This window comes from Gopherus evgoodei, chromosome 4, assembly GCF_007399415.2.
Source record: "Gopherus evgoodei ecotype Sinaloan lineage chromosome 4, rGopEvg1_v1.p, whole genome shotgun sequence".
NCBI classification, from domain to species: Eukaryota; Metazoa; Chordata; order Testudines; family Testudinidae; genus Gopherus; species Gopherus evgoodei.
Window position 1 is genome coordinate 93,228,416 of NC_044325.1, and position 576,716 is coordinate 93,805,131.

The following is a 576,716-nucleotide window of genomic DNA, read 5'->3' on the forward strand; positions in this document are numbered from 1 at the left end:
TCCATAAGTTTTCCTGCCCGTAAAATAGAGGATAAGAGTGCCTTGGCTAGCTTTAAATGAAAAAGGCTATCCTAGCACAAAGTGCTAAATACACTCCATTTACTAAGTAGTATTAACAAGCATAATAGTTAATATGAATAATATACTTAGTTACAAGCTTTTTTAAAAGTGTGTACTTTTTTATATATAAAAACACTTTTTTGCCTAATGACCTAAATATTATTTTTTAATCACATTGAAGACTTTGGGGAAGTTGCATTGATTTATTGGCCTCTGTGAAGAGGGTGTTATTGAAAAGCAGTGAGTCAGACTCTCTGCACAGCAGAGCTCTGTACTGAACATATCTCAAGCTGGGTTACCACAGGATGAGGAAGAGTTAAAGGAACACAAATGACTATTCTGTATTTTAAACAAAATCAACCTACTCTGCTCAAAGGCAGTGTTATGCTGGGCTGAAGCAGGAGGCAGACATGAAATCTTTAAGCTTTTAAACAAATCACAACAACATGTTATTCTGACACCCACCCACCCTGACTGTTAAACTTTTAGTGGTTTTGATAAAGCAGAGTGTTTTGCTCATTGCATTACAGGTAACATCATTGCACTGGGTTGAAATGACAAGACATGGCTTTTATATTAATACATTAGTCCTTGCCATTCCATATGATGAATTTGGAGGGGGAGTTATTGAGGGTGAGTGGGGGTGGAGAACAGTAAGAAGAAGAATTTGCACTGGCAAAAAGGAATGTATGGAAATGGCTAGCAAGTTAGCGACACACTGGAAATCGGTACAAAATAATGGACTTGTGTACATCCTCCCCAAAATACTGCAGTAATGTCTCCTTCTAAATTTGTTTTAACAGCTTATCTAGCAAATACAAGATACAATATAGGTGGTCCTCATGGAAGATGAGAAAACAGAGAAGGGGGACAAGCAAGCAACAGAGTGCATATTCAGGTGAATGCAGAGCTAACCACCATTTCCAAAAAAAGGAAGAAAGGCCAAAGGGCACCAGCATGCAACCATGGATTATTGATCAGACACGTAAAAAGAATAAAGACTGTATTTTCCTCCGACTGTTAGTCCTTTGAGCTACCCAAGGGAGCATAGAAAAGGAGCCTGCATGATATCGATACTGGGACCAGGAAGTTTTCCACACAGAAAATATATTCAACAAGAGGAATATCTTTGACTCTCAAGTTTCAAACTGTACCAGAAGTCACCTCTGGGATATTCACTATTTGGGAAGTCACTTCTAGATATTTATCTAGTGAGAAATCCTGAGCTTCTTACTCAGTTTCTATTCAGTGCTCACCTCAGATGATGCCTCTTGGACTACCCGGGGAGTTTGCCTACATAAGGGCCAGCTTAAAGTAAACTACAGCTACTGGAAATAAAACTAAGATCGTATTTAACTAAAATAAATAAGATACTACACAATTTTAAGTGAGCATATTTACACAGTAAATGGCCTGTGTACCAAATTCAAGACCATGCTATTGATGTGCAGCAGCATGTGTGGAGAGTGTACCTTTACCTACAGGAAAGCAACAACAGAGCTCTGGCAATTTCTACCTGCTATGATTCATTTCCAATAATATTGGCAGCCTATTTTATTGTCCCTCAGAGCAGCAACAAAGTGTTTACTCTGTAGGATAGTCACCTTTCTATATCTAAAACCAAACCCCTCCCTCCCACACTGTTAGATGGTGTATTCTCACATGAATATTTCTAGAACTCCTTACATAAGATTAGCAGCTGGAGTACGCACCTGGACCAAACCCCTCAGTGGGACCTAAGAAACAAAATACATATGTAACCAGGCAATGTTTCAAGTATATTATTAATAAAAATCTTTAATGATTTCAGATACATAGTACTCTATATTGTCCTTGATCCAAGGATTTAAAAAATGATTTACATATGTATCAGTTTTTATACTCTACAAAGATCCATATCTTAATCTAACAATCTATTAAAATCCCATCAACCTCAGATCAAATACTCCAGCAGCAACATAAAAAAACAAAACACATTTAAATAATCTTCCCATGCCCTTAGTTTCCCACCCCCTCAATGCACATGCGCGCGCACACACATTCACCCACCTGCCCTACTAGCTTTCTCCATCACCTTTCTCCTTATAGGTAAATGAGAGAACATGTGCCTTGCAGCACATCCTGAAGACTAAGACATTTAGGCTATAACTAGGGCCCTACCAAATTCGTGGCCATGAAAAATGTGTCACAGACCATGAAATCTGGTCTCTCCTCGTGAAGTCTGGTCTTTTGTGTGCTTTCACCCTGTACAGATTTCATGGGGGAGACCAGCTTTTCTCAAATTGGGGGTCCTGATCCAAAAGGGAGTTACAGAGGGTTGCAAGGTTGTTTCAGGGGGATCACGATATTGCCACCCTTACTTCTGCACTGCCTTCAGACCTGGGCAGCCAGAAAGTGGTGGCTGTTGGCTGGGTGCCCAGCTCTGAAGGCAGCACCCCACCAGCAGCAGTGCAGAAGTAAAGGTTGCAATACCATACTATGTCACCTGCTGCCTTCAGAGCAGGGCAGCTGGAGAATGGTGGCTGATGACTGAAGGCCCAGCTCTGCAGGCAGCAGTGCAGGAGTAAGGATGGCAATACCATACTATGCCACTCTTACTTCTGTACTGCTGCTGGTGGCAGCTCTGCCTTCAGAGCTGGGATCCTGGCCAGCCGCTGCAGCTCTCCAGCTGCCCAGCTCTGAATGAAGTGCCACTGCCAGCAGCAGTGCGGAAGTAAAGGTAGCTGTACTGCAACCTCCCTTACAATAACCTAGAGACCTCCCCACAACTCCTTTTTTGGGTCAGGGCCCCTATAGTTACAACACCATGAAATTTCCTATTTAAATAGCTGAAATACACCTTTACCCCGATATAACGTGACCCAATATAACACAAATTAGGATATAACATGGTAAAGCAACGCTCCAGCAGATCAAAGCAGGTTCGATATAACGTGGTTTCACCTATAACGCCATAAGATTTTTTGGCTCCCAAGGACAGCATTATATAGGGGTAGAGATGTAATGAAATTTATGACTTTTAAAATCCTATGACCGTGAAATTGACTAAAATGGACTGTGAGTTTGGTAGGGCCCTTAGATATAACAGATCAGCAAAGCGGGGGAGAGGGGATGCTCCAAAGATATGTAACCCTAACTGAGAATGCAAATCAATAAACCAGATTCTGATTATTAATTAGCTAAACACTTCAGCCCATGTGAAACATGTAAGTAGCACTCCTACTTTAACAACAGGGAACCAGGAGACGGTTAAATAACATGCCCAAGGTTACATATGAAGTCTCTGGCAAAGCTGAGATTAAAACCCAGCTCTTCTGGTGCCCAACACTGTGCTCTAACCACAAACTACCTCTCTGTTTCAGTTACAGAGTATATTCTCCTTGTGGTTTCAGATGCAGGCTCCAACATAAACTCTAAGAAAACATTAAGAAGCTTCTCTGCCCATGCGTTTTCTTTTAACAGAGGTTTGCCTTTCCCCCCATGTTTACATAGTTTGTATAATGCAAATATAACTTTTTCATGTTCTCATTTTAAGGCAATGTAATGAAGTGTTTGCTTGAAACAAAGTGCTTCAAGGAAATACCGTCTACTAGAGTAGCCTACATATTCCCATAACTACATTTGGAAGAAAACTCATGGTGGAAAATACCAGATATACCACTGTGACTTACTCCAATCCTCAATAAATCTAATATGAAGGTGGTAGGAACCAGAGTGTTGAAGTTTGAACAGTAAAAGGGCAATTAATTTATCCCAAACATTTTTTTAAAAGCTTTGATTTATGCTACTGTAACTTCTGTAATAATATTAGGCAGATTCAATCACTCCCCAGAAGAACTTAAAATGTACAATATTCATGCTACATAAAATCTTATGTCCTGGTAACTGTAGGGAAATTAAACTGGCAGTGATGAGCATTATGGATTTTTTGCCCAGAGTATCTCACAGCTAAGAAATAAAATGGGTCATTTACCTTTACAGAACATTTATTTCCTATTAAATAAACCTTTTCAATTTCCCATTGGAAAGACCAAATATGTTTTACATACTTGCTGAATTAATTTTCCAGGAATGCACACTCTCTGTACATGTTAAATCTATAATTTCTGGTATTGTTTTTAGACAGGCACTTTAAACAATTAAATGAGAATAAAGAACAATGTCTTGCCCGTTCCTTTTTAAACCTCTTGAACCTCCTCCACAAAAGAGGGCCACTGGCTCTGTTAAATTCTGGATCAAGTTCATAGCTGCAAGTTCAAGATCATAGCACGATCACCACCTCCCACAACACCTGTGATCCTCTGAAACAATGGAAGTATCAAGCAGAATAGTAAGACTTATGATAGTAAGAGACAGTGTTTTTCTAGCAGCTGCATCATAGGTCTATAACTGTGGAACTCACTTCCAAAATGTGCAAAAATCTCACTGCATTCAGACTGAAATGTAAAACCCACATTGTCAATCTTTCCTGTATCATCAGCAAAATGTTACTGACAGGAGAAAGGGTGAGGATGGACAAAATATGTTGCTTGCAGTCTGACAGAAAAGCATATATGTCCATACTTATTTAAAAGGAAATCCCTTCCTCCTTCCAACACATGACTTTGTCGCACTGTCAATCTAAGATGTAGGAGTCCAATAAAGTTCTATTGTTTCATTATTGATTGAATTATAAATTGGATATACAAATATAACTATGTATCCTCCATCTGTTCTCTTCCATGCTACACACATACATGACTAGACTAGACAAATGCATACACACAATCACTAGACTTCCCAAGCCTAGTTCACAAGTCCATCACCCTGTGGCTCAAATTCTTCCTAAAAACTCTTTTCCTAGTGTGCCAAGAAGTGGCAGGCTAGTCACAACCCAGACTTCACCCTCCACCCTTAATAGCATTTCCTCCTCTGGATTTCCCGGTAGGCCGGATCTTCATTTCCCTTTAGATTGCAAGGGCCAGATTTTCTAAGGAGCTTTTGACAATCTGGCCCTAAGTGCGACAATGGGAACTAAACTCCTTTGAGAACCTGATCCCAATGGTGAGTGCTGCTGCACTCATCCAAAAATTTGACCCTGGGCTCGAGGAGTGCAATGTTGTCTTTATTAGTCTCTCGTATATTGCCAAGTTCATAGTTCAGACAAATAACTAACTAAGTACAACTGAAGGGGTTATCTGAGGGTTTCCTATTGATCACAGCCAATTCCCAGACATGAGAGACATACTGCAATGGGGTATGTGCCCCTGGTATTGACAGGCTTGAATAAGAAATAAAGAGGGAATAAGAAGAGGTGTCACTTCTGAGGGGTAGGCCAGTAGAAAAAAAGAGGTTTTTTTAGCTGACAGAGCCGCAGTGGGTAGCAAGTTCATTTACCATGCAGCAATATTTTCAGCAATTGTTCTGGAGGCCATGCTTGCTTACGTCATTTACTTTGAGTGCATTCAGTTATTTTCTAATTAACATGGCTTTATTGAATAGTCAGACGATGGGATTGTGGTGGCTGCTAAGTACAGTCAGACCCCAGAGAGAAAGGGCCTGCCTTCTGGCCTCCTTGGAGGCTCAATCAGGAAAAGGGAAAGGAATAAATAATTTTGTCAAAGGAAAGAACTGTGGGAGTTCCACCCAAGTAAGGGCTGGATGAAGATGGTCAGTGCTGGCATGGGCTAGTCATTGAAGCTGGTAGGTTCTAGGAGTGGATACAAAGAGCTCTCCTGTTGGGGTAAAAAAGCAGATAGTACAAAAATGTTAAACATTCTTAGCATTCTAGATTAGTAGGTTACCTTGGATAACCTGGAAAAAATATCCTTTTAAGGGCTTGTCTATTCAGCCCAGTTGCGTGGACTAAAGGGGTGTGAATTGCAGCATTCATTAATGGGCTGTGCTGGAATTCCCCTATGTATACCCTGCAAGTATGAACTAAAAGGTAACTAGTTTGCATTAACAAAGTCTCATTTGAAAGTACAAAGCTAATGCGAACTTTCAGTTTGTGCCAGCAGTGTCCACATTGGGCAGTTAGAGCATAACACACTAGTGCATACTGCAGTTCACACCCTTTGGTCTGGGACCACAAAGATAGGCAAAGTGAATGAGAATTTATGTTCATTCAGAAACATGTGCTATGGCTGCTTAGTGTGTGAATATTCTTACAGTGTATATAGCTAACCCTGTAGGACTGGCATATATATCCTGTGGCATTACATTATAAATGGATGTGTGTGTACATTTATGATTCCTTTCCTATCCTTTTGCTTCTTGCCCCTTTATTATGAGAAATAAATAATTAAGAAGAAAACAGCACATGCTCCTGTAAATTGTTTCATCTTATTTAATTCTGAGTGTGTCATTTTAAGTTCTCTTGTAAAAATGTTCTGATAAAAGAAGAAATTGTTGGCAACTTAAACACTGACAGAGCAATCCCAACTTCTGCCATCAAGGGGTTAAGTGCTCAGATGTGCTTTACTTCTAACATTACTAGACAATGTTTTACATTGAAAGGGTTATTAAAAGATGTAACTGACTAATTCCTAGTTTGGACACTGAAAAATCCATCATCCTCAAGGTATGGTATGGACTCTACATATACTTTGGGTCAGCTGGCATTCCTCTTGCTAAGCAATATGCTAACAATTCCTGTGGATACCATAACAGCTACTTCATTAACTATTAAAATAGTCAACAAAGCCAGGATGGATAGACATAAAATATATGAACAGATTTTAAAACATAACTAACCAGTAAACAAACCGCTTACATTATTGCTTTGAATATATGACTTAAGGACTTCCCTATTCTTTGACTTAGTCACATCTCCAATTTATGAGTTAAATACTATACAGGTATCATATAATTGCAAATATAATACATATATTGTGAAAAGAATGACATATGCAACCACTAACACCACTATAGACCATTACTACCTTAGTATCCATACTTAGGTTTTTAGATAACAGTTCTGTACTTATGATTATTTTAATACTGAATATTTAATTTATACTCCTTTATAGTTAAACCATATATTATAATGCAAGGATATGAGTATTTAGAGCTAAAATGAAGGCTGTACCAAGAGCAGAATATCTTCACATCCAGACTACCCACACAGAGAAAAGAATGACATACTTCTTGCAAACAACATTACTCATTCTTTACTGATGAGGTAAAGAACGCTACTTATTGTGAAATAAACACAAATCCATTAAAATACATCCTAGAACACTTCAGGAACAGTAGAACGTATATTATGGTTAAATAAAAAATGCTTATTTTTTCTTCCAAAAAATTGCAGCATTCCAAATTATTTGCAAGACCTTTGGGTGGTTTTACACTCTATGAAACAAAACACGACACTATTCCAATCTTTTGTACAGGCATACATCTTTTAGCTCAGCATGGGTGTGCTACAGAACTCACCACGACACAGATACGTAAGAAATGAACCTCAGCCAAAGTTCTGAGCTGCAGTTTTGGTTCAGGACCATCTTTAGTTTTAAATAGGCAAGACATCCGTATTAAACGAGATAGCAAGATGAGCCAAACTCGGAACATCTACATGCCAAACCACCCAGGCATATGAAAATATTGCCATACATCTCACACAGCAAGTAAGATGACTCATTCATTACCTGTGAACCATCAGGTATCTAAGATGTCATGCTGTAAATAATTTCTGGAGCATCACAACTTTTTTTTTTTAAAGTGGATTTGAAACCAGAGTTATTTTTAAACTAAACAAAGTTTATTGATCCAAGTCGTTTACATACTGGATTCAGCCTGAGTCATGTTATATTGTGCAATATTATGTTACATCCCATCTGGCACAATTTAACACTACATGGTGCAGCACAGTGAATTCTTTTAAACGTGTATTTCAAGTAAATGTCAGATAAAAATATTACTCAAAATTTAGTTTGGAAAGATAGATTAACAGGTAACAAGTTTGTGTATGTGCAAAAAATGTAAACACGTGTAATAAAGAGATCATCGCTTCCCTGCCCCCCCACACTGCTTCTTCTCTCTCTCTTTGAGAAACTATAGGCATTCAGATGAAGAACTTGTTATGCTCTGAAAAACTCTGTGCCAGCAAGTATCTGGAATATGCTTTGAGGGAGCTTCTGCTTACAGTCTGTAAAATATCCAAATATCACTAACGTTTGCAGTTCGTAACAACGTTAAGTATCATGCCTTCTTAAGCATACATTTCAAAAATGAAAATGCTGCATTTAATTTGGTGTAGTAGCTGCTGGAAACAGCATAGTTTCATAGTGGTTGTCTAGTCAATTTGCTGTAGATCAGCACGCATGGCTAGCAGACAGTAATTACAGGGTTGTGGGTGAGCATTATCTCTTTTCAACTTAATCTCACCCAGAATGGAATTTTTTAAAAAATGATAGTCTCCCTTCTGACAGCAGCGCCTTCCACAATTCTGGATGTCTGGATTGCTCTTCTCCCTCCGCAGCTCATGGAGTGGATCAGCATTCTAGCAGCACATGGCCTGGCCATGCCCCCTCTGCTCCTGCTTGCTGCCAAATGAATTATTCTCAAGCTGTAAAATTTGCATAACATCATTAACAAGTATTGTGATAGTTAATAAAATAATAATATTGTATATCAGACCAAGAAAGACTGCCATATGGTAATGATTCTACTTAATATTTGATACTTGATTCATGAACCATCCAGGAGTGGTAGAATTGTATGAAGACTGCTAGCAGAAAAGAAATTATTGGTAAAATGTAGGCTTTAAACAATTTTTTTAAAAAAATCATGATTAATTGCAAGATTAAAAAAATAGTCATGATCAATCACAGTTAAATCGCACCGTTAAACAATAATAGAATACCATTTATTTAAATATCTTTGCATGTTACTTACTTGTGTGCTGCTCCTGAGGCTCATGATGCCTGGCACTTGACCAGCGGCTCAAAGCAGGCTCTATGGTGTTGCATGGGGATTGCATCTTATCAGAGCCCACGGCCCTTCTGTAGCCCTCTGGCCACTCCTGGCCCACCATTTCAGATTTGGGTTTGGTGTGAGTGTGTGTGTGGGGAGGAGGGCATGGCGGGGTGGAGTGGGAGGGAAGGAGAGTGCTCTCTCCTTAAGCAGAGCACTGAATGCATTTTCAGCCAGCAGCAGCTGGCAGCAGCACTCATTTCTGAGCCAGCAGCAGACAGGCTGCCCCATTCATCAACTCTAACTCAGCAGCGACCAGGTACACAGGTGTGGGGAGGAGGACACCATGTGTTTCTGTACAATGAAGATGGAGTAGATCCCACAGAACCTTTCTTCTGAGGGAACACTATCACATGCATATCCAAAAGATGAGATATTTCATTCTACAGCCCTCAGCTCAAGAGTATCCCTGGCTATTATTTTCCTGATCCACTTGTCTGTGGTCATTGAAAACCATTCCTTTAGGAAATGGGAAATCCCATCTATTACTTCAGCTTTGGGTGGAGGTCTAGGCAATCATTTCCAGAAAGTGGATTTTTGGAGGGATGGACTCTGGACTTCCCCCCAGACCTTGGTTCCACTGTTTTCCATTAGGAAGTCTATTGTCCCTTGGCTGGTACCTCTGTGAGGAAAAGGAGTGAAAAAAAACACCTCTCGCTGAAGGCCACTCTATATTCTCTCCTGAGAAGGGAGAAGGAAGTGACTGGACTTTCCCCTAGACCTTGATTCCACTGTTTTCCATTAGGAAGTCTATTGTCCCTTGGCTGGTACCTCTGTGAGGAAAAGGAGTGAAAAAAAACACCTCTCTCTGAAGGCCACTCTATATTCTCTCCTGAGAAGGGAGAAGGAAGTGACTGTTTGCATTTTGCTGCTTTGTCAGCCATCACCTTATTGAGCTTATCTCCAAAAAGGAGGGAGCTTGTAAACTTGGCCAAGCATAGGACCTGATTAGAGTGAGCATCCCCCTTCCAGGGCTGGAGTCATAGGTGGCACCTAGCTACTGAGATGGAAACCATGGCTTAGCCTGAGAATCTCATTGCAACACTGAGGCATCAGCTAAAACACTGTCTGAGATCTTCCAGCCTGGAAATAGATGCTCCTGCAAAGCAGGTAGCTGCCAGAGACTTTTGGAGGGGGCTGCTTCAAAGCCCTTTTTGAGGGTGGCATCCATCTTTCTATCCATGGGGTCGGTGGGGTAGAACTTTCCTTCTGAGTGAATAACCATATCCCTGGCGAGGGACCCTACAGTGATGTCAGCAATAGAGCCCTTTGAATGTTCTAGAGCCTGAGGTGGTAGTTTGTGCTTGTCCTTATCAGGCTGGTTCCACTCATCCCTAATCACTTCCTCCAAGGAGGAGGGAAGGCATTTTGCAGTCTCAGGGGAGGATTTTGAAGGGAGACATTTTCTCTGAGGCTTACTCCCAAAGAGCCTGCTCAGGTTTCAGACTGAGACAGCTCACCTCCCTCAGTGGAGGAGTGCAATTCAATATGGACAAATGCAAAGTACTCCACTTAGGAAAGAACAATCAATCAGTTGCACACATACAAAATGGGAAATGACTGCCTGGGAAGGAGTACTGCAGAAAGGATCTGGGGTTCATAGGGGATCACAAGCAAAACATGAGTCAACAGGGTAATACTGTTGCAAAAAAAGCAAACATCATTCTGGAATGTATTAGCAAGAGTGTTGTAAGCAAGACACAAGAAGTACCATTCCATACTGATTAGGCCTCAACTGGAGAACCGTGTCCACATCTGGATGCCACATTTCAGGAAAGATAGGGACAAATTGGAGAAAGTCCAGAGAAGAGCAACAAAAATGATTAAAGGGCTAGAAAACATGACTTATGAGGGAAGATTGAAAATCTAGGTTTGTTTAGTCTGAGGAAAAGAAGATTGAGGGAGGGTATAACAGTCTAAGTATGTAAAAACTTATCAAGAAAAGGGTGATAAATTGTTCTTATCCATTGAGGACAAGAAATAATAGACTTAAATTGCAGCAAGGGAGATTTAGGTTAAACATTAGGAAAAAACTTCCTGTCATGGTAGTTAAGCACTGGAAAAAATTGCCTATGGAGGTTGTGGAACCTCCATCACTGGAGGTTTTTAAGAACAGGTTAGACAAAACACCTGTCAGGAATAGTCTAGTTATTATGTAGTCCTGCCTTGAGAGCTGGGGACTTGACTATAAGTTCTACTGAAGTCCCTTCCAGTCCTACACTTCTATGATGGAAGGCTGGATGCAGTCTGGGCACAACTCACCATCTGTGGGGCCTGGGAAGGCTGACTCATGTATACAGTAATGCTTAGATTTGACGAAGTGTTTTCTTGGCTCCTCTTGTTATACCAATTATATTAGACCAGTAAAAACTAGCAGGATCTTATTAAAGGGGACAAGGCAAAGATGCCACATTTATTATGATAACAATTTATGACTAATAACTAATATCTTAATTCTTATACACACACATTATACCTAATACCTATACATACACACACACACATTCACATTATACCTAATACCTATACACATACACATATACACATTCACAGGTGTTCTGCAGCTGCTGCATAGTTACCAGTCCTGAACATAGCTTAAGTTCATAGCTTGATTTTGTAGCTTGGGTTCGTAGCTTGTGGCGGCTGACTGGCAGGAAAGCCAGGCACAAGGACAAGCTGGATCTCTGTTGGGCAGGCACTGATGTCCTTCCATGTTGGCAGCAGAATGTTACCCAAAGTCTCTCATCTCACCCTTCTTTTTTATAGGCTTTTAGTTTGGATTCAAAGTCTATAGGTCTTGCTATGTCATGCTGCCTCTGGGTTTAGATTGATCACCCATCAATTGCAGGCGTGACTTTCAGCCTTGAACCTGGCTTTGATCTTCCTTCTGTTGTTCTGTTGTCCTTCTTTTTAGGGTGGATGCTTCTTACTTCGTTTAGGGCTGTTGTCTAGGTCTTCAGCCGTTGGTATTTGAACTTTATCTCATCAGGACAGGCTGGGGCTGGAGTTTGATTCCATCATTCATACATACCTCATTCACACATCTAAACTAAACTAATAAGATTACAGCAGGGTTTGCAAAAATGAAGGATGGAGGAAGCTTTTACAAAATGGAGTGAGTGTTTTAAAATGGGGTTTGAATTACAATATGGAACAGAAGTTACAGTATAGGCAAGTGTAGTGAATGGTGAACAGAAGTTACTTTAATAAAGTGAACAATTGAAAACAATTTCATTTATCAGTCCTACACTCTACCATGCCTGTAAGCGGCAGAAGAGCCAGCAGAGAAATGCTGCAGTGGATGCTCAGGGAGGGTTAAACCCCCAAAGGATTAATTAACTCAGGGAGAGGAGGAATGCAGAGAAGAGAGAAAACTGCTCTTCACTGCCCAAAAAACTAGATAGAAAAGATAAAATAGGATTAGGACAAGAGCAAAAGAAACCACCATTGTGTATTGCTGTGGAAGTAGAGAATCTGGCAGCAAGCAGGAACAGAGGAGGTGCAGTCAGACCACGCCGCACCAAAACAACAATCCACCCTTAGTGAGATGCAAAGGGAGGAAAGCAGCCCAGATGTTAAGAATTGTGGGGGATGCTGGGATGCAGAAATTTGTTGTGTCACATCAACCAAACTCCTCTGCCACCCCCTCCGGTCTCAGTTCTGTGGGCAACAGATTCTCTCTCAGCACGAGAGAGATAATTTGGTAGTGAATTTCATCTAAAAGCCATTTCTTCATATCAGTCAGGGAGTCTGAAAGCCTGCTTTCAATGGCATGCATTGGTGCATGCACACACACGATAAACATATTTAAATACATAGGCATAGAGGACCTGACCTAAAGCCCATTGAAGTCATTTGGGATCTTCTGATTGTCTTCAGCGGGCTTTGAGGCAGGCACTGATAGCATAAACTGTTGGTCCTTTCCTTTTTGTGAGGAGGGGATATCCTAGGACAGTGGTTCTCAAACTTCATTGCACCGTGACCCCCTTCTGTTAACAAAATTACTAAATGACACCTGGCAAGGGTGGGCCGGAGCCCAAGCCCTGCCGCCCTGGGCTGAAACCTTTGGGCTTCAGCCTCAGCCTTGGGCAGCGGGGCTCAGACTTCAGCTTTAAGTCCCAGCAAGTCTAACGCTAGCCCCAGCAACCCCATTAAAATTGGGTTACAACCCACTTTGAGGTCACAATCCAGTCTGAGGACTACTGTTCAAGGATATTGAAGTTTCCTGTTAAAAACAGAAGCTTGAGCTACTTAATCATTATACTTAAATAAATAAATAAACAAACAAATAAATAAAATAAATAAAAACCCAATAGAAGTCACTAAACACATTTAAAATTAGGGCCCTACCAAATTTCTTGTTAACCAGATTGCTCCACAAACACAGAATGAAGATTACAAGACAGTGATGAGGTCCTACAAGTGCTTACAAGTGCCACCTCATCCTATCTGCTGGGGGAGAGAGTGGGGAGCAGTAGGAAGGTTGGGATGGAGGAGTGTGGGATGGTTGGGTATGTGGAACACTGGCCTTGTGGATTGAAGTGTAGAAGGATGAGGTGGTGGAAAGAGAGATAAAAGGAAGAATTGTTCATTAGAGTCAATCAGGAAAGAGGTGGGATCATTTTGGATGAAAGAATGAGGAGGCATTCAGGATGGGGGTGGTTCAGAAAGGCTGCAGGTGGTAATACAGAAATTCGGTTAGCGCTTTCCCTGTGGAGAATGGAAAGACTAGGAGCATAAAATAGCACCTAACCACACAGAAGGCAGATTACCTGCCATTCAGTTATTGGAATTTACTATTGGTAAAAAGCTTTAACTATTAATATCCCAGGAAAGCCAGAGTAAGAGATCATTGTTCAAGTCCAGAAACATGTTCCTTACAGAATGCTCTAATCAACTCACTTCAATGGGTTCTAAATACATTGGTAGGTCTAGCTGGATGACTTGTGTGTAGATGTGTGAAGCTACTACCAGTTTGTTGTTCTGTAATTTCTTTTAGTTCAGTTCTAAATATAAGATTAGTGTTATCATCACATAACCTTGATAATATGTGCTGTGGCCATATTTTTCTCAATATACTTGCTTTGTGAGTTTCTTGCAGAGTGATCTTAAGAATTCCAAGCAAAATGTAAGCAAATACATTAAAATTAATAAAATCTATATTGCTCAATAAAAATATGCAGACCTCATTGGTGGAATAGCCACCTAGGAACCTTTCCAAAACTGGTAGAAAGGGTCTTATGTGTATTTTTGAACTTCTGAGGTAGTGAGAGCGAAGAGCACTAAGTTAGCATTTATAACGAAAACCAACATACTTAATGCAGACATGAAGCAGTATCAGCACAGAGTTCCCCGGCACATGTTGTATTACACAATGAGAATTTGAAAGACACACAAATGAAGCACTTTATTCAAATAAACTGTTATTCATGATCCTAGCTGTATTGGAATCCAAAGTTCACATATTAAAATTTGCTTTCAAGACCACTGTTTTCACATGTAAAAGATAATTATTAGGGATTCTCTACACAGGGATAAGTAAATTAAAATAAACTGAATTAAGACCACTTTAATTTTGAATGAGGGTGTTCACACAGGGGTTTAATGCTATTTAGGTAATCCACTTCAACTTCATACCTTGAGTTAATTGGATGAACTTTCCTAGATATCCCCATATAGATAAGCCCTTAAGGTGAACCACTTAGTTCCACTCAGGACTGATACAGTGTCATTACCATAGCATCCGAGATGATTAGAATTGGCACCAAACATCAACACCATTTGCGTTCTGAATTGTGCAGATCATATTTTCTATTTTCTGCTCATGCTTTGGCATGCTAAAGCTAGAGTGAACAGCATGGTATTGTGGAATTGGAGTGCATTTTTGCAAAGCAGACAAAAGTCAAGATTTTAGAAGAGTCCATTTGTATTGTTAGGTTTGCTTCTGGTATTTGAATTCTCATGGCAGACACTATATATAAAGAAATAAAAAAGAAGACGAGAACAGATTTCATTTTAAGTATCCAAGATGTCATAAATTAGAATTTCTTTTACATGATTAAAAATATCACAATTTTATTAAATGAAACTCTGTTGGATCCACCTTCTCCAAAAAAATAAGTGAAACTTTTCAAAACAAATGATTTTGTCCATACTTCGTATGTTGGTCATATCTATCATCATGGGCTCATGGGACTCTCATGGTCCATACCCACCTACTGTTCCACCTCCTTGGTTCTCTTCACCTCAAGTCTTTGAAATGAGTCATTTACAAACTTTGTGTAAAACTCCTATCCCCCTAGTCCATTTTCATCTTTTACTTCCCTTCACTCTACCAAAACTGCTCTTGCCAAGGTCTTCATTATCATCTGGCTTGACACTGGTCAAGGCCCGTACTCCATTCCCAAACTCTCTGATGTTCCTCCTGCTTGGGACATGCAGATTGCATCAGCTTCTGCTCTGTGACACCCACATTACTTCTATCATCAACATCTTCATCCATCATTCTGATTGCATTGTCTCACACCACATTTTGAACTCTTCTACTTCCTTCCTGTAACCTTCTTCCATCATGTCCAGTTCAAACTTCATCCTCTAAACTTCAAGATTCTTCTGAACTCTCTCCCTACTCTTTTATTAACCCTAGCAGCAGCAGTGATGCCAACCTCTGCAACTTTCTTGTTTGATCCTCCCACGAATGCAATTAATTCATAAAAGCTGCCACTATCTCTTTTTTCTAAACCCTTCTGAAGATGCATTTCTGCACAACAACTATAATAAATCAATCAACATACTATGATTCTGCAGAGGAGCAGCTGGGGAAAGGTTATTTTTATTTGCTTAAAATATATACAGAAAAATGTAGAGCTATTTATAAAAATATGTCATAGTCATCTTCTCCCTTCTTATGTTGTTTGGCTTTTTGGAATGGAAGCTCTTTGTGCCACAGACCATGGGAGAAATCCCAGTGCCACACAAATCAATAGCAGAACCCTCTCTGATGTCAATAGGCCATCCCAATAGGTCAGAGTCTCCCCCTTGTTTGCAGAGGCCCATCATAATGGGGTCATCATGATCATGATTGGAGCCCCTGGACACTAGTGAAATTTAAATATTAAATTATTAGCACACAAAGACAACCTGATTAAAGACATATGACAAAATGTCCAGCATAAACTAGAGTTATTAGATCACTACCTGTAAAACCAGTGTTAATTCAGATACTCTTTCGGTTAGAAGAGGCAGCCACAGAAGCAGCTCATTTTTTTCCTAAATTCACAGAACATTATTACTCTTTGTTTACAGTTATAAAAACTTTATTCAGAACAATTAACATAATTCACCTATTTACAATAAAATTAGAGTTTTGAAAACTATAAAACATCAAAATACAGAGGAGCATTTACATTTAAATTGTTCAAGCAATTAGGTTAAACAACAGATTAAAAATTGTCAGGTTAAAAGTCTGAGCTCAAAATATTACAGCTACCATTTTTTAAAATTTCTAGTAAACTCTTTTCCTGTCTCCTGGTACAATGTTGGTGCTATCACCCTACATTACCACATTTATATTTTAGAACAAAATTGACATCCCAATGCCTAAAGCATGGATGTATTAATATAAGGGGCTGGTTCATTTATTTGTAAATGAAAAACAAAAGTTTAATAGTAAAAAATTTCAGTGAAAACATCAAAACAACAAACAAAATGTTCTAATTACCTAAACATTTGGTGTATCACAATAAAGACTGAGAATTTGTAAGTGACATTAAAAAAGCCGACACCACTGGTTCCTGAAGAGTTTGAGTACTGCAAGGCAGTAACTTCTTATTATGCTTGCACAGGTTATAGAAACAGCACCATGAAATAAGTGGACATCACAATTGTCATCCCCCACCTCCAAACCCAATGACTTGTTTCTATTCTCATGCTAAAACACAGTAGTAAAAGTTTGTATGTGTTTATGGGAAGCTAAAATGGGTGTCTATTAAAAAGTTTTGTAAAATTTAAATTGTAAAGATGTATTTCAATGAAATCCTCATTGGAAAGATAAGTGGTCATTCTAGAATCATGCATTACAGTGGCAGACATGGGCTGACAAGTCTCAGACAAGAAATACTGCAGCAGGGAAAAATCGAAGTCCATCCTTGACTTGAATGCTTCCAATCCTGCCTGAAATGATGAGCATCACATCTAAATCTTACTTTTTCTTAGAAACACGAATTAAAAGATTTGCTGATGTTCTTGATTTCAGACCCAATGTTACATTTCCTTCAGAAAGACTTCTAACAAGGTTTCTTTGCATATTTGGTTCTTGTTTCCGGCTTCTTGTTCCAATTCCTAATGAAGAAATAGATGTCATGTTAAAAAAAAAAAAAAACCTCTTTCAAAAAGTATGAGCATTATTTCTTTATTTTGTTTCATGTTGGGGGCAACCTGAATCCACTAATGTGGGACTGTGTGTGGATTCTACAGCTTTTTCTACACTTATCAGAGTCTCGCTTTCATTATTAAAAAAAAAAAGGCAGTTCTCTTAGGTGAGACGATAATTTGCGCTGAGAAGTTTGTAGTGGAAGATACAGAAACACGACCAATAAAGAGGTATAGGAATCCACTTAACTTTGTGCCTTATTGAAAGGAACTACATAATGTATACATAACATGAAGTTATATTTTTTACATTTTATTCTCCAGTATGCCTAATTACGTACAAATTTGAGTAGGGTGACAAATTTCCCTAACTCAATTTTGAAAAATAAATAAAAAAATAAAAATAATAAAAAAATAATAGAATTTACTGTTAGCTATTGAGCACCACCTCATTCTTTCCCTGGAAGCATGGCTTTTTGGAAACAAAACTGCTACTATGGTAAGAGCAGAACTCTTTCTTCTTGCCCCTCAGTGACATGGTATTTAAGTACATGTCATATCTGAAGCATGTGTTACTAACTACCTGAAAGGTAGGCAACTAATTTGTGTTTATCCCTTTCTTTTAAAAAAATCTTTTTGGCATGTCTAATATTTTGCAGTATAAACTAGGTACTCAAATACATGATTCCTTAACAATACAGTTACAGAAATTGGTGTTGGTATCCCTTATTTCCCAAAACTGGGTAGAAATAAGTAACATGGAGACAACACTGTACACAAAAAAGTACAGAAGCAGGTCTGTCTACTATAAACTTTCAAAAAAACCTACAGTATACTATTGCAACTATACTATTGCTAGGTTTTGTCTGTGGGAAAGGGTATGTGACCAGAGCATGCCTTAGAGCAAAAGTCAGCAGAGTAAAATGTAGAGCAGCCTTCAACCTACTCTAAATTGTACAAGAGGATTTTGCCAGCATTGGGAATGACCAAGAATGGTAGAGGAGGGAAGGCATAGCTTTTAAGTGATTTTTGCATCCTTCCCATTCCTGAGCTGTGCTGAATTTAGTTCTGATGTAGTCCACAATCTAGCACAGAGTTTTCCATATAATCTCTTCCCATAAGAAAGCATTCAGCTTTTTTTTGTTTAAATTCTGTATGCACTGTTAAAGAAAGGAACAATACATCACATCTAAAATACTGAATCCCTCTCCAAATGAAAGAGGATAGTAACCCTGGCGTGAGGTTGCTTTCCACAAATAAAAATGAAACTGAAGTCCTGACAAAAATGTACAGCACTATGCAAGATATTACAGAGTATACCATGTGGGATTATGGTTAAGAGCTGTCCAGAGAGTAAAAATTCCATTTCTTGACAACTTTTGAAATTTGTGGAAGGAAAACCAAATCCGTTGAACATTTTTTTTTTGAAACACAGTTATGTCAATATGTCTGTGTTTGGATAATAAAAAAAAAAAAAAAAAAAAGTCTTCGGAAGTGACCAGAGTGTCTAGCCTGAACCTCAGAAACCTTATGTAGAAAACTTCATGAAAATAACTACATTTTGGCTTTGAAAAAGCAACACATTTTATTAAAGAACATTTAGTCAAAAATGTTCTGATCAGCTTTAGTTATGGTTGCTCTATGCGGAATTTTTCATGGAACAGGTGGGCTTCACAAGTTTTTGGAAAGATGAGAGTGAGGGTACTTAGTAAAAATTCATTTGGAGATTGCGACCAAGAGTAAATAGGAGTCTAAAAGGTGTAAAATCAAGAGTGAGCTGAGGTGACAAAGGGACCAGTTAACAGAGAAATGTGTGTGAAACACTGGCTGGGGAGAATGAGATTAGGGAAGATAATTTACTTTTACAATTATTAAGATGTCACAGTTTGACTTTTAAATCTTGCTTTCAGCAGCTGTTCTTTCAAGGCAAAAAGGTTCAAGGGATATTTGCTCAGTGGGAAGGAGGACAGTTAGAATATATGAACCTGGACAGTTCTTTCTAATACAAAATAGACTTAGCTTTGGATGTTTTAGTAAATTTAGAAGCACAAGTAAAAAATCATTAAATTTGAGGCAAATTTTTGCAACAGATTACTTTGGATTAACCCTTGTGTAACACACTGTTCAATGCCAAGAGACTAACAATCATATAAAATACATTAGTATCTACAGTGGACACTCTGCGAACATAGAGACTAAATGTTAAATTAGAACTAAGAAAGCCACGCATTTTAGGAAAATTGTGGGACAAATGCTCTTCATACATTTTTAATCAGTAATAGAATTTGTTACAACAAAAAGTTTTCTACACCTCAGACAGAAGTTTCTTGCAAGCCACTATTATCATCACCTTTTACAGAATGTTTTGGGACACCACCCACAGTATTGTAAACAATTTGTTAGAGACTAAAGAATCCTTAAATATTGCTTGCAAATTTCATCTTCTCAACTTCACTGCTGTGTTTTCCCAAATGGTATCAAAAATGTATCTAATAAATCTCTTGTTGGAAAAGTAATCATGCTGTGTTAAAAGATGAAGCAAGCATTCAAGAAAGGTTTGGCAAAATGCTTAATAGATTAATTTATTTCTCAATAGAAGCAGATATGGAAATTCCATAGTAGGCACTTAAGTTTGATGCTTGTCAATGGGACTGTGCCAGATCAAACCTGCTACTAGTGAAGAGTACGCTTTTAGAGTGATTAAAATCATTAAAGTACCTGTAAGGATTATGTTTTATCATTTAAAGTTGTTATAAACTTGGAATGCTGGGACCATGTTTAATCAAGACCCAATAATTGACTAAACTTATTCCAACTTGGGTTGTTGTTGTTTTTTTTTTTTTTCTGTGTTTGTGTTTTAAATGAATGGACATACCATATTCAGCAACAGCTTAGCTGACTGATCACAGCAGCAAACCATGAAAATGAGAAACTGTAAATGTCTAAATTTAATCTTGGACCCCCTAAACAACCAGCCATGGCCACAAATTCCAGTTTAATATAATAAGTTATAGTTTTGGCACTTACCTGCTTTTTTGGGCACTCTTAAAGGTTTATGACTTAACAAGATATCCTGTCGAATACGCTTTGCGGACACAGGATTTTGCAGGCTATTTAATCCACTGTTTGGCACAGAACTTGGAAAAAAAGACAAATAAAATTTACTTTTAGTGAAGAGATGTTAAACCCACTCACTGTACCTTGGTATTTCAGGACATGAAGTCTGAAAATATATTAGACAGTATCACCTAGTATTATTGAGTCTTACTAAAAAAATGCAACAGAATAAACTCAATTTTCTTTCTGTGGCTGTCTTCAGATTTCATTTCAAACATTTTCTTTTAAAGCTTTGTAGTACAATCTTGTAGGAATGTATTAATTGTGAAAATAAAAAAAAAACAAAGCATATCATTTCATGAAACAATGTAGTCCAAAATTCCATTGATATTTGGGAAGCAACGAGGATGCTAATTTGATGGTCACAATTAAGAACATAAACAACTAAACAAAAAACAGATGTAACATGTATAAAAAGTTCTTGAAAAGGTCAAGCTGTGTATATTGCTTCAGTCAATTTTTCAGTTACTACAATAATTCTCCCTCTGCCTCCGTATAGTGGAGGTGGATGGGTGGAGGGAGACAATTATTTCACAGCTAAGCTTTAAGAAGGTGGTTGAAGTTGATAGTTTACTAAAAGAAAAAAAAACGGTTACCTACCTTTTAGTAACTGTTGTTCTTCGAGATGTATCATGTCCATTCAAAGTAGGTATGCGTGTGCCGCGTGCACACCAGCTGGAAGATTTTCCCCTAACAGCACCCGTAGGGTCAGCCCTGGTCCCCCTTGGAGTGGCGCCAGTATGGTGCCCTATAAAGGGGCCCGCTGACCCTCCACCCCCTCAGTTCCTTCTTGCCGGCACTCCGACAGACGGGCAGGAGGGTGGGTATTGGAATGGATATGAACAACACATCTCAAAGAACAACAGTTACTAAAAGGTGGGTAACCATTTTTTCTTCTTCGAGTGGTTGTTCATGTCCATTCAAAAGTCACAAGCCTAACCTTAGGTGGTGGGGTCAGAGGTCACTTCCAACTGAAGCACTGCACGACCAAAGGCGGCATCATCCCTAGCCTGGTGCGTGATGGCATAGTGTGATGTGAACGTGTGGATGGAGGAACACATGGCAGCTCTACAAATCTCCTAAGTCGGGATCTGAGCCAGGAATGCCATGGAGGACACCTGTGCCCTGGTAGAGTGGGCCGTAACCGGAGGAATAGGGGGTTTGGCTATACGATAGCACTCTTGTATGCAGGCTGCGATCCATGAAGAGATCCTCTGAGAGGAGACCGGGAGCCCCTTCATTTTATCTGCCACCGCGATGAAGAGCTGGGTCGACCGTCTAAATGGCTTTGTCCGTTCAACATAAAAGGCTAGGGCCCTGCGGACATCCAGGGAATGCAGCCTCCGCTCCTTACCGGAAGAGTGTGGCTTTGGATAAAATATTGGTAGGAAGATATCTTGTCTCATGTGGAATTGGGAGACGACCTTAGGAAGGAAAGCCAGTGAGGTCTAAGTTGGACCTTGTCCTTACAGAAGACAGTGTATGGGGGTTCGGATGTCAGTGCCCTAAGCTCTGATACCCTCCTGGCCGAGGTGATCACTACAAGAAAAGCGACCTTGTATGACAAGTACAGCAGAGAGCATGAAGCCAGAGGCTCAAAGGGAGGAACTGTGGGGGCAGAGAGGACCAGATTTAGGTCCCAGGTAGGAGCTGGACGACGGACATGCAGGAATAGCCAGTCCATGCCCTTAAGGAAACAACTAATCAGCGGGTTTGCGAACACAGAGGTGCCCCCTTCTCCTGGGTGGAAAGCCAAGATGGCCGCTAAGTGAACTCGAAACGAGGAGAGGGAAAGGCCCAACTGTATCAGGTGGAGCAGATAGTCTAAGATAATGGGAATCAGGGCCCGCAATGGTTCCTGCCCTCGCTGACCAGACCAGATGGAGAAGCGTTTCCATTTGGCCAGGCACTGGCCCTGGTCAAGGGTTTTCTGTTACCAAGCAGCACTTGCCTGACCTGTTGGGAACATTGCATCTCCATTGGGTTCAGCCATGGAGCAACGAGGCTGTGAGGTGGAGAGATTGCAAGTTTGGGTGGCGGAGGCAGCCCTGGTCCTGCGTGATCAGGTCTGGCAGCAGGGGCAGCATCGGGGTGCTCGGGTGGACATGTGCAGAAGCGACGTGTACCAATGTTGGTGCGGCCACGCTGGTGCTATCAGGATTACATAGGCGTGATCCCTGCGAATCTCGAGAATTCCCCAGTGTATCAAGGGAAATGGAGGAAAGGCGTAGAGCAGCCCTTCCTTCCACAACAGGAGGAAGCCGTCCAACAGAGACCCCGGGCTGTGGCCCCGGAGGGAGCAAAACCGCCGACACTTCCTGTTTTCCTTTGAAGCAAACAGGTCTAACTGAGGATGACCCCAGAACCGGAAGATTGAGCGCACTACGTCCCGACGAAGGGACCACTCGTGGCCCCGGAAAGAGCGGCTGAGGGTGTCCGCCAGGTCGTTCTGTTCCCCCGGGAGATAGAACGCCGTCAGGTGGGTAGCATTCTGAACATAAAAGTCCCACAATGCGAGGGCTTCCCTGCCCAGGGGAGAGGAGCGTGCACCCCCGTTTGTTGATATAGAAGGACCGCTGACGTGTTGTCCGTGAGGACTGAGACACATCTGCAAGCCAGGTGGGATTGGAAGGTAAGACAAGCCAGGAGAACAACTCTCGGCTCCCTGACGTTGATATGTAACTTGAGGTCCTCCTGCGACCACAAGCCCTGTGTCCTGAGATCCCCCAAGTGCGCTCCCCATCCCCGATCCGAGGCATCTGTCTCAGGGAGAGGGAGGGTTGAGGGGTGGTGAAGGGAACACCCAAGCACACCTTCTGTGGGTCGAGCCACCATTAGAGTGAGCTCAGCACCACGTGGGGAAGAGTCACCACTGAGTCCAGGGGATCCTGGCCGGGCGGTATACCATCGCTAGCCAGGATTGTAGTGGGTGGAGCCAGAGTCTGGCATGGCTCACCACATAGGTGCACGCTGCCACGTGGCTCAACAGCTTGAGGCAGTTTCTTGCCGTGGTGGTCGGGGCACGGTGCAGACCGAGAATGATCTCTGACATGGACCGGAACCTGGACTCCGGAAGATATGCTCTGGCGTGTGTTGAGTCCAGAACCGCCCCTATAAATTCTATCCTTTGGGTAGGAGACAGGGTGGATTTGGCCTCGTTTAAGAGAAGGCTGAGCTGGAGGAAGGTCTGCCTGATGAAAAGCACCTGAGCTTCCACCTGCTCCTTGGAGCGGCCCTTTATAAGCCAATCGTCCAAGTAGAGGAATACCTGGATACCCCGTTTGCGCAGAAAGGCCGCCACGACCGCCATGCACTTTGTGAAGACCCTGGGTACCGCCAATAAGCCAAACGGGAGCACCGTGAACTGCAGATGGGCGTTGGCCACGACAAACCTGAGGTACCGACGGTGTTGGGGGATTATGGCAATATGCAAGTATGTGTCCTTTAAGTCGAGGGCGGCATACCAATCACCTGGATCCAAGGAGGGAATGATCGAAGACAGGGAGACCATGTGGAACCTGAGCTTTATCACAAACTTATTCAGCTGCTGCAAATCCAGGATGGGTCTGAGGCCCCCTTTTGCCTTCGGTATTAGAAAATACCGGGAGTAGAAGCCTCTGCCCCTGAGCTCCTGAGAAACTTCCTTCACCACCTCTGCTGTGAGGAGGGACCGCACTTCCTAAATTAGGAAGTTGCTCGTGAGAGGGGTCCCTGAAGAGGGACAGGGAGGGGGGCTGATGGGGCAGGAGGGAGAAGAACTGGATAGAATATCCCCTCTCTACCGTGCGAGGCACCCAACTGTCCGATGTGATTTGGGACCAGGCATGATAGAAGGGGGACAGACGTGACCCAAAGGTAGGGAAAGAAGGATCTGGAGTCCTGATCGGTAGGCCGTCCTCGACCATACCATCAAATAGGGGGCCTAGGACCTGACGACGGTCCGGTTGGCCAGATGCCTGGCCAGAGGGTGGTCCTGGCGGCGCCTCCGCCCATTCCTACCCCGTCTGCGCCCAACCTCTGGACGATTCTGAGGCTGGTAAGGGCGTGGGGCCGCTTGTGGCCTAAACTGCCTACGTTGGGTTGCCGGGGTATACAGGCCCAGCGAGCGAAGCGTAGCCCTCGAGTCCTTTAGACTATGCAGACGCTTATCTGTTTTGTCCGAAAACAGTGTCCGTCCTTCGAAAGGGAGGTCCTGGATAGTCTGCTGGACCTCATAGGGGAGGCCTGAGACCTGGAGCCAGGCTCCCTGCCTCATGACCAGACCTGTTGCCATGGAGTGTGAGGCTGAGCCCGCTGCATCTAGGGCAGCCTGAAGGGAGACTCGGGAGATTAGCTTTCCCTCTTCCACCAAGGCTGAAAACTCTGCCCTCGAGTCCTGGGGAAGGAGCTCGGCAAACTTCGACATGGTCGAACATGTGTTATGACCATATCGGCTTAGGACAGCCTGTTGGTTGGCTATTCGTAGTTGAAGGCCTGCCGTGGAGTACACCTTTCTACCAAAGAGGTCAAGCCTTTTGGCGTCTTGCTCTTTGGCATTGACCCTTGAAACCCTTGACGCTCCCTTTGGTTGGCCACGTCTACCACCAGGGAGTCCGGGGAAGGGTGGGTGTACAAATGCTCATGCCCCATGAAGAGCACAAAATAACACCTCTCTGTTTTCTTGGCAGTAGGGACCAACGAGGCTGGCATTTGCCATAAGGTGCGGGACGTGTCCTCTATGGTCTTGATCAACGGTAGGGCCACCCTGGATGGTCCCGATGGAGCCAGGATTTCCACCACCAGATCTACATCCACCTCAGTTTCCTCAGCCTGGATTGTGAGGCTCTGAGCTGCTCGCCTGAGCAGTTGCTGAAGGATCCTTGTGTCTTCCAGGGCCGGTGCCGTGGCCGTGCCCATGACCGCCTCATTCGGGGAAGAAGAGGAGGAAATCACTTGGATTGGCCTATCTTCCGGCGCTTCCAGCCCCTCGGGGTCCGGTGGCACACGGTGCCGGGGTTGCCAATGAACAGCTTGGCGAGTCTGGCGGCACTTGCTGAGCACGAACCGTGGTCGCCGCCAGTGCCGATGCCTGGCTAAGGAGTGCTGAACTCAGATGCGGCACACCCCTGCCTGGCGACGGTGCCAGTGGAGGAGGCAACTGCGCCGGGGCCATCGATGCCAAGGAGACCGAGGCCAACCTGGGGCGAGGACCAGGGGGTCCAAAACGGCCACTGAGAGGGCGGTTGCCATTGCTGCTGCCACTGTAGTAGGTGCCGCTGGTGGCTCACCCCTAAAGTCGGTTCATCTGCTCCACGATCGGCCGGAGCAATAGGAGTCTGACTCTGAGTCTGAGGTCTCTGACTAAGAGGACCTGGGGGGAGTGGTCATCGCCAGGGAGTGGCGCGGAGGAGGGGAGCTGTCTCTCTGGTCTGGTGCGGCCCGGGTGGTGCGGAACGGAGAGGGAGGCGACAGCATGGCCGGCCTGCCCCTAGACTGTACTGGGGGACGATGCAGGGAGGCTGGAACCAGGAGTCTCAGCAGGTCTGAGGCGGCCTCGAATGCCTCCAGCATTGAGGGGGGACACACGTCTCTGCTAAGGCCTGGGGATGATGGGCACTCTGGACTCGACCTCCCTCTCTCCGGTGCGGGAGTAGACGGAACAGCCGGGGGCGGTAGCCCAGCCTGTCCACTTGTACCAGCGGACGGCGTCGGCCTGTGGAGGTCCTGGCGAGGAGATCGCTCCCTCACCGACCTCTTCTTTTTAGCAAGCCCCAGGGAGGGCAAGCGGTGCCGCACTGAGGCCAACTTTTTATGACCCGACTCCCTTCGGTGCCGGGTTTTAGAGGATTTGGGCTGGGACCTAAGTCCTGATGCCAGTGCCGGGGTGCTCCGCACCGACGATGACGTGCTGGGCACGGCGTTGGCCGGCTTTGGATCCGAAGGCGGCTGCAAGGAAGCCTCCATCAGAAGAAGTCTAAGTCTTTGTGCTTTGTCTTTGAGAATTTTGGGATGGAAGCCCCTGCAAATAGGGCACTGGTCCCTTTGGTGGGCCTCCCCGAGGCACCACAGACAAGTGGAGTGCGGGTCACTCTTTGGCATGAACTTTCCGCAGTCCTTGTAGAGTTTAAACCCAGGAGACATGGCCATGCCCCGGCGGGGCGACCAGTAGGTGGTGGGGGGAACCCCCAATAGCAAAGAACTATGTACAACTAATCTAGATTAACTAACTATATACATGAACTATATACACAAGGTTTATGGACACTGCCAAACTTGCTATCAGCAAGCGAAGTTCCAGCTAGCCATCACCGGTGGTAAGAACGAAATGAGGGGGTGGAGGGTCGGCGGGCCCCTTTATAGGGTGCCATAGTGGCGCCACTCCAGGGGGCGCCAGGGCCAACCCTATTGGCGCTGCTAGGGGAAACTCTTCTGGCTGGCGTGCACGCGGTGCGCACACATCTACTTTCAATGGATGTGAACAACCACTCGAAGAAGAACTAGTATTTTATAGTATTTCAACTAATGGAATTAAAACATGACAATGAACTACAATGAACATGAAGTTGTCAGTGACACCACACTCCTACCACTATTGTCCCACCCATCCTTCATGACCTGATTGTGGAAGACAACTTTGAAATCAAGATAGAGTAAGTTTTAAAATATAAACCACACCTACATTTCTACATGTTTTCTTGTTTTTCTAACAGATAGATAGCACTATCCTTCATACTTTAAAGACTGTTTTGTTAAAAAGCTTGTGTTCTACTCAAATACACAGGAAACAGGAAAACTGATTAAGGCTAGGACCAGCTTCCTGTTACTGCTGGGGCCCCTTTATCTCTGAAGCCTGGCTCCTGGGAAGATGATCCACACTCAGTGGGGGCATGTGAGTAGCCTTTAGCAAGGGACCCATCCTCCTTGTTCCCCATGTTACTAATGACTGGCTTCCAGTCACTGACCTGGGAACTAGGGTTACTGGTTAGTATGTTTAGTGTGTGTGTGTGTGTGTGTGTGTGTGTGTGTGGGGGTTAGAGGGGAAGGATGGTTGAGATTTTGGGCTTGTCTACATCAGAAAGTTGCAGCGCTGGTGAGGGAGTTACAGCGCTGCAACTTTGAGAGTGTCCACATCTGCAGGGCATCACCAGCGCTGCAACTCCCTGTTTGCAGCGCTGGCCGTACTCCCGTTTTGTCTCGGGTGTAGAGGATCCAGCGCTGGTGATCCAGCGCTGGTAATCCAATGTAGACAGTTACCAGCGCTTTTCTTGACCTCCGTGGAAGGAGGAAGCCTCTGGTAATCAAGCTGGTTTCCTTTCCCGGTTTGCTCTCTCGGTCCCGGAGCCAGCCAGCAAACCGCAGGGAAGGAGACCTGCTTGCTCGGGGTTCCGGGACCGAGAGAGCAAACCGGGAAAGGAGACTAGCTTCGCCACGGTTTGCTCTCGCGTTCCCGGAGCCAGCCAGCAAACCGCAGGGAAGGAGACCTGCTTGCTCGGGGTTCCGGGACCGAGAGAGCAAACCGGGAAAGGAAACCAGCTTCGCCGCGGTTTGCTCTCTCGGTCCCGGAACCCCGAGCAAGCAGGTCTCCTTCCCTGCGGTTTGCTGGCTGGCTCCGGGACCGAGAGAGCAAACCGCGGCGTTCCCGGTTTGCTCTCTCGGTCCCGGAACCCCGAGCAAGCAGGTCTCCTTCCCTGCGGTTTGCTGGCTGGCTCCGGGACCGAGAGAGCAAACCGCGGCGTTCCCGGTTTGCTCTCTCGGTCCCGGAACCCCGAGCAAGCAGGTCTCCTTCCCTGCGGTTTGCTGGCTGGCTCCGGGACCGAGAGAGCAAACCGCGGCGTTCCCGGTTTGCTCTCTCGGTCCCGGAACCCCGAGCAAGCAGGTCTCCTTCCCTGCGGTTTGCTGGCTGGCTCCGGGACCGAGAGAGCAAACCGCGGGGAAGCTGGTTTCCTTTCCCGGTTTGCTCTCTCGTCCCGGAACCCCCCTTGAAGCCGCCCAACAGCGCTGCAGTGTGGCCACATCTAACACCACTTGCAGCGCTGGTTGCTGTAAGTGTGGCCACTCTGCAGCGCTGGCCCTATACAGCTGTACTAATACAGCTGTAACAACCAGCGCTGCAAAATTTTAGATGTAGACATGGCCTGAGACTTTGTACTTCAATGCTGGATTGGGAGGGATATATTTGGTGCAGAGAGGGCATGGGGGGGGGGAAAGAGGAGGAAAATATAAGGAATGCTATCTCTCTTCCTTCTCCATAAACAAGAATATGGTTCCCTTCTCTCTCTCCCCCACCCATAGATAGATAAGAGAGGGTGAAATGTGTCATCTGCTTTTAGGAATTAGTGTGTCATTTGTGGTCAGACAGCACGATTTTAGGGAGAAAGAGAAGAGAATACTACTGAGTGAGCAAGTCCTGAGGTTTCCTCTAAAGTTATCCTGGTTCGGAAAGCAGGAAAAAAAGTGTGTATGAAGTGGGGGTGGGGATAGTGAAACAACTGTTTTGGAGAGGCAATAAGGCTGTATGAATTTAACGGTTCAAATGGAAGACATTGGAATGCTTCAATTTTAGAAGAGTTTCTCCTGTTACATAATATTTGCGTCTAATCAGGCAAAAGAAAGTCTCAGAAACAAAAAAGGTAATTATGTACATTTCTAGGATTAACCTCTTAACCTTAGGAATTAGTGAGTGATTTTGTACCAAACTTAACTGAGGCGTTTCATGTTCTCTGAGAAATGTAGTTATTTTTCCTAGAATGCTGTGCACTGCTTTGACAAAATGTCACAGGCATCTGGATTGTTTAGCTCAACTCATAATTATTTGAGAATACGTAGAAACACAAAAGATACCTCTCCCAGCCCAGAAAGCAACAAAACAAAACACTTCTTTTTACATTTAAATTGATGTCAACCAAAGCACGAGCATGGAGCTTCTTCACTTCTTGGAAGTTCAATACACTCATTCATTCCAGGAAGAATAGACTTGTTTTGAAAAAGGTACCAGAACAGTGATGCAGCCTGTGCTGCATTTCTGAAACCGGTACCTTTGCTAAATTAGGAATAACTGAAGATTTGTTGGGTTTTTTTAAAAATGATTACACTCATAAAATTAGGGTTGCATTTCTCACTCATATATATATCAAAGCATAACTGAGTGAGAAATGCAACCTTAATTTTATGTGTGTGTGTGTGTATTTTATATATCTATCTATCTACAGCTATAAACAACCAAAAAAACCAAACCAAACCAAAACTTGAAACCTGATATCAGGATTCATGACTTCTCCAGAAGCATTTTATGGATAGAGCCTTGATTCCTAAATTAAAAAATAACTTATGCTGGAATGTATTACTGACTGCATCAACCAATGCCAATCTATAACTGCAACTTATTTAAAGGGATTCTATTTTTTTGTTTTTAATTAAAAACGAAATTTTCTGCTAAAGGACCTTTGAATAGCATCTCCTGAAATAAAAAAAACTCTTAAAAACTTGTGTGGTGTTAAAGGGATATTTCTACTACCCTCATGTTCAGAAGTGATTTTTGCAGGCCACCCTTTATCCGTCATGCCCTTCCCTTGCATAGAAAAGACGGTTACTCACCTTTGTAACTGTTGTTCTTCGAGATGTGTTGCTCATATCCATTCCAGTTAGGTGTGCGCGCGCCGTGTGCACGTTCGTCGGAAGATTTTTACCCTAGCAACACTCGATGGGTTGGCTGGGCGCCCCCTGGAGTGGTGCCACCATGGCGCCGGATACATACCCCTGCCCAACCGCCCCTCAGTTCCTTCTTGCCGGCTACTCCGACAGTGGGGAAGGAGGGCGGCTTTGGAATGAATATGAGCAACACATCTCGAAGAACAACAGTTACAAAGGTGAGTAACCGTCTTTTCTTCTTCGAGTGCTTGCTCATATCCATTCCAGTTAGGTGATTCCCAAGCCTTACCTAGGCGGTGGGGTCGGAGTGAGATGTGGCAGAATGCAAAACTGCTGAGCCAAAGGCTGCATCATCTCTTGACTGTTGAACCAGAGCATAATGCGAAGCAAAGGTGTGGGCCAAAGACCAGGTAGCTGCGCGACATATCTCCTGGATAGGTACAAGAGCCAGGAAAGCGGCAGATGAAGCCTGAGCCCTGGTAGAATGCGCAGTGATGTGGCTTGGGGAAATATGAGCCAAATCATAACAAATGCGGATGCACGCTGTCACCCACTGATGTCCAGGGAGTGCAATTGTTGCTCTCGTTGCATTGAGTGTGGCTTCAGGAAGAAGACCGGGAGAAAGATGTCCTGGTTAACATGAAAGGCTGAAACCACCTTAGGGAAGAAAGCCGGGTGTGGTCGCAACTGCACCTTGTCTTTGTGGAACACAGTGTACGGCGGATCCACAGTAAGAGCCCTAAGCTCGGAGACTCGTCTGGCTGATGTAATGGCTACAAGGAAAGCTGTCTTCCAAGACAGGTATAGTAGCGAGCAGGTTGCTAATGGCTTGAATGGGGGAGATATAAGTCTGGTTAAAACCAGGTTGAGGTCTCAGGTCGGGGCTAGGTGGTGTACTTGAGGGTATAAGTGCTCCAAGCCCTTGAGGAACCTCGAAACCATACAGTGTGAGAACGTGGAACGACCACCTTCGCCTGGGTGGAAGGTAGAGATGACTGCCAAGTGTACCCTCAATGATGATACTGCTAGGCTCTGCTGTTTGAGAGACCAGAGGTAGTCCAAAATAGAGGGGATCGAGACCTCAGTGGGAGTAAGATTAAGCATTCTGCACCAGCAGGAGAAACGCTTCCACTTGATCAGGTGCGTTGACCAGGTGGAAGGCTTCCTGCTACCCATGAGAACTTGTTGTGCTGATTCAGAGCAACGTAACTCTGACTGGTTTAGCCATGCAGCAGCCATGCTGTGAGGTGAAGAGCCTGCAGGTCTGGGTGGCGAAGCCTGCCGTGGTCCTGAGTTATGAGGTCTGGGTGCAGTGGCAGGGTAATTGGGTTGGCTATCGACAGGTAGAGCAACGTGGTTACCAGTGCTGCCTGGGCCACGCTAGAGCGATCATGATGATGCACGCTCTGTCCCTGCGGAGTTTCAGCAGGACCTTGTGAATCAGCAGGAAAGGTGGGAAGGCATAATGGAGCTGGCTCTTCCACGGCATCAGGAAAGCGTCCGAGATTGATCCCGGGGAGAGACCTTGGAAGGAGCAGAACATCTGGCATTTCCTGTTCTCGCAGGAAGCGAACAGGTCTATGTGGGGAAATCCCCACTTCTGGAAAACAGAATGCATAATGTCCGGGCGGATGACCACTTGTGAGACAGGAAAGACCTGCTGAGTCGATCCACCAGGGTGTTCCGAATGCCTGGGAGAAAGGACACTACCAGATCTATCGAGTGGGCCATGCAAAAGTCCCAGAATTAGATGGCCTCCTGACAAAGGGGGGAGGACCGTGTCCCTCCCTGTTTGTTTATGTAGTACATGCCGTTGTGTTGTCTGTAAACACTGAGACACAACGGCCTCGCAACTGTTGTTGGAACGCCTGGCATGCCAGGCGGACTGCTCTCAGTTCTCAGACACTTATGTGTAATGCCAGCTCCTGAGAAGACCAAAGGTCTTGAGTATGAAGGTGACTGAGGTGAGTACCCCAGCCAAGAGATGATGCGTCCGTCGTCAGGGACATTGAGGGTTGGGGCAGATGGAACGGCATCCCTGCACACACCAAGGAGAGTGTTAGCCACCACTCTAGGGAGCCTAGGGTGCTCGGGGGAATGGTGACTATTGTGCCTATTGGGTCCCTGCCCGGGCGGTATACCAAGCTGAGTCAAACTTAGAGAGGACGGAGGCGGAGCCTGGTGTGTTTGGTTACCAACGTGCAGGCAGCCATGTGACCCAGGAGACCGAGACAGGTGCGAGCCGAGGCCGTCGGGAAATTCTGTAGACCTCAGATGATTGTTGCCATCGCCTGAAACCACGGCTGTGGTAAGCAGGCTGTGGCTAGATTGGAGTCCAAGATAGCTCCTATGAAGTCTAACCTCTGTGTGGGAATCAGAGTGGATTTTTCTCTATTGATCATCAGGCCTACACATGACAATAGGTCTTTGATGATGCCCACATGCTGAGTGACGTGTGTCTCAGATGAGCCAATCGTCCAGATACGGAAAAACGTGTATCCGACGTTGGCGGAAGTAGGTAGCGACTACGGCCATACACTTTGTAAATACCCTTGGGGCTGCAGAAAGGCCAAACTGCAGGACCGTAAAGTGGAAGTGCTGACGGTTGGCTACAAAGCAGAGGTATCTCCTGTGTGGAGGAAAAGATGGCGATGTGAAAGTACGCGTCCTTCATATTGAGGGCGGCATACCAGTCTCCAGGATCCAAGGACGGGATCATGGTCCCCAGGGATACCATGTGGAACTTCAACCTTATCATAAATTGGTTGAGTCCTCGTAGGTCTAGGATAGGTCTGAGACCTCCCTTCGATTTGGGGATTAGAAATAATGGGAGTAAAACCCCTTGCCCCTTTTGTCCATCGGTACCACCTTTATAGCTCCTATGGTGAGGAGCATCTGCACCTCTTGTAAGAGGAATTGCTCGTGAGAGGGGTCCCTGAAGAGGGACAGGGTTGGAAGGCGGGGTTGAAATAAATTGGAGGTGGTACCCATACTCCACCGTGCATAGGACCCAGCAATCTGAAGTTAACTGGGACCACGCCGGGAGGAAGTAGGAGAGATGGTTGTCTGCGACCACCTCGTCCGCGCTGTCTGCTAAAGTCCTGTCTTTGTCTAGGCACAGAGTATGGGCGGTGAGGCTGGGGACGGAAAGGCCAGCGTTGGGTCACCGGTGTATGCATGCCAAGAGAGCGCATTATGACCCTGTTGTCCTTCAGGCTTTGCAGCCTGGGGTCAGTCTTTTCCGAGAAGAGGCTTTTACCATCAAATGGTAAGTCCTGAATGGTATACTGCTGCTCCAGTGGGAGGTTTGAAACCTGAAGCCATGAGATGCGCCTCATGGCAACACCCGAGGCCAGAGTCCTGGCTGCCGAGTCTGCTGCATCCAACGAGTCCTGGAGGGAAGTTCTGGCCACCTTTTTCCCTTCCTCCAAGAGGGCAGCGTACTCTTGGCGGAGTCTTGAGGGAGAAGCTCCGTAAACTTACCCACCGCCACCCAGGTGTTATAATTATAGCAGGCGGCTAAGCAAGGCTTGTTGATTTGCCACCCGGAGCTGTAGGGCCCCTGCTGAGTACACCTTGCGGCCGAGTGGGTCCATTCGCCTAGCCTCCTTTAATTTCAGGGCTGGCGCCTGCTGGCCATGGTGTTCCCTCTCATTAACGGACTGGACAAGTAATGAGCAGGGAGGAGCATGGACATACAAGTACTCGTACCTCTTAGAGGGCACCATATATTTACGCTCGACTCCCCTGGCTGCACGAGGGATAAAGGCTGGGGACTGCCATATAGTATCGGCATTCGCTTGGATGGTCCGAATAAATGGTAGGGCCACTGTAGTGGGGGCATCCGCCGATAGAATGTCCACTACCGGGTCCTCTACCTCCGGGACCTCCTCCACCTGGAGGTTCATATTGAGTGCTACCCTCCTTAGGAGGTCCTGATGGGCTCTCAGGTCGATTGGAGAAGGGCCCAAGGAAGATGTTCCTGCCATCGCCTCATCTGGAGAAGAGGAAGAGGAGATGCTGGCGACGAACGGGTCCTGGGTGTCCCATTGCTCTTGGGCGATCTCCTGCTCCAGAGGAACCTGGGAGTCTGGTGGGTGGACTGGGGCTTCCTCCGCAGCAGTCGGAGGGGGATGGCTAATCGTCGCCCCTGGCAGTCGGTGCTCTGATGAGACAGAGTGGGACGGAACTACTGGTATGTCCTGGGCCTGGTGGTACACCCAAGGTGTCCAGAAAGACCACTGATGGGGTCCTTGGTCCTAGGCCTGGGTCTCTTGGAAGACTCTGGTGGGCACATCAGAATCGCGGTCCTGAGCATAAGAGCTGTCCGCATGGGATGACACTGATGCATGTCTGGATGGCCATGGATGTGCTGAAAAGCCCTGGGTAGAGTCTCTGTCTCTAGCGGACCTTGCCCTACTCGGCACTGGGGACTGGTACCAGGAAGCGTACCGGTACCAGGAATGAGATCGGGACCTGCGACCGGAGCGGTGCCAGGAGGTCGACTGACATCTCGAGGTTCGATGTCAGGAACGGCTATGGGAGTCATGGTGCCTGGAGCAGTGCCGGGAGCTGGAACGGTGCCGAGAGTAGCGGGCCGGCGAATGGGATACCAACCGGTGCCGCGAGTGCGACCGGTATCGAGGAGGAGAACAGTACCGGAACTGCGTGCAGCGTTGGGAGCGCCGACAGGACCTGGAGTGTCTGCGGGACTGTGATCATGAATGGTGCCGCTCTGCTGTGCCGACAGAGGATGGCCGTAACAAGGCAGGCTTGCCGATAGACTGTATTACTTGCACCGGCGGTGCCGGGGGTTGAGGCAGCGTCGACTCTGTCATGGCAATCAGATCCTTCGCCGTTGAGAATGTCTCCGACGTGAAGGGAATAGTAAGCTCAACCACGGCGCGTGCCGGGGAGCTGTCAGACACCAGACTCGACGGCCCTCGTGAGAGCGGAATCGACGGTGCCGACGTCGTCGGTGCCGGGCAATCCGACTTAGACGAGCTCTCTGGCTGCAGTGGAGGTGGCACGGAAGCAGCAGGAGTCTTAGGCTTTCTCGACCTCGGGGAGAAGGAGCGGTGCCGAGTCAACTTCGGTGCCGGTGATGGTCTGTGCCGAGAGGCCTTGGCAGTACCGGCACGGACCAGTGCCGAGGAGGTGCTTCTGCCCGCCAATTGACCAGCGCTCGGTGCTGAAGGCATAGGGGTAAGAGCAGACTCTATGAGGAGCTGCTTTAGCCAAAAGTCCCGCTCCTTTTTTGTTCTCAGCTTAAAAGCCTTGCAAATGTGACATTTATCTGCCAGGTGAGATTCCTCGAGGCACTTAAGGCAGGAGTTGTGTGGATCTCCTGTCGGCATCGTCTTATGACAGGTCGAGCGTGGTTTGAAACCCGGTGAACTGGGCCTGGACCCCAGCACCGGGTGCGGGGAAGGAGCTAATCCCCGAACCCCTCTTACCTATACACTAACTGTGAACAAAAAAAATTAACTATAACTAACTATATACACAACAAAATAACTAGAGAACTACGAGTAGCTAGGAAGGTGGAAGTCAGTGAAACCGCACTCCACTGTTCCAACGACCGACACGGGTGGTAAGAAGGAACTGAGGGGCGGTTGGGTTGGCAGGGGTATGTATCCGGCGCCATGGCGGCGCCACTCCAGGGGGCGCCTAGCCGACCCACCGAGTGTTGCTAGGGTAAAAATCTTCCGACGAACGTGCACGCGGCACACGCACACCTAACTGGAATGGATATGAGCAAGCACTCGAAGAAGCCTGATTGCTGAGCTTCCAGTTTCAGCTTTGCTGCTGCTATTATTAGTGAACATCTTTCAGGATCTAAGTAGCGCAGTTCATGAGAGTGAAGTTATAATGGTTGAGACAGAAATTGTAACTAACAAAACAGTGAAATTGATAACACACACAAAGTGATATCAAATGCATGAAAAACATTTCTTATCTCTTTCAGTTTTGGTAATCTTCAGATTTTTTTGTAACAGTAGGCACAACATTTTCAGATAGTAATTTGATTTGATTTTCAGATTGATGATGCAATTTCCCCTTCTAAATCAGAAGTAATTTTCTCACATACAGTGTAGGACGGTTATGGAAAATGCAATGTTAGTCTGCATTATTCTACTAAAACTAAAAAATAGTTCATATAAAAAGTCCCTTAAGAACAGATTCTACATAACCTGGGAAGGTTTATACTTAAATCTGAATTGTCAAAGCCACTGTGGGTCTGAATTATTTCTCATATTTCTGAATACCAGTGACTTGATAAAAACTTCTTCACATATGGGAAAATGTTACAGCATGAGAATTGTGATGAAAATGAAAGCAGTATGTAACAGCTCATTTGAATGGCGGTAGAACAGACGCTGTTTTTAAAATTACCTTAATAACTTTCTTTTTCTCTCAGCAGCAGAAGTCATTGCCATATATGATGGCTGCTCATGTATTGGACCAGGATTTCTATTCAGCAATGATGGAAGACCAAGTCTGAAATTAAAATAAGATACTAATTTAAATTACGAAAACCTTATCTATCTTGTGTGAAAAGTGTTATTTTTTTCACTTTAAGCCAAGTAAGTGTTTTTCAGCTGAAAAACACAGTATTGGTAATAAAATGAACTTATTCCAAATAAAACAGTTATATCTTTTTTTAAGGTAAGGACTTACTTTATAACTTTCCTTCTGAAAGCCAAAATACGGTACTACAATATTAGTAGCTAACATATATATATGGCAGTTTTCATCAGGGGACTACAAAGTGCTTTTGAAGGAGGATTAGTATTTCCACATTTTACAGATAGGAACAATTCTTAACTTCTCTAAATCTCAGTTTTCCTGACTCCTAGTAGGTGCCCTCTACCTCATCTCTAGTATATTAGGTAGCAAAATACATCCAAAATGACTAGAACATTTAATAACTTAATTTTCAGTTTGTTTTTAATGTGTTATTAAAACAGGATAGGAGTTTCAAAAATGTTAAGTGTTGGCTTGACTCTCCTCCCACTGAAGTAAATGGAAATTTTACTATTGACCTCAATGACCAATGCTGAGAACTTTTAGAAAAAAAAATCACACCATTAGTTATTTAAGTTTACTAGAAAAATAGAAAACAGTATAACTAAAACATATTAACTGCATGAAAAGAAGCAATATAAAAAACAAAACATGTAGGAAAAGAGGAATAGAAAAAGAATGAGGAATTCTGCTCATGCACAGAACTACCTTTGTAAAACATTGCTGTTGCTGCACAGGTGTGACTCCTTTTCAGACAAGTCAGCAGAAGGGTCATTTGTGTTACTTGTACCTTCGTACAGAGTCACTGTTGAGTTCATGTCTGTCTGTTCACACTCTGGTATCACGTTATGTGTGAAGTCCATGTCACACTCTTCTTTCAAAGGGAAATGAATGTCTACATTACAATTGTTAACTTTGGGAAAGCTTGCCACTTGTAATGGTTGCTTTACCACAGTCTGTGTACAAAAGATTGGCATAGATTTTCTGCAAACTTCAGGTGTGTACACAATAGGACGGACCTCCTTGCTGAGGGAATCCTCCAGGCAACTAAGGCTAGACTGTTCAGAAGCTTCAGGACTTTGTGCTGTTGCTGGAGAGTTCATGAGCTTCCGCCTTGTTCTCTTTTGTGGAGGGACTGCACGTTCGCTTACATGTTGCACGTTTTTCTTGACTGCTTCTGAAGGTGTACCTGTTCAGTACAGCGAAGACTAGTTAGTAGTTTACCAAAACTCTGTTCATTAGAGCACTGCTTTCCCACTCACCCACAATCCAAACTAGTGTAGCTGGTTTCATTTCTTTGCCCTTCTTTCCTCCTTTCTCTGCCAAAAAAAGTAAACTTGTATGCAAGAAAAAGCTATTAGAAATAATTTCTGTTAAATGAACACATTTGTATTTAAGGGAAATAATACAATTATTTCTATTATGGTAGTTACCTGTATTGCAAAATTTGGGCTCTGTTGTGCAAGGTGCTGCACACACACGTACACAGATCTCTTTCCTAAAGAGCTTACAATCTAAGTTGAAACAACACAGTCCAGACCAGTGTGACAAAAAAATAGAAAGAAGACAGTGACCACGGAATGGAGCATAAAGATAATGCAAGTAAGATCAGGTTAGCTATTGTACATCTTAGTTGTTCCTGAAGGTTTTAAGTCATAAGTTATTATTTTTCTTTAAAAAAAAGAGCACCTAACCCCCACAATGTAGCCATTGCCAGTTTGGCTTACTTCTAGTAAGTATTGCACACTGTGGGGCAGGTGTGGTCATGAGGTGGAAGGAGAGAGGATTGTTACAACAAGTGGAGGGAATAGAGAAGCAGATGAGAAGGGAAGAAACCTTGGAGCTAATAAGAAGAGAGAAGAAGAGTAGGAATGTTACACTGGATATTGTCACTCTTCTAACAACAACCCCATTTCCAATAAAAGTGGAACAATTAAAAAAGTTAAATGTTTTCTGAAAATCTTTAAAATGTCAAAGGAAGTTATAAAGTAGACATCCATGATCACACCCAATAGAGAATACTTTATTTACTCCCTCAGTAAGTGGAATGACTAAAGTATTATGGCTTGATTTAAAACTAACAGATAAACAAAAACAACTGAGGGGAGAAAAGAGGGAAGATGCTACTTTTGCTGAAGTTTTTAGCAAAGGAGAATCAGTGTAAGATATATACCATTGTTGAAATAGCTGGGTTAGTGGTGAGTGGATAGTTTATAATTTAAGTAAAACAATTCTCAAGTTACAAATCGAAGCTAGCAGAGGCCAGTCATAAAAGTGAAATGTTCCTATATTTTACTTTAATTTTAACTTTTAAACTGATGAAGTAAACTTTGGTATGCTTAAAATTACACCTACTATGGACTGGCTTCACTTCAGTTTGCAGTCTCAGAATCACACTTTACCTCTACTCTGTTTGCTTAATTCTTATGATCAGGTAAGTAGTTAGTAGCTTACTCAGGAAATAACCTGAAAATGTTAAGCTGCAGTACTCATTCAGGAAGACTGATGAAAAAACTTTTGACAGAAAAAACTGAATGCAATTTTAGAAGTGAATTTTGAGTTTATCAACCAGAAACATTCCGTAACTTAAGTCTTCTCCCACAGAGATTACCCTAGAGCTTTTAATAGCTCGAAAAATGTTTGAAGAATAGAAAGTTGATAAAAAAATAATATAACTCATTTTTGCCACAAAATTACAGTATATACAAACTATAAGACCAGACAGCAGATAGTTTATTATTTGCTAATTTTAGTTTGTAACTAAAGCTTAACCACAATACCTTTTCTGTGCAGTAAAGGGGAGGACAGTAGTGAAATGTTAATAGAAAAACAATCATAGAATCATAGAATATTAGGGTTGGAAGAGACCTCAGGAGGTCATCTAGTCCTATCCCCTGCTCAAAGCAGGACCAACACCAACTAAATCAGTGGGGGTGGTCTAGGTTGGATATCAGGAAACATTATTTCACTAGGAGGGTGATGAAGCACTGCAATGAGTTACCTAGGGAGGTGGTGGAATCTCCATCCTTAGAGGTTTTTAAGGCCCGGCTTGACAAAGCTTTGGCTGGGATAGACTCATAGACTTTAAGGTCAGAAGGGACCATTATGATCATCTAGTCTGACCTCCTGCAAAAAGCAGGCCACAGAATCCTACCCATCCACTTCTATAACAAACCCCTAACTTATGTCTGAGTTACTGAAGTCTTCAAATTGTGGTTTAAAGACCTCAAGCTGCAGAGAATCCTCCAGCAAGTGACCCATGCCCCACGCTGCAGAGGAAGGCGAAAAACCTCCAGGGCCTCTGCCAATCTGCCCGGGAGGAAAATTCCTTCCCGACCCCATATATGGTGATCAGTTAAACCCTGGGCATGTGGGCAAGACTCACCGGCCAGCACCCAGGAAAGAATTCTCTGCAGTAACTCAGATCCCATCCCATATAACATCTCATCACAGACCACTGGGCATACTTACCTGCTGATAATCAAAGATCAATTGCCAAAATTGGGCTATCCCATCATACTATCCCTTCCATAAACTTATCAAGCTTAGTCTTAAAGCCAGATATGTCTTTTGCCCCCACTACTCCCCTTGGAAGGCTGTTCCAGAACTTCACTCCTCTAATGGTTAGAAACCTTTATCTAATTTCGAGTCTAAACTTCCTAGTGTCCAGTTTATACCCATTTGTTCTTGTTTCCACATTGGTACTAAGCTTAAATAATTCCTCTCCCTCCCTAATATTAATCCCTCTGATATATTTATAAAGAGCTAGCATATCCTCCCTCAGCCTTCTTTTGGTTATGCTAAACAAGCCAAGCTCTTTGAGTCTCCTTTCATAGGACAGGTTTTCCATGCCTCGGATCATCCTAGTAGCCCGTCTCTGAACCTGTTCCAGTTTGAATTCATCCTTCTTAAATATGGGAGACCAGACCTGCACACACTATTCCAGATGAGGTCTCACCAGTGCCTTATGTAACGGTACTAACACCTCCTTATCTTTGCTGGAAATACCTCGCCTGATGCATTAGGCTTTTTTAATGGCCATATCACATTGGCGGCTCATAGTCATCCTGTGATCAACCAATACTCCAAGGTCCTTCTCCTCCTCTGTTACTTCCAACTGATGTGTCCCCAATTTATAACTAAAATTTTTGTTATTAATCCCTAAATGCATGACCTTGCACTTTTCACTATTAAATTTCATCCTATTACTATTACTCCAGTTTACAAGGTCATCCAGATCTTCCTGTATGATACCCCAGTCCTTCTCTGTGTTAGCAATACCTCCCAGCTTTGTGTCATCTGCAAACTTTATTAGCACATTCCCGCTTTTTGTGCCAAGGTCAGTAATAAAAAGGTTAAATAAGATTGGTCCCAAAACTGATCCCTGAAGAACTCCACTAGTAACCTCCTTCCAGTCTGAGAGTTCACCCTTCAGTACGACCCGTTGTTGTCTTTCCTTTTACCAATTCCTTATCCACCTTTCAATTTTCATATTGATCCCCATCTTTTCCAATTTAACTAATAATTCCCCATGTGGAACCATGTCAAATGCCTTACTGAAATCGAGGTAAATTAGATCTACTGCCTTTCCTTTGTCTAAATAATCTGTTATTTTCTCAAAGAAGGAGATCAGGTTGGTTTGGCACGATCTACCTTTAGTAAAACCATGTTGTAATTTGTCCCAATTACCATTGACCTCAATGTCCTTAACTACTTCCTCCTTCAAAAGTTTTTCCAAGGCCTTACATACTACAGATGTCAAACTAAGAGGCCTATAGTTATTCGGATCACTTTTTTCCCCTTTCTTAAAAATAGGAACTATGTTAGCAATTCTCCAGTCATACGGTAGAACCCCCAAGTTTACCGATTCATTAAAAATTCTTGCTAATGGCCTTGCAATTTCATGTGCCAGTTCCTTTAATATTCTTGGGTGAAGATTATCTGGGCCCTCTGATTTTGTCCTATTAAGCTGTTCAAGTTTGGCTTGTACCTCAGATGTGGTAATATCTACCTCCATATCCTCATTCCCATTTGTCATTCTTCCATTATCCCTAAGCTATTCATTAGCCTTATTAAAGACTGAGGCAAAGTATTTATTTAGATATTGGGCCATTCTTATGTTCCTTATGATTAGCAGTTTAAATATCCTCTTTTCTTAATCTTACTACTCCTTGTGATGGGGTGTTCACCCCACACCGGCCTTGAAAGGGTTAAGATGGTCCAGATAGGGACAATTCATCTTAGAGGCCTCACCTGGTTGAGAGTCGGACTTGAATGAAAATGACTAATGGCTGATTATGAGGGCAAGGTAACTATGGAAGGTGGGACCAGACCCGATGATAGCTGATTCCCCAGACAAGACATAAGGAGGTACCCCAGTGGAGAGTGAACTCTGGGACACTCCTAATTAGAACTGTTTGTACCCTGTGTGAGAAAGTTCCTCCTCTACTTTGATGGGTCCTGCACTTATTGGCAGATTTGCTCACCTCAGTGATCTTCCCCACAGTCTGGATCAACTCCTCCTGTGTCTGATCAGGAGTTGGGAGGTTTGGGGGGAACCTGGGCCTGCCCTCTACTCCAGGTTCCAGCCCAGGGCCCTGTGGATTGCAGCTGTCTAGAGTGCCTCCTGTAGCTGTCATGCAGCTGTTACAACTCCCTGGGCTACTTCCTCATGGCCTCCTCCAAACACCTTCTTTATCCTCACCACAGGACCTTCCTCCTGGTGTCTGATAATGCTTGTACTCCTTAGTCCTCCAGCAGCACACCCTCTCACTCTCAGCTACTGGTGCCTCTTGCTCCCAGCTCCTCACATGCACTTCCTCTTCTCTGGCTTCCCGCCCCCGCCTGACTGGAGTGAGCTCCTTTTTAAACCCTGGTGCCTTGATTAGCCTGCCTTGATTGGCTGCAGGTGATCTAATCAGCCTGTCTGCCTTAATTGGTTCCTGATTACTCTAGTGCAGCCCCTGCTCTGGTCACTCAGGGAACAGAAAACTACTCATCCAATAACCAGTATATTTGCCCTCTACCAGACTCCTGTACCCCACTGGTCTGGGTCTGTCACACCTGCTAGATAACTCCTCTCCCTTCTTCTTGTTTGCACCCTCCAGATAGATGTAAACTTATCATGTTGTGCACTGAGCCTCTGTTTGACACCCCTGTTTAGTGGGAATCACAGAAGAGAAAGAGACTAGATATGGTGGGCCCTGCATGCTCTAGCAATATATTTATACTCCTCCCTAGTCATCTGTCCAAATTTCTACTTCTTGTAAGCTTCCTTTTTGAGTTTAAGTTCACCAAAGATTTCACTGGTCAGCCAAGCTGGTCGCCTGCCATATTTGCTATTCTTTTTGCACATCGAGATGGTTTGTTCCTGCACCGTCAATAAGGCTTCTTTAAAATACAGCTAGCTCTCCTGGACTGCTTGCCCCCTCATATCAGTCTCCCAGGGGATCCTGCCCATCAGTTCCCCAAGGGAGTCAAAGTCTGCTTTTCTGAAGTCCAGGATCCGTATTTTGCTATTCTCCTTTCTTCCTTTTGTCAGGATCCTGAACTCAACCATCTCATGGTCACTGCTGCCTAGGTTGTCACTCACTTCTACTTCCCCTACCAAATCTTTCCTGTTTGTAAGCAGCAAGTCAAGAGGAGCATAGCTCCTAGTTGGTTCCTATAGTACTTGTACCAGGAAGTTGTCCCCAACACTCTCCAAAAATTTCCTGGATTGTCTGTGCATTGCTGTATTGCTCTCCCAGCAGATGTCAGGGTGATTGAAGTCTCCTGTGATCTGGAAACTTCAGTTAGTTGTCCAAAGAAAGCCTCGTCTACCTCATCCTTCTGATCCGGTGGTCTATAGCACACGTCCACCATGACATAACTTTTGTTACTCTCACCTCTAAACTTAACTTAAAGACTTTCAACAGGGTTTTTTCATTATGCTGTTTCATTTCACAGCTGTGGAATTTTTGTCTGAGTGTAGCATAAATGGGAGATATGTTTCAAAAATAATTTCCCAGTCTCATTTAATTTCCCCTACCACTATCTTTTATAGACATACTGTGGTAGAGACAGCTATTTTTCTCAAAGTCTATTGGCCGATAATAGGAAAGAGGGTTTTATTTTTTTGGTTTATAAACTACTTTCAATTGGCACTCTTGCAAGAGCACTAATAATTCCATTTATAGTTCACTACAAGTTCCGCTCTCTCATCCTTGGCCTTTTGTCAAGTACTGTATACATTTTTACTGTAAAACTAATGTCCTTTATTCAGAATATGTACCTTCTGTCACAACTAAAAATTGTGACCAAGGCTTTCATTTAAAGGTTTTTGGACAGCTTTTATTCTGAAATCCAACAAAGCTTTATCCAGCAAATCCATTTCTAGTCTTTGAAATAACTATCCATTAAACATTTCAGGACACATTTTTAAATATTAATTTATGAGGCTTTGTTGCAGCTTATATGCATCTGAAAGTGTGTGTTTCGGGAAAAAGTAGTGGTTAGTGTTCTATTTGTCTGCCGCTACATTCCGACAATGAGGTTCCAATTTCAGAAAGTTTGCTTACTGTAAGATGCTGGGTTATGCAAATGTCCTAAGAATGACTAGGAAGGAAGTCTGTGATATACAAACATCTTGGAGAGAGTGCCAAGTTTTAGAAGATTCTACAAGACTAAATACAGAAAACACTTAAATTAACTGTAAATGTGAGCATTTAAGCCATGAATTAGATAGGTAGAGAACACAAAATTATTGCCAAAATTATTGCACAACATTATTGCCAATAATTTGTTGAACTTCATCACAGTAAGAAATATTTCATACTGCAAAACAAGTACATTAATAAAAAACAGATAGCAGGGGTTCTATCTGGGCAAATATAAGCCAGTAATAAAAATGCCTTTAAAATAACTAACATGAACAGAATGAAATTCATAGTAAAGAATAAGTTAAAACAAAACAGAGTACTAAGGCAAAGTGGCCAAGATACTAGAAATAAAGGGAATATCTTACTATAAATTCTTGATTCTAGCACATGGAGCTTCAAGAAAAAACACTAAATATTGTGAGATTCATGAGAAAATTAGGAGAGTTGTCAACACTGCTTACAATGTTACTGTCACAGGCTCAGGCTAGCTAAGTCTGGAACTGGAAAGCAAAGCGTCAAAGCCAGGAAGGAGAAAAGACACAGGAGCTGTGGAAGAATATAAGAACAGCTAGGCTGTGTCCATTTAGCCCAGTATCCTGTCTTCTGATGGCAGCCAATGCTAGATGCTTCAAAGGGAATGAACAGAACAAAGCAGTTATCAAGTGATCCATCCTGTAATCCAATCCCCGTGTCTGGCAGTCAGAGACTTAGGGACAGCCAGAGAATGGGGTTGAATCCCTGACCATCTTGGTTAATAGCCATCGATAGAATTAGGTTCGTGGAGGATAAGTCTTTTTTGAACCCAGTTATAGTTTTGGCTTTCACTATATGCCCTTGCAATGAGTTCCACAGATTGTCTGTGTGTTGTGTGAAGCAGTACTTCCTCCTTTTGTTTTAAACCTGCTGCCTATTCATTTCATTAGGTGACCCCTGGTTCTTGTATTATATGAAGGGGTAAATAAAACTTCCTTATTCACTTTCCTCACATCGTTCATGATGGAGGAGGAAATACATCTCTCTTTCTAGGTCCTTATATCCAGGCTACATCTAAACCTTGTTAAGCAGATGCAACCAACATCTCTAAGGCTTTGTCTACATGGCTACTTACAGCGCTGAAACTTTCTTCACTCAAGGGTGTGAAAAAACATCCCCCCTGAGAGCTGTAAAGTGGCAGTGTAGATAGTGCTACAGAGCTGGAAGCCGCGCTCCCAGTGCTGGTAGCTATGGCCCTCATGGAGGTGGTTTTATTACAGTACTGGGAGAGCTCTCGCCCAGTGCTGGAGCCAGGACTACACAGCCACATTAAAATGGTGCCATGGCAGTGCTTTAACATCAGCTGTGTAGACATATCCTAAGATTATATTTACAGTGCAGCTGGGAGCATGTGTCTCCACTTGGATAGAGAGACTCACACTACCTCTACTCAAGCTAGTTGCTAAAAATAGCAGTGTGGATATAGCAGCACAGTTGTCAGCTTGAGATAACTGCCTTAATCCAAGCCTGCCTGACCTCCAGACCTAAGCTTGGGTGGCTGGCCCAAGCCGCTGCCCAAGTTGCAATGCCCACCCTATTTTTAGTATGCTAGCTTGAGTCTAGCTCAGCTGTAGTGTAGATGTATCCAGTGACAGCCTTTCCTATTCATCGATACAGTAAAACATGTCCAAGTTCTCATTATCTCACATTCCAATGACTGCATCATTCTTCTCTGGCCTTGATTAATGCAACCTTGTCCTGCTGATATCCATTGAGAATGCTGCTGCTAATCCCCTTTGCTCATGTCATCTCTCCACTGGGTCCCACTTCTCTATTGCATTAAACATAAGCTACTTGTTTTCATGGCTGATTCCCAGCCTACCTATCATCCCATCTGCTATACAAATGTTGACATTCACACCTCCAATTGGCCTATGATGCCAGCCTCCATTGTCCACTTGCTAAAATTTTAACAAGCACCTTCATGCTTTCTGAGAGGCTGCACCTCGTACTTGGGAGGAGTTCCCCACAAATATCAGCAAAACTAACATATTGTCCTGTATTTATGTCATACGTCAGACACATAATTAGTTGGGGAAGAGTCAACATGGTTTTTGTAAAGATAAACCATGCGTCACCAAAGTTGCTAGAATTCTTTGAGGGAGTCAACTAGCATGTGGACAAGGGGGATCCAGTGGATATGGTATACTTAGATTTTCAGAAAGTTCCTCTCCAAAGGCTCTTAAGCAAAGTAAGCTGTCATGGGATAAGAGGGAATCCTCTCATGGATTGGTAAATGGTTAAAAGATAGGAAACAAAGGGTAGGAATAAATGGTCAGTTTTCAGAATGGAGAGATGTAAATAGTGGTGCCCCCAAGGAGTCTGTACTGGGCCCAATTCTATTCAACATTTCATAAATGATTTGGAAAAAGGGTAAACAGTGAGGTACAAAATTTGTAGAGGATACAAAACTACTCAAGGTAGTTAAGTCCCAGGCAGACTGCAGAGAGCTACAAAAGGATCTCTCAAAACTGGGTGACTGGGCAGCAAAATGGCAGATTAAATTCAACGCTGATAAATGCAAAGTAATGCACACTGGAAAATATAATTCCAATTATACATATAAAATGATGGGGTCTAAATTAGCTGTTACTACTCAAGAAAGATCTTGGAGTCATAGTGGATAGTTCTCTGAAAACATCCACTCAATATGCAATGGCAATCAAAAAAGAGAACAGAATGTTGGGCATCATTAAGAAAGCGATAGATCATAAGGGAGAAAATATCATATTGCCTCTATATAAATCTATGGCACTCTCACATCTTGAATACTGTGTGCTGATGTGGTCACCTCATCTCAAAAAAGATATATTGGACTTAGAAAAGGTTCAAAAATGGGCACAAAAAATGATTAGGGGTATGGAACAGCTGCTGTATGAGGAGAGATTAATAAGACTGGGACTTTTCTGCTTGGAAAAGAGACGACTAAGGGGGGATATGGTTGAGGTCTATAAAAATTAATAGGCAGCAGGTTTAAAATGAACAAAAGGAAGTATTTCTTCACACAACGCACAGTCAACCTGTGGAACTCTTTACCAGAAACTAAATGAATTATTTGCGGAGAAACTAAATGAATTCTTTGCTTCAGTCTTCATGGCTGAGGATGTTAGTGAGATTCCCAAACCTGAGCTGGCTTCTGTAGGTGACAAATCTAAGGAACTGTCACAGACAAGGTTTTGGAATTAATTGAAAACTTAACAGTAACAAGTCACCGGGACCAGATGGCATTCACCCAAGAGTTCTGAAAGAACTCAAATGTGAAATTGTGGAACTACTAACTATGGTTTGTAATCTGTCCTTATAATTGGCTTGGACTGACTGGAAGATAGCTAACGTAATGCCAATATTTAAAAAGGGCTCTAGAGGTGATCCTGGCAATTACAGACCGGTAAGTCTAATGTCAGTACAGGGCAAATTAGGTGAAACAATCATAAAGAATAAAATTGTCAGACACATAGAACAACAAATTGTTGGGTAAAAGTCAACATGGTTTCTGTAAAGGGAAATCATGTCTTACTAATCTATTAAGAGTTCTTTGAAAGGGTCGACATACATGTGGACAAGGGGGATCCAGTGGACACAGTGTACTTAGATTTCCAGAAAGCCTTTGATAAGGTCCCTCCCCAAAGGCTCTTATGTAAATTAAGTTTTCATGGGATAAGAGAGGAGATCCTTTTATGGACTAAGAACTGGTTAAAGGACAGGGAACAAAGGGAAGGAATAAATGGCAAATTTTCAGAATGGAGAGGAGTAACTAGTGGTGTTCCCCAAGGGTCCCCAAGTGATTGAGCAACAAAATGGCGAATGAAATTTAATGTGGATAAATGTAAAATAATGCACATTGGGAAAAATAACCCCAACTATACATACAATATGGTAGGGGCTAATTTAACTACAACTAACCAGGAAAAAGATCTTGGAGTCATCATGGATAGTTCTCTGAAGACATCCACGCAGTGTGCAGTGGCAGTCAAAAAAACCCAAACAGAATGTTAGGAATAATTAAAAAGGGGATAGAGAAGAAGATAGAGAGTATCTTATTGCCCTTATATAAATCCATTACACCCACATCTTGAATACTGTGTACAGATGTGGTCTCCTCATCTCAAAAAAGATAGACTGGCATTAGAAAAGGTTCAGAGAAGGGCAACTAAAATGATTAGGGACAGGTCCCATATGAGGTGAGATTAAAGAGGCTAGGACTCTTCAGCTTGGAAAAGAGGAGACTAAGGGGGAATACGATAGAGGTATATAAAATCATGAGTGATGTGGAGAAAGTGAATAAGGAAAAGTTACTTACCTGTTCCCATAATATAAGAACTAGGGGCCACCAAATGAAATTAATGGGCAACAGGTTTAAAAAACAAATAAAAGGAAGTTTTTCTTCACACAGCGCACAGTCAACCTGTGCAACTCCTTGCCTGAGGAGGTTGTGAAGGCTAGAACTATAACAGGGTTTAAAAGAAAATTAGATAAATTCATGGAGGTTAAGTCCATTAATGGCTATTAGCCAGGATGGGTAAGGAATGGTATCCCTAATCTCTGTTTGTCAGAGGATGATGATGGACGACAGGAGAGAGATCACTTGAGGGAGGGATAACTCAGTGGTTTGAGCATTGGCCTGCTAAACGCAGGGTTGTGAGTTCAATCCTTGAGAGGGGCCATTTGGGGATTTAGTTGGGGTTTGGTCCTGCTCTGAGCAGGGGGTTGGACTAGATGACCTCCTGAGGTTCCTTCCAACCCTAATAATCTATGATTCTATGATCATTACCTGTTAGTTCACTCCCTCTGGGGCACCTGGCACTGGCCACTGTTGGTAGACAGGATACTGGGCTGGATGGACCTTTGATCTGATCCAGTACAGCCATACTTATGTTCTTAAATTTTTTAATGCTGAGACTAATCATTGGAACAAGTTACCAAGGGTCATGGTGGATTTTCCATCACTGACCATTTTTAAATCAGGATTTGATATTTTTGTAAAAATATATGCTCTACAAATTATTCTGGGAAGTTGTATTATCCTCTTTCAAACCCCGCTAAAAACTCTTTTTTCCCAGGATTCCTACAGAAAACTTGACAACTTCAAGGCTGCTGGTGTGCTGAGACCACTGCCTATCACGCTGACCAATGGTGACTCATTGTTTCCTTTACTCCCCCTACCCACATCTAGTTTCCTTTGTTTTATACTTAGATGATAAGCACCTTTGGGGTGGGAACAGTCTTTTTGTTCTGTTTTTGTCAGGGCCTACCACAAGGGGGTCCTGAACCATGATTAGGAAGAACTCTGAGGTAGTATGGCGATACAAATATTTCAAAAAACCCAGGATCATATTTAACAGACTGCTGCTTTACACAAATTCACAAGTAGTTACGGCACAAATTGAACATGAGATGGGCATGAAACTTATTAAACAAAGTGAATTAATTAGAGACGTTTTTAACATTGTGTTATTCCAATCTTACAAGGAAAGAATAGTACTGAAGCTGAGTACAGCAAGATAGGTAAATTTTTGGGCTCTCATAATATCGGCCATTACATTATTAATAGAGTTTAAGGAAAGTCTGTCTTGGATAACAACTCTTACTACACAGTATGAGCATTCCCCAGAGTTCAGCTGAATACAAGGCTTGTGATACGATAGGATAGTAATTTATAGGGGATTCCTGAACCCACAATAATTTATTAAGATATGCTGTAAGAGCATACATTTCATCTACATCTCAGCAGTTTTGTCCAGCAAACATTCCTTGAGCCTATCTTTCTGTCATAGAAATCTGGGTGTTTTTTAGTATACATCTTGTCTAGCTTTTGCTTTACAGATAAGACAGAGCTTCTGCAGTTTTGAAGAAGCTAATGAAAAGTACCATTACACTACATCCATGAAGTCCTATGAACTTTTCTTTGGGCTGGAAATAGCATAGGCTACTGGAATTCTAACACACACTGTTTTTTATGCAGTAATTTCTTTTCCTGATGCAGATTCAGCACCATCCAGAGGAGTTTGGTTGTGTTCTATGCTTCTAATATGGCACTATCTTATTTGTCAGGGGAAATTTACAGGCACATTAACATGGCTGACAAACAGTGAGCTGCAAATATTTCCAGGGGAGACATTTCCATACATAGTATACTAGGGTTCTTATTTTCCAGCTATGCCAATGCTATCATTTTTAACTAAAAGCTGAAAAAGTAACAAGTGAAACTGCAAAGAGCACTGCAGTTAAAACCTGGGCACCATGCAAAGAAGTTAGTGGTGACTGGAAGCCTTTTTGTGAGGACTCTCTTCTACAGACCTTGGTACAAGGGGTAACTACATATGGAAGATTTTAATCAGGACTATCAAGTGATTAAGAAAATTAATCATGATTAATCACATTGTTAAACAATAACAGAATACCATGTATTTATATATTTGCGGATGTTTTCTACATTTTCAAACATATTGATTTCAATTACAACACAAAATAGAAAGTGTACAGTGCTCACTTTATTTTTTATTACAAGTATTTGCACTGTAAAAAAACAAAAGAAATAGTATTTTTCAATTCATCTAATATAAGTACTGTGGTGAAATCTCTTTATCATGAAAGTTGAACTTACAAATGTAGAATTATGAACCAAAAGAAAACTGCATTCAAAAACAAAACAATGTAAAATTTTAGACCCTGCAAGTCCACTCAGTCTTACCTCTTATTTAGCCAATCACCAAGACAAACATGTTTGTTTATATTTGCAGGAGATAATGCTGCCCACTTCTTGTTTACAATGTCATATGAAAGTGAGAACAGGTGAGAGCATGGCATTGTTGTAGCCGGCATTGCATGATATTTATGTGCCAGATTTGCTAAAGATTCACATGTTCCTTCATACTTCAACCATCATTTCAATAGACATGCATCCATGCTGATGATAGGTTCTGCTCAACAACAATCCAAAGCAGCGTGGATCAATGCATGTTCATTTTCATAATCTAGTCAGATGCCACCAGCAGAAGGTTGATTTTATTTTTTGGTGGTTCAGGTTCTGTAATTTCTGCATTGGAGTGTTGCTCTTTTAAGACTTCTGAAAGCATGCTCCACACCCTGTCCTGCTCAGATTTTGGAAGGCACTTCAGATTCTTAAACCTTGGGTTGGTTAGAAATCTCACATTGATTCTTTGCCTTTTGTGAAATCTATAGCGAAAGTGTTCTTAAAACAAACAACATGTGCTGGGTCATCATCTGAGACTGCTTTAACATGAAATATATGGCAGAATGCAGGTAGAACAGAGCAGGGGACATATACTTCTCCTCCAAGGAATTCAATCAGAAATTTAATTGACGCATCTTTTTTTTAACAAGCGTCATCAGCAAGGAAGCATATCCTCTAGAATGGTGGCTGAAGCATGAAGGGCCATATGACTGTTTAGCATATCTGGCATGTAAATATCTTGCAATGCCGGCTACAAAAGTGCCATGAAAATGTCTGGTCTCACTTTCTGGTGACATTGTAAATAAGAAGAGGGCAGCATTGTCTACTGTAAATGTAAACAAACTTGTTTGTCTTAGCAATTGGCTGAACAAGAAGTAGGACTGAGTGCACTTGTAGGCTCTGAAGTTTTACATTGTTTTGTTTTTGAGTGCAGTTATGTAACAAACAAACAAATCTGACATGCATCTGATGAAGTGGGTATTCACCCACGAAAGCTCATGCTCCAAAACGTCTGTTAGTCTATAAGGTGCCACAGGATTCTCTGCTGCTTAAACAAATCTATATTTGTAAGTTGTACTTCAGGGATGGGCAAACTATAGCCCACAGGCTGGATCCGGCCCATGGGATTGTCACTCCTGTGGCGCTGCGGGGCTAAGGCTACCCTGGCCCCGCGCTGCTCCCAGAAGCTGTTGGCACCACATCCCTGCAGCCCCTAGGAAAGCGAAGGGCAGAGGGTTCCGTGAGCTGCCCTCGACTTCAGGCACTGCCCCGTGCAGGTCCCATTGGCTGGGAATTTGGAATTGCGGACAATGGGAGCTTCGGGGGAGGTATCCACAGGCGAGGAAAGTGTGCGGAGCCCTCTGCACCCCCCCTCCAGGCCGCAGGGACATGGTGCTGCCTGCTTCCAGGAGCGGCACGGGGCCAAGGCAGGCAGGGAGCCTGCCATAGCCCCGCTGTGCGCTGCTGTCACCCCGGAGCTGCTCAAGGTAAGCTGTCCCGAGCTGAAGCCTGCACCCCAAACCTCTTCTGTACCCCAACCCCCTGCCCTGAGCCCCCTCGTACATGCCACACCCCATCTGTGCCCCAATCTCTTTCCCTGAGTCCCTTCCTGCACACCACACCCCCTCCCACACCGCGCATTCCCTCCTGCACCCCAAACCCCTGCCCTAGCCCTATATTCATTGCCCTGCATGCAATTTCCCCACCTATATATGGCCCTCAGGCCAAAAAGTTTGCCCACCCCTATTGTACTTTCACGACAAAGAGACTGCATTACAGTACTTGTATAAGGTGAGTTGAAAAATACTATTTGTTTTGTTTATCACTTTTACAGTGCAAATATTTGTAATAAAAACAATATACACTTTGATTTCAATTACAACACAGAATACAATATATATGAAAATGTTGAAAAATGTCCAAAATACTTAATAGAATACCAACTGAAATTTATTAATAGTGCAATTAAAACTGCGAGTTAACTGCGATTAATCGACAGCCCTAATTTTATTATTATTTTGTAATACACGCTCCCAACATCTGATGCACATTGAAAGTTACAGTTTGGTACAATTGGCTGACACTGAAAATACCATCTCCCTAAAATTTAAACACCTATATGAACTGCTTCTCTTTATTTTCTAAATGGTAGCACACTCAGTTCTAGGAAAGTCTTGTCCAAATAAGAGATTTGAATACTTAGGTAATGTATACAAAGACATATTAAAAGAGGAGAATCATGTATGTAACATTGTCAATCCAATTTGCAGTTGAGTACGTTCAGACTGATTGAATGCTACTTTTCATAAAGGTATGGAACTGGCCTATTTTCTAAATCTTATTAGAATCTGTTCTTCGTCTATGTGAACTATGCTGTATGGGGCCATGCGGTCATTTTACACAACCTTCCTTTTATACTTGCATCTATTCAGGGAAAGGCAAAACAGTTTCAGATTTAAAGGACTGAAGTAATTCTGGAATTTATTTCATTAACTGAAACTTTATGATGCAACTTCGGGATAATATTATCCCTAACATTAATCAGAGTCCTCCAAGTACTTTGTGGGAGGATGGATGCTTCTTAGTCTACATGCAATCTGCTAATTTCTCCCTAAATATGTCATTGTGCAAACAGAATGAATAAGGAGTCAGTACATTCTTATTTGCTACATCCACTAATATAAAACATTTTATGAAAAACTTACATGTTGAAAAGCAACATGGTGATGACTAACATCCAAGAAGCCAATTAACAAGATCGTTGATTAAAACGGTTTATATTAAAATGAATATTAAGTGGGAATACATCTTATTCCTAGATAAAGAACTAAAACTGAATGAATGTCCAAATAAAGTTAAAAAAAAAAAAAGTCTGAAAAGAAGGCCATCCAACATGGCAAACATTTAATTAAACTTATGTTATGTGGTACAGCAAATAAAAATTTGCATACAAAATGGAACTTTTGAAAGATGAAATCCCACCATCTGAAGTGGTTCTGACTGTATTTATCCTGTAGAGCCATTCAAACAACAACATTTTAGTATTAGGCTTATTGACTAGAATGTAGGTATCAGATAGGCACACCTATAGTAATGTAAAAAGTATGTTTTTATCTAAAAAAGAATTTGTAAAATTGGTCAAAATATTCTGATTTGTATGGATTTTCCCCTCGCTTGCTTACTATACTGTAAAAGTTTTAATAGTCCCAGTCAGCTGATCACTGGAGCTCAGGAGTATTAAACTATTATTTTTGCTTGCTATATGAGAACAAGTCATTATGAAGTCTACAATTAGTGCTTTCAGTATATACAGATGTTTGATATGCAATAGAAATATTTACACTAAAGATAAGGGACTGGAGCAAAATATATTTTACAGTGGAAGTGACATCACCAATTGGATTTCCTTGAGCAAAATGCTTATTTCTAAAAATAGAACTTCTCATTGAAAACAGAGCACATACCTACTAAACCAACTGATCTATAGTGGTTGGCTAATGAATTTTAAGTCTATACTTGCCAAAATTTGTTATTGATCAATTGTTGTTTTACCAGATGATTTTATATATAAATAGTTTAAGTGCAACAGTGATTTAAAGAAGGAGTTTAAAGTGTCACTTCAAATAAAAGAGGCAGGAGGTTTTGATCATCCTTTGGTTTGCCCAGAAGACGTTACCCTGAGGAACTAATTTATCAAGAGGTGAGTGTACAATCATAAAGAGATTTACAGAGGTATAAGTTAATGTGAAAAGCAAAATGCAGGATTTAGCAATCATGAGTCACAGCCCAAATAAGTAGGGTTTGTGACAAAGACACACTGATGAATTGGATTAGTTCTAATTGAAGTTTGGGACAAAATAATAACTAGGATTCTTCTTCTTCTAGAACTCATGCTAATACATACAGGAGGGGATATTTCTGGAAACTGTGCTAAATTAAGTCTGCCAGGTTGTTCTGCTAAAGTGAAATCAAATATTAATGTATGCATCTCAATAAACATTTCTGGGCTACAAATGATTGATCCAATTACTACACTAATCATAAATTCTGATTCTTTTAACAACTTTTTGACTCACGGAATTCCGAATTGCAAATTATGTCCAGTGAATGAATTTCAGCTAGTGAATGAATTTCAGCTATTGAATATTCATGTGACCCAGAGGGATCATTATGGTGGGCAATTTAATGACAATCTTATAACAATAGCTATGATGTGAAAAGGCTAGAAAACAGTTTGCATTCATGGGACTGGCATGTTAGTCATTATTAATATTTTATTCAACACGAAGGAAGTCAGTCATATTAGAACAGGGTGAATGAGCTCTTCAGTATATAACAAGTCTTTTAAATAAGGAAGAAAAATATTTTTCCTGTTTTAATCAATTTTTTTTTAAATTATCATACAACTATATTCCCATTGTCCCTGCCCCACACAGTAGTAAATTGACTTTACTTTTGGTATTTGTCACTAGGGAAGGTAATGGATGCCATTTTTTCCTCTAAATCAATTTTGTTCTCTCACAGCTAATGCACAGTAAGGCTTCAGGAAATGGGATGCCTGAAACCATGCCAAGAACGTCTTCATTCACAGAAATACTTGTAAACACCATTTATGACCCTCAACCTAGCTTTGTGCATCTTTCCCTCATGAACCCCCTACCCCCCCATTCTACACTGTGAATAGTATGGGTCACTCTATTACCCAAGACCCTAAATAGATGAAACCTTAAGACTATGTTCATGAACTTATACCTAGTCTGTATCTTGAATTTTTCACATCATTTATGTTTTATTCAATGACAGCTCCAAATAATTTTAGATTCAGTTCAACATACACAAACTGCAACCAAATAAAATTATCTTCTAACTTGTTCCTAAAACACTCCTTTAGCTCATAGGAAGATGACAGATTTTTCTCAAAGACTAATTTGTAATTGAAGTACTTTCAAAGCAAAGAATTAATATATTTTGAGCAACTTCTGAAATGAATGTGTATTTTGACTGTTGAACAACAACAGTATACACTTTGCAAATTTTCTGTTTTAATGAGAAAAGATAAGGTTCTGTTTAATGCATAAAACTTATATAGCAATTCTATGCTAAGGTTTCATAATAAAATGACTAAAGTTCAGGAGATGCAAAAAGGTAAAGTTCTGGGAACAAGGTCATTTCAGCCATTTTGTGCAATCTGCAAACTTTATGCTAAGAAAAAAAGCAAATATATTAAGATACACACTTTAGGGGAAAAAATTGGAAAATATTGCTTATGTACAACATGACCAAGTTACTATTGCAATAAAAAATTATATTTCTTCATTTTTGCAGTTTTAGTTGTGCAATCTTGATATTATAGATAATTCAGCAAGGTTAGATTCTTTTTTTTTAAAACACAAAAAATATCCGCCTCAAAACCATTCACACCCCAACAGTGGAAAAAATGAATAGAAATGCCTTCGAGTACCTTAGCTACAGCATTTATTTCCTATAATGAAAATAAGCAAATTGCATAAGCATGTACAACTGAAAACATAGGAATCAGGAATTTCTTGCCAATGGTCTTTATATGAAATTTTGCAAGGAAGGTTTCAATGTGTTTTTTAAGATAGCTATTGTATGCTGATAAAAGTAATTCTTTTAAACCTGCTGTGTAACAGAGATAGAAATAGTATCAGAACTTTTGGTTGCCATCTCTGCCAATGCAAGATTGCTCTAGGGCTTTTTCTAATCTAACTTTACATGATTAGAGGATACAGCTTCCACCCATTGGTGGTGTCAGTAATACTAATGACACCAGTAATGTGTGCATGTGGGGATATGAGAACAACACAGGGAAAAGAGCTAACAGATATCTGAATATGCTTTGCAAAAGATGGTGAAAGGTTTCTAAAGGTTTAAGGAAATCCACGTTTGCATTGCTCTCCCTCTCAGTCCTCCAGAGAAGGCTGGCTGGCTGGCTGGCTATATGGGGGCATGGTCGACCCACAATGAGCAGGGTCCTGTGACCCAAGCAGGCATGGCATGACTGATTTGCAGCACAAGCAGGCTTTGGTTAGCCTGGCAGTTATGGCATGGCTGACCATGGCATAAGTGGGTTTGGTGAGCTTGGCATTTTGCACCTTCTGCCAAACTTCTCTAGGCTACCAATGTTCTTCCAGGGAGCCTACAATGAAAGCTGCTGAATGTACCAAATACATACCTTGGTTTCAGAAGAGGTTTCAAAAAAATCCTGCTGAAGGGCCCACTTGATGTTAAAACAACAGCTCAGTGACACACAGAATCCTTTCTTGGTTGTTTTGGTTTCTTGCTGCCCTGAGCAGAGATCTGGTAAAGACTTCCTGCAAGCCACTGGAAGCAATTCAAACTGGCTAGCTGGCTGGGTATTCAGCAATATAGCCACTCCCAGTCTGCCTGATTGACAAACCTGGTTAATGCCCCCAAGAAGGTGCAAGCTCAAGAGTAAGAACCATTGTAATGGATCTTCAGACTTTTCCTGTGAATAAGAGTTCTTGGGTGATTTCTCTCAGAACCATACCAGAACACTTTCTTACAAAATTTATAAAGTAAAACAGGCTGCTCCTCCTGACCCAAGTAACTGAAAAGCAGGGGAGGGAAAGGAGTATCCCACAGATGCTTAAAATCTTAAATATACTGTCTTCTCATTTCCAGCAAGCCTAGTTTAAATCCAATAGTAACCTATGAAAAACTAGTGGCTTGCAACTGTAATTCTTTCCTTGTCATACAATCATAGAATCATGGAATATTAGGGTTGGAAGGGACCTCAGGAGGTCATCTAGTCCAACACCCTGCTCAAAGCAGGACCAATTCCCAACTAAATCATCCCAGCCAGAGTTTGTCAAGCCTGACCATAAAAACCTCTAAGGAAGGAGATTCCACCACCTCCCTAGGTAACACATTCCAGTGCTTCACCACTCTCTGAGTGAAAAAGTTTTTCCTAATATCCAACCTAAACCTCCCCCACTGCAACTTGACACCATTACTCCTTGTTCCGTCATCCGCTACCACTGAGAACAGTCTAGATCCATCTTCTTTGGAACCCCCTTTCAGGTAGTTGAAAGCAGTTATCAAATCCCTCCTCATTCTTCACTTCTGCAGACTAAACAATCCATGTCCTTCTATTGCAATACTTCAACTGCTTTAGATTGCTAGGTAGCATGATTATAATGTGAAAAGTGTCACAACAGAGTTTACTTCTATCATTTTAAGCATACCATTTTAGTTCCACATGACAGCTATTTTATAAATTAATGCTACAGAAGCATCAAGTATTAATTTCCAATTTTTTAAAATGATACATTCAACAAACAATAAGAAAGTTATCAGCCATTGACGCTACCTTAATTGGACAGTAATCTTTAAAAAAGTTTCAGATTTCCATTTTCTTAATAGACTGTAAGCAAAAGGACAATGTTGTAAAAAAGAAAAAAATTTCCTGCCTGGTGTTTTATGACGTGAAAAAGTCAGCAATTTCCTTTATGGCTGCAGACATTGTTTTTCTATACTATTTCAGTTTTACACCTACGCTGACCATAATTACGTGTAGATAGCTAGAGTGACATATTTGGAACTTTCATTAATGGATAATGAATGATAATTAGAATCTTCTTAGTTCAATCAAACAAATGTAATAACTTTATAAACATATACTGAAAAGGAAATTATATTTCCCTAATATATCTTAATATATGACCTATAAGTGCTGGCACAGCATGATTAGCATATTTAGTCATAACAGTATTTCATTTCTGCAGGAAGACATTTATAATACCCCGCCCCCCAAAATGCTCATACTTTGAAAGCTATCCATATTTAGACGCTAGCGCAGTAAATTACATCTACTAACAAGCTGACCTAAAACACACCCTTCCTGTTGGCCTCCCCAGACTCATAATACTTTATTAAAACATACTGTATACATAATTCAATTTAATGTGAATGAATCATTTTATTACCACCAATTAACTTCTCCAAAAACAAAGCATTTAAAAACAAAACTTCGGAAACATTCAAAAGGAAATACATATTTATGAAATACTGTAGATTTTAAAATTAATTCTCTCAACTTATAAATGAAATTAAAAATAAAAATCAAGTGCCAAAAAATGAACAGTTATGTTTTACTGTTGACAAGTAAAGTCCATGCAATTATGTTGCATGTGAAATATGGATTTTAAAATAAGGAATAATGACCACTGTGTAACAGGTGGTCACTGTTGTTCAGTCTTGATGCAAAAGCCTATTTCCTTTCCAACATCTTGAACATATTATGAACTAAAATAAAATAAAATAATCAATGTACCAAATACATCTGTATAAATCTTCCTTTATATTTGTTTACTAAAGATCTTAGTCAGGTCAGGTATTGCTAAATGATTGCCAAGCATTCTTTTGAAATGACTTTTGGGAAAAAATAAATTAGTTCTGAGAAAACTTATTTTTGGGGGTCTTTAAAGAATAAGAAAACACTGCATCCTTCCCATTTCTGTCTCACCATTTTGTTCCCTCTTTAGTATAGAGAGAATTATGTTTTTCTATGCTAATACTGTTCTCTAACCTACTTTTTGTTTCTTAGAAGCTTTGGTATCTACATTTTGTGACAAAAAGATTGTCTCCTCAAGCCTCAGCTTGGAACAAAATTGGTGACAAAGTTAAATCTGTAGAAGCTTTTGAAAGCACAGCCATTCCTAAATAATTTTACCTTTCTGAATAGGTCTTTTAAACACAAATGCAGTACAGGCCAATAAGAGGAAGAGCCATCTTCATGAATTTTAGAACTGTGCAGGACAGACAAGCTACATTTCAGCCAGGAGAGTAATAAAAGACACTGATGGGTGGTGCTCACTGGCAGTGTAGCCTAATGGTTAGGGCACAAGATCTCTACTCACCTCACCTTCAATTTCTCTCATTGCCCTTATGTCCTGTGGCAGATTGCCTTTTGGTGGGTGTCACCCTGATCCTCTGGTCAGGTCTCCAATGAGATGCATCACTCTCCAGGGTTACAGAGTCCCAAGGAAGATATTGGGTCTCACAGCCTCCCAAAGGAAAGGGGGGTGGGGAGAGGACCTTCAGTCTGTTTAGTGACCCTTGAGGATACTTAGTTCCAGCCAATGCAGCTTGCAAAGCCTTTACCTTCTCTGGGTTTCCCCAAAAGAGAGTCTGGAAGAGAGGGTTTTCATGTCCTCTGTAACAAGGTGGTTGGTAGGGAGCCCACTAGTTGGTAGGGCTCTGGGCCCAGGCCATCTGAGAAGCAACAATGCCCAACACCCAGGAGCACTTTAGGGCTGCCTCCTGGGCCACTTCCTACCACTTGTTACCCCACCAAAGTCTTAGTTTGACACAACAATGAAGAAAAGGTGAAGAGCTCAACCTTCAGCCCCTCTGGGCTCAGCAGGCTGGCTTTCTTCCAGAGAAAGGTTTCTGTAGCATTCTTTTTCTGGAGCTTTCAGGGTAAGTCTCTCTCCTTGCCCTGTCCGGCCCCTTCTGTGCTGTCAGTCTCCCTTTTAAACTCCACCTCCAGCTGGAGCATGCACTGCAGGAGGGGATGGACAAGGCTGCCTGGGCCTCAAGTTGCTCCTTAACCCCTTCAATTCTGGTGTAGGGTTTATGCATTTCGCCACAAAAAGTAACTCATTTCCTTCCAAACACTGCATTTTTCCATATGCATCAGGAAATGCCTAAGGTATTTGGAATATTTATTAAATTTACAAAGGAAAATGGGCAATATAGGCCCAATAGTTTCAAATATGGGGATATTTTAAGCAATGTATCAATATTGTACCAGGGGTAATAGTGGTACCATTAAAAAAGAAAACTATTCAAGAGAAGGCTTCTCTTTTGAAGGTCACTCTCAACTTAAGTTATATGCTCTCACCATTCCTCTTAGTACCATCTCAAGTAAAAATATCAAAAATCTGATGTCACTTTTTGTGTTCTGTGTACTTTTTGGATTTCTTTCAGCATAGACAATTGTCATGGTATAATTCCCCACTCTGAACCTTAGTGTCCAAAAGATGGGGTACCAGCATGAATCCCTCTAAGCTCAATTACCATCTTAGTACTTGTAGCGCTGCCACCAACCAGGAATTCCAGTGCCTGGTACACTCTGGTCCCCCAAAAACCTTGCCCGGGGAACCCCAAGACCCAGACCCTCTGGATCTTAACACAAGGAAAGTAAACCCTTTCCCTCACCGTTGCCTCTCCCAGGCTTCCCCTCCCTGGGTTACCCTGGAAGATCACTGTGATTCAAACTCCTTGAATCTTAAAACAGAGAGGAAAATCCACCTTCTCCCCTCCTTCTCTCCCCCTCCCAGACTCTCCCTGAGAGAGAAGGTAATCCTAAGACAGAGAGAAAATAACTTCTTTCTCCCCCTTCCCTCCTTTCTCTCCACCAATTCCCTGGTGAATCCAGATCCAGTCCCCTGGGGTCTCACCAGAATAAAAAAACAAATCAGGTTCTTAAACAAGAAAAGCTTTTAATTAAAGAGGGAAAAACAGTAAAAATCATCTTTGTAAATTTAAGATGGAATATGTTACAGGGTCTTTCAGCTATAGACACTGGGAATATCCTCCCAGCCTAAGTACACAAGTACAAATAAAAATCCTTTCAGCAAAATACAAATGTGAACTCCTTCCAGCCAAATACACATTTTCAAACAAAGAAAACAGACATAAGCCTAACTCGCTTTATCTACCTAGTACTCACTATTCTGGACATATAAGAGACTGTATCAGAGAGATTGGAGAAAAACCTGGTTGCACGTCTGGTTCCTCTGAGCCCCCAGAGTGAACAACAACCAAAAACTAACAGCACACACAAAAACTTCTCTCCCTCAAGATTTGAAAGTATCCTGTCCCCTGATTGGTCCTCTGGTCGGGAGACAGCCAGGCTCACTGAACTTCTTAACCCTTTACAGTCAAAAGAGACATGAAGTACTCCTGTTCTATTAACCCTTAACTATCTGTTTATGACACAATGAAAATCAATTAAGTTTGATAAGTATTTATTTATAATTAATTTAACTTTCAGGTTCTTAATACAGCAATGATTGGCAGTTTTATGTCATAATTTGTGGCTTGACTAATTTTTTAAGCTTTTGTAGAACAGTGCCTAACTGCTAAGCTTTAGATAGTATATAAATAATCAGAAGAAAGAGCCCATTAAAACGTGTGGATCATCTTGCTATGAAGAAAAATCATTTCAGGATAGGCTGCCAACAACTTAGCTGCTCAGGGGAGAGAATACGGTTCTTGGTGAAGAATAAAAATCTCCAGTGCTCTGGAAAGGAAACTGGGGACATCCCCTACAAGCTTTACATCATAGTCACATAACTAATCAACCCTCAAGAGGAAACGAAAAGAGTGCATGCTAAATGAACTATGTGAAAAACGTGTTGCTGGAACTGATTGCCTTTCAGGGCAATGCTACAAAACTCTTCCATTAAGAAGGCAGTTTCTTCCATGATTTGCATGGAGTCTACAGAAAAGCTCTGAACAAGATCTACCTGGGAGTTTCCAGGTCAAGTACCATGTCTGCATGAAAAAAGTTAAGATTGGTGTAAAAAAGCATCACCTCAACTGAAACAAGTGGTTTGCATTCACGTAGGTAAACCTGTAATCCAACAACAGAAGTGGGCTATGTTCACCAAGGAACACTTGAAGCCTTTGAACAGTAGACAAATTGAGAATGGGGAATCATCCTCAACTAATCCAAACACTATCCCTTTGAACAGTGTGAAAACCTGAAAACCTGAAGTCTGTCCTTATGATTTTGGTTCAAAAGCATGAATGGGTTTGAATTAAATAAGAGCAGGATCAAACTCTAAATGTATATTTAACACCAACAGCCCCGGTCCTGGTGGGCGGGCTTGAATCTGGGACCTCTGAAGCTAAATGAATGAGCCTATACTACATGAGCTAACAGCCACATAGCTCTTAGTTAAGGCTGTGGCGGACTCATTAATCTCTAAGTGGTCTTGGTGCCACCAAAGGGGGAAAGAGCACCACACCCAGGAAGTGTGTTGGTTACACACAGGATTTGTAGAGAGGTGGATGAAACAGAAGTAGATATGTTTTGTTCCACATGGGAAAAGTGTTTAGCTTGACATGGCAGAGTGGCAGGGAATAGAAGTTACAAAAAATGATAGCCGAAATCTAACAAAACTCATCACTTGTCATTAATACTCTGAACACTGCATATCCATACATCACCAGCATAAAAACACTGCATATCCATACATCACTGCATATCCAAACATCACCAGCATAAAAAAAAGCAACTTTTCCAGATATATACATGTAAGGCTTGTAACAGCTGTATCTACCTCTTATTTAAAAAAAAAAAAAATAAAAATGGTTTCACGGACCATTTACATGAAACACTTGCAAAGCTAATTTTAATTACATTGTTATTTAAACTAAAAACAAGAAAAGGTAGACAAATCCACTCATTTATATGTAGAATGAAACATCATATTTCAGTTTGTAATGAGAAGAGAGCCAGTTTTCATAACCAGAAACTCCAGCCCTCACCTTGAAAATGCAGTGGTTCAGAAGAGTGCACTCAGATGATAGTTATGAAAAGTTTAAATAAGATTATCCCACCAAAACAGATTTAGTAGGACTATAAGTAGAACAAAACCCCCACACAAAAGAACAAAACTGGTTATTGTTAAGGCTATGAGTCTATCACGGCGGTCATGGATTCCGTGACTTTCTGTGACCTCAATGACTTTTGCATCGGCCAGCAGCAGCAGTTTGGGTGTGTGGGAGGGGGCTCAGGGCTAGGGACAGGGAATTGGAGAGTGTGGGGGGCTCTCCAGATCCCAGTGGCATGGCCCTTCTGCAGTTCCTAGGCGACGGAGGAGGCCCACACTGCATGCTGCTCGCAGGCCCCCCAGCTCCCACTGGATACGGCTCCTGGCCAATGGGAGCTACAGCAGCCAGCGCTAGTGGCGGGAGCAGCTGAGCCCCTGCCTTCGCCATCTAAGAACTGTAGAGATGCGGAGCTGAATAGGAAGCCCTGACAATCTCCTCCCAAAGTACCAGCGGGGCTCCTGGGTCATGCACCGTGGTCTGAAGCCCTCTCCCCCAGTACCAGCAGGGGTCCAGGGCCACATCCCCCAGCACTTGCAGCGCCCTTAGACTACCCCCTCCCCCCAAGCACTCACAGTCCCCTGCCCAAGTTTTAGTCAGGGCAGGCATTTTTAGTAAAAGTCATCAACAGGTCACAGGCCCATGAATTTTTGTTTACAGCCAGTGATCTGTCCATGACTTTTATTAAAAATACCTGTGACTAAAACGTAGCCTTAGCTATTGTCACATTTGACTATTCCATAGAAGCCAAGGGTTTTTTTTTATGACTCTTGACTGTTTACAGATATCTTTCATAAATTTAAATGGACAATTACTAAGGTTAGAGGACACTCAAACAGCTGAGAGAAAAAGACAGTTGATACAAGTGGAGAGGAGGTACCCACAGAGTTAAAGATGAGTATGTAAATATGGTGGGCTTTAGGATCTGCTTTTCATAGATTATAAAGTTAATGTTGCATCATTCAAACTGCTTGATCAGCAATTAAGTTTTCATGTCTGATTCCTCTCTGCTCTATCCGATTTGTTGGAAGTTCATTATTTGTTTTATAAGTAAAAGAAAGAAGAAATATACACAATTAATATAACGCCCTCCCCAAAACCCTAAGTGACCTGCCAAGAAATTGCCGACGTTCCACCAACTTTAGCAATACCTGCAAAATGCCTGATTCATGTTAACAAATGACCAGACTAAGAGGAGCATTTGGCAAGTTAATTCAATATTCTCCTCTAGGCTTCCCAAAATGCTCAAACCTACTGATTACTGGTTTACATTCAGAGTTCACTGTGTAGATTATACCACAATTATGGAAATTCAGTCAGATTAAAGGAAGATTAAACTGAACAATCCAAGGGTGCCACTACATCTACTTAAATCCAGGCAAAAACTGAAACCAGATGCTTAGACATAATGAACGGTCCATCTTCTAGCAGACATGGCATTTTGAGGCAGGTTTGAGGACGGGGGAATTGTCTTTCCTCCATATACATTTTCTCTGTATCCACAACAGTAGCTGATTCATGACCACCATTTTGCACCAAAAGTTTGGATTGTGTTTGCAAGATTTTTTTGGGATAGATGGCAATTTAACAGACACAGTTCACATAAAAAATGCAGGCACTGCCAATCTATATTGCCAAATATGAATGTAAATAATCTATCCATACCAATCATGGCTTTTTGAGAAAACATTGCGTATTATTCTCATTAGAAAATTTAAATTATATACTTACGGCAAGGTGTATTTGGATTGCTTGCAAGTTGTGGAAATGCCAGGATAACAGACATCTCTGGTTGATCATTTTGTTTAGGTTCCTCTTCAACAGGTTGGTCAGCCCAAATTACCGTTTTTGGTCTCTGAATCAGCTGTTCAACCTCCTTGAAGTTAGCCTCAATAACAGCACTTGCCAAACCTGCTTCTTTTAAGGTGAAGTACTGTTTTCTTAGAACTGGAAGCAAAGCATTTAGAACTCTACAAACAAACAAAAAATCCCAGACAAAGATAATTTTAAATGAAAGTTTTAGTCTAGTCAACAGTAACCTAGCTATGAACTACGACTGTTAGAACATAAAAACTACTATTAGCTGAACCCCTGCAAGTTTCTCTCCTTCCTCTGCAGATTGTGGCCTGGGTCACTTGCAGGTTTAAATGAGAGAGTGGGTGGGCAAGATTCTGTGGCCTGCAATATGCAGCAGGTAAGACTAGTTCATCACATTGGTTCCTTCAGGCCTTGAAGCCTATTGTTGATTTAGTAGCCTTATTGTTTTATTCAATTTGAAAGAAGCGTAATCAACTTCTGAGAAGTACTAAAACCCCATGCAGAAATCACTGCTAATTTTGTTGGTGGTCTCTTCCCTGAACTATTAAATATGATGTATATGAAAATTCTTTATCATTGAAGTAAGTAATATTTTCATAACTGTGCAATACACCAAAACATGAAAAATAGCACAGAAGTATGGTTAATATATTCTGATAATATTAAAGATATTATTAGAGAGTTAATATTTATTTTTCAATTATATAGCTCATCAGATAACCAACACAGACTTTTTTTCAATTCAATTATTTTTCAAATCAGGCACCAAAAGTGGTGGTGGTCACTTTTTATACAGCATTCAAAATGTGGGCCAGAGTTCCAGTTTCAGGTTTGCAAGTTTGTGTGGCTTATTCAGCACTTGTGTTGTTTGCAGTAATGGCATTTAACATGGATAGTTGATTTTAAAAAATCTGCTCAAAGCATCTAACTTTCTTGAATCCCATTAGCTGTATAACAGCTTCTGTGTAACAAAATTAGACTTCGCTTATCATTAAAAGCCACTTAAGTCTATGTCAACATAGCAAAAGCTGTGCACAGGCTAGCCTATCTTAACTAGCTTGAATCCAGCTAGCGTGGTTAACATTAACAGTGGAGACAGCACAGCATAGGCAGCACGAGCCCGTCACGAATCCCGGTTACATATTCTACTCGATAGCCTGTGCTATACTGTCTCCACTGCTATTGTTACCTGAGATAGCTGGAGTCAAGATAGCTCAGGTAGGTTAGCCTGTGACACAGCAAAAACTGATCAATATACCTTAACACTGATGTTTATAATCTCCCTGTGCTTCATTGTTTGGTACACATAGGGAAATTATATCAGCATCCTCTCTGAGGTCTATGGCTACCACTGCAGTCTGCACCTACGGTCCACTGGACAGAGGAAGAGTGGGACACAGAGCATCAAAGCTATGCAGGGTATTGTGCAGGGGATCTTCTGGAATGCATGCACTCTGCAGGGCAGCGATAGGGACTATATGAATTGTAAATGAACATAAAAATGGCCATACTAGATCAGACCAAAAGGTCCCTCTAGCCCAGTATCCTGTCTTCCGATAGTGGCCAATGCCAGGTAATTCAGAGGGAGTGAACAGAATAGGATCAAATGATCCATCGTCTGTTGCCCATTCCCAGCTTCTAATAGCCATTGATGGACCAATGCATCAGTGAATGAAAATATCTTGCCCAAACACTCCATCCCTTTGTTAAAAGTTCTGTGCTACTTGGAAGTAACTTTACCTTAAACTTAGTCTTAATATGGAATACCCTTTACTCAACTCCTGTTTGCTGTTCACTCACTTTTTGTTGCCAATAAAAAGAAGCATACTACAACATACAAAATTAGACAACAAAGAAAGGGAAAAAAAATCCAACAGCTCTGGAAGTTAAAATATATCTTTTTATTACATTAGCATTTAAACAACTCTATTTTGGAAGTATACTAGTAACATGAGACAATCTAATAATTCAGTGGTAACACAACTGAAGTGTCAGCAATATTCAGTTCTTTAAAAGCTCCATATGCTTGCAATACCAGAGAGATTTACAGATAAGAAAATGTTTTCAAAATAGCTTTGATGCAATATGACCTCTGAGAAGTTTGACAATTGCAGCTGAAAATAATCTTAATTGCTTGCAGATCAGCCTACTTGTTATTTGGAAGAGACAGGTATTAGTAATGGGCGAGTCAATCATTAGAAACATAGATAGCTGGGTATGAGATGACCAGGAGAATTGCATGGTGACTTGCCTGCCTGGTGCAAAGGTTGTGGATCTCTCAAGACATCTAGATAGGCTTATGTGTAGTGCTGGGGAAGAGCCAGTGGTCGTGGTACATGTAGGTACCAATGACATACGGAAAGATAGGAGAGAGGTGCTGGAGGCCAAATGTAGGCTGCTAGGTAAGAGATTGAAGTACAGGACCTTCATGGTAGCATTCTCTGAAATGCATCCAGTTCCACGTGCAGGGCCAGTTAGGCAGGCAGAACTGCAGGGTCTCAATGCGTGGATGAGACGATGGTATAGGGAAGAGGGGTTTAGATTTATTATGAAATGGGGAAACTTTTGGGAAAAGAGAAGCCTATACAGGAAGGATGGGCTCCACCTAAACCAAAATGTAACCAGATTGCTGGTGCTTAACAATTAAAAAGGTCATAGGGCAGTTTTTAAACTAAAGGCTGGGGGAAAGCTGACAGGTGGAGAGAAGCACATAGTTCGGACATCCCTTAAAGGAGGATCTATAAATGGAGATTCGTTATGTCCTAATAAGGAGGAGAGGATGGAAAATGTTCAAATACAGGTAGGATCTGATGAAAAATAGTCAAAAGAAAAAAAAATGTCTCATTCAATTACATCATGTAATGGCAGACAGCTAAAAAGTGACAAGTTCTAAAATGCTTATATAACAATGCTAGAAGTCTAAATAATAAGATGGGTGAACTAGAGTGCCTCGTCTTAAATTAGGATATAAGAGGCATCACAGAAACTTGGTGAAATGAGGATAAATCAATGGGACACAGTAATACCAGGGTACAAAACACATTGGAAGGACAGAACAGGTCATGCTAGTGGAGGAGTGGAACTGTATGTGAAAGAAAGTGTAGAATTAAATGAAGTAAAAATCTTAAATGAACCAAACTGTACCACAGAATCTCTATGAATAGTAATTCCATGCTTGTATAATAAGACTATAGCAGTAGGGGTATATTACAGACCACATGACCAGGATGGTGACAGTGACTGTGAAATGCTCAGGGAGATTAGAGAAGCTATTAAAATAAAAAAAACCTCGAGGGATTTCAACTATCCCCATATTGATTTGGTACATATCACCTCAGGAAGGGATGCAGAGATAAAGTTTCTTGACACATTAAATGACAGCTTCTTGGAGCAGCTAGTCCTGGAACCCACAAGAGGAGAGGCAATTCTTGATTTAAATGGAGGACAGGATCAGGTCCAAGAGGTGAATATAGCTGGACCGCTTGGTAATAGTGACCATAATATAATAAAATGTAACACCTCTGTGGCGGGGAAAACACCACAAAGGCCCAACATTGTAGTATTTAATTTCAGAAAGAGGAACTACACAAAAATGAGGAGGTTAGTTAAACAGAAATTAAAAGGTACAGCACCAAAAGTAAAATCCCTGCAAGCTGCATGGAAACTCTTTAAAGACACCACAATAGAGGCTGAACTTAAATGTATACCCCAAATTAAAAAAAATAGTAAGAGAACCAAAAAAGTTAAATCCTAGTGAGGAAAATAGAAAGAAGCATAAACTCTGGCAAATGAAGTTCAAAAATATAATAAGGAAGGGCAAAAAAGAATTTGAAGAACAGCTAGCCAAAGACTTAAAAAAGTAATATCAACATTTTTTTTTAAGTACATCAGAAGCAGGAAGCCTGCTAAACAACCAGTGGGGTCACTGGATGATCGAGATGCTAAAGGAGCACTCAAGGATGATAAGGCCATGAAGGAGAAACTAAATGAATTCTTTGCATCGGTCTTCACAGTTGAGGATGTGAGGGAGATTCCCAAACCTGAGCCATACTTTTTAGGTGACAGATCTGAGGAACTGTTCCAAATTGAGGTGTCATTAGATGAAGTTTTGGAACAAATTGATAAACTAAACAGTAATAAGTCACCAAGACCAGATGGCATTCACCCAAGAGTTCTGAAGGAACTCAAATGTGAAATTGCAGGACTACTAACTGTCATTTGTAACCTATCATTTAAATCAGCTTCTGTACCAAAATGACTGGAGGATCGCTAATGTGATGTCAAGTTTTGAAAGGGGCTCCAGTGGTGATCCTGGCAATTACAGGCCTGTAAGCCTGACTTCAGTACTAGGCAAACTGGTTGAAACTATAGTAAAGAGCAAAATTGTCAGACACATAGATGAACATAATTTTTTGGGGAATAGTCAACATGGTTTTTGTAAAGAGAAATCATGCCTCACCTATCTACTAGAATGTTTTGAGGAGGTCAACAAGCATGTGAACAAGGGGGATCCAGTGGATATAGTGTATTTAGATTATCAGACAGCCTTTGACAAGGTTCCTCACCAAAGGCTCTTAAGCAAAGTAAGCTATCATGGGACAAGAGGAATGGTTCTCTCATGGACTGGTAACTGGTTTAAAGATAGGAAACAAAGGTAGGAATAAATAATCAGTTTTCAGAATGGAGAGAGGTAAATAGTGGTGTCCCCGAGGGGTCTGTACTGGGACCAGTCCTATTCAACAGATTCATAAATGATTCGGAAAAAGGGGTAAACAGTGAGGTGGCAAAATTTGTAGATGATACAAAACTACTCAAGGTAGTTAAGTCCCAGACAGACTGCGAAGAACTACAAAAGGATCTGTCAAAACTGGGTGACCGGGCAATGAAATGGCAGATTAAATTCAATGTTGATAAATGCAAAGTAATGCACATTGGAAAACATAATTCCAACTATAAGTATAAAACGTTGGGGTCTAAATTAGCTGTTACCACTCAAGAAAGAGATCTTGAAGTCACTGTGGATAGTTCTCTGAAAACATCCACTCAATGTGCAGCGGCAGTCAAAAAAAGTGAACAGAATGTTGGGAATCATTAAGAAAGGCATAGCTAATAAGACAGGAAATATATTGCTTCTATATAAATCTATGGTACACCCACATACTGCGTGCAGATGTGGTTGCCCCAATTCAAAAAAGATATATTGGGCTTGGAAAAGGTTCAGAACAGGACAACAAAAATGATTAGGGGTATGGAACGGCTTGTGTATGAGGATTAATAAGACTGGAACTTTTCAGCTTGGAAAAGACGGGGGGCAAGGGGAGGGGGGTGTATGATAGAGGTCTATAAATAAGGAAGGGCTTGTAAATAAGTAAATAAGGAAGGGCTTGTCTACACTACTGTGCGGGGCTGATCTAAAATATACAACTTGACAGCCGACGCTCTCCCGTCGACTCTGCTTGAGCTCCACTAGATGCGATAAATGGACCCCTGCTGGATTGATTGCTGCCCGCCAATCTGGCCGGTAGTGCAGACAAGCCCTGAGTATTATTTACTCCTTGTCATAACACAAGAACTAAGGGTCACCAAATGAAATTAACAGGCAAGAGGTTTAAAACAAACAAACAAACAAACGGAAGTATTTTTTCCACACACTGCACAGTCAACCTGTGGAACTCCTTGGCCTTCACAACATCCTCTGGCAAGACTATAACAAGGTTCAAAAAAGAACTAGATAAATTCATGGAGGCTAGGTCCATCAATGGCTATTAGCCAGGATGGACAGGGATGGTGTCCTTAGCCTCTGTTTGCCAGAAGCTGGGAATGGGCGACAGGGGATGGATCACTTGATGGATTACCTGTTCTGTTCATTGCCTCTAGGGCACCTGGCATTGGCCACTGTCAAAAGAGAGGATACAAGGCTAGATGGACCTTTGGTCTGACTCAGTCTGGCTGTTCTTATCCTGATTACCTTTCGTTAAAGGAGAAATCTTAAATTGAAGGGATACTGGGAGGTGGACGGAATTTTCAACATTCTGTTGAACATTACAAGAATATTATGCTTATGATGTTTTCCATTATATAGGAACATATATTTGTTTCAGTATTTATAACTGTTTAGATAAAGGTTTGGAAAATTATGCTGCCATTGTCACCTGAAACTCACTGAAATCTGTACATTTATTATACAAGTAACAAGCTTTGAAGAGGAACACACACGTCAAGCATGATATACAAACACGCACTTACTTTTCTGTTTGCTTATGTTGCTGCTCTTGAAGTGATACTAGAGACATCATGTGTTCAATCTGCATTTTCAGATCCTTGACCTCTAGCTTTAAATGGTAGCAGTGAAGATCTTTACGAAGCACCTTGAGAAATAAGTTACATAAGAAATATTATTTCAATTTCAGTGCGATACATACAAATTCAGTCTAAAAAAGATTTTGAGAGATTAGCATGCAATACCTTGAAAAGTAGTTCTGCAATTCATCTACAACTATGACAATACTAAACTTTTAATTTAATAAATCTTACAGAAGGAATAAAACTTAATTTATGTTAGTTAGACATAGCAGTGAAATGCTATTGTCCTATAGTTTTCGATTCACAAACAGATTTGTGTGCTGGACGTAAAGAGTACATATATGTACAATAGCATATACCTTGTGTATATCTGAAATTATTCTAGATTTTTTTTTTATTCATGGTGTTTAAGGCCAGAAGGGACCACCAGATCATCTATTCGGACATCCTGTAGATCACAGGCCCACCACCCAGCACCTGCACACTAAACCCAAAATGAAAATTATACCAAAACAGTACAGCTCACAGGGAACTAAACTATTGTGTGTCTCAGACAGAGACTAAAAGGGACTAAGGTACATGAATGCCCAAGACCCTTGCAATGGCAGGGGATTAATTGATATACACCCAGATAATACTGGCAAGTGACTCACACTCCATGCTGCAGATGAAGGTGAACCCCCTACCCCTTCTCCGCCCAAAATGTCACTACCAATATGACCTGGGGGAAAATGTACTTCTGAACCCAAGATCAGTTAGACCCTGAGCAAGAAAAGACGGTTACTCACCTTTGTAACTGTTGTTCTTCGAGATGTGTTGCTCATATCCATTCCAGTTAGGTGTACGCGCCGCGCGTGCACATTCGTCGGAAAACTTTTACCCTAGCAACTCAGTGGGCCGGCAGGTCGCCCCCTAGAGTGGCGCCACCATGGCGCTCCATATATACTCCTGCCGGCCCACCCGCTCCTCAGTTCCTTCTTGCCGGCTACTCCGACAGTGGGGAAGGAGGGCGGGTGCGGAATGGATATGAGCAACACATCTCGAAGAACAACAGTTACAAAGGTGAGTAACCGTCTTTTCTTCTTCGAGTGATTGCTCATATCCATTCCAGTTAGGTGAATCCCAAGCCTTACAAAGGCGGTGGGGTCGGAGTGAAATGTGGCAGAATAAAACTGCCGAGCCAGAGGCTACAGCCTCTCTTGACTGCTGAACCAGGGCATACTGCGAAGCAAAGGTAAGGACCGAGGTGTTATAACTGCATAATTATATACGAGAAAACGAGTAGCTAGGGAAGTGGAGGTCAGCTAAGCCGCGCTCCACTGTTCCAACGACCGACACGGGCGGTAAGAAGGAACTGAGGAGCGGGTGGGCCGGCAGGAGTATATATGGAGCGCCATGGTGGCGCCACTCTAGGGGGCGACCTGCCGGCCCACTGAGTTGCTAGGGTAAAAGTTTTCCGACGAATGTGCACGCGCGGCGCGTACACCTAACTGGAATGGATATGAGCAATCACTCGAAGAAGAACCAGCCAGTCAAGCACATGAGAGAGAGAATGATCAGTGACACCTCACATCACTGGCCCGCCCCATCCAGAGTCCCATCTCTAGCTATGGCCATCTCTGATGATTCAGGGAAAGGAGACCAGATAAAAATCCAAAATACATTTTGAGGTAGGTGGGAAATCCATTCCTAACCCTGGCAGAGGGCTAGATGAAGACCTGAATGTAAAATGTAAACCAGAAGGGATCCTGACCCCCAAGGCTGATGAGCCATGCCCCCCCCCATCACAAACAACAGTCATACAATCCCATCCATAAATCTGTTCTGCTCTCTCAAAATCGATTAAGTTGTTTGCCCCCACTAATCCTTTTGGAAGGCTATCCTAGAACCACTCTCTGATAGGTAGAAACCTTCTAGTTTCCAGCCTGAATTTAATCATGGCCACTTAATACCCATTTGTTCTTGTGCCAACATTGTTCTTTAGCTTAAACAGTTCCTCACCATCCCTGGTGATTACTCCTTTGATGTATTTGGAGAGAGCAATCATATCCCCTCTCAGATGTCTTCTTATTACACTAAACAAGCCAAGCTCTTCTAGTTTCCTCTAACAAGATGGGACTTCCATCATTCCCCTGATCAGTCTATCAGTTCTTCTCTGTACTCATTCCATTCTGAATTAATCTTTCTTGTACATGGGTGACCATAACTGTACACAGTATTCCAGATGAAGTCTTACCAGTGCTTTGCGCAATAGCATTAATACTTTTCCCTCTCTACTGGAAATGTCTCACCTGATAAATGCATTTCCCTTTTTCGCAACTGCATTACACCAGTGGCTCATCGTCATTCTGTGATCAAACAAAACACCCAGGTCTCACTCCTCCTTTGTCCCTTCCAACCAATGATTCCCTCCCTCCACCCGTTTGTAGCAGAAAGGCTTAGTATCAGGACACTATGAAATTAGGCCCATTTAATAGAAGTCGATTTAACAGAAATCGATTTGATGCAGTCAATTTGATACAGTCGATTGTGTGTCTGCCCACTAAGCTCATTAAGTCGGCAGTGTGCGCCCACAGTACCGAGACTAGCGTTGACTTTTGGAGCGCTGCACTGTGGTAGCTATTCCACAGTTCCTGCAGCCTCTGCTGCCCATTGGAATTCTGGGTTGAACTTCCAATGGGGCAAAAACATTGTTGCGGGTCTGGGTACATGTCATCAGGCCCACCCATCCCTCCCTTCCTGAAAGCAATGGCTAAAAATAGTTTCTCGCCTTTTTTCCTGGGTTACCCATGCAGACGACATACCACGGCAAGCATGGAGCCCACTCATCTCACTGTCACCGTATGTCTCCTGGGTGATGCTGACAGACCTGGTACTGCAGTGCTACACAGAATCAGCTCCTTGCTGATGGCAGACAGTGCAATATGACTGCTAAGCGTCGTTGTCGTTCCATGGGTGCTCCTGGCCGACCTTGGTTAGGTTGCTCGGGGGGGGGGGGGGGCGCCTGGGCAGACAGGCGTGCTCCTGGCCGGCCTCACTAAGGTTGGTCGGGGGCGCCTGGACAAAAATGGGAATGACTCCAGGTCATTCTCTTCTTTAAGTTTCGCCTAATGGAGATTCAGTCCTGCCTGGAATATCTGCCTCAGGCTACTCTCCCAGTCGGCAGCATTGCACAGTCACACCTACCCCAGCCTACTCCCATGGCTCATGAAGCCTGGACAGTAGTAAGGAGCAGTTCAACTATAGGCTGAGCAAGTGTATAATGGTGGTAGAATGTGCCTTTGGACGTTTAAAAGCTCGCTGGCGCAGTTTACTGACTCGGTTAGACCTCAGCAAAACCAATATTCCTGTTATTACTGCTTGCTGTGTGCTCCACAATATCTGTGAGAGTAAGGAGGAAATGTTTATGGCGGGGTGTGAGGTTGAGGCAAATCGCCTGGCTGCTGATTATGCACAGTGAGACACCAAGGTAGTTAGAAGAGCACAGCAGGGCATGCTGTGCGTCAGAGAAGCTTTGAAAACCAGTTTCATGACTGGCCAGGCCACAGTGTGAAAGTTCTGTTTGTTTCTCCTTGATGAAAACCGGCCCTCTTGGTTCACTCTACTTCCCTGTATGCCAACCGCCCTCCCCTACCCCTTTCATCTCTGCTTGCAGAGGCAATAGTCATTGTTTCAAATTCATGCATTCTTTAATATTTTATTTTGTCACGCAAAAGGAAGGGATAACTGCCAAGGTAGCCCAGGAGGGGTGGGGAAGGACGGAAGCACAGAGGTGTGGTAGTTGTAGGGGCACCCCTTAGAATGGCATGCAGCTCATCATATAAGCGGCATGTCTGGGACTCTGACCCGGAGCGGCCGTTTGCCTCTCTGGTTCTTTGGTAGGCTTGCCTGAGCTCCTTAAGTTTGCTTAAGTCCCTGTTATAACCTCTGTCCTTCATGCTCGTGGAGATTTTTTCAAATATTCAGGCATTTCACCTTTTGGAACAGAGTTTGGATAGCATGGATTCGTCTCCCAATACAGCGATCAGATGCAGTACCTTCAGTTTGGTCCATGCTGGAGCTCTTTTGCGATTCTGGGACTCCATGGTCACCTGCACTGATCAGTTCACCAAACAGGAAATGAAATTCAAAAGTTTGCGGGGCTTTTCCTGTCTACCTGGCCAGTGATCTGAGTTGAGAGTGCTGTCCGGAGCAGTCACAATGGAGCACTCTGGGATAGCTCCTGGAGGTCAATACTGTCGAATTGCCTCCACACCACCCCAAATTAGACCCTGCAGGGTCAATTTCAGCGCTAATTCCCTCGTCAGGGAGGAGTACAGAAATCAATTTTAAGAGCCCATTAAGTCGACAAAAATGGCTTTGTTGTATGGATGGGTACAGGGTTAAATCGATCTAACGCTACTAAATTCGACCTAAACTCATAGTGTAGACCAGGGCAAAGTGTATGACCGTACACGTTGTGCTATTAGATTTCATAGTACATCTGCCACTCCATTCTTCAAGGGCATCCAGATCTTCCTGTATAGTATTTTGATCCTCCTCTGTATTGATGCCTCCCAACTTTGTATCATTAGCAAATTTCATTAGTGCACTCCCACTTTTTGTGCCAAGGTCATTAATCATATTCAATATTTTTATGAGTCATAAGACTGATTCTTGAGGAATTCCACTACTAATCTCCCTCCAGTCCAACAGTTCACCTTTCAGCACAACACGTTATCCAGTTTCTTATCCACCCTACAATTCTTATTCTAATCCCCATCTTCTTTAGTTACTAATAATTTCCGATGTTGCACCATGTCAAATGCTTTATCAAAGTCCATGTATATTAGATGTACTGCAATTCTCTTATCTAAAAAAATCAGTTTTTTTCTCAAAGAAGGAAATCAGGTTAGTCTGGCATAATCTACTTTTGGTAAACCCATGTTGCATTACATTCCCATTACTATCTACCTTCATGAATTTAATTATTCTTTCCTTCAAAATTTGTTCCAAAATCTTGCACACTACTGAGGTGAGATTAACAAGTTGGTAATTGCCATGATCACACCACCCCCCTTTTCTCAAATATAGGTATGGTATGACATTAGCTGTTCTCCAGTCACATGGTACTGCCCTGAAAAGAGAGATACGTTAAAAATCTTTGCTTCTGGACTAGCAATCTCATGTGCCAATTCTTTCAGCATCGTGGGATGGAAATTGTCTCATTTCCCCAGCAATAACATTTGGGTTGAAAATTATAGCTATAGCTAACACAAATTTCATCCTTGTTCATGAATTTGAAGAGAAAGGGCTTATAACATAAAACCTGTGCTCTAGTTTCAGTGACTCCTATGCTGATCACCAAGCCTGGAACGCCCTCCTTATACCAGTGTGCCAATATCTTCTTTTAAATACTTTAAAACTCATTTCTGAGTGTCCAATAAATCCTAACCCATGCCAGTAAAAATGTAGTGTCACAGTATTTTTACAAACTATGCTCTATTCAATCTTTTAAATGCCATCCGTATGCTTACCACTGTACATAGCTAAATATTTTCATGAATGAGAAATAATTGCACTAAAATGATGCAATACAGTCAGGCAGAGCAGAAGAACTGCCATATTTGTGCAAGGGAGACTAAACTAGTTGACACTGCTCTAATCGGTACTGGAGGAGTCTTCCATAACTAAAAAATTTCAGGAAAGAATCTGTTCCCAACTATTATAAGCATGTTAATAACAAGAGTTTTGCTTATAAACTGGGGACACATCAGTTGGAAGTAACAGAGGAGGAAAAGGACCTCAGAGTATTAGTTGATCACAGGATGACTATGAGCCGCCAATGTGATATGGCTGTTAAAAAAGCTAATGCGGTCTTGGGATGCAACAGGCGAGGTATTTCTAGTAAACACAAGGTGGCGGTAGTACCATTACACAAGGCACTGGGTGAGACCTCATCTGGAATATTGTGTGCAGTTCTGGTCTCCCATGTTTAAGAAGGATGAATTCAAACTGGAACAGGTACAGAGAAGGGCTACTAAGATGATCCGAGGAATGGAAAACCTGTCTTCTGAAAGGAGACTCAAAGAGCTTAGCTTGTTTAGCCTAACCAAAAGAAGGCGGAGAGGAGATATGATTGCTCTTTATAAATGTATCAGAGGGATAAATATCAGGGAGGAAGAGGAGCTATTTAAGCTCAGTACCAATGTGGACACAAGAACAAATGGAGATAAACTGGACTCTAGGAAGTTTAGACTCAAAATTAGACTAAAGTTTCTAACCGTTAGAGGAGAGAAGTTCTGGAACAACATTCCAAGGGGAGTAGTGAGGACAAAAAATATATCTGGCTTCAAGACTAAGCTTGATAAGTTTATGGAGGAGATGGTATGACAGGATAGCCTAATTTTGGCAATTATTTATTTTTGATTATTAGCTGGTAAATATGCCCAATGGTCTGTTGATCGGATGTTTGATGGGGTGGGATCTGAATTACTACAGAGAATTCTTTCCTGGGTGCTGGCTGGTGAGTCTTGCCCACATGCTCAGGGTTTAACTGATCACCATATTTGGGGTTGGGAAGGAATTTTCCTCCAGGGAAGATTGGCAGAGGCCCTGGAGGTTTTTCGCCTTCTTCTGCAGCATGGGGCATGGGTCACTTTCTGGAGGATTCTCTGCACCTTGAGGTCTTCAAACCACGATTTGAGGACTTCAATAACTCACATATAGGTTAGGGGTTTGTTACAGGAGTGGGTGGGTGAGATTCTGTGGCATATGTTGTGCAGGAGGTCAGACTAGGTGATCATAATGGTTCCTTCTGACCTTAAAGTCTATGAGTCTGTGTTTGACTATGTCTGAAATCTACCTTTGAAAGGAAAGTCATTTACCTGTGGAATATGGCCATCTTGTCCCAGGAGACGCATTTCATTTTCCACACGATGCAGCCAATTAGTATTCTCCTCAAAGTGTTTCATCTCCTCTTCTTTCTTATTCTGCACATGCAAACGACGAGTTTTAAGCATTGCGAGCCTATGATCCCGTTTACAAGTGGCCTGAAATACAACCATATAAAATTATTTAACAGGAAACTACCATATAATGTTCACTGAATTCTGTTATGAAAAAGACTTCGCAGGCTTCCATAATTGGATAGATATAGTCAAAACAATTTACACAGTCTTTGATCTATGTAATATTTGTAAAGTAGCACACTCTTCCTAAGTGCACTACTGAAGTCTATTAAATTGTTTTATACGCTCTCATTCATAGTTGTCTTCCTCTGAAGTCTTTTCAGTAGGACTTTTGAGACTATCGTAAATTGTTTAATACTCTTATAAAAACTGCATGTTTTAAAAAAAAATTTAAAAGCTATAATGGTCAAACTATAGAATAGAAAAAAGTTATATATACCTATATTATTCTTACAGGTAGCACTGTCTAGTTACTAGTAAGCAAAGAATGTAGAAAAGAGCGAGGAATTCTTGAATTCTAATCCTTGCTCCCCTAATGACAGCATGACTACATGTAGGGCTTGTCCTCACTAGAGGCTAAATCGGCGCTGCTGCGATTAATGCAATGGTGTTAATTTAGTGAGTCTGGTGAATATGCGATAAGTCAACGAGAGAGTGCTCTCCTGTCGACTTCAATACTCCACCTCCTTGAGAGGTGGAAGCTAAGTTCGTGGGAAAGCATCTACCGCCGACATAGCACGGTGTAGACACCGCTGTAAATCGATCTAAGCTATGTCAACTTAAATTATGTAACTTAAAAGAGTGCAACTTAGATTGACTTACCTCATTAGTGTAGACAAGGACTTAGATACATAAGAAAGGAGCAGAAGGACAAAACGAAGAAAGTTTCAACTCCAATTCCTCAAACACTATCCCTGTTCTAAAGGTGGTGGAGGGAAGTGACTCATAGAGTAGAAGCTATATAGGGGACCAATGGTCACAGGGGACTGAAAATTAGGGCAAAAGGAATGGAGGAGAACCCTCTTTCCCACTTCTTCCCATGTTTGAGTCTCCTGCGCTCTGAGCCCAGTGAGGGGCATGTTTGACACGTGACACAGACCAGGGAGCAGCTGGTATGTAGGTGGACGCAGCAAGTGGCTTAGACCAAGCCATTCCAGCCTTTGGAGGCCTGTGTTATATTGCTGACATATTTCCCTGAGACTACAGGGAACATCCCGCATATAATAATGGGGAAGTAGCACAAAAGTCTGTGGAAAGGACCAGCTACTGCATAATGATCTGGACCAATTGGAGAAACGGTCTAAAGTATATAGGATGAAATTCAATAAGGACAAATCCAAAAAACTCCACTTAGGAAGAAACAATCAATGGGAAATGACTACCTACGAAGGAGCACTGCAGAAAAGGGTCTGGGGGTCATAGGGGATCGCAAGCTGAACACGAGTCAATAGCATAACACTGTTGCAAAAAAAAAAAAAAAAAAAAAAAAAAAGTAGGGCTGTCGAGCGATTAAAAAAATTAATTGAGATTATTTGCACTGTTACACAGTAGAATACCATTTATTTAAATATTTGTGGATGTTTTCTACATTTTTAATATTGATTTCAATTAAAACACAGAATACAAAGTGTACAATGCTCACTTCATATTTATTTTGATTACAGATAGTTGGACTGTAAAAAATACGAACCACCAAAAAAGAAAAATCAACCTTCTGTTGGTAGCATCTGACTCAGATGATGAAAATGAACATATGTCGGTCCGTTCTGCTTTGGATCGTTATCGAGTAGAACCCATCATCAGCATGGACGCATGTCCTCTAAAATGGTGGCTGAGGCATAAAGGGATATAAGAATCTTTAAAGCATCTGGCTTGTAAATATCTTGTGATGCCGGCTACAAAAGTGCCATGCGAATGCCTGTTCTCATTTTCTGGTGACAATGTAAACAAGAAGTGGGCAGCATTATCTCCTGCAAATTGTAACCAGACTTGTTTGTCTGTGCGCTTGGCTGAACAAGAAGTAGGACTGAATGGGCTTGTAGGCTCTAAAGTTTTACATTGTTTTTGAGTGCAGTTATGTAACAAAAACAACAAGCAAACAATCTACATTTGTAAGTTACACTTTCACGATAAAGAGTTTGCACTACAGTACTTGTAGGAGGTTAATTGAAAAATACTATTTCTTTTGTTTATCATTTTTACAGTGTAAATATTTGTAATAAATAATAATATAATGTGAGCACTGTACACTTTGTATTCAGTAAAAGCAGCAAAGAGTCCTGTGGCACCTTATAGATTAACCGATGTATTGGAGCATGAGCTTTCGAAGTGGGTATTCACTCACAAAAGCTCATGCTCCAATACGTCTGTTAGTCTATAAGGTGCCACAGGACTCTTTGCTGCTTTTACAGATCCAGACTTTGTATTCAGTGTTGTAGTAGAAGTCAATATATTTGAAAATGTAGAAAAACACCCAAAATTATTTAATAAATTTCAATTGGTATTCTATTGTTTAATAGTGCAATTAATCACAATTCATTTTTTTGAGTTAATCGTGTGAGTTAACTGTGATTGATCGACAGCCCTAAAAAAAAAAAAAAAAAAGGCAAATATCATTCTGGGACGTATTAGCAAGAAACAAGAAGTAATTCTTTTACTCTACTTTATGCTGATAAGGTCTCAACTGGAATACTGTGTCCAGTTCTGAGCGTCACATTTCAAGAAATATGTGGACAAATTGGAGAAAGTCCGGAGGAGGAGAGCAAAAAAAAGAATTAAGGTCTGGAAAACATGACCTGTGAGGGAAGATTGAAAAAATTGGGTTTGATTGGTCAGGAGATGAGAAAATGTAGACATGATAACAGTTTTCAAGTACATAAAAGGTTGTTACAAGGAGGAGGAAGAAAAAGTGTTCTTTACTTCTGAGAATAGTACAAGAAGCAATGGACTTAAGTTGCAGCAAGGGCGATTTGGGTTGGACATTAGGAAAAACTTCCTATCTGTAGGGGTACTTAAGCACCGAAAGAAATTGCCAAGGGAGGTTGTGGAATCTGCATCACTGGAGGTTTTTAAGAGCAGGTTAGACAATCATGTGTCAGGGATGGTCTAGATAATACACTCAAGGCAAGACTAAGTAAGGGACTGAACTAGAAGACCTCTCAAGGTCCTTTCGGTCCTATGATTCTATAAGGAGAGAACTATCAAGCAGCAGCAGAAAATGAGCCCCAGAGTTTAGGCCCAGAGCAGAGTTGAGGCACAGACTTGAAGGTATTTGTTATGGAGGCTGAAGACGAGAGCTTTAAGGGGCCAGTATGCATGAGCCAAACAAAGACACTGGCTCCAGAGGCAGCCCCATGTAAAGTGAACATGGCAAAGGTCAGTAATAGCCCAAGATTGGTTCACAGAACGCAGTACTCAGGACCCAAACTCACAACAAATTAACACTGATTTCACAAATGCTAGTTAAGGTAATCTTCATTCTCGGTTTTCACTTGCTCATTCTTCAACAATTCTTCTTTTGGACTGAGACTTCCCATGTTTCCAGTCCACGGTTAGGTTCCTCCCTCCTGCCAGGATGGGGTCTAAGCGAGCCTAGCATGAAGATGGGGAAGGTTTGGATAGGAAAGTTTGCATACCACCCAGTACTGCACAAACTCAACAGCTGGATACAATAATCAAGAGAGAACATAAAATGAATATTTCATTAATGAAAAATGTCCTTTAAAAATTCACTTTTCTTAGACACTCTCTTGTGATCCTGTAGTCTATTTCAGATGAAGAAAACAGAAGCAGTAAAGAAAAATAGCATACTTCCCAAAATGTGTGTAAGAACAGAAGCATAGCATACCAGGGAAACATGAACAGTCACTTTTATATCACGACTGGATTAGAAATTACAATACAATTTGTTCCAACCAAATCAAAAGGACATTCAATTTCAAGGTTACAGCGGGTTTTTTTTTTTTTTTTAATAAATAGGGTACTGCACTTATCCTTATTACGTTTCTAAGCAAATATCAAACATTTTATAGAAAATGTTTGAATGAAATAAATGATTAAACAAAAAAACCTTTGTTAACACAAAGTTAAGGTTGCCTGGTGGTATCCTCCAAAACAGAGAGTCCTCAAATTTGTGAAAACCAGGAAATACAGAATTAAGCTACATGCCCACACAATCTTAACTCTGCTCCCCTGAAGCTGGCAACAGGCATTGGGAATTATCTTCATGCACTCCAGCTGCATTCACTGTTAGGTATAGCTGTTTTGAATAGTGAAGGAATAAATTGGAGCAGCTTGAATGAACTGTGATTTTGATCTGAGCAGCTCTGGGTCTGAGTGCTCCCCAGGTGTGCAAGCAAAGGAAAGAGGTACATATGTAACTTGAGGTTCCAGGCTACATCTGGCCTGTGTTATACAGGAGATTAGATTAAATGATCATAATAATCCCTTCAGGCCATGGAACATATGGAGCATCTCAATTCAGAAATGCAAGACTGTGTCGGTAGCAGGACACTGGGACCTTCTTGCCATTGGTGTTATCAGCAGTTAGGTGGGACATGAGAGCGGTCTTTGGATTTAATGATGGGCAGGGGAAATACAGGTTTAGGTGGTATCTTTTGTTCAAGTGTGAAAGGGTGGTAAGAGAGTATGAAATGATTGTTAAATTTTACAAGTGTGGTATTTTGTCAGGGGAGTAAACTCCGATCATAGGGCAAGTGCAGCTAGCACCCGTCTATTACACATGCTCCCACTCGGCCTTTACATTGTGTTATGGGCATATTGGGGCACCACTCAAAGAGGGCAGAGTTAAGACTGTCTGGGTGTTTTACTATAACTCTGTATTTTTCTGGTTTACAAAAGTTTGAGTTTTGCTGAACTTGATGTTCTGGAAGAGCAAGAACTATTACCAATAACTTTAACTCTGCATTAATAAAGTTTTTTGCTATTTAATTTTCTAGTTTTTTAAACAGAAAGAGAAATGCTTGTTGGTAGGAGTTAATGGTCATTTAGGCAGGTGTAATTCTAACTTAGGTTCGCAGTTATATGTTACTTAGGCTAGGTTAATCATTAAAAGACCTGGTTTTATGCGGCCCTTTTCATCAGTAGATCTCAAAGAACTTTACATCATTATCCCCATTTTAAAGACGGAAAACTGGGGCAGAGAAGTAAAATGATTTGCCCATGGTCATCCAGCAAGCCGACGACAGAGCTAGGAACAGTCCCAGTCCAACAGTCTTTCCTCTAGGCCACACGGTTCTATATGATTCCTTGGAACTCTTTCACCACTCCAGTATATCTGCTATAGTGGAATGGGGATAATGGTCATGTTTTGAAATGTTTGCAGTGTGTAGTTAACAGGGCTGGTGAGGGAAATCCCATGCAACATCTGTGTTTCAGAACTGTGTCACTTTTGTTACATGATTGTTACCGTAATTTTAAGAAAGTAAGAGAAGACTGTTGTGTCTATGTGCTTCTTCAACCTTGTCTCATCATTCACCTTAACATGCAGCCCCTGCCACCAACATTTCCAGTTCTCTCTTCCCTTCCCAGCCCATTAAGCCATTACTCAGCACTGCAGCAGTCATTAACGTTTAAGAAGTTGTTCTTTGTTGTCTCCTGCCTTATGCTGCCAAATACATATATCACATGTAGCAACTTACTGGTAGGCTGCATACTACCTTGGTTATGTAGCCTTAACTGCACAGCAAGCTGGACCGCTCATTCCCACTATCTATCCCCAGTTGCGACCTCTGCTCTTGTTTCCTCAGGAATGCCCCAGCCCACCCAGTCCCCACACAGGAGTGATGTGTACCATAACAATTCATTTTCTGGATTTCAGATATTTAAATTTGTGTTACTCCAACCCCTAATGCCAACTCACATGCAAGGGCAGGGAGAGGGGCTCAGGTACCAAAGAGCAGCAGCTCCTAGGACACACATCAGGGAGGAATTGGGGCTCAGACTCTTGAAGAGGGATAGGGCTCTCCCAGATTACCAGGGGAAATTCAGGGTTGACAACCCCACACCCCCATCTTTCTCTGTGACTCCTCACATTCCCCAACCCCTCCTGCCTGCCCATTACCTGAACCCTCAACTCCTCTTCCATCCCCTACCACCCATTCCCATAAAATACTCCCATCCCTTACTGCAGACCCAAATCTTTCCCCTATTGCCACTTACAGGGAGGGGAGATTGGAGGTTCAAGAATGAGCAGTCACATGTTTAAACTGGTTTTTAAGAGAAAATAAATTACACACTTTCTGAATATTCTGTTGTATCAATTATGTTTAAATAACCTACAAAATTTAACAGAGGTGGATTTTCCCCAAATGTTTACAGTTCATTCTCAGATTTCTTTGCAAGCTAGGTTTCAAGCTTTTATGTTACCAGAATCTGAATTTCTTACATTTGGATAACTAACTACTCCAGGAGGCAAAGCCAATTTCAAGACAATCCATGCAAGTATGCAACTTTAGAGAAAACAGACCAGGTGTACACTCAAAATTATATCAACTCAGCTACATCGCTCAAGGGTGTGAAGAATTTATACTTCTGAGTGACATAATTAAGCTGGCCTAGCCCTTGATGTAGACAGTGCTAGGCTGATGGAAGGTTAATCCACCTCTTGGGGAATTTGATTAACTAAGCTAATGGGAGAATCCCTTCCCTTGCTGTAGTGAGCTGCTCCATTCAAATGCGTGGGGGTTCCCTGCCCCCTTCCTCTGAAAGTTTCTGATGTGTCAAGCATACCCATTCTCAGCTCCTCATCTCAGTGTCAGCAGTGCGTTCTCAGTGCATGCTCTCACATGCCTATTCTAAGATCCCAACCCAGAGAGCAGGGCTTCCTCATAGACTGACTTATTAGGGGGAGGGAGAGGTTGGTAGGGAATTTGAGTCCCTGGTGTAATGACTGATCCCTGGTCTGATCTCTCTGAGCAAAAAAAACCAATGCCAGAATGTGCCAGCTTTTTTTCCCCTCAGGGATTATATCTTGGGATCCGCTTGGTGGCATCATATTTGGATAACTGACTATGTTACCCTGGGTTCTTTCAACCCAAAGCTCTTGGTAACTTTTACTCTGTGCGAGGAGGTGTCAGGAAATAAATCAGAGGAGATACGGCAGATGGCTGGCACAAACAGGACAACACAAGAGTGCTTTCACTTAAAGCTAAACTTTACTAGGTTCAAGCACTTACACACATCTGTAATGAAGTGAGTAAAACACCCCTAACCCTTGATAATTACCAAAGCTGAGCGTGGCTTTCGAGTTACACAGCGGCAGCCCGTCTGCTGGTGGGGAGCACAAGATGCATCCAGAGGGAGAGACCAGTGCCAAAGAGTCCCCCCATCTCAAGCTTTTCCTCCTTATTTATACATTAGTAATACAATGACATGTCCCTTAAAGAAAACTTGTCAAGCAAACAGTTCCAATGGGCAAGCAAGAGGCTCCTTCTGATTATTGATTAACCAGGTGTAGGTTTTTCCAGAATCTGTACCCTTGAGACCCCAACAGACATTCCTGAGGGTACATCCTGCTCTTTTAAAATGCATGTATCAGCAACTTCAACACAGTTGTTATCAGGAAGACGCGGGGTCAAGCTGCCCTTTCTGTAGCACCCAAACCCCCTCCCCTCCTGCCTTGGTCAAGCTGAGATTGCTGAACAGCCAATTTACAGCTTGCTAACTAAGTCGCCTTTAACAATAAGTCATAGTGGTTTCAAACACTTTACTGGTTTGCCAAAGTCTCCTCGTACAACTATACCCCATGCAGCACATCAAATTTCAAGGCAATCTGATTAACTGTACAGATCTTAGAGCACTCAACTGAGCTTCAAACACAAAGCTAGTCTTAATCTTAACTACAGCAGAGCTATTGCTCTGTTAAAATGGAAAAACATATTATAATTGTTCACTATAATAGATGTTAGAGAAATGATGATACAGGATAAAAATAATGTTTTAAAGTAGTACTTCAAAATTCCATTCACTGCAGATTGTGACATGAAAAACTTCTGGAATATGTCAGTCACTCGAAACATCATTTGTGACAAGCACAAGATTTCTGAAACAACAGCGCATTTTTTACCTTGACATTATTTATAACAAGTTTAAACCTCCAAGTGAATCACTGCACACACTGGAAATCTGAAATTGTTGCCAGTTAAGTTAAATTTTGCTATAATAACTGATTAAAAAGAGGAAAAATTAAATCTATATTTTACAGCTGTAAATTTTTATTCAGAAACTAAATTAAGATTGGAGTGTTTTCAGGCTTTCCTGCCTACTCTTGGACCTTCTAAAAGAAGATTAGGATATCAAACTCTGAACAACAGCAATCATTTGAAATACAGGCCAATGGGTTTTGAACTGCAAGGCCACTGATAGAACTGCTTTAAAAAAAGACTAGCTTTCCTTTGTCAACACTGCAGAAAATTTGTATTGCTTTAAGTTTGGCATGGAGCTTGACGAGGTTTGTTGTTACTACTGTGATGCAAATGGACTTCTCAGATGACAGTGACCTAAGTAGCTATGCCAGGTGCGCTGCTATGTTGGTAAGTTTGTTGTTGCACAAATGCAGCATGGAATTGTTCAGTCTAGTCAGATCTCAAATTAGCAATTGTGAATCACATCTACATTGAAATATTGAGAGATTTTTGTGCTCAGCAGCAACGTGTCAACACGTTCCTTATTGTGTGAAAAAATAGTGCACCTCACATCAACACCACATTTTCTGTATTAATGTCAACTGTTAAAATGTTATCTGATTGTCAATACAGCGTACGCTGCACTGTTTTGTTAAAATTGTACATATGAACTTATGACATCCAATGCAATTTGCATTTCAGTAATATTCAGGATATATTTATTGAGAATTACAACTGAATTATACACAGCTTGCAGAACAGGCACAGGTAACATGCCACAGTTAAAATAAATCATATGGAAGAAAGGAAGTCTAGAACCCTTTTCCTTTATATTAAAATTAAAACTATACAATTTTTGCCCTAAAAGAAGATATTCTTAATATCCATATGGTCCTGACCCAAGTAACACATTTAAAAGAATTCAAGTGATTTAGGAGGCTAAGTTTAATTTAGGCAAGTAACTTAGTCCTACTGATCTTTAGCAAGACTTGGGTTCTTAAGGATCTTTGTCGCTTTGAAAATGGAATTCACAAGCTGAAGACACTTGAACACTTAAATACAAAAGGTTAGATAGCTGAACTAGATTAAAGGTAAAAATTTCAAAAAAGAGGTTCTATACTGTAACATGGCAAAATGAAGTGGTACAAAAATCACTCACCTTTTCTACTCTCTCTTCAGAGCACATCAACTCAATTTGTTCATGGAATTGTTTCTGGTAATATGTTTTCAAAATGTTCTCTTTAAACCGCATTTCCAGCTTGAGGTATTCCTTTCTGATTTCCTCCCGATTTATAAACAAACTTTTTAGAATCTCTCGAAATCTACCAGAAATAAGGGACAAGTTAATAGAAACTGACGACATATGTAGTCTTTTCATGAATGCCTGGTTTACAGTGATACAACAGAAGAAAACAATTCCAGTTCTGAGCTAAAAAAGTAGATATGGAAAAATAAGGAATAAAAATTAGTAAGCGACCTCAAGAAAGGTGATATTCCTATTTATCTTTCCCAAAGTGGCAGTACAAAGAGCAAAGATTCTATAATTCAAATTAAGATCCATACAAAACAAGAGCACATATTCAAGTTTCAAAGGGGATTAAACTATCCTTGTTTAGTTTAGGAAGTCATTAAAAGAGTACATTTGTTTATCTCTTCCCGCAAACAGCCACCACCACCACTACACAAGTACCAGTACTTCATTTTCTATAAGAGTTTAAATTATACACAACTCTGATATAAATAAGAGACAACTGACACCCAAGTGCACAGAAACTAAATTCCAAGAATTTAAATCTTTTCTGGTTTCTTCCTTCCCCCGCAGCTCTCAAGTTTTCAAGCTTTAATTTTTTTAAAAAAAAATGCCTTGCTCTTTGATTTGTGAAGCTGATATTTGGATTCAAGCAGACAGCAGCCAGACTCTCCACACACAATGTGCTGTTCTCCAGTATTGCAAAAGGCTCCCATTTCCTTCTTTACTCAGCACGAGGTACCAGTCTATCCAATAGCTATGGTGACTGCTACCAATGGCACATAATGCCGCCTACAAATATTGCAAAAGCACCCCTACTCATCCTTTGCAAATGAAGCCCCACTCACTGTAGGTGTCCCTCTCAACTGTTTAATTCCCTGCAAGGCCTCATGCATGCTTTGCAATTGCTTGCAGCTAGTGGACAGTGAAACCATACTCAAATGCAATGAAAGTTTAGGTCCTAATACCTGTGAGGTTGAGGATGGAAAACTCGGGATGGAAGGATGTTTGGGAGAAGGGATCCAGTTCTGGGGAAACCTTGATCTCTGGGTGGATTCCTGACCTACTTAGCTTTAATCCATCATTGTCCAGAGTATAAACCATTATGTAAATACATTATGAGTCTGCAAACACTAAAAAATGATGCTGTTGGTTCTTAATGGAGTCGGGGATGGGATATTTCCTCTGGAGTCTAATTACCACCACGTCCTTGCTAACATTGTTAACGGATGATAATCAGATATATTCAGCTTATTAATTCACCTAGTATATATCTGTCATGTTATTCTATTCATTTGAGAGAACCACAGGAATATGCTTATATTTTTTGAACATGCAGATATTCCAGATATGAAGTGCCAGCTGTGTTTAGAAATACATGAGGTCAAAGTGACATCTACAGAACTAGTTAAAAGAAAGAAAGAAAAAAAAAAAAAAAAAAAAAGACACCCTCTCTCCCTCTCACAGGGATTCTTGTAGTGCGGCTGGCTGGATTTTTTTGTTTTCCAATAAAATGTTTTCCATCAGCAGCAGTTCCTTTTCATAACCTTAGAATGTCTGAATAAAGCTAATGTCTTATTCTAGTATTTTATAACCAGATCAAATAGAATTAAAGTAAGAACTCCTCTCCGCACTGATAGATATTCAACTACTTTATCCAACATTTTCCAGAGATTATTATTATTTCTGGATAGTAAGGTATATTTAAAATATATAATTTTTTAATTTAGAGACAAACAAAAGCTTAACAAACATAGAATAAGTCTCAAAGAAATGAAGCATTTCATTGCAGACAATCAGAGCAGAGGGGCACATACCACAGAGATGGAACCATTTAAGATCAATTGTCCCATCAAATATTTTCTAGTCCATTTATTCACTGGTGGAGTGACTAGCACAATAGTGCCCTGATCTTTATTAGGGGTATTTACACTCCACTGTAATAAAGGGGAAAAAATCACAATAAGTTATAATGATTATAAATGACTTGGGGCCTAAGCCTATAACACAGTAACATTTTCAAAAAAATGTCTATGTCACTAAAGAGCCAGTCTCTTTTGAAAATTTTAATCTTATTGCTGAGTTCAGTGCTCACTGCCAGGAGTATTTAACTGGAACTAGTCACAGTAGTAAGCAGCTTGTTCAGGAGCTTTTGCAGGATTATGTCCCAAAGGTTTAACCCCCCCCTCCAAAAAAAAACCCATAACAGATTTGAGGAATAAACAACATACATTTTAGGAGTATTTATTAAAAAAGGATACCTTATTATTAAGCTAACAAAATTAAAGTTAACATCTAGAAATATCTGGAATAACTGAGTGACCACAAAATCACCATCCTCAGGCTCTATATCTGCAGAATTTAACAAATAATTCTTCCACACATATTTGTCAGTTTATATAATTTTAGATATGGAAAAAATATACTTTCACAGAGGCATAGCAAGAAAAAAAAGCAGCTTCTGTCTCAAGTTGTCAGACAGAAACATACAAACTGCATCCAGTATAAAATTATTTTATTGTATTTCCCCTCCCCATTCTCAGAAATGTTTGACAAGTACAATTAGAGTAGGTACATAAACAGGGACGGACGTACTCACGTTTTTACTGGTTTAGATCTGGACATTTGATAGGAACTATACCTTTGTAAAGATGAGACAAATTTCTCTTCCTTCAAAGATAAAGTCTCACACATACTCAGAAGCCTCAACATTAGGTTCTTTAGCTGAACCTAACACGCTGATTACATATTTGCTGGAAATTCTCCAAGATTCTAGTCTATTGCTAAAAAAGCAAGCTTGTTTGCAAGCCTAAAACAGATTTGATACTTTGCAATTAAATTTTGTGTACATAAGACAGACCATGCTGGGTCAGACCAAAGGGTACTGGATTAGATGGACCAGTCTCTGACAGTGGCTGGATGTTTCAGAAGGGATGAACAGAACAGGGTAATTTCAAGTGATCCATCCTGTCATCCAGTCCCAGCATCTGCAAGTTGGAGGTTTAGTGACACCCGCAGCAAGGGTCTGCTTCCTTGACTATACTGGCGAATAGCCATTATGGATTGATCCTCCATGAATTTATCTAATTCTTTTTTGAACTCAGTTAAAATTTTGGTCTTCACAACATCTCATTGCAACAAGTTCCACAGGTTGACCGTGCAACGTGTGAAGTACTTCCTCTTGTTTGTTTTAAACCTGCTGCCTATTAATTTCATTGGGTAAACCATGGTTCTTGTGTTATGTGAAGAGGCACAAAGGAAATAGAATCTTACTTTGCACTTGTGACTTGTCCTCATTTAATCTTGAGAGATGTAATATTATGTAAGTACTGTAATTTAGAGACATAAGTATCCAATTCTGCCTCTAGAGTTTTCCAGCTGAAAGAACAGCAAGGGCCAATTGGAGTAATGCCAACTGGATAATTCTCAGAAACCTGATTGTGATGGGATTCTAAAGGGATGCATCCAAGAAAAAAAATGCAGATATTTCTTACCATAGTCTTTTCCTCCCTTACAGAAGAGGCTGACCTAGAAAAATAGTCCAGACCTTGGGATAAATGAACATCAAAAAAATTAAGTTGTTTGTTTTCTCTCCCGGGCATACCACATCAAAAGAAGAAATAATAGAACAAGAGCGGCCAAACTCATACTGATCCTCCGAGCTGCATACGACTATCCTGACATTCAAGAGACGAGGCACACCTGCTGGGGCTCCAGCCCCACTCCTGCTGGGGCCCTGAGATCCAGCAGGTGGGCCCAAGACACTCTTCCTTACTGGGCATAAGCCCTTACCCCACTGCAAGGCAGAGGTCCTGAGCTCTTCTCCCCTGCCCCCATCTGGTAGGTGGAGGATAGAGAGTGGCGTGGGGGGCTCTGAGAGCCACACTTTAATGGTAAAAGAGTCGCAGTTTGGCTATCATTGTAATAGAACATAACTAAGAGAAACAAACACCTTCCCTAAAGACAAAATAATTCAATGAAAACTGTGGAAGTTACAGAAACTAAGAAAGCTACAAATATAAACGAAGTCCAAGAGCTTGCCTATGAAACCTGGGCCTATACAGTACCCATTATGCAAAAAGAACACTGTCAGAGAAGTATTTGGCAGTAGCAACAACTCAGATAGGGTATGCAGACTTTATACAGCCTGACTGCGTATAAAAATAATTTTAATAAGCAGCTGTATTGAAAGCAAACAAATTAACTGACTGCGGAATACTTGTCCTTTCCTCAGAATGGCTGTCAGCAGCAGTGCAGGCTGGATGGCACCAGAGGCTGGATGGCAAGCAGGAACAGAAGCAGCAGAAGCTAAGGCTATTATTTTAGCCAGAGTTTCACATAACACAAATAATCAAAAAATGAAGTTTGATTTCTTAGCACGTGCCCAGATTCTAAAATAAACAGAGCCATACAAAATTATTAGTACAAGAAAAAAAGTAGACCCCTTCATGTAAAATACTAGTTTGTCCAGAAATTTACACCACATTCCAGTCTTTTAAATAACTAGATCGTGGCCAGTTTCTTTGTACTTTTGATAACGTATACCACAAATTAAGAAACACAGTAAAAGAACTAAAAAAGAACCACCGAGGCTTAACAACCATGTAAAAGAAGCAGTGAGAAATAAAAAGGCATCTTTTAAAAAGTGGAAGTCAAATCCTAGTGAGGTAAATAGAAAGGAGCATAAACACTGCCAAATTAAGTGTAAAAATATAATAAGAAAAGCCAAAGAGGAGTCTGAAGAATGGCTAGCCAAAAACTCCAAAGGTAATAACAAAATCTTTTTTTAAGTACATCAGCAGCAGGAAGCTTGCTAAACAACCAGTGGGGCCCCTGGATGATCAAGATACAAAAGGAGCGCTTAAAGACGAAAAAGTAATTGAGGAGAAACTAAATGGATTCTTTGCTTCAGTCTTCACGGTTGAGGATGTTAGGGAGATTCCCAAACCTGAGCCAACTTTTGTAGGTTACAAATCTGAGGAATTGTCATAGATTGAGGTGTCACTAGATGAGGTTTTGGAATTAATTGATAAACTTAACATTAACAAGTCACCGGGACCAGATGTCATTCACCCAAGAGTTCTGAAAGAACTCAAATGGGAAGATGAGGAACTATTAACTATGGTTTGTAACCTGTCCTTTAAATTGGCTTCTGTACCCAATGACTGGAAGATAGCTAATGTAACGCCAATATTTAAAAAGGGCTCTAGAGGTGATCCTGAAAATTACAGACCGGAAAATCTAATGTTGATACTGGGCAAATTAGTTGAAACAATAGTAAAGAATAAAATTGTCAGGACACATAGAAGAACATAAATTGTTGGGCCAAAAGTCAACATGGTTTCTGTAAAGGGAAATCGTGTCTTACTAATCTTTTAGAGTTCTTTGAAGGGGTCAACAAACACATGGACAAGGGGGATTCAGTGGACATAGTGTACTTAGATTTCCAGAAAGCCTTTGACAAGGTCCCTCCCCAAAGGCTCTTATGTAAATTAAGTTGTCAAGGGATAAAAGGGAAGGTCCTTATGGATTGAGAACTGGCTAAAAGACAGGAAATAAAGGGTAGAAATAAATGGTAAATTCTCAAAATGGAGAGAGGTAACTAGTGGAGTTCCCCAAGAGTCAGTCCTAGAACCAATCCTATTCAATTTATTCATAAATGATCTGGAGAAAGGGATAAACAGTGTGGTGGCAAAGTTTGCAGATGATACTAAACTGCTCAAGATAGTTAAGACCAAAGCAGACTGTGAAGATCTTCAAAAAGATCTCACAAAACTAAGTGATTGGGCAACAAAATGGCAAATAAAATTTAATGTCGATAAATGTAAAGTAATGCATATTGGAAAAAATAACTCTACATATAATATGATGGGGGCTAATTTAGCTACAACGAATCAGGAAAAAGAACTTGGAGTTATCATGGATAGTTCTCTGAAGACGTCCACGCAGTGTGCAGAGGCAGTCAAAAAAGCCAACAGGATGTTAGGAATCATTAAAAAGGGGATAGAGAATAAAACGGAGAATGTATTATTGCCCTTATATAAATCGATGGTACGCTCACATCTTGAATACTGAGTACAGATGTGGTCTCCATCTCAAAAAAAGATATACTGGCACTAGAAGAGGTTCAGAAAAGGGCAACTAAAATGTTTAGGGGTTTGGAACGGGTCCCATATAAGGAGAGATTAAAGAGGCTAGGACTTTTCAGCTTGGAAAAGAGGAGACTAAGGGGGGATATGATAGCAGTATATAAAATCATGAGTGATGTGGAGAAAGTAGATAAGGAAAAGTTAGACTTATTCACATAATACAAGAACTAGGGGCCATCAAATGAAATTAATGGGCAGCAGGTTTAAAACAAATAAAAGGAAGTTCTTCACACAGCGCACGGTCAACTTGTGGAACTCCTTGCCTGAGGAGGTTGTGAAGGCTAGGACTATAACAGTGTTTAAAAGAGAACTGGATAAATTCATGGAGGTTAAGTCCATTAATGGCTATTAGCCAGGATGGGTAAGGAATGGTGTCCCTAGCCTCCGTTTGTCAGAGAGTGGAGATGGATGGCAGGAGAGAGATCACTTGATCATTACCTGTTATGTTCACTCCCTCTGGGGCACCTGGCATTGGCCACTGTCAGCAAACAGGATACTGGGCTGAATGGACCTTTGGTCTGACCCAGTACAGCCGTTCTTATGTTCTTATAAAATCTCAATAAATTCTATGTTACTGTTTAAGAAATTTAACATTTCATAGATCTATTAGGTCATCTAGACCAGCTTACTAGTAGGGCAGGATTGTTCTCTGTAGTACATTTTGGGAGATTTTTACCTAGCCTAGTTGTTAAAGTCCTGTGGAATGGACTTCAATTACTTCCCCTGCGAGACTATTCAACACCCTAATACATCTGTCAGGAAACTCTTCCTGACACTGTGCCTAAGTTCTCTGTTTCCCAATTTCATTCTATTGCTCCTAGCTCAACGCAAAACTGTACCATCCCAAATAATTCCACTATGTTCTTGGTGTTTATAAATGTCTGCTGTTCCCACACACTACACATTGTTAAGTTAGCCAAACCTGTCAATATATGTTTTTTCAGTTATGGGTTTTTTTTTTTTTTTTTGAGTCCATTTCTCTAGCTTGTGGATTGCCTGCGTTACTCTCCTCTGAATTCTCAGCAGTTTCAATACATTTTCCTGATAAAATGGTGCCCAAAACTGAGTAATCCTCTCCCTACTCTACGAATCCTCTGTATGGTGCTCTGTATGGTACCTCCAACATACATAAATCACAGATCACACAAACTGAACCAATTGTAAAAAAAGAGTGCATACAAGATAAACATTTTAAAACAAAGACTCAACGGCGAAGTTCAGATTTTTGTAAGGCTCAGTGGTCAACGGTAAACAAACACTGCTGACTAAAGTAAACACCCACACTTTTGTCAAACTGGTAAATATTTAAAAGGAAAATATGTACAAATCTCAGAACTTCGACATTTCCCTCCCCCTAAATGCTGATGTATATGAATTGAGTGAGCACCTTGACTTCCATAGAACTCATAGTGTTTTACCCAATAATTTAGCTTGATAGTTAAAGCATCAAATGATTAATTCTTCTGTTTTTCTTTTAAAGAGAGATAATCAGCAGTCAAGATTTTTTCAGAAAACTTTTTATTTTCAAATTATCTGAATACATTTCATGTTCCATTAGAAACAAAGAGGATGAGAGATGGGGTAAAATCAATTTGTGCTTTTCTATTTGTCCACTAATTAGTAAGCAGACCAATGTCCTTTTCAGGATTCTAGGAGTGTAGTGTTTTGGTTTATTTTATTTTTTTTTGGTTATTTTTTTTTTTGGTTATTTTTTAGCCACACAATTTAAGGAGGATTTTCAGTTAATACGTCACATTTTTTCATCTTTCACACACTTTACAAGTATTTCTTAAATTTATACAACATGTCTCAATCAAGTATCATCATTTTACAGGTTTATTAAAAGATTCAACTATCTGCTTTTTCTTTGCACTGTATAGTGTGCATGATTTCTGAACCTTTAAATAGAAAGCTTAATATAGTGAAATGTATACCCTGTTGCTACTTGTTTTTGCTGACGCACTAACTCCAATCCAGCACTTAAACGTCCCGTTTTTAAAAAGAAAAAACTAGATTATTCCTTTACAGTACTGTTTTTGCCATCAGATTATAACAAATGGAAGATATGGCCTTTAATATATAACTTTAGAAAGCTCATATGCCTATATTGAAACTTAATAGCTGAAAGTTTATCACTGAATAGGAAGCTAAAAAAATGTTCATTAAGTTCACCAACTGATATTTTTCCTGCCGTTAACTTAAAGTTCTGTAGCGGAGTCAAGAGAGACCAATTACAAAAAGAGTCTATCATGAGATTTGTTTAATTTTAAATCCCTCCATCAAGATGTACTGTAAAACGATATGAGTATAATGTCACATCTAGTTTAGAGAGATCAACATGAATCAAGCTGAAACAAAGATTTTTTGTTTTAAAAAAAAAAAGAATAGAACTGACTTTACAAGTCTATGGTAAAATTCTGCAAACCTAAATTTGTCAAAATGAGACCTTAATATGATGTTACCTTTGTATTTCCACTTGCTGCTGGTTTGAAAGAACACTTATACCATGGTTTTCAGGAATGGCTGTTTTTTCTTCTTCATATGATCTCAGTTTCTCTTTCAGCATTATGATCTGAAAAATGAGGAAAATATGTTTTCATTAAAATACAAAGCTTGCCTTGTGTAATTTATTTTTCACTATCTTTCTGTGCTTCTCTTGTAAAAGGCATTTTTAAATTAACAGTTAGGGATATCCCCCTGAATAGAACATGGAAACATTTGCTCCTTAGGAAAACTACAGAGAAATGGTAAGACAAATCTTACCGAATACTTTCATTCATTATATACTTTCTGCTTATACCTCAGTGACGTTAGCATAGTAATTATAGTGATTAAGACTGACATACCTCTTTGTTTTGTTCATTGCAAATCTTAACATATTGACTTATATGACTGTCCAAACTAACAACATTGCTTTTCAACTGTTAAAGAAAAGAGAGTTAAATTTTAACAACATTCTTTATGATATATCACACACAGTAACTGTACTAGACACAAATATCACTAATTAAATTTGTACTGTATTACAAGATGAGACAAAAGTATGTTGTTAAATCAGATTGGAAGCCAGAAGACTGTGGTTCTATTTCTAATTCTGCCAATGGTTACGGGCACATTCTGCATGTCAAAGGGCACATATTTCACAAATATAGAAAATTGGGGATAATGATATCTAACTACCTTTGTAAAGTACATTGAGATATATGGTTTCCCTGAGGCAAATAAAGTTTGCATTCTTGAAGAATAGCATTGGCATTTACCTTAAACACATGATATTTGATTTCTAATGTAACATCTTAAAATATTTAAGTAGAAAATGTAAATAAGAAAATAAAGGATATTAGACTAGATGATTCAACAGAATTTTGAAGCGAAAGCCAAGTTAATTGCAAGTTACATGGTTCTTTAGACACATAACTGCTTTGTTCTTTTAATCTTATGCTATTTTAATTTTGGCCATGTCTACATCTAAAATTTTGCAGCGCTGGTTGTTACAGCTGTATTAGTACAGCTGTATAGGGCCAGCGCTGCAGAGTGGCCACACTTACAGCAACCAGTGCTGCAAGTGGTGTTAGATGTGGCCACACTGCAGCGCTGTTGGGCGGCTCCAAGGGGGGTTCGGGGAACGAGAGAGCAAACCAGGAAAGGAGACCAGCTTCGCCGCGGTTTGCTCTCGCGTTCCCCGAACCCCCCTGCAAACCGCAGGGAAGGAGACCTGCTTGTTCGGGGAACGCGAGAGCAAACCGGGAAAGGAGACCAGCTTCGCCGCGGTTTGCTCTCGCGTTCCCCGAACCACCCTGCAAACCGCAGGGAAGGAGACCTGCTTGCTCGGGGGTTCGGGGAACGCGAGAGCAAACCGGGAAAGGAGACCAGCTTCGCCGCGGTTTGCTCTCGCGTTCCCCGAACCACCCAGCAAACCTCAGGGAAGGAGACCTGCTTGCTCGGGGTTCGGGGAACGCGAGAGCAAGCCGGGGAAGGAGACCAGCTTGATTACCAGAGGCTTCCTCAGGTATGCTGGGATACCTGCTTATTCCACGGAGGTCAAGAAAAGCGCTGGTAAGTGTCTATACTTGATTACCAGTGCTGGATCACCAGCGCTGGATCCTCTACACCCGAGACAAAACGGGAGTACGGCCAGCGCTGCAAACAGGGAGTTGCAGCGCTGGTGGTGCCCTGCAGATGTGTACACCTCCTAAGTTGCAGCGCTGTAACTCCCTCACCAGCGCTGCAACTTTCTGATGTAGACAAGCCCTTTGTAGACTCTAATACTTCCAAAATATTGTATACATATTACTTACAGAAGATTTAATATCTTTTGCTCGGTTTGCATACTTCAGAGTGTTGTAAGTGTCATCATAGAACATAGAAGAAGGACTAACAGCAGCTATCATTATAGTCCGACAATTCCCCCCAAGAGAATCTTTCAGTAAACGAGTAAGCTTGCTGTTACGATAAGGAATGTGCTGTTTCTTGCTCTAGAATAAAAAGTCACAAGTATTTTTATGGATTATAGAAGTTAGTATATTTGACCTACCTTAAAGTCTGTTTTAAGGCTTAATAATCCCACAAAGATAACAGTACATTCATTAGTGGCAAGTGGTAAAACCTTGTAATCTTTCACTTCCATTAGTAATCCCCTTCCAAATCACACTGTCTATTTTAAATCTTTCCCCACAAAAATCAAGAATTAGTGCATTTATTGCTTGAATTTTTGAAAGTTAGCCATTTGCTTTTTATACCCTAGATAGCGGAGAATGGTGATTTTCGAGATGCGGACAGCCTGGTACTGGCACAGAAAATGGACTATGGGGGAATCTTTATCATCTATATTAAAAAAACAAAAGGTTATCTACCTCTCGGAACAGTTTTTCTTTGAGATACGTTGCTTATGTCCATTCCAAGTAGGAGTGCTTGCTCTGCATGTACAGTCGTTGGTTTTTCCCCCAGCGGTACCCGTCAGGGTGGCTGTGCAGTCCCCTGGAGTTGCGCCTTCATGGCAGTGTATATAGGTCCCTGCCAACCTGCTGCCTTTCAGTTCCTTCTTGCCAGATACTCTGACAGAGGGGAGGCGGATAGGTCTTGGAATAGACATGAGCTACACATCTCGAAGAACAACAGTTACGAGAGGCAGGTAATGGTTTTTTCTTCTTCGAGTGATTGCTCATGTAGATTCCAAGCAGGTGACTCTCAAGCCTTATTAGGAGGCGGGGTCAGAGTTTATGGAATCAATGATTGTAGCACTGCTCTGCTGAAAGCTGCATCATCTCTGGTCTGCTGTGTGATTGCGCAGTGCGATGTAAAGGTGCCCTACAGAGGTTTTGGATAGGAATTTGTGCCAGGAACACAGCTGAGGATGCCTGCGCCTTGTGAAGTGTGCTATCAATGCAGGGGCAGGTATCCTTGCCAAGTCACAGCACACCTGGATACAGGATGTGATCCAAGAACAGATCCTTTGGGATGAGAATGGAAGCCCCTTCATGCGCTCCACAATCGCAATGAAGAAGAGTTGTGCTGATTTTTGAAATGGCTTTGCTCTTTCAATGTAGAAGACTAATGGCTTGTCTGACATCCAGGGAGTGCAGCATTCACTGTGGCTAGCGTGAGGCTTAGGAAAGAACACAGGAAGAAAAATACCCTGGTTCACATGGAATTGTGAAACTACCTTCGGCAGGAAGGATGGGAAATGCACCATATCCTTATAGAAGGCCCTGTATGGTGGTTAGTCTTAGGCTCAGACACCCTCCAGGCTGAAGCTATAGCTATCAAGAATGCTACTTTCCAGGAAAGGTAGAGGAGAGAGCATGTTGCTAAAGTTTGAAAGGAGGTCCCAGCAATCTAGAGAGTACAAGGTGAGATCCCATAGGGGAATTGGCTGTTTTACTTGAGGATAGAGCCTATCTAATCCCTTGAAGAAGTAGTCCACCATGAAGTTTGCGAAAACTGAGTGACAAGCCAAACCAGGGTGGACAGTTGAGATAGCTGCTAGGTGCACTTTTATTAATGATACCAACAGACCTTGCTGTTTTAGATGCAGCAAATAGTCCAGGATAAAAGGAATCGATGACTGTAAAGGGGGAGTGTGTTTTTGTAATGCCCAAATGGAGAATCTTTTCCACCTGGCCAGATAGGTGGCCCTAGTGGATGGCTTCCTGTTGCTAAGGTGGACTTCTCTAACAGAGTCTGAGCATATGAGCTCTGAGGGGTTTAACCATGGAGTTTCTATGCCTTGAGATGGAGACACTTCAGATTAGGATGCTGGAGACAGCCGGGTGTTGGACCAGGGGCAAGGTTATAGGCATGTCCACTGACAGGTCTAGAAGCATGGTGAAGCACTGCTGGTGGGGCCACACTGGTGCTATTAAGATAATTGATGCTCCCTCCTTTCTGACCATCAGCAGGACTTTGTGTACAAACAGGAAGGGCGAAAAAGAGTAGAGTAGATGGTTCCTCCAAGGGACGAGAAAGCATCTGAGAGAGAAGCCTAGGCTGTGATTCAGGAAGGAGCAAAATTGGTGACACTTCCTGTTGTACTTCGTTGCAAGCAGTCTGGGGAAACCCCCACCATTGGAAGATGTTGATCACAACATCTGGGTGGACGGACCACTCGTGACTGTGAAATGACCTGCTCAGATGATAGGCCAGTTCGTTCTGGGAATCTGGAAGGTAGGATGCCTCCAGGTGTATCGAATGGGCAATGCAGAAGTCCCACAGCTTAAGGGCTTTCCAGCACAGGGGAGGAGAGAGCAACATCTGTCTGTCTGTATAGAATATTGCTGTTGTGTTGTCGGTCAATACTGATACATATCTGCCCTCTAGATGGGCCTGAAAATGTCTGGCAAGCAAGGCAGACTGCCCTCTGCTCCTTGATGTTGATGTGCAGCAAAAGTTCTGCCTGGGATCAGAGGTCTTGAGTCCTGCAACTTCCTAAGTGTACCCCCTAACCCATCGTCAATGTGGCTGTTACTAGAGACAAGGGTTAGGGCCCGGAGAAGGGCATTCCCCCACACATCACTTGGGGGTTGAGCCATAACTTGAGGGATTTGATAACCGGGGGGGTGAGTGTAATCAACTTGTCTAGGTGATCTCTATTTGATCTGTACACCGAGGCTAGCCAAGCCTCAAGAGGGCGGAGACGCAACCTGGCGTGCTGTACTACTTATGTATAAATATCAGAGGGATAGTCTGGATCTGTAAAAGCAGCAAAGAGTTCTGTGGCATCTTATAGACTAACAAACATATTGGAGCATGAGCTTTCGTGGGTGAATACCCACTTGGTCGGATGCATGTAGTGGAAATTTCCAGAGGCAGGTAAAAATATGCAAGCAAGAATCTGGCTAGAGATAACGAGGTTAGTTCAATCAGGGAGGATAAGGCCCTCTTCTAGCAGTTCATCTGCAAAGAGAAACTGCTGAGCTTCAGTTCATCTGCAAATTTGATACCATCAGCTCAGGATTAAACAAAGACTTTGAATGGCTAGACAACTACAAAAGCAGTTTCTCCTCTCTTGGTGTTCACACCTCAACTGCTAGAAGAGGGCCTCATCTTCCCTGATTTTACATAAGTATATACAGCCATATGGTCGAGCAGTTTCAGGCAATTCCTTGCCGTAGTAGTGGGTATCGCTTGAGTTCCTTTATGATGGTACCCACTGTGGGAAAGCAAGCGTTTGGAAGGAAAGCCCCGGCTTGACCAGAGTCCAGGACAGCATTGATCAACTTATTCTTTGAGTAGGGTTTAGGGTCGACTTTGCCACATTCAGTATCAGGCTGAGCCTGTGGAACGTTGTCTGAATTAGGCTCACATGGGCCTCCACTTGGGCCCTGGAGCAGCCTTAAATTAGCCAGTCATCAAGATACGGGAATACTTGTACCTGCCGCTTCCGCAGGAAGGCTGCCATGACTGCCATGCACTTGACGGCTCCTCGAGTGTCCACCAAGAGGTCAAAGAGGAGAACTGTAAACTGATAGCAAGTGTTGCTGATCACAAAGTGGAGGAACCAACTATGCGGTGGGACTATGGACAATGAAAATACGTGTCTTTCAAGACGAGGGTGGCATACCAGTCTCCCAAATCCAGAGAGGGGATGGAGGCAGACAAGGGAGACCATGCGTAACTTTATCTTCTTCATGAATTTATTGAGGTTTCGCAGATCTAAATAGGTCTGAACCCATTCTTGGCCTTTGGGATTAGGAAATACTGGGAATAAAATCCCCTTCACCTGAATTCTAGATGGACCTCCTCTATCACTCTGAGTTGTAGGAGCATTTGCATCTCCTGCATGAGAAGTTGCTCATGAGGAGGGTCAGGGAAGGAGGATAGGAAGGCGGGAAGGAGCAGAATTGGAGAGAATATCCCAATTCTACCACACTCAAGACCCATTGGTCTGAGGTGATTTGTGCCCAGGCACGGTAGAAATGGGATAGACTATTCATGAAGGGAAGGAAACCGGGATCTGAACCAGTGAGTTGCCCTCAGGTGCAACCTCAAAAGTTTAACTTAGTTGCTGGAGGATGCTTCACTGAGCCCTGACCCTGGTTAGAGGAGGATTGAGAGGGCCTCTGTCTGTTACTTCTGCCCCGCTTCCTGCTATAGTCCTGCCTAGGCAGAGCTGGGTAGAAGCGAGGAGCAGGCTGTGTTTTAAAATGCTTCCTTTGTGGGGCTGGCGTATGAAGCCCAAAGGACTTCAGAGTTGTCCATGAATTCTTTAGGCTGTGGAGCTTAGTGTCTGTTTGCTCTAAGAAGAGCCTTACACAGTCAAAGGGCAAGTCCTGAACGGTCTGCTGCGGCTCGTGGAAGAGTCCTGACCCCTGAAGCCATGAGCTTCTTCTCATAGCTATGGCTGTTGCCATGGTACAGGCTGCCGAGTTTAAGGAGACCTGTAAGGAAATCCTCACTACAACCTTGCCTTCCTCCAGGACAGCAGCAAATTCAGAGCAGGAGTCTGCTGGAAGAAGTTTTTTTTACATTTGGACAATGTGTTCCAGGAATTAAAACCATAGCAGCTGAGGACTGTCTGTTGGTTGGGAACTTGAAACTGGAGCCCCCCGTAGAGTATACCTTCCTACCAAAGAGGTCCAGCTTCCCAGCCACCTTGGACTTAGCGGTCGGTCCCAGCTGTCCCTGTCTTCCCTTCTGGTTGGCCACCTCCACCATCAGTGTCTGGCTGAGGGTAAGTGAACAAGTACTTATAACCTTCTGAAGACAAAGTACTTCCCCCCACTTTTGCCATGCAGGGGAAAAAAGGAGGCAGGCATTTTCCACAATGCTTTTGTAGTGTAATTGATGGTTTTAATGAGAGGCAAAGCCACCCTCAAGGGATCCTTAGGCACCAGAATATCAACCAAGGGATAGGTCTCCTCTGCCACCTCCTCTGCCTGCATGACCAAATTTTGAGCAACCCTTCTGATCAACTCCTGGTGGGCTCTGTTGTCCATGGCTGGTAGCGTGGTGGATGTGCCTGCCATGGCTTCATCAGGGGAAGATGCCCCTTGGGGCACTGGATCTTTCTGCCTCTCTGGTTTATGGGGATCCCCTTGCACAGAAGCGCTCTGTGTGATGGCAGTAGTGGTGCTGGCCTCCATGCCCGTCTCAGCACTGGCCTCAGCTCCTGCCGCTATTTTGGTGCTGACCTGCATGCTCAACTCGCATTCATGTGCAGATTCGCGGGCAACAAATACTCATGAAGATGGAAGGGGACGTGACTCCAAAATCACAAACAAAGATTTGGACCCCAGCCTTTGGGCTTGGTGGCAGGCCCACGGGTTCCAGAAGGATCAATGAGCCAGTGCCTGCCACTGGAGTGGCCATGCCATTACAGGCAAAGGCTGCCCTTCGTCCTGTCTGGAGCAGTGCCACGAACAGTGCTGGCTTCGCCTAGAGGTGCACGATTCCGCCTCTGATGAGGACTCTGAGCCCAGTGACCAAAGCAGTGTGGAGTGAGATAGTGCTGGGGTGAGGACGAGCGGTGCCGCATTATCGTCGGCTTGCCCTTAGAGGGCACAGTGTCTCTCTGCGGTAGTGCTGATGCCTGGATGGGAGACTATGCTGTCATTGCTTTGAGGTCTCTGGCTGCCTCAAAAAGATGTCCTCCATGGAAGGGAGGTCTAAATCCTCCCGTCAACCCTCTTGTACCAGGGAGTCCATTAGAACCATACTCGACAGACCTCCCTGTGAGGCCAGAGTCAACAGTGCAGGCTGAATAGGAGCCAGAGCAGTGTGTCCCGGCATGGGATGCACCCTGTTGGTGCCTCCTTCTTCCACTGCTTTAGTGGGAGAGCAACCTCTGTCTGACCTCTTCTTTTTGTGCGACACTGGCAAATGGGAGTGGTGCCAAGTGCTCGCACCGAAGGAGGTCTTCGGCACCAGGGACTGGTGGTGCTGAAGGTCCCCGGAGCCCAAGTACTTTTTTGGCGTGTGGCCTCTGTTATTGAGGCTAATGCGCTGTGCACCTAAGTGCTGGGCTTGGGGTCGGACGCTGCTGAAGTTGGCTGGGGATGAAAGGCCGACTCCATGAGTAGCCATTTCAGCCTGAAATCCCTCTCCTTTTTTGTCTTCAGGCAGAAGCCTCTGCAGTTTTTACACTTATCAGTCTGATGGGCTTCCCCCAAATACTTTAAACAGGAGTTGTGTAGGTCTCCCTTTGGCATGGATTTTAGACAGGACCTTCATGGCTGAAACCCTTGAGACCGAGGCATGCCCCAGTCCTTGGGAGGGGAAACATAGTGCGGGAAACCCCCCAACTGAAACGCATCTAAGATAAGTAAAAACTACTTGACTAACTAATACTAAGTTTTGAACTATTTACAGGGTCAACAAGAAAGAGTTCACTAGGGGATTGCTTGCCGTAGCAAGAGAGCTGCTCAAACGACCATCACTAGTGGTAAGAAAGAACAGAAGAGGCAGTGGATTGGCAGGGACCTATATACAACATCTTGAAGGCGTGACTCCAGGGAGCTCCACAGCTGACCCAACAGGTACCGCTAGGGGAAGAATGGTCTGATGACTGCATGCAGTGCGTGCACACCTACAGGGGAGTCGCATCTTACACGTGGGTTAGGTTCTGAAGTCAGCAAGTAAGGCGAAAATCACGTATAGTCAAACGCTCATTGAGTGGAATGGTGGGCGGAATCACCCACACTACAGGTACAGTATTTAAATTGTTATTTTTCTCTTTTTTGTTTCGTTTTGCCAAGCACGTATTGTTAAAAATCGCGTTAAGTTAAATGCACCTATGATGCAACTTCACTGTACTTGGATTCAACATGAGCAATCACTCAAAAAAACCTTTTCACAATACCCACTGAATCGCCATCAGATAAGATTGTAGCTACTAAGGACCTCATCCTGCACCAAATAAATCCACAGGGTAAGATTCCCATAAACACAGGACTCAAATGCTCACAGGCCTTGTAGCATTAGAGATTTGGTGGCTTTGTCTGGGCCACAAAGGAATAAAACCCTAAATCCCTTCCACTTCTCCTTCTGAGCTTGAGGACAGCTCCGGGGCTGAAGGATGCAGCACACATTTACTGGCTCCTGTACATCCAAGAGGACTTATAACCCTTCTCGCCTAGGGCTGCTATTCCATGCCAAGAAAGAATGCTCCACACTCATGGGGGTTAGAGTAAAATTGGGTTTTTTAGACCTTGGAAAGGGCATCATGCTTGTCATCTTTTGAGGACTGGGAAAGGAATTTTGCTCAGGTCAGTTTGGCAGTGAAGAAATATGGGATTTTTCACCTTCGTCTCAGCAGTTCAGGGACCCATGGGTAGGTTAAGTTTTAAAATCCATTTTGTCACAACATAGCAGGTTCCCTGTGTACATACTCATTCAATAGCACTGGATAAACCAGAATCTTAAACAGATTAGAAGAATGCTGGGTCTTCTGTTGTCTCGTACAGCAAGGAAACAACCTTTTCTCTACTCCCCCGACCCTTGTATGAGGGCAGTCAGGTCCCATCAACAGTACTGGTGCTAAGTTAACTGGGTGCGGGGATGACAGCCTTCTGCCATGTGGTATGAGTTACACACGAAATAACTTGCAAGGGATGAGTTATTGTTAGATAGTTCCCAGATGTGTGACAAAGTTGTGGCCCAGTTAACCTTATTCCTGGTGTCTAGTCTGTCTTCTTGCAGTGTTTAGGACAACACTGGGCTACAATTTAAACAAATGATTCCATTATCAATCTCATACCCTGATCCATCCAGTCCTTTTAAAGTTGATGTTTAAGTGGAAAATCTCAGCTATATTTGTTTTCACTAGATTACGCTTTTTTGAGATGATCCCAATGACAAAATTATGGAAATGTTTACTCCTTGGGTTTGGGAGAAAACACAGCCAAGGAACTCTTCGAAGTAGAGGATGTGGTTTTGGATTTAGTATGCATCAGGGTGACTTTTATTTCAAGACAACTCAAAGTCAGTAGCCGAGAACACCTCAGTGACTTTGTACATTGCTTCAGCATGAAGTGCTTTATAGTTTAGAGTTCTACTGATTTCTTTTCAGGAGTCCTAGTTTGGCTATAGTAAAGGGAAGAACTTTAAACTAGGTTTAAAGAGGGCATGTGACAAAAGTCCACAGGCATCCAATAAAAAAAGTAACCTTGGCAGAGGGCTATATGTTGGGGGGGAAGAGAGGGTGGAAGTGGGGAGGATATGGACATTTTCAGTAGGGTCATAGGAACAACAAAAGTGAAATCAGTGGGGGAATCTGCTCAAAACCTTCACATCTATACACAAATAGAAGGATGTTGGGGGCTTATTCCTTCACCCTTTCACTTCCCTGGTCCTTCTCGCATGAACAGAGAGCAACAATACCCAAAGTCTGAAGGTGCAAATTCGAGGTTTATTGGGGTGAACTTTCAGCAAGCATGATTCCAGTTTCCTTCCTTAGTGTCCCCGTTCCCAGCTCTGACACCACACAGTCTTGCCTGTGTCCCTGTTCCCATTCCCTCACCTTAGCAAAACATGATTCCAATTCCCCCACCCCGCCATTCCTCCCTTACTTCTTGATTGACTGCAGACTGTATAGTAAAACTTGAGTTCTGTTTAGCTATACCTTAACCATTTTACTGAAATTTACCTAAACAATCCTAACATATTGTAACATGATTATTCAACCAATTACATCCCACCACCTTAATTGGTTTACATTCAACAAAAATTAATTATACAGCAGACAGAAACAATCACAGAACCAGACAGAGATTATACAGATAAACAATAGGGAAGTGGAGACTACAGTGCCACAAAATACAGAAATGAGGATTTCACATCCCAGCTATTGATAAGTGAGTTCTTGCCAGGCAGGATGCTATCAAACTAAGTTTCCTTTTACATCTTCTAGACTCTTCCCTGTCTCTGGAGCTGATAGGAATACAATCCTGTCCTGATATTCCTAACAGCCCAATAGAACCTTATTTCAATACGACTAGTTTGGAATGTGAGGATGTAACCATACACTTCCCAGTTAATGGCTGCCTTTGCTGCTTAGCCAAAGCCTTAGCCCAAGAACCAGACCTCAGACTGTCACATTAAGAGAAGGCTCTTACACAGACAGACAGTGATTTTGATTCTCTCTTTTATACCTCTATAACTAGCTTAGTGATAAGAATACACCTTCATTCTTAAAGTATAAGCCTTTGCAGACAGGCCTGAATATCTATATCCTAACAAAGGATTAAAGAGAATAAAACAGGAAGAACTGGAAGTATTAGTCCATAAGATGAATGATGACTTAATTGGCACAAGAGACTTGATAGGATAAGTCTCATGACTGAAATATTGATAGAAAGGCTACAGCTTGCTCTGGTAGGACAGGCAGGATAAAAAGGGAAGTGGTGATGCAGTATACATCAAGAATATATACACTTGTTCTTAGGTCCAGAAAGAGAAAGAATTGAGAGACAGACCAGTTGAAGTCTCTGGGTAAAGATAAAAAAGGAGTTGCATCATGGTAGTGGTCTACTATAGACGATCAAATCAGGAAGAGGTGGTGGATAAGACATTTCTAGAACAAACAACAGAAATATCCAAAACACAAGACCTGGCAGTAATGGGGGACTTCCCCAACAGATATCTGGATTGTTAAAGTAATATGGCAAAACATAAGATTTCCAGTAAGTTCTTGTATATATATTAAGAGCAACTTTGTGTTTCAGGAAGGGAGTAAGTAATGTGTGGGACAGCCATTTTAGACTTCATTCTGACCAACAAGGAGGAATTGGTAGCAAATCTGAAAATAAAAGGTAATTTGGGTGAAGATGATCATGAAATGTTAGATTTTATAATCCTAAGGAAGGAAAGCATGAGAGCAACAGAATGAGGACAACAGACTTTAACAAACTCTGAGAACTGGTCCGATTGGAAGAAAATCCAAAGGAAAAAGTTGTTCAGGAGAGTTGGCAGTTTCTCAAGGAGACATTATTAAAGGCACAACTGCAAACTATCCTGATGCAAAGGAAAGAGAGGAAAAAAACAGGAAGAGGTCAGTAGGGCTCGCCTCTTGCCGAGCTGGAGTACAGGAGTCGACAAGAGAGCGCTCAGTGATTGATTTATTGCATCTAGTCTAGATGCGATAAATCAATTGACCCCCCTGGATCAATTGCTGCTCGCCGATATGGCCGGTAGTGTAGACATACCCTTAGTTAGCAGGGATCTACTTCTTCCTACTTCTCAGTTGCTATTAGAAGCAGGCAACTCTGCAATAAATTTCCAGAAGGCTCTGCAAAAATTATCTAGCAACACATTGTATACTATGAATTTTCCCACTTCCAGATAAAGTGCCACTGCTGTAAGTACTCCTGATGGGAAGACACACAGTGCACTTTTAATACTGAACCTGAATATGTAGCGCAAGCAGCAGTGTTAAAAATGTAATAAGTTATTTTAATCTATAAAATGGAATTATTTTATTATGGAATATTCTGTAACCCTGTGATAAAGTGATGACAAAAATCCAGTGCAACTAAGACAGACAGCTGAAACAATGTTTAGTTTTTCTTTCTTCACAAGTTTCCTGCTGGCTAATTCTATAACTAATACAAAAGAGCAGGATGAAGTAATTAGTGCCATAGGCTAATGCCAATATTTTGCAAACATTTAACTATAAAAGAATTATAAAAAAGCCCTACCCATGTGAAAATATTGAGTTGGAGCATCAGGACTCCAGCTTAATGGGTGACAGTACAGCAACCAAAGACAGCAAGAGGCACTTCACCTTCAGAAAGATTGATGCCACAGCTGTGCATTTATGATTACAGCAGAAGTTATTCTTTTGGAGTCTTCCATTAAATATGCATTTTAGGCTTTTTTAAGGACTGCGGTTATGCAATAAACACAACCATTTAGCATTATCAACTTTATTATTTAAAAATGTCATGAGAGTTTGCTTAAACATAAGAAAAGATTTTGGGATTGTTCACTTCTGAAAGTGAATGGAAGTAGTTAGGTAAGTTATTATAAAGGATATTAAATATAATTAGGTAAGGACCAATAGTGTGTTTGGCACTGTACAGGATCCAACTAAGAAAAGATTTTGGGATTGTTCACTTCTGAAAGTGAATGGAAGTAGTTAGGTAAGTTATTATAAAGGATATTAAATATAATTAGGTAAGGACCAATAGTGTGTTTGGCACTGTACAGGATCCAACTATCTCCTGCCCCATTATGAGTACACTTACAATCTAAGAACCAAGGTGGGTGAAGTAACATCATCAGGTCTAGACCTGGGGAAGAGCTCTGGGTGGATCAAAAGCACGTCTCTCTCTCCAACAGAATTTGGTCCAATAAAAGATACTACCTCACCTGCCTTGTCTCTCTAACAGCCTGGGACTGACACAGCCACGACTACACCGGATACAATCTAAGAACCAGACAAATAAGACTAGATAATACCTAGCTCTTAATACAGCACTTCTCATGAGTACGTCTTAAAGTGCATTCAGAGACCTAAAAACAAAACTTGCAATCTTATTATTTTTCTCTCTCAGTAGAATTAGTTTTTCCTGATTTCACTCACTGTAATAATGGAGTAGAGAAAACTATTTAACTTTTTAGAATACTGAGGAAGAAACAAGTATATTAGAATGCTCTGAAGGAGGACAGCAGAGGTCTAGCATATTAGATACACCTCTACCTCGATATAACACTGTCCTCGGGAGCCAAAAAACCTTACCGCATTATGTCAAACTTGATTTGATCCGCCGGAGATGCAGCTCCCCCCCCACCCTCCGAGCGTTGCTTTACCGCATTATATCCAAATTTGTGGCCTTATATTGGGGTAGAGGAATATGTGGTGCAAGTATGTACTTGGCCCAACTCAACCATTCAGCCACTGCTGCTATCCATGCTATTGTGGCTACAAAGCTATTTAGACGTATGCTAGCTTAATAAAAGCAAGCGTGAGCATGTGTACGTGAGCAGGGGAATCACAGCCCTAGCTTGAAGGGTTATTCCTGTGGGAATTCTGCGCCACTGCACATGAACAATTTGCACAGAAATTAATGTTTTTTGTGCAGAATTTCCTTTTCCTCCAGAGAAATGGGCTATAGAGCTGCTGGCTGCCACTAGGGGCTACTGGACCCAGCAGAGCCCAGCTCGCACACAGAAGACACTGCCCGGGGAAGAGGGAGGGAGCTGGAGGGTTTGGAACAGTTGCAGCTCTCAGCATGCCCTAAAGGAAGGAGGCAGCCTGCAGGGAACTCCATACAGGCCTGGGACCCAGCATCACGCTGTTTCTCCCTCTGGATCCATAGGCTCTGGGTGTATGCGTGTGCAAATGTCTGAGCTGGGGGCCTGCAGATGGGGTCTGGGTGGAGAGGAAGTAGGGGGTGCATGCGAGTGATTGGCCTGGGAGTGTGCGGCTGGGCTTGGGGGAAAAAGAGTGTGGATTTCTGCCCCCCCTCGGACTCTCACGGGGAAGAACTGGATCATCATTCCTTAACACTCTACTCCTGGAGGAATTTTGTGTCTCTGTATTGTTATAGACATAGTTGCTGACAGGCATTTTGAAATAAATTACCAAAATAATTGAAACTGGTGTGATTACATAGAGTTATTTTGACAAATAAAATCTGCAGAATTTTAAAATATTGTGCGCAGAATTTTCCCAGGAGTTAAGCGCAGACATAGCTCTAGGGCAGGTGTCGGCAACCTTTCAGAAGTGGTGTGCCGAGTCTTCATTTAGTCACTCTAATTTAAGGTTTCGCGTGCTGGTAATAACTTTAACATTTTTAGAAGGTCTCTTTCTATAAATCTATAATATATATAACTAAACTGTTGTTGTATGTAAAGTAAATAAGGTTTTTAAAAAGCTTAAGAAGCTTCATTTAAAATTAAATTAAAATGCAGCGCCCTCCGGACTGGTGGCCAAGACCTGGGCAGTGTGAATGCCACTGAAAATCAGCTCACTTGGCGCCTTGGGCACGTGTACCATAGCTTGCCTAACCCTGCTCTAGGGAGCAAGAAGGAGCTGGAGGAGGGATGTAAAGAGAGGCTTGACATGGCTTTACTGGTAGATAAGGAAGAACTTTAACAGTTGCATTTTAGATGTACTTTAGAGGGGTGATATGGGTTTTAGGGAGTCCAGAGAGGAAGAGGGGTTAGAGTAATAAAGTCAAGAGATGTTTAGACGATAGGACAAAAGAGAATGGCAATATTAAAAATGTTGACTAGAAAGAAAAAGACAAGATGAGGGTGACAGGCTGGAGAGAAAAGAATTCAGGAACAAAATTAGCACTCATCTTTTGACAGCTCTCTCTTTGTACATGAGCAGACATACATAAACACAAATTAGATAAACTGTCCAACTATCTTTGTTTTAACCTCCTGCCAGATAAGTACGAGTGTTTCTTGGCCCAATTTATCCAAGTTAACTGGGCAAGAAGAGGAAAGTAACTATATTTTTACCTCACTGTTTGCTCAGGGAATGGGGAGGGAATTTCCTTTGTACTGACACTAGTACGAGCTACTCCTTCAGATTTCGTATCACATTGCATTTATTTTTCCTAGCACAAGTTTCTTTATGGTACAGCTCACTGAAGGGGTTTGACAGTTACTCTTCCACAATTTAGCTCTGCAGTTCTCTGGTGCTGTTGATGTTGCAATACATTTTCTGTCAGATGAAATTTACAAGCACATTACCCTGCTTGACAGAAACAGTGAGCCACAAGGATTTCCTGAGGAGAAACTCACACATGCTGTGCGAGACATTTTGCTGGCTTTTCTTTTGGCTGGGGTAACATTTTTCAACTATATCAATTACATAGCCACCCTGACACAAACTTTCAAAAACATAAAACATTGAGTGAAATGCGCCTTGACTCCAGAAGGAAAAATATCCTCAGTCTTTTTTCTGCAATTATTTAAAACCATTTGGAAGACTGTATATCAGTGGTCTCATGACCCACAACTGTGTTGTTAATGTAAGATTTGTCCAACATAGCATGTGTGGTTATAGAGGACAGGAGTCTGAAGTCCTTAAGGTCCAAGTTACAGGACTCCATTACCAAGAAGAATGGGCATATGGCTCCTTTGTTCAGTTACTGAAAACTCAGCACGGGGTAGCATGAAAACAATAAAATATTAAGCCCCTGGAGACTCAGCCAACATTTAGGATGCCAAGCTTCTTTAAAGGTTCAGAAAGGAAAAATTAAAGTCAAAATTAGAGCTATGGTTTCCCCACTGTATTATTATCTGATTTATCATTTGAATTGCAAACTTTTTAGTTTGGTAATAAAGAGGTAGCATGTTCCATTAATAGGACATCATGCTAGGCATCAGGAGATAAAGGTTTTGTCACTCATTTGTTGTGCGACTTAGTCAAATTGCAATCTGTGCCTCATTATCCCCCTTTTACCAATGGGGAAACAGAATACTTACATACTTTTGTCAAGTGGGCTTTATGTTAACATGCCATTATTGATAATTCGCAAATATCAAGTATTTGCATATAATTAATAATCACACCTGTAACACAAAGGTTATGAAACTTTAAAGAGAACTGCCTACAGCTGCAACATGTAATTTTAAAAATTGGATGCTCCATCACTTAGCTATATGCTCCACACTGAAAGTAACCAGTAATTTGATGAAAATCTCCAAAGCAACAATCTGCTCTCTCAAACATATCTAGCTGTGAGGCATTATCCTGAGAAATAATGTGAACACAGGAAACATACGCATAAAACAAAACACAAACCTAAAATCTAAGGGCTATATTCTGCTGTCTCTGGTGCACATCTCCTACCACTGTTAACAGAAGCCATACTGAAATTGCCTGAGGAAGAATCTGGCCTGTTTTGTCTTACAGATACCCCTCTCCCCCTTGTGTTTATTTCTCTTCCTTGTATTTAGGCTCATTGATAAAAATAACTGTCCTTTTCTTCCTGCTATCCTGGCAGATTAGGGTTTCTATAAATCCCACCATTTTCTCAGTATATCCCATATGCTGCAAGTCTAGCCGAACAAAGTCAGTTAACTTTGCTTAGGGAATCCCCCTTAAACCTACCTCATCAATATGATGCCATGAAGTCACTTTTTATTCCACAAGTGAAATTACCAAAGTGGTAACCCTAAGCAGTATGTTCTTATTCTTGGTTTTCACTCCATTTTGTTACACTAAATCCATGTGTCACAGTGAAATATGAGGAGAGGTGAGATAAGAGAATCTAAGAGTCATATCTACAGTAACTATGGATTTGAAAAAACAAAGAGCATTTATGAATAAGTAGGTAACTAATTGGGCAATTATTTTGGAAAATACCTGTCCTGCAACACCTAACATGAATGCTGAGCAGTGAGAATAGATCAAGTAGCCTATTCTTTAAACCTAAGTATAAATGAGTGAAAAAAATTCAGCGTAATTTGCAGCACATTGCTTTAGATTTCCGTTAGTTTCCTGACTGAATGCAGGGCCAAGTTAAAAAAAAGTGGTCATTTAATAGCTTCACTGGGAAAAATTCTAGTACACATCATGCTACAAAAATGAAGGGATCCAAAATATCTCTGTGATCTGGAATACGGACTATTGCTTGTGACATGGCAACTCACTATCTTAGTTTGCATTTGTAATAAGCTGATATTTTTTCATTCTTAAAATTACAGGTTCATTTTTGCCTGTGTTCCCATTTATTTTATATACTAGGATTTTGGCTCAGCATATTATGGTTGTAAAAATAACCTCCCAATGTGAACCAAATGTAAACTTACGCACAATTATCTTCCTGAATATGCAGACAGCTTTGATGTATCCATTGCTGTGCTCACAGCTTTGCAAAGCATCAGCAGAGTGGAATGGGCAAGATTGGTCAGTTTCTCTACTGCTGTTCAGAACAACTTGTGCAGCAGTGAAATTGTCAAAAAATCATTTCTATTACATACTGATGCTGGAACTAAAAAACAAAACAAAAAAGGCTAAGATGAGTAGAGTAGATACCAGTCTCCCCTAAACACCAGGCAAGCTGGGGGATAAGGGTTGGAAACGGCTGGTGGAAGAGAAAAAAAACAAAACACAAAAACCACAACCCTTTCTTCTCTGTTCCAGCAGACAGAAAGAAGCAGAGCTTCATGTTTATATAAACACTCACTAGATCCTGCTCTAGGAGATGCCCAGCATACACTAGACTCTTGATGTTACACTCTCCACACAACAATGCTGCAGTCTGGAGCCAGCTAATAGGGGTAATACCAGTGTTTCTAAAAAATAAATTACATTATGTGTGTGTGTGTAATCAAATACAATACATAATACAATTGCTGTAATTTATTAACATCTTATTTTATATTCTATAGGATCTCCTCAAAAAAAAAAAAAAAAGACAGCAATGTTGTTTAAACATTACATTACACTCAAGTCCATAGCCAGCTGACACAAGTCAATAACATTCCCCAAGCTTCTCTAACATGTCTTGGAGCAGAAAATCAGGGCACTAACATTTTTTTTGGTTCTTGCCTATTTCTTTACCCCTCTCCGTGCTGCTGGGTGAGGGAGGGAGCAAAGACCCATTCTGCAATAGGCACTTCCTACACTCAGGCAGTCAGTTGATCTCCTTGCCTGCTCACCCTAGGGCTCCTACATCCTAGCAGGGAAACAGGCAATAAAGTAGTCAATGATACTCTTCTCCGTTCCCTGTGACTCAGCAGGTGGCCAATGGTAAAGAGGTGGAGCAGCTGTAGCAAGAACTGAACAGTTGCTGTTCAGAGCACTTTAGCCTCACATCAAAGTTGCTTTGGGTGGCTGCAGGGAAAGCAGTTCAAATACCAAGGCCAGAGAGGACCATTATGATAAAAAAGGGACCAATTGTGGAAGCAGGGCCTCTTACTTCCTCTCTCTTGCAACAGAAGTGGCCCAGACACTTGAAAGGTGCACTGTGGCTCAGGAATTCATCTTCAGTTCACAATCAAATTGAAGTTCTTAATATAGTTGCCCAGAAGGGCCACATAGGTCAAAAATGGCCCCACCCACACGTGGGACGCCACTGTGGTAGATGTTACAAGCCAAGGCTCACAATCATGGAAAGATTCTAAAGCAGTTTAGCAGGAGGTAGGCCATGTCTGTTGGTCAATTGTAATGACAGTACATATATACAACCCTCAATTCTGAATCCTAAGTTTCAATGCAGTCATAAATGGTCCTGTCCATAACCACTCTCTCCATTTTATCTACAAGATCAGTAGCAATCCAATGAAACAAGAAAGAGAAGGCTAGTAGGGACAGGAAATGGCAATACATTCAGACAATTTTAATAGTAACTTCTCTCCCTCCTTCATGAGGATACTTTGGCAGATTCCTCAAGAAGGCACTTTATGTAAATAAGGACTGAAGGACTTATCCCTGAAATTAACGTTGGATCTGGCTGTAGAGTTGAGAGTACAGCCGAATACATGAAATGAGTGAATTTTAAAGTAAGCGGTAGACTTACAAATTTCAAAGGATACATTATGTAGTCCTGGAGGCATTCTGCACCAAAAAAATAAATTCTGCACACAATATTTTAAAATTCTGCGAATTTTGTCAAAATAACACTACATAAATCTCACCAGTTTCAATTATTTTGGTAATTTATTTCAAAATACCTGTCAGCAAGTATGTCTGTAACAATACAGACACACACAAAAATCCCCCCAGGAGTAGACTTAAAGAAACCCCTATGACAACCTAGTTCTTGTTTCTCCACCCCCTTCCCCTCTAGAGCCCAGCCAGGGGGCCAGACACCCACAATTCCTCCCCACCAGAGCCCAGCCAATACATCCAAACTCCTCTCCCTCAGTCATGGAATTCCCCTGGCCCAGATACCCACACCTTCTCCCCCGAGTCCAGCTGCAGGGATCCTCCTTTGCCCAGATACCCGCATCCCCTCACCCCCAGAACCCAGTCACTCTCTCCCTGAGCCCAGCCACAGGGCCACCCTGGTTTAGATATCTGCACTGCCTCCTCCCCAGACTCCTGACCCACCTTCCCCCAAGAGCCCTGCTGTGGCCCCCCTAGCCCAGACACTGCTGGCCCCAGAGTCCAGGAGGGAGAAACTGCCTGATGCTTGGTCCCAGGCTTGCATGGAGTTTCCTGAGTTTTGCTGTCTCCTTCCCTCAGGGCATGCTGGGAACTGCAGCTGCCAAGAACACTCTAGCTCCCCTCACCCAATCCCCCCCAAGCAGTGTCTTCTATGTGTGAGCTGGGCTCTGGGGGGTGGGGGAGAGGGTTCAGCAGCCCCTAGTGGCGGCCAGCAACACTGCAGCCTATTTCTGTGGGTGAAAGGAAATACTGCACACACATTAATTTCTGCAAAATTCTGCATTGCACAGTGGCACAAAATTCCCCCAGGAGTAATTATGGAGATGAGTCACAGAAATGGCTATTCCTTTGGTGGAATGAATTTTAAGTTTGCTTTGCTGCCTCAACTCCTGCCTGCTCAGAACAGGCTTGATTACATAGTTTTATCCTAAGTTTTATCCTAATTTTGTAATATTTGGACAGATATTACTTCCCTTTGACTTTTTTCCCCAAAGGCCATGAACAAGAAGAATGAGTTCTGGAATAGCGTGGTACTCTACCAGGAATAGCACTATACTCTTTTTGTATTCAGTTTATTCACACAAGGTTCTCTGAATGTTTAGAGGCTTTGGAGAAGAGATGGGAAAGATAGATAAATGGTTTGGTTTATCTTTGGTATAAACTTGGAATGGTAACACGTTATTTCATCATTGGGAAATACTGTACAAGAAGAGAGTCCTTCACCTAAGCTTGGATTTCACTAACCTACCTAGATGAGATGGCAACCCATGAAGAAACTGAAGGAAAATAATGCAATGAAGCAATGGTCAAACATCGTAACTCCAGTGGTTCTAAAATAGCAGCCAGGAAATAGCAGGCTCACATTCCAATAGTGAACAGGTTGTGGGATACAGATCTGACAATCCGTTCAAGTAACATTGTACAACAAATGGATGAAGAATGAAGTTTGCTAGAAAGGGCAATAAAACACTGAAAGCCATAAAACATTCACATTCTGCATGTGTTAATGATTTGTTAATTATGTGTACCTTACAAACTCCGTGATTCTCAATAAGACCCTTTAGCTGCAGTATTATAAACTTTACTTCATTATTGTGATGTCTCAATTTCTCTTTTGTGTTATTTAAAAACAACCTAAAGCAAACTTCAGAGAAGAAATAGCCACTTAATGAATCGAGACACAATCCTGCCTCTTCTTTATCTACAGCAGGTAATTTAGTATAGGGGAAGCAGGCAAGGGTTTAGGAGACATGAATATTATACACGCGAGGGCAAAAACCTTTCCTTTTACAAAACATATGAATTCTAAGATGTAAGGTTTGTTGACAGGAACAAAAACTTATTTACTCTTGTGAATTGCTCTCTCTCTGAGGCATTTTAGGTATGTAAGAAGGGGATCCTAGAGTGACACTTTATTCAGGTATGTAGCACAATGCTTAAAGCCTGGACATATTTCTCATTGGATAAATGTACTAAAGCTAAATGTAGCACACTGCTTTCCCCAACATTTTTTATATAAAAAAACTACATATAGTTAAGCTACTAATTACTACAAAAATTCTAACTAAGCTAATTTGGCAATCAAGGACAAGAAGATGCTGGTACTGAGACTGTAAGCACCAGTGATACAAGAAGCATTCAGAACTCTTATAAAAAAGACTCCCTCCTATAAGTACACGTGAAATGTGACAACGACACTCAATGTGAGCTCACCATACAACAGTTAAGCTGCTTTAGATTGTTCAGTGATTGCAAAGTATAGCAGACAATTCCTACAGTGAGAGTCCACAGAGAAAATTTTTTTAATATATTTTCTGAAGTAGTGCACATATTAGAAAATATAATACAAGGTTGTATTCTTTTTAATATGATATTCCTTCTTCTTAAACAGTATAAGGAAAAGTTGACCTGTGTGCATGTTTATTATATTTGAAACAAAGCAGCACTTACCTTTGGATCTGCCAATGCATTAATGACATTTCCAAGAGCTAGCAGTGAACGGTTAATGTTGGTCCCTTCTCTAAAACGAGCTCCTTTGGAATTTGTGGCACTGGCACGTTCAGATCCTGCCAGGTCAATGAGGGACATTTTGGCAATACGTACATTTTGACTGATACTTGCTGTTTTATCTTGCTGCCTTAAATAAATCTATAAAGAAAATAAATTACAAGGATTTAACAAAAAAAAAAAACACAACCAACCTCTACACAAGCAATGGCTCTTATTTAAAGGATAATACAATTCTACATCATAAGGATAGTTACATAAAAATGTTTGTGCAGGTGTTTACAATCTCCTTCCTGGAGTTGTCACTCTGTACATATTGAAGTATTAAGCAGACATTACTATTTAGGGGAGAGGGACAGAGTGAAATAATTTCAAAGATTATCTGCTCCCATCCAACAAGTCCTAATATTGTATGCTCCCCACCTTTACATAGTAATAAGAAAAAAAATCAAGTTTACCTGCTAGACACAATGCACTTTCAAATCAGTCTTGCAGACTTCAGATTAAAATGGCTTTTCTGTCTTCGAAATGAATATAATGTAAATTGTCATTTTAAATATAATGTGTCTCTTCCAAAAAGACAGAATACTTTTTAGATTCACAGTGTAGAGTCCCAAGTGCCATAGGAAAAGAGTGGATATTCGGATCTTCAGTAAAGAGAAGTTACTGGTAAGTAACTGTAGATCAGCAGCATTGTCTGTTCATTCACACTGTGGAAAAAACGACTGCTGACCTTTTCATAACTGTCGTTCTTCGAGATGTGTTGCTCATGTCCATTCCATTCTAGGTGTGTGGATGCGCCCACGCCCATACTCAGATTTTGTCTTAGTGGTATCCATAGGGTTGGCTGTAGCATCCTCTGGAGTGCCACGCTCATGCGTTGATATAATAGGTGCTGCCAACCCTACGCCTTCTTGCTGGTAACTCTGACAGAGGAGTAAGAGGGCGGGTAATGGAATTGACATGAACACCACATCTCAAAGAACAGTTATGAAAAGATAGGTAACTGTGTTTTCTTCTTCGAGTGCTTGCTCATGTCAATTCTATTCTAGGTGACTCACAAGCAGTATCCTCAGAGGTGGGCTCAGAGTTCATAGTCTAGAGGCATGCAGTACTGCTCTACCGAAGCCAACATCATCCTGGGCCTGCTGGGTAAGTGTGTAATGGTACATGAATGTGTGGATGGACAAGCAGGTGGCCACCCTACAGACGCCCTGGGTAGGCACTTGGGCTAGGAAACCTGCTGAGGAGGCTTGTGCCCTGGTTGAATGGGCAGTTACGATTGCAGGAGGTGGCAACCTTGCCTGATTGCAACAGCAAATGCAGGCAGTCATCCAAGAAGAAATTCTTTGAGCGGACACTAGTCGACCTTTCATCCTGTAGGCCACCACAACGAACAACTGCGTCAACTTGCAGAATGGTGTGGTCCTTTGAATGTAGAAGGCTAGAGATCCACAAACTGCAGGGTGTAGCTCGAAGATACTATGCCGAGCAATCAACGGTCCAAGGTCAGCTGCGACCAGGCCAATCAGAAGGGGTGCAAGGGGTTCAGGAAAGAGCAGGGTATGGATCCCGGGAAGTGGCTGAGGCGCCGTCCTCGGGTGCATGCTAAAAACGCTTGCTTCTGGCCTCCTTGGCCTCTGGAAGAACCAGGCTGGGCGGAGGAATAGTAAAACAAAGGGTGACTCTGTTTAAATCCTTTGTCTCTGTCCTTCTTTCTGTAGTAGCTGGACCAGAGGACACCCTAGGACCTTGAAGGAGGAGCGTGAAGGCCCAAGAACCGAGGGTGGCATCGGAGTCTTTAAGGCCATGGAGCCGTGAGGTCAGCTACAAAAAGAGCCCTGCTTCCTCAAACGGAAGGTCCTGAAGAATAGTCTGCATCTCCTGGGACAGCCCAGAGGATTGTAACCAGGAGCTGCATCTCATGACCACCGTGGAGATGACTACCTTAGCCGCCAAGTCTGCAGTGTACCAGGCCATCTGGAGGGCACTTCTGGTCACTGCTTTGTCAATGTCCAGCAAGGTGGCAAACTCCTGTGCTTGGTCATGTGGGAGGCCTTCCTTGAACTTACTAATGGAGTCCCACAGCTTGAAGCTATACCTGCCTAGCAGGACTAGATGAATAGACAGGCTGGCTTTCCAAATAACTAAACTTCCCTGCCAAACAAGTTCAGCCCCTTTGTGTCTTTATTTTTAGCTGTGACACTTGCCTGAGCCTTTCGTTGGCAGCGGACACAATCAGGGATCCCGCTGGAGGCTCGGTGTACAGATACTCTGATCCCTTTGCGGAGACACAGTACTTCTTTTCTGCCTTCTTGGAGGTAGGTGGAATGAAAAAGGGGGTCTGCCACATAGATTTAGCAATTTTAAGGACCCCTGGGTGGACAGGCAATGAGACTTGGGCTGGGGTGGAGAAGGGCATAACATTAAAGATGTCATTGGACTCAGTTAGCTCTTTGACCTCTAAGTTTAGGTTGGCAGCCATCCTTTTGAGCTGAGCCTGGTGCTCATTGAAGTTGTTGGGGAGGTGGGGAGAAAGGATGTAGGATGAGGGACCCACTACTGCTTCGTCCGGAGATGATGAAGATGACTACACAGCAGAGGGAGGGGCAGCTTCCCCGTGCTCGTACGGAGACAGCTCCTTGGGCATCAAGGCCCACTGTGTTGCTCCCATGCTGGATTCAGCACCATGATTCAACACTGGTGCCGGCTATGCTAACGGCAGCTTGTCTGATGTGGCCTGATAGGAATGGTGGGAGTATGGGACCGGTGTAACAGGTACACCCCACGGGTTCCAGTACTGCCACTGAGTGGGCCATGGCCCCTGCCTCCATGCTGCAGGAGCCACGCTGGTCTCGTGGGCCTGTGGTGATTTGCCTTTTATAGACCAGGGGCTAAATTCCCTTTCAGGCTCAGACCACTGTCCTTCCGGTGACTAGAGTGGAGACGCAGGTGCCCGAGTCTGCCAACTGGCCCTTGTAGGCAACAAGGAGAGGGCGAGGACTGGTGCCTGCCCGAAGATAGGTACCAGGGAGCTGGAGACTGGTGGAGAGACTGGAACGATCCCGCACCAGGGGGGGAATTGACGCTTAGGTGATGGTGGCCTGTGCTGTGGAGAACTCTGGCAGGAGGTCCGACAGTGGTATGGGGATCAGTACTGTGACTCAAGTGTCCCGTGCCTTGCAGACAAAGACCATGGTATCAGGGACCTGTGTCTTCTAATCAGGGATGCGGTGCCGGGGTCTGGGACACACTGCTGTTTTAGGGTGTAGTCCCATAACCGGCTTCCCTTAGATGCTGGGGCCTTGGCCGGGTCCGTCACCTGGCTCAGCATCTACATTGGCAGTCAACCTAGTTGGTTTTTGGCTGTCGGGCCTGCTTTGGATACGTGACTCTACTAGAGGACGGGACCCCCCGCCACTCCCACAAGTCGGGTTCCTGGCTGGACTACGGGGTCAGCCCGCAATGCAAGACAAGGAGCTCCAACCTTCACAGGTGGTAAGAAGGAACTGAGAGGGCAAAGGGTTGGCAGCGTTTAGTATACCAATACTGAGCGCAGCACTCAAGAGGGTGCTACAGCCAACCCTATGGATACTGCTAAAGCAAAAATCTCTGACAATTGTGCATGTGGCCGTCAGGGCCGGCTCCAGGGTTTCTGCCGCTGCAAGCAGCAAAAACCAAACCAAACCAAACAAAAAAATCCCGATCATGATCTGCAGCTCTACTGCCACCACTTCAGTCTTCAGCGGCTGGTCCTTTGCTCCGAGAGGGACTGAGGGACCCGCTGCTGAATTACCGCCGAAGACCCGGATGTGCCGCCCCTCACCATTGGCCACCCCAAGCAGTTGCTTGCTGGCCTGGTGCTTGGAGCTGGCTCTGGTGGCCACGCACCCACCTAGAATGCAATCAACATGAGCAAGCACTCAAAGAAGAAAAAAGGTACCAGTGACATAAGCTTCCAGAATCTTCCATAGAGCAGTGTCTGTTGGGGCCACTTGCTCTCCTTGGCCCTCTGCTCATGGGGAATTCTAAGGGTATAAAAGGTGAAGGAGAACCAATTCCTTCAGTTTCTTTTGCTAACTCAGGTACTCTTAAGCTAGGTGTCTGATTAAAATGGGGAGCATGAATACACAATTACTGGTCAGTAACTTCTTTCGCTTTTGACAACACCTCTAAATATTTCCACTTGTGGGAACTTAGTGAGCAGGACAACACTTTGGGAAGGTTAGTAGCCTAAAAGACTATTAAAAGCAGCAAAGAGTAACAGACATTTTCGAGTATGAGCTTTCGTGGGTGAATATCCACTTCGTCGGCTGCATGCATCCGATGAAGTGGGTATTCACCCACGAAAGCTCATGCTCCAAAACGTCTGTTAGTCTATAAGGTGCCACAGGACTCTTTGCTGCTTTTACGGATCCAGACTAACATGGCTACTCCTCTGATAAAAGACTATTTACTCTGATAACACCATATTTTCAGTATCTAACTTGGCCTAACGGTCATGTAATTCACTGATTCTCTAGGAATGGGCTCTTTACAGAGAAGTTTCACAGAACAGTCTAACAAATATTTGAACAGAGGAGCTGTGTTGTGAACTAGGTTCAAAGAACTAGGCTCTCATTTGGGACTAAGAGGCAAAGGGACAGAAAGAGAAACAGATAGTAAACGCAAAGTAAAGTAAACCCAAGCAAACGTTCAAGATCTAGCTCATTTACAAGGACTAATTGGATGACAGAAGTTGCAATGAATGTGGAAGAAACTTTGACTGGATAATAATCAGGTGATGTGATATCTTTGCAGAGATGGCATGGTATTTACCAGATGTGGTTTCTCCCAGGTAAAAATCATGTTTTTACTGTCCCAGGAAAAAACAAACAAACAGTCAGTCATAGTTTAAGGCATTTTCTATTTTAAAAACTTACTAATGCACAGCACATAATATTTAGTTTTATTTACATATTCAAACTATGGCAGTAGATTCAGAGATTAATTTAAGATTGTACAAATAAAAAATAAAACTGCAGTGGGTGTAATACTAATATATGTAATGATAACACTGAACATTGGAATGTTTAGTAAATATTTTAGTTAGTTTTTCTCAAGGAAGTAATATATGTCACATTGAAAATATTTGATTATATGAGAATGACAATAATGCAGAATTGTAAGCCTGAACTACTAAGCAATCAGAAGCATGGAGAGTTACAGACTGCCAATCCAGATCCACTTGGCCCTGCAGAATTCTGTAGCAGAAGACGAACTTTGATGTTGTCAGATTGTAAAGGTGTGGCCACTCGTGAGTGCTTCCTGCTGGCCAGATGCGTGCTGTGCTCTTTGTTTTTCAGTATCCTCTGACAGTAGTTTCTCTTTCAGATGGGTTTTCAGTGACACAGCCTTCCAGCTGAGTAACATGCAGTCTGTACATGAAACAGACTTAAAACAAACCCCTTCTTGGGTAACAGTCTAATGAAAGGTTGGCCCCTCCCCAAAGTTATCAGTCCCATCTCAGGGTCTGTTTAAAGCACCTGCACCCTTCTTGGGCTCCAAACAAAACATTTTGCCTCCTCGGCCCTTGGCCACTCTGTCTGTGGCCAGTGGGGGGACCCGGGCCTGCCCACTACTCTGGGTCCCAAGCCAGGAACCCTACGACTAGCAGCCACCTGCTGTTTAAGTCGCTATTGTTATTGCATTATTCTCTGGGCTGCTTCCCACTGTGTCCCACCAGCTTCTCGGGTCCTCAGCCTGTTCCATGTTTAAGTAGTCTCTCTCCCAGGCTTCCTTGCCTAGAGAGTCTGTAACAATTTCTGTCCCGTTTTTTCAAGGGTCCTCTCTCACATGTCGCTTCACTTGGTGAGCTAATAAGTCTCTGGCCTGTCTCATCAGGGTTCTCGCTCACCCAGGCCTCTGTGCCTAGACAGCTTCACATTCCTACCCCTGCTTATACAAGGTTTCTCCCCAGTCTCCCAGACTTCCACTATTTCTGGTCCCAGCTAGTGACTGCTCTGTCCAGCTGCTGCAGCTTCCTCAGCCAGCCAGGAACAGTACTCTTCCTCCTCTGGCTCCAGCCAGCAACTGAGCTGTTCAGACCCTGCAGCTCCTTTTATATGAGCCTTGTAGGCTCTGATTGGCTTCCTCCCCTGCAGCTTCTCTAGGCTGCTTAGAGGATCCCACTCTACTGCCTTTTTTCTAGGGCAGGGTGTGGTAGGACAGCATGGCCTTCTGGAGGGCCTCAAAGGGGCTAGTACACCCCATCATATGGATACACAATGAGCCTATACCTCAGTTCCGAATAGATGTATCCGAAGTTTAAAAAAGATTCATTCTATGCTTGCCAAACACTGATGCAATTGCAACACCAGTTCTAGAATGTCAGAATATTCACATTCTTCATATTTTCCCCACGTTATAAGGAAAACTTTTTTTTTGCGGGCAGATGAAAAACATTGATTTTGGATACAGAGATTCTTACTAGCATTTTAAAGTAGAACTATGTCAAAAAAAATAAGGATTTTTGCTGAGCAGTCACTGCCTTAAAATTTCTTCTTGTTCAGCTGACAGTCTCTTTCCTTCATATTTTGGATGAAGGAGGTTGGTCAACATAGAGTAATTACAAAAGAGATTTTATGAGGTACTTCTGTCTCGTGTGGTGCAAGCACTTCATTTATTAGTAGCTCCAATTATACCATGTACACAATAGGAATTGCTGATTTATCCCTATGGAGTGCATCAAGTGCCACAGCAACTGGTTTCACCTGACTGATCAAGTTCTTTGCTTCCAGGTAAATTGATTATGAATTATACTAACCACTCTATCTTCAAGTTCTGCTTAATGCATTGTCACTCACATTTCTGAGATTATGCAGCTGATTTTTAACATATGTTTCTGGGAAGTTATTTGACTGTTCCATCGTGTGTACCCGTTCCGGAGGTTTTACAGAAGTTTGGAATTCTTTGAACCAGGCTCTAGGCACATGGTGATTACAAAAGTATTTTTGTAAATCTACAACACTGTTCAAAGGACTTGGTATAAGAACTTGTCCAAGTAGATTTAGCTAATGTGATGCACAGCCATTCATAACCTAAGTGTTGTCATCTTGTTTCAAAACACTTCTCATATTTTGCATCTTTCAAATTGTCTGTTGGGTAGTTCTTGAAAAAACACAATCGTACAGTTCATTTGATAATGCCTTGGCTTCTCTTGCCAGCATAGCACAGTACTTTCTAGTCTCCTTATTGCTTCCAGAATCAACAGCTGACAGACATCATGGTTTTTCCTTATGTGCACACAGTAAGATGTCACTGAGTCATTGTACACATTACTCCAGCCATTTATTAATATTATGCTTTCCCACATAATTTGTTGCTTTCTTCCACCTTCAAACCATCAGTGACTGCATCTAACAATTCACCTGCTATCCTTCTTTCAACTGGGTGTTTTGCAGCCCAGCCTTTGGCAGCTGATTGATTGAAAGCTGGATTCTCAACAACAAAAAAAGAGAATATTAGAAGGCATAAAAATATTCAGCAATTTTCTAGTCTATTTTTTGTTTCAGTTCTGGAGTTATTACAAGCATATCCATGTGTGGTTGAAAAAACCATGATACTTCCTCTGTATTGTCTTTGGCCAACTTTCTTTTGATGTACTTAGCAGTGGCAATGCAGTATTATCAATACCTTCATCCTGACTCAGATTCTAATATTTGCATCTGGTTATCCAAAGTCAGTGGTTCTGGTGTCTGTTCCTTTAAATGCATTTTGCAAAGTGACTCTTCATATGGTCTGCCTTTCCACCCCCTTTTCTTTGCAATTTCTGCATCCAAGATTCTTTACTATCTTCATGAATTTTCTCAAAATAGCTATGAATTCGGTCAATGGGTCTTCCACTTTTGCTCATGTTGAAATAGTTTGACTCTAGTCACTGTACTCCCCGAGTTCAGTTGCAGCAGCTGCATTCCCGCTAGCCAGCTCAAGCAATGGATAACTGGACTGGAGAACTACTATGGCAGTTTCTCTCAAGCAGAAACTTCTAAATCTGGAAATTTCCCTTGTTTGTATATAAAGAACACAACATTTTCATTGCTAAAATAAAGAAGAGGAATTCCAAGATCCAGAAATTTCTGTTTGAGGTAGCCAAAGCAATAGCATACAGGTTAAGGCTTTTTTGTTTTATTTAATTTCCTTTTAGTTAATTTTAAACTGACCATATTACTGCAAAACTATTATCAAATTGCTTAAGATTTTTCAGAAAGATGTAGGTGAAATAATATTTTTTTAATTGAACCAACTTCTGTAAGTGAAAGACACAAGACTTAGAGCCTGACCCCCACATGATTCCATCTAATGCTATTAAAGGACAAAAAGGAAATTATTTTCCATGCCACCTTCCTTCTACCTTCTGCACCATATGGGTATATCTATGAGTATAACCTGTGTGCATATTGAGGCACTGCTTGAAGAGAGTAGAGGGAAGGTGACATAGCTGAGAGTAAATGGACTGTAAAAAGGAAGTAAAGGGCTTGTACATTTCAGCAACTGTGGAGTTAGCAGAGTAAATATGTGTGTGTGTTAATGGGGTGTGTTGGGGCACTGATGAAAGAGGGTAAAGTTAAAGTTGCTCATGCATTTGCTGGTTTTCAGATGAGTTTTGCTCAACTCTGTTCTGCAAAGGGATGACATACCATCAAAGCAACCTTAACTCTGCATTAAAGTATTTTTTGCCCCAGAATTTCCTAGTTTTTTTTAAAAGAGGAAAAGATACGTTGTTGTAGGAATTAGTAATCATTTAGGCAGTTGTACAGATCATTCTCGCTCCACCCCCAAGGAGCACACTGGGCCAAGTCCCCCCGCCCCCAAAAGAAAAAGAAAAAAAATCCACACACAGCAGCTGAGCCCCACCAGACCATTGGCATAACTCTCCAGCCAAGCTCCTGACCTACTCAGTGTATCTCCCCGTTCCAACTGGGTCCCTCCCCACTATTGTACCCAAGCCTCCCCACCACAAGCAGGGAACTCATCCCCTTAAATCTTCATATACAAAAATGCTTCTATTGCAGAAAATTGCCATATCTGCCTCAATGGCAATCCCCTATGACACCTTATTGAATTAAGTTTAACTGTCTTTGGGGTCCATTGTATAAAATAATGGTTTATGTAGTATTGTGGGCCGGGATTGTACGTAACCTCTCAAAGGGGGAGATGTGACAGATATGAAACCTGGGGTTTCAAAGGAATATATTGAGCATACCAGACAAGATTAGAATTTGGAACAAAAAAGTGTGACATTTCCTGGGCAATATTTTGGGGAGTGAATACAAATTCCCCATCTCAGAAAATGCAAAAACCCAGCCGATTGTTACACCCTGAAGAGGGGGCCTTTTTCTGCTGACCACCGGTTATCTGGACACCAAGATCAAAGGCCTAAGCTGTGTAAAGGAAAGACTGAACTATTCATGGTTGTTCTGGTTCTGAATGAGACAGTATTGAACTTGTAAGCAAGGAGAAAAACCCTATTGTGGGTATTGAAGGACTGATACCTACCAGATCCTAAAGTTGGGGTGACGTCTTGTACCCTTTTAAACGTGTGTGTAAGATTCTTTTCTTGTTTAGTATGTTTTTACTGTAATGCTTTCACATTAAGAATAAATGTGGCTGCTTATAAAGTGGTGTGTGACCATTATGCTGTTCATAGCCTGCAGAAAGAAAGCAAAGTGCATATGCTGGCCTGTTTGGGCAGTCTGGCTTGCTTGGAATATCACAGTGCAGACAGGGAATTGTGCAGTTTGGAAAAATGTCAGTCAAGAGGGAGAGACACCCAAGAAAGCTGATGGCCAAGAAGCCAGGAGCCTGGAGTCCGTGCCCTAGAACGACCATAGAAGGGAAATACAAGCTGCCCTGAACTGTGACAGCTGTTACTACCCCACCTCCTATAATCTGACTCACATGCAGTGCCTGGATTGAAGGACAATGTTACAGTACAGTGGAATAACGTTCCTAGTGGCATTTCATAATGGTTGGAGGGTGAGATTTGTGGCAAAGCTGGTGAGAAAAATTACAAACAGGATCTCTCTTCCAAAATACTGATAGGATTTATGTTTGAGAGAAACCCAGTGTTTGAGAAACAGAGGTGTCCAAGTCTGTAATTTTTTCTGTGCCATACAGTACACATTTTCCAGTCAGCCATGAACCATTCAATTTCCTGATTAATTTTCTTCCAACACTTTATTAATAGCTTTCATGCTGTGTTGGGGTGCACCAGAAGAGCTAGGGGTGCAATGTCTCCCACAATTGATCCTCAACCTCTCTTACCTCCCGTATGATCAAACCCACTCCCTATAAACCCCTTTCCACACTGCAGGCCTAAAGCCCTCTCATTTTCCCACATACCCCCCTCCTCCTATGAAGCATTCCCATGTCTAATCCCCCTTTCCCCAAACTACTTTGATGACATTCCCCCCAAAATGAAATTGCCATTTAGGACTCACAAATTGCAGCAGCCTCAAGGCAATCAGTTCAAAGTCTTTTTGTTTTAGGTGGGGGCTTGTGTTTAATTTATCCTTAGTTATGTTAGTGACAGGGTGAGTTCACAGCCATCAAGAGGTCTGTGATTCATCCAGTCATTAGTGTCTTAGTTTTCTTAAAAAGCATTCTCAGTTTGGGTCCTCCAAAGATTTAGGGGGTGCTATGGAATAGCTATGTAAAACTCAGACTAAGACCATGTTGACTTGGATCACATCAGCAATTTGATCTCTAGCTCTGGGCAAAAGGCCATCTAGAAACATTTTTTAAAACTGTTATTTTTTCCCCAGGGCTTATGTCACTGGAACCCCAGCTCAAACAATTCCAAATCTGGGTCACTAATCCCACCCTGCAAACTCCTGAGGCACACCCAATTTCAAAGAAATCTGACTAAACATATTGACTTTTAGAGAACTTAGAAAAGCTCATCTTTAAACAGAAGTCATGATGCAACTTTAACAGTGTAGAAGCAACACTAAGTTATAGTGTCAATGTATCTCAAATTTACTGAGACACTTAACTGATTTAACCTTTCATGCTTAAAAATGTAGACTGGTTTAAAAAAAAAAAAAAAAAAAAAAAAAAAAAAAAGACAGTCAATGCATTTTATGCACATGTTTCAGTACTACTTTTGACCCCAGGGTGCTCAAGGGCAACAACAGAACCCAAAGTGTTTTTGGAAAGGACAGGAAATACTCATCACAATGATATGCCTTGTTATTTCTTTCTATCTCAAAAGACAAAAAAAAAATTCACTAGGATCAGGAAATGTTAAAGAAATATTTAACACCAAGGATCTTGCTAAGCAAGTGGGGCAAACATACACATGCAAAAAGCCATGAAAGGATTAAATGTTTTGTCACATGCAGTAACTTACCCGTACCTCCTTTGTTGCATTCAGACACGATTTATCGATATTTTATAAATATTTTTATAGATCTTTGGAGTTTTTTGGTGTGTGTTTTTTCTCATATCAGTTTTTTAAAGCATCATGGCAGCTTCAAGCTATGTTTCAAATGTATCTAAAGCCTATTCCTGAGGGAACTTTATTTAAAGGATGTATTTTTTTGGGGGGTGGGGGGAGAGGAATGAACAATGCAGCTTTGTTTGCATAATATATTTCACATAAACTTTATCCCCAAATGCTGTGAACTAGATAACAGTTACAAAGTTAAAATAAGCAAATAAATTGAGAGAGAAGAACAGCAAAAATGGGCAGTATTTCTCTCCCCATACCCAAGCTAATAAAACAAGATTGCCATAGTCAGTTATTAAGCTTCAGAATGGCTAACTACTTTAAAAAAAAATCTAAAACTCACTAAGTCTCAGATATCAGCCATTAAACATGTTATATCAGCGGTTTTCAAACTGTGTCATGACCCCGAAGTGCTGGCGTTAGATTTGCTGGGGCTTGGGGCTTTGAGCCCCACCACCCAGGGGGAGCAGACTTTGGTTCCCCCCATCCTGGGATCACGTAGTAATTTTTGTCGTCAGAAGCAGGTCGCTGAGCAATGAAGTCTGAGAATCTAGGTGCTGTATCATCTTACCTGAAAGACCGCATGGGACCGAGAAGACGAGGCATTCATATCAGTGGGGTGCTGTGTTCTATTCTTGTTTCCATAATCCAACATCTGAAGGATCTCCTCTGCACATTTAGGCTACAAAGTGTTGAGATTACACAAGAAATTAGTAATCTTTACGAGATTTAATTAGGGAACAGGCTTTACATACAGTTGATAAGTAATTAATTGTCTTAAAATTCATTGTAAGAAGAGTTACTTGAATTGCAGAGGGAGGGAGGAGAGGGGAAGAGAGAATGAGAGAACTCAGTAAGTCAGAGGGGAATTTTCTTTTTGAAACCAAGTCACTTAAAAGAAAGTGTTTTTTTTTAAATTAAGAGAAAACCTTTGAATTTCTGCAACATAATGATATCTATTTTAATAAAAAAAAATACATAGTAAGTTTACATCTGTAGACCAGTGGCGCACAAACTTTTCCACTCGTGTACCTCACCATTAAGGGAATTTGTCCACCCCCTCCATTACTGCACAGCCAAAGCTTCCTCAGCAGTAGAACTTGTGCTGAAGGCAGAGTTGGGGGTGGAACAGGACAGAAAAGGAGCTTGGATGGGAGCGTGGTGCTCCTTCCACACCCCCTGTGGAGGCTAGCCCAGGCTCCACCTTACCTTCCCCAAAACATTCCTCTGTACCTCTTCCTAAAGGGGGCAGGCCCCACAGTTTGTGCACTAGTGTTATAGACAACTTTTTATAAGATTATTACAAAAACACAGAACTATATTATAGAAAGTTACAGCTGCAAAGCTAACCTCTCAAAAGTTAGGAAGTGCAAGAATTAAGGCTTCCCATGTAACCTTAACTCCACCCCTTTCTGCGTATGTATTGTAATAAGGTCTTTAATTACAGGATCACATACTACTTTTTTTCAGAGGATCTCACCTCATTCATAGTGGAGTTGACAGTGCTCAAGAAATGAATCAAGGTTGTGTTTAAATAAATCAGGTTAACGAGGCTGTTGTCTGTAGGATCCCTGATTCATTTGCTGCGGAAACTGGAAAGTGTTTAGTGAACAAGGGAGAGGGCTGCAGGAAGAGAAAGGACCACCCTTTGGTTTGAATTCACCCTGAAAACTGTATTCAATTCCTGCATCTGCCACAAAGGTCCTATGTGATGCTGGGCAAGTCACTTAAACAAAACTTTTCACAAATAGCCATTCAATGTTCCTCATTTTCTGGGTGTTCTCTAAATCTCCCCCCAGTATCTCAAGTCAGAAGTGCTGAGCAATCACAGCAGCAACTGAAGTCAGTGAGAGCTGTGCTCTGAACAGAAAGTGCTATAAGCTTTTGGAATGGGAGGGAGGGGAAATCAGACCATAGGAATCTCAAATTGTCCATCCAAAGTTAGCATATACTTTTGATGTTGAAACATCTATGCCATTGAAATGATATATTCTTTTTTTATGTATCTTCACAATTCTCCTGTGAGGTAAGGTCTATGAAACACTCAGATACTATAGTGAGTTGAGTGTCATAGAAAAGCCCATGAGGAAATTAATTCTGCATTCAAAGCATGATCTGAACAGTGTGCAATGAACAAGGCCTGAGGCCATACACTGAAGGACGAGAACAAAACAAAACATTGATTAGCTGCTCACTCAGTCAACATCCATCCATTTAAATGAACGAGGCAGAGGTCCTGCGGAAAAGTACATGATCACATAAAGACAATCATAATGCATATGAACAACAACAACGTACTAACGTTGCAAGGGAAATCTTATTAGCATTCTTTAAATTTAATTTTTTGGTATGCAATTTCTTAAACAACAGAAATTCCATTAAGTGCAACCATATTGACTCTCCCATGGGTAATCAGTAGGTTAGAATGTTTAGATCCACAGCTCAGACCTCTGCTAGTTGCATCAACAGAGTACTGATAGAAATATAGAAGAACCTCTGAGTTACAAAACACCAGAGTTACGAACTGACCAGTCAACCACACGCCTCATTCGGAACCGGAAGTATGTAATCATATAACAGCACAGATGAAAAAAAGCAAATACAGAACTGTGTTAAATGTAAACTATTAAAAAAAATAAAAGGAAAGTTTAAAAAAAGATTTGACAAGGTAAGTAGACTGTTTCTGTGCTTGTTTCATTTAAATTAAGATGGTTACAAGCAGCATTCCTCTTCCGCATAATACAGATTTGAAACTTTAGTAAGGGATTGTCTACACTGGCACTGTCATAAACAGATAGTTAAGGGTTAATGCCTCTTACCTGTAAAGGGTTAAGAAGTTCACCTAGCCTAGCTGACACCTGACGAGAGGAACCAATGGGGGAACAAGATGTTTCGAAAGGAAGGAGGGTTTTTTCCTTTGTTAGTTTTCAGTTTCAGCCGCAGTGAAAAAGATCAAGGAACCAGCCTCTTATCAGAGTAGTAAGTTTTAGAAAGGAATAAAGAAGTTTATGTTTATTTCTTTGTAACCTGTCTTGTGCAATTAGAGGTAGAATCAAATTGGTGTATTAATTTTCATTGGTGTACTAAATTTTTGCCCAGGAGAACATCCTCTGTGTTTTGAATCTGTTGTCTGGGAGAGTAGCTGGTATGCTAATCTCTTCCAGAGGGTTTTCTTTTACCTGTCTTTTCTTCAATTAAAAGCCTTTTTCTTAATACCCGATTGATTTTTCCTTGTTTTTAGATCCAAGTGGGTTGGATTTGGATCCACCAGGAGTTGGTGGGAGAAAGGAAGGGGGATGGTTAATTTCTCCTTGTTTTAAGATCCAAGGGGTTTGGATCTGTGTTCACCAGGAAACTGGTGAAGTTTCTCAAGGCTACCCAAGGAAGGGAGTGCTTGTGAATGGTGGCAGCCAGACCAGATCTAAGCTGGTAATTGAACTTAGAGTGTCTCATGCAGATCCCCCACATCTGTACTCGAAAGTTCAGAGTGGGGAAGGAACCTTGACAGGCACTTTACAGCACTGCAACATGAAAAAAACAAACAAACCCTAAGCCCTGCAAGTTTCACTTCCCAGAGCTGGTAGCTAGTCCCCTCATGGGGGTGTTTTTTTAATAGCGCTGGGAGAGCGATTACACAGCCACATTGAAGCACTTTAATGTTCTTGTGAACACATGCCTTAGTCATATTCAGATGTAAACTTTTGTAAAAAACTATAACGTTTTGTTCAGAGTTACAAACATTTCAAAGTTACAACCTCCATTCCCAAGGTGTTTGTAACTCTGAGGTTCGACGGTGGTAGGTTGTCATCCTCTGTGTAGGTTACCCATGAGAGGGAGATGAGGAACACATTTTGCCAATGGCTTTCACAGCTATTTGCGAACAGCAGAGAAATGAGACTCAGAAACTCTAGATTCTATTCCAGCTTCTGAGGGGAGGATTCTTGAGTAGTCACGTACCCTTCTCCCCCCAGCCCTACACATCATCCCTGACCCTTTCAGTTCCTGACCCCACCAGTTTATTTCATCCCAGCAGCCCCTAATCCTGTCCAGCCCTAAACCCAGCTCCTTACCCCAGAGCTGTATGGAGGCTATGTTCTCCTAATCCTCCACATTGGTTGGGTCCAGCAGGAGGAACACAGAGCAGATTAGAAGCAGTTGCTTTGCTCTTAATTCCTGTGCCTGACACCACAGCAGTCCCAAGGAGGAGCAATTGCAGGGAAAAATCCTGCTCAGTCCCTGAACCCCCTAGGCTGAGGCATATTTCAGTACAGATGCAACCTTAAGAGAATGTAGCTGTCAAACTAACACCTTCCGAGCCTGTGAAAACAGATTTTCAGAGGGTCATAATCTGTTCAAGTCTGGCCAAGTTTTCACGAGGATGGTAGAAGACACATCCCAGGCACCAGGAACACCCCCAGGCCAAAATTTCAAGTCTCTGCTCCAAAGCACAGATGTGCTAGAGCAGAGGTTGGCAACCTTTCAGAAGTAGTGTGCCGAGTCTTCATTTATTCATTCTGATTTAAGGTTTTGCATGCCAGTAGTACATTTTAAAGTTTTTAGAAGTTTATAGTCTTTCTTTCTATAAGTCTATGATATATAAATAAACTATTGTTGTATGTAAAGTAAATAAGGTATTTAAAAATGTTTAAGAAGCTTCATTTAAAATTAAATTAAAATGCAGAGCCCCCTGGACCGGTGGCCAGGACCCAGGCAGTGTGAGTGCCACTGAAAACCAGCTTGTGTGCTGCCTTCAGCACGCATGCCATAGGGTTGCTTACCCCTGTGCTAGAGCTTCTCAGTGAAACAGCTAGAGTTTAACATACTGTCCCTTAAACTCAATCTGAAGAACAGCTAAACCATTTTTGATGAAGTTTTCAAAAATAATTCAGCATCTGGCAGATACCCAGCATGGAAAATTTCAGCCTAGATGGTTAAAGTGTGGCAAAGTTATAAGCAACTGAAAAAGCATCTAATAAGTGTCAGGGAACACTGAGTGTAAGCATCGCTAGCTGTGCCACTTGTAATAATTGTAACCTGTTGGTTAAACCAGGATAGATGGTGTCAGAACTCTTCCGTTTTATTCCTGGCTCTGCAAGCATTTCATCAGCCTTGTTTACATTATAAAAAAAATTGATGCATTAGCTCTCAAGTGGTCTCCCCAATACAATGGTAACACCTTGCATTCATACACAAAAATGTTTCCAGCGATGCAAAGGCAATGCTATCATTGTGGGAATAGTCTTAACTCAAGCAAACAAACAAACTTCACTGCTGCATTGCCTGTATGAACAGAAATTACTTGTATAAAACCTTCCAACTGTGCACAGTCCTCTCATTCCACCCCAAGAAGTGACAGTGAACTTTAGGTGGCCTTTCTGCACTCTCACACACAGGGTTCAGGTTAGTTGAAATATTCTAGAAGCCCTTTCAAAATTATCCAGAAAACACTGCTTCAGGCAGCTCTGCTGGGAACTCTGATTGTTGCAGTATCACTGTCTGCCAATGAAGAAGAATGCACAGCAAAGCTACAGTGAACATGAAACCAAAACACCATGGCTAGTGGGAACAGATAGCACCACTAATAGTTACACTGATAAGTGAACTAGTGAAATAGCACCACCAGTTCAATTATCTAGCACAGAAAGCGAGTCATTGTATAACTAGAGGGCTTGACTACACTAGCGAGTTACAGCGCATTAAAGGAGCCCCAGGCGCACTACCTCACTACTCGTCCACAGTGGCAAGGTACGTAGAGCGCTCTGACTCCAAGGCTAGAGCACTCCTTGTACTCCACCGTGGCGAGTAAAATAATGTTTGCTGCGCCCCCGCTGGAGTGCCCCAGCGTTAGTGTGAACAAGGTGTTGCATTACTGTGCTCTGATCAGCATCTGGAAACGTCCCATAATCCCCTTAAGTCAAGTGGCTATTCTTGTCATTGTTTTGGATATGCCCCTTGAAAGCTCAGTTTGACAGCTGGCATGCTTATCTGCTCTGAGACAAAGCAACCATTACTGTGGAATGCTGGGAGTGAGAGAGACAGGAGCAGGGGGGCGGGAGAGGGGGAGGTCTGCTGCTGTCTGGACTTACAAGACAGCATGCTGACATGCCCTCAGCCCCCCTCAAAACACACTCTCTCACCCCCCCACACACATACACACTGCTCACTCCCTGACACACTCCACCCCCCCTTTGAAAAGCACATAGCAGCCATTTGCATGCTGGGATAGCTACCACAATGCACTGCTCTCTGTGACTGTTGAAAGAGCTGCTAATGTGGCCACGCAAGTGTGCGCGCAGCTGTCAGTGTGGACAGACTACAGCGCTTTCCCTACTGTGCTTTATGAAGGCTGGTTTAACTCAACGCGCTCTACATCTGCAAGTGTAGCCATCCCCTAAGCAATTTGCTTAGTCTCCAAGTCCGTAAAAAGGAAAAAGCTTCACCACAACATCAGAGGAGTTATGTGTCTTAGGCCTGGTCTACACTACAAAGTTCTCAAGGTAGCTTACATTGACCTAGTTGTGCATGTGTCTACACTTACATTTGTCTCCCACTGATGTAAGTACTCTGTCCCTGTAACGGGGCAACATCATCTCCTTGAGCTGTGTTGAGCCATGGTTGATGTACTGACTTTGATGCAGCGTAAGTGCAGACACTGTTACTTATATCAACATTAATAGACCACCAATAGTTGTCCCACAATGCTGAACACTGACCTCTTTGGTCATAATCTCAGCTACCCATGGTTCATAGACACCAGAAGGCCTCCGTGCCCTTTAAAGGCACGTCAAAAATTTGCAGGGCTTTTCCTTATTCTCCAACTTGGCAAGCATACCTAGAAGCTCTCAACTGTTACGTGCAACTACTTGGCTGACCATGACAGCTACACACTCTGTCTTAAGTAGACAGGAGATAGTGGATCTCTTGGGCCAGTGGAGAGAAGAGGCCGTGCAAGCACAGCTATGGACCAGATGTAGAAACATGGACATCTATGAGAAAAGTGTGTGCAAGTCAGATGCAGAAGTATGATAGAGACCAGAAGCACTGCTGCATGAAAGCAAAAGAACTGCACTAGGCATATCAGAATCCCAACAGTTGATCTAGTTCCGAGCGCAGACATGCTGCTTTTACAAAGAGCTGAATGTCACACTTGGCAGAGATCTCACCACTACACTGCACAACACTGTGGATACCTCCACAGACCCCAAGCCACAGGCTCCTGGCGTGAACAGTGAGGAGGAGGATGGAGGTGGGCCAGGATCCAGCTACGTAGTGAGCCAGGACCTGTTTGAGACTCCATCGCAGTCCAGACCAGTCCGTCCTAGCAGTCCAGCATGGGTGAGACTGATGCAGGGGATAAGTGTGTAATTGTATTTCCCATTCAAATGATGTACTGATGTCACACCCAACTGAACAGGACACAGCTATCAACTTTTCATTAAAGTTTACTCAGATGAGATAGCAGTACAATAGAGAGTTATCTGCTTTTCATTTCCCTGTACAGATAGGCGATGGGGAGGACCAAATGGATTAGTTTGTTTATGTCCCTTGAATCCTCCTGAGATCTCAATGAAAAATGTCATGGAGTTACTGTGCAGATCTTCTTCTGGCCATGGGGGTGGGGGAGTGAGGTGTTCCCTGGGAGGTCCCCTCCCCTCACAGAACACATGTGTCAGATAATAAAGGAGGAAAAAGAAGAAAGACTCAGGATGACATGTTCAGTAAGATCCTGCAAGTGAGTGCTGCATCAGACAGTGAGCAAAGAGCATGGAGGATCAACAGTGTAGACAGCCTGGAAAAGGAAAAAGATGACAAGAGAAAGGCCCAGGAGTCGTGGCAGGAAAAGGAGAGGGAGGTGTACCAGGACACAATGGGACTTCTTTGGTACCAAACAGATGCGACAGACTCTTGTTGACCTAGAGGTTTAACAATCATGGGCTTGCCTTTCTTTGTAGTCTATGGAGAATTCCAATATAGCAACTCTCTACATCCCTCCTCAACATTCCATGTGGTATCGGGGGCTGCATCCCTACTCCTACCATTCCACCCTGGGGAACATCACGGACAACCATAGCCTAACATACACTGATCTGTGAAAGCCACAGTTGCGTTATGTGCAAGTGCAATGCACATGAATATTTTCTCCTTGTTAAGTTCTGTTCCATTCATATATTACGGTTTTAATGTATTTGCTTTTAAATTGAACAGTTTTCTTTGCATTGATTTTGTTCCTGAATAAAATTCCATTATTTGGAAAATAATTCATGGTTCCCAACATATGCTGCAGAGTGCCTAGCAACTCTAAGAGCACCCACTTACTTGTTACTACACAGTGAAACAACTCATAGGATCAGTGACAAAAGTGTATAATGATAGATGTATAGCAAATGTCACCAAATTAATAGGTCTGCTAAGCATCATTCACTGATGCACATCAAGCACCACACAATTCATAACAGGACCCAATACACCTCAAAACATTACAGTGGCTCACTGTTAAAGTGCTCTTTCAAAGCCTGTTTGTGCCATATAGCTCCATATGGAGGTCTTCTAATACCTTGCATCTGGCTGTTCAAACTCAGCACACAGCCACTCCACCTCTGACACAGTAGCAACGTTTCCCCCTTTGCTTCACAGATATTATGCAGAACACAGCAGGCAGTTATAACCATTTTTTCTACTGAGGTCCAGTCTTGTGAGTAAATGCCAATGTTCCTTTAATTTACTAAAAGCTTATTCGTCATTATGCACCTGCTGAGCCAGTAGCTGAATCTTTTGTTGGTGTCAAGGTGGCCAGCGTACAGCCTCATGAGCCAGGGAAGTAAGTGGGAGGCAGGGTCCTCCAGGATCGCTATGCCATTTCCAATATCACCAATGGTAGTCCGCTTGTCAGGAAAGAAAGTCCCTCCTTGTAACTTTCTGAACAGTCCTGTGTTCTTAAAGATAGGATCATCATGCACCATCCATGACCAGCCAACAGTGATGAAGCATCCCCAGTAATACCTCATGCATACCTTTTGCATAACCATAGAAAAATAGCCATTTCTGTTGATGTAGTCTGTGGCAAGGTAGTCTGGTGCCAAAATGCTATTGTTCCATTGCAGTTCAGGAATCCCATTGCTGTAAATCAATCCACTGTGTTCTGCAAGTTGCTGAGAGTCACAGTCCTGCATAGCTGAAGATTAATGGCCCTGCACACTTTCAGGACAACAGCCCCCACAATGGATTTTCCAAATGACTGGTAGCAATCTAGAATGGCAAGGTTCCACAGGGTGACCACCACTCACTTTTCCACTGTTAGTGCAACTCTCATTCTGGTGTCCCTGCATTAAGGACTGAGGTGAGCTTGGCACACATATGTAGGAATGTGACCATGTGCATCCAAAAGTACTGCAACTACTGCTCATTATCACAAGCCTGCATTACAATGCGATCCCACCAGTCAGTGCTTGTTTCTCGAGTCTAGAAGCAGCACGCCACTATCTGCAGCTGCTCTGTGAACTCCACCAGCAACCTTGAACTGGTTCTTGCTATGTCCCACAGCAATCTATCCCCCAAGAAGTGGTTGTATTCCCCACTGATTCAACTCTGCAAATACTGGAGGATTGCGTGTCCTGTGCTTGCAACACTTACAATGACGGAGACTGCGCAGCTCTGCACTACGCTTCTGTCAGAGATGGCAGACAGCGAGGGGGACCATGTGGGTTCATGGCATTTCTTTTTTAAAAAAAGGTGCAAAAATGATGGATACAGATGACATTATGGGATGAAGACAATTATATGCTAGGAAGCTGACCCTTTGCACCCAATCACCCCTGTGCAACTCGTTTCTGCTCCACAACGCATTGCCAAAAATTTCCCAAAAGAGTGTGCTAGCTGATTGCATACTGCATACCCGTAGTGCACCACATGGTGCACTGACACAAGTGGCAAGTACGCATAGCGCCAATGCAAGGAACCCAGTATATGGCTTGTGCACGACTACTAAATATGGCAGCTTTATGCAGACGCTGCTCTCATCTTGACCAAGGTTTGTAGTGTTAACATGGCCTTAAAATGAGTGATCTTCAGAGGATAGTGTTATGGAAGATAAAAGTATTATTTACATACCTGATGTAATGTTAATCCTTGAACTACCACCCCTTTCTGGGTATCTTCACGGACAGCCAGTGGTCCTGAATTTACTAACAGGTCACGGATCTGTTCATTGTAGACCTGCAGAAGAAATTAAAAACACTTTAAAAATTAAATCTTATTGTGCTTGAGATTTAACAATAATTTTGCTCCACTTTCATGTATTCCTGTTTGTTCAAACTAAAAACAAGCTTAATTCTGTAGGAGAAAAATTTTAGCCAACTCTTTCCCCAGGACTAATGCTCATCTGCAGAGTATAATTTATCAGTTAAATTGGTAAGTATTACAAATTATATCGGGACATCATGGTTTGCTAAAATTCAGTGAGGTATGTACACATTTGTTCAAGTCTTATTTCTTATTCTAAGGGGTTACATTAGGCTTCAAAATCTATAACCTTTACCACAATCTTAACGTGGAATCCTCTTTGCTACTGTTTATGAAAGTAGCCCTCTCCCAATTGCACTGGAGGCAGCAGCAGTGAAAGGGACACAATCCTGCCACTGTTTGGTGAAAAGGTGGAGTCTGACGGGGAGTTTTATGTAGCAGCAACATACGCAAACCTTTTTTGCCAGTGAAGCACTTCGGTAGAATGCAGCGAAAGACATGTTTATGTTTAATACAGAAACACTGGAACACATCTGTACTGATCCTACATGTTTTCTTTGTGCTCTAGCTGGAGTTGAAAGATCACATTGTTTTCATTTGTTACAGCTGCTGCTGCTCCTGAAAGCAATGGGAGAGCAATGTGCAAGAGTAGCATTGTGATACAGAGAAGGGGTCAAGTACAACCAACAACAGAAGGAGGTGGTAGTAGAGAACTTACTCTACAAGCCACTGGCAAAGCAGCTTCAGTTGAAATGCCCTTATCTTCAAAAAGCTGTTTTCTCAATTCCATCAGAGAAAACCTTTTAATTTAAGCACTACTGCAGCAACCTCAAAACAACTTGAAAAAGTCTCATAACTGATAGGGGAAAAACTGAGCCTGAATTGCAGTCAAGTGATTCCAAACTATTCATACGCATTTCAGTTGTGCTCAGCCCTGCAGTTATCAGGGAACTTAAGGATATTTTGTTGCACATAATGTGTGTGTATATAATTATAATATTTGGAAAATACTGATCATTGGAGTATTAAATGAAATCTTTAGAAAAAAAAATGTTATTACCGGGCAACATCCTATTTTAAGATTTACCCTAAAAACCATCTCCAAAACCGTTGAGCCCAGTTCTGCTCCATTTTTATTAGGACATCTCTCTTAAGCACCCAGTTTGTGACACTCCGTAATAGTTGCTTCACACAGGTTTCACTGTATTTTATATATGAAAATATTCTTTATTGATAGCAATACACAGAATATAGCTGTTAGCTTACCTCTAGATATGAAACTGCAACAGTACACAGTTTCTCTTCTTTTATTTGATCCATGCAATTGTAAAGGTCCATCATGGTTAGATACATCACTCCGGGTTCTTTAGGTGAGCCCAGCATCGTGTAGGTCTTTCCTGCTCCTGTTGCGCCATATGCAAGCACTGAATTTTCAGAAAGATTAGTTTAAGTATGAGTACCATATCACTACACCAGTTATGAAATCTACTATAATCCCAATATTAATTTCTTACAAAACAGGTCTTCTCCTGTGTCTGTAAAAAGAGAGACAAAATAAAAAGTGAAACTCCTGCCTCTGACTGCTAGTGATGAAGCTGCAACTGTTCAAAATCAATTTTAGCACCTAAGTGAGACTTCCAGAAATTAAATATGATTTGGTCAATTCATGGAGACAAACTGAAAAGTTACCTGTACAATTGTATCCATTTAAAAAGCCATCAAGCACAGTTTTGGTAGTGTGTTCAAAAACTTCTAATTGAGATGAATTTTCATCAAAAACAGCATCAAATACAAATTTGAGATCCTTGTTTTTCCTCTTGTTAATATCCCTACTTGCTATTTTCTTCCCATGAAAGAAGCTAACTTCTTCTTCTTTTGGATCAAAGACCAGCATGTGCTTGTCTACAACATGAAGCACTTTGCTGAAGTTGCCATCTTTTTCTTTTTGATTCTGTGGACGGACACGGACCACCACTCTCACATGATTGCAAATATCTTCCTGGGTAGCAGTAGACATGATGATACTTTGGTTTAATTCTTCTTTGTTGCCAAAAACAATTCTCCAGACCAACCAACTGAAATCTTTTCTGTAAATGAAAACAATTATTAGATGATTTTAGAAGTCAGAAAGTAGCTACAGCTTTACAATTAGCTCATATCCAAGGCAACAATATCTACCAAACACACAAGCTCAATTTTCTAATTTATTAAAAAGTTATTTTGTCAAGACTTAACAATATAAGAAATATACTACTTAAGATCAATCTACAGCCATTTGCCTTTTTTTTTTTTTTTTTAAAAAAGGCAATCAGATCAACTATTACCCTAAAAAATTACAGTATTTTCAACCTCTCCTCTTCCCCATATAGTATAAGTTATGTTTTTGTGTCAGGTTTTGACAGGTTACAGAAACCAGTTGAAGACTGCAAAACAGCTTGGCCCTTGAACTTTACTGCTTCCTGATGTTGCATTAGTTGATTGATGTATATACTACATGCTAATGAACCTATGCTGACTTAGCAGTACATATGTACGTCTTTCAAATCAAGTGTTGACCCATTCCTGAAAGCTTGTGATTTAAAGCCAACAATAATCAGCATTTTTGGTTTTCTTTTCTTGTCATTTCAGTCAGTAATAAATCAGAAATAAAAGTAGGGTTTTTTAAATTTATTTTAAACTAATTATTTTCTTTGTAGGACTGAAAGCAATGGAAACTGAAACCCAGTATATACATGGAACAAGTAGTAGTAGCTGCACAAGCTTCCCCACAGCGTGCTATCAAAGATCTTCAAACAAAGGGATCATATCCATATCACAATAATTCAGTATATCGTCCCATAGAATCTTTGGTTCACAATCCTACACTCAGCATGGATTAGCAGTTTTTGTTCTACTTTATTTCTGTTTATTGCTTGGTCTCTTAAGTATCTCCTCCGACGCACTGACCAGAAATCTATATGCTGCTTGAGTAGAAGTGGGGTAAGAGGGGGAGCATTCATACTTGTTACTCTTGCTTGAACTGAATGTTATAGCAGCAGGGAATTTTTAAGACTCCCTGTTCCAGGTGTTGCAACCCAGTGCACGTAGTTGCAGCATCACTCAGGTTTGGCCTGCCCATCCCTGCGTCATAGTCAAGCTAAATTTGAGTGGCGCTGTGAACAACCCAGGGCTCCAGGTTGTAACAACACTGGAATTTGATCTGGCCACTTGCCCTTCATGACAGCAACAGAGGGACAGCTGGGCCCAATACCAGAGTGGTGCTGCAATCCTGTGTGAAAGGTCACAAAGCCCAGAGTGAGGAGCTGGGCCCAGACATATAGGAGCTGCTGCCACTGTGTGAATTTTTCATTTCATATTGCAAAAAAGCCCAACACAGGGCTCTATTTATGCCCCAGTCCATTTAGCACAGGCAAACTCACATACCCATGCCAAGCTGCATGGAAGTCAACAGACATTGCACGGAGCAATTTACAGGAATGGGGCCTGAGTGTGCAGCCAGCCATATGTGAACTGCTCTCACAAGTAACTATGTCATCTCAAAATGGCAGGAGGGAAGACAACTTTTAAAGAATCTAAGCTGCACGTTTGCAGTAGCAGGGTAGATCTACAGTCAACCAACTTTCTCACTCTCTCTACCCCTTTCCTCGGTCCTATTCTTCTGAGCACTGTTAACACTCCACACAATGCCAAACGTAATAATCAGGTACCTGTAAGATCACCAAGTCCCAGCCAAAGTACTTCAGAGATCATTATTCAGGGTGGATTGATTTAAATCACCTACAGGAAAGCCTTAATTTATATAGTTGATTTTAGTCAACTTTTCCATTTGTACTTTAGCTATTTTTTAAATAAAAAAAGTCCATTCTCATTAATTTATAGAGCTATAAAAACAACTAAACAGAGCCTTTACACTAGATTTGGTACATCTTTTTGGTACTTAAAAGGTTACACTATATTTATATACTTAATATTTTCAGACTCTTATAAGTTGCACGTTTTTAGTATGTTAAGCAATATATCAATTTACTAAATAATTAAACTTTTGCTCATTATGTATGCGTATTAGGATGGTAACTGGAATGTAATTAAACATACAGAAAAGCATATAAAATTTATTTTTATTAAACAAAACAACCTTACATCTCTTCTCTTATCAAAAGATGTTTCATATTTACAACATATGTTGTACTAAATTTAGATTTAATTTTAAACAGGATTTAAAACAAAAACAAGATAAAAAAGATTTAAATAAAATGGGATGGATAAAAATTTTTTATAGTACTTGTTACCTAAATACTGTAAAAAACAAAAAAAATCCTATCAACTCAAGACAAATTTAGGTGACAAATCGGAAAAAAATCTAAAATTATATATATATATATATATATATATATATATATATATATATATATATATGCATTTATTCTTGATTTCTCTGCTAGGCCTTAATCCCCACACTATGATATCAGTAAGTGAATCAAAGATATTTGTTAGCTTATTATACTAAACTACTTGTGCTGATGAACAAGATACTATAGAAAGCCCATAAAATCCTGCTAACCATACGGCAGGAATCCAACACATTTTAGCTGACAGCATTGCAAATATCACTTTTTACCTTTTACGTACCAAGTGTCTGCCATCTAAATAACTAAAAAATAAAAATGGCAGTCTATAAACTATTAGACTCTTTACATAATCAAATCAGGTTGCGAGATACATCCAGCTATACTGGATAAGTGCATTAACTGGATACTTATCTTAAAACAGATCACCAATTAAATGATTAATGCTAAATAAAGAGACTGCTAGGAAACAATTTCAAATTAGTTCAATTAGCATAGCTTTTCCATAAGTATGGAGGGATCATAACTGGATTACAAATAATTGATCAACACTGGCCATTTGAAATTGAATTGATTTTTAAAAGCTGTGCCTTTCAACAGTGTAGATGGGTGTCTAAACAGAGGTATATTTAATTTAAAAATTCACAGCAAGGCTTGAAAACAAATTCACTCACGGAGAGGAAAAAGAACAGGAGTACTTGTCCACCTTACAGACTAACACTTATTTCAGCATAAGCTTTCGTGGGCTATAGCTCACTTCTTCAGATGCATAGAATGGAACACACAGATAGAAGATATTTATACATACAGAGAAAATGAAAAGGTGGAAGTTCACATGCCAACTGTAAGAGGCCCATCAATTGAGATGAGCTATCATCAGCAAGAGAAAAAAAAATGTTTGAAGTGATAATCGAGATGACCCATAGAAGGTGTGAGGAGAACTTCATGGAGAAATAGATTCAATTAGTGTAATGACCCAACCATTCCCAGTCTGTTTAAACCTTCGTTTATTGTATCTAATTTGCATATTAATTCAAGTCAGCAGTCTCTCTTGGGAGTCTGTTTTTGAAGAGAAGAAAGTTAACATTGGAAAGTAGGTGAGTGTGATGATGAAGGGCACTAAGCTATTGTTTAGTTAACATTTATTAAAGAGTTTTAGCCCTCATGATTATGAATATAAGTATACAAATGTGAATTGTTGCAGTGCTGTTTTCCTAAGGCCTTGTCTAAACCTGGATAAAAGGTTTTTTTATTTTTGTTTTTAAAGTCATTAGATAATATATTAAAAGCCTAAAGTAAACAAGGTTACTTATATTTTAACATATTAACTGGTAAAGATGAACTCTAAGTGACCACAGATTTCTATAGTTCCTGATGATGTGGGAAACTACAAAATAAATTGAATTTGTTTATCGGGCAGATTCAGGATTGGGAGTTTATAAAGGAGTGCTATTTCATCATCCTGAAAGTCTTTCTGTGATGCACAGTGCTTCTATGAATCCCATACACCCTACATGCTGGGTGAATGCAAACACAGATAGTATAACTTACTTTACATTATCTTCCAAAATAAAATCCTCAATTAAAAATGAAACATTCTAAATGATTTTAAAACATCCCAAAATAGTTCCAACCCTAGCATTGTCAGAATTCCTTAGAAAGCTCCAGTAAAAATGGATTATTTTAAAACAGTTAGGAAATGACTGCTACTGTATTTCTCAATTAGTCAGGCACCTTTACAGCAAGTTACCACCATTAATATCACCCAGTGAACCCTAATCTTAGTTTCACCAGATTTTTAAAAAACAATAAATATCACTTTATGTAAAAAATATAATGGCCTTGATTTGTCCCCTCTACTAACATTAAATCATTTGAGTATAAACAAACCCCAAACAAAATATTTAACATAGCGTATGCTCAAATAAATGTTAGTCTCTAAGGTGCCACAAGTTCTTTTTGCAGATACAGACTAACATGGCTGCTACTTTGAAACCTATAAAACTCTAGTGGTCTGGTAATATACAGGAACATTGTTAATTTTAAATTAGATAATTTCAAAGGAGTCAAAGGTAATTTCAGGCATTACACCTGTCCCCAAATTCTATTTGTTTTTGCTTTTAAAGTCTTTGGACCTGATCCTGCAGAGAGTCCCATGTTGCAGATTCTCATGACTCTTGCAAGACTGAGCATTTCAGAAGCATATTGTCTTTCTGACACTGTGTGAAAGGGCCACACAAAGGACAGGGAAATCTGATTACACAGGGGAAAGGAGGAAACTAGCTACACACAAGTGCTATCCAATACATTGAAAACAGGATTTTTCCTTTTAGAATAATCTTACGAGTTAGGTATGAAGTAAACGTTTCTCAGGCAAGTTTTAAACTGACAGCTTCCCTTTAATTCGCAGCACGTTTATCATGATGATGATGACCAGGCCTCTCATAACCAGAATACAAAGTCCTTTATACAGCAGCCTACAAGCTCCCGTCTTTAGGATATCACCATTATTATCTGCACATAGTGTCAGACAGCTGTAACAAAGCCTGGTCGCCCCGCCAGCGCAGGGCCGGGCTCCTCTGCGGGCGGCGGCTCCAGCCCGTTCAGACACCTTCACCCCACCCGCAGCTTGCCCGAGGTGCCAGGGGCTTCCTCCGCCGGCCAGGGAGAGGCTGGAGCATAGGGCAGTGGGGGCCGCACTCACCTGCGGGCGGGGGGGGCGCTACTGGCTCTGCCCGGGCCGCATCCCCGTCACCTCCTTCTCTAGCCGCACACCGAGCAAATTCAAACACAAGCGGCCCGCCTCCCCTCGCCACCTCATTGGCCCGAACTGCCATGACGTCTCTAGTGCGACCGCGCCGAGGGCAAGCGGGACTGGTTTGATCGGAGCGGGGATCCGTCCGGCCTCAGTTCAGTCCTGGTAGGCCCAGTGCTGGGGTTGGTGTTATTCTTTCTTCTTGGAAAACGTGCCCCCTGCCTAGGGATCTGTGCTTATGCCGCTTGTTCCTTTTGGGTGCTGTCACGTGAGAAAGGGGAATATAATTCCGAGAAGCCCCTTTCAGGGTCCTGGTCTGCCTGGGGTGGAGGGTGGGAGGCGGGGGACCAGCAATCCATCGTGCACAAAGGGGTGAGTGGGAGAAGATGCATTAAGCCCCCGGGTAGGGGTGCGCATGGTACTCAAGAGGCTACATGCCACGTTGTACAGCATTTTAGATGAATAAATCACAGATAGTTGTACAGGTAGCTGAGCAAATTTTATAACAATTAAACTGGTGAATATTGTAGAAATCAACTACATTTCATTTTAAAAGGCAAACGACTATTCGCAAACAGTCTTTTGCCCTATGCGGTTGTCTCCACATATTGCATACACAGGCTCACAGCAGGTAGTATGTTACACCCATGTAACCATGTAACGGGTGTAACCATGTAACATGGGTGCAACAAGCCCTGCTTCTAGCATCAAAATTCATTCAAGGATATTAGAACAAAGATTGGGAAACTAACAATAGTTTAGTATGTATGCCCACATGTTATTGCTGGATTGGACTAAAACTTTACTCAGCCTTAATGTTTGAAGTCGTGACTGGCACTTCTGTAGTACAGCTAGGATGTGTGCGGAGGCTGTGTGTGTACAACTGTAGTGCTGATTGTGTGGGTGTATGTGAGTGAGTGAGAAGAGGTTGGTATGTACCTGAGGTAGATTTATGCATATGATTCTATGCAGCAGAGAGATTGGTGTGGGGGCAGCAGGGGTTGTGATATTAATGACAAATACGTGTCGGAGATAAAACCCCAGTGCGAAACCCTGACCTGGGCAGGTCCATCGTACATACCTGCCACTGGCAGATACCCGAGGTGTCTTTTAAAACGTTCGCAACGTTGCATAACTTTTCATGCCAATAAGGTATTAGTGTATCGAATTGCATTGCATAAGACGGGATGATGCGTGTGGGTCATGTGCAGGAAGTGGTAGTATGCAACTGACAAGCGCGTTAGTGGGTTTGTCTGCAGTTGGCAGGCGTGCTGACTGGTGTTGCATGTTTCAAGGGGTGCGTAGTGTCTATATACAGGGGCAGGTGTTTGTATATGGCTGGTGGCGGGGGAAGCGGGCTGTGCACAGCTAGGAGCTGGTGTGGGTGATCGAGGATAGTGCCCCTGTGGGGAATGCGGGGGGGTACCCGGGGCGGGCTTGAGGCTACTGTAATGTGGCTGTTGAGAGAGGGATGCACCACGCTGGGGCCCTGGGGAGATCCTGAACGGTTTCTTGGGGGCCACTTCTCTCCGGGTGTTTACATCTCCCTGGTCCTTCAGGGACTCTCTGCTCCCACATGGGACAGGTGGGGGCTGCCGTCGCGGCAGCAACATGCAGGCGGAACTGAAGACACCGGTGCTTTGTTGCCAGGGGAGGGGAGGCCGGGCTGGCTGTGCACTGATACCCCGGCAGCGAGAGAGGGGCAGCGGCGTGATCTGCAGTGAGTACTGGGCCCTTGTTCCCCCAGTGTCCCCTGCCTGCGGGGGGAGAGGAGGAGCAGACTGGGGCGGCCCGGCTGGAAGAGGGGGGTTGGGCAGGCCGACCCTCAAACACGCTCCGGTGTAGAGACTTCGCAGCCTCGTTAGAGACGCGCAGTAAAACCAGACGCCGCGGAGCGTCCGTTGACGAGTTAACGTTTCCCGCGATGCTTCTCTCTCGCCCCCCCCTCCTTTGGCTAGAGCGCCCGTCCCAGCCGCTGTGGGATGGGGCTGTTATCCCCCGAAGCACACACTCACTCCTGCCCCCCTCCACGCCCCAGGTTTGGGGTGTGTCGCAAGCCCCAAGTGCTCGCTGAGGTTCATTCACTCTTCTGCATCGGAGACTGTACATCTGCTACATCTTCACTTCCTAGTTGCATTTCAGCAAATGACAGCAACGTTGTCACTTACAAATTCCCAGTCCAAACAATACATCGAAATGCTTATTGGCATGAATTTTAGAAGAAATATGACTTCTGCTTTTTTAAACAAAAAAGTTGCTTAAAATGAGAGTGCTGTGAAGTAACTTATCAATATATTTTTCTGGGATATGAATTGAGCTTGATTATAATATATATGTATAACATCTTGCTGGGTTCATATGACTACATAAAGCAATTCTGGTTAAGGATGTAGACAAATGATTTTTAATGTTGGCTCTGATCTTGTAGTGATTTTTAGGGGAGTGAAACAGTCTTCTTAGAGAGGGCTCACTGCAGGATCAGGGCCATAGTGTGAGGCACATTTCTGAATTAAATAAGGAGACAAGCACCTTTCAACAATTTTATCTCCAATATTATACATTTTGCTTATTTGCCCTGGGTGGGATAGGTCAATTGATGGTAGCTATTCATAAGTACCTTGTAGGTAATTTGATCCATCAGTTTCTTAAACAGTTTCTGGAGAACAAGAAAATATCTGATTACAGAGAACTTGCCTAATTTGTTTACCTTTTTAAACTGTGGAGCTATTTAACAAGTGGGGCATAGATTATAATGAAGGTAACTTTCCTAAAATGAGCATTCAGAATGTTCCCATTTTGTGGCAAACAAAACAGGTGACTGAATGATGGGTAGACCTGAATCAATAGAATATATAAAAATTGGACAGATAAATTGCATCATGGGATTAGACATTGTCTCCATTAATAATAAAAATACATTATGGCATATTGTCAGATGGCCTTATATCTGTGTTTTCTTTTTTGCATGGTAAGAGAGCATATGAAATGTGGGACTGAAGGAGGTATTTGCTCAGAAAACAAATGTAAAATTCCTGTAAATAAAACCCGTCTTTTTACCTCTTTGCAGCTAACTGCCAATTCATTCTGTTATGAAAAGAAAAGTTTAGCCTAAAGCAGTGGTTCTCAACCTATTTACCACTGTAGGCTGCATATGCAGCTTTCTATGTGTTATATGGGCTGCAGCCGCTCATATGTACTACCTGTATGGCCCCAAGGATGTCATATGGGCTGATTGGGCTGCAAGCAGCCTGTGGGTTGAGAAGCACTGGCCTAAAGGATATAGCACTCCACTACTAAAATAAAGAAGAGAGTAGGTGTACTCTTCTGGTTTGTCATCTAGGTATGATGTAGTATGAAAGAAGCGTAAGTCATGTTCACGAACAATATGAAACTGATGAAAATAGCTATTCTTGACCAGACAAATGGTCTGATGTTTCATGTCTCACCCAATGTTGGAACAGTTGACGTTTTAAAGTATGAGATTTGATTACATGATGTTATCGTTCACTGCTGTAAATGTTTTTATTGATCATAACATGATTCTAGCACTGTATTAAATCCAACTACAGTGTTGGACTCTCATTTTGCTATTTTAACTGGTTACAGGGAACACTACAAAATTAATTGTGCTGTGGTGTGCTGATGTTGAAAGCATGTTAACCATAGAAAGGACAGTAATACTTTTTTAAAATAATGAAGCCTGGCTTTACTTGTATACTTTGTGCTCAGATATGGTCACATATCATTTACCATATACTTCATTTTAATACTAGTATCCTCAATATGTCATGCCACAGTCAGAATCATAGGCTAGAGATGAGACAAAAGTTTTATGGTAATACGTAAAGAGAAGCATTGTGGCTTGAGTGGAGAGCCTTGGAGAAATCCTGAAAGGATACCACCATTGGAGATTATAATGGAAACTATATATCTAAATTTCTGCCAATGTAGTGTTTCTCTGGGACTTTGTACCATAGGTTGGGACAGGAAGGGGAAGTACAAAAAAGCAGTCACGCAACCCATTATTTAAAATACGTACTTTAAAATTGTTTCCAATATTTGTTTTTCCAGGTTGGCCTAACTACGGTATGGTGCTGTTTCGATATTTGTGCCAACTCTACAAACGATTGCTTCTGTCCAGTTTAGAAACTAGCTCAATAAATGTAGGTATTTGGGCCAGAAATATTCATTCTTCAGCAGAAAGGCTGGAAGTGACTTATGACTATGGTATTAAAAAACAAACGATATATAACCATGAAATTCAAAAGCTACATCAAAGTGCTGATGATGAAGATTATCGAAGACCACACATACCTGTGATGGTGAAAGAAGTTGTTAATTGTTTATCACCCCAACAAGGACAGGTGAGTTAAATGATTTCTTAGTCGTATATAATTTTTTCCCCAAATTTGGATTGTAACTCTGTATTGTCCTAAGATTATTTATTTGGTAGAGAAATAAAAATCACACTCTGCAACTTGTGCTGCTAAGAGCTCTACTGTGTTAAATTGATTTGTGATTCAGATTAAGGTTTTATGTTTACCATCACAGGATTCATTAATCTTGTACTCTGGAAAATCAAATTATAGTATTTGTCAAAATTATAGTAAATGTTTATATATTCCCCTGCTTCTGTATCCAGTCCTGACAGATGAGTTCTACTGGGTCACTTCTGCTCTACGTTCCTAGATACTATAGGTAGCAGGGAATTCTCAGTTAATGAATTTCTGATGAAATAGCTGCTTCTTGTAGGCTTCAGGGTATAATGCAGGACATATGTCCAATTAGGTCTTAAACTAAATGGTATATATCAGTGGTTCTCAGCCAGGGGTCTGGGGCCCCATAGGGAGCCGTGAGCAGGTTTCCGGGACTTCTGCAAGCAGGACCAGCCCAAACTCGCGGCGGCCCTCAGTAGAAAGCTGAAACCCCACTGCACGGGACTGAAGCCTGAGGCCCTGAGCCCCACCACCCGGGACTGAAGCCAAAGCCTGAGCAGCTTAGCTTCATGGGGGACCCCTGTGGCATGGAGCTCTGGGCAATTGCCCTGCTTGCTACCTCCTAATGGCTGGCCCTGGCTTTTGTATGCAGAAAGCTAGTTGTTGTGCCACAGATGGACCGCAGACTTTTTATAGCATGTTGGGGAGCTCAGAAAGAAAAAGGTTGAGAACCCCATGTGTATATATAATCATGGCAGGTTTTAGGTCTCTTTTATTAGATTTCTTTTTTCCCCTGGTGCTTGTGAAACTCAGTGGGACTTGAGCACCTAAATCCCTTAGGAGCCTTTGAAAACAAATCCTGTGTGTATAATATGTGTTTTTAATATGGTAGTGGCATTTAACTGCAAAGTACTTAACTGCCAAATCACTTAAAATAAATAGAATGTTAGGACTCAATCCACCAAACAATTAAACACGAGTAAAATGTTTGGGTCTGTGATATCTTAAATATGGTATTGAACTAAAAGGATTCTATTTACAGTGTTACATATTTACAATTCAGATGTGTTGGTCTGTGAAATTTAATTGTTGTTCTTTAGAATGTTGGCTTCCTATGAGTTTATTGTTCTTTTGTTATCTCTGTGAGGCTTTTTCTGGAAAAAAATTACAATGTAACAAGTGTTTAAATGATTTAAAACACTGGTTACTTACTGTAAATAGTCTGTTTTTACAATAGTTAAACAAGTGTCATCTTTCAAAATGACAGAGCCCAAGAATGGGAAAATGATGCACAGGGTTTGTAACATGTCCAGGAATCAAAAGAGTTTCCGAAGGTGAGGTGAAATCCCTTATAAAGCCATGATTTGTGACCTTCTGAGGATTGTTGTGGTCTTGAAATTGATGGGTCACTTTTAGATGAATTGAGATACCAAATATGAAAGAAGAGAGAAGAATTTATAATTGATTGAGTGTCAGTAGCATAACTCTTGCAATATGTGCATCACTAATTGCTTACTTTATACAGTTCAAGATATGCAATACATGCCAGTCAAATATACTTTGATAGAGTTTACAAATAGGTCTTCTGGGTCAGGGCTTTGGAGCGGAGTACAGAGCAGTAGAGCTGCAGATTTTTGCCTACAGCTGGAGTGGATCCGCAGCATAGCTCCAAAGCCCTGTTCTGGGTCAGAATTAAGATTGCTGTCAAAATCTGAGTGTTGAATTTTTACATGTGAACTGATAACTGAGTATGTAAACTGTAACAGTGATATCTGTAAAGTATCTGTTTTTAATAATAAACTGTAGTTTGCACAAGGGCTATATTACTTTAATAAATTTAAGTTGTTTTTGGACTAATTCATAGGTTCTAACTTAATGTAAAAATACTTGCTAAGTAATTTGAGAGGGAAGATACATTCCTATCTATAAAATGAGGACAATAAATCTTTCCTACCTTGCAAATTGCTTTGGGAATTTTTAGTGATAGGTTATAAATGTAAGGTAGTTTTATTGTTGTTTAATGTCAGCCATCCTAGCCCTCTATCAGGATGTTGGTGAATTCTCAGTTTAATGCATGGATGTTCAAACCTTTGTGACAAAGTTCCTCCTCTATCTTGGTGGGTCCTGCACTTACTGGTGGATTTTCTCACCTTACAGATTCACCATGTGGGTTGGGAAACAGCCCAGAGACCTTCCCCTCTGGTAGAAGCCACAGTCCAGCTCAATTCCTCCTGTGTCTGATCAAGAATTGGGAGCTTTGGGGGGAACCCCAGCCCACTCTATACTCTGGGTTCCCCCCAAACCTCCCAACTCCTGATCAGACACAGGAGAAATAGAGCTGGACTGTGGCTTCTACCAGTGGGAAAGGTCTCTGGGCTGTTTCCTGACCTACATGGTGTCTAGAGCTCCTCCTGGTACAGCTGCACGACAGCTACAATTCCCTGGGCTACTTCCCCATGGCCTCCTCCCAACACCTTCTTTATCCTCACCACTGGACCTTTCTCCTGGTGCCTGATAATGCTTGCATTCCTCAGTCTTTCAGCAATATGTCTTCTCACTCTCAGCTCCCAGCTCCTCACATGCATGCCATAAACTGAAGTGAGGTCCTTTTTTAAACTCAGGTGCTCTGATTAGCTAGCCTGTCCTAATTGATTCTAGCAGTTTCTTAATTGGCTCCAGATGTCTTAATTATCCTGCCTGTTTTAACTGGTTTTAGCAGGTTCCTGATTACTCTTGTGCAGCCCCTGCTCTGATCACTCAGGGAACAGAAAACTACTCATCCAGTGACCAGTATATCTGCCCTCTACCAGACTCCTGTACCCCACTGATCTGGATCTGTCACACCTTGTACAACTGAGGATCATGCTGAGAGCTTTTGATGAATAAAGGGACACAGTTTTCAATAATTGGAACAGATTGAGCTTGTCCTCATCCTCATCATGAACATGGAGGTGCAGCCAGTGGAGAATATAGGAATCCACATGAGTTGCTCCATCTGTGGATTAAGATGGAACTTTGTATGCTGGCACCTGCATTTTTCAGATTTCAGCTCTGTATAGTCAAGATGAAGACATCAGGAAACCAAATTGCATTTTAGAACTTGGTTGGACAGTTGGCCTACAAGATTCACTTTGGCCACACACTTGTTCAGTCGTGAGTACAAGTCATATGGTTTTGTGTGAGTGTGTATGTGTGTGTGTTTGTTAGCATATATATCAGTGGTGGGCAACCTGTGGCTTGCGGTCTGCACGTGACCCATCAGGATAATCTGCTGGCCAGCCGCGAAACAGTTTGTTTACATTGACTTTCCGCAGGCACGGCCACCTGCAGCTCCCAGTGGCCGCGGTTCGCCATTCCCAACCAATGGGAGCTGCAGGAAGTGGCGCAAGATGCTAGTCGCCGTTTCCCGCAGCTCCCCTTGGCCAGAAACAATGAACTGCGGCCACTGGGAGCTGCTGGCGGTTGTACCTGGAGAAAGTCAATGTAAACAAATTGTCTCATGGCCCACCAGAGGATTACCCTGACAGGCTGCATGCAGCCTGTGAGCCACAGGTTGCCCACCACTAATGTATATCATTACACATGCGCGCGCGCGCACACACGCACCCTCTATTAAAAGAACATTGTTAAAGTTGCAAAGTCCATCATTTGAAAGTTAGGAAATGCTAGTTTTACGATGGCCTGTCCAGCCTTAATTCTGATGCCTTGTGTATCTCTGCTCTGTATTATCTGAAGTGGGGATTGTGTATTGTGTATCATAATGTATTTCTTAAATTTTGAGTGGTTGTCTTTGCACCATAAACAACATTCTTGTAAGATAGGTATTTGTGCTTGTGTGTAATTTCTTAGGTTTTTTTTTTTTAAGAAAAAAGGTAAAACCAAATTCTTTGACTGTCAATGGGATTTAGGCTGCTGCGTACCTAAGTCCCTTTTGAAAATAAGAGCTAGGCTCCTAATCAGTTAGGCATTGCCACACTGAACACACTGATCCCTAGATACCTTTAAAAATCTGGGCCTTAATTTTTTGTGCAACCTGTTAGGCTCTCTGATTCAGTGGTCATCATCATCAAGGGAAATCCCAAGGGAACATAGCCTCCTTGCAGATTGAGCATCACTTAGGACATGTCTACACTACCCGCCGGATCGGTGGGTAGTGATCTATCTATTGGGGATTGATTTATCGTGTCTAGTGTAGACGCGATAAAATGGATTCCCGATCACTCTGCCGTCGACTCTGGGAACTCCACCGCGGCGAGAGGCGGAAGCAGAGTCGACAGGGGAGCAGCAGCGGTTGACTCGCTGCCGTCCTCATGGCCAGGTAAATCGACCCAAGATATGCCAACTTTAGCTGCACTATTTACGTAGCTGAAATTGCGTATCTTAGGTTGACATCTCCCCCTCTCCTCCAGTGTAGACCTAGCCTCAGATTGATCTCTAGCTAAATCCTTAAGATATCTGGCTGGACGTTCAGTCTCTGTCTGTCACTGGTGATCTGATAGTGCCACTGAGTTTTTTGGCCATAGAGTGGAATTCCTTGGTAAGCATGCTTTGCAATTGGCTTTTAATCCTAATAATATGTCTGTACGAAGACAGTTGCTGAAACTAAACCAATTCTGATAGAGGTCGTTGCTGGTTTCAGCTATAAATATTGTCATTGCTGATGTTATCCTGCCACTTATTGTGGAGCAGCTGATGAAATGAAAACATTAATCTACTGCTCCTCAGCCTTCCTCAGTACCCATATCACTGCTCTACTGTAAAGTTGGTATAATTGTGATTCTATAGATTCACAGATTTGTAGCAAGGTTGATGTCACAATGTCTCCACTGAGGCCACTAAATGGCTAGAAACATGAAGCAACTGCTGTTATACAAGTCTCCATGTATTTCGAGCATCCTCCAGCACTGTTTATGGTGTAAGCCAGATACTTGACAGTTGCCATCTGTTTGATATCCTGTCTAAAGAGGTTAACACTAAATTGGTTGTAATTTAGAGTTGAAGTCTGCTTAATGGTAATGGCCAAGAATTTAGTTTGGGATTAACCAAACCAATGCATGTTGTTTCTTGCCCAACCAGACTGGCTGTCAGCTGCTGTGATTCACTATATTGTGCGAACAAGACATTTTTTCAGTGTATTCAGGATCTCAAAGTATGATGATGTTCAGCTCTGTGTCATCAACTTTAAGCTTATCCATCAACCAATCAATACCAATACAATGATGGTGAAAGGATGCAGCTTGCCAAACTCCTGTGGAAACAGGAAACTGCCGTGTATCTACCATTACTTCAAACACATATGCTTCATTCTGTGATGGTGGAGATAACAGAAGTTTCTTATGTCTTAGAATGGTGCAGTTCATCAGCCAGGAAATGCTAGTGGATTTCTTTGGGTGGGGAGGAGACGGGAACTTCTTTTAAAAAAAACAAAACCATAAAAGGAACTAGAGCAGGGGTCAGCAACCTTTCAGAAGTGGTGTGCCAAGTCTTCATTTATTCACTCTCATTTAAGGTTTTGCATTCCAGTAATACATTTTAACGTTTTTAGAGGGTCTCTTTCTATAAGTCTATAATATAATCTATAACTAAACTATTGTTGTATGTCAAGTAAATAAGATTTTTAAAAAGTTTAAGAAGCTTCATTTAAAATTAAATTAAAATGCAGAGCCCCCTAGACCGGTGGCCACGACCCAGGCAATGTGAGTGCCACTGAAAATCAGCTCACGTGCCACCTTAGGCACGCGTGCCATAGGTTGCCTACCACTGAACTGGAGTCATGGTTTAGTGTGGAATGACGCAGCCAGATTAGTTGGGGGTATTCTACATATAAATCTAGGCTTAACTGAAATTTCATTTTAGCTTTATGGTTCACTGTTGGAAGACATCATTGCAAAACACAAAGAACTCATTTAGAAAGATTTATTGGGTTATCAAAGTGAACTGTTACTGCTGCTCAACTAAGTTCAATAGAAGATCCACACAATCCCATGTGCTTTATCTGGGATTCCACCATTGTTAATGGATAAGTGTAAACAACTTTTTTGTCACTTTTAAAAACCATAGTAGGTGTATCAAGTATTTGAAGCATCAAAGAATATCAGGTGTTCTAAAGCCTGCAGTTTTAGTTCTTTGCAAATAAATAGGATGAAGTCAGTGACAGTGGGTCAGATGGGTTATGCTAGTGCAAGGGTCAACAGTAAAATGTTAAGTTAAATTTAGAGTCTGTATATCACTGAGATGAGTGGTGGAACTTCACTCAGTGCTATCATTTATCATCTTGGCTGTAGAATCAGGGCAGTGTTGCATTGATTTACATTCTAAAGGTTATCTTCATAAACAGGCTACAATATTTGTGTGTGTGTTTAATATGTGTATGTAAAATATGCCAGAGTTCCTTAATATTTGGAACTTGTTTTTTTCCCACATAAAAGGATTTCTCTTATCCCTGCTTTGAACACAGTAGAGAATATAAAAGCTGATGTCAGCTTTTATTTTCTTCAGTATCTGAAAACGTAAAGGGTAAAGTAATACATGGAAAATCTGATAGGGAGTGGACACTCCTATTCTAACTTCGATCAGTCAGCAGGTCTTTAACGTTATTTATAGTGTTTCCTAACAACATACATGATGACTGAAAATTCATTCACAACTGAGAAACACAGAGAAAAGAGTCAAGTATTAAAAAACAAACAAACAAAAAGGCAGTTTCTGGGCATTTGGTGCTGATGAGAGAAAAAAGAGAACTTCAGCACTAATGATATGTTTAACACCCCCTGCCTCCGCTCCCATTCCCCCACCCCCCGGTAAATATTCTTGTTGGCTATCTCCTACGAGGAATTGGTCTGTCATGGATTTAAGCAATAGTATTTTCCAGTTACCTTCATGAGTCTCTTTATTGCTTTAGAGCCTGTTTCCTTCAAGTCCCTATGGTAGTGCATTCTCTGAAGCACACAGTATAAATGAGTCTCTATCCATCTAGTTCATTTTCTGTTCAATGAAAAGTCTGTTGTAGTAAATTCACAGAAAAGTAATTTCCTCTTTTTAAATTCATTATATTGACTAAACTGTATTTTAGGTTTTTTTTTAGTCCACCACTGTTCTTTACTCTTATTTGATAACTGTTGTCTGGACAACTTCAGTTTTCACAGTTCCCTTAATCTTCAAGGGTAATAAAAAAACAAGTGTAACTCCTCAGACTGCATATCTGATTCATCCACATGCAATTATTTTTCTTCCTAGCTTTCATCTTGATTTTTACTAGTTTTCCCCTTGTATGAATCGTTTGCTTTAATTACTCTCTTTTGCATCATAGATGCGCTGATATGAAAGAGAGTTTTACTATCAGTGACTTCTAATATATTTTCCAGAGGATGAAACTTTGATTTTTAAGTTATTCTCATATGGGACTTGTAGTAATATTTCTGGGATATTGCATATCCATAAGAAACTAACATTTGGAGTGCTTCAGAACAGACATCATGTTTGATGTGTAATATCTAAACTCCCTTTAAGACAAGAGGAAATGTGTTATATCTGATCTAGGTGTGAATAAGAAATATAATAAATTACTGCCTGATGACATCTACACTTCTACTTTAAACACAATAGCATCCTGGTCTAGGGTCACATGTTTTAAAAAAAAAAAATGCTTTCTGGTCTATGCCTGTTAGGCAAACTGTTAGGTTTTTTTAATGGTTTTGCCTAAAACTGTTGTGTCAGAGTTGGAGGCAAGGGGACAGTCCTTCAACTCTGTGATCCTTTGGTGTGTAGGTTTCTTGGTAGAAACAAAGTTAAATCAGATGCAAGTTTTATCAAATGAGACAATTTGTGTATACAGATAAACCTCATCTCAGAGCTTCCCTGACCTTGCTTCTCCTGGCCAGTTGGGACATTTTGCAAAGGCATCCTCTTTGGCTGTACAGAGAGTTCTGCAAGTCTGTTCCTCTCTATCTTCCCACTCTTGTTGAGGTTTTCGGTCTTGCTCCCATAGATGTGCAAAATGCAGCAAGCAGCTATAACATGAGGTGCACATTTTTCAGAAGCATCCAGCTTTGTCATAAGACACTTGCACCTTTCCTTCAGTCTTCCAAATTCACACTTCACTGTTATTTTACAACTTCTCAGAGTATAATTGGTCAGTTCCTTTCTCATATCCAAGTGTCCAGTAAGGATATGTTTACACAGGCTGCGGCAGCAAGTTCCAAAAGCGGAGTTGACAGACTGGGCTCATGCTATGGTGCTAAATACAGTTGTATAGATGTTGTTGTGGCTCCAACTGGAGCTCGGGCCCTGAAGCCTTCCCTAGGCTTCCAAGCCAAAGCCTGAATGTGTACACAGCTATGAATAGCATTGTAGCATGAATCTCAGTAGCCTGTCTCAGTAGCTGGCTTGCTGCTGCTCACTGTGTGGACATACCTTTAAAGGTTTTGTAAGCTCGGTCTCCTAGAGTGACAGGAGGAATATATATATATATATATTGTTTTTCATTTAAAAAAAATTGTAAGTTCTGAAGCTTCCCACATCATGGTCCTTTCCAGACTACCCCAACTTAATATTGGTGAATCTACCTCAGTGATCAACAGGAATTTGCACCACACTGGAGAAATACCCTTTTCCATTGATGAACTCTGAAGTCTGGTGTGTGGGGAGGCGAATAATAGACATGATATCCCCTTAATGGCTTCTATACAATTTGAGATCTCCTACTGTGCAAATTTGTCAGTAACCTATGTATTACCTATCTTTATCCCCTGAGGCGGTAACACCTCTTAATAACAGTGCATGCCTCCATAACAGTAGCCCAATAGTCGATCTGTCAATGTCAGTCTGGTTAGCTACTGGCTGATAGAAATTAGGTGGTGAGCTTCTAGATGGCAGTGATGGTGAAAGGCTCCTCCACACTGAGGGGAGCTCTCATGTTGGTGTTTTGACAGTGCAGCTCTGGGGTGAGCTCTCCACCAATCTTGAGGAAAATTAGTCTTTCGCATCGTGAAGTTCTGCTGCTACTGCTGGTCATCCCAGTTCTTCAGCAGTATCCTTTCCCACCAGGCAGTGCTGGTTGGCTGAGCCCAGAAGCAGTGCTCCACCAAATGAAAATGTCATGTAGAAAGAAGTAATTTCTCGGTTTCCCATCTCCCTCTTCCTCTTCCTCCTCCAACTACCCAGCATCATGGTGGCTATGCTGGTGGCTGCCTCCTGACTCTCTTCCAAAGCTGGCTGCTTGACATCTGGGCCATCCTGTTCATATTAATGGCTGCTAGGATTGCAACACTGAGCTGTGTTTCCTCAGTGCTGCCTCATAACAGTTTGAAAATGGTGCTGTATTACTAGTGATCAATGGCTCCATGTCTAGTTGGCAGCTGGTATTAAGCAGAGTGCCCCAAAAGTCGGTCCTGGGGGAAGTTTTGTTCAATAACTTGATTAATGATCTGGAGGATGGTGTGGATTGCACTCTCAGCGAGTTTGCAGATGACACTAAACTAGGAAGAGTGGTAGATATGTTGGAGGGTAGGGATAGACTACAGACGGACCTAGACAAATTAGAGGACTGGGCCAAAATAAATCTGATAAGGTACAACAAGGAAAAGTGCAGAGTCCTGCAATTAGGATGGAAGAATCCCATGCGCTGCTACAGACTAGGGACTGAGTGGCTAGGTAGTAGTTCTGCAGAAGAGGACCTAGGGGTTACAGTGGATGAGAAGCTGGATTTGAGTCAACAGTGTGCCCTTGTTGCCAAGAAGGCTAACGACATTTTGGGCTGTATAAGTAGGAACATTGCCAGCAGGTCGAGGGATGTGATCTTTCATTCTCCTCTATTCAGCATTGGTGAGGCCTCATTTGGAGTACTGTGTCCAGTTTTGGGCAACAACCTACAAGAAGGATGTGGAAAAATTGGGAAGAGTCCAGCGGAGGGCAACAAAAATGATTAGAAGCCTGGAACACATAATTTAGGAGGAGAGGCTGAGGGAACTGGGATTATTTAGTCTGCAGAAGAGAAGAACGAGGGGGGATTTGATACCTATTTTCAAAGGGGGTTCGGAAGAGGATGGATCTAGACTGTTCTCAGTGTTAGCAGATGACAGAACAATGAGTAATGGTGTCAAGTTGCAGTGGGGGAGGTTTAGGTTGGATATTAGGAAAAACTTTTTCACTTGGAGGGTGGTGAAGCACTGGAATGGGTTATCTAGGGTGGTTGTGGAATCTCCTTCCTTAGAGTTTTTTAATGTCAGGCTTGATAAAGCCCTGGCTGGGATTTAATTGGGGATTGGTCCTGCTTTGAGCAGGGGGTTGGACTAGATGACCTTCTGAGGCCCATTCCAACCCTGACATTCTATGAATCTATGAAAAGCAGATGAAGTATGGGATACCATGAGAGGAAAATCTGAGTTTGTTAGTTTGATCCAAAGTCCCAGAATTCTAGTAGGTATCGCACAATGCCTCATGAGAAAAATTCCAGAATACATAGAATCTGGTAGCAGAATATTGCACTATGGAATATCTGCCTAGAATGTTGTGTGGGGTTATTTTGAAAAAGCTCAGATTTGTGTGGGTGCAGTGATTCACATGGGATTTAGGTAAAGATGACATAAATGAAGCAGTGTGGATACTCTCTTTCACCATAGTTGTACAACTGTAATCACAGCAAAAAATACTTTCTTGTGTAGCCCAGCCCAGGTGACGAGGCACATCAACTTCTGTTTTGTGGTGGCTGCATCTTAGCAAGTAAATTGACAGAAAATGACATTTGCAGAATGCTGCCAAAAATATAAAGAGCCTCTTAAAATTGTAGGCTCTCCAATCTTTATATGACCACAATTCCTCCAGTTTGTGTTTGTTAGTGGAGTTTTTAGTGGAGTTTCGCATTAAGATTCACTGTCTCAGTTTGCCTCTTCACTGACTCGTGGTTGGGCTGGATGAGGAGAATGTGCATTGTGAATTCACAAAAGGGATGTGTAATGGTGTTTACAAACCCCATACTGACTAGGCAGAAGGGAGAGCAGAGTCTTCCCTGCTTGCAGGCCGTCAGGCTGACCACATCCCAGCACAGCTTCCAGAACTGACGCTTGTGGAAGCATGCACCCACAGCTGTGGTCAACAAAGAAAATGTGCCTCGCCATAAAGGGGGAAGGAGAGGCAGAAAGACTTGGGATAGCAGAGGTGCAACTGCCCCACACCAGGCTTCCTCTAAGAAACTGGCAAGGAGACAAAGGGAGACTGCAAACACTGGAGTTTAAGGGCTGATAGACCAATCTATAAATTCTTAGTCTAAATTGAGTTTATCTATTGGCGAATTGAAGGAGATCAGTTAGAAGAAACCTAGGACCTTTAGAGAGACTGCTCCAAGAGCAGTATACAATATGGTACCAGAAATGAGGGCACCTTTAAGTGCCCTGTAGAAAAGAGAAGCTTTTTTTTGCACGCGCGCTACAGAGGTGAATCAGCTCCTGCAATGGCTGGCTGATTCACAAGCAGGACAGCGACAAGTGTTTGAACAGATGGCGTCACACGAGCAACAGTTGTTACAATGAATGGTGGAATTGCTACAGACTGCTGCTCCTCAGAGTCCCGCTCCTCAGGGCATTTCCCCAAACTTCAGGGAACCACTCTGACCGTGTTGCTTCCAAAGATGATGAGAAATGATGACCTGGAGTCATTCTTGGTAATGTTTGAAAGGGTGGCCATGGCATCTTGATGACCCCCACTCAAAGAGCAGTCCAGTTTTCTGCACTCCTCATTGGGGAAGCCCAGACAGTGTATTGAGGACTTGACAATGCAGTGGCCTAGGACTTTGAATTGCCTAAAAGAAAGCTCAGTGCCCTTGAGAGAACCTAAACCAGACACAAAAGGAACAGGCACACCAACCAGTGGCTGTTTTTGCAAAGGTATTCTCCACTCACCCTGGGAAGATATGCATGGCTCACTGTCACATTAGTACCGAACCAGGTAAAGGTAATACAGGAAGGACTACTGACCGATTCCCAACAAATTGAGAGGGGCTGTTTAGAAAGAGCCCAGGACTGTATTAGAATTCTGGGTAATAGAGGAATCCTCAGAGTGACTGGAGGAGTCCTATTGTGCTGGTTCTAAAGCCAGATATTCACTGGGTTTCTATATAGATTTCAGAAAAATAAACAGTTTCAAAATATGATGCCCACCCCATTCTGTAGGTGAATGAACTCTTAGACTGGTTGGAAAATAAAACATACATCACCACTCTGGATTTGATGAAGGGGTACTGGCAGATCTCTCTGACCCCAGGCTCTGAGGAGAAGTTGTCTTTTTCTGTGCCACTGTGTCTATTTCATTTTAAGATGATGCCCTGCAGATTACACAGGCGGCAGTTGCTACTTTTCAATGTGAGATGGACAGATTACTCCAACAGCATAATCAACGTGTAGTAGCATACTTGTACAATGTAGTCATTTTTGGCAAGGATTGGGATTCTCATCTGGATAAAATATCCACTGTTCTCTGATCACTGAGGGAAGCTGGGTTAACCGCTAACACTGGTAAATGTGCAATAGGAAAACAGGAAGCCCGTTACTTGGGACACTTAGTTAGTGGAGGGCAAGTCCACTATTTGGTGGTTAAGGTTTATGCCTTATAGGCATACAAGCCTGCCATCAAAAGGCAAGTGAAGGCCTTCCTATCCCTAACGGGCTACTATTGCTAGTTAGTACCACATTTGTCACCATAGCAGCCCCTCTAACTGACCCAAGATGGGGTTTATGAATGTCCCTCTTGAAAGCGGTTTTCAAGAGCTCAAGGGCATATTCTGCTGTCACATAGTGTTGCATTGTCCAAACTTGGAGAAGGAATTTGTATTGCAAACAGATGCATCAAAGGTAGGACTGGGGGCAGTCCTTTCCCTAAGGGTAATAGAGAAGAACTACCAGACAGTGCACATCAGCTAGAAACTCTTTCCTCACGAGAGAGTGTGCTTGATAGAGAAGGACTGCGTGGCTGTCAGGTAGGGGATTGAGAACCTACAGTACTACCTCCTAGGGAATTAATTCACATTAGTTGCAGTCAAACCCCTTTGTGCTGGCTGATTATAATGAAAGAGAGAAACCCAAGAATCATGAGATGGTAGCTATCATTACAACCATGTGCCTTCCAGATATAACACTGGGTAGGAAGTTTGCATCAGGATGCTGATTTTCTGTCAAGAGAAGTAGCCTTCACCAGCCAAGGCCAGGCCAGGGAGAACATGAAGCAGCTTACACGCTCCTGCACATGAGACACAGCCCGCTGTGTGGAAGGAACTCCTGCCCGAGAGTGTTCTAGCCACTTGCCCACACTAGTGGGACCAGGGACAGCTTCCAGTGAGCCTGGTGCCCGCTCCAGTGGGCGGGGCTGGAGGCAGTACAACCACACCAGAGGAGCTGCTGGCACAGGGCACTGGCTCCTGGGAGTCGCAGCCTGACATGCTGCTGCTGCAGTTCTTGGTAGAGCCCTGCAGCTTTGCAGATATAGATTTATATTCCTGGGAGCCACACAGAGCTCTACTGATAAACTGAATTTAGGTTAGACTTTATGGACTAGTTAATTGTAGGTGAATTGAAGGGACCCAGTTAGGAGAAGGCTGGGACCTCTAGAGAGACTGCCTGAGGTGTACCAGTGAAGTTTCAGCTCACAGATATGTGGAGAAAAGGGTGACAGTGATTTTGTAGAATAGGGGAAAATGCATATGCTAATGAAAATTGACTGAATTCAGTCTAATCAAATAAAAAAAAATACTCTTAAACATTTTTCTGAGACCAACTGAAGATATTTTTAGCCCAGAAGAAGAATTGTTTTGGAAGGTTATGAGCATATGAAAATAGAGTGTCAAAATGGAAGCTGTTAGCAGTCTAGAGGGAGAAGTCCCTCAAATATAGAACGATGGGTATATTGAACTCTAGTCAGAGCCATTTTAAATATATATATTTTGATTTGAGACCACTGTGAAATTTACATCCCGTGCTTCCTCTTTTAGGATTGAGGCATGGCGGACAACTCCAGGGAGTTACAAAATACTCAGATTCTGGGTTTGTGACAGGGGCAAGTCTCTTCTTCCAGGGGTGTAGAGACTGGTCCACCTCCATGTTTTCTTTTGTATGGGACTCCAAGAACCTACTTGCTACTGAAAAAGGAAGCTTGGAAGGGTATAAGGAGGAAGAGCAGGCTGATGGCTGCAGCTCCACAGGGAAGAGTCTTCCAGTTACAGTTTCTGGCTATGTGACATGCCAGCAGGGACCTCTAATTCTCACCTGCAGCATGGCTCTCAGCAGGCAAGCCTGGCTCCTCTCTTTGACGACAGGAACATGGCAGCTCTCACCAACTTCCCTTCATGTTTCTCTACTGTAGAAGAGGAAGGGAGCCTGCAGCTGTTACTGCTGGAGAATAACAAGGCAACTTGGTCTGTCTACTGAGAGCCACATTGCAGATGCACCGGATTTCATTTCACTGTAATACTAAGCTAGCTTGTTGCTATCACTCTATCACATAACAGATGATAGTGCTTCAGGAGCCTATTTAAGGCACTGTGTTATAATAAAGCAAGATAGAATGCTTTTGGGTGACTCAGCTTGTAATAGTACTGTATATACTTTCTCTCTCTCTCTGTTGTGATAACATTAGTCTTTGCACCTCTTGGGTAAAACTAATAAAATTCACCAGAAAGTAATCTAAGCCCTTCAAATTTTAACTTGAGTGAGACTGTGGTCCCACAAAGGATGATAATATATGTAGCTACTCATTTCCTCCCCTTCTAGAACTGTATACCTTATTTATTAAGCTTTTTGGCTAACGTTGCTTATTAAATATTTGAGTTCTAGTTTGCAAACAGTAATTCAGTCATTCCCCTTTCCCCCAACGTACAAAATAGTATCAGGGTTCTAAGTTCATAGCAGGAGTGCAAGCGATAGCCACACTTTCCATTCTCACTTCTATTTCAGAGAATTCCAAGTTGTTTAGAGTTACACATATCTCACCATTGCTCATGCATAAAGAGGCTTTTTTCATATGATGGTGCTAGTGAGAAAACTAACAGGATCATTATCAGCTTCTTATAGCATCTGTGAAGGGATGAACCCCAATGTGCATGTCCTTGCAGAACTAGTCCTGTGCTGCTGGTAACTGGGGATTACATCCCCCATATTTGTACATCTTTTCTTTCCGTCTTAGGTTCTTATGAAACTTACATCACAGCATCTGATAACCTCACAATCTTAATGTATTTATACTTGCAGTGCCCCTGTGAGGTAGGATAGTACGATTCCCCATTTTACAGATGGAGAAACTGGGGCACAGAGAGACTTAAGTATCCAAGGTCAGACAGGAAATCTGGTGGAGCAAGGAATTGAATCTGGGTCTCTTGAGTCCTAGGCTAATGCTCTAACCAATGAACCATCCTTTCTATTCTGCCCAACCCTCCCTTCTCCCCAAAAAGAATGAACTTAAAGCCCCATGTATGGGTACTTTATTAAATGACAATTACATCTTTCCCCCCAAGATACCATATTTGCTCCTTGTTCATCTCTTAGTTTTTACGACTATTGGAATGTAAATGGCATTTTACTTAAAAGTTGTTAAGGGGCTTAGAATTAGTATTAGCATCTTACAAATTGGGGGAAAAAATGCTTTCATGTTCCAGCCCATATGTCCTTGTGCAGCTTTCTTAACTCCTTTTTAATAAAAGTATGGACTCTGGGTCCATTTTCTCTCAGGCATCTGCTAATCTAAACATAGATACATTTAGTTATGTTTATAGTGGTGCTAAACTATATTTGGTGACTAATTTGTAGTGGTTTGTACAAAGTCCATCCATTCTGCTGCTAGTGTAGTTTCAGTATAAAGATTGGCACTGTGTTGCATATTCTTAGTTTTGTATTGGGGTTTAAAATACAGTACAATCTGTCTCAAAGTTAATATAGCAGTTATTTAAGAATTGTGTGAACCTGAGGAATACTTGAGGCAATTCCTACAGAAGCATAATTATTATATGGAAGCAAAGATGCCTCATAAAGGACTTGTGCTTTCCAACTCTGTTGAGTAGTGAGTAACTCTTCTAACATTTACAGGATTTCTTTTTTTTACGATGGAGTGACTAATACTTGAGAATCCATTTCAATGGTAATTTTGCCTGAGTCAGGAGTACATAATTCCATTCCTAATGTATACTTCCATCTCTTAAAATAAGGTTTTATATATTTATTTATTTTATATATTATTATATGTTATTTATTTATATACATTTTAATTGTCACTGCTCAGAATTTACAATAATTCTGGTTTGGAACAGCAAGTTCAAAGAAAAACAGTTGATAGTTATAAAAAAGCACCTTGTCATAATTAGTTTTGTGCAGTAATCCATTAAGTTGACAGACATATTTCCGTTATCGTATCCAAGATGCTTTTTTGGTATCCATCTGGACTTCTATGCTGTAAGAGTGGAATAACCTGCAAAGGAGATTGAATACCTCCAAGAATGGGCAAATTCCACAAAGGGAGAGTAAATAGAGAGCTAATAGGGCTTCCATAGAAACCTACCAATACCAACCATAAGTGGTGCAAGGGGATAAACTCAGATAAGAGGTCTTTTATATTTATAAATTATCTGATTCTCTTTTAGAATCAAAAGTTCAAAACATCTAAACTTATGTGCCTAAACTTAGATAGCCTAATCTAAGTACATAACCTGAATTTCAGAGTTTTTAAGCACCTGCTTCTTCAGTCGACTTTAATGGCATTTGTGGGTGTTCAGCATCTCAGAAAAAGGCCATTTGTTTAAAGGTCTAAATGTCGATTTAGTTGCCGGACTTTGAGTATCCATGATTGATAATATTGGCTAAGGTTCCTAGTTTGTAAAGCAGTATTATCTAGAAAAGAGCGGCCAATTGTAAACCTAGAAATCAAGAACGTTCATGATTTATATTGACTTTATATTATCTTTTTGGTTGGCTGTCCCTAAATATTAAATAACAATTTATACTTTGTTTTAAATTCATCCTTAGTAAAATTTCCACTAAATTTTAATAATACAGATTTTTTGTTACAATTAAGAAAAGAAAGAATGGATTTTCCCTGAGATAGAGCTGATTTTCTCAAATATGATTTTACAAAATCTGGTGGCTAATTTAAGTTTGGAATTTTAAGATTGGAATTTTAACAAAGTTAGTTTCATTTTGGACATTTTAATAATCATGAATCATACTGTGGAAATATAAACTGAATGGAATTAGATTTAACAGCTTTAATAAAACTATTAATTAACTGAATAAAATGTATTGGCTGAATTTAATACACGGTCTAATTGTGAGAAGTGAGATCTAATAGAACTATATAAAGGAAGGTAGATGCTGTTCACTTTTGTTTCCTTATCTTCTCCACCTAGCTCTGCTATTGAAACTACTCTCTTTTTTTTTACGTCTTTTTTTTCTTCACACTTGTTTGGGCTCTTTCTTTTGTTTTACTTTTTCTCCGAGGTACATTTTTTTGTATCTTTTTTGGCTACCTTGAATTGACTTTTCTTTTTTTGGCAGTTTGTTCAGTTGAAGAAACGACTAGCATTTGGAGGGCAGATTTTATACTCTGTAGGAAGTGGCACATGACAACCAGTAGAGCATCTGATTCACAATCTATCTTGCCACCCTCAAGGGTCAGAATACATTAAGAGTTAATGGAGCTCTGCCAGTTTTGCATGAAGTCTAAGATTTAGGAGTGAGAATTCTTCAAAGAAGAAGAATTAAAAGCTAAGTAATTTCAGGTTGAGCTATATATGTTGGTTTGACCTAGAATATTGTCAGGTAGTGTAACCCATGAGAAACCATTATGCCAATGTTCAGCTCTCTGTGTCTTATCTATCACTCCAATTTCAGGAACACCTCAAGGTCCTAGTCCAGTGATACTCAATTAAACCTACCTGCAGGCCAATTGGAGAATTTTATGACAAGAGGCGGGCCATTTGTGCAGAAGGCTGACCAAAAGAAAAAAAACCTTCAACCACCAGTAAATAAAGACCTTTATTTCAACATAAGTATTAGTTTTTCAATTTTTTAACAAAGTTTATAAATCAACATTATTACCTGTGTTTGTGGCAATCTCTAATAGGAGAGGTGACATTGACTATCTCTGGCAAGCTCTGTGAAGCGTGGTTTGTAGGAATTCAGGGCAAGGTGAATGCACTGTGAAGATGCTCATCTGTCAAGCGATCGCAGTATTGTTTTTTTAAAAATGTTCATAGTAGAAGGCCCAGTATCACAGATGTATGTTAATCTGAACATCGTAAAAGATAGATGGCTAGATTCTGTCTATTCTGAAACTGACCAGCATATTGAGTCCAAAAATCACAAAGTCCCACTTCTCTGAATTTTGCCTTCAAGATATGAGTTCTTGAGCCTTACAATTTCAAATTGAAAGGCACCTTCATCAAATGAATCAAGAATGTTCTTTGCTTCAGACAGGCAATGTCTGTCGGCAGAGACAACGAATGGATCATGAACAGGTGAAAGCAAATCCTCGTAAAAGACGTTTTAAAAAGATGATGTTGCAAGCTAGAAGTTGAGCGTATGTAATTTGCTAATCGCATCACAATTCCTATTGTTTTTTTCAAGTACTCAGACAACTTACTGCACAAGACAGTCTCGTGAATGATGTAGTGGAGTGTATTTAATGAAGAGTGTATCGCTGCCAAACGTGAAGCAAAGCCCTTCTCTTTACCTATCATGGAAGGACCTTGGTCTGTAACAAGCAAGTTTACTTTCTGCAGACCTAAACTTTTTTTTTTTTTTTTCAAAAAAGCCATTTACCTTTTAAAAAATGCTGTCTCCTGTTTGTGTAGATTTCTAATGATATTAAGTACAAAAATTCTTCCTTGAAAATTTCAGTATCTTAAAATCTAACAAATAGTCATAGCTGGGCAGTGTCCCTTAAATCATTTGATTCGTCTGCTGCAAGAGACATGTATTGGTGGTGGTTTTTTTTAAGTTGGAAAGCAGTGCTGACAACAGTCATCGTAAATTACCTCCAATCTTCTAACTACCACGGAATCAGACAAGGGAACTTGCTTCACATGGTTCATTCACATTGTCCTCTTTGTTTTTATTTCTGGCAAAAAGTTCATCCAGCATTTCCATAATCCACTCCTTCACAAGCTCAGCATCCTTAAAAAGCTTTTTCATTTTAGATTCTAGCAACATTATCCAAAGAGAAGCAGCTGTTGCTTTTTCCTGTATGGTCGCTGATGTTGTGAGAATGACATTTAAGCGTGATATGAAGACTTTAGATTTTTCAATTTTGTCACGTCTTGTAACACTGCCAGAATGATAGGTCACTTTGAAGTTCTCTATGCTTTGATTCAAAGTGGCGCCTCGTGTTGATGACCTTACAGACAAAGTGGTTTGGCATATTAAATACAGAGGTTTTGCATGTAAATAAGGTGGCATAATAATAAGAAAATCCATTGTCCAGTTTGGATTAAAAGCTTGTTTTTTGCTGTTAACTTTCTGATGTTTAATCCCACTCAGATTAATGTTTGGCTCCATTTCCACTCATGAAAAATGGGCAGTATCCTAGCTCAATCACGGCCGATGCTATCACAAGAACTAAAGATCCAGTAAGCAGTTCTTAATTTGTACCAGGGCTGAGTCCTAGCACCTCTAGCCTTGATAGTTCATAGCTCCAGCACCTTTGGGCTCCCAACCAGCAGCTGCTGCTTTCCGGCCGCCTATCTCTGAAGACAGCGCCGCCACTAGCAGCAGGGTGGCACAGTAAGGGTGACGATAGCCCCAGCACCTCTTTCATTACAAATTAAGCTCTTCCAGTAAGTTATTTGCGAAGGAAGTCATAAGCATTCAATGATAGGCAGCATATCACAGTTTATAGAATTATAAACCTTATTTTAAGATGAGCTGGTGAATCACACAGGAAGCCTTGGTGGGCCACCTATTGAATATCTGCATCTTAGGGCAGGTCCAGACTAGAGCTTTAAATAGATTTAAACAGCTTTAAATCGATTTAAAGCTGTAACCGTCCACACTACAGAGTGCATAAAATCGATTTTAAGGGTCCCTAAAATCGATTTTGGAACTCCATCTAAACGAGCGGAGTAAACCCAAAATCGATTTCTTAAAATCGATTTTATGATAGTGTGGACGGCCATCGAAGTTAATGGCCTCCGGGACATATCCCACAGTGCTCTAGTGGCCGCTCTACACAGGTAAAGGTACTCTACTGCTGGCCAGGTAAACAGGAAAAGCCCCGGGAACTTTGAAATTCCATTTCCTGCTTGCACAGCGTGGAGCTCTCAGCAGCAGAGAGAAGAATGCAGTCTCCTGAAAATAAGAAAAGAGCTCCAGCATGGAGCACACAGGAGTTACAGGATCTGACAGCTGTATGGGGAGAAGAGTCGGTGCTTTCAGAACTGCGCTCAAGCAGACGAAATGAGAAAACCTTTGAAAAAATTTCAAATGCCATGCGGGAGAGGGGACATACCAGGGACTCGTTACAGTGCCGAGTGAAAGTGAAAGAGCTCAGACAGGCGTATCAGAAGACCAAAGCAGCAAAGGGCAGGTCAGGCTCTGCCCCCAAAACATGCCGGTTCTACGACGAGCTTAACGCAATATTGGGTGAACAGCGCAACGACGAACCCCCCCTTGTCTGTGGATTCAGAGGTGGGCATCGTGATTCCTGCCACTACGGAAGATTTATTTGATGGCGATGATCAGTATGATGAGGACCAAGAGGAGGAGGCTCCAGCAGAGAGCACAGAGCATTTTATCCCCCCAAACAGCCAGGATCTTTTCCTCACCCTTACTGAGGTTCCCTGCCAGCCATCTCAAGGCAGTACTCCAGAAAATGAAGCTGAGGGACTGTCCTCTGGTGAGTGTAATTTTTTTTAATAAAAGTTTCGGTTTAATGTAAGCCTTTTTTACTGGGTGCTTCAAATCACTACCTGTACTTAGAGTCACTGACCAAGTAGATTAAAAACCTTTTCTAAAACAGTGACCCATGAGGTGGTTTTTGGAAAAGTCTCCATTGTAACAGGGCGGATTCATCCTGCTTGTTCGGGGAATGGAGAGCAAACCGGGAAAGGAGACCAGCTTCGCCGCGGTTTGCTCTCGCGTTCCCCGAACCACCCAGCAAACCGCAGGGAAGGAGACCTGCTTGTTCGGGGAACGCGAGACCAAACCGGGAAAGGAGAGCAGCTTCGCCGCGGTTTGCTCTCGCGTTCCCCGAACCACCCAGCAAACCGCAGGGAAGGAGACCTGCTTGTTCGGGGAACGCGAGAGCAAACCGGGAAAGGAGACCAGCTTCGCCGTGGTTTGCTCTCGCGTTCCCCGAACCACCCAGCAAACCACAGGGAAGGAGACCTGCTTGCTCGGGGAACGCGAGAGCAAACCGGGAAAGGAGACCAGCTTCGCCGCGGTTTGCTCTCGCGTTCCCCGAACCACCCAGCAAACCGCAGGGAAGGAGACCTGCTTGCTCGGGGAACGCGAGAGCAAACTGGGAAAGGAGACCAGCTTCGCCGCGGTTTGCTCTCGCGTTCCCCAAACCACCCAGCAAACCGCAGGAAAGGAGACCTGCTTGCTCGGGGAACGCGAGATCAAACCGGGAAAGGAGACCAGCTTGATTACCAGTACAATCTACTACAGGGATTACTAGCCATTATTAACTTACCATTTTCTCAGGACACGGTCTGTGTGCTCCCCTGACCTGCGTCTGAGCAGAAATCTTTGTCCTCAGCCACAAGCAATAAGTATTAAAGGAATCCTAAGGCGACCTTGTGGTAAAGTAACATGTTCAAGGTTCGATAACAGGCACAGGTCAGTGAGGAGAAAGACTGTATGCATTGCTGTGTGAAATGTGTCTCTTATGATTCTTTTATCACTCTTTCCAATCCCCACCCCCCCACACACAGCTGCACATTTCTCCAGCCTCCCTCTCGCTTCTCCTCTATGTGGGGGGGGTATCATAAGAAGACTGAGGAAAGGAGGACGCGTGAGGACATGTTCACCGAAATTATGGCAGTAACCCGTACAGAGAGAGCTCAGCAGGGGGACTGGAAACAATTGGTCGCAAAGTACAGGGAGGCTGCCAGTCAACGCGAAGACAGGAGGGACGCCAAAAATGATGTCAGGTGGCAGGAAGATCAGCGCTGGCGAGCAGCAACTGTGGATCTTCTTCGTGATCAGACTGACATCCTCCGCGATATGCTGCAAGAGCTCCGTGGTTTCAGAATGCCCCTACAGCCCGTGTATAACCTCCCTCAGTACTCACCCTGTCCCACACCTTCCAGAACCAGGCGTGTAAGAACGCGTGGGGGAAGGCTCTCTGCACCAGCCCCCTCCACCGCTGCGGACACTCCAACCAGAAGGCTTTCATTAAATTGAAAAGGCCTTTGTGTCCTGTTTTTTCCCTCCTCTAATGATCCAAACTTCTCCCATGGCACCTTTGCCTCTTTTTACTCTCAGGTCATGCTATTAAGGCAGTGTGACAGTAGCTTGGTAATGAAGTAAAGCAAGCAGCTTTGGAAAGCTGCACGGAAGCTAGTTATCAGCATCAGGATTTGACAATTGGGGATATGGGTAATAAAGGGAAAACAAAGAAAGCAGCCATACCGTACCCTGGTCCATGAGAATTCCTGGTCTGTCTTCTCTGATGCACTTTCTTCTTTCCAACCTCCCTTGCCCTTCCTCCAAACCTCCCTCGCTCCGTCCCCCATGAACGCTGAGTTATGAAATTTCATGCACAGTATTGTAACAACAAGCATGATGCTTGATTGATGAAAGGGTCTGATTTTAAATAAAGAGCACAATTCTTTTAACAAATAATAGTGACTTTATTTTTCAATAAAAAAGCAGTTAAGGGAGGTTGCAGGTACAGTGCCTAGCAGCAGACGGAAGCAGCTAATGGTGGAGGTAGGTAATAATTGGGAAATATAGAATTATATGTTTTCCAATGGACAGCTCTCGCAAGTAACCTAAGCACGCAATTGAGTAATGCTGCAGGGAAAGTATCTTGCAGCAGCAACACCGCATAGACGGGGAGGGCAGCAATCAATTGAAAGGAAAATCAGCATTCAAACTGTACCCTGGCCCATGAGGAAGCTACTTTTTAGTGCTTCTCTGATGCGCACAGCATCCTGGTGTGATCTTCTAATTGCCCTGGTGTCTGGCTGCGCATAATCAGCGACCAGGTGGTTTACCTCAGTCTCCCACCCCGCTATAAAGGCCTCCCCCTTGCTCTCACAGAGATTGTGGAGCACACAGCAAGCAGCAATGACAAAGGGGATATTGGTTTGGCTAAGATCTGAGCGAGTAAGAAGCGTTCGCCATCTCGCCTTAAGCCTGCCAAATGCACATTCTACCACCATTCTGCACTTGCTCAGCCTGTAATTAAACAACTCCTGAGCACTGTCAAGGCTGCCTGTGTATGGCTTCATTAGCCAGGGCATCAAGGGGTAGGCTGGGTCCCCAAGGATAACTATAGGCATTTGGACATCTCCAACTGTTATTCTCTGGTCAGGGAAGTAGGTCCCTTGCTGCAGCCGTTTAAACAGTGTAGTGCTCCTGAAGACACGTGCGTCGTGAACCCTTCCTGGCCATCCCACGTGGATGTTGGTGAAACGTCCCTTGTGATCCACCAGGGCTTGCAGAACCATCAAAAAGTACCCCTTGCGGTTTATGTACTGGGCACCCTGGTGTTCCGGTGCCAAAATAGGGATATGGGTTCCATCTATGGCCCCCCCACAGTTAGGGAATCCCATTGCAGCAAAGCCATCCACAATGGCCTGCACGTTTCCCAGAGTCACAACCTTTCGAAGCAGCAGCTTAATGATTGCTTTGGATACTTCCAGCACAGCAGCCCCCACAGTAGATTTGCCCACTCCAAATTGATTCCCGACTGACCGGTAGCTGTCTGGCGTTGCAAGCTTCCATATGGCTATTGCCACTCGCTTTTCCACTGTGAGGGCTGGTCTCATCCTGGTATTATGCCGCTTCAGGACAGGAGAAAGCAAGTCACAAAGTTCAAAGAAAGTGCTCTTACGCATGCGAAAGTTCCGCAGCCACTGCGAATCATCCCACACCTGCAGGACTTTGCGGTCCCACCAGTCAGTGCTTGTTTCCCGTGCCCAAAAGCGGCGCGGAACGGGTAGAACCTCACCCATAACCGTCAGGATCTCCAACGTGCAGGGGCCCGGGGTGTCAGAAAACTCGTTCTCCAGTTCGTCATCGCTGTCGTCCCCGCATTCAAGCATTCTCTCTTGCATTTCTGCATCATGGGTCAGCAGTGATAGAACGACAATGCGTGAAGTATTTACAGTATTCGCGATCAAGGACAAGAGCAGACCTGGATCCATGCTTGCTGCAAAATGGCATTTCCCTCACTGCAGCCAGTAAAAACAGCGCGAACTGACTGTGTGCCGTTTACAGGAAGGGGGGGGAGGCTGTACCCAGAACCACCCAGGACGGGGACTTTGATCCCATCATGCACTGGGGTAGTAACCCATAATTCCAAAGGCCAGGGACCCGTGCAGGAACTGTGGGATAGGTACCCAGAGTGCAACGCTCAGGGAAAAGATGGACGCCAGGGAACATGGACACTCAACATCGATGTAAGTAGCCCTAGTGTGGACGCGCAAAATCGATTTTATAAAGCCTGCTTTATAAAATCGATTTTAATAACATCGATTTTACACTGTAGTGTGGACGTGGGCTTAGTCCTTACGTTTGAATACTAAAGGGATGAGACTGAGCAGTTTCAGAGATTACGTCTCCCTTTGTTTTTTTTCTGTGGTAGTTTCTCTTTATAGAATCACAAAAGCTAATCAGTCTGTTTTGACTTGAAGGGGCCAGAAGCAGGCAGACCTTTTCAGTGATTGTCTTTTGTGCAGTTTACTAGAACAGTGGTTAGACTGAGCTTTAGTTTGCAATATTCTGATGTTGGTGCTGTGCTTGTAATTCAACAGGAATTTCATCAACAGCCAAGTCACTGTTCTGGTTCTGGCAACCTGCAACTGGAATAAACTACTGAGAATCAACTGTTTTGTTAGTTGGAAGCTTCATTGTTCTTCTTTATCAGCCTAATTCACTTGGCAGAAATTTTTTGTTATTTTAGTAAATTGAATCGTACTATTCTAGTATATCATGGCTTTTTCTTTTATTCTAAGACCTGGTCTGCACTTAAACATTTTGTCAGCATAGCTTTGTTGGTTGGGGGTGTAACTTTTTTTTAATGTTAAACCACTTCTGACCGACATAGCTATTTGAGCAAAAGCTCTAGTCTTTTTTGCTGGTATAGCTTATTTTGTTTGGGGAACTGGTATCAGCTGTACTGGCAAAAGAGTATGTTTTGTGTCCCCATTAGAGGGAGTTCTATACCTCTGTGGGAGTATCTATTACCAACAAACCCTTTCTAATCTAGGCAAAGTCTCACAGTCTATGAAGCCAAGATAAAAAAGACATTTAGGCTTATAGAAGTAGGAAAATACAAAGTGAAACACCTTAATCTTGATGCTTTAAATACAGGAAAAAAGTTAATGTGCTTCAAAAAAAAAAAAAAGAAGGGACTAGATTGCCCATTTCAAAAGAAATAGCTCTTTCAAGAGTGGTTGCGGTTGGCTTGTGCTTGTACAGGGTTATCTTGGACAGTAACAAATATAAGTAAATGTGTTCTTTTTTTCCCTTGTAATAAGGGATAGCAATGGTTAATATGAACTTAATGTGGTATGTGTGTTTCTTTAGGGCCTGATCTGAAACCCTAACTCTTAAACAATAGTTTTTATTTTTTGAGTAGGAGCAGTGACTTCAAGGACAGCTTATTTGAGTAAGATTTGCAGGATCTGGCCCTTCATTTGCAAAGTACTGTGAATAGGCAATAGTACCTATTTACAGGAGGAGTTTTAAAAGGATAGCTGAACTATCTTGTTGAATAACTGCAGGGACCACAACTAGAAAATCAACTTTTTGGTTGTACTTCTGTCAATAAAAAGGTAACAAATTATTGTAAAGATAATTCCTTTCTTTTGTGTTTATTTTCAATGGAAATATAAAGTTTTTACATTTTATCATATGAAAGGAATTCTAAATTAGAACAGCTATGCAGTTTTTTACATCATGTCTGTGTGTATGTATATAAAATAGTGTGTGTGCGTGTCTCTAATGACCTTAAAATGCCATCTATTCAAGTGTTCTATTTTTTGTTAACATATTCAAAAATATTTGCCGTTCATTTGTGTTCCTGATATCAATTTTTGGCTCTTTGCAATTTCTGATACTTTCTATGCAATTGAAAAAACCCTAAAAATAGTAATCTCACAGAATCTGTGACTGTGACTGGAGTTCTTCACGTGTGCAACTGATACGTAGTTTTAGTGTCTGCTGCTAGTTTAATTTTAACGTTAATTATTTTAACACACACAGAGAAGAGAATCATAGAAATGTAGGGCTGGAAGGGACCCTAAGAGGTCATATAGTACAATTCCATGCACTGAGGCAGGACCAAGTATACTAGATCATCCCTGACAGGTGTTTGTTGCTAGTGGTTTTTGAACGATGGGTTGGGACCCCAAAGTGGGTCATGACTCTGTTTTAATAGAGTTGCCAGGGCTGGCTTAGACTTGCTGAGGCCCAGGGCTGAAGCCCAAGTCCAAACCCCACATCATGGGGCTTGAAGAGCTTAGGCTTCAGCTTTGCTCCCTTTCCTTCCCCCCCCCAACGCCACCATCCAGGGCAGTGGGGCTTGGGCAGGCTCAAACTTCGGTCCCTCCTCCTGGGGTTATGTAGTAATTTTTGTTGTCAGAAGGGGATCACAATACAATGAAGTTTGAGAACCCCTGGAACCTGTTCTTAACTCCAGTGACAGGGATTCCACAGCCTCCCTTGGAAACTATTCCAGTGCTTAAGTATCATTATAGTTAGAACATTTTACTTAATGTTTAACCTAAGTCACCCCTGCTGAAAAGTAGGCTAATTATTTCTTGTCCTAAATTCAGTGGACATGGAGAACAATAGAGATCATCCTCTTTATAACAGCCCTTAATTTATTTGAAGACTGCCATTAGGTATCTCCTTAATCCTCTTTTCTAAGGGCTAAATGTGTCCATTTTTTTTAACCTTTCCTTAGGTCAGGCTTTCTAAACCTTTTATCATTTTTGTTACTCTCCACTGGATTCTCTCCAAATGTGGCATCCAGAACTGAACACAGTACTCTGGTTGAGGCCTCAGCAGTGCTGAGTAGAGCAGGACAATTACCTCCCATGTCTTTCTTACAACTCCCCTGTTAATAAACCCCAGAATATTAGGCTTTTTAGCAACTGCATCACATTGTTGACTCATTAAATTTTAATCCATTGTAACCCCTAGATCCTTTTCAGCAGTACTACTACTTAGCCACTTATTCCCCATTTTATATTTGTGCATTTGATTTTTATCTTCCTACAGATAACATTTTGCACTTGTCATTATTGAGTTTCATCTTGTTAATTTGACCAGTTCTCCAATTTGTGAAGGTCACTTTGAATTCCAATCCTGTCCTCCAAAGTGTTGGCAATTCTTCCCATCTTGGTGTCATCTGCACATTTTAGACTCTCCACTTCATTACCCAAGTCATTATAGAAAATATTGAATAGTACTGGACCCAGGACAGACCCTGTGGGTCCCTTAGATATGTCCCTCCAATTTGACAGCGAACCGTTGAGAACTACTTCTTGAATATTGTCGTTCAACCAGTTTTGCGCCTATCGCATAATAATTTCATCTAGACAACTTTTCTGTAGTTTTGTCATGTGAATGTGTCAAAAGTTTTACTAAAATTAAGGTATATCATGTCTACTGCTTTTCCTCGCATGTTAGGCCAGTAATCAAAGAAGGAATTTAGGTTGGCTTGGTGTGATTTGTTCTTGAAAAGTCTATTTTGGCTATTATTCTCCAGTTGCTAACCAACTGGTTATTTGTTCCAGTATCATTCCAAGGATCGAATTTAGGCTGACAGTTCTATAATTCCCTAGGTTGTCTTCGTTTCCCTTTTTAAAAATAGGTAGTGTGTTTTCCCTTCTCCAGTTCTCTGGGACCTCACCCATTCGTTCCTCAGAGTTTTTGAAGATAATGGCAAATGGGATTGCTTCAGCTAGTTCCTGAAGTACCCTAGGGTACACATCATCAGACCCTGCCAACTTGAATGCATCTATATTAATTGTGACAGTAGGAAGATATGGACAGAGCACTGCAGCCCTGGAGTTCTCTGTCCCTGGCAGGCATGGGGCCGCGGCTTCTCTCCAAGCTGGAGAGAAGCCGCGGTCTTGCACCTGCCGGGGACAGAGAGCACCGGCGCCCTCAGCCTTGGAGTTCTCTGTTCCTGGCAGGTGTGGGGCCACAGCTCCTCTTGAAGCCGGAGAGAAGCCGTGGCCCCACACCTGCGGGGGACAGAGAGCACCGGCGCCCGCAGCCCTGGAGTTCTCTGTCCCTGGCAGGCTCGGGGCCGCAGCTTCGCTCCAAGCTGGAGAGAAGTCACGGCCCCATGCCTGCCGGGGACAGAGAGCACCGGCGCCTGCAGTCCTGGAGTTCTCTGTCCCCAGCAGGCGCGGGGCTGCAGCTTCTCTACCCTGCTGGGCAGTAGGCAGTGCACATCAATGCACCGTGTTGGGGACCACTGACTTAAACTGACCGGCTTGAAACTCCACTATACCGCGACCCCGCATTTATCTTGATGGAATTTTTCGGACCCCAAGCATCACGTTATAGCGGGGTTTCACTGTATTTACAGATTTGTTGCTTCCAAAGAAGCAGTATGCCCCGGATTACCAGTTCTACCTCATATCACTACTCTTCTTAACGCACAGCGCTTACACTTAATTTCACTATAAATATATCTGTGTTCATTTGACAAAGCATAGAAGTTCAAATACCAGCAAGTATAGGTATTGGAAACAAATGATTATGTATAAAATAAAATCATAACACGCATTCTAGACTTAATTAGCAATATACTCCTATTTCTTGTAGAATAATGTTCACCCAAAATCCTTGCAGCGCTTTACAGCCAGGCTGGCTATGATCCTCTTCTCATGAGACAAGGACATCGTCAGCATGTCCTTCTCACTTTAAAATATACCAAAACAATCCTTCGTCTTTATTCATTAAACAGGATCACCTCCTGATATTTGTTTGTTCTTGTAGATTTTCCCTGTGGTAGATTTCACAATTTCTTAATTGGCAATTGTCTCAGTGAGCAAATAAGCATAAATTGTAAGGCACACAGTACACAAATGACCAAACAGGGAGATAGGTATCTGTTACCTATTGCTTGAAAAGAACATTTCTGAGATATGTCGCCTCCTGATGACCTGCCTTAATTCCAAGACCTTAGGAACATATTTTTTAGCATAGATACATAACTCCTTAAATGTTATCTGTATGTGCTACTGGCTCTTGATAGAAACCTTAAATGTCACGCTTTGGTGAACTATTATGCAGATATATGACCCCAGGATCCCTGTAAAGGCCTGAGCCCATACACCCTTATGCCCCCAGCGAGTTGGCACCCGTGGGGTCCTTGGATCACAATGTTCTCTCTCTCTCTTTTTTTTTAATTATTTTTTTAATGAAAGCAACTTTTGTAATTATGCAGAACTCTGTATTGACCTCAATGTAATTTCAAATGCCCCCCCTGTGTCCTTCCCAGTTTCCTGGTATGCTTTGCTTGTACACCTCTACCCTGATATAATACTGTCCTTGAGAGCCAAAAAATCTAACTGCATTATAGGTGAAACCATGTTATAATGAACTTGCTTTGATCCGCTGGAGTGCGCAGTCTCTCCCCTCTCCCCCCCCCCCCCCCCCCGAGCACTGCTTTACCACGTTATATCTAAATTAGTGTTATGTTGGGTCACATTATATCAGGGTAGAGGTGTACTGTGTGATAAGATCTTGTTAAGAATAATATGGAAAAGGCAATATATATTTCCTTTTTTATTTTTAGCTGATGTTGTCTAAGGGTACGTCTACACTATGGGATAATTCCAATTTTACATAAACCGGTTTTATAAAACAGATTGTATAAAGTCGAGTGCACGCGGCCACACTAAGCACATTAATTAGGCGGTGTGCATCCCTGGTCCAAGGCTAGCGTCAATTTCTGGAGCATTGCACTGTGGGTAGCTATTCCATAGCTATCCCATAGTTCCCGCAGTCTCCCCTGCCCCTTAGAATTCTGGGTTGAGATCCCAGTGGTTGATAGGGCAAAAATCATTGTCGCAAGTGGTTCTGGGTAAATGTCTTCAGTCATTCCTTCCTCCGTGAAAGCAATGGCAGACAATCATTTCACGCTGTTTTTCCCTGGATTGCCCTGGCAGACGCCATAGCACGGCAACCATGGAGCCCGTTCAGCTTCTTTTTGTTACAGGCACCGTATGTGTACTGGATGCCGCGGACAGAGGCGATACTCCAGCGGTACACAGCAGCATTCATTTGCTTTTGCATGATAGCAGAGATGGTTATCAGTCGTTCTGTACCGTCTGCTGCCAGTGTAATTTGGCAATGAGATGACGGTTATCTGTCCTTCTGTGATGTTTGCTGCTATCATGGGTGCACCTGGCTGAGATTGGCCGGGGACACAAAAGCAAAACAGGGAATGACTCCCGGAGTCAATCCCTCTTTATGGTTTCTAAAAATAGTCAGTCCTGCCTAGAATATGGGGCAAGTGTACTTGAGAAGCAGTGTATCAGAGAGCACAGCTGCTCCGTGTCAGATCCCGCAGAAATGATGAGCTACATGCCATTCACGGGGGATGCCCCTGCAACAACCCCACCCATTGCTTCCCTCCTCCCCCAACCTTCCTGGGCTACCGTGGCAGTGTTCCCCCCATTTGTGTCATGAAGTTATAAAGAATGCAGGAATAACAAACAGTGACTTGTTAGTGAGATAAAATGAGGGGGAGGCTGCCTCCCGGTGCTGTGACAGTCCAGGCAGGACATTAAGCGGTGTGGAGGAGAGGAGCCCAGCATGCCGCTGCTATGATAGTCCAGGCAGTACAGAATCTTTTCTTTACACAGGAAAGGGAGGGGGCTGATGGAGCTCAGCCCCCAGTTGCTATGATGAGGATGGTTACCAGCCGTTCTGTCCCATCTTCTGGGAATGACCAGGAATCATTCCTATTTTTACCCAGGCGCCCCTGAGGCCAGCCAGGGGTATTCAGCAGTTATCAAGCATGTTGTACCGTCTGCCACCGGGGAGGGAAGAGGAGTGGATACTGCTCTTTACTGCCGCAGTATCGCATCTACCAGCAGCATTCAGTAGACATAGGGTGACATTAAAAAAAGGCAAGAAACGATTTTTTCCCTTTTCTTTCACGTGGGGGGGAGGGGGTACATTGACGAGCTATTCCCTGAACCAGGCCGGACAATGTGTTTGAACCTACAAGCATTGGGAGCTCAGCCAAGAATGCAAATACTTTTCGGAGACTGCTGGGGACTGTGGGATAGCTGGAGTCCTCAGTACCCCCTCCCTCCGTCCCTCCATGAGCGTCCATTTGAGTCTCTGGCTTCCCATTACACTTGTCACGCAGCACTGTGTAGCCTGTAGATTGTTTTTTCAAACGCTTTGGCATTTCGTCTTCTGTAACGGAGCTCTGATAGAACAGATTTGTTTCCCCATACAGCGATCAGATCCAGTATCTCCCGTACAGTCCATGCTGGAGCTCTTTTTGGATTTGGGACTGCATTGCCACCCATGCTGAGCAGAGCTCAATGCTGGGCAAACAAGAAATGAAAATCAAAATTTCGCAGGGCTTTTCCTGTTTACCTGGCCACTGCATCCGAGTTGAGATTGCTGTCCTGAATGGTCACAGTGGTACACTGTGGGATACCGGCCGGAGGCCAATACCGTCGATTTGCGGCCACACTAACCCTAATCCGATATGGTAATACCAATTTTAGCGCTACTCCTCTCGTCGGGGAGGAGTACAGAAACCAATTTAAAGAGCCCTTTATATCGATATAAAGGGCCTTGTAGTGTGGACGGGTACAGCGTTAAATCGGTTTAATGCTGCTAAAATCAGTTTAAACGCGTAGTGTAGACCAGGCCTAAGACACAGCACCTTCTCCTACCTCAGTAACATTTTTCTTTGTTAAATTCAGCCCTAGTGTAAGTGGGAACAACTCTGTTTACTGAAGTGGGAATTGTGCATGGCTACGTCAAGCATCTAATTTATGGGCTGCAGTTCAGTTTGCATGCCTTAGGTTTTTTTGACAACAGAGTGGCTTTGGATGGCAAGGGCCAAACCTTCAAAAAGGGGAATAGTGTGGGGGGGAACGTTTGTGAGAACATTGTATATTTTGTTGCAAGTACACCTCTACCTCAATATAACATGAATTCAGATATAACATGGTAAAGCAGTGCTCGGGGGGCCACACACACTGGCAGATCAAAGCAAGTTCGATATAACGTGGTTTCACCTATAATGCAGTAAGATTCTTTGGCTCCTGAGGACAGCGTTATATCAGGGTAGAGGTATAATACTGTTATCCAGTGTTCATTTTCATGTTTTCGTGCTGCATACATTTGTGTAGTCATTTAGTGAATTAATACTAATGGTGTGGAATAGTAGATACACCTGCAAATCGATACCAGATCTTTGTCTACTGGTAGTCACCACAGTAGGTTTGATAGTTAACACTATGAATATGGGCTCTTCTGGTGTATGACAAGTTATCTGAGAGACCTTTCAAAGCTGTTCTGTTCTCTAACCAGCAAGCTTTATTGCTATAAGATCTGAAATGAACCCCTAAAATGGTGTTATTTTGTTTGTGTAATGGAACTGTTTTATCAAGAACTCTAGAGATTGGATTTATATAGCACTAGCAGTAGTGAATAAGGACATCTTTACTGGGTTTGAGCTCATAATAAAAGACAAGACCCCATCTGGGGAGGGTGAACATCAGTGGACATATGTGACCAAGCAACCTTGAATAAGTGAGGTATTGGTAAGGAGTTTAAAATGACTGAGATATCAAAAACTGAGTTTAGATTGATGTAGCTATGGGGAGGGAGGATGGGTAGGAAGAGGGAGTGAAGCATGAGCTGTTGTGATGCTTGGTTAATTCAGTTTTTGAAAGTAATTTTTAGCTATGTCTCTTTTCATGGATGAAAGTTAATTACATATAGCATAATTTATGCAGAAATTTTAGCATACTTGTCAGCATTTGAAAGGTCCAGTTAGGGATATTTTTGGAGAACATTAGAGACACATTGTTCAACATCATTGAAGTAAATTGGTCCAAGAGTGCTTTGTGAGAACACTGGAGAAATGTAAATATCTTGCTGAAAAACTAACAGAGTATGAGCCATTTACTTTTGAAGTACTAAACTGTCATTCATACCACAAATAGCAGTTCACTAGATTTATGACCATTATATTACATATAAAAGAAAAATCTGTTTAATATTTTTAAAATCACAACAGGTTTTCTTCCTATCACATAGAGAATCCAAGATGGTAGCCATGAGATGGTTCATTATAACAATTTAAGAAGCTATGAAAGGTTCTAAAACAGTCACCTAAGTTCTCTTCTCTGATGGAGGGAAGCTGAAATGGTGACAGTAATGTTAGATGTGTTGCAGACATTGTAAAATAAGTAAATTGTTTATCTGTACTGTTTTCTAGTGCTGACAGATCATTTTAGTGACTTTTCTCCACTACTCTTTTATTAATAAGCTGGTTTGTGAGTTGCTCTGTTTATACTTCTGATAATTTATTGGGGAATAACAGACAACTTTACAGCATGCTTATTAATGAATAATAGCTTTCATTTGGTAGACGGGACGTAAGAGGAAATATTATATTAAGATGATAAAATTATTTCTCAACATCCTTAAGTTTGGGGAAGGGTGATCGTTTGTTTACAAGGGTTTTCTGTTCTCTCTAGAGATTGCATACTGCTGACAAATCTTCAGAAACTTTGATTGTTTTCTTCAGTCTTAAATTTATTTACTTTCAGGATGGATTTGATTTAAATCACTAGTCAGGAAGACTCGATTTAATCATGGTTTTGTACAGAAAAGTACATTCTTGTTGGTTGATTTTTATCCACCCTGTTTACTTTAAAACACCCTAGATTTTTTCAGAAAGACTAAAGTACCCGAATTCCCTTTTTATGTTTAGCTTGTAACTGTATGCCTTAGGATCTGTTGTATGATCAAACAGGTGCTACTACTACTACAATTTGGGACTGTATGGAAAACTTGTGTCACACAGTAGACTGAACCTGACATTTAATCTTTCGTTTGTGTCATGCAGTCCATCAAAAAGAAGCAATTCATCAATTGAAAAAAAAATATCGAAAAAAACCCTGACTTTGAAAGCACACACGTAGCCCTACTGAATTGGATGGAAAATTATGTGCTTGCCAGGATGGAGATACTCATATTCAGCCTTCAAATCTTTTTAATCTGACCCAAGCAGTAACAAACAAAACAACTTGAAGGGTCCACCTAATTTCATGATGAATTGATCAGCTTACAGAGTAGCACGTTACAATAATCATGGCACAGAAGATTTCAGATCAACTGACAGAAATAAATCCCTCGCTGTAGACTATGTGAAACTAGTTTTTTTGCACATTTTTTGCACTTGTTTCAGAATTGAATTCTTAACTGTAAAGGCTTTTTGAAATGGCTAAAACTAACTTTATGTATGTATTTAATAATGATGAATGAACTCAAAAAGTTCAGCATTCAGGTTCACTTGGGATAAACGTTTTGAAGTGCAACTTCTCATTTGAAGCTTATCCAAACTATTTAAACCTCTTGAGTCTACAAAGGTTGCATGGGAATCTCACAAGTATAGACTTCCTAATGTGCTTCTAGTCCTCACCAGGAATAACAGCATATAGTTGTCCTCATGGTATTTCATCACTTCTGGCTCTAGTTATGTTCAGAGTGCAGAAGTTAATAAAAATATCCAAACACTTCAGAATATCAGGGAAAATCTTTATTTCAGTTTGATTCTAAAAATGGACAAAGATGCACTTAGAAGGATTAGTTGTTTTATCTAAATATTCTCCCATCTGTTGTATTTAAATTGTGAGGTCAAAGGTAACTCAGTTATAGAATGGTTTCAGAGTGAAAGCCATGTTAGTCCATGTCAGCAAAAAGAACGAGGAGTACTTGTAGCACCCTAGAGACTAACAGATTTATTTGGGCATAAGCTTTCATGAGCTCTAAGGTGCCATAGGTACTCCGTGTTCTTTCAGTTGTAGAATGTGTATCCTTTACAGTGGTGGTACTGAAAAGCTTTTCGATTTTATGCTTTGTATTTTCAGAAATCTCCTGTACCTTCCCTGTTCTTGATGTAGAAAATACCTTGAAGACTACAAATATTACAGCTGGCTAACTGCAGATCTTATTTATACATACAAAAAACTACATTAAACAAATTTTACAGTTTCCCATTATTTTTTAACATGGGACAAATGTATTCGCTAACCACCTTCTAAAAAATAATCTGGACTTTTTTTTTATTTGTTTTTTGGGAGGCAGGAGGAAAAAGTCAGCTGGAGGCAAAGAAATTTTACACCAAAGTGGTTACAATTTGGCAAAATTTATAAGCAACTGAAAGCAGGGTCTAGTAAGGGAAAGGGTCAGACAACCTTAGACATTCCTACTTGTACCTCTATAATAAGGCAAGTTTTAAAGACCCTCCACTTTTAGCTTCAATTTGTATAAACTAACATATTACTTGCAGTTGGGATTTTTCAGACATTTATTTAAAACTAAATCCTTTTAATATTATTTACTCTTTTTTTTTAAATAAATGAAATACTTACTTTTCCATCCACCCATACTTTTCAAATTGCCTCTTCCTACTAAACTTTATTAGGTCATTTTATATTCTTCTGGTCATCTAAATTTTGCTAAGAAGGTCAGTGAACCTGCTTTCCTTTTGATCTTGCATCCTTATGGGTGCTTGGATATTTCTTCTGTAAGAAAAGTTTTACTGGATGAGTCAGTGCACTGAGTCATAGGCAGCATGAAGCCTGTAGTGCTGTAGACTAACTAATTGGTAACAGTCTCAAATTTAATTAAAGCACAGTTGTCATCTCAGTGTTACTGATTGACATCCCATTGCAGCATTTTGTTTTTTGCAAACTTACTTTAATTGTTCTTTGGTATTAAATATTTTGTTTTAAGGTCTTGTTTCTGTTGAACAGATCTACAGTTGTCTTTATGCTTTCTACCCTATTAATGAACTGTATGCCATTTGTTTTTAATTTATCCCTTGCTATGTCTCATCTTTAGTAATTATGTTCTTTACCATGCTTCTGAATTTACAGCCTTTCAGACTCCTTTGAGGGAAATCTTTTTTAGATTTAATTTTTTCATAATCAGGACAGTCCTGTTAGCCATGATGAATATATTCAATATGTTCTCTCTTTTTTTTCCCTTCCCCTCCCCCACTCTCCTCTACCTCCGTGACATCATTGTGCACTATTCATTAAAAGTAAAACAGTAATTTTGTCCTGTGCTTATCTTCAGGATAGACTTTTTATAGAAACACATTAAAAAGAAATCATTGAAAAAGAAAACTGGCTGCGGTTCGCTGCTCCAGACCAATGGGAGCTGCTGGAAATGGCGCGAGCTGAGGGGTGTGCTGGCCACCACTTCCCGCCACCTCCCATTGGTCTGGAGCGACGAACTGTGGCCAGTGGGAGTCGCAATCGGCCAGACCTGCAGACGCGGCAGGTACACAAACCAGCCCGGCCTGCCAGGGGCTTTCCCTACACAAGTGGCGTCCCAAATTTGGGAAACACTGCATTAAAATAATGTAAAATTAATTAAAAACAAATAATGTCCAAGTAGAACATGTTTATTGCCAAAGTTTTAAAGAGAGTCAAACCACTGAGCTGGTGGCAGGCACTAGCTAAGCACCCAGAACCAGAGTCGGTTGAAGTGATAAACCAGTTTTTCCCAGCTGTAGCCTCTTCTGCAGGTACAGAGACAATGTTTTCTTCATTTTAGTTTATTCAACTAGTTCAGTTCAATAACTAGTTCATTTAAAGTTAAGAAAACGTTTGGGAGTTTGAAAGAGAAGGAAAGTTTGTTTTCCTCTTCCAATTTATGAATAAAAACAAGTTGTGAGAGGATAAGAGAGAGTTGTTCTAAAACCTTGAAGGACATTGTATCCAGAAACAATGAATTCAGTTAACTAACTACAGATTCCACCTTTGTTTAATAAATCAGCATTAAATGGAAAATATGTTTGATAAACATGTTTACTTTTCTTATGTATCCAGCACATTTAAGGCAACTTCAGTTCATTAATGAAAAACAATTTTAAAATCTTTTTTTGTGCGCTGATGTCTTCTAATTTCCATCCAAATGCAGCTTGACACAAATCATAAGTAAAAATTTAATCTAGTAAATAAGAAAAACATCCATAAAATTTAATACAAAATAAAAATTAGAATCTGAATACATATATGTTAAGCTTTAAAATTGCTTAAATAAATGTGTATAAACATAGTTTATGTTCCTGAATAATAAAGAAAAGAACTAAATTTAGTGCAAAGCCTATAGCTCAGAGGTCGGCAACTTACGGCACGCATGCCAAACACGGCACGCAAGCCAATTTTGAGTGGCACGCAGCTGCCTGCCGTGGTCCCGGCCCTTAGCCCTGCTTCTCCCTGCCCACCACTCTCCCTGCAGGGGCAGGAGGCAGAAGCTTGGTCTGGCGGCAGTCAAGCTTCCCCCCTCCCAGCTTCTTCCCTCAGCATGGTGCTTTCCTGCCCCTCCTCCTCTCATTCCCTGCGCCAATCAGCTGATGGCCCTTGCGAGGGGGAGGAGGCAGAACGGCAGCCTGCATGCAGCTCCATAGAGAACGCAGAGAGAGGTAGGGACGGAGCCTTGGGGAAGAGGGTGGAACAGAGCCTATCCCTTCCAGCCCCCTGCCATGAGCCGCTCAGGGCAGGGGACTGAGAGCATCCCTATGAGTTGAGCACTCCAACCCTCTGCCCTGACCCTCCCCACACACCCAGCCTTCTGCCCTGCACCCCCCATACCCCCACCACAGCCTTCTGCCCTGAAATCCCCAACACACACCTAACCTTCTGCCTTGCACCCCACACACACCCAGCCTTCTGCCTTGCACGCCCACAGCCCCATCCCTGTGCCCTGAACCCCCCTACACACCCAGCCTTCTGCCCTGCACACCCACAGCCCTCTGCCTTGATCCTTGAACCCCTCCCCCCCGCACACCCCAGCCTTCTGCCCTGAAAGCCCCTTCCCCCCCAGGTCTGGGGTCCTAGCCGCTGGCCCTGCTCAGCCCTCTGCCGGCCTACGTGAACAGAACCCCACGCTGGCAGCGAGCTGAGCAGGCTGGCAGCATAAGATCAGCATTTTAATTTAATTTTAAATGATGCTTCTTAAACATTTTGAAAACCTTGTTTACTTTACATACAACAATAGTTTAGTTATATATATTATAGACTTATAGAAAGAGACCTTCTAAAAATGTTAAAATGTATTACCGGCATGCAAAACCTTCAGTTAGAGTGAATAAATGAAGACTCAGCACACCACTTCTGAAAGGTTGCCGACCCCGCTATAGCTAGTTGCAAATCAACATGTTTTAATGGTTACCAACCAATGAGAATAAATATTTCTTGAGGAAAATAATTAAAAATATAAATGCAGAACAAAATTTAAAATAGTTGATTTAACTCAAGGTATATTTACCAATTTAAATCAGGAATTGGTGATTTAAATCACTTTGATTTAATTCAATCTATTCTGCCGAGAGCTGGATGAAAGCAGCTCTGGTGGTCTCTCACAGAAAATCATTAGGGTTCACAAGAAAGAACCTTTCGGAAGTTGTTTTGGACTAGCGGGATGTGTGATAAGAGACTTCCTCTTCCTTTATCACTCCAGTGGACCCACAGAGAGCCACTTAGGGCATTGGTCACTGATCCTTTGAAGAGGAAATTACAGCAACTGTCTAGTGCTTCTGTTGTCTCCTGACATTATTATTTACTCAGCTCTGAGACTTGGACTCTGGTTGTGGATTTTTGTTGTTTGCTGTATCGCCATTGGTCTTTACTCCTTCATAACCTACCAAATGCAACTCTTTAGTTGTCCAACCTGATTTTCCTTGCCCACTGGGCTTCTAGCTTTCCTCATCCTTTCACCCCTTCACCTCTCTTATTCCAACAATCCTTTCTCCTGTCTCACTTCAATCCTGAGGTTCCTCTCAAAGTCTCCATTAAGTTTTTGTAATGTAAGTTAATACATATACATTTGTTTTTAAAAGAATTACTTGGAACTCACGTAATGCATGCCTGCCATCATCTTGATCACTCAGTTTGAGATCTTGTGAGAACAGGCTTTCTGAGTGACCTTTGGCAAATCAACTCACCTATCTATGCTTCAGTTTCCTGTCTGTAAAATATGGATAATACTCACCTCATGTGGATGTTGAGTCATAATGCATTAATTTATCAAGGGGCTTGATTACTATGCTGATGAACGTTATAGGAATACCTATAAAAGAAATGCATAATAAAATTAGGGCATTGAAATATTATCTAGAGCAGAGGTAGGCAACCTTTGGCATGTGTGCAGAAGGCGGCACGCGAGCTGATTTTCAATGGCACTCACATTGCCTGGATCTTGGCCACTGGTCCAGAGGGCTCTGAATTTTAATTTAATTTTAAATGGAGCTTTTAAAATATGTTGAAAACTTATTTACATAAAACAATAGTTTAGTTATAGAAAGAGACCTTCTAAAAAGGTTAAAATGTATGACTGGCATACGCCACCTTAAATTAGAGTGAATAAATGAAGACTCAGCACACCACTCCTGAAAGGTTGCCGACCGCTGATCTAGAGAGATCTCCTGAACCTGCCCCATCTTTCACAGTGTTTTTTTGCTCTCTGAAAAGGTTTTAAGCTGAAACATCAAGCTTTCTAAACAATCTTAGACATTGCATAAAAGAAATCTTTGTTGAGGGCCTTCCATTTCTGGGGGGACTAAGGAATATCTTCCTTTAGAGCTAAAGCATCCTACTGTATGGAGAGGGAGGGCTTCAGTTAAAAAGTCATGTAACTTAGTCCCTGATGTATGAGCTTACAGTCTATCTTTTCATGTTATGTACAGTAATGACATTTGGTTGTTAAGTTTAGGAGGATAGCTGTCTGAAACCTGTGTACAGTCTCAAGCAGCTATAGCTTGGAAATATATTTTTCTGCTAATGTAGCTTTGGGTACAGAGATAAAGGCACTGGCACCAGTGCCGAATCTTGTTTCTTTCCCCCCACCCCATTTAATTTTTTAGCACTTAAGATTTCTGTAGGTCAGGGTATCGCTAGACTGAATGTATCTAATCTAAATTGGTGTACTGAGATGAGGAAATGAGTTTTCTTACCTGTTAATGGGATTTTTGTGTCTCAGTACCCCAATTTGGAACATCCTCTGGTAGTGAGATTCTCATTTACTTTAGTCAGGGGAAGTAGTCTGGAATCTTTCCATGCACCAATGATATCATGTGTTATAAAAAAGTGTTTGTGCAACACAAATACAGCTTGTTAGTTTTGGTTAACTTTGATAGTACATACTTTTTCCCCTTTTCTGTACTTTGATAAAATGTATGGAGTTAGGTAAGCAAAGTGTTGGAGTGTTACAGTTGATGATTTTAACAAATGTTGTAGAAAAGTTCTCTTGGCTTGTTCTTCCAAGTGGACGAGAAAAACACATGAGATGGGAGCCAAAATACCATTTTTGAACTATTTTTTTGAGTCTCTTGTCTGCCTGTTAGGAAAGAATAATTAGAGAATTAAGATTTCATTTCAACAACTGTTATGCAACAGTTCTCTCTTGGTGACCTAGGTCTATTGAGTGGGTAAGGGTAAATGCTCAAAACCTGATAGAGCTGGCATTTAGAAAATCTAACAGATAAAATTTAACACCCACTGAGGCATGAAACTGAAACAATTAAGGTACCGGTTCTAGAATGATTCCAGTCAGAGGCTTTAATTTTTAGGTTAATTTAACAAATCGTCCATGAGGCACATTTGGAAACATGTTCTGAGCACAGTGGGCTTTTTTGTTTTGTTAAAGGCTTTCCTAATTAATTTAGGAATCCCTCTTTCTCTCAGTAAGCCAACTTATTTGCATGAGGTTTTGTCTGTAAATAAATATATTAAAATAATTAAAAGCACAGTAGTGCTCATGAAGTTGTGCATTTAGTTTTCCAATTGCTTTTAAAAAGAAAAATATTAAATATAAAATATATTAAATATAAAAGATATTAAAATATTGTCATCCCAAGTATATCCATAACCTTCCTCTTCAAGAAAGAACAGACCTTATCTTACAATACCAAACTCAGTATTTTACTTACCTATAAAGACTACAGTAGATTAAAAATGTAACAAGTCTGATAAAGGAGATTTTTAGATTAAATATATTTTGCATAAAGGAGCATGACTTATGCATATGAAAATCCTATCAGCTTATCGATGTCACCAGTGGACAGAACACATGGGGCCAAGTGCATCCGACGAAGTGGGTATTCACCCACGAAAGCTCAAGCTCCAAAACGTTTATTAGTCTATAAGGTGCCACAGGATTCTTTGCTGCTTTTATGGGGCCAAGTGTTGCTCTTTCTTGCATCTATAAAGCCCAATTGAAGTTGGTGGGATGCACACACTGGACTGCAAACATTTATAGAAGTAGAGAGACAGTCATAGCATGGGTGTTCGATCTCTGTCTGTTGCTGTGAGATCAGCTAGCAGTGCTGCTTCTATGCCATGTCTAGGCCTGCAACCTGGTTGGAAGTATTTAAAATATCCAGTTTTGATGGAATTTTCTCGGTCACATTTTCCATAATCTCTGAGATTTTGAAGTCATTTGCAAAATCACTAGTGTTCGAATGTTGATTTCTTGGGTGTGAACTGGACTATTGCGTTTTGTCCACCTCTCCAGCAGGAATGGATTCATGTTCTCAGGCTATTACGAGTGAAAATGGGTATGGAACCATTTCTTGTGTGTTAGCACAGACTTCTTCCCTTGCTCTATGTATCTCTTCATGAGAGTATGCCAGGTGCTCACCTGTGATAGTGTATTTTATTCTTTGGACTCGTTAGCTGTGAAATCTACTGACTCTTCTGATATCTGTGCTTGTACCAGAATGAAGCATTTTAGGGTGTCAGTAGTGAACCACAAGAGCCAGTGTAAATGCAGAAAGGCTAAACATAATTTTGTAATTGGTTACTTAAAACTTATTCATTTGGTGAATGCTTCTCTACTTCTGATTTCACAGTGACATCAACACATTTCTGTGCTTGGCTCATCTTTGGGTTAATCTTTGCACTTCATCTTTAATGCTTTTCATATACTTGCTTTTTATACATGCCTTTTAACCACACATCACAATTTAGATGTGTAAGGATACTGCATGCATGTCAGATAGATCACTGCTGCTTTGATGTATATAGCTGCTCCTCCCTGGCCACCCATTGCAGTTTAAATATCACTGTAAAATATCTGTGAACCTTCTTGAATAGAAGAACTTGTCCACACTTACCAGCTATTTAAGATTGTCCTCTCATCTGCCCCACACAGGGACAATATTAAAGGTTTGATTTATATCTGGATTGCTGTCTCATTAAAAAGAGAACAGATGCTCTTTGTAATGATGCTGGTTCTGGTGGGACCCAACTGAGAGTGCCAATTCAGGACAAATTGCTTAAAGCAGGACAGTTACAGCCCAAGGCTGGGGTTTCTAACTAAACCAGCCAAACAGGAAGACTTGTGGTTAGCCAGTGGGGTAAAACAAAAGTCACACAAACAATTCCTTTAGGCCTTGGTTACACTGGCGCTTTATAGCGCTGCAACTTTCTCGCTCAGGGTGTGAAAAAACACCCCCCTGAGCACAGCAAGTTACAGTGCTGTAAGCGCCAGTGTAAACAGTGCCGCAGCGCTGGCAGCACGGCTCCCAGCGCTATAAGCTAATCCCCACAGGGAGGTGGAGTACCTGCAGCGCTGAGAGAGCTCTCTCCAAGCCGTGACCACACTCGCACTTCAAAGCGCTGCCGTGGGAGCGCTCCCGTGGCAGCGCTGTACAGCTGCAAGTGTAGCCATAGCCTAAGACACTCCAGCTTCCCAGTATCACCACCAGTGCTGCTTGTTATGGGGACAGTTGGTTATGAAAACCAATACCCCAGTAAAAGAAAAAAAATGGGGTTCTCTCAATCCCAAAGGACAAGCCCCAGGCCCAGGTCAGTATACAAATCAGATCTACCCACAAATCATGCTGTTGCCAATCCTTTAGAATCTAAAATCTAAAGATTTATTCATAAAAGGAAAAAGATGTAGATGAGAGCTAGAATTGGTTAAATGGAATCAATTGCATATAGTAATGGCAAAGTTCTTGGTTCAGGCATATAGCAGTGATAGAATAAACTGCAGGTTCAAATCAAGTCTCTGGAGTACATCCCCAGCTGGGACGAGTCATCAGTGTAGAGCTTCCATTTGTAGCAATGTCCCTCCAGAGGTATGAAGCAGGATTGAAGACCAGATGGAGGAGCTGAAGCAGATTTTTATAGTCTCTTGCCATGTGAGCTCTGCTTTCTTTGTCCCAAAGACAAGCTGTCCATCACATGGCATGGAGAAACCTCAGAGTTCTGTCCATAGGCATGTCCCTGCATACCTTGTTGAGTCACAAGGTGTGTCTGCCTTCTCTCATTGGTCATTGGACAGCTGATGGTCCTTAATGGTCATCAAGCATGGCTAGGCAGAGCTGACACCAACTTGTTTGGGGTGTCACCTAGAAGCATGCATAAGTTTGAAATACAGGGCTTGGCTACACTGGAGAGTTGCAGCACTGGTGGTGGCTTTACAGCGCTGCAACTCACTCACCGTCCACACTTCCAAGGCACATACAGCGCTGTATCTCCCTGGCTACAGCACTGGCAGTACTCCTCCTCGGCTTGGGGAATAACGATGGCAGCGCTGGTGATGCAGCGCTGCTCCGCCATTGTGGCCACCAAAAGCGCTGTTATTGGCCTCCAGAGGTATTTGGAGGTATCTCAGAATGCCTGTTCAGCCACTCTGCTCATCAGTTCGAACTCTACTGCCCTGGCCTCAGGTGACCCGCCCTTTAAATGCCCCGGGAATTTTAAAAATCCCCTTCCTGTTTGCTCAGCCAGGTGTGGAGTGCAATCAGTGACTCTCTTTCCAGGTGACCATGCCTCCACGCGCCAAACGAGTCCAGAATGCAGCAATGGCGATGTTGCTGGACCTCATCAATGTTTGGGAGGAGGAAGTGTGCAGGTCCCAGCTGTGCTCCAGACGTAGGAATTACGATACCTTTGGGCAGGTATCAAGGGCCATGCTGGAAAGGGGCCATGACTGGGACGCGCTGCAGTGCAGGGTGAAAGTGAAGGAGCTGCGGAGTGCTTATTGCAAGGCCCGCGAGGGAAACCGCCTCTCCGGCGCTGCTCCCACAACCTGCCGTTTTTCCCAAGAGCTGGACGCGATACTTGAGGGTGACCCCACCGCCAAGCTGAAAACCACGATGGACACTTAGAGCGAGAGCAGGGGGGGAGGAGAAAACCAAGAGTGAGGGTACTGGGGTGGGGGGAGACACACCGGAGTCCCTGGAGGGATGCAGCCAGGAGCTCTTCTCAAGCCAGGAGGAGGGTAGCCAGTTGCAGCAGCTAGTACTTGGTGGAGGACAAACAGAGGAGCAGGTCCTGGTTAGCGGCTTTTATTTTCAGGATGGAAATTTTTTGCGAGAGGAGGGAGGGTTCTGCATGCATGCATGCCTAGATGTGGAATAGCGAGGGGTGGGGGAACCATTGCTGCACACAGGCAAGCTGCATAGGGGCCAGGTGGAATCCACATTGCTGTAGAAGACCCTCCCACTCTTCCAGGGGACCCGCAAAGAAGAACTGCTGCAAGCAGTTATGGATCACTCTGCCACAGAGAATCAAAAAGTGCAGGACTAGAGGGAAAGGGAAAGCAGGATCCGTCAGAAAAACGCAGCGGCCAGGAAGAAAAGCACAAAGCAGCTGATAAGCATCCTGGCGTGCCAAGCAGATTCTATCCAGGCACTCGTAGCCACGCAGGCAGAGCACTACCACGCCACCCCTCTCCCCGTCCCAAAGCTCTTTCCCTTGTGCCCCAATGTCAGCTCAAAACCCCCTTCCCCAGCATGCAGGTTCCTACCACCACCAGCTGCCTCCAACACCTATATGTTCACCAACCAGCCCTGAGAACTACGACCCTTACCCTCTGCACTCAACTCCCATCACCATGCAGTATAGGCATCCTGAAGTGCAGCAGTCATTGCACAGCACTCCAGACAGGACATATTCAAACCTGTGACTGTACAGTTCCCCACCCCACCCCCCTGCCCTTTTAGGTTCCCAAAATGTTGTGTGTCTGTCAATAAAGTTATTTTCTTTTCAATAAATGAATTCTTGGCTTTGAAAACAGTCTTCACTATTGCTGAAAGTAAAAAGATACCTTAACCTAGGAAAGAAACATGCACTGCAAATCAGCTTAGGAAAAACAGATTCCTACTAACATTGTAACCACTGCACTTCACTCCTGTGCAAGGCACCAAACATTACTGTTGGTTTTCAGCCTCAAATTCCTCCCTCAAGGCATCCCTAATCCTTGAAGCCCTGTGCTGGGCCTCTCTAGTAGCTGTGCTCTTTGGCTGTGCAAATTCAGCCTCCAGATGTTGAACCTCGGAGGTCCATGCCTGACTGAATCTTTCACCCTTCCCTTCACAAATATTATGGAGAGTACAGCACGCGTGTATAACCTCGGGAGTGCTGCTTTCCCCCAAGTCTAGCTTCCCATACAGAGATCTTCAGCACCCCTTTAAACAGCCAAAAGCACACTCCACAGTCATTCGGCACCGGCTCAGCTGTAGTTGAACCGTTCCTTGCTCCTGTCAAGCTTCCCTGTATACGGTTTCATGAGCCAAGGCATTAACGGGTAAGCGAGGTCCCCAAGGATCACAATGGGCATTTCAATGTCCCCTACTGTGATCTTCCAGTCTGGGAAAAAAGTCCCTGCCTGCAGCTTCCTGAACAGGCCAGTGTTCCGAAAGATGCGTGCATCATGCACCTTTCCAGGCCAGCCTGTGTTAATGTCAGTGAAATGCCCACAGTGATCCACAGGCACCTGGAGAACCATAGAGAAATACCCCTTCCAATTAACGTACTCGGATGCTAGGTGGGGTGATTCCAGAATAGGAATATGCGTCCCATCTATCGCCCCTCCACAGTTAGGGAAACCAGTTTGTGCAAAGCCATCCACAATGTCCTGCAAGTTCCCCAGAATCACGGTTCTTCTTAGCAGAATGTGATTAATGGCCCTGCAAACTTGCATCAAAACGATTCCAACGGTCGACTTTCCCACTCCAAACTGGTTCCCGACCAATCGGTAGCTGTCTGGAGTTGCCAGCTTCCAGATTGCAATAGCTACCCACTTCTCCACTGTCAGGACAGCTCTCAATCTTGTGTCCTTGCGCCGCAGGGTGGGGGTGAGCTCTGCACACAGTCCCATGAAAGTGGCTTTTCTCATCCGAAAGTTCTGCAGCCACTGCTCATCATCCCAGACTTCCATGACGATGTGATCCCACTACTCAGTGTTTGTTTCCCGAGCCCCAAAAGAGGTTGTTCCACGGTGCTGAGCATTTTCCGTGAATGCCAGAAGCAATTTAGTGGTCATACGCATCAGGTGACTCGCTATCATTATCAGACTCCTCATCACTTTGGATCTTAAGGAATAGCTCAACTGCCAAACGTGTGCTGGTGAGACTTGTCAGCATACCCCTCAGCATTTGGGCTCCTTTTCCCACAGAAATTGCGCTGCACAGAAACTGTTGAGAGAGTCAAGATGGCGCCAAATATGGACGGAAAAACAGAGATTGCTGGGATGTGAAGCGATGCATCACGGGGCGTTGGGACAGGAAGCAGAATGACCTGCACCCTCCGCCCCCTTCCCACAACCCACGGCGCCAAAATGGTGCCAAATTGGACGATAGCTGCCCATATGCACCACTCCCAACACCGCTGCAATGCTGCAAATGTGGCCACACTGCAGTGCTGGTAGCTGTCAGTGTGGCCACACTCCAGCACTTTCCTTATACAGCTGTGCGAAGACAGCTTTAACTCCCAGCGCTGCAACACCTGCAGTGTAGCCAAATCCACAGACAGTATGGAGCCAATATTCATAACTTCAACTACAAAAATGATACACACACATAGACAGCATAGTCATAACCAGCCAACCATAACCTCTCCATAGACCCTTTACACAACACCTTTATACAATGTTTGTTGCAAATATATAACAGTGCGACAACAGTGATCTATACAGTTACAGATTATGGTCAATAACGTCACATTCTTCAGTGCCTCTTTGTAGTAAAAGCATCCAAATCCTTATTGTTAAGTAGTAGTTCAGAGTTATATGAAATAGTTCTATGGCAACAGCGATAGATGCTATCTCAAACTGGGTCTTCAGGTGGGTTTTCCTTTCTCGTCACTGATAGTCTGATCTGTTCCTGAGCTGTAAACAGGTTAAAGACCCATACTGCAAAAAGATTTGTGGACTTGCTAACAGAAGAAATGAAATTATCAGGATTTAAGATAAAGTGTCTGATCCCTGACACCTATCAGAAATAATCAAAATCATTCAGGAAGATGCGGGACAATATGATTTGTTGTTGTCAGATTAGCCCTCTAAACCAGAGGGCAAAATATCTGTTAGTAGTCACTCTTAGAACTGCAGAAATTCTTATCAACTGTTCCTTTTCTCCCTTTTTATACTCCTAAGGAACTGTAATCACCACATATTGTCTGATTTATATTATTTTGTCCATTCTCAGGAGCATAGAGACCTGTTTTTCATAACAGCAATCAGGTCTTCCATCCCATATGTGTTATCGTGTAAAGAGGAACTAATCACTGTTTTCTGACGGCATGTTTTTTTCAGTAGTACAGCCACTGTGCTCTGAATGAAATGTGAACTCTATTCCTTTGGCATCTTTTAAATGTAGACAAAGTTCTCCAAGAGGAGAACTGAACTGGAGAACAAGATGAGTTGATGGTGTTTGAAGTAGTTGGTTTACTTCTCAGCAGAATATAAAAATCCTACATAGACATGAAAGTTTGCCAAATGCCTCTGATCTGTAATAAGAAATATTAGTGATGAGTCACCCAAAGCTTCAGAAAGACGTTTCAGTCAAAATGGATTCAGTGAAGATGACATCTTACAGCATATTGTATATATGTGCTCCTACTGTTTAGTCTGTTTCTAATTCAGATTCTTTTTGAGCATCCTTAAATCAGCCATTCTACATAAAAGAATGTTTAAAACACAGTTCTACATTGAGAAGTGACTGTGAATTTGGGCCCATCTTACTGAAAGGCTCTGTCCCCTGTGTGAATTCAGAATCATAATGCTTTCTTCAGTGACAGAAGTTTTTTTCTACTGCTTTTTACTTTTTAGCTCTGCACAGCTAAAACAGCAGTGGTAGAAGGAGCTGGATTTGCTTCTTTATCACATATCAACAGAATAAATGGACACAAATCCAACATCAGGAATGGAACATACAGAAATCAGTAAGAAAACACTTCAATCTTCCTGGACATTCTATAACATATTTAAAACTAGCCATACTTGAATCAAAAAAACCTTCAGAAACAGAATTAAAAGGGAAACTACAGAAATAAAATTCATTTGCAAATATAACACCATTAATTTGGGCTTTAATAGGGACTGGGAGTGGCGGGCTCATTACAGAAGTAACTTTTCCTCTCCTGAAACTGAGACCACCTCATCAGTTATTGGAAGTGAACTACATCCACCCGGATTCTATTGGCCTTGTCAACACTGGTTCTCCAATTTCTGAGGTAATTCCTTCTCTTCATGTGTCAGTATAACAATGCCTGCATCCGTAATTTTTTCACCTCATGCAGCTGAAGAAGTGGGATTTTTAGTCAAAAAAGTTTATGCTCAAATAAATCTGCTAGTCTTCAAGGTGCCCCAGACTCCTTGTTGTTTTTATCAATAGAATTGTTAATGAGTCCTAATTTGCAGGGCCAAATTATTCCCTCAGTTACACCTATAAAGCTTCATTAAAGACATAAATGTTACCAGATTTTCCCGCTAGTTTGGGGTATGCTCATTTATTAGGGTTACTCTTCGAGGAGGAGGTATGGAGTGTTCTGTAATTCTATCAATGTACTCTGTGTTATGATACAGAGATCTGTCTCCCTGCTGCAAGTTCCCTCCCAATGGAGTTATGTCTGCAAGTTCCCCCCCCCCCCACAGTGCGTCTCAGCTGACCAGGTTAATCAGCACTCCCAAGCTGACCTCTTACATGTCCCTGGAATCAGCAGGTTGGGTTGAGCAGCATTTCGAAGCTGTCACCCTCATAGGCCCTTGGATTCAGCAGGCTGGGTTGAATAGCACCTCCAAGCTGTCACCCTCTCATGCCATGGGCACTTCACCGGAATAGAGTACTCCTGAGCAGGCTGGGTCGAGCAATACTTTCAATCTGCCACCCTCATATGTCTCTGGACTCCCAGACTGGGTCGAGTAGCACTTCCAAGCTGCCACCCTCTTATGGCCCAGGTTCAGCACATTCCTATCCCCACTTTCATGTTACAATTGTACTGGTAGTAACTCACTTTATGAGCAAACCCCACAGGATTTTGGGCACTGCAGGGATCTTTAGCTTAGATGTGAGGAATGCTGCTGCAGAGCGAATGATATAACTTTGGATCCATTTCCTATCTCCCCAATACTACCAGGATATTACTGTGTTATAAAAGTGTGTCAAATAAGGTCTTTTGAAAGCTCATGATCCACTGGTGATTTAATATCATTTTAAAATGCATGTATTAACACTATATGAGGAATTACAAAGACTCACTGATATAAGTCTGTGATCAAATAAAGGGAAAAACTGGTTTTCTCCTAGACAGCAGGGAAGGCAGCTATCTATCTGTCTCCAATGAAATTAAGCAAGGTGTTACCAAAAACAATGGAAGTCCCATATATGAATCTGCTGAGGGATGGGAAGTCCCCAGGAAGGGGAAAAAAAGCATGAAGTCATCCTGTATCTGGGGACAAAACAGTGAGATTGGGAAGTTATAAGGAGAAAGAAGAGCCATTTTGGCACCTGTCATTGGACAGACACCTGAGGGCAGAGCTCTTGCAAGTTGAGAAAGATGGGTCCTTCAACCAAGGAGCTGAAGTCTCTGGGAACTGGATATAAATGAAAATGTGCTTAGGCAGATATTTTCACCTAGGAAGACAAGGGAAGGTTCCTGACTGAGATAAAGTAAGCCATGGCTGGGAAGAAAAAGATTGGCAAGAAATCTACCTTGAACAAAGGCTGTAGCTTGTTTAGTTAAGTCTGAGTGACTTCAAAGCATATTTACTTTTGTTTGCTTGTAACCATTTTGCCTATGTCCTTTTGTTAATAAACTGGTTTTATTTATACTATAATCAAACCCAGGGCTGTTTGAATGGAAGAGGATTGTTAACGCCAGTTAAAGTGATAAACTGTGCTCTTGTCTCTTTAAGGGAGCAACAAACCTTATTAATTCTTAATATTCCAGGAAGGGCTGGACACTTCAAAGCAGACAATTTGGGAAAATTTGGGACTGGGGTTTGTTGAGGTTACCCTGGAAGTAGTAACTAAGGCTGGGTGAAGACAGAGTGGGGCTGCTGTGTTTTAAGCAGGCTGCTGGAGTGAAGAGTGGTGAACCAGGGTTGCGCAACACACAGACACTCAGTAAATGCTTGTATGTTGTCTGGGAGTTTCTGGCCTTAAAATCCAAGAATCTATTATTTATTTCTGAATATTGGGCATTAAATATTTGTGGTAGATTGTTAGTAATCAGTCTGTAGAGTGGAAAAATTGTAAATTGAAATATATTTAAGAAAATTGTGATCTGTTTGCAGTTGTTCTCAAAGCAGAAGATGCAACTAAATATGTGAGTAAAGCTAAGAGGTAGATGTGGATTTCAAATAAAAAGGCAGAAAAAAAATCTTAAGAAAGATAGGTCTTTAGAGTTTTATCAGTGCTGAAAAATGAACCCTTTTAAAACTTTGAACTTAAAAGACAATTTAGTGGTACAGTAAAAGTAAACGCTGTGACATATATCACTGAATTTTAACCTATTAAAATGGAAGTTTTATTTAAAGTGTAAAGCAAGGATGAATCATTAAATGTTTTATAGGCATTTACTATCATTTCACTAGTTGTTAGCCCTCTCTAATGATTAATAATTATGTTAGACCTGCCTTTACCTGCCTGTTCTGAAGAGAGAGAGATTTCTCAGAATTATGGAGTTGCTGGTTGCTTGTCCAAATTTAAGGTTCCAACCACGGTTTCATTGGAAACCAAGTTTTCAGTGCCCTTAACTTTTTATTGCATGAATTGACATAGTAGGCTTACTCTGAGGCCTGAGGAGGGTGTTGTTCCCCCCTAATTTAAAGGAAAGTGATCCAGCAGCTTAAGAGTTAAAGTCAAGTAAACCAATAAAGCTTTGTTTGAGTGGACTGTAGTCCCACTTTTATGTAAATTGCTTATTGGCATCCAACTTCATTATTTTATCTTCTATATGCAGTCCAGAATTACTTCTTGAATTCAGACAACCCCTACATCTCAGAAAGCTTAATCTACCTCTCTTCTATTAACAAAATATATCCTTAGCAGAACTTCCAACTATAGCACCTTGTTAACACTTAACGGTAGATGTGAAATTATACACCATAAAAATAGCTGTGGCTTTACTGGTATCCCCAAGTGAATTTATAGGTGAATCATAGGCAGGGATGGAGGGTCATAGTTACAGTAGTTTGTATAATATTCATTGCAAATTTCTGGATTTGAGACGCAATTGTCTCAACTGTTATTAATAGAAGCTTGTACTGTGCTATCTAGATACCTGATAATTCCCAAATTTCCGAACCTTTATTGTTTTAATGTTTTTGTTCTGCAGTTGTACTGGTGTCCTCCCCCCTCCACCCGCCGAATAACTATTCATTGTGAATCAAATGATTATTTAAGCAATGAAGCACAGTAGGAGGTGGCATTATGAATGTGAAATAATCATTCTCCTGTGGTGTCATGAGACAAGAAGTATAGCCTTTTTGTTTAAATCCTCAAGGCTGTGATTATTTTCTAACTGTAGTCAATGAAATTCCCATATTAACGCTATAGTAAATGTTTGGAGAAATAACATACATTTCCGTGCTTGAACTAAGATGTTGCCCATAATCAGAATACTGAACACTCGAGCTGTATCTTTCAGATGTAAACATCTCCCTTCTAAAGTTGATGAACAGTCATTCAAAATGTTCCTACTGAAGAAATTTATAAATGCCTCGTGTGAAATCCTGGCCCTTCTGAAGCGAATGGCAAAACTCTCCTTGGTGTCAGTGGGGCAAGGACTCTTAGTATATAAATTAGTAACTAGTAATTTAAAATTATGTAAATAGCTATTTAACTTAATTTATTTTAAGTTACTAATTTACTTTTAATACTTTATAAAAGTTACACTTCCATCCCTTCTTTAAAATATTGTAACTTTAAAATTACATTTAATTTTTTTATTTGTTGATTGATTCATTGTAGTGATTGGCATGATATTTGTTTTGGAGTTAATAGTTTTTTGTCACGGAATTTTATATAGGCTTCTCTTAAAGTAATTACACTGATAATTCCAACAAAATAGTTTGCAAGAGAGAGGAAAGGTTGGGGTACATCTTTAAGAAGAACAAGCATTGTTGGAGGAAATCAAATTACAGTTTATTATACTGCAAAGGATATATGAAGGTTAATTTCTTATTTAACCAATTTGTAAAGTGTGAAAATCCCCTGACACTCTCACCAGCTAAATTCTTTGGGGTTGTGTCGAGTGCAGATCAGGACAGAAATTTGGTCCAATAATTCTAGCAGCTGAACTCAGTTAATAAACTTAGCATGGATCAGAAAATGTTTTTATAGGGAGATGGAAGAGGTCTCTCCAGGACAAGTGAATTTAAAACCCCGCCTATAAGAGTATACAGTGCAGCACATTGCGTCCTTTGCAACTTCAGTCTTCCTTTTAGTGTATGTTTGAAGGTGTGCTCTGTCCCTAGCTTCTGAAGCTGGGAGTAGATAATGGGATAAATGATTGCCTGTTCTGTTTATTTCCTCTGAAGCTTCTGGCATTGGCTACTGTAGGAAGACAGGATACTGAGCTAGATGGGCCATTGATCTGACCCAGTATGGCAATTCTTATGTTCTTAAGATTTTCCCTGCATGTCTCACCCTTTGTGAGTTGTCTTCACCATTCCACTCTTGAAAGAAAAATGCCCATTTAATCATGTTTGTTTCTCGTCCTGGCCTTTACAGCTGTGCACCTCATTAGTTTTTTGCTTTTGTCTCATTTGACTCATTTCACCATGTCACTTCACTGGTTTTGGCCACCCATTTGTTCACTTTTCTCACATTGGTGGATGATCTTTTCCCTAGGCAAATATCCATTCTGATGATGGCAGTACATTTATTAGGTGCCCTTCGTCTGGTGATTTTTAAGGTGGTTACACACTGACCTCACCTAGGGTTGATGTTGCTGCTCTTGAATGGTTTCATTCTTTTCTCTTTGGGAGATCTAAGATGTGAGCATTGGGCAAATTCTTGTATACCACAAGAACTCTCTAATTGTTTATTATTAGGAGTAGTACTAATTTATTCTAGAGGCCTGGAGTCCTCAATCTAGATCAGGATGCCATTGTGCTAGGCAGTGTACACCAATGTAAGGAAAAGTATGTCTCAGCATTGATGATGGTGTCTTCAATATGCCTGTGACACCCAGCTTTGTATTTGTATTTTGATTCCCACCCAGCAGCTGAATGCTTTTCCTAGTATCTGACATGGGTTGGGGCTTGAATAAGAACAAGATGGCTGAGGAGAGCAAATAAGATTTAGGTGGTGATGGGGAAAGCAGCTGGAAAATTCAAACATAATTATCTGTTTTAGAAATGGAGTTTAAGTATCCTCCTGTTGTTACTTGTGTTCACAGCCTGAGTGTCTGGTTAGAGTCTCAGTTATTGCTGGAAGACTATCATTCTGCTACACCTAAGGCTGCTAGACTGCATTTTATGATTTGTGTCTGCCTTTTCTTTCCATTGTCGACCTCACCACCATGATTCATGTCTTTATCACCTTGATATTAGATTACTTTAGAGCAGTCTGTTTAGGGCAACACCTTTAAACCATCTGGAAGCTGAAACTAGTGCATAATGTAAATTAAGGTAAATTTAGGTATATGCTGCTTGGTAAATTGAGGGTATGTCTACACTGCAATTAAATAGCCCCTCGTGAGTCCCACAAGCATGAGTCAGTTGGCGTATGCCAGCTGCAGGTTTTTAACTGCAGTATAGACATACCCTTAGCGTCTGGTCAAGAGCATATTCAACCAGTGTTCTGTGAGCCACACTGGTTACCTTTGTGTTTCTGGGTGGAGTTTAGGGTGTTGATATTGCCTCTGGTTGAGATCAGCAGAAGTGCTCAAACTGGAGCCTCCTCATTATGAAAGAGAAGGATCTGTTGGCAGAGCAAAGTCATTCTCCGTGCATGGCTCCTTTCTTTAGGAATGAGCTCCCTTCTTCTCATTTGAAATAGCTCAAATCTGTTGTGCCTTGCAGTATGCTACAAATGTAATTTGTTTAGGTGGGCTGAAGAGAAATGGGGTGAAGTATAGAAGAGGTGTGGAATTGGTTCATTTTATTTTTATTGGTGATGCCTGATTATTTAGTAGTTATGGGTTGGGTTAGGTTAGTATTATGGGGCTGCTGATGTGAGTGTGTACGGTGAGTTGGTTGGTTTGTTTTCAGGTTGTGGTGTCTTTCCACCCCACCCTTTTCCCCTGTGTATGTATTGTATTTTTAAGGGGTGAGTAGAGTGCTCCATAAGGATTTGTTGGTTTTGTTTATTTAGATTTATAAAACTTAAACTTGTGACAGGAGAGAAAGGAAACTAAGAAAACTCATTATTTCTAAATGATTTGGAGCCATTAAGTTGTGCTCATTGGTTCGTTGAAGTGAATGGGATTACTGATAGGTTTAAAGTTACGAACGTGCTTAAGTGCTTTGCTGCACTAAAGTCGTTGTAAATTTACATAATTCTGTGAATCTATTACTATTTTCATCATTCTCTTTCCTCCTCTCCTTATCATGCTCACTTGTTTGATCTTAATAATAATAATAATAATAATAATAATGGCACTGTCGCTCTTTACAGAGCATGATGTGTGCTCCGATGAGGTCTTTAACGGCTGCTGAGTCTGATGTGTGAGTGACAGTCCCGTCCACAGGTAGGGCATACCCATGCACTAGCAAAGCTCTGAATTCTAGCAGCAAATTCTTTCCTCCTCTGAGCCTAGTCATCACAAATCTTAATACAATCTTTCTTGCAACACCTTGCTCCATCTTCAAGCTGGCTCTGCCAACCAGAATGGCCTTCTGCACTTCTTTCCCAGTCATCCACAGAGATTCCAAAGGATACTAAGTCATCCTTGCAAGCATCTCAAAATCTTCATAGCGATCTGCCTCTCTTTCTAGACCCTTTGCGAGCTTTAGAGTACAGCACACTCTTCAGGATCCTGTAATCTGGCATTCGCTTGACATGTCCAAACCACCCGAGACTTTTCTTACTAATCAATGTTCTCATGAACAACATACCAGCACGATTTAACACTTCCACATTTGTCACCATGTCTTGACATCTTATTTGAAGAGTTTTATGCAAGCATCCTGGTATGGAAACTGTTTAGCCTTTGGTATGTTTGGCATAAGTCGTCCATGTTTCTGAGCCATATTGAAGAGTTGGATAAACCACGTCTCATAAATACAGATTTTCACTTTAGCTGACAATTTGTTAATGTTCGAGGCTCTGTCTTGCAAAAGACCAAAGTTCCTGGTTGTTTTGCTGATCCTACTTGTGATCTCAACATCAAGATATACATTGCTGGTAACAGTAGAGCCAAAGTAGCAAAACTCATAAACAACATCTAGATGAATACTATCTAAGGTAGTATCTGGAACTGCTTCTGAAGAGCCTTTGTGCATAAGTCATCTTCCAGCTTATTGCTAGCCCAAAGATTTTACATGAATCGGAGAACTTGGTAATAAGATCTTCTAAGACACCAATACTGTGAGCCACAAGGGCCTCATCATCTGCAAACAGCAGGTCTCATATTATAATCTCTTTCACTTTTGTCTTAGCTGTGAACCTTCCAATGTTAAACAAACCTCCATCATGTCTAGTGCTCAGATAAACTCCCCTTCAAACATCGCAGAACTCATCTTGAAGCAGAAATGAGAAGTAAATGTTAAACAATATAGCAATGTACCTCCTTGAACCTACTGCTATTATCCTCATTCTCTTTCCTCCTCCTCATCACACTCGCTTGTTGGATCTTAAATGACATGGTAAACTCCTTGGGAAAGAACTGTATCTTCTTTGTCTGTACAGTGCCTAATACAAAAAAGCCCTGATAGTGATAAAGCCTTTGGATACTACTGTAATACAATCATAAATAAGCATGTCACCATAATTATTTCCCTGTATGTTTTGGTAAGACTATATACTGTTTGCAGGGATTTCCTTACAACTGTGTTCTCCAAACTATGGGATGGTAATTAACATTGCTTTGAGTTCAGTGTCAGATTGGCAGAGCCCCTGGGTTTGTTGTTTTTGTTTTCTGTTTTTGCCTTCCTCTGCAGCATGAGGCACTGGTCACTTGCAGGTTCAAACTAGTGTAAATGGTGGATTCTCTCTGTAACGTGAAGTCTTTAAATCATCATTTGAGAACTTCCGTAACTCAGCCAGAGATTATGGGTCTGTTACTGCAGTGGATGGGTGAGGTTCTGTGGCCTGCAATGTGCAGGAAGTCAGACTAGATTATCATGATGGTCCATTCTGGCCTTAAAATCCTTGAGTCTAGGCGTACTTTTCTTCCTGCATTTTAAGATAATAGTGTGTTAAATGTGGTTGCCAAATAATGTCCAAGATGCAGCATGTATTTAATTTGTATAATTAAGTTAGATACAGTGACTATGTGCTTTTTTTTTTATCCAGTAAGAATTAACAAAGGTAAGCTAAATCAGCTTATCATTTTGTAACATAATGTCACAGATAGTATTTACTCATAAACAAAGAGTGCTGTCAGAATGTGAAAAGGTTAGTACATTGCCTTCTGTTCTTTCCAGCTTTTGGAGAAGGGTAGATAGTGTCTATATTAACATGCTAAAATGATTAAGTTAAAATCTTTTATGTAGAATATAATGTATGGTGTGTGCTCATTATTTAAGGCAATGCACTCTTTATTCTTTATGCAATTAACTGCCAAAGGCCTGCATTTAAAAAATAAACCAAGAAAATCCAGAATTGATTTGCATAAATCAAGATGACATCTTGGAATTCAGTGGTCTTTAGAATCATGTGTATTATGTTGCAATATGTAAGTAATAAGATTAAGGATGCTGTCTGCATTAAAGATGAACTGAAAAGCTTTCAACTACCAAGATGAGAGATTGAGGTTCCCTGTTCCTCCTGCAGTGATTAATGCCATCACTGCCAATGTTTAAACCATTTCAGGGAATCACCATACTTAGTATGATTGTGTGTGTCTTATTGAGTAAAAAATTGTACACCTCATGTGAGCCAGTTGCAAAGCTGAGACTAGAATGTGGGAGTCCTGATTTTCGATCCTATGCTTTAAGCAAGAGACTCTGTTCCTTCTACATTTAATGTATTGAATGAAAACATTATAATCATGTAGGATTTCTAAACTCATAATTATTTGTTGCACATTAAAATTGATGGATTTTTTTAAAGATCTGTATTATATTTTGATAGCAATAATAATGCAGTAAAGAGTGTAAAAGTGAGCGATAAGCTATGCTGTTCTTGCTAGAAATTTGAACTTCATATTTGTGGTAAGAAATTAATCTGGTTTTAATTGCCCCATGAGTCTGAAATATATTCCTTTTGTAAAGCTGACCTCACATAAATATAAATCACTATAACTGCCTGTACTTTAATTATGCATTAGTGTATTGTACCTGCATACCTGATGAGAATGAGTATCTCAAGTTACGGTGTATTGGAGGTCATTAAATCTTCTCTGTTCTATGATGTCCAGTAGCACTGCATTTCTAATTACTGAAAAATGTACTATATTTATACCACTTCCTTTACAGTAGCTATGTTTAGCTACAGAAACATGATCACCTCAATTTATAAGGAACTGCATAGGTTATTTTGGCAACACAGGAAACAAATGCTGTAAAAACATACTGTAAAATTACAGAAATAATTATAATGTTTTTGCCATCAAGTAATTTAAAAATACTGTAGTGGGAAATCAAAATTTCTGTTGCAATTATTTCAAAATAGTAGTAGTTTACAAATATATGGCTAAAGTCTATCCCAGGGCATTTGTGCCTCGAGAAACAAAAACAGTGCACTCATATTCTGTGAAAGGAGTGGTGTTGTGCACCTGCCTTCTTGGTAGCAATAACCTCTTCCTATTTTCCCTCCCTCCATCAAGCACAGGTTATTGCTACTAGGAGTACAAGAATTTACAAACAGGACCCAAAAACATGGCAGGGCTGACTCGCTAGACCCTAGACTGGGAGTCAGAAGTCTTTGGTTCAACTTGTGGGTGTGACACTGAACTGTTGTCACCATGGACATCTTACAACTTTTCTGTTCCCTCTTGATGAAATTGACCTTAAATTTTATTTATTTATTTATTGATGCTCTCATGCCTTGTGACACATAAGGCATCCAATCTGTCCATCTCCGTCTACCTAATACCACATTTCTTGCTCCATTATAGGGCTTTTCTTTACTATTGGGGTAAGTCGACCTAAGTTATGCTACTCCAGCTATGTGAATAATGTAGCTGGAGTTCATGAAGCTTAGGTTGAGTTATCCTGATGTCTTCACTGCACTGCGTTGACAAGAGACGCTCTCTGGTCGACTAAACTTACTCCTCTCGAGGAGCTGGAGTACTGAGTTGACCAGAGAGCGTTCTGCCATCGAGTTGGTGGGTCTTCACTAGACCCGCTAAATCAGTTGCAGCAGCGTCGATCTCCCAGTAGTGAAGACAAACCCAAAGTCTGTTTCTGTGACAGGTGCTTCTTTCTCAATATGTGTCATCTGTTGTCCCCTCTGTTTTCTGTCTTCCAGAAGGTGGTATCCAGTCAAGAGCTTGTCTAGGAATGCAGTTTTTGGATCTCCTTACAACATGTGCAAACCTTTTCAGCCTTCTCTCTCAAATCATTATCTCTAGAATCTTCTGTCCAGTCCTTTGTAACACTCAGCATTGGTCAGTTTATCACACCAGTAGACACCAAGTATTCTTTGCATGTATCTCTGATGGAATGCATTAAGTTTCCTGTTGTGAGTTTCTAGTATTTGCCAAGTTTCAGAAGCATATAACAATGTGGGTATCACAATGGCATTGTACAACTTTATCTTGGTTCTTACATTCTAAGCCTTTGTCTGCTGTGGGATTTTGGCCACGGCCTGTCTGGAAATCCCTAGTGCAGACTATCTTTTTCAGGGTAAACTGTACTAGTAGTATACTGGTATAAATCATATTATGCTGAGGGCTTAGACTAGTGCACCTGCATCAGTGGCTAAAAAGTAGGCAAGGTTTAAGATCTGACTGAGACCTCTTTTGAGTGCAGATGAATTCTGATGATGTTATGAATTAGACATATAGTTCTTGTTTATGAATTTGCAATATTTTTGTAAGCTAATTAAGCTTCAAAGCCCTGGATACTGAAATCAGTAGGAGTTGTTCCTCTTTGTCCCACTCTTCTTCTTTTTTTTAATTTTTTTTTTTAAATAATACAAATACATTTAAAAAAAACTCTGTATGATTTAAATGTGCAGAAGTCAGAAAATGCAAAAGCTAAAGTTGCACAGTTTCTTATTGTGAATATGCATTATGATATTCTTTAATTGCGTTATTACATATTTTATAGATAACACTAAATAATCCTATAACATGTTTCTACTGCATTAGACATATGTAGCATCTTAATGTGGACTTATTTATGGAATACTATGAATTTATTTTTATCCTTTGGGAGAAATGGAAATTTGACAATGTAGCATTATAGAAAATAAGCGGAGTATGGGATTATTATACCAGCTGGGGCTATTATAGTACAAGATAGGTAAGAGTTGTCATACTGGTTTTGGTTTCCTCTTACATAAAAAATCTTCATTTCTGGATTCTGAGTTTCAGAAAATGATTTGTCCATACTTTAATGTGATGTTCAAATATGAATTATAAGGAATGGAATTCAACAAGGATAGTATCACTGTCAGGTATAACATGCTGAGTTGGTTGTTAGCATAAACGCTAATGGCCTTATTACGTAAAATATGTTAAAACAAAGATGGAAAACTTTTATATTACAATTCTTAATTTCATTTTATAGAAAAATATCACATTTCTATAAATGTTCATTTCTCAGACCAGGATTAGTGCAAAATAACTAAGACAACATTCTGAAAGAGACTCCCAGAAGTTTTTAGAATAGATACATTCTTCTCAAAAGCAGGCTGTTTAAGATGAGAGTTAGTCTGTTTCCTGTCTATTTTAAGTTGTAGCATAATGTAGTTTACCGTTCAGCCACAGAACTTAGTTTATTCTTTAAAAAATATTTACAATCATCTTTGTTATTCTGTTTAAAATTAGTGGACTGATATGTTTAGCTGACTGTGACAATATAGCAAATCAGTTAAAAAGGCAGATTAATGGAGAGAGGTATATGTGTTAATCTGTTTTCATTAAATTGTAGTTATAATTCAACAGAGGCTATTTTTTATAATTATAATTTGTGGGTGTTACAAGGCAATACGTTATTATCTAATGATTAGAGAACATCTGTGAGATTTATAGCCTGTAAGTTTTATGCATGTTGCAGTGAACAAGGACTGTAAACTTGAATCCAACCATGAATTTCAATTAACAGGGAAAAGACTCCATATATCTCTCAAATGAAAAGCGATCCTACTTCCATAGTCTCTCTTAAATAGATTGTTTGTACCATAATAAGATATTCTGAAATCAATACCAACGTTTTGGATTGTTCTGTGTAACTGAGCTGGTGTAAGTGAGTTTGTACACAGTTGGCTGTGGAGTAGTAATAGATGTTTTTTTCTGCGCCTGAATTAAATTTTTATCAGAAATATTTTTGTTTCTAATTAATGTTTTTATACTGTTCAGTTTGCTAATACAGCCAAATGTGTGAACATAAGAAGGCTATCATGCCTCTTCCTTTATACTATTTGTAGTATTTTTTAGATAAATTTTAGAATTAACCGTAAGGTTAACTAGACTTTTAAAATGAGAATTTATTGTAAATTTGTTGATAAAAAGGGGATTTGAGAAGACTTCTTGTTTGATTATTGCATAGTTACACTTCTGTAACACCTTTTTAATTATTTAAATGTAAAGTTTATCTTACAGGTATTTGTTAACTTGTTCTGGGCTATGTATCTGCGTGGAACATATATTAATAAAAAATCAATCGTCTTTTCTAACTTTTTTTATTTTACTTTTCCATAAATGTGACCTATTTAATTGTAGCGTTTTCAGGAGGTATTGTTGTAATGACTTCCACCTAGAGACTAATGACCAATAGCAGAACAGAAGGATTTTTTGCACACATATCAAATAAGTTTCTCAATGAAATGAAGATTTATTCATTACAAAACTATATTATAGCTTGTAAAAAAAATAGTTAGACAATCCCTCTTCATAGAGAAATATTGTCACTGATCAAAATGGTATCCCACAGTTAGAAAAGAGAGTTCACAAAATGTTGGTTGCCTTGACATAAAAAAAATATTATATGTGTTGGTGAGTTAAATAACCATACTGAAAGAGGCACTGAGGTAATAACATGGTAATTTAAGAAAAATTATTAATGAGAATTTTAGAATATGCATTAATTTACTGTGGACAATGGATGTGTCAGTTATTTTCCAAGCAATTTTAACTGAGAAGCTGCATCACAGAAGTTTTATGAGGATTAATTATTGTTTATGCAATACTTTGAAGCTGTAGAGTGCTATGTAAGTGCTGAATTTGATAATTACCATTAAAACTCTGACTTTCAGAGAACAAAAATTACAGGGAAGGAGGTTTGCTCTTCCTAAAATAACTAACTGCTGATGTATTCCAAAACAATATCAAATACAAAAAGTAGAATTAGTTCTGAAGATTCTGAGCCAAAGAAGCCCATGGCCTCCATGGCCTGTAGATGTGTTGAATAGAGTATATTCAACTATAAGCAGCTCTTTAAAACTCTCCCAAATATCAGCTTGAACTTAGAGTTAACATTACTATAACTCCAAGTTGTGTTTTCCAGTTTTAAACCATATGTAAAATATCTTGCAATTTTTGAGAATATTCCATAATATATCTGTCATCATACTTTGATGTAAAAGTTCTATTAATATTCCCATTATGATCCCCATACTCCTCTTCCCCAAAGACCCCTAATTTAGTAATATATATTTTTATGAAACATAGCATATTGCTAATCTGCAAAGTTAAAACTTGGTTTTCTTTCAAAGGTCTGAATGATTGCTTTATAATTATGAAAAAGTAGCACTCTTCAACATGGTTATCTTCTGATAGCTGTATAGTCTGATATGTATTGACATGAGGCCTAATCCAAAGCTCGTGAAGTCTTTGGGAGTCTTTTCATCTACCTGCAGTAGGCTTTGCAACAGACGTACAGGGTATAGGCTATGGAAGAAATGTATTCGTATGTTCTGCGGCCGAACAACTCCAACAGTGACAGAGATTTGGATTAGATATTGATAAAATATATTAGCTGAGTTCAAAAAACCTTATCTTTTTCATTTTGCTTGTAAAATCATTTGCAGTATAGAACAGATCCTCTCCCTCAGATGCAGTTTCTTATGATGCCAGTGCTAGAATGTTGTCTGAATGTACTGTATTTACTTGCATATTAGTTTGCTTATTGTCCACCATGAAAAAAAAGTGTTAACTGTAGAAGAGATTAACAATCTCATTTTAAAGTTTCACTGACCAGAAGGGTAGATTTTTATCATAATTTCTGTATTTTCTATAAAATAGTTGAATTGCATTTTATTTTTATGTAGAGACTTTCAAAGACTGGAAAACAGCTTTAACTTTAAATCCTCTGCTGAGTACGGAATAGAGAACAAAATTCTATAGTGGTAGTGGAATCTTTAAAGAAACATAGCTTCTCTTTTCAGTTTCATCAGTTGATCAATGGTCTTGTTTTGCTAGCAATTTAATTAATTGCTGGGTCCTTTTGTGTCCTAAAATCACAGCAGGGAAGGGGGGTGAGGGAGAAAGACACCTCAAATTAGACAAAAAGTTAATGATTAGGAACGTGTACTTTTTCACTTGAATATGTTTTTCAGAATTAGCCTAATGATGTACTTGGTTAAAATGGGTAAGGTGGGAAGCACTGTAAGCATCAGTTTTGCATTTGTGTATATGATGAGCAAAAATAATATACAGAAGGAAGCAAAAAGATAAGCGGAAGAGGAACACTCTTTTATAACTTGTTCACCTTGTGGTAGCATCTTGTGTTTCCTTAAAACTTAGGTTCTGTGGAGTGGAGTGGAGTGTGTGCATGTGTATACAGATTAGATTGGGAAGTAAATTTAAATTTTAATTATCTACTAGAATAAATTATTTTTTTCATTAAAAGTTGCACATACACACAAAATGTAAGATAAGCCAAATAAAATGTATTATGACAGTGAACATAGGCATAAATTTGAGCTGTCTGATTTTGTAATGTATATGAGATTTGAATGTCTTTATTATTTTTTCAGAGATGCTATACACTTGAGTCCCCAATGCAATGGAACATTCTGGTATGTGTATAACACCTCTGAAAATCAGGCACCATAATACAGACACTGATAAAATCTTGCTTTACTATTCCTTGCTATAACACGTGGCTAATGAACAGAATTCCTTATTTTGTAAAGGCATAACTTTAATCTTAAAATCACCTTCTCTCATTTTATATATTTTTACCTATTACAAATATTTTTTTAAACTTGATTTTTTTCTCTAGTCTGTTTGTTGTGGGCAATTTAGAGCACTTTTGTGTACTTTTTCAATGTTTTGGTGGGTTATTCCCTGGGAAAGAAAAAAGTTTTTAAAAAACTGTGGTTATGTAACCACAGAAATTGGTAGCAAGACATAAGGTAATTTCTTCTAAGTTTTTTTAATGATTACTTTTCAAATTAACTGTTTTATTAATAATGAAAAGTGCAAAAAGTGCTATAAATTGTTTTATGACCATGTAAATATTTCAGCTTAAATGATATACAGGTGGTGCCTAGACCTCCTGACAGCCTTCTGCACAGAGGTGAATTTCACCTTAAATATATTAAAATATTTAAGTAATGTGTTCTCGTCTTGATGTATTTGGAATTACATACATAAAATATAACTAGTCAAGACAGAAGTATCTTTATTAAATAGAAAAGATTTGTACTTGTTTTGTCAAGATACTGTATGTGGGTGTAGAGATTGTAGTTATTCAATTCTAATGCATGTCAGCAACTTTCAGTGAAAAAAATAATGTATTCCAGGAGAAAATTAAAACTTACTTAATTTTCTCTTTCTATGTTCAGTCTTGGTTTTCTTGAATCTTATGATTTAATTTTCCAAAAATTATAAAGGGTTACCTGCCCTTGTCAAGTGGTAATGATGAAGAACACACATGTGCAAGGTGGTCATAGTACCATGTTTTAGGATTACAATATTAGCATTATTGTTTTTGCTTTTTTTTGGAAAAGGCTGATTTTCATGTTGCCCACATTCTGTATTTTGTGACTTCAATGAATAAATAAGAAGTTAAGGCACCCATGCCTTCTTTAAGGCCCATCAACAGGAGTATTCAACCTTTAACAGCTGAAGAGCCATTTTAGAATCAGAAAAAGTCAAACTATAGAAGAATTAAACATGTTCAGAGTGCAAGAAGATTTGTAACAAATTTATAAGATAACTATGCCAGAGTAAACTGCAGATTTCAGATCTAAATTTTGAATACTCTTAAGTAGCCATAGCTTTTATTATCTGGAGTTTTGTTTAAGCCGCCACATACAGATAGGGACCATCTACAAAATGTTGATTTGGCACTGCACTTGGGTAGAGAGGTACCACACTCTGCTTCCCACGAGGTTTGCAGCAGAGGGTTGGTTTTGGGCCTGTCTCTAAAGGTAATGGTTAATTGAGTTGTCCAAACAGGTAAATCAATTTGAGTAGTATTATTTAGGGCTCTAACAGGCAAAGTCTCTCAGCTCTTTTGAAGACATTAAATTCTGTTTAAATGTTCCTCCTGTACGTGACTTTCTGTGGTTTCATTTTCAGTTGCCCTTTTTCTCCCCAACGTAAATTTGCATTCTCATGAAGATGTTACAAGAAGTCTTTATCAAACTTGAGAGGAAAGGCACATCGCAGGGTTATGAGGTTGGGAGTCTTCTGGATGACCTTCACCTTTGCCAGGTCCCGACTCCGAGCCTATACAGGAACTCCTCACTTAAAGTCATCCCGGTTAATGTTGTTTTGTTGTTACGTTGTTGATCAGTTAGGGAACATGCTCATTTAAAGTTGTGAAATGCTCTCTTCTAATGTTTGGGAGCCGCCTGTTTTGTCCATTGCTTGCAGGAAGAGCAGCCCGTTGCAGCTAGTGGTGGTGGAACCAGGGTGAACCAGCAGCCCCCCTATAAGCTCTCCACTCCCCTAAGTTCCCTGTGCAGCAGCTGTCCCTCCCCCCACTGCCATGTGTTGCTCCTGCCCTTTGCCTTGGAGCTGCTCCCAGATACTCCTGCTTGCTGTACCGGGGGAGGGGGAGGAGGGGGCCTAATAATGTCAGGTTGTCTCCCTCTCCCCTCTGCTGCTTCACCCCGCTTACCCCATCTTTCATAGAGCAGGGGGGACACTCGATGGTGAGAGGGAGCTTCTAGGCAGTAGCTGCAGTCTCAGCAAGCTGATTTAATTAACAAGGCAGTGTACTTAAGCCTGGGGTCAGCTACTTAAAAGGAAAATGCTCATTTTTTCCCTCACACACAGGATGTGTGTCTCTGTCTGCCCTCCCTCCTTTCCTGCTGCCTTGTACAGTGTTGTGAGAGTTAACCCTTGAGGGCTCAGTCAAGTGCTTGTTAATTTAGCAGTAAGGCTTTCCCTGGGAAATATCCCACCCTCTGACTCCTCCACTTCAACCAAGCTTCACAGTCATCATCACTGTATGCCAGTATTTTATACCGGGATAGATAGATAGATAGAGATAGATATAATAGATTATAGATAGATAGATAGAGATATATATAATATAGTCTTTTTTTGGTGAAAATAAATTCTTTGGAACCTAAACCCCTCATTTACATTGATTCTTATGGGGAAATTGGATTCACTTAACATCGTTTCGCTTAAAGTCGCATTTTTCAGGAACATAACTACAACGTTAAGTGAGGAGTTTCTGTACTTTACAAAGACTGAGTCTTGGGGGCAGGGGGCGTTTCCGGCCTGCTGATATGGAGAGACAGCTTTGACTCTTTCTATGTTTTAGCATCTTTGGATCTCATACACATAGGTGCTCTATCAGTATTCTGGAACTATTTGAAGTTCATTTGACCCTGCACACATGGGAGACTCTTCGCAAAGAATCCTTTTTCCTAATCTGCTGCAGTTGTGTCTAAAGCTTGTTGCTTAGGGCATAAGTCCTCCATTTTAATTTCTTGGTGGAGAAATAAGTTTTAACCCAAGGTGGGATCAAAACTCATGCTTGAGCACATGGCTGAGTATCCCCAGGGAGTGGAGCTTCCACTGAGATGTGTCTTCAAAGTTGTATCTTTGTTGGAGCTCATCAATGGTTGTTCGTTCACTATGTTCTTCATGCCTTTGTGTATAAAGGGAAATGGATACTTTATTCTTTTCCTTTATTCTGAAACTTCCCAGGAAAGTCAGATAAAACATGAAGCAAATAATTACAGAAGCCCAGACAGGAATGTCTTGGACCTTTTTGAGCCTCTCTGGTTCATTAGAGACTTCTATTCTATTTGGATCTTTTATTTCAAGGTCTGATACCCTTTGTCAACTGTAATGGCTGGAGATTGTACAAATTAGGTGTTTGAATGAATTTATCTCCACAGGAATAGTACTTGGCTATCAATTATAAAAGCGTCACTTGAAAGGCTTATTCTCAAATACATATATCTTTACTTACTGGAAAAATTGTTAGGTACCAGGAAATGTTTTCAAAATATTTTACTTTTTGCAAAAATGCTACCTTAACTTGTATCCCTAGTTTTTTTTTTATCTGAGTTCATGTCTCAGTTGTAATACAAGTGAAGTTAAAGTACGTGATTTGAGCTTACATCCTTCTGCTTCCCATCTGTCTTCCCCTCCTCTTTGAAGCGGCCAAGATTTTGGTTAGTGTTAGGTTTAATTCCGAAAGCAACTGTGAGTTCCTCCTTTGAGTTATCTTTTAGCTACTCTATGTAAAGCAGGATTTTTGGTTGTAATAAGGACACAAGGGGGAAAATGAGCTCTCTGTGCAATAGCTTCTGGGGCGCGGCACATGCCAAACAGATATTCTTATTTTATTTGTTCAGTACATATTTCATAAACCAATTGTTCTCAAACTTTTGTATTGGTGACCCCTTTCACACAGCAAACCTCTGAGTGTGACTCTCCGTATAAATTAAAAACACTTTTTTTATATTTAGCACTATACAAATGCTGGAGGCGAAGCAGGGTTTGGGGTGGAAGCTGACAGCTTGTGACCCCACACGTAATAATCTTGTGACCTTGCTTCAAGGAGTTTGGTAAAGTTAATTGTTGTGTACGTAGATTGTATAAGTTAAAGTTGATTGTTGTATAAGTAGGGGCATTGCCAGCAGATAGAGAGATGTGATCATTCCCCTCTATTCGACATTGGTGAGGCCTCATCTGGAGTACTGTGTCCAGTTTTGGGCGCCACAGTACAAGAAGGATGTGGAAAAATTGGAAAGAGTCCAGTGGAGGGCAACAAAAATGATTAGAGGGCTGGAACACATAACTTAGGAGGAGAGGCTGAGGGAACTGGGATTTTTTAGTCTGCAGAAGAGAAGAATGAGGGGGGATTTGATACTTACTTCCAACTACCTGAAAGGGGGTTCCAAAGAGGATGGATCTAGACTGTTCTCAGTGTTAGCAGATGACAGAACAATGAGTAATGGTGTCAAGTTGCATTGGGGAGGTTTAGGTTGGCTATTGGGAAAAACTTTTTCACTCAGAGAGTGGTGAAGCACTGGAATGGGTTACCTAGGGAGGTGGTGGAATCTCCCTGTCATAAACAGATAGCTAAGGGTTAACGTCTCTTTCACCTGGAAAGAAGTAATCTGAACCACCTGACCAGAGGACCAATCAGGAAACAGGATTTTTTTCAACTCTGGGTGGAGGGAAGTTTGTGTGTGAGTTCTTTGTCTTCTGCCTGTATGCTCTCTCGGATGAGAAGTTTTTCTATTTCCTGCTTTCTAATCTTCTGTTTCCCAGTTGTGAGTACCAAAGATCAGATAGGGATTTATATGTTCTTTTGTATTTACATGTCTATAATTGCTGGAGTGCTTTAAATTGTATTCTTTTGAATAAGGCTGTTTATTCAATATTTCTTTTAAGCAATTGACCCTGTATTTGTCACCTTAATACAGAGAGACCATTTGTATGTATTTTTCTTTCTTTTTCTATAAAGCTTTCTTTTAAGACCTGTTGGAGTTTTTCTTTAGTGGGGAACTTCAGGGAATTGGGTCTGCAGCTCACCAGGGAATTGGTGAGAGGAAGAAGTCAGGGGGAGGTCTGTGTGTGTTAGATTTACTAGCCTGATTTTGCATTCCGTCTGGGTGAAGAGGAAAGTGCTTTTGTTTCCAGGACTGGAATTATAGAGGGTGGACTCCCTCTGCTTAGATTCACGGAGGTTGCTTCCGTGTATCTCTCCAGGAGCACCTGGAGGGGGGAAGGGAAAAGATTTATTTCCCTTTGTTGTGAGACTCAAGGGTTTGGGTCTTGGGGTCCCCAGGGAAGGGTTTCGGGGGGACCAGAGTGCCCCAAAACACTCTAATTTTTTGGGTGGTGGCAGCAGTACCAGGTCCAAGCTGGTAACTAAGCTAGGAGGTTTTTCATGCTAACCCCCATATTTTGGACGCTAAGGTCCAAATCTGGGACTAGGTTATATGACACTCCCTCCTTAGAGGTTTTTAAGATCAGGCTTGACAAGCCCTGGCTGGGATGATTTAGTTGGGGATTGGTCCTGCTTTGATCAGGGAGTTGGACTAGATGACCTCCTGAGGTCCCTTCCAACCATGATATTCTATGATTGTTTATTTGTCATTTTAACCATCACATATTCCTAAAATACCCCCAAACAAACAAACACATAAAAAACCTTGTTGTGGCAGAAACTATAAACAAATGAGAAAACTGGCAAATACAATAGAAACAGTGAAACCTGTGATGCAAAAAGTGTTGTCAAATGCAGTCTTCTTAAAAATAAACATAGGTGTACACTGTAACAGTAGTTGGTAAAATATTTCCAGACATAGGTATGTGTAGGATGTTCTGTTTTATTGTTGTCTCTGTTGACAGTGTCTTTTAATTTATGTGAGATTTTATTCCTGTTTACCCTAGGCTGGAATTAAAATTGAAACCATTTAACGTTTCACAAATATGTAAAAAGGGCTTCCTCCCGTTGTTTACAAATTTCTGCAGTCCCTTCATTTGTGTAATATACTTTTCAGAGTGGAGGGTTAATAGAGCTATTTCTAAATTAAGGTGTGGATTATATTTTTAATTTTTTCAGCCTTCAGTTTACTTGGACTTTTTATCAGAATTTTTTTTCACTTTTTTTGTGTAAGATGTTAATAATATCTGTGGAAGAACTAGTAAACTTTTATTGAATTTTTAGACCTATTTGTAGCATAGTATTTTACTGAAGAGAAAAATATATTTAATATATCATCTTAGATAATGCTTTGGTATGAAAAGCAATTAACTGTCTATTATCATATGCCAGTAATCCACCTCAGGTACATGAGAAAATTAGCCCTGAATATGATGATGCTTATATAAAAATCTTTAAAGTGAATTATGATTGACATAGTGTCAGCTGTTTACAGAATACGTCATTGTAGAGTAACTCCTCACTTAGTTGTCCCAGTTAATGTTGTTTTGTTGTTATGTTGCTGATCAATTAGGGAACATGCTCATTTAAAGTTGTGCAATGCTCCCTTTTAACATCATTTGGCAGCCACCTGCTTTGTCCACTACTTGCATGAAGAGCAGCCTGTTGCAGCTAGCTGGAGGGGGCTTGGAACCAGGGTAGACCCGGCAGCCCCCCCATCAGCTCCCCACTCCCCTAAGTTCCCTGTGCTGCAGCCGCCCAGCAGGCTAGCAATTGCAGGCTAGCAATCGGCAGTTCAGCTTCTCCCTCTCCCCACTGCCATGTGCTGCTCCTGCCCTCTGCCTTGGAGCTGCTCCCAAAGACTCCTGCTTGATGTGCAGGTGGGAGGAGGGGGAGCTAATGTCAGGGTGCCCCCCTCCCCCCTGCTCCTGCACCCTGCTTACTCCTTCTCCATATAGAGCAGGGAGGGGACACCAATGGGGAGAGAGCTTGGGGCAGCAGCTGCTGTCTCAACTTCCTGATCCACTTAAAAAGAGAATGCATTTAAGAGTGGGTCAGCTTACTTAAAGGGGCAATGTGCATCTCTCTCTCTCTCTTCCACACACAAGGTGTGTGTCTGTCTCTCTCTGCTGTGCTTCTCCCCTCCCTCGTGTTCATGCTGCTTTGTGTGAAAGGCTACATTAACAATGTGTTAACCCTTGAGGGCTCAGCCGAGTGCTAATTCATCATTTAGCAGTAAGGCATTCCCTGGAAAATATCCCTCCCTCTTCCACCCTCTAACTTCACCACCTTAACCAAGCTTCATAATCATCATAGCTGTGAACAGTATTAAATTGTTTATTTAAAACTTATACTGTGTGTATATCTATATAAAAATATAGTTTTTTGTTTTGGTGAAAAAAATTTTCCTGGAACCTACCCCCCACTCATTTACATTAATTCTTTTGGGAAAATTGGATTCACTTTGTCCGAGACCAATGCAGGTTTGAGTAAGGATTTGATTGAGAGAGGAAAATCAAAACAAAAACAGATTGTAATTCAAAACCAGATGGTGGTTTATTAATGGGGAATGAGTTGCAACTTGGGCTGAGGAGGAGCACTTTTACCAACTAACAATACTATCAGAACAAGAATATACACACAACTTGAAACAGTCTATTTAAATCCAACAACAAGAAACCAAGCAGTCTATAATCAACTGCTCACTAAAAACTAGAGCAGATACACAAACCAAATAAACTGTACACGCATTAATTGAATACTATAAAAATACACCAACTAACCACAAAAGCAATTACTACAATAATTTGACTTTCATATACTATCTACACAACTTGGTACTAAGTAAGGGAGGGGAAAAAGGGGAGAAGTTAAATAAACAGAGTATTTACAGAAATTAAAATGCACATACCACACTCCAGGCGCAGCTGACCAGCAGTACAGACACCGAAGACGTGGCGAATTGGGGAGGGGAAGAAATCCATAGAACCAAAACGACACGACACGAGCCGGCTAAATCCGGAGGAGCCCCTGGCTGGAAGGGTGATCAGGCCTTCCAGCTAACACGTGGATACTCCTGCAGATTTTGGCACGAGATACGGTTTTATTTGTACACTCTTACTTGTGTCAGCGTCTGATTTGGTCCCAGGCTCCTTCGCCTTCCAGGTTCCGAGCTGGTGCCCTCCACGTCAATAGGAGCTGCACCTGGCACACTACTTTTGCACACAGCCCTATGCTTTTGCACACAACACCACTTGACCTTTTGACCAACAGAAGGATCGAGAACAGGCACACTGGTATTTTTGCACACGGCACTAGCCTGACCCTTAGGTGACCAGGGAAAAGAGCGGGAATAGGCACACGGCACTACGGTGTTGCACACGGTACCAGTGTGACCTTTTGACCAATAATTGGCCAAACAGGCGCCATGTTGGAGCATAGGCTCTAGGGCTGCGACACACTTAACATCGTTTCACTTAAAGTCGCATTTTTCAAGAACATTACTACAACGTGAAGCGAGGCATCACTGTACATCCAATACAATAAAAGGAGTTGAAAAAAAAAGTTGTAAGGCTGCTGTAACAATAAAAAAGAGGAATAATAATAGCCTTTTAAGTGGGATAATCATGTTTTTCTAAAGGAAAAAAGTGACTGAGCAGACACATGTAAGATTTGATTTAAACTGAGCTTGTAGCTTCTTTCTCTAATATATGATTATTTAAAAATATATCCTGTAAATGAGCATGAAATACAAGATTGCAAATAAAACCATTTCCATTATACATGTTTAGAAAACAAAAGTAATTGACAACAATGACAGGGCTTGGCTGCACTTGCGAGTTAAAGCGCATTAAAGCAGCCCTGGGCTCCCTAGCTCACTACCTGTCCACACTGGAAAGGCATGTAGAGCGCGCTGACTCTGCAGCTAGAGCGGTCCTGGTACTCCTCCTTGGCGAGTGGAATAACGTTTCCTGCACTTTGGCTACAACACCTGGGTGACAGCGTGAACAAGGTGTTGCATTACTGTGCTCTGATCAGCCTCCAGAAACATCCCATAATTCCTTTAAGTCAAATGGCCACTTCTTGTTTTTCAATCGCTGCAGGAATGTGGATACGTGCTTTCGAAGCTCCATTTCTGACAGCCAGCATGTTTATCTGCCCCGAGACAAAGCAACCATTACTTTGGAATGCTTTGTGTGAGAGAGAGAGAGACGCAGTGGGGAGAGGGGGTCTGCTGCTATCTGAACTTACAAGACAGCATGCTGACATGCTCTCACTCCCCCAAAAACCCACTTTCTCTTCTCCCACATGCACACAACACACTCCCTGTCACGCTCCACCCCCCCATTTGAAAAGCACGCTGCAATCACTTGCATGCTGTGATAGCTGCTCATAATGCACTGCTCTCAATATCGCTGCAAGTGCTACAGATGTGGCCACGCCAGTGTGCTTGAAGCTGTCACTGTGGACAGACTACAGCACTTTCCGTACTGCATTCTACGAAAGCTATTTTAACTCAAAGCACTCTACATCTACAAGTTTAGCCATACCCTCATATTATGCATCAAATTGATCATGTGCTGGGATGTTCATATATTTCGATTAGGAAAAGGGTCACTTACTTTCCAGTTTTTGTTTTTTTTTAAACTTAGACAACAATACATGTAAAATTAAGAGAGTTTAACAGTACAGTGAACCACAGATTTTACATATGTTTGGTTGTGTCTGCTCTTAAATACTGTATAATGATGAGATGTTAATAATGTTAAGAAGAAAGTCTGAGCAGTTTATATGTACTGAAATTTTATCATAAGTATCAGAGTGACTACAGGGTATTACAGATGTCCGAATTAAGTGTGTGGCTTGTATTTGCAATCTACTTCTAAGGAGTACAGGAGATTTCTAGGCAACAAAGCTAGTTTTCTGCTTCCTATATTATTGAAGATGTGCAGCGCAGAAGGGAAATCTTCTGCTGATATTCTAACGAATTTTATCATTCTTTTATTGAAACCTAGTATTTTGGATGAGTTGAGCAGTAGCTATTGAGCCCTATCGCTGATCTATAGTGAGGAGAAAATGCAGGCGGCTGTTAAAATTCATTCTAGAATTATCCATCGTCGTTTGTAACTGTATCGGTTCCAGGATATTAGAGAAACAAGGTGGACGAGATAGACAAGCCCTAAAAGATACTACACAGTGTGACAAAGTTCCTCCTCTACGTTGGTGGGTCCTGCGCTTATTGGCAGATTTGCTCACCTCAATGATCTCTCCCCACAGTCTGGATCAGCTCCTCCTGTGTCTGATCAGGAGTTGGGAGGTTTGGGGGGAACCCGGGCTCGCCCTCTACTCTGGGTTCCAGCCCAGGGCCCTATGGATTTGCAGCTGTCTATAGCGCTTCTTGTAAGAGCTGTGTGACAGCTACACCTCGCTGGGCTACTTCCCCAAGGCCTCCTCCAAACACCTTCCTTATCCTCACCACAGGACCTTCCTCCTGGTGTCTGATAACGCTTGTACTCCTTAGTCCTCCAGCAGCACACCCTCTCAGTCTCAGCTCCATGTGTCTCTTGCTCCTAGCTCCTCTCACACACACACACTTCCTCTCCTCTGGCTCCTTCCCATCTGACTGGAGAGAGCTCCTTTTAAAACCCAGGTGCTCTGATTAGCCTGCCTTGATTGGTTGCAGGTGTTCTAATCAGCCTGTCTGCCTTAATTGGTTTTAGCAAGTTCCTGACTACTCTAGTGCAGATTCTGCTCCGGTTACTCAGGAAACAGAAAACTACTCACCCAGTGACCAGTATATTTGCCCTCTACCAGACTACTGCACCCCACTGGCCTGGGTCTGTCACAACAGGCAAATTTTGTCACCAAACACTGCCTTTTGGTGACAAAACAGCAATAGCATACACACTGCAATGTGACTTTTTTCGGAAAAAAAACCTCCCAGTTTTGGCAACAAAAAACTTCCACCTCTGCCAGATACTTTTGTCTTTTCCCTTCTCTTTATTGTTGACAATCAGCCAGTTTAGACGCCACAGCTGGGTTTTTTTTTTTTCCAATTTTATTGGCCTCCAGAAAGTGTCCCACAATTCCGATGCTGCCGCGCTGGTCAGCAGTTTGAGCTCTGCTGCCCTGCCGCCAACCCGCCCTTCCCCTTTGCAAGCCCCAGGAATTTTAAATCTCATTTCCTGCTTGCTGGCTTCCCAGATGAGCTTCCCTGGTGAGCATGGCTGGCTATCGTACCGAACACACTCCCGCTTGGACCACCTCTGAGTTCTTAGGATCTGATCAGTATATGGGGAGAGGAGTCTGTTCAGTCGCAGCTACGAGTGACCCATAGGAATCAGGACACACATGGGCAAATTTCTCAAGGCTTGTTCGAAAAGGGCTATGATTGGGACACGCAGCAGTGCAGAGTGAAGATAAAGGAGCTGAGGCAAGCGTACCATAAAGAGGGGGAGGCAAATTGTTGCTCTGGTGCTGCATCTAAGACCTGCCGCTTCTATAAGGAACTGAATGCTATCCTCGGTGGTGACCTCCATTGCTGATAGCCCCATGGGTACTTTGGAGGCAGCAGAAAGAGGCAGTACCCCGGAGGCTGAAATTCTGGATGAAGAATTCAAGTTAGAAGAGGATATGGTGCTCCCAGTGGGGTCGCCCGGTGGGGCAGGCAGCCATTAACTTTTTTCCATTCCAGAAGTGCTCAACGGGGAGAAGAAAGCAGATGAGACTCCAGGTAAGTTGCTGTGGCTTGTGTAGGGAATTGAAAAGTAGGAGATAGGTAGTGTTTTCTGTGAGCTGGACATTGTCTCATGTAGCTAATCTGCATGGCCAAGCAGGGTGTGAGACATTGAGATCTGCAGGGAATCCTCCAGAGAGAGGCTCTTGAAAGTTTGAAAAAGGTACTTGTTAATTCTCTGCCGCAGATTCCAAGGGATTGTAACCTTGTTAGTTTCCCCATTGTCAGAAACTGTACCATGCCATTTAGGAATCACTGGAGCTGGGACCAAAGCAGCACATAGCTGAGCTGCATATAGGCCTAGGTGAAAGCTGCAAGCATGCAGCAGTTGTGCCTTGGTTTCCATTGTTACCCGCAGCAGCAAGATGTCAACCAGCAGGTTGGCTGCCCATGAAAAAGCGTGTAATAATTTTAGAATGAGTTCCCTGTAAAGCTGCCCTGCAAGCCATGACTGTTTTGTCCATACACACAACCACCTTGCCCCCACTCCCGACACTCACCATGATTGCAGTGTTTGTGGAGCTGTGTGCCTGCCTAGAGTCTCAGAAAGTGATTTCTACTAGCAAAAGCCCTTGTCACTAAAATGTTTCAGTCCTTTGCTGGAATGTAACAATCCCTCTTCTGTTCAGCACAGACCTCGAGGAACACACCACATTCCCATAACACCTAGTGATGGATGGTGGGCACTGTGGGATACATTCTCATAGTTCATTGCTCTCGTTGTCAACAATGGTGCCCTGAAAGTGGACATGATCTGTTGACAGAGGAAGAAAATATAGACAGGCTTTGGCTACTTTGCTTTTGTCAATTTTTTCTTGTCTACGTTAGTTTCATTGACAAAACTTGCCAATGTAGACAAGCCCTTATTGATGAAAGGTGAAAAAGACTTCTGTTGGTGAAAAAGACAAGCTTGTGCGCTAGACAGATGTTAAATGCCTACTTTACCTTGAATAATAGTCTCTTGCATCATGTGTTAACTCTGTTCCTGCTTCTGTTTAGCTGTGACAGAGTTCATCTCCCTGACCTAAAGAACAACTCTTTGTGTACAAAGATACTACTTCATCCACCTTTTCTCTACTAGAATTGTGATGACCATCTATAATGTATTACATAACTAGCAGAAGCACAGTCACCTTAACCCATTACAAACAATTCGGTTCAGCTTTTGTCCACACAACAGTTTTTCCTGCCATTGCAAATCTCTTTGTATGTTCCTCTGTGTGCGTCTGCCCTTGCCATACTGCCTAATTGTGTTTGTCCATTGTGTCAAAATCTAGGCACTTGTCTCATATTGCCTGTGCAGGGTATAAAGTGCCTGGAGGCTATGCATGCACCAGTAGCTAGTGAGACAATGCACTCTGGGTTATCATATCACATAAAGAACTGGGAAAAAGGAGGTCTGGACGTATCAGTTACATGAATGTTATGAGGTACTATCTGCACTGCAATAAAGAAGAGTTCTGAACCAATTTCATGCAGGGAACCATTATTCCAGCGTAGGACTCCCTTGGGGTGTACCAGGCTGTGTGTAGACAGACTATATCTAGAACCAGTTGTGCCAGTAACTGTTGTTTAGTTCTATTAAAAGTTTGTTAATGTGCACAGAGTATTACTGATGAAAACTATTTACAGAAAGTAATTTTAGTAAAAATATTATAAGTATTCCTGGGGGGAAGAATTGTTATGATAGAAAAATATTTTCTCTTTAATGGAACAGATTTTGTGTAAGTGTAAAAAATATAAGAAATCTGTTAGTCAGTCCAGCTTTTGGGGACCAGCCAAATAGTATCACCTCTGACCATTTGTACTAAATATGTCATTGTGACTACAAGCATATCAAATATCCATGGCAGTATACTACAGCAGAAAGTTAGAGCAAATCATAGGTATCTGAGCACAATTAGTCCAGGGATGGTGCAAGGATATTTTGCGCCCTAGGCAAAACTTCCACCTTGCGCCCCCTCTCCCCCGTCGCTGCGGGGGCGAGTTTGTTATGGAGGCCTCGCTCCCCACTCTGCACCGCTCAGCTGACTTCCGGGATGCCGGGCACCACTTTTTGGCGCCCCCAAATCTTGGCGTCCTAGGCAGCCGCCTAGTTTGTCTAATGGTTACACTAGCCCTGAATCAGTCACAAGAGAGGTTGAATCCTTTAATACTTTAATTTTAATGTATTTAAAGTCAATATGTTAAAAATGAAGCAAAGTGAAAAAAGAAGTTGAGTTGTGGCAATGAGCAATTTCTGCTGTGAATAGGAGAGAAATTTAGACAGCAAGACTAAAATGTTTGTGGAGTTTAGGCAGAATGAGTCATCATAGTAACACCAAGGCTTTGATAAGATGAAGGAAAAAATAAATTTATTGCAACATATTGTTTTGTTTGTGATGCAGCTTTTTTGTTTCTGGGGATTTTTTCTTATATAAGCCTATGAAATGGGTACAAATAAAACAAGAAAATGTACTTAGTAGACAGTTACTAGCAGTGCCTGGCAATGAGATGATAAATCAAGTAGTTTGGTAGCACCAGCTGGCAAGCAGGTTCAGAAACACAAGCAGACTAGTAGGCTAACCCTCTGTATTTACAGGCATACACTGTGATTCATTTCAGATGTAGAAAATGCATTATTATGACAAATGTCTTCTTGTCATCCTATTGAGCAGGAAAGATTGGTAAAACCTTAGAGAATTGTGTGATCTAGTCTTAATTGATTTGGAACACACCAATGATACAGTGGTCTGTCTTATCAGTGCAAAAATATGTCATTGTTCTAAAACAAATAATTTCTCGTGAATTTTTGTTTTTGTCAGGATATCCAGTATAAGAGTATGTCAAGATAAATTGTTGTCTTGACATTTGATATCTTAATTGTGTCAAATGGACAAAAAACTTCAGAGAAAGGTGCTAGGTATTTTCTCTGCTTTTGACCAAAAATCTGAAAGTTTACACTGGTTTAGATGCTGGATAATCATGATTTATTTTTTCTTATCTAAGTCTGTTGAACTAATTCAGTGTCATTTTGGTTTTTTGTCTTCTGTTTCCTTTTTAATCCTGTTAAAAGGAGGAAAAATGCATTAATTATTATTGCAAGTCTTTCCTAATTAAAGAGGATCATGCATTTTTTTTCTGGTTTTTGGACTATGGAAGGTGAGTGCCTGCTAACACACTCAGGAAACATGGTCTTGGTTAAATGAAGTATAGTCAGGTATTTCTTTGAAGCAAATCTCTTTATTTATAAAGAATATATAAAGTGCTGTTTCCTGGTACATTTGAATAGTTTGTGGTTTGTGTGCTACAGGTAGCATAATAAGTAGTTAGGTCTATATTATATTTTTATGTTGCTTTTACATTGTTATTTTTAGTATAATGGTGCACCTCTAAGATTGACTTGCTCTCCTACTGCCCTATTAGACTGTAGGTCTTTTGGCTGTTGCCTTTATTCTTTGCTTTATTTGTATGAGCCTCATAAAGTCTGTAAAAACGTACTAATTTTGCATAATGTGTGCTGTAACAAGTCCAGCTCAGCATTTCTTGAATATGTTGTAGCCCCCTTTGTTGATGTCAGGCTGTCCTTTGAAAATATCTTTAAGGTTGAAGCAGAGGGAGAAAATTAACATTACAAAAATGTAAGTATGGCTGTGATTATTTGAAAGAATTAATGAGTATAACAGAAACTATATTTATTAGATACAGTTTTGAATTTCACAAAATAGAACAGAGCATTCTGTTTAAAAGAAAACACACACATCCATATTAGTGAGAATGAAAAGCTTGTATTTTGTGCAGAATTTTCAAGATCAGTTTTAATGTTGTCGTTTCAATATGTGACTCTTGGGCTGAATCAGTACTGCAGGACTTAAAATAATTCAATATTTTATCATCACATTTTTTCAAATCTCATTTTGTTAAAAATTAGAAGAAAACTAATTACAAAGCCAACAGAGGGGTAGAGGAGTAAATTCTGCTGAAAGCTGAATGTTGTGGAGAATTACACAGTAGTTGAAACCACAATAATGTGATGTCACAAGGTATTTATCATAAGATTTTCTTTTCAATAGAAAATAATCTTGTATACAAAATTAAGAAAATGGAGCTTTTATAGCTGTATAACTATATTAGAGAAAATGTCATAAAGTTTCTATTTGCTGCCATCCATGTATCATGAAAGATCTGAATATTTTCTAAAATGTACAATCACAAACTGAACGTAAAATTCCTAAGGGGACGTCTTAACTACCTTAACTACAGAAGTGAAGATTTCATGTTGTAATCTTTTCTGGTATTTATAGGACCATGGGAATAGAATGTCATTTAGTTGTATTTCATTAGAAATAATCAATTTAGAGCAGCGGTTCTCAAACTATTGGGCGGGCCTAACAAGGAAGGCATGAGAATGAGTCAAGGGAGGTGCAAGCTATGTGCTGTTTTTTTTCTTTTATTTAAAGAGCTCTGGCTGTCAGTCTTTGATGGCTGGGGCTCCTGCAGAAGGGCCATGCACACCTGAGAGGTGAGGATAAAGGGGACAGCTGGAGCCCTGCCACTTGGGCTCTCCTCCGCCTCGTCCTTCCAACAGTCCCTCACCAGGAGGCGGCAAAATTCCATCTGTCAGCCCCAGGGTGACGGCAGCAACAGCACAGAAGTAAGGGTGGGAATGGGGCACTAAGTCAGCTGTGAAAATTGATATTGACAAATATCACTTTTCACATTGTCACTCTTATTTTTGTGCTGCTGCCGGCGTGGTGCTGCCTTGAGAGCTGGGTGGTAATATATGTACTTGAGGGGGTGGAGGGACGTAAACAGCTATGGAGACAAAGAAGGAGGATCCAATCAAATATGTTTGAGGACCACTGGGCTAGAGAGAAAGTGGAAGACAAATTTGTAAGTGACTTTTCTCTACTCCAGACATGAATGGAGGCCATAAATAATATATTGTGAAGTACTGTACTACTGTAATTTAGCTTGAACTCTGATTAATGCTCCAAAACAGTTTTGTTAATAATAAAAATTATTTTGTTTTGCTTGATACGTTAAGGCGATCATTTGTTTTCGGAGCCAGATTTTCAAACTTATGTTTCTGAGTAGTACGCCCAAAATTGTGGGTGACTTGTTACTAGTGCACACTTATAGCTTGTTTTACCTGTACCATTCAGGAATTGTGTGTGGAAAACTGTGCACTTTGTTTCTGAGCCAAAATGTACTTTAGACTGAAGTAGCCTATAGTGCACCTGGTTGGAGGATCACAGTAACAGTTTCCTATTGTTTTTTAGAGTGTAAGTTCAGTTTTTCATGTTACCACAATACAAATGAGTAAGAACAATAAAGCCCCTTTGGCAACCTGTTACTGTGGTATCAGAGTGCCAGATCTTAATTTTATGCACTAACCACAAGCTCATCCTCATTCTTTTCTTTTATCTTCTTTTCACCACTGATTATAGTTTTGTATTAACTTATATATATCATTTATAGTATAGCTCATTAATAGTCAATGTCACCAAAGGATTGACTAAGCTTTTGTTGAAATATGTGTTGAGCCTTCTTGACACATTTCATCCTATCGAAACAATTAAGTTCAATACAAGTGAACTTGTGGAGGGGAGAGAGAAAAGGTGTGTTTGTTTGACACATATTTGCACAGAGCCAGTCTAGTAGTCCTCAGTGAAATATCAGATCTACAGAATTTAGTTTAAAAAGCAAACATTTAAATGTTGTCGTGTTATCTGGATGTATGATGGTCAGTGTGACTTCAGCAACTGACCTTTCCACTGTTCCTCCCAGATTAAATTATACTAAACACCTGGTCAGAATTAATGAGAGAAAAGATGAAGGATCAAAATCTGTATAATAAAGTTCCAACAATCAAGTCAGTTAAGAGAGGGAGGCCTCTGGAGAAGAAATCATACATGGAAACAGATACAGAGGGGGGTTAATCCTTTTTTTTTTTTTTAACCACATGTGAAGGTTTCTTGTGACTTAAGTGCGATAAAATTGCAGCTGCAAATATAGTGAAGGAGATATAAACTATGATTGTGCTTTGACTTGGTTATAGAACTATTTGTGGCCGTTTGGACTGTCCCTGCCAATGTTGTAAGACTGAATATTGCCCTGTTTGAAGTATTTTTTTTTAAACTTGGAGAATATAATTCTATTTCTAGTATCAAGTAAGAGTGCTTCTTTGTTCCAAAGGCTCTTTCTATATACTGGCTTTTTAAAGCTAATGTTTACTTCAGAAGTGATTCATGTGGTGCTAGGAAATTCTTTCAAATTCTTGCAAAATCTAAATCTTTAATCTAATTTTAAAGTGACACTGAAGATTATTATGACCATGTTGGTTCCTGTTCAGGTTAATCCTATGTAAGGAACAGAAAGCACTGTTAGTTTATTCTCACATATTTCCTTCATATTTTTCTGTGGGGTGTTGAGACTGTTCAATAGATTATTAGAATCATCGTTCTGGAAGAGACTTCGAGAGGTCATCTAGTCCAGTTCTCTGCATTCATGACAGGACTAAATATTATCTAGGCCACCCCGACAGGTGTTTGTCTAACCTGCTTTTAATAATTTAAAATATCAATTTTACTTGTCATCATTTATGCTGTCAAATTTAGTTTTTGCTGTTTGCAAAACTAAACTTAGACAAATAAAACAAATTAACATTGTTTGCTTTGTTTTTTGTCATTTCTTTTAGGAATAGGAATACCATATTAGACTGTGTACTCCAGTTTCCTACGTAATAAGTATTAGATAGTTCAGAGGATGGTGTAAGAAATGCTGTATTGGACAATTAGGATCTAATTAGGCTCCATGAAATAATTTGTTCATTAGCGAACATTTTTCCTAACCCCCTATCAGTTAGTGATTGCTTATGCTCTAAAACTTCATGTTTTTTATTTGTATCCACAGTTTTGTTAGAGAGAATACTCTTTCTTTCTTTCTTTCTCTCTCTCTCATATACACGCATACATAACTGTGGATTTTTTTTCATTCAACTAAAAAGACATTTATATATTTCAGCTAAACTCTTGGACTCGATGGGTTATGCTATTGAGTTCCACAAATGCTTTGTTGTACATGTGTAAAATGTTTTTATTTTCAGTCACAGATTTGCTGCCCTTTAGGTTAATTGAATATCCTCTTGTTAGAGTAGAACATAAATCGTAGTATCCAATTTACCATTAATTATTTCATATGGTTGTATGGGTCCCAAACGTTAGGAGAGTGCTGCAAAGTGTGAGTAGGAAATGTGGTAGGGATATTTGAAACAGCATAGCTCCTCTCGGTGAGTTCCCACGCAAAGTCAGTCTGTTTGCGTCTCTTCTGTTCCCTGCTCCCTAGTTCATAACTGTCTGCCTTTTTATAAGGTTGCTGGCTCTAAGGCTGTGCCTACACTGCCACTTTCAGCGCTAAAACTTTAGTCGTTCAGGGGTGTGAAAAAACACACCCCAAGTGACAAAAGTTTTAGTGCTGAAAAGCACCAGTATAGACAGCGCTTTATCACTGGAAATCACACTCCAGGCGATAAAGCTACCATTCCTCGTTCGGAGTGCTGCAACGTGCACAGGGTAGACATACCCTAAGCAGTTTCCTCCAGCTTAAAACCACTCCTGGGTCACACTTCAATCAGTCACTCAAGGCCCACCTGGAACAAAGCGCTCCCAATTCACACTTTTTAAACAAACAAACACTTGGTCAAACAGTCCCTACAACTAGGACCAGTCAAACACTAGTCAAACAAAACGTCACAGCAGACAGAGGCTCAGATATTCACCTCACAGCACAGCCCCCCAATGCAGCATCTACCTCAGTGGCACTCATCATAGCTCCTCTCGGATAGTTCCCAGGCAAACTCCTATTGGCAACAAAACATCCAATTTGCTAATACATGGAGGATATAGGGTTAATAACTAGCAGCCAGCATGGATTTACTAAGAACAAATCATGCCAAACCAGCTTGATTTCCTTCTTTAACAAGGTAGCTGGTTTGGAGGATAGGGAGAATGTGGTAGACATAATATATCTGGACTTCAGCAAGGCTTTTGACACAATCACACCTAATATTTTGATAAGCTGGAGAAATGCAAGCGCAGTGGAACTACCATTAAGTGGATACATAATTGGTATCTTGATAAATTGGAGAACTGGGCTACAGACAACAACATCAGGAAATTCAACGAAGACAAATGTAAGGTGCTATACTTAGGGAAAAAAAGCCAAATGCACAAATACAGACGGGTAACTCACTTGACAGTAGCACTGCTGAAAAGGATCTGGGAATTTTGGTGGATCACAACCTCAACAGGAGTCAACAATGCGATGCTGTGGCAAAAAAAGCAATTGCAATATTAGGTTGCTTTAACAGAAGCATAGCTTGCAAGTCATGGGAGGTGATAATACCTGCTGCTTGGCCCTGGTTATGCCTCAGATGGAGTACTGTGTCAAATTTTGGTCACCAATGTATAGAAAGGATGTAGAGAAACCAGAAAGGATCCAGAGGCGAGCTGCAAAGATGATCAAAGGGATGGAACTCACGCCATTTGAGAAAAGGAACTGGGTATGTTTAGTTTGGAAATGAGGAGATTAAGGGGGGGGCATGATAGCAGTCTTCAAATACTTGCAGGGCTGCCATAAAAAAGAGAGAAAAGTTGTTCTCTTGTCACAGAGGGCAGGACAAGAGGCAATGGGTTCAAATTACAGCATAGCAGATTTAGATTAAATCTCTGGAAAAACTTCTTAACTGTAGGACAATGGAACAGACTGCTTAGGGAGGTTGCAGAAGCTCCTCCATTGGAGGTTTTCAAAAAGAGGCTGGATAGCCATCTGTCTTGAATGGTTTAGACAAAACAAATCTTGCAGTTTGGCACAGGGTTAGACTAGATGATCCTTGAGGTCTTACTAAATTTTAAAGATTTTTTTTTAAACAAAGCCTAAATTTGGATACTGAACTATCTATCTATGCCTCTTTAAAAAATAAAATAAAATAAATAATCCTATGCTGTGTTCTTATCCAGGACAGTAATTGTAAATAGAGGAGGGAGAGAAAATTTTGAAGTTTAATTATATTCATCTTCATGAATTTGAATGGCTAGAAATAGTCTGTAAGAATTATTAAACAGACTAGCTAGACATTTGAATCTTATTTCACTCATTTTATCCGTGCTCAATTGATTGACAGTTCATCAACATATTGATTTTTAGTGTTTCATTGATAATATGTAAACTTCTTCCATGGCTCGTATGTTCCTGTGTATCCTAGGTCATTCCAGTGCTCTATGTATATCACTTCCTCATTTGGTTCTGACTTTTTTCATGTAATGTCCCTTGCCTGTGAACATTCTCTTTAGCAATTCAAAATGCAGATTTCCTCCAAGTTTTTAAAAAACAAATTAAGGGCCAGGACCCATAAGATGAAGTCTCAGAGAGTTGTGCATGTATACTATGTCACAGAAGCCTGTCTTTTAATCCTGTTTGTTTGTTCTCCTCTTCTGTTGCTGTGGGTATAACTGTTTTTATTATTGTGTGTTAATGGGATAATATAAAATAAAGTATTTGTCCTTTTGTTTTTAAGTGCTCCTATTGTCTTGATTCTACTGGTTATTCACAAGATTAAAGGAGCAACATTAAGGAGTGTGGTTGTAGCGCTTGTCTGTGCTATTACTTGAATTTAGTGCAACTGTTTGTATATCATCACTTTTGTTTACTTTGGCCATTTGCACCAGCAACTGATCTGGCCTCTCAACTTTTACAGTTTTCTTTAATAGTATATGAAATTTGATACAAGTGGCTTGACCTTTTTGAAGCGTCAAGTATATATATATATCACTGGTCTGCACTTTATTCTTGTCACAGGGTGGCCGATCCTGCTGGATAGATGAGGCTCATCTCCCCTGGACCTGAGCAAGTGAGTCCAGTCCAGATAATTAAAGGGAACTGGACTACACCTGGACCTGTAAAGGGCTGCTAATGGGCAGTGAAAGGGGGATTGATTGAGACAGGTTGAGCCTGTGAGGGAAAGCCACAGTGCAGTGGAGTTAACTTCTGTGGTGCTTCCCTGGGAGCAAGGAGCCTGGTGCTCAGGGAGACAGCCTGAGGGGCTTCCCCAGAGAGGGAGCAGAACTGGTCAGAATTGGGAGGTGGCCAGAGGCCCTTAAGACAGGTAGAGATGAAACCTGAAACTAAAGACTGAGTTCAAAAGACCGTTTTTCTGTTTGTGTATTCGGTTCTAAACGTCCTTGAAAGAGATTTTGGTGTGGCAGTTCATACTTGGAGCTGGGGAGTAGCCCTGCTCAGTGACAATTCTGTTTGCACATTACAAGTATGATCAAGTCATGATCACTTATACCTAAGCTACCATTAATTTTAAGTTTTATGATCAGTTCTTCTTTATCTATCAAGACATGGTCTCATATAGAATTGCCCCATTTAGGATGCAACAATTTTTGAGTTAAGAGGTTGTCATCTATGATATTTAGAAATTCCAAGGATGTTTTAGTGCTAACAGCACGAGACCTCCAGCATATATCATCAATTTGAAGTCACCCAAGTTCACCCAGCCTTTTTCCTACCCATGATGGGTCCATAAGGAGACACTCATCCTGTTCCCTAGTGAGAGCTGATGGTCTGTAGCAGACATCAGCTAAGGCCTTGTCTACACTGGCAAGTTTCTGTGCAGTAAAGCAGCTTTCTGCAGTGTAACTCCCGAGGTGTACGCACTGCCAAGCCATTTAGTGCTCAGAAACTGCACAGTTGCAGCACTGTTAAAAAAACAAAACAAAACAAAAAACACCCACCCAGTTAGAGATGTACAGCTTTCTGTGCCAGGGCTACAGCACTGCAGTGCCAGTGTAGATACCCTGATCACTTGCAGCACTACGACTGGCCTCTGGGAGGTGTCCCACAATGCCTGTTCTTGCCTCTCTGGTCATCAGTTTGAACTTACTGTCCTGCCCTCAGGTGACCAACTGTGAGCCCCACCCCTTAAATTCCTTGGGAATTTTTAAAGTCCCATTCCTGTTTGCTCGGTGATGCATGCAGTGGTCTGAGCACATCTTTCCAGGTGACGACGACTGCTCAATGAACCAGGCGATCCCCCGCTTGGAGCAATGCCGGCTGCTGAACCTCATCAGTATTTGGGGAGAGGAGGCTGTCCAGTCCCAGCTGCACTCAAGCCGTAGGAATTACAATACCTACAGACATATTTCACAAAACATGACAGAAAGGGGCCATGACCGGGACACACTGCAGTGCAGGATCAAAGTGAAGGAGCTGCGGAATGCCTACCGCATAGCATGGGAGGCAAACCACTGCTCTGATGCTGTGCCCAAGAGCTGCCGGTTCTACAAAGAGCTGGACACAAAACTCGGTGGTGACCCCACCTTCATTGCAAAGGCCATTTTGGATACTTCGGTGGCTCTTGTGCCAGTCGAGAGCGGACCTAGCCAGGAGGAGGAAAATCTTGGACGAGGAGGTGGAGGGGGAAGGGGGGAAGGGGACCCAGAGGCAGAGGACAACTCGGAGGTCAGAGATGCATGCAGCCAGGAGCTCTTCTCTATCCCAGAGGAGGCTAGCCAGTCACAGCTATTGGAGCTCGGCAAAGCGCAAACAGGAGAGGAGGCCCCTGCAGTTCAGCCCTGCTGAAGTACAGTACCCGCTGCACTGGACTCCAAAGGAGAAGGCTGAATATGATACCTGGACATACACAAATCTTTAACTGTCCTGGGACCCCACCTGTGTTGCATCCCTATAATAGTCCTGGTCTCTGGCTGCTCATATTCAGCCTCCAGGCGCTGAGCCTCAAGGTCCAGCCGTGAGTGAAGCTTTCGCCCTTTCCTTCACAAATATTATGGAGCGTAAAACACGTGGCTATAAGCATAGGAATATTGTCATCGGCCAGGTCCAGCCTCCCATATACACAGTGCCAGCGGGCCTTTAAATGACCAAAAGCGCACTCAACAGTCATTCTGCACTTGCTCACCTCTTGTTGAACCGCTCCTTGCTGCCTTCAAGGTTCTCATGTATGGCTTCAAAAGCCACGACATTAAAGGGTTGGCAGGATCTCACAGGATCACAGTGGGCATTTTTACTTCCCCTGCGGTGATCTTCTGGTCCAGGAAGAAAGTTTCTGCTTGCAACTTCCTGAACAGGCCAATGTTCCGAAAGATTCATCAGTCATGCACCTTTCCGGACCAGCCTGCGTTAATGTCTGTGAATTGCCCATGGTGATCCACAAGCGTCTGGAGAACCATAGAGAAATACCCCTTCCTATTAATGTACTCAATGGCTAGGTGTTCTGGTGCTAGAATTGTAATATGTGTACCATCGATCACCCCTCTGCTGTTAGGGAAGCCCATTTGTGCAAAGCCATCCACAATGTCACAGACGGTGCCCATAGTCACAGTCTTTTGGAACAGGATGCGATTAATGGCCCTGCACACTTCCCTCAACACGAATCTAATGGTTGACTTTCCCATTCCGAACTGGTTAGCAACCAGTCGGTAGCAGTCTAGAGTAGCCAGCTTCCACAGTTCAATCACCATCCGCTTCTCCAGCAACAAGGCAGCTCTCATTTTCATATGCTTACACCGCAGGGCTGGAGTAAACTCATCACTCAAACCGATTTAACCCTGCACCCATCCACACAACGAGGCCCTTAATATCGATATAAAGGGCTCTTTAAACTGGTTTCTGTACACCTCCCCGACGAGAGGAGTAGCACTGAAATCGGTATTGCCATGTCGGATTAGAGTTAGTGTGGCCTCAAATCGATGGTATTGGCCTCCGGGTGGTATTCCACAGTGCACCAATGTGACCGCTCTGGAAAGCAATCTGAACTTGGATGCACTGGCCAGGTAGACAGGAAAAGACCCGCGAACTTTTGAATTGCATTTCCTGTTTGCCCAGCGTGGCGCTCTGATCAGCACAGGTGACGATTCAGTTCCAAATCCAAAAAGAGCTCCACCATGGACCGTATGGGAGATACTGGATCTGATCACTGTGTGGGGAGACAAATATGTTCTATCTGAACTCCGTTACAGAAGATGAAATGCCAAAGCATTTGAAAAAAATCTCCAGGCTATGATATAGAGTCCACAGCACAGTGCTGTGTGACAAGCGTAACAGAAAGCCAAAGAATCAAATGGACGCTCATGGAGGGAGGGAGGGGGGACTGAGGACTCCAGCTATCCCACAGTCCCTGCAGTCTCCGAAAAGTATTTGCATTCTTGGCTGCGCTCCCAATGCCTGTAGGGTCAAACACATTGTCCGTGGTGGTTCAGGGTATATCTCGTCAATTTACCCTCCCTCCCCTCCGTGAAAGAAAAGGGGAAAAAATCGGTTCTTGACTTTTTTCAGTGTCACCCTATGTCTACTGCATGGTGCTGGTAGACGGAGTGCCGCGGCACTGAACAGCAGCATCCTCTCCCCTCCCTTCCCCTCCCCGGTGGCAGACGGTACAGTACAAAACGACTGATAGCCGTTCTCATCATCATCCCGTGAGTGCGCCTGGCTGGCGTCAGGTGAGGTTGGCCGGGGGCGCCTGGGTAACAATAGGAATGACTCCCGGTTATTCTCGGCAGATGGTACAGAACGGCTGGTAACCGTCCTCATCATAGCAACTGGAGGCTGAGGTCCATCAGCCCGCCCCCAACCCCTTCATGTCTAAAGAAAAGATTCTGTACTGCCTGGACTATCATAGCAGCAGGATGCTGGGCTCCTCTCCCCCCCCCCACCGTTTAATATTCTGCCTGGACTATCATAGCAACTGGAGGCTGCCTCCCCCTCATTTTATCTCACTAAAAACTCAAGTGTTTCTTATTCTTGCATTCTTTATTACTTCATAACACAAATGGGGGGACACTGCCACGGTAGCCCAGGAGGGTTGGGGGAGAAGGGAAGCAACGGGTGGGGTTGTTGAAGGGGCACCCCCAAGAATGGCATGCAGCTCATCATTTCTGCGGGATCTGACATGGAGCGGCTGTGCTCTCTGGTTCTCTGATGCACTGGCTGTCTAGTACACTTGCCCCATATTCTAGGCAGGACTGACTCTCTATTTTTAGATAAAACATAAAGGAGGGAATGACCCGGGGAGTCATTCCCATTTTTGTCTTTGCGCCCCCCGGCCGACCTCAGCGAGGCCAGCCAGGAGCACCCATGACAGCAGCAGACGGTACAGAACGACTGATAACCGTCATCTCATCGCCAATTTACAGTGGCACAGCAGACGGCACAGAACAACTGGTAACCATCTCTGCTACCTTGCAAAGGCAAATGAATGCTGCTGTGTAGCAGTGCAGTACCGCCTCTGTCAGCAGCATCCAGTACACATACGGTGACAGTGACAAAAGGCAAAACAAGCTCCATGGTTTCCATGTTATGGCGTCTGCCAGTGCAATCCAGGGAAAAATGGCGCGAAATGATTGTTTGCCGTTGCTTTCACGGAGGAAGGAATGAGTGACAACATTTACCCAGAATCACCCGCGACACTGTTTTTGCACCATCATGCATTGGGATCTCAACCCAGAATTCCAATGGGCGGGGGAGACTGCGGGAACTATGGGATAGCTACGGGATAGCTACCCACAGTGCAACGCTCCAGAAATCAATGCTAGCCTCGGTACATGGACACACATCACCGAATTATTGTGCTTTGTGTGGCCGCGTGCACTCAACTTTATACAATCTGTTTTACAAAACCAGTTTATGTAAAATCGGAATAATCCTGTAGTGTAGACATACCCATAGTCCCATGAATGTGGCTTTCCTCATCCGAAAGTTCTGCCCCCCACTGCTTATCATCCCAGACATGCATGACGATGTGATCCCACCACTCAGTGCTTGTTTCCTGAGCCCAAAAGTTGTATTCCTCTGTGGTCAGCACCTCTGTGAATGCCACAAGCAGTCTTGTGTCGTAGCTACTACGCGTGGCGAGATCTATGTTGAACTGTTCTTGCCTCTTTAGTTTAAGGAATAACTCCACTGTTGCTCGTGTTAGTGAGAGCTAGCAGCATGTTGGTCAACAGTGCGGGATCCATTCCTGCAGAATGAAGAGGCAGAACACGCAGTACACAAACTGTTGAAAGATGGCACCAAATGCAGATGTATTCACAGGATGGGATTGCTGGGATGTGAAGCAATGAATCACAGGCACTGGGACAGGACCCAGGGTGCCCTGTGACGCTCTCTTCCTTCCCACAACTCTTAGCTTCAGAAGAGGAAGAGATGCTTTGTGGATAGCTGCCCAGAGTGCACCACTCCGAATATCACTGCAAGTGCCGTAAATGTGAACACGCTATTGCACATGCAGCTGTCAGTGTGAACACACAACAGTGGTTTCCCTTCAGCGCTCTCTGAGCTGTAACTGCTGGCGATGTAACACTGCCGGTGTAGACTTCCCCTAATACCCCAACTTCTGCTTTATCTGTTAAGGCATTGATCTAAATCAGTCAAGATAATTTTCTTCTGAGTTATCAGTGACTCGGAAACAAATTAATCCATATTTTATATAGAATACTACTCCCTGCTCCTTTTTGCCCTCTTGATCCTTCCTAAATAGCTCATAACCATTGATTTTAAAATTCCAGTCATGAGAATCATCCCACCAGATTTCAGTAATACCAATTCGATTAAATTTATGCTTATAAATGAGCAATTCCAGTTCCTCTTGTTTGCTACCCAGACTCCTAATGTTAGTGTATAGACAGTGCCTGGATTACAGTGTCTCTGTAAATGTGCTCCTTTAGACAAGCAGTTCCTTGAAAGCTACCAACTTTTCCTTCCTGTTTTTCTGGAAGGCCCTAATTTTGGAACAGTTCACGTGTTCAGTACAGAAGGGGTACAAGTACAAGCTTCAGACCAGTGGTCCAAATATCAGTTATTTTCTTTTTCTTCTGTAGGACTCTACTTAGCTTAAAGGAAACCTGCATTGCAGCTAAACCCAAGCAGTGTGTAGCCTTTGAATGAGAAATAAGAAGAGGTGCAACAAGAGAAAAGGAGAGAGATTCATGATGCAAAAAGGAAAAAATATATACATATGAAAGGGAAAAAAATGAAAAGGGGAATAAAAAGCAGATGCAGAAAAGTGGAAAGAGACAAGAGACAGCTTTAGTAGTGGCAGCATGTGAAATGTGGGGACAGCTTGTAAGGGAGTTCGTTTGCCAGCCCATCACAAGTTGGGATCCAGAAAAGAAGTGAACCACTGGTGTTTTGTACATACTCATCATCCTTCCTTTTATGCAAAATTCTACAAGTTGCTGAGTAATCCTGTGAAGTGCTTAGACCCTTCAACCTCCTTTGAAGTAAGGAGGAAGGGGAAAGGGGAGATATGAAGTTGCAGAGAAGTGACTGACCTCATCTTCTGCATAGAGGCTCCCCTCCATGTGGGATCACAATCTGAGCAAAAGAAAATAAATGTGAATTGGTTTGTGCTGTTCTTTGAAGCATGTTCAATGAAAATTGCTTTAAAATGTTTTCAAAAAAAGCTTGTGAAATGGATTTAATATTTATTCTTCCACACCATATTAGAGAGGTTAACTAGAAAAGGCTTAAATCAACAGTAGGTTTCTTTACCTTATATTATTAAGTAACAGTATTATTTCTTTTGCATTCAACAGCGTATGCTTGATATGACGTTTGGAGCAGGAGGTCATACTACAGCTCTTCTACAGAAAGTAACTGATATTACAATATATGCACTAGACAGAGACCCAGCAGCTTATAAAATAGCTCGGCAACTTTCAGAATCATATCCGTAAGTAGAATTCTGCTTTTCTTGTCTTATCTATGGTATTTATGGGGTGTCAAGCACCATACTTTATCTTTTGTGTATACATTTAAATGGTTATAGTACTACAGTATGTGCCTATTAGTTTCATTAAAAGAAAGAAACCTACCTAAAGTCACTTTTGACTTTTTTGCATGTAAGGCTTAAATTTTTATGAGACTGCTTGAATTTAATGCATTTTCTCTGCTGCTACTTGCCCTGTGTGCTTTAGCTAGTCACTGCAGTGTTTAAAACTGAGTGTGATCAGTTTAATTTGGGATTATTCTAGTAACAAGCTTGCATTTAAAAATTTTTTATTGCACACCAAATTAGTTTTGCCACAAAAGAAATCTTTCACAACAGACAAGAAATTGATTTAATAAAAGTTTAGTTTTTAATTAAATTATGAGCTAATTTAGCTGTGACTCATTTACACTAGACGGATTCATAAAAAACAAATAAAGATAATTTATTGAGTTTCAGTATTATATTTCCTGCTGTACTTTGTGACTTGTGCCGCTGGCTTCAGAATTTAGTCATCAAGTAAACAAGGTCACAATCTTACGTCACAGGATCTGCTAGCACAGACTCCTGTGCCCATATATTACTCAGATCTTAATTTGCTAGGCAGAAAAGGACAGGAAATACAATAGTGCTCTTAAGAAATGTATTTTAATAATTTCTTTGTTAATATTACAAATGTTATATTCTTTGATTCTTTTTTTAATAAAGAGGCGACTTATTCAAATCTATAGCAAAAATGCTTTTAGATTAAATGTTGAAGTCTTTCAGCTTCCTTTCTCTTTGTTGCACATAACATTTATTCTGTTTTCCCATAGCAATTTAATTTAACTTATATGCGCAATTCACGTCTCAGTTGTAACACAAGCATCTTTTTTTTTTTTGTTCTGAAACGCCTAATGTTCATCCCAAAGCTAATAGTTTACAATAATTACATTAGTACAGGTGACTGGGATAGATTATATAGTTTATTTCTTGATATCATTTGGTGAAATGACATTCTGAAGCATGAGCACTATCTCTGTGTGCTCAATTTTATGCCTGATATTTATGCTGCCCCATGTAGCAGTTCCACATTACTATTTGGAATTCCAGGAGACCTATTGCCTTGTTTCATAGAACTTAAAGGTAACTATTTGTGAACTCATCAGATGACATGGATAACTAACATTATCTTCAAAAAGGAGTCAAATCTTTGAACTCGCCTTGGAAGCACTGACTGACTGGGTGAGTGAAAACAGCCAGAATAGTGCTCCTACATTACTATCTGTATTGGGCATGGGTATATGTGTGAGCTAATAAATTGGGTTCAAAGCATAGTGGATGGAGAGGAAACAGTAATAGATAAAGAAGAAGAGGTGAGAGACAAAGGACAAGAAGCAGATGGGAGAGGTGAATTAGAAGCCAAGATGGCTTACAGTTTGTGGAAGATTCTGGAAAATATATTGGAAACGGAGAAGCCAAGTACACAAACTGGAGAGCACAAAAGACAGAAGGAATTCTCAGAATCAGAGCCTATTTGGTGAAATAAGTAGAACAGATGAAGTATATTAGGAGGCAGCAGAACATTAATTTGTGGGTAACTGTGGGCAGATAGGGAGCAGACATATGTTGTGTTGCCTGGAGTAGTGGTAATTTGGTAAAAGTAGATCAAAATACTAACCAGGCAACTCACCAGTGGTTGTCATCATAAGTTTCAGTGGTGTGTGCTGACATAGCATTGCTCCATCTTCAATGATGGGCCAAAGTAAAGGGAAGAGAATGAGGACAAAATAACAAGGTAACTGAAGGCAGTTTGGCCTCAAGTAGCAGTTCCATGGCCAGCCAAACAAAGAGCGTGTTGGCATGCTTGTACATAAAAGTATGCAAATGAGGAGGCACATTTCTAAAAATATTATTGTTTTGACTTGACCAGGATGTGGAAATTGCTTTGGTATAAAAAAAAAGATAAAACTGAAGTTCCTGGGAGCTTGTTCTGGAAAAACTGTTTTTTTGCGGGAGGGAAACTTCCAGCATTTTAGAAGACTTTACAGTATTTCAAAAGAGATTTTATGTAGTCTCTGTATAACCTGTGTATTAGATTTATCTTTCTTCCAAAGAAGAGAGGAAACTGAAGGAGGGACAGATCCTCCTTTAGGGGAGAGGAGACACCTGGCTTGGGCATCTCATCTTTATACATTCTCCGCAGCCCCTAAGATGCTGCTGCTTTACTGTTGAAAGGCTAGGGGCCTCAGAAATGACTTAAACAGCTATCAACTCTCGTGTTGCTTCCACTTCAGTGCCCCCAGCTGTTGAGCCCTCACCTCCTAGCCCGAGATGACTTCTGGAAGTGCAGAACTCTCCCAAGTCAGGCAGAAGAGGGGGAGTTTTTCATCTGAGTCTAACAAAGGGAAAGATTAGGTCTCCTTCTCCTTACTTTACTGCTGCTCATTATTACCCCAGCTTTGACACTGTTCAGCAGCCATTATATCAACAGGGAGGACAGTCCAGACATACAATCCCTTAACAGTCTTCCTCTTGATATTACATTGGGATAGTGAGCAGTCCCAATGCCTCTGATTTTAATTGGCACGACAGATCAGAGAACAGCAGATAGTGCAGATTACAACAATCCTATATTAACACTGTAAATAGTTAAATACAAAATAGCTGTGTTAAAAATACTTCATTTAGGTTGCAAAGTCAAGCACTTGAAAGTTAGGAAATGCCAGATGTAGGGGCATCATCTTAATTTTGCCTTCTCGTGAATCCATTCTAGCCACTGAAGGAGGTCCTGTTAAATAATAGTATGTAGTAATGTAATCAAGATTATCATAATGTATACGCACAAGGGAGGTGAATTAGGATTGCTCAGGCAACCTTAATTCTGGCATTTCTTAACTTCCCAGTGCTTCACTTTTCAACCCGAAACAACGTTCTTTTGATTTAGTTTTTTAAATGTAATTACAAGCTTTCTTTTAAAGGAACATGGTTTGTGTGCAACTCTCTGAATGAATCATCAGCAGTTTGAAAGCTGAACCTTCAGCACTGCAGCAGATGCTGCCACTGCTTGAGGTACACCGGACTAATTAGACTAGCTGGCATCAGGAGATGGCTATTATCCAAAGTGCAATGGATCTCTGGGTCCAAGTGTTGGGATCCAATGAGTTTGGAGCTGGGGGAAGCCTGACCATTCTGACTCTCTCCACTCCTGGGAATTGGCACTCTTGTCTCATATGGTGCTCCCAGAGGGGAAATTGGCCACGAGCACCACATGATGGGTCTTGGGGGTGATTGAAGGAAGCCTGGCCTCTCTCTTCCCCACCTCTGGGATCTCTGTCTACATATGGAGCCCCCAGTGTGGTGATAAGAACAGGAGCGGAAAGTTATGTGAGGAAGTCCAGCAAGGCTTCTCTTCCCTTCCCTTCCCTTCCCTTCCCCCCCCAGTAGGTACGGGTTTCCTGCCCCATGTGATGCCCACAAAGGAGCCTATATGATGAGTCCTGGAGAGGGCAGAGGCTGGCTTTTCTCCCTCCCCTCACCACACTGGCAACAGCTACTTAGACAGCTCCCACATGTTCTCTGTATGTTCATGATGGCATTAACTCAGTTCGACGCCATGTCTACTATACAGATGCTACAGTGGCACAGGTACACCTCCATATCTATGTCGGTGTAACGCCGTAGCATAGTCACAGACTACACAGATGGAATCTCCAACTCCCTGACTCACAAGGTTGCCACTAGAATAACAAAACCTTTCCTGTTAAGTCTTCTGTACCATTTTGTATAGAAGTATCACAAAAGGGAATAAATAGACTCAGCTAGTCCAAATCTTACATCCAGGATATCAAGGCAGCATTCACAAAACAAAGAGGAAGATGCCTACGCTGCTCTATAGATTGATAGTCCTCTGACTTAAAGTCCATTTTCCCCTAATGAACAGATACCCTACTCAGCCTGTTTTCTGGCGAGGTTTGCTTTCCCAACTAGATGAAAAGTTTTGGAAGTGCCAGGTATTATTCTACCCATAGAAACAAAAACTGTATTTGTTTCCAAAGTGGAATTCTCTTTTCTCCTCCCTTCTTCACTTTTGTTTACATAAGACATGCTGATGTCTAATCACAGAATTACAGCTGATGTAATTTATTATGACAATGTGAAATGCAGAAGGGCCTCCTCACTCCTCTTCATGTCAATAAGTTGATATGAAGCTATTCATATGGGCACTGAAGTTGAGGCTCTCAACGCTATAGACTCATGTCCATCAAAAGAATCTTTGTGGATTCTTTCTGAAGTAGCATATCTCGCAACCACTGTTTGAGAAATCACTACTTGACCAGCTAAGAGAGAATTAAATCACACAGTTAAATAGTTCAGAACATACAGATGCAGTCTTGTAGGGAGAAAAAACAAAACAAAACAAAACTCCCATTTATACAGCATTGGAATGAACTGATTTCCCCAGAGAGATAATAAATGTATCTATCTTGTTCAGTAGTTCATGTTCATAATTCAGATTGCCATCTTTAAGCAGAAAAACTGTTTCCTTATGGCATACACAGCCTTTATTAATCTCACTAGCTTTGGGGTGGCAGTTCTGCTTCACAGTTGTAAATTGAAATGAGCATTTTTGGTGTATGTATAAATTAAAATACATTTTGACTGGACTGTTCTTCAAGTGCTTGCTCATATGCATTCCATGTTAGGTGTGTGCATGCTGTGTGCACTGTTGCCAGAGATTTTTCCCTCAGTGGTATCCATTCAGCTGGCTCTGGTGCCCTCTGGAGCCATGCACTTATGCACCGCCAGCCCTCACCCTCTCAGTTCCTTCTTACCGCCCGTGACAGTTGCTGGAATGACTCTTCTTCCTTGTGATTTTTAGACTACTCCTTCGTTCATAGTTACCATAGTTTAGTGTGTATAGTTTTTACTGGTAGAGTTAGTGTATATAGTTAGTTCCTATCATCGAGAGACTTCTTTGCCCCAGAGGCTGGGCTTGCCCCAGTCACCAGGCTTCAAGCCTTGTTCCTCTTGTGGCAAACCTATGCCTGTGAGTGACCTGCAGTTTAGCTGCTTGAAGTGCTCGGGGTAACCCATGTGAGGGACAAGTACCAGATTTCTTGGGACTTCAGACCCCACAATAAAAATGACAGGGACATCAGGCTGAAGGTTGTCTTCATGGAAGCCACCCTCAGACAAGTCTTCAACTACGTATCTCCCACCAGCAGGCTTTGCTAGGGAGATATGATTTTAATCTGTGGGACTCCCTGATCCCAGAGTCAAGGCAGAGTAGAAGAGACTATACCCACCCCTAAACCTCCCTCTCCCATGGGGGACAATGCCCCAGGGCCTCCTTTGGTCGTACAATCATCATCTTCATCCCTCGACGAGGTGGTCATGGGGACTCTAGAGGGCCAGCCCGCAAGATGATTTTAAAGAACACCAGGCCCTGCTTCGATGGGTGGCCGAGAACTTGGGCCTAGAGGTGGAAGAGATGGACAAGCAGATGAATGCCTTGTTCAGTGTCCTCTCAGACCTCCACCCCTGCCCGTGTTGCACTAGCAGTATGACAGCATCCTCAAAATTGTGAAGGCCCTCTGGCAAACCCCGTCGTCCACCCCTCTCATCTCCAAAAGGGCTGAAAAGAAGTACTTTGTCCCGGCCAAAGGGTTCGAGTACCTTTTATACTCATCCACCTCCAGGCTTGCTGGTTGTCTTTGCAGCTAACAAAACAGACAAGCAGGGGCACGCCAGCTCAACTCTCAAAAATAAAGAGGCCAAAAGACTGGACCTTTTTAGAAGAAAAATTCCACTGCCAGCCTGCAATTTCTGGTGGCAAGCCATCAGGCCCTCTTGGGCAGATACAATTTTAATTTATGGGACTCCCTCCGTAAGTTCAAGGAGTATCTCCTGCAGGGTTTGGGTCAAGAATTCGGCACCCTAGTAGAGGAGGGCACCTCAGCGGCTAGGTGCTCTTTCCACATGGCGTGGGACACTGCAAACTCAGCAGCCAGTGTGGTCATCGTGGCAGTGGTTATGAAGCGCTGCTCCTCGTGTTAGAGTGCCGGCCTTTCCCAAGAGACGCAGACCTCAATCCAGGACCTCCCATTTGATGGGAATGATCTCTTTTCCAAACAGACAGATGTGATGCTGCACGGGTTAAAGGACACTCAGGCCACCCTTTGCTCACTGGGCATGCATATGCTGCAGTCTGCACAGAAGCAGTTCCAGCCGCCCCCGCCACCAAGGCCTTGGCAGCTTCATCAGGGGTTTGCAAGGAGAAGGGATAGAGACACGAGTTTTCGTTCTCGCTGCCCTTCCTCCCTCCCGCTCACCTGCGTAGCCCAGCCTGGCAAAGCATCCTGGGGGCCAGAAGTGCTCGTTCTGAAGTTGCGCTCGAGAGCAGTGCCGCTGTCAATTTCCCAGATCCACCTTGTTCTTCCTTTACCATCTTCATCCCTACCATTCAGCCTGGTTGCAGGTCACCTTGGACCACTGGGTGCTGAACATAGTATCTCGGGGCTATTCCCTGCAATTTTTGGCTGCCACTCCCTTCCACCTACCCTCTTCACCATCCCATTCAAGAGATTTAGAACCTCCTGTGCCTGGGGGCAGTGGAGGAGGTCCCTCGGGACATGAAAGGAAAAAGGTTCTATTCCTGCTACTTCCTTATCTTGAAGGCAAAAGGGGACCTCAGACAGATCCTGCATCTGTTTCCTCAACCAGTCTTGTAAAAAGTTGAAGTTTCGCATGGTCTCCCTGGTCTCCATTATTCCTTCCCTGGATCCAGGCAGGTAGAACAGGAAATGCCTATCCAAAGAGCTTCCTCTCCAATGCCTATCCAAAGTCATGGCCCACCCAATCACGAGAAGCTCGAGTGTGACTCAAGCTGCTGGGTCACATGGAAGCTTGTACTTTTGTGGTTCACCATACGAGGCTGAGCGTCAGGCTCCTCCAGATGTGGCTAGCATCAGTATACCACTTGGACTCAGTGCTCATGGTCCCTCCCCTGGTCCTCACCTCCCTGGACTGGTGGAAAAACCTGAGATCAGTGATGATGGGGGATGCCCCTTGTTATCTCTTAGATGTGTCGGCCTTAGGGTGGGGAGCCCACCTCAACAATCTCAGGACTCGGCCTCTGGTCCCAAGATGAATTCTCCCTGCATATAAACATCAGGGAGCTCAGGGTGGTACGCTTAGCATGCCCAAGTTCCTCTCCCAGATCTCAAGTAACATGGTATAGGTCCTGACAGACAATACTGCAACCATGTTTTACGTCAACAAGGAGAGAGGGGCTCGATCTTTGACCTTGTGTCAGGAGGCCATCCATCTAAAGGACTTGTTCGTGAAGCATTCCATTTATCTCAAAATGTCACATCTCCCGGACGTCTGGAATGTACTTGCAGATCACCTCAGCAGATCCTTCTCCTCTAACCACAAGTGGTCCCTTTACCCAGAGGTCACCAGATTCATTCCTCAAAGATGGGGTCCTCCCCAGGTGGACCTATTTACCACCAGGCAGAAGGAAATGCCATCAGTTTTGTTCACTGCACAGAGCCTGGGCTCCCTCTCCGATGCTCTTCCTTCTCTCATGGACAGACCCCAACTTTACACCCCAACCCCCTTACTTCACAGGGTCCACCTAAAAATCAAATGGAACAAGGCAAGAGTTATTCTGATAGCACCAGCGTGGCCGTGCCAGAATTGCTTTGACGTGCTCCTGGATCTCTCAGTGGGAGCTGCATTCTTGCTCCCACTCCATCCAGACCTGATTTCACATGCATGATAATTTCACCCGAACTGCGCCTTCTTGCATTTAACTGCATGGATGCTACATATATGAACCTTGAAAAACAGGTCTGCTTGGAACAGGTTCGGCAGATCTTGCTAAGCAGTAGAAAGTCTTTCACCAGAGCTACCTATTTGGCCAAGTGAAAGTGTTTCTCTTGTTAGGCTTCATGTCTCACTATGTCATCACCCAACAGGCCCGAGATGATGTCAATTTTTGAAGAGCAGTGTTGCAGTCAGCATGTCCATGAATTCTGAGCCCATCTCCTGGGGTACAGCTTGTGAGTGACCTAACACAAGGTGGACATGAGCAAGCACTCAAAGAAGAAAAAACGGTTACTAACCTTGTTATTTGAAATGTGTTGCTCATATCCATTCCATGACCCATCCTCCTTAGCCATCTGTTGGCGTTAACTGACAAAAAGGAGCTGAGAGAGTGCAAGGCTAGCAGTGCCCCTTATACTGACACATAAACGCACAACTCCAGAGGGCACTAGAGCTGCCCCAATGGATACCACTGAGGTAAAAATCTCTGGCAACGGTGCACGCAGCACACGCCCACTCAACATGGAATGGACATGGACAATACATCTCAAAGAACAACAGTTACGAAAGGTTAGTAACTGTTTTTTGTCTGTGATCAACTAAGAAATATTTTAATCAACTTTGAACTACTGTGGGGTGGGGGCAAAAACACCAAATGCAGTGCAGTTCAGTCTTGTAATTTGTCAAGCACTTTTGCCTGCATTGATTGAGCATCAGTTATACATGATGTACCTGAAAGATAACAAGGGATGGTCTAGATAATACTTAGTCCTGCCTTGAGTGCAGGTGACTGGGCTAGATGACCTCCCGAGGTCCCTTCCAGTTCTATGATTCTGTGGTGATGTGAATTTGTTTCAAGTAACCTGGAAGTTAGGTTGGATGTGTCAAGTATTTATTTAAGTCTCAGAAGACAGGTTCTTCATGAATGGAGTTCTTTTATTTCTGGCACTGGCCAGGAGATGGCCTAGATGATGCAATAGGCCTTTTTCATCTCTAGTTCTTACATTTAATTAGTAATGATGCTCAGTTGCATTTGCAATAATCAGTCCTAATGCCGTGGTCTTTAAGTGTTATTTAAAGTTGATTGCTATAGAATATTATTTTTATTTGTTCTCATTTGACTATTTTAATAACCTTAGTAAAATCATATTTTAACTGTGGTTATTTTTCATGCTTAATTTTTGCACACACTCTAGTATCATGAATACTGAGCTATGAGACCATTATTGCCCAAACTGCAGAAATATGCCCAGTGGAACAGTAAGAAAAGATAAGTAAAGCTAATTCATGGTATTTTTCCATAGTCAGCAATTATAAGTGTAGTCTTCCTCAGGCTTTGGCAAAAGACATCTAGAGCTGTAAATCACCAAATAAGAACATCGTATTCACAAAATCAAGAAAAAATAAATGTGTTCTTTGCATTTTAAATATGGTTTTTAGCACCTTGGAAGTGATTTAGTAAGAAATAAAAAGTAAACAGTGTACAGTTCCCACTTCAGTTCTTGCATACATTAGCTCCTTTTCTGTTTCAAGCATCGTCAAGATTCTTCCTCACCCCCCTCCAGAAAAAAAAATGTGTACTGATGCTTTAATAAGGAAAAAATGGGTCAGATCCTGTTAGATATTCAATGAGTGGGTGGGAATCCTTTGACGTGCTTTCTGGGGAAGCCTCTAACTTGACAGTTGCTGCTGAGATTCCAGAAGAACAAGATAAAATTCTGTCAACAGCAATATATATTACAAATAAACCCTTTTACGCCCACTGAAAGAGGCTAGAAAGGTGGCTGAAATCTAGCAATTAACCAGTATGATTGCATGCTTTTAAGGCTGAGAAACCTACACAGAGCCTACGCACAGGAGACAATGTGTTCTTTATATTACACTATGCTGTATGAGAAATCATGGCCCAGAAGTAAGAATAAGTAAAAGCAGTAATATAGAATTCCATATTTATATGAACTATAATATATATTTTTATTGGCAATGTAAAGTGTGTGGTGGCTGGGGTTGTGGGTTTTAGTTTCAATGTGAAATTAAGTTTATATGATTGGATAGAATTCTAAATTCAGTAGCTTTTGAACGTCTGGGGAAAGTTTAGAATACAGATTATAGTGCCCCAGAGGGAAACCAAAACACTGTTTGTAAATTACAGTAAATTCATTTTAGTTAAACTTTTACCTATATGTTTGTGATTTTTATCTGTGTTTTCAGTGTTTTGATTTTGATGCTTTACTTTGTAGGTTTGTTACTTTTGATTACAGGATGAAGGATGATATTTTTCTACTCTATAGGCATGGCATATTGAAAGTAATCATGTTTATATGTATTATATACTATTGCTGTTACATTTAGCTCCAATCCTTTCTAAAGTAAAAGTTATCACTGTCTGTGCAAGCTAACCCTGGCTATCTTCTCAATAAAGATAGGATAGATAAATTGATGGGACAATGCCATTTAGGTCTCTCAAGGTCACCTTCAAATGTCACTAAATTAAAGGCTAGTAGTGTTTTTCCACTGTTTATTTTTTATCTTTTCCTAAAGGTTGTGTTGAACTTCTTGGGTGCTACTCCCTCCTCTGTTGTCGTTCTAAATTCCAGCTATCTAGACTCCATCATGTATAGAGTATTGCTGCCTGCTTTCGTACATAAAATATCACCTCCTCTAATACTTTCTCTGGTTCTCTATTCAGAAGTCCCCTAATTAATAAAACGCTGAGCTGGCTTAAATCAACCTACTTCTGACAGACCTTACTTGCTTGTCCTCCCTTTCTACTCTGTGTGTTCTCTTTATTGCTAGCCTTCTTCTGTCCCTTCTCAAAATTTCACCACTATTTGAGTAACAGCCTTCTCTTCTGCAACCATATATGTTTCATCCACCCTACAACCCTTTTCAAATCTCATCTTAACCTTTTCTCATCTATGCTTCTTAATTTCTCTTTCCCTTCACTTACTGACTTCACTACTGCACAGTTTTTGAAAAAGTGTGTGCGAGATACTGGCCACTGCCCTAATATTTTATTCTGTAAAGAGTTTGGGAATACAATTTATATTCAAGATGATTTATAAAAAAAAAGTTATACTGTACTGACGTAATCCATAACAGTGGTCTGTGGCCCTGAGCATGCTGGAAGCACAACAAACCTGGCATTCAGTACCAGCCATTATTAGCTAACCTATATTTCTCAAAAAAAAAAAAAAAAAAAAAAAAAAAGGAAAGCAATTGCTAAAAGGGCAGGTGGGCCAGAAGACCCCCCTTCCTGTCCCTGCCTTCCATCCTGCTGCAAGGGAAGGACCTCCTTACCCGTCCCTGGTGGCCAATGTATTCCATAACAAGGGGAGAAAGAAGCATGCCAGTCACCTACAGTAATATAAACCCACAGACAGCAAAGTGAATTCTCCTGTTTCCTTCTTTTAGGCCATCGGCCAGTGAGGTTATTTGAATCCTCCGTCTTGTCCAATGAACCCACCCCAAGGAATCTTCTGGCACACACTACTCAGAGGATTTTGTATTCTGAAATGTTGTGCCCTGTTGAACAGTTCCTATGATGGTGAACCAACCCATCTATTAAATGGCAAAAAAAATTGTTAATGCAGAGTTAAGGTAGCCCGTTGATAGCCAGTGCCCTTCCACTGTGTTGAGTTCAGCAAAACTCAAACGTGTGAAAACCAGGGAATATAGAGTTAAGGTAAACATCCACGTAGCCTTAACTCTGCGTCTCCCCTCAGAGCTATCAATAGCTGTTAGGAATTACCTGAATGAACTCCAACTGCATTCAGTGTGTTAGGTGTAGCTGTATTGAATGGTGGAGGAATAAGTTGGAGCATCTTGGATGAGCTGTGATTGTGATCTCAGGAGCTCAGGTTCTGAGTCCCCTCGTGTGTTATCAAAGGAAGGAGGCATATATGCAGCTTGATGCTCTAGTCCACATCATTTCAATGCACAATTGTGTAGCTTATATCAGTAGCAGGGCACTGGGGTCTTCTTACCATGAGTATTGTCAGTAGTGAGGTGAGATGTGAGAGTGGTGTATGGATTTTATGATGAGTCAGAGAAGTATAGGTTTAGCTGTGTTCAAGTGTGAAAGGGCTGTAAAAGGTTATGAAATGATTGTTTAAATTTTACAAGTGTGGTATTCTGTCGAGGAGCAAGCTCAGTGTTTGAGCATAGGGCAAGAGCAGCTAGCACCTGCCTATTACAAAGAAAAGGAAAAGTGGGAGTGTGTGTTGTGGGCATATTGGGGCATCACTCAAAGAGGCAGAGATAAGGTTGTGTGGGCTTTTACCTTAACTATATTTCCTGGTTTTCACAAGTTTGACCTTTGCTGAATTTGATGTTCTAGAACGGCGTGAGCTATCACTGGGCAACCTTAATGCTGTGTTAATGAAGATTTTTAAATTTAATTTCCTGGTGTTTTAAACTGCAAGAAAAATGTTTTTTGGTAGGAGTTAATGGTCATGTAGGCAGTTGTAGTTTGCACCTAAGTTTACAGTTGATATGCTACTGTGGCTAGGTAATAATCAAAAGACCTCGCTTTTATATAATACTTTTAATCAGTACATCTCAAAGCACTTTAAATCATTATTCCCATTTTACACATGGGAAACTAAGGGACAGAGAGGCGAAGTGACTTGCTCGGTAACCAAGCAGGCTGGTGGCAGAGCTAGGAATAGTCCTAGTGCAGTGCTTTTTCCACTATGTGTTTTCAACACATGGTTGCTATGTGATTACTCAGTGTCCCCCCCCCGCATACATTTTGTTACAGTGGAATGAGGATAATGTTTTTCTTTGAAATATTTGTTATGTATAGTTGCTAAAAGGGCTGGTGAAAGAAATCTCATCCATGCTCTAGGTCCCAAAATCTTTACAATTTTATTACTTAGTTGTTACAGTAACTTTAAAGGTGCAAGAGAAGACTGGTGTATTTCCCTTCTTGTCCACCCTCTGCCCCACTGTTCACTGCAGCATGTAGCTCCCTCCCAACATTTCTAGCTGCCCCTCCCCTTCCCAACCCATTAAGCCATTAGTCGGCACTCTACAAGCCATTAACATTTAAGAAGTTGCTCCTTGCTGTCTCCTGCCCTATGCTACTACATGCACACATCACAGGCTTGCTGGAAGGTTGCACACTACCTTGTTTATGTAGCCTGAGCTGCACATTGAGCTCAGTCCCATTAGTCACCTCTAGCTGGGACTCCTGCCCCTGCTTCAGCCAGCTTCCCCCAACCATGCCTCAGGTCTTCCCACTCCGTCCTTCCTCCAGTCTGAGCCCTTCCCCCAGGGGCGGCAGGTTTGTATAATTTTTGGTGGTGCCCAGAACAGGTCCAAGTCCCACCCCCTCACACACACCCCTAACTTGTAAGCCAATATATATTTTTTTTAAATAATGTAAAAATGTGAGATCGCTTGGGTGGGGATGAGGGGTTTGAGTTGTGGGAGGGGCTTGGGCAGAGGGCTGGGGTGAGGGCTGTGGGGTGGGGCTAGGGCTGAGGGGTTCACGGTGTAGGGGGCTCAGGGCTGGGGCAGAGGGTTGAGGTTTTGGGGGGGTGAGTGCTCTGGCTGAGGGTGTGGGCTCTGGGGTGGGGTGGAGAGGGGCTGGGCCAGGGATGAGGAGTTTGGGGTGCTGGCAGGTTGCCCCTGGCTGGGGCCAGAAAGGAGAACTCCCTCCAGCCTTCCCCCCCTGGCAGCAGTGAGCTCCGGAGAAGAAGCCCCCTCTCTGTCCCCCTCAACTCCCTCCAGGCAGCACAGTCACCTCGCACTACTGTCACTGCATGTGCTCCTAGGGGCCCCCTCATGTTTAGGAAGCCTCCTCGCCTCCCCTGTGTTGGGTGTGGGCTGCCATCATGTGTGTGCCTCCTCCCCTGCTGCTGCCCCTCATTGTAGCCTCACTGGGGGTGGGGGATGGGGCTGACCCTTGCCCAATGTGGGGCAGGAGCAGTGACTGCAGGCGGGGAGGGCTCCCTGTGCTGGTGGAGGGTCCCACCGGAAAAGGGAAGAGTCTGTCCGTCCAAGGTGGAAGGTCAGCCTGCCCTGGCACTAGCGGTTGAGGGGCACAAGGACCATGCAGCAGCAGTTGATTCCAGGAGCCGGCAGAGCTGAGTGCAGTTCGGAGCTACAGGGTGCAGCCACCCACTGCCCAGGGCGCAGGCAAGGGCTCTTGGGGAAGGTGTGCGGGGGCATCCCCAGTGCCGAACACTGGTGGAGCTGGGCCCTGAATAATTCTGGAGCCCAGGCACCACGGGCCTATATAACTTTCCAGCCCTGCCCTCCCACCATGTCATCCCAGTCCACCTACCCCACACAGGAGTGATCTATATCTAGTTTCTGGATTTTATATGTTTAAATTTGTATTATCTTCAGCCCTTTTACCCGAGATCCTAATTCACACAAGGGGGCAGGGAGAGGGGCTCAGACCCCTGCAGAAGGGTAGGGCTCCCCTAGATTCCAGCACACATGGAAGGGAAGAATTCAAAGCTGACAGGCTAACTTCACCCCTAAACTCCCAATTTCTTCTGCTACCCCTTATTCGCCAGCCCCTACATCTTATCTGCTCCAGCTTCGTACCCCTCCCTCTTACCTAAGCCCTCTAACCCCCCTAACATCAATGTAATCTCAACTCCTCACAACCTTATTCCCTTCAATCCCAACATGGCCCTTCCCTTCCTATTTTTCTTACAGAAATACTTTGATTAAATTTTCCCATAATTAACATCCCCACCTCCTGCAACAGAGACAGATTTTAGCAATATGCCTCCAAACTTTTTCCAGATTTTTGCCCAAGGTGGGACTCAAACTGAGAGTAGCTGGCTGGGTCGGATTCAAAAGACTACTGCTTATCCCCTTGAGATATCTCGATGGTGAGAAACACTTTGAAGGCTTACAGTCTTGTCAAATCCTTTTTTCTGTGCATGCTTAGCATAATCGGTTAGGCTTGAGAATAAGCACATGCTTGTGACAAACCTAACCAGAGAGGCAAAATATTTTTCAAATACTGTTTTAATTTGATTTCCACTAAAGGGCTGTTGGGTGCCATGCACTCTGTTGGGGTAACCCTCAAGCACTGGTGACTCTGGTATGATGATATGAGCCCTTGTTTGATCTATATGAGCACAAATGATCACCAGAATTTGTCAACTTTAAGAAAAGCTGGTTTTGTTTGTTTGGGTTTGTGAGGAGGGAAGGGGGGAGGTTTGCTGTATCACTGGGACCCTTTTGTTCAAATGGCCTCAAATTTGGATCACTAACAAAAACCCCACACACCATAAATTTCTAGGCAGTTTGAGTAACCATGTAGATTTTAGAACACTTAGAACAGTCAAACTTTAAACAGAAAGCTGGTCTTAACCTTAACTATAGCAAAGTTGTCTTTCTGCTATAATACATAGTGTAAAGTGTTTTGGAGACCCATTTGGGGAAAGGCTATACATAAATGTTAGATCATTATAATTAACTGTAGTCTTAACATTAAAGTATATTATAGTGACACTGTTTCATCTGCACTCAAATTCATTGACGTTGTAGTACAGAGGAAACTTTTAACGTAGCAAATTAATTATTAAATGAAGGTGGCTGATTACCTTCTTGTTTTATTCATGGTATTTGAAGAGGAGAGGAGAACATTCAATTATTGCTTGCAATTTTGTTATAGAATCTTTATTTTGACCCCCCAGAATTTCCCCCTCCCAGGAAGCATATAATACAGTGTTCATCCTTTAAAGAAAAACATCTTATTACAATTTACATTACATGCATGTGTTTACTAATTGTATGTGCACTTAGTATCAACCCCTTCTTGCGTAACTAACCATACTAAATGTCTGAGCTGTTCCTTTGTGTTTTTTTCTGAGTCACTTTTAATTAATCAAATTTGACCATTAAGAACCCACCAATAGGAAAAAAGTGCAATATAGTTGTGAAAGCTTTCTTACTTGAATATATAAATGGTAGTACATTTTTGCTAGAGAAATGTATAATTCAAGCTTAGTGTTTTGCCCTAGGGAATTAGATCAGAAGATTAGGAGTCCAAGGAGATCCAACATAGATGTCATTGTAGGATCAGGGCCTTAATGTGTGATTTTTCTCAAAGTCCAAAGAGTTCATACCTCACTTCCCTTTTATAGGTCATTGGCCACTGAGCAGGGCAACATCTGCGTTGGCTTTTAAAGAACATCAGCAGTTCTTTTGGGTACTCTAGAAATCAAGATGGATATTGGAGTTTCCATTAAAGGGAGTAACTAGATTTACTCTGTATTGTCAGTTAAAATTGTAGATAAAACTACAAAAGCAAGAAAATAAAAAGTTAAACCATCTAACACATCCCTCTCTTCCTCCACCCAGAAACATTCCTCACCATTTGAACTGCTATACACCAGAAAATGCACCATGAGCTAGCATTGTAGGTAGATGCCTAGAGGGATTTTCAAAAGCACCAGAGCATATTAGATACCTAATTCCCTGATTGGGTGCACTGAAAATCCCACAAGGTGCCTGTCTGTAACTTAAGGTGCCTAAATACCTTTGAAAATCTTGCCCCACAACCTTAACTGTGTCTCAATATGGATGCCAGCCTCTCAGCCTGTTCTTTGTGATGTTTATCAAAGATCTGCTGTTCTGATGCAACACAGATACGGAACTAATAGGTCCTCTAGCTGGGAAGAACCAAGGATAGCAGGCTAAAGGCATAGCTGGAGGATGGATGGACTCTTTAGACTGAAGCCACAGAACACTGACAGCCACAGTCAGGCAGAACAAGGGAGCCACCAAGCCAGGGGTCTGTCAAAATTGTTGTAGTTCACTGGGTTGCGTATCACAAAAGAACAGTGTTGTAGTGCTATCCTAAATTATTTATAACGTTTTTCAAGTGTAGCCTCAGAGAACAGAAATGGCTAACATAAAACCTGTTATCCATTGGCTACACATTGCACAAAAGTTTTCAACAATGTGGAAAAAATGCCTGTTTTTCTTTGGTAAGGAATTAAAAAAATTATATATTACCAGAAACAGACTCTAACTCTCATTGGATACAAGCTTTCTTGGACTTTCTATGGTCCATAGTTGATAAACAAAAGAAGCCTGAAAAATCATGTCTCACAAAGTCAGTTTTCTTAAAGGTTTCATTAACATTGTTTATAACTATTAAAACTAAATCAATTAACTTGAAAATCTTCAGAAAATTAGTCTTTATTCCTAGATTATGTGCTGTAAATCAGGAGATGATTATACGCTTTTTTCCTGCTCTAAATGAAGACTGAACCCAACCTTAACTAGAGATACCCACATCTGAAGTGCCACCACCTGTAGTATAGAAGCACAGCAATTTTCTAATAGAGTACACCAGCACTATATAATTCATAATACTAATATTTACTGAGAATCAGCAGGTTTATTGGTGCAGCACAGACATAGAGGAAGATACTGTCCTTACCTCAGAGTTTTATAATTTAAATCAAATATAGAAAATAGAGTACAGAGTAAAGACAAAGTGAGAGACACATTGAAGATCCAGTCTTTGAGAAGTGCAGTATTTTCTTTCTCCAACATATTCTTTCTCTATCTTTGTCTCTCTTTTGGGGGATTAATGATGAGTTCCACAAAACAGGGAGACAGAAAGAGATTTGAAAAAGGAAAGAGTTAGTGCAGGGGTTGGCATGCGGCTCGCCAGGGTAAGCACAGCAGGCCGGGCCAGTTTGTTTACCTGCCGTGTCAGCAGGTTTGGCCGATCGCGGCTCCCACGGTTTGCCGTCCCATGCCAATGGGGGTGGCAAGAAGCTGCAGCCAGCACATTCCTTGGCCCATTGCACTTCCCGCCGCCCCCATTGGCCTGGAACGGCAAACCGCAGCCAGTGGGAGCCTCGATTGGCCGAACCTGCTGACGCAGCAGGTAAACAAACTGGCTCAGCCCTCCAGGGTGCTTACCCTGGTGAGCTGCGTGCCAGAGGTTGCCGACCCCTGGGTTAGTGACTGACACACAGAGACAGTATTACAGTACAAGAACTGAAGAGGACTTTGTCCTAGTGAATCTTCAGGTTAATTTACATAGGCAGTATTTAGTTAGGACACTGTGACTAATACACCGGCTTTTATGAAAATGATGTTTATTTATGGGTGCTTTAAACCATTGATCTTAGGTACATAAATTCTTTCACTCCTCTAAGCTTTCTGCTGTAATATCCTTTATGGTGGGTCCTCTTCTCTGTTATCAAAACTTCAGTCTCACCAGTGTTGCCTCCCAGTCTCACCTTCTCAAAACTGTTGTCACTGTTCAGAATAGTTTAGCTAGGGTCTAATAATCTTCCACTTACATCACTATATCACCTGTCACCAGCAAACAGGATATTACAAGGTGGCTGTCTTCATATATTGTCGCTTATCACATCTATGACAACTGCAAACAAAAAAGGGCTCAGTGCTGACCATGATGCAGTCCACCATTTACTGAGCATTCTCTGCTGTAGCCCCATTTTGTTTTGACTATGCTAATTACTCCATTATACATATCCTCCTAGTCATTATATAGCTCATCATAGGCCAAATGTTTAGCTGCCACAATCCTCCTTTGCCTCCTTTTTTGCTTTCATGTATGCCATTATAGAACGTGGGTGATTGGATATTGAGGTCAGCACCAGAAGAGCAAGAGCGGAAGAAACACTTGGAAGAATGAACAACTGATGAGAAGGGACAGCAATATGAAGACTAAATTCCAACTCTTAAAACCTACATTTGGTTGGGTTAAATTGAAACATAGACATTCAAACAATAATAAGGAACTACAGTCCTTCAAACTACAGTGTTATAGAAGTATTCTGAAAATTTCACAGATAGACCTGCATAATACTCAGCAAACACTAATCAGAGATCTTATGTAAAGAAATATTTGATTTATAGGGCACATTTTAAGAGATTCAGTGGGTGATACATGTTTATGGGCACTGGAAGAAAAAGTTGATGGCAGAAGAAGATGAGGCAGAAAAAGAAGAGCCTGACTGGACAATATGCTATCCTGGTTGGATCAAAAGTATTATTAATCTACAAAGAGATTATACAAAATGGGCTATGAATGATTGCAAACCTTCAGTAATAGAGATGCCACATAAGAAGATATGTCATCTTATAACTTCTCAGCTCACTGGCCTGCCATTTTTTAAAGATTATCTTTTTCTTTTCACCAGATTGTTTAGGTTGAGGAGTCTTTCACCAATTCTCCTTTTTAGCACTGAGTTCATCACTCCTAGGACTTCATGTGCTGTTTCCAGCAACATTGGATAGTTATTTCTTCCCAACATGCTTCAACACTCATCAGTCAGTCTAACTTTCTGGTAACCTCTATCATATGCATGATTTCATCCAGAATAACTCCAGTCCTATTTGAGGAGGTTGAACTCCCTGAATAGTAAATTTTATAACCCTCCATTAGCATCTTAGCTTTACAACCTTTCCATTTACTCTTTTTACGTATGCCACATCTATCCTTCTACTTAAGGCCTCTCATAGCACCAAGCCTCTTCCAATTAGCATTCCTACATTCAAACTTGCATTAATCTCAGGTCATCCCACTTACCCACTGGCTTCTTTAATTTCAGCAGTTCTTGCCCAGTTACAGTATTCAGGCAAGGCTGTTTTATATCACGTATGAGGAACGCCCAAGCCCCCTGAGATAAACTTGACATGGACATGAGTTCATATGAACATATATGTTTGTCCAGCTTTACACAGTAGCTGTCCAAGCCTGACATCCTAGGTTTGAAATCAGAGTTTCTCTTCTCCTGGGTGAGCTGCTTACCGAGACTACTGAATCCCACCTGCCCCAGTAAGACTTATTTTAAGGCAGTCTTTATTCACCTCGATATGTTCGTCATAGGGCCAATGCAGCATTTGATAGAGGTAACCTCGCTACCAGCTACCCCACTACACCCTGCTGAAAGATGCTGTCAGCTGGTCTGTGACCACTTATTGGATATTCATAGCTGTCGTGCATCTGCAGGACGTTCCCTTATTCACTACTCAGGGATTCACCTGCTGGGAGTTGGTACTTGCTAGATACTTACATGACTCTATTATTGACACATCTGAGTCCTTCACAGTCTTTAATGTATTTATCCTCACAACCTGCCTGTAATGTAGGAAAGAGCTATTATCCCCTTTTTACAGATGAGGACTGAGGCACAACAAGATTGTGACTGTAAGCACGTCACTTATAGGAAATTTTTGGTGAAGAATTGTCACAGGAAGTCTGGCAGGGAATTCCATTCAGATCTTGTACCTAAATCACTGGACCATTCTTCCTCACTGAATTATATATAGCCTTAAAGGTGTGGTGACAAGATTCTTAAATTTGATGCAGTAGTACAGTGTTTCCCAAACTGACAACAGTTGTGTACCCCTTTTGAGACATTTGTCTTACCGGCATACCCCTTCTCCAGTGAAGATTTTTATTTTTTTTTGTGGGGGGAGCCACATTTTTATAACTCACCTAATTCATTTCATTCTAGGTTAAATGTTTATTAGAAGTAAATACAGTATTATATTAGATACAGTTGAAACAAAACTTTAAATAGAAATAATAGTTACATATAGAAATAGTACTAGAAACAATTAAAATAGAACGAATCAACAGTCTGGCAGAACAGTGTGTGTGTGTGTGTGTGTGTGTGTGTGTGTGTATATATATATGGTGAATTCATATCATTCTGAAATTAAAATACGCTGGTTTGGTTAGGTTAGTGAAGAAAGCACTAGTTTTAATACTTACTGTTTTGGTAATGAAAAATTTTCAGTACAAACCAAACTAGTCAGTGTGAGGAATGGAACTGTTTTTGACCAGACACCATCGCGAGGATATCTGGCTTGATGTTTGTGATCTTAAGACGAAGATGGGGTTCCACGTCAATAAGACGGTTTCGTTTTTTTGTTTTGATGCCAACTAGCGTGGAGAATCCGATATCGCACAAATACGACGTGGGAAAAGGCAGAAGATACTTGACAGCTTTGTCCAATAGAACTGGATATTCAGAACTAACACCCAGCCAAAATGACATGAGTGTATTTTGCTCAAATTTTGTTTTCAGGAAGCTATCTGAAGCCAGCTTCAAGAACTGTTCTTCTTTTGAAGCAGAGAGATTATCTGGCAATGTTTGAACATTAATAATAAAAGGGTTCCTTATTCATTCAAAGGTGCCATCCGGTTCAGGGAAATACTTACAAAGATCTTTCTGCAAGCTTCCCAGATGCAGCTTCATGGTTTGCAACACATCACTATCAAGTTCGTTATTCAAGACTAAGACATTTATGCCACTGTTTCAATTTTGCGACCATGGCACTCACTTTGTCTTGAACATGGAATATGGATATGAGTTCCCCTTGCAAGGATAGATTGAATTGTTTAAATGAGCAAAGATATCAGCAATATATGCTAGTTTGCGTAGCCATTGCCAGTTGTGTATACGGTCTCACAGATTAAAGGTTTCATTTAAAAAAACTTGCACTTCTTCTCGCAGTTCAAACAGGCAATTCAGAATTTTTCCACACGAAAGCCAACGCCCTTCAGTGTGAAATAGTTGTGTGTAATCACTGCCCATCTCATTACAAAGCTGAGAAAACAGCCGGGCGTTCAAAGGGTGGCCTTTCACAAAATTGATTATTTTCACAGATTCATCGAGTACTTGCTTTAAATCTGCATGCATGTTCTGAGTGGTGAGTGCTTTCTTGTGAAGGGAACAATGAGAGGATTTTGCTTCTGCCTCAACAGCTCGAATACGTGCAACAACTCCTTTCTTTGAACCAATCATGGCTTTGGTGCTATCTGTGCTTATTCCAACACAATGACTCCAATTCAAATCATTGTTTTTGATAAAGTCATCAATAACTTTAAAAATAGCTTCTCCAGTTGTATGTGTTGGTATAGGTTGGCAGAACAAAATATCATTGTGGACTTCATTATTCAGCTCATATCTGACAACAACAAAACAACAAAAGATTAGCTAAATTCACAACATGAGTGGATTCATCCACTTGCCGTGCATAGTAGCGACTCTTTTGTATACTTGACAATAATTGCTGCTTTATGTTTTCAGCCATATCTGTGATTTACGATGAACAGTGTTATTTGAGAGGGGGACACAATCTATAGCTTTGCTAGCCTTGTCTCCAGTCATCACTTGTACCATTACTTTGGCTGCAGGTTTTACTAATGTCTTGCCAATCACTTCAGCAGCTCCAGACTATGAAATTAAGTACACCACACTATACAAAGCTTCCAAAGCTTTCATATTTTCACCTCCTGTCACATTACGAATTGTTTTCTGGGACTTTGGGACATCTTTGCGCCTATTTTTGAAGAATTCTACAGGTTTTTCCTCATATTCTTTGTTTGCTATCGAAATGGTGTTTTAGGTTGGATGGTTTCATACTTTCATTTGTGAGAGGCTCGTAACAAATCACACATAGTGGAACAGGCTCATCTCCTCATCTCCAGTCCATGAAAATCCCAGTTTAAGATATTCTTCAATATATTTGCGGGCTTTTTTCATTTTCTTTGCAACTGCTACATCCAGTAAACTTACAGATGATTCACACAGTTCACTAATTTTGTCATCACAATTGTCTGATGTAGCCAAATCACTGCATTTTTTGGCATAATTATCACTAACATTCGTATTTCCTTCATCATTTTCTTTTGTACATTTCAAACTTCCCATCTTTAACCAGCAATCCTTTGTAAATGGGTTTAGCAAAAACAAAAAAAGAAAAATTTTGTATATTAATACACACTACTTGCTACAATCTTTAGATTACTATGAGTAGTTATTCACTTTTATCTTTTATCCATCAGTATGACTTCTGCGCATGCCACAAAGGCAAGTGTGTTGCTCGAGCAGCTGTAATACGCACACGTGGTTTGCGTCGGCTCTGCTGTGCTATTAGATGTTACTGAACGCTATCGTATTAGTTTCTACTGTACAAGTGTACATCATTCTTATATATTAAATTTTAGTTAACTGTTTTCTGCTGCTAAAAAAAACTATGATAAAGTAAAATAAAAAATTCTGCTGCATACCCCTTGAAACCCTTTCACGTACCACCAGGGGTCGCGTACCACACTTTGGGAAACACTGCAGTAGTAGATGGGGAGCCAGTGGAGATACTCAAAGAGGTAAGTTACTTGATTATTCTGTGCAGGGAAAATGAGTTGAGTAACTGGTTTTTGTGGTCTGAAGCAGGTTTAATGTCTGTTTGGGAAGCCAAAGAGTAGGATATTGCATAATCTTATCATGGTGGGACCATGAGGGTTATAGATAAAATGTAAAATCAACAGCTTACATCTCCATCAGCACACATCCCGTAGCACCATGTCATACCACTGTTTTAATACTAACTGAGAGGGAAAATGCTACCCACTTGAATCGCCAAAATTACCTCCTGCAGAACTCCTCTTTTCTCCTGGATTTAGTACTGCCCTGGCCTGACCTTGCTTTATCTTATGAGAACTGTTAACTCATGCATTGTGTGCCATGGCTGCAGACCATTTGCAACATTAGTGGCTGAGTTTGTTTCATGGAAGTTTTATATAAAGAGAATTCCTCACTTGTATTGGTCAAGTCTCTAAGATCTAATGAAAAAATAAGGCATCTCTTAAAAATGCCGTAGCTCTACAGGATTTGAAAATTGGTCTGTGTTTACTGAAGCACCACAGTTCTGTTGAAATTGTAGCTGAGGCCATAATACAGGAATATATACATTTGGGGAATAAGTAAATGCCTTCCAGGCTATCAAGAGTCATTCCATTTACTGTATTCTGTTCACCTTTCATAACCTATTTTTGGTTTTTGAATGACACTCAAGTGTTTTTTGTCTTAGCAATATTGCCTGATAGGCTATTTCATTCACTGAAAAAGTGCTTTCTGACATCTGTCCTAAATTTGTTTTCTTTCATTTTCATTCATGACATCTGTTGTACCAATGCCAATTTTAGGATTGTCTCCAGTCAGATGAGTCACTGATTTGGGAATACACAATTTACAGCCATCTTGATCTCTTGAAAATCTTGAGAGAAGTAGCATTCTAGCATTATTTCACAGGGAAATATCACAGGAACAATATTCCCTGCCAAGATTTCAGGTGTGAATGTCTTCTGTAGCTAGACCAGAATAACAAAAGTTTTTTTATTTGGTTTGGTTAATAGGAAGCAATGAAAAAATATATTTCTTTCCTTCACTAGGGATATTCTGTATCTACAAGTTATACAAAGGCTGTATCTGTTGTATCCCATATAATAGACTAAAAAGGATTTACTTTAATACTGTGTTTTTTTTTTTCTCTAACTACACTTTTATTAATCATTTACCTTTAAATCTGAAACAGAAATAGCCCTACAAATGAACAAACACTTCAGCTTCTTTAGTCTCTCACAGTAAAGCTGGTTTTCAGACCTTACATTTTTCTTATAGCTCTCTTCTGAACCTTGTTCAGTTTGTCAACATCCCTTTTGAAGTGTGGACATCAGAACTAGACACATTATTCCAATAATGGTCTCACTAATGCCATACACAGTAGTAATATTACTTCCTACCTTCTACGCAACACTCCACTATATACATATCCAAGGATCACATTAGCTCTTTTAGCCACTGCAATGCACTTGGGAGCTCATATTGAGGACTTTTTATTCCCTGACCATGACTCCTCTATCCCTGTCAAATTCATTGCTTTCCAAAATGAAGTCCCCCATCCCGTGTGAACTGCATTCTTTGTTCCTACCTGTATAAAATTGCATTTGGCTATAAATAATATCAAAGGCAGCTATTCAGCAGTCCTTAACTAGGAATATTTTTCACACCATTGATGAATAATATATGGTATTTCCCACATAAGATGTTAATTTTTTGAATGCTTATACTATTTATGCTTTACCATTAACACTTTAAATACTATTAGAAACCCATGTTATTAAATGTTGTCTGGCAAACAATTAAAGTAACCAAATAGGCCACACTACAGTGTTTTAACATTGTTGTAAGCAAAGTTGATTGGAAACACCAGAGGAACATATAGCTTGGCAATATCAGGAAAAGGGGCTTTTTTAAATTTAAGTGAAGGTGCCCTGATTATTCTAGTTGATCAACATATTGACACGAGTGTGGCTCTGTATCGGCTCAGGGGTCTACTCACACTAATCAGGACCTTCCTTATTATCATGGACATTCTAGACTCCAATTATGAATGATATTGTGATCCAGAACATTCATTTAAATACTAGGAAGGTAGAGGAATAAATGTGGAATCAGGAGAAGTGAAACAAAAAAAAAAAAACCAACCCAGTATTTTGGTAGCATTTGTCATAGGATTACCACCTAGATTTTCAGTTTACGATTTTGTCATGCTGCTCATTTCTGATACTGAGCCTGCTATGGCACAAAGTATGCAGTGATCTTATGTCTAAATTACAGGAAAGTGAAGCCATTAGACCTATACCAGAATTGAAAAAAAATTTATGTAATTTTGCCTAGCAAATTAGTTTTTTCACCTAGTGTTGAAACAAAAGGGGTTTCATGAATTTTTAAAGTATTTTGAACAACAGTTGTTTGAAACTTTTCCAGTATGCCAGTCACTTGTGGTAACTGTAAATAACAAGCCAGGATTATTTTTTCCTCACAATGATATAATTCTAAAATACCCAAATACTTTTTTTTTCCCTTGGTGCCACTTCAGATACATCAGTGAAATACCTTCTCTCTGCTGTGATGCTGAAAGAAACCAGCTAACTTGTAAATAACTAAACTGAGGGGCAGTAAGGAAAAATCAATACTAACTTATCTATTGATGTAATAACAAAAACAAATGTACTTTATATATATGAAAATGAATATTTATGCATATAAAAACCTATATATAATTTAATTAGTTCATCTACCTTTTGTACATTGCTTATCTTCTGAGCCTGGTTAAGACTTAGAAGTGTTACCAGTATGACTACTTCAGTTAGGGGTGTAATTTTTTTTTTCCAAACCAAAATAATTACACTGGTAAACGTCCTAATGTGGATGCAGTTATACTGGTATAAAGGTGTCTTATTCCAGTATAGTTATTTCCCTTCTGTGAGAATAGCTGCACTTGTATAAAGCACTGTTATATCAGTAGAGCTGTCCCTACACTGGGGATGTTGTATTGCTTTAACATTAGAAGTATATTTAAAGTGGTACAACTTTCTAATGTAGACTGTAAGCTTTTCTGGGTGCTCAGCACAGAGTCCTTGAGCTGATTAGGCCTCTGGGCCTCACTTTGTAATATAAATTGAAATAGTTGTAAGTACTGTGCTTTTGTTTCTATGCAGTACTGAGAATCAGAATTGTGGTCTTTGTTCATTATTTTTTTTTTCTTAATATTGGCATTGAGTGTTTTTTAAGCTAACTGATCCAAGGGAACCAATATGATCACCTACAGATACCTCTGACTCAGATCTTGGAAAACAGAAGTTCAGGGCAGTAACAGTCTTAGACAAGTGGGTTTCAGACACAGTCATCAAAAGATACTCCATAAACTACCAGAGTTCCTTTCCACAATGGATTTTTTTTCCAGTTGTGTGTCTAAGAGCCCTGTAAAACATGCTTAGATGGTAAAAGCAATGGTAGTAGCCCTCAAGAAATAAAGAGAACAAAAAAATAATCTTTGTTTCTTCCTAGTCTTGAAATATTCAGAAGGGATGAGAGACCATGTGGATCCAAAAGATGTTTGCAGGTCATTCGAGAAAACAAAACTGAATATGCATTAGTTGAAATACATCTTAGAAGCTATCTCAAGATCTTCATTTAGTCTCAAAGAGGCCTGTGTATACACATCCCTATTGTTCCTTGGGTTCTTTCATGACCCAGACAATTGTCAATTCAAAACATTACTCTTCAGCTGTTTAATGTCTTCAGAAGTATTTGCCAAGTGCTAGTTGTCCTGATAACTGTGCTCTTGCAACAGGCTACACAGTCATCCTGAACAGAATGCCATCCAGGGAGAACATACTGGATATGGATTGTACAATCAGATTATCTCAGATCCATGATCTCCCAATATATTTTCTGAAAAAGTCAGCTCTCTCCCTCTCAGAGCACCTAGGAGTCGTCACTGATGCTAATTTGTACAGAATATTGCTCTCCGTGGTAAGAAAGACTCTAATCCGCAACATTATTCTCTTATTTTCTCCTAGGAAAATCCATGTTGATGCTATCTTCCAAAATAATAAACTCTAAAAATCCAGGCAATTTTTCTTCTTTGGCATGTTGCATTAACAGTTCATTTTATGGCACTTATCATTCACACATCAATAAGGAAATGATAGTTGCACAAAAACTTGTAAAAATAGTCCCTGAGGAATTTTGAGGGTTTGTGTACACAATTCGGTTTTTATTCTTTTCATGTTTTCATACAAAAAAGATTTCACATCACTTTTTCAATCTACAATAAGTATCGCCTCTAAATATGTAGCTTCCATGTCCAAGGTCTAGTTGCCTATTGTTCAAATTATTCCTTTTTGGTCTAACCATTCTTATGCTACAAATGCTGCTATTCTTACCCTAGCAACATATGGATAATACGTATAAGTGATATTGACCATGAAAATGGATTACCTTGAGTTTATGAGCAGGTAATTCTATTTTTCTCTTAGTCATAATAATAAACATTATTTGCATTTCAATTTGATCTTGGCCTCTGTGACTCAGCTGTGTCAAGTGTAATATGGAATATTCAAAAGACTAAAAGTAAAATCTGCCAGTGAGTTGCTGACTTTTAATTTAGAGAAGTGCAGAATATAATAATGCATACTGATGTGAAAATAGAGACTCAGGTGGAGGGAGTTTTGTACAGCTTGTTTTTGAGATCTAGGTGGGGAAAAAGACAGGATAAAGCTGCTAAATAGATGAAATAGTTGTGACTCTGAGCTTACTGAAGTAATAAAGTGCCTCAACACACATAACTCGAAACACAAAGATTTAGAAGACTATTATAATAGTGACTGTAATCTTAATATTAGGAATAATCCATAATATTAATATAATTAATTATTTACTCTATTGAGCTTTTTTTGTTTTGTTTTTTTACTTTGCTAGCATGGAGAAGATAAAAGCAATTTTAAGATACAAAGTGGCTGCACATTCTGACAATGGAACACCCTCTGGACTCTTGCTCTGTGTCTGTTCCTTTTCACCTTGCTCCAGTGACTGTATATGAAAATTGGTGACTGATGTAATGTCAGAAACTTCATTGAATAGAAGTGATTAGTGCATTGATATATGTAGTCAGAGAACTGTTAGGAATACTCTGCCTTGAACAGCACCACAACCAAGTGAAGAGTTCTTCCACACAGGTTGACAAAACAGGGCTGCCCTAGATTTTGCAGAACTCTGTGCAAACTGACATGCAGGATCCTATAAAGCTCTCTCCCCTATTTATGGCAGGGGTCCCTATGTAATGTGGCAAGGCACCTTCTCGGTCTCACCAGCCTCAGCTGCTTTTAGCCTTGGCGAGACAGGCTTGGGTAAAACAGTCCCTCTTGGTTGCACAGGGGAAGTTCGTTCACCGGTCTTTTGTGCTTGTTTTTCTCTCTTATGGTACGGAATGCAGCCTCCCCTTCTGGTGAGTCTCACTGCTGCTAACCTACTGGCAGCATGTCTCCTCCTTCTCCCAACAGGGGAGAGGGTTTAAAAAGATCTCAGGAAGCACTTAGTTGGAATCAGCTGATCCTAACTGACCTCCGGTAACTCCCTCTCAGCTGATCCTAATTGATTCTCTGGTAACTCCTTCTCAGCTGAACCTGATTGACCTGTAGTTACCTCTCCTCAGTTGATAGGAAGGAGGGCCTTTTAACCTTCTGGGTCTGTTTTCTACACACACACACTTTGCAGCTGTCTGTCCCTGCTACTCTGTTTTCTTCCTGCTTTCCTGTAATCACTCATACTGAAGTAACTGTCTCCTTAGCAGTTTTTTAACATGAATGGTCTTTGACTATATGGACTGGAAAACCAGTAGGTGGAGCTTTCCAGATATAGAGCAGTGGAATGGTATGCTGCATGTATCATCACTTTTAATAGCGTTTCAGTCCAGTCCTCTTAAGGCCTAAAAATTATGCAGTCACCTTTCATTTTTTTGGGGGGGGGAGGAGATTATTCTTTCTAAAATATTTTTTGATAAAACAACTGGGAGAGTCCATGCACAGAGCAAGATATCCTGTTAAGTCCCTTAATTACTCTGTAAGAGTAGCTTGTTTGAGGTCCATACTTGTGACAAACAACTGCAAGAAAGGGCTACCTACAGATAATATTGAGCTCCCAAGGGAGGCCACCCAGATTTAATGTGGAGGAAAAGTCTTCAACCCTGATTTGGAACATTTATTAATACACATAGAGTTTGGAACTAGGCCAGGAAGGACACTGGACCAATTATTGGAATGGTTTGTCAAAGGTAATAGTAGGAGACATATCCATAATACCCCTGACTTTGAATCAATAGTGAGTGGAAAAAATAATCTGAATTTGTTGGTTTGGCACCTTAGAAAAAGATAGTTGATACATTGTTGATTCCTAAATGTGGGCATGGAAAGGGTATTGTATTCATTAACTAGGTTGTTGAAAGAGAAATAATTTTATTGAAAGCAACTAAAATTTATAGACTGGATGAACAAAGATCAAGTAAGCTGAATTATACGTAATTGTTCCCTCTGGTACAAGTCCAGGGTATTACCCCACCACTTGTGCCATAAACATTTTTATTGTACATAGTATTACCGAGGAAGGCATGTATATTAACATGCATATGTGTTAACACATCTTTTGAGTTAGCAGGACCCATAACTCTGTAAAGAATTTTCCAGGAATCATTGATACTATCAGTTGAGCTTTCCCACTGTAACAAGTTAATGAATTTCATATTAAAATTAATTATGGAAGCAACATTACCCAGTGGCTTGGAGAAATTAACAGGCATCTTCTTCTTTAGTTCAGAGCAGCAGAAATTCTTATGAATAACCTTCAGTTTTTCCACAGAAAAGGAAATCTAGTGAAGATGAATCTGTTATGTCAAAATACCCATTTTAAAGAATAAAAGAAACAAATTAATGTTTTGAAATTTATAAGGCTCACAGTAAAGCTTATGACAAATGCTCAGAAAAGGAAAGGACTGAATAATGAGACTAAGCGATCAAAAGTGCACTGCCTATGTATATATATTTATCTGGTACTTCTATTCCTTTTAACAAAGGGGACCACACAGAGGGTGAGTACAGTACATTTAAAACAGGATGATTGTCTTCTGGTTTGTCTTCATGCTCTACCACAATAATGATGATCTTATTCCTACTGTGGTCTAAAAAAATTGGAAAGCAGACTACATTGGAGAGAAGGTTAGTTTTCTGATTAAAAAAAAAAAGTAGTAGGATTAAATACTTTTACCCACTACCCCCCAAAGTGGTGGTTTATTGAAATCTGAAAAGATTAAAGATTGTATTAAATATTATGGTCTGGTTGCAGTTGCTGAATACTGATAAATTATGATATAGCTTGCTGTGTTTCCCCAGCTTTTTTCTGTTTATAGTGCATTAATATTTTCATCCTTTACTCAACAATATCTAGGAAGCAGGAAAACTAATTCTTCAAGTAGTGTCCCTATGGATGCTCCACCTCAGGTGCACATGCCCCTCCCAATCCCTTGATCGGAGATTTCTAGCTAGCAGTGCCTGTTCAGACTGCTTATGCACCCTGTGCCTCTTTGTGGCAGACCCCAAGGCTACATATGGGTGCATGGGCAAACAGCTCTCCGTTCCTTCTCTGCCACCTTGGCTTGAGACAGAGCATTTTTGTGTCTTCCTTCAGAGTACTCAGCCTTCTCTTTACTTCTGTTAAAAGTTAATTTAGCTTAGCATTTTGTTAGTGTTAGTATGGTTGGATATTTTAGCTGAGAGGACTGTTTTTTCCTCTTTTTTCCCTGTGAGTTTTGTCTTGTCCTGGCTGGGTGTGCCTGATTCCTCAGGCTTCAAACATTACCTTTCCTGCTGAGAGGCCATGTCAGTGAGTAGCAGACACTCCACATATGTCCAGTGCCCAGAAGAGTCCCGTATCTCCCAAAAGTGCTCCTTTTGTTTAGCCCTTAAATCAGGGGTAGACAAACTTTTTTTGGCCCGAGTGCCACATCGGGGTTGTGAAACGGTATGGAGGGCCGGGTAGGGAAGGCTGTGCCTCCCCAAACAGCCTGCCCCCTATCTGCCCCCTCCCATTGACTGCCCCCGACTGCCACCCTCGGAACCCCTGACCCACCCAATCCCCCCACTCCTTGTCCCCTGACCTCCCCTTCCCGAGATCCACCCCCCCGGGATCCCACCCCCATTTAACTCCCCCTGCTTCCTATCCCTAACTGCCCCTAATCTGCCCCCCTCCCAGGATCCCTGCCTCTTTCAGAATGTGGCCCTGCGAACATGGGCGGAGGACTCAGGAGGAGCAAGGGCAGCCACTCAGCTGGAGAGAAGTGGCACTTTCCCCTTCAAAGCGCCACTTCTCTCCGGCTACGCGGCCGCCTGGTGCTCCTCCTGAGTCCTCTGCCTGCGTTTCCCACAGTCCCGCCACCTGCACCGCCCGCCTGCTCCCCTGCCCCCACAGTGCAGCCGCTCCCCCCCCCATGGGGGAGGCGCTGATGCTGAGCTGCCTGAGTGCCTGGCCCTGGGTCCCCCTGTTGTTGGGGGGCCTGTGCTAGGGCACCCTGTGTTCACTTGTAAATCTGCCCCTGAGCCGCACAGCCCGGCTGCTCCGCTGCCAGCATGGCTAGCTGAGGTTACAGGGGAGGGGGGACAGCAAGGAAGGGTTCGGGGCCAGCCGGGAGCTCAGGGGCCAGGCAGGATGGCCCCATGAGCTGTAATTTGCCCACCTCTACCTTAAATCCAGGGCTAGGAAGAGCAGCGAGATAAAGCTCAGACTGTTAACAATAGAATGTTCCCTGCAACCACTCTCTGATCCAGGTCTGAAAACCTCCCCATACATCTGTCCGCAGACAGGCCCAGTGCCATGGCCACCATAGGACATGCTTCCCCTAAGAAAGAGAGGCTTTTGGAGCACTCTGGGAAGACTCCCAAAAAGAGGAGTTTGCACACTTTGTCTAAGGAACCAGCTGCAAAACAGACCAGGTCCCCGGTCTCTTGGGGTACCGTGGAGGCCAAGGAATCTTCCTGTGGTAGCAGGCCTGCGAAGCCCCAGAGCTCCAGGGAGAGGAGAAACAGCTCCAATAGGACACCTGTACTCTCCTCTAATAAAGAGAAACACAGAGTACCATCCAGCTTGGCCCTGTCATCAGCACTGAAGTATTGTGCTCTGCTATTGGTGCAGTTGCCCGCCTTAACCCAGCCATTGGTACCAGTGCAAATAGTTCAACTGGGGTTGCCTATACAAGTGGTACCCTCAGTACAGGCAAGCATCAATGCCCAACAAAGCCTGTGGAATGCTCAGTGATACTAGTACCGTTGGTTCCAGCCACAGCCACTTTCGCTATGGTGTCAGTACATAGGTCCTTTCTGGTACTGCAAAGTGTTGGATGAACCAGAGTCCCCGTTGCTATCGGATACCAAGCGTCCCACAGTACTGAGACCTTAGTCTCTGAGTGGACCCTCCCTGGCACAGGACTCTCTTCCATCATCGTTGACTACCCCCCATGAGAGGACGTGAAGGAAGAAAAAGAAGACTCCCAGTCAATTTCCTCCATTTCTGTTAGGGATTCTCCTATACACCCCTCTGGGAATCCATCTTCACCCAAGTAGGACTTTGCAGCACATCAAGTATGGTGGAATACCCCTTCACCTCCATGGAGCCTCACAATGGCCATATTGGGGCATGTGGGCTGCCTATCAGCAACAGTTCAACAAACCACTAATATCATCCTGAATGGATACCAGGGCTCCACATTCTCCCTCTACCCTTTCAGTGCAGGAGGAGAGGTTTGAGGAGTTAGAACTTAAGTTAAATGAGGAGGTCACCCCTGAAGGTCCCATTACATCATCATCGCTGGATGATTCACTTATGCCTCCTCTTCCTTCTGTCACTTATGTTTTCAGATAATTCCAGGACCTTATTAGAATGATAGTGGACACTCTGCAGATCTCTGTGGACGAGGTCCAAGACCAGCAGCATAAGCTCCTTGACATTTTGCAGTCAACACCACCCTCCAGGGTGGCACTCCCTAATAATGAGACTCTCCTGTATCCATCTAAGATGATATGGTAGATGCTTGCCACTATTCCACCAACATGCATAAGAGCGAACAAAAAGTTTTATGTGCTCTCTAAGGACAGTGCCTTTTTTTTGTTTTCCCACCCATCCCTAAATCTCAGTTTGTGGATGCTGTGAATTAATGGGGAGACAGCACATTTCCAGGACTATCCCCTATAAAAAAGAACAAAAGTGACGGGACCTCCGAAGATGAAAATCTTACTCATCCACAAAGTTGCAGTTCTCTCGGTACCAAAGACCCATGGAGCCTCCCCGCAGAACGAGAGACGGATTTAAATGAGGGGCATCCAGCTGCCCTCCATGATCACCCAGGTATCATCCATACAGCAATTTTGAGGGTTTGAATCATCCCGTTCCTCTCACTTTACAGTTGTGCCCCACCTCCCTCCCCTTGGGTATTGCATTACCCATTTTCACCAGGCTTCGGAGTGGATCACCACAGATCAATGAGTCTTGGAGGTCATAACATCAGGATACACCATTTAGTTTCTGATGCTACCTCCCTTCCACTCTCCTTGCCATCTTTCTTCAGGGACCTATCTCATGAGCTTCTACTACGGCAAGAGGTGGACTGTCTCCTCTGTCTAGGATCTGTAGAGCCAGTTCCTTTCCCTTATAGAGGTAAGGAGTTCTACTTAAAATACCTCCTAGTAGCAAAGAAGGGTGGAGGTTGGAGGCCCATCTTGGATCTCAGACAGTTGAACAAGTTTGTGAAGCTCCAAAAGTTCAGAGTGGTGACTCTCTCAACTATAATTTCTGCTCTAGAGGAAGAGAATTGGTTTTTGTCCCCTGCCTACAAGATGCCTACTTCCTTATAGCCATTCACCCATTGCACAGGAAATGCTTTCTATTCACTGTGGGCCAAGATCATTTCCAGTACTGAGTTCTCAAAGATTCTAGCAGTAGTGGCGGTTTATCTTCAACAAGAAGCAATTCTTGTCTTCCCATACCTCAGCAACTGGCTTCTCAAAGGACATTCTTTTGATGCAATGTTGTCAGCCACTTGAAAGGCCCTTACTCTATTCTGAGCGTTAGATCTACGACTATACGTAAAGAAATCTGTGTTTGTATCAGTGCAGGGAATTCAGTTCATGGAGGCGTACTTGGACTCAGTGACAGCCAGAACATACCTCCCTGTTGACAGATGTGTGATTCTGTCAGAACTGGTAAGGATGATTCAGGGAAACCCTCAGGCATCAGTAAAGAACTGTCTTCACCTCCCTGACCATATGGCAGTGTACATTTTTGTGACCAATCATTCAGGGTTACACCTCTGCTCTTTCCAAGGTTGGTTGAAAATTGCCTAATCTTTGATCAGGGACATCTTGGACAGACAGGTGGTAGTCCCCTTTCATGTAAAGAATTCCCTGAACTGGTAGAAAGAGCAACTTCATGTCTGTGCAGACGTGCCTGTCTGCTGCCCATCCACGTCAGTGACTCTGCTAACCGATGTATCTCTGTTGGGGTGGAGAGCCCACCTCAGTGCTTTCATGGTTCAGAGTAGAAGTTTGGCCCACAAGTCCAGTCTCCACATCAAATTGTTGGAGCTCAAGAGCAATCAGGAACACTTGCCTCCATATGCTGCCTTTCATCAAAGATAGAATAATTGAGGTCATGACGGACAACATGTCCTGCATATTTTACCTCAACAAACAGGGAGGAGCAAAATCCCCTTCCTTGTGTGCTGTAGCTATAAAGCTCTGGAACAGGTACATAGCAGGCTGCATCAAGATTTCAGCAGCCTACCTTTCTTGTATCTGGTACACCACTGCTGATGCCCTCAGCAGACGCTTCTCCCACAGCTGCAAAAGAGAACTGGATACTCAGGTCTTCCAGGACATATTCCAGAGATTTGAATGGCCAGGGATTGATCTTTTTGCCACCTCCAAGAATAGGCAGTGTCCTCTCTTCTGTTCAAGGAAGAGTCTGGGTCACCACTCCCTGGGGGACACCTTCCTTCTACCATGGAAGAAGTATCTGTTTTATGCCATTCACACAACCCTCCTAATCTAAGGGTGATGAACAAGGTCAGGCAGGTCAAGACCAGAGTTATTCTCTTAATACCAATCTGTCTAAGACAAGCTTGGTACCCTTACCTGCTTCAGTTCTGTGTCAACTGATCAAGTTAATGACCATTCCTCATCTCTTGTCTCAGGATGCAAGTCAAGTGCTCCACCCTGAACTAGGAGTTCTGTGTCTCAAAGCCTGGCTTCTGGCTGGTTCATGGGAATAGATGTCTCCTGCTCTACAGATGTAGAGCAGGAGTATTACACAGTAGGAAGACATCAGCCTGCACTACCTTCAGAAATGGAGAAGATTCATCCACTGATGCAATTGTCATTACTTCCGCCCTGAGTTGGTTCCACTTTCTCTCATCCTGGATTACTTCCTGGAACTGAAGACATCTGGGTTACCAGTCAACTTGGTCATGTTACACCTGGCTGTTATATCAGCCTTTCACCCCCCAGTCGAGGGATTTTCCATTTTTTCTCATCCTGTGTCATCCAGATTTGTCAAAGATTTGGGTAATTTGTTTCCCCATATTAGATTCCCCACTCCTTCCTGGGACTGCAACCTGGTTCCCAACCACCTTACGAGACCTCCATTTGAACCAGTGGCTAATTGATCCCTTCTTCATTTATCTGTAAAGACAGCCTTCTTGGTTACCATCACATCAGCCTGTAGGATAGGGGAGATTGGAGCTTTGATGACAGATCCCTCATTTACCATATTCTTTTGTGATAAGCTCTCCTTACATCCATGTCCTAGGTTTCTCCCAAGGTTACTTCAAATTTTTATCTTAACAGATCAATCCATCTACTGGCATTTTTTCCAAAACCTCGCAGTTCTTAGCAAAAATCCTACTTCCATTCTCTGGATGTTAGAAGAGCCTTATCCTTCTACTTGGATATGACTAAACAATTTAGGAGATCACCTACACTTTTTGTATCCTACGTGGTGTTACCAAATTTACTGATTACTTTGGGGTATGCTCATTTATTCAGGTTACTCTTCTGGGGAAGGAGATTCTGTAATTCTATCAATGTACTGCTTGTGTCACTTGTGTTTTCCTATGGAGCTCCACTTCTCCCTTCTGCAAGTCCCCTCCCAATGGAGCTATCCTGCAGGAGCTAGGTTCCCCAAGGCTGGGCTTCTCCAGCCCCAGAACCGGATGAACACACCCACACCCACACATACATTAACAGAGCAAGTCTGAGCGAACCGCGTCAATCAGCACTGTCAGGCTGACTCCTTATATGTCCCTGGACTCACTGGGCTGGATGATGCAGCACTTTCAAGCTGCCTCTCCTTATATGCCCCTGTGCTCCATGGACTGGGTCAAGTAGCACTTTCAAGCTGTTCCCCTTGTATGTCCCAGATTCAGCACGTCCCTATCCCCACTCTTATGTCAAAATTGTACTGGCAGTAACCTACTTGATGAGCAAACCCCACAGTATTTTGGGCACTGCAGGGATCTTTAGCTTAGGTAAAAGAAGTGTTGCTGAAGAGTGAATGAGGGAAGCTAAAAACACAAAAGAATAAAGTTCAAGAAGAGAGAGAGAAGCAACCAATTTAACCATAAAAGTTATTTATTTAATAATAGTGATAACTACACAAGGAAAACTAAACCAACACAGCATAGATTATTAATGGTTAATACCTAAGGTAGAAAGGAAAATGAAAAGAAAGAGAGAGAAAGAGAAGGGGGTCTCACCGCTCCCTGAAGCTTGAACTGGTTGGAGTTCCCAGATGATGCTGATAGCTGAGGGTCCTGAGGGCAGGAAACAGGCAGAGCCTCCAGCATGATCAGTCAGGAGAGATGGAGTCCCAGTGGAACTGAGGCACAGTTTGGATCTAAGCATCAGAACCCTGATTAGAGGGTGAGTAGGGATTTTTGTAGAGAAAATACAATTGTTCAAGGGAGAACAATAGATTTGTTTATAGGTAAGCTGATGACTCAAGGGTTTTCTTTAGACTAGACAATAGGAGCTGATCACTCTTGGCTATGGGTGGTATTTTCTTCCAGGGAGCTCACAATGCAACTGGGCTGCTTCACTATTTGGATATCAGTTAAGGATTCATTACTAGAATTGGTCTGATAATTGCTGAGCTGGGTGTGTGCAGACATCGGTTCATTAGCATCTGGAGCAGAGATTTCCATGATGCAGTGCTTCCTTGCTTTTTCTGGTCCCAGAATTCAGTGTGGTTCTCTGTTCTCCATTCTGTATGTAAATTGAGATGTCTTCCTGTCCCATCTTTCATGCAGATGAGGCTAGGGGAGTTGTCTCTGCTCTCCATTCTGTATGCTAATAGAGATGTCTTAATCTTGTTACCCTTGTCAGGAGGGGTCTAAGTGTGTCTCCCAACACCCTTCACTGCTCTCTGGAAGTTTTTTTTCTCTGATGGGTTTTGGTTTAAGCAGGGGTGGGGGTGGGGGGAGGCAGGAGTGTCTTTCATGTGTCAGGCTGGATACTGCATCCTAGTTCCCCAAGAACACAGAGGTGTCTGGTATCAGTGGAGAGGTCTAAGGGGACCCCATTTCTACTCAAAGACTTTCTAAATGGATATCAGATTGCATCTATACCTGTTATGAGTCTGCAGTTAGTTAACCCCTTATGGGGTGAGAGCTCATTCAGCCAGATCACAAGTGAAATCTATGGCATTTTTGAAGAATATACTAGCTTCTGAGGTATGTAGAACTGCTCCTTGGACTTCAATCAGTGCATTTTTCAAAGCATTACTCCCTGCTCCTTGCAGCCAGTTCCAGTGCGGCACTAGGCACTGCAGTATCATTTCCCGTTCTGGATCCTGCTCTGAAGCCCTCTCCTCCTTCTGGCAATGCTGTGTGGAAGTCACCCAGAGTGGAGCACCCATAGGGACATTACTAGAAGAGAAAAGTGTTACTCATCCTGTGGTGTAACTGTAATTCTTCAAGACTAGTGTCCTTGTGGGTGCTCCACTGCCCTCTGTCCTCGTCTGCTTCAGTTGTCCCTTAAGAGGATGGTTGGGTGGAGAAGGAACTGAGGGCAGTTCTCCTGCAGACTCCTATGTGGCCTTGATGTCTGCCATGAGGAGGCATAGGACTCATGCATGGGCCAAACAGGTGAAATCTCCAATCAAGGGTTGGAGAGGCTCATGCGCACCTGCAGTGGCACACCCATAGGGGGGAGAACTACAGTTATTGTACAGGGCAAGTAGCATTTCCTTTTTCTACCTTCCCTATACACTATTTCTTACTCAAATGCAAGAGTTCCACATGTTTATGACCAGTTCATACCTGCTTTGATTCTGTGAGAAAATAATTGTTGAATTTAGATGCTGGTTTTCATAACAATGCGCAGGTATATGGCAATTTGGACCTACATAGGGCCAACAGATCTGAAATTACTTTATAATTAATTACAGCGGCGCTGAGATATAGGTAGGTATTAAATACATTTTATAGGGAGATGACCTAGGGCAGAAAAAATTGAAGTGACTTCCCTTAAGTGTCATGCCAAGTCGGTGTCAGAGTTGTAACTAGAATCCAGGAATCGGGATTTTCTTGCTCTTACGTCTATGCCACACTCTCAACTTCCTTAAGTAAAATATCAGTTTAAAAAACTACAATCTTTAATTATTAAAGTCTGTAAAATAATATAAATGTCCTTAAGGAATGCAATTGCATGTAGCAGGTAAAAGGTGGCTAAGTGTCTGCAAAGAATATAGAGGAAAAATTGGTGATATATTTATAGATTTAGTTTTGAACCTGCTTGGACATTCAGTATTCTGCTATAGCTATGATATAATGCTCTCTAATCTCTGTGACAATTATCATAATCTCACATTTGAGGTTGACATTTCAACTGTTTTTCAAAACAAAAAGGAATGTTTGAGGTTTTGTCATTTTCCTTTTAGCGCACAATAATTTCTGGCATCAACCTCATCCCAAATAATACAGAAATAGTTCAGAGTACTATGAGTTGAGCATAATGTTTAATGTTTGTGCATAATTATAGTGTTGTCATTTAAGACACTGTAATCAAGGCTCTGTCTTCATTTATATTACAAACTCCCTGTTTTCAAGGGTTTGTAAGTGAGATTGATCAGGGTGAAAACTGACAGTACAAATCAAAACATATTAAGTGTAAAAGCAATTCATAATACAGAGTGATTACTATTGGCATTTTGAAAACATAATTGCAGAGTAATCAGGCTTGTAAATTATGTGCAGGGTAACTTACTTGTGGAGGAGTTCAAAAGGGCTGTGTATACTAGTATGCATCTTAAATACTCTAAAAATGGATTGTAGGCATATCAGGTGCATATTTTCTTTGTAAAAGAAATAAACTACATTATTTTTTTCTTAAAGATCAATTAAACTAAATTAAACATGACTTAAAGTGATAGTAGAATAAAGGATGAGCACACTAATATTTTTTCTCCACTTGACACATGATGGACCTGAGTGCACTAGTTTGAGGGTTAATCAAGGGGTAATCTCATGTCTGCTGAAGGAAAGCGACAGATTACATTTCCTAAATCCTCCACTGCTGCCATGAGTATGAATGTCACTGTGTGATTCTGTATGATTTGCATATTTATGCAGCTCCTCTGGTCACCAAAGGTGAATCTGGATTTGATGGCTCCCCTTGTGAATCATGCAGGCAAGGATGATTTGCTCAATATGCATGATTCTTTGTAAGATTAAGGACATTTTAAAGCTTAAGAAAATACGTAAAACTATGTCAGATATACACTATCATATTCTTGAAATGTTTGTGCTTCCTGTTTCTATAGGCTGCGTTGTTCGCCTTTGCCACCAGAGGTCTGAGTAAGCCCTTTAACTGTTTGTGCTCTCTTGTGCCTGTCATCACTATTTCTGTTTCCTGTGTGTAAGGGCAGAAGAGAGAATGGAGGTAATCAGTTTGTAGAGGTGTTCCTCACTCAGTATGTGTTATGTTCAAAGCAACCAGTAAGTGTCCAGAGAGATAGTCACGCCCCTGATGTGTCAGAGCTTCTGAATGCTTTTGAAAAATCTGACTGAACATCCAGCCCCTTAGCCATGCCCCAGACCTATCCTCCTTGAATGCTCAACACCTTGAGTTCTCAGGAGACTTTAATGAGATAAACAAATTGTTCTGAAAATCCCCTTCACACCCAAACATGCACTGAGCCCAGTTACAGTACAACAAGCCACTTATGTCTTCACAAGCTTTTTTTTTATCAATGTTTTTAAATAGTTATTCTCAAAAGCAACTATTAAAACAAGTATACTTTACCTTAGCGTTTTTATCATTACATGTAAAAGAGTATCACTTTGATGATTTTTTTTTAGAAAACATAAATTTAATGAGATTGTCAACATATGGAACTATAACTGTGTTTCAGTTAGCCAATGTATTGTAGTTAGTATTAGTATTTTAATATTGTAATGAAAATTTATGGAAGCTCTGTAGGGCAGAGGCTGTCTTTTTGTTCTGTGTATGTACAGTGCCTAGCAAAATGGGGTCCTGGCCCATCATTAGGCCTCTTAGGTGCTTTGGTAATAAAGATGATTAATAATAATGTTATATTACACAGCATCCCCTGGAGAGATCTTGATTTCATACCACAAAAATTATATTATAATTTTATAAGAAGGGGGGAAAAGCTTTAAAAAGAGATTATCTGCTTCTCTAGTGGTCTTAAAAGACAGTGTTTTTATAATTAACTTTCTCTTCCATGGGAAACCTTAATATTGCTGAGTAATGTGTTTGCTTTTCCCCCACTAACTTTTTCTGTTTGTCTGGAACCAAATACTTCCACTGGTTTTTGAACTATAGTGTATTTTCCCTGAAAAGAGACAGTAAGGCTCACTGCTGAGATGTGTAATGTTAAGATGAATGTGAAATCATTAATGTTCTCATTTAAAAATAGAATACACAATAACATGGTGTAATATAAAGAATTTATTGGCATACATGTTAAGGTGGTAGCTTTAGTCCTGAGTGTCAAATCAATTAGTTATTCAGATCATTCCAAATGAAGTCTCAATAAAACCTTTATACCCCAGCATCAGGTATTCTGCATACACTGTAATTTTAAAGTGAAATGTTTTAGGTTCTGGTTTGTTTTGTTCTGTTTATTTGAAGCTTGGTTCTACTTTTCATATTCCTCCACCAATGAAACCAGTCTTCCAAAATGCCAGGAGTACAGCAACAGGAAGTTTAATTTAAAAGAAAAAAACTTTAGAAATGTCTAAAAATGACCTATATAGCTTTTCCATTTACAATAATGTCAATTCTAAGATATACGTTCTAAGACTGGAAACAAATGCTATTTATCCCGTTGTGAAGAAGGTGAATCTAATGTTTCCAGTGGTAAAAGCTTCTGTTTCTTATCCTGATAGATGAAATAGTGAGATATTGGACCTTAAACTTGTCACTGGTGCAGAGCTGAAAATTTTCTGTTGTTCACTTCAGGCCATATAATTCTGGTTTGAGAGAGGAAATTCTACATTTGGGGAAGAGGTTTGAAGCTGCTCACAGATTTAGAATGCTAACTATTCCCAGAGATTGATAGTGGGCAAAATGCAGATGGGGTGGTCAGTGATAAATCCATTTCTCCCACAGCTCTGCAACCACCTATATAGTGCTAAAATTTTAATCACTGACCTTAGTTAAATATTCAGTTCAAAATAATTTTCAATCTCACCAATGATGCAGGCATCATAGGGAGTATACATTTAAATTGCTGTATGTAAGAATGTGTGAGGGGACACTCATCTACTCTGTTAATGTAAACAATTGAAGTTAATTGGAGTGAAATCATGAATTGAATTTCAGGCTCCCATCTGAGGTTTACAGATGGAATAGCAGGGACTTTCAGCCAAGGCCAAAATGTTTTAAACAACTGTGGAAATAGAATACAGTTATCTTCTGTGTTAAAGTTTACACAGGGTCTGGAGTCAATGGAACTGTTTCCGTTGATTTTAAGAGATGTTGAACAGCAGACTGAGTACTTAGATTCATCTATGGAAATTAAACCAACTACTTTTGAAGACCATTTTCTCTCTTCTTCAGGGCAGTAAACAGTACTTCATATTTGAACCTGCAGGTGCTCAGCATCTCCAAATCAGACTTTTTTTCTTAAATCTTAAAATGAGCTATGGTTTTACTTAATTTTTGGTATCAGTAACAGAGGCACTTCTAAAATTTCTGTGGACTCTCTCCATGAAGATCAGGTCCTCAGACACATCTGGTATCATCTTTTCCACCATCTAGATCTCAAAAACCTGAACAGGGAACCTGATGCTGTGAGGAGTTGAGTCCTCATCTCTCTTTGAAGTCAGTGGCTCTTGAAGTACTCAATACCTTGTAGAATTGGACCCAAGATTTCCAAATATGCAAACACATTGTGTGTTCTGATTTTCTTGTACTTCCCAGCTTCTGTTTTAGTGGTTTATTTCTTCCTGTGGTAAGTTTACAGTAATGAGAGAACCAAATTCTAAGAAAATATTAAATATGTGACATAGATCATATTTTAACAAGTACATAGAAAAACATTCTTTAGAAATTTCAGGTAAAAGGCTTAATTTAAATTGCAACTTTCATTTATAAAACAAATAATCTTTTAATCCTCCTAAACTTAAACAGTTCAAATTGCCCATGACAAATGTCAGTTCTCACTTACATTTTTACATGTTCTAAACTTCAAGAGAACTTGGTGGGGTGGGATCATTGTATCCCATGTACTGTAATGTTTAAAAAAATGTTCTGTTACAGTTAGTTAAAGCCAATCATCTGGAGCAGCAGTAGAAGAAAGATAATGGTTTGTTTGTTTTAAATTAAAACAAATAAAAAACTCCCATCAAAAGAATATTCAAAACTTATTTGAGGTACTCATTTATTTATTTCCTGATGATTTGACCATCATAAGAATGGCCATACTGGGTCACACCAATGATCCATCTAGCCCAGTATCCTGTCTTCCAACCGTGGCCATGCCAGGTGCTTCAGAGGGAATAAACAGAACAGATAATCATCACATGATTCATTCTGTTTTGCCCATTTCCAGCTTCAGGCAAACAGAGGCTAGGGATGCTTCAGAGCATGGTTTTGCCTCCCTGCCCATCCTGGCTAATAGCTGTTGATGGACCTAGCCTCCATGAACTTAGCTAGTTCTTTTTTAACCTGTTATAGTCTTGGCCTTCGCAACATCCTCTGGCAAAGAGTTCCACAGGTTGACTGTGCGTTGTGGGAAGAAATACTTCCTTTTGTTTTTTTTAAACTTGCTGCCTATCGTACCAGGAGCTTAATCAAAAGAGTGGAACAGAATGCATGTGTTTGATATAGTTGCTGTTGGACTCATAATTGAATTATTTTACTCCTCTAAAGAAGCTCAGAATTAAAACAGTGGAAAAACACCATCTTAAATGCTGGTGAACCCACAGATTACTGGAACTCATTAGAAGTAAATGTGTATGTGTGTTTTAACAAAACTCTGCTACTTTCCCTATCCTATTTATTAAACTGATGTGTTATCATTTTAAAAAACAAGTTTTGAAGTATGATTTGTAGTCTTTTTTAATGACTTTATATAAAGTGCGAGGTATGATAGACCAGTGGTTAATTGTGGAAAGCACAGTTGTTTCTCTCTTCACAGACTGTAAATCTGATTTAGAAAAAGCTGTCTTGGCTTTAAGTTTAAACATCCTCTACTGACCTGACCCTGCTGATACCACAATACACAGCAACTGTTAGCAGGAGGTGAAGCCCCTCCTTAGAATAGTAGAAGACTCCATAAGTTTTGTGGGCTTTACTTTTAATTACAAAATAAATTAATTTTAAAATAGTGTTTTTAAAACATAGACCTTGGTTGATCTGTTATTCTCATGAATTCATCAGTTTCGTACAGAGTAAGATTGGTGTTTCCAGACACTTTTTAAAGGTTTTATAATAGAATTCAAAAATAAATTGTGTAAGATATTTTTGTCTGTGTTCTCCTGCTGTAAATGATCAATCCACTGACAACCTTTTACAGAACTGACGCACATCTGAAGCAGTAGGGTCAGACCCTCTGAACATTTTAAGCTTGAATGGCAATTTGAATGGAGTTTCATGGAAAAAAATATGTACCATGTATCTAAAACTAAAACAAATATTCTCAGTGTTTTGGCTTTCTGACGTCTTTTTGCCCCATAATCAACTTTCAAAGGTACAGCAGGTGGCTTGAAGGTAGAATGTTTTAATGATTAGTAAGGCTTTACACAGGTTTTGCGTCACTTTTTATTTCCAAATCATTTGCTAACAAGTCACCCAAGGGCTTGAAATCGACCAGGAAAATAACCAAAGGGAGCCTGCAGTGCAATTGATACTGATGAACAGAGAATGGAAAGTATAGAAAGAAGAGTAAGAATTATCTATTTACTTAGCTGCATTTGGTGATGTCTGATGTTTGATTTTTTTTGTACTGACTATATGATAACTATTCAAAATAATGACTGCCTGTCATAACATTTTTCCCAGATCTGGACCTTAGCGTCCAAAATATGGGTGTTAGCATGAAAACCTCCAAGCTTAGTTACCAGCTTGGACCTGATAATGCTACCACCAGCCAGGGATTTATACAGTGCCTAGCTCACTGTGGTCTCCCCAAAACCTTCCCTGGGGGACCCCAAGACTCAGATTCTTTGAGTCTTACAACAAAGGGGAATAAACCATTTCCCTTCCCCCTCTTCCCCTCCAGGTGTTCCCTCCCTGGGTTCCTGGAGAGATATACAGAAGCAAGTTCCGTAAATCTAAACAGAGGGACTCCACCCTCCCTGTTTCCAGTCCTGGAAAACACAAGTACCGAGAGAGCTAATCTCCGCCCCCCCCCCCCCTTCACCCAGAGGGTATGCAAAGTCAGGCTAACACAAAGAGATTTTCCCCCTGACTTCTTCCTCCCACCAATTCCCTGGTGAGCTGCAGACTCAATTCCCTAGAGTCCCCACTAAAGAAAACTCCAACAGGTCTTAAAAAGAAAGCTTTATATAAAAAGAAAGAAAAGGACATAAAAGTGGTCTCTCTGTATTAAGGTGACAAATACAGGGTCATTTGCTTAAAAGAAAAAAAATGAATAAACAGCCTTATCCAAAAAGAGTACAGTTTAACACATTCCAGCAACTACACACATGTAAATACAAAAGAAAACAATATAAATCTATGGTCTTATTATCTTTGTACTTACAACTTGGAAACAGAAGATTAGAAAGCCAGGAGATAGAAAAATCACTCTCGTAGCTGAGAGGATCAGACACAAGACAAAGGACAAAGAACTCACACCCAAACTTCCCTCCACCCAGATTTGAAAAAGTCTGTTTCCTGGTTGGTCCTCTGGTCAGATGTTTCAGGTTACTCCTTCCAGGTGAAAGAGACATTAACCCTTACGCTATCTGTTTATGACACTGCCCAGTTGTAATTTTGTTATGTTCTAGACTCCCCTTTTTATATTGAACAAAGTTGTATTTATTCAGTATAGCCAGCTTTGACATACTTTTTTCTATAAAACATTCACATCCCCAGTAATGTCAGTGTAATGGATTTTTCAGTAGACTTAGTGAATTTTCTCACTGATTCTATACCTAGAAATCCCTTTGAAGGTTGTCTCTTGGACAATAAGGCAGACTGTCTTCACATTTTACAGAACTAGGCAAGCAACAAAATAAATGACTGCTGTTGCCACTTGCTGTATAACTTGATTGTCCCTGTGCAAGTGGGATGGCTTTGTGTATTTTCACTCAATCCTTTTAAATTGTAGCTTTCCTGACAATAAGGTTGACCTGTATATATTGGACCAATATAAGCCTTCTGGAGTGGCATAAAATCTCACAAAAGATGAGCTATATATTTTCATTTTTCCTTTCAGCCCTCTATAGGATGCCACTTGCCTCAGATTGTATGTAGGCAACGCCTACTTTTCCAGCCAAATGTAGGGACAATTTTCCTCTCTTCAAAATTGTCCTCACATCTTCTATATGTAAATCAGATCTTACATGTTTGACCTGATCTACATTCACAGCACTCAGTTTGCACACACATTGTGCACAATTTGCCCATAGGCATAGGACCAGTGCACCACTTAAGTCCTCTCTGATACTTAGGTGGATTAACTGATGCTAGGCCTTGAACTAGCCCCTCTGTAAAGTAGTGAATTTTATCCCTGATAGATAAACCTGCAAAATATGTGTACATCTTCAGAGACTGTTTGGAAGCATCCTTAATGGACTGCCCTCTTTCTCATATTGTTTAATTTAATATTGGAATACCACAAATAACGGATATGTTTACATTTCAAAATATCAAATCTCTTATTCTTCAGTGTTCTTCAGTAAATATGATTTCTTCACATTTTAATCTAAAATATAAATCCTTGTTTTAACAGATTTTATTAGAAGAAGAAACCTATACAATCATTGGCAGATATAGTGTAAATGCTAGACTATTAAGAAAGCTACATTTTTGTGGGAGGGGGATGGGAAAGGACATAGTTGTTCAAATTGCTTCTTATCAATTTGCAATACTTTACTTTAAAAAAAATTGCAAATTGAGGTGCACAAATTGTTAATGAGCTGCATGTTGTTTATAAATGGGCTGTGTATACACCTAAAAACATCAGGAGTCAAACACAGCTCCTCAAGGATCCCGTTGGTCAAGATAGGGTCAATCATATTCAGCATCCATTGCCAGAATGTATGCTCAAATTCTCTTTCTGAGTGTGGTTGCTGACACTTTTTGTGGTACATTGGATATTGAACAAGTTTGGCCCTATCCAGACAAGTCAGTAAACCACAATTGAGGGGTTTAATGAAGCGGTGTGGTCTCCTGCCACCTCAGAGAGGGACAAGCCCCTCTGGACACCAGAATGGACGGGGCCAGAGAGCTCCGAGCCGGCCACCCAGGGAGACAGGCACAGGATAGGAAGTAGAAAAGCAGAGGGCCAGAGCTCACTCAGGGCGCAGCTGCTGGACAGTTCAGATGCCTCCAGCCTAGCTCCTGGCTGGGAGATCCTAGCAACCGGCAGCGGACCCGAAGACTGACCCGTCTGACCAGCACCTGATGTTGACCAGAGCCCGTGGAGCGTCAAGCTGCCCCTCGCCAGTTACTCGGAGGAGCTGTCAAACCTACCCCTCACCAGTTACCTGGAGAGCTGCTAGAGCCTGCACCTCACCAGTTACCCTGAGGACTCCATGGTGCTTGACCCCCCCCCGAGGATACCGTCCTGACCCAAGTATCTCTAGAGGCGGAAGGTTAGGAAGTGGCCCATGTGCAGCTGACCCTCGTCGGCTGCAGCACTGCCAGAGCTTATGTCAGTGTGTTGCTGCCAGGATCCTCACTGACTCAGCATCAGACCTTGTGCCGCTGCTAGGGCCTTGGGCTGGAGCCAAGAGCCTGGGTTTGTTGTTAACTTGTCTGAGCTCAGCCACTGACTCCTTGCTGCCATGCCTTGACCCAGGGCCTGGGGCCTGTTACTTATAAACTGCCTAAGGTCAGAGCCTTAGACTCATTGCCGCCCCCACCTGAGCTAGAGCCTTGGGCTTGGTAGTTGTAGAATTGTTGCTCAGCCCTGCCTGAGGTCACCGCCCATGATTGGGCTCAAATAACTGTTTTGTGGCATCTTCCCTGGTCAACTCTGTGAGAGACTCCCACGACCGGACTGATGCCATGCCAGCCACGGTGAGGACATAACGAGGCAGTGTGGTCCCCCCGCTGCCCTGGAGAGGGATGAGCCTGGCTAAGCCCTCTCCAAGTGGAGACTAGGAAATGAATCTTCTTAACATAGCTGTTGAGCTGCATCTAAGCACTGCTTCTTGTATTTGTTTATCTTTATGAAGGGTGGTGAGAAGAAGCAGTCCTTCAATAATAAATAAATATAGCTGTGTTTATACACACACACCGAGTGCCTTCATAATCTGTTGAATGAACTGTGATTGCATATTAATGATTATGTAACCTAGAACTTTAAAAGAATAAGGGAAGTTGGGTTGCCATAAAAAGTCTGGGCATATGCAAACCTAATGGTTTTTCAATGTGGAACTGTAAAAGCACAGCTAAATGGATTTTACTTTTAATACTGTATTGTGTTTTCATTACCATTTTAATTTAACAAGAAGGTTAGTCTTAGAAATGGTACTTTGCGTCAAGTGATCTTTCCTGACATTATCTTATGAATGAACTGAATATCTTCCACTCATCTTCATGGAGCTACATTTGTAACTAATCAGATGTAATTGTTTTCATCCTAATAATTCAGTTAAAAGTTAGTGCCCTAGCGTTTTCATAGAGATCCAAATTATCTTTAGTCTCCCTCTTTTATGTGGTGAGCACTCCTAGGATGTGCCATGTACAGTGCAGTGTCCATCGGAGTGACATTTGCATCAGCTTTTAATGTGCGCATTGTGGGATAACATTTCAAAGAGACTCATGGAGCTTTAGCTCTGTGACTGCCACTGTTTGTAAGTGAGAGACATGCAATTAAAACTCTGCATGATACATTGAAAATGTAGGGTTATGTGTCTTGCTCCTGTTGCTCTAGTCAAAATAATTCCTCCCTACTCTGCAATACACGGTCCTTGCAGGGGTGTAGTACACAGTGTTTAAAGTTGTGTAACTGCCTGATTTCTACAGTACTTGTAGAACAGCTGCAGTATTCTAAATTGATTAGCTGGTGTTACTTCACATATCAACTGTCTTATTAACATGAGAACTGGACGCTAGCAAATTCCAGTTATGAATTCCAAGGCCATGACAGTTGGCCTTTGGAATTCATAACTGGGGGGAAAAAATATGTAGACTTTGTCTCCATTGAATTGTCCCTTACATGTCACTCAATAGTCCAATAGTCATACACTCTTATAAAGAGTTTTCTAATCTAAGAAATTTTCTATGGAACAAGGAGATGGACATCATAACCTTTTGAGGGTATGACTACATTAATTATTGAACAGATCCATTGTTTATAAACTATCCAGAAGTGACCAAATATTTTTGGGATTATTAGTGATATAGAAGCATAGAATCGTAGGACTGGAAGGGACCTTGTCAGGTCTTCTAGTCAAGTCCACTGCACTCATGGCAGGACTATTATCTGAACCAGAGGTCGCAACATTTCAGAAGTGGTGTGCCGAGTCTTCCTTTGTTCACTTTAATTTAAGGTTTCGCGTGCCGGTAATACATTTAATGTTTTTTAGAAGGTCTCTCTCTATAAGTCTACATATTATATGTAATTGTTGTATTGTAAAATAAACAAGGTTTTCAAAATGTTTAAGAAGCTTCATTTAAAATTAAATTAAAATGTAGATTTTACACTGTCGGCGCACTTAGCCTGCTGCTGGTCGGGTTCTGTTCACCTAGGCCAGCAGCGGACTGAGCGGGGCCTGCGGCCGGGACCCCGGCTGGCAAGGGTCAGCAGCAGAACTCCAGACCGGCAGCGGGCTGTGTGGGACCAGCGACCAGGATCCCAGACCGGCATAGGTCATGTTTTCTAGACCTTTAATCATTTTTGTCGCTCTTCTCTGGACATTCTCCAGTTTGTCCACATTTTTCCTAAAATGTGGTTCCCAGAACAGGACTCAGTTGAGGTATAATCAGTGCAGAGCAGAGTGGATGAATTACTTCTCATGTCTTGCTTGCAACACTCCTGCTAATACATTCCAGATGATGTTGCTTTTTTGCATGGTGACTCATATTTAGCTTGTGCTCTACTATGACCCCCAGATCCCTTTCTGCAGTATTCCTTCCTAGGCATTTCCCGTTTTGTATGTGTGCAACTGATTGTTCCTTCCTAAGTGGAGTACTTTGCATTTGTCCTTATTGAATTTCATTCTATATACTTCAGACTATTTCTCTAGTTTGCCCAGAACATTTTGAATTTGAATCCTATCCTCCAAAATACTTGCAACCCCTCCCAGCTTAGTATTGTCCTCAAACTTTATAAGTGTATTCTATGTGCCATTATGTAAATCATTGATGAAGATATTGAACAGAACTGTATCCAGAACTCATCCTCATGGGACCCCACTTCATATGCCTTTCCAGTCTGACTTAATCGCTGATGATTATTCTCTGGAAATGCTTTTCCAACCAATTATGCACCCCTCTTACACTAGCTACATCTAGGTTGTGTTCCCTTAATTTGTTTATGAGAAGATCATGTGAAACAATATCAAAAGCCTTACTAAAGTCAAGATATACCACATCTACTGCTTCACCCTTACCACAAGGTTTGTTACTCTGTCAAAGAAAGCTATTAGGTTGGTTTGACATGATTTGTTCTTGACAAATCCATGCTGACTGTTATTTATCACCTTATTATCTTATAGGTATTTGCAGATTGATTGCTTAATTATTTGCTCCATTATCTTTCTGGGTAATGAAGTTAAGCTGATGGTCTCTAATTCCCCGGGTTGTCCTTATTTCCTTTTTTATAGATAGGCACAATATTTGCCCTTTTCCAGTCCTCCAAAATCTCTCCCGTCTTCTATGACTTTTGAAGATAATTGCTAATGATTCAGATACCTCCTCAGTCAGCTCCTTGAGTATTCTAGGATGTATTTCATCAAGCCCTGGTGACTTGAAGACATCTAACTTGTCTAAGTAATTTTAACTTGTTCTTTCCCTATTTTTGGGCCTCTGATCCTACATCATTTTCACTGACATTCACTGTGTTAGATGTCTGATCACTACTAAACTTTTGGTGAAAACGGAAACAAAAAGGTCATTTAACACTTCTGCCATTTCCACATTTTCTGTTATTGTTTTTGCCCCCCTCATTGAGTAACAGGCCTACCCTGTCCTTGGTCTTCCTCTTGCTTCTCATGTATTTAAAGAGTGTTTTCTCATTACGTTTTGTGTCTCTAGCTAGTTTTATCTCGTTTTGTACCTTAGCCTTTCTAATTTTGTCCCTATATACTTGTGTTATTTGTTTATGTTCCTCCTTTGTAATTTGACCTAGCTTCCACTTTTTGTAGGACTCTTTTTGGAATTTCAGATGATTTGAAGATCTCTTGGTTAAGCCAGGGTGGTCTCTTGCCTTGCTTCCTGTCTTTCTTACACAAGGGAATAGTTTGCTCTTGTGCCCTTAATAATGTCTCTTTGAAAAATTGCCACTCTCTAACAGTTCCCCTTAGATTGTTTCCCATGGCATCTTATCTACCAACTCCCAGAGTTTACTAAAGTCTGCCTTCTTGAAATCCATTATCTTTATTATACTCTTTTTCCATCCTGCTATTCCTTTGAATCATGAAGAGAATACCTTGAAGAGAACAGTCAGTAAGGTTATCTGATTACTTTAACTGGGAAAAGTATTACCAGTTTATCATTTATCTAAGATGGAAAGCATGGGAGATGATAGAGAGCCTAGTGCAGCCCAAGAAGTGGATGGTGCTGGCTGGTGGCGGTAGAACGGCCTGCAATCGAAGATGCATTGATTCAGCACAACCCCTAGGCAGCCTACATCAGCAGCACTCAACTATAACCTCCCCTGCAACTATAACTGTTGTTTCTCAGTGGAAACTCCAGGGTTGAAAAAATCACCATTTGTTCTCTGTTGAGATGAATTTCCGAGGGCCGTTGTACTACAGGAGGCCCAGCAGGTGCAGAGAGGTATAACTGTAATCGGCACTTCAATCTGCCAGCTTACGTGAATGAACTTGGTGGTGAGAAATAGTTTGTCTCCTTGCATTTTTGAACTGTAGTATTTTAAAAAGTGTTAGGCATTTTTCACTGCATACTAATATTTTTTTAAAAAGCAGTAGTTTTATTTATTCACTATAACTGCATCAAGAAAAATATGGCATTTTTTATTAAAAGAACTAATATCTGTCTAATATTTGTAAAAGAAACCACAAAATCTTTGTTGTTCATAACTACTTGGTGCCTTGAGAGAGCAATTACTATTTATAAAAATATTTAACAGCACCACTCTCTGGAAGGAAAAACAACTTCTTATAAATTATATGCAGTAATTAGAGCAATTCTGCAACTGGAAAAGGGCACAATTCACTGTATAAAAGGTTCTTGCAGGTGGTTTCTGCTTTGTGTCTCTTCCATGCAGAAATCAAGGAATGAAAATGGTTTAGATAAGCATGTAGTTAAGTTTAAAATAAAAATGTAGATGTACACAAGGAGAGCAAATTTTCTCCAGACCACAAATACTTCTGATCATTTACATATAGGAGCTCTATTTGGCAGCTTTTTCATTTAGTACTTGCATATTTCACCATGTTTAAGATTAACTGTGCAGATGCTGTATTTTGAGAAAGAACTCTTGTTAAAATAATAAAATACTTTAATTGGAGATTACATATACTGTATTTGGCAATGTAAATACTTCTTAAGCTCTATAATGAAAGATTAATTGTCTTAAATTCTCTGAGGGATCATATAAGTATATGAGAAGAAGCACAGAACACCTCTTTGTTCAAATAGTTATGCACTTTATTAGAACTCAGGGAGTGCAAAGACATACTTTTGGGGGAGTATTAGCCTTATTTAAGACTGAGTATAGATTTATCTTGTCTGCATAAAAAATGTTGTTGGAACAAGATCTCAAAAGCAGGCCATAAAGTTATGGATGGAAGTTTTTGTATGTACAGTTTTTGACAGGCCCAATCTCACAGTCTGATCTATGCATTGGCAGACCCTCATTTTTCATGTGAAATACTGCAATCTAAATGACTCTGGTATCTTTGTCCTATAGAGGCTCAGTCTTGGATACCCTATGTAAAAAAGTAATATTATGAAACAAGTTTGACTTTTTGGCTCATCATTGATGCATAAATGTCCGAATAAAATAATGTTGAACCTGTCATATACTTCTACAAGGAAGAGTGTCTTCACTAAGTTTTGGGAAAGTCTTTTTAATAAGAAAGTTGTACATGACTGAAAATTTCCTTCTAAGCATGCTTAGAATGTGCTAAAATTTTAGTGGAGCTTAAAGGTCCCCTTCATAACAAATGTAGGATGGAAACAATGCACGTTCTTCCAGAAAACCTAAAGACACAGTCACTTGTGTGGGCACCTGCTGGGACAAATTGTACCTCTGGGACAATTTAGATGAGGAAGACTTGTGACTGGCTTACTGAACCGTGCATAAAACTTTCTTCAAACTTTCTTAACATCAGGGGCTTACTTTAAGAAAAAAATGTTTCTATTCCCCTCTTTTTTGTTCCTAAAAAACCCCTGTTAATGCAATTATGTATAAAGGGATGTTAAAAATTATACATTTAAATTCACAGAAGCCAGGAAACAAAAAAGTACTCATAGTAATGACCACTCACAATGTCCATTTTAGTTGCCATCTGGGTGATTGACCATTACTTTAAGAAACTTAAATGTCTCATGTCTTTATTTGTTTAGATTCATAACCTTCATATTTAATTCCTTTAAAAATAAAAAACTGTTAAGAGAATGTAAAGTCAAGCACTCAAAAGTTAGGATATATCAAAATTTAAGGTTTGTTCCTATGAACTAAATGTGAAAGGTCTCCTGTGGAAAAAATAGTATGTGATCCTGTAATTAATGGGTACGCACAAAGGGAGCCAAATTAAGGTTGTACAGGCAACCTTAAGTCTAACATTTCTTAATTTTTGAGTTCTTAACTATGAAATCATAATTTTTTTTTAGGATAGCGTTTATTATTGTAAATTTCTAGGTGTTTTTAAAAGGAAAACTGAAAAATCAAAAATTTCATCACAAGGAACCATAATGACTCTCACATAGGTTATCAGTAGGGTTGGGACCTTTACATCTACAGCACAGACCTCTACCATTTGAAACTTTGAGTAATTGGTAGCAGTAGTAGGAAGTTATCCTCTATGCGGACCAGCCACTAGAGGCAGATGAAACCCAAAATTTGTGGCGGCTTTCAAAGCCCTTGCTGACAGCAGTGGGATATTGATATTGAGGAAACTTGGATTCTGTTTCACGTTCTGGAGGGATGTGGGCTCTAATGTTCACAATCCCTTCTACTAATGTCCACCCAGCCTATCCCTGTCTTCCCCCAGGCCTGCCCACCCCTCTCCCCATCACCCTCCCTCCTTCCATGACTCATCTACATTTAAGTCAATCTTCCACCTTTATCCTTCATCTTGCTTGGGCACCAGCAAGAGAAACATTCAACACAAGAAGGACAGCCTCCCTGATCTCAATTCTGGTGGAACAGTGGATTTTAGCAGTCATGATGAGCAATTGCTGGGAAGGTGCTGCTCAGCTGTGGCCTGGACCATGCTCATTGACTCTTCAGTTCATTTTGTTGCACTCCTCTCACTAGCCTCTACTGAGCGTTTGCAGAATATGTAAACTGCATAATTTGCCCAAATAAAGGGTGGATTTTCACGGGGACAGCAAAAGAGTGCACATTTCTAATCCAAACGACGATCTGAATGTCATGTTTCAGGTCCCTGCTCCAAAACTGGCAGGCACTGGATCTGTACAGTGAAGTGGTTATAAAAAGTTTTAACTTTGACAAAACAATTTACTTTTCCCTAATCTCATTCTCAGAAATGGCTGGACATTATTTTCTGAAGATTTCCAAAACAATTCAACCTGAGGCAGTCACCTGGAATGGAAAATTTCAGCCCAACTGGTTAAAGTTGGCAAAACAAGGAACTCAAAACAGAGTTGTATAATGGAAAGTGTTAGGCAACCTTAGCAGTACCTGTTATTAGTACCACCGCCTATAACATACATTTTGTTTTGTTTAAATTTACATATTCATAATATGTTATTAAATTATGCTCCCTACTTATCACTCCAGAAAAAGCTCATTCTCTAGTTAAAATGTTCTCTAGAGAAGGCATTAAGGACATTCTGTAATATGTAATTTAGCAATTCTTTATGAATGACTTTTACGTGACTATATTCTTGGTCATGAAAGTATAAATGTTTTAAAAATGCCACTCACTGGAAATTACTCAGTTTTTGGCAGTTCCTGCGAAGAACAAAAGTGAAATAATATATGCCTCATTTTTTTAATCTAAAACCGAAGAAATAGGGCATTGTGAGCCAGAAAATACTATTTTTGTATCATCTATCACCTTTGTTAACATTTTATTGGACATAAATCATATAGTGTCAGGTTGCATAGTGACAATGTGGTTCACCATGCATTCTATTTTTATAACTTTATTTAAAACTGACATGTAACATGCTGTACCTGAAACCCCAAGTGAGCCAGTTATTGGAGTGTAACAAAGTTTTGACGTCAGAACTGCTATTTATTCCACTGGCAACCATTAATGGTGCATTACCCTTTGGCACTCGTGTTTTCAGAAACATACTTAAATGTTTATGACTGGTTATGGCCAATTAGGGTTCTTTCTCAATATAGAATAAGGAAGGGGGGCTTTTCTATATCACATTAAACATGTAGCTTCTCAAAAACAGCAGTATATAAAACTGAACGATTACAGTGAAAGTTCCCCGCACTCTTACCAACCCCCATTCACATTAATAATTGTATATGTATATTTCAGAGTAAGGAGTTATGATAGGCCGACTTGTCAGGTGTTTGAAATCTGCATTAGGATTAAATCTAATTACTGCTGAGTCATGCTAACAGATGACTTCTGTTAGCACCAATGAGGTTATAATAGAGTTTTGAAGCCTCTTGGGGTAAAGAGAACTAGGATCTGGACACAGAGATTCCTACAAGAAAGCGCGGGGAACAGTCAAACTTATGGAAAAAGTTTGGGTTGAAGGTTGAATTGGTTGTGTGTTAAATTTCCTTTAAATCTAAACTCCAGGAAGAAGGTAATTTTGCTTCAGAAAATGTACATAAACTTCATTCAAAGCAAGGTGGAAACAACTTCTGCTTACAAGAGTGTTAGAGGAATTGATATTGTTCCTATGTGTTTGTTTACCATCGTCCCTCTGCGTTTTGAAAAAGAGAAAAAAATGCCACTGTGTACAAATGTAACATAATCTGCAACAGACACATTTTCCTCTTGCATACTTTTCAGTGAGCTTTTCTATGGGGTATTAAAATATGCATTGTGCATCCATGCATAAAGCTGTAGTCTACAGAACCAGTGCAATGCTAGCTTAGACACGTTTCCTAAATTACTATTAAAGGATTAAAATTGCAATCTTGCTAAAGTGTAGCAGTGTACTTTATAATGAATAACACGAAGAGCCACAGACAAAATTGGGTGCCAAGATAGGCACTTAAGTCCATTTTTAGGCATAGAAGTGGCTTGATTTTCAAAGGTGCTGAGTATCTGCAGTTTCCATTCCCAATGTTGCCTGGAAAATTTTGCCTGAGCTGGCTGACTTCCTGCTTTGGCTGCTGGGCTGCTTGCTCGGTAGCCATAGTTGCTTCCCAGGCACTCTATATTCTGTGTGGGACAGAACCCAAAGCAGGTGCAACACCACAGATCTCTCCCGCCCCAACTACAGTGCAATCTCTCTCTTATATGCAAATATCAGTGCTTGATATTAGGTTTCATAACCAGATGGCCTCTGTATCAAGGGAGACTAGGCGCTGTAGACCACACTTCAGAAGTTGGGTTGGGCGCTCTTCTACCACATGAGTTATTGTGTGCAATGCCACCCCACAGTCACAGTGGCAGGAAACCAGGTTATGGCAACTCTGGTTGAGCCAGAGAGTAGCCTGTTGAATGTGGCCCAGGACCTATGATCAAGTGGACAAGGAGACAGGTGCAATAATGGACTTTTGAATTTACTGAGTGTTAGATCCTTTTTCTCACCAATGCTTCTGCTCTGTAAGGACATAATTTTTGGCTTCCTGGTAGCACTGGTTGTCCATGCAAGGTAAAGGGCCAGTAGCACTCTTGTCAAAGTGTGTGTGAGCTGTTGTAGCAAAGAAGTAATGAGAGCTCAGGCATGGTGTTACTGTCATGAATCCATAGGATTGGTGCTATGCCTGCAGTTTTAGATCAGTCTCTTGGATGTGCCAGACCCCAAGATGTCTCACTTTTCATTCAGGGTAGGCCATTTGGCCTCACCAACTCCTGAAACCAAACCTCCGGGGCTTCAGCACTCCTGCTTCATGGAGCTCTGTTAAGCGAGTCCAACTGAAAAAGACTCCTGGTAGAGACATGTACAATCTACATGATTTAACACATCTCACCAGATATTTACAGTGACATTCAAACAATGTTTTCAAAACACAAGGGTTTATTAGTCAACTGGAACACAGCATTAGGTTAGCACAGAGAAATGAAAGTTAATGCATAGTGCATTTTGGAAAGCTTAGTGCCTCAGTCAAGCTGAAGTGAACTCCATTTTCAGGCTTTGTCTGTGTATCTGTCTCTGACTGATCTCCTTAGTCAATTCCCAGCAGCTCAAGCTTCTTCCCAGAGCTCAAATTTATCCTCACACCTCTCAGGCTTTTGTTCTTGAACTGGGGTCTTTGCTCAGTTTCTCTGCTTAAAGGCGAGGAAATCCATGGGTCATTGGAGCTTGTTTTCTCTCTAGCTTCCTATTTTGATGTGGGTCAGTTTCAAGCAGTTTCTTAACGACTCTTCATTCCACCGAGACAGGGAAGTGACACACACACCTATGTCTCTTACCCTATCCTATGAGCCAAACTTAATTCTATTCCCCCACTGGGTAGCCATGCAACATATAGGGAAAGCTCAGGCACACACACAGATCTCCTAAAAATACTACAGAAAATTATCACTTCATCACAGTTATACTTTGAACCACAGGAGGGGGATTTCTCCTCTGAATACGAACAGACCTTCAAGTTGTTGCAGTGTATTACTCCCTGTCTGAGAGTTGGGCATCAGTCAACTGTAGATTTAATAGGTAGATTTTATCTGTTGCAGCTCTCCACACAGACTTAACAGTAATGGCATCTTATCGAAGATCTGGTGGCACTATGGACACTAGCACATAGAGATTGGCGGTTGATGTATAAAGTTAATAAAAGAAGTGGCTGACTTCAGCTCCATGTTGACAAGCTGAGTGTGGCAGCTGTGCCACCAGACTGCAGTGCAGTATTCAGCTGGAGCAAACACCACAACTAATACAGATGTATGAATGACCAAAGGGTTTGTTCCCCAGGAGGTTCCCGATAGTTTTTGTATCAAGTTTGGGGAGTGATCTTCATTTTCAGGTGTTCCAGGTGAGGCCAGTATGTCAGGATGTGGTCAAGTTTACTCCGAAGTATATGACAACTGGGTGGAATGGAGTAGCTGTTCTTGGACGCAAATTGACATGGATTGATTGGCAAGATGATTGCTTAGATGGAAAGTAGTTGCCATTGTCTTGATTTCATTGAAAATTACTCTCCATTGCTAGAAGTAAGTGGACAAAATATCCATGTCTTGATTGAGATTCCCTTAAATCCTCTGGAAGTCATTTCCAGTGTCAGCAATATTGATGTCATCAGCATACACATAATTCTCAGTCTGCATGTCAGGAAAGTCATATGTGAATATATAGAACAAAATGGGGAGCCATAACTGAACATTGCTAAAGGCCAGTGTGGAGTTTTTTAAGGCTACTGAAATTCTCTCCAACTTGCAGGATGAAGCTTTGATAGCTGATCACTTCTTGAATGAACTGCACCATCGATCTACAAGGAATGACTTATAGCAGCTTGGCAGTCAGCCTGATGTGCCACACAGTGTTGTAGACTGTTATCAAGGACTGCACTAATTTTCTTTCCTGACTCAAAGGCATCTCCTATGTCTTGAGTCAGATGAAGTACCTGATCTTGGGTGCAGCCTGAAGATAAAGCAGCTAAGCTTCAACTATCCCATTAATTTGCATCAGGATTAATCTTTCCATCAACTTAAAGGAGCACACAGCAGAGAAATCAACTGCGAGCTTTTGGGGTCTGTCAATGGTTTCCGTGGCTTGAGAACTGATATGATCTTTGCTCTGCACAGGGCTCTTCCAGCCATCTAATTTAACTACACTTTATGAAAACATTCTATGCTATAAGTGTAATTGCCTTCAGTTGATGCATCACATAGTTGATCCTAGTTTTTCATTTGTACAATATATTCTATTGATTAACATGAATGTGCTTAATTTGGTTCCTAATTATTGTTTGATGCAAAACAAGTGCAGACCATCAGTAATTGGGTTGTAACATTGTCAAATAGGAAATGAAGAAAAGAATAAGAGCAGAATGGTTAAGAAGGGAAAGATTTTTCTGCTCCAAGATAGGAGAGAAAGCTATCAAAGTCATGTTTCCTATAGTAGCTACCCAAGGTTGTGGGAGTACTGAAGAAATAATATGGAGAGAACATTGGAAGAACAGCTTTGAGGTCTTGGAGAAGTGGGGATACAAGCGAGAACAGGGATGCAGAAACATTAGTACAATTCAAGAGTTTAGAACTCAGAAAAGGACCAAGAGAACAAAGGAGTAATAGAGAGGTAGGTCTTGAGCTGCATTTGATGTTTGATAAGAAAGTTAGACAGTCATAGGAGTATCAACAGCCAGGTAAGTATCAAAAACATAATTCAGGAGTTAAGAGTTCTGTGAGCTACACCGGAGGTGGTTAGATGTAGCCTAGATCAAAAATGATTGCTGTACATCAGATGCAGAAAGCTTGGTGAACAGCATAAAGGATGAGAGGGATGGGAAAACTTTAAGAGGAGTAACAGAGTCAGAGACACTAAAGCAGGGGCGGGCAAACTGTTTGGCCTGAGGGCCACATCGGGTTTTCAAAATTGTATGAAGGGCTGGTTAGGGGAGGCTGTACCTCCCCAAACAGCCAGGGTTGGCCAGGCCCCTGCTCCCTATCTGACCCCCCCTCCGCTTGCCCCCTTATGTCCCCCCCCGGGACTCTTGCCCCATCCAACCCCACCCCATTCCCTGTCCCCTGGTGGCCTCCCTAGGAACCCTGCTCCATCCACTCCTTCCTGTCCCCTGACCACCCCCGGACCTCCCACCCCTGACTGCCCCCCGCCGCCCCATCCAACTTGGGACTCCTGCCCCATCAACCACTCCTTCTCCCTGACCATCCCTAGAACCTCTGCCCCTGGCTGCCCCCCTGCCACCCTATCCAACCCCCCTCCTTCCTGACTGTCCCCCCACTCGGACCTCTGTCCCCATTCAACTCCCCTTTTCCCACCCTCTGACTTCCCTGACCCCTATCCACACCCCCACCCCCGACTATCACCCCAGACTCCCCTGCTCTCTATCCAACTCCCCCCCCACCGCTCCCTGCCCCCTTACCATGCTGCCTGGAGCACCGATGGCTGGTGCTGGTGCAGCCACGTCGCCCAGAGCACCAGGACAGGCAGCTGCACCTCCCGGCTGGAGCCAGCCACACCACCATGCAGCACAGAGCACCGGGTCAGGCTGCAGCTCTGCAGCTGTGCTGAACGACAAGACCTCGCAGCCCTGTTACCTAGAGCATTGCACCAGTGGCACAGTGAGCTGAGGCTGCAGGGGAGGAGGGAACAGCAGGGGAGGGGCCAGGGGCTAGGCTCCCAGACCAGGAGCTATGGGGCCGAGGAGGACGGTTGGGCTGTAGTTTGCCCATCTCTGCACTAAAGATAGTGGGAATGGTATAAATATGAAGCAGAAGGCCAGGAGATCAGTTGGTAGAATCTGAATATTGATGTATCAGTATAACATCAAAACAGGTAAAGGTTGTGGTGAATTTGGGGAGGCTAAGATTAAGATGTTGAGAGGAGGACAGATTTAAAAAAAAATGTTTTTAAAGGAAGAAAGAACTTTTTTTTAAAACCAGAGAACTTCTTAGAGTGACTGTAACCTTCAGTATCACTTAATCTTTAGTTTTTCTACACATTTAAAATATTCGCCAACTTCTACAGTTGCCATGGAAAGTAGAGTAGCTTCATGCCTCTTTATCTGCTTCGTCATGAAATCAGTCAATGGAAACACTTTTAAACATATGTTATTCCTTTTGTACTGTGCCATGCTGCAGAGGACCCAGCAAATGGAGAACTCCTAGAAGTGAGCTGCCTTATTTTCCTCAGAATACAGTAACTGATTCATTTATTTTCTAACCCTATGTATAGCTATAAAATAGCATTCTTAATTTGGGATGTAGCTGAGAATTCCCTATTATCTGAACCAGGGTACTTTCTTTGATTATATAATTCTTCATTTACCAAAATGTTTCTACTCTTCCCCATGACATTTTGCTAAGCAATAGATATCATTGCACCATTTTTTGTGTGAGAGCACACGTGGGAGTGAAAGAATGGAGAAGTCCAGGCGTGAAGATAATGATTCAGGATTCTAGCTCTTCTAAGAACTCTATGAAATCCAACCCTGGGTTCTTAGGCAGTAGTCTCAGCCTAAGTGTTTATGTAACACTTTGGACATGTAAAGTGCAATATAAATGCTAAGTATTATTATTTATAATTTATTGGAATGAGGAATACAGGCCTAAAATGCATAAAGCGCTCCTCTGTTCTTGGGTTTATTTGTACCCAAAATGGAGCCTTAAACAGACTGAAAAATGTCCATTGGCTAATTAAGCTGATGTGAGTGCTTCATGCTTTATATTTGGGTACTGTCACAAAGATAACAAATTGCAGTAGCTGATGCTGGTAGAGGGAAGTGGCCTGGGACATGTTAGATCTTGAGAGACTAAACAAGTCAATGAAGAAAATGCAGTTCAGGATGGAAACTGTAGCTTCCACTATAACTACTTTTTTTTTCAGGAATTTTACTTATGTTGGAGGGTTAAGCAGAAACTTATCTGCCTGTTTCCATCAGGCTCTGTCATCAAGAATTTCTCCAGTCCAACTATGGAAATCACTGTCACCAATATAAAACATCTTTTTGTCTGTCTTCCGTCCCCAGGGCATCCACAAAAGTATTAGTAGTGACAATGAGAAGACTGGAAACTATTTTATACCCCTTGGCATATAAATCAGAATATTGTCCCAAGGGATTTTGTATGGGATGTGATTTAGAGGACTCTCCCTACATTTCTGGCACCGGATAAATGATAAATCTCAGATAAATCTAAAGAAGAGCTCCTTCATCCCCTCTCAAAGGAGTGTCCACCTAGGAAGTAAGACAACCAAACGGTGCCAGTGTCTTCCTAATTCAGAAAAGGTTTGACAAAATCCAGACACTGATCTCCACAGTGACACAAAACCAAGTGTCATCCATTCCCCTTTATATGCAGCTTGTAGGTAGTTTGGATTCATACATATAAGTTACTTTCTGTGCAAGAGTGTGCATGAGTCAGTTTCAGTTCTGGAACCATTCCCAAAAAGAGATGCAAAGCAAAGATACTTTGCAGAATGGTTCAGTCCCTTGGTAGGTGGGATGAGGAAGAGGAAAAAGTTCCTTTTTCACAATTTAGATACCAGAATCCTATATATGTTTCAGGATGGCAAGCATACCTCAAAAACACACAAAGGTCAAGGGATATACAAGCTCAAGATCAAAGAGTCTTCAAAGTATCAACTTCCGAGATATGAGAGCAGTTTGGCTGGCCTTCAGGATCACCTGAGGAAGGATCACGTTCTGATTCATTCAGACTACATAACTATCATCTATCAGAAAGGAAGTATAAGGTGATGTAGCCTAAATGCTGAAATAATACAAATTCTTTCCTTGCCCACTGACTTCTTCAGTAGACTTGGAATCAGGTCTTACTTTCCATCAGGATGAGCCACAAAGAAGAGGCATTGAACAGACAAAGGCTGATAACTAATCTGTCCGCAGATAAATATATCTGAGAGGTACCTGAACTACTGACTCCAGCAGAAATCCAGGAAAACGGCTAAATCTATTTCTTTACACATTTCCTCCCTCCTTCTTAAGAAGAAGGCTTCAAAAGATCAGAAAGGAGAAAGTTACTGTAATTCTCAAATTGTCCAGACATAGTGCATATGTCTCAGAAGTCCCCAAATCATCCTCCTAGAAGACATGATCTTTATATATAATTGTATTTATCTAGTAATAGAAATTCTATGTAAGGAAGTAATGATCAGGCTTGTGGAGAGAAGGGGTGTGACCAAACCTTGAAGTATCATGGATAAGTCTGAGCTGCTTCCAGTGTTCTCAGGAAGAGAGGCACAGACCAAACACTCAGACTGCAGAGAGGGCAGTCTCAGAGAGGAAATTTTCAGAAAATAAAGTTTCCATATTTCTTATAGATACAAAATAGTAAATATTGGGGTTAAATTTCTAGATCAAATGTTACTAAACATAGTCGGCCAAATGCTGCTATATTTGCACAGCATGAACCCCACTGAGGTCAATGAGGATGCACAGAGTATCAATGAGGACAGAATTCACTATGCTAAATTCATTACTGTGATAATTCCATTAATTTCAAGAGTTACATCAGTCATAAATTTGTCTGAATAGAAATTGTATTTGAGGCTTTGTATTCCAGTTATGCAAGTACTACACCTTTTTAGTGTCTTTTTTATAGAAACCTTTCAAAGGGAATTGTATATAATATTTTAGTACAGTATACATAGTAATTGCATTTCAGAGAAGAGTATGTTTTAGATAAAACATACTTTACATAACTGAAATAAAATGCTACGGTATTTCTACAGTATTTCCCAAAGGTGAATTGAAAACATTACCAGACCACATTGCAAGAACATTAGTGGAGCCACCCTAGTCTCTCTCTATAGGTGGTTTCTGTAACAGAATACCCATGGTTCTTCCCTGGCAAAGAGCAATTTATTCAAAACAAAGTGGTGAGGTTTATTTTCCTGTCAAGCGTCATTATTTGGATTTATGTTGGTGCTGATAATCCAGCTTTCAAACACCAACATAGGCACTTTCGTTAGGGCTGTACAATAACAAAAACTGAACTTTGAAGTCTGGGCATTACAGTACTCTTATCAGTTGTTTATTATGGAGTTATGCTGCAATAAGGAGCTTGTGGCAAGTGAAGAAAAGTGAAAGGCACAACCTTCTGAACGCTCACAAACTTGCCCTCACAAAGTGGAAAGCAGTAATTTTGAAAACATGCATAAATGCAGAATTCTAAAAATAAAAATTTTCTCTAAATACATTTTCTTTTGTTCCCACAGCTAACAGTAAGTGCTTATTTTAGTAAGTGTGCTCCCTTAGGCTCATGTCAGCAAGAACTTTAGATGGCTTACCTTAACCCAGAGAATGCTGTTGTTATGGAAAGTGGGTGTACGTGATGGAAATATTTAAATAATTTGGGTTTGGTATTGTTTTTTTAATCCTGTGATTCAGCTTTCTCTATGTCAAAGATTAACATAGAGTGATTTGTCTCAGAAACAATTACTTTACCACAAGGGTAAAGCTACGTTTGCCCTCTGGTTTTAATTTGAGGAATGCCCACTATAGTTCTGAAAAACTCCTAGTCTCAAAGTAACAATGCCTTATGGTGATATTGCACCATTCATCCTAAAGTATTCAAAGTCCTTTACCAACTTTATAAGCTAAATATTTTCTAGGTGTTCATCTGCCAATGAATGGCAGCAACTTCTGGTTACATAAAAGCAGACAGCAAGAATACAAGACAAAAAATGAATACATCTAATCAAACTACAGGGGAAATTTAGAGAAATGTAACAGCCCCTTCTTGTGTAAAAACTATCATGAAATATTTAAAGTCCAAAATTGATCAGGACTTCCGTTTTATGTACATTGAAAAGATGGCATCTGTAGGAGAACTGTTTCCCATAATGCCATGCTGGGGTATCATTAAATCCCAGGGAAGAGTACCCCTTTGTTGACTCACCGAGATCACTTCTTATATCACCCTGGCATCTTTTTGGAAATCTCCTGTTTAAATAATACTTACACTCACCGTACTTATCTGATAAAACCTGATGAGATCATACACTGTATTTTCTGACAGCCTAAGAAGATATTCTGTTGTATATGGAAGATATTAGCAGTGTTACCACCTTAAATTATTTGGATCATAAAATCTTTCTCCCTTGATCAGGATATAAAATTTATTATCCAAAATTACAAAAACTATTTAAACTGTAGGAGGAGAACTACACTAAACAAGCCAGCATTTAATCTTCTTCCTTCTCTCTCTCTCTCTTTGCTGGTAGATATCAAAGCTACCCATATATTTAAAGATACGTAATCCTCAAACTACAAAGTAATAGACCAGGACACTAAAAATAGACTTAAAAGATAGGCACATCCTCCTTTATCCAGGATGGGAAAAAAATAGTCAAAATAACAGTGATGACAAGAATTCTTCATGTATTACCGAAGCTCACTTTTATATAACAAGAAATCTTTTCCCTTGCAAATCATTTTGTTCAATGTCTAGAAAAAGAGATCAGTTTTAAATATCTACTTCCCTCAAATGCACAAGAGCAGAGTGTGACGTTTCACTCAATATTCTTTATGAAAATATGCTTATACTATGGATATGACATAACTGAAATATACTTTATGCAAGATGGCTCATGTAAGATATCATTAGAAAGGGTATGATTTACTCAATGTGACTATCCTATTTGTATGTCTGTACCATTTCTGTATCTGAAGTTAGGAATATTAACTATGTATCTGTATTTAAAATTTATTATTTTGGGGGTCATCCCCAACTAGCCCTTCAGGTTCAACAGTGAGAAAACCAGACAGGGCTAATGGCCCATTAGCAAAGAGAATTGACTGTAAAAGAGCTTAGTCTTCCTGTGGACCTTGGTGATAGCTTATAAGCAATGGCGGCCACAGCCATGCAGAGACATGGGTCTGAGTCACTTGGTGCTGGATATCTCTCCTCCCCTTTTGAAATATCAGTGGTTTTCCACTGGAAGACAATGGGTTCCCACTTTACACAAGAGCTATATAAGGCAAGGGAGTGACATCATCATGGTTCTCTGTCTCCTCACCCTACTAGACACTGAAAAACAACTGGAAGCAAGACCTGAACTGTGGGGAGAAGGGTTGAGCCCAAGTTGGAAGGGCCTCCAGCTTGTTAGTAATAATAACTGAGGTTTCAAGCTGGAGACTGGTGCCTTTCAAGACTTTCAGTAATCTGCCTGCAACAATATCTAGGGTGAGAAATTACTACTTGTAATCTCTTTAGTGAAACAAGCTTAGTTTGCATGTTTGGTTTTATATGCTTAGTAATCTGCTTTGCTCTGTTTGCTATCTCTATAACCACTTAATTTCCACCTTTTCTAGTTAATAAACTTATTTTGTTTATGATTGAACCCAGTTTGTGTAATTTGTAACTGGGGGGCAGGCAAGAAGTCGTGCATGTCTCTCTTCACATTGAGGAAGAGGGCAGATATTTATAAGCTTGCGCTTTGCAGATTTTTCTATACTGTATACAGTGCAAGACAGTATTATTTTGGGTTTATCTCCCAAAAGGGGTGTGCACCTGAGTGCTGGGGCAAGTCCCTCAAGACAAGACTTCCCAGAACTGATCTCAGTGTCTGTTTTGTTCTGCAATTGGGTGTGGCCCTGCCTGTGTGTTTGCTGGAAAAGGCTTAAGAGCCTTGCTCAGCAAGACAGGTAAAAAGGGTGCCCCAGCTGGCATAACAGGCAGGCTCAGTGGTATCTCAGCATATCAGGTGGCATCCGAAGGGGGACAACTCATTACACAGAGTTCCTCAGCCCGACCCTCACAGGGGTGACAGCCTCCGTCCCTCTGTTTATGACTAGAAATGATTGGAAGTTCTGATTTTTCCCCTTGTAATATGGAGCCACTATATAATATCTTTCCCAAGGTGAAACATTAGAAGTGAACCTGTGATTTACAGTACCATTCTCCTGTTCACTGTGGATAGTCCCAGATAATCTTTCATGGTTACAAAAATTGAGAGAAAACAGTCTTCCCTTTATCATTGTTAAATTTGATCATCCAATTTCAAGGGGATTTGGGAGCTTAACTTCCTTAGGATTTTGAAAATACCAGTTTTAGAGGGTGTGTGTGTGTGTGTGTGTGTGTGTGTGTGTGTGTGTGTGTGTGTGTGTGTGTGTGTGTGTGTGTGTGTGTGTGTTTAGAACCTATTGTCAAACAAGCACTAGACAAATGATCTGGGTAAATGCTATGGTGTAGATTTCTGCATGAGGATTAATCATCGCAAAGACATTAATAGGCCTGATATTACCATTTTCTCTAGGTAACCAACTTTTATAAAAGAAAAAAGACTTTGTTATATTTTCTTCTTATGATCACTCCTGAAATATTTTGTCATGTTATGTAGGACTGGGAGTTGCATAAGGTAGCTGCCATTGTTGATCTAGTAGCCCTGGAGCCATCTTTCAGCTTTATACTTCATTTCTTCTCTACTGCATCTTTGTTTTAAACTGGCAGCCTTTTGTCCCTGCCTTTACCAAAATCTTCAGCCAAAATTAGAGATCCCTTTTATTTCTTAATGCAGTCACATATTAAAAAAAGGTTAAGTACGTGCTCCTGAAAATCAATAAAAATGTATACTAAAATGTAACTTTATTCAGTCACCATGCTACTCTGTGTAAACACTGAAGTATTGAGGATTATGGAGGGTTTTGGTTTATAGATTGCGCACTGTGCTTAGCTCTTCATTTCTTCCTTGTTCCTTAGATCTTTTGGTGGTGGATGCTTAAGAGCACAGACACTGACAAATTTGATTATACCTGTGTGTCTCTTTGTATTTCACAGGAATACTGCATTTTGCAAAATAAAAACCCCATATTCTCCAAAAATTGTTTTAAAAACATATTAAATGGTATCTCAACATTATAACACACGAAATAATTTATATTTACCCAGTTAGATGATAATTAAGCTGTTTACAATTAATTAGATAATAATTAGGATGCCAAATATATTTAATTTAATACTATGCTTACTTGTGCAAGGAAGGGTTTGCAGGATTGCTAATTTAAGGCAAGATCTGGACATTATGGCCTAGCCCCAAGCAAGGGGCAGCATGTTGTTGCACTGCCCCTGAAGCAACTTGAAAGAGGGATTTATGATTTCCGATGTCACAATCTCCTCCTCTTTTTCTGAAGAAGGATCATACTGCAGCAGACCTATAGGTGATGTTGCATTTGTTCCTCAGTGTGCCAGTATAGTTACACTATCAGATGTACTGGGGAAATGGAGTCAAGGCTCTGCTCCTTCCAACCCACGTGCTAACTAAACCTCCACACACCAGAAGCAGCAGTATGGTGGATGAGCACAAGGGAATAAAAGGGCATTTTATGCATGTGCACAGAATTGGCTACCATCTGGCCCCAAAATAGTATTTCAGGTCTCAAAAAAACAGAACTTCTCTTGGGAGCAGTGCCAAGTTTTTGTATAAAACTTGGTATGTCAGACTGTATGTTACTGTAATGAGAACATGCCATATATTTCAGTAAGATCTTTGATTTAATCCATGATCTATATGTCACTAGGAAATCATTATCTATTTAGCAGCAGTACAAACAAACAGTATATTTTTGTAGACTTGTTAATATTTTATTAATTTACAAGAACAAACTTGATTTGTAAAAATTCATTACATTCTAAAATATAATTTATTCACACTAACTATATCCATTCCCTGGGCATATAGTTCCACTAGTTCAGCAGATACAGTACAAGCTGAATAACCTTCCTTAAGCTTTTTTTTCCTGTATCTTAAGAGGAGAAAAATAATTCTTTGAATGCTTGCTCATATTCATTCTAGTTAGGTGTGCGCGCACCGCGTGCACGTTTGTCGGAAGATTTTTACCCTAGCAACACTCGGTGGGTCGGCTGGACGCCCCCTGGAGTGCCGCTGCCATGGCGCCGGATATATACTGCTGCCGACCCAACTGCCCCTCAATTTCTTCTTATAGCCCGTGTCGGTCATTGGAACAGTGGAGCACGGCTTAGCTGATCTCCACCTCCCTAGCTACTCATAGTTTTCTCGTTGTTATTGTGTATATAGTTCAAATTTTTATACTTGCAGTTAGTTTATTATTTTCTTTAACATAGTTAGTGTATATAGTTAAGAGGGGTTTGGGGATTAGCCCCTTCCCCTCACCCGGTGCCGAGGCCCATGCCCAGTTCACCAGGTTTCAAACCGTGCTCAATCTGTCACAAGCCGATGCCTACAGGAGATCCTCACGACTCCCGCCTAAAGTGCCTCGGGGAATCCCACCTTGCAGATAAGTGCCGCATTTGCAAGGCCTTAAAGCCGTGGACCAAAAAGGAGCGGAACTTTCGTCTCAGACAGCTCCTGATGGAGGCAGCTCTTACTCCTCCACCCTCAGCACCGAGCGCCGGACAGTCCGCACCGGGGAGAAGTGCATCTTCGGCACCAGAGCACACTGGTACCACTAAGGCCCCTCGGCACCAACCGTCGCTGGCCCAGATGTCTGCTCGGCACCGCTCCCTCTCCCCACGGGTAAAAAAACAAAAGACTCCTGCGGCTTCTGTGTCCACGCCACAGTCGGAGCACCCACCTAAGTCGGACCGCCCGTGGCACTGTGGCACTGACAACTTCAGCACCGTCAATTCCAGTCCCGCAAGAGCCGTCGAATCCGGTGCCTGACAGCACCCCGGCACGTGCCGTGGTTGAACTTACTGTTCTCTCCACGCTGGAGACATTCTCTACGGTAAGGGTACTGATTGCACTCACAGAATCTGCGCTGCCTCAACCCCCGGCACCGCCAATGCGGGTTATACAGTCCATAGGCAAGCCTGCCCTACTGAGACCATCCTCCGTCGGCACGGCTGAGAGGCACCGATCACGATCGCGGTCCCGCCAGCGTTCTCGGTCCCATCGCCGATCCTGGTCCCGATGCCGCTCGCAGTCCCGGTACCATTCTCCACCTCAGTACCGGTCGCACTCGCAGTACCGTTCAAGACCCCGTTTGCCAGCCCGGTACTCTCGGTACCGATCAAGCTCCCGGCATCACTCCCGGCACCGCACCTCTCACAGCCACTCCCAGCGTCGAGCTTCGAGGTCCTGGTCGACCTCCTGGCACTGTTCCGGTCGCAGGTCCTGGTCTCATTCCCGGTACTGGTATAGCACCCAGTACTGCTCTCCGCTGCAGCGTACAGACAGGCTACCCAGAGATGGAGACCATTCTCAGCGGTTTTCAGCTCCTCCTTGGCCATCTCGCCATGCATCTATGCCATCCCATGTGGACAGTGCTTCCTATGCACAGGACCGTGACTTAGATGTCCCCAGCCATGTCTTCCAAGAGACCCAGGCTCAAGACCAAGGACCTCATCAGTGGTCCTTCTGGATGCCTTGGGCATATCACCAAGCCCAAGGTGGACCTCCAGTGCCATCACGCTCCATACCGCCGAAGCACCAGGTGCCGGAGGCTACTGTTAGCTGCCCCCCTCCTGCGAGTATGGAGCACGCTCCTATTCAGGCACCAGACCCTCAGGTCCCACCAGAGCCGGACGTCGCCCAAGTCCATGAGACAACGGAGGACCCGATTGTCCCTGGCCTTTCCTCTTCCTCTTCTCCAGATGAAGCGGGGGCGGGGACATCCTCCTTGGGCCCTCCTCCAATTGACCTAAGGTCACATCAAGACCTCCTGACATGGGTGGCCCTGAATATGAACCTTCAGGTGGAGGAGGTTCCGGAGATAGAGGACTCGGTGGTAGATATTTTGTCAGCTGACACTCCCACAAGGGTGGCCTTACCATTTATTCGCACGATCCAAGCGAAGGCTGATACCATCTGGCACTCTCCAGCATCCATTCCGCCCACGGCTAGGGGAGTTGAGAGGAAGTACATGGTGCCCTCTAATGGGTACTAGTACCTGTACGTACACACTCCTCCCTGCTCCCTCGTCGTCCAATCGGTTAACAAAAGGGAGTGCCATGGCCAGCAAGCCCCTGCCCCAAAAGCAAAGGAGGCTAGGCGCATGGATTTATTGGGACGTAAAATCTACTCTGCGGGGGGCCTCCAACTCAGGGTGGTAAACCAACAAGCCCTGCTTAGCTGCTATAACTATAACACCTGGGCTGCGGTTGAGAAATTCAGAGTTAGTCCCCCAAGACTCGCATCAAGAGTTTGCGACCCTTTTGGAGGAAGGAAAGAAGGTGGCGAGAATTTCTCTCCAGGCCTCGTTAGACGCAGCCTACTCCGCAGCCAGAACTCTGGCTTCAGGAATTGCCGTAAGACGAATATCATGGCTTCAGGTGTCAGGCCTTCCACCTGAATTGCAGCATACGATACAGGACTTGCTCTTCGAAGGTCAGGGCCTATTTTCGGAAAAGACTGACCCTTGGCTGCAGAGTCTGAAGGACAATAGGGTGATCATGCGCTTGCTCGGGATACACACACCGCAGACTCAGTGCAGACCTTTCCGGCCCCGCCTCAGCACCCTTACCCCCCACCTAGACAGTGGCAGGACTTCGTCAGGAGGCGTGGCCGAGGCAATTGTAGACAGCAGTCCCCAAGGGGGTCAGAATCACGGCCCCGCCAAACCACCTGCGGGACCTAAATCAAACTTTTGAAGGCGTGCCCGAGGGCAACGTACCAGTTGTTCAACTGGATCCTTTCCCTCCTTTTTGCAACCACCTCTCCTTTTTCCTCCCTGCGTGGACCCAACTAACTTCAGATCATTGAGTCTTACCACACGGTAGAATTTGGATACTGCCTTCAGTTTATTTCGCCCTCCCACCCCCCATCCTCGTCCCCCTTCAGGGACCCCTCTCCTTGCCATAGGAGCTATAGAGGAGATTCCGGAGGACTTGAGGTGCAAGGAGTTCTACTCCCATTATTTCCTAATCCCCAAGGCGAAGGGAGGTCTCAGACCAATTCTAGACCTGCGGGGACTCAACAAGTTCTTGATAAAGTTGAAGTTCTGCATGGTATCCCTGGGGACCATCATCCTATCCTTGGATCCTGGAAACTGGTATGCTGCCCTAGATATGAGGGACGCATATTTTCGCATTGCCATTTATCCTCCGCACAGACGGTACCTCAGGTTTGTGGTCAACCATCAACATTTCCAATTTACGGTCCTTCCATTTGGCCTCTCCACAGACCCAAGAGTGTTCACATAGTGTATGGCTGTAGTCGCTGCCACCCTCCGTTGTCGATGCATACACATCTTCCCGTACCTCGACGATTGGCTCCGAGACCCAAGTAATGTGGCACGTGGGCATCGTCAAGGACCTATTCATCCAACTAGGCCTGATGATCAAGCTAGAGAAATCTGCTCTGGTTCCCACACAAAGAATAGAGTTCATTGGGGCCATTCTGGACTCCAATCTCGCCAGGGCCTGCTTACCACAGCCGCAGTTTCACGCAATGATATCTATTATACAAGGCCTACAAAAATTCCCAACCACTTCGACTCGAACTTATCTCGGTCTCCTGGGTCACACGGCTGCCTGCACATTCATGACCAAGTACACCAGGCTACGCCTACGTCCCCTTCAAACTTGGGTCTCCTCAGTATACCACCCGGGGAGACACAATATAGACAGGATCCTCACAGTTCCCCCGAGACTCCTAGGCTCCCTCGACTGATGGTTGACGCCCTCCCTGGTGTGTGCAGGGATGCCGTTCCATCCACCCCAGCCTTGTATGGCCCTGACGACGGATGCGTCATCTCTCGGCTGGGGTGCTCACCTCAGACATCTTCGCGCTCAAGGCCTTTGGTCATCTCAGGAGCTGGCCTTCCACATCAATGTCCAAGAGTTGAGAGCAGTCTGCCTTGCATACCAGGCTTTTCAACAGCATGTGCAAGGCCGTTGTGTCTCAGTGTTCACAGACAACACAACGGCCATGTATTAAGTAAACAAACAGGGGGGACATGGTCCTCCGCCCCCTTTATCAGGAAGCCATTCAACTCTGGTACTTTTGTATAGCCCACTCGATAGACCTGGTAGCGTCCTTTCTCCCAGGGGTTCGGAACACTCTGGCGAATCGACCCAGCAGATCCTTCCGCTCTCACGAGTGGTCGATCCATTCAGACATTATTCATTCTGTTTTCCGGAAGTGGGGTTTTCCCCGCATAGACTTCTTCGCTTCCCGCAAGAACAGGAAATGCCGGATGTTCTGCTCCTTCCAAGGTCTCTCCCTGAGCTCGATCTCGGACGCTTTCCTGATATCGTGGACGAGCCAACTGCTTTACACCTTTCCACCATTTCTGCTGGTTCACAGGGTCCTGCTAAAGCTCCGCAGGGATGGAGCTCGCTTGATCAAGGTCACCCCTGCGTGGCCCAGGCAGCACTGGTACACCATGTTGCTCGACCTGTCAATAGCCAGCCCAATTACCCTGCCTCTTCACCCAGACCTCATAACTCAGGACCATGGCAGACTTCACCACTCAGACATGCAGTCCCTTCATCTCACGTCATGGCTCCTGTGTGGTTGAGCCAGTCAGTGTTACGCTGCTCTGCCTCAGTACAACAAGTACTCCGGGATAGCGAGAAACCTTCCACTTGATCTACGTATCTGGCCAAGTGGAAGCGTTTTTCCTGCTGGTGCGAAATGCAAAATGTTACTCCCACCGAGGTCTCAATCCCCACCATCCTGGAATACCTCTGGTCTCTCAAACAGCAGGGCCTAGCGGTATCATCATTGAGGGTGCACTTGGCGGCCATTTCTACCTTCCACCCAGGGGAGAGTGGCCACTCCGTGTTTTCACACCCTATGGTTTCAAGGTTCCTCAAGGGCTTGGAGCGCCTATACCCCCAAGTATGCCGCCCTGCCCCTACCTGGGACCTCAACCTGGTCTTAACCAGACTTATTTCTCCACCATTCGAGCCATTAGCAACTTACTCGCTGCTATACCTGTCCTGGAAGACAGTTTTCCTCGTAGCCATTACATCAGCCAGACGAGTCTCTGAGCTTTGGGCGCTCACAGTGGACCCATCATATACTGTGTTTCACAAGGAAAAGGTGCAGTTGCGACCACACCCAGCGTTCCTCCCTAAAGTGGTATTGGCCTTCCATATCATTTAGGACATCTTCCTTCCGGTCTTCTTCCCGAAACCACACTCATCACGGTGGGAGCAACAATTGCACTCCCTAGTGTCCGTAGGGCACTCGCATTTTATGTCGAACGGACAAAGCCCTTTCATAAATCGCCGCAACTCTTCATCGCAGTGACCGACCGAATGAAGGGCCTACCTGTCTCCTCCCAGAGGATCTCCTCTTGGGTGACGGCGTGCATCCGCACTTGTTATGACTTGGCTCATGTTCCCTCGAGCCATCTCACCGCACATTCTACCAGGGCTCAGGCTTCATCTGCTGCCTTCCTGGCTCATGTACCAATCCAGGAAATATGTCATGCAGCTACCTGGTCCTCGGTCCACACCTTGCTTCGCATTATGCTCTGGTTCAACAGTCAAGAGATGATGCAGCCTTTGGCTCAGCAATTTTGCATTCTGCCACATCTCACTCCGACCCACCACCTAGGTAAGGCTTGGGAATCACCTAACTGGAATGGATATGAGCAAGCACTTGAAGAAGAAAAGATGGTTACTCACCTTTGTAACTGTTGTTCTTCGAGAGGTGTTATTCATATCCATTCCAAACCCACCCTCCTTCCCCACTGTCAGAGTAGCTGGCAAGAAGGAACTGAGGGGCGATTGGGTCGGCAGGGGTATATATCCGGCACCATGGCAGTGCCACTCCAGGGGGCGCCCAGCTGACCCACCAAGTGTTGCTAGGGTAAAAATCTTCCGACGAACGTGCACGCAGCGCGCGCACACTTAACTGAAATGGATATGAGCAACACATCTCGAAGAACAACAGTTACAAAGGTGAGTAACCGTCTTTTATTGTAAAATAACATTAAAGCTGTGATGCAAAGAATTAAAAACAAATAAGCCCTTTTTTAAAAACCTGTTTGACTCAAGGATGGAATTTCATCTTTACATGATTTCCCTGCCTATTTTTGGTATGTCACATGTTATGCTCTTTGAACATGTGCAGTAGCATTTTGTCTTTTGGCATATTTAAACACTGCTCTGTGACACTATACTGCAAAATTTGATTAATAAAACCTTTTTTTAAAAAAAGAAATGGTGATGGCCAAAAGTAGAAGACCGTACAATACAGTTAAAAGTACTAAGACCAAACTGTGCTCCGTTTACTCACAAAAGTAACTCCACTGACGTCAGGGAGGCAGAATTGGGCACTGGGGACCTGATTCTCAGTTACACTAAAGCGCTTTTCTAATGCTCTGGCAGTGTAACAGGTCTATAGAGTAGGCATAAATGTAAATTTGCACACACTTTACTCTTTACTCTGTCAGAACAGCATACAGGGACATTAGTATAGCTGTGAATCAAATCCACAGTGTATTGTAAAGAAAATTAATACCAGTAGCTTTGCTGTAAAAGATAGAAGTACATCGTGTGATAATAAACAGCTGTTCTATCAAGCATATGAAATATATAGAAGCCTTTGTCAAGTTCTGGGGAACCTTTCTCATGCTTCACACTTCAATTAACCACCTCACAGTGGCTTGTGGTCCACCCTTTCCTCACATCCTATTGCATTTTTTCCTTCCTAAGTAATAATGGTACAGGTCACATTTTTATATCTATATGAATATATTTCCATATCTAAATAAAAAATTGTGTGTTGATTTAATATTTGTGAAAGATGTTAGCATGTCAGGGCTGAAGACTGAACTCTTCTAGCTACAGAACAGGTATGACAAGGGCAATTACAGTTGAGGATTCCCATGAGGGTGCCTTTACTGTGACCAGCAGGGTGAGAGGTTAGGCTCTTTCGGAATGTGCATTCATTTCTTGGTCTTGCTTTGAGACTTCCAACAATCGTGCCAATTCTCATGATAGATTTCGCAAACTGTACACTGCTCCACTTTGGACTAGCAAGTCACCAAACAGCTATCAACAAGTAAGTACTATAGAGCTGGATCCTGTTCCTATATAAATCATTAAGAGAAGGATTAGGTCCTACTTAGCCCAACCACAACTGGATTTGAACTTAACATCCTAAAGTTGAAAGATTCCATATCCTGTTACCAGCCATGAGTCATTCAGTCCCTTGCACTCCTAAGTCACACATTTTAAAAAGAGCAACTGCTGTATACTGTTAGATGTTCCCAGAAACTGTCTCCTGACATCATAGCAATCCAAAATAATATTGTTCTTGTTCATAGAAGACTTTTTTTCCAAGCATGATATTTTCAGCAGCTTTGACTTCCATAGCATTAATAGCTATTGTTTGATCTATCTTGGTAGCATCTTAGAAAACGTTTTTTATGTTAGTTGGGTCATCTGTTGCTACAAGTTCAGGATCTAAATTTAGATGCATTTAGATAAGTGGAACAACCTAAGAATATATAAAACCTCAAATTGTTAAAGTGGTGTAATGGGTTTAAGTAGTGTTGTCTTATATTTCCACGATTTATAAATATGTACATGTATACAGAGATGGGCAGGAAATGGTTTTTCCATCCCATGACAATGTTAGAGATTTCAAAACTTGTCCTGTTCAACATTGGGATGAAACTGAGATCCTTTCAATTTTTTTTATTTTTATTTTTTATTTTTTTATGAAGAGACAGTGAAAGACTGAGGCCTGGTCTACACTACAGTTAGATCAGTGTAAGGCTCCTGGGCTCCCTCCTCCCAGCTGGGCTGTTGCCTGGGCTCCTCGCTCTCAACTGGACTACTACCTATGCTCCCGCTCCCCACTGAGAGCCCAGCTGCTCTGAGGCTCCCCACGGGGAACCTGGCAGCTGCACAGGCTCAGAGCATGGAACTCCCTGCCTGGAGCCTGGGCGGGGATCAGAGAGCCTGAGGGGTGGGGGGCAGCTGTACTCCCAGCAGGGAGCTGCACGCAGAGCTGAGAGCCGGGCTCTCAGCCCCCACCACTGTCCCTCTTAAGTCGGTGGAAGTACTCCTGGTGAGGATGTGCACCACCAACAGAAAGAGGATAGTGTGAACATGCCCTGAATGCCCTAACATAGGTCAACTTAAGTTTGTAATATAGACATGCCCTGAATGACTGACTGCAGAATGGGGGATTAGGACATGCTGCTGGGATGTGGGAGACCTAGGTTCAGGTCCCTGCTCTGTCATTCTCCTACATTCTGGGTGAGTGCCTTAACCATTAGGCTATTCTGGGGTCTCTTGCACTTCTGGTTTTGGCCAGAAATTCCATCCTGGACCTGAAAAATCTTTCCAGTGAAGGTTGTTTTAAATGAATCAGCATTTCCAAGCAAACGTTTCATCGAAAAATTCCTGACCAGCTCTGCACATAACTAACTACTTTGAAGGAGTGGCATGCAAAGACATTTCAGCTTAACAAATCTGAGAAGCGTTTCATCTCAAATAGTGATAAGAGTTCATTCATATAAATGGAAGTTAAACTGGGGTTTCATCACATGGAGGGTTTGGTTTGGTTTGGTTTGTAGGCTAACCTTTTTACCTAGGGTTACCAGATAGCAACTGTGAAAAAACAGGGCTGGGGATGGGAGGTAATAGGTGCCTATATAAGAAAAAGTCCCCAAAAATGAGACTGTCCCTTTAAAAATGGGACATCTGGTCACCGTATTTTTACCTAATGAGACAGACAGACATACTTGACATGATCACTCTTGCTCATGCAGGGAAAGTGTAAGTTACATGCCCCTTCTTATCCCATTGTGTTCCAGTGAGGTTTCTACACCTAACAAGGCAGCTTTAAAATCTGCCAGAGACTACATAGGAGCTCTGAGGGTGGAAACTGCTTAGTGGATGCATGGAATTAGTATGTCACTAGGTTCCCTGGTCATGCTCCTTCCCTAGACAGTGACACCTACTTTTATAGCAATGCTACCTCCTGTGGGCCACATGAAAGAGAAGAAGTCGTTACAGTTAATGAGTGTTCTAGTCCCAGAGAGTTTGCTATCAGTCTTCAGTAGGTTCTGTGTTCAGTCTTCCACAGCTGTGTGGATCAAGCCAACTATTTGAGTTTCTGAAGATAAAAGCTTCTAGGGTTTGTTGCTTGGACATTTTGCTGAAAATAAAAAAAGGTTTTCATTTTCACATTTAACTAAAAATATTCTGTACAATGTCTGGATAATTATGCAGGAAGAAAGTCCAGTTGGCTACTTCATCTTATATGAGCCATACACAATAGAAATGTGAATTCCATAAACTCTTCATGTCGGAAAAGCTTAGCACTGGTAAAATAAATATAGCACAACTAAGAAAAGTTCAAGAGCATTATGAATGTGAACTGTTGCCAAATTCTATTTTGTGATATTGATTTAAACCAAAGGTGTTTTTATGAAAACAGATAATCTAATTTTTGTATAACTCAACAGTTATTGGCACAAGCCTAAATAAATATAAACCTTGATTATCTAAATTCTGATTAACTGAAACTTGGTTATTTAAAAGTGGGATACATCCTCTGAGATTTGACTAGAGTTTGGAAATACTGACATCCTTAAGCTCTCATTATTTTGCAACGCAGCACATGCTTAAGTTCCATCAACTATAATGGGACTTAAGTACATGGCTTCCTTCCGAGTATATGCTCTGATCAAGGGGGTACTAAGTGCTTAACCATGCGGACAGTATGTAAACTCATCAGAAGAAAGCATAATCCCACAAAATGAAATAATTATTCTAAATTAAAGTGACTTTTATTCTAGAATAGTGTGTCCAGACAGGGAGCCTTTCGAAAATAACTTATTCGCCTATACCTATCCAGTCAATAGACTTTAGTCACAGTTGGGACTAAGTCCACCTTCCTGGGAGGGCCAACCCACTTTATGAAATCATGATGGAGGCATAGCTATGGGAGCAGCAAAGTGGACTGTGTGATATCTGGTATGATGGTCTTTACACTTGAGAATTTTTTTTTAAATCTTTGTGTTTTGAAATTAATTGGTAATCATCTGGGCTGCAGTTCCTTTCTATCTTGTCCAGTTTTAGGAAACCTTGTTTGTATTGTCTATGCCCTTTTAATGCAATGGTTATGTGAGTACCTATAAAAGAAATCCAGCTACATCACCTGGCAGGCAGCTAAGTAGTGACAGATGGATCTAAGCCAGAAGTGGGCAAACTCTGGCCCACGGGCTGCATCCAGCCCATAGGACCCTCTTGCCCAGCCCCTGCCCTGGTAGGCTAGCCCCCGGCCCCTCCCCTGCTATTCCCCTTCCCCTGGAGCCTCAGCTCACCGCACCACCAGTGCAATGCTCCGGGCAGCTGGCTGCAAGCTCCTGGGGCAGCGCAGCTGCAGAGCCTCGGCCTGACCCAGTGCTCTGTACTGCATGGTGGTGTGGCTGGCTCCAGCCAGGCGGTGCAGCTGCCTGTCCTGGTGCTCTGGCTGGCATGGCTGTAGTGCCACCAGCCACTGGTGCTCCAGGCAGCATTGTAAGGGGGCATGGAGCAGGAGGGTTGGATAGAGGACAGGGGAGTTCGGGGTGGTGATCAGGGGGCAGGGGTGTGGATAGGGGGTGGAGAGGTCAGAGGGCAGGTAACAGGTGTTGAATGGGGGCAGTCAGGAAGGAGGGGTTGGATGGGGCAGCGGGAGGGCAGTTGTACAGGGGTTCTGGGGCAGTCAGGGGATAGGGGGGTTGGATAGGGCGGAAGTCTTGGGTGGCCATTCAGGAAGAAGTGGGGGCTGGATGGGGCGGCAGGGGGTCCGGGAGCTGTTAGGGAACGAGGTGGGGTTGGATGGGGCAGGAGTCCCAGGGCTGTCAGGGGGCGAGAAGCAGGAGGGGTTGGTGGGGGCAGGGGTGGGCCAAGCCTGGCTGTTTGGGGAAGCACAGCCTCCCCTAACCGGCCTTCCATACAATTTTGGAAACTGGATGCAGCCCTCGGGCCAAAAGGTTTGCCCTCCCAGGTCTAAACCCAAATCCCTTAAAGGGCCATCCCACTGTGTGACACCACCTTAAAGTTGTTTAGTTATGTGAGAGTACATTAGCTTGGATGTATCCGCTCTCCCCAAACTATATTCCAGTCCTCCATGTCCATATCATTCTTGGTGACAGCATCATTTTTGCCCAGGGAGGTCAGTAAGGGTTCATCACTCGGTCAGTACATTACAGCTGCCTTCAGAGGTGGACTGGTTGAAGGTTCACCCAGAGATCTCATGAATGTCCCACCCCCTCGATAGGGAGGCATTGGGCCATTTTGCTCCTTCACTTGTCTCTACTTTTAGATTGTTCTTTCAGTGTTAACAATAGGGTTAGTATTAGAGACAAAGAACATGTTTTATATTATCTCGTGTTTAAGCTGGTGATCGGTCTTTTAACCATTATAGAGCACCAGCCAGACCTGTTTCCTAGAGTTGCATGGGTATTAATAAATGGTGCTATAGCAGGAGGAGGAGGAAGGCTAGTTGTTCTGTCTTACTAACAGAGTGCTGCACCCTACCTACCTCCGTCTTTCCTGACTTACGTTATCAGTTTGCTTTTCCTTCAATACCTCAGGTTGGTCTTCCCAGCTAGGAGGATGTAGAAAAGGAATGTGACACTCTGTGCTTAGTGGAGGTAAAGCTGTTTGATGCTGAAGCTAGGTGAGAATTAGGAATGTTGGACTGTACTTACCAGAGACAGATTGAGTTGATAAGAAGAAAGATCGGAGCCAACAAAACTGTACTTCTAGCCCAATGATGCTCAGCCTTACTGTCCGAAGTGTGAAATGCAGAGTCAAACAAAGAAGTAGTTGGTGAAGTAAAAATCCTCTAGGGCTTTGTCAGGCAACTTGATCAACTTCAATAGTTATTGGAAAAAAAAACCGCGTCTAGGGCTCAGATTTTTTTTCTCGGTTGTATCATAGTGCTAGCACTAAGTTGCAGGGCCCAGACCTGCATTGGATTAACAACATTAAGGTTATGCAAATATATTCTAAGTATCAGTAGTGGCAGATCTGTCAAAGCAACAATTATGAACAATTTTGAGCAAGCTCTCTCCATGACTAGGGCTCTTTAGAAAGTCAAAATTATTGATATGGAAAAAATATTGTATACATTTGCTTAGCTAAAGAAAATGTACTAGTAGCAACATTTATTAGCTAGTTCCACAGAGAGGATAAGAGAGTTTTACATACTGTATCATCTGTGTGTTTATAGCAATCTTGCAAAATGTAAATGAAATTGCAATATGAGTCACATATTAAAACACAATTGAATGTGTACAAAGGAATATTCTGTTTTGACAGTCCATTTTCTGTTACTTGCTAAATCATAAATGCATGTTTCATGAACTCCAGGGCTGTGTTTTATACACAGATGAGTGTGTTGAACAATGTAAAATAAATGCAAACTTTAAAACCTTTAGAAATAGTACACTAAACTGATACTGTAATTATAAGTAGGATTTTTTAAATTATCCTAGGTGCAATGTTTACAATTCATGTTCACACCTTTTCTGAGATATCTTGTAAACTTAGTGTAAATTGATAATATTAACTTGTTTTATAATAAATCATTTGTGGAAAGATGGCTGCTAATGGTTTGGAGTCATGGGTTTGTAAGAGGAGCAACCGTATAACAAAATTCTGTTTTAATTTGCTTCTATTAAAAACAGTTATTTAATCTGATTTTATGTTATGGACAGAATCTTTACATATTGATCCACACTGTGCAGACAGCAGTTAATTGTTATTGTCTGTATAGATGGACCAGTGACAGTATGCCAGCACAAAGGAGGATGGTTCAAAACGGTCAAGGAGACTGAGGGCTTGTCTACACTTAAAAGGCTGTATCTGCACAGGTGCAGCTGTTCTGCTGTAGCGCTTCAGTGAAGACACTACCTAAGCCAGCAGAAGGGTTTCTCCCATTGGCCTAGGTAATCTAATCCAGCTTTTTGAGAGGCGATAGCTATGTCGAAAGGAGAAGCCCTCCCAATGATATAGCACTGTCTGCTCCAGGAGTTGAGTCAATATAACTGCATTCCTCAGGGATGTGGATTGAGTGCACCTTATTCCTCCTTTAAATTCGAGCAGCAGGTGTTTCTTCAAGCATTTATCTCCTACTGTGTATAGCAAACAGGGGTTCTAGGAACCTGAGCAAAACTTCAGACTGTGAAAGACCACAATCTCTTGGTCATGATAATGTAACTGATCATTCTTAAGCAATCCTGTCCTGCTTCTGCATCCTCTTCCCCACTAACATGACCTCACATCTTCAAAGTTTCCTCTGTGGTTTAATGCTAATAAACCAAGGATATGATTTTTTTTTAGATTACATTGTTTGTACTGTGTGTTTTTCTGATAATAAAACAGTAGGTATGATGATTGTTGCTCTGTGAATGGCCAGATTCTGCTATTTGTCTACTTATGTGCTCTGAAAAAGTGTTGATACATAACTCTTGTTTCTTATGTTTTTGTAATTCACATTCTTTTCATGTATTTCCAGAATTGCATTACATCTTCTAGATCAGTGATTTTCAACCTTTTTTTTCATTTGCATACCTCTAAAAAATTTCAAATGGAGGTGTGGCTCCCTTTGGAAATCTTAGATATAGTGTCCATGAACCACAGGTTGAGAACAACCTTTCTATGGTAACAACCTTTTGTGGACCTCTTAGACATAGTCTTCAGACCCCTGAGATCTGCAGACTACAGATTGAACACAACTATTCTAGACTGAGATCTTACTGTTGTTCTAAACATATTAAAGTCTTACTGACAATAAAAAATGTAAGAATTAGACACTAAAGTTGCTTTTCCATGTAGAAGTCAATTCTGGCATTAACATTAGGAGCCTAACCTTGCTCCTATTTAAGTTCAGTAGCAAAATTCCCATTGACTTCAATAGGAGCAGCACTATGCCTTTAATATGAGGGGTTTTTAAAATACCTTTTTAAACTAGTGCCATAAAAGGAATAAGGAAATAGATAAGGATTATCAACTCAAATTGAAGCTGCTCAGTTGATGAACTAGTGAAAAATACCCACGGATAGGGAAGTGAGTAAGGTGATGAATGTGTAACCCCCTACCTGATGATGTTGGCAGCAGCAAGAACCAGGTTCCATATCTACATGTTCCTCTTAAAATTATGAAACAAGCCCATCTTAAGCTTCCACCCAGAAATCTTGGAAAACTAATTGCCGCTCCTAGGTTCTCTGAGGCTATGCTTCCCCACTCTAAAGCACTGAATATATAAGAAGTATATTAGAAAATAAACATTCGTTAAGAGGAGAGGGATCATAGCATTAATTTTGGAAAACAGCAACAATGACTGAAAAATATGCAAACAATAATAAGCACCCACCTCCAATTACCTTGGGTAGTAGTCCTTTGCCTCAGCTTTTGGTGATTTCACTGAGGAGCTTGGAATGTCACTTCTGCCTCCCCTGCGTTGTCTTGCACCAGAACACTGTACCCACACTATGTCTAAGCCTGAGCCCCAAGATCAACTTATCAGTGATTTCAGCTCTCCTGGTCGCTGAGAAGAAACAAGGACTATCAATTGATTCTAGTTAGCTCTTTCTTTAAACACTGGACGGAGAGGGTCAAACGGCAACTAGGACCTTTTGAAAAGAGTCTTTACCACTACATAAGACAGCTGCATCAATCTTCCCTGCCTTTCACTTGGATCTGGCATCACTAGGCCATACTTAGCAAGTAAGATTACATTTAGGGTGACCCTCTCAATTAGGGCATGTTAAGTACAGTCCTCTGCTCTTCAATCATACAATAAGGATAACAATATTTCATTATCCCTGCTTCAAAAATTTGATTGAATTTAACCCAAAACAGCCCAAACGGATCACTTTGGCAAAGCAGGTATGTTTGCGGATCAACTAGGCAAAGTAGGTATGTCCGTGCGAATACAGTCTCACATCTTTACCCTCAATTCATCAATAGGTGGCAAGAGTAAGCTCACTTAGATCACTGGCTTGCGAACAGTCACTTCTTTAAAAGTGATTTTACTGCTGTCAGTATTACCTGTTACAAGAGGTAAAGATGATACAACTGTTGTTGTAACAAATGGCAAATCAACTGTTATAGACTTCAACAGATCAGTTGATTGCTTATAAGCAACGATAGCATCTGCTACTGATGTTCTTATAACTATGTATAACACAGATTACTCGTGTAATATGCTTATATCATATATAAATAATTTATTAACTTTTTACAATTTAAAATAGAATGTTAATGTTTAGTGTGACCATATTATCTAAAATGCCAGTGCAGGTTAATGTTTATTGTGTTGGAGAATAAGTTCACAAAGGCACTTTCATAGCATGCAGTAAAAGTGTCCACATGGAAAGTTAGTGAGGAGTAACTAGCATGCTGTAACTTCACATCCTAACTTGCCTGTGTAACTTCTCATGTAAACAAGCCCTAAATCTCTTTAAAGATAAGTTCAGTAATATAAGAGCATAATTTACTACCCTTTATTTAGCAGAACTTTGCAGTACTTATGAAACTAGCAAATACATTTTCTCAAATTACGATGAGGCTCATCATTTTCTACTTTGAAAATTGACCATGTAGTTACCATCTGGGATCTGAAGAGTCTATTGATTTTGAGTATACAAAAAATGTTTATCTTCTTGACCTTTAATTTAACCAAAAATAAAGTTGATTCAGTACTGACATTTAAAAAATTTTATTTGATAGAATATGCATGCTGTGGAATAAATATATTGTGTTCAACAGACCATTCCTTCCATAACTATGCTTTAGAATGACTAAATACATTTTCCTATTTTAAAAAAGATAAACATTCAAAAAATAGTGTGTCCAATAGAGGTTTTTTGGTCTATCTAGGTGTCTGTGTGGTCCCCGTCACTGTAGCATCTAAGCACAGGCCACATGGTCCATTATATAAAATCTGGATGTTTGGTGTTGTCTAGCTGAAATTATGCTAACACACTGTGATGGGGTGGACAAGGTCAGAGGCCCCCTGCTGGAGGCCTCAGGGTCCTGCCACACCCTCCCCCAGAGAAGAACAGAAGGGAAGTCCTCCCATCAGACGAACTGCGCCCAGTCAAGGTTCAGGAAGGCTGTATATAAAGGAGCAGCATTGACAGAGTCAGTTAGTTGCTGCCTGGAGCTGGAAGAGAGAGGACTATGTTCCTGGCTGGCTGAAAGTGCAGCAGGACCATGGACATCTCAGTGTGGGCAGGGATAAGGGGGAGGCCCTGGCTAGCTGAATAAAGACTGAGCTCAGGGAGGGCTGCAGGAAGACTGTCTCTAGGGAGGAAGCCCTGGGGTATGGTCCCGTATCTGAGCCGGGAAAGGGTAAAGACTATATGCCCTTAAGGGCTTTGTTTTGTTCCACTTATAGACGATGTGTGAGACTCGGCGAGAGGGCTGAGTCACTGAAAACCTGCCGAAAAAAACCATCAACTGGGGGAGGGGCCACTCGCGAGGGGCAGGGGCCACTCGCGAGAGGCAGACGCCACCTCATTCCACAAACTGAGTGACTGCAGTCAATCAGGTGGGCGCTCGCGAGAGACAGGTATTGATCCTGTTACACACATCCAAAGCATGGAATGGGTATGTGTGGAATTTATACATCTAAATAATCTACAAAGTGATTTTGTCTGAGGTAATCTAAAATCTCAGACAGCTGTTTGGGGATGACTTGGCCAAGAGGTTCTATACGCATCACTCTTTGGGGCTGGGTTAAATGTATCTTGAAGAAGGGCAGCTGTATCCTGTAGGTACTGTTGGGTGATGTGAGGAGGAAGAGGGGAAGCTCTGTTGTTTGGAGGCTAGGAGAGAACAACTGAGGTAAGAGGAAGAGGCAGCACGAGTTGAGAGGCAGGCAGGTCAGAGGAGGTAGAAAAAAGAAAATTATCTAGGCAAGTATACTCATCTTTAGTTCAGACAGTGTGAGACGGTCAGTGTTCTACATGTTAATTTAGGAAGTTGACTTGTTTTTGAATCTAGAGTCTGCCACTCAAAATACTTCATTCTGTGAAGAATCTTATTTAACCTATACTTGACCTCTTGAACATAATTTATTTGGGAGTTTGTGATTATTAAATGTACAGTCCAGTTCGTACAGGGCATCATCAAACAATTACAAGCATAGTGATGGGGACCTCATATTGAAATAAATCTTTCCTGAACCCCTCTTCTGATCTTCAAAGAAGCTTCCAACCTCTCCAAGCTTATCATCAGAAGCAAGCTCCCCACAGACCAGGACACACCAACTCAAAGTAGCACCAGATCCTATCAGAACAACAGATGCAATAGCTGTAGACATATCTTCACTGTGTCAGTGGACAACACCCCCACAGCACACCTTTCAAGATTCATGGGCCCTACACATGCCTATCACAATGTGTAATGTGCCTCATCCAATGCACTAAATGCCCGAAATCAACTTTGTGGGTGAAACAAAATCACTGCACTCTCACAGAAAAATGATAAAAGACAAAAACATCATATCACCTGTGGGTGAACACTTTTCACAAAGCAATTACTCTATATCTGACCTCACAGTCCTCATCTTCAAAGGAAACCTGCACAACACCTTCAAAAGACAGGCCTGGAAGTTTACATTCATAACTTTGCTAAATACTAAAAGTCATGGACTGAATAATATCAGAGGGGTAGCCATGTTAGTCTGGATCTGTAAAAGCAGCAAAGAATCCTGTGGCACCTTATAGACTAACAGATGTTTTGGAACATGAGCTTTCGTGGGTGAATACCCAGAAGCCTCCTACTGCAAGACAAACCCAAGAAAGAAACCAACGACTCCACTGGCCATCACATACAGTCCCCAGCTAAAACCCCCTCCAACGCATCATCAGGGATCTACAACCCATCCTGCACAATGATCCCACGCTTTCACAGGCCTTGGGTGGCAGGCCAGTCCTCGCCCACAGACAACCTGCCAACCTGAAGCATATTCTCACCAGTAACTGCACGCCGCGCCATAGTAACTCTAGCTCAGGAACCAATCCATGCAACAAACCTCTATGCCAACTCTGCCCATGTATCTACACCAGCGACACCATCACAGGACCTAACCAGATCAGCCACACCATCACCGGTTCATTCACGTGCACGTCCACCAATGTAATATACACCATCATATGCCAGCAATGCCCCTCTGCTATGTACATTGGCCAAACTGGACAGTCTCTACGGAAAAGGATAAATGGACACAAATCAGATATTAGGAACAGCAATATACAAAAACCTGTAGGAGAACACTTCAACCTCCCTGGCCACATAATAGCAGATCTTAAGGTGGCCATCCTGCAGCAAAAAAACTTCAGGACCAGACTTCAAAGAGAAACTGCTGAGCTTCAGTTCATCTGCAAATTTGACACTATCAGCTCAGGATTAAACAAAGACTGTGAATGGCTTGCCAACTACAAAACCAGTTTCTCCTCCCTTGGTTTTCACACCTCAACTGCTGGAACAGGGCCTCATCCTCCCTGATTGAACTAACCTCGTTATCTCTAGCTTGCTTGCATATATATACCTGCCCCTGGAAATTTCCACTACATGCATCTGACGAAGTGGGTATTCACCCACGAAAGCTCATGCTCCAAAACGTCTGTTAGTCTGTAAGATACCACAGGATTCTTTGCTGCTTTTATGGACTGAATAGAGACACTGGATTTATGGTTCATTACAGCATCCTCCCCTCCATGACAGGAGAGGTGTTAACAAGCCTCTTCTTCGAGTCATATCCCTCTGGGTGCTCCACTGTAGGTATGCTTGCATCCCTGCGCTGCTGATTGGAAAATTTTGGTAGCAGTGTCCGTTGGTCACACACGAGATGTCTCTCCTTGTGCTGCACCAAGAGGCTAGACAGCACACGCGGGCTAACCCTCCTCAGTTCTTTCTCTACTGCAGAGTCAAGACAAGAACTCCAGAGGGGAAGGGTGGGTTGTGGAGTACCCATAGACATCCTATGTCCTTTGAATTACAGTGGCAGGTTGTTCCTTCTGAGATCTAAAAATGATACATTCGAGAATTCACATTTAAAGGTGGCAAGTTGGCAAATATGTGTAATTTCATTTCTTTTCTTTTGCTAAGATAAACATTATGGTAGCATTCTCTCAATCTAAGGTTGTTTAACTGTTGGATGTTACTTTAGAGAATGGAGGATTATACAGAGGGGGGATGTTTTGCTTAAAACAGTCCTAACAGTTTGGAATGATGAGGCTGAAAGGCTCAAGAAATTAGAAATTGGATACAGAGCCTTTTATTTCTAGGTCACTGGTTTGAATCCAACTCAAATCAATACTGAGTCAAAATCATTGCTGTTTGACAGCTAGCTGTTCAGTGGCCAAGATGACATTAGTCAATGATATAAACTCAGCTGTAGGCAGTTGTTCATTACAGTTGGCACTCATTGGCACTCGTGTCAGCAATCTCAAAAGGCAACCGCCCGTTAGAGGTACATTAAGCGACATAATTACAGCGATATAAGCACTAGTGTGCACAACACTGTGTCAGCAGGAGAGCCTCTCCCGCTGATATAGCTATCGCCAATTGTTAGAGTGGATTAACTATGTCGACAGGAGAACGCTTCTCCCGTCAGCATAGAATGACTACACGAGAGATCTTACAGCGGCGCAGCTGCATCGGTACAGCAGTGCACTATAAAGTCTCTAATGTAGACATAGCCTAAACTGCTGCCTAAGATTGTATACTGTTATACAGCTGCCATGCATCACTCCAGGTTGATTACATTTCACTGTGTGACGGGATCCCTACAGAGCATTTCTTATAAAACAAAACAAAAAACTTCCTTGGGACATAAGATGTTATGTAAATGTAAATCATCATTAGAAATTTTTTAAAGCCATTGTTTTTAGGTAACAGTCTTTCAAGAATGTTAAATAAGATTGGCAAACAAAGAATCTTTTAAAAGATCAGATGTTTGGAATATGAGAATAGCCTGAGTAAGCAGCATCAGGATGATTGTAGAGAAGAGAAATGATGTTTTCACAGTTACAGGGCAAACTGCACTTAACACCCTTTTAATCCCTCTTGAGTTGCACCCGTTAGGTGGCAGGACTGGCTTCCTGCACCTCACTCGGTGTGTTACCGGATGGTCCAGCCACCTGGGACTGAGTCACTGGGCCACAGCCTCTTAATGTATGAGGCCCATCTGTGGTTGGGACCTCAAACCCTTTTCTTTCAGGGACCTGTGACTAGTGAGTTGATTAAAGCAACTGAAAAACAGTGTCTTCAGAACAAAGCATTATTTATTAGGGCTGTTGATTAATCACAGTTAACTCACGCAATTAACTCAAAAAATCGCATTTAAAAAAATGTATCATGATTAATCACAGTTTTATTCACCTTGTTAAACAATACAATACCAATCGAAATGTATTAAATATTTTTGGATGTTTTTAAACATTTTCAAATATATTGATTTCAGTTACAACACAGAATACAAAGTGTACAGTGCTCACTTTATATTATTATTTTTATTACAAATATTTGCACAGTAAAAATTATAAACAAAAGAAACAATATTTTTCATTTCATCTCATACAAGTACTGTACTGCAATTTCCTTATCATGAAAGTGCAACCTAGAAATGTAGATTTTTTTTGTTACACAACTGCACTCATAAACAAAACAATACAAAACTTTAGAGCGTACAAGTCCAGTCAGTCCTACTTCTTGTTCAACCAATCGCAAAAACAAACAAGTTTATCTCCCATAAATGTAAACAGTGCTTCCTGCTTCTTATTTAGAATGTCACCTGAAAGTGAGAACAGACGTTTGCATGGGACTTTTGTAGCTGATATTGCAAGGTATTTACATGCCAGATATGCTAGACATTTGTATGCCCCTTCATGCGTCAGCCACCATTCCAGAGGACATGCTTCCATGCTGATGATGCTTGTTTAAAAAAAAAAAAAAAAAAAGTGTTTACTTAAATTAAATAATTAAATTAAATTCTCCTTGTGGGAGAATTTAATGTGTCCTGCTCTATTTTACCCTCTGCCACATATTTCATGTTAGCAGTCTTGGATAATGACTCAGCATATGTTGTTCATTTTTAAGAACACTTTTGCTGCAGGTTTGACAAAATGCCAAGAAGTTACCAATGTGAGATTTCTACAGCACTCAACCCAAGGTTTAAGAATCTGAAGTGCCGTCCAAAATCTGAGCAGGACAAGATGTGGAGCATGCTTTCAGAAGTCTTAAAAGAGCAACACTCCAATGTGAAAACTACAGAACCCCAACTACCAAAAAAGAAAATCAACCTTCTGCTGGTGACATCTGATTCAGATGATGAAAATGAACATGTGTCAGTCCACACTGCTTTGGATTGTTATCGAGAGGAACCCGTCATCATGGAAGCATGAACCCTGGAATGGTGGTTGAAGCATGAAGGGACATATGAATCTTTAGCGTTTCTGGCATGTGTCAACAGTGTCATGAGAATGCCTGTTCTCAATTTGAGGTGACATTGTGAACAAAAAGCAGGCAGCATTACCCCCTGCAAATATAAACAAACTTGTTTGTCTGAGCGATTGGCTGACCAAGAAATAGGACTGAGTGGACTTGTAGGCGCTAAAGTTTTACATTGTTTTATTTTTGAATACAGTTATTTTTTAACACAATTCTACATTTGTAAGTTCAATTTTCATGATAAAGAGATTGCACTACAGTACTTGTATGAGGTGAATTGAAAAACACTTTCTTTTGTTTTTTACAGTACAAATATTTGTAATAAAAAATAAATAGAAAATGAGCATTGTACATTTTGCATTCTGTTGTAATTGCAATTAATATATTTGAAAATGTAGGTAACATCCAAAAATATTTAAATAAATGTTATTCTATTATTGTGTGACAGTGCGATTAATCGCACTATTAACTGTGATTAATTTTTTTAATCGCTTGACAGCCCTATTATTTATTCCTTCCTCCGAAGGTGCAAAGCACATATAGCAAGGGATAAAAACAATAAAAAGGATAACCCTTAGCCTGGATCTTACTTATCCTTAATCTTTCCTTGCCAGCTTTTGCAAGTTTCTCTCAGCATAGCTAATCCCTGTCTCTGGTTGGGAAAAACAGACTGTCCTGTTCACAACAGGTCTCCGTCTTTGTGTATTCCCTGGCCAGCCTTTGATATCTGTCATTTGAGCCCTAGCAAAACAGCTATGTCACCACAGTTGGAGTGGAGGAGTCTTTTCTTGGCTATAAACCTAGCTATTATTTCCTGCTTGTTCCTCTAACAACCACTTTTGATGTCACTCCATAGGAAGTAACCCATCATAAACTCTCACACAGAGGCATGCACCATATTCATAACAAATAATACAGATATTCTCACATTGTCACATGTCTAATTGGTTTTTGGATGATATTAATATGCTAGCTGGAAAGGGTGCTGGGGGAAAATGATAAATTTCTCAGAGTTGTCTTAAATGTAAGTTAAAATATTGAATGTCTGAGTAGGTATACCAAATGAATCACCACTTTTTTCAAGGCTAAGAAATCCTATTCCTAGTATGCTGAACATCAGTATACGCATTTAATGATGTATTGTACAGTTTTATATTTAGGGTGTTTGTGTGTGGGCAAATAACCTTCATGTAAGATTTGTTCGTTCCCTTTTTTCTAGTAGTAAGGAACGGTGATCATAATTATTGTGATAGAATTTTTTTATATGATTTTTGTTTGGTTTTTTTAATGTTCCTGTTTTGTTTTGTTTTTTGTTTCTCATTTTTCTTTGTTTGGATGAATAAAAGTAGTGGGCCCTTCTCACTTATACTAGTTGAAAACTGGAGTAACTCTGTTGCAGTTAGTGGTGTTGCATTAATGTAAATCTGGTCTGAGAGGAAAACTAGACCTAAAGTAAAATTTTGAAAAGTGCCGGAGTCCTGTTTTCAAAGTGACTTATGTGTCTACGTGACATTGGGACTTTGGCTCCTAAATTCCTGAGTCTGTTTTGAAAATGGGACTGAGACGCCTAAGTCACTTATATGCTTTTGCAAATTTTACTCCAATTTTTTGTTCATTTCCTACTTTAAAGGGGAAGAAATATTGCACTATTACATGCACTTTTTATCTGTGATTCTCTTATAGGAAACAGATTCAGGCTCTTCTAGGGCAATTTAGCCAAGCAGAAACTTTGTTAATCTCGGCTGGAGTGGAGCCAGGAATGCTAGATGGAGTTCTTTTGGATGCTGGGTGTTCCTCTATGCAGCTTGATACTCCTGAAAGAGGTTTTTCCCTGCGAAAGGATGGCCCTTTGGATATGAGGATGGATAGTGGCAGGTATGTATTGATCAAACGTTTCTTCTCACAACAAGAAATCAATTTCTCAACAACACTCTGAATTTAATTTCCTTTTTAGGTTGCAGAATTCCCATCACACGCCCACATCTAACTCTGCACATACATAATACATCAGCTTTGTTCTTTTGCCATAGAGGCTCATCTAGTTCTCAGGATTTAGGGCCAGATTCCAGTCTCACTTACTGCAGCATAAAGTGAAGGTACTTCTGGGTTTCAGTGGTGGAAGGTCAGAATTTGACTATTAGGCTTTCCATACTTAAGGTTAAAAGCAATGAATAATAACAATAATTAAAACAAGCATTTTTAATTTTGTTAAGCAGACCATGATGTAGGATATAAATGAAATTGTTACTGTGAGAAGGTAGTTTATCATCTAGGTGAAATGAGGATGCTGAAGTATAAGTGAAGTTCTAACAAACTTCTTTTAACCTTGGTAGCTACTCAGAAGCTGGGCATATGCTTGTCATGGTATATTTCCCCAATCTGAACCTTAGAGTCCAAAAAAATGGGGTACCAGCATTAATTCCTCTAAGCTTAATTATCATCTTAGATCTGATAAGCTGCCACCAACCAGGACTTGGAGTGTCTGGTAAACTCTGGTCCCCCCAAAACCTTCCCAGGGGACCCCCAAGACCCAAACCCCTTGAGTCTTACAACAAAGGGAAATAAACCATCCCCCCTCCCTCCTTTCTTCCTTCCAGATCCTTCCCGCCCTGGGTACACTAGGAGATCACCGTGATTCAACCTCCTTGAATCACAACACAGAGAAATCAGGTTTTTTTCTCCCCCTCCCTTCTTTCTCCCTGTTAAGTACAGACTCAATTCCCTTGAGCCTCAACAAGGGAAAAAATCAAACAGGTCTTAAAAAGCAAAACTTTTAATAAAAAGAAAGAAAAAAAGTAAAAGTTGTTTCGGTAATTTAGATGGTAAAAGTTACAGGGTCTTTCAGCTTATAGACACTAGAAAGAAGCCTCCCCCCAGCAATATACAATTTAAAATACTTCCAGCAAAATACACATTTGCAAATACAGAAAACAATCAAAAGACTATAACTGCCTTTCCTACTTAATACTCACTATTCTGAATATATAAGAGACTGTAGCAGGGAGATAGGCAAGAAACCTGGTTGCACGTCTAGTCCCTTCCAGGACCCAGAGAGAACAAAGCAAAACCCCAAAAAAATAAACAAAGGCTTCCCTCCGCCGAGATTTAAAAGTATCTTGTTTCCTGATTGGTCCTCTGGTCAGGTGTTTTTGGTTCCCTGTTTGTTAACCCTTTACAGATAAAAGAGACATTAACCCTTAATTATCTGTTTATGACAATGCTAACCTCTACAAAGAAACGGCAGAGAGCCTATCAATTAAATTACAGTGGCAACTCTGCTTTCAAGGTATTAAATATTCTGCCACTACATGCATGCTTACTGTAAGCAATTCATTAACTTTGTCCTATGTTTCATAGCAAGCAGATCAGAATGACTTACTTTATACTCAAATTAACAAGTAGTAAAAAGAAAAAAACCTTTATATTTAATTGATTAGAGTCAGTGCTGACTATAATGTGGAAGGTGGATTGCAATTCTAATCATAAATACTAATATTTTCTATGTATATTGCAACTGTCACCTCAAAGGGACCCAGTGCCTTTCATGGGGAATATGCCTTATTACAGAAAATTTGCAGTCACCTCTGTTGTATGGATGATGGTAATTAGCTGAGACATAGCATGCTGCACACCTATAAGGGAATGGGAAATTCTGGCCAAAAATAGTGGGACAAACTTGTGTTCTTAGAATATGAGCCATGGTATTGTTAATGTTCACACATAGCCAATGATACCTCAGTTTCTAAGAAACTGACACAGTAAGCTGCATGATACACAATTTAGTCAACTCTAGTATGAACAGCTGAGATCTTACTGGGTTCAAGCCTACGGTTTCAAGGAATGTAAACCTGAGGTTTTTGCCACTAAAATATCCCTGCTGGTATATGAACTTTCATGATAAGAATAAAGAATGACTGGGATAAAATAGGCATATACTGTACAGTTGAGGATAAATAATACAGGGCAAATAGTATGTTAAATTTGGTTATTTTCTATAAGATATTGTGGGGAAATAATAAAGTACTGAAAAATATTCTGCCTATCAGTCCCGTTGTAAAATAGTTGAATCAGATTGAGCAGTCTCTGCAAATTACTGAATACCTATGCAGTGTATATAAAAGACCTTGAACGATTTCAATAAAGAAAGTTTTACAGGTGTAAAAAATATTGATGACTATGGGATATTTTGCCTTTTGGTAGATAGTTACAAATACCCTTTTCTTTCAAAATACTTTTGAATTTAAATTGAGATACCTTTAAGTGACAGTACAGGAAATTGTCTTCATAAGGGATCATTTTTCATAGCACTGCATATAAGGGGAAAGACCCTTGAGATTAGTTCCTCTATATTCTGAGTGGAAAACAGAACAAATAATGCAAGCTGACTAAAACCAATACATAAGAAATGAGTTCAGATTTTGAAGATATTTAAATAAAGGCAATCTTACAGCTTTTCAATTTTAGAAAAATACTTGAACCACAGCTAATCTTTGTCAACTCATTAATGTTAAAAGTTGATGGTAGTGCTTGAAGTTTCAGCTATTCTTTATTGCTAATTAATGTTAAGGAAGACGCTCCATCTGAAGTAATAAGATGGGATCTAAAAGGTAGAAGCTATTTCCGTTTCACAGGATTGCTTTCTCTTATTTTAAAACCTCAAAGGCACTTGCATGCAGTGTGTGTGTTTGACTTTATGTCTCAATGCTATGAAGCTTCACCTCTTGTCAATGAAAACTGACGTCAGTGAACTAATTGGCTCTTCTTGTGCGTAGGTATCCTGACATGCCCACCGCTGCTGATGTTGTGAATGCTTTAGATCAACAGGCGCTTGCGTCCATCCTGAGAACATACGGGGAGGAAAGGCACGCCAAGAAAATAGCTTCAGCAGTCATTCAGGCACGCAGCATCTACCCCATCACCAGAACTCAGCAGCTTGCCAGCATTGTTGCAGGTACCCTCATTAATTCTGAACAGTGTCTGAGAGAGAAAAAATATTAATCCCCAAAGTCCCAGAGGGATCTATTTGTTCTTGAAATCATGCAGGATCTAATCTTGTCTATCCTTCTCTGATGTCAGCTTTTTGTGTTGTTTTGTGAGCTCCCTTTTTTTATATACTGTGGCTTCCTGATTAGTTTAATAATAGATTTTACATGAAGTGATTTATCATTTTTGCCCCCCAAGGTGAAATATTGAATGACAACCACAGAGGGAATTCTTTATCACTACTGTTGATAAACCCTCAATTATCAGATCTACTTTATATTTTGGGGTGGTGGGAGTGGTAGTACCATGACACTGAAATAAAATACCAACAACTGAAATAAAATAGATTAGCTCATATTTTTCTTCTAAACAACCAGCTAATGAAGAGTAAAATGATGCATAGGTTATTTCACTTTGTGAATGCTAACTAGATCAGCCTGAAGGGCTTAATGAAACACTTCATCTTAGTTGCTGTTCACCATAAACCTCCTGAACTGAATGTAGCTAGGAGGTGCTTTGTTGCAGGCAGGAATTGTTTCATAGCTGTGCCCTATGATGAAAGTTTTCCAAGTCAAAATACAACTTCTGTAGCTGCTTAAGACAATTCCATTGGAGAATCCCTAGTCTTGTCAGAAATACATCTAAAGGAGTGAAACTCTTGTATCTGTAGCTAGGGAAACTATCTTCTAATGTAATGTATTATGGTTTATGGTTGCTGTTGGCTTATTAATAATGGAGAAGTTCTTAAGTAATCTTAGAACTCTAAAATGAAAGGTTTAGCACCATTTTAATAATACAGGCTGTTTAGGCAAGTTATATGGTGAAATCAAATACCCTGAACTTTAGTCATAAAAGACATGAAATGATTAAAGCTCTGGAAGAAGTATGAAGACACTATTGCTGTAGAAAGATCACATTGTAAGCATACTATATGAAAACAATGTAATGACAAAGAAGTAGTCAATATATAATATATAAAGCTTAAATAAAATCTGAAAATTCTGTATTTAAAAAGTAGCCATTACCACCTACATTTAGTGGTAATGATTTAATTTGCTTGTCAGACACATGCTTCTTTCTAGAGCTGCTAATTAAAACAGTATGTCATGTACTTAAAGCAGCTACCCTGATGCTGTGTTAACTTTTTAATAAGCTGTATGTCTTAAAAATACACTGCTACCTCGATCTAAGGCCACCCGATATAACACGAATTTGGATATAACGCGGTAAAGCAGTGCTTCACAGTGGGAGGCAGGGCTGCGCACTCCGGTGGATCAAAGCAAGTTCAATATAACACGGTTTCACCTATAACGCGGTAAGATTTTTTGGCTCCCAAAGACAGCGTTATATCAAGGTACAGGAGTTCTATACAAGTTAATATTGTAGCTGTTATGAACTAAATAAAAGTGTCAGCACATTAGATTACATTGCTCTACAGCCAAAATGCTTCTGAAATAAATGTAGTCCAACTTTACTAATTCTGGGTCACTGAAAACGAAAATGATGCTTAAAATTGTTGATTGGCTCTAGTTTTCAAGAAATACTATTGGGTCAGTATATACAACCCTTGACTTTGGAATGGCGGAGGATAAGTGAGTTATAAAGGGAAGGGATCTCAATTTAAACCAGAAATGACTAAAATACATCTTTGACTGGATCTATGAATAAATCTATGACTGGGTTTGGACAGTACTTGCTTTTGAGGCAAAACAATGAATGGTGCCATCTGAAGCTAGTATTGCATCATACATGATATGAATTGCATCATGTTATTCCTAGAAGTCATGGATGATGCAATCATAACGAAGCTTACATCACTCTGCTAAACAAATTGCCCCATAGCAGCTCTAGAAATCATACACTCTCGTGCTGTCTTCTTTGTCAGTGTTTGATTTTGCAAAGGGACACATTTCTGTTTAGCCAAAGTGAGCAGAGATGCCTCGTACTTGTGTGAACAGTGCAGATAACTTCTGCTATGTCTGTGGTGAAGTGACTTTTGCATCATAAAAGCGCAGTATAAGCACTATGGTTAAGAAAGCCTATCACCTTTCTTTTGGCTGCAAAATTGGAGATCAGGACAAGAGGTGGGCCCCACACATATGCTGCAACACTTGTGCAACAAATCTTCGCCAGTGGTTGAACAGGAAAATCTATGCCTTTTGCAGTGCCAATGATTTGGAGAGAGCCAACAGATCATACCAGCAATTGTTACTTCTGCATGGTGCCTCCAGTTGGGAAAGATGTGTCAAAGAAGAAAAAATGGACTGTGCATTATCCAAACATTCCATCAGCTATATGCCCAGTACCCCACTGAGAAGGACTGCCGGTTTCTGATGCACCAGAATCATTCTCACTTGAGTCAGACAAGGAAGAGGAAGAGGATGAAACTTCTGGTCCTGAACCATCAATGTCACAGGACCCACATTTTCTCCCATCCTCCTCCTCTGAACCACACCTCATAACACAAGGTGAACTGAATGACCTTGTCAGGGATTTGGAACTACCCAAGAGTAAGGCAGAGCTGTTGGGCTCCAGACTACAGCAATGGAATCTTCTGGCAGGCTATCAGGGCAAATGGAGCCCATCAATGCTTGAAGACTATTGCTGGACAGTGACAAGAGATGCTCCATTTAATGAATACAAGAGACAAGCCAAGAAGCGCCGAGTAGATACTGAATAGGACTAAACTATGTACATAATAGTTTTTTGTCTTTTGTTTCATAATACATTTTATTTATATAACCCTTCTGCTGATTTTTAAAGTGTTACATAAACAGTACAGGTGAAATATTGTCATGTAAAGCAACCATAAACACATGAAAAGACCTAGGTTTACAATTTATGATTAAAACTCTACTATCTACACAATAGACATAGACATAAAATGTAAAAACTTAAATATCTTAGAAACAGTAGCCAATCAGTTGTTTTAATTGTCATATTTGAATTCAGCACATCAAAATACATAATAAATATCACATTTTATCTCTGAAGCAGACGACTTCTCAAAAATTGTAGACCAGTGTTACCAGTTCCAGGTAAAAGACAATGGTCAAATTTGTGGCAGTGTTGTATCGGTTACCTATGAATCATAGCCTTAACTGCCACTTCTTCTGTCATTTTAAATCCCTTGCTGTACATTATGTAGTTTTGACAGGTATATCAATATGATAAAATGCATGCCAAAGAAATTTATCAAATGATATTTTATATCAGGATTTTTCCTTTTAATAAGTACAGTTTCTGTCTACCAACATGTACAAAACACGTATACTTACCAAACATCTCTCTATATAGAATAGGCAAGTAATTAAAACTGGTTTAGCCCATTCTTTCAGTCTATGCTTAGGGAGAACTCCCTGGATTTCAGTGTGAATCTGCACAGAGTAAAAAGTTCAGGACTGGCTCTTATTAAGTTTTCATTAATTGTTTATACCTTAAGGTATAATGAACAGTATTACATATACGGTATAGAATTTTTTTAAATGATTTTTGTTTGTTTTTTTAATGTTCTTGTTTTTATTTCTTGTTTCTCATTTTTCTTTGTTTGAATGAATAAAAGTAGTGGGCCCTTCTCACTTCTCAGGGAATTCTTCTACCTAATTCTAGGAGCTTCCATGGCTTATAGTTCGGATGGTCTGCTGCATGGCCACAGTGGGCCCTACAACACATGAGACCTCTTGGAGCCTTCCACGTATTGAAGTAGAATCTTCAGGAGAACTACCTCCCTTTTTCCATTCACTCTCCCCGCTCTCATCCTGAAATTGTTGTGCAGGTGTCAACATACAAAAACCCTCACCACAAAGAATCCCCTCACAGAGACTGCTGCAATGCAGGTCACTATGGATGCTTTGCTCTCAGGTTGAAGAGCACATATGGTGCACAAACATCACTGAGTAAATGGTCCAAATGAGAGAGAAAACAGAACATCAGTGGGTTAGAACTGACAGCAATTGGCAATACTGTAGTTTAATCCTTCACCTGACATCCAATCTGTCCTTCTACAAAATAACCGCCATGCAGTGTTTGTCAAGAAAACAGAGCCTGAGGGTCAGGGAACATACAGAATCCTTCTCTAGATAGAACAGAAGAAACTCTAGGTATCTAAGATTCATATCCAGGGTAAATAAATGTAGAATTAAATGGGTTAAGCCGTCTAGCCTTCTGTCTAGAGGGATGAAAACGCAACCACATAATTAAAAACTTGTTGTTCAGGATATTAGGGACTGCACCTCCAAAAGCAAAAAGAAACTAATCACTTTTTGCAAGGCACTGGAAAAAGAAAATGTGTGACATTGTTTGAATGAGAGAATATCTATCTGGAAAATGGATGTACATCATCCCATCTTTTTCTCAGCTGGCTTGAGTGGCCAAGAAAAATCAGGACAAACAGTGCTATTGTAGCTACCTATTAGTTTCATGGGCCCTCCACAGATTAGCTAATCTCCCAAAACTTTCTGTTTCAGTGGTGAGCAAACTGCAGCCACTGGAAGCTGCGGGTGGCCGTGCAAATGTAAACAAACTGGCGGCCCACCAGCAGATTACCCTGATGGGCTGCGTGCGGGCCACAGGTTGCCCACCACTGTTCTATATTAAGAACATAAGAAGATAAGAATGACCATACTGGGTCAGACCAAAGATCCATCCAGCCCAGTATCCTGTCAGTGTTGGAATATTGGATCTCATTCTGGCATCCATTCTGGCATAACAGTTAAAAGGTTATTTTAAAAACTGGAAAGGATTCAGGGAAAAACTACAAGAAATTTTGGACTGGAAAATATACCTTACAAAGACCAAAAGAGTTAAATCTATAAAGTTTATCAAATAGAAGTTTGAAGCACCAGAGGAAACACCCATGAAGCTTAATCAATTGTCAGTATTTGAACACAAGTCAAAGATTGTTTAAAATGTAACCATGTATCTACACACAGAGAAGATACCTGATATTATAGAGCTCTTAATTCAGGAAAGTTCTATGGCCTGTGTTATGCAAGAAAGTAGATTAGAATCGATTAATATAGCAGACAAAGGTAGAACAAGATTCAATGCTGGAAGCTGAAGACAGCAAAGTTCAAACAGGAAATAAGATGACATTTTTACTAGTTAATTAAGCATTTGGAATATATTTTAAATGATAAATTCTCCATCACATGGAGTCTGTCACACTGGATGCTAGATGCAGGAATTACTGGGTACATAAGAACATAAGAATGGCCATACTGGGTCAGACCAAAGGTCCATCCAGCCCAGTATCCTGTTTGCTGACAGTGGCCAATGCCAGGTGCCCCAGAGGGAGTGAACATAACAGGTAATGATCAAGTGATCTCTCTCTTGCCATCCATCTCCACCTTCTGACAAACTGAGGCTAGGGATACCATTCCTTACCCATCCTGGCTAATAGCTAGGAATGGACTTAACCTCCATGAATTTATCTAATTTTCTTTTAAACCCTGTTATAGTTCTAGCCTTCACAACCTCCTCAGGCAAGGAGTTGCACAGGTTGACTGTGCGCTGCATGAAGAAGAACTTCCTTTCATTTATTTTAAACCTGCTGCCCATTAATTTCATTTGGTAGCCCCTAGTTCTTATATTATGGGAACAAGTATATAACTTTTCCTTATTCACTTTCTCCACACCACTCCATACCATCTCTATCATATCCCCCCTTAGTCTCTTCTTTTCCAAATTGAAAAGTTCTAGCCTCTTTAATCTCTCCTCATAGGGGACCCATTCCAGACCTCTAATCAGTTTAGTTGCCCTTCTTTGAACTTTTTTAATGCCAGTATATCTTTTTTGAGATGAGGAGACCATATCTGTATGCAGTATTCAAGATGTGGGAATACCATGGATTTAAGGGCAATAAAATATTCTCTGTCTTATTCTCTATCCCTTTTTTAATGATTTCTAACATCCTGTTTGCGTTTTTAACTGCCGCTGCACACTGCATGGACGTCTTCAGAGAACTATCCACGATGACTCCAAGGTCTCTTTCCTGATTAGCTATAGCTAAACTAGCCCCCATCGTATTGTATGTATAGTTGGGGTTATTTTTTCCAGTGTGCATTACTTTACATTTATCCACATTAAATTTCATTTGCCATTTTGTTGCTCAATCGCTTAGTTTTGTGAGATCTTTTTGAAGTTCTTCACAGTCTGCTTTCGTCTTAACTATCTTGAGCAGCTTAGTATTATCTGCAAACTTTGCCACTTCACTGTTTACCCCTTTCTTCAGATCATTTATGAATAAGTTGAATAGGATTGGTCCTAGGACTGACCCTTGGGGAACACCACTAGTTACCCCTCTCCATTCTGAAAATTTGCCATTTATTCCTATCCTTTGTTCCCTGTCTGTTAACCAGTTTTCCATCCTTTACCAGATCATAGATAAGCCCCAGGTAATAGGCAGAAATTTAAAGTTTAAAAACTAGAATTTGGATTCACCACAGGCTGGTGAATATTTTGTTCCAAACCAGAAAGCTATTTACCTCTAACCTTTAATACAAGACCTAGGAAGAGCATGTGCAGTTGTGCCCATGAATGCAGTTCCACAAAAGTAAATGTGAAACATTTTCTTCAACTTTCTGCTGGGAAGCTACCAGAAAGAACTGTGCTGTGGTTGTGTAAATGAGAAGGTCGCAATACCAGAAGCTCTGCAGTTTTTGCAGGAAAAAGGGAGACTTGCAGGTTTTGCCCCTCTCTCTTTAGAGTCAGTAAAGCTATTGACCATCGCAAACATCTGGTTGCCCACAGGTAATCTTACTCTTGATCTTGAACATCTGATGAAACTCACTATGAAATGTCATCAGAAGTCTCCTTTACTTTTTATAATTTAAGGGGTCCATCATCTCTTCCTGAGAGCAAGCAAACTTCATGCCATGTCAGCAAAAAAAACCTTTTTTACAATTATTTGCCTCAAACATTGATATTTTACTGCAATAGGCATTCTATACATACTTTATATCATGGGTTCTCAATGAGGGGGTTGTGAACACGTCCACAGAGCTGAACAGGAGACACTACCTTAGATAGATTTTTGCCACAGTTACTTGGAGGTTAATAGGTATACATTAAAACTTACTGAAAAATATAAAGGTTGAACCTCTTAAAATGTAGCTTTAGTGTTCTTCTATTCTACTGATCAACAATTCTTATATCATTTCAGTGGATGATATGCCTTGTTACCTATTAGCTTAAGCTAGTAACTTAATTTTGCTTGGTTTCATTTAGATTTATAACCCATTGACAGATCATTGTGAGAGCATGTAGTCATCTGGATTTAACTTGAGACAAGTTGGAGATTAGATGATAAAGAAGTTTAAAAAACCCTTAGTGGGTAAAGCCAGTTTTATCCAGATCTATTCAAGTTCACAGACTTTAATTAACAGTTTGAAATTTATAATATTGCTTGAATTTTAGATGGGTGTGAATTAACACTGTGTTAAGGGAGCCTAGACAAAAGGACATGAGTTGCGTCACAGAAAGTTATTCAATGTGATGCAAATTCAACAGATGAATTCCAGCAAACAGATGCACGATCTGAATTAATTTTTAAACTCCACCACTCTCATACACTCAGGGGACTTTAGTGCCTCACATTGACAGGCACAGCACATTGCTAATTTCATTCACAAGCTTAAAAAATTCAATACATTTTAACATATGAATCTATTAGATTTTAAAAAGTGTAAGTAGCATCAGGATATCCCAAAACTAAAAAAGATAATTTCTCTCAACTGGGATTTCAAATCAGTAATCTAGCTAGAAGGATTATGTTTTTATAAATGAAACCCGTTTTACACACTTCCCATACAAATTTTGTTATATTATTATACATAGCAATGCCTGTTACTAAGCAAGATTTTCTTTTACTGTTAGGATGGTTTTCATCTGTGACTTAGCAAAAAGCACAGGATTTCCTGACTCCAGAAACGTTACTGACTCAGGGGACTGAGAATGGGATTATTATAGCCTTTCAAATTGCTGATTCAAATCCAGTTTGGATTGTTAACAACTGTTCCAAATGGATGGCTGTCCATATGAAAAAAATCACCACCATCAAAACATTCATTAGTTGTTGACAATCTCAGCAGAGAAACCAAGGATTCACTGGGCTTGGAGACTAAACTGTCTTTTCACTACATACAGCTGGTACATGATCTGAGCATAAACAAGCCTTTTCTCTAGAGTTGTTAGTCAAGGACCTTTCACTTTATCATCAGCAACATTTGTATCACACCCTTCCCTGGACAACTTACAGTCTCGATCAGGCATGACATACAAATAAGGGTAATGGAAGTTAATGGGATGGGAACAGGTCAGGGTCACATATGAAGATCACACAATAACTTAGATTAGTCATGCATAGTTCCTTAAAACATTTTGTTTGAGCTTCATCCCCATCATCAATATTCACCAAACTCATCCACTTCTAAAGAATGCTGCAGCATTAAACTCACAGGTACTGTTAAACAAGCATATACATGTATACATGCACAAATACATTAAAAAGGGAAAATTGAAAGAGAAAATATTCGCTGCAAGTTTGGTAGTAAAAATGCTGTATTTCTCGCCTCAATGTGGCAAATATAAAGTATCTCTTTCTGATGTAATGCAGCTATATTTTTTTACTGATTTACTGAATTTTAGCATTACATACTATAACATATTTTCTGCCTTGCTATTTGTGCATTGTATTCCACAGATGCCACAGAGGATTGTGTTATATATGAAAAATATATATGTTGGCAGTATTTACTTATTTTTATTTCCTATATTACTATAATAGATTTTTATCCTAAGGGCCTGATTTTCAAAACCAGGTTCTTTTTTTGCTCATGCAAATATTTATAGGCACAGTTAATTGTCAGAAAAAATTATGGTATCTAGATACTGCATTGAAATATCATGTTAATGGGGATTATATAAGATCCAAGATAGATACAATTGAGATTTATCTCTAACTGCCATATATGCCAGCACAATCTGGTAGCTAGATATCTAACTGCTCTCATTTGCCTGCTCCAAATTTCAGTTGCCGAATCAAAGACTAGTTTTCAAGATCAGATCAAGTCTTGCTAAAAAGCTGTCTAATTACAGCAACATCACAAAGTGGTACAAGTGGGCTCGAATTGCATCTTTCTTTTTTCATATGCTTCTAAATTAGTGAAGCTTAAGATTCTTATTCTACTCCCTTCTGCTTTTTCTTTACCTCCCAGGGCACAGCAGGGTGTCCAGTTTATTTAGGTTTAAAAAATAGTTTTGAAATTGTACAAATGTTTGTAGGAGACTTGTTAGTGCAGATAAGTAAAAAGACAAAGATTCTCAAAATATTTTGATGACATAGAAGATAAAGCTGTTGGGATTTTTTCTACTGAGTGTAAAAGAAAGCTCAGTTAGACTAATATACAATAGAGATGGGCTGAGGAAGCCAAACCCAGATATGATTAGAATCTGTTTCCATTTACCCAAACTACCAAAGTTTAAGAACGTCGGATAAAAGATTCCAGTTTGGGCATATTTCTAGTGCTGGGATGACTGTTTTACTTTTGGGAATTGATCTAACAGTAAATCATGCCTTAATTTTAGCATAGATCAGTTTGAAATAGACATTAGATTGGAACCTCTTGCCCCAGCTTGAAGGCATGCTCTATAGAGGGTGGATCCAGAACATTTTATAAAGAAGTTCAGATTTGCATCTGAATTTTATCTGAATTCTGTGGCTTGGCTCCATCTTTAATTGTGATCCTTACAAGGTACCCTTTTCTGGGACTTGGGCAGTCTCTTGGCAACAGAAGTGAACCGAACCCCAGCAAACCATCAGCAAGTTCAGAGAATGTTTTTATACTCCTGATACTACTCTGTGGTACATATCAAATGTGGCTTTTTGTTCTGAGAGGTGATAATCAGCTCTGCAGAACAGAGTCCAAAAGTTATACTGTTTATAGAGCCTGTACCCTAGAGCAGAGGTTCTTCTTCAAGTGATTGCTCATATCCATTCCAGTTAGGTGTGTGCGTCGTGCGTGCACGTTCGTTGGAAGATTTTTACCCTAGCAACTCCGGTGGGCAGGCAGGTCGCCCCCTAGAGTGGCGCCGGCATGGCGCCTGATGTATACCCCTGCCGGCCCGCCCGCTCCTCAGTTCCTTCTTACCGCCATGTCGGTCGTTGGAACTGTGAAGCACCCTCCTAATGGAAGCAGCGCTTAACCCTCCAGCCTTGACGCCTAGTGCCGGCTCCGCTCCGGCACCGGACCGCGCCGGCCCCGGGAAAACGCGTCGGCACCGGCCCTCCCGAGCAGTGGGCCCCGACGCAAGGCCTTCGACGTCTGCCACTCCAGCCAAGCAGACTCGGACGGAGCACCCGGCACCAACTACTGCCGCGGCACCGATGGCAGGGATTCCGTCAACTCCGGGCCCGGGAGGTCCGTCGAGTCTGATCCCTCACAGCTCCCCCATAAGATCTGGGGTTGAGCTAATGGTCCCCTTGACGCCGGAGACATTTGCTTCGGCTCGGGACCTGATTGCATTGACTGAGCCTACGCTGCCTCAACCCCCGGTGCCTCCGGTGCGGGTTCTACAATCAAAAGGCAAGCCTGTGGCCATGCGAGCACCGTCTCCGGTTTCACCGAGCCGGCACCAGTCCCCATCACGGTCCCGGCACCGTGGACGATCTCGATCAGGGCGCCGTTCGCAGTCCTGGCACCGCTGTCCGCGGCGGTACCAGTCGTACTCGCGGCGCCGGTCCTCTTCATGACAGTCCCGATACTCCTGGCACCGCTCTGGCTCGAGCCACCGCTACCGGCGCCGAGATTCGAGAAGCCGCTCACATCGTCGGCATTCTACATCCCAGTCGACCTCCCGGCACCGTGCTGGTGGCAGGTCCCAGTCTTGATCCCGGCACCAATATGACTCCCGGCACCGGTCCCCGGCACCGAGGAGGTCTCCGCCGTCTAGACCGAGGAACCCATATCAGTCCCATTCAGCTCCACCCTGGCCGTCCCAACAGCCGTCTGTCTCCTCTCAAACAGACAGCGCGTACGCTATGGACACTGACAGGCCTGCTGCTCTCTTCCATGATCCCCCCTCCCAGGAGCATGGACTGCAGCAGTGGGGCTTCTGGACTCCCTGGGCATATCATCAAGCCCAAGGGCCACAGCAGGTTCCCCCGCATTCAACGACATCGGAACACAGGGCTCCGGAGGCCACATTGTCTCGTCCTCCCCCTTCCCCTGCAGAGGAGGGGTTGTCTCGCCATCGGGATCCTGATCTCCCTCCAGAGCCGGAGGCACTGCTCCAGACGGAGCCTCCTGCAGATCCACTCCTGCCGGGTGTCTCCTCATCATCCTCCCTGGATGAGGCAATGGCTGGAACAACATCCACCAGCCCTCCTCCGCTCGACCTCAGGGCGCATTAGGACCTCCTCAGGCGCGTGGCGCAGAACATGAACTTACAGGCTGAGGAGGTCTCAGAAATTGAGGATCCAGTGGTGAGCATATTATCTGCAGATGCAGCCACTCGGGTCGCCCTTCCCTTTGTCCGGACCATTCAGGCCAATGCCACTACTATCTGGCAGTCACCGGCGTCTGTTCCCGCTGCGGCACGCGGCATGGAACACAAATACATGGTGCCCTCGAAAGGGTACGAGTATCTCTATGTTCACCCACTCCCGTGCTCCCTCGTCGTACAATCTGTGAACGAGAGGGAGCGTCACGGCCAACAGGCCCCGGCACCAAAGTCTAAGGAAGCGAGGCGCATGGACCTGCTCGGCCGAAAGGTCTATTCTGCGGGCACCCTCCAGCTTCGGGTGTCCAATCAACAAGCTCTCCTTAGCCGCTACACTTACAACACCTGGGCGGCAGCGGACAAATTCAAAGAGTTGCTTCCGCAAGATGCGCGTCAGGAATTCGCGGCGATCCTTGACGAGGGCAAGAAAGTATCGAGAACTTCCCTGCAAGCATCTGTGGATGCCGCAGATTCGCCACCAGGACTCTAGCTTCTGGCATTACCATGCTCCGCATTTCCTGGCTACAGGTCTCTGGCCTTCCTCCAGAACTCCAGTACACCGTACAGGATCTCCCGTTTGAAGGCCAGGGCCTGTTCTCGGACAAGACTGACCCCAGGCTACAAAGCCTTAAAGACAAAAGGGTCATTATGCGCTTCCTGGGGATGCACACACCAGTCACCCAGCGCAGACCCTTCCGGCCTCAACAGCAGCGCCGGCCCTACCCCCAACCCCGCCAGAGGCAGGACTTCGCCAGACGTCGAAGTAGGAACAGCCGGCGTAGACAATCGGGCAACCAAGGAGGGCAAACCAGAGCTCCTCCAAGGCTCCCTCTGGCCCAAAACCTTCATTTTGAAGGTGCGCCCGAGGGCGCTGCACCAGTTTCCCTCCTGGATCCATCCCCTTCTTTTTCCAGCCGTCTTTCGTTTTTCCTCCCAGCGTGGTCCCGACTAACATCCGACCGATGCGTCTTATGCACATTGCAAGCTGGATACCATCTGCAGTTTGTTTCGCACCCTCCCTCCCACCCCCCTCCCTCATCCCTCTTCAGGGACCCCTCTCACGAGCTACTCCTCCTTCAGGAGGTGCGTACGCTCCTCGACAAAGTTGCCATAGAGGAGGTCCCAGAAGCCGAGCGGGGCAAGGGGTTTTATTCCCATTACTTTCTGATCCCCAAAGCCAAGGGAAGCCTCAGGCCTATCCTAGACCTGCGGGAACTCAACAGATACGTGATGAAGTTGAAGTTCAGTATGGTATCCCTGGGGACCATTATCCCATCCTTGGATCCTGGAGACTGGTATGTCGCCCTCGACATGCAAGATGCAAACTTTCATATAGCCATCTTCCCGCCACACAGGCGGTTCCTTCGGTTCATGATCAACCGCTGCCACTATCAATTCGTGGTCCTCCCGTTCGGCCTCTCCACGGCACTGAGGGTGTTCACCAAATGTATGGCTGTAGTCGTCCCCCACCTTTGTCGCAGTTGCATACATGTATTTCCGTACCTCGATGACTGGCTGATACGGGGATCATCAGAGGCACAAGTCCTCAGCCACGTCCGCATGGTCAGCAGTCTTTTTGCGAGCTTGGGTCTGATCCTCAATATAGAAAAGTCAACACTAATCCCCACTCAGAGGATAGAGTTTATCGGAGCCCTTCTGGACTCTACTCTGGCCAGAGCCGTTCTTCCTCTATCAAGGTTCCAGACCTTGACGGCCAGCATACGACGACTGCAGGCAGCACCCTTGACCTCCATACGCACGTGCCTGACTCTATTGGGCCATATGGCTGCCTGCACATTTGTCACGGAGTATGCGCGGCTTCGCATGAGGCTCCTCCAGTCCTGGCTCATCAGTCAGTACCGTCGGGCCAGGCACCTTCTGGACACGGTTGTTACCGTTCCCCAGGACATATTAGGTTCCCTGCTGTGGTGGCTGGACCAGTCGGTGGTGTGTACGGGGCTACCATTCCATCCGCCTCAGCCCTCGGTATCCCTGACAACGGATGCCTCAGATCTAGGTTGGGGGGCCCATCTCGGAACCCTGCGGACGCAAGGCTGGTGATCACCTCACGAACTAGCCCTCCACATCAACGTACGGGAATATAGGGCAGTCCACCTTGCTTGTCAAACATTCCATCATCAACTTCAGGGTCGCTGTGTCTCGGTATTCACCGACAACACAACGACCATGTATTATATCAACAAGCAGGGCGGCACGAGGTCTTCTGCCCTGTGTCAGGAGACCGTAAGGCTCCTGACACCTCATTCACCTCACTCCATTCACCTCATCGCATCCTTCCTTCCCGGGCTTCGGAACACGCTGGCGGATCATCTGAGCAGATCCTTCCTTTCCCACGAGTGTTCCCTTTGCCCGGACCTCGCCCTTTCGCTCTTCCAGAGGTGGGGATGTCCCCGGATGGACCTCTTCGCGTCCTGAGGGAACAGGAAATGCCAGATGTTCTGCTCCTTTCAAGGCTGGGAACCCGGTTCGGTAGCAGACGCCTTCCTTATTCCCTGGACAACACATCTGTTCTACGTATTCCCTCCGTTCCCGCTCGTCCACAAGGTCCTTCTGAAGGTGCGCAGGGACAGGGCCCACTTGATCATGATAGCTCCAGCGTGGCCCAGGCAACACTGGTACTCCATGTTGCTGGACCTGTCTCTGGCCGACCCTGTCCCCCTGCCTCTTCACCTGGACCTGATCACCCAGGACCACGGCAGGCTACGTCACCCAGACCTTCAATCACTGCACCTCACGGCGTAGCTCCTGAGTGGCTGACCTGGTCTGAACTCCGTTGCTCTACCCCAGTGCGGCAGGTGCTCCTGGGCAGCAGGAAGCCTTCCACTAGAGCGACGTATTCAGCCACATGGAAGCGCTTCACCTGCTGGTGCACAGAACAGAGTTTCCTTCCCACCGAGGTCTCCATTGCCATTATCTTAGACTACATCTGGTCCCTCAAGGAGCAGGGCCTGGCGATATCATCTCTTCGGGTTCACCTGGCAGCCATCTCCACCTTTCACCCAGCGGGGGATGGCTGCTCGGTGTTCTCTCACCCTATGGTAACTAGATTCCTTAAAGGCTTGGAGCGTCTCTACCCCCAGGTTCGACGCCCTTCCCCTACCTGGGACCTGAACCTAGTTCTGACCCGGCTCGTGTCCCCTCCGTTTGAGCCATTAGCGACTTGCTCCCTGCTCTATCTCTCCTGGAAGACTGCCTTCCTGGTGGCCATCACCTCAGCCAGATGGGTGTCGGAGCTCCGGGCCCTCATGGTAGATCCCCCGTATACTGTGTTCCACAGGGACAAAGTCCAGCTGAGACCGCACCCAGCCTTTCTCCCCAAGGTGGTCTCGACCTTTCCTGTCAACCAGGACATCTTTCTTCCTGTCTTTTTCCCAAAACCCCACTCATCCCGCAGGGAGCAGCAGCTTCACTCACTGGACGTCCGTCGAGCGCTTGCCTTTTATATAGAGAGAACCAAGCCGTTCCGCAAATCCCCCCAACTCTTTGTGGCGGTAGTGGAACGTGTCAAAGGGTTACCCGTTTCCTCTCAAAGAATCTCCTCGTGGGTAACATCCTGTATCCGAGCCTGTTATGACTTGGCTCATACCCCTCCGGGTCACGTGACTGCGCACTCTACCAGGGCTCAAGTGTCATCGACAGCTTTCCTCACCCACGTGCCCATCCAGGACATCTGTAGGGTAGCGACCTGGTCCTCCATTCATACTTTCACTTCCCATTATGCCCTGGTCCAGCAGTCCAGAGATGACACGGCCTTCGGCTCCGCAGTGCTCCACGCCGCGACTTCTCACTCCGACCCCACTGCCTAGGTAAGGCTTGGGATTCACCTAACTGGAATGGATATGAGCAATCACTCGAAGAAGAAAAGACGGTTACTCACCTTTGTAACTGTTGTTCTTCGAGATGTGTTGCTCATATCCATTCCACACCCGCCCTCCTTCCCCACTGTCGGAGTAGCCGGCAAGAAGGAACTGAGGAGAGGGCGGGCCAGCAGGGGTATATATCAGGCACCATGCCGGCGCCACTCTAGGGGGCGACCTGCCGACCCACCGGAGTTACTAGGGTAAAAATCTTCCGACGAACGTGCACACGCGGTGCGCACACCTAACTGGAATGGATATGAGCAACACATCTCGAAGAACAACAGTTACAAAGGTGAGTAACCGTCTTTTCTCAAACTGTGGTCCGCGAGCTCCATTCAGGTGGTCCAGGGATATTTCCCTCTAAGGTTTGCACCTGGGTGGCCCGCACACAAGAGAATGAAGGGCCACCCACCTGTGTGGCTCCACTAATTAGGTACCTGGACCCTGGAGAAGATGCACATGTATGGTGAGGTGGTGGCCTTGGGGAGAATAGGGGACAGGTAGCAGGGGGCAGTGGGGTGAGAAGAGGGAGCGGGGGGGAATTTGGGACGTGCAGGGCTGCGGCGGCCAGAGAAAGAGGTGACTTTCCCCAGCTCGAAGGCTGCTGTGGTGAGGGAGTGACCCCTCTCCTTCCCACCCCCAGTTCGGGGGCTGTTGTGGTGGGGGAGAGAAGGAGAGACCCCCTCCTTCCCAGCCCCAGTTTGGGGGCTGCCATGGCAGGGGAGAGAAGTCACATCAGGGCCAGCGCAACACATTAGGTGACCTAGGCTAACTAGGGCGCTAACATTTGGGGGGCAGCGACCGCAGCGGCCGGATCTTTGGCTGCCCCGGTCGTCGGCGGTATATTGGGGGCAGTATTTCGGGGGAAGGACCTTCCGCCGCCTAGGGTGCCAATAACGCTGGTGGCGCTCCTGGGTCACATCCGTCGCATTAGAAAGGTGCTACTGAGTTGTGGTTCATCCTCTCTAACCACTCAAAACAGACTCCAAAGAGAGCCTGCTGAACTCAAATTAATATGCAAATTAGATACAATTAACTTAGGTTTAAACAAAGACAGGGAATGGTTGGGTCATTACACTAATTGAATCTATTTCCCTCTGTTAAGTTCTCACACCTTCTATGGGTCATCTCAATTGTCACTTCAAAGGTTTTTTTTTCTCCTGCTGATGTTAGCTCATCTCAATTGATTGGACTCTTCCAGTTGGTATGCATACTTCCACCTTTTCATATTCTCTATGTATAAATATCTCCTGTCTGTATGTTTCATTCTATGCATCCGAAGAAGTGAGCTGTAGCCCACGAAAGCTTATGCTGAAATAAATTTGTTAGTCTCTAAGGTGCCACAAGTACTCCTGTTCTTTTATACTTGAGGAACTCCCACCAGTGCCTCCTGCTGCTTCCTTCCAAACTACTGCCTGGCTCTTTATGGAGGCAGGATGCCCTCTACCATGCCCATTATGAGGTACTAATTAGTCACAGATGAACTGGACCCATCCCCTTTAAAAGGGGATAGTCACCCTATGAGAGCAGGTCAAATAGTTGTAGATGTAACTCATTTGTCCTTCCTGATATTCATTCTTGCTATCACTTTACTCTTTTCAGACATACATTATATGTTTTCTTGCCATTGTGTTACTGTTTCTTCACAGCGCAGAATGAGCATGGCTGGAATATTCCATTACCAGAGGCAGAAATCAAATGATTTGGTTCATGCCAGGAAAGAACCATGAGATCACAGTGTTGCTGCTAAGTGTTTGGGGGTGGGTAAAATGCTGCTTTCTCTAATATGTATATTAAACAAGATGCTGCACAATACATCAGTAGCCAGTGACCACATCTCTGGCTCCACCTCAATCTGTAGAACTCCCCACTTTGTCTCAGGTAATCATTTATGCAGCTCAGCAGAATTTCTGTTTTCTTACCTTCAAATCTTACCAGAGGAATGTACAGCAGAGCCAGTAGTGTAGAAACATGTCATACCATCTTGGAAATTATCCCAGACTGGAGCAACTGCTGAAAGAAGCTTTGCAAGGTGCTGCTGACATCACTTGCAACCACATAGCCGCCCCAACTGTAAAGGTAGTGCAGTCTAACATTTACATCTTTAGACATTTTAGTCTGCAAATTATTGCAGGTTTGGATAGCATGCAGCTGTTTCCTGAAAACCTTTGTCTCTGTTCTTCATTTCTACCCATACATTTACAAATACACAGTTTTCAACATGCTTCACAGCTGCAGGTTGGCTCCTTGTGCAAGGAAAACGAGAAAGGGAAACACGGAGGGGACAATGCTGAGTAAGTTTTCTGTCCTCCATGGAAGTTAGTTTATGAAGTCCACAGTACACAGCTGAAACCATGGACCATCAGGCCTTAGTGTGTAAAATGCTGTACTTACTTAAAGCACTATATAAATAATTATTGTTGATAGGAAATGTGTAGTGAGATGGGCAACAGTTTTAAAAAATGGTACCTCTCTCCACCTTTACCTGTATGCCCAGTCATCATTTTTTACACATGCATATAGGATGCAAAGGTTTTGTTATTTTCATAGACTCTGGTGTTTCCAACCCGTAGCAAAGAAAATTTGGAAAGAAGAGTGGGCTTACAGAATAGGTTTGTTTTGTTTCTTATCCCCAGTTAATATCCTCTCTTCCAGATCAAGAATGGAGTGCCTCATGCAATATCTTGAGATGATGGAAAGAGTTTCTTTTCCCTCTTCCCCACGAGTTTTAAATTCTTAAAGAAAGTTATCAGTAGGGAATACCTTTCTGCTAAAGCCAGCGCTTCAAGTATCATCCAAACTAGTACTGTTTTTTTCATATAACACAAATCAGAAAATCCTTTCCCCACTTTTATAGTTGATGTTGAGTTTGATTAAGGGATACACTCAAACCCTTAGTTCTTCTTTGAATGCCTCTGCATATTCTCACATGTGGAATCAAGGTCCCTGAGACATAGGATTCCAGAATCTTCTGGGATGCAGTGTCTATCTTGGGCTGCCTATCCTCAAAGAGTTCAGACAGTATCAAAGGGGGAGCAGCCCCAAATGCTTTTCAGTTCCTGCCATTAATTCAGGGATTCCTAACCTAAAACTCGGAAAAAGGGGAAATCTGGATGTGGAGTTTGGATTAACCAGTTGCAAGGAACAGTTCTGTCCCTTTACCAAATAACATTATTGCTTTCACTTTCCTGAATCAGGCTTCTGCATTCATCTGGCATAATGGTTTGTAAATTGGGTTCAAAGTCACATCTCTTTTAAGACTCTTTTGCACCTTAATATGCTTTTTTTCTTTAGCCCAGGCTTCATTAGCCTTATTTACCCATGCATAGCCACTGATGATATAAAGCTAAATTTTGTAAGGTGAATAATGCCAAAAGAGGTCCAGAAAGTATTACCTTGGTCATCTTTCTCTTCTGAATAGTAAAGAGGATGATGCAATTCCTCCAGGAGTCAGTGGACAATATAGATTAGTTAGCAGTATTTAGAGCTATTTGTCCAACAAATTCACACAGTGACATTAACCGGAAACAATCTAACTACTTGAGGTGGGAACAATATCAACTGTTCCCTCTTAACCCTTCTATCTTAGAAAATCAAAGAATAATAAAAAAATAAATTTGGAAATTTAGCAGCAGATGCATAGCATGAATGCAGCAAGGATGCCTCTTGTAACCCTCAGGAAATTAATACGAGGTCAGTCGATCACTTGCCTTATCTGTGCAAACAGGTAATGTGAAACAGAGCAATGGTCTCACCCACATACAGTTTAATCAAATACTATGCACTGGGGTTTCCATAGTTTCAGCCTATTTAATTCAGCTCAAAATCTGCAGATTAGGTAACCTCCAAAAAATCTGATTGGGACATGTTCCCAATGGATGCCCGTTCATTTAGTTGGCATGGCTACTTCACATGGACCCGCTTTCCAGATTTCTATCCATAGAATATAACCTAGGAAGAAAAGAAGCCCTGTAAACAACACCTTTTAACCTCAGTACTCTCTCACATGCTGACAACTCAACATTAGATCTTAGACTTGCTTTCCTTCAAATACCATTTGTCCCAGTTCAAGCAGACTGTCACTAATACCAAAGTATGAACAGTGAGACCATGGAAAATTTAGGCTAAACATAGTACTAAATCTGCCTTTCTTGTCATTTCTTTTCTATCTAAAATTCATGATCTTGTGTGGAAATTACTATGTGGTATGAGGAGAAAAATATGAACTTTAAATAATCTAAACCTGCATTTTTCTCTCTATTTGTGCGCTTTAAATACATAATAAAAAGATAAAGATAAGATCTAAGTAATGTATAATAAATCTGTATTCTTGATTCTTTGTATGTGCCCATTTAGGCATAAACAGTGCTAATTAACATATGATTATCTTTATATAAAAGATTTGCCTTGAAACATATGTAATATTAGTACAAACAGGAAATAATATGTGTGTGGTAATATGTAACACAGTCATGTTGTACTGGAAAAGGAAGACTGGTTGTACTATACCAGTGGTCATCGACAGGTCGATTGCGATTGACTGGTTGATCCTAGAGGATCTCCTAGTCTATCGCAATCTACGGCAGTGTAGTGTGGCTGCCGCTGAGGCAGACTCCCTGCCTACCCCAGCCCACACCACTCTTGGAAGCGGCCAGCACAGCCCCGTGGCCCTGGGGGCAGGAGGGGCAGGGGATAGGCAGGAAGAACTGCAGGGGCAGTGCTTGCAGAGGGGGGCAGTGTGCGGAGCCACGTGCCCCCGTCCCTCCCCAGGGGCTGCAGCAGCATGTTGGCCCCTTCCAGGAGCGGTGTGGAGATGGGTTAGGCAGGGAGTCTGCCTTAGCAGCAGCCACACTCAGTCTTGCTGCACCCACTGCCGAACAGGAGTCGCCGGAGCTACGTGTTGCCCGGCGGAGGCTGCACCCCAGCCCGGAGCCAGCACCCAAACCCCTTCCTGCACCCTGTACCCCCTCCTGCACCCCAAGCCCCACCCTTACCCCCCTCCCAGAGCCAACACTCTGTACCCCCTCCTGTACCCCAACACTCTGCCCCAGCCCTGACCCCCAACGCAGGGCCAGCACCCTGTACCCTCTCCTGCACCCCAACATTCTGCCCCAACCCAGCGCCCCCTCCTGCACCCAAACTCCCTCCTACGGCTTGCACCTCTCACCTCATCCAGCCCCTCAACCCCATACCCCAAGCTCAGCTCAGAGCCTCCTCCCACATTGCAAACCCCTCAGCCCCAGGCCAGAGCCAACACCCCCTCCCGAATCTCAACCCCTACCTCAGCCCGATGAAAGTGAGTGATGGCAGGGGAGAGCGAGCGACTGGGGAGGGCAGAGATGGAGTGAGCGAGGTGGGGCTTTGGGAAAGGGGACGGGCCTCAGGGAAGGGGTGGGATAGATCCTGGTTGCCCTTAGATTCAAAAAGTGATCTTGGGCGTAAAAAGGTTGGAATTTCTGCAATAGCTACAATCAACTATATCCAAATTCATATATAAGAAATTATTAATCTGTGCAATATCTAAAGTAGGATTTATGAAAGCTAGAGATCCAGCTCTATTCAGTGTCGTCTTCTTAAAATGTAATTATATAAATAATTAAATGAAGTGCATACACTACTAGAAAATATTTCCTTTTAATGTTTTATTGAGTGGATAAAGCAGTTTTGTAGTATCACAATTAGATATCACAAATAGTATCATAGTATCACAAGTTTTGTAGTATCACAATTAGATTCACTAAGCTTTTAATACTGTATATGGTTTGCTCATTAAAGTTTAACAAGTAATAGTCTTATTTCTTTAAACTAGAAAAAGTATTTAATTGCAGTTAATTAAAATAGAATAATTATTTAAATCCCGCCTCTTTGGATTATGGCACAATAATCTAGAAGATGAGACTTAATATTTGCTTCTGCTTCTGCATAAGTTACCTGTTTTAAGAATCTCAGACAAGCAACCAAGCGTGCATGTCTATCTACAATCGTCTATATATGAATGTAGTGAGTACTATTTCTAATGAAGATATAGAAAACTAATTTTTTCTGCAGAGTTTTAGGGCATTTTATCTATCTACCCTGTCTATATTTTTTAATTTATCGCAGTTTCACGGCTGTTGTTTGTATTCTAACTTGCAGCTTTATTTTTCAATTCTGTGAAGGATTTGAGGTGCAGTTTGTGTGAATGATTCCCCAAAAAAAGGGCCTGATCCCGCAATAGGACTGCTCAGTTGAACAGGGCTTACTCATGTAACTCCTGGGCAGGTCTTAAATATGTATTATAAAGGGAGGAGGTCACTACTCATTGTTCGAAGTATCCTTTACTTTAAAGTCAGCACACATCACTGGATTAATGTCAAAAGTAGTTAATGGCAGGTACAAAAAGTTTATGGAATAACCAGATTTTTTCTAAAAGGTAGCAGGTTCCAGTGCAGGAGAGCAGTATAAATGTACTTGATGTCCAAACTTTAATCTCCTTTCTCTCTTTCTTTAATCCATAACAGGTGCTTTTCCAGCAGGAGCTTTGTATGCCCGAAAAGACTTACTTCAGAGACCTACACATGTTGCCACCAAAACTTTCCAAGCCTTGCGTATATTTGTGAATGATGAGCTCCGTGAACTCTATATAGGGTTGAAGATAGCTGAGAAGTTTCTGAAACCTGGAGGTCGACTTGTAGCCCTTTCTTTTCATTCACTAGAGGATCGTATCATCAAACGATTCCTTCAAGGAATAGATGTTTCAGAAAAGTTCAACCTTAACATAAGACAGAAGATAAGACAAGGACAAAAAAATTATTCAGAACAAGATGTGGAAGAATTCTCCAGTGAAAAATGCAACTCAAGGTGGACATCTATACAGAAAAAAGTGCTTACTCCCCAGGCTGAAGATGTTCAAGAGAACCCAAGAGGACGGTCTGCCAAACTAAGAGCTGCTATCAAACTGTAAAATAAAATAAAATACTCTGATTTTCTCTTTATATTAAATATGCTTTTGTAAATTTTCATCATTCAGACGGTACAGAAATGGTCAGATTGAAGAATAAAAGGAAAGAAAATAATTGATATCTTAGGATAGAGTCTGACTTCTATCTTCAATCTTCAGTTTTAATTAAGCTGGGGAATTGAAACGTGGAGCATCACGTGGTAAAGCAAGTCTAAATGGGCATAACTAATATTATTAATTTCTTTAGAAAAACAGTTCTTGAAACATAAGGCTCAGGTGTCTATAATAGCAACACTTGTATGTACAACTTAACCATGTAGGGCTCTATCCACCTACTAATCCGCAACATAAACTCCCATTGAACTATTCCAACATCAGTTCCACAATTGATCATGTTGTGTCTTATTGTTTGAACATATACATTCTTTAAAACAGCTAAAATTTGAAGTCTATTTAAAACTTCTTGTATGAGAAACATCATAGATTGAAAATTAATATTGGCTCCTTTTACATCTCGTTAAACAATTCATTGTTTTTAAAAATGATATAAAAAGTAGCTTAGGTTTCATCTACTTTAACTTTTTCCTCCCTTTATAAAAGAAAAAAGAAAAGAAAGAAGTGTTCTCTTTATTTGGACAATTAAAATGTGTGGCAGAATTTCACTTCTGATGAGTCAGTAGCTTGGCCAACTAGAAGAGGAAACATGATTTCTGTCTCTGAATTTGAATAGTTATTACACTAGCTTGTAAAAGAAAACTGGCTGCTTTTAAAACTCCAGACCTGATTCTGATCTCACCAATTTTATACTGGTATAAGCTCAGTACATCAGTAGACTTATTCCTGATTCAGATCTGAGCAAATGAGATCAAAATTGCATCCTCCATGTGTAATAAATTGAAATAGCAATATCCTAATTAATTCCTTTGGTAACATTACACTGATATTGGCAAATTTCTCATAAATACCCAGAGATATGACATTGGATGATGCAAATCACTGACAGGAAGTAAGAGATGAATAATAATGGGCGCGTTATACTTTTCTGAAAGTGTACTGTTTTTCCTAGTTTTCATTATACATAGTATTAAATATAAATACAAACATTCCACTTCAAATAATAATACTTAATATTGACATCTGTTAGAAACAGCAGACTGTATTTAAATAGATATTTTCCCCTCCAAACATTATATTTGAATAGTTTGTTATTTTTGGTTAAAGTTGTACCTTGAACTGCATCCCCATTTGAAGTTTTTAAAAGATTTTTATGGCTGAAATATTTAGGTTCAGAACAACGTGGTGCTGTACTGTGGTGTAGGTAGAAGCACAGAGAGAGATGTGATTGCAACAAAGGTAAGTGCTGCATTAATAATATCCCAAAAGAGTTATGGAAGAGTCCGTGCTGCTTCTGACCGTTTGCATAGGGGTATCTCCAAAATGCCAGCCCTTCCATTTCCATAAGTATGGTTGCTCATACCAGTTGGGTCAATATATCATCAACATAGGGAGAACATATGTCCCACTGCAAATATTCTTTCAATCTGGCTTATTTTGTGCTCGCCTGGAGTTTGCCGAGTCCCATAACAATCTCTGGGTGGGGTCAGCTGAAGCATGCCTGTGTATCTTGAACTGTTTCAGTTTCACTCAGTAGATAGAGTAGCATACATTTGGATACCACTTTGAACATCTTGTTGTATTATGGTGCAAGTAGGGGCCCAGAGCACAGAGAGAATGTGGGGTTGCAACAAAGTTAAATGCTTATTCAGTAACAACCTTGAAGTGATATGGAAGAGTCAGCAGTATTTCTGGGGATAGTGAGGCCTAATATTCTCTCTCAGATTAAGTTCTGTCCAGTACACAGAGAGGTAGTAGTGTATTTTAATTCCCTTACGGTGGTGTGATCTAAATGTGTTTCACTTGTGGAAAATACCACCTCATTGAAAATCAAACAAGACTTCTCAGAGGATGAAAATGCATATATATCTTTTCTGGAATTTTTACTTGCAACCTGAACAACATGCATTTCAACACAACCAAATGCAATGTCATACATCTAGGCACAAAGAAGAGAGGCCACACTTACAAGGAATGCAGATATACTAAGAAGGTCTTGGGGGACATAATAGATATCCATTTGATCATGAGCTCCTAATATAATGGTATAAAGGGCAAACAGGATCCTCGTATATATAAGCAAGACAATAACAAGTAGGAGTAGAGAGATGGTATTACCCATGTACTAAAGTACTGTGTCTTTTTCTGGTGTCCACACATGAAAACGGATGTTGAAATATTGGAAAGCATTCAAGAAACAACTCCAAGAATGATTTGAAATCAGAAAAACGTGCTGTATAGCAAGAGACTTAGGAAGTTCAATCTATTTTGTTCACCTAAAAGAAGGGTAAGAGATCACTTGATCAAAGTCTGCAAATACCTACATGGAGAAGAGACAGCTTTTTAATCTAGCAGAAAAAGGCATAACTAGCTGAAGCTAGCCAAAGGTGCACATTTTAAACTGTGATGGTATTTAACCATTGGAAGACTATACCTAGGGATGTGGTAAATTTTCCATTACGTGAAATCTTCAAATCAAGACTGAATATCTTACTAAAAGTTCAAACAGAAAATATAGGTTTGATGCAGAGTTTATTGGATAAGGTTCATTATGTCTTTGTTGAAGGAGGGTCAGATTTAGATGCACATACTGGTCCCTTTCTGTCCTTAAAAATCTATGAATCTATGACAGCCTGATGAGAACATATCCTATTTTATTGTTATTGAATAGATTTTATTTAAACCTTTTGGGAAAAATCCTGGGCCAGTTGAAGTAATTTATGGTTTTATTGACTTGAATGGGTAAAATCCTGGTCTCACTGAAGTCACTGAGGGTTTTGCCATTGACTTGAATAGGGTCAGGATTTTGCCCTTTCAGTTTTGTAACTGAAAGCATTTTTAATTATTATAAAGACTAACATCACGTGAACTGCCTAACTTCAAGATATTGTGGTTTTCTAGAAAAATGTGTATATTTACCTTTTGATATTAATTTTGCTGCAGTACACATGTTCACTAAGTCACATAATCAGTTTTACTCATTAAAAAATTAAAGCCTCGATCCGGCAATCCATATTCAAGCAAAGAAAGGAATGCATGTATTATCCATTTTTGTGTTTGTTGTCCATTACTTTGGATAAATTACAGTCAGTCATTTGCAAACCTATTTACAGAGTTACTAATAGTTTGGTGAAATTATAACCTAAAATGTCAATATTTATCCATAGTAATTACACTGTGGTATCTGAAATACTTTACAGAGTAGCAGTCATATTAGTCTGTAGCTGCAAAAAGAACAAGAGTACTTGTGGCACCGTAGAGACTAACAAATTTATTTGAGCATAAGTTTTCAGGGGCTACAGCCCACTTCATTGGATGCATAGAATGGAACATATAGTAAGAAGTTATACATACAGAGAATATAAAAAAGTGGAATAGCCATACCAACTGTAAGAGGCTAATTAATTAAGCTGAGCTATTAGCAGCAGGAGAAAAAAAACTTTTGTGGTGATAATCAAGATGGCTCATTTTAGACAGTTGACAAGAAGGTGTGAGGATACTTAACAGGGGGAAATAGATTCATTATGTATAATGACACAGCCAATCCCAGTCTCTATTCAAACCCAAGTTAATAGTATCTAGTTTGCATATTAATTCAAGCTCAACAGTTTCTTGCTGGAATCTGTTTTTGAAGCTTTTCTGTTGCAAAATTGCCACCTTTAAGTATGTTACTGAGTGACAAGAGACGTTGAAGTGTTCTCCCACTGGTTTTTGAATGTTATGATTCCTGATGTCAGATTTGTGTCCATTTATTCTTTTGCGTAGAAACAGTCCAGTTTGACCAATGTACATGGCAGAGGGGCATTGCTGGCACATGATGGCATATATCACATTGGTAGATTTGCAGGTGAACGAGCTGCTGATGGCGTGGCTAATGTGATTAGGTCGTATGATGGTGTCATTTGAACAAATATGTGGACAGAGTTGGCATTAGGCTTTGTTGCAAGGATAGGTTCCTGGGTTAGTGTTTTTGTTGTGTGGTATGTGGTTGCTGGTGAGTATTTGCTTCAGGTTGGAGGCTGCTCCTCATTTAACAGGTGCCACAAGTACTCCTATTCTTTTTGAAATACTTTAGTTTCTCTATTCATAGAGACAAAAAGGGGAAACCATTCTATTTCAGAAACTACTATTTGTAAATTCCTGCTTTTTAATAGCACCTATAGAACAGGAGGCTTTCTGTGCTCCATTTTTCCTAGAATAGTGCTGGTTTTATTTACTATAAATCATTTATATTACAATGGTACCTAAAATATTCCTGTACAGACATATTGGAAGACACATGGTTCTACTCAAATGGCTTATGCTCTAAGGAGACAAAGCAAAAGAAAGAAAAAATTGGGAAAGGGTTACAGCACATAAACATTGGCATGTCTTGTTAGATCCATGTTGTTGGCTTTATTATTATAATCCAAAGTAAAGAAATAGCTAAATGTCAGTGTTGACTCATTTATTGTAGGTGTTAAGTAGAAGTGTGTCATGGAGGGGAAGGGGTTCTGAAAGAAGAGTGTAGTAACTTTACACAACAATTGGTTGCCATTATTCCATTTTATGCTTAGTTCCGGAGATGGTATTAAAGGATTCATTCTTGCATTTCTTGAGCTCCCAAACTTCCCAGGGCAGGGCCTTCAATGGAACTTTGACAATTTATACCAGCTGAGGATCTGCTTCATATTCAACTACATATGTATATTGAGAGACCATGAGAGATTATCGTTTGATCCAGGTGTGTGGGTGTTTTTACATGTAACTTACTTACACTGTTATGCATATAATTATGTCAGGAGAATATTCAGATCTCAGTGCACAGATCGTTGTGTACTGCACACTGAAATTAAAGTATATCTCATAGACTAAATAAGACCACAGTGACATAGCTAATATCTTAAAAATCATTTAAGTGGCTTTAGAAGAACGTTCTTTTTACCTGGATGGGAGATAAAGAGGGCAGGAGGAAATAGTTTGTTTCATTAAAAATGTAAGTTAAATGCAATAAAACTGAGCATTAGCTCATAGTAAATCAGTTTATGGTGAGGGTAACTTTGATAAAAATACATTTTATCAAAAACACCTATATTACTACTTTGTTCTATTTTCTCTTTTGTTCACTGTCTATTCCTGATGTGTTACAAAAGTGGCTCTCAACCTTTCCAGCCTACTGTACCCTTGCAGGAGTCTCATTTCTCTTGAGTACCTCCAAGTTTCACCTCACTTAAAAACTACTTGCTTACAAACTCAGACATGAAAATACAAGTGTCATAGCACATTAGTACTGAAAAATTGCTTATTTTTTCATTTTTACCATATAATTATAAAATAAATTGATTGGAATATAAAAATTGTACTCACATTTCAGCGTATAGTATACAGAGCAGTATAAACAAGTCCTTGTCTGTATGAAATTTTAGTTTGTACTGACTTCACTAGTGCTTTTTATGTAGCTTGTTGTAAAACTAGGCAAATATCTAGATGAGTGAATGTACCTCTTGGAAGACCTATGTGTTCCCCTGGATGAGAGCCACTGTGCTAGAAGAAACAGTAGAATGATGTACTATATTTTATATATATATATATATATAATATAATGGGAGATATACCAATCTCCTAGAACTGGAAGGGACCTTGAAAGGTCATTGATTCCAGCTGCCTGCCTTCACTAGCAGGACCAATTTTTATCCCAGATCCCCAAGTGGCCCCCTCAAGGATTGAACTCACAATCTTGGGTTTAGCAGGCCAACGCTCAAACCACTGAGCTATCCCTCCCCTGTGCATATGAGTGAGGAACATGGTTTTATATGCATAATTTAAGGCAATGGTGGAACTAAATCTGGATCTTTAAATCCAGATCCATGTTTACTTTTCTCTGCCTCTATACATTTAGAATTGTTATAGTATTTGAAAATATTTTTTGACATTTCAGTTTGTGTAAGACGATCACAGACTAAATGAAGAAAGCAGAACCTTTTCTTCCTCAGAAAACTATAATAATAAATTATCTGCCAGTTGTTAATCAGCATGCTATTTAATATTTCTGCTTTATATAAAATATTCTGTTTTATAACATATGTCTTACTATTCATAATGCTGTCATTATATCATTGAAGAATAGCATAAAAAGTGCATTTATTATTCAACAGAAGTCTGGGGTAAAAAACATTTACTGCCTAGAAATTTGTTACTGTTCCAGCCTTGCCAAGTCAAAAAAATGTAAACAAAGTTTAATTTTCATTTTGTTCTACCCTGATCTTCGGGCAAACAATTTACTTGAGACTTTTAGAAGTTATTTTGATAGTTTACATTGCATACAATCAAGAACAACTGAAGGATTTTTTTATTTTTCTAATATTATTTTGAAAATTAATAAATTTGACAATAAATTGTTACAGATGTTTCTTTAAAATGCAAAACTGGAGATACAGCTCCCTCTGTCTTCCTTGGGTATATAAGTGTTTTGCTTCTTTACCTGCAAATTACCGTGAGTACTGTTTCACTTTTAGAGGTGGGCAATTAGTTGCCGATTGTTATCACAAGAAAAAACAAGACAAACACATGTAGGTGCCTTCCTATACAGGACTGTTGTTGGTTTTTTTAACTTATTGTATCCAGAATTGAAAAAGATAAAGGTCACATAACAAATGAGAGCTGTTTTGCCACCCAAAAATCCTTCAGTTAAGGTGTCTAACTCAAAAGGCCAAAAACTAAGGTACTCAATAATAATCACAAGGCCCAAAATAAAACTAGATAGAATATACATTAGTGAAAATGTCTAGCCACTTTTTAGTAGATTGGCTGTCACTAAAGAAGTACCATTGGAAAATTTGTCTTTTTCTATAATGACCATTGGCATTTACAAGTGGAGGCATTTTTATGTTGCTGGAAGAATCCATGTAAACAGCAGCATATTAGGACACATGACTGATTTTGAAATCAAAATAAATGGCACATAATGAGGTACATCTTAGAACACTCATTTAATTCCAAAATATCTGATCAGGGACTTATGTGTCACTGTACTCCTGTGTCAGATATTTGATGTCAAAAAAGAAACATTTTGGGCAAATCACACCCTACAGAGATGTGGTTGTAGCAAAAGCAATGTGAGCGGTTTCCATTGTACTTTCTCAATTTCAGCTTATGTGTAATTTATATTTGCAATTAATAGTAGTAATCAGAATAACGTACTAACTTCATCAGTTTTGTGAAACTTATTAAAAACCAATCACCGCAAAAACAAAAAAAATTAAAAGAATAGCATCAAGAAGTTTAGGCTCAAAATATTGAACAAGCTAAATGATTTCTTGTCTTACAGAAAGACAGCAGTCTTTCCACAATTAAAGTTGAAACCAATTTTCTATTTTAAGCCCTGTTTTCTGCATATCACAACCCCAAATCCTTCTAATTTCTGGATTTCTTTTTCATTTTAAAAGCCCAGGAAATTCTAAATTAAGTTGACAACTTCAAATATGCTCTTACATTTTTTATGATATGATTGTACTGTTAAAATTAAGGTAAACCCACCTAGAGTATACAATAGGCACTTTTCTGTTCTTGTAGTTGTTAATAGGAATTGTTTACCTGCTGCGTCCACAGGTTAGGCTGATTGCTGCTCCCACTGGCCTTGGTTCGCAACTCCAGGCCAATGAGGATGGCGGGAAGCAGCACAGGCTGAGAGATGTGCTGGTCGCCACTTCCTGCTGCCTCCATTGGCCTGGAGCAGCGAACCGTGGCCAATGGGAGCTGCAATCAGCTGAGCCTGTGGACACAGCAGGTAAACAATTCCTATTAACAACTACAAGAACAGAAAAGTGCCTATTGTATACTCTAGGTGGGTTTACCTTAATTTTAACAGTACAATCATATCATAAAAAGTATTTTAAGTATACGGCAGGTAAACAAACTGGCCCGGCCCGCCATGGTGCTTACCCTGGTGGGCCACATGCCAAAGGTTGCCGATCCCTGTATTAGATATTCAATTCAATGATTCCATAGAGTTTAAAATCATCAAATTTTGGTGTAGACCCATTCATAAGCTGACCCCGCTCTTTAATGCATCACTTTTTTGCCAAAAATAGTTGGCTCATGAACGAGTATATACAGTAATTTAATGTTCGCGATACAGAATAAACATTGACTACTGAATAGGGCTACTGAATATCATACTCCCTTTAAAATATATTAACCTGGTCAACTTCCGACCATTTCATTACAGGTTCATGAGTTTAATGATCCTTCTTAAACATATGTCCACCTTTTGTCTGTCTTAATTTCAAAACAAGACTTCACAGCATCTTTGCTTTAAACAGTTCTTTCTTTTGTCCTAAACAATTGTGGTAATTTTATTATAACAGTTCTATACTTAAAATCAAGGACCAGCTCCATGCTGCTCAAGTGAGCATATCAGATTCAATGTTGATGGTTCTTGGGATTTTATTGCAAGTCTAGCTATAATTGCCCTTTTTCTTCTCTTGTAGGCATGCCAATACATGGAAATCTCATCTGTCTGTAAAAAAATAGAGTAAGTTTCTAGTTCTTGTGCTTGCAGAAAAAATCTTGAAAATGTGACCCAAGTATGTCCTAAAGACTCACATACAAAATAAAAGAACCCTAAATGTATAACTTAAAAAAAACACAACCCTCATGATTTTTAAGCCAACCTTATGATTTTTTGAGCGAAGCTCATGATTTTTGAATGTGTGGCGTTGGCAATGCCACAGAATTAAAAATAACATTTTAGGGAAATAATATGTGGGTACTTGGGCAGCTGCCCATTTTCTGAATGCTCCACTGCCTGTTAACATACTTGTTCCCTACTTGACTGTTCATCTGCAGCATGGGTCCCAGGTCACTTGGTAGAATCATCGGGCATATTTCATACAATCAATTTCCCACCATTGGGCATTGGTGCACCTCAGTCTTTTCTTTTTTCTGCCCCTGTAGCACACACAGCTTAGTCTCCTGAGGGTTCATAGAATCATAGAATATCAGGGTTGGGTAGGGACTTCAGTCTAATTCCTGCTATTGAGCTCATTGCAGGGGTAACTGAATGGGGTTTAGTGTCCTAAAATGTGCAGTAACTCAGACTAGATGATCTGGTGAACCCTTCTACCCTTAAGTGTCATGAAACTATGTGCAGGATTTGCGTTAAAAAAATGTAACAGACAGTGGAAGAAAACGCAAAACTGTTTGTGTAATTTATCAGTTCTGTATATTCTGTTGTTTCTCTCATGCTATTCACTTGTATTATTTCAGTTACTAAAGAACACAAGCATCAATTAATTAACAATTTAAATGGAATTGTTTAAAAATCATGTAATTAGGAAAATGCCTGGATTAAATCTGAATGTGCAGTTAGGTACCTAATTATGTTTAAAATGGTTGTACACTTACATAGATTACTGGCCCTGGGCCATCCCAGATGGTTTTATATTCATTTGTCTGTACATATTAGCTGCTCTTCTATGGTGCACCGCCTCATGGAAATTTTCAAGCACTTAGCGCATCAGTTGTCATTGTTGCTGCATAGGTTACAGATGTAGACATGCAACTTTTGTTTTAAAATTAGTCCATGGAATTTAAAAACAAAATGCAACACTTACGGTTTTCTTTCAATTGTTTTCCTATGAAATTGAGTCCTGAAGCAATATACTTAGGGGGAGCACCAGCAAAGTCTAGGGGCTCAGGTAAGAGTGAGCAGTAGGGTACCACAGACCTCCTGGCCTAGGATGGGGGTGCTGCCACCCAGGGGTGGAGTGGCAGGAGAAAGAGGACACAGGCCCACCTAACTCCACCATGTCCCAGCCCAGGGCCCTAAGAATGGAGGAGTGGTCCACCACTAGGTCAACGGTGATCTGCCTGCAACACGCTGACCTAGTATCAAGTCAATGCTCATCCAGATGGTCATCTAGTTTCCCTGAGCTACTTCCTACTTCTCTGGGATTTGGTGCCTCTATACCATGGGGTTTTCCTGTCATCTCGGGGAGCTCTGGCCAATTCTCAGGCAGCAGCACTGGCAGCTCCTTGACATCTTGGCTAGTCAGCAGCCCCAGGAGCTCTAGCCAGTCCTCAGGAGGCAGCCCAGGCAGCTCCTCTGCTGGCTCTAGCAGCAGACAGGATGCATCTGTCTCCCATGGCAGTTCCCGCTTAATCGAGCTGTAGGGCCCACCTTTTGTACTTCCACTTTTCTGTTCAAACCTTTGTGGGGACATTCTTATGTAGATAAACCTGACTTATATTGTTTCATAAGTTTGTAAGGCCAGAAGGGACTGTTATGATAATTTAGTCTGGTCTGCATAACAGAGGCTGTAAAATTTTACCAAGTGATTTCTGCATCAAGGCCATAAACTTCTAGCTGAGCTAAATCCTATCTTTTAGAAAAACATCCAGCCTTGATCTGCAAATGTCAAATGACTGAGAATGCACCATATCCCTGAATAAGTTGTTCTAGTGTTTAAGTATGCTTACCGCTAAACTATTGGTTTAGCTTTTATTTGTTAGCTAAACATGCAAGATAAACTGATATAAGCCAAGTTTAAACTGATAAATACACATACAGAAAATGGCAAGTGGTTTAACTAAGTTGGTTTAAAAATCACACCTTTAATTAAACCAATACAGCTGTGTTTGTAGACCAGGTCACAGATTACTCATAGCTGGGTCTCTATTTATTGCTTATCTCTCTATCCGCCTATCCTACGGTTATCACTGTACCTCTTCCATTTTACTGTATTAGACAACCCCATTCAACTTTTACTTGTTTAATTGTTAAGGTAGCTTTTATCATATTTTGAGTGGTCAGTGGTACAACTCCCACTCTCTTCAATGGGGTTAGTCTTAAGCCAGTGATGAACATTTGAACCCTCCTGTCCCCTATATACACACAATTAATGTGCCAGTTTGGGGCACTAATATTCTTCACAGCAGGACAGACTAAGGAAGAATTAAGATTGCAGATTCATGACATTTAAGGTAAATCACAGGTCTAGTGACTAATATACTGGAATGGTAGCCAGAAGATGTGGGTTCTGTTCCCAACTCTGCAATTGAATTCGTGTGTGGCTTTGGGTTACTTACCTTAGCAAGGGGATGATTATATCCCCATGCACACATTGGGGGTAGTCTGAAGCTAACTCTACCTGTTTTTATTAAAGTTTTTTCAGAACTTTACATAAAAGGTGCTACAGAAGGCAAAGTATTATTATTCACTTTCAGACAACAATGAGTCCTTGTAAGGGATTAGGCTGATGGTGAATGGCAAATAAAATTTAATTATTTTTTTAATGGCTTATCAATAGAAAAAAAAAGCTGTCATTGAATTCCAAGGCACACTGTCTACTCAGCTACTTTCTTCTTGTGCCTTGTCCCTGAATATCTTTAACAATTTTGTCAGGTCCTTGAGGATTATTTGAAAGCCTGTTTTCTGAGTGACAGTGGAGTACACCTCTAAAGCTACATAAAATCAATCTCCCATCAAACCTACAGATGTAATGTTGGCAAATACTAGGCTCTTTTTGTCCCGTGTGGTTGGAGACTAGTAGAATCTGAATCCTTTATGGGAAATGGTGATGCAACCAGTCTCCAACAGCTTGACGATGACTATTCATCAGTTTTTCTGAGATTTAATCTACTGGAGGATTTATCATCCGTGGCAGATGTCTGTAAATACGCAAATGTATTGACGTAGTGTTCATTTTCTGCAAAAATATTGTACCACTAACTGACAAGGGTGCTTATTTCTCCTGTCTTAGGGATGTCAGGGTGCAGAGGAGTATTTTGAACTAAAATCTAGTCTATTCTGTATGAAGTCTGCAAATCTGAAGGTTTGGAAATGTGTTGAATATCATCAGATAGGCTTAGGCTGGGAGTGTGAAAAGAAAAAGCCATTTCTAAGTGACTACATCCTAGATCTTCAAAGGTATTTCTGCACCTAACATTGACTTCAGTGGGAATTAGGTGCCTAAGTGCAAAATCCTTGGGGCGGATCAAACCCTCTGTAAAAGGACCACTCCTGACTCAGCAGGCACAGGATTAAGGAACAGCAGCCTGAGCTTCAAAATGTTATACACTACCACAAGGTACAGGAGTTATATTAGTGAATAAATGCTGCTGCTCCCTCAACCCCCGACATCATTTGGCTAGTGGAAGCATATAATGCAGGACCACTTTAAGATTTTCTTATGGGGCCTTGGCTTACCATGCAGGAGAGCTTGGATAGAAATCCTGAGTAAGAATAGAGATTAGAGCTGGGCAAAAACTATGGGAAAATCCCCAATGAAGGTTTAATCAAATTCTGACTCATCTGGGGATTTGTCCATGTTCACAATCAGAGTTGGATAAAAATATTTTATTTCCCATGAAAACGTCTATATTTTATCAAATTCTAACAGAAATATTTCAGCTGAAAGCTGGTTGCCTCATGTCCCCATTCTCTATGGGCTGGGTTCCCTGGTTGGACTACGTCTCCCATGGTTACTATGGTCTCCCCTCTTGGAGAGAGAGTGTAGTGCATCATGGCAGGTGTAATCTGGTTTGAGAAATCTGCCTTTAGAGGAGAATGGGGACATGAGGCAACCAAACTACAACATGAAGCACTAGGAGAGCATATCCAAATCAAAAGATTTCAGTTTACTTGTGTTTGATTTTTCAAAGAAAAATCAAAATTTTCTGTGGAGACAAGACACTGTGAAAATTTTTGCTTCATTAAAACCCAATTTTTCATTGAAAAACAGATGGAAAAATGTTACCTAGTCTTATTTGCAGCCCCGTTTTATCTTTTGCTTTCCCACAAACATTAATGTGAGCATTCTTCATTCATAACAGTTTGGGGAGGAGCTGCTGTTAATGTGTTTGTGGGCAAACAAGCATATTTGTGCAAAGGGGCTCTCCCCACTGCTAAAGTGGATTGTCTTTGTGGGTTTGAGAAGTGGAGGTGGTCAGAGATTGTATAATACAAAAGGTGATTTATGTCCTAATTTCCAGAGGTGTTGAGTGTTCGAAGCTACTGGGGAAGTCAGCAGTAGCTGTGGGTGTTCAGCAGCTCTGAAGAACCAGTCAACAATAAATAAATAGACAACATGGATCAACCTGAGCAACAACATGACTCCATCTCCTTAGATGTAAGAGGAGGAGGAGCACGTCATCCAGTAAACTGACAACAACAATTTGCTCCTAAAGATTAAACTAATGCTGCAGCTTTGCTTGCAAAACATATATCAAGCTCCGTTTGGTATTCAGCCTATTATTTAACTTGTCCACTAAGTAAACAAATATAACATTTTGTCATGATCAACATAAGTTTTGAAGATGACTTATGTGCAGAACCCACATCTTTCCCCATCTCAGCACAGGGTTCCAAGGTTAAATATTTTTATGACATGTATATGTGCATTTTAGTATATACAATGCTCATTAGAACTGGAGGGGTTTACTCTGCGCAGATTAATATTCAATCAAATAAAAGTGCCACCTACCACAGTGGGTGGGCTTGGTGGAATAAACTTTGTCTGCTATGTTTAGCTGGATAGAGCAATGCTCGCTAACCACAAAAATGTGTTTTCTGAACACTAAATTTGAAAAGGCAGGAATGTTTATTTCTTAACAAGCTTCACTCACCAAAGAATTGAAAACACTTGAGGGATGTAATTTATCTGAAGTCTTTTCAACTGAAATGTTTTCATTGGACCAGGGCATTTAAGCCTGTGCAGTGAATGAAAATTAGTTCATGCAAACAGCTATCAAGAGGAAGTTGTTATCCTGTTTTTAAAAAGCCAACACAATTTCATTAGTAGAATAATTGATTCAGACCTGTATAATCTCCATTTTATAATAACAGACCAAAACAAAAAGCTCACCACTGGTATGTTTTATTATCCTTTTTTAATGTTGACATGAGCCTCCAGTTTTACAATGCAGTTTCATAATTTCCTTTCATTTACCCTAAGTGCCTGCTTTGGGAAAGTTTCCGTTCTTTGAGAATTGGCACAGGAGCTTGTTTAACATGTTTCTGAGCAAAACCTATTATTTTCTTTTGTCATCTCGACAGAGAACAAAATGCAACCATGTTTCACCAGTTCTGTCTTCCCTTCCTTATTTACAACAGCTTGCCTACGGCATTGAAAATAAGTCTGTTAACACCTGTATAAGCAGATTGCTTTCTGTAGAGCTCAAGGTCTGTGTTTAAAAATCTGCTTTTGGTCCTTCTGACTGTACGAGAACATCCTAGACTCCTTATTTATAATTATATTAGACATTTCCAGTGTAGCATTCACAGTAGTAGTAAAGCTCCATGTGTTCTCAAAACTGAAGTACTGCCCTCATGGAATAACTCATAGGAAGTAAACTATTTATTTCTAAACAAAACAGAATGTATATTCCAAGATTAACATTAGCAGTAACTTTGTGTAATTCGTTCCCATGTTATGTAGGAAAATCAGTTATCTGAAATGTAAAGATAACCAATTAGGAAATACTGTACTGTAGAAGGTAGAAGAACTGCTATAGCATTGAACACAGATTAATGATGTAAGCAAATACTTGCAAATTGAGTGTTGGTTGAGTACTAAGCAGTGGAAATCTTCATTGGTTACAGTGTCGCCTTAAGAGCCAGGGCTTTGGGTTCTACTCCCGGCGTTGTTACTGTCTCAATCTGTAGCCTCAGTGAAGTCATTTAGGTAAAAATGTTCCAATACAGGTGCTGAAGGTTAGCAACTTCAATCCAGATTGAAGATCCTAAATAAGCAGCTTGATTTTTCAGGGGTGCTGAGCACTCACAGTTTCCACTCAAGGCAAGTGGAAAATATAAAATTTTAATTCTCAAACACAGAGTTGTAATATTTTTCTGACACTTTAACCCACTCCACCTTTTGTGTTATTTTGTTTAGTCATATTTGTTGACCAGGAAAAAGTGGTTCATAAATATTGTACAGTAAATACTAAACATGATTCTAATTGCATGTAGCTGTCAAGTCATCTGAAAACAAACCCTTCATTAGTGTAATTGGACCTCAGCTCCTGCCTGCAAACTTGACATAACAACAGCATTCTCCATGGAGTATCTTTTCTCTAATTCAGTCTCAGTGCATGTGCTACATTACCTAAGAATGAAGACAATCACCATTTGATTTGGTAGTTTTGTTATTTATGTGAAAGTTAAGTAGTATAGTAATATGAGCAAAATATAAGTTGAAGACTGAAGTATCAATTAATGGCATCTGGTAACAAGGGTACTAATTGTTGAGGGTCGGGGTTATGATGTTGACACTTGTTCCTTTTGATATAGACTGAGACAGACAATTATTTTCACATAGGTCACCAAATATTTTTATATTATTTATATTCTTGTAGCACTTACAAGCCTTGGTCATGGACCCATACCCTATTGTGCTAGGTTCTGTACAAACACAGAACAAAAAGACTGTTCAGATTTACAGCCCAGCCTGCCATGCACTACCTCACACTAACCTGCTGTGTACCATCCTTGTGGACCCAGTGCACTAAAAGTTCTCTGGTGCAATTTGATCTACTCCTATTTCAAAGTGGGGTAGTTCAAAGAACTTTTAGTGCACAGTAGTGGGGTCCACACAGACACTAAGTATGTGGCAGGCTAATGCAAGATAGATTCACGCCGCAGCCTGCTGTGTTCTAACTTTTCATCTAGATAACCCTCCTCCCCCCAGCCCCCCAGAGCGTACAAGTGAAGTATAAGACGTGACACTTCAGAGGGATGCAGACAAACCAAAGGGAGAGGGCAAGGAAACAATGAGGGCTGGTCTACACTGCGGGGGGAAATCAATCTAAGATACGCAACTTTAGCTACGTGAATAACGTAGCTGAAGTCGAAGTATCTTAGATCGAATTCCTACCTTCCTCACGGCGCGGGATTGATGTCCGCGGCTCCCCATGTTGACTCTGTTACCGCCGTTCGGGTTGGTGGAGTTCCGGGATCGATAGGAGCTCGTTCGGGGATCGATATATTGCGTCTACATGAGACGCGATATATCGATCCCTGAGAAATTTATTGCTACCCGCCGATACGGCAGGTAGTGAAGACGTAGCCTGAGACAATATTGGTCAGCATGATAGACGGGTCAAACAGCCCTCATATGGTAACACCTTCCAATCAGTGCTAATGCAGAGCTGAAATGTTGTTTCTCCCTACTGCCCATCACCAGTGCTATCCTCTGTGATGACCATTTAGTTGAAACAGCATAAACTGATTCTTCACTGCCCTTATCCCTTGTGTGGACATTTATACCTGTGTTGGTTAGGAAATGGTAATCATTTTCAGTCCAAAAATTGTATAGAAAACAGAAGCGATCATAGGTTTAAAAAACAAACAAACTGCAGATGTTTTTCTGATTTTAGGATAAAAACATTTTTTCAGTTTTTGTTTTTCATTGAAAAGCAAAGTTTTCACAAGAAGTGAGTATGTGAAAATGTTCACTTCCCAGCAAAGGATAATTTGTTTAATAATTTTAGTGAAAATATTTGACCACCTCAAATGCAAAGTAGATGTAAAACATTTGTGGGCTACTGTGATAGCTTTTAACACCCACTTTACAGAGATGTGAATGGCCACACAAGGGACAGTGCAACAGAGAAGGCCTGGAAAGTTTGATCTCGGGTCATACACACTGTAGGGCCTGGTTCTCCTTTTCTTTACATGCGTCACTTTTGCACTGGGATATTGCACAGACCTCAGTGAAGTTACTCCTGCTTTACACCATTGTAAGTGAGGAAAGAGTTGAGATGTGCAATTAACATGATATCTAGAAATTATCTTAGGCATTTCCAGTGTGCCCATCCCCATGGTATCTAGCTATATTATCCACAGTTTACTTGATTATGGTCTTGACACCTAGTGCAGAAATGAATGGAGAAATGCAAATGTGTCAGTAGTACAGCATAGGAACACTTCCTATATTATCTACGTAATTTACAGAGCCATTGGCATAAAGTTCAGCATGCTCTTATCTCTACAATTTGTCACACGTTATCTTTATTTTCTTGTTCTGTATCTCACCAAAATCTCAACTTCCCATCCTACTGCCTTAGGCTACTAGTGTTATACAAAATTCTGAACTGAAAACAATCTGAAAGATGAGAAAAATGAAAGTAGCACAAACGTGAAGTGCCTTAGTAACAGCTTCTTCCATAGGTGACACGGGCAGATGTCATAGGATTGGGACTGTCAAGTTGTCCTGCAGTGGCTCAAAGTGCATGTACCAACCTCAGGGCAGACTGTTAAGAAGCAGAGCACAAACCCCAAATTGGTTGTGAGTTCTATACTTAGATTTCCTCAACCAAGTATCAAATGTAAATTCCTAGGAACTATAACAGCCTTAACATGGAGTCACAGACAGCCCCCTTGGGTACTCTGATCTATCTTGCAACCCAGGTAAGCTTACCTTTGTGATAGATGGTTCCTTACACCAAAGATTTCAGCAATGTGCAGGTGACTCCCAGTCCCAAAAGACCAGTCCCTTACCTCAGGTCATTTGCACCTTAGATCTCATACCAGAGACAATGCTTGAAGCCAATCCTATAATAATTTATCTAAAGATTTATTAATTAGGAAAAGGAAATGAGAGTTATTAACAAGGTTAAAGCAGGTAAACCTATATACGCACACATGAATTCCAATCTGAAGTTTCCAAAATAACAGAAAGTTCTATAATAAGCAAAGTCTACGTATCCTTTAGGGGTAACCCAGGCCAAACACTGGAAACCTTTGGCTTATGCATAATTCTTGGCCCTCGGAGTTCAAGCAGCATAAAACATACAGTTCCTCCTTGTTAGGGCTTTTTATTCCTTCCCCAGGCCTTCTTCGAGTTGCAAATTCAGCTGTTGGGAGGAATTCATTTGCACATCTCTTCATGGGACAGGAAAGGGTGAAGCAACCAACAAAGTCTTTTGTACCCTGATGTTCCACAACAGTTTGTCTGACGTTGATGGGTCTCCCTTGTTGGGCAAGATCCAGCCAATGCATGTATAGGAGTTGCCTCCCTTACCCTTACCTTGACTCTGGTTATGGACATTTCATCTCTAGTTGGGACCTCACCTAGGAAAACTATGATTGGACATCTCAACAAGATTTGGCTCTCCACATAAATGTACAGGAGTTGTGGGCTATTCATCTGGCCGGTCAGGCTTTTCTCCCTCACATCAAGGAAGACACTCTACAAGTCCTCTCAGAGAACACTGCATTGATGTGTGAACAGAAAAGGAGGAGCCAGATCAGACTGTCTATATCATCTTTGGGATACATCTTGGGGAGTTTTGTTTCACCGATGCAATACATTTCAAAATCTCGCACCTTCCTGGTGTTTAGAACAACTTGGTGGATCACCTAAGCAGATTATTCAGTAGAGATCACAAATGGTTTCTCAGGCCAGATATTGTGAGATTCATTTTTCAAAACTGGGGTGTCCCTCCTATAGACCTGTTTGCTATTTGTCTAAATTGAAAGTTCCTTATTTTTTATTCCAGAACAGGTCCCAGTCATTAGTCTCTCACAGACACTTTTTTACTGTCTTGGAAAGATGAACTGCTGTGTGCCTACCCTCCCACTCTGCTCCTTCCCTGGTTCAAGCTCAAGCAGGATCATGCTCACATGATCCTAATAGTACTGGCATGGCCTTGCTAGCATTGGTTCTCTAGTCTGCTGAGCCTCTGAGCCATGGCTCCTTTGACACTACTTACAGAACCTGAACTGATCTCCCAGAACCACTGTCCCCTATGACTTTTCAACCCAGCTTCTCTCCATTTTAGGGCCTGGATGCTCCATGGTTAATTCTTCAGGATGCATAGTGTTCAGGGAATGTGAAAAATGTTCTCCTGAATAGCAGGAAGACATCTACTAGATATGCTTACCTGTTGAAGTAGAAACACTTATCCTTATGATTAAAACTGTTTCGCCAGTCCAGGCCTCTATCCAGCATATTTTTGACTATTTGTTCCACCTGAAATAACAAGGCCTATCAGTTAGTTCCATCAGAGTTCCCAGGCAGCTATCTCCGCTTTCCCCCTACCAATTGCAGGCCACTTTGCATATTTTCTAATCTGATGTCAATCAGATTCTTGAAGGGTCTGAACAGGTTATATCCCCATGTCATGGATCCCATTCTTCACTGGGCCCTAAATCTGGGGTTAACAAAGCTGATTTGTCTACCCTTTAAAATGATGGCTATCTTCTCTATGCTTCTTCTCTCTATGAAAGTTGATTTTTAGGTAGCTCTTACCTCTGTGAGAGGGGTAGTGGAGTTACATGCATCAGTAGCTGATCCTCTTCACACAGTTTATTTTAATAAGAACAAGGTTTAGTTACATCTGCATCTAAAATTCCTGTCTAAAGTAGTTTTGGAATTCCACCTCAATCAAGCCATATACAGACTCATATTCTTTCTTAATCTCTGTTCTCATTAGGATGAGGAAGGCTCCATAATTGGATGTTAGAAGGGCCGTTGGTGCTTACATGGACAGAACCAGGTCTTTTAAGTCATTATCACAGTTGTTCATCTCAGCTGTGGGCAGGATGAAAGGCTTTTCAGTCTCAGTGCAGGGAGGTTTCATCCTGGATTTTGTCCCACATATGCCTGTGCTATTGCATTGACCAGTGTACCCCCTCCAACTAGGGCAGACTCTACACAATCTCATGCAGATTCCACAGACATTTTTAGCAACTTGGTCTTCAGTAGATACTTTTACTTCTCATTGTGCTACATCTCAGCATTCCAAATATGATGCCAAGTTTGGAAGAGTAGTTTTTCAGTCCTTGTTCAGGTAGACTCCAAAACCTACCTCCAGTTTGAACAGCTTGTGAATCACCTGAAATGAAATGGATATGCACAATCACTTAAAGAAGAAAAAAACCTGGTCACTATTTTGTAACCCTTGTTCTTCAAGACATGTTGCAAATGTCCATTCCATGACCCAACCTCCTTTCCCTCTATATGGTGTCTGACTCATAAGAAGGAACTGAGGAGAGTCTGAGGTGGTGCTGCTTTTTATACCATTGCACAGCAGCATGAACCTGCATGTGTTGCCTCAACAGAACCTGAAAGGAAAAGTCTCCAGTGCCAGTGCTCTGGATGCACAAATACCTGAAGTGGAATGAACGTGTGTAACACATCTCGAAGACCAACAGGTTAGTGGCCATTGCTTTCTTTGATCATGTGGATATATTGTCAGTGCATGTTGCTTAGCTGAGCAACCTGGCAACTTGCCTTCATGCTACTCACTGGAATCATATAAGTTGGAGACAGAATATAGGTTAAGAAGTTATTGGCTCTATTCCTGCTCTCTTCTCTCTCTCCTATTTTTGGAATAAAAAAGCAAGAAGCATCACAATCCTCCCCTCCCTCAGAAAACCAGAGACTCTTTCCCTGCCAGTAGTGATTTTTTTTAAAGAACATTTGTTAACATCTCTATTTCAGCTATTGTGTCACATCCCTGTCATTTGTCTGAGAATGTGATGCATGTATAAATGGGGTTGGATGAAAATGAGTCTGGATGAGTAACTGAAGATGATTAATGGAGTAACTCAGCAATTCTTTTCACGAGTAATGTATTGGCAGACACATTGTTATCACTAGAAAGGGTGCCTTGCTTTACACAGCTTAATTTTTTGCAATTTACTTAGCATGTCAGAGGCCAGAAAGAGGTTCCAGTCCCTACTGAGTTCTCTCCTAACGTGTAGCAGAGTGTTGTCCCCATTTACGCATGTGACTGGTGCTGTAGAGGAAGATGGATTATGGTAAGTCATCAAGAAGTGCAAACAAGGTTAGAAAGTGTTCCTTGCTCTAAAGACACACTCTTCATTTCATAATGCTCTATTATATACATGCTTCATATTTTTAATAGAGCCACAGAGAGCTGTTTTCTGAGAGTCACTACCGAAAAGTCCATTTGAGTCACACACATGAAAAATGTAGGCTTTGCCTTCCTATTCACTGACTAGGCTTGTGTCCATTGTTCTTTCCGCTGGCTGTTACTTAACAATATGCCAACTCCTTCCACGAAGGAGCCTCTGAATCAGTGCTTACATCCCATTGCCTTTGAACTATTCTTGTTCTGAATGTCAGTTTGGAGATTTAGAAGAGTTTATTAAGAGATTTATTTGAGAAAATCAGACTGTTAGGTACTTTTGATATTAGGTTCCATACTGGAAAGGTCACTTTCATTTAGAACACAAAACATTCTGAGACTTTCTATTTTAAAGTCAATTATGAAATAAACCTCATTGAAGTCTTGGTGATTCACCTCAGATAAGCACCCAGAAGTTCAGGTGTTCAACCACTCTGTTGCAAGCAAGCTGTAAAATTGGGCTGGGAATCATATGGGAACATATTTTTCTTTTGATGTTTCCATTAATTAGTGCTTTAAATTAAGCCAGAAGTACTCTGAAATCAGCCCCATAATCTGATATTTCAGCATTTTTTATTTTAACTAGAACCCAGAAGCTGGAGAAATAGACAGCAAGAACTAGATTTAGAGAGATATTTAGGTGCCTAAAGATGCAAGTAGGTACCTAATGGGATTTTCAAAAGCAGCTAGAGGTGCCAAATTCCCATTGAAATCAGTGGGAGTTAGGCATAACATCAATGGAAGTTAGGCACCTAGTTGTTTTTGGGAATCCCATTTATTTGTATCTTTAGGTCCCTAAATACCTTTAAAAATCTGGCCCTAAGACATCCCCTGTGAGGCAATCTTAAGTGTCTTGAATGTATGTTTGGGACCAAACCTGGGTAAAATGATCTATCCCTAAAGCAATTTGGCCACCTTTGCAATTTGCCTGGAAACCTGAGGCAAATAACTTTTAACTCCAGATTCATGAAGCTGGATAACTTGTTGTGCCTGCACCTCTTCAGGGGTGGGTGTTTGAGGCTTAATTTCCATAGTTAATATTTGTCCAATGTTTTGAAGATGTACAGCTCTGTTATGTATGTAAGTAAATACTATGTACTATTTTGTTACTTAGTGCTGTCAACAAGGCAACATTTTTCAAGATCACACAGATCTAATATTTTAATGCGTTGTAGCATATCCTCACCTACAGTAAATCATTAGAGCTCAGTTGAAGTCAATGCAAATATAAATGAATGAATATTAGAAAATATACAGGATATACACATGACTGTGCATCACATCTCGTCCTTGTAGTCATGCTATACATGTCCATTATAGTAGTGTGTGTGTTCTTCTTAAGGCACTCACTATATGTTAGCTTCCAATGAGCTGCCCACAGTTCTTGTTAGCAATATAAAGGAATACAAATGAATAGAGTTAAGGATTTTTCTGTTTTAATTCTGTATCTCCCATTCTCTTTTAATTACTGTGCTAAGGAAATGACCAATAACACACTTTGTAAAGTACCAAATAAGATACTGGTTTTTCTTTCAGAATATACTGGCTCTGCCTGAATGCACTGAGTTCCCACAAGGGAATCCATAGTACATGTTGGTATTTCATTATGTGTCTAGATGTGACTCTCATTTGTTTTAACTGAAAAAAATCCACACACTATTAATTCTCATTCTAGACAACACTAGTAATTAAGCACTGTATGCTAACAAGCTTTTTTATGTTGTACATATGGTACTATAATACCACTTCGTACGCCATTTCATTAGTATTTATAGTTTATAGGCATTGTAGTAGCACCTAGATGCCTTTTCATTTTGGGGGGAGATTTTATTTATTTCCTTTTGTTTGTTTGTGCCTGTCGCAGACTGTAGATGTCTCAAACACATTAAAAATACAAACTTCACCACCATACCAAATAAATCCCATAAATCTTACAAACAGGCCTCATTCAAAAGAAGTAAGATAGCCATACAGGTTTGTTGTCATTGGCTATCAATCTGATAGGGGTGGTTACATATAGTGAAAATTAAAAGCTACTAACAGAGTAGCAGAGTGGATGTCAAGTCCTTTTATTACATAGAATTCTGACAGTGCTTGGTCAGCACATTGGTCAGCACATTGGTACTGAGAAGTATGGCCATGATTTGTGCTATTTGTGTTTACTTTTCTCTATGCAGTTATTTGGCTTGTTGAGCTATTTGGCTTTTTCCCAATGGAACTCCCTGTGAGGATACCCAGAAAGCAGTAGTGCTTGAGCTCTCCATACCCAGGGGGCTGAGGACACTTGGTTGATTTATGTTGCTCATTTTCAATAGAGTAAATGTATAGCTATATAATGATATTTTGGGTCACTGGATCCCTCTGGATTTTGGGAACTTTGAATTACCTAAATAACTGGAACATAGGCACTGCTATGTTACTCTGGAGACCCACGAACTGAAGAGTAAAAATTAATTCAGATATGCGTCTAAGCTTCACTAAATTTTAATCTACCTTTCTACCAAATTATTGACAGTTATTTTTGGAATGAAAGAATTCTGTGATGAAAAAATAGCGTGGGACAAAATTCCATTTGACGCAATATGAAACTGACAAACTCTGTGGAGCTTAAGTGAGTGGACAGACCCCCCCACCCAGACAGCATTTTTGTTTCCTTTGTGAGTTAAAAACCAGAAGTTGACAGGATTTTAGGTCAGGTTTTTTGCTTTCTATTGGTGTTATTAAACTTACTTAGGCTTTCTGCTATTACATATAAGACAAGGAGAAGGAGGCTAAATCTAGCTACATGTTTAGCTTGTGTCAGTCACAGTAGATGCGAAGAGTAGAAAAGCTCTCACACAGGAGGGCCCATTCACATACGGATGGTTACATCAGAGAGATACACAGACAAGAAGTATTCCCCTGTAAAAATCTTTTAATTCACCTCTTCAGTCAGAGCTAAAGCTAGTGAGTGTCAACAGGCTGCCACAGAGCATAATAAAATTGTGCCAGCTCTTCTGGAACTCCCTGTGCCCAGGTCTGAATCCCTGATAGTTTCTCCATGAATGTATGAATGTGTTGGAGCTCTCTGTAGCCTCCACTTTAAATGCACAGAAAAGCTATAAGGATGGTTGACTTTTCAAAATACAAAACTCCTTTCTCTGACCGTGGGAGCAAGCTGTGAGCTGTGGAGGGGGGTGGGTGGGTTAGCGGCTCTGACTTTAGGCCTGATCCTACTTAGCACTGAGATCCCGTTGAATTTACATAGACCCTTCCAGCTGAGAGATTAACGGGAATTGAGTGCCCTTAGCACCTGGAGTGACTGGGCCTTTAGAGAGAGTCATTAAGCTGGGATAATTGCTGATCTGTAATCTCTTGAATACCTTCTGTATTTTCATCATCACACTGTTTATGTGTCTTATATTATGTAATGTGCTTTTGTTCTGTACATAACAGTAATTTGTTGCCTTCTAGATACTTTATATCTTTGTTCTATATGGATTGCATTAGTGCTTAGGAGCCTTGGCTATGCAGTCAGAGCTCCATTGGGTAAGATGTTGTATAAAAGATCCAAGATGCAGTGTTTAAGTTGCCTTCTCTAAATGCCTTGAAATTCCCCTTTCAAGGCACATTGTGGTGAATATTATTGCTCAGCTTTTCACTCTTCTCTTTTATTGTGTGTTGAGTATTTTGGGGTCTCTTGGGCTCTCTCCCCATAGTATTACTGTAGATGGGTAACTTAGCCTCTTTATGGCTCTACCCATCTTATAAAAAGGAGGTAATACCAAACTCAGTTCTTCTTCTAGTGCTGGTTCCTATAGGTATTCACTGTGGGTACACATCATGCACACATGCACTCCATTTGATTGAGACTGGATGATTTTTTCACTAGCAGTGTCTGTTGGTCCACACCTGTGCCCTACAACACCTCATGCTCTGGACTGAGGGCATAAAGGGAGGTGCCAGCTGACTGATTCTCCAGTTCCTTTCTACTGCTCAAGGTCTGGTGGAACCCTTCAGTGTCTGTGTCTTCTGCTAGTGTTTGTGCTTGAACTTCTTGGGTTGTTGTAAGTAACTTATTCTTAGATAGTTAGTTGCTGGTTAGTGTTAGGTAGTCCCCTCTCAAACTCCCCAGCTACCTATGCCCCTCCACACACACCAAAAAGGGAAGAAAATACATATTTTGTTCCATCCAAGGGTACATAATATTTATTCTCCCACCCTAATCCAAACTCTTTAGAGGTCCAGGCTGTGATGGAATGTAATAGGCTGCACCATTCTAGGTCTACTGCTTAGGACAAGGGTGCCCAGGAGTTAGTTCTCTTTGCCAGAAAGAATTTTTCATCAGCCACTTATTCCCTGTAGCAAATTACCAGGCATGAATGTCCAAATAGGTCTTTATTAATTATAATAAACTGTCAGAATTTACTAATAAACTGCCACAGGAGTGTAGTCCAGGCCATACTTGATGAAGGGAAGTTAGTGGCCAGATCATCCTTCAGACGTCCTTCATCCTTGATAAATTGGATCCATTCATGATCCATTGGAACTTTGATCATTATGAGGCTGGTCTGGCTGCAATCCTCAGAGATACATTCATAGAAATGTAGGACTGGAAGGAACCTCAATAGGTCATTTAGTTTGGTCCTCTGTGCTGAGGCAGGACTAAGTATTATCTAGACCAGCATTTCTCAAACTGGGGTCCACTGACTCCTAGGGGTCCCCCAGTGTACTCCAGAAGGTCCGTGGGCCTCACTGATCACCTAATCCCCCTCCCTTCCTAAACTCCTCTCCCTCCCTCCCAGCGCCTCCTGCATGCTGGGGAACAGCTATTCAGCAGTGTGCAGGAGGTGCTGAGAGGGAGGGGGAGTAGCTGGGATGGGGTGCACTCAGGGAGGAGGCAGAATCATGTCTGGGGCAGCTGGCTCCACTGATCAACTCCTCCCTCCCCCTCCCAGCGCCTCCTGCACACTGAGGAACAGCTGATAATACTTAGCCCTGCCCCAGTATGCAGGAGGCGCTGGGAGGGAGGACTCGGATGGGGTGTGCTTGTGGGGAGAGATGGAAAGAGGCAGGGAAGAGGAGGGGCATGGTGGAGCAGGGGCACAAAGAGCTGCGGCAGGGTCTTGGGAGAAAGGGTGGAGTGGGGGTGGGGCCTGGGGCTGAACTGGGAACTTGGAGGTCCCTGAAAAATTTTAAATCAGAATTGGGGTTCTCTGGTTGCTAACGTTTGAGAACCACTGATCTAGACCATCCATGACAGGTATTTGTCAAATCTGTTCTTACAAATCTCAGTGACAGAGATTCCAAAACCTCCCTGGATAACATGTTCCAATGATTTGCTACCCTTATAGTTTGGAGGTTTTTTCTAATATTTAACTTAAATCTCCCTTGCTGAAATTTAAGCCCTTTACTTCTTGTCCTGTCCTCAGTGGATAAGGAGAACAATTTATCATCCTTCTCTTGATAACATTTTACATACTGAGACTGTTATGTCCCCCCCATATTCTCTTCTCCAGACAAAACAAACCCAGTTTTTTCAATCTTTCCTCACAGGTTGTGTTTTCTGTTGTTCTCCTCTGGACTTTCTCCAGTTTGTCCACATCTTTCCTGAAATGTGGTGTCCAGAACTGGACACAGTACTCCAGTTGAGTCCTTATCCATGCCGGGTAGAGTGGAAGAATTACTTTGCATGTCTTGTTTACAACACTCCTGCTAATACAGCCTAGAAAGATGTTTGCTCTTTTTGCAGTAGTATTCCATTGTTGATTCATATTTAGTTTGTGATCCACCCCTAGATCCTTTTCCACAGTACTCCTTCCTAGACGTTCATTTCCAATTTTGTATTTGTGCCATTGGTTCTTCCTTCCTTGTTCCCCAAAGAGGTCCAGGCAGAAGTAGAAGATCTTTCCTTCTAGGGCAACAACCTGTTTAGTGAGAAAATAGACAAATTGCCCTGCTTCCAATTCCCTGATTAACTTGCATCCTCAGGAAGATCAAGCAAGACAAGGCAACAGTAATCCTGATGGCACCATGGTGTCTGAGACAATTTTGATTTACTATTCTGTGAATGACCTTTTGCCCATGCATTCACTTACATCTGTTTCTGACAAAAGTTGGACCAATCCTCTGTCTGGCAGCCTGTTTTTTTGATGGATTAGCCTAAAAAGATCATACTCCAAACATGTCTAGTCCATACATAACAGCAGAAAACCCTCTACAAGGAAGTGCTATGCTGTCAAATACAAGTGGTCCTCCATATGATGTCAAGATCATAACTTGCCTTCAGAAGAGTCTAGGATCCCTCCTAGTTTGGACTGTCTTCTGTCCTTGAAGACACTGGATCTCTCCCTCAGTCCATTATGGGTGCCTCTGGCTACTATCAGGGCCTCCCGTTCTCCTGTGTTGAACTGCTCAGTTTCCTCTCATGCCACAACCATCGAATTCTAAAAAGGTATCATGAGAACCTTTCCATTGGTACTACAGCCTACATCTGAAACTGGTACTTTTGGCACTTATGAACCCACTTCTTGAGCTTTTGGCCTTCTGTTGTCTTCGTCACCTCTCCACGAAAGTGAGCTTTCTAATGACTCATAGACTCATAGACTTTAAGGTCAGAAGGGACCATTATGACCTCCTGCACAAAGCAGGCCACAGAATCCTACCCATTCACTTCTATAACAAACCCGTAACCTATGTCTGAGTTGCTGAAGTCTTCAAATTGTGGTTTGAAGACCTCAGGCTGCAGAGAATCCTCCAGCAAGTGACCCATGCCCCACGCTGCAGAGGAAGGCGAAAAACCTCCAGGGCCTCTGCCAATCTGCCCCAGAGGAAAATTCCTTCCAGACCCCAAATATGACAATCACCTCTGCAAGGACAGTGGGTGAGCTCAGGGCCATCATGGCAGAATACCTCCCCCCCCCATAGTATTTCACAGGGATAAAGTGTCCTTTAGATTACACCCCAAGTTCATTCCAAAGGTCCCCTCTGATTTTCACCTGAATCAGACTGTATACTTTCCCATCTTCCATCCAAAGTCTCACAATAATAGGGAGGGCAGGAAATGTCATTCTGTAGCTCATCTGTAGCTCTCTAGCCTTTTACTTACAAAAGCTATTTAGGAAGTCTTCAAGACACTCTGTTTCCATTGCTGAGAGAATGAAAGGGCAGGCAATCTCTTCACAAATGAATCTATGGGTGCATTCTTCTCTGCTCTGAGTTTATGGAAATCTCTGCCCCTCAGAGTGTCAGGGCACACTCTACTACAACACAAGCCACCTTGGTGGTCTCCCTGCCAGAAGTTCCTGTCTTGGAAATCTGTCGATTGGTGACTTGGGGCTACATTCACACCTTCATCCTGGCATTATGTCATGGGTCAAGCATTATCATTGGCGGTCTCCTTTGGAGCAGTGATCCTGCAATTGGAGGTGCAACATACATCATAGGATCATAGGACTGGAAGGGACCTTGAAAGGTCATCTAGTCCAGTCTTCTGCACTGATGGTAAGGCTAAGTATTATCTAGGCCATCCCAAAAAGATGTTTGTCTAACCTACTCTTAAAAATCTCCAGTGATGGAGATTCCACAATCTCCCTACGCATTTCCCATTTTATATGTGTGCAACTGATTGTTCCTTCCTAAGTGGAGTACTTTGCATTTGTCCTTTGTGACAAAGTTCCTACCTTGGTGGGTCCTGCACTTATTGGCAGATTTGCTCACCTCAGTGATCTCCCCCACAGTCTGGATCAACTCCTCCTGTGTCTGAGTTGGGAGGTTTGGGGGGAACCTGGGCCCACCCTCTACTCCGGGTTCCAGCCCAGGGCCCTATGGATTTGCAGCTGTCTATAGTGCCTCTTGTAACAGCTGTCTGACAGCTACACCTCCCTGGGCTACTTCCCCAAGGCCTCCTCCAAACACCTTCTTTATCTGCACCACAGGACCTTGCTCCTGGTGTCTGATAACGCTTGTACTCCTTAGTCCTCCAGCAGCACACCCTTTCAGTCTCAGCTCCTTGTGTCTCTTGCTCCCAGCTCCTCACACACACTTTCTCTCCTCTGGCTCCTCCCCATCTGCCTGGAGAGACCTCCTTTTAAAACCCAGGTGCCCTGATTAGCCTGCCTTGATTGGCTGCAAGTGTTCAAATCAGCCTGTCTGCCTTAATTGGTTCTAGCAAGTTCCTGACCACTCTAGTGCAGACTCTGCTCTAGTCACTCAGGGAACAGAAAACTACTCACCCAGTGACCAGTATATTTGCCCTCTACCAGACTCCTGCACCCCACTGGCCTGGGTCTGTCACACCTTATTGAATTTCATCCTTGCACCCTCCTCAATAAGTATAGCTTGGGACTGACCCACAGTGTATATCTACAGGAACCAGCACTTGAAGAAGAAATGGAGGTTACTTACCTTATAGTAATGAGTTTTTTGAGCTGCGTTGTCCCTATGGGTATTCTGCAACCCACCCTTTTTCCCCTCAGCTCAGATCATCTCCTGATTCATAGCAGAGTATGAACTGGAGAGTTGCTTGGTGCACAACTCCTCTTATTCCATTGGTTCAGAGTACAAAGGGGCATAGGGCACTAGCACAGACAAATGGATACTGCTATTGAAAAATCTTCCAATTTCAAGCACATGGAACACATGCACCCCCACTGTGAATGTCCATAGGGACAACACATCTCAAAGAACTTATTACTTTAAGGTAAGTAACCTCCATCTATATCATGAAGATTAATTTAACTCTTTAAATCTTTTTGAGATACATAGCATCTTTCCTCTGAGTAAGTACAAAGTTCTGTTGCTGTTAATAAGAATTTCATCTGGCAGAAATCATTCGTATTGCATCTATTTACGCTGAATTGACTGAGGGTCATTTTTTAACTACTCCAAATTTGATATCTATTCTTTCTATACATTATTCTTTCTCCTAGTTACGTCACAATCTTGGTCATGAAATTCTCATGTCTATTCTAAAATATATATATATATATATATATATATATATATATATATATATATATGTTGTCATTGCCCCTCTTTTAATATGTATTTTCCCCCGCACATTTATGCATGAGTTTAGTATTGTTAAAATTGTTATAGATATTCTCTGTTTGACTGAAAGTCAACATGCTTTTTCTGTGATCATTTTTAACATGAACTTGCCTCTAACAATTTTTTTTTATTGAACTGTCTTAATCATCTGGCTGTAGTATTGTAACCACAATCTTTGCAAGATGCAGGTTTAATTTCTCCTTTACTTACCCAGTACTGTCTTGACTTAGTCATCTTGTTCCATTTATTTATCACCTAGACAGATCCAATTTTTTTAAAGGAATATTCTTTAAATCAAATTTGAAAAAACCCCAAACTATTATTTGTTGTTCTGATAAAAGTGAAATGATTTTGAAAAGCAAATTGACATACCATTCATGTGTATGTTTACTTTTGCATTTCACTCATTGACTTCAATCAGTAATTCAAAAAAGAAGCTGCTCTGTTGTTAAAGGCACTGGAACAGGACTCTACAGATCACAGGTCAATTCCTGACTCTGCTACACAGTCCCTGTATGACATTTGGCAAGTCCTTTAATCTCTCTGAAAGACACTTCCCTATCTGTAAACAAGGACTGTAATAGTTCCTTTCCCCTATTTCTGTCCGTCTATTAAGACTGTAAACTTGTTGGGGGCAGGGGCTGTTTCTCAGGGTGTTTTTTCAGGGCTTAGTGCAATGGGTCCCTTGTTTTTATTGGGGCTTCTAGGTGCTACCCATCTGGACATGCATGGATGCACAAGGGGACAAAAAAAGCAAGGACTCTCTCCCCTTGGATCTCTGAAACAATCTCAGTCCATTGGGTTGGGCACTATGGCAGTGGTAGTCTCTACAAAGCAAGCAGAAAGGGGATGGGGCCACAGTCCCACCTCCATCCCAGACTCATGCTGATGTTGCTTGGTAGGAAGTTGGAGAATGGGTTCTTTCATCTGTAATCCAATAAATTTAATCTGGAAACAGCTGAGTGGCAGAGAACATGGAACCCCACAATGCCATGTTTACACATTCAGTTTTCTGAACATAGCTTCACATCAGAGTTACAATTTTGCCCAAAATAGGGAGAATCTCCATAGAGAGCACAAGTCTTCATTTTCTTTTATATTTGCTCTCATTTGAATAGCTACCATGTATTTGACTATTCAGCTAATTACAGTTTTGGTATACAAGCTTCATAAGGAAAAAATGCAAAATTAATGCCAAGACAAATATTAGCAATATGCAAACATTTTCCTATATGTGAACATATTGAAGGTCCTGATCTTCCTTACAAATATGTTAATGGAGCCCAAAATATAGCATCCTATAGGTAATCTGTAAAAATGTACACTTTTTACCCTTTCAGTTCCTTTTATTTTTGGTTTTGCTTATTAAGCATTGAACAAGCTGTGGTTAGGTGTGTGGTCTCTATGTGGCATTTCTATTGTACCAGTATTGGCAAGCACACATGTCCCCTTTCAATAGAATTCATTTAATAGCAACACGTTAGTTTACAGGTTTAACCCATATGATATTTATTGGCTGTCATTCAGAGACTGACAGGCAGCCAACACACTATTTGGTGGACTTTTCCACCCATCTGTTTATCCATCTGTGACTTGAAAAATATATTGCTTTTTTCTTCTTTAAAGCATTGTTTTTGCTGGCCAGTGAGATGAATATATATTGATGTATATTGTTTGCTGCAACTGGATCACCTACAAGATCAACTGGTGTCTTGATATTTTTAGAAAAATCATTCATGCATCCCTGGTGTGATATACCTGCCATTGCATCACTAGTATAAACACATAATGGACTAGTTACACACCTAATACTTTCCTGTAGCTTTTTAGACCATGCCCATAGTATTTGAGTGGAAGTCAGTGATCATGAAGCAACATGATTGGCCCTCGTCACATGTGGTTCTTTCTCTGTCCCTGTCCCTGTGGGAAATATTGCATGTGGGTTTTTAACAATGCTTTATTTTTATTGATAGATGAAGTTATATGATTTCATTTGTGAAGGCGAAACTGAAGTTAGCCTTAATGCTGGAATGGAAAATGAAGAGGATTGGGGTGATTCCTTGAACCTGCAGTAGTGAGTTTCTCTGTTTTGAACTAGTCCCGACACTTGCTTGTGTCCTGCACAAACAAGCTTTACCTTTCCAATACACAATTACAAAAAGCCAGTGCAGTGGAGTTGTCCACCGTGGGTCTTGTCCTAATGTGCAAGGTGATCTTTTAGGTATCGTGGGCCAAGATCATTTAAAGACTTTAATGGATCAGGATCTTGAGCTGGACTCAATATTCTACAAGGAGGCAATGTAGAGAGCAAAGGACCAATCTGATGTGCTTGCAGTAACTTATGCTACTGAGGACATATGCTGGTACCATGATTAGAATGTTCCCTGAAAAAATGCTAACTAAAATGGTATCTGATTTTTATCTCAAAGCTAGTGTTCCTTTAACACTAGCTTTATGGAATGTTTAAATGAGTGAGTAGCAAGGTACTGCTCCCCAGGTACATGCACATGTCCCTGTGCCCTGTTCCAAGCCTCAGCCCTTTTAGGCTGAGGTGACTAAGCTCAGTGAGCACATGACCAGAGTCACATGACTGCACCTGCTCTAGGGACAGTCTTCCCTCCATAATAGGAGACCCAAGATCAGGGGAGGTATGCAAAGGGGCTCTCAATAGTATCTGCAAAAAGCTACTTAGCGGGGGCGGGAAAGTGGAGGAGGATGTGTCTTTTCCCCTTCCTAGGTGGCAGAAAACAGGAAGTATCTATTACTATGTGTTTTGTATTACTTTGTGCCTTTTTATTTAATAAAAGCTATCCTGAGGATAGAAATGTAGAACCTGATCTGAATGCTTGGGTATTATTAGGATTTCTCTAGTTGGTGAATCTGTCCACCAGCTTACGGAGAGATATACCAAAGTAGGATGATCAGATATTAAATTATGGTCACTGATAACTATAATACTTAAGCCACCTTCCCTTCCCCTGCATCCCAACACATACCATGCTGGGACAACTAGAAACACCTTTGTAGAAGAGCTAACTCAGAGACATAGGATAGATGTTTTACTAAATCTTTAATATTGCGTGATGTGCTATTACACTGCTTTCCTGTGATGCCATTTAATCTACAATTTCAAATATTTCTATCATATTCTTTATGATGGTGCATCATTCTTTAGTAACAAATAAGTTGAAAGCTTTTCGCAACATTACATTTTTATAATGAATATGAAGAAACAGATACAGTGTTACTCTTAAAACAGTACTGCAGATGAGAGAGTTATGGAATGTGTTCATGACAGGTTGCCTCCCTTTGAGGTCCACCCGATGTACTGGGATACCATTGAGCCCACCTGTTCCACCAGCCTGGGCTCCCTTTACCCTGTCTTGCTGAGCCAGGCTCTTAAACCTCTTCTAGCACACACACAGGCAGGGCCATATCCAGCTGCATAAAGACATAGTCACTGAGATCAGCTCTGGGAAGACTCAGCTTAAGGGACTTGCCCCAGCACTCAGGTGCCTACTTCCCTTGGAGTGCAGACCCAAAGGTATATTGACTTGCATTGTATAGAAAAATCTGCACAACGCAAGCTCATAAAAATTCGCTCTCTCCTTCAACGTGAAGAGAGATATGCATAGCTTCTTGCCCCAACCCCCAGATATGGATTGCACAAACTGGGTTATGCTGTAAACAAGAAATAAGTTTATTAACTACAAAAGAGATTTTAAGTGATTATAAGGGATAGCAAACAGAACAAAGCAGATTACAAATAGGTAAAACCAAACATGCAAACTAAGCTTGATTAACTAAAGAAACAGGTTACAAAATGTAACTTTTCACCCTAAATGTTGAATTAGACAGGATGAAGAATTTCTGTAGCTTAGAGCTCCAGTTATCTCTTTTTACAGACTGGTCCCCTGTCTCAGTTTGGACTCACCCCTGCCTTTCCCCTCGAGTACTTTCAGCAGTTTTTCTTCTTGGGTAGGCAATGGAGGAGAGTCCAGATTAACCCTCTCCCCAGCCTTAAAAAGGATTTACCTAAGGCAGGAAACCTTTGTTTGATCCCCATCCCCCTTCAGAGGAAAAGTACCAGCAGTATCTTATCACCTGACTTAGCAGTGTCACAGCTACATCCCAGGACACCTCTCAGGAAGGAGAGAGATTAGTATCTTCACAGTCTTATTGTTTCTTCCTAATGGCCCATCAAGGCTGTGATGGCTGGTTGTCTAGTGTGCGTCTCCCAAAGACACAAACAGTTGTAATTGTTACATAGTCAATATTCCTAACTTTAGATACAGAAATGATACATACATACCAATTGGATTCCAATCACGTTCAGTAAAACATAACATATCATTGGAAAGATTACATAAGCCATCTTGCATAAGGTGTATCTTAGTTATGCCATACTCATATACTCATATTTCTATGAAGAATATGGGGTGTAACATCACACTGTTGGTTTAAGATAAGTAAGCACTGACATGATACTGAGGTGCCACTGGTGTGTGCTTCATGAACAGGTGAAAAAGTGAGCTTTCTGATAAGTTTCTGTTTAATTTTGTGAGTTTTCTCCAATGATGGCTTTAGCACTGTTGTAGCAGGTGTTACAGGTGAAAGACCAAGATTATGGGAGAAATGAAAAGCATGTATGGAAATAGCCCAACAGTGCTGATAAGGAATACTTACATGGTGAGAATTATAGGTATTAAGACCTTGATCCAGCAAAACCCATCAACTGAAGATGGAGTGATATATATGGTGTGCAGTACATGTGCAGGCAAACTCACTGGGCACTTTTTATTTGAATGGGAGTGCAGGATCAGCGTCTATGTGATTGTTTGACAATGCAGGTATATTGTGAAATGTGGAACCTTTCACAGGCGTGTTTTTGGAAAAAATTTCATTGGGGAATCTATCCATTTTTTACATAATATAAAAACACTTTTAAGCCTGAAAGTGGTAAGGAATATAGCTTCCCATTTTCCCTTGACAAATAAATACTCAAATATATTACATAGGGTCCTTTACTTAGGCAAAACTTCCATTGCATTCAACTGCAGAAGGTATAAAAACACAATACTCATGTAAGCTATCTCACCTAACATTTTCTCCAGGTAAATTCTCCTTTTCAGCATTATTGTGCAATCTATTGCTAAGGGGATAAGAAACATATATTTTTTAAAATTTAATTGAATTTAATTTGAAGGCATTAGCAGTGATTTGCCAAAAGGTATCAAGTTGGATCAATTTTTGTCCATAGATATCGTAGATATCACTAGTATGAATAATCTTGTTAGGGGAGCTAGGTACAGGATATTTCATCTTCTAGTCCTGTCACATGGGATGGCAGGAAGATTGCTTACTGTACAATGTACTTACACAATGGGAGATTGCACAAAGAGAAGGTTTATTTGTTTAATCACCCTGGTTTGTCCTACCCTCTAAGTGTCTAGGCAATATTGTGGCAGCAGTAGTATGAGACAAAAAACAAACAAACAAAAAAACTCCACGCCCTTGCCATAAGCTAACTAGGGAAATATGGTCTCGATAACATTACTATGAGGTGGGTACACAACTGTTTGAATGGCTGTATTCAAAGATTATTTATCAATGATACACTGTCAAACTGGAAGGGCAACCGGGAGAATTGTTCTGAATTCAATAAGATGAAATTTAATAAAGAAGTGCAAAGTAGTTCATTTAAGAAGGAAAAATCAAATGCACAACTACAGAATGGGGAATAATCGACTAGGGGGTAGTATTGCTGAAAAGGACTTGGAGGTTATAGTGGATCATAAATTGAATGAGTCAACGATATGATGCAGTTATGAAAAAGGCTAATACTCTAGGGTGCATTTAACAGTAGTGTTGTATGTAAAACAAGAGAAGTAATTGTCCTGCTCTACTTGACATAGGTGAGCCTCAGCCTGTACAGTGTCCAAAGGGTGCTGCACTTTAGAAAAGATGTAGACAAAATGGAGAGAGACCAGAGGAGGCCCACAAAACCGATAAAAGGTTTAGAAAACCTGACTATGAGGAAAGGTTAAAATAACTGGGCATGTTTAGCCTTGAACAATTGTAATCAGCTGTTTTCCATGTCCACTGAAGGTGGGACGAGAAGTAATTGGGCTTAATCGGCCGCAAGGGAGATTTAGGTTAAATATTGGGAAAAACTTTTCAACTATAAGGGCAGTTCCACTCTGGAATAGGCTTCTAAGGGAAGTTGTAGAATCCCTGTCTCTGGAGATTTTTAACAGTTTGGACAAATGCTTGTCAGGGAGAAGCTGGGTTTACTTGATCTTGCCTCATTGCAGGGGCCTGCGTTTCTATGATACTATGAAAATAGTCTTCTTTTGGCCAGATATTGGTCAGTGATAGGGATCAGAGAAAGACACAAGACAGGATTCACCAAAGGGACTCCGAGAAAATACTGCTCATTTTGCCAGTGGGTAACTAAAAAACCAAACAAGTTTTGAAATGTTACAACCTCAGTCTTGACAAATACGTTCTGAGAGTGTGAGAAATAAAGTTGAGTTGCTTGCTCCAAAGAACATAAACCTGTAAGGTCACCAGCAAAATCCAAGAAGAAAGACCTTCCTAGCACAAGAGCGTGCTTACACAATGAAAAGAGGAAACTGTATAATGTACATATTGTGTTGCAGAAAGAGAAAAGTACAGAGTTTAATATTTTGGGCCCTGGAAATGTTGATATGAACATCAAAAAAGGGAAAGCATGTTGTACCATTTTGCTATTCCTAAATTGCCATCCTAAATAACAAAGGACACATTTTGGCTAATGCTGAGCTCAGATGAATACCAGAAATCCATAGCCACCAGCATAATCATGTGACAGAATCTGGCTGCCCTTATTCTGACCCTACTGAAATGTTATGGAGAGTTCTATCTGACAGCCTTCCATAGCTGGAGCCACAGATTGGCATTAAAGTGGGTGGCAGGTGTGTATTCATGTGCACTCCTTAACCAAGTGGGGTCTGACAGGAGTCAGTCCTGGGTCTGATACTATTCAATGTTTTCATTAATGTCTTGAATAATGGAGTGGAGAATATGTTTATACAGTTTGCAGATGACACCATACTGGGAGGGGTTCTTGGACCTTATTCTTTTTTAATGAATGTCATCAGCATGGAAGCATGTCTTCTGGAATGGTGGCCGAGGCATGAAGCAGTATACGAATGTTTAGTATATCTGGCATGTAAATGCCTTGCAATACTGGCCACAAAAGTGCCATGTGAACACCTGTTCTCACTTTCTGGTGACATTATAAATAAGAAGCGGGTAACATTATCTCCAGTAAATGTAAACAAACTTGTTTGTCTTATGGATAGGCTGAATAAGAAGTAGGACTGAGTGGACTTGTAGGCTCTAAAGGTTTACATTGTTTTGTTTTTGAGTGCAGATATGTAACAAAAAAAATTCTACATTTATAAATTGCGCTTTCACGATAAGGAGATTGCACTACAGTACTTTTATGAGGTGAATTGTTTCTATTATTATTATTATTATTATAAATATTTGCACTGTAAAAATGATAAAGTGAGCACTGTATACTTTACTGTACATTATTCAGTATATACTTTGTATTCTGTGTTGTAATTGAAATCAATATATTTGAAAATGTAGAAAAACATCCAAAAATAGTTGTTAAATTTCAATTGGTATTCCATTGCTTAACAGTGTAATTAAAACTGCAATTAATAGTGATTTTTTTTTTGCACTTTCTCACACAAGAGATTTCAGTGATAGCAGAATTAGGCCAATACTGAGCAATTTTGAAAATCCCATCTTTCTGCTCTATCTGCGCCCAATACAGCTCAAAGTCTGAAATATGTTCCAGCATGAACTTTAAAAGTCACTGGTTATACTAACAAGAACAGAATTACTGAAAGTCAGTCTCTGTATTATTCTGTTTGGGCCAAAAAGAGTATCTATATATCTATCTAGGCCAGATTCTGATATCCTTACTAATTTTGAGAAATAACCTACTCCTCACATAGACCCAGTGGAAATCAAAGGAAGATCGGGAGGAATATTTGTGAAGTAAGGTATTACTCAACAAGAACAATGGTATGATAATACAGCCCAATGTTTGTACCCAGTTCTTCAAATCCTCCTTCCCCTGTAGCTATATTTCCTTCTCTATATACTGTATTTATGTTTGAGATTAAATATGGAATTTTGGTTCTATCTCTGCTGCCTTGGCAATGTCTTATTTTTAAACACAGTACATGTTGAATACCTTTTAACAGCATTTTATTTCATTTTTACTGCTTTCTGTGGGTCTGACTCCATTGTGCTCTCTCCTGTTTTTCCTTTGATTTTATTGATCAGAAGACACTGAATTTTCAGGATCTCTTTGTAGTCAAATCCTCTCTCTCTTTATCCATTGTGGTCTGTGATATTGATAGTGAATTACTAGATCAATATTAATATCCGTATTTTAGGACATCTTTCCTGGAAACACGCCTCCTTACAGAAACAGTTACTTGGAATGTTACTACAGAACCACAAGTGTTGTACTTCCTGGAAGGGAATCTGCAGCTACTAAGCAATAATTGAGTTCTATGCTTGCTTCCTTATAGAAGATGCAAAAATATAAAGGACAATATAAATAACTCAGTTCCATACATTGGCTTCCACTCCACTAAAAGGTATTGTAAGAAGCAGCTGGACTTTGCTGCTGCTATGTCCTTCATTTGCATTATGACTGTATCCAATGGTAAATGTGCCTGCTCTAATTTATCCAAAACTGAAGTACCGAGCACCCACAAACATCAGCATAAGAAAATTTACAGAGCAAAAACATGCTCGCTTTCCTTGTAGCCATATTATTAAAAATCCAAGACAGATGTGCTTTTGAGCAGGGCAGGTAAATAGTCACACATTACACCAGTGCTAGACCATTTCCTGGCTGCCCGTTCACTCCCAGGTGAAATAGAGGGGGCTGATTACACACTATAAAATTCTGACTTATTTAATACCCCTGTTAACTCTGAGATAGTCTTTCACAATGACCTTGCCATTGATTTCACAGGACTTTGGGTCAGGCCTTGTATACCTATCATGGCACCTACATGTGCCAGGACTCTTGTTGCTGCACATTCTGAGAGAGGAGCTCATATGAGATTGGCAGGGCTGACCTTACCATGAGGAGAACTGAGGTGGCCGCCTCAGGTGCCAGACTTGTGGGGGCACCACTAGGACCCAGAGTGTAGAAAATTGTGTCTCCTGCTGATGCATATGTATTCTCTCTGCTCTAGATGCACAACGATGGTGGAATGCTGTGCTGGAGGAAGGAAGGCACAAGAGACATAACAGGCAGGCAGGAGAAAAGCTGAGAGGGAATAACAGAAAGCAGCAGGAGCTGCAGAGAGAGAGAGGAGGAGGAGGAGCCTGGACTGATTAACACCAGCTTCTCAGGGAGCTTCCTGTTTCCTGCTGCTTCCCTGAACCCACTTGAGGAGAACAGGCAGTCAACTGAAGTAGTAGGAGCCAGTTAGTCCCTTTAGATGCTGATATCTTCCCTCACTCAGGGAAGTGCTACCAGCCTGCTTATTTGTCCCCTTCAACTGAGTGTTGAGAGCCACTGTAGCTGGCACAGAACAGAAGCCATAAGTGAAAGAAGAAAACGCCCATCTGGGGCAGCATTCAGAAAAAGAAAGAAAGCAAAGGAAGCTTTTCTATCTAAGCAGGAAGGAGCTCTCCTGAAATACATAGACACAAATGTTCACAGTGAGCCTTCTGGCCCCAGTGAGGATGTGAGTGGTGAGGAGATGCCTGATTTTCCAGTTAGTCAGACCTGGCAGCTACAGCAGCATCGATATCTCCATCTCAAATGAATGTAACCATGCACATTCCTGAAGAAAAGTGTAGATCAGAGAAGAGTGTGGTGGAGGCACAAGAAACAGTTGCTGCTGAGTTTAGTTCCTTAAGTCTAGATGATCCAGGACTGTGGACCCACTTGAGCAGTAGCCTGAAGGACTTCCTTGTACTGCCTGGGCCACAGCCAGTGAAAAACTTCATGTTTCCCAAAGACAATGAAAATAGAAGTTTCCATCCAACACATTACTGGCGTGAAATCCCCAGTGGTGACAAAGTGGAGAGTCCATGGCTTATGTACTCAAAAACCCAGAATGCTGCATACTGTTTTTGTTGCAAACTCTTCCAGTCTCATCTTCCAGTCACATTGGGTTCTTCAGGAGCAAAGGACTTGAAAAATCTGGCTAGAAATCTGGCATGCCATGAGAAGGCAGCAAATCACCAGAGAGCATTCTATAGGTGGAAAGAGCTTGAGATGAGACTAAAGTTAAAGGCCACCACAGATGATCAGCATCAAGAGATTAGGTGCTCCTGTGCAACTTGGACTTAAACATAGATCTCTGTTTGTGATTCACAAACTGGGAGACCTCCCTTATAACCTTTATCCCAGTAGATAGAGTACTCACCCAGCATGCTATGATCCCTTAGTTCAAGGGGCCAAGGTTCTGCCACCTCGCGGGTGAGTGCCCTAACCACTAGGCTATAGACCTATTCTAACTCTTTCTTTGGTCCATTTAATATGTAATTTAATATTAAAGGAGAACAACTTCAGTAGGAGAGTTTCAGGGAAACCAACATCAGAATATTCCATAGCCCCATGGTTAGGGCACTCACCCAACATGTGGCAGGTCTAGGTTCAAATCACTTCTTATTAGGCAAAGCTGGGGACTTGAACTGGGATGTCTCCCACATCCTGGATAAGAACCATAACCACTAAGCTGAAGGTTATAAGGGAGGTTATTCTCTTCTTCTCTTCCCTTCCCTGCATCAGCTGTTTTGTGTGAACTTGCCCAAGGGGCTTGCCTGCCAATTCAGGCCCTCACCCAATTTAGGCAGTTGCTGCCTGTCTCCTTCACTTTGTGAGTCGCTCTAGGGCTCAGGCAGGAGATAGGGCTCAGCCTGGGTGACTATTGTGAGGCAGCGGTTCATTTGCCAAAGGCAAAAACTTAGGTGCTAAGTGAGTTAAGGCACTTATAGGGTTAGGCAATGGCTGAGTGAGAGTTTTGTGGATTGCAGTGATATGTAAAAAACGGACTTAGACACCTAAGTGCTTTCATGGATCCCACCTTTGTGCACGTAGGAGAATTTAAGAAGGGATCATTGTAAAAACTCAAAGAATCTACAAGAGTCTGAACCACTGTGATAGGAAATCAGCCATTACGTTATCATTGAGCAGTTGAATGGTGGTTATAAAATATAAAATTAATTAGTCTCCATTTAGGATATTAAAATGTCAATCTGACTATTTTTGCAACTTTCCCAATAATATTTATAACATTGTCTTTACGTTCCAGGACTTGGAGGACAGACCACAATAGGATTTTAATAACCCTGTGAAGAAATTCAATTTATATGCAAAATAGAGTTATTTAATACATATATGCAAGAATTTTCCAAACGACCAAACTTTCCCTTCTTCTCCTTGGTGAAGGCTGCTCTGAGTAAAGTGAATTAGAGAGAGATGTAAGATTAGCTTCCCAACACTTTGAGCCCCACAGATCCATGTAATCCTAGAGATGGGTGTTTTGAAGGCAATCACTTACTCCTGATGAATGATTCATGCATATAAGGAGCTATTGTATGGAGTTCATTTGATAGAGCTGAGCATTACTGTGGACACTAATTAGCAGTACAGATGGGCAGAATGGGTTCAGAAACTACTGATATTTCTGATTCTATACACACTAGTCTAGGTGTGTTCACAGCAGAGAAGTATAAGAGAGTGACTATGGCCTTCTTGTTCTATATGATTCATTTTCTAATTTAGATAAAAATTACACTGTTTTTTTTCTACTGCTATATCATTTGGAAAACATGTCTAATCTGCTGTACTCTATAACTCCTATGTTTCTTGTGGAATTATTGCTTCCTTAGTTTCTCCCTTTAATTGAATATTATGTTGTGGGGAGTTTTTTAATTGAATCAAAAGATGCACTATGAATACCTGAAATGAGAGGAAAGAAATAATTTGATGAATTGTTTCAGCTCCCCAGTTATGGGGTGCAGGAGAATTGTGACTCCAAATTTGAAGTGGATTCAGTTTTGCCACAATGAAGTCAGGATGATTAATTGTTTGTAAAGGGCCTATATTTACCTGGCCTGAATTACAGAGATTAGCATAAAATTCTTCTTAGTGATTCCCCAGTAGGTAGCAAATAGAAGACTCAGAAACAGATAAGATTTCTCCAGCATGGTTAATTTCCCAGTGAAACCTTCGGTGTATGCAGAAGGCAGTTCTGTAACCATACAAAAGCTTTTGTAGGCCATTGATCTTTTCTGCTGAATACAATGCAACACAACTTCATTTTGTATAACATCTTTCACACAAGCTGTATTCCAAACCAAAGCCTTAGAGAGTTAAACAATAGCAGACGAAAGAAATTAAGAGGTAAAAGACAAGTGGGAAGGGAATGTTTACGGCTGTAATTGGATGTGAGGCGAGTCAGTGAAGCTCAGAGACTCAAGAAAGCTCTTCCAACTGTAACCCTTCTGCCCCTCTGAGTTGGCAGCAACAAGGGCCGGGTTCAGTATCCAGGGGTTCTGTTTCAGTAACACAATGCATAACCGGCTCGAGCCACCACCCAGTGACCTGGAACACTCACATACCACACCCCCCTGGGCGCCTCTAGGAGGCAATACTTCCCCTCTCGCAAGCACGGAGTCTGAGTGTAGCAAAATCTTTTTAATAAAGGAAGGAATCAATCCGGCATCCTATTGGAGAAACACCACAAACAGGGTTATAACACAAACCATAAATAAAAACCCACCTCCAAGTACGTTTGGCACTGTCCTTTTTCCCCTTAGGGTTTTAAGTCCAATCACCCCAAAGTCCAACAATCCAAAAGTCTCTGGTCAATGCCACCCCAGAGTTCAAGGGTTATCTGTAGAGGTCCCTCCCCCCAGCCTGGGTAGAAAGGGGCACCTTACATGGTCCGGGGCCAACTGCCCTTTCTCTCCGTGGGTTCTGCTTCTGCCTTCTCCACGAACTGCTCCGCTTTACCAGCTGCTCCACTCTGCTCCTCCAGCCGTCCTCAGGAACTGCTCCGCTCCACCAGCTGCTCTGAGCCATGAGCCGCTCTGCAAAACTGCTCAGCTCCACTCGCTCTGTGGGCCGCTCCACTCATCCCACAGGTACTCCGCTCTGCCAGCCGCTCTGCTGCCACCAGCTGTCCCGTGATCCGCGCCAGCCATCCCCACAACTGCTCCACTCCACCAGCTGCTCTGTTCCACAGTATATCTTCAGGCTTCCCCACTAGTTAGCACAGTACTCACAGCTCAGTCATTTCAGCTCTTTCGTGATTTCAACTCTTAGTGATCTCAGGTCTTAGTGGGGGAGCCCCAGTGCTAGTGCACCATAAGCCCAAAGTGCATTCAGCTCAGTAACCTGTATTTAGATTCTTGAGGGAATAAAAAAAATCAACTCTGACATTCCACAGTGGAGAGAGAATGGGGTGCAACTGGTGCTTCTGGCTCCACAAGGAGCCTGCACCACCAGGCACAGACACCTGTCCCCAGCCTCTCTCAGTTCACTGGGTTTTGGAACCCATGTCCCTTGTTAGCAAGTACCACCCAACTGAGGGTGAGTCATTTGTCACCAAGCAGTCCCACCGCTCAGCAGTCTGGGATAGGGTAGGCGTGCCTATGCAAATACACTCTCTGACATTCTTTCCACCAGATGTCAGGGTAGAGCTTATCCTGACTCTGCTTACATCCTCCCCCCAGCCAAGAATTTGTCGTCCCGACAAATCACATTCCCTACTATACCAACTTATTGGTCCCCTCCAAAAGGCATTAGATAGCCCACTTTAGCTTTCACAAACCTGTGTGCCAAATGTATAGGCTCCTCACTAATCACCCCAGGTGCATCGTAAGTTAACCGTTTCACTGGTCTTATTACCCTGTCTCGCCTATTGAGAATCTCTGTTGCTATGTTAGGGGGGACATCCTCTTGAGTGCCGGATGGGGAGGTTTCCTGTGAGTTCCCCTCAGATACTGGCATAGGCTCCTGCATTTCTAGTTCTATCAGTGGAGGGTCGCAGGTGCTCTGGACATCCTCCATCTATATGTCACCACTGTCCAATAGCCTGTGTAAGTCATTACATGAGGGTCCCACCAGTGGCTCAGGGATGTCAGGAATGGGCCTAAATACTTCTGCCATGGGGTTTAGGGCGGAAGAGGATGTGCTCTCTTCTGATTCAGCGGATCGAGATTGAAATCTTGTCTTCATCCCAGGATACACCATGGTTGTGTCTTCCTCCTCAGACTCACTGTCAGATGTGCCGAGTAGGGGCAGGTTAGCTGCAGGAGGCCGGCTGTCCACATTGGAAGGCGGCTTTGGTACAGCACCTTCGTTCTGCCCAGTTGCCCTGTTGTGGCCCATCTCATAAGGGCTGCCTACCAATTCTCCCACAGGGAGCAAAAGGTTTCTATGCACGGTTTTGGTCTGCCCTGGACCCTCTTCAGGTTTGATCTTGTAGACCGGCAGGTCTCCTAGCTTTTCCATCACTAAGTAAGGTATTGCCTTCCATCTGTCAGCTATCTTGTGTTTGCCAGCACAAATTTCGCAGCACGACTCTGTCCCCTGGCTGGAGCTCTTGAAGACGCACCCTAGCATCATATCGCTGTTTGTTGCGGTCTGCATTCTTCCGAGCTGCAGACGTAGCTAAGTGATAAGTATCCCGTAGCTTTTCTCGTAGTCGGGATACATATTGCTGATGGTTTTCATAGCTATCGCCATCCTCTGATACCCCAAAGCACAAATCTATGGGTAGTCTTGGTTCTCGCCCAAACATCAAGAAATATGGGGTGACCCCCATGGCATCGTTCTTTGTGGCATTGTAGGCATGCACCAGAAATGCAACATGTTGGCTCCAGGTTGCCTTCTGCTCTGGCCGCAAAGTCCCCAACATATCCAATAGGGTTCGGTTGAACGTCTCTGGCTGAGGGTCACCTTGTGGGTAGTAAGGCGTTGTCCTCGACTTTTTAATACCTGCTATCCTCAGCACCTCCTTCAGAAGGTGACTCTCAAAATCTCGTCCCTGATCTGAGTGTATCCGGGCTGGGAATCCATAAACTGAGAAATATTTTTCCCACAGTACTCGAGCGACAGTGGTGGCCCTCTGATCACGTGTGGGATATGCCTGCGCATATCGCGTTTAATGGTCGGTCACTACTAGGATGTTTCCAATATTCCTCTTGTCCACTTCTAAAGACAAGAAATCAATGCAAACCAGCTCCAGAGGTTTGTTGCTGGTGATGTTCTTCAGATATGCAGCCCTCGTGGGCAGAGTTTTCCTTTGAACACATCGCGCGCAGGTCTCACATTTCCTGCGAACATCTTCAGCCATCCGTGGCCAATAGAATCTACTGCGGATAAGTTCCAGGGTCCTCTCCATCCCTAAATGTCCAAAGTCATCATGCAGGGCCCTCATGGCCAGGGCTCTGTAATCTTTTGGCGGCACTAGTTGATTCCGTTGCTTTTGTAGAGGGTCGGTGGTCGTGCGGTGTAGCACTCCCTGAATCAGTTTTAGTTTGGTCCATTCTCTCAATAGTAGTTTGCCCTCTAGGGTAGGTGGGACAACCTCAGCTGGGCCTCGCGCCTCTCTTTTGGCAAGTAGTGTATCACGAATGTCAGTATCTTGCAGTTGGGCCTCTTGCCAGTCAGCCGTATTGAGCATGGGCAAGGGAGATTGGTCCAAAGCAATATAGTTTACTGAAGCAGAAGGCACGCATTCAGGGGGTAGGCCAAAAGTTTCAGCAACACATCCATGAAGGCTCTCATGAGCCTCCGGCTCTCAGCGACTTACACTGCAAATAGCTCTCACTCCATCCGTGGGTATCACAGCAAGTCGTGGTGCCTGTGGACGCCTGGACAATGCATCTGCATCTACATTGCTTCTCCCTGATTGGTATTGAATGCTGAAGTCATAGCTAGCCAAAGCGGCCACCCATCTTTGCCCTGTAGCATCCAGTTTAGCACTTGTTAACACATAAGTCAGTGGGTTGTTGTCTGTCCACACCTGGAACTGAGCCCCATACAAGTAGTCTCGAAATTTCTCAGTGATGGCCCATTTCAAGGCCAAGAACTCCAGCTTGTGGGTGGGATAGCGGGTTTCACTATCAGACAGTCCTCGGCTAGCAAAGGCTACAGGTTTACGCTTGCCTTCCACCTCCTGGTACAATACTGCCCCCAGACCCTCCAAACTGGCATCAGTATGCAGGATAAATGGCTTGCTTGGGTCAGCAAATACTAGGACTTGGGCATGAGTTAGACAAGTAATGATTTCTCGAAAAGCCCTTTCACATCTCTCATCCCACCGTGGCCCAAAGGGTTCGAAGGGGCCATAGTGTCTCTGCACGGAAGGCCTTTTATTCTTGGTCTTAGATTTGTCCTTGCTGGGCTGATATCCCCTGGTAAGATCATTGAGGGGTTTTACAATTGTAGCATAGTTTTTCACAAATCTGCGGTAATAACCACTAAACCCAAGGAAGGTCTTGAGTTCTCTGTAGTTGCTTGGACGTGGCCATGTAGTGAGTGCTTCTATTTTATCAGGATCAGTACTCACACCCTCTTGGGACACGATGTGCCCCACATACTTCACCGAGGTCCTGCAGAACTGGCATTTGTCAATTGAAAGCTTCAAACCATAATCCTCCAGCCTATCAAGCACTTTAAGAAATCTTTCTTCATGCTCCTCCAAAGTTCTTCCAAACACAGTCAGGTCATCCAAATAAACTAACACTTGCAGTAAATTCATGTCTCCCACAACTTTCTCCATAAGACATTGAAATGTGGCAGGTGCTCCAGAAATCCCTTGGGGCATGCGTTCGAACTGATAAAACCCTAATGGGCAGATGAAGGCTGTCTTCTCCTTATCTTCTTCACCCAGAGGGATCTGGTAGTATCCACTCCGAAGATCCAACACAGAGAACCACTGGCTTCCCAGCAAACAGTCTAAGGCATCTTGAACTCGAGGCATTGTGTACTGGTCAACCACAGTATGGCGGTTTAGGGTGCGGTAGTCAATACACATCCGGATTTTCCCAGTCTTTTTACGGACCACCATAATGGGCGAGGCGTATGAGCTGCGGGACTCTGTAATGATGCCATTTGCAGCCAGCTCTTGAAGATGTTGTCGCACATCTTCCATCTCGGAGAGAGCAAGCCTCCTAGATCTCTCTCTGAAAGGTCGAGAGTCTGATGTTGTGCTCTACTCCTTTTGCACATCCCACATCCCACTCATGCAATGAGAACACCTTGGATCTTTCACAAAGTTTCCTTCTTAGGCGATCTTTCCACTCCTCGGACAATGGTGAATCTCCAAAGTCAAACTTTGCTGGGTCTATTGTTGGCACTTGAGTCTCACACTGGGGTTTTACAATTGATTCAGGCTCAAAGAGGTCTGCTATCTTTTGTTCTTGCCTCACAACAACATCTCTACTTGTTTCATTAGTAATCAGTATAGTCACTTTTTCCTGGGCTTCAGCAGGTAGGGTTATGACACCACTGGGAACCAGCACTCCTTCTGGGAGCTCTCCTTTAGCCGGCTGCTCTATCATTGCTAATGCCCCTTTACTGCCTTTCAGCCTGGTACTCATGACAAGTATTTCTTGCTCCGTCCTTGCAGGCACTACTAAGGGGGTTGTACCCATGTACTTCAGTGCCCCAATCGGTAGCTCAGATGTCTCCTTTTTAGCGCTCTCAATCTTCCTATAGGCTTCAGCACAAAGCGTATGGATCATCAGGGTACTCAGGTACTGGTCCCCAGCCCGTTGTCTGCAGTAATCTGAGAGCACCTTGAAGAGGCTGGAGTTGGTCCCTATCAGCACAGACACATCAGAAGTCCCTTTCGGGTCAGGGCATATTAAGGCAGCAGTGTCCACCTCTTGCTTTACCCCAGCAACCTCCTCTGGGAATTCCAGGTGCACTATGACATACCCTTGATAGGGGTATTCATCCATGCTGAGGCCACACAGACCAATGCCAGTCAGTGGCTGTATGGGCAGGTGCCTAAGCATCTGTTGGTAGAATGACTGAAATATAATAGTCACTTGAGATCCAGTGTCAAGCACGGCTTTACACTCCGCCCCTTCAATCCTCACCATGACCTCTGCTCGAGGCCCTATCAGTCCTGCAGGGATCCCAGCTGGTTGGTCTCTTCTGGGGGAATCTTCAAATCCTCTAGGCCTAGGTGGTCTCCGTCCCCGGACCTTCTGGCAGCTACTGGATCTCTCCCAACTGATCCTCAGCTTTTCATACACTAAGGAGGGGTTCTCTTCCTTATGGCAGTTAGCAGCACTGTGCCCATCCTGACCACACCGTTAGCAAAAGAAGTGTCCTTTCCCCATTCGGCGAGGTGGGACGGTGACTCTAGATACTGACTTCTCTATCATCACAGTCTGAGGCTTCTTATTCCTGGAAATCTTAGCTCGGTCAATGATGCTTTGCAGCTCAGCTATCCGTTCTGTCAGGACCTGCATTTGTTGGGCAAGTTCCTCTGTGGTGCTCACCATCAGTACACTGGCCATTGGCTGTGGCGTCGTGCTGGCTGGTTCCTATGTTTGGGCTTCCCAACACTTGCTGGCTGCCTGCCTTTCTTCTTCTTCCCTGACCTCCTTTATCAGCTGGGAGTAACTTGGGGGATGTTCCTGCCGTTCTCTTAGTTGGAGATGAAGTAGGATTGGGTTCCAATACTGAGTCCCTCTTACAACTTGAGCCAGTCTGGTCTGATCCATCTGCTCAGCAGTCACTGCTCCCCTCATAACAGCTCTCTGAAGTAGTCTCTCCAGCCTCTGTATATAGGCTGAAATTTTACACAACCACAAGAACTGCAGAGGAGAAGATCCTTGCATCGACAGAAATGAGATTTTCTGCATGGACACAGGGGAGGCTAGTGCTGAATGAATAGTTTAAAAAAATAGTGCAAAAGAAAGAACCTTAATATTAAATAAAAAAAGAAACAACCCCACACTATTTATTTCTAATTTGTTTAACATAACAGAAGATATTTAACAAACACATTAAATGGTCTGATTGCCATATGAGGTGGCCAGAGGTGGGGGAGATGGCCAATTACATTCAGTCACTGTGAATGATGGGGAGATGAGTAACTGTGTGGGACAAATGAGCATCCTTTTTTATGCCTCACCCTAAATATTATGCAAGACTTCAGATTCAAGAATGAGTATGAAGAATGATGAGAGTGTCTGAGTGGATACTCATTACAAAGCGGTGTTAAACAGTACAATCCATACACTACAGTTTAGAGCAGTGACTCTCAAATTTTTGTACTGGTGACGCCTTTCATATAGCAAGGCTCTGAATGTGACCCCAGCCCCCCATAAATTAAAATGCTGGAGGCAAAGCGAGGTTTGGGGTGGAGGTTGACAGCTTGCGACCCCCTCCATGTAATAACCTCATGATCGACCCCCAGTTTGAGAACCCCTGGTTTAGTGTATCCTCACATAGATGACAGCATTTATTACCCTAGGAGAAAGGTGTCATTTGAGATGATATCAAAATGGTGTTAAGAGCATCATTATACTCCACTGTCAGGGGAAGAAATTTACTGGGCTATATTGAGAAGTGGTATGTATATTGAGAAGTTAGACCTTTTTACACTCAGACTTCCTTTGACCTACTTAGAGTCACTCTATTAATGTGAAAAGTAGACTCAATTAGCATGAGGAGGTCTAATGTCACATTAGATAACACCATACTTGAATGTTGTGTCATAAACAGATAAGAAAAGTTAATAGCACAGAAGTACTTTATATCTCTTTGACTATAAAGGGTTAACAAGTTCAGTAAGCCTGGCTGTCACCTGACCAGAGGACCAATCAGAGGACAGGATACTTTCAGATCTTGAGGGGGGGAAGTTTTTGTGCTGTGTTGTTAGTTTTTGGAGGTTGTTCACTCTAGGTGCTCAGAGGGATCAGATGTGCAACCAGGTTTCTCTCCAATCTCCCTGATACAGTTTCTTATAGATCCAGAATAGTGAGTACAAGGTAGATAAAGCAAGTTAGGCTTATGTTTGTTTTCTTTATTTGCAAATGTGTATTTGGTTGGAAGGAGTTCAAATTGGTATTTTGCTGAAAAGATTTGTACTTGTATACTTAGGCTGGGAGAGTATTCCCAGTGTCTATAGCTAAAAAAACCCTGTACCTATTCCATCTTAAATTTACAAGATCATTTTTACTGTTTTTCTCTCTTTACTTAAAAGTTTCTTGTTTAAGAACCTGATTGTTTTTTCATTCTGGTGAGACCCCAGGGAACTGGGTCTGGATTCACCAGGGAATTGGTGGGGAGAAAGGAGGGAAGAGGGAGAGAGAGGCTGATTTCTCTCTGTGCCAGGATTACTTTCTCTCAGGAAGAGTCTGGGAGGGGGAAAGAGAAGGAGGGAGGAAGGTGAATTGTCCTCTCTGTTTTGTGATTCAAGGAGTTTGAATCACAGTAATCTTCCAGGGTAACCCAGGGAGGGGAAGTCTGGGCGAGGTAATGGTGGGGGAAAGGGTTTTCTTTCCTTGTGTTAAGATCCAGAGGGTCTGGGTCTTGGGGTTCCCCGGGCAAGGTTTTGGGGGAACTAGTGTGTACCAGGCACTGGAATTTCTGGTTGATGGCAGCGCTACAGGTCCTAAGCTGGTAATTGAGCTTAGAGGATTTCATGCTGGTACCCCATCTTTTGGAAGCTAAGGTTCAGAGTGGGGAATTGTACCATGACAGTTGCCCACTGTCTCTCCAACCAACTGTTTAATGAGAGGTAAATGATGGTCATAACAGTAATCCTTCACAGGTTTCTGTCCACTTTCTTTGCCTTTGAAAGGGCACAGTCTATCTATGTTGGTTTGGTTTCTATAGTTATTATGGGTCTTTTACAGCCCTAACAAGTCCTATATGGCTTCTGCTTAAATGTAATACGTTGATTGTGACAATGCCAGAATAAAAGTTAAAGAAGCCAGCCAGGAGTGGTGGGGGGAGAGTGAGTGTTTTAAAGAAAAGATTTTCTCCAGGTTTTCACTGGTGAAGAAACCAAGTGGTGGGTTGGGATGAATGTGAATGGGGAGAATATCTAGATAAAGAGGGAATCAAGCACTCAGTCTCACCATCATCCTTCAGAGTTTTAATGTTTCCTTGTATTTTGTCCAGAACTGACAAATAAAAGCTGGGATAACAACTGTACAAGCAGATTTTTTCTAATATATATATGTTGATTGAGCAGAATATGTCTTGCTTGTTTGAGAGAGGTGGTGGGGCTGTTGAACCTCAGATGAATAAGACCTGTCCCCAAACTGTTTGCTGTAGATTTTTGTCTATCTTTTGGGATTGCTGAGACAGTGATCTTCTGATACGTTAATGAGAGGAAAATGCAAATCCTGATCCCATAAAAGTCAATGGGAGTTTTGGTGGAGTCTCAGTCCAGTCACCAGTGTCACCATCACAATTGTGCCTTGATGACAATCCTGTCAGAGAGGTTAAAGGATGAAAGGCTCATGGGCCCCAGGAGGTGGTTTCTCCAATCAGACCTGATGAATGTTGACTGGGCAGTGTGTGAAACCGTGCACTATTACTGGTGCTGTACCTATTTGATGAATACATGAAGCATGGTAATAGCCAGGTTTATCAAGCTGAAAGGTTTTGTAAGCTCTTTATGCAAAGGAAACATTTTATTAAAAAAAATACAATAAAGCCTTTTCTATTTCTTGTTTATTGATAGGTACAGGAGATGGCCATATGCCAGTGCTTTGGTTTTTAAATAGAAAAAGAAGCTCTGGCTTAAATACTGTGCAGGATGGAGACCTGCCATCTTGGAATTAAATGCTCAATTGTCCCTGTATCTAACATTTCACAAGTTACTGATGTTTGTCTTATATGGCTCCATCAATATAGCGAATGCTATTGATAGATGCACTAGCACGATTCAGTCAGAAACAGTTGTCACCATTTAAAAAGTCAACATTTACCAACTGTTATCGCACCATAGCCTCTGTACTAGCACAATGTGAGCATGATCCTTGGAGGATTCACGTGTTAGGTGCTTATTGTCTCAGGTCTACTTTTTCCAAAGTCAGAATCAGAGTTGTAAATGGGAAATCTTTAGAAGGTGCCAACTTGTAGAATTCAGAGTTACAAAATGAGCCAGAAAATAGCTATTACATGTGCATCAGATCCTGCAGTTATGAAGAGTTTTAAAATCTGTGCACTAAAACTTAAATCCTGTTCTCGGGGATAGGATTAGCCAGTGTGATTGGCTAGCTATTCTATTAGTATTGCTCCGGTGCCTATGGGCCAGCGTGTATGAGAATTCTGACTTAGAGGGGAAAAGAGTAACACAAACATTACACTGCAGTATGAAAGCAACAGCTTAAAACAGTGGGTATCGGGCCCTTAGGTTACACTGAATAGCTGGGGTTTAATGAACAATAAGGGGAAGTGTATGAAATACTGTAGGTAACTAGACATCCTGAGGGAATTCAGGAACTCAGCTGTGAATATGTACCCTGAGATTTTCTTGCGTGACCTCCCAAGACACTAGGAAAAATCATTTGTTTAGCAGAGAAGAATTTGAACCAAAGGCTGCACAAAGTTTACTAGAAACTTAGGAGATACATTTGTTGCTTAAAACAGACATAGTTTTGCCTTTTGGAGGAGTCCTCAGGAGAGGGTTTTAAATGATTTTAATACCAAATGATAGTAATAAGAAAATAGAATTCAGTGACTCCAATATTTCCAACTTATCAATATGAGTTATTGTATTTTGGAGTTGGATGATATGGATTTCTTAATATTTTAGAATCTTGAATTGGTTTTTTATAGCACTATATAGACTCTAACAGAATCAAGGCATTCTATACAGTTAAGGGTTTTGGTTCTTTCTTTTTTTTCCCCAAATGATATTCTATTTTTATGACTCCAAACTTTTAGTTGCTGCTATTTTTCAGAAAATATTTCCATCTGCTATGTTAAAAGCTGTCTGTTACAGGTACAACAACAACAAAAAAGTCCTTGATCATTAAATTCTTAAAAAAAAAAAAAAAAGCAGCCAGCTGGATACTATGCTAATCAGAACAGAGCTCATTCTCTGCAAACTGGAAGGGGGAAAAAAAAAAGATTTCTCAATGAACCACTTTGAGGTTGAAGCTATTTGAATGAATTTTTTGAGTGACGCAAGACTGAGCTCATGAGAGTTAGATCAAATCCAACTGAAGAGACTAAGATTTTGAGGGAGAACAAGAGTCCAACTGGGATTCCTGCTATTCACAGACTCACAATAAAAATCTTGATAAAATATGATTCTTCTGAAATCCAGGTTCTCCAGGGAAGATAAAGCAATTTAAATTGAGACAATGAATAAAAGAAACATTCCTGCTATTGAAGTTTGCTGCTGGTAATAACCGAAGCCTGGTAATAGAATTTGTTATGAGCTTTTATTTGATTATTTACATCATATATTTGAACTGTGAAACTACTTATTTCTTCTAGCTCAGCATCACTGCAATTCTTAAACTTATACCTTTTTAAACACTTAAAAAGTAATCAACCAGGAGCAAAGTCACAAAGACATTAAAGATCCAATCCAATGCCCACTGAAATCAATGGAAAAGCTTTTATTGACTTCAGTAGGCATAGGGTGGATTAGGTATGGACCATCTATGCTTTTATTTTTGCTTCAGATAAAGTAATCCTTTAATACTTTGAATATAAATTGCCAAAACTAAATTTAGCAGGTACTGTATGGTATTTATTTATCAACTATGCATTATACTGTGTGTACTTTACAGAGCTGAACTGATTGTTTATTCCAAACAGTGGCAAAATGATTTTAAACCTTTGATGGAGAATCAGATTAATAAATCCAGATGTCAGAACTACAAAGGCCATACTCACTTGTTATTGACTCCACTTGGGTTGCATGTTAATACATAATTCAGACAAGAAATTATGGACTAAGCTAGGACAAATGGGGCAGAGGACCTGTTGAAAAATCAGTATATGATCATGAGACTAAAGACTGTCTCATAATACATGCAATCAAATGCACAGAATTAAGATTAATTGGGCAACCATAAATCTGACATTTGACTTTCAAGTGCTTGGCTTTGTAACCTAATTTTTTTTTCTAATGTAGATTTTAAGCGTAGTTTTCTAGTTTTTTTAAAAAATAAAAATGGCAAAACCAAATTTTTATATATACTTGTAACATTCCCTACCCCATTCCCATCGTGAGTCATCATAATGGTTTAAACCTTCAGTATGACAGTATAGACTACTGTTTGAGCTACAGAACTAGCTTAATTAACTGGTAGCAAGTGAAGATGCTCTTTTAGAATGGGATTGCTAGTGCCCTGTGCTTGGTCCAGGAGATAGTTAGGTAGAGCCCAACCTGACTTTCTCCCTCCACATCCTGCCACCACCTGAAGGAGATGGTGCCCCATGTGGTACTCCTAGAGGTGGAGTTGCTATGGTGATATCTTGAGGCAGAGGGATATGGGTTAAGAAGGATAGACTGGTCCAACTCATCTTCCTCCCACCCCATGCTACAGCTACACAAGCAGGTCCCAAGTGTTCCCAGTGCAGAGTGTGCTTTGGGGGTGGAATGGCCCCACCCTGAGATTGCTCATTTGTTTACTTGTTTTGGCAGGTACAACACAAGTCAGTGAAGAAAAATGGTGAGGTTTATACCTCAGCTAAAGCTGCAGGCTTTCCCCCTACCAAATTGCAGAGGCTTCTGCAAAAAATAATAAGAAAAAATAAAATAAAAAAGAAGCATTTCAGAAAAAGTTGCAAGAATCTTTGGTGATGGAATCTTTGGTGATGGTTAGGCAGCCTAAATATAGGGATGGTTACCAGCTCCTTCTAATGATTTTGTGCTTTGAAATAACCCTGGAAAGCTCTTAACTTTATGTGGTACTTCAGCCATGGACTCTATCTGGATGAAAAGATAGGGGTAACAATAGTAACACTGTTAAGTTACAAATACGATATATATATTGCTGTTGGGAAAAGCTAAAGCTATGCATAGAAGCACCTCCAATGTGCATATGGAGAACATTTCAGTGGGTTTATGTTTCTATCTTACATAATACCTTGTATTCCCAAAGCACTTTATCATCTTAAAGAAGTGAACTACAAGCTATTAACAAGGATCACTTCATCTCTCTCTGAAATGCCCCCACCTATGGGATGAACAGTGCAGAGCAACTGTGATAAATGAAGTGTATGTGGCGGGCTAGCTCCCTTTTATGGATCCAGCCAGGATTTTAGCTATAAAATTCCTCTTAGTAGCTGTTCTCTACTTGTTTTAACTGTAAAAGGTTAAAAGACTCACTGCGATGCATAGGTAAAAGGAAATGAGTGGGTACCTGGCCAAAAGAGCCAGTGGGAAGGCTAGAACTTTTAAAAATTGAAACAAGACTCCCCTTTTGTCTGTCTGTTGTTGTTCTCAGGGAGAAGCAGACGTAAAGAAACTATGCTGTAAGAAACTTGGTGCCAGGTATGAAAAATCATCAGTATCATATCTAGAAACTACTCATTTGAAATCCCAGATATATAAGTACATCAGAAAATGTCTAGGAAGATGCGATTAGGTTTATTTCTTTTTATTTCTTTATGGCTCATGGACTCCTCTGTGCTAACCCCAAATGCTTTTGTTTTGCTTGTAACCTTTAAGCTGGACCTCAAGAACATTATTCTTGATGCTTAATCCTTCTAACTGTTTTTTTTTAAATCTATCAATAGCCTGAATTTCCAGATGTATTTTCTTTCTTTTTGTTTTTAATAAGATTTACCATTTTTAAAGAACAGGATTGGATTTTTGTGTCCCAAGAGGTTTGTGCACATGTTGTTTAATTATCTGGTGGCAACAACTGATTTCCGTTGTCTTCTTTCTCAGCTCTTCCTCGTGGGGGGGGAGGGGGAGTGGGAGGGGGTGGTGAAAGGGCTTGAGGGTTCCCCACAGGAAGGAATTCCCAAGTGTACCTTCTGGGTTCTCAAAGGAGTTTTGCACTTGGGTGGTGACAGCATCTACCCATCCAAGGTCAGAGAAAAGCTGTAACCTTGGGAGTTTAATACAAGCCTAAAGTGGACAGTATTAATTTTTAGAATCCTTGTGGGCCCTCACTTTCTGCACTCAAAGTGCCAGAGTGGGCAATCAGCCTTGACAGCAACACTGCAACACCAGTTTAGGGTAAGAAGTGAAGAATGTTGGTGCCTCTTTTTGATGTTGGGCTGAGATTCCTTGAAGGGATTCAATGCATGCTGTTTGTGAGCATCTCTGTTCCAGGACTGATGTATATGTGTAAAATATGTGTACTTATCTCAGTCCAACACCAATGTCCTGTTCCCAGACAACAACTCTGCCCTGAGAATTGAGTCTACCCAGAGACCAAGGCCAAAAGCATGCTTAGCTTACTTTCCAAGAACCACTGCCTCTGTCCGGGATAGTCAATAGGCAGACTGTGGGCCAAATCTGGACCGCCAGATGTTTTTGAACAGACTGCACTATCTTTTTAATTACTTATTATTATTATTACTGTTATTGTGGTCTGAAAAATGTTTCTCTGGAGTCTGGACCTCATCTATACCTTGACCAAGAAATTTGGACCTTGATCAAAAATAATTGACTACCTACACCAAACCTTACATGACAAAAGCAGGTCTTCCCAAAACTGAAGCTTTCCTTGCACACAAAGAAAAATAAATTCAAAGAATGTGCAACACTACCACCTGATGACACCTTCCCCATCTTAATCAACCAAGTTAGAATTTGGTAACCTGAATTAACCTCTTTAATGACCACAAATGGTCACAGATTCCATTGTATATCTCATCCTAAGAACAGCAACTTCATCAGCACAGTGCCGTTTAGTGCCATGCTGAAGCACTGGATCAGTGCAGGCTGAGAGGTAAGAGTGCCACTTGTTGAATCAGTGTCACTTCCTGTACTACTCCGTGTTTTACTTGTTGATCTCCAGTCCACCTAGTGTTAACTAGCGTAATTACAGCACAAGCTATAGTACTATTCTTGCAGGCCGTGTTTATAACGTAGCGATGTTTGTACGCTTTGTTTTCTGAACAAGTAATCAATGGTTACTACAGAGTATGTATTTTATTAAGGTAACAGTGCCTACATCCTTTTATCAGTTTATGAAGACCTGGCACCTTTATCGACAGAACAACAATTGTTAGAACTGTATGAATTAAGGACAGATTGTAATAATTAATTTAGATAGACTAATCAATAAAGTGCCAATTATTGTTAACATCTAAGCATTGAAAAGAAGCTACTCTTAGTTGCATATTATTAACTGAATGGTATTTCTGAATTACCATGTAAGTATGCAACTAATTTTGTTAATACTAAGTGCCTTTAGACTGGTTCATGTTCTTGGTTTTTCTTATAAAACTACTGCAGATGATTGTGTGTGTGTGTGTGTGTGTGTGTGTGTGTGTAAAAATGGATTATTAGCAAATAATAAAGTTTTTGTCTAAATCCATTTCCAAACTGAAATAGTGATAACTATCCATTTAAACACACACACACACACACACATACATGCACAGTTATGATTATCATAGTTTGTTAATGGATTTAGACAACAATTGTATTATTTGCTGATAATCCATAATGACACTTTTGTAGGTGCTGTGAGCATGTTGTACAGTATGCCTATATGCCAATACTGAACATATTCATGTTAATGATCAAAATTCTCAGTGTGGCCAGTAATATTTTCCCCCAAATTCCATAGCTCTAAGTTTATTTCCCAAATAGAAAAGTAATGAGCCAGTGCACTTTTGTGCACATTTGTTTTTGCAAAATTTTGTTTTTAATGACCAAGACAATTTTCAGTGGGAAGAGCTCAAAGTACCAGAAAAAATGCATATAAAAGCCACACTTTTCATTGAACTATAGCCAAAACAAGTTTATAAATGCCATTTTAACCTGAAAAGAGGACATTGTGGAGTGTTTTACTCAGTCAAATTCTAAACCGTTCAAATTTTGTTTTATGCTGTAATGAACAAGTTTCACAATGAATCACAGAAGGTGACATTGCCTCCTGTTTGCATGGAGGAGATGCCAGGCAACTGTAACCATTGCCAAGACGACCAATGGGCATTTTTTTCCTGGCCTAGCAGAAGCCTCTTGGTGTAGTCTCTGTGGGTGTCTACACTGCAATTAGAAACATGTGGCTGGTCTGTGCCAGTTGACTTGGGCACACAGGGCTTGGAATAAGGGTCTGTTTAATTGTGGGATAGATATTCAGCCTAAATCCTGGGACCCTCCCACCTTGCAGGGTCCTAGAGCCTGGGCTGCAGCCTGAGCCTGAACATCTACCCCACAATTAAACAGCCTCTTAGCCTGATTCAGCTGGCGTGGGCCAGCCATGAGTTTTCAATTGCAATGTAGACATGCCCATGTGGTTGGCCTGCATTAGTTTAGCAGGAAGTGATTGGATGGCTTGGGGAGGCAGGGGTTAGCTGCTCTACACAGAATCATCCCTTGCCAAATGTGTGGCAGTTCCAAACCTACTTCTCTTTTTTTGCTGCTAATTCTAAAATGGCCTTGAGAAAACCTCTGGTCCAAGAACCAAATCCTGACTGATGCTGAGCACCTACTGATATCAAATGACTTCCAGGTTTTGCCTGAGTAAATACTGAATAAAAACTGCATAAAGACTTCAGAATTTGGCCCATTGCTTTTTGCGCTTAATACCAACTGTAGTTTAGTCTTTTCTTATATTAGACTAAATTGTTTCAATGGGGCAGGGAGGCAAACAATCATTCTTCCACCTTTTATATACCCAGAAATGGACTAAATGCAGGTAGTTTTACTGAAATCCCCACTTATGGGGAATGACTGTAGTGATGGAGAAACATGGAGGACCGAAGTTTGCAGCAATTTGTCTCCTCAGCAATCCCTCCAAACTCAGTGGTATCAACTGCTGCTGAACGTGACACTTATCTGGAAGGAGAGGTAAGTGGAAAAATTCTTAACAGGTAATTTTTGTTTGTGAATTGTCCCTGAACAGCTGGCATAATTCTTAAATTTATTCTGTTATTTGAAAGATTGAATTTCTTCAGTGAATAATTCCTGGTGTGCAGATCATTCATAGTTGTGCATATTCACAATTTGCCCTGTGTTTGATTAATTGCAAAATTGGATGACGTATGTGAGTAATCAGAAAAACTTGAGTTTAGTGTATTATGGTGGAATAGTCAATTAGCAGTCCATGTTGTGTACTTGAGGTATCCAGTCAGGGACAGAAGTGATACTATGATGCTGTAGAAAAAAATAGGTGACTATGTTTCCACTACTGCATCACCACTGATGGAACACCACTGTTGCACAATTGAGATAGATTTGATACGAAATGTGCCTTTTAAGGTATTACTGAAAAAGTTAAAATCTGCTAAGTATAATTATCCTATTTGAATGTGTGTATCACCATTGTGTATGAAGTTATGAAATTTTACCGTGTGTTCATTACTAAACATGTTGTGTTCCTGGATAGGACCCACAAGACAGATTTACGTCAAGACTAGCTGGCCATGTGGTGATGGGGCATTAAGGAGAATCAGCTCTTTCAGAGGACACCTCAGAGAGCGTATGGACAGTGGAGGCCCAGTAACTCATCAGGGCATGTAGAACATGTGATCCCTGAGTCCATGTTTGAGACAGTAACTTTCCATGCACTTGGACAGGTGGATATAAATTGTAGACTGTGATATCATCTCCTTGCCTCATTCCTGCTCCACATCTCTGGACTTCTAACAAAGTGATTTCTAACAAAGGGAACTTTGAACAATGGACAGAGGACTCTTTTGGATGTACCTACCAGAGAAATTTCTTATAAACTGTCAGATTTAAGATCACTATTATCCTGATCTACAGACTCTGAAATCAACTGCAACATATATGATTCACTTTAATGGTTTAGTAACTCTCTTCTCTTCCTTTTTTATTAATACATTTTTAGTTAGTTTACTAAAGGATTGGCTTCAGTGTGGAATTTGATGAGATCCTGAAGTACATATTGACTTGGGGTGAATCGGTTCTTTGGTACTGGAAGAACCTAATATATGTGATTTCTGGTTTTAATAATCATTTATCACAGAAGTCTGGTTTGTCTGGATGGTGCATGAGGAGCTAGAGGCCTTGACGGGGGCTGTCTGTGGCTTCCAAATAATGAGTATTGTATTTTGGAAGCACACATTTGTTACTGGTCTGGTGAAATCTTATAATAGAGTATACCACCTTTTTGGGGTATATGCCCTGTATTCTGGCAGTCTGACCTGAGATGGGCATGTTAAGCTGTTTCCCAGTGTGATAGATACCATCTGACTTAAGCAGCCAGCCAACAAAGCACACATTTGGAATTGTATATTCCATTGCAGTATTCCCTATATGCTAGTTTGGTTACTTATATAGTCATATGGTATTTTTTCTGCTTCCTGAAAGGATGACTTAGGTAACTAACCATCATAGTGTGACTTATGACTTTTAAAATCAAATAAACCAGTCAGAAATTAATTTTCAACAAATATTTCAACATTCAAATGAAAAATACTTATTTTTTGTGAATATTCATGCTAGTAAAGATTGAGCACTCCAATATTTATGGAAAACAAATTCCAAAGGTCCACGAAATGCAGGCAAAATTAAATTCACTTTGTGAATTTAGCACATATTCATGGATTTTTTTTTCCAGCTGTGATCTAGTTGGAACTCAATTATATCTCCTCTTGCCTGTCTCAGTTCCTCATCTCTGGGACAGGTCTCAAATATACAGCATGCAGAAGTGTTCTCCTGTTTCTGATGCATGGGATATCCATTCTTTTGTCTTCTAGAAATACCATTCTCCTGGTCACTGGAGTCAGCAGTAAAAAGTTCATGGCGACCACAAATACATTTTTTCTCCTCTCCCTTCGACCAGTTTTCCACCGTGCTACCTAGACAAGAATATCAGATTTCTTTTTCTCTATCATGAAAAGAAAATATTTTCCATCAGTCTTCATGCATAAATGGGTTTTTAAGGCCTTTATTTACTACTACTGGGGCACTTGACTGCAGAACAGCATTGCATATTTGAAAGCCATTAAACTCTTTATTAGACACAATATATGAGCTTCTTTCCATATGTACTCTCAGGGCAAATCTGTTTTAAGTTTTTCTGCCTACTCACATTCTGGCTTTTCAGATCCCCATTCCTTCAAGCCAGAAACTAACTTACGACTTGTAGCTGCAAATGTCTTGTCTACAAATACATACACCAAATCTCAGATGGGCCAAAAACTGCATACACACTGTGCTGCCATTTTTTCCCCTACTCCTTAGTAAGCCAAAAATCAGTTTGCCATTTTTAATAAGGTTGCATTCCATTTCATACCCAATCCCTCACAACAAAGCTTTTCTATACAAGTTTGTTTCTGTGTATCCACTATTTTTATTTATCTGTATTGTAGTAGCACCGAGAAGTCCCAGCCAGGTCAGAACCTCATTTATTAAGACAAAGTAAAAGACAGGCCCTACCACAAACAGTCCCTACTTGTTTTTCACTGAAAATCTTTCGTTTTTCACCAAAACCCCCATCACACTGAAATTTTGGGGTTTTTTAGGGTTTCACCTTTCAAGACTTCCTGCCCCCCATGCCCTAGCTACTATATATCAAAGCCTTTTGCACTCTCCCATTTCTAGGTGGGAAAAGCTGAAAAATGTTTGGCTTTCATAAACAAACTGGAAAACTTCAAATGACTCAAAAAAGTATATTGAGAGGAAACGGATACTTTCTGGCCCCCAAAATATTGAAATTAAAAATTTTGAACAGCTCTAAAAATAGTGAGATCATGGGTTGTGGTAACTGTGTGCATAATATGAAAGCACAGAGGTGTGGGACACGTTTTGGTCAATCAAGACAAATAGGCTGGTCAATAGGCAGCAGCTTTAGCTGGCCACATGTCTAGCCACTATCAGTTGACTGCGCTCATTAGGCATGACAGTAGTTTTGAGGAGGGATTTGAAAGAAGTTAGGGTGGTAGCAATATTGATTTTTATAGGGAGGGTGTTCCATGTGTAAGTGGAGGCATGGAGAAAAGGGTGGAGGTACTTGTGAGAGAAATGGATAAGCAGACAATTGAATCTGGCATCACTGTGGTAGCAATGGGGAAACTTCCTCTGTTAATGACCTGGGAGCAGACATGCTAAATCCATGAAAAAATGCAGAAATTGGGCTTGTTTTTGGCTTAATTGGCTTGTGAGTTGCTTGTTGGCTAGTTTTTGGTTTGTGGCTTGTTTGGCTTGTTGCTTGTTGTAGCTTATTGCTTCTTTTTTTTGATGGGCTCCCAGAAAGCAGGGACAAGGTGGGGAGAGTCAGCACAGCGGGCCCACTCCAGTCCCAGACTTCACACTGGGGGAATCTAGTCACAAAGAGTGTTGGGGTTCTGAAGGATTGGCTTGTTCTGGCCTTGTTTTGAAATGGGATTTTTGGTTTATTGTGAAAGTCGGGGTGCTTATTTACCACGTGAAAGCTGGGAACTGTGCCTGGGAGCACCACAGAAACACTCCGCCCTGTCAACTGAGAGCTGCCTGGGAAGATGTATGTAGCTCTGCAGCAAAAACTATTGTTTCTGCCCCTCCCTCAGGCCAGGGCTGGCTAGAGAGATGTATGTGAAGAGCTGGCAGTTCTACCTTCCTAGGCCTGGATGAAGTGAAGAGCAGATGATACTCTCTCCTGCTCCGGACTCAGATGGTGTGGAAAACTAGGTGTTTCCTGAACAGCAAGGTGAGGAGGAAGTTTTTAGAGAGTGAAATACAGCTGGGAGTGGGTGCTGAAGAGTCTGCAGGAAGATTTATATAATGAATTCTGAGGGGCCTGGAGTAGAAGTTTACAGAGTGAAATGCTGGTGGTGGAGGTTGAGGGGGCTGGGAGCAAGAGAGAAAGACAAAGGATTGGGTAGAACGAGAGACAGTTAGGGAATATGCTTCCCTCTCCCATATCTGAATCATTCACAGTTCTAGCTACTCCCTCCCACAGTTACTCACTTCTCCTTCCTCACTTCATTCGCCCTTCATCATTTTAGCTTTTGAACCCTCCCTTATTTCTCTCTGTCCCCTCCTCCCCCTGCCTTAGCATGGCAGCCTCTCTCTCCTCCCTCAGGACTGGCATTCTGTATGCAAATTTATATAAATTGAATGTATACTATTCTTTCCTTCATCAATGTTAACAGGTAGGCACGTTTATTTGCCAGATAGCAATGGCATCCTGGGACTGAAGATTTCTGGGTGCTGCTTCTAGCCCAGAGAGAAGTGGTGTGTAGTGTTTACAGACAGCAGACACAATCACATACATTTTACACATAATTTTCAACAGCAGTGTGGCTGAGGCATGCATCTGAGTTATAAGTAGGTTGGCAGAATTCAGTTTTTTATACTTTTAACAGATGAAAATGTTTATTTTAAAGCATTTTTTAAAAATTTTATCTATTCACATTTTCACATGTACAAATGTATGGATTTTAAGCATTTAATTTTTAATTTTTATCTATTTAAATTTTTACAGTTGCAGTAAATTATGAGAAGGAGATCAGACAACAATTAATGACAGTTGACTTTGAGATTCAAAAAGTTCAAGCTTTATAACTGCTAAAGGACAAATTGTCAACATCGCATCTCAAAATATACAACACGGATATTCTTAAATCAAACTTAGATAAATTCTCAAGCAGCATTCTTCTTACTTTTCCTATCTACATTTTGATTATTATTGATGGAAATATTTTTTCATCCAGTTGTATGTGTACAGAGAAATAGACATTTACCAATGAAAATCTAATCCTCCTAAGCCTAATTATAAAGGCTGTTGTGCAGATTACATGGAAAAGCTGAGACTAAAACTTCTGGCTCCTGGCTCCAAGCCTACCTCTCTTTTCGTCTTGTCAAAGAACTGGCTACTTCTGCTGCTGTGACCCATCGGAAGCTCAAACTTTGTGGAGCCTGGAGCATACTCAGTACCAAGGGAATTTTCAAAAATTTAGCAGTAAGCCCTCTGAAATGCTTTCTTAGCATGGAGAGGCTTCTTAGACTTGGTCTACACTAGAAAATTAGGTTAGTTTAACTATGTTGGTCATGAGTGTGAAAAATTCATGATCCCTCAGTGGCATTTGCAAGCCGACCTAAGTCCCTGTGTAGAGAGCACTAGGTTGACAGAAGACCTAGCTACCTTCTTCCACCAACCTAGCTACCACCTCTTGGTGAGGGTGGATTACCTATGCTGATGGAAGAACCCCACCTTTCATTATAGGTAGTGCCTATGCTGTAGTGTTTTAATTGTAGACATACCCAGCTGCTTGTAACTGGCCATACCTGTGGACATTTTTTATGAAGACAGAAAAAGGCACATTCTTGATCCCAGAGCAATCCTCAAATCAAATTTCAAATTCCTACTCAAACCTACAGAGGCTCTTCAAAAGCAGTGGAATAGTTTTAACATTTTTTTGATAGTGTGAAAACACCTCTTGTTTCTGCAATCTCATTCTTGGAAACACCAGAACCCATTTTTCTTTGTTTCTGTTTAATCTGTTTGAGGCAAAGAGCAAGTGTGGAAAAATTGAGCCCAAATACTGAAAGCTTTGCAGAATTGTAAGCATCTGAAAATGGACTTATAATGGAAAGTTATAACTATGGAGGTCACTATGAGCTCCTGTTCAATGTGTGTGTGTGTAATATGCCATCTCATTTCCCCACTTCTGCTCACCCCTCTAGACCACAGGTACAAGAATGAGACCAGATGGTCCATGTTTTTGAACTATAGGATTGTAGTATGAGAAGGGAGAGCCTGTGCAGGCAATCCTAGGATACTTTTCATATATGATAGTTAGCAGCCCACTCTAACAGCTAGTAGCCTTATAATAGCTTGCAACCATTAGGAGAAATTGGACACCTCATGGACACAGTAGCCTGAACTTTTGAACTGTCTTTCCTTATCAATCTTGAGGCAGTTGAAGCTGGTCCAAGGCTGGTTTTTGCTGAGCAGATTGCAGAAGTGCAGGGTTTGCTAACCACCAATCAAATGCTAACATGACTGAAGCCTGTGTGTGAGTGTGTATAGAAGATTCTTGGTTTTTGTATGGAGTAGAGTTTTTTTGTACCAAAGTACAGAACTCTCCTTTCTTCTGCAGAATAAAGCAACCTTTCCTTATCCCTGTCTGGCTGTCATTGGCTCTCAGCTAGGTGGACCCGACATTTCGGTAACACTTGCATATCTTCCTTAATGTCAAGAAAGCCATAGTCCTCACTGGTGAGAGGTCTCCCAGCTCTACAGTTTTCTGACTTTAAGCTAAAAAAAAATCTTTTTCTTCCAAAAATTTCAAGACATTCTATTATTTTAGTAGATGTTAAAGGGCCAATGTCAGTTTTAAAAAAAATCACATGTTCTTACTTGTGTTATTAATGTTAGGTTTGAACCCCATTTTATAGCTTTAGACAACCCAAATGTTAGTTGTTGGTACTGAACACTGTGGTAATCCCTGTAAGAAAGAACAATCAGAATTCTGATCAAACAGAATCAAATCAGTGCTAAGCAATGAAGACTGGCTGGTGTATTGTACAAATCAAAGCCAATTCTCCATTGTCACAGATACAATAGAGTAGATGCATCTGTATGACAGATAAATTATAGGGATGCTTTACACACACATTATCTTGTCACAACATAAGAACATCCTGCTATGCTAAAATACAACCTTCAGAAGTAACATGTAATTTCCTATTACTGTTGAGGAGGGTTGCAAGGGAATTTCTTCTATCTTATATATTTCCAGCGTCCATTGCAGATATGAGACAAAAGCAAGACATTAAAATATATATTTTCTGGAGATCAGTTAATTTTACTTTCTGGCCCTTTAATGAAAACTTCTTGTTAGCTTTGGCTGCCACAGCAATTACTGAAGGAAACCTGTAGATTTTTTTCTTTTAACAATGATAAATACATGTATCAAACTCTTGAGAACTTATATTTGAAAGCTTTTGTTTTCTTCAAGTGCTCCACTCTGGAAGGCCTTTCCCTTTATCCCATGGAAGGTGTTTTAGTTTCCTTCTTAGGTTTGTTGTTGACATGGGAGATGTCTGTTGTATCTTTGGAGGAGTTGTTCCTGGGAGCATTTATGACAACAACTCCATGGTGGGATTTTCAAAAGTGTTCCGTCTTAGTGAACACCATTGATTTCAACTGGAGCAGAGGTAAGCCAACACTTATGCTTTTGAAAATCTCACTGCTAGTGTGTGTTGAACCATGACACCTTTTTTTAAAGCTATGTGCTAAGCCTAGTTTTGTCAGGTGACTTATAATTAACTTTGTGTTGTTATTAGTAATGTGTCTCAGCTATAATATTTTGACCAAGATTTGATCTTGTGCCTGTGCAAACATTGGGGTTATTTGTACCCTGGGCTTGGTTCAGCCCATTATGGAGATAAGGAACAGCTGCAAAATTCAGATGCAGATTCACATTTAGATCCAGAAACAGCTCTCTTCTCTTTGTGGTGTTTGCATCCAGGGTTTTGGTTCAGGCATCTGTTGTTTTAATATTGAAAACGAAAAAGCTTTAAATTAATTATTCAGTCTCATATACAACTCCTACCCCACTGTTGAGGCCAGAGAAGGCTTGGAATGTAATGGTCTTAATGTGGCTCTTCTGAGCAAGGGGAAGAACAGAGGTTATTTAAGGCGTTTCTGTACAGTCTACACAGCCTGTTTACTGCAGAGCTCAACTCTGCAGAAGCCCTCCTCTGCATGGTGGCAGATGGATGGTGTGTGCCTACCTTAAGTGAGGCAAGCATATAGCTGACTACTAATAGTGTGTGATGGGTCATCAGCGTCAGTTTGAGCAGGGGGCAGAGGGTGGGGACAGGCTATGTAAATGAAATAACATTTATTGGCAGTAAAAGAAAAATGAGGGAGGTGAGAAGTAAATGTAGCTAGTGAGTGGAGAAACAGAATTTCAGTGCAACCAATTCTTCATGATTTTATCATAAGTCTCATGATATTTGCTCTTTTACAGCCCCATCTTCTGCAGCCACGAGGTTATGCAAGAATCACAGCTTTAACAGGCTGTTGGGGGAAGGAAGTATCTAGCTCTCAAGGTTTCAGAAAAAAGCTTGAAAATGTGATTTGGTGCACCCCAAAGCCAAATAATTATTGTGCATAGTATTTTAAAAGATCTTATGATTTTTAAGCCAAGCTCAGGATATTTTGGGGGAGGGGGCAGAGCTGACTCCTGATTTATGAATGTTTGAGGTGGGCTGTACTGATCCTTCATAGGTAATTGTCACATAAACTGGATTCTCCATGGCTTTGTAAGGACACACAGTCACGCCCCCGGTCTCTTTCAGGCAGTTTTAGTCCCAAACTGAAACAAACCAACCAACAAAACAGTTTGTCAGCTCACCCTTATGCATCTCAGGTCTTCAGTGCCTCCCCTCCAAGGCAACTTGTCAGTCCAATTTCTGGCCTCTGTCTGTCTTCCTCTCCCTTAGCTAGTTCCTTCTCACTGCCAGGCTTTCGCAGGCACCCCTCTAACTCTCTGTAGACCAAGGTAAAGCTCTGCCTCCTGAACTGGCCCAACTGAGAGCACCTACTCTGGCACAAGGGAGTTGGACCTAGTTCAGTGACTGGGGCCAGCCCCCTATGACAGGAACTTACTGTTATTTTGCCTGAATGATGTTTCTTCACCATCTCAGTCTCAAGAAAATATTTCTTAGTATCATTACACAAAGTGGTGGGTTACTGTATGCAATGACATGGCTTCAGATATCTTCTGTATATTTGTGCCATTGCCCTGTACTGTCTTTAGTCAGAATTTTTATGTGTATTACTAAAACGAAGTAAAATTTTAAAAAATTTTATTAATGAGTCTTATTTGAATTTTTAATAGGTGAAGCTCTGTTAACACAAAACATTTGTGAAATAATTTTATTCAGCGAGCAGTTATTGAGAAATCATGATCTGCTTGTGAATGGAAAAAAGGGCTAGCTGATGAATAAATTGTGGCTGCAAATAATTTGCCTAGCTATAATCTTGAATGGTATTTTCTAGTAGCAGTGGGGGTGGAGGTCTCTGTGTCTGGAACAGGAAGATCTGAGTTCTATACCTGCCATTCCTGTGAATCTCCAAAATGATGATATGTAGCATGGTGACAACTGGGATCTCCTAGATGGTTGCAGGTGTAAATAAGCAGAAATAAAAATAGCATAACAAACATGGGTAGAAATTAGAGACATACTCCTATTGCCATTAATTCCTGATGAACTGTTACAATATTTTACACATTGTTTTAGGTGATCAGGTATTTGCCTAAGATGCCTTCGTAATTACTAGACCTTGATAGACTGGTTTAGAAGAAATGTGTTTGCCCAGTCAGCTCTAACAGTTTGGTTCTTTCATCAGGAATTAATGACAATAGTCTATATGTCTAGTCATGGTCATAGTACTAATTTTACATCTCCTTATTTATGGGAAGGTTTATTTGTAGCTTGTGGAGTTGATTACACATTCAGAAAGGAGCTTCAGTACAGTCAAATAAGAACCCCACACAAGTTGAAATTTTGCCCTTCTTGCCTTGCGGCATCTTTCACATTACAATAGGGTAGTGACTAACTAAACTGATATTCTGGACTACACTAATAGCCAGTAGAGCAAATCATGTGAGAAGACAAACTACCATGATTTCATGATATGGTCTGCTGAATCCACAGACACTCTTCCACTATGAAATCACTATGAAATCGCTCTTTTGATCAGCAGTTCTGTTTGATATTTATCTACTTTTTGACATTTAATCTGACAGCACTTGAAATGTGTGTTTGGCTTCTTCAGTTGTTGTAGAACAGTCACTGAAATAGATTTTTATACTCACTGCACATTTTTGTAAATAGAGTAAGGCAGCTCTGAGTGTACAACACAAGGATGAATGTTATGTATTAACACCTTTATAATTTTGGAAGCCAAGCAATGATTTCAATTCTTATACCGTGCCCATCGTTAACTGAATAACTATTGAAAAGGAAATATTTTTTACTTTTCCATTTACAAGAGAGATTTATTTTCTGCATTGCTCAATATATTTTTTTATTTATTTTAAATTAGATAGATATTAATTGTGTCATCTTTCCCACCCACCCCTCACACCTTGTATCTTCAGTTTCTAGTCACCTGTCATTGATCACATACAATATTTATCTGCAGCATGAAGACTGGTTGCCATAGAAAGAATTGTGATGTCTTAACTGAATACATATTGTGATCAGAAAAAATTCAACATTATTCTGACATTGATTCTAATAAGGTAGCAGAGAAAGGCATTAGACACAAAGATAAGTGAATAATGGAAGAAAATAGTTTCATACTCAGCAAGTATCATTATTATATTATATAATAATAGTGTTATACACAGAGAAACATTAAACAATATAATATTAAACTGTACAATGTAACACTGTATTTTTACTGAGTGTTTCTGAAGAGTAAATAAACCAGTAAAACAAAACTGGAGTAGTTTGTTCTTGGCAACTGAAGTCTAAGATAAATATCTCAGTTTCAACAGTGTTGGAAGGCTGAGATATATGTGTGAGCATGTGCATACATAAAGTAGTTGCATATTTTATACTCCTTTCCAAATGATTTCAGTATCCCTATGAATTATGCATTGTTGTTACATTTTGCTGCATAGGTATTTATTCTTCTTGAAAAAATTGAGATTTTAGATGCTATTTTAAAAAAATAGACCATTCATTATTTGCGTTATGAATGTGATTGTGTAGTGAGGATATTGACAGGCATGTATCTGTACAGTATGTTGCAGATTTGAACCAACACAGATTTGATACTATTGTCACTTGGGTCTGTTTAGCCGATATTATAATATGGAATTTGTAATTGAAGAGTAAACATGCAATTTTGGTTAAACATGCTGTTTATTTAGAGTGTTTCTAGACTTCATAATTTAGTATTATTTTGATGTTATTTGGAAAAAAAACTTAATTGTGCCTCTCGGGGTTTCTTAGAAATAATTTACTTTTTAATTAGAATATTACTTTTTCCACTGGACACGTTTAATGATACAAGGGGCCAGATCCCATTTGTCCTGGCTTAACAAAAGGATGTAGTTAGGCACGTGTGGCTGAATGTTGCTGTGCACTGGCAAGCCGCAGCCAGCCCCAAAAACATGGCAGGCTCAAACATAGTCAACTTTACATCCCATTTTCATATCGAGATCCTATGCCAAGTGGCGCTCAGCAAGATGCAAGGATCAAACCCCCAGTATTGGATATTCCTATAGATATCTTCCACAGATCGACTGTTTTAGGATTTTGTATTGCTAGTGCCACCTATCATACTCTATCTGAGTGCCTTTCTTTCCCATAAACTAGATGAGAAATAGGTTTTTGTTTCTTTTTGTTTCTGTTATTGGTGTTGTTATAGTGGAGAGAGGGCTATAACAGCAAGGGGAGAAAGAAAGATAATATAGATGGTCTTCTGGTTATGGTGTAAAAACTTTATCAAATAGGACCTATACTATAAATGCCTGTGATAAGGATAGTTTATTTTATCAAGATTAAAAAGTACTCACAAGCTGCTAAATGGTTTTAACTATGGTATCACTATTTAAATTATTCTCTCCAGCTTACTCCCAGACAAATTTATAGTCAAAGGTCCCTGCAAAGCACTTTGACGGCAGAATTGGGAAATCACGCGCATTGTCATCTGTTTATATCTTTGTAAGAGGCATACCAGGAAACAAGCAAATACTTTGACTCTAAGGTTTTTAATTTTAAACCCTTCAATTTAAGAGTCTCCTGGATGGAACACAGTCCTAATGCAGCCAGCACCATTCTATTACTTTATCTACTATTACAGCTACATTCCATCATGGTCTATTTTGGCTGTTAGATTAAAAAAATAAGAACTATGCATCAATAATTAAAGGTACAATCACAGCTGAAGCGTCAGTTACTTATTTTTCTCCCTTCCTGACATTTTTATGAGTCAACAAAACCAACGACATCAATATGAAGCAGATTATTTTTAGCAATTTTTCAACTCTAGTGCACTAACTTGGAATTAAACATTGACTTTGATTATTGTGAAATATCCAGTTTCTCTGAAATTTCAGTGATAAGGAGTGTCCATATTCATGATACTATTTTCCTTGTTATTTTGAGAAATAATTTCTGTTTGTGGGTACTCAGAGGTAAGATCCAGGGAACAGAATTTTTTGTGAGCTTGATTTGGAGTATTTATGCAATATCATTGTTCATATTGCAGTAATGCTGAGAGGGTCCGAAGGAGATTGGGGCCCCATTGTGCTTGGTGCTGTCCATAGACAACTGAAGAATGCTTACAAACTAAATAGACAAGACAGACAAAGAGACGTGGGATGGGGAAAGAAGTTTTGTTACCCCACTTTATTGGGTGGAGGGCATTGGGGCACAGAGGTGTTAAATGCCTTGCTCAGAGTCAACACAGGGAATCTATAATACAGCCAGGAATTGAATCCAGATTTCTTGAGTCCCAGTCCAATGTTTTAACCACAAGACCATCTTTTGTTTCAGTTGGGATAGAGGATATTCAGCTAGAGTTTAACCATTGTAGTCAATACATGAGGAAAACATGTCTGTTATCTCTGTCGACTACATAACAAATCGAAACTAATTCCCAAAGCTCAGAAATGGGCACCACAAGATAATGAGATAAAAGGGAAATAGACTGTTGCAGTGTGACAGCAGCAGAAGTAAACATGGCGTGCACTAGTAGCAGTTACAGGCAGAAAGCAACATGGATAGCGAGCATACAGGCATAATGTACAACACTTAATTATTCTCAGTGGCTCAGAGTTGCTATAGTTCTGAGAAACTGGAGGAAATTAAAACTACCCAGGAGGATCAAGAAGTGTTTCACAGTTAAAGGTACAAAGATGCATTTTTGGTTGGGATAGTTGTTTAAGGGCTGTCCCATGCATGGTGAAGGTGTATCACTCTTGACCTGGTCACCTAACATATTGAGCAGATTATTCTGTCCGATAGAGGAATAGTCTAGATGCATGACAATATATGAAGCAGGTTTGAATATTGGCCAATATGCAGACTACTTTTGTAGGATTGTGTATTCATAGCTGCACAAAAATCAATTAGAGCCTGAATTTGGCCTCGAAAGATTGGCAACATTGGCTGCTTTTAAAAAAAGAAGGGAATATCAGTCTGATTAAAAGTGTTTGTGCACTGAGGAATTAAAAATGTTTTAATCAATAATCAAGCCTTTATTCAATTTGTCAATATTAGTTAGACTTCACAGTCTGTAGGCCAAAGCCTGCAACCTTTCCACAGTTCTTACTTAAGTTAAACACTCATTATAGCCAAATAGAAGTTTTGTCTGAGTAAATTTTAAAGACTGCAGGATTTGATCCTATGTGTGTATATTAGAATGTTGTCATCACAGTGAAAACCTGCATACTGAATTCCAGTGATTCATATGTTTTGGATTTTGCTTCAAATGTCAAGTCCTTCTAACTGTTTTTGTATCAATTTTAGGGTGATTTACAGTAACAAGCTCCATTTTGTTGCATTTTAAGTATTCATTATATTCTGCCAGTGCATGACTTGGTCATTCTGGTACTCTTACATTCAAATATTTTGAATCATTTTAATAAAGTGGGAATAATTAAATAACTTCTTCTTAAATGCAGTTTATACTTTAATATAGTTAACAAAAACTACCATTACACCATAACAAGCAACATAAAATATTTCTAATCACTTTGGGGGTTTACTGTTCCCAAAAAGTCATATGTGCTTCCTGACAGAGATAAAATGTCACTTGGCTGAGGAGTTTACAGACTAAAGACCTGATCCAAAGCTCACTGAAATCAATGGGAGGCAGTCTTTCCATTTACTTTATTGGAATTTGAATTAGCCCCCAAGGGTGGCTCTAGGTATTTTGCCGCACCAGGCATGACAGGCAGGCTGCCTTCGGCGGCTTGCCTGCGGGAGGTCCCTGGTCCCACGGATTCGGCGGCATGCCTGTGGGAGGTCCGCCGAAGCCGAGGGACCAGCAAACCCTCCGCAGGCATGCTGCCAAAGGCAACCTGCCTGCCGCCCTCGTGGCGACCGGAAGAGCGCCCCCCGTGGCTTGCTGCCCCAGGCACACGCTTTGCGTGTTGGTGCCTAGAGCCGCCCCTGTTAGCCTCCAATGCCCTGGTCCAGCAAACACTCTTACATCTGAATTAGGGATGTCACTGAATCACAGTTAACACAAGCGATGAACTCAAAACAAATTAACTTGATTAAAAAAATGAATGACGATTAATCACGGTTTTAATCACACTGTTAAAAATAATTGAATACCAATTTAAATTTATTATAAATAGTTTTGGGATTATTCTACATTTTTAATATATTTAGTTCAATTACAACACAGAATACAAAGTGTACAGTGCTCACTTTATATTATTATTTTTTATTTCAAATATTGCACTGTAAAAAAGATAAAAGAAATAGTATTTTTTAGTTCACCTCATACAAGTAGTATAGTGCAATCTCTTTATCGTGAAGGTGCAACTTACAAATGTAGAATTATAATTTTACATAACTGCACTCAAAAAGAAAACAATGTAAAACTGTAGAGACGACAAGTCCGTTCAGTCCTACTTCTTGTCCAGACAATTGCTAAGACAAACAAGTTGGTTTACATTTACAGGAAATAATGCTGCCCTCTTCTTGTCTACAATATCACCTGAAAGTGAAAGCAGGTATTCACAGGGCACTGTTGTAGCTGGTGTTGCAAGGTATTTACATGCCAGATATGCTAAATATTTGTATGCCCTTTCATGCTTTGATGTGTAGATTGCTCTTTAAAAATGTTTCCTCTGAAAAAAGAGAAACAAAAACAATAATAAAAAAGAGAGCACCCTACGCTTTATATTCTGAATTGTACTTGAAATCAATATATTTATTTGAAAATGTAGAAAAACATCAAGAAATATTTATAATAAATTTAAATTGCTATTCTGTTATTGTTTAACAGTGCAATTAAAACTGCGATTAATCACAATTAATTTTTAAGTAAATTGACAGCCCTAATCTGAATAATTTTTACTTACACAAATCGTGTAAGTAAATTTTAAAGACTGCAGGATTTGATCCTATGTGTGTATATTAGAATGTTGTCATCACAGTGAAAACCTGCATACTGAGTTCCAGTGATTCATATGTTTTGGATTTTGCTTCAAATGTCAATTGCTTCAATCCCATTGATTTTTAAGGGAATACTCATGTGAGAAAAGTTAGTCACTTGCGTTAGAGTTTGCAGAACTGGAGCTAAATGAGGGAAAGTAACAAGACAGCAGGGAAGGGCAGAGGAAGGAGGAGTGGTGTAACACCAATAAGATTACATGATTACTCACAAAGACTGGTGCACAGTATGGGAGAGCAAAAATATATCTATATCTGTATACCAAAAAAATATTTAGAATGGTCAAGCTTCTTGTATCAGTTACAGAATCATAGATATTAGGGTTGGAAGAGACCTCAGGAGGTCATCTAGTCCTATCCCCTGCTCAAAGCAGGACCAACACCAACTGAATCATCCCAGCCAGGGCTTTGTTAAGTTGGGCCTTAAAAACCTCTATGGATGGAGATTCCACCATCTCCCTAGGTAACCCATTCCAGTGCTTCACCAACCTCCTAGAGAAATAGTATTTCCTAATATCCAACCTAGACCTCCCCTACTGCAACTTGAGACCACTGTTCTTGTTCCGTCATCTGCCACCACTGAGAACAGCCAAGCTCCATCCTTTTTGGAAGTTGAAGGCTGCTATGAAATCCCCCCTCATTCTTCTCTTCTGCAGACTAAACAAGCCCAGTTCCCTCAATCTCTTCTCGAAAGTCACGTGGCCCAGCCCCAAGATCATTTTTGTTGCTCTCCACTGGACTCTCTCCAATTTGTCTACGTCCCTTCTGTAGTGGGGGGACCAAAACTGGACAAAGTACTCCAGATGTGGCCTCACTAGTGCTGAAGAGAGGGGAATAATCACTTTCCTCGACCTGCTGGCTATGCTCCTACTAATACAGCCTAATATGCCGTTGGCCTTCTTGGCAACAAGGGCATACTGCTAACTCATATCCAGCTTCTCATCCATTGTAATTCCCAGTTCCTTCTCTGCAGAACTGCTGCTTAGCCAGTCTGTCCCCAGCCTTTAGCGGTGTGTGGGATTCTTCCTTCCTAAGTGCAGGACTCGGCACTTGTCCTTATTGAACCTCATCAGATTTCTTTTGGCCCAATCCTCCAATTTGTCTAGGTTACTTTGGACCTGATCCCTACCCTCCAGCATATCTACCTCTCCCTCCAGCTTCGTGTCATATGCAAACTTGCTGAGAGTGCAATTAATCCCATCCAGATCATTAATAAAGATGTTGAACAAAACTGGCCCCAGGACTGACCTCTGAGACACTCTGCTTGATACCGGCCAGGGCTGGATCCAGACGCTAGCAAACCAAGCACGTGCTTGAGATGGCACATTTTCAGGGGCGGCATTTCGGCCATTTTTTTTTTAAGGTTTGGACAGCAAAAGCCTAGAGCCGGCCCCGGCAGCAGCAGCACGGGGGGTGCTCTGGGGCCTGCAGTTTGTGCCATGGGGGAGCAGCACCTGCACCTTGTGGCTGGGCCTGGCAGGATCCGGGTGGGAGACACTCAGGCTGGAGGCTGCACCATGGGGCACACGGGCCGCCTGCAGGTGCTTCAGGATGGCTGCCCCCCAGCACCATAGCTGGAGCTGGGTGAAGTGGCCTGAGAGGCCCAGAGACTGTGGCAGAGTGGCCGAAGAAGCAGCAGCAGTGGGGCCAGAGAGGGTGGGGCACTGCCATGAGGGGCCCACATCCCATTCTTTGGGGCTCCACTCCCTCTGGGGCTACCCTGCCATGGCTCCTTGGTCCCCTGCCGGGACGGTCCCCTGGCTCTGCCATCCTGGGTCCTGGCGGGTCCTGGAGACGGGAGCCCTGGATGGAGGGACTCTGGGCTGAGGTGCAGCCTGGGAGCCCCACTGTTTACCCCAACCCTGCTAGCACCCAACTGGCTGGAGGCAAGGGGGGAATGGGCAGAGTCAGCACTGGTGAGGGGAGCCCAGGGCTGAGGTGGCAGAGGGTGTGGGTGTGGGGGGAAGAGAACAGCGCTGGGGTGGCAGGGGGTGCGAGTGGTGGGGGGAGAGAGAGAGCCAAGGGCTGGGGCGGCAGGGAGTGTGGATGGGGGAGGGCAGTGGTAGTGGTGGGTGAGATCCCAGGGCTGGGGTGGGGGGCAGCCAAAAATTTTTTTGCTTGGGGAGGCAAAAAACCTAGAGCCAGCCCTGATACCAGTTGCCAACTAGACATCAAGCCGTTGATCACTGCTCATTGAGCCCGACAATCTAGCCAGATTTCTATCCACCTTATAGTCCATTCATCCTATCCATACTTCTTTAACTTGCTGGCAAGAATACTATGGGAGACTGTATCAAAAGCTTTGCTAAAGTCAAGGTGTATCACATCCACTCCTTTCCCCATATCCACAGAGCCAGTTATCTCATCATAGAAGGCAATCAGGTTGGTGAGGCATGATTGGTCCTTGGTGAATCCATGTTGACAGTTCTTGATCACCTTCCTCTCCTCCAAGTGCTTCAAAATGGACTCCAAAATGGAGTCAAGAGACAATAGATATTTAGAAGGAATTTAAAATAGAAAGGAGCAGTGATTTTTTGGAAACATTTAGAAATAAGTTGCACTGGTTGAGTGTGTGTACTTACAGGAAGGCAGACATATTCGTATCCTGACAGATGGGGACCTTGAAGACCGGTATGTTTGGGAATCAGATTTTAGCACATATTGGATAGGTGGAGAGACAGGTATGAGGAAATGTCTTTTTTTGGCCATAAAAACTGATCATATATTTTATTTGGAAAAAGCAGAGAAAGTAAGTAAAAAAGGCTACACTGTGTAACAAAGAATAATTTCAGAATAAAAAATGCCTTTACAGAGACAGTAAACAGAACATTTCCTTTCCAAATGCAAACGGATGGACATCATACCAAATGGACTAAAGGTAAAAAATCTGCTGCTATCTACATACTGCACAGACCACAGTGAGAGATTATGTCATACTCTATCAAAAAAACTGAGGAACCACCTGATCAGCATCCTATACAGCAAACAGGAAAACATCAAAAAAGAGCTCTCCAACCTGGAGACTCTCATTAATAACCAAACTTCTATACAAACGGACTTCACTAGAATAAGACAGGAGATCTACATTACTCACTTCACCGCTCTTCAAAGGAAAAAGGACTGTAAGCTGTCTAAACTCCTACCTGCCACATGGGGCCACAACAGTGGTACCCCTAACCCACCCAGCAATATCGTCAATTTATCCAACTACACACTCAGCCCAGAAGAAAAGTCTGTCCTATCTCGGGGACTCTCTTTCTGCCCTGCCACCCCCACCAACATGATACAGTTCTGTGGCGATCTGGAAGCCTACTTTCGCCGTCTCCGACTCAAAGAATACTTCCAGGACAACACTGAACAGTGCACTGATACACGGGTGCCCTCCCACCAACAGCACAAGAAAAAGAACTCCACATGGACTCCTCCTGAGGGTCGAAATGACAGCCTGGACCTATACATTGAATGCTTCCGCCAGCGTGCACAGGCAGAAATCGTGGAACAACATCGCTTGCCTCACAACCTAAGTCGTGCAGAACGCAATGCCATCCACACCCTGACATTATCATCAAAGAGGCTGATAAAGGAGGTGCCGTTGTCATCATGAACAGGTCTGACTATCAAAAGGAGGCAGCCAGACAACTCTCCAATACCAAATTCTACAGGCCACTTCCCTCAGATCCCACTGAGTAATACACTAAGAAACTACAGCATCTACTCAGGACACTCCCTACACTAACACCAGAAGAAATCAACATACCCCTAGAGCCCCGACCAGGGTTATTCTATCTACTACTCAAGATCCACAAACCCGGAAATCCTGGATGCCCCATCATCTCGGGCATGGGCACTCTCACTGAAGGACTATCTGGATATATGGACTCTCTACTCAGACCCTATGCCACCAGCACTCCCAGCTATCTCCGCAACACCACTGATTTCCTGAGGAAACTACAATGCATTGGTGACCTCCCAGAAAACACCATCCTAGCCACCATGGATGTAGAGGCTCTCTACACAGACATCCCACACACAGATGGAATACAAGCTGTCAGGAACACTATCCCTGATGATGCCACAGCACAACTGGCTGCTGAGCTCTGTGCCTTTATACTTACACACAACTATTTCAAAATTGATGACAATATATATCTTCAGATCAGTGGCACTGCTATGGGCACCCGCATGGCCCCACAATATGCCAATATCTTCATGGCCGACCTGGAACAACGCTTCCTCAGCTCTCGTCCACTCACACCCCTTCTCTATCTACGCTGCATTGATGACATCTTCATCATCTGGACCCATGGGAAGGAGACTCTGGAAAAATTCCACCATGATTTCAACAGCTTCCACCCCACCATCAACCTCAGCCTGGACCAATCTACACGGGAGGTCCACTTTCTTGACACCACGGTGCAAATAAGTGATGGTCACATTAACACCACCCTATATCGAAAACCCACCGACCGCTATGCCTACCTTCATGCCTCCAGCTTCCATCCCGGGCACATCACACGATCCATTGTCTACAGCCAAGCACTGAGGTACAACCGCATCTGCTCTAACCCCTCAGACAGAGACCAACACCTACAAAATCTCCACCAAGCATTCTCAAAACTACAATACCCACACGAGGAAATAAGGAAACAGATCAACAGAGCCAGACGTGTACCCAGAAGCCTCCTACTGCAAGACAAACCCAAGAGAGAAACCAACAGGACTCCACTGGCCATCACATACAGCCCCCAGCTAAAACGCCTCCAACGCATCATCAAGGATCTACAACCCATCCTGGACAATGATCCCACACTTTCACAGGCCTTGGGTGGCAGGCCAATCCTTGCCCACAGACAACCTGCCAACCTGAAACATATTCTCCCCAGTAACTGCACACCACACCATAATAACTCTTGCTCAGGAACCAATCCATGCAACAAACCTCGATGCCAACTCTGCCCACATATCTACACCAGCGACACTATCACAGGACCTAACCAGATCAGCCACACCATCACTGGTTCATTCACCTGCACATCCACCAATGTAATATACGCCATCATATGCCAGCAATGCCCCTCTGCTATGTACATCGGCCAAACTGGACAGTCTCTATGGAAAAGGATAAATGGACACAAATCAGACATTAGGAATGGCAATATACAAAAACCTGTAGGAGAACACTTCAACCTCCCTGGCCACACTATAGCAGACCTTAAGGTGGCCATCCTGCAGCAAAAAAACTTCAGGACCAGACTTCAAAGAGAAACTGCTGAGCTTCAGTTCATCTGCAAATTTGACACCATCAGCTCAGGACTGAACAAAGACTGTGAATGGCTTGCCAATTACAGAACCAGTTTCTCCTCTCTTGGTTTTCACACCTCAACTGCTAGAACAGGGCCTCATCCTCCCTGATTGAACTGACCTCGTTATCTCTAGCTTGCTTGCTAGCATACATATATATACCTGCCCCTGGATATTTCCATTACATGCATCTGAGGAAGTGGGTATTCACCCACGAAAGCTCATGCTCCAAAACGTCTGTTAGTCTATAAGGTGCCACAGGATTCTTTGCTGCTTTTACAGATCCAGACTAACACGGCTACCCTCTGATACATTGGCTCTACAAATTCTCATTGTCTCTTATGAGAATGATTTGTGTTTGAAAAAAATATAAAATTGTGGTGCTTAGCATCAATACAATATGGAAATGATGCAAACCTGTAGCAATGATAATAGGCAGTAATGGACCCTATTCTGCCTGCAGGTGTGCCTATGGGCTCCCATTGAAAACCCTGCTCAGAGATCACAGGAAGTGGTAGAAGATTGTCTGCATGAGGAAGTTTCAGATTAAGATGACCTAGTGTTTTGGGAGATTTGTTCTAGAGATCAGCAGGAACATAATGAAGTGATTGGCTTTCCATTCCTGTAGGAGGGAAGTGGTCAGGAGCATGGGATTCCCAAGAGTAAGAAAGGAGCCATGGATTTCTTGGGCCATGTCTTAGTACTGTGCACATTTATTTACACTTCAAGGTATTCCAGGTACATGAAGAAATGTGAACAAGAAGGGTAGCCTGCTGCAAGTTAGCCTGCAATGTCAGTCTTGAGGGATAGGATTGGCTTCTCCTACAGGGACTCTAGGTGTTTGTACTGCACCTAGCACAACGGAATTATGGGCTTTGGATCAATGCCATCTTCCCCTAGAATGCCAGCGCTTTGTTGCCCAGTCTATCAGCAAGGCAACCATATCCATAAACGCAATAAAAAAAGGGCAAAGGCATTTTTGCTGGCATTTGACAGTTATTGAGTGCTAATTAGTACACTAACTGATATCCTAGACTATGTAATATGGAGAACATGGTTAGGTTACACTGCATACTTTGGAAAAATTCTTGGGTTTATTTGGGTTGTTACACTAGCTCTTCTGAATACTGTGGTTTAAGCACAGGTTTGGCCTAGTTTAAGCCCTAGGTTTGGCCTAGTTTTCCAGATGTTTGGATTCTGTGGTTTAATCATTCTACAGTGGGTGCAAGAAACAGCCTGCTCCTGGCTGCTCTACAAAGTTTTGAAGCAACTTTTGCTCTTGACTCTTCTGCAGACAGGGCTGCCCAGAGGATTCAGGGGACCTGGGGAAAAAGCAATTTCAGGGGCCCCTTCCATAAAAAAAAGTGGCAATACTATAGAATACTATATTCTCGCGGGGGCCCGGGGCAAATTGCCCCACTTGTCCCCACCTCTGGGAGGCCCTGGCTGCAGTAGATGAAGAGGCTCCTACCACATGAAATGGGGAGGGGCATGCAGGATGAGAAATCTTGTCAAAAATCACAGGTGAGGCTTTGTATGATTTTAATTAAAACCGATTATTTGTTTTTGAAAGTGTTTCTGTAACAAAACTGCAGCCTGATCATGAGAGCTGTCTTGTGTCTCACTAGCTTTTTCAGTATTTGGCATGATTTAAAACAGATGAATAAACCATCCAAGTGCCCCAAGTAGCTAGCATCTAATGAGACACAGCTATTGGCTAAAAAAATTTTTTTTCTCTTTTTCCTTTCCTTGGCAAGTTTTGACAGGCACATATCTCTGGTGTGCGATCACTCAACTTCTCCCCAGCAGATATGTTTTCTACTTTCTTCTGCCTGTATTTGTGAATAACAACAATTTGAGGGTCTTCTTGCATCACTATGCCAAAACCTGGTGGGTCATTAACAACACATTTGCTGATACTGGCGTCTCAGTACAGTCTCTGAGGAGGTTTTCTATTAGATTCAGCCTATGTAATTATTTATTATCTGTTATGGTACCATCACAACTGGGAGCCCTGTGGTAGGTGCAGTACAAACACATTGTACAAGATGTTCCCTATCCGGAAGAACTTTCAGTCTAAAATAATAGAACAGAGAAAAAGCGGGAGAAAGGAAGTAGTGGTATCCCCAGTTTACAGATGGGAAAGTGAGACACAGAGAGATTAAAGGCCTGATCCAAAGCCCCTTGAAGTCAAAATGACTCACCTAAAGTCGCACAGATGGGAGTTGAATCAAAGTCTCCTTTTTTTTGTCGCAGTCCTGTGACTTAACTACAGAGCAATCCTTCTTCTCCAATGTATGTTTATTTTGTATTAACAAAGTACAAAATGTAGCAAGTGCATTTGTTAGTAGTTCAACAGATGGTGTTACTTTCTGTTTCTATCTTTCCTAACTGCAGAATTCAATTAAAAATATTTTTTAAATGGAGCTGAGGTTTCACGTAAGCCCTTTTTTTTTAAAAAATAAAGGAGACTTTTACAATTTGTTGTGCGCACCACTACTGTTGCCCTATGGGACAGCCATGGAGCCTTATAATTCCACCTGTTCTGGTGGAGTTTCCCTCAGGTGAAGTAACTATTTGCTGGAAACTAACGTTCAAAATGCAGCTATTCTTTGTTAATAGTTCCCTTTGGAGATATGATGACGTCTCCCTACCTGCCCAGCCTATTTGAAACTGTTTTTGGGGACTCTAGCTGGAGGGACCCTGATTACTTCATTCTCTCCCCCACTTCTTTTTTTGGCAGGACTTTTATTTATGCCAAAGATGGCAATCCACAAGAAGCACTGCACCAGAGGCAGCCCCCAGGACACTTAGCAGGAGAAGCGCTGCTCTGCACACATGCACACTTGGACAATAATTCCGCCTCCTAAAAAAATTAATACAAAATCCCCATTTAGCCACTGCACCAACGTTTTGTTTGAAGACCAGATGGATGCAGCCTTAGGCCTTCTTTCTTTGGATCCGTATGGATGCCTTAGACACCAGATTTGAAGATCAGAAGGCTTCATTTTTAATTTTTTTAAATTGTTCCTTTTTAGTTTTTTTCCTCATTTGAAAATCAGTATTACTTCATACTGCCACTGGCTTGCCACTGGCTTGCTTCATTTGTAGCTCTTTTGGGCTTCCCATTGGGGAACATTAGCACTTGAAAGATTTTCTAGGCCTTGCTGTAAAGAGTGTTGTGATGAAGTGTGGGTCTCACTGAATATGAATTTTTCCCTCCTGTTGAAGTTTAAAATATACAGATTATTATGAAGCTCTTAGATAGCACAGTGAAACTATTGGGACTAAATTCTATGCGACAAAGACCCGAGAAACTTCATCCCTATTTCATCCACCACAGACAAGCCATAAAAATATGTTTTTTAAAATGCTATATTGAAGTGTGCCTGTTGCAAAATCTAACATATATCCAGCTTAAAATATTGTTATAAGTTATTTTTTAAAATATCTACTGGGACAGATTCTCCTCTCACTTAGTCATTTTCCATTTATGTAGCTTTGTTGACCTTAGTGGAATTACTCCAGACTTATACCAGTGCGAGTGAGAAGAAAATCAGCAAAGCAGTAAACATTGTGTTCTGAAAGTCAATACTGTGTTAAATCCTGCCGTAACACTGATACTGTATCTAAAAATCTTGAATTGTCATTTAATAAAAGAGTCATTTGACAATACCATTGGATGACTCTTTTTATCAGTTTTAATCGGCTGGAAAATGCCCAGAACTATGGGACTCTACAGACCCAGGGAGAGAAGCTAGATTATTTATGAAGCCTGACATAATAAGAGTGGAGTAGTTTTGAAGTATCATTTGAATTCCCAACAGCTCTAAGACTTTTGTATCAAGCAAGAAAACCTTCCTGGGAAGAAAAAGAGCACTTTAGAGAGTGTATGGTTATGTGGTGTTCCTGTTCCTTTTCCTTTCCTTGTGGTGACATTTTTCCACGGTCCAGAAACAGAAGCTTGAACCTGGAATGGAGATTGTAGGTCCTGTAGCATTGAGATGATCTCCCCCACTGAAGGCATCCCAGTTGTCTTTGTGGCCAAGGCTTTGTCAGATAAACAGGCTGAGTTAGGGCTGAACGTAAAAAAAAGAAAAGTTTCCTAAGAGAAGTTGTGTCTCCTTCACCCATCTATTTCAATATGAAAGCTGGGTAGAGGATGTGAGTAGACAGACCATGTCTAAGAGGAGCAGACGTACAATTTGTAGATTCACATCATGTGTCGGTGAAAAAATATTCTTTTTTCACTGTAAGACTGTATTATAGGAAAGGGGAATCCTTTGGCCTTCACCTTAATGGAACTAAAACACTAGTTATACTAAAAGAGTGGTCGATTATTGCCTATTAGATACATATTACTGAATTCTATTTGTGGTGACATTGTCTTTCTCTTCAGTACGTGTTCAGCTTTACCTTTGTTGTCTCACTTTACCCTAAAGAGCAATTTCTTTTTAATGCAATATTCAGAATGATTTTAAATTTCCAAATGTTTGGCTCTTTTTTTAATCCCAGTAGCTATAGCATTAAGCAGTGAGAGTGAAAGAGGGTGGAAGTGGGTCTTAAGTAGTGCATGGGCCTTGTGCTAACCCTCTGCACACGAATGAACTTCACCTAACAGAGTTATTGTGACAAGTGGGTACATTTTTTGTGTGAGTTCCTATACTGGTTTGTTTAAGTTCTTTGAAGATATTCTGATCCCAGCACATTAGCTAGAATGTGGTCCTTCGGCGTTCTGACTAGTGATGATTTTGAATGTATGTAAAACCAAGGCAATAGTGATTGGCTCTAGATGATGTTTAATTGGAGCTGCTGGTTTTTACTTGTATTTTGCAAAGAAAAGAAAAGTAATTAATGGAGCAAATACTTTTTTTAAAGTCATGCATCATTTAATCTCAGCCTTATAAAAGTGATGTATATACAGGACAGATCATACTAATAGAAAACTAAAAGCATAATAACAATGAGTGAAAGGTGGGAAAATAACATTAGAATTCAAGTTATTACAAATGTGAAAAGTGGACCTTCATCTAATTTAAGAAACAGATTTCCAAAGATGAAATTGATGAACTGGAAAGGGTTTGCAAAAAGCCCTTAAAATGATTATGAAATGTTCATTTATTCAATTGACCAGGCACCATTTGCAGCTAAAATACTGTGTGCTCTAGTGTGCTAAAAGAAAAGAGATTTAAGTGAATCTTTTTGCAAGTTCACTCTAGCTCAGAAGAGAGCTACTGAGGAGCTGGAAGCAATTAATGTAATATTATTATTCAAGTATGGGTCTAGGTACAGGCTCAGGAATCACAAACTAGTTGGGCTGACGTCAGCAGTGGGTAATGCATAAGAAACTATTTTAATGGATGAATTGGAGAACATGCTGTTTGGCTGAGGTCAGTCAGCATAACTCAAGAAAGGGAAAAGTGATGCCTCACAAACGTAGTGAAATTCTTTCACAATAAAAAGAAGTGGATATAGTGGCTACCATTTATTTAGATTTTAGGAGAATAGATGACTGGAACATAACTCCATGCTAGGAATATGTTACTTAAATACTTTAGAACATTTAAAAAGCCAGGCCTGAATTCTTCTCTTAGACTGCCTTATGGTATGAATAAGGATGTGATTCCTGACAGTGTTTCCTGGTTACGAGGAATGTGTTAGACTTGGTATTGATATTCACACTAGTTTGTGACTTATATTAAATAAGTAACCAAAGTATTGTTTGTTTTCCCTCCTTGGATTATTTATGTCACTATCCAGGATAGTGTGAATTTAGAATACTACAGTGAAATTTACACTTTGAAACTGGCTTCTGGTGGCTATTTGGGGGTTGAAACTTAATATTCATTCTTTGCAAATGATTGTGCTAGTAAAGCTTGACTTCTTGAAAGTGAATGTGAAAAGATTATGGATGTGACTGAACTGAAGTTGTTAGGAACATTTAGGGAAACTTTTTTCACTGTTTGCTAAGCTCTAGTTGTTTTCTTGGTCCATGAAAGGCTTCATATATGGAGGGAGTGGGGGAAACCAAACAAAACTCCAAACTGTTCTTTGTTCCACCCTAGGAGGCAATGTCAGTAGAGAGGACTATGGACTGAGTTAGCACAGATCCTAAGCTCTCTTCTGGTCCCAAGGAGTGAGCCTTCTGAGTCATAGCAGAAGCCAGGGGACAGGTTATGTTGAGTAATATTTACTGCTACTGCTTGTGCTGTACTTGTGCACATATTCTTTACCTTCTTATGTAGTATGTCCACATGCACTGATTTCATGTCAAGATCAACGAAAGGAAAAAGTTGAAATTAACATTATGTTTGGCTTTCCTAAGCTGTTTTAGCTGTGAACTATATCAACATTTTCATGTACACCACAATATCTCTGTGATAAAATGCAAATCTCTAGTGGAATAATTAACAGATTCTTAACAACTACATTTCTGCAGTCCTATTCCCCAAACCCAAGTTACTCTCCAGCTGATCAAATTAACAAGGTTAATATTTGTTAAGTGCTCTCCTGAGGTTTATTTGCTTTGCTGCCTAAAATGGCTATCCACCTTTTAATACTTACGCTCCAGTTTTACTGTGGCACTCTAAGTTCTCAAGAATGTGGCATTGCTTTGGCTTTAGCCACCTTTCTTCTGACTTCCCTACATACTTAGCTTCTTAGCTCACAGGAGAAACCATGTGAAAATAGTCTGTGTATGTGAGTGAGGGGAAGCCAAGATTGATTTTTAATCTACAAGGATAGAAGGAAATAGAATGAGGTTGGGGTTGAGTCTGAGAAATGATGACCTACCAGTCCAGATGTTTGGGTCTGTAATGGTATAGCACGTTTTACAGAAAACAAATTAATGAGGGGAAAATTCCCCTTTACCACATTTGATGAGATTTTGAGAATAAAGTTTCACTTGAAATTGTGTCCTGAATATTAGCCAGTAGCAGCTTTCAGTTTGTTTCAAATAAATAAATAAAATTAAATAAAGCAAAAACACTCAGATACAAACTATACTTACAGAGCCACAAACATATGCCTTTCTTACTCTTCTTCTCACTTCACCACGTGTATTTCTACTCTGAAACAGAAAAGGTATGCGACAATGGGGAAAAAAGTTTACTTTCCTACAATTTTCAGTTTGGGATATGTTTGAGGGATAAACAAAGATTCAGGTTGGCTGATATTTAATCCAATCTGATTTACTTATCCCTGATACTTAATTTGGTTTATGGTAGGAACACGTGCTGTGTGTTGGAGGAGTATCAGTCAGAAAAACGACTGTATTATCTCAATGGTAAAGTAAGAGGTCACTCTGTTTTTTCAGATTAAGGGACAGACTCCCTTCTGTGTCCAGTTTGTGCTGGATAGGGTAGCTGTCAAGGAACCCATTTCTGCTCCTTGATTCTCTGCCTAACCCCTGCCCTGGCATGAAGTACAGTCTAGGGGCTGCTCTAATGTGTGCCTGATTGGCAGGGCTGGCTCTAGGCACCAGCAAACCAAGCATGTGCTTGGGGCAGCACATTTTCAGAGGCGGCATTTCAGCCATCTTTTTTTTTTTTTTTGCCTTGGAGAGCAAAAGCCTAGATCCAGCCCTGGAAGCAGCAGCGTGGGGAGTGCCCAGGGGACTGCTGTTCGTGCCGTGGGGAAGCAGCCCCCACACCTTGTGGCTGGGCCAGGCAGGCTCCGAGAGGGGGACACTCAGGCTGGGGGCTGCCCTGCAGGGCACATGAGCCATCTGCAGGTGCCGCAGAGCGGCTGAACCTCAGTGCCACAGCTGGGGCTAGGCGAAGCAGCCTGAGCCACCCAGGGACTGCGGCAGGGTGGCCAGAAGTATCAGCGGGGCCATAGAGGGCGGGGCATTGCCATGAGGGGCCCACGTCCCATTCTCTGGGGCTCCACTCCCTCTGGGGCTACCCTGCCATGGCTCCTCAGCCCCCTGCTGGGAAAGTCCCCCGGCTCTGCCCTCCTGGGTGCCGTCCGGTACTGGAGGTGAGAGCCCTGGCTTGAGGAAAACCTGGGCTGAGGCATAGCCCGGGATCCCCGCTGTTAACCCCCACCCTGCCAGCACTGGAGCAGCTGGAGGCGAGGGGGAAGTGGGCGGAGTCAGCACTGGTGGAGGGGAGCCCAGGGCTGGGGCGGCAGGGGGTGTAGGTGGGGTAGGGGAGAGAGTCCAGTGCTGGGGTGGCAGGGGGTGCAAGTGGTGGGGAAGAGAGAGCCCAGGGCTGGGGCAGCAGGGAGTGCGGGTGGAGGAGGGCACTGGTGTGGGGAGAGTGAGAGCCCAGGGCTGGGGTGGGGGGCAGCCAACATTTTTTTTGCTCGGGGTGACAAAAAACCTAGAGCCGGCCCTGCTGCTGGGTATTGTCCCTTACGGACCGTACACTGCTTGGGAATAGCTAGAGACATCACACTCCAATCACTTCCCCTTTCTGCTCCATCCAACCGTGATATCCTGGCTGGGATATCCTCAGCAGGGTACTTTAGTGAGGCAAAAGGGATGCTTCGGAGTGAAGAATATGCCTCTAAAAAAAGTATTGATGGAATTCAGCTCATCATTTGATGAACTGCTGCTTTTTAAATTTTGGTTGCTAATAACATTTGAATTCAGGGAAGAGCAATGTGAGCCATAGAAATATCAGTGGAACTCCCTCTGCTCCTTTCTTTTCCTTTTCCTTTGGTGGCATTGATAGTTGTTTTCCTCCTGCAGGAAAAAAAAAAACTGCCACTTTTTGCAGTGCAAGTGTAGTGGAGGTGAACCTCATGAATAATGAAGAAGGTATGAAAATGAATGCGGTTCGAGAATATTTAAATTGGTGCCAAAAAGCTTGCGGCCTAGTACTGAGCATTAAACGCAGACTATAAATCTTTATGGAGATTCTTGTGCTTCCCCTCTTCAAAACACAAAAACATGATTTAAAATAGCTTTTTATAATATCCTGGCTAAATGCTCAGACAATATGAGCTTAGCCAAGTAAAACACTGTACTAAAATAACATTAAAGATGTGACTTAAATACATGAGAGCAAGAAACACAGGCACCGGTTGAATTTAAGGGCAAGTGAGGTCATTTGCAGTGCTTCTTATCTAATTTATCAGAATGAAATATGAAATTGTCACAACCTGAGCTGGGGAAAAAAGTCCAAAATAGTTTAATGAACAAATTTAAAAAATTGAACTTGTGTTCCTTTGGAAAGTTCTTTGGAACCTGAATTATTTTAGTTTTGTTTTTTTCAAACTTTTAATCGGAAACATTGTTGAAATGGTTATCAACATTATTCAATTAACAAAAAATCAGGTGTATTGCTAAATGAGAATTTGTCCATTAATAAAATTTTTTTTAATTTTTTTGTAATGCTTTCACAGTTAGTAGTATGTGTTTTCAGAGGGAGATTCATCTAGACTTTTGGTTAAAAGGACTATGAAATGTTAAAATAAATTTTCTTTGTCAAATATTTAATTTTCTAGACATTGTCAGAGGAGATTTCTGCTGTTTATTTCCATATTTATGTATTTAACCCATCCAGATTTAAAGCACTTTACAAACATTAACTAATGTATCCTCACGATAACCCTGTGAGATTACTGTTATTACTGATACAGTAATTCGGATGTGCAAGGTGGGCTAAATTTTCAAAAATAACTAATTATTCTTAATGCCTCAGTTTTTGAGTGTCCAACGAGACACTTTAATGGAGTCTGATTGTCAGAAAGTGCTGATGTTCTCTGCCCTCTGAAAATCAGGTCTGTTTATGAGGTCTCAAGTTGAGAGCCTAGATATTTAGGCATCCAAAATCACCAGTTTTTTTAGAATCATAGGATTTCAGGCCAGAAGACCTGACTCACAGGAGACCAGACTATTTTGTGCCACAGGCAGAGAACAGGAGGACCAAGGTGCCCCAGTGCCTGAGGTCCAAGCAATGGCAGTGAATTGATTGACTGAGATATACTCAGATAATCCTGGCAGGTGACTTGACCTACACCTGCCAGCGCTTCAGAGGAAGGAGAAAACCCCAAAGTCACTGCCATTCTGACCTGGGGAAAGTTCCTACAAATCAGCCAGCCAAACACTTCAGAATGCAAATGCTCAGTATCACCTTCGAGCACTGGCCCATACCATCCTGTGTGTCATGACCCATGGGTCTTGAACCCAGGTCATCTGGCTTCTTTCGGGGCAGGAGGTGTCATCAGATTCCAATCCTCCACTTGATAGCTTGCTGGCATCAGTTAGAACTGGATCTCCTTTGAAGTCCAACTCAGATGGGCCTACTTAAGCCAAAAGGAGGAACAAGAACAGAAATACGAACTGTCAGGGGCTGGGACATAGGTGGCTGGGCCTAGTAGTTAGTGGTTACGTAGGGACCTGATGATATGCTAATCATCAGGCCCGGCTACCTATGTCCTGGCCCTGACGCAATGTCCCGTCTTCAGCCACGGCACCCTTGATGCTTCAAAGGAAGGAAATCAATGCTCCTTTCCTGCAGAATACGGTAGTCTCTCAATTTTTACTGCTAAAGAAGCAGACTCAGAGAAGTGAGTGACTTACCCAATGTCATGAAAGACATCTGTGATAGAGCAGGGATTAGAATTTAGGAGTTCCTGAGTCCTAGCGCTGTGCTCAGTCCAGGACCATATACTTTGTTACTCCAGGGACGAGGAATGGAAGAGTAGCACATGCTTTTGTTTACATCTCCAAGTGTGACTGTCGCTCTTTGACTGGCTTTGACCTTGTCAGATTGTAATTGTCAGATTGTAATATGTGATGCAAAGCAGTCAGAAGCAAATGGTGTCTCTTCTGCAGCTTAAAAATGCATGTCATTTGTCAACTTGCAATAGTATAGATCCATCTTTGAACATTGCACTAGAGTTTAAAAATATTTTGGAGCTGAATATGCTATTCATAGATATGAAAAACTAGTAGCAGTGGTTAAGGACAGATTTAGGGTAACCATATGTGGTTCAATACTGAAACAGTATGCTGGCTTGGTGAATGTTTCTTGGTCCACACGCAGCCAGCCCACGTAATGTGTGGCTCCTCCCATATGGGAAGGACTCCTGGCTCAGGAAGTAATACTGGCTCTGATTCAGCAACCATCCCTACTTAGCAAAGTACATGGAATTTAATGAGACCCAAGCACTTGTTTAAAGTTAAGTAATTTGATAAATAGGGATGGACTTAAGCATGTGCCTAGGTTTTGAACTGGGGGTCTCTGAGAGGAAGTTAAAGGATGTATCTGTTTTTCCTGCCTTTTAGAGATGAATGCAACAGCAAAGACAAGCAGTAGGGGGGTGAGCGGCCTGTGTACTGTCTTCCAGCAATAAATAGAGATTCTTTTGTTTAATGGGCATGTGCCTGCTGTTATTTTTCTGGTGATTGTGCATGTTTATGTTATCCCACCAAAGAGCAGACTGCGAGGTCACGGAACAACATTTAAGACTCCACACACATCTTTGTCAGTATGTTTAAACCATAGATTGCTAAGCTCATACTTGAAACTAGCCTATTGTACTGTTATACCACCCCTTAGAAAAGACATTTTTCCCAAATTATGTTTTGGATTTGTAATGTAATTAAATGTTCCCCACTGACTAGACCAAACTCCTTTCATGTGTGGATTTGGATCCAGGCCTCCAGACAATCCATGTTCATATATACACCCACTATTTAGCCCTACTACTCTGGAAGTGCTTAAGACTGAACCTCTGAAGAATTGAGTTTTGAGCGGACAGGGCAGTTTCATAACCCAATACCATAATTTACACTCTACAATTAATTAAATATGCCTCAATAGCCAAAAATACCATTCACCTATTTCCACCATTCTCCTGTGAAGGAGTGATTCTCCTTCTGAAATAATGTGACAGACTGGCACAAACCAAATATTCTTGATGGGTTAAGTTCCCCTTGCTGTGTGCAAACTGAACACAGATGTGAATTATAGGAAGTTGGCCAGTTTTTCTGTCAACCTTGGCAGACCATTTGTGGAAAGGTTTACGGTAGCTGGCAATTTTGGGGACTGTTAAAAAGATCAGCCATACTTCTACTATAGAAATGTGTATAATAGTGTCCTTAATTGGATTTTTTTTCAACTTTTACTTATAACATGAAAAAGTGTCTTGTATAGTTTTAACCTATGGGTTACCTTGATTACAGTAAAAAGTGATATTTGGTATTATATTATGTCAAAGATAAACATGATTTTTCTACAGTTGATTGAGAAGAAAAAGAGTAGAATTGAAATGTAAACCAGCAAGCAACAGTGAGAAATATGCTGCACAGTTTAATGGCATTTAAATCACAATAAAATCAAGTCTTGGGTATAGATTTTGCAAGGCAGCAAAATGCTCTGTAGAAATTAGATCTACACGCTTCTGGCTGCGTACAGTCATAGATCTGCATCTCTTTAACAATTCCTTTGATTTTGTAATGGTAATAGTATAAGTTTAGAGGTGGTGTTCTGTTTTCGCTGAAGGATGAAATGGGCTGTAGGTAAACATGGCAAATGTTCTTCGTAGAAATAAGCAAAGTCTTTATAATCAATAAACAGCACTTAGTTTAAACCACTAATAATCTACATACGTTTTTCAGGAATTACAACTTTGTTACGCTTTGGTAAGATGTTGGAACAAATTGTGGCTAAGCCTGTCAGCACACTACATCACAGCCTTGATTTTTTTCTCTGATTTTTGTAATGGAATCTACACCAACACTGAAATGTTTAAATGAAAGAGAAACACATCTGTAATGAAAAATATAGCTCTCAGCTTGTCTGGGCTTTAATATGAAATGATGTCTCTTGTGAGCTAGTGACTCAAAGGGTAGAAGAAAGGAGAGCTCTCAAGTAGAAATCATAAATACGCTGAACTGTTGTATTTCCACATGTTCTAAACACATCTACATAGTATTTTAGATTTTTGTGTGTGTATATCACTGTGCTGGCACAGCAATGTATGGGACTCCAAACAAAACTTTGAAGTGCTCACCCTTTGCCATCAATTCAATATTATCCCGCCTCCCCCTAAAATTCATCACTGCTCTTCCATCCCATTTAACTTTTGGTGGTGGCAGAGTCAGCTCTTCAAAGCTACATGGCTGCAGAATCCATCTCAGATCTTCCCTAACCCGAGGGCCCTTAGCACTTCAAGAGGAAGGGGGTGGCTGGATGAGATATGGCAACAATCTATAAATATTTCAAGGGTATAAACACCAAGAAAGGAGAGAAATTATTTATCACAGTGCAGGAGGCTATAACTAATGAGATGAAATTTTGAAAAGGGAAAACATAGGCTGAATGTCAAGAAAAACTCTTTGACATGTTATTTATGAAGACTGGGAAGCTCTCTCCTAAGGGAATGAGTGGAACATTTAAAACTAGACCTGCACAAAATGGCAGAAAATGTTCTGTAGGGAGCAATACTGCCCTAGCAGGACAATGGACTGGATGACCTAGTGTCTTTTCCATGTCCAGTTTCTATCATTCACAGCCTCCTGAGAGCAGTGGCCACCTCAGCTCTTGCCTGAGCTAAGTCTTCTTAGGTGTTTATAACCTTTCAGCTTTATAATCCAACTTCTCCTCCCTGAGTCAAGCCTACTCATTTCCTCACAGCCTAATGGCTCTTCCATTTCTGGGGCTGAGAGGCTTCCTAGAGTGCTGGGCCTTTATGAACTGCAGAAGTAATATTTTTGCCTATTACTCCCCTTCCTGATTATACAGGATAGAACTTGATGGAGTGTCTAAGATATTGCTCCAGCAACACCTAGCATTTGAATTTTATTATTGTAATGTTTTTGTATAGAACTGGGGCTGAATTCTGCAATTGTTACTTATGTGAATAGCCCTTACTCATGTAAGCAGTCCCATTGAAATCAATGAGATTACTTGCATAAGAAAAGGTAGAGCGGGCCATTACTTAGAAATCAAATCATTTGAACAGATGTAATTTTTATGGCATGAAAAAATGTAGTGTCAGAATATAGGGAAACATTCAATGTCCATCTCCTTAATTTTGATTTTTCATTGATGAAGAAACCAGAATGGTAAATTCAATCTGATTTTAATTAAATTTTGCATCCATCTTGATCTTGGTTATTACAAGTTAGAAGATGAACTCTGTTCACTTCTGTACCAAATGTATTTAAAGATAAATGTTCTTGCAAGTCTCCTTATATTGCTATTGCATATAATCAAACAATATGAGCACCCTCTTGTGGCCATAATTACACCTCAAAATCCCCCTTGTCATTAATCCAAGTCTGTTTAGCTAAATAGATAAAGTATCTGTCTTTTGTTTTAAAGGTTTCTTGTCTAACTCCTGGAATCCTTTGAAGAATAATTTCCTGATGTCTCGGAGTATTGATAGAAGAAAAGATTTCCATAAAGCAGCACAAAAAAGGAAAAAAGCAAAAAGACTGAGGGTCACACCTAACAACAAAGTAAAGCTGCTGTAATTGAATCATGTTCAGTAGCCTGAACAGCCATGCCAAATATATAATCGAAGAGTGCATAGTCTAACAAAATAAGACATGTTTCTTGGCCATAAACATCAAGAACAGAAACATGTTTTCATTGAGAAGGAAAGAATAATTAAACAACTTCTGGGCTGACAGACACTGCAAAATATGCCCTAATTTTAGTCATTTAATAAAGGCTCAGAAAATTCTTAGAAAACTGTGGAGAAAAACAATCTACCTACACAAAAATAATACTCAGGAAGTGATAACTTAGTCATTATTTTACAGGTTGTGGACCAGAGTGTAAGTATAATTGATGATTGTTTACCCAGATTACCTTTTCCTACTATTCATGAATCATGTATATACCAGTATAATGGCACTGAATTTGCTCTGTAAGGAATTAATTTCATGTGAATCCTAACCAAAGTTTACAAAATATCTTAGAAAACTGGAAAGGAGGCCCCAAAAATATTACCTCTGGATTGCCAACATGCTTTTCATGCTGTGAAAGGAAACCATATTGCCAGTGATATTGCACCTAATGCTTCACAGTTCTTATGCTTCATAGATCTACTTAAAATAATACATGAATGAATACAGGAATAGTCTAGATAATACTTAGTTCTGCCATGAATGCAGGGGACTGGACTAGATAACCTCCCAGTCCTATGATTCTATGAATTAAAATAATACATAAATGCTGTGAAATCATTGTCCATATTAAATAGACACTTGGTATTCTACTCCTGTGATTTTAAATGGACGCTTTGCTTAGGATGAAGTCATGTTTTTTTCTATCAACTGAAGGACAAAACTGTGAAGGAATCATATTGTTCTGCTCTGACCAATACAGGTAATTCTTTGATGGCTATTGACATACATTGACCATTGTTATTGTGAGATCTTGAAATTTGTATTATGGACAGTCATTTATACTGACACTGACCTAAACATTGTGGTAAATATCCTGTAGCAGCTTTTGCATCATGTTACCACAGAAATTGTAAAGAAACCTCTCTATTTGTGTTACTTTCCCCCCAGAGAGAGCATGCAAAATTCTATATTAATAGTATATCACACTCAGTCCAATTGGGAAGAGTGCATTGTAAAACAACATCAAGAAAAAAAAGAAGTCATGGAAATAAAATTTCATAACTATAGGCAGGGTTACCAGATAGCAACTGTGAAAAAACGGGACGGGGGTAGGGGGTAATGGATATCTGGTCACCCTATAGGGCTAAGTTACATGCTGCAGCAACACTGCCCCATTTGAGATCTGAAATGGGTGACCCATTAGGACCATACTATGCTTTGAACCAATTTATACATGAGAATTAAGGATCTAAGAGAAATCCCAAAGAGAGGGAGTGAAAGCACACAGTTCAGAGTAGTCAGCTATAGCCTTGGCCACATTTAGAGCAAAAATGCAAGGGTGTTGCAGCATGGCTCTAAAATGACTTCTATGACAAGTGTGAACCAGTATCTCATTTTAAGTCAGGAAACCATTCTGGTCAGACCTTCCAAACTTCCACACAATGATGGAAAGACTAAGTGTGCCATGCAGCTGATGGCACTATTTGGAACAGTTGTGAATATTCTTCACAAGAGGAGAATTTCTATAGAGATAGTCCACAGTCAGCAGCTGAGAATTCCTCCACTGAGGATAAAGGACTTTAAAATGTGGATAAAGGACAAAACCTGTTCTGGATTACAATTAAAGAACTTGTTTAAAATTTTAAATGGTAGAAATGTTCTCTCCCTCAAACTATTTAACTTTTTTAGTTATTTGAATCACTTAATCTGAAAGAGATCTTCTGATGACCCAATGTGTGCTGTGGAGTGCAGAAGAAAAATCTTTAGCAGTTTCCCTGGAATAAAGTGATATTAGAATTAGTCTGTAGCGATCTGTATTTATCTTGCTGACCCACTTGATTTGATAATGGCAAGCATTTTGGTTTTCCTAGATTCTAGCAGCTTTAGCAATATGTAGCTCCTTAATTTTATCACATTTATTTGCCCTGCTTCTCTATTTGTTCTTTTGCTTCATTCCCTATATTTTTCATTTTCTTATTTCACGTAGTTGTTTTTGTCTTTCTTTCTCTTACTCTTACTTCCTCAACTACTGTACCACGTGAAGCCAGTGAAAACCTCTTTAGCTGAATAGCGTTGCTTAGCAATGTCATGCATCTCTTGGTATCTCCCTTGGAGGCATAGCAGCCTGGTCTTTCTACAAAGATTGCTATATTATTATTTTCCTATATGTCCAATGTTCCCCTAATATTCATGATAAGAGATGATGTGGCCACAGGTTACATTTTTATCTGTTATAACATAATTAGACCATACCGTGTTTTCTTACCAAAGCCCATCAAGATTTCATGTTTAAAAGGTCAACAGCTTTTTATTTCATTTTTCAAAGATAAACACCTTACATTGTGCTTAATATGTAGAGTGCTGAGGCTGAAAGAAAAGGAACTTAAAAAGATTTTCCCCTTTTGTTATATCATTCAAAATAGACATTTGACAGTGAAATAAATCCAGTTTAATTCCATGAATCATAGAAGTTAGAGATAGAAATAGTTCACCTGTGTCCCTACACAGTGCAGGATTATTCACTGAAGCGTATTTTCTAGTGCTGTGTCCAGACTAGCTTTAACTATCTCATGTAATAGGATGTACACTTCTTACACTGAGACTCGACATGGGCTAAAATGTTATGATTTGTTGTTTGTATTATGATAGCAAATAGAGACTTCAACTGAGATTAGGACCCTATGGAGCGAGGCATTGTGCAAACAGGAGGAGACAGTCTTTGCCCTGTAGTGCTTACAACCTAAACAGAGAAGACAAGAGTGAGGGTCTACATTGACACATGGGAAACTGAGACACTGAAAGAGTCAGTGGCTGGCCCAAGGTCACACTGCATGTCTATAATAGAGCTGGGAATTGAACTCAGCTCTCCTGGGTCCCAGTCCAGAGAATTAACCACAAGGATCCTCTTGACCAGCAGGCTTTAGGTTTCACTGTTAAGTATTTTTTTTTATGAGCTTTGTCTAAAATTTACATTTTTTTAATTTCATCTCATCACTCTTTGCTATGCCCCTTTTACCATGCTAAATAACCGTACATACACCATTGAAAAAATTCTTATCCTGTCTCCCACTCCCCTCAACCCTACTCATTCATTAGCCACGCTGTACTTATAAATTATGTTCATTTTTCCTCTGAGGCCAGTCCCGTCAGCCCCCTTTTTTTACACTTCCTTGACAGGTTTAAGTTTTAAAATATAGTAATATTTGTTTTAATCATGTTACAAAATCCACAAAATAAAATAATAAGAATGACTAGGTCCACATTTTACAAATGAAAGGTTTTTCATTTACCAAAACCCAGTATTCAAAAATGGTTTTCAGTAGATGAAAAATTTTGGTAAGCATTTTTCATTAAAAAAAAGACAAAATATCATGAAAAACAAACAGAAAGATTCATTTCAGTTACTTCAAAATGAAAATGTTGACATTTCAACATTTTTCCAAATGAAGGTTTTCATTTTGTGGCAAGTTGTAGTAACAATAAAGGAAACCAACAATACATACTAGAAACAATTCACATCGGCATTCTCTTAACTTTATTTTACATACTCCATCCTTTACTTTTCCTTGTCTTCTGCAACTACCCCTACCACACTGTTTTCTAGCAATGAGGTGATCATTGTAAAAAAATTTGGGAGCCTTTATAACAAAAGGGGTTCTATTCATGTAAGGCAATCCATTATTAAATACTCCTTATCAACATGGGATAATACATCTATCCTCACTTGCCCAACCAACACAGTATTTTCAGATTTAACATTGAGGTAAGAGGAGAGAAAAATGGCAGCAGATTTCAATATGTTAGCAGCAGCAAGAATGCTAACAGCTCACTATTTAGGGGAGAAATAGAAGCCAATGTCTTCAGGCTCAGACATCTGTCTCATATGATTTGCCAAGAAATGCTGTAACTATGAGTTCTAGTAACATTAATGAACATAACATAGCTGTTATTGAAGAGAAGTGATCATTCTAAAAGGTTAAAGAAAACAGTGCACAGTATATATCTTGTCTATTCTGTGATATTCTTCCAGATGCATAGACACTAGATTGTATCTTGGCTTGCAATTTCATTAATCTCTCTTGTAATTACCCTTATTAATTAATTTAATCACTATTTGTAACATTAAGACCTGATGATGCTGTAATGATTGTGTGCTATACACCCTATTTGTCTGTAGCAAACTGCCCAGAGATAATTAGTTCTGTTAGGCACACTTATCAGCCACTGATACAAACTTTTATACTACAGCACACTTGTTTGTTGTTCAGTCAGCTTTATCCAAGACTATGTTGCCCTCCAGCCAGCAATGAATCAGTAAGTTAACACAACTGTTGTACCAACTGAAAGTTAATCAAGGAAACAATTGTTTTATCCTACTTTAATTCCTCATATTCTTTATTCTATTTTCCCTTCTGTGGTAGTGACTCTTCGATATAGGATGATACCAAAACAACTGCATTGCAAAGCAGGGCCTCCCAGAGGGAGGCGGCAAGTAGGGCAATTTTCCCCAGGCCCCGCAGGGACCCCCCATGAGAATATAGTATTCTATAGTATTGCAACTTTTTTTTAGGGAAGGGGCCCCAGAAATTGCTTTGCCCCAGGCCCCCTGAATCCTCTGGGTAGCTCTGTTGTAAAGTCCTATAGAGCCCAGCCATTGAACTGGAAAAATGCACAATTAAAAACAAATAAATATTAACCATGTCTATAGACTTTTTTTTAGAACTTCTAGTCTTCAAGCTTTCCTCTTTACTGTAATCTCAATTCCTTGTGCAGTGCCTCAAACGCATTGCAAGTAAGCAACTCATATTTGCCCAGTGAAGTATATTGGATCAAGATATACTCTTACCATGTTGCCCTTTTTCTCTATAGCTCTCTATATAATCTACTTAGTGCAGTCAGTCCATATATCAAATATTGCCCCTCATAATCCTTTGAGTCTGCCATTGTAGGCTAATTAGACATTGAAGATAAATGCATTGACTCTGGTTCTTTATCCTCTTTTTATTTGCCCAAGCGCACTTCTGGCTCAAAAAAACATCATAATAGTAAGGCATCAAATGACTAAATCTATATTAAGGGTTTCTAAATTGATCAATCTGTATTTATAGAATGCTAATAATTAATTATTTTTAGTTAGGCCACAGATACTGAGGCAGCAGCAGCTACTCCAGGCAGCAAATCCTACTAGAAACATTTTTTCCTTGTGCAGCAATCTGTTATTTGTTATATTTGTCACTGAGTTTTTAATAGATCTAGATCCTCTGTATATCACTGTTCTGGCCCACAGGAGTCAGAATCCAGGATGTGGCAGACATTGCAATACCTAGATTAACATCCTGCTGGCCTCCCTGAAGTCAGTGGGGGTTTAGAAGTGGAACTAGGATTTCACATCTAGAGACTGAAGCATGTATTTCACTTCTGTCAATGTGCGACGTTAAAAAATAAGTTAAACTGTATGAAAAGTCTTTATTAAGACCAACAAGAGAAGAAATTAACTCTGAGTCCTAATCTATTCAGAAAAGTGGTGGGTTTTTTTTGTTTTTGTTTTTTTTTTGGTGGGGGCAGGGGTTGGATTTTCTTCTCTTCTTTGGGGGGGTATAAAAACGTGTCATGGACTGTGAAATCTGGTCTCCCCCCCTGTGATATCTGGTCTTTTGTGCACTTTTACCCTATATTATACAGATTTCACAGGGGAGACCAGCATTTCTAAAATTGGGGGCAAAAGGAAGTTGCAAGGTGAGTTAGAAGGTTATTTAAGGGGGGTTGCAGTATTACCATCCTTACTTCTGCACAACCTTCAGAACTTGGCGGCCAGAGACCGGCAACTGTTGGCCGGGCACCTAGCACTGAAGGCAGCCCCCAACCAACAGCAGCACAGTAGTAAGGGTGACAATCCCATACCATGACACCCTTACTTCTGTGCTGCTGCCTTCAGAGCTGGGCAGCTGGAGAGCGGCAGCTGCTGACTGAAGGCCCAGCTCTGCAGGCAGCAGCGCAGAAGTAAGGGTAGTAATACCATACCATGCCAACCTTCCTTCTGTGCTGCTGCTGGTGGTGGCTCTGTCTTCAAAGCTGGGCTCCTGGCCAGCAGCTGCTGCTCTCCATCTGCCCAGCATTAAAGGCAGTGCTGCCGCCAGCAGCAGCACAGAAGGAAGGGTAGCAGTACCACAACCCCCCTTAGAATAACCTTGCAACTTCCCCACAACTCCTTTTTGGGTCAGGACTCCTACAATTACAACACTGTGACATTTCAGGTTTAAATAGCTGAAATCATTAAATTTACTATTTTTAAAATCCTATCACCATGAAATTTATCAAAATGGACTGTGAATTTGATAGGGCCCTAAGTATAACCTAAGATATGGATTTAAACCAATATATAGTTATATCCAAGTGCACATTCTCATCCTGCTATAAGCTGGCCTTTTTGGGGGGGAAGGGGAGTGTCATGGTGCTCCAAAAAGCCACTCCTATGCTAGAATAAGCATCCATATGGTAGAGGTTAGAACTAGCTGAATAATTACATTATGGTGAGTCATAAACCCTGTCTATGTAAACAAAGTCTAACATTACAACGTATGGAGACCAATAGACATAAGGAATTAGTACCAAGAATTAGTATAGAGAGCATAAAGTAACCAATTCCCTATTTAAAAGCCAGAAGTAGCAGTCCACATGAGAGAGACAGAATGGTCTTGTGATTAAGGCACTGGCTTTGGTCTTGAACGATGTTGGTTTAGTTCCTGGCTCAGCTACAAACTTCCAATGTTGTCTTGATCTAGTCTATCAGGGCAGGTCTATACTGAAAACACTGCCGTGGTGCAGCTGCAGTGCTGTAACTTTTCAGGGAAGACGCTACTATGGCAAAAGGAGAGCCTCTCTTGTTGGCTTTGTTAATCCACCTCAGTGAGCGGCAGTAGCTATGTAGACAAGAGATGCCCCCCCATTGACACAACAATGTCTATATTGAGGGTGAGGTTGGTATGATTCTGTTGCTCAGAGGTGTACAGATATAGTGTGTATATATACAAATATAGTGTAGAAACTGGCCTCAGTAACTCAGTTCCCCATCGATAAAATGAAGAAAATATTTCCTTCCTCCCATGCTTTGTCTGTCTTAACTAGTCAGCATTTGTCTCTTATTATGTGTTTGTACAGCACCAAGCACAGTGGGGCTCTGCTCTCAGTAGAGAGAATAACAATAGAATAGAATAGAAAGTTGTCCAGATTGTTAATTTGTTATAGAAAATATTGTAACCAGAACATACAAGAATACAGATTTATATACATATATGCGTAGATATGTGATTTGGCAAGAACAAAATGATAATGATTTGTATAATGACCAGGAAAAAAAACCTGCATGGTATGTCAGTGATACTAGTTGGTTTATAGGAAAAATGCAATAAGTTGAAAGTGTTTTATTTTGTAGTATATTTTATCCAGCAAGATATTTTCTTGTAGTTTTAGAGGCCTGCTCCTAGTAGGCAGGATATTCCATATGCACCAATATAATTAAATCACATTTAAGCAGTTTGATTATGCAAAGTAATAGAGTAGAGTGTGTCTCGCCAAGAGTCTTCCCAGTTAGCTCAACTCAGCTCACACAATGAAGTTCTTTCTCTTTCACCCAATCAGCAGACCAAGGGTTGGTGTCAGACATCTGATTAACAGAGAAAATGCCTGCTGAATCATTTGATTGTTATTTCAATAAGAATAAAGGGGACCATAAAATACAGCATGAATAATTCAGATAATAGACTTTCCTGAGTCATTTTTTGAATATGTGATTTTTTTTCCCCTTCAGAATTGTACTTTTCTTTCAAATGCCTGCGTGATAAAAATACATTTTTGTAGTTGCAGAATCTCCTTCCTCTTTGACTGTTAATTTTATAATGCAGAAGTGTCACAAATCTTGAAAATAGGAAGAGGGACAAAAATAAATCAGAGTTTTCCTTACCAGAAAGAATAGAAGTAGAGTGTGAAAATAAACTGACTTGTTATTCCAAGGGTAGTCACGACAGCAGAAAAGTGTACTTTCAGCAAAGAGCACAACTAATTTTTAAGAGCATCACTCTGTCACCAAGTGTACACTAAGCACTTAGAGCCATGTCCTCTCTCTTAATGGGTATGTCTATTCAGCAGCTTAGAAGGGTGTTTCCCAGTGTGGGTAGATAGACACATGCTAGCTTTGCTTGAGCTAGTGTGCTAAAAATAGCAGTGTAGCTACCGCAGCATGGATGGAGGCTCAGGGCAGCTGCCTGAGTACAAACCTGCTCAACTCCCTGAGTATGTCCTTGGGCAGCTAGCCCAAGATTCTGCCCTTGCCACCCCTGGCTGGCGACATTGCTATTTTCAGCACATCTGTCTATTTGCACAGGGAATCACACCTCCCCCAGCTGCTGTGTAGACATATCCTTTGTGCAGCGCCAAAGCATCTCTACCTGGGAGGTAAGGGTAACAGAACCCTGCCCTAATCTGCTCCATGACTGTACTAGATTTCATGTTTGCTACACACCCCTGTATTAAGGGTGGGGAGGCAGATTTGTGAATCCATGTAGCCTCATTTCAACTCCCTTCTTTGCATTTACTATGTAAGCCCTATCTGAACCTCTGCAGACGGAACTCCTAGTGTTTCAGTCACAAAGTGTGAAGCTGAATGCAATTTAAAGTTGAACAAGTGAACCTTCATTAAACCCTGTGGATTGTTCTGTCCATGTGGTTAAGTTGCTTAATTTCCTGTGTTCCCTGTTCCACTGGTGCCTGCCACTAACAATCCTTCCAGGGAACATTGGCTCTCTGACACTGGATTCACTGATCATGATGCATCGTTCCTATTTTACAAACATTTCAATATAAATATTTAAAATAAATAATTGACACCCAGATTCCCACCCTCTGTTCCTTCGGCCAGAGGTTGCCAGCACATGGCCAAGCTGGAGTCCTCTCTTTACCACAGACTCAGCTGGTTATAGCCTTTGAGATAGTTTGGTTTCCTCAACAGGTGATCACGCTGGGAGTGACCTCTCTCTGTCTCCCTATTACCTGTCTCCAAGTCTAGCTAACTATCTCTCTGTTGAGTCTCCTTCCTCTTTGTGGGGTTGGCCTCCAGATGGTTCTCAGTCTCTCTGTTCTTGATAATCACTATCTCTGTAGGCTGTCTCTGGGTGTTATGTCTTCTGGCTCACATCTTCTGTTCACTGTCCTCTTGTTCTTGTTGAGCAGTCACTTTGTATGATCTGGGTGTCATTGGATGACTTCTCGTACTCTAGTGCCTGCTCTTTCTGATTGTTGGCCATCTCCTCTCGGCAGTATCTCTATCTCTCTAGCTGCAACATTACTCCCCTCACTGGTTGGAGGGTTTTGATCCTTCATCTCATCTGTAATTGCACTGGACTGTTTTGGCACTCCTGTGATGGGGTATTCCTATATGCCAAAAATGCTAACAAGGGGTCTTAACCAGAGGAAACTGCCCACTGACCATGGGAAAAGGTGAGACCAGAGTAACAGAGTCTCTTTCTGCTGGCAGTTATTGCATGATGGCAGGTGTCACACACTTCTACCAAGGAGAGGAGTTGTGTATTCATTACTGACCAGTAAGCACACTCTTGAGGCTGCCTATGACAGCTATCAATGCCCAGGTGTGAGGCATATATTTTTTGCATGACATCCTTATGTAATGAGGTGGAGTGACAGCTCACTCTCTTTGAAATAGGATTCTGTCCTGCGCACTCAGCTCATCTTTAATTTGAAAATAGGGTTGTCTTCCTACCGGTACTTGGCTTTTTTCTTCTGGCCACCCTGCCCGTATCTCTGTCTTGATCGCTTGTAGTCGGATTTCCTATTCAGTAGCCTCTTGGATTTCCATTAGCTTTGCTGTTGAATCTGGGAGATGGAGTATTAATGGATTCAATGTCCTGATCACTTTCCCCCAGCTCACTGATGCTGGGTATATATGCCTCGCTTAGGGTGTCAGCTAACACCAGTAATCATCTGGACAATGTCTGATCTCTGCCTGGTAGCACTGGAGGTGCATCAACATGTATTGGACTCTCTTTGGTGCATTAAGAAGGGGCTTTGCCATGATTGTCTCTAGGATTTGTAGTCTGATTACACTATTACTGGGTGGCCCTAGGTATACTGATGGAATAGTTCCATTCTAAATATCGCAGCCAGAAGCTCTTTTCTCTATTTGGGCATACCCTAGCTCAGTCTCTGGCAGGGCTTTGGTGGTGTAAGTGACCACTCCTCCTGCAAAAGAGTTACATCCAATCCTTTCTCCGGTGCATCACTGGAGTGTCAGTGGCTTTCCTGGCTGGTAGTACTTCAGAACAGAAACATCTGTTATTAGTTGTTTCAGTTTGTCAACTAGTTGATGTTGGGGGCCTGTCCAGTCCCACTCAATGTCCTGATTTGTGAGCTGACATATGGGTTCCGCCACTGCAGCAGGTGTAGATAGAACTTGGAAAGAAAGTTTATCATTCCTATGAAACACTTGTAACCCTTTCCAATCCCCTGGAGCTGGTACCAGGTCTCGAGACTCTGACTGTTGCTGGAATCTGTTTTCAGTCCCTCTGCTGTGAATGGCTGTCCAATGTATGTCATTTCATGAAGAGTCCCATTTTTTCTGAGTTGAGTTATGTTCTTGTCCCTGTATCACTGTGAAAAGCTTATATTTTTCTGTTGTTGTGATATTCAGCTTCTGTATCATTGCTCTTCACCTAGAATGAGGATATCATCTGCAATTATTTTCACCACAGTCAATCCTTCCAATGTTTGGCTGAATCTTCTCTGGAATATCTCTAGTGCAGGGCTTAGGCCCACTGGCACATTCAGCCATCTGTAGTGACCAAATGGTATTGGAAAGGTTGTCAGCACTCTGAACTCTTTATCCAGTTTATGTGCCAAAACCCATCCCTCACATGACAGACTGGAAAGTTCTGGCATGTAGGAAAGTTCTGCCAAGGTGCCATGAATCGTGGGCAGTGAATAGTAGCATCTTTTAAATGCCTTGTTCAGTGGTTATGGGTCTATGTAGACATGTAATTTTCCTAGTGGCTTCTTTATCACCATTGCTTAGCAGGCTGTACCAGTCTCTATGAGTGTTATGAAACCTCGACTATGCAGACTTGCGAGTTCCTTGCATATTGGATTATGTTATGCCACTGGAATTTTCCTTCATGGTAAGCACATAGGTTCCACCGCGGGATCTGCTTCCACTTGCAGCTTTCTTACACGGCACCAATCCTCTTTGAAAACATCCGTACCTGATTTACAGTTGTCTCCATTGTGCATGGAACTCTCTCTATTGCTTCTTGTACTGCAGCTATACAATTCTGATGCTACACCCTGATTATATCCATAGCTTGCTGGACTGTAGTCACTAAGAGGGGTCTGTGGTGCTTACCATCCACTACCACAAGCTTCAGCTGATATTTTCTGTTGTTTTTTGGTTTAGTTACTATGAGGTCCCATTTTCTGAAGGGTCAAATTATGTTCTTATTGTTCATTATTAGATTGCATCTGCTCTTTGTAATGGGCGTGTTCGAGTCCAGTTCATCTTGAGGAATCACATTGAAGGAGGCCCTGCTAGCCAGTTGAAATCACACAGGGCATTTCCCTATTGATGTGGTTGTATGCATGGAGGATGAAGTTGTCCCTTGTTTCTTTTCCAGTCATGACAGCCTGAATCTTATATGCTCTCGGACTCAAGGAGTAAGCTGTGAAGACATCACTGCTGTCTGATGTGCCCTTCTCCTTCTGTACAAATCTAATTGAATGTTTCTGGAACCATTCTCTGCTCTTGCACACATAGGGAAAAAGGTTCAACTTGCTACATTCCTTGCAAGGCTGTCCTAGTGCAAGGCACTTCTCTTTTAGCTGCTCATGCTGTCTTCTGCATGATAGGTACAGAACCCTGGCCACCTGCTCTCTTTTGCTGTTATCTCATTGCATTTACTTCTGGGGGTGTTGGGCCCCCCAAAGTTTTCATCCTTTCTTTTGAGGTTTCTGCTGTGCACCTCAAGTCTATGCATCTAATTTGAGATCACTGACATGGAGCAGCTGTTCCGGCAGGTGGTGATCCCAAGTGCCACAGATTCTCCCAAATCGGGGCGTATGTCAAATCCCCAAAATTGCGTATAGCAGCCTGGAGTATGTGGGTGGAAGTTCCTTGCAGGTGTGTGTGTGTGCACAGAGGGATGAGAGGGAGATACTGAGACAGGGGAAGCAGGAGACAGACAACTGCAGGAGAGTCCTGGGAGTTTCTATCTAGCTCCAAGCCTATTCCAACCTCTTCAGGTCCTTCTCCCTGCTCCACTGCTCAGTCCCAGTCTCTGCAGCAGTCCCTTTGGTCTTGCTCTCCCTCTCCTTCCTGGGTGTGCACGAGTTTATAAGAAGACAGAATCCTCCATGATATTGCGACTGAAGGGGTGCTAGCCCTCCGCAGTTGGCCCTGTGACCTCTGTAGAGCCAGTGGGCATAAAGCTGTAACACAGAAGCACTATTCCCTCCCCATTCTGCTTTGGGAAACAATAAGTCTCCAGCACTCCTAGGACTGGGGTGAGGCTTGAGGCAGCAGCGAGCTTCAGTGCTGCAGACCTCTCTGCTTTGGTCCCCAATAAGCTTAAGTAACAGTTTCGCTTTTCTGCTGTTGTCGTCTCCTGCAAGGTCAGGTCTATGTACAGTTAAAACTCCTCCTTCCACCGGGACCACTGCTGGGTTTAGGGTGACCAGACAGCAAATGTGAAAAATCGGGATGAGGTGGGGATAATAGGACCCTATATAAGAAAAAGACCCAAAAATTGGTACTGTCTCTATAAAATCAGGACATCTGGTCACCCTAGCTGGGCTAGGGCTGTGTCTACAAAATCCAGGGCTTCAGACTGAGTTCCATGGCTCACGCTGCCAGCTGCTGCACAGCAGACAACTCACAGCTCTTACACTTCCACCAAGTTTCACTCACAAAGAGTGAAGTTGAATGCAGGTTAAATTGAACAAGTGGAACTTTTTTAAACCCTGTGCACTGCTCTATCCATGTGGCTGAACTGCTTCCAGGCCAACTCCCTGAGTTTCCTGTTCCCCCAGTGTCCCATCTGTAACAGTCCCTGTAGGGAACATGGGCCCATTGAGTATGATATACCCATGAAAAAGCTCTATGGTACTTGACGTGTTAACCTTTTCCCTCTCTTTTGCCCTTTTGCAGAGGAGCCCCGCTGCCCTTATGGCCCTGTGTGACCATAAATATCAGGGCAGAACCATTAAGACTTTCTGCTGACTGAGCGGACCAGTCTTACGTCAGCAGAGGGCAGCATGATGAGTCTGCTGCTCTTCTCTGTTCTGCTTTGGAGGGTTATAAGGAAGTGGAGAGGAGAAGGCTCTGGCTGGGGCAGTTGGAAGGCAGTAGCCCGGGAGTTGGTACTGCTCTCTGGTAACTCTTGAAGCCATTGTGTTCCTTTCATTTACACGGTCTGTTTCTGTTATTTGGGCCTTATCTGCACACAAACGGTATCCTGCTTTAACTATACGGGTAAAAATTGCACCCCTAGTGAGATAGCTATATTGGTACAAAAACGGTGTAGACTAGGCCTAACATGAAATGTGTAAATTATCCTGGGGGCTCAAAGGCTAGAACCTGTGGAGTCCTATGCTAGATGCACGTACAATAATCGTTTCCAAGTATAAAGAGCAGGCTAGCAGGCATCAGAAGGAACTGGTGTTCCACATAAGAACGGCTATACTGGGTCAGACCAAAGGTCCATCTAGCCCAGTATCCTGTCTTCTGACAGTGGCCAATTCCAGAATAGGAAATGAACAGAGCAGATAATCATCAGGTGATCCATCCCTTGTCACCCATTCTCAGCTTCTGGCAAACAGAGGCTAAGGACACCATCCCTGCCCATCCTGTCAGCATTTGCAACAATACTCTGCAGTGGGGTCAGCTGCACCTTGATTGCTTACAGGACACATGTAAAATTAATAAGAAGAAGAAATGAGTGACATAGTTAAGGTATTGGTTGACTTGTTACTTAGTCCTTTCTAATAGTAGAAAAATACCATACTTTCTAATATGGACTCCTAATGTAAGAGTTTGCTTTTCTCTTCTCTTTTTAATTACCAGTCAAAAACCTCTGAAAAGAGTTTTTATTAGAGTCTACAAGTTATAACTTTTGTTGCAAGCAAGGGAATTTACAACCCACTGAAAAAAGAGGCAAGTCCTAATTTTCAAAAATTGCAAAAATCCCCTGAAAAGCTCCCAGAAATGGTGAAATAAGGGGGTGCTCAAGTTTTTTTTCTTCTCTTCTTCATTGGATCTATTGATAAAAAGCTCAAAGGTTGCTTGCCAGTGACCTCAGTCCTTTTCATAGGACCAGGGGATGCAAGCTGGAAGCTAAAGCTTGCCTTTATTTAGTGATCTGTGAATAACTCTCAGTCCCTCAATGACGTGAGAGAAGCCTCCAAAGGGAGACAGTGAGTCAGAGAGAAGGAGGCATAGAGATTGCTTGAACAACCATTAGCACGTCATTGGTAATCCCAGCGACACCTTTCACATCCCTGGCATTTGTCTCAATGCTCTCTTCTGAAGGCTGATACTATGTTTAATTTAAGGCTTTCTCACTGCCTTCTGCAGCTGTGTGTGTTACTGAAGTCTGACTGATTGCTTGTCTGTTATGTTTACAAACATTCTCAGATCTTGTTAGGTGGTGTATGTGGAATTCCGGGCATGGCTACGTACCCATTCACTGAATGTGAAGCATTTATGCAATCTTTAAATTATTATAATAAGGAACAGAAAGTTAATTTGATTTATTTCAAAGTGTATACTGTCTCTCTCTCTCTCTTTCTCTCTCTCTCTCTCTCTCTCTCCTCTAATTTGTCACCTAATATGAAAATTTTGGAACATGTAAAATACGCGTACTGATTATGCTAATTGTATATATTTTATGTCTGTCAGCTGTTTCTTTAAATCTCTACTTGAAAAGAAGGAGGGGATTGGGGAAGGTTCTAGGCAGAAACTGTATAGTGATGCAGAGTTAGAAAGGCAGAATAGCTTTAGGGACAGCACTGTTTTCTTATTCTGATAGCTCCTTGTTCAGTGTTTGAAGAAAAGTTCAGCTCTCTACAGGACTTTCAGTTTGATAAGCCCATGGAATGACCTGATTGGAAGATGCTCTTCATCAGATTCTAAGTACATGTCAGCTCATTGACAAGCTAAGTGGAGTGAAAGTTAAAATGTTTATCAGGATACCCGGTTCTGCTTTGCTGGGTGACTTCAAGCCAATCACTTCATCCTTGTGCCTCAGTTCCACATCTGTAGAATGGGGATGACGATACTGAACTTTGTAGAGTGCTTCAAGATCTATTGATGCAAAGTCTGTGTACGAGCTAGAGACTATTGATTATAGATCTTCACAGAGGGCTGGTCAACATTTTTCTGTTGAAACAGATGTTTGATGAACCAGAACTTTTCTTGAAAAGTATCTGCTTTCTGTGGGAAAAATTGATTTTTTTTGTCAGAAAGAGTGCCCCCAAACCAAAATATTTTGGCCGAAAACTGCAATATTTTTGCATTTTAGTTTGGCTGTGCTGCTCCAGTTATAATTTGGTTGCCTCCTACGCCCATTCTCCATTATGGGCCAGACTCCCCAGCCGGACTACAACTCCCATGATATACTGCCTCCCCTCTCCAGTGAGATATATTATTATAGTATTGAAGACCCGAAAATAGAAGCAGGGTCAACCCTTTCATCATCTGAAAACTAAACTAGACAACTCTCGGGACAATATATCGTAGGTAGGGCCCTACCAAATTCACTGTCCATTTTGGTCAATTTCATGGTCAGAGGGTTTTACAAATCATAAATTTCATGATTTCAGATATTTAAATCTGCAATGTCATGTTGTTGTAACTGTAGAGGTCCTGACCCAAAAGAGGGCAGCGGGGGGGGGGGGGGCGGGGAAGGGTGGAGGAAGGTGTCACAAGGCTATTGTAGGAGGGTTGCAGTATTGACACCCTTACTTCTGCTCTGCTGCTGGTGGCAGCGCTGCCCTCAGAACTGGGTGACTGGAGAGTGGCAGCTGCTAGCCTGGACTCCAGCTCTGAAGGCAGTGCAATGCAGAAGTAAGGATGGCATGGTATGGTATTGCCACCCTTACTTCTGCACTGCCGCCTTCAGAGCTGGCCCCTCAGCCGGCAACCACCACTCTGTACACCCAGCTCTGAAGGCAGCACAGATGTAAGGGTGGCAATATCATGACCTTTTACAATAACCTTGCAACCACTGGAACCTCTTTTGGGTTGTAACCCCCAGTTTGAGAAACGCTGGTCTCCCCTGTGAAATCTGTATTGTTGAGGGTAAAAATACACAAAAGACCAGATTTCATGGGGAAGACGAGATTTCACGGTCTATGAATTCGGTAGGGCCCTAATGATAGGGATTAAGCCTGAGTCATGCAAGCGATAGACTGATGACCTAGCACCAAAAGCAATCCTAGTCACTCTGGTGTCCTAGTCATTGAATGTAGGGAGTGCATCATACAAGTAATAAAAGAGCCTTTTTTTGCAGTAGAAGGGAATTGCTTTAATAAATCTATGTCCATATAATAAAACATTGGCTAGATTTTTAGCAAAAATGCTAATAGAGGATTAGGAGGGTTTAAATCAGGGGTCAGTGACCTTTCAGAAGTGGTGTGCCGAGTCTTCATTTATTCACTCTAATTTAAGGTTTCATGTGTCAGTAATACCTTCTAAAAACATTAAAATGTCTCTTTCTACATGTCTAAAATATATAACTAAACTATTGTTGTATGTAAAGTAAATAAGTTTTTTAAAATGTTTAAGACACTTGATTTAAAATTAAATTAAAATGCAGAGCCCCTCAGACCGGTGGCCACGACCCAGGCAGTGTGAGTGCCGCTGAAAATCAGCTCATGTGCCGCCTTTGGCACACATGCCATAGGTTGCCTATCCCGGTTTAAATCTTTATGCTAAAAGTAAATATTTTACATAAAATAATTGTAGATGAAATGTGATTTACAATCTTACTGGCATGGGGTCTCTCGAAGCAGGTGAGATCCAGAAACATATATATATATTGTGACAAAGCTCTGAGCCTGTATTGGTGAGTCCCGCACTTCAGTGGCCTCCGAAGCTCACTAAGGCCCTCAATGTGACCTCCCTTTTTCAGTACAGTGGCAAAGATCACAGCTTATTGAGCTACTTTCATCACAGACCGGTATGTAAGGTGGGAAGGTGGAATACCCACAGTCTCTGTTGCTCCTTAGAGCTTAGTAGGCGCAGTTTGACCTCCTGCCTGGACCAAAGTCTGCTTCCCTTCTCAAGGGGATCTCTGCAGAGCATGGGGGGAAGGGAGAAACCCGGGCCTGCCCTCTACTCCTCTTTCCTTTTTTCTGTCCTGGGACTGCAGCGGCAGCGAGCAGGCACTGGTTTTACAGGCACCCATGATTGCCCGTTTCCTCTTCCCTCCCTTGGACTTGTCCTCCCTCCCCTGCTGCATTTGGCTGATGAGCTCCCTTTTCCCCTGCTTCACCCTCTGCCCTGTCCTTGCAGCTGTTTGCCCCCTTTCCTTTTGCTGCCTGCCTCACCCTGTTTGCTCCGTTTTGCCCTACCCTGCTGTTTGTGGGGCGTCTTTCTTTGTGGGTCCTTGGTTAGTTTGTCCCACAGTGCAGGCATTGCTGCCGGCCCCATTTCTCCTTTTTTGGAATGGTTGCTTATGAGCCCATTCTGTTTTCTATTCCTTGCCTGTGGCATACTCATTCCACCTGCCCTTCATTCTGGTCCCTTGCTACCCCCACTCCTTCCCCGCCCCTCCCCGGTTTGCCCTCTTTGCCTGCATGCCCATGTTCCATTTTTGGTGCTTGAGATTCCCTTCCCTTCTTTGGTTGTTCCCTTCACTGATGCACACTCCTCCATGATGTTTTAGTTCTCCCTTCCTTTCCTTAGTGCAGCCGAGGGAGTGGTTTTTTTCATCCTGTGCCAGGAGTTGTGTTCCTTGTTTTCCTGTGTCCCTTTCTGTTGGCGCCCTCCTGCCATGCTTTCAGCCTAGCAGAGGAGTGTGGTAACCATTCCCCCCTTCCTCCCTTCTCTCCGTTCCCTTTGTTTCCTGCCCTAAGTGGCCATCCCTATCTCTCCCTTACTGTGGTGGGTGATTCAGGGGGTGGAACTTCCCTGGACGCCTGAGCAGCTTCCCTCTAGTCTCCCTTCCCACCCTTCCCTGTGCTGGCTACCTTGACCGCCACTGCCGGGTTGCCTGCCTGCCACTGAGGTACTGGCAGCGGCGGGCACAGATAGGGACTCCCGAGACTCTGCTGCTGCTGCTATGACCTCTACCGCCCCTGCTTTTGAGACCGCTCCCTTGGCTTGTGGGAAGGGCCAGAGGACGAAGAAGGGCAAGGGCCCCACCCAGAAGGCGAAACCTCCTGTGGCAGCGGTTCCTTCTCCTGCTGTGGACCCGCTGATGGGCGCGGCTCCCTCATAGACTCATAGACTTTAAGGTCAGAAGGGGCCATTAAGATCATCTAGTCTGACCGCCTGCACAATGGCCCCCTCTCTTGCCTGACCTGTTGTTCACTCCACCAGCCCTGGAGGTGCTGTTCCTTCGGCCCCCAGGGCGTACGCCCAGGCCCAGGTAGCTGCGACCTCTCCGTGTGCCGCTTTGCAGTCTGCTCCAGCCCCCTCCTGGAATACCATTCCCGGAGGCCGGGGCCCCTTTCCCACCCTCACCAGGGAGCCTCCTGGTGTCAGCCTCACCCCACGTGGAAACCTACATGCAGGTGATGGTGTTGGTGGTGGGGCCCAGGGCTGTACCCAGTATGGTGACGGCTGACGCTGAGTGGCTGGGCTCTGAGCCCAAGGGTGCCTTTCCCTGTGAGGCAGGGCGGCAGCCCTTGCCCCCCCCCCCACAGTGCTGTAATCCTGGGTGCTTCATTTAGCTAGACACCTGAGCCTAGCACTGTGGGGGGCGCCCCAATCCATTGCTGCCCTTCTAACCACCATGCCCTGTAGAGGGGTGCCATGTCCCGGTGGCTTTGCCACTCGGGCCCCTGATTTTGTCCTGACCCCAACCCCAATCCTTGGTCTGTGTCCTGCCTCTGACCCCGTTCCAGCCCCTGCTACTGTCCTTAACCCTTTTTCCTTCCCTCCTCCTGTTGCTGCCACCCCTGGGGTTGCCTCATTTTCCTTTTACGAGGGCCCCCGGGCAAGAATTTTGTTAGCCTTTTAAAAATAATACACTGTAGGTTTTAGTCACATACTGGTAGAATTCACTTCTGTACAGAGGACCAGCGGTTTTGGTTTTTCCCTCTTCTGAACAAACCAGGGCTGCAGTTCTCCCTCCGCCACAGTCCCCTGAGCTGGGGTCAAGCTGCGGGGCTGGTACGGGGACCCAGTTGGGGGATGGTCAGGGGTCTCTGCCCCCTGTCCCCAGGTACCACGAGACGAGCTGCGCTCTTTCTTACTGGATACATGTGGAAATAGGATGCAGATCACTCTCCAGCACTGGGGGTACTTTCATCTTGTCCTCCAGGCCGTGAAGACCATTTTAGGGGAGGGTAAAGGGACTGAGAGGCAGGACACTGCAGCCTGCTAGCAGACCCATTGCTTCCATGACTGCCTGATGGCTTTTGGGGTTGGTCAAGGTTTACTGCAGGGACGAATGGGGACTGCTAACGGGACTGCCTGTAAGGATCTTCCCTAGCCCTCCTTATGCCAATGACCATCTTTGCCACTTTGAACACCTGAGGCTGTAGGGTGAGTCTCCTCCGCAGGTGTCAGGTGCCCTCCTTCCTTTGGGAAGGGGGGAACTTGGTAATTTCCCTGCAGGAGACCCACACAGATCTGGCTGCCAAAGCTAACTGGCAGCTGGAGTAGGGGGACAGGGTGTATTTTAGCCACCTTTCAGCTTGTCAGGCTGGAGTGGCTATCCTGTTCTCCCCCGACCTATAGCCCTAGGTTCTGGGGACAGCTGAGGTCATGCCGGGTCGCCTGCTGCACCTCTGGGCCCTGGTGGAGGGGCTGACATTGAACTTAGTCAACGTCTATGCTCTGACATTAGGCCTGGAGCAGGTGTGTTATTTTCAGCAGGCTCTCTAGATCCTCACGAGTGTCTGGTCCTAGGCAGGGATTTTAGCTCTACCCTCAAGGAGCGGGACTACACGGGGACTGAGCAGTACCAGGCCTTCGTGGACATCCTCCGGGAGATTATAGATCATCATTCCCTGGTGGACGTCTGGTGCAACCACCACGTGGATGATGACTCCACCTTTACGTATGTCCGGGTGAAGGTAGATCAGTCATGCCACTCCCAGTTTGATCGTATTTACTTATCTTGTCACTATCTTTTGTGGGCCTATTCCTCCAGCATCCGGCTGGCCCCATTCTTGGACCACCATCTGGTGGTTGTGAAGGCCTCTCTTACTCCAGAGAAGCCGGGGCTGAAGCTTTCTGGAAGATGTGAACTTTGTGGCATCCTTCTGGGAGTTCTGGCTGGCCCGGCAGCCTTTCCCTCGGTGCAACAGTGGCGAAATGTGGGGAAGGTTCATGCCCGGCTCTTCTACCATAGTTACACCTGGGGTGCCAGCCAGCAGAGGGATGTGGCGCTAAAGCAGTTGGAAAAGATGGTTACTCACCTTTGTAACTGTTGTTCTTCGAGATGTGTTGCTCATATCCATTCCAGTCAGGTGTGTGCACGCTGCGTGCACGTTCGTTGGAGAAACTTTTACACTAGCAACACTCGGCAGGTCGGCTGGGCGCCCTCTGGAATGGCGCCGCTAAGGTGCCGAATATAAACCCCAGCCAACCCGGCCACCCTTCAGTTCCTTCTTGCCGGCTACTCTGACAGTGGGGAAGGAGGGTGGGTTTGGAATGGATATGAGCAACACATCTGGAAGAACAACAGTTACAAAGGTGAGTAACCGTCTTTTCTTCTTCGAATGATTGCTCATATGCATTCCAGTCAGGTGATTCCCAAGCCTTACCTAGGCAGAGGGGTCAAAGTGAGATGTGGCAGTATGCAGAACCACTGCGCCAAAGGCTGCATCATCTCTAGATTGCTGGACCAGCGCGTAGTGCGAGGTGAAGGTGTGGACCGATGACCAGGTCGCTGCACGGCATATCTCCTGGATAGGCACGCGCCCCAGGAAGGCGGCTGATGACACTTGAGCTCTAGTAGAGTGTGCTGTAAGGTGGCCCAAAGGGACATGAGCTAGGTCATAGCATGCACGGATGCATGCAGTCACCCAGGAGGAGATCCTCTGGGAGGAGACTGGCAGACCTTTCATCCATTCCGCGACCGCCACAAACAGTTCGGGAGACTTTCGGAATGGCTTTGTTCGCTCAATGTAGAAGGCGAGTGCCCTGCGTACATCTAAGGAGTGTAGCTGCTGCTCCTGCCGAGAAGAGTGGGGCTTTGGAAAGAAGACCGGGAGGAAGATGTCCTGGTTGGTATGGTAGGCAGACACCACCTTAGGGAGGAATGCCGGATGAGGTTGCCGCTGTACCTTGCCTTATGGAAAACAGTGTATGACGGGTCCACTGTGAGAGGTCTCAGTTCGGAGACCCGCCTGGCCGATGTAATGGCCACCAGGAAGACTGTTTTCCATGATAGGTACAGGAGCGAGCAAGTTGTTAGCGGCTCAAATGGCGGGAGCATGAGCCTGGGTAGGACCAAGTTAAGATCCCAGGTAGGGGCAGGGCGACGTACGGGGGGATAGAGACACTCCAGGCCCTTAATGAACCGAGAGACCAAGGGGTGGGAGAACACTGAGTGGCCGCCCTCGCCTGGCCAGAAAGTGGATATGGCCACTAAGTGCACCTTCAGAGAGGATGTCGCCAGGCCCTGCTGCTTAAGGTACCAGAGGTAGTCTAGGACCGTGGGGATCGAGGCCTCTGAAGGAGTAACGCCCTGAGTTGCGCACCAGCAAGAGAAGCGTTTCCACTTTGCCAAGTACGTGAAGCGGGTGGAAGGCTTCCTGCTGCTGAGGAGAACATGCTGAACCGGAGCGGAACAGCTCAACTCCGCCGCGTTTAGCCATGCAGGAGCCATGCCATGAGATGGAGGGCTCACAGGTCTGGGTGACGAAGCCTGCCGTGGTCTTGTGTGATCAGGTCTGGGAGGAGAGGGAGGGGAACTGGGGTGTCCACAGACAGATCTAGCAGGGTGGTGAACCAGTGCTGTCTGGGCCACGCAGGTGCGATCAGGATCAGATGCGCTTTGTCCTTGTGGAGCTTTAACAGGACCTTATGCACAGGGGAAACGGAGGGAAGGCATACAACAGGTTGTGCCTCCATGACAGGAGGAATGCGTCCGTGATCGACCCCGGAGAGAGACCCTGAAAAGAGCAGAACTCCTGGCACTTCCTGTTCGAGCGGGAGGCAAACAGGTCTATGCGGGGAACTCCCCACCTCTGGAAGGGTGAATGGATGACTTCCGGTCTTATTGACCACTCGTGACATAGAAAGGACTGGCGAAGCCGATCCGCCAGAGCGTTCTGGACCCCCGGAAGAAAGGACGCCACTAGATCTATCGACTGGGCTATACAGAAGTCCCAGAGTCAAATGGCCTCCTGACACAGGGGAGACAAGCTGGTCCTTCCTTGTTTGTTGATGTAGTACATGGCCGTTGTGTTGTCCGTGAACACCAAAACACAACGGCCATGCAGATATTGTTGGAACGCCTGGCAGGCAAGGCGGACTGCCCTCAACTCCCAGACATTTATATGGAGTGTCAGCTCCTGGGATGACCAAAGGGCCTGGGTACGCAAGTGACCTAGGTTGGCCCCCCAACAGAGGGATGACGCATCCGTCGTTAAGGTCATCGATGGCGGCTGTGACTGGAACTGCATCCCTGCGCATACCAGGGATGGAGTTAGCCACCAATCTAGGGAGCAGAGGGGGTTGGGGGGAACTGTCACCAGGACGTCTATTGGGTTCCTTCCCCGGGCGGAAGACCGAATGGAGCCACGTTTGGAAGGGTCTCGTGCGGAGCCTGGCATACTTTGTCACATAAGTACATATGGCCATATGCCCCAGGAGTCCGAGACAGGTGCGAGCTGAGGTGATTGGGGAGGCCTGTAAGCTTCGTATGATCAATATGATCGCTTGGAAGCGGGGCTGAGGCAAGTAGGCCCTGGCTTGAGTGGAGTCCAGCGTTGCCCCTATGAAGTCCAGCCTCTATGTGAGGACCAGGGTGGACTTCTCAGTGTTGAGGAGTAGTCCCAACCAGGAGAATAGGTCCGTAACTATATTGACATATTGCCGTACCTGAGACTGAGAGGACCTCTTGAGCAGCCAGTCGTCCAGATACGGGAACACATGTATCTGTTGCTGGCGGAGGTGGGTGGCAACGATGGTCATGCACTTTGTGAACACCCTCGGGGCCGTGGAGAGGCCGAAGGGGAGGACTGTGAATTGGAAGTGCTGGTGGTTGGCTATAAAGCGAAGGTACTTCCTGTGCAGTGGAAAGATGGCAATATGGAAGTACGCATCCTTCATGTCGAGGGCGGCATACCAGTCTCCAGGATCCAGGGACGGGATAATCGTTCCCAGGGAGACCATGTGGAACTTCAACTTGAGCATTCATTTGTTGAGTCCACGCAGGTCTAGGATAGGTCTGAGGCCTCCCTTGGACTTGGGAATCAGAAAATATCGGGAGTAAAACTACTTTCCTCTCTCCTCTAAAGGTACCTCCTCTATAGCTCCTGCAGTGAGGAGAGATTGGAGAGGGCTTGCTCGTGAGAGGGGTCCCTGAAGAGGGACCGGGAAGTGGGGGGGGAGGGTGGTGATGAAGCAAATTGGAGGTGGTATCCTTGCTTCACTGTGCACAGAACCCAAAGATCCAATGTCAATTGGGACCACGCCGGGAGGAAGTGGGAGAGGCGGTTGGAGAAGGGAGGGAAAGGATCCTGTCCTGAGGCTGGTACGCCGTCCCTGGGCGCACCTTCGAAAGTTGGACTTGGGGCCCGGTGGTGCCTTAGAGGGCCCGTGGTTTTGGCCCCCTTGGAAACCAGACTGGCGTCTGCGGCCCCCCTGCCCGCGCCTTCTATTGAGGTCCTGCCTCTGGCGAGGTGTAAAATACGGACAGTGTGCTTGGGGCCTGAAGGATCTATGCTGGGTTACGGGGGTATGCATCCCCAACGAGCGCATGATGACTCTATTATCCTTCAGGCTCTGCAGCCTGGGATCAGTCTTCTCTGAGAACAAACCTTTGCCATCAAAGGGTAAGTCCTGGATGGTGTACTGCAGCTCAGGAGGTAGGTTAGAGACCTGGAGCCAGGAGATGCAACTCATGGTAATCCCCGAGGCCAAGGTTCTGGCTGCTGAGTTGGCTGCATCTAGGGAGGCCTGGAGAGAGGTCCTGGCGAGTTTCTTCCCCTCCTCCAGGAACGCGTTGAACTCCTGGTGTGAGTCCTGGGGTAGCAGCTCAGAGAACCTACCCACCTCCGCCCAGGTGTTATAGTTATATCAGCTCACTAGAGCCTGTTGGTTGGCCACACGGAGCTGTAGGGCCCCCGCTGAGTACACCTTATGACCCAGGAGATCCATCCGCCTGGCCTCCTTGGACTTTGGGGCAGGCGCCTGCTGGCCATGTCGTTCCCTTTCGTTGACCGATTGGACAACTAAGGAGGAGGGAGGAGGAAGAATGTACAAGTACTCATACCCCCAAGAGGGTACCATGTACTTTCTCTCAACTCCCTTTGCCGTCGGTGGAATGGAGGCTGGAGACTGCCAGAGGGTGTCGGCAGTGGCCTGGATGCTCTTAATGAATGGCAGCGCTACCCGGGTGGGAGCATCAGCGGAGAGGATGCTCACTACGGGGTCCTCAACTTCCAGGACCTCCTCCACTGGGAGGTTGATGTTGAGGGCCACTCTGCGCAGGAGGTCCTGATGGGCCCTGAGGTCTATCGGCAGGGGCCCTGATGATGAGGTCCCTGCCACAGCCTCATCCGGTGAGGAGGAGGAGGATACCCAGGGAATGAGGGGGTCCTGGACGGCCTCCTGCTCCTGGGATGGTTTCTGCTCCAGCTGCCCCAGGGAGTCTGGAGGATGTGTTACGTGCTCTTCCGACTCAACCGCAGGGGGGCGGGAAATGGTGGCCTCTGGTGCCTGATGTTCTGAGGCAGCAGAGCGGGTCTGGACCAGAGGCGCACTCTGGGCTTGGTGGTACGCCCACGGTGTCCAGAAGGACCACTGCTGAGGTCCTATGTCCTGCGGCCAAGAGTCCTGGAAAGCCCCCGCAAGTACCTCTGTATCCCGGTCCCGGTCGTAATAGCTGTCCACCTGCAAGAATGCGGACATGTGTCTGGATGGTCAAGGTGGAGCAGAAAAACCTGGAGCCAAAGTTCCGACTGATCTCGCACCCCTTGATCGTGGGGACCGGTGCTGGTACGCAGAGCGGTACCGAGAGCGAGACTGGGATCTGCGACCGGCCTGGTGCTGGGAGGTCGACCGGGATCTCAAGTCTCTACGCCCTGATCTGCTCCGGGAGGTACGGTGCCTGGGACGGTGCCGGGAGCTGGAGCAGTACCGCGAGTAGCTGGTTGGGGAGCGAGAGTCCGACCGGTGCCGTGGTGAGGACCGGTGCCGGGACCGAGAGTGACCTCGAGATCGGGAGCGACGTCTCGACTCAGAGCGGCGGCGGGACCGTGATCTTGATCGGTGCCGGTCTGCTGCGCTGACCGATGGCAGTCTGGTCAGGGTCGGCTTGCCCAGGGACTGCAATACCTGCACAGGCGGTGCCGGGGGTAGGGGCGGTGCCGCTTCAGTGATGGCGATCAAGTCCCTCGCCGCGGGAGAAAATCTCCAGGGTAGATAGTAAAGTGAGCTCTACCATAGCCGGTGCCGGGGAGCTGTCAGGTGCCTGACTCAACTGCCCTCGTGGGGCTGGAGTCGACGGTACTGGTTTTGGCTGTGCCACCGCAGGTATTAGTGCCGGGAGGTCAGACTTAGGTGCAGTCTCTGGCTGCAACACTGGTGTTGCCGTCTGAGCCTTCGCCTTCTTCGACCTCGGGGAGAGGGAGCAGCGCGGAGTCGATTTCGGTGCTGGCGGTGGCCAGTGCCAGGAATCCTTAGGCGTACCGGCAATGCCCGGTGCCATAGGGGTGCCTCTGCTCACCAACTGGCTCGTGCTTGGTGCCGAGGGCGACGGTGTCAGGGCCGTTTCCATTAGGAGCTGCTTCAATCTAATGTCCAGCTCCTTTTTTGTTCTTGGCTTAAAAGCCTTGCAAATTGGGCACTTAGCTGATAAGTGCGATTCCCCTAGGCACTTCAAACAGGAGTCATGGGGATCTCCTGTTGGCATCGGCCTATGACAGGCCGAGCACTGCTTGAAACCCGGTGAGCCAGGCATGAGCTCCGGCACCGGGTGCGGGGAAGGGGCTATCCCCCGAACCCCGCAACACTTACTAATTAACAACTATAACTATGAACTATAACTAACTCTAATGAACTATATCTATATATATACAATAACAGTTAACTATACTATGAATATAACTAGAAGAGACTACGAGTAGCTAGGGAAGGTGGAGGTCAGCTAAGCCACACTCCACTGTTCCAACGACCGACATGGGCGGTAAGAAGGAACTGAAGGGTGGCTGGGTCGGCTGGGGTATATATTCGGTGCCATAGCGGCGCCACTCCAGGAGGCGCCCAGCCGACCCGCCGAGTGTTGCTAGGGTAAAAGTTTCTCCTACGAACGTGCAGGCGGCATGCACATACCTAACTGGAATGCATATGAGCAATCACTCGAAGAACGGGAGGTCTTAGAGCTGGAGAGGCATCTGGCCACCAGCCCCAGGGATCCATCCCTCTGCAGAGTGTGTCGGGAGAAACGGGAGGAGCTCCAGGCCCTTAACAATCTCCAGGCCTGTCTCCTGCGGGAGATGGATCGCGGCTCCTGCTTCTTCTATGCCCTGAAGAAAAAGAGGGGGGAGAAAAGCACCTCTGCCTTTTGGATCTAAGGATCCGGTGGAGATGTGTGAGAGGGTCAGGGTCTTCTATGCTGACCTTTTCTCCCCGGATCCGACCGAAGCTGATACCTGTGGAGTGCTTTGGGACGAACTCCTGGTTGTCAGCATGGGCGAATGGGAATGGCTAGAGCTGCCTTTCACTCTGGCTGAGTTCTTGGAAGCCCTCCATCTCATGCCCATTAATAAGTCTCCGGGCATGGATGGGCTGACTGTGGAGTTCTACCGTATGTTCTGGGACATCCTCCGCCAGGACTTTGCCATCGTCTGGGCTGAGTCCTTGGGGAGCAGAGTCCTCCCTCTGTCATGCAGGTGAGCAGTGCTCGCTTTGCTTCCGAAGAAGGGGGACCTCCGTAACCTTAGGAATTGGCGTCCTGTCTCACTCCTCAGCATGGACTATAAGGTTGTGGCAAAGGCCATCTCACTGCGACTGGGGTCTGTGCCAGCGGACGCGGTCCATCCAGACCAGACTTACATCGTCCAGGGCTGTACCATCTTCGACAATCTTTATTTGGTCTGGGATCTCCTTGAGCTTGGGAGTAGGGCTGGTCTGTCATTCACCCTTCTTTCCCTGGATCAGGAAAAGGCGTTTGACCGGATGGACCATGAGTATGTCCTGGGCACTCTGTGGGCATTTGGCTTTGGGCCCCATTTTGTGGGTTTTCTCCAGTTGCAGTTCGCTTCGCGGAGTGCTTGGTCAGGCTCAACTGGACCCTGACTGCACCTGTCAGCTTTGGGTGAAGCGTGCATCAAGGCTGTCCACTGTCAAGCCAGTTGTATACTCTGGCCATTGAGCCCTACCTCCATCTCCTCCAGAAGAGGCTGATGTGGATGGTGATCTGTGAGACGCGGATGTGGCTGGTCCTGTCAGCTTATGCCAATGATATGCTTCTTGTGGTCCAGGCCCCAAGCGACCTGGTATGGGTGAAGGCCTGCCAAGCTGTGTACTTGGCGGCCTCCTCTGCCTGGGTCAATTGGGTCAAGAGCTCTGGCCTGATGATCGGGGCTGAGTGGCAGGCGAGCTCCCTCCCACCCACGCTTCAGGCCATTTGGTGGAATGTGGGTCCACTGCTCTATCTTGGAGTTTATCTTTCTGTCACACATCCTTCTCCACCAGAGAACTGGCATGATTTGGAGGGCAGGATGGTTGAGTGGCTGCAGAGGTGGGCAGGACTGCTCTGGTGTCTCTCCCTTTGGGGGAGGGCACTAGTGCTTAGTCAGCTAGTCCTGTCCATGCTCTGGCACCGGCTCAACACCCTGTGCCCAGCCCCAGGGTTCCTGGCCCGGCTCCAGAAGTTAGTTCTGGAGTTCTTTTGGCCAGGACTGCACTTGGTCTCTGCAGGGGTTTTGCATCTTCCTCTGGAGGAGGGAGGACAAGGCCTGACGTTATTGCACATGCAGGTCCGTGTCTTTTGCCTCCAGACCCTGCAGAGACTCCTTTATGGTGCAGGTAGCGTGGTGTGCAATACGTTGGCGCATGCCTTCCTCCGCTGCCTCCGAGGGCTCCAATATGACCAGCAGCTCTTTTATCTCCATCCGAGAGGTCTTCCGCAAGACCTCTCCGAGCTGTCAGACTTCTACCAGGACCTCCTCCAGACCTGGAAGCTGGTTTTGGCAAACAGGTCTGTGGTGGCCACCGGTGGGGGGGAGGGCAGATCTCCATATGGAGCCCCTGCTACACAAATCCCCATCTTTGTGTGAGGGTGGTGGAGTCCCCCTCGGTGCGCCAGAGGTTAGTCCTGGTGGAAGCTACCAGGATTGGAGACCTCCTGGACTATGACCGGGGGACTGGGTGGATCCCTATGCCTTAGCAGGCATATTTGGCTCTCGCCCTTGGCATCCCCCGGCGCGTACTTTGGGAGGTGGAGGCAGCCTTATTGCCCGCTTCTCAGCTTTTCCTCAAGAGGATATTCCTCCTGCAAGAGGGTATTCCCCGCCCACCCCTTACCCTGGGCCCTCCAGATCGCTTCATCAGGCCCCTGCCCCGTAAGCCTTCAAGACCCCCACTCCTTTGTACCCCGAGCTGGCTGCGTGATTTGCAGCCAGTTTTTTCTGAACCGCACCATGGGACCATATCTACATTCTCGTGTTTCACACTCTTCATTTCCCCAATATTAAGTGGTGGGACCTTTTGCCAGCTGCAGAGGGTGGAGGACCCTGGTGGGCTAGCTTGTATTCCATCCTGGTTCCACGGCCCACCAGGGACATTAGTTGGCGGCTCCTTCATGAAGTCATGAACATGGGCATGTACCTGGTGTGGTTCACCCCTCTTCCCAATGCTTGCTCTTTTTGAGGTGTGAGGGAGAGCCTGGAGCATGTCTATCTGCAGTGCACCAGGTTGCAGCCCCTCTTCTGGCTCCTCCAGAACCTGTTGTTGAGGTTCTGGCTGCTTTTTTCCACACACTTTTTTCTATGTGCTTACCCTATCCATGGCCCCAAGAAGTCGCAGGACCACCTCGCTCTGCCCACCCACTTCCTGCATATTAACAGGGCTACTCTCTTATATCCTTCTGGTCTGAGTCCATCACAATATATATTCTGTATTTAACTATATATATATATATATATTTCTGTATGTTAAACCAGCAACACAGTAACTCTAAAATGCATCGTAATTTTTGCATATATTTATCTTCATTTTGCAAAAGTGTTTTGTCATGTGCATGCGTATATATAGCTGCTTTAGCTACACTCACAGCTAACGCAGGATTGTTTGGCTGAGTGGGAGGTGATACAAGATTGTGCTATTAGTGCTCAGGTGGTGGGAGGTGACTGAGGCTGATGGGCAGGTGGGACACAGTACTGTATGTATATACATATGTTGACAGGTATTTTTAGATGGGATAAGAATATGGAAATGCTTGTTTAATTACAATATTTGCCTTGTGGAGTGTAACTAGAATGATGTAATATTACTCTGAGAGAGACAGTGTAGTATAGTGGACTGAGTATGTGAGTTATGAGTTTTAATCCTGGCTCTGCTACAACACCCATGTGGGAGGGAAGTTCCCAGAACCCAGGCTACAGTCCACGCCTTAACGTCTACATTGTAATTAAATGGCTCTGTAGCACAAGCCTGAGTCAGGTGACGCGGTCCAGCCATAGGTGTTTAACTGCAGTGTAGAGATCCCGAGTGAAAATGTTATCACCCCGATGTGCAATCTGGATGCTTTGTTAAAGGAGTCCTGCTACAAAACTGCACGCCTAGTGGCTTTCCACAAATGTCTCACAGCAATCTTTAGAAGACAATTAGCAACACACAGTGATGGCCTTGGTGTGACTTCATATGGGGAATATGCCAGAACCCTTCTCCCAGGTCTCTGTACCCCATGTAAAGGCCAGTCACAGGGAATGTCTACACTGCCATGGGAGGTGTGATTGCAGCACATGTAGACATAGTTGAGTTAACTTTAGTCCATCCAGTGTGAGTACCAATAGCAGGGACCACAGCAGCATGGGTTTCAGCACAAACAGTACACATCCACCTGGGACCCTGGGTATTTATTTGGGCAGCTAGCCCACTCTGAAATTTATGCTCCTACAGCATCACTGCTATTGGTAATCATGCTAGCAAGATTGACTCTTGCTTGGGTATGCCAACACTTGGTGCATACACACATCGGAAGCAGATCCAAGGTCATAGGAGAAGCAGGCTGCACCCAATGCTAAAGCCTAAATTTGGCCTTAGACAATGTAAATCATATGACTGAATATACCAATTTTTCACTGCAGAAAACTGTGGATTTTCTTATGCTTGTTGCCATTTATATCCTTAGGACTCAATTCCAAAAAACATGCCCAGCTGCAAGCTAGGTCCTCCAGTTTGAAATAATAATTGATCCAAGCATCATGTCTAATTTGTAATCTTAGATGATGACTTTTTAAAAAACAAATGTGGCAACCAAGCTCCCTAGTCTGTTTCAGTCCTTGTGCAGCTTGTTTTTGAGTAACTGATATAGAATCTACAAACTTGACAATTAGGCTGCGGGCCACTCCCCAGCCTCATCCTAGCAATAGATTTCTTTCTTTCTTGTTTTGAATTGTCTCCAGTACAGAACAAAGTTCATTTGTGCCAGTTCAATTTATGTATGGGTCCTTGACAATCAGAGCTTTCAAATGACAGCTTGGTTACTATCTTTAGAAAAGCAATATTTCAGTTTTTCAGCTAACTTGTGTGCCACAGTATAAATACTGGGAAAATATGGATCAGCATTGTTTTTTTTTTGTACTTGAACACTATGAGTCCTCTGTGCTATACAATCCATCTACCTACTCTTAAGGAGCATCCCTACTGGGTGGGGTTCATACTCAAAAGTTTTAATTTTGGGGGAGGGCAGGGCATGGAGATTAAACAGCTTCAAGGGACCTGGCTGTTCAGTTTTGGACAACTGTGGCAACTATGAACCAGCCCTCACTGGCTTTCTTTTGAGTGAGTCCATAGTTCTGAGATGTCTCTTACAGCTCGTGTAGTCCAGGGAAACTGACCACCTTTAAGCCTCCAGAGTTAGGGGGCTTCTGGGACTGGTTCAGGTCCCAACATAAGAAAACAACCCTAGGGATGCTTTAATGTATGCCTAGGCTGCTATGGTCCCCAAGGAACTATTCAGCATCTCAGACTAGCAGTGCACACAAGCCTCACTCCCAACCTCTCCCAGTATGTCCCCTCATGCCAGAGCATGCCATTATACCAGGATTTCTGAGGTGATCTGGGGAAACTGCAGGGTGCGGGGGTATCCAGCTGTGACCTAGCCCTTTTATATCTCAGGAGTGATATGAAAGGGCTGAATAGCAACAGATTGAAGCCCAGCATTGGGGCTTGAGTTTTTAGCAGCAGAAAATTATTAGGCCCAAATGAAATCAATATCCTATTGCAAATTAATCTGAGGAGGAAAGGAGTGCTAGTGACTACTGCAATGCACAACAAAGAGTTCTGTAAGTATATTGAATATTAACATAAGGCACAAGAGAAAATAGGTCCACTTTAAAAAAAAAAGACAAGGACTTAACTGACTCATCATAGGCCATGGAGATAATGATATAGTCAAGAACACTGGCTTATACTTGTGCACGAACTCTGAATGATGAGGCTGTCACACTGGCAGTGAATGTATGCAGCCTAGATAGGAGATGAACATACAACACCAATGGCTCCAAGCAGCAACCTAATCCCACTGCCCAGTTGCCACACCCTCCAACAAGCCCTCCACCCAAAAGAATCAAATACATTCACACAGGAGAGCCCATCACAGCTGCTGGAGCTGCCTCCTGCTTCTGTCCACTGAACCCACAGCAACTCATTACTTGATTATCACCCAGGAGCCCTGACCATGAATGACTTCCTTAACCAGTAGATAATACCTGACCTATACTAGATAATGTGCATGCACAAGTCTGAAAAGGCAGAAATGAGCATGGTATTCACTGATATTTTGAGAAGTTCTCAGATGACAGGTCAAATTGTGGAGGACTGGAAAGTGATGAACATAACACCATTGCTAAAAAAAAAAGGGTACGGGTAGTGGGTGGGGGACATGAAAGGCTGCTGGCAGTTGTAGACTGGTTAGTTTAAAAAGCAAGTGTGGGGGGAAATAAGAGACAAAAACCTCGTGGGATTCGGTGAGGAAACACTTCAAAAATATAATTTGATTAGGACACAGCCTTGTGATTCAACGAGGAGGAGGTATTGCCTGGAATATGCATTTGTTAAAGTTTCACTTAAAAAATTACTAAATAATGGTGACGAAGCTATGCTGTGGGGGCCCAAACAGCTTGTGGAAAGACAGCTTTTAGAAAAACAGAGTGAACTGCAGCTTCTCTTGGGGAAAACTATGAAAGAAACTAGGTTTATGAAGTTACTCTTTCCTCAGGGTTCACCAGCACGTATCATCTACACTGCCTCCCAGTCTGTCATTTTGGTCCCAGCCGTATATGGAGCTCCATATGACGCTCCACTCTCAGTGGATCCCTGCACAGGTGCATGGGCCACCCATGGAGATCTACTTTATGGGGCAGTGCCTTACATTATAGCCTCTGTGGGACAAGGCCAGTCTCTATTTTGGTATATTGTGCATCACTGAGCACTTTGTTGTTGCCCAACAAATATTGCATATGGCAATAGCCTGGTTGAAAAAATTATCACAATAAGATTAAAATGTGTTGATTATTATTATTTTATTTTATTTATTTATTTGTTTTACTGTATCATTTAGAGACCCCAAAGGGAAATGAACAACACATAGGAAAACAAAACAAAACAGAACAAAGGAGTTGCTGGAGGTGAAAGAGGATTAATTAGAAATGAGAGATGAGACATTTTTCACCTTGTCAAATTCCACACTGAAGTCACAATGCTGCAACTGGATCTGAGCCGGCAGACTTCTGCGCCATTACAGAGCTCTATTAATTCAATTGTCTGTATTACAGTAGTGCCTAGAAGCCCCAACTGAGTTCAGGAATCCATTGTGTGAAGTGCTGTACAAAAGCATAGTAATAGTCAGCACTTGTCTCAAACAGCCTATATTATAGAAAAGCTGAGAGAAAGAAAGTATTAGCCCCATTCACACAGATGGGGAACTGAGGTGCAGAGAGGTTAAATGACTTGCCCACAGTTACCCATGAAATCTGTGGAAGAGCCAAGAGTTGAGCTCAAATCTCACAAGCTCCAGTCCAGTGTCTTAACCACCTGCACATCTTACTTCCTGTAATAAAACAGAATATTATCAGAATATTAAATAATATGGAATAACTCAACCTGATGGAGTGAATTTGGAACCTTTTAGGTGACCAGACAAGTGCTATACTTATGATGAACATAAAAAAGCAATATCTGGGGTCAATTAATTATGAAGGGGTATTCTATGGAACCATCACCTATGCAGCATATTGATCAAATTAAATATTATGGGGTTTGTGCTGGAAAAGTCCTTGAAACCACTGAGGTTGCAGTGTAAAAAACAGTATACATGCAGCGAATGGAGATGATGCCACATTTTGGATGGATTCTATTTTTCATGTGTTCCACATTTGCATTTTAATGCTCTCACTGCACAAGCCCATTATTCTTTTGAACTCAATCACAGCACATCTGAAGAGCACAGGGGTTGGAGAGGGGTTTCTGAGTGAGCTTTCCAAGAGACTGCTGTTCTGACCCAACACCACCTGAAAACTCTCTTCTGCTGGAGTAACCTCAGTGGTCTCTTTAAGATTGTTTTCTGCCTGCTAGGCAGCACAAAGGTGGAGTTGGGGCTGAAAATCTGTCCCTCTATGTGTAATTTTCAGGTTGGATAATCTTGTTACCTGCAAATTGTGTTTGAGTACCTAATGGTACTGTCAAGTAACAGGTAGTCTGATTCCAGTTAATCTCTATTATGTCTAACCTATTCCTAGTGATGTGCTATGAGTCAGTGACCAATGTATTTATCATAAATGAATCTTTAAATTGGTGAGTGCACCTAGAAACTACAGGAGTTGGGTAGGTTTGGGAATGTAGATGTGATGGAGGAAGGATTCTCTTTCTTTTCAGAGGTTATGATAACCACAGGGAGCCTTAAGGGAAAATACACAGTATATTCTTGATAATCATGTTACTGCACAATGTTCTGTGATCCAGAAAGAATAAACTGTCTTAGCATTGATTTATCTTGATGAAACGACAAAAAAGTAATGAAGCATTACAATTTTAATACCTCTTGACAAGCTGAACTTTTTTTGCCCTTAAACTAGATGTTTAGTAATTTTAGGGCCTGACAGAAAGCTCAGTGAAGCCAATGGAAAGTTGCTCATTTAGTTCAAGGCTTTGGATAAGACATTTACTTAAGATTTTTGATTAGCATTCAAGGCAGTCATTCTATAAGGGGGCCAGTTTACTAACATGGAAGGACATAGCCATTATGTTTGCCATGTATGCAAGCTGAAAGCCTAGTGCAGTTATAACAGCAATTATACAGATACAAGCTCCAGTTTTATGCATTAGGATCCAAATTCATCCCTGATGTAATTCTTTTTGCTAATAAGGACATCTGAAAACCTTATAACCTTTCCTTCCCCCTGAAACTGTAGATATTTTGTTTACTATATTTTCTATTTCTCTGGCGCAAGGCTCTTTAAATTTCATTTGCAGACACATAAATCTGCTATTTATCAAATTTGTCATCACTGCAGCATTCTGTTTTGTTGACTATTTTTGTCAACTACAAAAATATGTCTTTAAATGTATATTTATTTATTTTATGTAAAATAGTTTCAGCAGTTCTGATTGAATGTGCCATCCATAAAAGAGTCGGTGTCGAAATGTTAATCTATGTTTGACATTTTCAATGACTAAGGCCCCAAATTAGCCAGCCATGCTAGTTAATCACGTCTTAAAGTACTTTGCTGCATCAGGGCTTAAAGTCTGAGCCATTGTCTACTGAAGTCAATGAGACTCTTTCCACTGACTTCAGTGGGAGCTGAATCAGATCACAAAAGCTTTATACAGAAATCTAGCTTATAATATTCCTGAATTACATCATATCTAGCAATTAAAAAACTATTGGTTCAAATTGATATGTTCACAGCAATTTAGTTATGCTAGGAATGAACTGGACTATTTATCTATGTGATGGGGTATAAAAACCTCAGACTGGGCCCAAAGCAGTTAAAAGACAATACTGGGCACAGGTAGTTCCACACATCCAGACCATCACTGGAGGAACAGCTTAAACGGAGTTCAGAAGCCCAGGCAAAGGGTGGAAGACAGGCCGTAGGAGAGAGGAATCCTTCTGCAGGAAACTAGACAGAAGGTGGCACCTGAGATGGGACTGCAGAATGGGTAAGACCCTCCAACCACCACATTCATTGAGAACCCAGTAAGTCCTGCAGAGGCCTGCTCCTTTGGATTCTTTTATTTGTTGAGTGGCTGAATGTTTGGCCTATAGGGATGCCCCAAACTGAAGGAATCTACTGGTAGGAAGTAGCCCAGGGATGTGAACTTACACTTGCTGCACAGATGGTTGCTTTCCACAGGGCCCTGATCTGGGACCAAACTGAAAGGTTGGGCATGGGTCGTCCTACCACATCCCCTTAAGGGCTGAGGCCCAGATGTGGGTGGAAAACTGAAGGTTCCTAACTCAAGGTCAGGAACAGGCATCTCTACTGCTTCTACAGAGAGGCAAGGGGCTGGAAGTTAGGTATGCTAACCACTAGACTGGCTGGCCCTCCAAGCCACCTATCACAATCTTTTACTTTTCTTTATCTTCTCTGAACAAGCCATTTTTCTGGCTTTCTTCACTGCTGTACCGTAAAGATGGGGGACTGGTTTTTCCTGTGTGTGTGTGTTTCTCAAACAAACTAGGGAAATACAGCATAGATGGAGCTAATATAAGGTGGGTAAAAAACTGGTTGTACAACTGTTCCCAGAGAATAGTTATCAGTGGTTCACAGTCATGCTGGAAGGGCATAACAAGTGGGGTCCTGCAAGAATTAGTTCTAGGTCTGGTTCTGTTCAATATCTTCATCAGTGATTTAGATAATGGCATAGAGAGTACACTTGTAAAGTTTGTGGATGATACCAGCCTGGGGTGGGGGGGTTTGCAAGTGCTTTGGAGGCTAGGATTAAAATTCAAAATGATCTGGACAAACTGGAGAAATGGTCTGAAGTAAATAGGATGAAATTCAATAAGGACAAATGCAAAGTACGCCATTTAGGAAGGAACAATCAGTTGCACACACACAAAATGGGCAATGACTGTCTAGGAAGGAGTACTGCGGAAAGGGATTGAGGGTCATAGTGGACCACAAGCTAAATATGAGTCAACAATGTAATGCTGTTGCAAAAAGAGTGAACATCCTTCTGGGATGTATTAGGAGGAGTGTTGTAAGGAAGAAGAAGTAATTCTGCTCTACACTGCACTGATTATGCCTTAAGTGGAGTATTGTGTCCAGTTCTGGGTGCTTCATTTCAGGAAGGATGTGGACAAATTGGAGAGAGTCCAGAGAAGAGCAACAAAAATGACTAAAGGTCTAGAAAACATGACCTATGAGGGAAGACTGAAAAAATTGCATTTATTTAGTCTGGAAAAGAGGAGACTGAGGTGGGACATGATAATAGTTTTCAAGTATGTAAAAGATTGTTACAAGGAGGAGGAAAAAATTGTTTTTCTTAACCTCTGAGGCTAGGACAAGAAGCAATGGGCTTAAACTGTAGCAAGGGAGGTTTAGGTTGGATATTAGGAAAAACTTCCTGTCAAGGTGGTTAAGCACTGGAATAAATTGCCTAGGGAGGTTGTGGAATCTCCATTATTGGAGATTTTTAAGAGCAGGTTAGACAAACACCTCTCAGGAATGGTCTAGATCAGTGGTTCTTATAGCCGGTCTGCAGCTTGTTCAGGGAAAGCCCCTGGTGGGCCGGGCCAGTTTGTTTACCTGCCGCATCCACAGGTTTGGCCGATCGCGGCTCCCACTGGCCACAGTTCGCTGCTCCAGGCCAATGGGGGTAGAGGGAAGCAGCGGCCAGCACATCCCTCGGCCTGCGTGGCTTCCCGCCACTCCCGTTGGCCCAGAGCAGCAAACTGTGGCCAGTGGGAGCCGCATTCTGCTGAACCTGCAGACGTGGCAGGTAAACAAACTGGCTTTCCCTGAACAAGTAACGGACCGGCTTTGAGAACCACTGGTCTAGATAATACTTAGTCCTGCTACGAGTGCAGGGGACTGGACTAGATGACCTATCGAGGTCCCTTTCAGTGCTGTGATTCTACTTTCTCACAATTAATTCTAAAAAACTACAGCAGAAAGTGCAGTAAAATGATTTTGCGGTGTGTGTTCAGGAGAATACAAGATATAAAATATCAAAGTAGATATAGCTGCAGAAATTACCTTTTGGTTCTGATTTTGTTGAGAAATGAAACAGTGTTAATGGTGTCAAAACAATGTGAATCTCTTTTCCATATGAGTAGATTGAATCTGCAGTTGTATGTTTTCTTGTAGCTTTCTAAAATAAAGACAAGTATGATAATTATTGAAAAAAACTGTTGTTACTTCACAACTGCACCCAAAATCTGACATTTCAGGGCATAGTTTTCCAAAAACCAAAAGGTGCTTCCCTATTAACACATGGGCCAAATTATGGCAATAGGGTGTTGTTAATTGATATATTCTGAAACAGCTATTAGAACAAGATTGTATAATATGTGACAAGTGCTTAGAACACATCGTCGGCTAGGAAAATAATGCAAAAATGTCAAAAACGGGTGCAAAATTCTGCCAGACTCAGAGGTGCTTGACTAAAGCCATCTTACATATTTTCTCTACTGAAGCCACTTGAAAATCAGGACACCCCTTTCCCCTATAAGTCCTCTCATGCACTACCAAAACCTACTCAGAAATCTTTTTGAAACTAGAGATGATCATTATACTCATTATGCTGTTTCTCTTGAAGAAAATATGAAAAGGTTCACGGAGGGAACATAATTTAAGAATATGTAGACTCTGAAAACTGCATGAGTGTCTTGATTTTCACAATTGCCATAAAAACTAAATTAGATAAAAAAGAAAGAGGAACTCAAATAATAATTTACCTATATTATATTTTCTGCCATCTTCTCCTATTTCTTTTTCCTTATCTTATCAGGAGGCAAGGGCTGCAATGAGACTACTCATCTGAGTATGGCTAGGTTTCACTGAATGTACTTTTAAGTCTCTGGACAAATATGTCTTTGTCAGTCCCAGAAAGGATGGATGGTGAATCTGACACTTCTATTTCTGACACCTTTGGGGAGCAAACAAACTTGTTAATTCTAACATAAAGAATTTAACTTACACAGGCTGATAATTTATGATCATTTAAACAAATACATTTTGTAAGGTGAACAAGCCTAGTCTTCACTGGAATACTAAGGCTTGATGCTTGGATCTGCTACTTGATTTCAATGTGGCCCCTTTGCTTCATTCTGCTTACACAACTGGACTATAAACCTGGCAAATCTGCCCACTTGGGAATTCTTCCAGTGTTCAGGAGGCATAGAGGCAGCGTAGTTGCTCTGTGTAACCCTTCCTTGCAGCCTATTGTAATTAGGGATATGGCCAAGGGAAAAGAAATATGGCTGTGTGTTTCTAAATTTAACAGAAAAATTGAGATTTCTTTATCTGCCTTCTGAGAACACACATTATCAGTAGCTATGAGGACAACTTAGTTTGTGTCCTTGTCTTCTTTAGCGGCAGCCTCAAATCCACTTGCAAACACTGCAGGAATATCTTGTCTGAGGGTGGTCTGTGGCTTCAGTACCTTTGACAGAAATACAAAACAGCAAACATTTTGAACTGTTCACAAGATTCCTAATAAAAATTAAGAGTTTACAAGAAGCTTTTTAAAAAGACATGAGATTGTGAGACTCATGATAAAACCATTAAAATGAGGAACTCTTTTAATATATCTCAATTCTGTTTCTCATAAATTGTAAACGATTATTTTTTCCAGCCAGTAATTATTTTCTTTTAATATTTAACCTAAACTAGATATATACACATATCTGGCTTTAGAAGTGACTGGGATTTTTTAACCTTTTTATATTCCTTGTACTTATCTTTTCAGGAAGAAGCCTTCCTTTGAGAAGTCCTGTCCCAAGTGTAAAAGCAAATATCATATCTTGCAAAGAGGAGAGGATGCCATGGGAGAAGTCTCACAAGGAATTAATGTAATGTATTGTTCATATCTACAAATCTACAAACATAAAATCGCCTTCAATCGTAGTCTGTTGCAGCCCAAATGAGTAATTTTGGCTGCTAGTTTGAGCGCCATGAGATAATACATTAATCTGATTTTCCTGGAATAACCAGTTCGAGCTGGCCTCCCACAGAGAAATCATACATAATAATTAATACCTAGGCCTTGTATAGTCGTGTTCATCAGCAGATCTAAAAAGTGCTGCACAATCTTTAGTGTACCTCTCTGCACAAAACCTGCCTAAGGTTTACAAACAGAGGGGAGAACTGAGGCCCAAAGAAGCTAAGTGACTTGCCTAAGGTCAAAAGAAATCTGGAACAAAAGAAGTACTCCCGCTCATGTGTAGTAAGGGTACTAAATTACTAAACAAAAAGACTTTTATTTCTCTTTGTCCTTCCATTCCTGCTTCCCTGCCAACTTCAAAGATAGTATGAAATTACTATCCGGTAAACAGCAGGTAGGACCTGTGGATGCACTTTATAAAACAATATCCATAGATAAATGAACACTTCTGGGGCTCCCGTACATTTTGAAACCAGTTTGGCCCATCTCCCTATTCCCAGAACATAAGTGAAATTTTAAATGTGAAATTGGCATGATGCATAGTTACTGCCAATTCTCTCCTGTAAAGCTTCAAAATAGATTTTAAATGAGTTAATAATATTTAAAATTTTAATCTTTTTAAGCATTATTACAATTGCCTTTGGCAAAAATCAATAGTACATTGAGCTCCGCATGACTCAGACGCAAAACATTTTTTGTATATTCAGTACTTTGTGAATCACCACTTCTTTGTAGAAAAGCCTTGAATTTTTAAGTATTTTTGCACCTTTACACTATTGAGTACATGGTTAGTAAGAACATCTAAGAAATTCATATATTCTTGGATGGCTACAGACATATTTTCCCAGCTAATCAGGGCAGAATTACAGAAATGAAACTTATCCTTTTTCTTTCTGGCCTCCAGACACTTACTACTCTGAGTAATGGGATTTTTGGAATTCTATATTGAGGATGCCTACCTATTCAGGATGGATTGAAGAGTTTAAACATAGCCCAAAGAGATCTTTGAAGAGTGTAGCATGAACCCAATATACTTTGTCAAGGTCAGTTTGATTCTTAAGAAACCCTTCCAGTCACCTAATTGATCTTTTTCTATAATACACTGGTGATATATATATTGGTAGTCTCAGAATAATCTAATCTATCTATCTAATTGTTGTTCTGAGACTACCAATATCAAATCTGAGGTGATTTGCAAAACTCCATCCCACCTATTTCCATCATGCACACTCATCAAGTATAAACAGTAAGGTCTGTGTTCTGTCACCTTTACTCGTGGGGAGAGGTACCTTGCTGTACAAGTAGTCCCATTGAAATGAAACTTTTGCCACATTGCTGCTCTGAAACATGGCTCTTTGAAATTTTTTCTTTCTCTGAATCCCTTTTATTACTAATCCAGTCTGAAGTTACAGAACAGCACTGGTTTGTAAAGTCTTCTTTTGCCCTAATCTGCAACATTCTAATCAAACGATGTGGGGACTTGTTCATACTTTCTCTAGATGGGATTTCTTCAGGCTGCTTCCAGTTAGGGCGACCAGACAGCAAGTGTGAAAAATCAGGATGGGGGTGGAGGGTAATAGGCTCCTATATAAGAAAAAGCCCTAAATATCAAGACTGTCACTGTAAAATCAGAACATTTGGTCACCCTACTTCTATTAGACACTTGTAGGCAGTGGCCTAATACATTATGGCCTAGATCCTCACAGGCATTTCAGTGCCTAATTCCTATTAAAATCAATTGGCGTTTGACACTTGAATATCTTTAAAAATCTGGCGCTATGTTTTTTTGTGAACTCTCGCCTCCTGCCTCTGAATACTGGTGTCTGTCTCATTATTATTTTATATGTATATACAATTATATCCCAGTTTTACAAGGGAAAATGTATTTCCCTGAGATCCTAATTTTGTTTGTGTATCAGACATAAGGTCAAGTATCTGCTGCAGAGGCCCAGGCACTCCTGTCATTATCTCAGTTCCTAGGAAGTGCCTCATTATTTTATATCATGGTGTGTCAGGAAAAAAATAGCCAGCTAAAGGTTAAGGACTATCTGCATGTCACAAGACTAAGCAAGATATTTAAGGAAAGGTCGTGTCCTCCTTCCTGGGGCAGTGAGAGGCAAGGGGAAGCCTCTGGGGACTGCAGCCCATATTCTGCAGGGAAATGGTGTTACTTGTGAGTTTTCTGTTGAATCCATACATTGTGTCCTGAGGCAAAGGCCTGAAATAGACTTGGGCAAGGTATTGGTTCCTTCCTGGGTTGGAGAACTAGCCCAGGAGCTTACACTTGACCTCCATTTTCAGGCTACAGTGCGCTGGGCAGCTCCTGGTGTGAACACACACATAAAAATAGAAAGAACCACAGATACTCCTGAGACTACACAGATATAAAGTTAGAGTCTTCAGTGATACTTCGTGGATTGGGTGAGTGGTTGACTTACCTGGTCTCCAGTCTGTGGATCTGAGGAATCCCTGCTTTTGACACTGCTTAGAGCTTGTTTACACTGCCCTGCAGTTTGGATTATGGGGGGTTGGGGTGGGGCGTGAATAGTGATATGCGCTTAAGTGCTGTGCTGTAATGCACCTGTATGGACAGTGCAGGTGCAAACTAAAAAGTTCCTAGTATGTGTTAATGTAGTAATCTTCAAACAGGACTGCACTGATGCAAACTAGGGAACTCCACGAGGGGGAGTTATTGTGCAGCACTTTAGTGCACACTGCTATTCACACCTCTGTAGTCCACATAGCTCAGTGGTTCTCAGTTGATTTACGCATGTGGGCCACACATGCTGCTCTCTATGTGTTATGTGGACCTCATCCATACAATATATATACTACCTTTATGGCCCTAAGGATATCACATGGGCCACAGCTGTGTGCTGATTGGGAGGCTGAGAACCACTGACATAGCCTAAGTCTCCTCTCCCACCAAGTTACCAGCCTACGTTAATCTCTTTTCACATAGGATGAAGAATCTCTAAGTGGAAGATAAAACAAAGACACTGCCCTTGGACCCAGTCCTTGCTTTGTGAAGTAACACCCTTGGTCTCTAGGAAAGAACTCTTCTGACCTTCTTTCTGTTGAGCTTGGGTTTCAGTACCAAACCAAAGTCCTGCCAGTATAGTCATGGTGTTCCACCCAGGAGTAAACCTGGTAGCAACAGCAATAATGTTTCAGAGCTGACTTTGCAGTGTGAGATAACTGCACCTGTGTCTAAGGTCCACAAAGGGCTTGTGAAGCTGGAGTCTTCAACATGAATGGAGGGAAGATCTTTAAGGTATACTTCCCAAACTCCTTTTCTTTCTCCAGCACCACAGAGATCTGGCAATCTTGTTTTCGATTGAGATAACTGCAAGCACAGAAAGCTGTCATCTGTCGTGGTTGAACGCAGGATATTCTTGATCAGTTTCATTCTGCTGAAGCTCTTTTCAGCACCAGCGACAGTAACTGGTGTGGTCAGAAGAATTCTGATGCAAATGCAAAGATTCGGATACATCTCCTGAAGGCTGTTCTTGTATATGTACATTAAAAAATTGTTTGCCGTGACAAGTCCTCTCTCTTTCTCGATGACATAAATAAAACGATTCAATTCCATTATGAGTTCGTTGGCATCAATGTCTCCCATTTTTCTTTCAAAATTTTTGCTGTGATTCTCCGGTTCATTTTCTCTGTGACCCTGCTTCAGGCTGCTAGCATTGTACAGAAATCCAAACAACTTATACCACTACACGAGTTGGTCAAATTGCGACGAAACAGAAGATATGGCCTGATCAGTGAGAACAAGAAAGAACTGCGATTTGAATTTTTCTTCGGCAGAAAGACGACTCGAATCATCAGCACATTTGTAATCAAACATTCTCTTCTTACGGAGCACCCTGGTTTCTGGAAACACCAGCTCAATACCCATATGCTCTGCTATTTCACATGCATTTGTGACCACAGAGTTATATCCTGTATTTCGATAGTCTTCCAAAAACTTCATTGTAGCACCGACTTCTGCCTACAGTACGTCAATTGACACATCTGGTGACTGAATTAATTTGCTGGTTTTATTGACGTGAAATAGTATATCGTACCATGTGTACACAGTCAGAACAAAAGGCCAGGTAGTAGCATGGTCTAAAAGAGCACCGGCTTCTGTTGCTGTATTGCCATCTTTCTTTTCGAGCGCATATTCTCACAAAGATGACAAAGCATTGCACAATTCTTCAAGGTGATAACACAATGGCTTCACAGCATCAGTTCTCGACTCCCAACGAGTGTCCGATAACCCTTTAACAGATATTGGCATATGTTCTTGAAGTATATCCCAACATGAAGGTGAAGAAGAAAAGATAAAGTATATACTATTAATCAGACCGAAAAAGTCAACGGCATATTTCAATGACTTTGCCGCGTCTGAGATCACAAGATTCCAAGTGTGAGCTCCACATGGTACATACAAGGCATGGTCATTTATTTCTAGCATGAGGGCTTGAACTCCTTTATTCTTTCCTCTCATATTTGTGCCTTTATCATAAGCTTGGCCTCTCATGTCAGCAATGTCTGTTCCTAAGTTGTTTGCCTTTTCAAGAAACGCTTCCAATAAGCCCTCACCAGTTGTATCATGAACATTAAGAAAACCAACAAACGCTTCACGAATATTTACACCATCTTCACCGTTGCACTCAACAAAGCGTAACACCACAGACATCTGTTCTTCATGTGACACGTCGGGAGTACAGTCCAAAATAACTGAATAATATTTTGCTTTTTTAAGCTGCACTATGTTGGCCTCTTGAATGTTACTGGCAACAAGTTGAATCAGCTTGTTTTGGATCTGTGGTACTGAACATGTGTCTCTGCCTTCTTCATCCTCTGTAAAAGTTTGCTGAGGACAGTATCATACTTTGCAAGCAATTCAAACAGTCCCCAAAAGTTGCCATTCGAAGGATCGCCGAGCTTTTCATTACTTCCTCGAAATGCCAAGTTTCTTTTGGACAAGAAAATAACGACATCAGCCATGTGTTTGACAACATTTCTCCAGAAATCTCTTTCTTTCAGAAAAGCCTGCAATTCGAGTTGGTCAATAGATGTATGGTTTACCATGCCTGACCGAAGGTCAAACCATTTCACCATACAGTCTTGATGACCTTTGCATGTTTCATGCTGCTGAAGTCTTTTTGACAGTGCTTTCCAAGCAGATGTTCCATGACGTAACGGTATGGCGCCAGTGCCAAATAATTTACAAGAAAAACAAAAAATGGCGTCTTTCTGAACTGAGTACATTAACTATGAGCGTCTTATTTTCTCGCCATTTGCCATGGTTTGATAGAAATGAGTACTTGTGAATCTCCGTCTTTCCTCGTTAAATGGAAATTCGTAACTTTCATTCTGCTGCGGTGGGCCACGTGCAACAATGTCACACACTTGCCTGTCCGATATTATAGACGGCCAATCTCCTGGATCATCAGTCAGTGGTTCAGATTCAGATACTTCTTTCCCGGCGGCAGCTGGAATATCTGTCACATTTTGTTTGGTAGAACAACTGGCTTCACCTTCGACCTCACTTGAAGCACTTCTGGATACTTCTGGATACGATTCATTGCTGCTAGCGCTGTCCGTTTCATGTGCCTGTACCTGTACGTTGGATTGCAGTGCAAAATACGTTGACAACTTTGGAATTTTCTCAGGTTCCTTCTTGGCATCTTTTGCTGCCTTTCTTTTACTAGCTCCGCTCTTATACATTCTCTTAGACATCACAAAGCACGCTTCTGCTTTGGAAACGATAAAAAACTAAACAACTAAATTAATAACATTTATCCGCCGACTGCCATTATGAACGCAAATACACATTCTTTGAATGGGTCCAACTAAAATTCGAAACTGACCGACAGACAACTGATGTAGCCAATAGCATTATGATGTATCATAATGACTTCACGGTTTTGTCAGTAAAACCGACATGGATTGTGCAATAGCGTCAATAAATGTCACTTACCTAGTTATACCTTACATTTTTTTTGCCACTTTTAGGGGCTCCCTTCCTTGCGGGGCCCCCTCCGGTCAGAGGGTAAGGAGGGCGCTCGCTACACCTCTGGATCTAATTGCTGCTTTAGAGCCTATATCAGGAAGGATGGAAGCCTTACATTATTTTCATTTTAAGAACGGGTGATTTGCTTCATTCAGAAGGAAGAAGAAACATTTTTTTGTCTATTTGAGATATCAACTTTCTCTTAAATTGATATCAGGTGTGAATGAAAAGGCCCTTGGCTCAGATCTTCAAAGGTAGTTAGGCTCCTGACTTCTATTGATTGCAGTGGAAGTCAGGAGACTAAATACTTTATAGAACCATAGAAATATAGGCCTGGAAGGGAGCTCGAGAGGTCATCAAGTTCAGCATCCCATACTGAGAGGACCAAGTATATCTAAACCTTACCTGAGTGGTTTGTCTAACCTTCAATTATGAGGATTCCACAACTTCCCTTGGAAGCCTGTTCCAGTACTTAACTATCCTTAAAGTTAGAAAGTTTTTCCTAATATCTAACCTGAATTTCTTTTGCTGTAGATTAAGCTCAATACTTCTTGTCCTATCTTCAGTGGACATGGAGAACAACTAATCACCACTATCTTTATAACAACCCTTAACATATTTGAAGACTGTTTTCAGGTTCCACCTTCAGTTTTCTTTTCTCAAGAGTAAACATAACCAGTTTTTAACCTTCTTCTTCGAGTGAGTGCTCATATCCATTCCAGTCTGGTGTGTGCGCCCCACGTGCACGTTCGTCGGAGAAACTTTTACCCTAGCAACACTCTGCGGGTCGGCTGGACGCTCCTTGGAGTGGCGCCGCTATGGCGCCGGATATATACCCCAGCCGACCCGGCCACCCTTCAGTTCCTTCTTACCGCCCATGTCGGTCGTTGGAACAGTGGAGTGCGGCTTAGCTGACCTCCACCTTCCCTAGCTACTCGTAATTTTTCTTCTCTTTGTTATATCCATAGTTGTAGTTAATTGTTCTTCTATATATAGTTTGTTAGATTTAGTTATAGTTCATAGTTATAGTTGTTAGTTAGTAATTGTTTGCGGGGCTCGGGGAGTAGCCCCTTCCCCACACCCGGTGCCGGAGCTCATGCCTGGCTCACCGGGTTTCAAGCAGTGCTCGGCCTGTCACAGACCGATGCCAACAGGAGATCCCCACGACTCCTGTCTGAAGTGCCTCGGGGAATCGCACTTATCTGTTAAGTGCTCAATTTGCAAGGCTTTTAAGCTGAGAACTAAGAAGGAGCGGGACATCAGGTTAAAGCAGCTCCTCATGGAAGCGGCCCTGACACCTTTGCCTTCGGCACTGAGCACGAGCCAGTCGGTGAGCAGAGGAACCCCTACGGCACCGGGCATCACTGGTATGCCTAAGGACTCCCGGCACCAGCCACCGCTGGCACTGAAATCGACTCCGCACCGCTCCCTCTCCCTGAGGTCGAAGACGGCGAAGGCTCAGATGGCCCCGACAACACCCGCGTCGCAGCCAGAGACTGTGCCTAGGCTGGACCGCCAGGCACCAATACCTGCCGCGGCGCCGCCTAAACCGGCACCGTCGACTCCAGCCCCATGGAGGCCGTTGAGTCGGGCGCCTGACAGCTCCCCGGCACCTGCCGTGGTAGAACTCACTTTGCCGTCTACTCCAGAGACATTTTCTGTGGCGAGAGACTTGATCGCCATTACCGATGCGGCATCGCCCCTACCCCCGGCACTGCCGGTGCGGGTACTACAATCCATGGGCAAGCCGACCTTGACCAGACCGCCGTCTATCAGCGTAGTGGACCGGCACCGCTCAAGGTCATGATCCTGCAGATGCTGTAGGTTGAGACGTCGCTCCCACTCTCGACGCCGCTCCCAGTCCCGGCACTGTTCCTCTCCACGGCACCGGTCGGACTCGCGGCACCAGTTGGACTCACGGCAACGGTCAGTCTCTCGCTCCCTGACCCGCCACTCACGGTACCGCTCCAGTTCCCGTCACCGACCCAGGCACCGTATCTCCCAGAGCAGATCATGATGTAGAGACTCGAGATCCCCGTTGACCTCCCGGCACCAGTCCGGTCGCAGGTTCCAGTCTCATTCTCGGTACCGCTCTGCGTACCGGCACCGGTCCCCATGGTCGAGGGGTGCGAGATCCGTTGGGACTTCGGCTCCAGGCTTCTCTGCTCCTCCATGGCAGTCCAGACAGACATCCATATCCTCCCATGCAGACAGCTATTATGACTGGGACCGTGATACGGAGGTGCCTACGGGGGTTTTTCAGGACTCACGGCCTCAGGATGTAGGACCTCAACAGTGGTCCTTTTGGGCACCCTGGGCATACCATCAAGCCCAGGGTGCTCCCCTAGTCCAGACCCACTCTGCTGCCTCAGAATATCAGGCATCAGTGGCCACCATTTCCCACCCCCCCGCTGCTGAGTATGAGGAGCTCGCGACACATCCTCCGGACTCCCCGGGACAACCATCCCAGGAGCAAGAGGCCATCCAGGACCCTCTCATTCCCGGGGTATTATCCTCCTCTTCCCCGGATGAGGCTGTGGCAGGGACCTCATCATCAGGGCCCCCGCCAATAGACCTCAGGGCCCATCAGGACCTCCTTCGCAGGGTGGCTCTCAATATCAACCTCCCAGTGGAGGAAGTCCCGGAAGTCAAAGACCCCGTAGTGAGCTTCCTCACCGCCAATGCCCCCACCCGGGTGGCACTGCTGTTTATTAAGACTATCCAGGCCACTGCCGACACCCTCTGGCAGTCTCCAGCCTCCATTCCACTGACGGCAAAGGGAGTTGAGAGAAAGTGCATGGTACCCTCTCAGGAGTATGAGTACTTGTATGTTCATCCTCCTCCCTCCTCCTTAGTTATCCAGTCGGTCAATGAAAGGGAACGCCATGACCAGCAGGCGCCTGCCCCAAAGTCCAAGGAGGCCAGGCGGATGGATCTCCTGGGTCGTAAGGTGTACTCAGCGGGGGCCCTACAGCTCCGAGTGGTCAACCAGCAGGCTCTACTGAATCGATATAACTATAACACCTGGGCGGAGGTGGGTAGGTTCACCGAACTGCTACTCCTGGATTCACGCCAGGAATTTAGCGTGTCCCTAAAGGAAGGGAAGAAAGTGGCCAGGACCTCTCTCCAGGCCTCCCTAGACGCGGCCGACTCGGCAGTCAGAACTTTGGCCTTGGGCATCACCATGAGGCATATCTCCTGGCTCCAGGTCTCTAACCTACCTCCTGAGCTTCAGTACACCATTCAGGACTTACCCTTTGATGGCAAGGGTTTGTTCTCAGAAAAGACTGATCCCAGGTTGCAGAGCCTGAAGGATAATAGGGTCATCATGCGCTCGTTGGGCATGCATACCCCCGTAACCCAACGTAGACCCTTCAGACCCCAAACACACCGCCCATATTTTACACCTCGGCACAAACAGGACCTCAGTAGAAGGCGCAGGCGGGGTGGCCATAGAAGCCAATCCGGTCCCCAAGGGGGCCAAAACCACGGGCCCTCTAAGGCACCACCGGGGCCTAAGTCCAACTTTTGAAGGTGCGCCCGGGGACGGCTTACCAGTCTCAAGACAAGATCCTTCCCCTCCTTTCTCCAACCATCTCTCCTACTTCCTCCCGGCGTGGTCCCAACTGACTTCGGATCTTCAATTTGCTTCATCCCCACCCTCCCGCCCCCCGTCCAGGTCCCTGTTCAGGGACCCCTCTCACGAGCAAGTCCTCTTACAAGAGGTACAGTCTCTCCTCGCCGCGGGAGCCATAGAGGAGGTACCATTAGAAGAGAGGGGGAAGGGGTTTTACTCCCTCTATTTTCTGATTCCCAAGTCCAAGGGAGGCCTCAGACCCATCCTTGACCTGCGAGGACTCAACAAATGGATGCTCAAGTTGAAGTTCCGCATGGTCTCCCTGGGAACTATTATCCCATCCTTGGATCCTGGAGACTGGTATGCCGCCCTCGACATGAAGGATGCGTACTTCCACATTGCCATCTTTCCACCACACAGGAAGTACCTTCGCTTTATGGTCAACCACCAGCACTTCCAATTCACAGTCCTCCCCTTCGGCCTCTCCACGGCCCCGAGAGTGTTCACGAAGTGCATGGCCGTTGTCGCCGCCCACCTCCGCAGGCAACAGATACATGTGTTCCCGTATCTGGACTACAGGCTCATCAAAGGGACCTCTCAGACTCAGGTCCGACAGTATGTTGGCATAATCGCGGACCTATTCTCCCGGTTGGGCCTACTCCTCAACACCGAGAAATCCACCCTGGTCCCCACACAAAGGCTGGACTTCATGGGGCAACGCTGGATTCCACTCAAGCCAGGGCCTACTTGCCTCAGCCCTGCTTCCAGGCGATTGTATCAATCATCCAAGGTTTGCAGGCCTCCTCAATCACCTCAGCTCACATCTGCCCCAGCCTCCTGGGACATATGGCCGCATGTACTTATGTGACCAAGTATGCCAGACTCTGCATGTGACCCTTCCAAACGTGGCTCCATTCGGTCTTCTGCCAGGGCAGGGACCCTATAGACGTCCTGGTGACAGTTCCCCCGAGCCCCCTCTGCTCCCTCCATTGGTGGCTAACTCCATCCCTGGTATGCGCAGGGATGCCGTTCCATCCACAGCTGCCGTCGCTGGCCTTAATGACGGATGCGTCATCCCTTGGTTGGGGGACCCATCCAGGTCACCTTCGTACCCAGGGCCTTTGGTCGTCCCAGGAGCTGATGCTCCACATAAACGTCCGGGAGTTGAGAGCAGTCCGCCTCACGTACCAGGCGTTCCAACAACATCTGCACGGCTGTTGTGTTTCTGTGTTCATGGACAACACAACGGCCATGTACTTTATCAACAAACAGGGGGAGACCCGCTCATCTCCCCTGTGTCAAGAGGCCATTCGACTCTGGGACTTCTGTAAAGCCCACTCGATAGACCTGGTGGCGTCCTTTCTCCCAGGGGTTTGGAATGCTCTGGCGGATCGGCTCAGCCGGTCCTTCCTCTGTCACGAGTGGTCAATAAGGCCGGATGTCATCCATTCGATCTTCCGGAGGTGGGGATTTCCCCTCATAGATCTGTTCGCCTCCCGCTCGAACAGGAAGTGCCAGGAGTTTTGCTCCTTTCAGGGTCTCTCTCCGGGGTCGATCACAGACGCATTCCTCCTGCCGTGGAGGCACCACCTGCTATATGCCTTCCCTCCTTTTCCTCTGGTGCACAAGGTCCTGTTAAAGCTCTGCAAGGACAAAGCGCATCGGATCCTGATTGAGCCTGCGTGGCCCAGACAGCACTGGTACACCACCCTGCTAGATCTGTCCATGGCCACCCCAGTTCCCCTCCCTCTCCTTCCAGACCTGATCACACAAGACCACGGCAGGCTTCGCCACCCAGACCTGCGAGCCATCCACCTCACGGCGTGGCTCCTGCATGGCTAAACACAGCGGAGTTACGCCGTTCCGCTCCGGTACAACATATTCTCCTCAGTAGCAGGAAGCCTTCCATCCGCTCCACGTATTTGGCGAAGTGGAAACACTTGTCTTGCTGCTGCGCAACACAGGGCGTTACTCCCTCGGAGGCCTTGAATCCCACGGTCCTAGACTACCTCTGGTACCCTAAGCAGCAGGGCCTGGCGACATCCTCTCTGAAGGTGCACTTAGCGCCTATATCCACTTTCCAGCCAGGCGAAGGGTGGTCACTCCGTATTCTCCCACCCCTTGGTCTCTCGGGTTCATTAAGGGCCTAGAGCGCCTCTATCCCCCTGTACGTCGCCCTGCCCCTACCTGGGATCTCAATTTGGTCCTAAACAGACTAATGCACCCACCCTTTGAGCCACTAGTGACTTGCCCGCTCCTGTACCTATCGTGGAAAACAGTCTTCCTGGTGGCCATGACATCAGCCAGGCGGGTCTCCAAGCTGAGAGTGCTCACTGTGGATCCGCCATACACTGTCTTTCATAGGGACAAGGTACAACTGCGACCTCATCCGGGGTTCCTCCCTAAGGTAGCGTCTGCCTTCCATACCAACCAGGACATTTTCCTCCCGGTCTTCTTTCCGAAGCCCCACTCTTCTCGGTGGGAGCAGCAGCTACACTCCTTAGATGTACGCAGAGCACTCGCTTTCTATATTGAGAGGACGAAGCCCTTCCGGAAGTCTCCCCAGCTGTTTGTGGCGGTTGCGGAATGGATGAAAGGTTTGCCATCTCCTCCCAGAGAATCTCCTCCTGGGTGACAGCATGCATCCGCACATGCTATGACCTAGCTCATGTCCCTTCGGGCCATCTCACAGCACATTCTACCAGAGCTCAAGCATCATCAGCCACCTTCCTGGTGCATGTGCCTATCCAGGAGATATGCCGTGCAGTGACCTGGTCATTGGTCCACACCTTCACCTCGCACTATGCGCTGGTCCAGCAATCTAGAGATGATGCAGCCTTTGGCGCAGTGGTTCTGCATACTGCCACATCTCACTCCGACCCCTCTGCCTAGGTAAGGCTTGGGAATCACCTAACTGGAATGCATATGAGCAATCACTCGAAGAAGAAAAGACGTTTACTCACCTTTGTAACTGTTGTTCTTCAAGATGTGTTGCTCTTATCCATTCCAAACCCACCCTCCTTCCCCACTGTCGGAGTAGCCGGCAAGAAGGAACTAAAGGGTGGCCGGGTCGGCTGGGGTATATATCCAGCGCCATAGCGGTGCCACTCCAGGGGGCACCCAGCTGACCCGCCGAATGTTGCTAGGGTAAAAGTTTCTCCGACGAACGTGCACGCGGCGCGCACACACCTGACTGGAATGGATATGAGCAACACATCTCAAAGAACAACAGTTACAAAGGTGAGTAACCATCTTTTTTGCTGTAGATCAGGGTTTCTAAACCTTTTATCATTTTATTACTCTTCTCTGGGCTCACTTCAATTTGTCCGTATATTTTCTAAAGTGTGGTGCCAAGAACTGGACACAGTACTCCAGCTGAGGCCTCACCAGTAGAAGAGGACAGTTATGCCTAGTAGAAGAGGACAGTTATGTCCCATGTCTAACATATAACACTCCTGTTAATACACTCTAGCCTTTTTCACAACTGAATCACATTGTTGATTCATATTCAATTTTTGATCCACTATAACCCCCAGGTCCCTTTCTGCAGCACTACCCCCTAACTAGTTATTCCTTATTTTGCATTTGTACATATGATTTTTTTCCTTTGCTCTTGCCTTTATTAATTTCATCTTATTGATTTCAGACCAATTCTCCAATTTATTGTCATTTTGAATTCTAATCCTGTCTTCCAAAGTGCTTGCAACCTCTCTCAGCTTAGTGTCATTTGCATATTTTAGGCGTGCTCTCCACTCTGTTATCCAAGTTAAAAAAATATTGAGCAGTGCTGGACCAAGACATATCCCTGTGGGACCCCCACTAGATCTGTCCTCTCAGTTTGACAGTGAATCATGGAGAACTACTCTTGGAGTGCATGCAGTCTTTCAACCAATTATGCACCCACCTTTAGAGTAATTTTATCTAGACCACATTTCCCTACTATGCTTTTGAGAATGTCAGGTGGGACTGTCTCAGAAGACTTACTAAAATCAAGGAATATCTACTGCTTCCCCACATCCTGTAGGCAAGTAATTAGGTTGGATTGGCATGTTAAGTTATTGGCAAATCCATGTCGGGTATTACTTATTACCCAATTATCCTCTAAGTGCTTAAAAATAGACTGTTTAATAGTTTGTTCCAGTATCTTTCCATGTATTGAAGTTAGTCTGACTGATCTATAATTCCTTGGGTCTTCTTTTTTCCCATTTTAAGGATAAGTATTATATTTACCCTTCTGCAGTCCTTTGGGATCTCACTCATTCCCCAGGAGTTCTTGAAGATAATTTCTAATGGTTCTGAGATTGCTTCAGTTAGTCCCTTAAGTACCTTAGGGTTGATTTTGTCAGGCCCTGCCAACTTGAATACATCTAACTTATCTAAATATACTCTAACCTGTTCTTTCCCTATTGTGGCTTGCTCTTCTCCCTTGTTAATATTAATTGGGTTAAGCTTCTGGTCACAATTTTTTTTAGTGAAGACTGAAGCATATTAGGCATTAAACACCACAGTCTTCTAGATGTCCTCTCCTACAAGATCTCCCTCTCCATTAACAAGTGGACCTACACTTACGTTTATCTTTCTCTTGCTCCAAATTTATAGAAAATTGACCCTGAAGAGGTCAGATTTCCTTTCTTTGTAAATAGGACTTTCTATCCAATCCGAAACCATATTTTCATCTAATGACCTCCAAAAGCTAAGTAAATAGCCCACATATAGAAAAATAATGCTTTATTATTCCTGAGGTATAAATGTAAATATGCAGTCATCTTATATCAATACCAGACAACACACAGAGGTTCCACAGTATATATTCATACAGCTGTTTATCCACATATGGAAAGTGAAGAGGAAAGTGAAGTGAAGAGGATTAAGACTGAAAGCAGTATTGAAAGCATCATATATGTTAGAAAAAGGAAACATTTTTATATACCTGTAGAGCCTATGGGGATATTATTCAGACCAAATATCTTAAAGGACCCGTGCAATGCACATGGAAGATACTAGAGTAATAGAACAGGAGGCTGAAGTCCTTTCTGTTTAATCCACAGAACCGGTATAACATGAACAATGGTAGCAAAAGCCTCCCCACAGTGGTTTACTAACTTTGTTCCTGATATCTTGGAATGAGAGAGTAGTTTACTCTTTATGCTAATCAGCTCTGGCCTATGCTGAATCTGCCAACTACTGTATGTTGATAATATGGTGTTTCCATGATGGAGTCCTCTATCTATCAAAAATAGAACTGAGAACATCAACTCATCTCACCTAGGCCATTGACCAGCCATCAATTGCTTTTGGTTGTCTTTCAGTCTTTTGTTACTAACACAGGCTGTATCCACATCTGTCTAGAGAGGAAAAACTCAGTATCTCATTACAGCCCCACTGAGCCATCCAGTCACTTCTAATAAACATTTGAGAGAGTCATAAGACAGTTTGTGAATTTCAAGGGATTGTTATCACTGTAACATGGAAGCAATACAGCCGGTTGGAGTGTAATCAACTTAAAATTATATAAGCATAAACAAACTATGTAATTATTACTTTATTAAATATGTAAATCACTTTTGTTTTCCAGAATGACTTCTTTTAGCAGATTTTGAGATGAATATTTAATGAGAGATGACTGACTTTGCAGAGCAGAAATTTGATATAGCCCCCTCTGTGCAGGAGTGAGACTCTCTTTACACTATGCGTAGAAACATGGCTCCTCATTCTGCAGAGTTAGGCTTCCTTGGCGTAGTTCACAGTGGAAGCTGTTGTTCAAATTTGAAGATAATCCAGCTCTGTGTTGGAGATTTGATGACAGATCTGTATGGTGACTCTGGGGATAGACAACGGTTCTCACATGCTGTCTTAAAACTTAAAAACTCCAGTCCCAACAAACACATTAGATGTTCACTCATGGTTGGGGGAGGGTAGCAAACAAACATGCTAGGCGTGTTGTAATTGTCTAATTGCCTTATCTTTATCTTCATACTGATTTGTGTGAGGATGGTCTTGTAGTTGAGGCACTGGAATGGGTTTAAGGTTCAATTCCTGACTCTGCCACAGACTTTCTGTGTCACCCTGGTTAAGACACTGTGTCTAAGTTCCATTTTCAGTTCCTTTATCTGTCTTTTCTATTTAGCTTGTATGGTCTTGTAACTCCATGTTTGTACAGCACCTAGGCTACCGGGGCCCTGATCTTAGTTGGGGTCCCTAGGTATTACTATAACAATACTAGTAGTAGCCTGAAACAAATCATAACCAAACAAGAGACATCGACAGAGTGGGTGGCATACTTTAAAAACAATGGCTTTGCAATACCTGTTAGGCATTTAGTGCCCTGGCATGCATTAAAAGAAAATTTATTCTGTATATTCATCATCTTTCAGGGGCCAAAAAGGGGCATTTTCAAACAGTTTCTAAAAGTTTGTCACATATGGTCTGCATATTCTCAGTTTAATAGTATATTACCAATTCCTCTGTGGCATCATTGGGAGCAAGGCCCTCTTCTCCGGTACTGCATGGAGCATAGCCAGAAGGAATAATTCAAGCTCTGCAGATGAGGTACAGAAATTACTGTAAGATTAGAAGCATGCTTTGACTCCATGAAAACTAAGCCATGGAATCCCATAGAATGTACATAAGGCAAACCTTGCAAGTGTTGCCAAATACGGTATGGAACCTTCACCAGCCACAGTAATCTTGTTTCATATTGGTCACATGCAGAAATAGTATGTATAGTGTTAACCTCTTCAGCTAAGAATTATATTCGATATTTTTGCTTACAGTAATTTCAGTATAACTACATCACAATTAGATACATCTCTTCTTCTGATCTCTAATGGCTTTCTTTCAACTTCCTCGCCTAATGCAAGCTTCTCATTCTTTTCTTCAGGCTGTGCACAATTCCTTCCATCCCTACAGCTCTGTTTTCATTTCCTACTACTCCTTCCTATTCAACTTTGCTTCATCAACAAATCCACTCTCTTCTCCTTCTTTCTCTCATTTCTGGATCTTCTTCCATGCTGCCTGCTATGCTAAGAATGAGAGGTGTAAATCAGGACCAAATTCTCTTATTTTATTTTATTTTATTTTATTTTTAAGACTGACCCAAATTCACTCTTGATATAACTCCATAGACTTTACTGGAGTCACATCACAAGTTTGGTTCACTGGACCTAAACAATAACTAAACAGAGCTGTTTCAGTTATATTTTGTAAGTGTTCCATATATAGATTCATTTTCTAGGACTGAGCCATCCTGAAATATTTATGTCTTTTGTTTTATTGGCATTGAAATGCCAAGGATTTCTTGAAAAACCAATAGAATATCTTGCTATGGAAATAATATTTATGTTTTTACCCCACTGTTAAAAATTTTAATGAAGAAAACAATGTACATATTTTTACTAAATATAATTCTGATGTGCTTCTTTTGGCTACATAGCCATCACTAGGCCAAGTTATTACCAGGAATAGTCAAACGACATTTTTGTTTCATACTCAGCATTTTAAAAAAGCAAACTGTTTTAGCCACTAGAGAGAAACATCAATAGAAAAGAGACAGATGTTCCAATTTTTTTCTTTATAAAACTAAAGAACTTTTCAAGTTCACTGACTAAAATGCCACTGAAGAATGAGCTAGAAATATTGTACAATGATGACATTGTCCTAAGCAGATGAAGAAAATGTACTATTTAAATCACCAGTAATGCTCACTAGCATACTTGAAATAATTAGTGATTGTATGATCAACAGGCACACATAGTAAAGGATACATAATTCCTTCCTACCATTATAGTAAAGGGAGATTACATATAAATGTCTATTCAAAGGAGAGGATACAAGACTTTTGCCAACAGTTGTAATAGAGAGAAAGAGAGAAAGAAAGTTTAATTAACAAGTACTACCCAGAGAGAGATTTTGTAGGAAGAATGACTCATAAGATAATAATGCAACTTTGCCAGTGACCAGAATAGGAAGGGAGAATATAAAGGAATAGCTTGCACTTAACGAAGTAGAAACAGTTGCTATATCTTTAGGAAGTTGAAAATGTACCTTTGTCGTCTCCTTACTCATATCCTTGCTATACATTTCTAGTTTTTTAGGTGGGGGGGCAAGGTTTTAGTTTGCTCTAATGCTGTCTGGCAAGGACAAAAGGGCTGCAATATGTGTCTTCCTCAATAGAAAGAACTCTTTGTCTGTATTAAAAATAGTATCAGTGAAAATGTAGAGTCAGAAGACAAAGTAACATATTGTCCAGGATTGCCTCTTGTTCCAAGTTTCATGTACTTTTCTGCAGTTTTAAAATCCTTAGGAAAGTATTAGTTTTTCAAAGGTGCTGCTCTTGTATTACTGGAGAATGTGCAAAGTCAACCAGGAACTTCAAAAATAGTCCTTTGCGGAGAACTATGACAACTATTGAGAGCAGATGTTCCTATTTTACCTCACTGAGGCATTTCCATTGAGAGACTATGATGGCATCTCAGAAGAAGACTATCTTTGTTCCTTGCCACTCTCTGGAATCTGGGCCCCATAGAAGTCAGTGAGAATTTTACCATTGACTTCAGTGGAGCCAGAATTTCACTTTGAGAGTCATGATGGGCCTCATTTCTGCCATGGATAGTTTTGCTGCAAAATGATTTCACGTTGCTGCTTAATTAATTGAGCAATAAGTCCATCCATACGAGGAATGACTAGCTTTCTTCAGAAAAAAAGGATTCAACCAATTTTTTATCTTTACCACTCCCCATCTTCAGAGGCTCAGCAGTTCCTGCCTTCTTCTGGCTAAAGACAGCTAGAGATGGTCCCACCTGGAGACCACTGAAGTTGTTCACTGAGGTAGCTGAAGAGGTATATGAGAATACTAGACTGTCCCTAAAGGGGTGAACATGGTGTTAGAATTAGAGACTACTTTAGGTTCAAATCTGCAGTTAGCTTAAGAAAATATTTTGTGACAGCTTAGCAGATTCTGTAATTCCACACTGGCTGAATCCATAGCTGGCTGCAGAATTCCATGAGCGCTGCTGTTTCACCATTACAGAGACAGGCTAGCCCTCTTTCCCCTATAGCTTCCACAGTGCAATTCAGGAAATAATAATATAGTAAAATATTTTATTAGGTAAGTGATAACATTTTGTATCAGCTGAAATGAATACCTGAAATGTTCACCTGAAATGAATACCTAGCCTCGTTAGCTGTCCCATAATGTGCTTTGAGAAGCATTGGATTTATATATTTTCAGAAGGGGGAGATGAAGTGAGTTTCAATATACTTAATGTTTTTCCAAAAGGTTTTCTCAGATATCAAATTCACTATCTGCATTGAAAAGACAGGTCACGACCATATTGGATACAGTAGTTTATGACTGGGATTTCTTTACATTACAAGACAATATTGAGGAACATTATTGTAATCATCAATGTCCCCCTTCCTTCCTGGGGTCTCCAGAGTGATAAGGTCACTTCTTTGCCCTGGAACAGTCAAGGTAGCATCCTCTATGTTCTGATTCTTGGGCAAATGCTCCAGTGGCTAGGCCTTTAGGCTTTAGCACCTGATATGTCCCAAATATTCAATTGCCATGCTGTTCTCAAATCCTTGCCTGACCCACTCCTCAGCAACTGTCTTAACATCACATTAAATCACCCCCGTAATGCTATAACTCTGTAGGTGCAAGAGGAATAAGAACAGCAGATTCTGAGAAGGAAGCATCCTTGCATCTACTTACTCTATATTGAAGTCTTAGTGCCAGCAAGGAACTCTACTCTTTCTATGGTCTCTCCAGCCCCCTTAGTTCTGAGTTCCTTGTCTATTGCTCACCCTAAGTTCATCCCAACTAACAATAGGGATCTAGTCCTCTAGAGCTGTCTCGTCCCCCTCTACCATAGGATCACCATTTGGATCAAGTTCTTTTGGCAGAACAACCCTTTGGGATTTTGTGTCATTGTCTGACTAAGGAGGAGCTGATAAGAATCACACCAGGATATTGCATACCAGAGGCCAGTTCATCATAATGGGGACATACCAGTGCCTGCCCTGGCTTGGTCTTCTGATGCCTGGTGGTTCAAACACCTTGCTGATTTGAGTACACTCAAAAATGTGCCCAGTCTTGTTGTGATATGTTGCTATACTTTTGGATAGGTCAGGTAGGACTTTAGGGGAAACGCCTAAACAATGTTGGATTACGAGTCCCACATATGTCTCATTAACTTTCAGTAGGACTTGTGTTCCAGATCCATGAGGAACTTTTGAAAATCCCATTCATTGCCTAATACAATGCAGGACAGAGGCATTCCCACCCAATAACATGAGCTAGTTCATAGAGTACTTCTTGGCTACCTTGTGCTACTATAGAAATTTTGCATTCGAGCCCCTCTTCCATTTGTGTTCCCTGAGCCAAGCTGGTTCTTTCTTCTGGTACTCCTGGGTGGATATTCTTAGTCCATAGTGTTCCTTTTGCCTCTGAGTAGTCTTTGGTGATGCTTTACTGTTTGGCCAGCTGTGCTGAGAATGCCTACTGAGTGGGTTACATATAATGTAGGATTAATATATCCTTCTCTCACTGCCTCATCCAGCAATTCTAGCATGAGGGTGATTCTTATGTCTAAACATGACTATATGCTAGTTCTGTAGGGCATTGTGACATAGATTTCCCCCTCCCATCTCCATTGTTTGGCATCTATAAAATATGACAGCATAGCTGTTAGCACCCAGTTCAGATGTTTGTGGGTGGTAAGTGGTGATATGGGTCTTATTATCTCAAATAGGTCACATGCCTCTCAAAAGAAGCATGATTCAAAGTTTCAGCCCTGATCACTGTGCAAGGAGTGAGACACACTGTACTGACAGCTATTATACGTTTCATCAAAGCATTTTCTAGACTATACTATGTTGCTAAAACCATCTTAAAACTTGTGGATTGTGTGAAACGAGTTTTAGAGTAGTTTTTCTGTCTTACATTCTGTCTCTGTGTTCTGTATTCTTACAACATCATGGTTGTTAGAGGCTCCTGAATCTTTTTTTGAAGGGGGAGGGATGATATAACCTATACTGTTAAATGAGATGACAGGATTTTCCCATTGTCCCTTTCTGTTTACAAGTGTTGGACACTTGCAGAGAGCTGAGGGGTAAATATTGTTGACTCACTGGAGCATGTGTGGCTCATTTGACTCCAGCATAATTCTAAGAGAGGAGAGAGAGCTCTCTGGGAGAAGGAACTAAGTTCTAGGATAGATGGGTTGACCCCGAGGGAAGAGAACTTAAGAGCAGCAAAGCCCAGAAAGAAGGGTCAGGCTGGAGGTTAATGTTATTTTGGAAGTGTGTGTCTAATAAAACCAAATTCTAGGAGAAGAGACCATTTCTACAAGTAGGATGTAGTTTTTGTTATAAAGTAGGTAGGGAGGCTGGCAGCATATGGCACATTTCTTTATAACATTTTTCTATATTTGATTGTTTTTCTTTTATTTAGAAAATCTTTTAGGACATATGTTTTTCATAAGTAACAATAACAAATATAATTGTATAATGATTGCCCATATGTTGCAAATCAAATAAATCTTTGGTATGTTGGACTTGAGATTGAGGTTTCCTAATTTCTTCTCAGATTTTTGAAATTATTATTATTGTTGCAAAGCCACCACTAAAGGGAAGTAGGAACCCTAGTGTCCAGGCTGCCTTGGACTGGGTGCAGGATCATAATACAGTGCTGAAGAAAGGGCAAAGTGAAATGAGCATGCCTGGTATCTGACTGGAAAAGCGCAGAGAGTTCAGAACTCTGGTGTAATTTCTGCTCCTTTTATTTGCTTAGTATCTCTCTGAAATTTATTACAGGGTAGATTTACACTATGATTCTCTTCTGGTAAGTTAGAACATTGGCTTATTGGAGAAAAAATTGAATAAGTAAACAGGCAGTTTGATAGTCAATGTGACAAAGGCCTGGTCTACACTACGCATTTAAACCGATTTTAGCAGCGTTAAACCGATTTAACGCTGTACCCGTCCACACTACGAGGCCCTTTATATTGATATAAAGGGCTCTTTAAATCGGTTTCTGTACTCCTTCCCTACGAGAGCAGTAGCGCTAAAATCGGTATTACCATATCGGATTAGGGTTAGTGTGGCCGCAAATCGACGGTATTGGCCTCTGGGTGGTATCCCACAGTGCACCACTGTGACCGCTCTGGGCAGCAATCTCAGCTCGGATGCAGTGGCCAGGTAAACAGGAAAAGCCCAGCGAATTTTTGATTTTCATTTCCTGTTTGCCCAGCATGGAGCTCTGATCAGCACGGGTGGCAATGCAGTCCCAAATCCAAAAAGAGCTCCAGCATGGACCGTACAGGAGATACTGAATCTGATTGCTGTATGGGGAGACAAATCTGTTCTATCAAAGCTCCGTTACAGAAGACGAAATGCCAAAGCCTTTGAAAAAAAAATCTCCAGGCTACACAGTGCTGTGTGACAAGCGTAACGGGAAGCCAGAGACTCAAATGGACGCTCATGGAGAGAGGGAGGGGGTACTGAGGACTCCAGCTATCCCACAGTCCCCAGCAGTCTCCAAAAAGTATTTGTATTCTTGGCTGAGCTCCCAATGCCTGTAGGTTCAAACTCATTGTCCAGCGTGGTTCAGGGAATAGCTCGTCAATTTACTCCTCCCCCCAAGTGAAAGAAAAGGGAAAGAAATCATTTCTTGACTTCTTTCAATGTCACCCTATGTCTACTGAATGCTGCTGGTAGATGCGATGCTGCAGCAGTGAAGAGAAGTATCCGCTCCTCTCCCCTCCCCGGTGGCAGATGATGCAGTAGGACTGGTAACTGTCCTTCTTATCAACCCGTGAGTGCTCCTGGCTGGATTTAGGTGAGGCTGGCCGGGGGTGCCTGGATGAAAATAGGAATGACTCCTGGTCATTCCCAGTAGATGGTACAGAACGGCTGGTAACCGTCTTCATCATAGCAACTGGGGGCTGAGCTTCAATCAGCCCCCTCCCTTTCAAGTGAAAAGAAAAGATTCTGTACTGTCTGGACTATCATAGCAGTGGGATGCTAGGCTCCTCTCCCCCATACTGCTTAATGTCCTGCCTGGACTATCATAGCACCGGGAGGCTGCCTCCCCCTCATTTTATGTCACTAAAAACTTAGTGTTTCTTATTTCTGCATTGTTTATTACTTCATGACACAAATGGGGGGGGACACTGCCACAGTAGCCCAGGAAGGTTGGGGGAGAAGGGAAGCAACAGATGGGGTTGTTGAAGGGGCACCCCCCGTGAATGGCATGTAGCTCATCATTTCTGCGGGATCTGACACAGAGCAGCTGTATTCTCTGATACACTGCTTCTCTAGTACATTTGCCTCATATTCTAGGCAGGACTGACTCTATTTTTAGAAACCATAAAGGAGGAATTGACTCGGGGAGTCATTCCCAGTTTTGCTTTTGCGCCCCCGGCCGATCTCAGCCAGGGGCATCCATGATAGCAGCAGACAGCACAGAAGGACAGACAACTGTCATCTCATTGCCAAATTACACTAGCAGCAGACGGTACAGAACAACTGGTAACCGTCTCTACTATCATGCAAAAGCAAATGAATGCTGCTGTGTAGTGCTGGAGTATCGCCTCTGTCCGCGGCATCCAGTACACATATGGTGACTGTAAAAAAAAAAGATGAACGGGCTCCATGGTTGCTGTGCTATGGAGTTTGCCAGGGCAATCCAGGGAAAAAGGGCGCAAAATGATTGTCTGCTGTTGCTTTCCCGGAGGAAGGAATGACTGACGACATTTACCCAGAATCACCCGTGACAATGATTTTTGCCCTATCAGCCACTGGGCTCTCAACCCAGTATTCTAAGGGGTGGGGGAGACTGTGGGAACTATGGGATAGCTATGGAATAGCTACCCACAATGCAACGCTCCGGAAATCGACGCTAGCCTCGGACCATGGATGCACACCACCGAATTAATGTGCTTAGTGTGGCTGCGTGCACTCGACTTTATACAATCTCTTTTATAAAACTGGTTTATGTAAAATCGGAATAATCCTGTAGTGTAGACGTACCCTTAGTGCCTAAGTCACTTTTGAAAATGAGATGTAGGCTCCTAAGTCACATAGGCCTTGGAACACTTTGAGGGGCAACATCTAAATACTTTTTTTAAAGCTAGGTCTAAAGGACTAGAAGATCTCCTGTTTGGTTGCAAGAATGATTTGGGTCTGATTTAGTAACATTTTACACTAGTTTATGCCAGTAGTGAATTTGGACCATCGATGAGTCTTCAGTGAGATTCACACAAGTTATGCAAGCAGGACTTAGCCCTTAGTTATTAATTAATCTCTTCAGGTTGTCTTTTGTATATATCTATAAAGTACTCAGTACACTTATGGATACAGCTGGTTGGAAATTTTCTCACAGAACATTTTTTCCAATAGAGCCATACTGGCTCCTGTTCGCCTGGCTGGCTCCACAGGCTCTCAGCTCCTTGCTGCCAGGTGGTGGGCTGAAGTGGAGGTGGAAGCCTGGAGGTGTAGCTACCCTGGCTCCCAAACTCTCAGGCTTGCAGATCTGTGGCAGCCCAATCTTTTAGGGCTTCGAGACTCCCAGCATCTTGGCAGCCCAGGCTCTCAGAACTTCTAGGATTCTGGCTCTGGGGAAGCCTACCAGTTAGGTTGCCTTAGAGTTGGTGCTTCCAGGGTCCCCAGGTTGCCAAACTCCCTGCTTGATGGGCTGCCAAGGCTCTGAGCAGTTTGGAGAGACTGAAATGTTTAGAAAAGGTCAAAGCAAAATGTCATTCTACCTTTTTCTAAATGAAATTTTGGAATTCCCATTCTATGGGAAACATCAACATTTCATTTTTTTGTTCCATTTTGGAATGATTTCAGAATTTCTCATGGAACGGGATTTCCAACTTCTGGCCAGCTCTATTTATGGAAACTGAAGCCTTCCTTCTGCAAAGCACTTCAGCTTGTACTTAAGTCCATCCCTTTTTAATAAAACATTAAATATATGTTTAAGTCCTTGACTTCAATAGGACTTAAAGTGAAACTCATATGCTTTGCTAAACAGAGGGCAAAATAATAAGATAATAGTGTGGATTTGACCATATTGGAGTATATTTTTTTACATTTTTTTCATTGGTTTAATTTTTTTTTGGCTGAAAACAATCCCAGACCTCACTGCATGTGAGTGATGAAAGTTACCAGGGACCCATCCCTTCCCACCAACATGTGTTTACAGGGCATTTTTGAAATCTTTTAATTTGAGGTCTTCCCACACTAAAAACATACTACTTAAATTGTGTTGTGTTGGGGTGGGTTTTTATCTGACAGTTGGACAGCCAAATGTGTCCTGGCATTAACAAATTATCTTGTTGAAAATTCTTCAGATTAATGTGGGTTATAAGTAGTTGAGGGGGGAGGGGCAGAAAACCACGTAACACAAAAACAGGTTTCTGATAAGATGGCTTGTATTTCTCAGGAAAGAAGAAAATATTTAATTAAATAAGGTAACATTTGTTTCTCTTTACATTCAATTGGTTACCAAGCAGCTATGTTTTTTTAGAAAAAATATTGTACATATTGTTATTTAACGTTGTGTTTCATAGGTAAGTATCTTGCAGTTTGCTCGTCACTGCTGGTATTTCTGTACGTCACTGCATATCCATAGATCATAAAAGACTATATTAAAGCCACATTTCTTTATGTAACACATGTACTTGCATAGGCGCAACCTCTGAGGTCAACACATCAGAGAATGATCATTGTCAACTCAGCCAAATGTATTTCTTAAGCCCATCTTTTACAATAATAATAAAAAAACCCTTGTGCGTTAGAGATATTCCATTTTAAATAGACTATAATTTCTTGATTCAAAGGGACTGAGATTTCTCTGAACTGAGCTCAAACACATTTTGAAGGCATCTAAAGAAGTTCAAGAAAGTATTGTAGCAAATGAAGATGTCATGGTGATGCGGGCTATAAAAAACAAAGCTGAAGGACTAACACAAAGGTATAAAATCTGACTCATTCTCCAAGAGCAGAAGTCATGCTTCACTATCCATTTGCTGAAAAGTTATAAGTAGCATGCTGAAAAATATTTAAAGTGTAAAAAATGTGAGAAGGGAACAAGTGAAATAAGATCATTAAAACTACACAGAGAAGTCATATCACATCAGGAATGGCCTTTCAGGTTACCAGTAGCAACTAGCTATAGATGCCTTCCAGAAGTTGGTCTATCTGTACAGGTAGTAGGTACAGAAGCATGGAAGGCAAAGAAGGCCCCCAAAACTGACTCTGACTGCTGCTTTTTCTGGCTATAATAGTGTAGAGGATAATTGGGACCCTATTAACAGAGACAGTTAACATGTCTTTAGAAGAGAGAATTCACTTTCTACCCCAACACACCTACAATCTGACTGCTAATGAAGGGATGAGTATTTGATGTTGGTGACCTTGTTAGTTATTACTGAGGATCAAACCTACATTTTCCAAGCAAGCTCATTAAACAGCTAGACAAAACAGATTAAAATGCTGGCCAGTTGACTCTGGATTCCTCCAAGACAGGGTTCAGCCAGTAATTTGTTGCTCGGTTGGATTATCTTCTCCTGCTCATTAAGAAGGAAATGATATCTATTCCCCAACTGGATCTCTCTGTGGCTTTTCTGCTTTTGATACTCTCAATTAGCAAATATGCTTTTCATGCCTCCAAGAGGCTGTATGGGTATGTCATGAAACAGCTCAGGCCCTACCTCTTGTTTTGAACTCAGAGGATACCAGGGTTGGAAGGGACCTCAGGGGGGTTCTCACCCCCTGCTCAAAGCAGGACCAATTTCCAGACAGACTTTTGCCCTAGATCCCTAAATGGCCCCCTCAAGGATTGAACTCATAACCCTGGGTTTAAGCAGGCCACTGCTCAAACCACTGAGCTATCCCTTCCCCAATAGACATAGCCATGATAAACACACATCCTCTGCTCCCAGAATCCTCACGTGCTGTGCCACAATGCTCAGTCTTGTTTCCCATCCTGTTCAATGTGTGTATGAAGCCAGAGGGGGAGCTGAATAGATAATTTGGACTGAAATGCCAGAAATTTAGAGATGACTCTCTGCTCTAATCCCTTTTTACAGGGCTCCCAGCTCTCACATTGCCTAGCAGAGCTAAGCACTGAGATGAAGAGCAGCTCTCTAAAGCTTAACTCAAGCAGCACAATAGTGATGCTGTAAAGAGAGGGAAACATTCTGAAGAAATTGCTTCCTTCTAAACATGCCCCTCTATTATGGGTGCTTTCTCATTGATTGTAAATTCAGTTCACTGGGGGAGGGTGCGGGAATGCTTTTGGATGCCAAATTAACTAGAGATGTGAAAAGAACCAATTTCCTCTTCGTGCTGGCCAGAAAAATGTACCCAAATCCTCTTGGACCATTTTTGGTCATGGCGATATATGCATTTAGGTTCAGTTACTAAAACTCATTGAAACTAGGAATGAAGCCACACACCCTGAAAAAGATTCATCTAGTACCAAATGCTATAGCCTGCCTTGTTAGAAAGACAATTGGTCATGAACACATCAGTCCTGTTCTTTGCTGTATGTACAGGCCCCCATGAAAAATACAAAGTCTAATTCAAGGTCTCTGTCCTGATGCTCAAAGCTCACCATAGAGCTAACTCATGCTTGAGAGCTCACCCCTCCCTCTCTGACCAAGTTCTTTCACAATAATTGAGTTACACTCTGGAGCAATGATATTGTTGAGCAACAGAGAGAAGCAAGTTAGTGCAGAAAATAGCACTTTCATAGAAGCCAGACATAGATTTTGGAACATCTTCCCACCGGAGATAAATGACCACTGACCTCACATACTTACAGTATCCCACCTGTACATACTGACAGAATTTGAAGCACTCGCCTAAATTTTGGCACCTGACGTTTGAAGATGGAAATAATTATGAGTGAAATTTTATCCACCTCATTTCCACCCACACTTCGTGCCACTTATCTATCTAAATAACTGATTTGTGGTATAATCAGTTACCTAAGCATCTAATGAGCTAACTGCAAGTATAGACTAATGGGCAGAAAAATAGGGTGGTCAGTGTTCATTTTAGATATGAACTCCAAATTTTGTATTGCAATAATGGGCAAGACCAAAGCCTCAGATCTGAACACGGTCTGGCTTGAAGGGGAAGAAGAGGGCGGGAATGGGGATAGGATTCAAAATCAATCCTAATTTGCATTCGTCCAAAGTGGGTTGAGCTGCAAAGTCAGATATGACCATTTTAGTAAACCCTTTAGAATCTGAAAAACATTGTAGGTAGGTGTATTAGTGCCTGCTCACTTCTCTAAGGATTACAGCATCCTGAATTACTTTACAAAGATGTGTTATTGCACAGAATAAATTGAACTCACAGTCCCCAGTGCTGTAATTGTGACACAGACAGATTACACTATTTGGGGCTGTCAATGAATGTTATTACTCACTAACAAAAATCTCAATAATGTATCTTCTATAATTAATGGATTCTTTATTCATTTCTACTGATCAAGATACATGGAAAATATCTTCAGTGTTCATGGGTTTTCTCCAGGTTAAATAATTAATATTATTTTCTGGGAAATTGTTGACAAAATAAAAATAATCTGTTCTTGCTGTTTCAGCCCTAAAATAACGAACTTTTCAAATGTACAGTTTTCCACTAATGACTGGAAATTGAACTCTGGTCTACAGTTTCATTAATTAGCGAAGGATTGTAGATTTTTTTTGGGTTAAATGTAAAACAAATCAAATAAATGCAGACATTACTTTGCCAAACAAAATCTTTTCAGCAATTTACTGAGTGTAGTGAAAACACATCATGTGGGTGGTAAGCATGCCATACTCACCGCTACAGCCATACTAGAAAGAAAACTAATGTCACCAGTGGTAGAGAATAATAATAGGCATGGCAAGGCCGGATGACTTATCTGGGAAACCTACAAGGATTCATTTGTGTGCATATAACTTTGTGTGCATCTCAGTACAGTTAATAGATTCTAAAAATTATATGAAGCGGTGCAAACATTTTCATGAGCAAGATCCACTTGAAAAATTGAGGGCCTGACTGTAGAAAACTCTCTCACGTTGGTGAATGTTTACACACAAAAGGAGTTTCAATCTCTTTCATGAAACTTTTCCTGTAAATGCTCATCTGCATGAGTTCCACCATGAGGAACTGCATGCTTAGATGTTAGAATCCATCACCACTTGTATACATATGTTAGTGACTGTTAAAAGCAGGCTAGGGTCTGTAAATATGTAAAAGGTAGCAACACCATTTATGACTTTAACATGTAGCTTTGCTGAATGTTCTTGCCAGGACTGCAGCCTTCTTTATAAACACACAAGTCCACATAACTTAGAGGCACCGTGGTCCCGTGGTCTGATTGCCCCCAAGGTTTCCTGAATTGTAATCCTATTGTCCCTATTGTGTGCCCTTGGGTAAATCACTTTACAGTTCAGTGTCTCTGTTTTCACTATATTCTGTCAAATATAGCTAATGATTACCAGTCTCAGAGGTGTTGTGAAGATGAATTGCTTACAGTTTATACAGTACTTTGAAAATATAAAGCACAGTAGAAGAGTTAAATATAATTCAATTTAACATATGGCCAATAGGGAATGCTCTAAACTTCCTTCATGTTATAAATGAAGCATTCGTGACTATTACGGTTAAAGATGCAAATGCATTTTTTTTTCTAACTCCCTGTTTTCAGACACTGGTCATTTACCGAAAGCATTCACCTTTCAGGTTGAAATTTCCTAGTGAGCTCTCATCCTGAGGTAATTTTGTTTTTTAAAGTCTGAGCAAAAAATTATGCCCAACCATTTTGACTAGAAATCTGTAGAAAATTTCCAACGTTCTCCTTAATGAAGAGGGAAAAAACTAGAAAATTATATTGTTTTATTTGAGAAGCAATATGTGATCATGTAATAACACTGAATCATGATGCACATGAACAAGGAGGCAGAGTTAAGGTTGCATGTGCAACCTTCATTTTGGCATTTCTGGCTTTTCAATGCTTAACCCTGTAACCTTTGCATCTTTTCTATGTTCTGCTTTGTGTGTGTATGGCATATCTTATAGACATTACATTATATAATATGCAAGTGAGAAAGAACATTGAATTATGGCATAACTTTAAGTGCTTTGAAAGATGCTGATCTAATGTGACTTTTTCATGTTTTCTTATGATGCTGCATAAAAGAAGTTGCCTTGTTACATGCCTTAAACTGAAAGGAATTAAACAAATTTTAAATAACAAATATTCCAGATCATTATTACTGACTGACAGTGAATCCATGATGCTTCTAAGTGGTGCATATGTGTTTATTCCTAGTCTGACTGAAATTTTAATTCTGAATTATGAGGCACTGAAACAGTCAGTTGACCAGAAAACAATTGGTATTACCTTACTGAGATAGCACTGTGTGAATCTCTCAAGGATTATTACAATATTATATGTATTATTGTACTTACAGTCTTGGAATCCCACCTGTCCTGCAGGAGATTTCCTGTTCTGCAGGGAGAATTTAGATGAAAACCACCAAATTCCTGTTTTAAAAGTAAAAGATGCACTCCCTTCCTGCTGCCCAGGAGAAGCATTAAGGCTCCAGGAATGTTAAAGTTGCAATTTTGCAAGTGAAACAACATAGTTTCTTTGGTGTGATTGAATTTGGTGCTCCTGTGCACATTATCGGATGACAACTCTGGCCAGAGACGGCTGTATGGCGTCTGCCAAATGATGGCCAGATACTAGAATGGACTTAGCTAACTAATGCATGTAGCCATTCAACAGCTGGGCTGTCTGTGTTGGGTTCTGCATATTGATGTTTCTAGATGCAAATGACGTACCTGTAGTAAGTGAGCTGAGACAAACATTCTTGTCTAATGGCTCATTAACTGTACTTCCATCCTACACACTTGGCGATACAAAAGTGCTAGAACAGTGCTTGCCAACTCCCATGACTTTCATCATTAAGCTCACAGTAGCTGATGTTTTTCTTAAAGCCTCAGCTGTTGGAATCAAGAGATTGTATGAGTATCTCAGCTTTCACATGCTAAAGAAATTAAGTTTATAGCCTTCATGAATGTAGAGAAGGCCAGAGAAATGTGCAAATTCAAAGCAAAGCAAATGTGACCCTAAGGGATCATTTACTGTACACCAAATATAAAGAACCCAACATTTATTATTTTTAAATAATGGCATGATTTTGAAACCAGTCACATGATTTTTTCAGGCATGAATTTTCTCCTGACTTTTGAATGCTTGGGGTGGGCAATACTGCATTCAGCTCTGGCATGATGCGCTTCAGTCCTGGCAACCCACACTCCAGTAACTCAGGTCTTTCCTTTACTGAAACCTGCCAATAATGCAGCCTCAAATAGATAGAGATCCACTAGTGACTCAGGCTGCCAAACCTGTTTTTACTTGTAACTCACATTTGAACTCATAACCCCAGACGTAAAAGACTATTATATTAACCCATTGCCCCATCCAGTGCCTAATCACAGCAATTCCTCAGTAACTTTGCTTATCAAGCATGGATAGTTTTTGTAGTATTGTATTACTGTAACAGCGCCATTCCTTTGCTAAGTGTCAGCTATATATATATATGCTATACACATAACGGATCAATGTGATGATTATAAACAACTCTACTGGCTTTTACAATAAGGATTTTAAAGGAGAAATGACAATATGCATTCTGTGGATGACAGATGTTCCAGCAAAAACTATAATTTTACTCTTCTGTAAAGCTGGTGAACCATAGAAGGCAGGTTTAACTAAAAAGAAAATCTACAGAGGCCTCTTCTGATAAATAAATTAGTATTGCAGTATGTTAACAGATTGAGTTTTAATTTTAGTTTGTAGATATGAGCAACCTGTAACACAGCACCACCGTCAAAAGAGAGCACATGCTTTGTTGCAATACCTTTACTTCTTTGTAATACTAGAGGTTTTGCGTCAGAGACTAATGTTTCACTTTATTAAATATTTACCAACAACCTATTGGCCATATGTCATAGAGTTTGCATGGTGACAGACTCAGTATTCGTCACCTTTTCAAGCTGATTCTGTTAAATCCACTGTGTTATGCAGGCTCACAAAGCTCTTTCAATAACCCTGTATTTTGTCCTCTGTCCTTTCTTTGCTAAACTGGTGTCAATATCTCATTTGTGTTCTATTGAAATGTTTTGCAGGAATGAGCTTGTCAAGGCTTTTTTATTGGGGTGCCATGGAAGATGTCAGCATTCCTTTCTCAAGCCTTGTTTATCTGACAGTGTTTGTCTTCAATTATTTTCTAACTGCAGAGATACTTTCCATGTGAAAATGAATTTAGTCAAATGATATGATAGTACTTAAAAAGTCTCTTTACATTCTCCCCCCCCCCCGCTCCCGCTCCCCCAGGAGGATTAGTCTGAGATCTGGTTCATTTTACATTTTAAATAAGACTCACCTAAAACATTTGTCACAGGTTAGGTTTTTATAGGCTTCTGATTAGGCATGTGGTTTGTGTGCATGTAGGAGGCACTCAGTGCTCCTGTTAAACTGATAACATGAATATTTTAACTTTGTAGAGTTTTAAAATCTACTTGTATTTCTATCATCAAATCTTTCTGAATTCTATAGAGTTTTTACTAAAATAAATTTGTATTTTCAAGTGCTGTTTGCTTTTTTATATAATAGTAATTTGAAGAGTATAAATTAAAAATGATTTGAAAATATTGGAACCAGTCATCTATATGATTTTGTGACTAATTTTGACTATGTAAGCATGCATGCTTAGATACTATGGTGATCGGAGCCAAACAAGTACCTATATAGGAAAATACCATATGATTATTAGATAAATAATAAATATTATCTTCCTCACATGCTCAGGGTTTAGCTGATCACCATATTTGAAGTCGGGAAGGAATTTTCCTCCAGGGCAGATTGGCAGAGGCCCTGGGTTTTTTTTTTTTTGCCTTCCTCTGCAGTGTGGGGCATGGGTCATTCCCTGGAGGATTCTCTGCACCTTAAAGTCTTTAAACTGTAAGTTGAGGACTTCAGTAGCTCAGACATAGGGGTCAGGGGTTTGTCACAGAAGTGGGTGGGTGAGATTCTGTGGCCTGAGCTTTGCAGGAGGTCAGACTAGAAGATCATAATGGTCCCTTCTGACTTTAAAGTCTGTGCATCTATGAGTCTATGAGCAACAATTGATTTATCATTATGCAAGAATATGTCGCCACTTTATGCCTTGTTATGTATAGAATATGGGAGAAGTTCAACAGTGGCCTCGCTTGAGTAATATGACAGATGTAATATTGTGGTTCAGCTACCTGAAGTAAAGGTGGCTTCGTTTATGTTGCTTCAGCAATATTTTCTGATGTTCTGAAATAGTTAAAATCCCCAGGGCAGATTCTGAGAGGTTGTATATTGTAGTAAATGAAATTATGACAATTTACACTCTTTGAGAATCTGCCCCCATAACTCTTGTGCTGCCCCAAGACCCTTTCTCTTTTCAGTCTATAAAGGGATTTTTAGTTCTTGTTGAAAAGTGCTGGATTAAGAACCCTGGAGACTGAATTCTTCATACCTACAGAAGAAGTGCAGCACAGGGTGGGGACAGTTTAAGATGTTGATGCTGGTCTGACAATATGTCTCAGCCCTGAGCTGGGAGCACTGTCACTAGAAACATGAGGATGCTTCAGTCTATATGCTCGTTCAGTCCTTGGCCTCTGCTAAGACTAACAATTCATGCCTACTGAGGTGGTGGTTTTGTGATGTGCCTATCTCTCTGCTAGGGATGGGAAGCCAAAAACCAATAGGTCATTTCATATATTGTAGACCATTAGATAGTAATAACCATTGGTCACTATCTAGAGCAGTGGTGGGCAACCTGCGGCCCGCAGGTTCCATGCAGCCAGTCACAGTATCCACTGGTGGGCCACGAGACAGTTTGTTTACATTTGCATGGCTGCCCACAGCTTCCAGTGGCCAAGGTTCACTGTTCCTGGCCAATGGGAGCTGTGGGAAGCGCCGGCCAGCACATCCTTGCGGTTGTTACTATGCTGCATATCATGGCCACTTGGAAAAGCACTGCAATAGCAGAAATATAATTGAGATTGTCCAGCTATGGTGGAAGAAGGACAGGAGACACAGAATGTGGTTTAATTAGGCCGCACTTTATTCTTAAATGTCTGGGATCACTCAGCAAACAAAAGGGTACAGTGCAGGTAATGCCATAATCCTTTCAATATATACACAGGAGGCTTCCGTCAGCCCTCCTACTTACTCATCCTGGTCTCCTTCCAATCTGCTGGTGGGACCTCACCATCCTTCCTCCTCAAACGGGAATTACGGGGGGGGGGGGACCTTTTATCTGGCAGTGAGGCTCAGCCTCCCCTCCCCCTCCCCTCTCAATGAAAGGAGCAACTAGCACAATGCTCACAGTGGATCCTGACGGTATTTCACCATTTCCAAGGGTGGGAGAATGGGTGCTTCTCTGCCTGGTCCAGATAAAAGAGGGCTTTTCCTGCACTAGCATGGCCCTATATAGTACCCCCTCTCTTCCAGTCACCTTGGGGAAGGATGGGTGAGAGTCTCCACACTGACCTGGTCTGCAGCTGCAGCAGAAAGTCACTCCTTGGCTCTCTAGCCCTTAAAAAGGCACACACCTTTTCCAACAAGCCAGACAATGGAACCCACCGCCATCATCTTGCCCTCAAAGCACAGAGCGCTCAAACTTGGCCTCAGGAGAATCTTCATTCACTGTTAGAGCACAGTCCTATGTAGTTCTGATTCCATCTGGTACAGGGGAGCCAGTTCATTACATGTATCCCAAAGTTTTGATTTAGCTGAAGTTTTTAGAAAATGGCAATACAGTATATATTGAACATCTTTTCTGAAAAAGATCCAGGAAGCAAGTCGAGCCAAAGATTAAGATAGTTGAAAGACTGAGATTGGTTGGCTTTAACCTGTAGGAGATGAGATGTGACTATTTCCACTTGTTTCTCATTTAGACTTTTAGCCTATATGCAAGCAATTAAGCTTTATTTTTTTAACTTTTTATAGGATTAGCATATAAGTGAGACATGAAGTCAAATTCCTCATAATATATTCTCACCAAAGTCCTATCCATACTGGTAGCAGAACTACAATATATTATCTACAATTGGGCTTAAACATGGCTGTTTGTTTGTAAACTGTGTAATAGAAATACGGTACTTGATTTATATTTTAACTATTCATATTATATATAATCCTGTGTTTCAAGTGTAGTTAAGGTTAGGGAGTAAATGGTTAACACATTACGAGAAGTTTATCTATAGTTTGTGTGTGTGTAAAATGTTAATGGGGAAGAAACATGGCTGTTGGATGCAGGGCGCTGCCACGGTTTTCATTGCTAACTTGGACAAGGTTTAAAGAACAACTGGAAACATTTTAGAAAATTATGGACTCATGGAGTAATCTATAACATACTTTGAGTAGTACTGTTTTCTGAAAAATATCCCTGTGAACAGTATATAAAAAGCCATGCAACAATCCTGTTACAAAAGTGTAACTTAAGTGCCTATGAACTGTAGTGACAGGTCCTTTACAAATCAAAGGCCATGGATAGATAGATTAGATTGTCACAGCTGTAGATAGCATGGATATCGTCTCAGCATGTACAAGGTCACAGTCTAAAACAGAGGTGCTTAAATACTACAAAACCAGTATTTTATCTTGCACAAATATTTGGGGAATGGATGACCGTCACACAAATATCCATTTTGGTATGCCAGCAATGGTATCCACATGCAAACAAGAATATTTGTTATTCATCATTTGCTATTTATCATTTGTTAACCAGCTGTCTTAAGCATCCCATCAAGGAGCAGAAACAATACCATGTGGCTTAGGTAACTAACCATATTCTACCAGCAGCAAAGCAGAGACAGTTGAAATGAACAGATTAGAAACAACCCATTTTTTCATGTAATTTGAAATTTGTTCATGTTAACTTATCATACAATTTCTAAAACGGAATTTAAGTAGTATATGTGAAAAGCTTTCTGAATGATTCTCAGGCAGAAAAAAGGGCTAAATTCAATGAATAATTTATTTGCAATTAATCATTCAAAAAACTTTAGTCTGACTCGGTCTGAGAATTCTGGGTAGATAATTTTCTTTTTTCCTATTTGTTTTTAATTACACAATAAGAACAGTCAAAGATAAGTGGGCTGAATCTCTGCTGGCACTGGATGCTCTAGAGAAGGCTTCCTGTGTTACTTGAATCAGAATAAAAGGGTTAGAAAGTAAATTAGTAGAACTGATGGAAAAATCAAACATTTTGAAAATTTTCCATTTTTTCAAAAATTTCAATTTTTTGTTTTTTCAATAAGAAAACCAAAAACTAACACCCAAATTATTTGCTTTTCAGATTTGATTTCCTCTGCTCTCCTACTTTCAGTTGCAAAATGGAAAAGGGAGGAAATGAGCAAAATGAGAAAAAGAGGAAAAAGGGGGAGGAGTGGATAAATAAAACTTGAAAACAATTGTTTTAATCTGTTTTGTTCTTTAGTTGGAAAAAAGGAATTTTAAAAAATGAATATTTTTTGCAGAAAATGTTCATTTTTAAATAAAAGTAATTTTTTGACAAGTAAAGTTTCAGATGAAAAATTTCAGCAAGCTCTACTAATCAGAATATTTTGTGAGCTGAGGATCCTTAATCCTATTATCTAAGAATCTATATATCTCTCTGATAATATTTAATATTATATAATATTTCTGATCAGCCCAATTTGCAGTAAGAATCTTTGCAAGTGTTCATAACTGCCATCTCTGGATTCCATTCTTTATGGATGAAGCTATTTTTTACAGTGTTCAGAGCTTTTGGATATGTATTCCACTATGAATCCCAGCATCTTAATGCCCATATATAATTCTATGAACTACCTGCATAGCTAGTGTTCTGTAATTTATGGAAAACAGCCTACATTATTGTGAGTGTACACATTACTAAAGTGATGCTGGAACTATACAGTGGAATTTGTACTGTATATAAGGAATGAAATCAGCATTCCCTCAAGAGCTTTGAGTAACTTTTGATTTCATGGCTGTTGATGTTATCAAAACTTGCTGACAGAATAATTCTGCTGCCTGTATATTTGTCTTTTTATATAATACAGATAGAACTCAAGCTTGTTTAAAGTTTTTTAAAAACTCAACAATGCTAATTTAAGGCAAGAATTATGTTAGAAAGTATTCAAAATTTTTATTTAACATTACTGAAAAAAAGTTTAAAAGCACATAGCTGCTCAGCATAATTAGTTACCAAAAGGACCAGGTCATTATACCTGAAAGTTGGAAAGCTGATGATTAGCTTCCTTTATAAACTATATTTTTGAATCCCTATTAAACTTAAGTAAACAAAATAAGTTAACTCAGTGAAATGCTTGCTGACTCAGGGGCCTATGTGAAATGGTCTCCATGGAAATGGTCTCCCAAATGGACATTTGATGGTCTCCATTCAGTCCTCCATGGGCAAAATGTTCATGTCAGAAAAAAACACTGCTTCAGTTGACAACTTGTAGTGTTTGAAAGAGAGAAGCTAAGGACTTAGGGCATAAATCAACACCTATTAAAGACAATAGGAGTCTTTCCATTGATTTCAATGGACATTGGTTCAGGCCCTTAATAAACATGTCACATGAAATATCTCTACACTCCTAAAGATAGTCACATTGGTTGGGACAATGTGTGGAAGCTTACACTATTTGTACCATTACTACACTTGTTCTGTGAATCAAGGAGGACCTCATTTTTCAGAGGTGATAACCAGCAAATTTCATAAGAACAAAAACATCGAGTAAAGTTTATACATTTAAAAAATTGTTTAATTGTATTATACTGTCCAAACTTCTGCCCTTGATCTGCATGTGGAACTCCAGTGAAATCCCTGAGAATTCCATGCCTGGATCAAAGGCAGTAGACAGCTTTTATGGTTCTAGTCAGCAGAAGAGTTCCATGGTGTTCTTGAGTGTGCAAGCCTATGGAATGTCTCATAGCAGGTTCTTGCCCAACTCATTCATCAAAAATTGCTGTGGATAGAGGAAAAAAAATTGGTGTAGTTTGTCATGATGTGCAGACAACAAATGAGGATTGAAAGTTCTTGTGTCAGTTGGAACAGTCACTCAATAATAATCTTCTCTACTCTCCATGACCCTGTGGGCCCAATATGTGCCCAGTTTATTCCCTTGTAACTCCATGGACTGGTAATGGAGGGTAGAAGGATTCTTGAGACATTAGCTTGTTTTAAAATTGTTTAAAAGTTTAACAAATGTAACTTAATGTCCATGAATAAGAGATTTCCAGTGAAATGTAATCTGACTTAACTTTTTAATGTGTATCTTTTTAGGGATACTGAGCATCTGAGCCGTATGTCTTCCTCCCCTTGTTCATTCTGATGCTTGCAGAAACCAGCTTAGGACAGAGAGACCTTGTATATCAGTAGTTCTCAAACTTTTGTACTGGTGACCTCTTTCACATAGCAAGCCTCTGAATGCAACCCCCCCTAATAAATTAAAAACACCTTTTTATATATTTTACACCATTATAAATGCTGGAGGCAAAGCGGAGTTTAGGGTGGAGGCTGGCAGCTCGCGACCCCCCATGTAATAACCTCACAATGCCCTGAGGGGTCCCAACCCCCAGTTTGAGAAACCCTGTTGTATACCATTCCATAATCATCCTGTCTTGAACAGAAAACACACAGAGGAACTTCTCCTCCTTTGCTGCAAGCAAGATCCAAGCAATGTAACATAAATGGGCTTCCTAAGGTCATATTCGGGTATGCTTCTTCAAGTAGAATAGTTTCCTTCCTAAGTTGCACAACTCCTTCCAGTGTATCAGCAGATGCATAGCATAACATTTCCATGGCCAGGAGAGCTAGTAGCTATCTCCAAAGCTGTAAGATAGATTCCAAACCAATCCCTGAGTGTTAGAGTGATTTGGTCTGCCAGTGTATTGAGAGCACCACCTGATATGTGCAGTTTGAGTTTTTACTCAGGCAAATCAGGAAGAAAATTAAAAAGGAAAAAGATTAATCAATCTTACAGTCTGGCATACTGACAGATCTTGAGAACCTTCTGTTCTCTGCCCTGTGGCATACAATTGTCTAGTCTCCTGAGGGCTGTTATACTCTGGTCTAATTTCAGTTGGATTTAGTGTGCAGGTGCTGGGTGGTGATGGTGGCCTGTGATATACAGGAAGTCAGATTAAGTGATCTAATGATTCCTTCTGGCTTTAAACTCTATGATTCTAGCACTATCACCTCACATGCTAAGGATTGTCATATAAATGAGTGGACTCAATAGTTCAGTGGTTGTTAGGGTTGCCAACTTTGGTTGGATGAATTCCTGGAAGTTTCATCACATGACATTATCTTTAATTAAAGGTTAATCTTTAATTCCTTGAGACTCCTGGACAATCCTAGTGATTGTCTACACTCCATAGAAAGGCCTTAGGTTAGGAGTGAAACTAGACATTGTAGTTCTTTAGGTAGGCTGTGGTTACTTACAGCCCGGACAACCTGAAGAATTGTATTTTCCAGTTTCATGCCTGTGCCTGCACATGAGGTAGGAAACTGTTGTGCTGCAGAAGATCAGCCCATTGATGTGATAATCTTTTTGCTATGAAGTGTGACAGTCCATTCAATAACATAAGAACATTGAGATTCTCAATCCTTTTCCTCCTCACTTTATTTTTTTAAACAATGAATAAAAAAAATGCAGTTGGGCAAGAACACGTACCTACCTGGAGTTTGCTGTCTGTTAGTCTTTCACATTGCCATTTTCACTTAATAATAAAATGTTGCAACATTCTTCAATAGTAAAGGGTAAAATGAAATGAATTTGTGTTAACAGAGACTTTTAGAAGCATGGAAAATTTGCGTCTTCATTAATATGTTAATTCATTTCAACTCTCCAACAAACAACAAAAGGCAGAAATTTGATATTTTTTTCTATTTTGTGGAAACATGAAGGCTATTTTTATAGTACTGCAACAAAGAAAAACTTGACACACTCTCTGTAGTGATTTAGAACACTAATGTTCAAGTCGCAGATCCTTGTCTTTAAGGAATTTCAATTCAAGCTATAGACTGGTGGTCAAATGGTGTTTGTTTCCTTTCCCAAGCAATGAGTATTTTTGCATTGCTGGAATTACTCTTGGAACAAGATGATACAAAAACACAATATGTTAATTTCATTAACTTTAAAAATAAATGTCACTCTGGAGCCAGGAACTTCTTGCTAACTGAGTTCAGTCATAGATAAATCTTCAATGATATTCTTCCTTGCCTGGCATAAACTACATCTCTAATGAAACAGCCAAAACTTACATAGTTTTGGATTGATTTGATTTTTCAAACATTAAAAAGTAAGAGATGAACATGAATAAGAATCTATAATCTCAACACTCCTAAATTTTGAGGGGTTTGTTTTTAAAATTCAGACCACAAATTGGATCTGAATCTTTCATTAGTACTTATAATGGGCGCATAGAGTCATAGACTTTAAGGTCAGAAGGGACCAATATGATCATCTAGTCTGACCTCCTGCACAATGCAGGCTGCAGAATCTGACCTACCCACTCTCGCCACAAATGCCTAACTTATGTATGAGCCTTTGAATTCCTCAACTTGTGGTTTAAAGACTTCAAGGTGCAGAGAATCCTCCAGCAAGTGACCCATACTCCATGCTGCAGAGGAAGGTGAAAAAACCCCAGGGCCTCCGCCAATCTTCCCTGGAGAAAAATTCCTTCCCGACCCCAAATATGGTGATCAGCTAAACCCTGAGCACACGGGCAAGACTCACCAACCAGACATGCAGGAAAGTAGTAACTCAGATCTAACCCCATCTAACATCCCACCACAGGCCATTGGGCATATTTACTGCTAATAGTCAAAGATCAATTAATTTCCAAAATTAGGCTATCCCATCATACCATTCCCTCCACAAACTTATCAAGCTTCTTTTTGAAGCCATATATGTCTTTTGCCCCCACTGCTCCCCTTGGAAGGCTGTTCCAGAATTTTATTCCTCTGATGGTTAGAAACTTTAGTCTAATTTCAAATCTAAACTTCCTGAAGGCCAATTTATATCCATTTGTTCTTGTGTCCACATTGGTACTGAGCTTAAATAATTTCTTTCCTGACCTGGTATTTATCCCTCTGATATATTTATAGAGAACAATCATATCTCCCCTCAGCCTTCTTTTGGTTAGGCAAAACAAGCTGAGCTCTTTGAGACTCCCTTCATAAGACAGATTTTCCATTCCTTGGATCTTCCTACTAGCCCTTCTCTGTACCTGTTCCAGTTTGAATACATCCTTCTTAAACATGGGAGATCAGAACTGCACACAGTATTCCAGATGAGGTCTTGCCAGTGTCTTGTATAATGGTACTAACATCTCGTTATCTCTACTGGAAATACCTTGCCTAAAGCATCCCAAGACCACATTAGCTTTTTTCACAGCCATATCACATTGGTAATTCATAGTCATCCTGTGATCAACCAATACTCCGAGGTCCTTCTCCTTTTCTGTTACTTCTAACCAATGAGTCCCCAGCTTATAACAAAAATTCTTGTTATTAATCCCTAAATGTATGACCTTGCACTTTTCACTATTAATTTTCATCCTATAACTATTACTCCAGTTTACAAGGTCATCCAGATCTTCCTGTATGATATCCCGGTCCATCTTTGTATTGGCAATACCACCCAGCTTTGTGTCATCCTCAAACTTTACTAGCTCACTCCCACTTTTTGTGCCAAAATCAGTAATAAAAAGATTAAATAAGTTTGGTCCCCAAACCAATCCCTGAGGAACTTCACTAGTAACCTCCCTCCAGCCTGACAGTTCACCTTTCAGTATGACCCCTTGTCATAAACAGATAAGAAAAGTTAATAGCACAGAAGTACTTTATATCTCTTTGACGGTAAAGGGTTAACAAGTTCAGTAAGCCTGGCTGTCACCTGACCAGAGGACCAATCAGAGGACAGGATACTTTCAAATCTTGAGGGAGGGAAGTTTTTGTGCTGTGCTGTTAGTTTTTGGTTGTTGTTCACTCTGGGGGCTCAGAGGGATCAGATGTGCAACCAGGTTTCTCTCCAATCTCTCCAACACAGGCTCTTAGTTCAGACTAGTGAAGTACTAGGTAGATAAAGAGAGTTAGGCTTATGTTTGTTTTCTTTATTTGCAAATGTGTATTTGGCTGAAAGGAGTTCAAATTTGTATTTTTACTGAAAGGATTTTAATTTGTACTTGTATACTTAGGCTGGGAGGGTGTTCCCAGTGTCTATAGCTGAAAGACCCTGTACCTATTCCATTTTTTAAAAATTTACAAAGATAATTTTTACTGTTTTTTCTTTCTTTAATTAAAAGCTTTTCTTGTTTAAGAACCTAATTGTTTTTTTTATTCTGGTGAGACCCCAGGGGACTGGGTCTGGATTCACCAGGGAATTGGTGGGGAGAAAGGAGGGAAGACGGAGAGAGAGGCTGATTTCTCTCTGTGCCAGGATTACTTTCTCTCAGGAAGAGTCTGGGAGGGGGAAAGAGAAGGAGGGAGGAAGGTGAATTGTCCTCTCTGTTTTGTGATTCAAGGAGTTTGAATCACACAGTGATCTTCCAGGGTAACCCAGGGAGGGGAAGCCTGGGAGAGGCAACGGTGGGGGAAAGGGTTTACTTTCCTTGTGTTGAGATCCAGAGGGTCTGGGTCTTGGGGGTCCCCGGGCAAGGTTTTGGGGGGAACAGACTGTACCAGGCACTGGAATTCCTGGTTGGTGGCAGCGCTACAGGTTCTAAGCTGGGATTGAGCTTAGAGGAATTCATGCTGGTACCCCATCTTTTGGACGCTAAGGTTCAGAGTGGGGATTATACCATGACACCCCTTTAACCAGTTCCTTACCCATCTTTCAATTTTCATATTGATCCCCATCTTTTCCAATTTAACTAATAATTCCCCATGTGGAACCATATCAAATGTCTTACTGAAATGGAGATCCACTGCGTTTCCTTTATCTAAAAAATCTGTTGCCTTCTCAAAGAAGGAGATTGGGTTGGTTTGGCAACATATTCTTTTTGTAAAGCCATGTTGTGTTTTGTCCCAGTTAATGATGGGTGGATATGGAACCTTGAATCCAAACATCACAGAAGCTTGAAGAGTTGAACTCTAAGCCTGCCCTAAGGTTTCTGGCAGGGCAGGGGGCTGAAAACAGCATGTGAGGATGTAGGATAGGATAAAATTTCCATTCTCCTCTCTTATGCATGAGTAATTACCATTATTTGTTTAATGAAAGAAAATACTCCAAATCTCAGATAGGAGTCCTTTAGGCCAAATGGTATTCCTGAACAAATTTTCATGCTTGAGTAATTATAACCCCTTGAGAGTCAAGCTTTATAATAGAATTGCTGACAGATTCACTGCTAGCAGCTATTGCTTCAGTCCATTCCATTCTACTCCTAGATATGAAAAGTATCTATTCACTTCAAGAACTTTGCTAACAATCTATTTCACTTTGAAATGTCAAAGTCTAGAAAAGTATGGTAACAAAAAAAATCTTTCTTTGTAGAATTGGGTAAAGACTGTTTACCATAATGCAAAGGAATCACTTGGAGTTGATTGAATCTTTTTTTTCAAAAATATTTTTTAACAAAAAATGGCCTTTTCTCAAAATAAAAAAAAATTAATTTTTGTTTCTTTCAATTTTTTTTCTGAATTTTCAATGATTCCCCCCCGCCCCCGGTTTAGTATTTCATTGAAAAAAAATCTTCAAAATGCTTGAAAAAAATATTTTTTTCATTTCTTAAGAAATTTGTCATTGAACATACTATTTTGAGACCAGTCTAAGTGTAATAGACTTGTTTGGAAACAGTTATATTTATATGATGATGATGATATTCGTGTCTAGCTCTTGTCATCTCAAAACACTACAAAAGAAGAGCGAGTCTCACCATCTTGATTTCATAGATGATGCTTGTTTCTGTTTTGCAATATGTTTTGTGCTTGTCTGCAGGTGCCTCATTCAGCTAAAAAGCCAAACAAACTTTCTGTGAAGCATCACTGATTTGCTTGCATGTGGTTGAGGGGTGAATGAGAAGACTGGGGAAAATGGGAAACTGCTTTGGCAAACTCTGATGCTGCCTTCTGCAAAGAGCATCGATGAGAAGAGGTGAAGGTAAGCTGGTCTAATCAGTTTTATTATGGTCTCCACCTAACTCACAAAGGTAAAAAAAATGAGCCCCCCTCCACCCTAAAACTTTTAATTTAAACTTGCTTTAATGAGCCAAAAGTAATTGTATCCAGAGGTGGATTAATCACTATGTGCCTGTATTTGACAACCAGTTATATAACATAGTAATATAAATGGCCCCAAGGACTTTGCAATCTAAATAGACAAGACAGACACAGGATGGGGGAAGGGATGTAACATACAAGCAAACTGAGCAATGGATGGCAGCAAACATCATGTTAGTTCCACAATTTTTTGGGGGGATGGGTTTGTTTGAGAAGAGGCTAAGCATAATGGAAAGAAAAGTAAAGGGGGATGGGACTTTGAAGGGAAATGTAAAGGGCACAGAGCACGGGAGAAAAGGGGTTGGTGAAGAATGAAGCTAAGGTAAAGACTCTGTGAGGGTGGGGGAGAGGAGGGAGATGGTTGAGCAAACAGCCAATCAGCACAGGACAGAGAAGTCCAGTGAAAAGTGTAGGAAGTTCTCCGAATGTTCAGAGGTCCCTGGTTCAGCAGCTGCTCCTACTGGCTGTAGTGTATAGCTGATTTTACTCTGAAATTTTTCCTCAAGGTCATGTGATGTGGGGGAGGAGAGCTGATTCCTAATTTCCTACTTTGTGGGGGTCTCCCCTTCATAGTTCTAGATCCAGGAGATGCATGGGGAAGGGTGGCCCTAGTTGGGCCCCATTTTACCGCTTCTCTCTCTCCCCGTCCCCCCCACCTCCAGTGCAGCAGTCTCTGCTTTGGCTGCTCCTTTTGGCTAGAGTTTCTGACTGGTTCCTCTCTATAGTTCTTGATACCTTGACAACAGCACAGCTGGCTCTTGTCCTACATGGAACTCAGGTAGAATGTAATGCTTTCTTTCCCTTGTGATAAGCACTCTGTGTAACAAAATCAACACTTTCAGTAATAACGTCTTACTGAGTTTTGGCAAAAACATTTATCATTATGTTGACAGAGAAATCACATAACAGTACAAGGGAAAAGAATGAAAGAAATAGAAACATCTGTGTAAACATTTCTTTTTCATTGCTTTGGTAGATTTTAGATTAACACTAAGAAACAGGATTATAATAGGCACATCATTAGTAAGGGAGGAAAATCTTTAATGTGAAGCCACAGCAAATATCCATTATGAGACATGTAAAGCATTTGTCAGAACAGAGGTTGTACATTGTTAGGCTCATACTTAGTGTCTTTGTTAATAAAATGACAGTGAGAATGCTGCAGGATTTGTTCATATAATAGGATCACAAGCAGCCATTGTGCAATAAAAATTGCTCATAAGTAAAGAATAAACATTTTTTGTTGCATGACAGTTGACTAATGCACCGTGTATTATTATATTTAATCCATATAAAGCTCTGCCCCTATTCCCACAGGGCTACACAGTGACCCTAAGGGGCAGGATAAAGGTGCTTCCTTTGCACTGGCCTGCTGAGAGGGATGAATACAACATAAGGAAAAAGCCACAAAGGCCACAAAGGTTTAATGAACTCCCTCTTATAAGCTGGGAGTTCTGCACAATTTTCTTGGTGCATCTCCACACTGCCCTGGGCTGTCCCTAACAGGCACAATCTAACTCATAATGATGTACTGGAATCGTTAGGCAAGGTATAATAATGAACTAAATAAAGAATAGGTTAATTGTGGTAATTGTACACAGGTGTAACTTCCATTACTACATGGCTGACTAAACTACGTGCCATCTATCTAAAATTTGATGTAATATATCGTACCAGTGCAAAATTAATGTTTCCAGTAGCACAGATACAGGAGAATGCCATTTTTCTCACCACTGAATACAATAATAATTATCCTTACTTAGTCCTTACTAAGATAAAACTCTTGTTGAAGTCAGTAAGATCTTCATCCGTGGAAAGGCTGAATAAATCAAACTGAATGAGAACTTTTAGGTTTGGCTCACTAACAATAATAGTTACTATTGTCAGAAGTGTTGTTGTTAGATGCACTACCGGTGTGGTGCTCTGCTCTCTCTCTGTTGGTATCACTCGGCTGCGTGTGTGTGTTCCCTCTGCGTGCTGTCCCAGCTCTGCAGATAGCTGATACAGCAGACCCGACGAGAACCCCCAATGACCACAGAGACTAGTAAGGTACGAAGGCACGTCGGCCAGGTTTATTGCGCTCGGACACACTTGCAGGATCCCCGTAGAGTACTTAGTCTACCGGGCATACTGCGACAGAGTGCCTCTTGTCAATGGACTCGGCTCAGTCAGTGGCGGGATTTTCCACTGCCCCCTAGGCCGGACAAAGACATTGCCCCAGGGATACATTTTTATACACAGGTACAAACAAGTTACACATCACTCCTGACGTATTGAGGTGCAGCCCCTCTACGCAGCAAGGTACAACCCCTCTACATAGTAAGGTGCCGCCTCTCACCTTGTACATGTTGGCTCGATCAAAACAACTCTATCCATCATATTACCCTTTTGCCCCTGTCATTGGGATGGGTCAGTCTGTTCCTTGTTATTTGTGTGGAATGTAAAAGTATGTGAATGTTCTGATTTCTAGTGTTCAGTACCTTTTAGGTATGTATCTTCTTGCAGCACCAGCCCTTTCCTTGCCAGCTTCTGTGAGCAAGGCCTGCCTCTGGCTCACAACTTCACTTTGCTTTATGTTAGTAAAGTCTTGACCATTACTTTAGTTCAGGCCTCAGGCCTCATACTGGGCCTTTATCAGGGCCTTCACTTACTACAGTTACTAACTTACACTGATATAGAATGTCACCAACCCTATACATGCACCAGCCAACTGAAATAGGGCAGAGAACAACAGCTAGCTAGTCCACAGCCATCTCCATGATAGGAGAGGGACAGAAGAGTTTTCCTGAACGATACAAGAACAAATTTCTGTTCTTATAAAAAATGATATGGGCTCTTCAGTGTTCAATCAGAGCTGAAGGTACCAAATTTTTAAAGTGTCATCTGAATTATTCACACCTAATTAAAAATGACCTTGGTGCTTATTCCTAGTGTATGTTTGTCCAGTTTATAAAGCTATTACCTAATAAGTCAGGGTTAAGGTAGATTAGCAGAACTGTGTGTGGAATTATTCCACAGTATCTATTGTCTAACCATTTTTCTCCTTGCCTCACATTCATAAGCACCACAGTTTTAGGGAGTGAAATTCAAAACTAATAAAAGGAAATATTTTTTTCCACACAATTGTTGTTAAACTATGGAACTCATTGCCACAGGAAGTAACTGGGGCCAAGAATTTAACAAAATTCAAAACAGGATTGGATATTTATATGAATTGCAAGGATATACAGAGTTGTTATAATGAATAACAACAGACATTTTGGAAGGGATATTAAACCTTGTGCTTCTGGGTTTAAGACAATCTCTGCCTATCAGAGACCAGGCAGATTATCCCACATCTGCCTATTGAGGGAGTTCTTACACTTTCCTTTGAAGCATCTGAAACTAGCCCATTGTCAGAGACAGATACTGGATTAGCTGGACCATGGGGCAGATACAGTATGACAATTCCTGCGTTCTTATGAAAAACTCCTTAATTAGAACAGCACAAGTACTAATGGGAGCTGTACATTTTACTCTATATTTATCAATGTAAAAACAGCTGCCTTCAGCATTTAATAATTATTCTGGATGAGAGAAAATAGCATAATTAATTTCCTTTTTTATGTGTAACAAGAACGTGAACATTTTATTTTTTAGTGGCACTGAAACAATTACAACAATTTTCAGGGAAATGTGTATGAAGGCTTTTTTTTTAAAAAAAAGCTACTATACAAACCAAAGAGGCAAATGTATAAAATCACGCTTTAAAATAGCCAGACAGAAAATACCACAAATTATTGGAATTCTCTAGGAATTATATGAGTTCTTTGAGGAGAGATGCAGTTTGCTGGGAGTTATGTTTGGATTATCTAGTTTTCTGCAGAATTTTCCATTTTATAAAGCTGTTTCAAAAGAGGTGTACAATTTTAACAATCCTAAATATCATTGTTCTCTGGGCACTGAGAAAGAGAGTTTTATATGTGTCGAGAAGCCTTTATACTAATTTATTGCCCTTTCAAGATCTAGGGGCTCAGTGCTGTTAGAATATTTGACATATTTTCTCTATAATTTAAAGCAAAGGGAGCTGTGATGTGGTCAATCAAAAGAAACAAACAACCATCCCACAGCACATTAACAAACAGTAAGCAGAATTGGAGAATTGAAGCTTGGTTTTTGTTTTCTTTGTTGCCTTCACCTTTTTCCACCAACAGACTTTATATAATTCTAATCTGCCTCTGGAAAGGCGAGGCTTTATATACTAACAGGTTGTCAAAGATATCCTTACCATAGCACATTCTCCCCTAGGGAAGAGAAAAAGGGCATTTAATGAGCCTTCTTAGAAGCCTAAATCTTTGGTACCCTTAACTAAATGCCTCTTCTAAACAGACCATGGATTGAGAGTTCATTTTGTGTCTCAGGGCCAGAGTTTTTAAAGTAGACACCATTGCTTACATGCATGAAACCCAGCTCTGTGTCCTAGCCAATGAAAGCATGCGCATAGAGTTCTCAAATCTGGCTTAAGTGGGCCTAAGTATGTATGTGCCATCTTGTGTATCCCTAACAATGGACATTTAGGTGCATAGCACAAGACTATAATTACACACTGCTGCTGGCTGTTTTCCTCTGATGAATGTGTGATCCTGTGCTCATCCTTCCGGTTCAGATTATTAATGTATGTAGGTATTTTTTCAAAGTCCAGCAGGGACCATTGTGATCATTTAGCCTGACCAAAGTAATTCCTAGAGCATATTATTTGGCAAAACATCAAATCTTGATTTTAAAAATTGTCAAAGATAGAGAATCCACTACAAATCTTGGTAAATTGTTCCAATGGTTAATTACTCTCACTATAATTTTATGTCTAATTTCCAGTCTAAATTTCTCTAGTGTCAATTCCCAGCCATTGGATTGTGTTATACATTTCTCTCTCAGACTGAAGAGGCTATTATTAAATATTTGTTTTCCATGAAGGTTGATTATAGACTATAATCAAATCACTCCATATCTTTCTGTTTGTTGAGATTAGTAGATTGAGCTCTTTGAGTCTGTCACTATAAGGCATATTTTCTAATCCTTTAATCATTCTCATGGCTCTTCTCTGAACCCTCTCCAGTTTATCTGCATCCTTCTTGTGTCTCTAGCACTGTGTCACTCCTGGCTTTAAGTGGTGCATTCACAACTCATCTTAAGCATGGCTACGTTAATGGTGTGTGTATGTGTGCAGTTTCTTTGTCTTACTTTGTGTGACTTGGCATGCATGAGGGGGTGGTTCTGAAAAAAGCGCTCTCATTCTGGATGTGTGCATCTTTTCTGCATGCCTCAATGACTTACAATTCTGGCTTTCTCTGTCCCCTGAGAGGTGTTTTTTCCCCCATTACTAGTCAATTGACTTCTCAGGTTCTAAACTCATACGTCACCCTGTTACAGGAACCTGAACAATGCCAGAAGAAAGGAAAGACACTCGTGAAAAATAAAACTGACTTTGAACCTTAATTAGTTGTTTGTATTGCCAGAAAGCTGAGGAAAACCATTTTCTGTGCCTTCATCTGCTGTGACCAGAAGTACTGGGTAATTCTGCTGTGACATTGCAGAAGGAAGAAAAAATAGCATTGGAGCACCCCAAACTATAAATGTTCAGTTGACTCGAGTGCAGTTTTCAGGCGGCAGTTGAATTCTTATTTCTCATTGAAATGGCACAATGCACAGTGTATTTCATACCCTTCATATCCTCAAACTGAAGATTTATATTTTGATCTGGTAATAAACAAACCTTTGGTTGAGGTGATTACAGAATTGGACAGCTGGGAAAACTGTAGGGTATTAATAATTTGATTAAGCACACCTGCAGCTTAAGGATGATACCATATGATAAACAGATTTGTACATAATTTTATTAATTTGTCTTCAACATAATCAACATAGAAACTGATCAGCTGTTGCTTTCTCGAAGAGAAATTATTTATTTAGTCACTTGGTTGTTGATTTTGATGACTGTTTTGGAGGAATGGTAACATTTTACTAAGGAATTAGAACTATTCTTTATAAACAGAGGCTGATGGCATGCTTTCTGCTTTATTATGCCTCATCAGGTAAGATGGATTTGTGGTTAAAGCAGAAGATCTGGAATTGGAAAATCTGGATTCAGTTCTAGTCTCTGCAAAATAATTCCTGGGTGACCTTGGGAAAATCACTTAATCTCTCTGTGCTTTAGTTCCCAGTGATTAAAGTATTCCCCTGGAATATGGGAGATTTGGGTAAAATTTCCCCCTCAGGCAGAGAAGGAGAAAGGATTTGAATGCAGGGGTGGACAGGGGAGTTCTTGCCACTTACAGACATGCTTTCACCAGTGAGTTATGGCAGGGCTGCCCAGAGGATTCAGGGGGCCTGGGGCAAAGCAATTTTGGGGGCCCCTTCTATAAAAAAAGTTGCAATCCTATAGAATACTCTGTTCTTGTGGGGGCCCCTGAAGGACCTGGGGTGTAGGGCAAATTGCCCACTGCCCCCCCCCCCCGCAAGCAGCCCTGAGTTATGGAATCTCTCCTATTGAACCTGTTCCACTTTGGATAAATAAAGATTCATTAGAGGCAGGGGACTGGGTCTCCTACTTCCCAGGTCAGTGCCCTGACTACTGTCCTATAGAATGGCTTTCTCTTGCTCTCTCTCTTTCTGACCCAGTGACTCTGTAAGTATTTGTACACGGTACAACAGCTTCAACAGGAGAGTTTGAGGGCTTCTCATATCAGACTCTCCCATAGTCCAGAGAGGTGGGAGACCCCTCTTCAAATCCTTACTCCCCTCTGCTTGAGGGATGAATTGAGCCTGGGTCTCCCACATCCCAGGTGAGTGTGTTAACCACTGGGATAAAACTTATAAGGTGGGTGGCACTACCACCTCCTCCTCTGGTCATTGGTGTGTGGAGTGAGGCAGGCACTTAACTCATTCATGCAAGAATTGCCTTAGGCTTCTAAGCAGTCTGACTCAGGAGATGGGTACCTATATGTGGACTGCTAGTAGAGATAGTTGCCTTCCTGCAACCCAGACCCGGGCATTGAACTCCCTGAGTTAAGACACACCCCTCAAGATTGGATGTTTTGCCAAACAATATGCTCTAGGAATTACTTTGGGGAAATTCTGTGGCCTGTGTTATACAGGAGGTCAGGCTCGATCACAATGGTTCATGGTAGACTTGGAATCTGTGTGTAGGCATGAATATGCAGCAATCTGTTAGACTTTGAAAAAAAACAACACCAAATACATCAATAATCTCAACTGGAAGAGTGAGCACAGGATCACACATTCATCAGAGGAAAACAGCTAGCAGCAGTGTGTAATTATAGTCTTAGTTAAGCTCCTAAATGCCCATTGTTAGGGATACGCAAGATGGCACATACATACTTAGGCACACTTAAACTAGCCAGATTTGAGAATTATGTGTGCGCACTTCCATTGGCTGAGACACACAGCTGGGTTTCATGCATGTAAGCAATGGTGACTACTTTAAAAGCTCAGAGGGGTAGCCATGTTAGTCTGTATCCACAAAAACAATGAGGAGTCTGGTGGCACCTTAAAGACTAACAAATTTATTTGGGCATAAGCTTTTGTGGGTAAAAACCCCACTTCTTCAGTTTTTTACCCACAACAGCTTATGCCCAAATAAATGTGTTAGTCTTTAAGGTGGCACCGGACTCCTCATTACTTTAAAAGCTCTGGTCTTGAGACTCAAAATGAACTCTCAGTCCATAGTTTCACTATCTCCCATGACCTAGCTTAAGTGGCTCCTTACCGAGCCTGCTGGCTTTTGTGGCTCACATTCTAATATGTCTGTCTCTTCACATGCAGTGCCTAAGTGAGGCTTTATAGCTCACATAACTGTTTCATTGATTTTCTAGGCACCTAAAAGTTGGGTGTTGAATAGCCTAAGTCCCTTTGTGGTTCTGAATCAGAGTGCCTGGCACAATGAGAACCTAATCTTGGTTGGGACCTCGAGTTGCTAGTGTAATACAAATACAGTTTTAGACTTGCATTCTTGTCCTGCCTTCCAATCCAATTAGGGAAATCACATTCAAAATAAGTTTGCAGTACTGCAAACAGAGATGATGGAGGGAACCAAACAAGAATATTATTATGCCATATGGTGGCAAAAGAGCTAATGTGATTTAGTTTGCATACAGAGAAACAATGCATTGTGATCTCTCTGTCAGGCACTTGCTGAGACTCCTCCTCCATTGGACACTTCAGACCTTAGAGGAGAGAAAAAAAAAACATAATTAAAGGGGTAGAGGGACTGATCTGTTTGGTGAGATTAAGGAACTGATGTAAATCCCATTGAAGTCAATGGGAGGCTTTCCATGACTTCAGTGGGCCTTGAAACAGGACTCAAAAACCTAAATGTGTTCCTTCTCCTTATGTAGGATCTCCATAACTGGAGATTTGCAGCCATGGTAGCTCATTCTGTACAATCCTCTTCTCATTTCTTTGTGGATGAATAGTCCTTTTGATCCACTCAGGATTCTATATTGTTCATCCAAGAAAGAGTATAGTTGGCCACAAAGCAGCTAACAGGACTATAGATGAGAACTCCCTACAAAATAGATGAAAGGTGCAAACAATGAGATGGAACGTAATTTCTTAGGGTACCCCAAGAGCATTTAACTAGGAGTAATGAGATATAGTTAAGCAAAGGAAAATTTAAGGTAAAAATTAGGAAAAAAAATGTCTAACACCACTAACCATTAGACTGAAATAGTCTCCCAAGGGAAATGAAGGAAGGAAGAGACATCACTAAAACTATGGTATAAATTATTGGTAAGGACAAAGCACTGAAATATATACAGCAGAAAACACTATCAGTTTATTATCTGAGCAGCTGGTCCATGCTACCTGCCCTAATGGAACATGAAAATAAATGAGACAATGAAGAGATAAAACCAAAAGACCACAAAAGAATATATAAATCAGAGTCTATCCCATCAAAAATTAACAAATCTATAAACAAAATTTTTACTATATTTTTATATTTTCTTGCCACAGGATGGCAAAGTAAAATATTGAGGGCTTGATCCAAAGCCCTCTGCAGCCAGCAGGAATCTTTCCACTGAGTTGAATGGGGCTTGGACCAGGTCCTAAGTTACTTAATCCTGTTTTGGGCTCATTAATCTCAGTTTCCCTTGAAAATCTATATGGCCAGTTTTTGTTTCAGATTTACACACTCAACTTGCCCTGGTCAAAATCCTGAAGTCCTTACTATAGCAAAACTGTCATTCAATCTATGTCTGTGTTCAAAATTTGTGTGCAGAATTCAGCTCTATTTTTTGTTTGTTTGTTTGTTTTTTGTTCTTTTTTTTTTAAACCCATGTAGTAGTTCCAAAATGTTTGGCCAAACATCTTTAGCTTTTATAAAAGTTCTAAAGGTTTCCATAAGCCTCTGATTTTCTGCAAATCCTCATATCTTCGGCTGACATGAGGTAAATCATAACAACACAATGCATTTATAAATATGCAGCTCTCTATCTTTTTCTCTGAAAGTGTTTCAGCCTCCTGGCCTTTTATGTGCACCTAACAGCCACCTGTTTTTCTTTCTTATTTCTCTATGGCTTGTATAAACATTACACTTAATTCCCTTTGTAAAGGGGGTTGAGAAAACCTTTTTATCATCACGTTTGTGTCAGTTTAAATTCTGTTTTTCTTTCATGTGGTTAGGCATGACTGTTTGGGAACAGTACTGCTTCATGTATCTTTGAGACATTACTGATGGCATTCTACCAATTGTATTTATACTGGGCAGATCATGCGGACGTGTTCCAGTCACAGACCAAAGCATGTAGTTTGGAAACTTCAGGCAGTTTCACTTTAGGAAATATAAAGCTAAACTCCTGATAGTTTGGTGAAGTGTTTCTTCCCCCTACTGGTGAATTACTGTTTCATCTAATATACATATTTTGTAGTTGATGCATGGAAGCATTTGCTCCATGGTATCCTTTTTCTTAGATTTCCAGAGTCAGCACACACTCTGCAGCAGTAAAGCTTATAGCAGTGGGCTTTGGTATTAGCAGGATTCCAGTATCAGCGTCTTATTCAGAATGGCAATTTATTAAAGCATAAAAGTTCAAAACTCATTTCTGATTTGTATGCCATATGCATCTAATGACTCGAGTCACTAATAAGTGGTATAAAGATTGTCTATGGTTTATTGGCATTATCAGTACAGTGATGTGAAGTGCAACAGGTTCAGTTCAAAGGGATTAATGAAAACCATTTCTCTGGGTTTTGATCTGCATGAGTTCTCATCCATAGAATTTCAGGCTCGTGTAAACCCAAAATTGTAAGTTAATACTGTGTTGAAGTCACTGAGTAGCAAAACTGTGATTTCCTCATGATTTTGTGACACATCCATCCAAGTTTACTCAAAACTAGGCTCATGTTTACCTAAAAGACTGGTGCGTCTTCAAGAATATTTTTCAGAAATGCAATCTGAGTTTTGAGTTTGTAACAAATCATGAAACTGGGGGAGTCATGTGGTTAGGTGTATCCTTGCAAAATTTCCCCTCAGTCAGTATTAGTTATGAGTATTATCACTAATCATACAAAAAGTTGTGGGTATTATATCCCATATCATGCCTGGATGCAGTAATGAGAAAGTGATGTTTATACTGAAAATCAGTGATGTTAACAAGTGTTAACTCATAGAATCCTGGGGTAATGCTGTTGTATTATATCACATTAATGGTAAAATTAATACTTGTCCCGTTGTATTTTTCTAAAAATAACAGCAGTACTTAGTTGAATGGGAGCCTGGTCTAGCTGAGGAGCAAGGTCAGGGTCCTAGCAGGCTCATGTACATGATGCAGTAGAAAGTGCAAATCTGTTTGGACTCAGAGCTCCAGTAAGGTGCACCTAATACCAGGTCCCCCTGGCCCATCCTGAGCCATGCTGCCCTCTGTCATCAGAATGGATCTTGGACCATATACATGCGACCACTCACAGAATAAGGGATTACTCACTACCAGGAAGGGTTGCAGAATCTGATCAGCACAACTCCTCTCCCTTTCACTCTGCATCTTTTCTAACAGTGAGGAAAGGATTTTGTCCTTAAACTTTATGTTGTTGTTTTTTTTTAATGGACCTATTTGATTTGAATACAGGGCCCACTGACTAGCTGGGCTAAATGCCTTTGGCTTTGACTAAGGCTTTCAGCTCCTTCTGCCAAATAAGGCATTGCCTATTAGACATTAATATTGCTTAAATGCACACATACATCAAATATGCCCCCTAAATGTGATGCCGATTTACAGGAATTGCAGTGAGCGTGATTCCTTTCAATCCTCTTCTTACCCCACTGTTATATATTGCTAAAACTTGTATTTATTTGATGCCAGCTGCTACTGCTTTTAATGACAGCATACACTAACTGAGGTTCCACAACCTTTCTCTGCCTGGCAATGGTGGCTGGTACTGATCAGGCCAAGCCCCACCAACTAAGCCCCTTAAAAAACAGGTTCTGCTAACTACTTCCTCCACAAGTGCAGTCTGGGTTGGAAGAAAGAAAAGGTGGCTAGTGGGGCAGGTGGTGGTTAGCCCTTTGAATGCAATCCAGAGAGAGAGAGGAGTTGGGAATATCTAGCCCAAGGAGAGCAGTGTGGAGAGGGTGGGGCTTGTGATTTCCAGCCCTTAAGAGAACTTGCCCCGTACTGAAATTACAAGCAGAGCTAAGACGAATGTGTTTTCCCAGGCTGAAAGAAGGCTTGCCCCAAAGTCTGAGCAGCCCCAGTGGAGTGCACCACCTCCACCTCTGTAGCTGTACAAGGAGTATTCATGGGAGAGAATGAGGCAGAGGAGCTGGTCAGCACCATCCTTTGAATTTGAAGAGCAGAGGAATCAAGCTGGTCTTGGGAGTTCCATAGACCAGAGCAGGCCTGCAGGCCAGTGGGGCTCTGCAAAGATCTCCAGCTTGGTAGGAAGAAACTCTGCAGGAATCTGGTGACTGATGAAGGCGTGCTGGTGCTCTGCTGCCCAGTGGAGAAACACTTCAGCTGATGGGAGGGGGGCTTTTCAGCAGTACAGGGGCTCTGCTACCTGATGTGGGTGTGGGCCAGTGTGGGAGAGGAGGTTTCTGTGGCCATGCAGAGAGAAGAGGGGTCAGCGAGATTTTGAATGATGGGGACTATGGGATTACAGGAGGAGGGTGTAATCTGTGCTGCCCTGGGAAGCAAACTTTTGGCCATTGGCAGCAAAAAGGGGAGTTTTGCTGCTCTGTTGAGGGACAGAAGGTGCATGTGGGGACGGGGAGGGCTCTGGTTATCTGTGCTGCCTGTTGGTGAGGTTTTTGTATCAACAGAGAAGGGATTTGGGCGGGGGGTGCTCTGCAGCTTGGCAATGGGTGATCAGAACCACCGCTTATTTTGGGCAGCAGCTGTACTGTTGCCAGGTAATAGACAATTGTGTCTGGTTAAAAAAAATTGTGAGGTAGCACATGAGTCTCCTTCTGAGCTAGTTGTATCTCATTTTTAACTGCTTTAAAAGTGATATCTGCTGTTCTAATCTAGCCCTACAGTAGACAAGATCCTGGATCTGCTGAGCTTGGTGCAGGACCTGGGTGGTAAAGGAAAAAGGTGGACCCCAGCATAAATAGCTCTCCTGTTATGCACCTAGGGACTGCTTTTCCACCCAGTGCTCACCAGGGCATGGGATTCCCAGCTGGCCTAGGAGGGCAGGTCTCCCCTTTGTCTATGACTATGTCCCTTTGTCTCAATGTCAGCGAATTGTGGTTATTTTATTTTTAAATTGGTATGAATGATAATAATAACTTTTCAAAGATAACTAAATAACACAATCCATGTTTTTCTCCACCTTGATAGTTCTGATTCTTTTCCTTTATTATCTTAATCTGGCATCAGTCAGACTTGTTTGATTGTGGACTTTACCCATTTCAGTTTACCACCACAGCTACATCCCACCTCTGTGGACCAGACAGAAGTTTCTCTGATACAAAAAAATTGGGGAAGTGAGTTTTTAATTTTTCCAGACAGAACTCTGAAGGACCCCACTATTACTAGATGAGAGAAGGAGAGCAAAAAAGAGGTGACGCACACAAATGCTGAGATCAGAATGAAAACTGGATTTCTTGAAGACAGCACCAGCTGAGGTAACTGAAATTTTACCTCTGGCAGTTTATTTGAAGCTGTAGTTGTCTTGTTATGCTGCAGCAGCTGCATTATATTTTCATTTCCAAGCTGCGGTTGTGTTGTTCCATTGAAAACAGACTTCGTCCTCTAAATACGCAATCCAGAGGAATTGTAATAACGCACTTTCTTACATAACGGCTTTGTATTTACTCTGCCTCTCTTTGAAGAAGTAAGTGTTCAGTTCACACTGTGTATTCATTTTACTTGATTTTTATAGATCTTGAAGATAAAATAGAATCTAAATGGGATTGTATTCAAATTATTTCCCCCTCTCAGTTTTCAGGCTCTATAATGCTAGGCCTCAGAAGATCTTTCTGGGAAAAAAACTGTCTTTTTCTCGCCGAACATACCCACTTGACTCCTTCTATTCCAAGAAGCAGCATTTTCAGCCCCCGGGTTGGAAGTGGTTTGATGGACCTCAGTGGTACAGATGTAGCTATGACTCCTTCAGTCTTACTTTTTGATGTGGACACAGAAACAATGAAACGGACACCACCTCCGTCTGTAACTAATTCAGTGAAGCTGAAAATGATGGATAAATTGGATAATGACAAAACTGGTACTAGCAAAATGTTAGTATATATTATTGGTGATGATTCTCTATTCTCTATCTGACCCATAAATTTCAGCATCCATTTCAGGCTGCAGTGGATTTCCTGGTGCTGAATAGCTTTCTTCTGGCTCTCCTTCAGCCTCATCAGTCACGATAGAGTCTCGTAAGTTTTTTTAGGACTAGCAAGTCCCATGGTATCTGTGTACAATATATGTGGGTACACTTTGAAAGGACTATTGAATTTTTAGCCTGATGTATGTAATAAGGCCCCAGTGTTGCAAAGACTTAGCACACAAACTTTAGTTCATATGAGTTTTCCCATTGATTATCCATAACCCTAAGAACGTAATTGCAGAATTAGTGTTTGGCAGCTTCTGAAGACCCAAAGCTGACCAGCTCAAGGAGATATGGCATTTTAAAGAGAAAGTTATTTACTCTGCTACCTTAGGAACATTTATTGTACCAGATATTTGTATGTAAAAAGACCACAGACCTAAGGGATTTTCCCCCTGGTACTTCAATGGTGTTATAATAGTGTTTTTCAAGGACAGTCACGTTGGACTTCCTCCTTAATTACTCCCTCTTCTTCCTTAAGTTCTCTTCCTTATATATATAAAACAGAAGCAAGAGAAAATTAAATAAATAAATTCATTCTGAACTTCAAGAGAAATTGTAAGTAAGGAAAATGATTTGAGTTGTAAGTCTACTATACTTTTAACTGCCCATTTCCACAGAGAATTACCCAGTATCTGTGTGCAAGTGAAGGTATTATATGTGCAAACACATATGTCTGCAAAAACTGCACACATAGCCATGACCCTGTGAAACTGCTGGAAAATCTGGGTTCAATCCAATGCCCAATGGAGTCAATAAAAGTTCTTCCATTGACTTCAAGTGTCATTGCTTCAGGCCCTCTGTACATATCACTGTGCAGGAAAGGTGAATCTCCTTAATTTTCTGTATCACCACTTCTTGTTAATATTTTTAAAGAAATTGCAGAGACAGGATAGACTGTATCAGATAAATGCACAAAACTAACACTGGGCATTAGGATTGGGATTGGTGGGTGATTGAGGTCTTTCTTGAATGTAAAGGAAGGATAATTTCATGCAGCCTCATTCAGGACTTTGACCTTAGAAGTGCTTAATGGTGTTGGCCTAGGGGAAATAACTCAAAGGAGAAGAAGAAACCTCATTTCTCCTGATCTTGATAAGGCCTTTAAAAATATAAATAAAAAGAGTAAATTATCCCTTTAGGGGATCCCCCACCCAAATCTTGACCTTGTTTTAGCAATAGTATTATAAATGTATGTCTGGCATCCTAATTCTCAGTTCTATCTCTTTCATTCACCAAGTAATGGATTACTTTAATTTAAAATTAGAAGTCTTGCTACAAAGGGAAATCCTGCTTTGATACCAACATGAAAAGGCACTTCCATACCCAAAGACAACTTAACTATAAATAGAGAGCAATGACGTTACTGCAGTTGAGGAGATTTCATTCCATTAAAAAATTCACTCAAGAAATGTAGAGAAATGTTTAATAATTAATGAATATGATTGAAGGCCATTTTATACTGCTGACATTTTTCCTATAAATATTATAGGAACATTAAAATTTTAATCTCCCGTAATTCTGATGAATGAATTTTCCTGACCCTTACTGAAAACTATACCTATAAAAGACTTCAGTTTACAGACGCTTACTCAGTGTTAAAGGGTTCTGTGTTTCAAAAACACTATTTTTTCTTTTGTTCATAAGATAGCTTTGTAATTTCTTTTTCAAATGATTTTTAAAACTGGCAGTGTTATGTCATCCTGATAGATTTGTTGGGCAGTATCTATTTCTTGGAAGCTATTGCTGTAAAATAGCATTTTGCTGGTTTAATTAAAGAATGTAAAATTTCATGAGGATTAGGGTTTCCCTTCATTACCTAAAAGTTAAGTAGATTTTCCAGGGATTTCACTCCTGAAAGAGGTTAGAATGAATACAGATAATGTATAAAGGCTGCAAATTTCCTATTCCCTGAAGACTTTCTCAGCCACTTGCAAATAGCAAACTTTTCCATGTGTCCTGAACCTTAGCTTCCTTCTTAAGTTTTTCATTTGAAATTACTACAACTTGTATTCCCCTATAAAGTAGAAATTCCAGTGGAGATTTGGGCCACCATAGTAATCGACAGTTCTTGTTCCAAAGAGTTTACAGATTAAAAAGACAAGACACGGGAGACTGGACTTTTTATCACCATTTTACAGATGGGGAACTGAGTCACAAAGAGGCTAAGTAACACATCCAAAGTCATATACCAAGCTTTTGGAAAAGCTGGGAATTTGAACTCAGAATTTCTGATTTTTAGCCTAACACTTTAACCACAAGATCATGCATCCCCATTAGGAGTCCTGCAATGTGGAATAAGGGGATACTATGGGTAATATTTTCAAATGCACCTCACTTCCATTTTCAGGAGTAAGGCAATTTGAAGTGATACTGGTCTACACTACTGCACTAATTTGATCTAAATTATGCAACGTCAGTTACGTGAATAACGTAACAAAGTCAACATAGTTAGATCCACTTACCGCCATGGCTACAGCATCTCCCATCGAGTTCCCTTCCTCTTCTCAGGGAAGTGGAGTACACAAATCGATGGGAGGTTCTCTCCTATCAATTTAGCATGTCTTCACCAGACCTGCTAAATCGACAGTCACTGCATTGATTGTAGCAGTGCCGATCTACCAGTAAGTATAGTATGCCCTTAGTCTCTCAAGTGTTTAAAGGGCAGATTTTTGAAAGTATTAAATGTCTAAAGATGGGAAGTTAGGTAGTTTTGAAAATCTTAGTAGGATTATCTGCATCTTTAGGCACCTAAATACTTTTAAAAATCTGGCCCTAAGTCACTTATGAAAATGGAGCTTAGATGCCTAAATCATTAGAAGCTTTTGAAAATTTTATCCTATGTCCCGAGGTCTGGACAATTTGAAGCCTACTCTTCATTCTGGAAATAAAAGGTTGTGAGGCTCTTTTTTTAAGTTGGACTCTGTTCTTGTTTATTGGTAAATGTACTGTGGTACCCTTCACAGGTTTCAAAGTGCTGTGCAAGTGTAGTGACGATTTCCTATGTACATGGATCACTTAACATATATGTGAAACACAGCTACTCCTAGAGTTCAAGGCAGCAGCTTTTCTAAGCTATCTGCTGCAATTTGTCTGCTAGAGCATCTTTTGATCCATGAAGAACTTCTATTTTGGCTGAATTAGTCCAGCAGAAAGTCATACCAGTAGTGGAGACAAAGTGATGTCTTTGCCCCGTGCAGGCATTTTCTTTGGAAACAATTTGTATGGATTCACAAGGGTAGGTGTGGTTTCTCCTGCACAGGTTTGGAAGGAGAAACAGAGGTCATAAGGAGGCCTCTCTTCCTCTTGCCATCCCGGGCAGCAACCAGGGATGTGGGAAAACTGGACTTTTATTTTTCTCAGAATAATAATTGTTCTAGCCACACCTCTCCTGGCTTGTTGTGTAGGTTGGCCTAGACTGGACACAAAGTGGTGGAACATTTATAGGAACAAATATTCCTCCCCCACAAAGATATACAGGGACTCCAATGAAGATGAGTAGTGGAGCTCTTTAGGAACTTTCCCTGTGTTCATTGGTTCATTGTGTGGCCACAGCAGAAGAAAAACAGGAGGCAACAGATGTGGTTTGATTAGGCCACAACTTTATTCACTTAAAATATCTGGGCGTACCTGGCAATAAATTGTACAGTGCCAGTCATAGTGATTTCCATGTAATCCCTAACCTGGTCCCAGCCATCCTCTTGCTGGGAATCTGACACCTTCCCCTCATATGAGGGTTTAAGAGGACTATAAAAGGAAAGAGATTGGCTGTCTGCTGTTCCAGACATAGGAACCTCAAACCCACACTTTCCTCAGTTCCTTTGAGGGATGTTTTCCCTTAAATCCTTTTCCAATCCATTTTTATCAGATAACTGTATTCCTTCCATAATTAGTACCTGAACTGGACATCCTCCACAAGAAGGTGCAGGCAATTTAGCTTAGCTGCCTTCCCCCCACATCCTTCTTCAAGTTCTCAGATATATATTGATTCCTTCCTTAATATCAGACAAAAATATATTTGTTCCCTAATTAAATAGGTATACCCCATCCTTCATAAATAGCTTGGTCAATAAAGAATCAAGTTTCCTGCACCAACTCTCAAGTTTTTTTTTTCTTCCAAAGATGGCTTCTTCAGAACGCCTGAGATATAAATACCAACCCCCTCTTCTGGTCAGCTGGAAGGATAGTCCCCATGACCTGGTCCAGCTGCTTTCTGCTCCTACCTGCTCCATCTGGCTAAATTTTCCTCTTTTTTTTGCAGCCAGTTGCATAGGTAGCTCTTTGTGGGGCAAGAACCCCATTTCTCCCTGCCAGCCATACAAGGTCTCACTGCATACAGTTGTGGTGAGCACATGTTAGGGTGTGCTAGGAAATTCATTGGATCTCAGAATAGGTAGATTCATTGTCTGATGTGGAAGGTGTGAGCTTGCAACAATTGTGGGCTTGCTGGCACTCTCCCTCTGATCCTCATGGACATCCTCAACACATACAGGGTCCAGGATTTAGTCTGGCACCTAGTTAATGGTGCAGTGCTGTATGTTGTAGGAAGGTGTAGAGGTGTGGACTCACCCCTGCGGTGCCTCCTGCTGGTGACTTCCAGGAATTAGCTCATTCCAGCTCTGGAGCACCCTCTGCAGGCCAGTGATCCACCTGTCCTCTGGCCCCCATGTCCCTCCCTGGACCCTGGTGCCCCTTTACCTGTGGTGCTGCCCCCTGTCAGTACCCCACCGATCTGGGCCTCCCCCCTTCTAGGGGAACTCCTACCCACTATCCCCACTTTGCCTCAGTCTTGGCTATTGCCAGTCATCACTTAGCTCCCATTCCCTGGGGCAGAGTGCAGTGCATCAGCTACTCATCACAGGCAAGGGGGTTTGGACCTGCTGCCTCTACCTACCCATGGGCTCCCCTTTTTGCAACCCCACTACCCAGTTGGCCTTACCCTGGGCCTGCAGCATGATGATTTCCAAGCCAGAGCTCCACAGCTCCTCTTGCCTTCTCCCAGCCCTGCTCCACCTTAGGTACCCAGATATGCTCCCTAGCAGCCAGGCCCTTCTCCCTCTAAAGGCAGAGAGAGACTGAGGCTGCTTCAGCCCTGCAGATCCTTTATAGGGCCAGCTGAGTCCGTTTGGGGAATGGCCACAGCTGCGGCTGTTTCCCCACTCAGTCTGGGTTGTTCTCCCAGCCTGTCAGCCCTCTCCCAGGGCTGGTTCCAACCCTGTCAGAGCCGGAGCGGGTCACCACCCCGCTACGAAAGGGAAGAATGTTTCTTTCTGAGCCCTGCAAGTGATGAACTTGTACCTAGAAACATATGATTTTATTAGTCTTATCTTTGAGAACACCTGGAGTCAAGTGCTGTGTTTCCTACTTGAGTAAACCCTTCAGTAGCATCAATAAAGACTGAATAGAGGATACAAGATTCGTCCTGTGAACTGTATCCTTTTCCTCCTGACTCCTCTCCTGATTCCCAGTGATGAGCATGTTTTCCTTAGTCTAGCTGAGGCTTCATTGCACTTAGGAAATTCACAAGAGTGGGATTAATTAATAAGGGATTTTTAGTGTGTGAAAATAAATAATAAATGTTACCAATGTTTCTACCTTTGTGAAATGTTTCATCCAGTTTTGACAAAATAATTCTCCTGTATTGATGTTTCTAATTAGATAGTTCTACCCTGGTGGGAAATAAAAGCTAAGTAGAAGAGAACTGCTTCAAGCTATTCAGCTATTATGAATCTTAAACCTAAGTGAAAGTCTGTGATGGTGAGGATAGTTTCTTTATCATAGTGGAAATATTATAGTGATATTAGATGATGTAAGCAAAGCAATGAAAACAGTGGTCAGGAAGATAGCTGTCTTGTAAATCCAGCTGTGTGAAATGTTCACAATGAAATCTGAAATGACATGGAACTTGTCTGCTTGGTATTTTGTTACAGTCTTGAAACTCAGCCAAGGTTCACTGAAAGGTTCCCAGATGTAGACTCTGTTTTGAGCAGATTTGGGGGTTTGAACTGAAGTGTACAAGTTTCTTCTGAATTTCATTCTAAATGTTTGTATTTTTTTCTAGAGCTGGCTGAAAATTTTCTGTCAAGCTTTTTTGAACAAAAATGGCTTTTTTCGTTTAAATGGAAATTTCTGTGGGAAATGTTTGCAAATAAATTTTATGGTTTTCCTGGGAGAAAACCCCTAACCCCCTCAAATTGAACATATACTGTGTTTGGCTGATATTTTTCACATTTTGGTTGTTGAAATGTGTAAAGAATCTGGTTTTCAGTTTTTTTGGCAAAACCCACACAAAATTAAAAGAAGAATTTTGAGAGCAGTGTAAAATTGTTAATTTTTGTCTCATTTTTTTCATGAAATAAAGAAACATTTCCCAAATATTTGTTTCACTCTAGAACTTTAAGCCAGCTTCTGGTAACCTTAATCAAGCTATCAAGCACAGTAAGACTACTCATGTCATAAAAGTGTTGTTCAATAAGATTACGGCTACCAGAAGCTCCCCAAAATTAAGAATAAAACAAATTTAAAAACTTAAAGCAGAACTCAATAGAAGCAAACTTCATGGTAAAATTTAAGGAGGCTACAGAGAATGAAACAGAACCAGAAGTTCGCTTTGACCCCTGCGAAGTAAACCTTGGATTTTGCATGGCTCCCCTTGTAACAGATGTTTGAGCAGAGCTGACCTTTTGCAAGGAATGTTATTATCACCTATTTAACTACCCATCTATTAACAGAATTTTTTTTGTCAATTGCCTTCTGAAAGCTAGTCAGTATGTATTCTGGAGACTGATGGATGCTGCCTTTGATCTGTGTGAATTTCCCATTGATGTTAGTGGCAGTCTTGTATATGCATGAAGGGCAATATATGACCCTAGATATAGGTGAATTTTGGGTGAAATCTTCAGTTTTATCCGAACAGATTCCAACTCTTTAGGAGATATGAAAGTGTTTCAGTAACATTTTGATTTTTGAAATGTTTACCTGTCTGCATTTGCTGGTTTTTACAAGGACTAGAAACAGGCATAGCATGAGAGGCTCCAATATCTCCAGCTCCTCATAGAACCAGAAAATGTTATGCTCTTGTGAGTCTTTCTTCTAAGGGCTTAATCCTTTACCACTGCAGTCAGTGGAAGTTTTACTATTGACTACAGTAGAGTTGGAGTAGGATCTGGGCCCTAACTTCCAGAAGATTCCTGAACTTCATTCCTTCTGTGCCAAAATGTCCTGTTAATTTCAGTAGGAAATTCAGGACTGGGACCCTAATTGGTTTAGAGATGTATCCTAACATTTTAGTGCCTATTCTATCCTCTGAACCTATTTGAAGTTCACTCAAATGAATATATACCAGTCTTTGGCTTATTTTATTTGATTACATAAGAGCCAAATTTTATCCTGGTAAAACACACTCATCATAAACTTCATAGCTTTCAGTACAACATTTGACAATCTCTATTGCAATTTACTCTGGAATATCTTGAAGTGTTGTAGTATGCCAGTAAAAATAATTAACATGATTAAGGCTCCATATCAAGGTGCAGCTTGCACAATTAAAGGAAATACAGACTTGAGTGAATGGTTTAACATTGACACTGGTGTCAAACAAGGATACATTCTCTCACCTCTCCTGTTTAGCACTGCCATTCTCTACATTATGAGAAAAAGCTGTAGACAGATACAGCATATGCATCTAGTGGCTCAACACCAGAAGATCTAGATTTTGCTAAGTGACAGCTAAATGAAAGAATGAAAGACTGTCAGGCATCACAAAAAAGATGGAGTTAATAAGTTATGAAAAACACAAATTTAATGAGCACCCCAGTAACTCCCAACTCAAGCACTAAGAAGGCAAAGGAATATGAAAGATGTGTCAATTCATATACATTGGCAGTAATGTGCAAGCCATTGAGAATGTCCTGGAGGAAATCATGTCACAAGCTGGCAGGGTGGCAGCTGCACTTACCAGCTTAAACAAGATTTGGTATTTGAATAGACAAAGCTATGAATCTTCAACTCAATTGTTATTTCCACCTCAGTATATGGTTGTGAAATCTACCAAAGATAAAGGCAGATGTCTAAATGCCTTAAAAAGAAAATGCCTCAAGAAAATATTAGATATTAAATGGAGTGAATTCATAACAAATGTTGAGATTGATCAGAAAGTTCGACAATTTCTTTTATCCAAAATTATCCAGAAAAGAACATGGAAATATCTGCACCTGTGTTAAGAATGAAGTCAGAGCATCAGCCATGGCAGAGGTGCCCTTTGGGCAGCTGGAGGAATAGGTAAAAGGGGACCACCAAAAGAATCCCTCCATTGAACAGTACTTTGAGTGGGCAAACTTATGGGACTTAACTCAGAAGAAATGCAAAGAGCATCCCAGGATAGATGGAAATAGCGGAGTCTTTTTCGTGTGACATCTGACAACATGAGAAGGAATCAGATTCAGAAATGTTACGCTTACATGTGCATATGGAGTAGAGTTAGGGTGGAAATGGATTTTCTATTCTGCAAAAAATTTTGAGAATAATTTTTTTCCTATTCTAGCCTGGGATGAAAACTTCAAATCTCAAATTTTAATGAACTGAAAATCCCATGAATATATTGGTTTGGGATAATTAGTATTTCATTTCAATTTTGACCATTCAATTTTTTTTTTTTATTCTTAACATAAATTTTGAAATGAAAAGTTGGTTTAAAACAGAAAATCAGCTTTTTTTGTTTCAAAAATAATTCCTAACCAGCTGTATTATGGAGCTCCAGTTGAAATACGAAAAGATCCCATATCAAGCATCCCAGAGAATAATCTGGCCCAATATGTATTTATTTCAAGTCATATGCCAACAGCATATTTCCTTCTAGTAGTCAAGATATGTTGCATAAATATCAGTAGGGCTAACAGTGTTTTTTGTTTGCTTGTTTTAATTTGCGGTCTGGCTCCTTCCACCTAACAATAAATAAATGTTTAATTTTGCAGTTGTAAACATTAATCACTTCCCAGTCACCCAGGCTCATTGGTGGGACCAGACTTGTCATCTTGATGGAACAGCTCACGTTTACCACCCCCATATGCTCTTAAGGACAAGCTAGGAAGTTGCTCTTTTTTGGTTAATTGGCAAGGGCTCACAGGACCAGTGCCCTTTTCTACTTTGCTCTCAAATGTTATGTTTTACGTCTGGAAGGCTGACAACTAGCATCAGAATGACTTGCTAAGAATAAAATATTCCTGGTGAAATATTGATTTCATTTCTGATTGAAGGTTTCACCCTTTCCAGTGTACTGCACATGATCTTAACATTCCACATTAATTTTTTCTGCTATTGGTCTGTGTTCTAATAACATGAAATAGAAGGCAGTGCAAAAAGATATTGTTAGGCCTAAGGAGGAATACAAGCCCTGATCCTTTTGATCATGTTGCTCCCTTCTAGTACTAATACATAATAATTAATAATTCTATGGCCTCTGTTATGCAGGAGGTCAGACTAGATGAGCGTAGTTGTACCTGCTGGCCTTAAAAATCTAAATCCTCTGACTCTTCCTTGCACATCGTATGAAGTTTCTTGTCCTTATGTTCAAGTTCCTGCACAACTCTGTCACAGCCTCCACTTCAGCTCTTTTTCCTTGTCTCAGTTCCCTTCCCTTTCTTTACTCAATCCATGGCAGTGTCCTCCATGCCAACCCATTCCAGTTAGGGATTGTCTCTTTTGTCAGTATTTATACAGAACCCAGCACAATGAGGCCCTCAATCTTAACTGGGGGATTTGGGCACTCCCATAATATTTACTACTACTATGCCCCCTTGTTTTCTTCCTTTATCTGTCTGACTTCTTCCATGCTGCCCCCTATTCATGGAACAATCTCCCAAGCCTAGTTTGTGAGGCTTCTACTCACTTTTTATACAAATTCCAACTAAAACCTATTTTTCCTTAATGTCTACAAACAGGGAAAACTAAATCAAACTAAAATATAGCCATGCCAACCCCTTCCTGTAGGTCTCCCAGTGTACCCTCTATCATTTGTCTTTTTCAGATTGCATTGTAAGCTCTCTAGGCCAGTGGCCCTTTTAATGTGTGTTATGTACACTACTGAGCACATCACTGGCTCACAATATTAATAAATAACTTGGCCCATCTGTTCCCATTGACATCAATGTCAAAGCTCCCAGTGACTTCAGTGGGAGCAGCTCTGTGCCTGTGTGAGAAAAAGAGCTTTGAAACTATTGTTACAGAAAGTGAGAATTCAATGTTAATGTATGATTTTGCATTAAAGAGCCCAATACAAAGTGCAACTATGAAGTTAGGGTCTAGAAATGTCAGCAAGGAAAAGCCTTTTCCCAGCTCCCAGTGATATGGTTCTCACAAGTAGAACATTATAAGCAGAAGATCATGAGTTCTGCTGCTGAAAATGCATGCTGCTAGCCTTGAAGGGCCAATAGCCCACCTAGTGTGTGGGGGATGCAGTGAAACAAGATGTCCACTACCCTCTGCTCCATCGGGAGCTCAATGTAGCCTTGAAAATGAGAGGGCCTGGGCCTGGGTTGTGTTGTGAAAAAGTATACTGGAGATGTAATGATTCAGCACTGGGTCTGGAAATACAGCACCTACAAGTTCTTTGTGTATAGAACTGGTAGGTGTATTGTATAAATGAACTGGGATCGGGGAGTGCTTGAGAACGCTGTGAGAGTAAACAGAAAGGTGACCCAGAGGCTAGTAATAAAATGCTTCAGCTTTTCACAGGCAATGCAAAGAGTTACGAACAACAGCATAAGGAAAAGCTGTCACAGGTGGAAGACTATCTCAGCTAGATGTTTGGGCTAAAAATTGTTCCTTCAATAGGCCTAAATTTTCTCTATTCTACATATCTGTGAGACTAAATTTTTTTAGCACCCTCTCTGTTTTCAATAAGTCATTTGGTTAAGCCTAACTATCTAGGGCTGCAAGACTCAATGATGGTACGGGAGATACCTATTTTACTTACATCCTGGTAGGGTTACACCTTCAACATAATGGACAGGGATTTGATTGCATGGCTCCCATTAATGTTGCTAGTAGTCTAATAGCTAAATCCCCACACACATTGCTGGAGATGTAACCCTCCAGTTAGAACTTGACGTAAAGACTTTTAGCTTGAGACTGTATATGGAAGTTGACAAACAACAATCTGTGATCAACCACTAGACAAAAGGGAGGGAAGTATAGAGCAGGGTCAGAAAGACACAGTGCTGCGTGCAAACCAGCTTGTACTTGGCATGCATATTGCATTTCCTCTGCACCATCAAAGTCTTGTGCATCCTAGAGAGGATTATCCAGAGTCCACTGTCACCCTCCTGCAGGGTGGAAAAATGGAATTTCTTTAGTTTTTGACAAATCTATTCATTCTGCAGAAACTCTGGCCAGGCCTTCTCTATCTTCCCACTGGTCAGGCTGTGCTGGTCTTCTGGTGGGAGGGACGTGGCTGTGGCTACTTTATAATCTTATTCTCCCTTTGCCACCAGAGACCTTGGTTAAAGTTTTCTGCATCAGCATTGGCCTAAATTTCACATTTAAGCAAAGCTAGGCTATATATACACCAAAAGAAATATGTGTGGACATCTCCCGAGTCCTCTTCACCAGCACTGAAAATGTTTTAATGAGGGCTGCCTCCCTCATTATATTTCTTTATTTTTCACATTTTCCTGTAAAGATGGAGAGATGGAAAACCAGCACTATGACTTCTATGAAGAATGAGCTAGGAGATGATGGGACTCTCATCTCTGTGCCTATTGTTTGTTGCCTCTTCTCCTTGTAGCTCTCTCCTTGTCCTTGGGTGAATAGCCTAAATGACTGGTGTGGAAGTGATTTACAGTTAATAATCTAGCTTGGAATCTGGAGAAACAGTTGCAGTGGTTAGAGGCCTCAACCAGCACTGACATCCCATTGTGCTGGGTGTTGCAGAAACACATAGTACTTGCTCTAAAAAATTTACCGTTTAAGTGGGCAAGACAAAGAACAGAAGAAAGAGAGACAACATCTTCTTCTTATGTGGCACCTCCATTACTGCAAGTTTGCAACCATGGTAGTCCAATCTGTATCAACTAATATCTTCATGGACAAATAGTCCTTTTGATCCAGCCAAGAGCTTCTTTTTCTGTGCATGTCCTTCTGTCATCAACTTGCCCTTCCAGTGCTTGAAAACATGCTTAGCTCACTGAACCCATTAAAATGTGCCCTGTAAATAGAATCTTTCTTTTCCTAAGATCTCTGACTAGCATATGCTTAGTTCCAGTCTTCTCCAATACTTTTTTAGGTGGTCTAGCTGTGATATTTTCAGAATTCTTCTGTACCAATTAGAAGTTTCACAATTGTAATTTAACACAGACCAAATGTAAGTTTTTAAGAGCTGAATTTTAGTTTTCAAAGATACAACATACAAGCAGAAAAATGAGAACTAAACTAAGACTAAATCACAGATTAACTGGCTTTCCCATAGTCACCTAGGAAATCTGTGGCAGAGCAAGACAGTGAACTTAGGTCTCCTGAGCTGAGCCCAGTGCCTTAATGAGAGGACAATCCTCCTTGCATCTTTGTAAAGAACTGCCTGACAAAATGTCTCTTCCTTTCTCAGGGTATAATAATAATAATATAATAATAGTTCAAAGTTTAAAATAAAATAGTACCCCCTTCTGGGGTTCAAGCAGGAAAGCAGTTTACTCTCCATCCTTAGCTTGTTTACTCTCCATCCATAGTGGATGCGGCTGGTACACAAATCAGCCTGGCCCGCCAGGGGCTTTCCCTGTACAAGCGGCGGAACAAGTTTGGGAACCACTGCTCTAGGGAAATAAAGAGTTGGGTTGGGACCACACATGTGGAGCCAAACTTCAACCATCCTCAGGGTCTCACAAACCCAGAGGGATAATGCATCCTGTCACCCCACCAAAGACAAGTAGTTTAAAAATATTCACTGCTTTGAGATGGCATCTTAGATGTATATATCTTGTATGTTAGCTGTGTTGTCTCTGCCTCCTTTGGATTTAGATGTTAAGGTCCTTGGGGCAGAGACTGTGTGTTCCTCTAAATTTGCTGGTCATATTGACAGCACTTGTTACATAATATTTAATAGTAATCTTAAAATGGACTGTAAGAAAGCAAGCCTTGCTTCCACTTAAAATAGCTTTGGTAAGAAAAGTTAGGGGGGTATGGGAGGAGGGATATATAAAAGGGAAAAAGATCTTTAAACAGAGTGTGTTTGAAAATGATCCTTGTCATGAAAATTCTTCTCAAATGTGCTACTCATGGAACAGATGGAGAGGAAGAGGGAGTGGAGGAGGAAGGCAAGAATGACGGAGTATATAAATCTAGGGAGTGATTCAGGGAGGTTCCTTTTATTTCATGACAGTTTTATCAACCTTAAAAAAACCCCAGCCTACAGCAAAGAAATACTATAGGCCAAAGGAAAAAAGATTGGGAGAATGATAGAGGAAGAAATCCATTTTTAAAAGTTGTGCCTTTAACATTTTGTTCGCTTACTTTCAGTATATAGTCTTGATCCTAGAATTGAGTAGGAGTTTTGCTATGAACTACTACGAGAATAGAATTGGGCCCCAAAAGACTCCTACAAATATATTTTAAAACAGTTGTAATGAACAGTAGAGCAAAAAAGACTAACTATAAATATTGAGTCAGAAATTTTAATAAATCATAATGAAACATCTCAGACCGCATATAAAGTGCCTTATTTGTGGCAATTTTTGCACTGGGCAGACTCAGATAGGTGTCAGCTGTGACCAAATATAAAACATATAGCTAGCAAAATAATGACTAATGCAGGATCTGAAGTGTAGCATCATGAGGTTCTTTCATATGGACCCAAACAGTATTAGACTTCTTCCAGTTATGTCTTCCACCTACAGCAGCTTTTCCATACATTCTTATGGAAGACAGAATATAAAGTAGTACAGTGCTGTACACTTAATTTACTCAGTCAAAGTTACTTACCATTGCAATAAGGGGAAAGTAAAAAAAAAGGGGGAAACAAATTTCAGCAGAGAGCCCAAAATTTTCTTTATATCAATATTGAATTTGTTTATTCTTTCTGTACAATCCAGATAAATAAGTAATAAACAAGAGCAGTGCAAGTGTCAACAGCAAGTTGGATGGAAATCCTTAGTGTCATATGTTTAAAACATTTCCTGAGATATTCTTTATGAAAATGTAAACTAAAAATCAGGAGTATGTAAGTACATGGAATATTGAGTTTTAAAAAATTGTGGACCAGATTGCAACCTTCTTCCTGACATTGCTGAGTAGTTACTCCATGGCTCCTGTAAGACTACTTGAGTGAGTAAAAATATGTCAAGGTTTCACAATATGGCTGTTTTTTGATGTCCGAGTGTGTCCACTCTCTGGCAATGCGTATGTTAGTATATTGTATATTGAGAACTATTGATCCTAACTGTGTGTTTAGGACACTGTTATAGAACCTGAGACAATTTGTGTGGTATGAGGCTGTGACTGGATCTGTTACAATGCCTGCCTTTACAAAAAGTCTTCATTCAAAAATTCCTTTCTCCATCCTGCAATCTGTAGATTCAGTGGATTGCTCCAAGTTCCTCTCTGCTTCTGTAGGTGCCATAGAATGACAGTTTCCACAGGTTCATTTCCTGACAGTGTCATTTGAAACAGAAATGTCTGCTTCTAAAGCAGCTGTCTGGATCCCTGCTGTCCAGGAGGGATCTACTAGGATAGCCTGTGCAACCTGACTGGCATCAAAGACCATGGCAATTTCTGGCATCTTTGACTGTGGAATCACCGCTTCTTAGTGCTGTCCACACTGCTCTGTATAAAATGAGTTGATGGTCTCAGTTTAGTGTCTAATAATTGGTGTCCATGTCGCAGATCCTATCATGGTAGATAACGCTAATTGGCTCAATTGTTAGCCGTGTTAGCAAAGAGTTTGAATATTCATTCAGTATTAACAAGAGGCAGTCCTGTCAAGTTTAGATTTGAAGCAAATTTTGCTAGGGTGTTGAGGAGAACCTGCATTGTTGCTGCCAACTACGTGTCAGTTTTGTGGATGTATGGAGAGCTTCAAATTCCAGGGCTATTAATCAGTTACTTTTCATGAACACCAAATGCATTAAACGAAAATAATTTATTATTATTATTATTTTATTTTATTTTATTTATTTTATTTGAACTAGATGTCAGTTTCTAATGCTACTAATATAGCATTTTTCACCAGCACAAAATGACTGACATATTGTCACAGATTCAGGGTAACTGCACCCGTATTTTCCCTCAAGGACACCCTTTTCTGGTTTAAGGCTCCCAGTTGTCACCTGCACCTTGGGTGGAGATCTGTGTCTCTCTCTCCCACCTGCCCGGGCTTTTAAGGTTGCAATTTCCCCAGTAAACCAGCCTGCCCAAAAATCCAGTACCTGTGAATTTCTTTCTCTCCAAGTCTTATGAACAGCATGTTGACACCAGTTACAAGTGACCACAAAGCACTTTCTAAGCAGTCAGCTTTATTCTTAAGGCAAAAGCATTACAGACAATATAAATAAAAAAACAATAAATGTTCCTATATGCTGCTGAAAGCTTACTACAGGTCATTCATCAATCTCATAGGGCCTTGATAGGCCAACCCTTCTGTGAGGATTGTGACTCTTGGATAGAAGTTCCTGCCTGTTTGTGGATCAGAAAGAAGGCTCTGAGTCAATTTAAAAGCAGGCTTTTTAAGCCAAAAGCCCTTTCTTTGTTTTTCTTGTCTCTGGAAACCCATTATGAACCAGTATATGTGAACCTTCCCAGGTGGTACCTCTCTGGAGGTGTTTACATTGTGAGTGATTCACCATAGTCACCCCCCTACTGAAAGAACTGTGGTAACCCTCTCCCATGGAGTAGAACACAATCATACATACAATTTCTGGCTCACAGTGATATAACCCAATATGGCCCCTCAAAAATGCTCATGTGATTGCAATATCTGTCACAACATGTGCCTAGCATTACTCATTTCCTAAACATCTGTATGGAAAATGAAGTTAGGGAAAATTCCAAAAACTAAAACGGGTCAGAGAAGGGGGAGTGAAGACACTTGAGAAATAATGAAAATAAAATTGAAAGTGGCACACATCACAGCAAATGGTTTAGACATGCTCAAATTCTTTGTTTCATTAACAGCTACTTTATACAACATGAAACTTCAAAGGGAAAAAGATAAGTCTGCAAGAAAAAGCTTTTCTTCACTTGGGCAATGGCCCATATTGACCTTAATATCCTGTTTGGTTTTGAAAGCATAATTTTTTACTTCACAATATGCAAGCTGAAAAAGGAAGGTAAGCCCTACTGAACCCCTTTTCAAAGACTTATCACGGTAACTCTGCTAACACTTGTGTTTAGCTGAGCAGCCAGAGCAGTGTAATGCTACAATTAGTTTTATCGGCACTCCTTAGTTATTTCCAGAGTATGAGTAAACCAGTAAATTGCCAAGAACATCCTTTTTAAAGAAAGAGGCTGTGAACTTAGGCAAAGAGCAATTCCTTAAAGTTGTATCCCTTTAGCTCTGAGGTAATGTGCTGGTGTTTTTGAAAGAGAAAGTGTTCAGAGGAAATGTTTAAGTAACGTGCTGTCAAACATCTATAGTAAGTCATAAAGGTTGGCAGTGGAAAATGTTAAATCGACATTTGTTCATGACGAACACTGAGGTGCTTTATTGTAAGAGAATGTCAGGTAAATAGAAGGAAAGGTTAAAGGGAGAGTTTTTCTTTTAATAGGTAAGGAAGAGTAAATATCTTAGTAAATCTTAATAGACTCATGAAATGTTCTGAGATTCCTAAAGTCAAACCAGTATAGGAATGAGGCACTGGACCTTCATCACCCCCCAGCACAAGCCAAAACAAGTGAAATTATTCTGTTGCTCTTTACAGACTCTTAGCTGTTGGGCTAGATTTTGCCTACACTTGAATGGGTAAGTAAGGGTGGAAGGAAATATCTTTTTCTCCTGCCCCTATCTTTATCTGAGTGCGAGAGTTAAGTGTAATCCTGGTCCTTGCTTTTCAGGTGCTCAGGATCTTAGGAAACTGGAACTGACAGCAGAATTAGCTCCTCAAAGCATGTATGAAGGATTGGTCTGAGGGTAGGACCATAGTCCTGCCTTGTCTCCACATCAGCCAGCAGAACTACACAGGCATGGGAGTAGGAGGAGAAAATATGTTGCATCCTGTGCATCAGCATTCCCAAAAGCACTGAACCAGAGTATAGGCATTGGCACAATCTTATCCTTTTATCTTTAAAACCTTCAGAGCCTAGAAAATACATGCTTGTTTCTGAACTTGTTTGCATCCATTTTACATGGATGTAAAACCATTGACTTCACTAGAGTTACTCCTGATATACAAAACAGTGCAAGAAGAGAATACATATTTCATAAACTGAAAGAAATGCTTGCTCTGAATCCCAGCATATTAGAATATTTAAGGAACCAGCTGAAGAGATCTCTGAGCCATTAGCAATTATCTTTGAGAATTCCTGGAGAACAAGAGAGATCCCAGAGGACTGGAAAAGGGCAAATATAGTACCTATCTATAAAAAGGGGACTAAGGACACCCATGGAATTATAGACCAGTCAACTTAACCTTGATACCTGGAAAGATAATGGAGATAATAATCAAAAAAGCAATCTGTAAACACCTAGTAGATAATAAGGTGATAAGTAGCAGTCAACATGGATTTGTCAAGACCAAATTTTGTCAAACCAATCTAATATCTTTCTTTGACAGGGTAACAAGTGCCTAGGGAGAAGCAGTAGATATGATATACCGTGACTTTAGAAAGGCTTTGGATATTGTCTCACATGGCCTTCTCTTAGGCAAACTAAGGAGATATAGCCTAGACAAACCTACTATAAGGCACGACTAGTTGCAAAAGCATACTCAAAGTAGTTATCGATGGTTCACTGTCAAGTAGGAAGGGCATATAAAGTGGGGTCCCACAGGGATCTGTTTTGGGTCTGGTTTGGTTAAATATCTTCATAAATGATTTGGGTTATGACACAGAGTTTGTGGATGAAACCAAGCTGGGAGGGGTGGCTCTTTGGAGGACAAGATTAAAATTCAAAATGATATTGATAAATTAGAGAAATGGTCGAAAATAAATTGGATGAAATTCAGTAAGGATAAATGCAAAGTACTATAATTAGGAAGGAATAATCAATTGCACAAATATAAAATGGGAAGTACTGCAGAAAAGGATATAGGGATAGTGGATCACAAACTAAATATGAGTCAATAATGTAATACTGTTTCAAAAAAAGTGAACATTGTTCTGGGATGCATTAGCAGGAGTGTAGTAAGCAAGACATGAGGAATAATTCTTCCACTCTACTCAGAACAAATAATGCCTCAGTTGGACTACAGTTCTGGGCACCACGCTTGGGGAAAGAAATGGACAAATTGGAGAAAGTCCAGAGGAAAGCAACAGTAATCTCTGAATGTCTGGAAAACATGGAGAAAGACTGATTAAATTGCATTTGTTTAGTCTGAAGAACAGTAGACTGAGGAGGGGCAGGATAGAAGTCTTCAAATATGTAAAAGGTTGTTATAAAGAGAAGAGTGATAACGAGAATCATTTATCTGCTGAGGCCAGGGCAAAAAATAATGGACTTAAATTGCAGTGAGGGAGATTTAGGCTAGATATAAGGAAAAACTTCCAAACTGTAAAGGTAGTTAAGCACTGAAAGAAGTTATCTAGGGAGGTCATGGAATTGCCATCATTGCAGGTTTTTAAGAGCAGGTTACACAAACAGCTGTCACAGCTGGTCTAGATAATACTTACTCCTGCCTCAGTGCAGGGCCCTGGACTAGATTACCCATCAAGGTCCTTTCATGTCCTACATTTCTATGATTCTTTGTTAGTTAATAGTCCACTTTAAAATATGATAGAATGCTGAATTCTTTTGTAGAATTGAGCCCAGCACAGTTATGTCTCTGGCTTTTTTCTGTATGGAAAATTCACTTCATGTTAGAAAGACCAGCTTAAACTATATTGATTTTCTTTTTCTTTTTTGTACATGAACAACTAGTGCATTTTGGGGCATGTTGGGAGTATTTTATAGGTTGCAAGGACCTTAAAAGTGTAGTATAATTTGAAGGATAATAAGGACTTCAAGGGGAGAATGTAATTGGTTCTGTAATAACTGGGGTTTTATTTATTTATTTATTTATCTTACATAAAAAAAGTTTCAAATTAAATGTTTTCATTTTTGTGGTCAGCAGCAAGTTGCTGTATTAAGGAATTCGGTAGAAGAAATTACTTCTCTATGTATGGCTGCAAAACTTGCCTGCAATAATTGCCCTTAATTTCTTATATGAAATCACTTTTGTGGAGCTGTTATTACAAAGGTGGCCATTTAAATTAGTATTATTGAGGCATAAAGTGAGAAATGGGTGCTATGAAGGCTTCTCTAAGGTGTAAAGTTGAAGGAAACAACTGAGCTACTAAGAGCTGTATAGAATAGACACGAAGGTGCAGTGAGAACAGCAGTTCCCAACATGCTCTGAGGAGACAGCCTTGAATCTACTCATTAAAGGACTAATCCATCACCACCCACTCAGCACCTCTCAGGATGAAGCCCTAAACCTTTTTACAAGGTTCCTCAGACAGTTGAACTGTATTACAGGTTTTAATTTACGTTAATAAAAAGGGAAAAATGTGAGCTTTCTTCCCTGTAAACCATTAATCAGAAATGTAGAAGAGAGAATTAACACTGAGCATCCTGTTATCTTAGCCTTTTAACTACTCTTTGCAATATAAAAACCGAGAATGTGTATATTAAACATAGAGCAACAGAAGCAATATAGACTTTATTTCATAGATCCAATGTATAAATCTAGAACAGTTATACCCTACTTGACTAAAACTACACATTGAAGAAAGGCATTCGTTCCTGGTGTTCAGAGCACGTGAATTGTGGGTCAGGATATATGGATTTTTCCAGTTCCACTCATTTCCTGTGTGACCTTGGGCCAGCCTCTTTATTCCTCAGTTTCCGCTTTATATAAAGTGCAGATAATACTTATTACCTCACAGTAGTGTAGGGGATTATTAATGTTTATAAAATGATCTAAGATTCTTGACTGAAGAGGAAAGGAGCTAGAGTAATATATTTTTTTTTAATAATTCCTCTACAGGCACATTTTCCAATTGATTTTGAACTTGTAGTGCTAGCTAGAGGCAAACACATACAATGCATATGTAATCCATGCTAACAGTGTAAATCTTTTTCTACTAGCTGGCCCATAAAAGAGGTTAATGGGTCTGCTACAACTGCCAGGTAAGTGAAGCTCTTAGCTCAAGTGATACAGGCTTGTGTTAGCTCAGATGGTCCAAGGTTCAAATGTGGCTGCTAAAATGAATGTGTCTATTACACTGTGCAAAGCTTACCACAAAGTAACTTAAGCCTAACTTTCTAGGGTGAAATCCTGGCTCCATTAAAGTCAATAGGCATTTTGTCATTGTCTTCAATGAGGCCCAGGTTTTCACTTCTGTCCAGAACTGGGTTTCTTGGGCTGAGCAATTGAATTGGCTTAGAGTTTACGTAGAATCCTAGAAGTGAAAGGCTGATACTTTAATTCATTGCACTATGCAACTGCAACTTTTTTGGAATGTACTGCTGGTATTAGAGCTAAGCAAATTATTTGAACAGTGTATTCAGTAAATTGAGCCTCCATTTCTGCACACGGAATATCTGCAAACAAACTGTGAAACCTCCTGTTTGTTCATTATTTGAATTTATTGGATGACTTTATTTTCACACTTTTTACTCCATAGATTGTGCATTTTGAAATTTGAGCTCTCTTGGTTAGCTGTGATTGGACAGATAAGTTGCATGGCGTTGTTTCTGATTGATGAGTGGCAAGCACTTCTTGTGATTTTAAACTAAATTTATGTGCATGAGACTTTGAAATTTACTTTCCATGGACATTTTTGCCAGTAAAACCTGGTCATTCCATGTTCCTGGAAAACAAGCACAAAAATGATGCAAACATGGGTGAGATGAATGTATTTAAAATGTATATGATTGCTCAAGGGAAATTGTTTGCATTATTCACACATTTCCAACTGATGTGTAATGTTTACTGGACTCTTCATTCAGACATGTCTGGGGTGATATTAGATTTGGTCAATTTAATAAATCCCCAAGAAAACTATATAATAAAGAGCCTATCTAATATTTGTTTTGCTTTTAATGGATTATAAATCCACAAAGTGGAAAATGCTTTCTGAAAATTCAGGTGTTGGATTTGGTCTGGTTACATACATCAGCCACCTGTACATACTTACTGTGCAATTGGTGCTGAAGTTACTAATATTAGAAGAGAAACCAGGTTGCTTTTATAATCACTTTACTTTCTGGTTCTCTCTTCCCCCATCTATCTTAGGTCCATATGGCCCCCTTACCATACCTCACAATCCTTCATACCCCACAAATACCTTACAATCCTTAATACCCCACAAATACCTCACAATCCTTAATATATTTATCCACACAGTAATATCCCTGAGGCACAGAGGTGCTAAGTGACGTCTCCACAATCACACAGCAATCCTATGGCAAAGTCGGGAATCAAGCTAGTGCTCTCTGTCTTAATATTGTTAGATTTATTATATGGTATAGCAATAGAACATTTGTATGTAATGTTGTCATAAACAGATAGCTAAGGGTTAATGTTCTTACACCTGGAAAGAAGTTCCTGAAACACCTGACCAGAGGACCAATAAGGAAACCAGACTTTTTTCAGATCTGGGTGGAGGGAAGTTTTGGGTGTGAGTCCCTTGTCTTGAATCTATCTCTCTCGGCTATGGGAGGATTTCTGTTTCCTGCTTTCTAATCTTCTGTTTCCAAGTTGTGAGTACAAATATAGTAAGACAGTAAGGTTTCTATTGTTTTCTTTGTATTTACATGGATATAGTTGCTGGAGTGCTTTGAATTGTATTCCTTTTGAATAAGGCTGTTTATTCAATATTCTTTTAAGCAAATGACCCTGTATGTGTCACCTTAATATAGAGAGACCATTTTTATGTATTTTTCTTTCTTTTTATATAAAGCTTTCTTTTTAAGACCTGTTGGAGTTTTTCTTTAGTGGGGAACTCCAGGGAATTGAGTCTGTACTCACCAGGGAATTGGTGGGGGGAAAATCTGTGTGTGTTAGATTTACTAGCCTGACTTTGCATTCCCTCGGGGTGAGGGGGGAAGAGAGATTAACTCTCGGTAATTCTGTTTTCCAAGGCTGGGAACGGGGAGGGTGGAATCCCTCTGTTTAGATTCACGGAGCTTGTGTCTGTGTATCTCTCCAGGAACACCTGGAGGGGGGAAGGGAAAAAGTTTATTTCCCTTTGTTGTGAGACTCAAGGGATTTGGGTCTTGGGATCCCCAGGGAAGGTTTGGGGGGACCAGAGTGCCCCAAAACACTCTAATTTTTTGGGTGGTGGCAGCTTTACCAGGTCCAAGCTGGTAACTAAGCTTGGAGGTTTTCATGCTAACCCCCATATTTTGGACGCTAAGGTCCAAATCTGGGACTAGGTTTATGACATGGTGGCAGTGGTGGGATAGATACAATCCAGAAGCCAGTAGGAATATTATATTTTTCTTTTCTCTGCTAGGGGCTTTTTAGCAGAGAGAAACAGTTTGGTTTTAAAAGGGAACCAGAGAGAATTTTTTTTTCTTCTGCTCTCTTTGGCAGTTTTTGGCTTTCATATTAAGCAAGGAACCATTAAGCTGTGACAAACAGGTCTTTTGTCAGACAATAGCACTCCCATTAGGAGGCAAATACCAGCACTATATACATGCAAATAAAGTGGTTTTTCTGGTTTACTTTACATTGAAAAAATTAGCTAGAGGAAGAAAGGGAAAAAGGCACTGTTGCTAGGCAGACCCCAGGAGGCAACAGAGCCTGCAGTTCAGACAATAAACACCGGAGGACACCCCAACACAAGAAAACAGGAACCATGACTTCTAAGGCAAAAATGGAGGCCGAAGAACAAAGTAAAGAAGCAGAACACAGGCGACAACTGGAAAAAAGAGAGAAAGAGGTGGAGCTGAAAGAAAGAGAAGAACAGATCAAACAGGCAGCCCATAAAAGAGAACAAGACGCCAAAAATGCAGCCCACCACAGAAAACTAGAAGAAGAAGAGGTGGCCCACTGCTGAGATATGGAAAAACAACAAAAAGAGATGGAACTCCAGAGGGAAGGCCACCAACAGGCCATGGAATTAGAAAAGGCTAAGCAACAGGCTCCAGCCAATCCTAACAACCCTTCACCAATTATGGTTCCACATCCCAGGAAATTTCCCACCTACAAGGCAGGT

At 41.8% G+C, this 576,716-nt stretch overlaps 2 protein-coding genes and 1 long non-coding RNA gene across 7 annotated transcripts; 2 read left to right on the plus strand and 1 right to left on the minus strand.

The window, feature by feature from the left end:
* Nucleotides 1-16,540: 16,540 nt before the first annotated feature.
* KIF18A (kinesin family member 18A) lies at nt 16,541-147,629 on the minus strand. The gene is made up of 17 exons (XM_030560216.1): nt 147,544-147,629; nt 142,183-142,580; nt 141,760-141,917; nt 140,362-140,466; nt 130,826-130,936; nt 118,707-118,904; nt 98,545-98,721; nt 97,093-97,167; nt 96,709-96,818; nt 88,008-88,170; nt 78,621-78,785; nt 71,698-71,819; nt 65,365-65,603; nt 37,366-37,846; nt 36,526-36,630; nt 20,413-20,522; nt 16,541-17,355 (listed from the first exon to the last, which is right to left on the minus strand). The coding sequence occupies exons 2-17, from the start codon at nt 142,508-142,510 to the stop codon at nt 17,216-17,218; spliced, it is 2,787 nt and encodes a 928-aa protein (XP_030416076.1). The 5' UTR covers nt 142,511-142,580; nt 147,544-147,629; the 3' UTR covers nt 16,541-17,215.
* Nucleotides 147,630-147,674: 45 nt separating this feature from the next.
* Nucleotides 147,675-365,153, plus strand: METTL15 (methyltransferase like 15). 5 transcript variants are annotated; one of them, XM_030560218.1, is made up of 7 exons: nt 148,865-148,891; nt 149,154-149,314; nt 151,666-151,958; nt 244,127-244,263; nt 336,145-336,336; nt 339,234-339,412; nt 361,325-365,153. In XM_030560218.1, exons 2-7 carry the CDS (start codon nt 149,206-149,208, stop codon nt 361,765-361,767), a joined length of 1,353 nt encoding a protein of 450 aa, XP_030416078.1. In that variant the 5' UTR covers nt 148,865-148,891; nt 149,154-149,205; the 3' UTR covers nt 361,768-365,153. The 5 variants fall into 5 exon arrangements, with proteins under 5 accessions (XP_030416079.1, XP_030416080.1, XP_030416081.1 ...); XM_030560219.1 differs by lacking the exons at nt 148,865-148,891; nt 149,154-149,314 and adding an exon at nt 147,675-147,759; XM_030560220.1 differs by lacking the exons at nt 148,865-148,891; nt 149,154-149,314 and adding an exon at nt 147,685-147,776.
* On the plus strand, nt 159,114-175,677 carry LOC115650370. The gene is made up of 3 exons (XR_004000074.1): nt 159,114-159,709; nt 164,658-164,661; nt 175,666-175,677. It is a non-coding gene; the product is annotated as an uncharacterized LOC115650370 (long non-coding RNA).
* Nucleotides 365,154-576,716: the final 211,563 nt, after the last annotated feature.

What these genes read in the sequence shown, in the direction of transcription:
- KIF18A (XM_030560216.1), bottom strand. Translation starts at nt 142,510, where the DNA reads ATGTCTACTGCTACCCAGGAAGATATTTGCAATCATGTGAGAGTGGTG. An exon ending in AAGGATTAACATTACATCAG is followed by an intron (nt 130,937 to 140,361) that starts GTATGTAAATAA and finishes AACACTTTGTAG; the next exon opens with CCTAAATGTGCAGAGGAGAT. An exon ending in AAGAGTGCCCAAAAAAGCAG is followed by an intron (nt 17,356 to 20,412) that starts GTAAGTGCCAAA and finishes TTTCTTCATTAG; the next exon opens with GAATTGGAACAAGAAGCCGG.
- METTL15 (XM_030560218.1), top strand. Translation starts at nt 149,206, where the DNA reads ATGCAGGCGGAACTGAAGACACCGGTGCTTTGTTGCCAGGGGAGGGGA. An exon ending in GGGCAGCGGCGTGATCTGCA is followed by an intron (nt 149,315 to 151,665) that starts GTGAGTACTGGG and finishes TTGTTTTTCCAG; the next exon opens with GTTGGCCTAACTACGGTATG. An exon ending in ATGAGGATGGATAGTGGCAG is followed by an intron (nt 336,337 to 339,233) that starts GTATGTATTGAT and finishes TCTTGTGCGTAG; the next exon opens with GTATCCTGACATGCCCACCG.